We start from the raw sequence: 532,816 nt of genomic DNA on the forward strand, positions 1-532,816 counted from the left end.
TAATACTTGGGATTCTAAACAGTTTATGCTCAGTACCTTTTAAAGGGCAACTTGTATTCTCAAAGCTATGCAAAAGCTATTCTTTGTAACATTCTCTGACCCAGCTATATCAGTTTCAAAACTGGTAATTTGTAGTGCAGTTAAAGAGCACAGGTGGGGAGCTATATTTCTCTGTTTTCCCATGTTCCCAGCATTATTTTGTGTTATGCAGGGTACAGATATCTCTATCTTCTCATGTTGAGGTGCTGAAAAATGATTGCTTCATTGGATTTTGTCATTAGTATAAGGGGACACTGGGAAGGTCCGGTAACATGTTACATTGCCCTAGAAGCAGATAATTTCAAGATACAGTAGCTGTCATTCATGGTGGCTAGTGAGTTTTCTGGGCCACTTTTGCTGCCGATGAAACCACATGCTTTCCACTTTATAAAGAAATTGATAGTATTTTTAAAAAATGATGAGGGCCTGTCTACAGTTCCCCAGAATGACAAATGACTTTCCTTACATATTAATGATAGTTACTCAGTTACTCAGCTGGTGCTTGATAGGGGGAGGAGCAAGCTGCTCTGAGTTGATTTTTCTCTTTTCTTTTTATACATTTTCAAAATTGTTTATTTGTTTAGATAAGTAGATGCCATGTTGAAGAAACAGATCCAGCTTTGAGTGTCCCAATTTTTTAAAAGGCTAATAGATGTACAGGGAAAACTGTCCAAAAGAATAAAGAATAGAGGGAGGGGAGGCAACCACAACTCTTCATTTTGCTGTTGGCAGACTTGAGGCTTCAGCAGTGGGTGGAAAACAGAGGAGACTGGCAATAAGGAGACTTATTGAGCCACTCAGTTTTTGTTGTTTGTTGTTATACTTTATTAATTTATTTGGTTTCTTACCTGCCCTTCACCATAAGGACCCCATAAGGATGATTTACAGAGACTTAAAATTCAATATTAGAAGCAGTGTAAAACAAATTGCCTTTGCAGGGATACGGTAAATCTTGAAAACGTGTTTCCATTACAGTTGACCAGGGTACAGAGGTGTGTCTTCAGAATACAATGAAAAGCATGGGTTGTATCTAACTTCTGCTCAGACTTGAGCCGTTGAAACTGATGGACCTAGGTTAGGCATGCCTAATAATTTCAGCGGGCCTATTCTGAGTAGGACTAGGAGACGATCCTATACAGAGGTACCTCAGGTTAAGAACTTAATTCGTTCTGGAGGTCCCTTCTTAACCTGAAACTGTTATTAACCTGAGGTACCACTTTAGCTAATGGGGCTTCCCACTGCCGCCGCATGATTTCTGTTTTCATCCTCAAGCAAAGTTCTTAACCTGAGGTACTATTTCTGGGTTACCGGAGTCTGTAACTTGAAGTGTCTGTAACCTGAAGCATCTGTAACCCAAGGTACCACTGTATCTTGGTGCCAGGCACACCTCTATGAGAAGGGAATTCCACATCGTAGGAACTGCCACAGGGAATGCAGTCTCCTGGATCACCTCCGCCCCAAACTCCTGAGGGTGATGGAACTACCAAGAGTTTTCCTGTTGGCAAGCTTCTCTGGTCCTTCGGACTCACTGATCCAGACCCATTTTTGCTCTGGAACCGACAACCTCCCAACAGCACGGTTACGCTATCTGTGAAGTTCCATTGTACGTAACAAAACTTGCACACCATTCTCTTGAAGTTGAAGCACTTCGTGTTTTCAGTGTTCTTAAATGCTTGGTTTTGGAGCACAGAGAACAACTCATCAGTGTTCTTCTCACACGCTTTCTGCAGAGTGATCCTAATTGCCAGTCCTCGGTGGCTGACTAACCTCCTTTCACTCTGACTGTCTCCAGTCCGCACAAAAGGTGAGAAGACTTCCCAGTGGCTCAAAAGCTTCCCTTTCATGCTGACTGGGCAGCTCTAAGATACTGGAGACAAGGACCCTGCTGCAGAAATAGTAATGGGCCTTTACCCACCCACCCACTGTGAGATATTTACAATGCAGTCAAACAATGCAAGTTTGCTAGATATGCACATGATAGGAGCTGAAGCTCCAAGAGTTTTCCTGTTAAGTTTGCTAGAGAGAACTCTCAGCCATTCGGTCCTGTATCCATACATATAATCTCATCACCTGGCTGAGCACGACCTCTTTGACATTTGACCTCATTCCAGCAATGTGAGAACATCTGCATGTCTGAGCTCCAAGCTCAGACTACATTTTAAGCTAGACTTGAGTATGCCTTTGTAACTGGATTGCCATTTTAAACCTGCTTGAACAAAGCTGTGGCATCTGTTGCTTTTCAACAAGTATTCTCTGAGTGACAGGTAGGTAGCCGTGTTGGTCTGAGTCGAAGCAAAATAAAAAAATTCCTTCAGTAGCACCTTAAAGACCAACTAAGTTTATATTTTGGTATGAGCTTTCGTGTGCATGCATCTGAAGAAGTGTATGTATCTGTGCATGTATCGTGTGCATGTATCTGAAGAAGTGTGCATGCACACGAAAGCTCATACCAAAATATAAACTTAGTTGGTCTTTAAGGTGCTACTGAAGGAATTTTTTTATTTTGCTTCGACTCAGACCAATACGGCTACCTACCTGTAACTAGAACTATGGAAGGCACCACATTGAGCCGCATGAAATGGAAGTCCATCAACCTCTGGTATCTGAAGAAGTGTGCATGCACACGAAAGCTCATACCAAAATATAAACTTAGTTGGTCTTTAAGGTGCTACTGAAGGAATTTTTTTTTTATTCTGAGTGAGTAAATGTTATTTTTACCTTTTACAAGATTGCGAGGAGGAAAGGGGAAACACCAGGAGAATCCACTAACTATGCCTTATGCATCTTGGGTTAATTACACTACAAGGCTAAAACTTGCCTTTTAAGCTGCAAAGGGATGGCACCCTGCTGAACTCACAAACGTGAGGAAGGAAGGGTAGTATCTAATATATCCTCTCCTAGCATCTTTACACATCCCTACACCCACTGCCCCACACCTGAACCACGACACAATTACCACTGTAGCATTTCTGAGCCATGAAGAAATCAAGTGTTAAAATAAGCCAGCAAATGGGCACAAGGCCAGTTTTGAAGTTCTCACCTCTTCCATTTCCAAATGATCTTTAAATACCCAGAGTTCCTTTTTGGAGACCTGTGAAATACCACGGCTGCTCCTGGTCCTACTCCTGACCTGTACCTAACGGAGCCTGGCTTTGTCCTTGGCCTCTTCTACTGCACCAATAAAATGAAGCAATAAACTCTCTTCTAGCCCAAGAGCTTCTGTTTAGTTCTCTCTCCCCCCCCCCTCCAGCCTTAAGCAGCTGGGATTTTTACAGCTGCAAAAAATCAGCCATGCTTTCGGATATATAAAACACTCCTAAAACCACTCCAATTGTTTCTCTCTTTTTTGCTAGTTTGTTTCCAGATGCCTGCAGTTTATTCAGTATAAAGTATTACTCCTCTCCAGCTCCTCATCAATGTTTTAAGCAAACATCAACAAGGAAGTTAAGCAGGTCTCCCTGGAGCAGGGTGCAAATCTACATTTCTGTCAGCTGCTGGGTTGACTATCAGATCATTCATATCTGAGGGTGTTTTTCAGGTCAGTGCTAAGAAAGATGGGCAGGATCTTTCCTTTGGCTAGCATATCTTCTGCTTTCCAAAAGCGTTGTCTATTTGTCAAAACTACATGCGTACAAAAATGTCTGTACATTATGAGTAATTAGCACTAAAAAAGTTGATGAATTTTCATGAGGATTTATTATTATTATTATTAATTGCACAGTGCTTCAGAAATGTGAATAACTTAATTTAATTTTGGGGAAATGAGAAGCTGGGAGAACCAGAACTGTCAGATTCATTCATCCCTGCCCATAACTCAGATGAAGCACATGCAGCCCAAACAGCTGCGCATTCTTTCCCTGTTTGCCCCTTCATCTCTTGTTCCCCCTGTGCCAAATTTTAGATTGGAGGCTCCTCTGGGCAGGGACCTGTGCTCTTGTACTTTGAAAAGTGCTAAGCACACTGATGCCACTACCTAAATAAAATTGCAGTGATCCTAAATTGTATGCTGTGCATGAAAGAGGCTCCAGTTTTCAAGAACAACTGAATAGCTCAGCTGGTTGAGCATGAGACTCATAATCTCAGGATTGTGGGTTTGAGCCCCAGATTGGGTGAAAGGTTCCTGCATTGCAGGGGGTTGGACTAGATGATCCTCAGGGTACCTTCCAACTCTACAATTCTATGGAAATGTTAAGGTCCTCTGCACTTCAACAAATAGGTTTGTGTGTGAAAACTGTATCAGGCTACAGTAACTAACTCAAGGCTGCATTGTGCAAGCAGTGTAAATTATACTAATTCATGCCTAGTGCATAATTAGCTCCTGCTGAACATGAGAATGGACAAAGAGTTATAGGCACCAAATAATCCTTGTCTCCAGCACGAATGGAAATCTTCATAAACCATCTTGGACAAAATCCTATTCCAAGTAATAGGATTTTACACAGAAGTAAACTAATAGCATAGTGACATAGTCCATCCATGCTAGAGCATCATCAGCTGCACAATGTACCCCAGTTTCAGTCAGCTATTGTTTACCTATTTGTTTCTACAAACAAAAAGCACCCAGGACATCTACTATCCCAAGAAATTAAATTAGTTCTGCCATTTTAGGTTGCTTTTTTGTCCCAACCAATGTAACATTTTAAGGTAAATGAAAAAAATCCCCACTGAAGTTGGTCTAGGGAAGCAGATGGAAGGATCTGAATAGAGTTTTCTTTCTAAAAATGAATATGAGCTCTGGACTTAAAATATCAGAAGAGAAATCTGTTGATTTTTGCCCTTTTAGGATGATTTTTTTGTTCCAGTCAAAGGAAAATGTTTTTAGAAGGGGGAGTCTCACACACACACACCCCCAAAAAAACACCACCTGATACAAGAAAGCAGATTTGTTTGGGGAGATTTCACTTCAAATCAGATTTTGGTTTAGGGCAGTACAATACCATTTGTGCAAGTTTTTCTTTGTGCCTGTTAAATTCTCCAGCTTCTGATACTTTACTACAGGTTGCAATCCCCCCCCCCCCTGAAAACCATTTTTCACACTTAATACATTGAAAGCTGATGCAGAACTCTGCATCCCACCCAAATTTTGTGCTTCCACGGAGATGTAAAATGCCTTTTTCTAAACTGTTTTTGCTTTGTTTCTCTGTACATTTGTTCACACACACACACACACTTCCAATTTCTTGTGTGCATTTCAAAGAGGCTTTTAAAAATGACAGTTTTTATTTCTTCTCATTACATAAACGAGGCAGACAGAAGTAAACATCTTTTGATGACAGTAATTACAAGGCCGCCAGCACCAAAATCAGAAAGATTAGTACAGATGTCAGCTGGAGGGGGGGGGAGATACATTGCAGCCAGCCATCTGAAAAAAAATAAGTGTGTGTGTGTGTGTGTGTGTGTGTGTGTGAGAGAGAGAGAGAGAGAGAGAGAGAGAGAGAGAGAGAGAGAGAGAGAGAGACTTTGCCTGGACCTTCAAACTGTGTTAAAAGCCTGGAGCCTAGACTGCTGATTTCCTCTGTGATTTTAGGTAGTCCCTTAATAGCTCCATATCAATTTCTTGGCTGTAGGTGGGAGATGGTAAAAGTTTAATCACCTTGTTCTCTCCCTCCCCACCCCCCTGTGCAGAGGTGGTAAATTGTTCCCAGACTGTACAACTTCAGGTCGTAGGCACGAGAGTCCCACAGTCACACAAATATAAAAGCACTCCCTATACATACAGCCCTACAGTGGATAGGAGCCTCGTGCATTGATAGGAAAATAGGGTTGTCACCTTTGGTTGGGCAAAATATGGGACAGGTCGGGGGGGGGCTGGGGATTGACACCAAATCCTCATGACACCAAATCCTCTCTCACTTTGTGGAGGGGGGCGGTTTCTTGCATTTGACTTTCCTCCTCGCTCACCACCCTGGTCCCACTCTTCCCCTCCACTCAAGTAGATGAGCAGAGGCCAGGGATAGATGGCTGGCTCTCAAGGGCAACTTGAGCCACAACTCTAGCCTCCTGCCCGTACTGGTACTGGAAGAGACTTGAGCGCAGAGGAAGAGGAGGGAGGAGGCCTCCAGCAAGGGAGAACCTGACACCCCTCTATTTAGTTAATTTCATTGTCCCAATTAATCTATATTGCTACGTTCCTGAAATTTACCCTTCTGTAACTTAAGACTGTTAGACCTAGTCTTGCTTTCTGGAGTGGCAAAGAACAATTTGCTCTCTTCTCCATGATAGCCCTGCAGGCAGAAAGCTAGCATGTAAGGAGGGGACACTGTATTCTGCTGTTTGCATTGTGAAAGGAGCTTTTAATAGATTTGTACAAAGAAATAGGGAGCAATGTTAGAGCAGGAGAAAGAGGCTGTTCAGAAAGCTGGAGGTGTCCCACTTTATCTGTCCTAACCCGAACACAGACCCTTCCAAGCAAGCTGAGTTGCCCCATAACTTTCCAACACCCTTTTCCTATTATTTTATTTGATTGGCTGTATTTCTGCAACCCTCAGGGTTTTTCAGAGCTTGCTGTTATCGTGGTGAAATATGCAACGACACTCACCCCTGAACTTTAGAAATAGAGGGAGCAATTATTATTTATTTTAAAAAAATCTGTCTGATTTCTTTAGGTGTACTTTTTAAAGTAACTTTTTTAAAAGTCCAATTGATTAATCTGTTAAATATCACAACACTAGAAATAATGAGTTGTGTTAACATCCAGAGCAGCTAGCAAGGGCTCCAAACAGTGGTGAGTTCTAGTGCTGGTTAGGGAGATTAAAAGCTCCCCCACATCTCCTTTGATAACCGTGAAAAAGAAACGTATACAGTGGTACCTCGGGTTACAGATGCTTCAGTTTACAGACTCCGCTAACCCAGGAATAGTACCTCGGGTTAAGAATTTTGCTTCAGAATGAGAACAGAAATCACACGGCGGCGGCGGCACGGCGGCAGCGGGAGGCCCCATTAGCTAAAGTGGTACTTCAGGTTAACAGTTTCAGGTTAAGAACGGACCTCCAAAACGAATTAAGTTCTTAACCCAAGGTACTACTGTACAAGCTTACAGCAGTGCTCTGTACCATCCCAGACTTGCCTATTTTTGCCGTGGTTCTGTAAAAGAGGGACAGTTAACATGGTGCTCATCAGACATTGCTGAGCTACAGTTTCCATCATCCCTGACATTGGCTTTGGTAAGCAAAACTGATAGGAGTCACAGAATCATAGAATCATAGAGCTGGATGGGACCCCAAGGGTCATCTCCTCCAACCCCCTGCAATGCAGGAATCTCAGCTACAGCATCCATGACAGATGGCCATCCAACCTCTGCTTAAAAATCTCCAAGGACAGAGAGTCTTGGTCTAACTATCTAGAGTCCACCACATTGGCTTTTCCTGCTGCAAAACTTGAATGATCTTTCCTTTTTGCTCCCTGCCCTGCAGTGGAAACCACGAAGGCATTTCCCTGAAAAGATCTCTGTGTGTTTGGTCCTTCTAATTCATCCAAGCTTGCTAGCACCACTCCAAGAAATACACATAATTAGGCAGTAGGAGGTGGGTGGGGGAATGAGAGAGAATGGTTTACAATGCCTATTAATTATGTACTTCACTGCACCACAATTGTTCCCTCAAATCTGTTCCTGCCTATAAAAGCATGCCATTTGGATATGCTAGCAAGAAATCGCCATGAACATTGGTGGGCAGGCAGGGAAGAAAGATTCCAAAAGGCCATTGCTGCAGCTTGTATACAGTTAGGTATCAATTCACGTGGCTGCATTATCCTGGCCCATGTTTCTTCATTTGCCTTCTCTACCAAAGCCTCACTGAAGTAAGAGAGGGCAATTTGCAGGCATTGCATTTTTAAGTAGATGTGCAGATTACCAAAATAGGTGCCTTCCCATTTCCTTTTGAGACATGGGAAGGAGTGGGAAAACTTGCATGCTATCTGGGCTCCCACTCTCAGACACTGTACTCAGATTCCCGCCTTGATTATTCCCAAAGGTTTTATTCCAAAAATTCAGGTCTCTATGGGTCTCATGAGATATATCAAATGTGAGGCAGAGGGAGTAGATGGTAAGGAGAGGCCATCTTGAATGTTTTCTCCTTTTTTCATCTCAGTAGCATGTTGTAAGTTCTACAGTGCATTTGTTTCTGTTTTTAAAAAAATTTCATTGGTAGATGCAATACTCACAAACACAAAACAAAACAAAACAAAACACAGAACGAACTTATTATACATACAACTCCTTAATTCCTACAAAAGAAAACAATTAAACATACATTAACCAAAAGAAGCATCAACTTAAATTACAAAAGAAACTAAACATAAAAATATAAATCTTGACTTCCCTCCACCCATGTGTGACTTCCTTTATTTCTTTTCTTCTTTTCACTGTTATCAATATTATTTTTAATTGTCTCATCTTATACCAATTTCTTCTTAGTCTTTTACTCTATAAATATCATTCATTGCATATTGATATATTTATTTATAGATTGCATATTGATATATTTATGCAATATACATTGCATATTGATATATATTGATATATATATTTATACCATTCATTGCATATTGATATATTGATATATATTTTCATGTATTCCTTCACTCCTCTATCAGTTTTTGATCTGATTGACCTCTTACCACTGCTGTAAGTCTTGCTGATTCTACGTATTCACAAAATATTATTTGCCATTCTCTTATTGAGCGAGTTTGTTCTCCCTTCCAATTTTTTGCTATAATCATTCTGGCCGCAGTAGTTGCATATAAGAAAACTTTCCCCCTACCGGCAGGAATGTCAGTCGATACAATTCCCAAGAGGAACGCCTGTGGTTTTTACTCCGAGCCAGGTAAGCAGAGCCAGCCCTACCATTAGCCATAGTTAGGCAGCCACCTTGGATGGCAATGCTAAGGTGACTTGCAGGGGGAGGACCATAGCATGTTGCATGCTGAAGGTTACATATGCAAGCCCTGGTATCTCCAAGCAGAGCTAGGATCGCACCTGGTTCGAAATCCTGAGGAGCTGCTGCCAGCCAGTGGAGACAGTACCAAGCTTAATGGAGCAGTGGTCTGACTTAACATGATGAGACACCTTCCTAGGACCCTCATCTCCTGTGCTTGCCTGCTGCTTGAGGGTACCGTGGAGGGTATACTGTCCCATCGCCAGTATTGAAGAAATGCAGAATTTATTTTTTTGCCCTTCATCTGAGGATCACAGCATCCAGATTGCCTGGGTGCAGGATGATAATTTCACATATCTATAGATACAGACTAAAACACCTTAACTTTAAGGAGATGATTAGTGTGCCTGGAAGCTAATAGATGCATGTAAGACATTGTTGGGTGCAAATATGAGAAGAGCGTTTTGAAAGAAGCAATTCACTTTAGCTGTTGCCACAAGGACAGAACTGGGGAAAAGGGCAGATGCTCTGAAGCTGCTCCTAGCCCTGTTTCCCGAGGATCTTCTGAGAAACATTTGTGTTTCTGCAGCAGAGGCAAGAGTCCTTCTCGCACCTCCCTTTTTCCTCTTGTGTCTCTGGAGGCTGCCGCCACGTCTTCCTGGCAGGAGGGAGCTCACGTAGTAACGCAGCTCATTTCTGTTAATGCAGGAGTCCAGTTAATTGAAGGTTTAAAAGCTTTACTTTTCTCGCTGTTAAAATTGAGAGAGACTACAATAGCCTGTGGCAATGCTCCAAAGCACTATATCTTTCAGAGGCGTACAGAAAGCTGGACTTAACCAAAGGGAGGGGAATGCCTCCGTTGGAAAGGCCCACATCGTCGCCACATCTTCTGACAAGTAAATCACGGGTTGCTGGGATCTGGCAAGTAATAGCTACAGTCAATGAATTAGCTAGTCAATTCTAATGAGGTGTGTCAGTTGCCCCTTTTCTTGTAAAGCTCCATTGCCTTTAATAGCAACAACCTGGCTAGCATCAATTCAACAGATGAAGCTCTGCCTATCTTTGCATCTTCACGTCAGGGGAAAGATGCACTAGAACCCGCCCACCTAATTGTAAATCAATGTGAGCAAGCTCAGCCCAGATAGCTCAGTTGGTTAGAGGACGCTGCTGATATTGCCAAGGTTGCAGGTTCGATCCCTGTATGGGACAGCTGCATTTTGGAGATCTAGAGAAGAGGCCCCATAGAAAATCCCCCGGCAGTGGCTTCAAGAAACACAGAAGAAGTCACTGGAGTGTTCCAGAAATATGTGCAATTGTCACCTGGAGAGGTGGGGCAGAGAGTTGAGAGAGGGCACCGGAATTCAGATCAGCCCCCCCCCCTTTTTGCTTGCTTGTTTATTTCAGGTTTGAGAGCAAAGAGGAAGGGGTTACAATGTGAGGAGCAAGAATGCAATATACATACCAGCAATCATTCCGTGGACTCTTTGATAACCAAACATATGCTGATTTGAAATATTGAGGTTCTTTATTAGATTATAAATGGCTGTTTTCAAAATGTGCTGGATACAGCTGGGCAGCTTGCAGATTTGTATATGAAGCTTTAATCGAACGACAGGGCTTGCTGATTCCATAAATTGGTTTCATGCACGTTATGTAACCTATTATTATTTTAATGAATAACAGCATAATTCTATATATTCAGTGGAGCTTACTCCCAGGTAGGTGGGTATCAAACTGAGGCTGCAATCCGTGTATATGAGTACAATTAAAAATATAAGTTTTTATTGTCTTCGTACTTTGATTTTCTATTATTTTGGCCTGCTTTAACTGCTGCACTTTTATTGACTGAGCTGGAATGTGTTATTACTATGTCATGTTGAATTTTGTAGACCACACTTATGTGAGCACACACTGTGTCCTGTCCCCCCGCCTCCAAGTTGGTGAATGTATTCTCCTTCTCAGATCTATCTATCATCTATCTATCTATCTATCTATCTATCTATCTATCTATCCATCCATCCATCCATCCATCTATCTATCTATCTATCCAGATCTGGACCTTCTCCTGTGTTTTGCTGCTTTGTTTTCATGAATGGGAAAAAATACAAATATTCAAAACAGAGAGAGATTTAGAAAGAAAGAATAAACATCATGATTGAAAACTCTCAAGGAACTGCTTTTGAACTGTGTTAAAATACTGTGCTTATAACATTGACAAACGTTTTATATTTCATCTCACCCCACCCTGGCACTTACTGCTCCAAAATAATAAATGGACCAAACGTCTCCTGTGTTCTGAAAAAGCCACCACATTCTTGCAGCCTTTTCCAATCTGCTGTCCTCTAGATGTTTCTGGGCAACAGCTCCCAACATCCCTGACCATTGGCCAAGCCAGCTAGAGCTGATGGGAGCCCAGCCACATCTGGAGTGAACCAAGCTGGGGAAGGCTGCATTATTGTGACCTGCCTGTCCCTTTAAGACTGCAGATGCTTTTGATACCACCCTTCGTACATCAGATTTTCCTGCCATGGTATAAAGTTGGTGGCAGCTTTGGGAGTGAGTGCCTCATTTCCTGGTGACTAAAACCTGTGCTCTTAATAGCAGCAATATATATGGTCACATGAAGCCTTTCGGCCACTTACATCCATGTCAGGAGCAGCACCTTCCTGGAAGCTAAGTTTCTTGGGGTCAGAGTACTGAGCATGGCTGGTACAGAAACTGGCAAGAGGAAGGGGGCCCATCATGACTTCCACAAGCATCACTTTTATTTCCCCTTTAAGGTGCACTGCCGTGTATTTGGGTCAGGAAAAGCTCCCTGGCTATAGTACACAGGTGCCTAACTTGTGACCCTCCAGCTGTTGCCAGGCTGCTGGACTCCTAACAGCTCAGGCCAGTACAGCTAATGACCAGAAATGATGGATGTTGTAGTCCAAAACAGCAGAGTTGGGCACCAACTTGGGGAAAGCTGATCAACACTCTCTAGGACAGGCACAGGCAAACTTGGCCCTCTAGATGTTTTGGGACACTCCCACCATCCCTGACCACTGGTCCTGTTAGCTAGGGATGATGGGAGTTGTAGTCCCAAAACATCCGGAGCGCCGAGTTTGCCTATGCCTGCTCTAGGGTATCAAACCTGAGTCTCTCCCATCCCTCTGTGGACATCTTGCATGCTGTGGCAATTTCACAGTCTTCTTTATATTTTATAAGTGGAGAACCGGCTTTGATTTGCCACAGCTGATGCCCTTTCTGGCCGCTGGCACAAAATGTCTGTACTGTAGTTGCTCACCAACATCTTTAACTACAACCCAGCAGCTGTGGTATTTTAGACGTGTCACAAAGCCAGATAGACACACTTTCTCCATTAAAGCAGTAAGATATTCTTTCAGTATTATAAATATAAGAAAGGTAAAAAACTTGACTTGCTGACTAAGGTCTTACCTACATTTGCTGTAATAAGGTTTTTGCATATTTAAACGACAGTGATGAAGGTTTACAAAAGGCTAAAGTCAAGTTCCTAACCCTATTTAACTCCAATGCCAATTAACCTGTAGTCCCTCTTCCCTGGACAAATCTCACCGCCAGGGACTGCAGTTTTCAGCTGGTTTCCTTTGAGCCAGGGTTACAGACAGTTTTCGCTCTGGTCACCTCCGTAAGCTGCTTGCTGAATTCTCCTCACTGCTCAATACCCTTATTTGGCCTCACTGCTAATCCTTGGCTTAAGCCTGTGGTTTGGGTGTTTTGGAGCAAACTACACAACCAGGTTTCCCCTAGCCTGAAATAGCCTCTTGCTCATCTTCTTCCAGCCTCTGTCTTCCTCTTCTTCGTCCTTGTCTTCCCCTCCAAATTGTAGAATAGGCCTATTCATGTTTCAGGCAGACTACCCTTCAGTCAATCAGATTTGAGTGGAATAGGAGTCTCCCCCTCTGCAGACCACTTTCGCCACTAAATGTATGACCAAGAATTTCTACCTAGTCAGCCAATCAGAAGTGTAATTTTCTCATTATCTAAAAGAACCCAGTTCCCCACTATTAGATGATACTAGTAGTACACATTTAACCCTTTACATGGCTCCACATCCACACGCATTGCTTCTAAACAATACCCTGTTCTAGTAAACACATTTTCTTCATGCATACACACAGGTGATTTCTTTACACGTGAACATAGTTTTTGCATTGACAACACCTGCATTTCCACTGAGCTTAAAACAAGTTGTGCCCTCTTAACCATCTGCTCTTTTCTATAGAAGTCGTTTTCTAAATGAATATAGGTCTCCAAGGCTTTAGCAGGTCACGGGTGTGTGTGTGCATGGAGCATGCTAAATTATACTCTTTGGGGTGTTTAGATGCAGAGATATCCATGGCACACAAACTGGCCACAATTGCAGTCTTTAATTGGCTTTATGCAGAGCCCGACATCACTAAGTGCTGCACATCATCAGCTAGAAAGTGTACAGATTTGCTGTAGAAGTAATGGCCTATGTGCACACATTTCCTAATTGGGTAGATGAAGGAATGTTGGTATGTCATTAGGGGTGACAGAGAAATTTCCTCTCCTAGACAACTAGGGATGAGCAGAAACGCTGTTCTTCTGTAAGACATTGTAAAGAGTGGAAACCAATGTGCAAAACCCTAGTACTACTCAACCAATTTGGTCTGTGGAACAGACACTGTGTAGGTGCCATACAATACCTATTTTGCTTCTCTAAGAAACCAGCCTTTTAGTGTGCAACACTTTAGAACTCTCTGCCTAGCACCCCTCTTCACTGTATCCCTGCCAAGAATTGTTCTTGTTTGTTCAAGCCTACCCAGATATGTAGAATGCTGACCCGTGTTTTGATCTGTTTTTAGCTCATTGTTGATTTTAATTATTTTTTGAACATTTAAAATAGTTTTTAACTGTTTTTGTTCACAGTGTTGTTTTATTCTTTCTGTACACGGCTTCGATGTTTTGCTTTGTTTTTGTTTGTTTTACAATCAAGTGGCATATACATTTTATGAAATAAATAAAAGAATACCTGGTCTTTCAGGGCTAAGCAACCTGCGGCCCTCCAGATATTGCTGCACAACAACTCCCATCACCCATGACTTTTGGCCATGCTGGATGTGGCAGGTGAAAGTTGGAGTCCAGCAACATCCCTCCCCCCCATCCCCGCTCAAGGTGTTTCCCCCTCTTCATCTAGGGCCGGCCCACTCATGAGGTGACCACCTCAGGTGGCAGGATCCACAGGGGCAGCAGATCCCCATGTAAATCTTTTTTTCCATCCTTGTATATCTTCATCCATTCTTTCCTGCTGGTGAGGAGAGGTGCCCTTCTGTGGTTCTCGTCAGGTGCCAAATTGTCTTGGGCTGGCCCTGCCTGCATCCCATTCCATCCTTCATCATCATTAGAAAAACTTTCTTTCTGACCAGCAGGGGGCACCCACAGGCTGCTCATCTTCCTCATATTTCCTGGAGGGGTGACTGAACGCTGAATGCAGTGCAAAGGGGCAGCTGGGGGTTCGGATGCCTCTCTTGCTGGTTGCCCTCCCAAGGGGCTGCTATGTCCACAATGGGGGGGGGGTGTCACGAGGTGGAATCTCCTCTCCTTCACAATGAATGACAGAAGAAATATCTCTTTTTCTCCATTTCACAACTGACCTCTTCAAATTTCAATTCCTTCCCTCTCCTTGTCACTTTCCTTGACAGAACCTTACTTCCCATCCCCAACCATAGCACTTTTAAGAGCACCACAACAGGCAGAAATTCGGCAGGACATTTTCTCCACCACTCCATCATGCTGTATGAAAGCGACACTGGCTGCATTTTTGCTCCGCATGGCATGTTCCCCGGTAAAGACACAGAAGTCCTTAAAAAAGCGTGGCAGTCCTATAGGAACGCAGGCATCTGCGTTATATTGTGTTAGGTGCTCTACTGCCGTATGTCGTTTCTCTGCGGCATAACATTTATGGGAAGAGGCCTTCGGGTTAATTCCTCTCTTTTACAATGTAGCGTTTTCAAGGCAGAGACACCAACACTCTCGAATCCCAACACCCCCGCTTTGCTTCTCTTCTGCCCATTACTGCTTCCACACTGCCCCCTTCCCCCCCATCACGATTGCCACATTTCCCCGTCGCTCCAGCTCCTCTGCTTATCACAACAACCAGAAGCTTAGCAGGAGGATGCTCCTCGCTCCTTTTATCTCCCTCGTTCTCTCTGTGTGAGGCTGCAGGACAAATCCCAGAAGCCAGGGACTCTAAATAGAGGTATGGGCTTCATCCTGCATTGGGTGCCTCCGCCTCCCCCCCAAAACATTTTCCCTCTTCTGCTAGCAACCTTATTGGCAGCTGACTTGGGACTCATGTTTCACCCCAGTAATAGGCCCCATGACATGTCTAATAAAACACACACACACACATTATTTCGATTCCGCAAATCTCTTTATCCACCCCAGCCCATCACCCCAATATTCAGGGTTTGCACCCCTATCTCTCCCTTCTTGTTCCCCATATATCTCACCCCAATTGATATCTCTCTGCAGAAAGATCCTCTTATCTCTCTGCATTACACTCCAATAATATTACTGGGCCCTGTGCTCCAGAAATTATTGTGGTTAAGGCTGTGCTGATCTTTCTTTCTAAAGATGTTTGCAGCAGTGGTGGCTGGTGCCCATTGAGGCTGCTGGGGCGGAAGGCAGAGCGCCCAACAGTAGGTGGAGCCAGATCTAGTGACAGGCAAGAGACAGAGCCAATGGCAGGCAGAGGAAACTAGTTCTTGTTTTGCAGCCACTCGCCTCCTTGCTGAGCTCTACAAGGGGAAACACCACAGCTGTGTGCAAACTCTGCTTTCCTCTGCACCCAGTGCGCTGCGCTCCCACCGCTGGTTTGGGATCCGGTGTGTGCATATGATGGTTGCCACAATCCGTATGTATCCTGTCTCTGTTCTAGAGGTTTAGCGGTTTTTTAAAAGATAAAATACTGCATTTCTATTGGCTTTCCCCCTGCCTATGCCACCCTCCATCCAAGTTGAGAAAAACACACAACCTCGCTGAGTTTTAAGCCGGTGACATGTACACAACCAGGGAGTAAGGAGGAGGAGGAGGAACTGACAGCCCGGGTCACCCTCAGGACTGGCTGGAAGTGAAAAGGCTGGCAGGTGGGAGCCGGCTAACAGCAGACTGGGGTGGGGTGGGGCGGTGCCCCAGCAAGCCTCCACTGGTTTGCCCTGCTTCCATCCTGTTATTACCCCCCCCCCTTTACTGAGCGCAGTTTGACATCATTACGCATTTCGTTCGGCAACCGAACACATGATGTCATAATTCGAACGTGCTGCTTTGCTTTGGCTGCATAATTTTATTTTAGAAATCTGGCACCATATTTCTAACCACACACATACGCACACAAACACTTGCACCCTAACCTCTCTCCCCGCCACGTTCGAACATCCCGCACCCGGGATTTTTCTGGCACCCTGCGCTTCCTCCGCTCGCCACCCGGGGGCGCCCTTGGTCTCGTTCTCTCCTTGGACCAGGTTTCGCCGCCGCCGCCTCCGGATCGCAGCGCGTCGCTTCTGCGAGCCCCAGCAGCTGCAACAAGCCGCCTCATCACCCCGGCTGCAGCGAGTGCGTGTGTCGCGGGAAGCAAAACCTGAGCCGGCCAGCCTGCAGATCCCAGCCCGGGAGAGCCACTCAGGTAGGAGAAGCCTGCACTGCTGCTCCTGCTACGGTAGAAGCGCCCCGCCTCCGGTTCAGCTGCAGCCCGGCGCCCGCCGAGCTCGGCTTCCCCCCTGGCCAGAGAGAGAGAGAGCCGCGGCAACCGCTTCTCTCTGGACCCGCCGCAAGCGAAGCCAACTGGGTAGAGCCTGCTGCGTTTCCGTCTTGCACCTCCAGGGGTAACAAGAGGGGGTTGGGGGTTGGGGTGGCTTGGTTCCTTTCGCTCCCCCAGCCCTCTTATCCTCGGACTCCTGGGTCCTATCTATTCAGGAGAGAGACCTCCCCCCCCCCGCCAATCCGGGATGCTTCATCCCTCCCCCTTAAAGAAAGGATGCCACAGGACCCCCTTTCCCTCTGAGAGGTCTAAACCGTGCCGTCCTTTCTTGGGGGAAGCCTGGAAGGCGCCGACTAGCTCTCATCTTCCAGGACCCACAGGGACCCGGGCTTTTTTTTGGGGGGGGGGTAGCCTCACCTCTTTCGGGGCGCCCTCTGCAATCCAGGACTCTACCGCTGCTCCCCTCCTCCCCGCCCCATGCGCCCAGATAAGGATGCCAGCTGGTCCTCAGTTTCCTAAACTTAGTTTCCCCCAACCCATCTCGAGGTGCCCTTCAGCGTCTTGGGCTCCCGTGCCCCCCAGGAATAAGGGCTCGTGCTCTCCTTCTAAGCCTCTGGTCTGTTACAGTGGGAGACTCAAATTTCCCCCTCCTTCCCTTATTCATTGGTCCTTGCCCTTCCTCCTTGGCCAGAATGCCCACTTCGCTATATTGGGTCCCAGTCTCCTTTTGGGGGGGGGGGGCGAAGAAGATTCCCCCATTCCTCTCTCTCCCAGCATTGTGACACCCCTTTTCTGATTCCCATCAAACTCTGCTTCCATGCTTCTGGGGGCTCAGGTCCCCAGAAGAGCTTCGGTGCTGCTGGTGATTAAATCTCCTCATCGGGAGGGAGCGAGGAACTCAACATCACACTTGTGTGTATATCAACAAAATGGTTGTGTAGCGTGGTGGCTGGCGGAGGCGGGGGTTGGGTGGGTAAGAGAACTCCAGAGACCGTCATGTGTGGAGGTTGCTGTGATCCTCCGTTTTGAAAGGCTGGGGAGGCGAAGAAGCAGCTCAGGAACGCCAAGGGTGGGTCTCTGGGGTGTATAAAATGACTAAGATCGTTCTTTGTGTGCGTGAGAGAGAAAGTGAGATAATGCACCTGTTTGTAAGGGGAAACGGAATAGGCGCCGTGGATTGTTGTTACTTCCTAGAGGGGGAGAAAGTGGTGAAAGGGGAAAGTAGTTGCCGTGGCATGGAAAGTAAAATGTGGGGAGAGGGAGAGGAAGGAAGGAAGGAAGGAAGGAAGGAAGGAAGGAAGGAAGGAAGGAAGGAAGGAAGGAAGGAAGGAAGGAAGGAAGGAAGGAAGGAAGGAAGGAAGGAAGGAAGGAAGGAAGGAGCGGTGAGACGATGGATGCTTTGCAGTGGGTGTCAATGCTTGGGAGGGGTAGGTGTTTGGGAGCGATAGCTAGTGCAAGAGGGTGGAAGGGGGGGCAGTGGGGAGGTGTTTGAGGGGCGCTTGGAGGGGGGGAACGAGTGATGGATACCTTGAAGGAACAGGATGGAGCACAGTGGTGGCAGGTGGGTGGAGAAGGAGATGACAGCCTGGGAGATGGATGGGCAGCTTAAGGGAGGAGGGATGGATGGATTGCTTAGATAAGTTATGTTCAATTTCTCAAAACATGCCTTAAATGACTTCTAAGCATTTTGTTCTTGGCGGGGGAAGTGGGGGGAGCTCATGAGATCTCCCAGGTCCCTGGGAGCTGTTTCCTTCTCCTGCGATGCTTTCAAGAGCAGGCCTTGGGGGGGGGGGGAGAGAGAATGTCACCTTGTCCTCATTCAGGCTTCCAAGGAGAGGCTGGCTGAATGGGAGACGGGGGCATCTTTTCTCACCGAACCACAGTGTTGTCTGCGCAGAAGCGTAACCCATTCATCATTTGAATCATGTTGCATTTTTCTGTTTAACGTTTGCAAATGTTGTCACTGCATCTGTTACCGTAGTTCTTGCTGAAGATTTCATCCAGTTCCCTCAAGATGCTATGCTTGGGTCTGCTGTCCGACTGGAAAGAAATCGGGTCCTTGTTTGCCAGGGTCAAAACTCGAGGGAAGAGAATAGTGGCTACATGGGCAGCTCAAAGAGTGAGGTTATTACTTCAAAGTATGCATTTCTTTTCACAAAGTTGTCTTGCAATATGTACTGTATCTAGGATGGGCAGAAAGGCAACATTCAGTCTGGATGGGATGGTTGTGCTGCCAAGGTGCAATCAAAACTCAGAAGAATGCATGGGCAGTTGTTTTAGTACTCTCAGATGGTGCTACGTGTCCTTTTTATTCAGAAAGAATTAGTCATGAGTATGAAACCCAAGTTATCACATTACTGGGAGGCTTAGTAAGGGCAGCAGGCTAGATGGATGAGTTACACAGCTTCTTATTGGCTTGCAGCCTAACACAGTAAAGCACATCAGACGCCAAACATTGTTGGGGAGGAAGGAGAAGAAAATCTTAACCACAAGGCTCTCCTTTTGTTACTACCGGTAGCTGCTGCTCAAAGGAATAAGTACTGTACTCCCCAAACTAATCATTTTGGAGCATCTCTCTCTCCCCGCCCGTCCCACCCGAAACCCTGCCTGACTTATGCATAGAAATGACTAGTGATGCCAGACACTTGCAAATCACCTGGGAACATGAGTTTGCATAGAGTAGGAAATAGAATTAAGCTAGGAGTCAACTGGGTGTACATAGTTCTTTTTTAATCAATGAATGAGGCTGTTCTGTGTATATGTGATATGTTATCAGAGCCTGTTCATACAATCAGAACAGAAACATCCCTGGTTGCTTTCCAGGACTGAGCTGATGATGGTAGAACTAATGCCCCAAACTGGGGTCCAGTTTCACTGGGATAATCCCAGATAATGTTACCTATCTATATATTGGTTTTTCTCCAAAGAGCTCAAGGTATGGTTCTCTCCCCCCTTTCCATTTTAGCCTCAAAACAACCCTGTGAGGTAGGCTAGGCTGGGGAAGAGTAACTCTCCCAATGTTGCCTAGTGAGGAGCACTGGGGTGGGGGTGGGGAATGCAAGAGAGAGAAAAGACCTTTTAATTGTTTTTGTTTCAGAAGGGGCTTGAAGTGCCCAGTGCGTTCTGGGGTTGATCCAGCGTTGGACTTTAGGGTTCTCAAATTTCTGTGGCCTCACTCCACCTCTCATGTTCCATTCTAAGTCATAGTTGTGCCATCCCAGGCAGCACCCCTGAGACTCCGCACCCAGTGAGAGTTTTTTTTTGGGGGGGGGGATTTGATATCCCGCTTTATCACTACCCGCAGGAGTCTCAAAGCGGCTAACAATCTCCTTTCCCTTCCTCCCCCACAACAGACACTCTGTGAGGTGGGTGGGGCTGAGAGACTTCAAATAAGTGTGACTAGCCCAAGGTCACCCAGCAGCTGCATGTGGAGGAGCGGAGACACGAACCCGGTTCCCCAGATTACGAGTCTACCGCTCTTAACCACTACACCACACTGGCAATTCAGTGCAACTGAATTGGTCCTATTCCCCTAAATCTGCCCCTGTCTGATTTCAGCACTAGTTTCTTTGCTCAGGGGCTTCAGTCTCCCACCTGGAATTTTTGAGCATCCCTTACCACCACATTGACTGGGCACTGCATGCCAAAGGTCAATCTTTGCCCAAATTGCAAGATGGGAACAACAGGCTGGTCATCTGCCCGGATCAACTACCCACCTCTGGTATGTGTTGCCCATCAACCTGTCCCTGCCCATGGCCAACCACATGCCCCTGGGAATAATGCCACACTCAGGCCAGGAAGAGGAGGACCATTCCATCCCCTGCTTTGCATGCACAGCACCTGGAACTAGCTCACAAGTAGACAGCTCCTGAATGCAGAGGCTCCATTCGGCATTGTGAACAGTAAAGGTCTAGTGTCCCCCATGAACAATTTCTGTAGAGCATTTCAGGTGTTCAAATCACTTTCATGCACCTATCAGTAAATCGCCACAACAGTCCTGTGAGGCGCCCCTAAGGTCAAGTACAGAGCTGAGATTTGAATCGAGAGCCTCGTTGATTCTTTACTGCAAGTACTTTGCATTTCCTCCTCATCCATCGGCTTTATTGTTTCCCCAAACTGGGCAGCAGGATTTGTCCTCCAAGGTTGTGACCCTTGAGAAAGTTAATCTCATATGCACATGTTACACAGCTGAGCCTTTGTTGGATTCCCACTCTTTTCTTCAGTTCGTGCAGAGAAGGTAGTTCAGTTGCCAGACGGAGACCTGGAGCTGCCTCCCAGCTGTTGGCAGGAGATGGCAGGCATTTGCCCGCTGCCTCTCTCATCTGCGAAATGATGGTGGGAGACCAGCATTTGAATGCAACTTTCTGGGGTGAAGCCCTGGCGAGTGGCGTCTGGGATTAAGCTCTGCTTGCAGAGCTCAGCCATCATTTCAAAAGATGCTCTGAAGAGGTGTTTTGTCTAAGACAAAGTTGGTCCATCTAGCTCTGTAGGGTTAACACTGTCTGGCAGCAGTCTCTCTCAGCCCTCCCTCAAGATGCCGAGGATTGAATTGGAGGCCTTTTCCATGCAAAGCTGATGCTCTTCCTATAAGCTACAACCCTTCCCTTAAGATATGGGAAACTGTCCAAACAATCCCAATACTTAATGACACATGATGTCTAAAAGATTGGTGAAAAGACCTATCTAAGTCTTTAGATAGGAGAGGGAAGAAACCTAGGGTAAAGCATAAGGTTCTCATTGATATAAAAGACAGAGGATGTTTTGCATGCCCAGATTTGGAATTGTATTTTGAAGCTGCCTGCATGTGTTGGATAAAAGACTGGATAGTGCTAGAAAATACACAGTTGCTAGATTTGCAGGCTCATGATGTCAAGCATACCTGGAATGCCTGTATTTGGTATGGCAAAGCGGGAATATGTAAAAGCTTCACCAACCATGTCATTAGAAAAAAAATAATTAAGATATGGGAAAAAATACAAATATTTATTAGAAAACAAAACACCCATGTGGTTATCCTCAATAGAAGCTGAAAAAAGGAAAAAAATAATAATATGAGTGATAACTGGGGGTACCTATAATGAATTGTTAGACTTTTCAGAAGGAGAGCCAAAAATGAGAAAAATTGAAGAGATTAAAGAATATGTATCGTATTTGTGAGGGACAGGGGCTACAGACAAGCCCCTCCCATCCTGAGAACCAGCTCTTCCCCGAGTACCAGCGGCAGCACAGAGGGGGAAGACTCCAGTGGGGAAGCAGGAAGTAGAGGACATGGCTCTGGCAGGGTCGCAGAGCCACGGCTCCGCTTGGGAGAGGAAGGAAGGGAGAGGGAAAGGGGGAGGAAGGAAAAGACGGCAAGAAGACCTCTCCCTCCAGTTCCGGAATTGCGCCGAAAGAAACGGGGGAGGAGATTTGCGATTCCCAGATTGCTTTGTTGGAAAAAAACGCGGGAATCTCCATTGCAGGGTTCTGACTCCAACTGAGAACATGTACCTTGTACAGCTCCAGCACTGTAAATAGTTTGCACACAATAAAAGCATGAAAAGGCAAATGTCTGGAGAGTCGTTACTCTAGAGTAGCTGCAACGCACCTCCCTGTGACAGTATTGGTTAAAATATCATCAAATCAATTCAAAATTTAAGGTAGATAAGAAATTGGGATTTGCAGAAAAACCATCACTATTCAAAAAAGAAATACTATGATCCAGAGCTAAACTTTTATCTAAAATGTATAGGATTGGAAAATGAAAGAAGAATTCGTAAAATCATCTATGATCAAATGGGTGCAAGATATGGGTCATAATATTGATTTAAACTGGTGGGAGCATTTGTGGAAAACAAATTTTAAATTCACTGCTAGTTACACATTAAAAGAGAACTGTTTAAAAATGTTCCAGAGGTGGTAACGGTAAAGGTAAAGGGACCCCTGACCATTAGGTCCAGTCACGGATGACTCTGGGGTTGCGGCACTCATCTTGCTTTACTGGGCGAGGGAGCCGGCATACAGCTTCCGGGTCATGTGGCTAGCATGACTAACCAGAGCAGCGCACGGAAACGCCGTTTACTACTTGACTCCAAATAAACCAGCTAAAATGTTTAGATATAAAAGTGCCCTATGTTGGTAATGTAAAGAAGCAATTGGCAGATCTTATTATTCATGGTGGTCTTGCAGAATAATAAAAGAATTCTGGGAGATGGTTTATAATGGACTGAAGAAAATGTTTAAAAGGACGTTTCCTAAAAACCCAGAAGCTTTCCTTCTGGGAATAATAACAACAGAAATCCCCCCAAATCACACTACATTATGGATGTATGTGACTGCAGCAGCCCGAACTCTAGTAGCAGAAAAGCACAGATGCAGTACCATCAAGAGAAGAACAGCACCTTAAAATATTAGAATATATAGAACTTGCCAGCATGACAAATAGATTAAGAAACAAAGATGATAAAAATTTAAAAGAAGACTGGACATTACGCATAGATTACATATATGGAAAATATTACATCAAGAAAATAAGTGTAACAGACTGAAAAAAATACTCAGCAGTAGATGTGACAAAGTGGGATAATGTATGGTAATGAAAACAATTTAGTTGAGTAAGAAAACACAGTTTGAAAAGAAATCAGGTAGGAAACCAGGCAAAGAGTGGAAGGGGAGTTAAAGTCAAGGTATTTAAGAGTGGAGGAACAAATTATGTTACAATATGTGTTGTGTTTAAGTTTTATTATTATTACCTTGTGTTTGACTGCAACTCAGTATGCATTGCTCATATGATTAACATAAAAGCCAAAAGAAGATATGGGAAACTGCTTTATACTGAGGCAGGCCATTCTCCCATCTAACTCAGTATTGTCTACACTGACTGGCAGCAGCTCTCCAGGGTTTCAGGTAGCTGAGCTGGGTGCCCTCTGTTCAGACCTAATTCATAGACTTACAGAATTGTAGTGTTGAAAAGGACCCTGAGGGGCCATCTAGACCAAGCCCCTCCAATGCAGGAATGTCAACATTGCCCCATCCATTTTGAAACCGTACCAGACACTGCTTAGCCTTGCTAATGTGCTAGCCTGTTTTATTGCTGTACCACTAGGAGGGCCAATTGGGGGCCAAAATTTCTCGCTCTTGCCACCCACCTTTCACACCGCTAGTAACAACAGTGCACTGGCCAGCCTTGGTAAATAGATAGCTGTCCTGGGATTACAGAGGTGAAAGGGACACCAAAGGTCATCTGGTTCAACCCTTTGCCATCCCCGATAGATAACTTGTTAGGGAGTCTGGAGTGGCCTCTGCTCCACTTGTGCCATTAGGAATATATTCTGTTTTTCTTTGTTCACTGCACAGATATCCCACTTTTTCCTCCAAGGAGCTCAAGGTGACATGCAAGGCTCACCCTTCCTCTTTTAACCCCCACAACAACCCTGGGAGGTAGGTTCAGCTGTGACAGGCAGTGACTGGCCCAACGTCACCCAGTGCATTTCATGGCTGAGGTAGGATTTGAACCCTGGTCTCCCAGGTCTTCTTCTTCATAATAATAATAATAATAATAATAATAATAATAATAATAATATTTATACCCCGCCCATCTGACTGAATTTCCCTAACCACTCTGGGCAGCTCCCAATCAAATATTTAAAACAATACAGCATTAAATATTAAAAGCTTCCCCAAACAAGGCTGCCTTCAGATGTCTTTTAAAAGTAGGATAGTTGCTTATTTCCTTGACATCTGATGGGAGGGCGTTCCACAGGGCAGGTGCCACTACTGAGAAGGCCCTCTGCCTGGTTCCCTGTTAGAGTGTCTTAGTCCAACACTCTAACCACTAAACCACACTGGCTTCCTGACCCTCAGTCACAATCTCCTTTCCTGTAATTTGAACCCATCAGTTCAGGTCTGGTGCAACAGAGGAGACTTTTGCTCCATCATCTGCATGACAGTCTTTCAGAAATGTGAAGACGGTTCTTCTCATAATGCCTCTTAACCATCTAGTCTCCAGACTAAACATACTCAACTCTTTCAGCCTTTCCTTATAGATATCTAGGCATCTGACAATCTTTGTTGCTCTCTTCCAAATATATTCTAATTTGTTCCCAAGTACCCAGAAGTGAATGTGGAACTGTCTTATACTGACTCAAACCGTTGGTCCAGGCATAGGCAAACTCGGCCCTCCAGATGTTTTGGGACTACAACTCCCATCATCCCTGACCACTGGTCCTGTTAGCTAGGGGTGATAAGAGTTGTAGTCTCAAAACATCTGGAGGGCCGAGTTTGCCTATGCCTGTGTTGGTCCATCCAGCTCAATATTTCCTGCACTGGCTGGCAGCAGCTCTTCGGGGTTTTAGGCAGGGTCTGCCCTAGCCCTACCTGGAGATGCTGGGGATTGAACCAGGGATTTTTTGCATTTTCTGCATACAAGGCAGGTATCATGAGGTATGCCCCTCCACAGAACTCCAGGTGAGGTCTGACTAAGGCGGAATAAACTGGTACCCTTGCTTCTCATGTTCTCATCATCCCTCCGGTCCCTTCCAAATCTATAATTCTGTGATTCAAAAATTCTATGATCTGGCCTCTATAGTTCTGTTGATACTGCCTAGTAATGCATTAGCCTTTTGAGGATGACTCATCCTTGGAAAAGGTCTATATTTGCTTAGTGATATGAGTATAATGGCACCAAAGTTTCCCCCGTCCAGATCAAAATTCCAGTCCGCCCCAGATGACATAATCTAGAATAAATATGTCTGTTCTGGTCCTGTTTTCCCTATTACTCATCCCTTTGCATTTCAGCCTTGTTCTCAAAGCAAATGAATTTAGATTGAATGTTAACAATTGTGCCGTCTTTAAGAATCCCAATGTCACCCAGAACCTGGCTGGATTAATGATGATGATGATGATGATGATGTCACCCGTATGGCTGGGTTACCCCAGCCACTCTGGACAGCTTCCAACAAATTAAAACACAGTAAGACGTCAAACATTAAAATATTTCCAATACAGGGCTGCCTTCAGGTGTCTTCTAAAAGTCAGTTGTTTATTTCATTGACATCTGATGGGAGAGAATTCCACTGGGCGGGCACAACAATTGGACCCAAATAGATGCTTGGCAGATCAGTCCAGGATGGCAGGGTAGACAATATGGAGCCCTCCGTTACATGCTGTTGGACTACAGCTCCCTTCATCCCTCAGCATTGGCCTTGCTGGCTGGGACTGATGGGAGTTGGAGTCCAACAGCATCTGAAAAGCACCGTGTCTTGGTGGAAAGGTAAGGGCTTTCAATTAGCCAGGAAAGTACTCGGGAGACAAGACTCCCACGATTTCTTGCAATGTAAGAAACTTGGCTAAAAGTGGATAGTTTGGGTTTTTTTTTTTTAAAAAAATATGAAATGAATTAAGCATATTTGCATATATTTAATTAGCTCTTTCCTTCTGCTTCCATGATTCTACAGCTCTTGTGCAACTGATAAAATATTTTTTGGCAAGGGAACGGAATGACAGAAAAGGGCAGGGAGGTGTCCGCAAGTTCTTCTTCTGCATGAATCAACTTGGAGCGTTTTTGAAACCTGTGTTTAAAAACAAAACGGAACCTTGTCACTTCCCTCCCTGGGTTACCTGGGTTGCATCCAGTGATTGCCGTATGCAAGAGTAGACCATTTGAAATGAATAGACGTGGCTTATTTAGGCTGGGGGTGGGCGGAGGCAAGGTAGAGGACTGCAACTTTTTACAAAGGTGAAATTTGTTGTTGCCACTACCTCTGTTGTTAACGGAGCAGTGGAAAGTCTGACTTTGGATTCCAGAGTGGTCAGGAACAATGGGAGCATCATATGTGGGACTGGAGTTTACCCACCTCCCAATTCAATCTCTCTGGTTGAAGCAATTTTATCCTGCTAAATTTGGATTTCCAACCAGGGCCGTAGCGAGGGGGTGATGAGGTGGGGCCCCACCAGGGGTGCAGGTGATGCTCCCCCCGCCGCAAAATCGGCTAAAAATATGTCCATAAATAATAATAATAATAATAATAATAATAATAATAATAATAATAATAATAAATTTATACCCCGCCCACCTGGCTGGGTTTCCCCAGCCACTCTGGGCGGCTTCCAACAGAAAAATAAAACACATTAAAAGCCTCCCTGAACAGGGCTGCCTTCAGAGGTCTTCTAAAAGTCTGGTAGTTGTTTTCCTCTTTGACATCTGTTGGGAGGGCATTCCACAGGGCAGGCGCCACCACCGAGAAGGCCCTCTGCCTGTTTCCCTGCAACTTGGCTTCTCGCAATGAGGGAACCGCCAGAAGGCCCTCGGTGCTGGACCTCAGTGTCCGGGCAGAATGATAGAGGTGGAGACGCTCTTTCAGGTATACTGGACCGAGGCCATTTAGGGCTTTGAAGGTCAGCACCAACACTTTGAATTGTGCTCAGAAACGTACTGGGAGCCAATGTTGGTCTTTCAAGACCGGTGTTATGTGGTCTCAGCGGCCGCTCCCAGTCACCAGTCTAGCTGCTGCATTCTGGATTAGTTGTAGTTTCCGAGTCACCTTCAAAGGTAGCCCCACGTGGAGTGCATTGCAGTAGTCCAAGCGGGAGATAACTAGAGCATGCACCACTCTGGCTAGACAGCCTGCAGGCAGGTAGGGTCTCAGCCTGCGTAGACAGCTGCCCTGGACACAGAATTGACCTACGCCTCCATGGACAGCTGTGAGTCCAAAATGACTCCCAGGCTGCGCACAATAACAATAATAATATATTTATATTCTGCCCATCTGGCTGGGTTTCCCCAGCCACTCTGGGCGGCTTCCAACAAAGATTAAAATACATTAAAACACCAGTCATTAAAAACTTCCCTAAACAGGGCTGTGGTCCACATAGGAAGCTGTCTTATACAGAACCAGAACAATGGTCCATGTAGCACAGTATTGTCTACACTGGCTGGCAGCAGCTCTTCACATTTTCAGGCAGCGGTCTCTCCAGTGCATGTGTTTATGCCTGGGGCCTTCTGCATGCAAGGCAGATGCTCTATCACTGAACTGCAGCCCTTCCCTAAGAATTAGATCTCAACAACTCCATACGTCATTATTAAAATCCTGTTTCTTTCTTCCCTCCAACCTGCCTCTGAAATGCCATGTTGACCCCTGGTCCACAACTCTCTTCTCAGTCCTTCCCTCCCCACTCCCTGTTTGGAGAGATCAGAGGCAAGTTTAAAAGAAGATTGAAAGCCCCTCCTAAAATAACAAGCCTCAGGCTGAAATCTGATTGACGTGATTCACAGCTGCTTGTGCAGAGGGAGGAACAAGAGAGAGATGATGCTGAATGAGCAAATGAGATTTATGCCTCAAGTTCTCCCTCTTCTGTATCACCCATAAACAGTCTTTGTGGCTGGGAGGAGATTCTATTGCCCCAGCTTGCAGGCATGGTGAAGTGTTGGTCCACTGGCTTGTGAAGTGGCAAGCCTTTTAGGTGGGCTCTGTGAGCCAGCCTAGTGCTTTCCAGGGGAGTTGGGAAAGGCTTTTCATAGTGCTGTGTCCCCTTACCCCCTGACCAAGTTGGCCTGTGATGGGAGGCTGGGCAAAATAGTTCCCTGTCCCTGGGGGTAGGCTCTGAAACAGCTAGTAGAATCATATAATTGTAGAGTTGGAAAAGTTCCCAAGGATCATCTAGCCCAGCCCCCCTGCAATGCAGGAATCTCAGCTAGAGAGATACAGGTGGCCATCCAACCTCTGCTTAAAAACCTCCAAGGAAGGAGAGCTGTTCCACTACTGAACTGTTCTTACTGTCAGAAAGTTCTTCCTGATGTTTAGTCAGAATCTCCTTTCTTATATCTTGAAGCCATTGGTTCAGGTCCTACCCTCCAGAGCAGGAGAAAACAAACTTGCTCCTGGTCCGTCTTCCATGTGACAGCCCTTGAACTATTTAAGGATGGCTGTCATATCTCCTTTCAGTCTCCTCTTTTCCAAGCTAAATATACCCAGCTTCTTCAACCGTTCCTCATGAGGCCATCATATCGGTCACCCTCCTCTGCACATGTTCCAGCTTGTGTTCCACTTAACTTGCAGACTGCACTCCCAGGCAAGTCACGTGACCTGCATGAGATCGCGGTCCCCACCCCCCCAAAAAAAATTGGGGTGAGATTGCAGTGCCCCAAATAGCCACCGTGCTGTTGTGCAAAAAAGGGGGATGTCCTGGTTTTCCTGGGACAGTTGAGGGATGTGCCAGATGTTTTGGGCTACAATTCCCATCATCCATGACTCTTAGCTGTGCTGGCGGGTGTTGGAGTACCATGACATTGGGAGGACCACAGATCCCTCACTCCTGTTCTGAAACAAAGAGCTTATCTGTTCTCTGAGTTTTGGACTGGTGAGACCACTGGAGGAAAGGGGGAACAGACAGCTTATTGTCTGTGGTGACGTAAGTGACCTGGAAGGATGTTTTCTCCTGTTGATGAAACGTAAGGGATGCAGGAAGAACTTGAAAGCATGGAAGCAGAGTCAGTGCAAAGTGATGGAGGCGCCCAAGTCCTGGAGAGGAGTAAATACATGTTTGGAATTAGTGCTAAAGGCTTAAGCAAAGAAGATAATTTAATGGGAGTGGAAATCAATAAGGGAGGACGGACCGTTTAAAATTTAGGGGAAGGCGCCACCAGGCTAGCAGTTAATAAGAGAGTTTAAATAATACAGCTGGCTATTGAACGAGATGCTGAAGCTCACCGAGTCACTATGGGCTAGATCCTGGCCTTGCACTTGCAGTAAAGCCATTTCTTGCAGTTTGGTTCACTGGACTGTTCACACTGTGGTTTACAGTTCACCCAAGTGGATGCTTAATGCAAAAGGAAGACTTACAGGTTCTCTTGCAAGGGTGTTCCCGTGCGGCAGACAAGACCACGGAGTCCAATTTATTTGGTTATAAATCCTGCCTAATGAAAATATTGTCCTAATTGTGGGAGTTCAGCAAGGGGCTCTGGACCATGCCTAAGGAAGCTGGCGTCTTACGAGATTATTAGAGGAGTTGCAAAATCTGCTTGCTTATAATGACCCTCTTTTAACTGCCCTGATATTAACTTGCTCTATGGTACGCTGGGCATGGATTGAAGGAGCAATTTATGGCATTAATAAGAGCTTCTCTTTTTTCAGGAGGGCTTTTCTTTGGTGCCTACCGAGCAGTTGGTAGCTCTAGATTTAGTGGTCTGGAAAAAAGTGAGGGAGGTTGCATGCAGAGCAGACGTGCTGGTCTAAAACAGTTGCAAGAGCTGCTGGGGGACAGGCCAGCTGAATCTGTCAGCCCAAAGCAACTCATGGCGGTTGCAGAGTTTAGAGACTATGAGCTTTTATAATGCTCCTGTTGGATGTGCAGCAGTGGGGATCATTCGGTTTGTAACACAAGGGTTAATTCTGGAAGGGTTAAAGTTAACTAGGCAAGATGGTGAGTGGGTGGAGATGTTGCTTAGCAACCTGGCAGAGTGGAATGATCTTAACTGAGGCGACATGTGCTCTGATTGGTTGTGTAGTGTGGAGGGAGTTTTCCTCTGTGTGCTAGGTTGAATGTTTCCCTGCTGCATACAAAACCTGGACTAAGAGAGACAAAAACCTCTCTGTTCCTTTCTCCTCAAATCATGCACTCTCTCTCTCTCTCTCTCTCTCTCTCTCTCTCTCTCTCTCTCTCTCTCTCTCTCTCCCCCCCCCCCCCAGTTCAGGAAAGCGTAATCAGGATGCTTTTCCCATGGACTCGATTTGTGTCAACCTAAGTTTTTTGCTAACAGCTCCAAGGAGGCTTGTATGAACATCCCAGGAACATCACCCATGACGTAGCTCAGTGATGGCCAAACTTGGCCCTCCAGCTGTTTGGGACTACAACTCCCATCATCCCTAGCTAACAGGACCAGTGGTCAGGGATGATGGGAATCGTAGTCCCAAAACAGCTGGAGGGACAAGTCTGGCCATCACTGAGTAGCTGACGCCTTCCTGGATGTCCCTCCATGCATCAGTATGCTGTCACTGGGTGGGGTGGGGTGGGGTGGACTCCATGCCAACTTTAGACCTCACACCAGTGCTAAACAACTTCTTCCTTTTGACAGTGAGCTTAAAAAGCTGGATGAATGGCAGCATGATCTGGATCCTGCATTTGGTTGGCTGGGCTTGTTGCTGCATGAGAACTTCTGCAGTTGACACAGGCAAGCCAATCTGTGCAGAAAACATGCTCCTAAAGCCACGGCGATCCATTAGTGCAGGCATGTCAAACCTGCGGCCCTCCAGATGTTTTGGCCTACAACTCCCATGATCCCTAGCTAGCAGGACCAGTGGTTGGGGAAGATGGGAATTGTAGTCCAAAACATCTGGAGGGCCGCAGGTTTGACATGCCTGCATTAGTGGCATTGCATCCGTGGTTAGAGCAGCTCGTGCCTGCCGCTACCCATTTGCAAAAAAAGCAACTTGAGAGATCCGATGCACATGGCGAGGCAGTAAAGTCAATGTATGATCTTGTTTATAAGCAATTGATTAACTGATGCACCGTTTCAGTCTAGGGTGCTATGCTGAAGGCATTTAATGAGGAGGACTCTTGGCTCCCCGCCCCCTTCCCTCGCCTCGACAACCAGTATGAATCATGTATTATCTGGAATGTCTCTGTAAAGTGCATTACCCAAATCGAGAGACTTATGTGGATGGCTTATGACCATCGGGCTGGTGCCGAATACTCTTTGGTAGGAGATGGCTCCAATTAAAGTTTGATTAAAAATCTGCATTTTGGAAGTCTGATTAATGCGTCAGTGGATCAATGGTGCCAGGGAGATGGTTAATGCTCGCAGCTTTATTAGTCATGTTGCCTCAAATGGAAAGGTTAATTTTAATTAGGTGCCGAAAGAGGGGTTCCTGGTGATCTGTGAGTGACTTTGTTTTGGACTCTAATACTTATTTGTTTAATGTAAAATAAAAAAAATCCTTCAGTAGCACCTTAAAGACCAACTAAGTTTTTATTTTGGTATAAGCTTTCGTGTGCATGCACACTTCTTCAGATACGACAGATATTTGTTTAATGTATATGTATACTCCGTCTTTCTCATAGTGCAGGGCCCAAGGCAGCTCAGAGTATAAATTAAAACAGATACAAATAAAAACACACAATAAATGTGATTTTTTTAAAATTAAAAATTAAATTAAATTAAATTAAAAAAATTAAATAAGTCAATTAAATTCCGAGGGTAAGAGCTGTTTGACAGGGGAACAGACTGCCTTGGGAAGTGGTGGGCTCTGCTTGGCTGGCAGTAAACAACACTGGATGACTGTCTGTCAGGGATGTTGTGTGGCTGCATCCTCCACTGCAGATTGTGCATCGAGCAAAGAGGTGGATTGGATGACCTCCAAGATCCCTTCTGATTCAGTGACTCTGCAGAGACAGCTCTTTGCCATGACGTGAGCTCCAGCTCTTCCTTCTTTTCTAAGGGAAGAGGTTATTCTCGTAGTTGGAATTGCCCTTAATGTTGCCTTTTGGGGATGCCATATATTCTGGCGCATGTGCGTGTAAGCGTGTGTGCGCATAGACACCAAGGTCCAAACAGTGCGCGGCTTGCTGTTTCACAGACTGTAGCCGGCCGGGGTATATTGTGATCAGTTGATAACAGATTGTAGGACAAGTCTGTTTTCCTAGTATATCTTTACCCCGACGAGCAAACACTGTCCTAGCTTTTAAATCAGCGGAAGACGGGCTGTTGTGAGAGTAAATGGATGCAGCTTACAGGAGGTGGAGAAGACTCTTCAGCAATGTGTAATCGGGTGTGTGCCGGGCAATGATCCGTGGTATGGAAATTGGGGGGTTTCAAGCATGTCCCTGTTCTCAGCTGTGAAACGTTGGAATAGTCTGGTGTATTATTGCTAGCTTAGATCCTGTAGTACAGTTAGGTAATTTCAGATTCTGGACTTTATGGTCTTACGGGGTCCTCTCCCTTTAGATGGTAATGGGTAATCAGTTTCTCATTTTTTGTTCGCACGTGAATTTGTGTCTTTTTTTTTTTAAAGTCATGAAAAATTCACCAGCACTTTAGGGTGAAATTTTCCCAGTACATATACACATTGTTTTTATTTTATTTTATTTTTTGCAAAGCCGTTTCCCCTAATATGCATTTTGCAAGCTATTTTAATAAATATATGCATTTTATTGACATTTTACCCTCATATATGTACATGTTACAGTGGTACCTCGGGTTACAAACACTTCGGGTTACAGACTCCGCTAACCCAGAAATAGTACCTCAGGATGGGAACAGAAATCACACGGCAGCGGGAGGTCCCATTAGTTAAAGTGGTACCTCAGGTTAAGAACGGTTTCAGGTTAAGAACGGACCTCCAGAGCGAATTAAGTTCGTAACCAGAGGTACCACTGTACTTAGCTGGAGAAGTGCATTGCAAAATTCAGAGAAGTGAGAATTTCACACATTAGAGTCATAGAATCATAGAATTGGAAGGTACCCTGAGGATCATCTAGTCCAACCCCCTGCAACGCAGCTGCAACCTTGGCGTTATCAACACCACACTCTAACCAACTGAGCTGGTTTGGGAAAGTGTGAATTTGGTGGGTTTGGACAACCTCAGAAGATGGAGGAGGTCTTTAAACAGAGGTTGGATAGCCATCTGCCATGAATTCTTTAGCTGCAGTTCCTGCATTGCAGGGGTTGGTCTCGCTGCCCCCTGGGTCCTATCCAACCCTACAATTCACCGATTTGTTGTGAGTTATACCTCTGTATTGTAATGTACTCTCCACCCGCACCCGGCAATGAAGAAACACTGTGATTGATTGTAATACCACAGAGACCCTTCCGTTCCACTGGAAAAAATGTAGATGATGGGTAATTATTATTTTTAAAATGTGTTTGGTACATAGCATGGATGTGTGTGTTTGTTTTTGGAATGTGGAGAAACTATCTTGCCCGGAGACTGAAGCTTGTTCGCTCAGTCCTAATTCCCCAATAAAAATGCATTCTTTCTTTGTTCCTTTAAGCGCTGTGGCAAAGAGAGAAAGAGATGTAATGTACCAGATGGATTTAAGCATACTGGGAGATTTGGTGGCAACCAGGCGCACAGAGTTTTAAGTGTTATAAATGTGCAAAGTAATGCGCACTGGCAAATTTAGTTGTGAATTTCCTCAAGTGACTGCGGGCAGACTGCGAGGCCCTGGGGCCTTCGGGAGGGACTTTTGAGCGCTGTCATCGGGAGAAAGCCTGGCTGTGTGTGGCCTCTGTTTGAAAAGTGCAAGGGAAGCAGGGAAAGATGCCTAAAACAATATAAGGAAGCCTTCCTCTGCTCTGACTTGGTAAAAGCAAGGCTAGCTGGAGACACGATCAGTGTTTGCTGAAAAGCAACTTGTGTCTAAGGATGGGTGGATCATAGCGAGCCTGAAAAAGACCCAGGGGCAAAAAACCATGTTCTTACACCCCAATCTCTGAGTGGTGAGAGAATCCAGGGGTAAAGGTAAAGGGTAAAGGGACCCCTAACCATTAGGTCCAGCCGTGACCGACTCTGGGGTTGCGGCGCTCATCTCGCGTTATTGGCTGAGGGAGCCGGCGTACAGCTTCCAGGTCATGTGGCCAGCATGACAAAGCCGCTTCTGGCGAACCAGAGCAGCACACGGAAACGGCGTTTACCTTCCCGCTGGAGCAGTACCTATTTATCTACTTGCACTTTGAGGTGCTTTCGAACTGCTAGGTTGGCAGGAGCTGGGACCGAGCAACAGGAGCTCACCCCGTCGCAGGGATTCGAACCACCGACCTTCTGATCAGCAAGTCCTGGGCTCTGTGGTTTAACCCACAGCGCCACCCGCGTACAGGGTCCAGGGGTACCAGGTGCTTATCCAGGTTTGGTTTCCTCTGGGATGAAGGTCAGTGGATATGCTGTGTGCTAAGAATATATGGTTTTATTTACACATAAATACAACCTGAAAAAAGATAGAGGGGCTCACAGCATTAGCACCCCAACTGTTCTTGCTTCTCCATTAGTCACAGCTTTGGTTCCAGAACAGATCAAGCATGTCCCTTTGCCTCCAGCTTCCAGCCTTTTCCCAGCTCGGCTTTCACACATGACTCTGGCTATTGATACCAGAGCGGTTCATGGCATGCAACTCAGTACAATTGAAAATTCACATGCAGAAAATATCAAAACCGCCCTAAATTTTTGTGGCCGCTATAATGCAGCCTAAGCTGAAAGAAAACAGCTGGCAAACAACTTGGGTGAACAGACCTGCTCTTGAGCAGGTGATGGTGGAACGCCTTGGAGTTGATGCCTACCTTTTTTTCCAGGAGGAGAGGAAATTCCACAAGGCAGGCACCACCACAAAGAAGTCCCTCCCCTCTATAGCATGCTTTGCCAACCTGGCGCCCCCCCCAGATGACCCAGACCACAACTCAGCTTTGCAACTTGTTGTCATGCTGTGTTTTAAATTGTTGTTGCTAACAACAACAACAACAACAACAACAACAACAACACTGTATTGGAGAAAGGTTGCACTTCAGTGGTGCTACATATCCTTTTCATGCAGAATGCCCCAGGTTCAATCCCCAGTATCTCCAGGTACAGCTCCAGCTTGAAATTCTGGGGAGCTGATCCCAGCCAGTGCAGATAATACTGAGCTCAGTGGGCCCGTGGGTTTAACTCACCGTAAGGCAGCTTCCTGTGTTCCTATGAATGGGAGATCAGAGGGATGAAACAGAGTCTGTTTTTCTGCCTGATTGAAAAATCTTCCTATCTGATCCCAAGCAGGTGATGTGAGAGAGTTATAATATTTATTCTGACCATCCTCTTGCAAGCAGGGGACTGCATAATGTAATTCCTGGCTTGTGTCTCAAGCAAGAGCCAGCCAATGCTGCAGGCAGAGTGGGACGGGTGTTGGAGGGGGGGGGGGTTTGAGAGGGCGATCTGCAATTCAACCTGTATCTCACTTTTTCAAAGTCTCTTTTACATCTTTCAGGAGGTGTGGGGAAAGGGGGCAGGCGGGCGATCAGCCAGATACATATTTTCTTTTCCCTCCACCCTATTGTGCATTTGGTTAGCTCAGCATCAAACACGGCTGCGGGGAAATAAAGTGAATGGCTGCCTTGTCTAGGTTTTCGTTTCATATTTATGCCTCTGAACACACAAGGAATATTTAGCATACTGGCAAAGGCTAGGACGGAGACAAACAAGTGTGGTGTGTGCATAAGGAGGGGAGGGGGTTGAATTTTTGCTTGCAAAATATTTGGGGGATTTTTATTTATAGGTGTGTGTGGAATGTGCAGCAGGGTCATGTTTTGAACTTAGCAAAGTAATGCTTAACATTGCTAAACGTGTTTCAGGATGCTTCTAGATGGGAGTTTATTGTGGACAAGTCAGATCTAAACAGCCAGCTTGTGATAGGAAGGCCCACACCTGAAAGCACTGATTAAACAAACAAACAAACAAACAAACAAACAAACAAACAAACAAACAAACAAACAGGCTTTCTTTCTGAAAACTAAAATTTAAAAGCAGCCTTTCCAATTTTCTGGATTTTAAATGTTGAAATTTACAGACATTTTAGCTGAAATAGGAGCTAACTCCAAGGTCTTTTCAGCTTCCCCAATAAAATATTTGAGGGGGCTGCCCCCCATTGCTATTCAAATGGTCTCTCTCTCTCTCTCTCTCTCTCTCTCTCTCTCTCTCTCTCTCTCTCTCTGTGTGTGTGTGTGTGTGCGTGTGTGTGTGTGTGTGTGTGTGTGTGTTGCATCTTGTGATCAATTATGTGGGGCAGGGCTTACATGCCCTCCCTATATTTTATTCAAGTTGGCATCCCTGTTAGCTGAAATGTCATTACAGCTTTGGCGTGGGGGGGGGGGAGAACTGGCAGACTGAGAACTAACAAAGATCTCTGAATCTGCACCAGAGATTTCCTTACATGTTGAGTGGGTGGGTTGTTGTTGTTTTGGCAGACATAGGATGGGAAAGCTACATGACATCAGCCCATGGGTTGGACGAACAATCCTGAAACATGCCAGACTTCCACGATGGGTCTGTTGTATAACTCAGGAAGTAGAGCTTTGCAGGATCTGGGTACCATAAGTACTTGTGGACTCTGGACCTGCACATGTGGTCACAGTGGCAGGAAATCGAGTGAAACACCCAGAAGCTTGCACTTGAGCCAAGCAGGTGGGCTTGTTTGGCATGGGATGGAGCTCTAAGCCAGGAGATCTGTCCCAAGTAGACAACCACACACACAAAGAGAGATGGTGAAAATGGTATCTGTGGGACAACACATGGTTTGATCTAGGGAATCAAATTGTGACGACATGGGAGGGTCAGGTTGGTAAGTGGCAAGAGGCAAGTCAGCTAGAACTTCTTGAGATATAAAACACCCCGTACCTGAAAACTGGTCCTGTTTTACTATGGTTAGTGCACTGCATTTTGCAATCCACTTTGGAGCAAAGGCTGATTGGGGGGTGAAAATAATCAAAGTGAATCCTGCAAAGTGAAGAGCGGGGCAGTGAGGAAAGCAAGCTGTGGAATCAGGGAACAAACTGGGTTCCTTCCAAGATGGTTTTCGATCAGGAGTCTGGATATATAAACTACCGTCTGAGCTAAGATGGATGGTGATCACAGATGGGACCTCCTAGACAGTGACATCCTGGTTGTGGGACACTCAGATGGCAGCTATCCATTCATCTTTTGGGCACTAGTTAAAGCCAATGCTTTTGATTAATAGGATTTGTTGCTTTACCCCTGTGCTTGCTTTTACTGAACATTAACTGTGATGCTTTTAAACTCTGCTCGAGGTTAAAAACCACTAATATCACAAATATCGGGTATTAAGCTGTGCTGTCAGATAATATATATTTTCCCAGGTTTTATTTTAATGCAAGAATCACTGCATCGCTGTTCTATTTTTGTTAGTTGTGAAGTTTTTTCCACCTCCTTCTGCTTGTGCTTGGTTCCCCCCCCCCAATGTATTATGTATATATGATGTTAATGTAATCTGGCCCTGGGAGTGGGCAACAGATATCTTAAACGAAAATAAAAAAAACAACTGCTGCCAGATTAGATTGTTTATCTTGTGGCAAAGGTTGCACTGGGTGCAGAGAAAGGGGAAATTTGTCACTAAGGTTGCTGCAGAAGACTCTGACCACTTTGGTCCTTGTATATAAAATAAATAAATAAATAAATAAAATAAATAAATAATCCTGTAATCTAGAAAGGCATACCAGCCGATGCTGTTATTGACCTTGCTAGGGTGAAGAAGGAAAGGGTATAAACTTCTTAGATATTTCTCCCTGTGAAAAGTGTGTTTGTATAGACATGGGCTGTGCAATAGCCATTGCCTGCTTTCAAGTTGGTATAGCCATCCCCCATCCCCTGGCCATGAAGGTAAGAAGAAGAAGAAGAGTTTGGATTTGATATCCCACTTTATCACTCCCCTAAGGAGTCTCAAAGCAGCTAACAATCTCCTTTCCCTTCCTCTCCCACAACAAACACTCTGTGAGGTGAGTGAGCCTGAGAGACTTCAGAGAAGTGTGACTAGCCCAAGGTCACCCAGCAGCTGCATGTGGAGGACCAAGGAAGCGAACCCGGTTCACCATATTATGAGTCCACCGCTCTTAACCACTACACCACGCTGGCGTACAGAGGGCAGAGAACGTTCACAAACATTTCCGTTGCTGAGAAGGGAGGTCCACAGATGGCACGATTGCAAATGTAGGCTGCTGAACAGTCAAATATCAGTTTCACTTTAGAGACATGGGAAGAGTGCTGTGGATTCACAGTCCTTGAAGATGCTGAAATTGGCCATGCACTGGAGATGTGCAGGGAGGGCAAATTGATGGGATAACCTCCTCCCAGCTATGTGTTTCTGTCCTGCATGTGGCATTCGCCACCCACTTTCTAGTGGGGAGCCAACCACGTTTTGTTTTGTTTTTGTTACCACCATGTCTCCGTTGCTCAGCTTTGACAGTCCAGCTCCTTTGTACCTGAAATGGTCAACCTGGTCTCCTCCAGATGTTTCTGACTACAGTTCCCATCAGCTGTGCTGGCTGGGCTGATGGGAACTGTAGTCCAAAGCATACAGAGGGCACCGGATTGGGGAAGGCTGATCAATACCATTAAGAGGCAATCAGCCTGAAACTTTGCAGGGAGGAAGCAAAGAACTTCACATGGACTATAGTGAAGAGGGTTGGAGTGTGAAGCTCTCTAGGGAGCTGAATTTAACACATTTACTTATGTATTTGGAGCATTTGTACCCCACTCTACAGCCAAAAAAGGCACACAGAGTGTCTTATATACAGTCAATCAAAAAAAGACAGCCCCTGCCTGTGGGGTTTACAATCTTCTTTAAAAGAAAATGGGGGGAAAACCCCATGGCATACAAGGAAAAGGGGACAGAGAGGGAAGAGGAAAAGAATGCAACCCACACACCAATTCTTAAACAGTTGCTCTTATGAGGGGTGGATAGGGGTGGGAGATGCCTGATGGAGCTGGTCTTTCCCATCTTTGCCAGTGATGTAATTGCTATCACCAAGTAGCAGTCAAGGGAAGAAAAGTCTGATGGAGGTGGTCTGTTCACACATGAACTCAAAATCCCCAGCCTAGTTTTTGGGTGTCTGGTCTTTCATATTCCGGCTCTCTCAGCCCTTGCTGCAACAAGAGTAGATCCAAACAGGTGGCCTGGAGACTGCTTAGAAACTTATTGCCTTTATTGCTTTGAACACTTATCTTTTTATGAAATACATGTGCGTTTTTAATGCTTGCTATGCTGCAGTTAAATAAATCTCCTTTCTGCTCTGGTGTGTGTGTGTGTGTGTGTGTGCATATGTGTGCAAGTGTAAAAAGCTTTTCAACAAACTAAATTATGTGTGTAACCGTTATTTGCCAAAAAAAGGTGGTTCCTAGTCCGTAAGTATTTCCTCCCTATTATTTTGAAAGAGTGTTTAATTAACACGCTGGACTTTCCAATTTCATGGCATTAGAATTCACAGCTGGGCCTTTAATGCTGGGTGTCCACAGGGTGACATTTCCCAGCTCGCTAAAAGTATGTTTCTTTATTATGATAATCCCTTGAGTCGCAATAAGTTCAGAGGAGAGCTGGAGATAGAAAACCGGTGCTTAAGAACTGGACTGAAATGTAGTGTCTTGAATTCTAGCAGAATTCATCCAGAGGGGTAGCTCTGATAAGCTTCAATCCCTAACCCTGCTTATTTGGGAGTAAGACCCATTGAATTCAGCAGGACTTACTTCTGAGTAGACATAGCAAGGATTGCACTGCTGGTATTTGGCAGCAGAAAAGAACAAGGAGTTTTGTGGCCGCTTGAAGGCTGTCAAACTTATTATGGCTCACGTCTTCACGGATGACCATATCTTCAGATGCACCAAGTGAGAAGTATATCTATGCAAATGGTTTGGTGGAGGTCTATTAAACAGTGTCTGACATGTGTCAGAGTATAGAACAGGCACCCCAAAACTGCGGCCCTCCAGCTGTTTTGGAATACAATTCCCATCATCCCTGACCACTGGTCCTGTTAGCTAGGGATGATGGGAGTTGTAGTCCCAAACAGCTGGAGGGCCAAGTTTGGCCATCACTGAGCTACGCCATGGGTGATGTTCCTGGGATGTTCATACAAGCCTCCTTGGAGCTGTTAGCAAAAAACTTAGGTTGAAACAAATCGAGTCCATGGGAATCGAGTCCATCGAGTCCTAGGGATCATGGGAGTTGTAGTTCAAAACATTTGGAGGGCCGCAGTTTGGGGGATGCCTGGTATAGAACAAGGGTGTCTCTGGATCTTACATTGAGGCTCATACAACAACAAAAATCATATTTAGAATATACTGGACCCCATTACATTCGTTTAAAAAAGGGCTATCTAAGGTATCTAACTGTTGAGATGCAATAGGGATAATGCTTCTCTGAAACATTTTTTTCCCCATTGTCCGATATCAAAAGATTTTGGGCAGAAGGTAACTGAAACCATCAACAGAACTGTACGGAACAACCTTACATTTACAGAGCAAAATATCCTCTTGAATTATATAACCAGCACATGTAACCTTACAAAAGGACAATACAAGTGGACTCTCTGTGCCCTGACCACAGCGAAAAGATTGATACTGATGAATTGGAAAAATAAAAATGTGACTCCCTTCTATTATTGGATTGAAGACTTATAACAAAATCACAACATATGAACAACTTGCATATAAACGGAGACTTGCCATGGACAAATTCAATGATATTTGGAATCCATTCTTACAAATACTGCAAAAGGTTAAGATTTAGTGAGGTGCAATAACAACCTTGGAAAATATATAGTTTTGGGTTCCCCCCCCTTTGTTGTTCTCTTTTTTGTTTGCGTCTCACCATGTTTGGTGCACATATAGATATGTACTTTTTGTACTACTACTCATAATAATACAGTCATACCTCATGATACATCTGCTGCGGGTTGTGTTTTTTCAGGTTATGGACACGCCAAACCCGGAAGTCCCAGAATGGTTACTTCCAGGTTCGGCGTGTCTGTAATCTGTGCGCCTGCACAGAAGTGCTAAATCGCACTTTGCGCATGTGCAGAAGTGCCACATTGCATCATGCACGTGCGCAGATGTGGCGCTTCAGGATGCGGCCTTTTCATGTTGCGAATGGGCCTCCGGAACAGATCCCATTCGCAACAAGAGGTACCGCTATATAGGACAACCTCTCAGGACACCCTGTGACCATCCCAGAGAAAATAAGCTTCAAAATGAAACTACAACTTAAAATTGCTGAATTGCAACATATTGAGAGGTTCAGTGCTATCTCATTTGAACTGAACAAAGGAGTTTGAGCAAAATTATATGTGTTTATTGGCTTACCAATGCCAGATTTTATGTTTTACCAACAACTTTTTTGTTTGTTTGGTACTCCCCAGTGTTGATGACTTGATTACTGTGTATAGTTTCTACGTTTTCATTTCCCTCTGACTTCACTGCCTGCAATCCCCACAAAAGTGCTCTCTCTCTCTCTGTATCTTGAGATAGCAGTACATGCATCTGATGAAATTATTATGACATAATAGACTTATTAGTCTTCCAGGTGCCACAAACCCATTTTTGTTTTTATTTAATTTGAGAATGCATTTCTTTCTCTATCAGTCTAGCCAACCAGAGAAATGCGGCAATTGAAACTCACCCTAAATTCTCCAGGCTATTTTTTTTATGCAAAAAACACACACAACAAAAACCCTCTTGGGGTGGGTGGGTGAGAAGTTGTTCTAGTGTGTTAGATAATTAATCCACATTTTTGAGAATTTCCTGAAGACACACTTGCAGCAAACCCATTGAGCTGGTGCTTAACCAGTCAATAATCCCTGTATTTAATTGTCCTTGAGAATGTATTTTCATAATGTGTATGGCACATCGGCCCCAAATCTGCATATCTTCTGTTTTTAACATGTCACAGCTCACACATTTTCTATGATGGATTATTCCCAACAATGGGTGAAAAATTCAGAGGCGTTTGCTTTCAGCTAATAATGATAAGGTTGGAAATGGGCGGATGATCCAAAGGGAGTAAAGATATGGATCCCAGTGTTTTCAAACTCCAGAGATATTGTTGCAGTTAAATCCTTGCTTGCCTCCAGACTGTCAGTATTTTATGGGAAGGATTTAAATGCATGCTGTAAATTTAGGTTTGTGCAATTAAAGTGGATGTAAGTCCCTTGGCACAACAAATCTATCATCTATCTATCTATCTATCTATCTATCTATCTATCTATCATCTATCTATCTATCTATCATCTATCTATCTATCATCTATCTATCTATCATCTATCATCTCCAATGCTTTTTTTCTGGGGGGATGCTGGGGTACGCATACCCCTAAACATTTTTTGAATCTAAATTTGGCCTCATTGAGGGGCAGTATTTCAATATGAGTAGGAAAATGAGAGTGCCCCTAAACATTTTTAAAGAGAAAAAGCACTGTATATATCCCCAATGTGCAAGCAAACCTGGATGAAGGCTCCTTGTTTTATAACTTCCCCACAAACAAATCTGAACAAATGCTTGGTATAATGACCGGACATAATCTGAACTCTGTAAGCACATCAGAGTGAGTGCTCATCTGGTCACCTGGAGGAGCTCCTTGACAAAACTACATGAGAAATAAGATGAGAGAGAGAGAGTTATGTTCCGAAACGTAATACGGTCACACCTCAGTTTAAGTCCGCTGCGGTTTGAGTACTTTCAGTTTAAGTACTCTGCAGACCCGGAAGTGTTTACTTCCGGGTTCCATGGCGCGTGCATGTGCAGAAGCGCTCTATCAGAAGTGTTCTTAGCCATTTGGGTGGGGAAGGGCACTGCATTCATGTGAAACTAGCACCCTCTGTCACTTCCAAGCCATTCCTCCTGGACTTGCAAAGGAGCAGGTTTTCCTCCGATAATTGTAGGACTCCATCGCTTTCTCTCTCTTTGCAGAGTTCTGAAGGATGCTGATTGTAGAAAGGTGGCCTGAACTCTGCAGGGGGAGCGGGGAGTAGAAAGAGATGAAAAGGCAGTATAGAGAGAGCTGTGTGGGTGAATTGCTGCACTCCGTGTGCTCCCATTAAAACTGAGAATAAAGTTCTGAGAACATAAGAGCCAGCCAGTGGCCCACCTAGTCCAGCTTCCTGTTCTCATAGTGGCCAACCAGATGCCTGTGGAAAATCCTCAAGGAAAGGGTGGTCCAACGTGTTGCCTGCCCAAAGCCAGAGAAGCATTGGGATTTGGGAAGGAGGCGTGAGGGCTCTGACAGGGTCCTAGAGTCCTCCTTCCTCCTCCCCAAAGTTAGGGATGTGGGTAGTGCTGTGGTCTAAACCACTGAGCTTGAGCTTGCCAATCAGAAGGTCGCAAGTTCGTGCACTCTGGCTTCTGTCATTGTCTTCCATTGCACCAGAAGCTGTTTAGTCCTGCTGGCCACATGACCCAGAAAGCTGTCTGTGGACAAATGCCAGCTCCCTTGGCCTGAAAAGTGAGATGAGTGCCACAACCCCATAGTCACCTTTGAGTGGACTTAACCATCCTTTTTACCTTTCCCCCCAAAGTTAGAACTTTCACAGCTTTGGGAAGGAAATGAGAGGGCTCTAGGAACCTGCCAGAGCCTGAAATATCCTCCCCAAAGCTTCACACCTCCTCTCTGGCATCCTATTCTGTTACAATACCCTTTTGGGTACCTTTTCCATGTCTGACAGTCTCTTGCCTTCTGACAGTCTCCTGCCTCCTCCCTATCTAGGCTGGATCTCACTCCCACAGCAGGCAGGGATGGCTGCCAACCTGGATGGCTTTAAAAGAGGCTTAACCCTTTCCTCCATGAATTCGTCTGTTGATGGCTACTGGCCCTGATGGCTGTGCTTCTGAATCCCAGTTGCTGGAAACAGTACTGCAGGAGGAGAGAGTGCTGCTCTTGTGCTTCAAGTCCTGTTTGTGAATTTCCCATGCTGGGCATCTGGTTGGCCACGGTTGGACCAGGATGCTGGATAGGATATAGGCCATTGGCCTGATCCAGCAGGCTCTTCTTGCGTTCCAACAGATCATTTTGTAGGTGTGGAAGAGGACACTGGATCAAGAGCTGGAGAAGAGGGAGAGTCGAGGGAGCTGAGTATGTTTAGCCTGGAGAAGACGAGATTTGATAGGCACCTTCAGATATCGGAAGGGCTGTCACGTGGAAGATGAAGCAAGCTTGTTTTCTCCTGCCCTGGAGGGTAGGACCTGAACCAGTGGATTCAAGTTACAAGAAAGGAGATTCTGACTAAACATCAGGAAGAGCTTTCTGACAGCGAGAACTGTCTCCCACAGGAGGTGATGGGTTCTCCTTTGCCAGAGGTTTTTAAGCAGAGGTTGGATGCCATGGATGCTTTAGTAGAGATTCCTGCATTGTAGGGGGTTGGACTAGATGGTACTACAGTTCTGTGACTCTATGCAGGTAGAACTACTTCACAGCAGCATCTCTCCACTAGGCTCTGCGACCTCTCACCCTATAATGACATTGATGGCTCAGTAATTGCCGGTTTCCCCTGTCCTCCTCCATCTTCCCCTCTGTGTTTCTCATTTCCTGGGTCGATAGCTTGACTTGCGTTTTGTCAACTAATGAAAGAGGACAAGATTACCATTTGCCGGAGAGGTGGGGGAGCATTTTGCTCGAGTTAATAATATTATAACTGTTAATTAGGCCCTTTATTGATTGACCACTATGCCTTTTTGATTTTGTTCTCTTCTCGCCTCAAACTCGGGAGAGGACTTGCTGTCCCTGGTGACCCGATCCGAGAGTTTGGGTGCCACTTGTGCTGCCGTCTCCTACACACCAGGTGTTCACCACTGTTGCCAAAATCTCATTCTGTGTGCAAAGCCAACTTGTCTAGGAGAAGAAGAAAAAACAAAGTCTAGAAGCAAGCCTAGCTCAAGAAGGTCTCCCTGCAGCCTCCTGATTTGGAGGAAGTCTCACTCATTTTTCTCTGCAAGGCAGCAACAAAGACACACAGGAAGCTGCCCCTTATTGGGTCAGACCATTGGTCCATCTAGCTCAGTACTGTCTTCACGGACGGGCAGCAGCTCTTCAGGCAGGGGGTCTCTTCTAGCCCCATCAGGACACCTCTGGGATTGAACGTGGGACATTATGCATGCAAAGCAGATGTTGTACCACTGAGTTACAGCGGGGACAGAGGTCTGGGGTGGAGGAGGAATTCTGTTATTCCTTCCTCCAAATTAAAATAGCAGCCCCTTTTCATAAGTGCATAAGAAGAGCCTGCTGGATCAGGCCAGTAGCCCATCTGTTCAGCATCCTGTTCTCACAGTGGCCAACCAGATGCCTGTGGGAAACCCACCAGCATGACCTGAGGACAGGTATACTTCTGTGGTTTCCAGATGTATCACTGCCTCCAGCTGTGGAGGCAGAGCACTGGCATCATGGCTAGTAGTCTTTGCTAGGCCTCTCTTTGCCCGATCCTCTTTGAAAGCCCTCTGAGTTGATGGCCGTCACTGCCTCCTGTGGGAGAGAGTCCCACAGTTCAAATATGCACTGCTTGAAGAAGTGCTTTCCTTTATCTGTCCAGAGTCTCCCAGCATTCAACACTTCCATTGCTCCTAAAACTAGTGTAATTGAGGACAACTCAGTGAGATAAGAGGACCTGAGATGTGTGTGTGTGGGGGGCATTTTGTCTTATCTTAAAGGTTTGCGGGAATGGCGGCAAGGGCATTAGTGCTTTTCCTGTCGGGATTTCAATCAGTGTAGGTTCCCTGAGTGTCTGCTGCCCCCTACATTGCCTTCTTTTTCACTGGGGGTGGTTCTAGCTCAAAGCTTTTGATGTGCAATGCCTGTGTACAAACCTTGTGTGCTTCTGTACATGCCTTGTGTGCTTCTGTAAGGAGTGCAAGCTTGCACACTTGCATGCCTGGATGTTTATATCACTTCTTAAGTAGTGTTATGGCAAGTGTGCCGTTCTAGCAAGCTGTGATATTTTTTTCCTCTTTTTTGGGGGGGATTTTTCTCCAAGGGTGTTTGTATAAATTGAAGAATTAATTTCCTTATGCATGCAGACAGCCCCCTCCCCCCACTGAAACCAGTCCTTGCTACGTCCTTTTCGCTCTCTCCGACTACCATTTTCAAATGCTTCAGAGGTTTTAAGTAGATGGAGACAAGGATTTCACCAGGGGGGATGTTTGAACTTGATCCAGTGCCTTTTGTGTTTGTGGATTTAGGGGGCTTGTTTTGCGGGGAAATGGCCTCGTTTGTTAGAAGTTCTCTTCCACCTCCCCTCACCCCCCACCCCTCTTTGCTGAAGGTTTGTTAGTGGATCTGGCAAAGAGGCTTTTACGGATTCAAAACAACACAATCACACACGGTCATTTTGATAGTATCTTTTATATGACTCCTCACATTTTGTGTGGCTGTGGATGAGGCAGCATGACTGCACCTCTCCCAATGTGACTCTCGTCTTGAATATGTTTCTATAAAATTATGCCTGATGGTGGATAGTGACATTTCTCTCCCTTTCCTTCCCGCTTTGTAATACTGGAACACATTGATCATGATTGAAAGGAGATTCACGACAGTCGATTGAAAGGGGCCGGGGTGGGGATGGTGGAATGCCTGTTTGCACTGCTGCAGGACGTGGCTGTGGCCACAGGCTTACAAAGCCTTCTAAGGGAATTCACAAAGGAGAGGGATATTGTAGACTTACAGAACCATAGAGTTGGAAGGGACCCCCAAAGATCATTTAGTCCAACACCCTGCAATGCGGGAACCACAGCTAAGGAATCCATGACAGAGGGCCATCTAACTTCTGCCGAAGAAGCTCAGATAAAGGTGAACACACCGCCACTACCTTCCGAGGGTGTCCAACCTTGGGCGTAAGGTGATGCATCTGAGCTGCACACCTTTTCATTGGGGTGGGGTGGGGTGGGGAGGAAGCCAAGGAGAGAGAGAGGGGGGGTATTTTTTCCCTAGAGATTAATTTTGTGTGTGATTGTGCTATATACAGTGTGTTGGAATGCCTAGGGTACTAGACTAGTTCTTGAGAGACTGGGGTTCAATTTCCCACCCACCCATGAAGGTCACTGGGTGACCTTGAGATAGTCAGTGCCTCTCAGTCTACCTCAGTGTTTTTTGAGGATAATATGGAGAGGGGGAGAATCATGTCAACCACCTTGAGCTCCTGGGAGGAAACGTAGGATATAATTTAATTATAGATTTTGTGTGTGTGTGTGCATGCTCATAGACACATGCGCTCTCTCTCTCTTACACACGCACACGCACACGCACACGCACACACACACACACACACGCACACACACACACAAACACACCCACACACACCAATTTATTCATTATATCATTTCTGTTCCCTCAAAAACCTCTAAATGGCTTGCCACCTGTCTTAAACACACTCTCTCACTTATTTAATTAAATCATTTCCATGCTCTCATCTCTCTCTATCTCTCTCGGTCTCTCCTCAACAGTTTGCAACCTGTCTTAACAAAATATCAAATAGAAATTACAATATATCACAACGAAACATTACAAAGGAAAATCGAGCGCAGAGCACAATAAAAGACCTGCATTTAAAGCAAGATAATAACAGGAAAGCAAAACATACTCTTAAACATAAAAAGCACATTACAAGTAAAAATCAAATACAAAGATACATTTTTTTCTTCATTCTTTCATTAGTGATGGTACAAAATAACTGAGAGAGAAGTTTCACCCACATTCTCCATTTGCAGCAGTGATGTCTACCAGACCAACTCTTACAATTCTTCCGCATACAAACCTCACTCTCAGCCATTCCAACCAACAGGAACCATAACACAGCTAAAGATTTGTCCGAAATACGTAGAATGCATTTTTACACACATTATTTTTATTGGTACAATCATCATCTAAATTGTTTTTTTTCTGAATATTGCTTCTGGCTCCAAGCTTCTTCTTCTTCTTCTTCTTCTTTTGTTAGAACACCAATTTGGGGGTGTTTTTGTTTAAAGAGAAGTGAATTGCCATCATCTCATGTGTGCTCCCTGTGATTTGACTTTGAAGTTTCTTGTCAATGAGTTGGGTGATTTTATGAACATGTTTTGGGGGACAGCAGTGACAGATGCAAAATGCTTAGGCCATCTGATTATTTCTCTCTGATCTTAGATTCCAAGGCTTTTATTTTTCCCCCCAGCAATTGTGAGAAAACAAAATGTCTTGCTCAGGCCCGTTCCCTTCCTCTCTCCCCTGCCGTGCTTCCTTGATCCCTGAGTGCGTTTGCAAAGGTATAATTAAGAGTATAATTCCTTTCAATTTAAAACTTTGGTGGGGGCGGGGAGGGAGCAGAGAGAGTTTGAGGGCTGGGGTTTGAGTTCACACATGAAGTTACCAAACTGTATTATTTCTTTATTGAATTTGTAGCCCTTCCTTCCTCTCCCAGAAGCCCCGGGGCAGCAATACGGACGTACGCATTGAGTGGAGAAGGGGGAGGCAGGGCAATGTTGAGGCAGCAAAATGTCTGGGGCCAGCCCAACATTCAGCTGTTGCCGGGGGGCAGAGAAATCGGTTGACAGGCGCCTTTGTATGCTCAAATCAGGCCCATGATAACAACCAAACATTCAGTGTGTTTAAACTTGCTTTGCTTCTTTTTCTCCCCAGCTTGTCTGATTTTGGGGGATGGCTTCTAAATAGTACAAATGATGGAACAATTTATTTGGGATGACGACTTACGAGAATATTGCTCATACGCCTGGAGCATGACATTTTCAATCACATCCTTGCCTTGCTGGGAAGGGGGGGGGGAGAGAAAAGAAATGGTTTTCCTATCTTGACATATTTATCCTTAGGAGGCTGAGACAATTATCTTACTGTATAAAGAATCACTTCGTAGCTTGGAGACTTGCGGGAGTCTGTCGCGGCGTATTGCGGGGTGGGGGTGGGGGGAGGAGAGCACCCCCTTGGCTGATGCTCGCAAATGCCACAAAGGGAGTGGTAGCAGGACAAAAACTTTCTGTCCCCTGGCTATATTTATACACTGCCTTTATTCGCTGGGGACAGCCCTATTGTCTGGTCCTTGTCCTTGAGAAAAACCTTGAGATATATGTTAAAGGTGATTTATAAATTAATTTACTACTCTCAATGCCACTAATAAATCACAGCCTCTGTTTCTGCCTTTGGGGAATGTCTGCTTAAAATCTTGTTAGTGGGTGTTAAGAAGATAAGAAGAACCTTCTGGATTGTGGGATGTCAAACTGCAGTCAAGCACAACATTCCTACAGTGGACATGTTAGGGGATGTTTTGCACCACTCAGGAGAAGACTTTCTGTTTCCTCCTGAGCTGGGACAGACTACATGTGACTTGAAGAGGCTGTGGTCTGTTGTACTTCGATGGAGGAGCACATGGCCTCCATGTTCTGATCAGTGTGTGTGTTCTCCATTTTGTATGTTGCTGTGTGTTTGGAGAAGTGACTGCTTGACTGCAGTCACTTCGTACTAACTTCTTTATGGAGTAGTTCTAGTTGTTATGTAACCCAAGCCTGCCTTCAGGGCTATGTCTGTGAACCTGAATGAATCTGTGAGCAAACTACTTTAATATTAATGTTAATCAGATTCTTGTGTTTATTCATTTTAAGAGGGATTAGAAGGGGTTTTTACCAGGAAGGAATCTTTAATAGTAAGACTCGGATGAGTCAGCAGCAAGCTGATCGCTGTGTAATTTAAAAAGGGGGATGTTTCAAACGCTGCTAGAATACGGAACTTGCTAGAGCAAGTTAGGAAGGATATCATTAAATAATATATCCTCTCCTGCTTCCCTAATCATCCCCACATGGATCAGGCCAGTGGCCCTTTTAGCCGGCATCCTGTTCTCACAGTGGGCAAACAGGTGTTTGTGGGAAGCCTGCCAGCAGGACCTGAGCACAAGAGCAATTCTCTTCTCCTGCGGTTTCCAGCAACTGGTTTTCAAAAGTACCACTGCCTCCAGCTGTGGAAGCAGAGCATAGTTGCCATGGCTAGTAGTCATTGATAGCCTTATCAGGGGCGTACCCAGGATCAAAACTAGGGGGGGGGGCAAGCCACGGACGTTCAGGGGCAGGACCAAGGCACGGGAGGGGAGGGGCCACAAAGTGAGAATGTGGGCGGGGCCGACGACTCGGTGGCGGCTGCAGCCGCTAAATGAACCCCCTAAACTCTCTCACACGAAATTCCCCTGCTCTGAAGCAGGGCCGTCTCTAGGCCTGGGTCCGGTGGCACGGAGCGCCAGGGTGGCAGGCCACCAGGGGCGCCACTGCGCCCACTGAGAGGCGCGGCGGAGGCCGCCCGAGGGGCGCCTCTCAGCTGTTCAGCAGCTTCAGGCTGCTTTCCGGAGGCGCACGGGCCTGGGGCCGCCTCCGCCATGCGCAGGGGCGTTGCAACATGCAGCGGGTAGCACCCCCTGGCCCAGGGCCAGCCCTACGGCCAAGTTGGGTTGCGCAGGGCTCCGGCCCTCCAGGCGGCAGCCACGCAGTGAGCTGCGCCCGCCGCGCCGGGAAACGGGGCAGGGTGGGGGCGCCAGAGGGATCTGTCACACCATGGTGCCAGGGGGCCAGGTATGCTTAAGACGGCCCTGCTCTGAAAACACCGCTCCCATCCATTTACGGCTAGCCACCCCCCTCAAAAACCCCTTTGTGCTCCGCTTTCCCTCCTCCAGGTCCCCCCGAAGCCTTGCCAGTTCCCACCCTATATATCTGGGATGGGGAAGGAGCTCAGAGGTCTGCTAGTCCTGGAGGGCCATCCCCCCTGTGGCCTGGGAGGATACTGGGGACCCCCCCGCCAAACTGAGACCCTCAAAGAAGAAGAAGCTGCCACTGCCGCCTCCCCATCGCAAGGGAGCAAAAGATGGGAAAGGTGGGGTGGTGCAGCGCAGGCGAGCGAGCCCCCCCCCAGCTGCGACCCTACAGCGGCGGCGGCTCCCCCGCCCTCAATGCCCCTCTCTCGGCAGGGGCAGCAAGGGAGAGCGGCTGGGGGGGTGCATTGCAAAGAAGGAAACAGCAGCCAATGCCCGGAGAGGGCAATGCACGCAGGGGGAGCGGAGAGCTGTGCCGCCCCCCAAGGCAGCTCCTTTCCTATTGCCGGGGGTGGAGGAAGGGTCACTGCCACTAGGCTACTCCTGCCGCCGGCAATCCAGCGCAAACGCCCCCCCCCCACAGCTTCCTTGCAGCAGCCACGACCACCGCCTTCGGGCGCCGCCCCCCGCTCCTCCTTTGCGGGCTTCTGCTGCTTCTGCCCGCCGAGGCTGAACTGGCTCCTGTTGGTGCACTTCCTCTCCCGGCCCAGGAGGAGTCTCAGTAGCAACTCCTAACTCAGGGGGGTAGGGGGGTGCGGAGGGGGGAAGGGGGCGATTCCCAGCTCGCGGCGCCGACGATCGCAGTGCAGCCTACCGGGAGGCAGCGGCTGCAACCAATGCAGGGAGCTGCGTCTCCTTCGCTTGCCAGCCCAGCAGAACTCTTAGGCAGGAGAGGTTGCCACCCGGCAGGGCTTTCCATTGGGAGGCGCAAAGGCTTTAGTGGGCGGGAATTGGTGCAAATGTAGGCAGGGTGGGCTGAGAGGAGGAGCTGCCACCGAGGAGCCACGGCACCAGCAGCGTTTTCTCCCCCCTCCCCTCCTGTGTCAACAAGCGGGTCGCCTGTGCAGGGTATTTGCTTCCCTAGTCAGGCCCGCAGTTTGGCCTTCTAGGGGGGGGCAGCTGCACCCCCTGCCCCATGCTGGGTACACCCATGAGCCTTATCCTCTGGAAATTTGTCCAATCCTCTTTGGAAACCACCCAAGTTGGTGGCCATTGCTGCCACCTCTGGGAGTGAGTTCCACAGTTTAACTATGCACTGTGGGAAGAAGTGACTTTCTGTTTATCTGTCCTGGACCTTCTAACATTCAGCTTCATTAGATGTCCATGACAGAGAGAGCGAGAGAGAGAGAAGAGAGAGAACAGCTTTTCTCTGTCTGCTCTCTCCAATGCCTTGCCTAATTTTATAAAATTCTATTGTATCTCGCTTGCCTTTTCTCTAAAGTAAAGAGCCGCAATTGCTGCCACTTTTGCTCATAGGCAGTGTGGTGTAGTGGTTAAGACCGGTAGACTCGCAATCTGGTGAACTGCGTTCACTTCCCCGCTCCTCCACATGCAGCTGCTGGGTGACCTTGGGCTAGTCACACTTCTCTGAAGTCTCTCAGCCTCACTCACCTCACAGAGTGTTTGTTGTGGGGGAGGAAGGGAAAGTTAGCCACTTTGAGACTCCTTCGGGTAGTGATAAAGCGGGATATCAAATCCAAACTCCTCCTCCTCCTCTCATAGGAGAAATTGCTTCAGTCGCTTGACCATTTTGCCTGTCCTTTTCTGAACCTTTTCCAACTCAGCAAAAAAAGCTTTATGAAGGCAAGTCAACAAACTCCCTTTATTTACCAGCGGCCACCTTATTTGCTGGTCATTGAGAAGACATTGAGAGAGTAATATTAGTAAATTAATCCACTACTACTAATAAATCATAACCTTTTGTTTTGCCTTCGGGGAATGCTTGTTTAAAATCTTGTTAGTGTTGCTTGAATTGCTCAGCTTTCAGCTCCCTGCAAGTTGCCCTCCATCCCTAACCGTGTCGTGGATTATCTTGTTTGATGTCCACTCGGAGCAGGTGTAGGGAACCCTTTTGCCTTCCAGATGCTGTTGGACTGCACTCTTGCCCGGCAAATATTACTGTAGTAAGGAGTTTTGGATTTACGGCCCCGATTTGCATTACAAAACCAGTTTGGGCTACTGTGAAAAGGGCATGCTTGGAAATAAAACCCAAGGTATCTGCCTGTTCAGGGTTCATTGCAGGGAGTGCCAAATCTCAGGCACTTTAGGGGGTGCTGTTGGATTACATCATCATCTAGGGGTTTGTCAGACATACATGCACTACCAATTTGCATTGATATACTGCCATGTCTCCCTCTAGGGGGGATAGTAGCTTGGTTGAGGGTGTTAAGTAATGTTAGAGACATGTGTCCCCCTACCCAACAGGCTTTCTGGGGTGAGGGTATGATTATTAAATCAGCTTAACCTTCTGATGTAGAGATGCCCTGGGATTTTGTATAGAAACTTTCCTTGTTTGTACTCCGTTCTATATGCGGCTACCCTCCTCCTGCTCCTAACCATTTATTTATATAGGTGTTTTTAGTATTCATTCTCCATCTTATTCTCCCCCCCTCTCTCCCCCCCTCTCTCTCCCTCTCCCTCTCTCTCTCTCTTTCTTTCATATTATCTGTTAGGCCTCTGCTTTCATCCGTATTCACTTTTTATTTCCCCATTATTTGTCCCATTATAAAAATCTAACAGTGCGTTAGTCATTAGTTTTGCTACACCTTTCAGTGCTGCCAGGAATAACGAATAGAAAGATTTCTGCTAGCAGGCTCCATTTCTTTATTATTTTTATTATTTTATTTTTGATTTTGATTTTGGAAATGCACCCAGTGCCTGGAGGCCTCTTCACACAGCTGTGTAATGAAACACATCATAATTAGGGTTGGGAGAGAGAGAGAGAGAGGAGAAATAGAAGAACGAACGATTCAGATTAAAACTGCAAAAATGTTTAAAACTGGAGAAGTGCTTACAAGGCAGCCTAAAATGATCTGCCATGCACCATTTGTTGAGGTTTGATATAAACCATCCTGAGAGCTCATGGAAGGAAGGGAAGGAAGGAGATGTTTCTCCACTGAGGACGCCTTGAAATGGGCACCTTGCAATTCTGGGGTGATAAATGTCCTTATGTTAACTTACATTACAATTGCTTGGCTACCGTGAGGACAGATGCTGGACTAGGTGAGCTGTTGGCCTGATCCAGCAAGCTCTCATGTTCTTAGTTGGTAGCACTCTGCTTGTGATACTCTAGCACAAGCTGTCCAAACCTGATTCCCCCCACCCACACTGATATTATGAAGTACAGTTCCCATCAGCCCCAGGGAACATGGCCAACTATCTGGGATGAAGGGCACCAGGTTGGGGAAGCATGGGCTACCCCACAATTTTAGGTTTTGAGGGTCTGCTGTACTTTTGCTGTCTTTTAATTAGGAGCCTGGGTTCTACCCATCAAAGCCAGTTATAAAATAGGGGTTGGGGGTGGGGTGCAGAGCCAGTTTCCCGAATCATGCACTGAAACAATAAGACTATTGGATCATCAAGCCAATGGTCCATCTATTCGAGCATCCGGTTTTCACAGTGGCGACCCAGGAGTGTGTGGGAAACCCACAAGCAGGATTCAAGGATCCCCTCCTGCAGCTTCCAGGGAGTGGTATTCAGAAGTGTCACTGTCTCCAGCTGTGGAAGTAGAGCTTAGTCACCATGGCTAGGAGCTACTATAGCCTCCTCCTGCATGAATTTGTGCCATCTGTTTTTAAAGTCATCCTAGTTGGTGACGATCGCATCCTCCTTCATACAAAACTACCTCTTGAGTTAATAACAGGTATTGTAAACACAAACCACAAAAAACTGACCTCCATAGCTTAATAAAAAAATTCCTTCAGTAGCACCTTAAAGACCAACTAAGTTTTTATTTTGGTATGAGCTTTCGTGTGCATGCACACTTCTTCAGATAACCAGAACTCCATAGCTTAGTCGGTAGAGCATGAGACTCTTAGAATCATAGAGTTGGAAGAGACCATAAGGGCCATCCAGTCCAACCTCCTGCCAAGCAGGAAACACCATCAAAGCATTCCTGACAGATGGCCGTCAAGCCTCCGCTTAAAGACCTCCAAAGGAGACTCCACCACACTCTTTGGCAGCAAATTCCACTGCCAAACAGCTCTTACTGTCACAAAGTTCTTCCTAATGTTTAGGTGGAATCTTCTTTCTTGTAGTTTGAATCAATTGCTCTGTGTCCACTTCTCTGGAGCAGCAGAAAACAACCTTTCTCCCTCCTCTATATGACATCCTTTTATATATTCGAACATGGCTATCATATCACCCCTTAACCTTCTCTTCTCCAGGCTAAACATACCCAGCTCCCTAAGCCGTTCCTCATAAGGCATCGTTTCCAAGCCTTTGACCATTTTGGTTGCCCTCCTCTGGACACGTTCCAGCTTGTCAGTATCCTTCTTGAACTGTGGTGCCCAGAACTGGACACAGTACTCCAGGTGAGGTCTGACCAGAGCAGAATACAGTGGTACTATTACTTCCCTTGATCTAGATCAGGCATCCCCAAACTGCGGCCCTCCAGATGTTTTGGCCTACAACTCCCATGATCCCTAGCTAACAGGACCAGTGGTCAGGGAGGATGGGAATTGTAGTCCAAAACATCTGGAGGGCCGAAGTTTGAGGATGCCTGATCTAGATGCTATACTCCTATTGATGCAGCCCAGAATTGCATTGGCTTTTTTAGCTGCTGCATCACACTGTTGACTCATGTCAAGTTTGTGGTCTACCAAGACTCCGAGATCCTTTTCACATGTACTGCTCTCAAGCCAGGTCTCACCCATCCTGTATCTCAAGGTTGTGGGTTCGAGTGGGGCAAAAGATTCCTGGGTTGCAGGGGGTTGGACTTGATGGCCCTCACAGTCCCTTCCAACTCTACGATTCTATCATTCCACCGCTGAGTTAATGGCAGATCATAAAACCCCAAAACCTGCCCAACAAAACTCCAGAAAGACGTAGTCAACAGCAGTAAATAAATATGCCCATTTTACAGGTGGGCTACAGTGAGGATGATCAATGATTATAACAGGCCAGCTGTGGCATTTAGTTTTCTCCCAACCCCAATCAAGCTTGCAACCTCAGTTGGCCCTGTCACATTATTAAACTGATGCTGATTTACTGCAAGTCCCTCAGGGACCAATCAGAGCACCCAAAACTGCTTTTGGCCCACCCCAATGTCAGTAATCTGAGGACCGCTCTTGTGAAAACACACCCATTTGCATCCCAGAATTGTTGTGCTGATGAATCTGATAAAGAAACAATTCACCCACCCTGGGCCTTGAGACAAAGCAGGCTATGCATCTAAATGGATAACGATCCGATTTCATTAGTATCACGGAGACCGGGAATGATATTTCTTTTCAAAACTGATGTGCCTAGAGCATGGCACTTAAATTATTCTGTCTAGGTACCCAGAATAAATGGACCACCTTTAAAAGGAACTGAATTTTCCAACAGAGTCTATTGTTCTTCTAGTCTGCTCAATGTTCTTGCAACACAGGGCTGTAGCTCGACTTGGCTTTATATATTATAAAAAGCCGGATGCTGTGTGATGTCTAACTTGCAATTGGGACTTCAGGCAGAGCTGGAACTTGACCACCATGACTTGCTCTCAATGCTTAGGGCTCAGAGATGTAAAAAAGGTACCAATTTCCATCACAACCAGGGTTGTTTCTGTGCTGCTGCAGTCCGCTTTCTTCCAAATATTCACCTTTCTGTCTGCTATTTAACAGAAGTTATAGAAGTTATGCAAATAGGTATGTAAGTTATGTAACTTACATTCAATTCCATGTAAAGCAAACATCAAAACAATATTTAGCAAAACCATTAATTGCTAATCATTTTCATACTTAACACCCTTGCAATCAAATGAATCTATACAATATTTGCTTGGCCGATTTCCATTCCTAACCACAGATAGGCAATCTAACTGCAGCAGTTCCCACTGCATGCCAAAAGTCCCAGTTTCAATCCCCAGCATCTCCAGGTAAGACTGGGAGGGACCCCTGTCTGAAATCAGCTGCCATTTAGTGTAGACAATACTGAGCTAGTTGGACCAGTGGTTTGCCTTGGTGTTTATTGATTGATTTAATAATATTTCTAGACCGCTTACTACAGTATTAGCAAGAATCTCAATGAGGTTTGTAAAGTTTAAAACATGCACCCAAACAATTCTGTGCCTGAATTTTAACATATATATCAGAGCACCAGAATGCCAGCTGTGAGATCTAGCATTACTAATTGAGGGCTGCTCGAGCAAAGAGGTGTCGGAAGGAAGCTGCAGTCAATGCCTCTCATGTAACAAGATCTAAAGCAGTTTAAAGGTAAAGGTAAAGGGACCCCTGACCGCCAGGTCCAGTCGCGGACAACTCTGGGGTTCCGGCACTCATATCGCTCTATAGGCTGAGGGAGCCGGCATTTGTCCGCAGACAGCTTCCGGGTCATGTGGCCAGCATGACTAAGCCGCTTCTGGCGAACCAGAGCAGCACACGGAAATGCCATTTACCTTCCCGCCTATTTATCTACTTGCACTTTGACATGCTTTCAAACTGCTAGGTGGGCAGGAGCTGGGGCTGAACAATGGGAGCTCACCCCGTTGCGGGGATTCGAATTGCAGTTTACTATGTTCCTAACTGTGGCATTGGAAAGGGACTTCAGCAGTCTTCTAGCCCCCTGCCAATGCAGGAAATCCATTACTCCTGCACCCTTGAGAGGTGTCTATCCAGCCTCTGTTTTAAAACCTTCTAAGGAGAGTCCACTGCTTTCTAAAGCATTGTTGAACAGCTCACACCACCAGGAAGTTCTTTCAAACCCCCTTTCTTGTATTTTGAACCTGTCAGTTTGAGTGGTACCCAGTAGTGGCCAATGCTGATTTGGGCTTGTAGGGCAGAAGGCAGGGAGGTCCGACAGTAGGTGGCGCCAGAGTCAATAATAAGCGGAGTCAGCCGATACTAGTTTTGTTCCCATCTTCCTCTTTGGTGATTTCTACAAGGGGCAACAACTGACATTAAGGGGGAGAAAGCAGCTAACCGCCAGTTCCTCTTCCTGGAGTGGTTGATGTAAGTTAAAAGGCAGGGAGGAGAGGGGCTGGCTGAGGGTCATCTTTGACTGGTGGGGCAGTGCCCCAGTCCACAGCCCCTGCTGGGCTACCCTCTGGAGCAGCAGAAAAGAAATATCTCTGATATCTACTTGGCAGCCCTTCAATTATTTGAAGATGGTTGTCATTTTGCCTCTTCTCCTTGTTCCCCATCTGCCTCCTCCTCTCCTATATTTTTCTGCCTCTCTGTCCCACAGAGTTTTGTTGTCTATGCTTTGTTGCCCAAACAGAATGAACAGCTTCCTGTTTTAAGGCCATCTGCTGCTGGTGTTCTCAGTCGAAGTGCTCATCTCCCCCTCTGCTTTCACCAGCTGAAAGAACATTGTCTACTGGGTGCCATCTCGCTTCAGCCAACCTTGAATAGAACTTGGGAAAGTTCTTGAAATGTTTGGAGGGTCTCCCCCCTCCCTTATTATTTTCCCCTTTCTGGTGCTTCTAAAACAACTTTCTCCCCAGCCCAATACATTTTGGCACCTGGTGCCTCCCTCCCCACCAGAGAAGAAGCAGGGAATGAAGACCTATATTGGGAACAAGCAGGGAATAAATGTCTACATTGGGATCTGCTGCCCCTGTGGATCATGCCGCCTGAGGTGGTTGCTTCACTTTGCCTCATGGGTTGGCCGGCCCTGAGCTCACAGCTGTGTTTGTGGCTGTACTGGACCTGAATTCAACACACTGGCTCTATGCCATACTATGACTGGTGGGACAGTGGGACATACCATTGCGAAGAGGAAGGAGGGGAGAAGTGTGTTGAAATGGGGTCACATACTGGATCAGAAAAATCTGTTTATCACACATTCATCATTAAGCCACAGTCATTAAGCTGATTTCCAACTGGTTTATATTGGTAGAGGGGAGGAAGAGACATGGTTTAAGGTTAAGGAAGCTATTCTTTTCTCCATTCTCCACTTCTATTAGGGTGCCATACTATTCTGGTTTTTTCCAATGGAAAGGTGATGAAGCTCAAGCCCACCAATACCATGCCATCTGTCCTTGTAACCAGGCCCCATGCTGCTAGAGCAAAACTTTGGAAAATGAAGAACAGAGCACACTTGAGCATGTGGAAAGTGCCTTTCCCTCACCACAAACAACAACAACAACCACGGGCTGATTCAGGTTTCAGCTGTGTGGCATGAAAACCCACACCGAGTTTCTTACACTACTCTAGCAACGTCTGTTCAAAGCAGTCATCTGTGCTGGTCAACTGGTGTTGATGCTTCTGATACCACTATGCTAAATTTACTCAGGAGCTCTTTGGAGCAACTCTGTTAAAAGCTTTTTGGAAGTCCAAGCAGGATCCAAGAATTCCCTTATCTACTCTATTTGACTCTCTTGAAGAATTCTTAAAGGTTAGTGAGGTAGGGCTTCTCTTTGCAGAGTCCACACTGATGCTGTTTTGGCAAGGCTTGTTCTTCTCTAGCTAGCTTTAAGGATGCTTCCCACCAATTTCCCCAGGGCAGAAGTTACGGCCATGAGGTTTTAATTTCCTGGGTCCCTTTAATAATATTTTTTTGACTAGGTGGTGGTAATGTCATCTTATCTTGAAGTCCTGTGGCATGGAGACTAATCTCAGGGGCAAATTTCATGCCTTGGTTAGACACCTAGCTATTTCACATTTGAGTTTCTTAAAGACTCTCGGGTGACTTGTTAATTTTTAAATTGTCTATTAGCTCTGAGACAGGTTCAGCTGTTGTCATTTCAGCTTGATTTACATCTTTATATGCCCATCCTCCTTCCATCCAGCTTCTCTGTAATCTCTCTCTCCTTCAGAGATCCTTTCTTACCTAACAATCTACTCTCCTCCCTGGCTGGTTTCCAGTTAGAGGTGCATTGAAATATTTTTAAAATTATTTTGTCCTTTGAATTCAGCAACATGCTCTTCAACTCTTTTCCTGTTCCCTTGCCATAAGACCAACTCATGTTTGCTTTGCTGAAGTTGTGGTCCTTTTTATTTCTTAATCACACTTCTTATCCTGCCCTTCCTTCCAAAGGAACCCAGGGTGGCAAACATCAAAATGTTCAAACAATGAAATTGAATAAAAGAAATAATAATACTCAAAACATTCAGAACTATCAAAAACCCATCAAAAACCATTTCACTTTCCATATTTGGTTCCATTTCCAATCTTTTTAAAGGAACCCTTCTTGATATCCACTGCCTCTTTACTCAGTTGACATTGCTCATTAGCCATGCTGGCATCCCTCTTGGACATGTATATAACAAGTATGGTATAAAGCATGTTATCTCGGCATCCTTTAAATAAGAAGAAAGCAAGATTCTGTGCCCAACTAATTGGGCCTGCTCTTCAGCTCTTAAAAGTTAAAGGCACAAGGTCAAATTAAATTCAACCCCCCCCCCCAAAAAAACCCCAACAGATAAAAACCAAGCCTCTCCATCCACCTGGTTATTTTCCAGCCTTCTGTCGCAAGTCTCCAACACATCTCTTTTGTGTCTTGGTTTTTATACTTGCCCTGTCTAACCCCAGCAGCAAAATAGTCTGCCATAATAAACCGCTAATGATGCAAGTTTTAAGAGCTTGCAGAAAGCACCAGGGGGAAAACCTTGAGCAAAGGCTGGGATGGGAGGGTGAGGAGGATAGAGGCTCCAGGTCGGGCTTAATTTCTGATCTTTATCCAAGTTTCATTTGAGCGCTCTGTCAATAGGACACAAGTGCTTTGGCACCCCATGAGAGCAGCCGATAAACTTCGCCTGGGAGGATTCTGATTGTCGCTCAGTATCCGTAACCAGCTCACCCCAGGCGGCCCTTGGCCCAGCTGTTCCCGTTTTTTTTGCCTTATTTGTGTTGGTTGTGTCCCCCGCCTTCTCCTTCGCTCAAACTTTCTTTTAATTAAAGGGCTCTGTCAAGCTAAGCTCCTCCAGCCGAATGATGGTTCGCTAAGCATTTGCAGGCACGTGGGGGCCAAAACGAAGACAGAGTTCAGTGGTTAGCAGTTAGGAATCTTCTGGCATTTGTGCAAAATCTTGCCTGGGTGTAATAGGATGAAGCGGCTTCTTCGTTTGGATAACTCCCCACCCCCACCCCCAACAGGGTGCCAAGTGTCATGCTGAGTCTTCGGATTCAGCTTAGAGAAGTGACACTCTCCCACCCCCACCCCCAGAAACTTCCCTCCAGGAAAACAGCCAGAGGTGGCGCCATTTCTTAGATACATTTTATTCCCTGCGTTCCCCCCCCCCTGCTTATTTCACTAATGACTTTATAGGTATCAAAGCAGCTGCATCCAGGTCTAATTGCAGCACTTAAGAGATAGAGAAGCACCTCATTGTTGCATTTCCTGGAGACGGTGGCAAAGCGCCCGTTGACTTAATGGGGATGTTAGGTTAAGAAGCGTTTTTCTTAAATGGTGCTTCACCTCTGGATGTAAGAAGCCGGCCTTGATAAAAGGCTGTTTCTAATAACTGAAAATGGAGGCGGTGATGAAATATGTTTCTGCACAGAAAGTTATTCCTCTGTATCCCTGTCTTGCCCCTGCACCCCTCACCCAATCCCAGATGTGTAGAGGCTCACTAAGGAGCTGTCCCCTGCCCCAGTCCTTGAGATCGTGTTAGTGCCCAAAGCTTTGGTGCCAAAATCTTTGAGTCCAAGCTCAGGAGTATGCACAGATGCACCCAGAGTCATCTGTCTCCTTGTAAATTGCAGCGGCTCGGACTAGATGCCCCTCAGGATCCCTTCCAACTTTACAATTCTAGGAATCCTTGATATTCCTTCACTGCCAGCATCCATGGTGAGGGTGTGGTTTAGGAGGCCAGAGGATATAAGGCCTCCTTCTGAAGACAGCTCGTTCAGTAGAGCAAGAGGCTCTTAATCTCAGGGTCATGGGTTCGAGGCCCCACCTCGAGGAAGGAAATATTTTCCTCTTTTTGACGCCGAAACCAAACCATTAAGTATTTTGCATGTTGTTGTTGTTGTTGTTGTTGTTTTGTTTAGCAGATCTTGCTATAGCTGGAAGAACGTGTGGAAATTCAGGTGTCCCCAGCAAGTCAGCTGGATCACGATTTAATTTCCTGTTAAGAAAAATAAATTCCTTTACCACTCTTAGCTCAGTGGGTGGAACCAGAGCTAGTCTTGTTAGAGCAGCCAGAAGCCTCTCATTAGTTGGGGAAATTCACTCAAGTGGAAGGAAATAATCAAGCCGTCTCTTATGGGTGTGTTTTTTTTCTCTCTGACTGTGAGCATGTGCATGGAAGACAACTGGAGGGGAAAGGTGAAGACAGGTTGGCGTGTGTGTGTGTGTAGAGCTTTATGCTGTTACATTATATTCCTCCCCTGGGATAGTTATAAAACAAACAAACAAAATAACACTGTTTGATACTCACAGAATGCAACTGGAACCCGAGCTGCAACATCTGCAGCTCTATCTATCTATCTATCTATCTATCTATCTATCTATCTATCTATCTATCCATCCATCCAGATCTAACCTCTCCAAGGAATTCAAGGTGACAGACACTCTTCTCTCCCACTCCATTTTCTCTACTGTACACATCATTCTTGTGAGGTAGGTTAGGCTGAAAGGGAGTGGCTGGCCCAAGGTCACCCAATATGGGCTTCATGACTGGGGATTTGAATCCTGGTCTCATAGGTCCTAGTCCTAGCACTGCAACCACTATGCCACACTGGCTCTCCAGCACCCTGTTCTCACAGTGGTCCATCAGATGCCTGTGGGAAGCCTTCAAGCCGGACATGAGTGCAGCAGCACTCTGCCCACCCGTGATTCCCAGAAACTGGCATTCAGAGGCATAATGCCTCTAGCAATGGTGTTCCCCTGTTCATTTCTCTGATCCTCTTTGAAAGCTATCCAAGTTGGTAGCCATCACTGCCTCCTGTGGGAGAGAGTTCCACAGTTTAACAATGTGCTGCATTCTTTTCTCTGACAGATAGGCCATGGTTTGGGGGATTGTCTCTGGAAGCTCTGTTCACTTCAGCCACTAGTTTTTAGCATTCAAATGAGTCATAAGGAACATAGGAGCCTGCCCAGTACAGCATCAGGCAATTGGTCAATGTTTTTTATTACCTGCAGCCAGGGTTGGGGGTAGTCAATGTGATGTTAATGGACTCTAGTTCCCATCAGCACCAGCCAGCATGACCAACCATCAGGGATGGTGGGAGTCGTAGTTCAGCCAATATCGAGAGGGCCACATGTTTCCCCTTAGCCCTCTTCTTGAATGATTATTGGAAATGGGGGTGGATAGCAAGGAACTTTCAGCAAACAGTGCTCAAATTGGGGAAGATGCATAGGAGACCCAGCTGCTTCCCTTCTGTGATGCACCTTGCAAATGCTTTTTTCAAAGGCTTGGTGGGAATGAATTGGATAAAAGGATGTGTGTGTAAATTTTGTTAAAAGTTAAAAGACCAGTTTTGCTGGTTGTCCTGAACCTGGCGGCAAATCAATATGTCAGTTCTCCGGTCCAGGGTCAATCCATGCACCCAAAGTCCCACAGAGATTCTGGAGCATCTAAGCTGAAGTCCATCAACATGGGCAATGGAGCAGAGACAGTTCTGCTGCCCTTTCACACGCTGCATGCTAATTTTACCATCTGGGCTTGATGAGGCATGTGATCCTCACCTGCTCCAAGTCTACTCTAGCTAGCAAGCCCCACCTGGCCAGCTAGTGAGCTGGGCTGTGGGCCCTTGCTTGCCTCAGCCTCCTGGAGTGTCCCTGCTGCTGCTCCCTATGCCTTAGAGCCCACCATGTTCATGGAGACAGGGGCTGTTCTGGCTCTGGCAATGGGTCCTGCTGCTCTGGTTCCTGTGCACTGACCCCATCCCCTTGTCATCCTCCACCAACCTGTGAGTACTTCCTTCCCCAGCCTCTCCTTCCCCACCCCCAGCTTGCCCTGGCATTTCCCAGTCACCCCTTGCTGGTATCCTCCCCCTCCTCCCCCTTCCCCTCCTCTCTGTAGCCCTGCCAGTTTATGTCAATGGGGGAGTTGTGGCCATAGAGGAATTTCCCTTCATATGTGGTGGGAATGTGGGGAGATTTGGGATTTCTGGTCCTGGGTTTTTAATAGAGCATCCGATATCACAGTCTTAGACTCCCTCCTTTGTTCTGTTGCCTCTGGATCCTTAAATCCCAATGGCAAAGCAAAAACATTAGTATCTCTTCACGCTTATGGCTCAGCATTGCAAATCTTCTGTTCCCTCTTCTCAGGTAGTGTAGTTTCAAGTCCTCATTATTGAGTTTTAACAACTTGGGAGCAGTTTACCTGTGAGATCTCCTTGCCCCACTTGACTGTTTTCATCTGTGGAACTGCCACTGTTAAAGGTGTCACAAAAACTGCATTTGCAAGGAAACAATCTTTTAGTGTGGCAGCACCTACACTTTGGGACTCCCTGCCTATTGACATCATGCAGGTGCCTTCAGTGTAGTCTTTTTTGGCACCGGCTAAAACTTTTTTTCTTTAGGAAGCCTACCCAGAAAAATAAAATGCTGATGTGTGTTTTTATTTGTTTTTAGTTGATTGCAGGTGTTATCCCCCTCCAAATGCTTTAAATCAGGCATCCCCAAACGTCAGTCCTCTAGATGTTTTGGACTACATTTCCCATCATCCCTGACCACTGGTCCTATTAGCTAGGGATCATGGGAGTTGTACGCCAAAACATCTGGAGGGCCGCAGTTTGGGGATGCCTGCTTTAACCTGTTTTTACTAATATTTTATTGTTTTATTCTTTTTGCAAGCCTTTTAAAAGTCTCTCTCCCCCCCCCCCCGCCATCAAGAAGTGCTTTAAAAGTTTATCATGCTCCATCATAGGGTGCATTGGGATCCACTAAAAAGACCATTTTGATTGGGTGTGGCATCAATTAATCCCTTAGAGATTTAAAAAAACCAAAGAAAGTGCACCCCCTCCAGCCACATACCAGTGTGGAGAGGCTATTTTGATACAGATTAAAAGTATAAAGAAATATGCTCACCCCCCCCCATGTGCTTACGATGTACTTACATTGAACAGTTTTGTTCTACAAGTCTATTTCAACTCCACAAGCTGCAGCAATGTTTTGGAAAGTGGTTACTTTTCTCTTGTATGCTTTGTGATAAATAAATTAAAAATACCCCCAATCCCAAATTAAAGCACTGGTATTAGCTGCAACTGCCTTCTTAAGCAGGCTTTGGGGAACCAGATCAAGGGTTAAGAGAGAGGGAGTGATGTGTGCTTTTTGCAAAGGGCTCTCTCCTCCCGCTCTGCCCCCCCCTGCAAGTATAAATTGGGTTTATAAAATGCACTAAGAGAAATGGATGCTCTGTTTGGGATACTGATGTTTTTATTTTGGATGTGAGCTAACAAGGAACATATTGAAAGGAATGAAAGAACATGGAACCGTGGGGAGTAGTTAGTCAATGAATATGAAAGGACAAAAGGCTTTAACGGTGACAGAAGGAAGTTCTTTATGAGAACTGCGAGCAAAGGGGAAAGCTGCAAATAGTTTTGGCGCAGCGGCGCGAGGGTGCAGTCAGATAACAAAATGCAATCTAGCAGGGGTTAGGGGAGCGAATCTATTTTATGGGTGGCTTGTTGTTGCCGGGTACTTCTATTCAGGGGCTCATGTCCCCTTCCCCTTTGTTGGATGAGCTTTGGCAAGCGAGATGTGACAGGTGGTTAAAATATATGTGCAATTCTTATCGCAGATCAGCTGGGACACGCAATGTTTAGTTGCGGCTGGGTTTAGAGAATGGGGAAGGAGAGTAGGAAGATGAAAAGTGGTCTCTGCTAAAAGAGCATGCCTGGAAGTGGGGAAGCACTGAATTGTGAGTTTGAAGAACTAGGCTGAGTGCCTAGGTATTTTTCTCGGGCAGAAAGTCTGGTTCACACATGCATGTACATCCCTTGATCACTTGGGGAGCGGCAGATGAATGTGTGAACTATTTCCTTTTGAGAAAGTTTTGAGTGTTTTGATTAGGGATGTGAGAAAACTCCAGTGGATATGGGAGTGGAAATCCCCAATGTTTGCGTTTGTGTCCCCCGCCTGGAACAGAAATTAATCTAGCAAATGCAGTCAGAATTTGTTGCTTTCAGTCCTCAAACGATAATTAATTATGTTTCCCCCATTAGCACTGTGTTTTCTTTGCATTAAAATGGAGTGGAATAATGTAATGGGAACGTCATTTATGTAATTATTTATGTAAGCTGTGTAATTTTGGCACAGCAGACAGCAAGATGATGAATGCAATTTTTTTGGCAGAAGATGAACGGCAGCATAATGAAAACAGTGCTGCATGCAATGACTACAGGGCAGAATGGGAAACAATGCTTTATTCTATCCCTGGTTTTTGATACAGAACCTATATGGGTGATGTAATGTCTCTGATGGTCCATTCACACAATCAAGTCAACACTTGAGAAACATGCATAACCCTATCCTACCAAAGAGGAACATAGGAAGGGGCATAGGAATATACAGGTGAAACTCGGAAAATTAGAATAACATTGAAAAGTGCATTTATTTCAGTAATGCAACTTAAAAGGTGAAACCAATATATGAGATAGATGCATGACATGCAAAGCAAGATATGTCAAGCCTTTGTTGTTGTTTAGTCGTTTAGTCGTGTCCGACTCTTCGTGACCCCATGGACCATAGCACGCCAGGCACTCCTGTCTTGCACTGCCTCCCGCAGTTTGGTCAAACTCATGTTCGTAGCTTCGAGAACACTGTCCAACCATCTTGTCCTCTGTCGTCCCCTTCTCCTAGTGCCCTCAATCTTTCCCAACATCAGGGTCTTTTCCAAGGATTCTTCTCTTCTCATGAGGTGGCCAAAGTATTGGAGCCTCAGCTTCACGATCTGTCCTTCCAGGGAGCACTCAGGGCTGATTTCCTTAAGAATGGATAGGTTTGATCTTCTAGCAGTCCATGGGACTCTCAAGAGTCTCCTCCAGCACCATAATTCAAAAGCATCAATTCTTCGACGATCAGCCTTCTTTATGGTCCAGCTCTCACTTCCATACATCACTACTGGGAAAACCATAGCTTTAACTATACGGACCTTTGTCGGCAAAGTGATGTCTCTGCTTTTTAAGATGCTGTCTAGGTTTGTCATTGCTTTTCTCCCAAGAAGCAGGCGTCTTTTAATTTCGTGACTGCTGTCACCATCTGCAGTGATCAAGGAGCCCAAGAAAGTAAAATCTCTCACTGCCTCCATTTCTTCCCCTTCTATTTGCCAGGAGGTGATGGGACCAGTGGCCATGATCTCGGTTTTTTTGATGTTGAGCTTCAGACCATATTTTGCGCTCTCCTCTTTCACCCTCATTAAAAGGTTCTTTAATTCCTCCTCGCTTTCTGCCATCAAGGTTGTGTCATCTGCATATCTGAGGTTGTTGATATTTCTTCCGGCAATCTTAATTCCGGCTTGGGATTCATCTAGTCCAGCCTTTCGCATGATGAATTCTGCATATAAGTTAAATAAGCAGGGAGACAATATACAACCTTGTCGTACTCCTTTCCCAATTTTGAACCAATCAGTTGTTCCATATCCAGTTCTAACTGTAGCTTCTTGTCCCACATAGAGATTTCTCAGGAGACAGATGAGGTGATCAGGCACTCCCATTTCTTTAAGAACTTGCCATAGTTTGCTGTGGTCGACACAGTCAAAGGCTTTTGCATAGTCAATGAAGCAGAAGTAGACGTTTTTCTGGAACTCTCTAGCTTTCTCCATAATCCAGCGCATGTTTGCTATTTGGTCTCTGGTTCCTCTGCCCTTTCGAAATCCAGCTTGCACTTCTGGGAGTTCTCGGTCCACATACTGCCTAAGCCTGCCTTGTAGAATTTTAAGCATAACCTTGCTAGCGTGTGAAATGAGCGCAATTGTGCGGTAGTTAGAGCATTCTTTGGCACTGCCCTTCTTTGGAATTGGGATGTAGACTGATCTTTTCCAATCCTCTGGCCATTGCTGAGTTTTCCAAACTTGCTGGCATATTGGGTGTAGCACCTTAACAGCATCATCTTTTAAAATTTTAAATAGTTCAGCTGGAATATCATCACTTCCACTGGCCTTGTTATTAGCAATGCTTTCATGTCAAGCCTTTATTTGTTGTAATTGTAATTATTTGTCGTTAGGAGGATCAATTATAAATGAAATGTAATTAATGAAATGTAATAGCGATGTTTTGTTTATTTTTGTATTATTGTAACTATTTGTTTTATTACTGTGGAATTTCCAAAAGAAAGCATTTGTAAAAATAAAAAAATAATAAAAATAATAAGTTGCATTACTGAAATAAATGCACTTTTCACCTGTACATACTGAATTAGACCACAAATTCATTGTCTACAATGACTGGCAGCTACTCTCCAGGGTTTCAGGCAGGGAATCTCTCCCAGCCCTACCTGGAGATGCTGGGGAATGAACTTGGGACTCTCAGCATGCAAAGCAAATGTTCTTCCACTGAGCTACAGCCCTTCCCCAGAGTTGGGTCTGGCCAAGACATTTTGCTGACGGAAAAAAGGCACCCTGTGTTCCCTATTCCACATAAGAAACCAAGTGGACAGATAGTGACCTCCTTGGGGCACAAGCCTAAACTAGGACATAAGCCTAAGCTTGTCATCCTGGGCTGCCCAGATGACAAGACCCCTCTCTTGGCCTCACTAATGTGGTCCAAATGAAAGCAGAGCAATACATCTGACACCAGCTCGGCTGCAAAAGTGGCCAGAAGGAGACATACAAGGCACCATCCAACCATCTTAGGGACTCCACTGCAGATTTGTGTAGGGTTGACTCTTTAGCCTTTTCTTCTCCTGAAGATATCCCACAAGGCAGGGAAGGTTTAGGATCAGAGTTTTCCTTCTCCTATATGGGCTACCTTCACAGGTGGATGTGCCCCATGTGCCCCTCACTTCCCTCTACAGCATCTGCAGAAACTACCTTCTTGACCGTGGGATCCAATGTTGGTCTCATCTACTCAATCTACCAGAGTGTGTCTTCCCATGTCCCTAACTCACTGAGGTTCTGAGACCCATTGGCTACCCTCACCTGGTTTAACTGACTGTTAGAAGCTGTTTCCCAGGGTGTGGCCACTGTTGTATGCTGATAACTTCTAGAAGTCACAGGTGAGAGCTGAGTGCAGGGTGGGGACCCAGAAGGTGTATCCACCACCAGAGGTAATACCCTTCCCCAACATCCCATACACATAATAATAATAATACAGTGGTACCTCTGGATACGTACCTGATCCGTTCCAGGGTGCCGTTCGCACCCCAAAAAGTACGTACCCAGAGCGGTGCTTCCGCGCATGTGTGAAGCGCCGATAAAGCACTTTTGTGCATGCGCGAAGCGCGCAGAATGCTTCCGCATATGTGTGTGCGGTGTTTACTTCTGGGTCCGTCGCGTTCTTAACTTGAAAGTACGCAACCCGCAGCGTACACAACCTGAGGTATGGCTGTAGTAGTAATACAATGAAATTGACACCACAAAGCTAACAGATGCACCTCTGTGAGGAGGGAGTTCCACAGCTTAGGGGCTGCCACAGAGAATGCTTTTTCCTAGGCTACCACTGCCTTAACACTCAAGGGTATTTTGGAAGGGGAATGGACTTCAAATATTTAACACCACATATTTCAAGGGCTCCCAGGCTTCATTCAAGTGGTCTGTGGCATGTCTGGAAAGAATGACGGAAGCAGAATGATTCCCAGACATGGGTGTACCCAGCATGGGGCAGGGGGGTGCAGCTGCCCCTCCCTAGAGAAGCAAAAAAAGGGGGGGGGAGCTCCCACGCAGCAAAAAAAAAGAAAACAGCCGGCAGCGGAGAGCGGAGTTGCAGTGTTCATCCTCAGTGTGGACCATTCCCTGGGACAGGGAAGGATTGCTGGGTCACCTCTGTTGGTTTTTGCATCGTAAAGGTTCCCTCTAATTCCCTTTCTAGCCAGCAGCTAAATCACTCTAATCCTAGTTTCTTTGTTTCCCTGATCGCCGTGCAGTCCTGTGTTGGGCTGAACTGCTGCTTAAGGGCTTGGCAGTTTGTAGCCAGCAGCTAAATTACCCTAATCCTACCCTACCCTACCCCCTCTTTGTGCATAGCCTTGGGCCCCTTTTATCAGATTTGTTTTGGCAATTGCTCTTTCACCATATGAGAAAGCTGCACATTATTGCGGTACAGGGGGTTGGACTAGTTGACCCCCAGGGTCCCATCAAAACTTTGAGGTACTATTCCTGGGTTGACAGGATAATAGTGCTGATAACCCCTATGATGCAGGTTCAATCCCCGTTTGGGCAAGCTGCATATTATTGGTTGGGAGGATAGTAGTGCTGATAAAGCCAAATTTTTGCAGGCCCAATCCCCATATGGGATAGGTGCATGTTCTTGCATTACAAGGGGCGGGACTAGATGACCACCAGGAGGAGATGTAGCTTGGGGGTCGCTTAACACCATAATCTTCAACATTTTCTGAGGGAAAGAGGGGCACCCTACCATACTCTCCTCCGGTGAGAGTACTCCTTAATTTTCCTACATCTTTAAAAGATGTGGTTATTGAATTCAGTTTTGTTCCCGGTGAAGAGTTTGTGTAGCACAGTAGTCTGCTTTAACCAGTGTACATGGTGGCAGAACTGTATATGCATTACTATACCACACAACTGCCGGTTTGTTTAGTCCAGGTACGTAAAAAGGCTGCACCAAACAAACCTCAACATTTTCTTCAAACCCAAGAAAAATGATATTAGTATAAGACATGTAACTAAATAGATATTTAAAAAAATTCAAGCAAATAATTGTAATAACTACCGTAATAAAACACTGCTATAATTATATATAATAAAATTTTGGTTTCATTCGCCTTTTCCATGCTGAAATGTCACAACCTGGACGACCATGGCTTGCCACCCCCCCTAGATTTGTTCCTGGGTACGCCCATGTTCCCAGATACAGCAGCTATTCCATAATTCTTAAAACTTGGCAGTCTGACCAGAAGGTGAGCTGGATGGACTGGAAGTGATGGAGGAAGGAGGCTCTTGAAAGACATGGGGAGGATTGGCAGCAAAGTTAATGTGGGGTGAGAACAGGATGATGGACAAAATAGGCCTTTGGTCTGATCCAGTAGAGCTCTCTCTCTGAACTTTTCGCTTCCCAACTTTAACACGAAGCATTGGGGCTGAGAACTTGATCTTTCCTTATCCGTAGAGAAGGATCCCAAAATGGTAAGGATAAGATGAAAACAAATAGCCTTCAAACGGGAACGTAATGGGTACAGTCACCCAGATGTACTAACTGCTCCCTCCCTCCCTCCCTCCCTCCCTCCCGATCCAGGCAATATCATTTGCGTATTTTGTCTGACTTCAGAAAGAGAGAGAGTTGGTCTGTAATGTTAAAAACAAAACAAAAATTGAATCCAGATGGTTTGTATACGTCTTTCCTCTTTGTCAGTTGTGCCAGCTGTGCCAATCCTGCATTTCCCCCTGATTTGCCACACAGACATTGTGCATTGGTAATCTTGTGCTTTGCTGAAAAGATAGGACTGCCAGGTCCTTGGGTTTTACATTCCTTCTTGGGGTGTTCAGAGGAAGGGTGAGTCATCAGGCTCTGGAGAAGTTTCCCCTCCTCTCCCAGCAACCTGCCCTGTCCATCAGACTTTACCCTGAAGCACCATATGCAACCATACGTTAGACTGCAGTTATACGCAAGACCTGGCTGCTTGGTTTTACATGGAAGTTTCGCTTTATGCTGTCTGAATACACAATTGCCTTGCAAACTGAGATCCTTCCCCTCCCCCTTACAGTTGGTTTTTACTTTTTTGAGAGGGAGGGAGACAGACATTTGGAAGCCCTAGATTTTCCCATGGTTCCCCATTCTTTTGCCCTTCCAGAGGAGTGGTGGAGGAGAGAAAATAGTACCAAGCATAACAGGGAGTCCTGCCTCTGGACCATGGAGCTGTATATCCAGTTGAACTTTATGCTGAAATCAGGCCAATGGCCTATCTAGTCCAGCATCCTCCTCTCACAGTGGCCAACCAGATACCTGTGGGAAACTAGCAAGCAGAACCTGAGCACGAGCTTCTTCCAGCAACTGGTATTCAGAAGTGTTCTCAGTCTGTGGAAACAGAGCACTGTGGTTAGTTGACTTATTCTCTATTGAATTTGTCCAATCCTCTTTTAAAAACATCCAAGCTGGCTATCCTTACTGCTTCCTGTGGGAGTAAGTTCCATAGTTTAACTGTGGACCATGTGACACAACTGGGCTCTTCCACAACTAGGAATGTGGCCTTTGCCAAAGGACATTTTATGCTAAGTTGCAAAGTTTAGGTGAAGATCCCCTAGGGTAGAGGAAATTCTACTGTTAGCAGCAGACTTGAGTGCTTGGTGGTGGGAGGGCTCTATGAGATCCTACTTCCTCTTTCTCCCATCCCAAGAATGTGCCATAGAAGCCCTAAGAATTGTTTTGCTGGCTTAATTTTGTCTAGAATGGGGCTCCGGTATGGTTGCCAACTGCTCTGCTGCCCCACGTTCCTTAGCAGCTTTTGTTTCAGACGTCAGCTTTGGGAGATGAGCAGCACAGGGTCAGGGGTAATGAAAACATTGGCTGCTACCAACTTTAAAAGAGGACTGGACAAATTCATGGAGGAGAAGGTGATCAATGGCTGCTAGCTGCAGTGGCTATGCTCCATGGTCAGAGGCAGTAATGCTTCTGAATACCCAGTTGCTGGAAACCACAGGTGGGGAGAGTTATCAGGTCCTGCTTGTTGGGCCACTGGCCTGATCCAGCAGGGTTTGCCTTATGTTCCCACCAGCCTGGCACCTTGGACCATTCACAAGTAGGTCGCAAAGTTGGTGGCCTTTCCCCTGTTTTTTTTGTCCCCAGCTTATGGTAGCTCAAAGTATAATGCACCTGTATACAGCGGCAGAGCAAGCCGATCGGGCGCCTGGGGTGGCGCGTGTGCCCTGCACCCAGGGGTGGGGCCAGCCACCTGTGGGGTGGGACGAGCCGGGGCAGGATGCTCCATGGGGCCTCAGAGGAGTCTGCCGGCCTCCTCCCACTCAGCCACCCTACAGCTGAGAGGGAGGCGGTGGGCAGACCTTTGGGGGTAGCGCAGAGCCAGTGGGCACCCAAGTCACTGCATCACTCCCAGTAGAGATGTGTGGCTCGGGTGCACTGCAGGCCCCATGGTGAGTGCCGCCCAGCATTTTGTCACCCCCCAGCCCACCACACCCCTTCCTCCACCTCTGCCTGTATATGCAAGTTCCATTTAGCTGTTGGGGCTGTAATAAGCATGCATGGAAAGCAGTCCAGATTGTACCTTAAGCTTTTTCTGCCTCAACAGGTGTGGGATTGTTTGTTTCTCTTCAATTTGCATGGCTTTTATTCTGAGAGTAGTACTTTTGGGGAACTTTTTATGGTAATGATCTTTTTCTTTTTCTCCCTGGCATGTCTCAATTTTTCCATATATTATCTCTTCTCACCCCCCCCCCCCCAGCAGAGCTCATATTGCCGGAGGGATGGATTGGCTGTTGCTAAGTCCCAGATATCTGGCAGCACAATCTCTTCCTCCTCTCTCTGGATCATTCTTTAAGGCCAGGTGCCAATGTTTTTTTTATATTATTGTTATTTAAATTCTGCTTCCTAAAGCACAAGGCACCTGCCAATGTGATCTGGCTGTTGAGGCATAGAAAACCCAAAGTCCTTGGCGTAATCAGAGCTAGGGGAACTCTGTACCTCTGCTAACCAGGGCAGTGCTGTCGAAATTACTTTGTGTTCTTAGAAGATTGACTTGGGTTCTGTTTAGCTGCCATGGCTATTGATACAAGTTGGGATGCAATGACCCAGTTGCCGTTGGTGAATTAACAGTGGTGTAGTGGAGGGTGGATAAAGAGTATTGCAGAACTAAGATACCCTCCCCCCAAAAACAGTGCAGGAATGATAAGATATTTGAGAGCACTGGGGTAACAGAGGGATTTTCTTTGCTCAGGCGAGTGAATGAGGTGATACTGAGACTTCCACATTTTACTGTTTCTGGCCATAGTACAGAGGTAGTCCACGAATAAGGGGAATAATCAATCAGGGGCTAGATACTTCTTTTCTTTTGTTTTGTTTAGGTTCCTGCATCATGCTAGCAGTTTAAATGATACTTGGTTAACTCAGGTGTTTGCATGCTTTTGACTCCATTTGGAGGCAAGGTTACAGATTTTCCTTTGAGACATGGCTGTGGGGGCTGCAATGATAAACTCCTGCACCCTAGGAATCTGTCAGTACACCACTGCCTGGCACCCAGTTTCCAGGTTGCTGGAAAGAGAAGCTTCCTGTTCTCTTCATCTTTCCTGATTTTTATTTTTTTCCTCAAAGACCCGAATGCCTCATCTTCTTGCTCTCTTTTCTGACTGACTGACTACATTAATAAGCCACCTTTCTGCCAATGCGCTCAAAAGTGTTTGCAATGTAAAACAGATGGCTTACAATCCAGAAGGCACGGTGTAAAAAGTAAGAAACAGAGATGGGTGGTGAAAAGGAGGATGAGCAAATTTAGGTAGCGATTCTTGCAAGATATTGCATGCTTGTTGCAATGATCATGGCTTGTCCTGGCAAGGAGGGTGAGCCAGCCCATGGTGAGATCTAGATCGATGGGCAGAGACTATGTAGCAAAGTGGTACCTCTGGTTAAGAACTTAATTTGTTCTGGAGGTCCGTTCTGAACCTGAAACTGTTCTTAACCTGAAGCACCACTTTAGCTAATGGGGCCTCCTGCTGCTGCTGCCATGCCGCCGGAGCACGATTTCTGTTCTCATCCTGAAGCAAAGTTCTTAACCCGAGGTACTATTTCTGGGTTAGCGGAGTCTGTAACCTGAAGCATTTGTAACCCGAGGTACCACTGTAGTCACTTAGATCAGAATCTGGAATTGGAGTCAGACTGGGGCAAAGCCATAGCTCAGTGGTAGAGCAGAGTTTCCCAGGTTCAGTCTCCAGCACCTCCAGGTAGGGCTGGGAAAGACTCATGTTTGAAACACTGGGGAGACACTGCCACCAAGTGTAAGCAGTTCTGAGCTAGATGGACCAATAGCCTGACAGACTTGGTATAAGGCAGCATCCTATGTTCCTAGTGGTCAAAGACATATCCTTCAGCACCTTGGACAGCACCTAGGAAGTAATGACTACTACTTGCTCTGATGATGGCTGTATGAGGGCCAAAGTGTAGGCAACTTTAGTCAAGTGTTTAAACAAGTGCGCTTAACCTGTCATTTGGAGAAAAGCAGCCATGAGGCCTAGGTTTGGAAGGCCAGGTTAAGCACGCTCATTTAAACCAACGTAACATATAAGTTAATCCTCTGACTCATTGATGGTATGTACAGCCCGTTCTCCTTAATAATATAATAATAATAAAAATAAAATTTTATTTATACCCGCCCTCCCCAGTCAAAAGTAGGCTCAGGGCGTCTGACACAGTAAAATTACAGTAAGACATAAAAGGGGAAAAAACAATTAATTAAAATACAGGTTAAGATACAATTTAAGTTTAAAATTTTAAAAATGCAGCCTCATTTTAAAATAGCCCAAATAAAAACCATAAGGAGGAAAACATAGGGATCAGACTGAGTCCAGCCCAAAGGCCAGGTGAAACAGCTCCGTCTTGCAGGCCCTGCAGAAAGATGTCAAATCCCGCAGGGCCCTGGTCTCCTAGTTCCACCAAGTCGGGGCCAGTACTGAAAAGGCCCTGACCCTAGTTGAGACCAATCTAACCACCTTATGGCTCAGGATCTCCAAAATGTTGTTATTTGTGGACCTTAAGGTCCTCCACTTCCTTGACTTCATTGGTCCTCTCTTTGAGTCAGCATCCAAGTCAATGGGTTATGACAGTGATAGATAGAATAGCTACTAACAAGCAGAGCTAGGAACAGAGGGCCAACTGTGAACCAGCGTTTGGTGCCAGCCAGACTGATGGAAAGCGGACTTACTATCTTATCAATTTCCCCTGCTGTGTCCCGGTGGAATGGCTGCTTATGGAGGAAAGGAGAGAACGGGCAATTGCTTCCAGTCAGGCCGATAGAAGGGGGCCTTGCTGGCACACTTCTGATGCAGCTAGATAAAACAGCTCTTCTTTTCTTAATCTGAACCAGGGCTTTGCAGGGCACTGTCCCAGACCCTCTTTCAACACAAGGGCCCAGCTCTAGAAGAGATGAAGTGGTGGTTATGATAACACTGGCTGCAAGCTTATTCCAAGGTGGTTCTTTTCCAGAAGGGGGATGACGGCTGCATTCAGAAGGTTATTCATGCAAAGATGTAGGAGCTCTCAATTTCACCCCCCCCCTTCTCCCTACAGTCTATGAATAAGAGACATTTGGAAAATTAAATATTTCTGTCGAGTGCACGATAAATCTTTGCTGTTTAGGAAGGTGCGAAATTAAAATTGCAAAACAGTCAGCGAGGGAGGCAGCCAATGTGTGCAGCCGGGTTGGCTGAGTCTCTCCAAGCTTCCGGGCCAATGCTCAGAGAGGGAATTGGATGCAGTATTCCCATAGACAGGAAAGGGGAAGAATGCTCACATGCTGTGGGTGAAGGTGTGTGTGTGTGTGTGTGTGTGTGTGTGTGTGTGTGTGTGTGTTTAAGGCATCAAGGGGATGGAAGAGGACCCTCTTTGTGGAAGTTCAAGCCAGCTCTTTTCTATTTATAGTGTTATTTCCATGATGTGTTGGAGTGCTTATGATATTGGCTCCCCTGCCCTCATCTGAACGCCTGTGCATAATCTGCTAAACCCCAATGAAGCAAGGATGTGGACTGAGGTGGAAGGCACATTGCAGGCTCATCAGCAAATGAACGGAAGATGAAGCAAAAAATCCTCCCCGCCCTCCCCAATTCATTGTTCAAAAAGGAGCAGATGGGAGTTAGGAGAGGAAACATCACTGAAATGGCATTCTGGAGCAGTTCCTTACATGATGACAAGAACTGCAGGATGAGGTATAATGCTGACTGATGTTCAGACTTGATAAACCAGTCAGCATTAAGCAATGCAAGATGTCAAGTGGCCTCTCCACAAAGCTCTGGTGGAGTTCACAGTTTTCATGCACAAGATCCCTGGCAGAATCCCTGGCATCTTCAGAGAGCTGGGAAAGACTTCTGTACAGCAAGGGTAGCCACCATGATGTCCTCCAATGATGCTGTTGGACTCCATCAGCACCATGACCTTCATGGTCAAAGGCCAGGGTTGATGGGAGTTGTAGTACCAAAGCATTTAAAGGGCACAATGCTGACTGTACCTGCTCCAAGATCTCAAGAGGAGCAGGATCTTTCTCCATACTTTTAATGGAGGTACTGGGAACTGAACCTGGCAGCCTTCTGTGTGCAAAACAGATGTCCTCCCACTGACTAAAGGTGTCTTCCTGTGGATGTCTAACCAGAGAGCAATGCTTACTCTGTGCATGAGTTGACCACATATACTGTATAGCTATTGGTTGGGATACCTCTAAGCTTCTGCAGGCATGGTCTATGCTGCAAGCTCAGGTGCAGATCAGCTTTCATATAAGGGGTTGAAACAGATCCAGTGGGAGATTTCTGGATTCCTAAACCATAGAATCATAGAGTTGGAAGAGACCATAAGGGCCATCCAGTCCAACCCCCTGCCAAGCAGGAAACACCATCAAAGCATTCTTGACATATGCCTGTCAAGCCTCTGCTTAAAGACCTCCAAAGAAGGAGACTCCACCCCACTCCTTGGTAGCAAGTTCCACTGCCAAACAGCTCTTACTGTCAGGAAGTTCTTCCTAATGTATAGGTGGAATCTTCTTTCTTGTAGCTTGAATCCATTGCTCCGTGTCCACTTCTCTGGAGCAGCAGAAAACAACCTTTCTCCCTCCTCTATATGACATCCTTTCATATATTTGAACATGGCTATCATATCACCCCTTAACCTTCTCTTCTCCACGCTAAACATACCCAGCTCCCTAAGCCGTTCCTCATAAGGCATTGTTTCCAGGCCTTTGACCATTTTGGTTGCCCTCTTCTGGACACGTTCCAGCTTGTCAGTATCCTTCTTGAACTGTGGTGCCCAGAACTGGACACAGTATTCCAGGTGAGGTCTGACCAGAGCAGAATACAGTGGTACTATTACTTCCCTTGATCTAGATACCATCTCTGTCCCTTTGATCTCTCTGCTCACCTATCCTCTGTTCCAACTTTTCTGTGCATTTTCAAACTGTTTCACCACCACAAACCTGCCTTTAAAAAGTTGCTGCTCTTGGGAGCTGAATTCCACACTCAATCCCTGTGTGCAGTGTGCTTCCACAAACCTATGGAATATGCAGCAAACCTGGCTGCACATTTCAAAGAGAAGGGTGTGGGCTTTGAACCTACTGGAAACTTGTCTCCTAATCCCATGTAGCCTTTGACTGATGAATTTCTAAGAGCATACAGTGTGCATTACTGGGTTAGCTTTTGCTCAGTTCCTGCTTCCCATTATGGCACAGGAAGGGTTGCTTTGAACCTCTGCTTTGATTTGAATCGAGCTCTGTCTCCAAATTCCAACAGAATGCATCAAGGAAAAAGTCTTCCTTATTGCAAAAAGTGCTGCAGGTGTGTTTCACTTTGTTTATCTCCATGCCGAGTGTAGCTACCCGCTTTCCCCCTTGAAACAGTTCCCTGGAAGCAGATGACCCTTCCATACCCGTCCAGCTCCGCCCCCCCCGCAACGCCCAAGGGTGTCCCCGGAAGCACTGGTTAGCCTTGTAACTCTAGCAACAGCCTGTGATCAGACAGCACCAAGCCACTGAATTCAGCTCCTTGTTTCCAGGAAAATGCTCTCATTGAAGCGGAGACTGAGTGAAGCCTCCTGCCTTTATTCTGCTGAATGACACCAACATCCATTTGTACATTTATTAGCGGGGAGCGCAGGAAAGGAGCGGGGGGAGGGAGTCGAGCTGCAGATGAAAGGCAGTGACACGCCTTGGCGCATGCTAATCAAGTGGGCTAGCATAGCTGCTGATGCTTCTCTTCCTCCAGCTTAAGGTAGCCATGCCGACCTGCAGGTAGCTGACCAGTAAAATGCTGTCATGTCAGGCAAGCAGTTTTGGAACCTGAAAAGCCCCAAACACCTTAGACCAGGCATGTCAAACCTGCGGCCCTCCAGATGTTTTGGACTACAATTCCCATCTTCCCCAACCACTGGTCCTGCTAGCTAGGGATCATGGGAGTTGTAGGCCAAAACATCTGGAGGGCCGCAGGTTTGACATGCCTGCCTTAGACTTTGCCAAGCTCTACCACATTCTGCTCAAGCCCTATCCCCCAGGATGCTCCCTTGGCTCAGACACTTAACTCACCCTGTTTATCCTGGCTCTGTTCTCTCCCTCTCCTGCATCCTTCCCAAGATAGACAGTGATTTTGAAATGAAACGCTGGCACTCTTCTTCTTGGCATTTTGGTGTCCCTGGGACATGTTGGCCTAGATAAGGCATCCCCAAACTGCTGCTCTCCAGATGTTTTGGCCTACAACTCCCATGATCCCTAGCTAACAGGAACAGTGGTCAGGGATGATGGGAACTGTAGTCCAAAACATCTGGAGGGCCGAAGTTTGGGGATGCCTGGCCTAGATCAATGTTTCCCAAACCCAGCTGTTTTTGGACTACAATTCCCACCATCCCTGACCACTGGTTCTGCTAGGTAGGGATGATGGGAGTTGTAACCCAAAAACAGCTGGAGACCCAACTTTGGAAACAGTAGCCTAGGTGGAAGCTGAGGGGAAGGCTCTCCCGCTGGAATGCTTATTGGATTTCTCTAGAGCAGGGTTGGGGAATTTCTAGCTCTCCAGGTATTGGTGGACTCCAGCTCCCATCACCCCCAACCATCATGGTCAATGGTCAAAGATGATGGGCACTGTAGCCCAACAACATCTGGAGTGTACCTCATTGGGAAAGAATGTTCTAGAGGCTCTCAGGAGGAGGAAGGGCTTATGATATCAACTCTGTGTACAGCGGATTGTGGTTTGAGGCAACTCCTGGGGGAAGAAATGTATCCCCAGGCTCTGAACTGGCCCCACCCACCCAAGCTGGATTTGGGACCCTCACAGGTTTTTCTCTGAGGAGCTGGAGCTGTGTGACTCGGCACTTAGGACCTTGGTGAACAGTTGATGGCAGAGGCATGTCTTCTCCCCCCCCCCAGGTGAAGCACATGTGCAAGGTAGAAGGCATCATTATAGCAGAAGTGTTGCCCATGTTTGTGTGTGTTGTGTGTTTAATAGATTAATGCATCCAGTTTAAACATTGGAGGTCTCCTGAAAATTGAGCAATGGAGAGCAGAAGTCAAAGTGGGATAAAAGCTGAAGGAGGTGAGGTGAAGCGTTGGCTGGGTTTATTTGTTTTCCCAAGCAAAGCTAAGGGGTAGGGTGTCTGCTTTGCATGCAGAAAGTCCAAGGTTCAACTGGAAAAAGATCCCTGGAAAGCTGCTGCCAATTGGTGCAGACAATACTGAGCTACATGGAGCAATATTGTAGCCTCCGTTGAAGGCAGCTTCCTATGTTTCTAAGGAAGCATTGCTCACAGATGCCATCCTGCAGATGAAAGGTAGCTGATATTCAATGGCCTATCCAATCTGGCCATTGCAGGTTGTATTTTGGCATTCAGATTAGAGCTTCAGGAAACACTGGAAGCCTAAGGGTGTGTGGTGCAGCTACATCCTTGCAGTCAATGCAGGTGGCGACCTGGATGGAAGCTGCTTGTGTAAGCCTCTCTGAGCATCCTCAAGAAACCCTGGAAGTGAAAGCAGATGAATGAACTGCAAAACCATGAAACACAAAATGCAAAGGCAGCTTGGGGAAAGGGTCTCATCGCAGCACAAGTGGCACAAAAAAAAACCACCCGAGCCCTCGGATGTCTGCAGAAGATGCAATGCTGCCTCTCCTCGCCCTGGTGGGATTAAAAATAAAATAAGTCTTGCAAAGCACCTCTTCCCTGTCTCTTTGTTTTGTCAGCTGAAATTGGCAACAAAGGTCTTTGTGGCACTTGGGATGTGCTGCAGCAGCTATGGGATTGTGGGGAACTGTCCAGAATGATAATTGGGTCTCTCTTTCTTTCCCTCTCTTTCTCTCTCTCTTTCTCTCTCTCTCTCCTCAGTTTGTTCTTTTTTTAAAAAATGAAGCCAACAGGCTATTGCACAAAGTAATTAACTGGACAGATGGAGGCAGCAGAATCTGTAAATGTTGATGACAATGTAAAAACTCTCTCTGTTTGTGTGTGGTTGCCCCAGCGAAGAGCCATTTTGCTTTCTCCATTAAGAGTCATCTTTAAAATTATTGTGGCTTATGTGGGTAGATGCAATAACTGATGTGACTTATATGTCGTTTTCTTTTCAGAGTGGTCATAAAAAGGTCTCCATGGGGATGCATTCATCTTTATTCATTTATTTATAGAAGTATTTCTATACTGCCATATTGTAAAATATTGGGATGGTGTAATAATAACCATACTGTTGGCCACTGTGAGAGCAGAATGCTGGACTGCCTGGGCTATTGGGCAGACTGAGCAGGCTCTTCTCATGTCCTTACCAATTAAAAACTACCCAATACTTATTTTAGATCTGTAGTAAGGTTGCCATCCATCAGTCCCTTGACTTGTGCCTTCACGCATTTGCCTTGGTTTGGTAGAGGGTATTTTGTTCAACAATTTTGTGGTGGGGATGGAGTTTATTCTTTCCCCCCAACCATTGATCTTCCAAGTACAGCCAAAACTCACCAGATCCCACCCCTGGATTATCAAAATCCAGTCTTGACCCTCCTTTCTGCCAATTTAAAACCACAAATGGGCATCTCCACCTACTGCCTGGCTTGGCTTGGCTTCATAGATTAATTGTGGTTGAAGGGAATAAACTTTCAATATCGGGGCTGAGAGTTGAATATCTTTTTGTGCTTTGCATTGATTTTGATTCTAGCGCTCCATGAAATTGTAGTGAGTGGGTGGGGGAGACAATTAAATGTGGCCTTTCCTTCTTATAATAATGACTAGCTTTTTGTTCTTCAAATGGTTAGATGACTTTTTAAAGAGTAAGATAACTATCTTGAGGTGTTGGTAAAATGGAGCCTAAAAGGTTGGGGATTAATCAGTTAACATTTCTTTAGACAGTCCACAGCTATGGTAAATAAACGGGGATAGGTCTGCCAACTAAGAGGCTTTAAATGTTGGGCATGGTTTTAATTTGCTTTGGAAACTTTTAAAGCTGAAAAGGGGCGTATAAATCTGGGGTAGGAACTGATGGATTTGTTTGTGAATTCTTGTTGTGGTATAACCACTAAACTGCAGGAGTGGACCTGGGTGAAGAATCTTCCAAACTGACTCTACCCACCCAGACTGACCATTGGCTTCTTCTAGGCAGGAAGGGGTATAATAAGACTTTCTGTGCCACCAGAGCCTCCTTTGAACTTCATAGCCTTCGCATCCCCTGGGATTTTCCTGTATCCTTTATTTGGTCCTGCGTTCTGACTTGTCCTTCTGTCCTGCCTCCTGGCTTGTCCTTTGGTTTTGGGTTTTGGCTTAATTTCTGGGTCACCTCAGACTGCTGCCCACCATTTAGCCCTGACATACAATAAAATAAATAAATAAACTGTTCTTTTCCATGATAACTAAATGGAACCTCTATGTTCAGAGGCAGTTTATCTCTGAGTATCATGTGGCAGAGACAAGCAGCGGGGAGGCCGATGCTTTCATGTCTTGCTTGTGGGCTCCCCAGAAGCTTCTGGCCAGCCGCTGTCAGAAAAATGAAGCTGAGCTGGATCGGCTACTGTGAGAACAGGATGCTGGACTGGATGGGCCCGATCCACCAGGGGCCGCCTTAGGTTCTTATAGGCTGATCCTGGGCAGAGCCCATTTCTGAGCAGTGATGAGTGTACCTGGAGAAGTGCAAATGCTGCTGTTTGAAAATTCTGATGTCTTCTGATTGTGTAATCCCATTTCTATAAATGGGATGAGCACAGGCTGGTGTACAAAATTTGGGGAATCCAAATGCAAGGACCACTTATGGATGCTGCTGACACCAGAGATCATGGAACATCTTTGGCAGAGAGATCTTGATGTGAGCACTGGGTAATTTCTTGAATTTACTGGAGTTGAAGGAATCTAAATGATAGCCACAGCAGCACACATTTTATCCTAGCTCTGTGTCGAAGTAACTCACAGTTCCATGTCAAGACAATCCAGAGTCTTTTGTCCTGACTAAATGATACTCATTAAATAAATGTTAATACATTGGCTTGTTTTTCATGCTGTCATCTGCATTACCATGAGAGAGGCGATGAATTATGAGCAGTACTCTTCTTCTGCAGAGAATGGAAAAGTGGACTAGACTTGGCTTCTGATTTCCACCCTCCTGAGTTAGGTGCATCTTTGTTTTTCTGTAGATCCATAAGGTCTAGAAACTTTCTTCTTCTTTTTTTAAAATGCAGGGTAGCTGAGGGTATGTTTGATTTTTTATTTCAGCAGATGTCCACCTGTGTGGAGCGCAATTTTGGAGTGTCCTAATTATGGCAAGATCATTTCATAAAAGGTGCGAAGCAGCTGCAACTATATTAATGATTTCACCCAAGGAAAATATCACCCTCGTTAAGAGACAGGCTATTCTTCATGCTTTCAGTTAGCAGGTGGGGATCAGTCAAGAGGGGCAGACAAGGAGAGGACCCACCCAGCTACCACTTTGTATCGGTGTGGCATTTAAACAAACAAATGAAATAAATTATTATTAAAAAGAAACTGAGCTGGATGGAAGATGACTGGCAGCTGGTGCGCTGTGCCTTCTGAATGCATAATAAGGTTTGCATCCACCTGAATCACCATCGCCTCATTGGTAAACGGAACAAGAGGCACCTTAACAGATCAAATATTGTAAGGGGAGCGGCAAGGAATGTCAGAATTGGGGGTGGGCATGGGGAGGGAAGCATTGCCCAACTCAAAACAGGCGAGCAGCAGACTACAGCTGACTTTATGTGTAACACAATGACTCAGTAAGCAAAGATGAGGTTTTCTTCCTATCCAAATGGTCCTAAACCTCTATTAGGGCCATAAAGGTAAAGGGACCCCGGACAGTTAAGTCCAGTTGCAAACGACTCTGGGCTCGCAGTGCTCATCTCGCTTTGCAGGCCGAGGGAGCCGGTGTTTGTCTGCTTCCACAGACGGTTTTGGCAATCTAGGGTTTGAAACAGGGATTGGGAATCTCAGGCACCAGGGGCCATTTTCCCACTCCCCCAGCCACTCTCTCTGGTCCTTGAGACTTTTCCTAGTCCACGGATGTAAGAGTGACTCCCTACAGGGAGCCAGCCCCCATCATCCTGACGTCCACCTCGTCAAGTACAGAGAGCACTAGTGGTTCTGAAGCAGCCAGAGGCTGAGGGAGATACTTGGAGGAGGAGAGAAATCAGAGGGAGGAACAATGGGAAAGCTCGGGGACGGAGGGATGCAGGCAGATGCTCAGGGATGTTGGAGAGCTAGGGCACCAACCACTCAGGGAGGAAGCTGAAAGGGCACAGCTCCTTCCGGCGCAAGAAGTAAGGAGAGCGCCACAACGCAGGTCAAGGGGGCGGCGTTTTGGGGTGCCCCGACTACTTTGCTGGTGTAGGAAACGGTGTACGCCATTGCTGGATTCTGATTCGGGATGAGAGGTCATGTTTTAAGCTGTCTCTACACTGTAAATAAGTAGCACAATAAACGTCTTTGAAGACAAACTGGAGTTACTCTAGAGTAGCCACGACGACCCTCTGACAACAACCAAAGCTGGTAATTATTCCTAATCTCCTTGAGTGTGTTTGCTTGGCTGGGGTGTGTCCTTGACCTCACATAATGCTGCTTCCTTCCCTGGATGAAGGATAGAGAGGGGTGTGTAGACACTAGCCTACTGTATGAAGTTGAAATTTGCATCCATTGCTCCACCCACATTTGCCTGCGGCAGCCCTGCCCAACACTGGGAGGTGGCCCCCAAGAACACTGTTCAGAAGGGAATGCATCCTTTGGGATGAAAATCTTCTCCACCCTTGCTGTAAAAGCCATTCAAAAAATGGCTAATTGTAGGAACAGCATCTCGTCTAGCTTGACACCCCCCAAGGGAAATGCCCATGACATGGAACTCTTTGGGTCAGTCCTGGATGTCATCATTCTAATTAATGGACAGAGCTTTCGTGTGATTGGATTTGTCACTAGAGGCACAGAGTAGCTAACCAGCTGCTTTTTTCTTTCCTTCTTGCTATGTCCATTGCTCCTTCTAGCTCAGAATTGTCTACACCAGGGGTCAGCAAACTTTTTCAGCAGGGGGCCAGTCCACTGTCCCTCAGACCCTGTGTGGGGACGGACTATATTTTTTGGGGGGAAACGAACAAATTCCTATGCCCCACAAATAACCCAGAGATGCATTTTAAATAAAAGGACACATTCTACTTATGTAAAAACACGCTGATTCCCGAACAGACCACAGGCTGGATTTAGAAGGCGATTGGGCCAGATCCGGACCCCGGGCCTTAGTTTGCCTACCCATGGTCTACACCAGGCATCCCCAAACTTTGGCCCTCCAGATGTTTTGGACTACAATTCCTATCATCCCTGACCATAGCTGCCAAGTTTTCCCTTTTCTCGTGAGGAAGCCTATTCAGCATAAGAGAAAATCCCTTAAAATAAGGGATAACTTGGCAGCTATGTCCCTGACCACTGGTCCTGTTAGCTAGGGATCATGGGAGTTGTAGGCCAAAACATCTGGAGGGCCGCAGTTTGGGGATGCCTGGTCTACACTGACAGGCAGTGGCTCTCAAAAGCTTCATTTGGAATCTTTCCCTGCCCTACCTGGGGATGTCAGGAATTGAACTCAGGGCTTCCTGCATGTGAGGCGACTATTCTTAATGTGGCCTTTCCATTGATCAGAGTGGGGGTAATTTGGGTGGTGGTGGTGGTGGCAGCATTGCCTTTTGAACAGGAAGTTTGGATTGTCCAATATAGCCTCCTGGTAAAGGTAAAGGGACCTCTGACCACTGGGTCCAGTCTCGGACGACTCTGGGGTTGCAGCGCTCATCTCGCATTATTGGCTGAGGGAGCCAGCGTACAGCTTCTGGGTCATGTGGCCAGCATGACAAAGACACTTCTGGTGAACCAGAGTAGTGCATGGAAACGCTGTTTACCTTTCCGCCGGAGCGGTACCTATTTATCTACTTGCAGTTGGTGCTTTCGAACTGCAGGAGCAGGGACCGAGCAACGGTCTGATGTGCAAATACTCCCTGTCCTGAAGGCAGAGTGAATATGTTTTGACTTTCAGAGTAAGGGTAGGGAGGAACCAGGGAGATTATATATATATATATATATATATATATATATATATATATATATATATATATATTCAGAACCACATGGAGGAAAGAAAGGGTGCATCTGAACAGGTCCTTGTCTTGTGGAGTTAAAAAATTAAAACTTTTTGAGAAGTTTACTCCTGTGGCACTTAGCTATTATCTCCCCCTCCTCCTGTTGATGAAGATAAATCCACCACCCAACTCAGAATGGTTTCATTTGACGTAGGAGGGAGAGGACAAATTGGTACTCTTGCAATTTTCCGAAAGCACTTAAGTAGATAGGCAGGTTCACTTACTTTGCCTGAATGGGGCCCAATGGTGAGCCTGCTGGATTATAATGGCTTAGACCAAGATGTTTCAGTCAATAAGGTCAATGATCCATAGCGTAGGAAGAAGAAGAAGAAATAAAGTCCCAAGCCTTAGCATAATAAACTGAAGCACTTCATATAGCAGCTGAGATGTGGCTAGATAAACAGCAGGCACACTTAAAGGTGTTTGTATGGCCAGTGTGATCTGTAGGGCAGAGAGGAGTTGAAGGCTCCCCAAGAACTTTGGGGATAGAGGTCCCCACAGAAAATAACTGTTCCCCCAGTGTAAATCATTCTGTGTTTGCTTCCTGCATGGAAGGATGGGTGGATCCTTGCATCCGGCTGAAGCATAAGAACACAAGACGGCCCTGTGGGATCAGATCAATGGCCCACCTAGTCAAGCATCCTGTTCTCACAGGGGCTGACCAGATGCCGGTGGGAAGATGGCAAACAGAACATGAGCGCAAGTTGCACAACAGCATTCTGCCCACCTGTGATTCCCAGCAGCTGGTATTTAGAGACATGAAGATCCTATAAAGAGCACTAGGAGGCAGCTTGTGAGCCGCCAATGTGGTCTAGTGTTGAACTAGGCCCAGGAAGGTCCTGGTTCAGCTCCCAACTCTGTTATGGCTGATCAGGGGCCGGTCACACACACACAAACTCAGACCAACCTACAGTATCTCACAGTACCCCTTGTGGAGGTGAAATAGAGAGGATCCACCATGCACCACCCTGAGCTACTTGGAGGAACAATGAGAAAGAAATGCATTCCTTTATTTATTTGTTCCTATAGCCTCCCCACTCCCTATTCCAGAGCAGCTATAAATATGGTACAATGGTGGAAGCTAACATTAACACCGCCGCAACAACACGTGCAAAGTAGGAGTGTTAGCGAGAAGGTTGATTATGTTCCAAAGCAATGGGTGAACGAAAAGGTTTTCACCTTGCACCCGAATTTTTTTTTGGGGGGGGGGCAGACAGCTGAATGCCGTTTGGAAAGGAGTTCCATAATCAAGAAGGGGGACACCAAGGATGTCCTGACTTCTCTTTGCTCTAAAGTTGGACTAACAAGCAGAACATCCCCAGCAGGGCATTGACAGGTAGGGCACTGGAGAAAGTATTCTTTCAAGCAGAAAAAGAGCAGAAATATTTGGCTCCCAGCAAACAACAGATTGCACTGCCCCTACAATGTAGCAATTTAGTGCCAGGATCCAATTCAGCATCCTATCAGGCAATAAAAATGTTGATATTAGAAATAATGATAGCGGTAATATGGTTGTTGTGAAACAAGGGGTTGCTTTGCCCCAATGTGGCAACGTAGTGCTAGATGGAACTTGGTCTGATCCAGCAATTAGATTCTTCAGATCACACAAAATCCCTTCCCAGTTCCCCGAGGTCCTTTTAACTGGGGATTAGCCAGGGACTGCAGCTGAACCCCTCTCCTATCTGTAAAGGCGTTTGCTCCTGAGTATATCTGCCTTGCAAGGTGGATGCAGCGCAGGAAGCGGCAGTTGGGTTGAAGAGGAAGAGTGTATAAAAGGACGGCTAATATATTCAAAGGGCATAATTGCAGCTCTAACTTGTTAATCTTCAGCTGAATTCAGTGGGAGTTCTGCCTATTAGGAAGAAGTGTGCAGAGGGATTGAGTTTGTAATAGAGAGAGACAGAAGCCAACCCGGTCCTTTGGTGGGAAGGAAGGTTCCTAGTCATTTCAAAAGCGCAGCCGTTCACCCAGTATGAGCCTTTTGGGGAAGTGGCGGAATGTATGTTTCATATGCAGAACGTTCCCACCTTCAATATCTCCAGGCAGGGCTTGCAAAGCATCGAGTCTGGAACCCTGGAGAGCAGCTGCCAGTCAGTGTGTAGACCATTCTGAGTCACACTGATCAGCCATCTGATGTAGCTGTCTGGGATATATATATATATTCACATGCCATTTGAAATAGCACTCCCTATGGGCCCTAACACCAGTTCTTTCTGAAGGAGTTGGGAGGGGGTCATCATTCTCCAGGCTGGAGAATGAGCTTTCTGGGAACTAGAGAAGCTCTGATATAGACCTGCAAGGTCTGCATGACCACAGTCCCTTTAGTAGGAGGGATTGCGATTGCTTGTGGGAAGAAAACAAAAAGTGTGTGATGAAGGCCCAGGATAAATGTACAAAGATGCAAAGTTTTGCACCAGGGATTGGGGAGTGATGTTGTGGGCTCCAGTTCCCATCCCCCCAACAATGGACCATGTTGATTGGCGCTGATGGGAGTTTGAGCCCACGATATCTGGAGCACCATGGTTTCCCATTCCTGGCTTTGATGTAATTTTTGTGAGTAGCACCAATGAGTACCTCTCCAACTTCACACTACCCAATTCTTTTTTGGAATTTTCCATAGTTTGAAGCAAAGGGATCTGTGTTTTAAGTATAAGCACTCTGTTATCTGTATGCTAGTCAGGGACAAGAAGGCTGGGGATGTAGCATTAAAAGAAGATCCTTCGTGCTGTTAAGTGCACTGCAAAGCAGTAAAAATTTATATCTGTAATATATAAATAGTGTAATCGGGAAGGGTACAAGATTATGTTCGAGGACCAGAATATCAACCATGTTGATGGAAGCTAGAATACCAACCACATTTATGGGTGGCTACAGACTGAGCAAAATCAGCCATGTTGATATGACAGCTCATGGCCAAAGCAGGTTGCATCCCAATGCCATTTTTGCCGCCCCCTAAGAGTGGGGTGGCGGGACTGCTCCCCAAGCCATCTCCTGGAGAAAAATAATTATATTTATTGGAACCAATGTGTGTTTTCAGGCATCTTAGATAAAGCACTTCACTTCAATTGTTTTTCTTTCTGTTAAAACCATCAAGCAGAACAAGAATTGACTGCTTTAGAACATCTTGTGGTCAATGTTCCTGCTACATCAAAAGGGGAAGGTAGTATCAATTATTTCCAAACATTAATTGAGGTAGAATTTGGCCATCCTATGACCACAAAAATTCCCTGGGAAACATGCTTCCATGTTAAAGAACAAGGCAGTGTGCCATTGCATGGTATGGCTTGTTGAATGATTGTGTAAAAGTGTCATTATTGTTTCACTGTACCTTTAAGAGTCAGGAAAGATTTAATGACTGGGGCTCTGCAGCTGTGGAGCAGCTCTACAGGTGTTGCTGTGAAGCTGATGATGCAGGGTATATCAGGGGTGTTGTGTGTTGCCTCTGTGCTGGGCGTTTTCCCAGTGTGCTCTTGGTGGGTGGTTTGGTTGTGCGGGTATTTTGTGCAAGCTTAATTTAATTTTTGTTATTTTTACTTTCTCCATTAAACCAAGCATTTGTTTAAGTCTTGGTCTCTATGTGTAAGTTCCTCAACCAGTTTCTGCTGATGAAACTCAATTGCTTCTAACCCTAACATCTTGGTTATGGGCCCAGTGGTTGAGCGTGGAACTGCACATGTTAGTTTTTGGAGAAAGGTTTAGAAAGGTTTTTTCCTTCTTTTTGCTGCAACGGTTTTGTGGGCTGGTGGTTGAAAAGTTCCAGCATGGCAGACCGTGTTGCTGAGGCTGAGAAGGCTTTAACATTCCCACAACTAACGGCCGAGAACTACAGTTTATGGTCCTTTCGCATGGAAGCACTTCTGACTTCCCGTGATGTGTGGAAGTACGTGACCGAGGATCCTCCTGCTCCTGTGACCGATGCCTGGTCGAAAGGTGATGCTAAAGCAAGGGCATTAATTAACTTGTCTGTTAGTGATCAGCAAGTTGTGTATATAAGAAATAAGAAAACTGCCAAAGAAATGTGGGACAGTCTTGCGGCAGTGCACGTTAGAAAGGAGTCAGTGTCTGCCATAGCTAGCCAGATATCTGCTGTACCTCCAGCACAATTAACTGTGGAAGGGGTAACAGCAAGATTGATGGGCGAGCTGGACAGAAGGGAGGCTTGTGGGATTAGCACTCCTATTTCTAAAAATAATGAGGAACGCCGTATGCAAGTCTGTGGTGATTCATCTGCTTTCAAAACTTCCAAGCATTGCTGGTTTTGTAAAAAGCAGGGGCACCTTGCGAGGAACTGCAGATTTAAAAAGCAAAATGCTTCAAGGTCCGTTCCAGTTCGTAAATCACAGACAGCAACCCAGCAGTCGGCAGCACATCGTAAAGATGGACGTGAGCCGCGAGCGTTCCATGTTCGTGAATTAGGTCGTAAAGTAATTAAAGATGACACGTGGAAATCGTTTGTAGTAGATTCCGGGGCGTCAATTCATCTTTGTAACGACCGAAGTCTGTTTATTTCTTTCGAAGAGGAAATTGGCACCATTCATCTGGCCAACTCCGACGTTCTACAGTCGCTTGGCAGAGGTACTGTGAAACTTGACTCCTTAAACATCACAATAGCAAATTGCACTTACTGCCCATCAGTGGACAATTTATTATCAGTAAGTTGCTTTGCACGCCAAGGAATAACTGTGTGCTTCACAAAATCACTATGTGAGTTCTACAAAGGGGGAAAATGTGTATTGTATGCCAGAGAGTCTGAAGGTTTATATAGACTATATTTTAAAACGCATTCACAGCCACCTGCGAACTGTAGAGTAACCCAGCCAAGTCAAGGGTTGAGAAAAAGTCAGGGGCTGAGAAATGTAAAACCTCACTCCGGATGTATTCATGAGGCGCATAGACTTTTGGGACATTTAAATTTCACAGATGTGATAAAGACAGAGAAGATTGTTGATGGACTAAACTTGAAGCCATGTAAATACTATATGCAATGTGTATCTTGTTGTAAGAATAAGATAAAAGTTGCAAGAAAGGGTAAATGCTCAGGCAGGAAAGTAACAGAGCCATTTGAACGTGTGCATTGTGATTTAGTAGGGCCACTCCCTCCTTCTTTAGGAAATTCAAAATATTGGCTTACTCTTATTGATCAGTACAGCAGATATTGTTTTGTTTACACCATTGCTGAAAAGTCACAAGCACTTGAGAAGTACAAGATTTTTTGCAACTGGGTAAAAACCCACTTTAACAAACCTATAAAGCATTTGTTTTCTGACAGGGGGGGAGAGTTTGTTTCTGAGGAATTTTCACATTTCCTGGAAGCGCAGGGGACTGTTCACGAGTTGTCCTGCCCTAGAAGTCCTTGGCAGAATGGGATTGTAGAAGTAGTGCAACGTGATTTGCAGGCAGGTGTTAAAACTTACTTGCATGATGCTAATTTGGGGAAAGAATATTGGGCGGAATCTCTTCATGCCTATCTTTTTGTTAAAAACAGATCCTATCATTCTAGTTTAAATGTTACACCCTATGAAATGTTGTTTAAAAAACGCCCTAATTTAAAATACCTGCGAATTTGGGGTTCAGACGTTATTATTCACTACCCTGCTAGACACAAGTTGGATGAGCGTAGTGTTCAAGGAAAGTTTATGGGCTACCAGCAGGGGGCGTACAGAGTTTATGTACCAGCAACTGGCAAATTTCATATTACCAGAAGCATGATTGAAACTGTAAATTGGAATAGAGTTGCTATTTTTCAAGATAGTGCTGGTTTAGATAATGCTGATGAGGAGGAAGTAGAAGTAGAAGAGGAAGAAGCTGGAGCAGGGGATACTAGTGAATCTGAAGACGAAAAGCCTGTTGTGTCTGGTGATTTGTTTGAAAATTTAAAGACACAGACACCTAAAGAAAGGTTAAGTTCTTCTGAATTTTCTGAAAGTAAGAAAAGCCCACAAGAGTCTCATCAGTCTGATGATAGCAATTTACAGTCTGAAGCTAGAAGTCCAAATAGTTCTACTGATTCTGAAGGGCCTAGCTCTTCTTCAGGACTAAGACGTTCAGACAGAAAGAGACAGGAACCAAGACGGTTTTCAAAAGAGCAGTTATACACTGTGTATGCCAATAAAGTAGTTTTTGAGCCAAAATGCTACAACGATGTTCAAAAATTACCTTTGCATGAAGCTGTAAATTGGTACAAAGCTATGGATGCTGAAATAGCTTCTTTAAAAGAGCATAACACTTGGTCTCTTGTACCACAAACCCCAGACATGAGAGTTATTGATTCAAAATGGGTTTATAAAGTGAAAATGAATGATAAAAACGAAGTTGTAAGGTACAAGGCTAGGTTAGTAGCCAGAGGTTTCCAGCAAATCCCAGGTGAAGACTATGATTTGTGTTACTCACCGAGCGTAAAATATGAATCTGTTAAGCTTTTGTTAAAAGATGCATCCCAGCGTGGACATTCTGTCTATCATGTAGATATAAAAACTGCCTATTTGTTTGCAGATTTAGAAGAACAAATTTTTATGCGTGTCCCTGATGGCGTAATCGCCACTAAAGGAGTAGTGTGCAAACTAAATAAATCTCTTTATGGTTTGCATCAGAGTGGTAAAAACTGGCATCAGACTTTAGTGAAGGAATTGCTGAATTTTGGTTTTACACAAGGCAAGGCAGATAACTGTGTATTTACAAAAGAAAATGGAAATTCTGTGACCAAATTATGTGTGTTTGTAGATGATATATTAATTTCTACAAGAACTAAACATGAATATACACAGATAGTGTCACTGTTACAAGAAAAATTTGATGTGGTAGAATTAGGCAAAGCTAAAAACTATATATCCATGCAAATTGAAGAAGGCAAAAATGGTTCTTATCTGATTCATCAAACTGCAAAAATAGATGATCTTGTTGAAATGTTATGTTTAAAGAATGCAAATGGGAAAGAAACGCCTATGGTATGTGGTTTCACTTTTACAGATGGCAATAACATGTTCTCTGACAAAACTTTGTATCGCTCTGCCATAGGCAAGCTCAATTTTATTCAAAGAGTTTCAAGGCCAGATGTAACTTATGCTTTTCATTTTCTGGCAAAATTTGTAGAAAAACCCACTACCCAATGCTTCAAAGCTCTTAAGAGAGTGGTGATGTACCTCAAACACACAAAACATTATAGGTTGGAATTTACACCATCTATTGACAAAGGTTTTGAAATATATTGTGATGCATCTCATGCTGTAGAGCAAAATAATTACAAAGGTACATCTGGTATGGTTTATTTTTATAATGGGTGTCCTTTTGAATGGAAAGCACAGAATCAAAGGATTAATTGTCTTTCTTCAACTGAAAGTGAGTTATATGCCTGTACTCAGGCCATTCGTGATATAGAGTGGTATTTACAAATATTTGAAGACTTAAAGATGCCAGTATCACTCCCAGTAAAAGTTTATCTCGATTCCCAGAGTGGACTTGCTATCCTGTGCTCAGAAACCAACACACAGCGCACTAGAGTGTTGAGATTACGTTTACAATTTGTAAAGAATTTGATTGCTGACAAAACAATTGTTTTTGAATATGTTCCCGGTGACAGACAAGTTGCAGACATCTTTACTAAAGCACTTCCAAAAGTTGCGCATGAAAGACATGTACAAAGTTTGTCTCTGTTTCACAATAATGAACTGCACGGGATATGTTGAATGATTGTGTAAAAGTGTCATTATTGTTTCACTGTACCTTTAAGAGTCAGGAAAGATTTAATGACTGGGGCTCTGCAGCTGTGGAGCAGCTCTACAGGTGTTGCTGTGAAGCTGATGATGCAGGGTATATCAGGGGTGTTGTGTGTTGCCTCTGTGCTGGGCGTTTTCCCAGTGTGCTCTTGGTGGGTGGTTTGGTTGTGCGGGTATTTTGTGCAAGCTTAATTTAATTTTTGTTATTTTTACTTTCTCCATTAAACCAAGCATTTGTTTAAGTCTTGGTCTCTATGTGTAAGTTCCTCAACCAGTTTCTGCTGATGAAACTCAATTGCTTCTAACCCTAACATGGCTGAAAAGCTGACATGATAGATTCATGCAACCAAAGGAAATTCTAAACCCACTCTTTTCTATAATGTGTGGCAATCGTTTTTGGATTACAGTGGTATCTCAGTTTAAGTACACAATTGGTTACGGAAGTCCATACTTAACCTGAAGCGTACTTAACCTGAAGCGAACTTTCCCATTGAAAGTAATGGAAAGTGGATTAATCCGTTCCAGACGGGTCCGCGGAGTACTTAAACTGAAAGTTCTCAAACCGAAGCGTGCTTAAACCGAGGTATGACTGTATATGCATCAAGGAGATTGTGTTTATAACCCCCACAAGATATCATGGTAATACAGGATGAGTCCTTTAAAAGATGCCCCATGAATACAGAATATACATGTTCCATGGGGCCTCTTTTAAAAGACTCACCCTGTATGTGGAAAGATTTTTTTTTGGAGTGAACTGTAAGAATGTGATGTGAAAATGAAAATCTATTATTATTATTATTAATATTATTATTATTAATTTTCAAAAAGAAATTGCATCAGGGTACTGGCTAAGACCCAGGTAATGGACTGCCTGCTGTAGCACAGACTGTAGACAAGTACATTGTCCTCAGTACCCTGGAGAGCTCCCAGGGAATGTAGACATTGCCTGTACCATGGCCCGGGGGCTGGATCCTGCCCAATCACCTTCTAAATCCAGCCCGTGGACGGTCTGGGAATCAGCGTGTTTTTACATGAGTAAAATGCGTCCTTTTATTTTAAATGCATCTCTGGGTTATTTGTGGGGCCTGCCTGGTGTTTTTACATGAGTAGAATGTGTGCCTTTATTTAAATGCATCTCTGGGTTATTTGTGGGGCATAGGAATTCGTTCATTCCCCCCCCCTCCAAAAAATAGTCCAGCTCCCACAAGGTCTGAGGGACAGTGGATCGGCCCCCTGCTGAAAAGGTTTGCTGACCCCTGGCCTGTACTGTAGCAAGTACTATAGCAAGACTAATTCTTGGCCAAATCGTAGCCTAAAGACTCTTCTGACATGTGTCCTTGCACAAAACACTAGGCTGCTTTCTAATGTTGTCTCCTGTGGGCTTCCTACATGGTTTGGAAGTTGGGAAAGGAGCCCCTCTGGAGGTGCTTTCTCAAATAGTTCCTTTTAGTAAATGCACCATTTTTGTCACCTAGGCTGCTTCTTGAAGTATAGGCTCATGGCTCGCTGGGCCACTGTCACTTCCAAACCAGCCACCATCATGAGATCCTTAAGCAGAGTTGTAAGATTCGCTGTGACTCTGTGAAGTTCTCACCTTGGCTCTGCAGCCAACATAATGAATGCAGAACCTGGCCTGGTTATCATCTTGCTTGTCTAACCTTCAGCCTCCCAGGGCAGGGGTTTCTCATTATTCAGCCTGCAAAATAGAGTGGGCCTCACTGCCTTAGCTGGAGCAGCCGGCTTTCCCTCAGACCAGTGGGTGGTGATTTGATTATGCAGCTTAAAGCTCCTCTCGCCTCCCTCTAGTTGAAGGAGACATGAGCGGTTTACAAATGTCGGGAAGCATCGGTGACAGCAGCAAAATGCCTTTGCCTTCCCTTTTAGCTGCTTGCTTTACCTTTCGCTCCATTCTCTCCCTCCCTCACAGCTTTCTACAAAGCTGCCTTTTTACCTGATTTAATTTCACACCTTGTCCTGCTGTTTCTGGCAGCGCCTTGTCTGAAAAATTCCCCCTTCTTCAAACCTTTCAGTAGATGCCTGAGCTTTTACTCCTGACCAATGCTCAGCTTGTGATATCCTCCCCACCTTTTAAAGCCTAGAATGAAAGGGGCTTCCAGAACCCATAAATAGGAGGTGGTGGTGCCCCCTCTGAAAGGAAGAAGGATCTTGTGATTAAAGGAGAGATCTGGGTTCAACCCTAAAGCTCAGTGAGGATTCAAGGCTTTGTATACACCATGCATTTAAAGAACATTTAAAACACAAACCCTTGTGGGAGCTGGACCTCCCCAGTAATCATGGGAACTGTAGTCTAGCCCTCACAGAACTGCAGTTCCCAGCACCCTCAATAAACTACAGTTCTCCAGGATCCTTCGCAGGGTGTGTGTGCTTTAAATGTATGGTGTATGCAGCCCTAGAGTAGCAGCATTTGTGAGAGACACATTAGCTCAGCAGTGGAGCACATTCATGTAGAAAATCCTAGGGTCAACCCCTAGCTTCTCTGATTAAAAGGATCAACTAGGAAGTGATATGAAAGACTTCTCTCTGAGACCCTGGAGAGCTGCTGCCAATCAGGGAAGACAATACTAAGTTACATATGCAAATAGTTTGACCAGGGCCGTCTTAAGCGCCCCTGGCGCCGTGGTGCGCCGGATCCCTCCAGCACCTCCCTGCCCTGTTTCCCAGCGCGGTGGGTGGGCGGGCGCAGTGCGGCTGTCACAAGCGCTGCTGCACGGCAGGTGGGCAGGCACAGCGCAGTTGCCGTGGGCGCAGCTGCATGGCGGACCGGCGGACCGGCCGGCCAGCGGGCGGGTGCAGCTCGCAGCGCCCCCCTGGTGGGCCGGCCCTGAGTTTGACCTAGTAGAAGAGAACTTCTTATGTTCCTGTAGAGTTGCCTCCCAGGATTAAGAGAGAGGTGGGAGGTAGCTGGGTTTTTACTATTTCCCCTGCCTTTTTATCCCATCTTTCTTCTACCACAAACCCCAAGGCTCCCATGGGGTCACCCATCCAAGTACAGACGAGGCCCAGAGCTGCTTAGCTTCAGCAACGTAACTGCATCTGGGGTCCTTTAGTGTCCTGTGGGGTCTGACCGTCACCACAGGACACTAAAGGGATCCATAGGATGCTCAGTGGCAGCACCGAGGCAGGTGTGCTGGCTCCAGCTGGGTACTGGTTCCAAGGCAAGGAGAGGGAGGGGAGGAGGGCAGCATTAAACACAAGAGAACATAAATTCTGCTGAAAAAAAGAATTAAATAAATTGCCCACTGTATTTCAGGGAAGAGTGTCCTCAGGGGTCGGTCCTGAAAGTACAACCACAATAAAGAAGCAAATGGCTTGGATCTGGCCTGCTCCTTAAAATCAAGTGGGAAAGGGCTGTAGCTCAGTGATAGAGCATCTTCTTTGCATGCAGAAGACCTTCAGTTAAATCTCCAGCATCTCCAGGTAGATCTGGGAGAGATTCCCTGCCTGGAAAACTGAAGAACCGCTGCCAGTTTGTGTAGATTATAGGTGGACAAATGGTTAGACTCAGTATAAGGCAGCTTCCTATGTAGAGAGGTTCCTTCCCTTTGTCCTACCTAGGGTGGAAGCATAGATCACCTTGCACCACGAAGCTCATGAGGCTTCCTCTTTAGTTGCCCCCTTGCTAGTTCGTGAGTGTGCTTTTTATTGATTCCAGCAGGATTTCTAGCCTGCCAAGTAGACGGTCTTTTATTTGCAGAATGCCTTTTATCCGCTATGCCTGTCTTCAATGTGTGTTGCTTGTTATCACTGTCTGATATGATTTTAACCACGGTAAGCTTCCTTGGGAAATGAATATGCATCTGAAAGGCAGGGCAATCATATTTTAAAAATATAAAATACAGTAATATGAATGGTAGTTGCTCAAGCTATGTTTTTAAAAATGCACAATTTATGATGCTTATAACACCCCTTTGGTTCCAGGGAGGCCGCTGCAGGCTGCTATGCTCTGGCCCCTTCCAGCTTTCAGGTCATGGCCCTGAGCAAGGTTGGTCAGTGTAGCTCCTCCCTTTTTGGCTTCCGCTAGATCAAGCACCCCCAAACTGCGGCCCTCCAGATGTTTTGGCCTACAACTCCCATGATCCCTAGCTAACAGGACCAGTGGTCAGGGAAGGTGGGAATTGTAGTCCAAAACATCTGGAGGGCCGAAGTTTGGGGATACCTGTGCTAGATGGAGAGGCAGATGTTGGCTCCTCCCCTGACATAACTCAGGTTGCCATTTGAAGACTAGCTTGGGGCAACTGTCCCACTGCTCATGCTCATGACATCCAATGAAGCTGAATGTTGGGGAGATTGAGGACAGATGAAAGAAGGTGCACAGCAAATAGATGCACCGTGGAGCTCAGTTCCACAGGAGGCAGTGATGGCCATCAGCTTGGATGGCTTTAAAAGAGGAACACAACACAAATTAATGAAGGATAAGGCTATCTATTGAAGGCTGCTATGCTCTGCCACTAAAGCTGGGGGCAGCATTGCTTCTGAAACCGCTGGAAACCACAGGGAGGGAGATTGCTCTTGGTCTCAAATCCTGCTTGCTGGTTTGTCACAGGCATCTGCTCGGCCAGGACTAGATGGGCCACTGGCCTTATCCTGCAGGAACTTCTTATGTTCTTGACTCAGACATCCCAAGACCTTCCAAAACAGGGAGGACTAGTGGGGTCAGATCCCTGCTCGAGTGCCAGAGGAACCAAGAAGGAAAAAAAGTCCACTTCCTCCTCCTATTCAGTATAGCCTCCATTTTTACCACACAGCTTTGTGTATCGGTGGGAATTGTGGTGTAGATGCATTTTCTTAGCTCATGCGGTTTTCTCCACCAAGGCATTAGGCCTGCAGATGTTGCAGGAGACCTTGATCAAAAGCATAAAGGTTATCTGCACCCAGATGGAAACAGACGCTGTCCCTTCACAGTGAGCCCTAAGGCTGAAGCAAGTCCTCCTTCGGAATGTGTTTCCATCTGCATGATCCCAGAGAAGCAAAATGGCCATTCTCTTCATTTTCCGCCTCGTACTTTCTCTGCCTCCCCGCCCCCCCCCCAATGACCAAAGCTGGAATGTGAAGAAAACAAAGTGTATGAATGGCTATAATTTACTGGGCTCATGGGGGAAATGTGTATTTCAACCTGATTGTTGAGTGCGGGCCTTAATTGTGGCAATTTTTTTTTTAAAGGAATCATCCATCTTGTAAATGCGGACGGCAGTTGCTGATTGTTATTTAATTAGTTGATTCCAGTGGTCGAGGGGCGAGTTCCGAATGGCAATCACAGTGCCTATTATTTCAGGGAGATTGCAGAATTAATTAGGAGGACAATAGGATTCCTCATTGTTGGTGTCTTAAGAGCCTGCAACAATAACTTTGAAATTAAAGGAGGAATATGAGGTGGTCATGATGGATTTCTTTTCATCCTCCCCCCTTCCTTCCTTCCTTCCACCTCCAAGCATTGTGCTTCCTGGTTTAGCCATCTCTGCGGAAAGCAGTAGGATTTGTGATTGAAGTTCCTGGCCTTATTAGATAGAGCATTAGAGGAACGCAGTGGGTGGTAGGAGAATAGTGCTGTCTTCTTGCACGTTTATGGCTACATAGAATGGAAAAGGCTATAACAATACATTTATTTATTTATTTATCTTACAACTGCTTGTTACCTAAAAGGTTTCCAAGTGATTTACATTTTTTACAAAAACAAACAAAAAAACCACCAAAAACCCACATTATTTCATTTCATTTCATTTATACCCCACCCCGTTCTCCAGGAAGCTCAAAATGGCACGTGCGGTTCTCCCCCTCCTCATTTAACCCCTACAACAACCCTGTGAAGTAGGTTAGTCTGAGAAGCAATTGACTGTCCAAGGTCACCCAGTGAGCTTTCATGGCCACGTTGGGATTTGAACCCTGGTCTTCCAGAGCCTAGTCTAATGCTCTAACCACTATACAACACTGGCTCTCAAACTGCAAGGTTGATGACCAGGCAGGGCCTAAGCTTTATTTATTTAGCTTAACATAACATAAGCCTAATGCATCATGCCATTAAAAAAGGAGAAAATTCATCTCAAACAGAAAGATTTTTTCATACAAAGTACATACACACAATATCCCACCCCAATAACATCCTTTGGCAGCATCTAAAAGTGATGGAGAAAGAAATTTTGTGGGGAGAATTCTACTCCTGTCATGACCTTGGAGACCTCCAGTAGCAACCTTGGGGAAATGGGACTTGCTTCATAACTTCCATTTCCCTCAAGGTAAGGAGGGGAATACTCCCCCAGACTCTCTGAGGAAGAGGACTTCATTCTTTGCACTGCACTGAAACAAACAGCTCAGGCCACTTAGACAAAGAGCTTTAGATATCTTTCCCAGCAGCACGCCCAGGCAGGCTGAGCCCCTGCCAGGGTGGCGTGAAACATACCTAGAGCACAAGGCTACACCACAGTTGAGGAGAGTGGATTTGGCCTAATTGTGTGTAGATCCACTTACCTGGGAATAAGCCTCACTGTGTTAAGCAGGCTGTTGTTTTGAGTAGAATGGGTTGGGTTTTGATTGTTGGAGTAACAAGTGAACTCTCAAGGAGCTCTCCACAGTCCTGAAGGTGCTGAACATAAGAAGAAATTCTTGCCGGATCAGATTAAAGGTCTATCCACTCCAGCGTTCAGTTCTGCTCAGTACAGTAGCCAACAGGGTGACTCAAGGAAAATCAAAAGTCAATAGCTGTCTCCTCTTGTTGCTTACCAGCAACTGGTATTGAGCGGCTGTCGTGACTGGATCTTGGGAAGAAGTCTGTGGTGAGCTGGGAGCCTTAGGGTGAAGCCAATAGTCAGGGCTAAAGGACATAAGAACATAGGAGGAGCCTATTGGATCAAGTCAGTGGCCCATCTAGTCCAGCATCCTGTTCTGACAGGGCCCAACCAGATGCCTGTGGGAAGCCAGCAAGCAGGTCCCAAGCACAAGAGCATTCTCCCCTCCCGTGGTTTCCAGCAGCTGATGTTCAGAATCATTATTGCATTCAACTGTGGAAGCAGAACTTAGTCACCATGGATAGGAGTCACTCCTCCTCCTCCATGAAGTTGGTGACCATCACAAACTCGGAGGTAGAATCAAGAAACAAGACAGAAGCCAAGACCAAAGAGCAAGAGAGAATTGGAAGCAGAAGAGCAAAACAGAAGTCAATGCCAAAGGGCAGTGGGTTGCATCCAATGCTAGTCACACTTGAAGTAGACCCATTGAGATTAATAGGCATGGCTAACTTAATAATAATAATTTTATTATTATTTGTACTGCACCCACGTGACTAGATTGCCCCAGCCACTCTGGTGGTTTATCCAGCAGATAAACATCATACATTGAAAACTTCCCTATACAGGGCTGCCTTAGGTTCATCAATGTCAGTGGTCAAGGTACAAGAGCATAACAGTGCTCAGGAAGACCTTGTTACTTGAGCAAGACTTACCTGGAAAAGGAAGCCCACTTGCACTGCTTTCTGTCGGTGAGGATCCAATGGCATGCCTGGGTGGGTGGGAGCAGTCTAAGGCCAGAGAATACTAAACGGACTCAACTGTTCAGTGGCTCACTGCATGGGTGACCCCAGACAGAGATGCAGAGCCTACCAGTTCAAGTCCCACCAGGTCTTGATGGCACGTCTAAACTTGGAGACTCCATATAATTATGACAACCAATAATCCTAATAGACCTAAATACTATCTAGATCAGGCATCCCCAAACTTCGGCCCTCCAGATGTTTTGGACTACAATTCTCATCATCCCTGACCTGTTAGCTAGGGATCATGGGAGTTGTAGGCCAAAACATCTGGAGGGCTGCAGTTTGGGGATGCCTGATCTAGATTTTCCAGCTCACTTAGAAAGGTAGGACATGGAGCTGTGATCACTGCCTTGATCCCATTTCCCCATACTGCCACCTTCTGCACATTGTCGGGATGGTCTGAAGTAGGATCCTGTGCTATGCATGTAGGCGCCTTATGCTAGAAATAACACAGAGGAGGGTCCCTGTTTCAGTTCTTCCCAAACAACATGTGTTCATTGGGGGGTTGGGTGGGAGAGGCCAGTGTGTTCTTCTCACCTGCTAGTCCCAAAGAGGCCTCCAGTCTCCCTGAATTTGTCTAATCCCCCTTTAAAACTACAGTGGTTACCTCAGGTTACAAACGCTTCAGGTTACAGACTCCGCTAACCCAGAAATAGTACCTTGGGTTAAGAACTTTGCTTTAGGATGAGAACAGAAATTGTGCAGTGGCAGCAGCAGGAGGCCCCATTAGCTAAAGTGGTGCTTCAGGTTAAGAACAGTTTCAGGTTAAGAACGGACCTCCAGAACGAATTAAGTGCTTAACCTGAGGGAGCACTGTATCCTGGCTAGTATCCCTGAGTGCATCTTGTGGCAGAGAGTTCCATAAATTAACATGCATCCTGCTTCCGACACTTGATATTGCTGTTTTTCTCTATCCTTAAAGATTCCTCCTTGAAGGGCTGGTCTGCCCATCTCTCACTGTCTTTCATACTACTACACACTTCAGAAGTCCCTGGGTCCTGGAAGAGGAGCGATTTAAGATTCTGTTACAAATATCTATTTTAACTTAGAAATTAATCTGAAACCTAAAATGGCATCATCACTTCATTCCAGCCTCTTGGGAGAGCAATCACATGATTTGTCCTGTAATTCTGAGATCAGGCTGGTGCTGATGCTACAGAGCTACTATTGAGGATCGATAACCTGATGTTTGGATACAACATAATAGCATAGTAACTTCCTCAAAAGTCTATTGATCTTGCGTAAATGAATATCCTTCATGTCAGAGGCGAAGTAGAGGCAGCAAAATGCAAGGTAGGGTGACTATGAGTTCTTGAAGGAGAAAAAAAGTCTTTTATTCTTTTCTGGTCCCCGCCTCCCCCCCCCTCCACTGAAAATGCATCCCATTTTAACAGCCTTTGGGGGTGGTTTATTGTGATGTGGCTTTTATAGGAGCTGACTGTGAATTTGCCAGGATAATGCAGCTCAGCACATCAACAGCAAGGAACGCAAAACAGATCTGCTCAGTAGTCATTAGAGGGATATCAAAGTGTAATGTGCTAATCTTTCCCAACAAAGTCTTCTCCCTCCCCTCCTAAAATGGTGATTCTGCACAAATTGAACTTCCTTCAGGTTTTCTGGTTCTGTTTTCGTCTTCTTTCCAAATCAGGATTCCATGGCAGACGTTGCAAAGTGCTTGGACTGCGATTAAAATGCAGCTGCCTGTTGTTTATCTATTAGAACAGCCACCTTCAGCTGGCCCAGACCAGAGGCCAACCTCTGACTCCCAACCTGCAATCTGGGACCCTCTGTGTCATAATTCACTTTTGATTTATACTTAATAGCACTATTAATAAGGCAAATTATGAATCTTAAAATGACAATTCACAAAGCAACAGAATAGTGGTGCCTCAGTATTGCTACTAAATGAAAACAAGTGAGGAATTTACCCTCTGGCCCAATCCTATTCCAGGTTGCAGGGAGTGGAGTGGGGAGGATGTGGCAACCCAGCTGCTTCTAACTCCTGCCATCACTTCCTGTGACAACCATTGGGCAACCAAGTTGCTCACTGCAGTGGACCCTTCTTCATCCTAGTCCCTAGAACACATCCATTGTGGGATAAGTCTAGAAAGCCATAGAAACAGACTAGAAAGTGCACAGAGTGCCCCTGCTCCATAGAGAGCTCACTCATTACAGTCATCCCTGTAGGAAGATGGGACATGCAGTTGGCCAGAAATCCCTTTCTTACTGAAAAAGGCTCTCGCTTTTCTCTTGCCACTTTGCAGCACTCATGGAGATTGATAAAACGAGTTTCATCAGAACAGAGACTCTTCTGTAGTGCTCTTTTGGTTTGGTCAGCCTTAGGTTTGTCGCGACCCACCTGGGATGGCCTTTGAGCCTCCTGGGGGTTCTGATCCACTGGTATTTAGAACATTTATATTCCACCCTTCATTAAAAATTCCAGGACAGTTCACAACATTTCCCATAAAAACAAGAGAAAAGTATAAAATTTGCAGTTGAAAAAAATACGAACACTAGAAGCGAAGAAGAAGAGTTTGGATTTGATATCCCGCTTTATGACTACCCGAAGGAGTCTCAAAGCGGCTAACAATCTCCTTTCCCCTCCTCCCCCACAACAGACACCCTGTGAGGTGGGTGGGGCTGAGAGACTTAAGAGAAGTGTGACTAGCCCAAGGTCACCGAGCAGCTGCATGTGGAAGAGCGGAGGCGCGAACCCGGTTCCCCAGATTACAAGTCTACCATTCTTAACCACTACACACAGCAGTATTTTCTTTTAAAAGAAAGGTGTCTCATGCACTGGTAACCTCCCATTTGGATTACAGGGTGGGAGGCAGTCCTTAAAGATAACCTGGAAGCTTCTGACCGAAAGCTACTGTCTGAATGTCAACTGGTACATTCCGATGGAATCACGTGATGCTGATTCTAAAGGTTGCCTACCCACTTCCAGGCCAGATTCAAGGTGTTGGTGTTGACCTTCAAAGCCATAAATGGTTTAGGAGATAAGTACCTCGCCCTATATCATACTGCCTATCCCCCAAGACAGGCTTCCTCAAACTCGGCCCTCCAGATGTTTTTGGCCTACGACTTCCATGATCCCTAGCTAACAGGACCAGTGGTCACGGATGATGGGAATTGTAGTCTCAAAATATCTAGAGGGCTGAGTTTGAGGAAGCCTGCTGTAAGATCTTGGGAGGAGGCCTTACTCTGTGTACCATAGTTGGATGTGTATTGATGTGGTGACGCACAAAAGGGTCTTTTCAGTAGTCGTGCTTTGTTTGAAAAAAGCTCTTCCCTTAGAAGCACACTTGGTGCCAACAATTTTTCACATTGGCAACCAAGTAAAGACTGAAATCTGTTTTCCCAGATGTTTCCAGGGGTTTGAGGTAGGATTAACTGTGGTAGCCTGCTCTGTGATTTTTAGCTGCTCATATTAAGTCAATTGTTATGATTTATGGCTGCTTTTACATAACTTTCTGGAATATATATCATTTTTATTTATTCCTGGAAGTATTTATATCAATATATCCCAGTGGTGTACATTCATTCAAATGACTGATGACTCAGAAAACTTTTAAACAAATATAGAGGTCTGCTGTCATAGAAAATGTCTTCCAAGAGACCCCTGAAATTCAAAAGTGAGAATGCCAGCTGAAACTCTGCTGAAAAGGTTCCACAGCATGGAACTGGTATGCTAAAAGTTATTCTGTTGTATCATTTTCTCCAATCCATCCTGATGGCTTTTCTATTTTAATCCCTAGAGCTGTAGTCTGAGTGATAATTCCCAGAGAGGTGGCCAATTTATAGTCTCCTGCAGCAAAAAAAACCAGGCTGTGGGCGAGTTTGTGTGTAACACTAAGTCAAACCGCAGTTTAGCGCAAATGCACAGAGATCTTCCAGAGAGGAGATAATAATAATAATTTATTATTTATTTATTATTATTTATACCTCGCCCATCTGGCCGGGTTCCCCCAGCCACCCTGGGGAACCCGGCCAGATCACATCTCATTTGCTCCTCCTGTAGTTCTGCTGCTGCTGCACTGTTGCAGGCTAAATCATGGTTTGGCTTAGTGTGTCCTCTGAACCTAGACTCATGGTTTGTCTCCTCCAGGGAAACCATGAGCAGAAGCCATAGAACAAGCGTCTGTTACAGCTCATTTGTCTGAAGCAAGACAATCCACGAATCTGGTTTTAGATGACACACTAAGCCAAACCATGGTTTCACTCACAGCAGCACAGGCTGGGGAGCAAAGTGACTAGGGACCTCATCTCTGAGAGCCCTCATGCTCTTGCATTAGCACAAAGCAATGGTTTAGCTTGGCATTATGTGTCAAGGTCTTGTGGCATCTTAAGCTTTCATGAATTGGAAACCAATTCATCAGTTTGAAGGTGGTTGTTGATGTCGTAAGTTCTGGCTGTCTAGAAACAGAATGCTAAACTATATGTGTCTCTGGGGTTGTTTTTTTAAACGCTTGCTCATAGTCTAGTTTAGGCTTCCACCCAACTTACCTTGATTCCTCCACCTCTTTTCCTCACACATGGTTTAAGTTAAGACAAGAATATTAGGATACATATTCTAATATTTGCCTTTGGAACCATTGTCCCATATATTTGCATTCGGGTTGATCTTTAGATTGGTTTACTTTGTGAATTTGATTCTAGGCATCTTTGCTTGCCGGAATATAAAATGGGTAGGACTTTAGATTTAAGCTGTTAAGCAAAGTTTGATCCTTGTCCTTAGAACTGAGGTATAGGATAGCTGAGTCATCCTTTGGAGCATAGCTGCCAAGTTATCCCTTTTTTTAAGGGAAATTCCATTATGCTGAATAGGCTTCCTCGCGAGAAAAGGGGAAACTTGGCAGCTATGCTTTGGAGACTTCAGCATGGGAGTAAGAGAGGCTGCCAGTCCTACTGGCATGTGCAAGTGAAGAAGGGATGACAGGCAGTGGAATAGAAGGAAGGTGAGTCTGTTGAAGGTGAAGACTGCTGAAAAATGGAGGCACTGAGCTGCAGCAGATGAGGGGGAAATGAGAGGCACAAAGAAGCACTAGGGAACTGCGTAGATTGAGCCTGTGTGCGTTAGAGTCTGTGGCACACAAACGGATCAGTCGCTAGGCAGACTTGAAATGAGTCTCCCCCACCTTTATGCCCTGCCTGTCACTCACTTGGCAGATTGATAAGATGCAAATTCTCCCTGACCGAAATTGGATTTAAACTGCAGACTGATGAGTAGGAAGGGGAGAACTGATGGAACAGAGATGGGACTTTCTAGCCTTTTATTTATTACTCTTCAACTCTGGACCAGAGCTGCCCTTCCCTTTCTCTCCCCCTGACATGATTTACTGCAAAGAGAATAGGTTTGGAACCAGTTCTGGTGTAACATTTTGCATCTGCCCGCCGCTGGCTCCTCTTGCTAGCAATTATCACTGTCAGAGTGTTAGCTATGGACAGGCTCTGTGTCGTAAACAAGGCAGGGAGGAGGGGAAGATTAATCCATTCCCCAATCTGAAGAAAGGGAAATGGAGAAGGGCAGGGGGGAAGACTTCCAGGAGCTGGCAGGGGAGGAAGGAAAGGGCAATCTATGACAATAAATTATGTCCCACCTTTCTCTAGAAACCGTACAAAAAGTGGCTCGCAATTTCAAAAGACAATAGAAGTGAAACAAAATAGCAAATGATTAAAGTAGCAATGAAAGCATTTATTTCAGGATGGGTTGTAGCCCAGTGATAGAGCATCTACTTTGCATACAGATGGTCCCTGGTTCAATCCCTGGCATCTCCAGGTAGGGCTGAGGTTGTTCCCCTGTTTGAAACCGTAGAATTTCACTGCCAGTCAATGAAAGCAATATTGAGATATTTGGACCAATGGTCTGACTTGGTACAAGGCAGCTTCCTATACTTTGTAAAAGTTGGACTTTGCTAGAGGGTGGGTCACAGATATTGGTTGATTTGGTTTGAAGAACAAATATTAGATACAGTAAAATAAAAGTAGAATTCTCCAGATGCCTAGGTCCAGGTTTGGGCAAGTACTCTTTGGTGAGAGAGCCCCAGTAGAGATTTAAAATCACAAAACATGTAGCCAAGTAAAGTGTGGAATATAGGCTGTTAGACCTTTAAAAATCCCCTTTCCAAGTTGCTTCCAAAGTTCCCCACTTCCCTGAGCATAGAAAGAGACCACATGTTGGATAAGTTAAAAATGGTTTACTTACAACTCTTCAAAGGTCAGATTCATGTGCTTTTCCATACAGCAGCAAGAAAAGACAGGGTGTATAGCTTAGGTTCCAAAATGGTAAGAGTTTCTAAATTATTTGTATAGAAATAAGCTGGCTTGCTTAAGTCATGAGGTCTTGGAGCATCCAGCTTAGATCTCCTCACTGGTAGGGTTCACATGGTAGAAGATGGGAGAACAAAGAGTTTCACAGTTCTTCCTCCCAAGGTGAGGGCAAGTGACCTAGCTAAGCCTGCAGGACATCTTACTCTATATGGTCTTAACCCCTCCATGCTTTAATTAGAGTACAGCATGTTGGTTATATGAGGGTGATTTATCCTACAATATAGTGTTGGTTCAGGCAGAATGCCCAATATCAATGGAGAACAACTGCTAATGATCTGCCTTTCCCCCATCAACATCTATTATCTGCCACTCTGTCTGGGGGTCACCCAGGGCTCCCCCAGTCTTTTATCCTGTGTTGCTGTTTCAGCCCATTTTATTAAATTGCTTTCAATCTGCATCATAAGCTGTCTTGCAGATTTAAAAATAAACAAATGGAAACGTAAGATGTCCATCTCTTAAATAGTATTTTTTTCATTGTAATCTCATATTTCATGCAAAGACCCAGGTAGCATTTTTTAGGCTGATAGCAACCTTCCAAGGTAGCAAAGAAGCACAAGGAGAGATTCATGGCAAAACCAGGGGTCGTCAGCTTGACTTTCTCCTGCACCCAAGCCCAGTCCTGTGGCTTTTTACTGCTTCCTACTGGGAAGACTGAAGAAATCTGGCTGAAATTACTGGTGGGGGGATCAGTTATCCAGTTGAATTTGGGAAGGCATGGATGAGTAAGTGTGCAGCCCTGGATGGATCAGCCGATGTTGTTTGGTCTGCATTGTGGGAGGTGAGGTTGGAGACAGGTCCTTAACCAGGAAACAGAGAGGAAATATATTCTGGGATAGAGGAAGATGAGGGAAGGAAAGAAAGAGGAGCAGAAAGCACAAAAGCAATGACCTCCCGAAGTGATTTGGCCTCATGCCAGCAAGAATACAACAGAGAGAAAGAGCAGGAAGCGGACAGTCAATTTATGGTCTGTAGGAGGAAAGGAAAAGCATCTTTTTAAACCGTAGTTTCGAGAGAAGATTACTTCCGATAAATTAGTCATTTAAATGGGTCCTCTGCTTCTTCAACTTCATGTCAGGAATATACAAACAACAGCAGGATAGACAAACCCTTTCTGAAGGGATTGTGTTGTCTCTCGCAAACAGTGGAATAACTTGCACCCTGGGCTGTATGCAATTCTACAGTGCCTTTTTGAAATACTGGATTGTTTTGGGACTTTTTTTTGCAGGGGAAGCTAAGCCTGATAATGGCCAGTTTTCTTTCAAACCTACTGCAACTTCCTAGTCCTCATGCAGCCTGTCCTTGGGGCATGTCCTCTGAATTTGGGGGAGCGCATCCATGTTCACTTTGCAAGGCTCATGGCGAGGTTTGAGAATCCCATTAATAGATGAAAAATTCATTGCCTCCTGTTGCTAGCATTCTTTTTGGCATCAGGGCTTCTTAACTGCTTTGACGCCCAGGCAGCCTGCTGTTTGCACATCTGTTTTGGCAATGTTTGTTCGAGTGTCACCTCCTTCCGTGTTGCTGCTCAGTCACAGCGTCAGCATCAGTAATGCATCTGAGCATCCCTCCCCCTGCTGGAGGCAGCACCTTCAATGCTCCAGAGCACACACCAGCATAGGAAACTGCCTTATACCAGGTCCATCTAGCCTGCATCACACTGGCGATATATCTTTCAGAATCTTCTTCTCCCCCCCCCCTTTATTTGCAGTGGAGACCAAAGTCTCCATTTAGTTGCCTTTTGTGCTTTTACATATTTATTTCCCTCTGTTTCCATTGAGCCCTGTCTTGTTTGCTCTGACCTCCAGCAGCAACCCAGGATGTCTCAGAAGGTTCCTTCTCAATCACCTGCTGCCCAATCCTCTTTTAAAACTGGGACTGAACCTGAGACCATCTGTGCATATTATTGCGTGTTGAGGTCCCCTGACCACCCCCTCAAATAACTCACACCACAAACAGAATTTTGTTTTGGGGTTTTTGGCATGAATTTGGCCACAACTTTATTAAAATACAAAATATGTGAGTGGTTGCGTAGGCATTGGTTCCACCAACTGTCCCCTAAGGACAGAACTGACATCTAAGTCAGTCAGACTGGAAAAACCCTCTGGGGAGAGACAGGGGGTCGGGTGTGTCTGACCCTCCCCTCTCCCCTCAGGCTCCCAGGGGCTCTTGCGAGGCCCTCGACCGGGGATACGGACAAAAGCATGTCGAGCCCCTGTATTCCTTACCAATTGGAGGGGTAGCCACAGTCAACAATACCCCTCCATTACCAACAAACTAACCAATGCCTAACCGCCAACCTTACAAGTTGTGACAATTTGCTATGCAGCAGGCAAAAACCAGATGGCACCAGCCAATCAGCCAAATGGGAAAAAATTCCTACTGGGCCCCCGCATCAATGCGGACGACCCCATGACAGGCACAGCAAGGTCAACACAGGGGCCTAAAAATAGGGAGGGAGGGTGGGAGATCCAAAGTACGCAGACAAAGAGGGGGGTCTGAACATGTGCTTGCCTGTTTATACCCCAGGGCTGTCAATCAAATTATGGCAACATGCCTTTTACCCCAGCAACAACCTGTGGCCACACAGCGGTAATCCAAACAATCCCACCCCAACAGCAAAGGGGGTAGTTTGTTGGCCCCCACCGCAACACGTGCTCTCCAGGAAGGAGAACCCGCATTAGCATAAGTACATAAAATGAGCCTAGCCCACCCAGTCCAGCATCTACCACATCTGCAGAGACTGGGCTCTCTCAATATTCAACAGTGACTGGACTGTGTGCATGCACATCACGCGATGTGCTTGTATCACTTGAGCATGCTATGTGGCATGTGTGCAGCATATCGCGCCGCATGCCCGCATGGCATGAGCATGTTGCATGGCATGCATAAGTGACACGAGCATGTTGTGCGGCACCAGCCCCCTCAATCGCAGGGGCAAGTCGGCATGTCTGCTTTTTGGCAGCTAGCATTTAGAAGCACTACTGTCTCTGACTGTGGAGATAGAGTGTAGGCATCTTTGCTTGTAGCCATTGATAGCCTTCTCCTCCATTAATTTGTCCAATCCTCTTTTAAAGCTATCTGAGACGGTGGCCATCATGGCCTCTAGTGGGAGTGAGTTCCGCAATTCAACTATGCACTGTGTGAACAAGTGCTTTCTTTTGCTGTTCTGAATCTTCCAACATGCAGCTTTATTGGAAGTCCACAAAGTTGAATTGTGAGAAAGGGGGACTTTTCCCCCTCTATCCACTTCCTCAGCAACACCTGGAGGGCCAGAGGTGCCCCAAAATACTGGGGGAGCTGAAGCCCCCTCTGGCCCCTATACCCGCCACTCCTGCTAAAACTGGCAAGTTATGTAAGGCCAGCAATGGGTGATCTGACCAGGCCAGTCATTCATTGTTAATATCAGACGGTGTCTCACTTGACGGGGATAAAGATACAAAGGTGGTTCTCTTTTTCACTCTGTCTGAAATGGCTTCGTAATAGCAGGAGGAGTTGGAGAGGCATTTATATTGATTAAACAATTGAGGCCATTTGTCTTCCCGAAACCCCAAAACATGGAGGTGTCTCTTCGCTTCCTACGTTTGTGTTCCAGCTTTTCATTCATTAGAAGCAACAGCCCTTATAATCAAAATGGTGTTTATGATGGCCTGATTTATCACATCGGATTTTGATGATGGGAAGAGAACCGAAGTGCTGTGAAAAATGACATGTAAATATACAAAATAACAGAGTGCTGGAGTGGAAATAGATTGGCAGCCAGGTGCTGGCATTAGACAGTGGGCGGGAACAACCATTGCTGTCTGGCTCATGGCCCCCTAGCAAACTCTCCGAGCAGTTTTTAGGACCTGCCTTTCAAATGCCATTTCAAAGTTTTTAAGATTTCACTTCCTATTTACACCCCACATTTCCTCCCAGGAGCTCAAGGTGGCATATGTAGTTCTCCCCCCCCCCCATTTTATTTAGAGGCAAGGGAAAAAAGAGAAGAATGCAAGCATGTGGCAGTTGCAGACCCAGACAGCACACACCTGTGCGTATCTACACCCGCTGTATCAGGGTGGGTGAGTGACTCATTTTTTACTGCAGAGGGAGGGAACTTCTTTCTGCCTGGGGGCCACATTCCCCTCTGGCCAACCTTCTGAGGGCCACATGCCAGCTGCAGGTGGGGCTGCTAATAAATCACCAAAGTTGTCGATTTTACCCAACACTTGTGTCCCACCGGAGTTTATTCCACTGTACTCACAAACCACAGATATATGTCAGCCTGGGCAAGCTCCCTTGAGGCAAATTCACTCCTACTTAATAGTAACTATGTCCAGGATATTAAAATTTATGCCAAGCGGCTGTCACAAGGGCCCACAATGGCTCCTGGAGAAGAAAAGCCTCTGTCTCCCTGAATCAGAGTGAATGTGTTAATCCAAAGCAGTGCTTATTTTCTGGCGGTACGAAGTGGTATGCAGTACTGACATCTTTTTGAGGGGAAGGAGGCAGCAGGACTCCAAGATCCTGTCAGAGCATCAGGGCCAACCCTACGGCCAGGCTGGGTGGTGCAGGGTGCCAGGGGGGCACTGCGCAGCTGCGCCCGCCCACCCGCCACGGAGCTGCGCCTGCTTGCCGGCCGTGCAGCTCCGGCCGCCCGCCGTGCCGGGAAACGGGGCGGGGGTGCCAGAGGGATCCGTCACACCACGGTGCCAGGGTGCCAAATATACTTAAGACGGCTCTGCATAGCATTGCACCTCCTTCCCCAAGCCCAGGAAGCATTGGCCCAGCATTGGGAAAGAGGTGCAATGCTCTGACAGGATCCTGGGGTCCTGCTGCTGCCTCCTTTCCAATGTTGGGTGAGGAAGGCCTCCTTACCTGGCCGTAGCACCCCAATAGGTGTGTGTGTGTGGGGGGGGAAGGGAGCATCAAGCAGCTAACCTGCCCTCACCACCCAGTCTTGGTGTAAGACCTCCCACCTCCTCCCCCCCCACTGTCTCCCCCATTTGCTGGTGAGTACCAGCATTCCCCCCCCCCCTAGAATAATAGCACTCACCGAATGAAACTCCATTCTCCTCCAAACCTTTACCTGGGCAATGAGAAACCTGACATCAAGGTTAGGAACGAGCCACTGCTGATGCCTCCATCAGATGCCAAGGGCAGTGCTGGTTAAACAAGGAAGCAATTTCCAAAGGTGGCTGACACGCATTAGGAAAGCTGTCATGATGTTCCCTGGGCTTCCTCTCAAAATCGGATTCTGGCAAGGTCCATCCCTTTATGGATCCGGCTCAGCCTTCAGAGGGGATGTAGGTATTTTAGAAGACTAGGAGGCAGCATGAAAGCACTAAGATGTCAATAGTATGTATACTCTGGGAATTTTCCAGGTTTTTTGCTTTGCCTTAAATATTCAGGGGGATATTTAAAAGCAGAGGTCTTGCTTTGTCATGTCCAGAGAGACCTTTATGATCTTCTTTTTTTTTTTAAAAAAAGATAATTATTATTCTGTCTTGCTTCTCTCCCCACTCCCTGCCTCTCCTCCTCTCCTCCAAGTTTAGAACTCCTCCTTGCTGGGAAAGACTTGTGAATAACCTCTTTAGTGAGTTTCCCCCTCCTTCTCTAACAATTGGCATTCATGTAAGAAACCGAGAATAAAAGGGCAGGCACAGGAGCGTCATCTGGGCCTCCTCCACACTAGCGCCTGCTTCTCTCTCTCTCTCTCTCTCTCTCTCTCTCTCTCTCTCTCTCTCTCTCTCTCTCTCTCTCTCTCTCTCTCTCTCTCTCTCTCTCTCTCTCTTTTATGATGGAGGTCTTTTGAAGTCAGCTAGGAAAGGTACCACCCTGTGTTTTGGATTTGGAAAGCCTTTCTTCATCTGAATGTTTTAAAATGACCCCCGCAGCATCTTTTGCAAACAACAAAGCGGTCAAATACTTCAGGCAAGATGAAAAGTGGCTACCTGTCTTGCGAGTCTGATGGCTCAGCCTGCAGCTGAAGTCTCTGGGACTCTGTGCCTTTTGATCTGGCAGGTGGATAGAGACTTTCTCTCTCTCTTCCGTTTTTGGTTATTTTTAAATAGTCGCAATCTTCTTGTCTGCATTGGGATAGAGAGCCTTCTGACTTTGCACGCTTCTTTCCAAACCAGTGAGGGAAATAAATTGTTGATGGCTAGCTGTGTCATGACCTCTTTCCTCCTCAAAAACATCCTTGTCAAGTAATCTGCATTAATTTTTTAAACTTTTTGAGTGGAAGGCAATACTTTCATATTGATTTGATCCAACTGCTGAGAGAGAGGCAGGAGTTGGGGGACTTAGAATATTAGCATTAAAAAGTGCCAGTAATATCTTATATGGTGATGCCATGGGATTCATATAAACTTCACAACCTGCTATACAGGTATGAATCACTATATTTATTAATAATAATTAGCACTTCAAGTTTACAATCTTGGTATGCTTTAGAATGGGCATATAGGAGGAGGCAACATGGAAGCAGGAAGCAACATATGCTTCGCAAATAAAAACAGATACATTTGTAAGAAACTCATAGTAGAGATCATTGCATGCAAATGCACACTTCACACGCATTTGCTACTCTACTCTGCTTTCTGTGTGTGGCATTAATTTCCTTTCCGATAGCTGATGTGAAAGCCAAGAGGGATTCTTGTACTTTGGATTACAATACATACACATTTGAAAAATGTAATTGTCTGATAATGTGTTCTCAAAGTGGCCCATAGCAGCTGCAGTATTTGAAATGGTAGGCAGTGTACTGCATTGTGATTTAGTACTCGTGTACAGGTGTTTACATGTGTGCAGTCATGTGCTCTCCCCCCCTCCCTCCTCCCCCTTCCCTCTCACACACATTGTTCCCAGATGCAAGCCCCAAACCCAACTTGCTAATATCTGTGCTACCAAGAGAACTGTCTCCCCCATGTGGTGTGCGGAGCAGCTGCTTGCTGCTACTACAAGTTGGTCACCTCCCCCTGCTTTCCTCAGACCTCCCTCCCCCCACACTGGCAGACATATTATGGGAGAAGAGCTGGTGCTCAGATCCATCCTGTGGCAGGAGACCACTACGTTTGTTAGATTCCCCCAAGACGTGGAGAAGAGAAGGTGAAAAATGAATGACCAGTGGTGGCAACCCAAAGCCACAGTGTGGTCCCAATGGTGGAAGCATTGGCAGGGTCAATGATAAGGCCTTCTAAAAAACCGGGGGCCCTTCATTGGTGTGATGCTAACCCCTGGAGAATTGCTACTTCTGCAACTCTAAGGTGAAAATAAAAAAAACCAAGGATGTTGTTGGGCTGGGGACTCTTCTCGATAACTAGAGATAGTACAGGTGCAACAAAATTCTGCATGGAACTGAGTCCCAGAAACTTCCCTCCAGGGGTTCCTTGCTAGAGAAGTCATTATGGAAAAGGGTTCTCTGAAATTAGAAGCCCTGCATATATTACAAGGTGCACATTGAAACTCGATACTCTGTGTGCATCCACAGAGGTAGAATGAGTGTTTTCTGATCACATCACTTTGAGTCATCCACTGTCTGCACTTTCTGGAAACAATTGGAAGATATTTTTGTTCCAACTGGCTTCCCCAAGGGAATAAATAACTATTTACCACAAGTGTCTACAGTTTTGCACTTGCTTTAAACGTATTTGTTGTATTTGTGTTTTTTAAACTGTTTTTAATTATATTTAGCATCTGTTGACTTGAGACTGTTGGTGATCATCACCAGCATTATCTTAATCACAGAGCCCCCTTTTGCATTCATGGGACCCAATCCACCAATGGGGAAGTTATACTGGAGTAACTCTGGTTAGGAAAAGAAATGTCCCCGAGATATTTCTGAGCTCGGAAATAACAAGCCCTAGGGGCCCACAATGCTTGCCTCAAAATGTGAAGCAGCGTTACGATCTTCAAATTCTTCTCCGGGTCACATTTTAATAGAGGGCCATTATGAAAACTTGGAGTTTTGTGGGCGTGAAGGTGTGGCTGCAGCCTTTGGTACAAATTTAGAGAAGTTTGAAAAATAGCAAGAATTATTTCCTACTTTGGGGGTGGGGAAATGGCTTAAAAAATAATAATTACTGAGCAAATTTGTTAGGGCAATTTGTTAGGGCAAATGAATCGCTTCCCTGCCAACCTTAGCCTGCTAGTTGCCTGCTTTTCCCCCCCTTCTAAACTTGAGGGTTGTATTGCCTATCGGCTTCTTCTTCCTTCATCTCAGTGTGGCCCTTGTAGAACTCAGCAGGCAGGATGACTGCAACAAATACAGAATTGGCTTCCTGTGTCAGGATGGGCTCCCCTGCCTTCCACCCTCCCAGTCCCAAGGGACACCAGTGTTATGGAAATTACGGGGGGGGGGCACATCTTTAAAGTTGTTAAATGTTACAAATATTACGCCTGAATGCATCTTTTTGACTTGACAGCTCAGGGAAGATACCTAGCTTTATAAACCATATAAAATCAACCCCTTTGCCAATTTCCTCCATTCCAACGCCATTTTGCCCTTGGAAAAAGGACGCTTTCCCCTGCCACCTCCCGCCATGACATGAACACACATCCCACCCAGGGAAGTGCCCAGAGGTGACAATTTCTGAGCTGATTGTTGGTCAAGGGAAGCCAAATCCCATCACCGGACTTGCCTAGGGGTCCAGATATGCAAAGGAAGTTCTATTGTACTTTGTGTGGTAGGAAATTAAGAGGTGTTTGCCTCTGCTTATGCTAATCTTGTATAGCCCTCCCCTTTCTGACGTTTTAGTGATGTAGTAATGATGTATCAATGATGCTGTACGAACTGTATTCTGGGATATGGTGGGAAAGTTTTAAAAGTCAACATCGCCCCGTGCTCTGGGTTCACTCACTGCTGTTTGAACCTGTTGCGCAACAATAAAGGATCTAAGTCTACTGGTTGCTGTTTAGCTCCAAATTACTGGAATGTCCTTCTTTTACTGACCGCATGGACCTGCGGGGGACTCATACCCTGATGAGTGGGCTGTTGAGTAGTCTCTCAACCCAGAATTTTCCTTATCACCAGTCCCCCTCTGTATGCTGAAATATGTTATGGCTTTCTGTCTGAAAACCTACTACGGTAGGTGGTCATATTGCAGGTAGCGGGGTGAAACTGAACCTAGGGAACAAAAGTCAATTTCTCCGGCATTTCTTTCATCAGCAACAAAGAGAGAGAGAGAGAGAGAGAGAGAGAGAGAGAGAGAGAGAGAGAGAGAGAGAGAAGAAAGTAAAATAAAATAAAATGGCCCCTCGGTTTTACTTGGCTGCCTTTGTAGATTAAAAGACCGATTCCCCTCCCTTTCTCTCGCACACACCTACTTTGCAGAATGCTCAAAGGTATTTTCTCTCTCTCACCCACATCTCTTTCTTCCTTTGCTGCCTCCTCCTTAATTTGGTATATAACCTCTATTTTGCTTTCTTCCCCACTCTTTTCTAATGCACATTTATTGAGATAGGGGTGAAAGGAGAAATTACATAAACCGGAGCTCCTGCTACAGCAGCTGCCTCCGATGAGAGAACCTCGCCGAAACTGCTCCCTCTTATAATTAGAAAAATCTGACTTTCTTTAAGGAAGGGTAATGTCTCCACTCTCAGATTCCCCATTCACGCACCTAATTGCTCCTTGATGAAATGAATAAAGACATTTGTGTGCAATCTATCTACCTATATTTGCAAAGTTGCTGAAGCAGTGGATGTTGGATGAGATGCATCCTTTCTGGCCCTCTGCAGCCCCACTGCCACCCTCTTTACGAAGAGGTTCAAAACCAAAAGTGGATCAGAAACAGCTTGGTGGAGGTGGGGTGCGGGAGAAGGGCTTGTTCTTGCTTCCTGAGTCTGGGGTTTGAGGAGTGTGAGTTTTTTTTGCAGGCACGTTCTGCAACATGACACTGATGCAATACCAGTGTGGGATAGTGGCGAATTTCTTTTGCACTGTCCATGCATCATTCCAATTTATTCGTTGTTCTGTGATGCATTATTGGTGTCTGGAGGTGCCACACTGCAAACTAAAGCAGGGCAGGGGAAAATAAACTGGAACATTTGTGATAGAGAAAGTTACAGGACTTCAGCAGTATAGGACATGTATACTGCTTTGAAATGAAGCAGCCTCTCCACCTCTAACAGGATTGAAAGTGGAATCACATATCACTGACCTGATGGTCAGTGCACAAATAATCCTGAATGTATAATACAAAGGATGTCTGGAGAGGCCCTGAAAGAAGATTTAGCTACAGATGCCAGACCATGACCTAGAGTTGGCACCTGTTACTTGTTACAGATCTGGGACAATGAGACAGGCAGAAGCAGTGATTCCTTTATCCTCATTCAGAATGGAGAAAGCTGCCTTATACTGAGTCAGACCATTGCTCAACCTTGCTCACTATTGTCTACCCTGACTGGCAATGACTCTCCAGGATTTCAGGCAGGGAGTCTCTCCCAGCCACACCTGGGAGATGTTGGGGCTTGAACCTGGGACCTTCTCCATGCAAAGTGAATGCTCTACCGCTAAGCCACATGAACTCATGTGCTCTGCCACTGAGCTGTGGCCTCAAAGGTAGACAGAGAGGTGAGCGGGTGTGAATGTCAAAGACTGTGGCTGGTTATTTTGATCTGTTGACTCTAGCTCGCTCCGTATCACATCAATATTAGATGACAAAAAGACTGATTTGCCTGAGGTTGCAGAAGCAGTCCCGTGGGCACCACGAAACTGGACCCCATCTTCTGCCCCAATATGCTGCTGCTTCTGGTTAATTTTTTCTGAAAGCAGAGAGAGTCCTGGTGCATATTAAAAGAGAGCTTCCTATTGCCAGCGATCTAGTTAGTATGCTTTAACTAAGTCCCTATAATAGGTTGGAACACCACCAAAAGCAATTAGAGTATATGTATTTGCTTTCTCGCTCTGCTTTGGGGGGGGGGAGGCTGCATTTCCTGCAACTGCATAGACAGCTATTCTGCAATTCTCCAAATGAACACTCCAAGTTCCAAAGTTGATGGTGTCTGTGTTTCCTTGCCCTGCTTACTTTGACTTAATTTGCTTTCACTATCTGGGAAATGGAGATGGGCAGTTTTAAAAATCTTTTGAAGGAAGGTTTAGAGAGATCAATAGTTGCGATTGGAGTCCTAGGGCTGGATTTGACATCTATCTTGCCAGGAGATTGCCTTCTCATCATCTTGACTCCTTTGAATCTGAAAGAACCAAGCACTTTTCATTTGTGGATTATTAGATGCAGAGGCAGGATGCAGTCTGATGAGTCAGTTTCAATCTCTTCCCCGCTCCTTTCCAGAAGAGAAATTAATTTTATGTTGTGTTTTAGATCAGATATTAATGTTGAACTGATTTGGTTGAGGTTGTAGTTTCAACTGGACAATCTCATGTTCTCCTTGTGTCTGGTGGTTACAAAAATTCTTTAGTGTAACAAACAGCAAGAAGATGACAGGAACAGAGATTGTGGCTACAGACAGCAAATTACTATATATTTTGGAAAGCTTTTTTTTTACTGTGCATTTAGACATTTCTTAAGGCATTGTAGCCAAATTTTGCATGACAGTTCCTGGGATACAGGACCAGGTTTTAATCTAGGTTTTGGATACAATTGGATGCATTTTGGATCAAAATGATGGGCTTGTGCTTTGAGGAACTGGTGCCAGGCAGCAGCAGGAACAAAGATGCCACTAGCAGGAAGTGGGGGAAAACACATCAACCCCATTCGTGGTCCCACCTTGCCAAAAAAAGTCTTCCATCTTCGAAGCTTCTGAAGGCTTTTAGGCTCAGCACTTATACTGTTGATGGCGATAGGCTGCCACTGTGACTTAGCACTAGCTGCCCATATGCTACCAGGCTGGGTTCAGTGTTCTTGTATTCAATTACAAGGCCCTTAACAATTTTGATACCTCAAGTTGTGCCTAAGCCCTTATATCCTTGTTCAGTCAGTGGGATACTGGGCGGAGTCACTGTTAGGGGGTCCCCCCCCCATAGCCCGGTATGCACCAGAAGCTGTGTGTTTAGTATTGCTGGCCCAATTTTGTGTAACTCGCTTCTAGCTGAGGTCAGGCAGCCCCCCCATCCCCCCCACTAAAGAGGTTGTTGTAATCGTTGGCGTTTTAATCAATGCTTGGTTTTCGACTTTTAACTGATGTTTATTTATTTTTCCTATTGCATCTTTGTAAACTGCTTGGAGACTCTTGTAGCTAGTCAAGTGGCATCTAAACTGTTGAAACAAAACAAAACTAATGCAACAAAGTGACAAGATATAATAATCCCAAAGGCAGCAAAACTATAATTATGGGGTTGGGTGGAATGCTCCTTCTATTCAGAGTAGAGCCTTTGAAGTGAATAAAAATGACGAAATTAGGTTCATTCATCTCAGTAGACCATAGCTGGCTAAAAACCACCCCAATTCCTGGACTGAATGGGCATTGCATCTTTTGTCCTCTATCCAGAAAAGCAACAAAGTTGGGTCCCTTTACTTCCTACCTCTGGGCATGTTCCTGAATGTGGAGCCATAATTGTGTTCCCCCCTACTTCTATCCAAAGATCAGAAACAGAGCAAAATAAAACAGTATCCCTTTCAGCCAAAAATACGCGATTAAGGTGGAAAGAAATGACTCATCAGTTTTGAACTCCGAGAGCTGAGAGTGTTGGTGTGCTTGTTTTCCTTTAAAGGTATTAATGACGAGAACAACCTCAGACAGGCAGGCTTAGTTTGGTTTATTAATCAATAACAAAATAACATTAGAGACTAATCAGCATTACAGTTCGGTAAGAAAGACACAAGAGGCAATTATAGCTTTTCAAAGGAACCAAACAGATTAACATTTCTTCGAAGAATGCAAAAACATGCACAATATTTATAGATTGCCAAGACAAAGCTAATCTCTTTTACCCATAATCCTCTTAATGAGAAATTCCATTCACAATCACTCCCATCTTCTGGGCTCCCCGCTCCCGCTCCCCCCCCCCAGTTGATGCTAATCCGCATAGATGGAGCATCAGGATCAGCACAGCTGGTGGAAGCGAAACGGGGATGGTCCCCGATTCTCAGAGGTGGAATTTACTAGAGCCGGTTCTGAAAAGCAACATTTCTCCAAAACTATTGTTGCTGAAACATTGTGTTTGCTTTCCAAAATGCCCTCCTCTGGGTTTCTTTATGAGAGGAAGGGGCTTCCTCAGCCAGCTACCCCTTGCTGTGAACCACCTGTGGCTCAGACATCCCTCTCCATCTCCTGTCCCTCAAAGCAAGCTTTTTGCAGTTTGATTTATTGCCCAGACCTTTTTGTGTGTGTGTGTGTGTGTGTAACCAGTCTCCGATATCATAAAATATTAAATGCATCCATACATTGACTCCCACATTTTGATAAATTTCACGTCTCATTGGGCACCGGAGTCAAGGACAACTGCAAATTTTCTCTTGGCACGGGATCAAGATGTGAGCTATATATATATATATATATATATATATATATATATATATATAGAGAGAGAGAGAGAGAGAGAGAGAGAGAGAGAGAGACAGAGAGAAAACTCTATTGTTTTATGTTGCTGTCTTCATTTTACTTGTGATTCTGTTTACAACCGAGTCTCTGTCACTATGGCAACCTACTTAGGCAAATGTGGTTTACATTCTTGAGTTTTGGACAGCATGCCTCCCTCCCTCTCCATCACTGTCAGGAAAGTGACTACGTATAGGCAGAGAAAGAGAGAGGTTTGCACTTGTCTGCCTTCCTCTCTTAGCAGAGCGGCACACATGTTGCCTGGCGCCAAACAGGAGATGGACCGCCCTGCGATGCTCCCAACACCCTTGCCTTTTCCCCAAATGGCTGTTCTGTCAAACAGCTCATGTGGTCTAATGAGAGGATTAGGCTGGGATTTCCATTCAAAGTTTAAGGGCAGATTCATGCACTTCCTGTTCGTTAGTAGAACGGCTGTGTGTGTGTGTTTTTCTCTCTGCTGCAAACTGTGTGGCAGCTTGGAAGTGGGGACAAAAAAGGAAAAGCGTAGCATCTTGTTCCTTTCTGACCTTCACTCAGAGGCCACCAGACTGGGAGTTTGCACCCCCTCCCTGACCAGGGCAGTCTCCAGCAGGTCGCGTGCCCTGGTGCTGAGGGGCGGAGATCGCTCCGGCGCCCCCGCCCTCGCAGGGCGCAGTAGGGTTTCCGCGTGGCTTTGCCGCTCGCCGCCCGGCCTACCAGCCCGGCGCCCTGGCACACCGCGCCACCAGGGGTCTACCTAGAGCCGGCCCTGTCCCTGACACTGCAATGCAGAGACTTAAAACAGTATTTGCCAACCGGATGCCCTCCAGATATTGTGGACTACAACTCTCAGCTCTGGCTGGGGCTGATGGGAATTGTAGTTCAGCAACATCAGCAACACCCACTGGGATGCAGGCTCTCTGTGCTGCCAGCACCTCATCTGAAGTCTCAAAGAGCCTCTGCTAAGGATTTATCCTGGCACCTCTCGTTTTCAACTTGCATATAAATGATGTGGTTATACAGTTGCCTGCCTCTCAATATTCCCTCCTCCAGTTAAAAACATTTCAACTCTTCTGTATACAGATGACACAGTCTTGACATCTTTAACTCAGATTGAGTTACAATGCCTTCTTCAGTAATTTAGTAATTACTATAAAAATGAAGGCTTGCAGCTTAACTATAAAATCCTGCCATAAGTGGTATTTCCCCCCCAGAAAAGACATTGCAAACCTCTCTGAATGTTAGATATAGTAGAAATTGAGTGTGTACACTCTCTCTCTCTCTCCCCCCCCCCCATGTCAAAACCAGCATTGGGTGTTTTAAGTTTCTGCCGACTTAGGGAGTGGAAATCTGATAGCAGCAGCACAGAAGTTGTATAATAGTATTGTAAGTTTAGATTGGGGTTTGCTGTATGCCCGAGTCCCTTCTAATTCAACTGCTGGAATAGCCAAACAGGTTTCTTGGTAATAATGGCCTAAATATGGGTCATTAAGGTAACAAAGGAAGTGGCTCTGTGCCAGAGAGAAAATGCTCCCTCAAATGTCTGTTAGTTAGAAAGACAACACAGAGTTGAGTTGTATGCAGGGGTGGAGGAAGGGGGGGTGCAGTGGGTGCAGTCTGCCCCGGGTGTCACCACTGAGGGGGGTGACAAAATGCTGGGCGGCACTCACCGTGGAGCATGTAGCGCGTGCAGGCTCCGTGCTGCTCAAACGGTCTGGCTGCTGCCTCCCCCCAGCTGTAGAGCGGCTGAGTGGGAGGAGGCAGGCCGACTCCGGAGGCCCCGCGGTGCGCCCTGCCCCTATGGGTGGCTCACTCCGCTCCTGGGCGCGCCGCCCCAGACGACCAAGAGGCTTCCTCCGCCACTGGTTGTATGAGCTAGATACTAGAAGCAGATTGCAGTCTGTGCAGCTGAGAGATAGAGCCATGCCTGATTTCTGCTGGGATCCAAGGCTGCAGCTATGGGAGAAGCAAGACCTTCTTGGGCTGCTGTGAGCCCCTCCATCATGTGCAGGAGTGCCAACTTGAATAATATTTTAAGGGGGAAGTTAACCCCCGCCCCACACAATCGATCACAAGACACGTTGCACATACAGCGTTTGAGTGGCAATGCCCATCAATTTGGGGTAGGGGGCTCAAATAATTTATTGGGGTCCCCCAAGACCCCTCGGCCCCTCGGAGTTGGCTGCTATGATCATAGGTTCAGGTTGTATACATGTGTAAATAAACCATATATCATAAAGACACCACGGTCTTCCCTGTCCCTCATTCTGAAGAAACTGAACCCTGGGTAAGATCCTGGAAACCCCAGGTTCAAACACTGCATGGAGACCTTGGTGGTGTGCAATAATAGGAAGCACCTTCCATAACTTCGCTACATAGCCTAGGTGTGGGTCTCGGGGAATACATGTCCCTTGAAGAGAATCCAAAACAAATACATATGGCTGTTACAGGTAGGTAGCCGTGTTTGTCTGAGTCGAAGCAAAATAAAAAAATTCCTTCAGTAGCACCTTAAAGACCAACTAAGTTTATATTTTGGTATGAGCTTTCGTGTGCATGTGTGTATCTGAAGAAGTGTGCATGCACACGGAAGCTCATACCAAAATATAAACTTAGTTGGTCTTTAAGGTGCTACTGAAGGAATTTTTTTATTTTACATATGGCTGTTGTTGGTGCTCTTCCCATCAGTTCCCTCCTAATTTATGCAGAGCAGAACTGGAAGTAACAACAATACAAACAGTGGCATGTGAAATCATATTAAACTTTTGGCTAATAAATATGAGCCTTGCTATCTGCTTTAGGTAGCCTTTGTTTCATCCCTGGTCGTGAAATTAGGCTTTTCTGAACTGTGTGTAAAGAGTTTGGCATAAAAAAGCTCTTAAATTAGAAACTCACTGATGGACACTGCAACCATATCCATTTATAAAAAAATAAATAGCACCGCCGTATACATTCCTCTTGCACTACCTTGGCATTTTAAGGATTTGCAGAAACTGAGAGATAAGACAGCCTTTGCGAAAGCCCGGCTAAATCTGATACTTTCAGCTGTTTTAGAAAGAAAATTCAGAAATGTACCATATTCTGAGCATGCCTGTCCTCCTGACTTAAACCGAGTTGAAGACCTTGTACAAATTATTATATTGTGCCCTTTGCAAAAGAAGATTGAGGGGATTATACTTGGGAATTTTTTAAGGAAATATGGAGAGTGAGGCCTGACCATGAGCCTGCAATTTATATAGTGGATGGATAAAAAAGCTATACTGTATCTCCCTATACTATTTTTGCACTTTCCCATCATCACACTGGGGACCATGTATGCATGCATGTACAGCTGAGTTAAATGGTGAAGGAAACCCATAAAGTCCTGAGCAGGCCGGCCAGTGCAGTCCAGGCACGTAGGCCTTGCACTCCCTCTGCCTTTGCAGTCCCTTTTGGTGAAGGCAAGGGGGTGAAGGGTTTGTCCACCACCCTTCCACTAAGAGAAGGCAGCCTGCATTATAGAGGGGCGGGCTCTCTTCTTCCGAGCCAGCAGCAAGGAGGGAAGGGCAGAAAGAAAGCCAATAAGAGGAGAAGCCTGCAAGTGCAGCAAGGAAGTTGTGTTGGTGGCAAAGGGGAAAAAACACGTCCCAACGCTGCAGGTTGCTGCTGCTTACTGAGAGGGGACAGGTGAGGTTCAGGGAGCTGGAGAAGTGTGGCTCCACAGGGGCATCAAATGGACTTGTCTGCCACAGTCTTTGTTCTGTGAGCTCCCTCTCTTGGTAAGCAGCAGTGATCCAAGAAGCCTGGAGAACAACCTAACCTCACACCCCCCCCCCCATGGCTCACCAGCCGCTACTGCAATTGTAAGGAGCTGAGAGGAAATGAGAGGGTTGGTCAAGAGGTAAAGAGGGATTTGCAAGAGGGTATGGGGTGGGGTGCATAGGTGGGTTAGTGAGCAGGGGCACAACCTCTAGCATATATAGCTAGGGATATATATGGGGAGCGGGTGGCGCTGCGGTCTAAACCACAGGGCCTCTTGGACTTGCTGTTTGGAAGGTCAGCGGTTTGAATCCCCGCGACGGGGTGAGCTCCTGTTGCTCTGTCCCAGCTCTTGCCAACCTAGCAGTTTGAAAGCATGCCATCGCAAGTAGATAAATAGGTACTTCTGTGGCGGGAAGGTAAACAGTGTTTCCGTGCGCTCTGGTTTCCATCATGGTGTTGCATTGTGCCAGTAGCGGTTTAGTCATGTTGGCCACATGACCCAGAAAGCTGTCTGTGGGGAAACACCGGCTTCCTTGGCCTGAAAGCGAGACGAGCGCCACAACTCCATAGCCACCTTTGACTGGACTTAACCATCCAGGGGTCCTTTACCTTTACCTTTTTACTTTTTAAAAAGATGGCTGTAATTAGAAATATTCTGTACAGCTGAATTTGGAAAAGTTTGAAATTCACGTTGTTAAATTTGAGTTGCCAAACCTAGCAGTTTGAAAGCACGCCGGTGCGAGTAGATAAATAGGTACCACTGCGGCAGGAAGGTGCATGGCGTTTCTGTGTGCTCTGGTTTCCGTCACAGTTTAGTTATGCTGGCCACGTGACCTGGAAAGCTGTCAGTGGACAAACACCAGCTCCCTCGGCCTGAAAAGCGAGATGAGCATCACAACCTCATAGTCGGCTTTGACTGGACTTAACTGTCCAGGGGTCCTTTACCTTTTTTACCTTTTATAGCTCTTATTCATATATTTATGAATGAGAGAATATATACGGTAGCTATGAATAGCATATTTTCTGTCTGCAGTAACTGATGAAAGGAGAATATCCTCCAAGAGAGAATGCAATGCCTTGTCAGGAGCTTCAGAATTTTAAGTTTGTTTTATGCTTTCTTCCGTCAGGTTTTCCTTGATTTTATTCAGACTTGCGTGAATTATTTTTATTTCATATTAATATATTCTTTTAAAGGGGCATGTTGTCACCTGACAGGGGAATTTGGCATGATGAGTCTGTTCCTGTCATAGCATAGTGCTAATAATGACAAGCCTGCAGGTTCGATCCCCGTATGGGACAGCTGTATTTTCCTGCATTGCCAGATGATTCTCGGGGTCCCTTCCAACTTGACGATTCTATGATAGTTTAGGTCTGAACTAACTTCTATTGCTGTCACCTTACGTCACTGTCACCCTGTTAAACTTTGGTTTTGCGGCGGTCTGGTGGCTGGATGCAAATAGAGGAATCTGAACCTGGTGCCAGTGACTTCAGCCATCTGTTGCTACAGTCAGCCAGGCAACATAGGCCCAGAAGCCGGATGGCCGGTTCAAGGCCAGCTGGCCCTCCAGCCAGTTGGGAGCGCATCAGAATTTTGCAGCACATCCTCCCTCCGAACAGAAGTGCCTCAAGCCAGTCACTCTTTCCAACCAAGGCAGTCCAATTCTCCATTTTTCTTTTCCAATTAACATTCAGTTTCCTGCGGCTATGGAGCATGATCATTCCTAATTGGGTTTTTTTTGGGGGAGGGGCAACTCTTATAAATTTTTTTTAATGTACTATCTCAAATCTGAGCATGCCAATACCCCGGTTTGGTTTCTCTGTGTCCCTGTTCTGCTGGCTTTGACATTGACAAACACCACCTGAACTTGATATTAGAGGGAGTGATTTGGTTGGGTTTAAGGGACCAGGAGAAAGTGAGGTGCTTGTCTTTCTTTACAGATTGCCGCATGGCCTGGTAGGTGAACTAGACATGGGAGTTAGCAGTGCAGTTCGTAACTCCTGTCACTTTCATGGCCTTGCTCTGAGGACTGTATTTCTTATTGCCCAGGCTGATTGAACATTATCCTGTGTTATGGCAACAGAAGGGTGGAGGGAACTCATCCCAATAGTCTCATGTATACTTTCTGGAGTTCTTTCTTTCTTTCTTTCTTTCTTTCTTTCTTTCTTTCTTTCTTTCTTTCTTTCTGCTTTTTAAATAAATGTGTGTGTGTGTACGTGCGTGCGTGCGTGCGTGTGCATGTGCATGTAAAGTAACGAGAAATTTAGCCCCCCCTCCTCTTTGCAATGCAGCAAGCTAATTGAAAATAACATTAATGTTAATGATGCATTCCGTGTTTAGAAGTTAGAGAGGTGATTAATACATTGTACGTTGTATATTAACACCTTCTTAGTGGCATAATGGAGACACAATATATGCTGTGCTGCGATCAGGTTGTTTATTTCCCCCCCTCTCTCTTGCTCTGCTTCCCTTGCCGCCTTTATACCATGAAACTGAAGGCTTCTGACTCACAAGGCTTTGATTTAAAGAATACTTTTAAGTCAATCAATAAAAGATTATTTCTCAGGCTTTAAAAAAAATTGTTTTGCATGAATTGAGAGTTGAGAGGCAACGAATGGAAAGATATTTCCAGTGTATGGGGTTACACATTTTAATCCTCACACCAGCTCTGTAAAGTAAGATTGAGTTTAGCAATGGGGAAATTAGCGATTTGCTCAAAGTAATCCAGTGAGATTTCACAGTGAGATCCAGAGTTTCACAGCAGCATCTTTCTTACCCCAACTTGAGATGACAGGGATTTGCACCTGGGACCATCTGCATGCAAAATGTGCTCTACCCAGAGCCGTCTTTCCCATTGGTGTTAGTGGTTCATTGCGCCAGGGCGCCGGCCTCTTGGGGCACCCTAGCGAGTGGGGGAGCTGTGCGGCTTTGCCGGCAGCCTCCCCTTTCCCTGCATGCCCGCCAGCTGTGCCCTGCCAACTATATGGCTGGCACGTGTGCAGCTTCCTTCCCAAGCCTCTGCATCTGCAAAAGATGGTCCTGCTCCCAGTCGTTGTCCTCCTCCTGCTTCCTGGCGAAGGGCAGTGCACAGCCTTCCCGGGCTGCCTTCTCGGGCGCCCTGACGCCAGAGAGCATGTCCGCCAGCACGTTTTCCTGTTTGATCGCTGCCATCATGCCGGGAATCGGGGCGGTGGGGGAGGCAGAGGACATTTTCCACTGCTCTCTCCCTTGTTTTGGAGTTGCCGGGGGGGGGGCACTGGAGGGATCTTTGCACCACGGCGCCAGATATGCTTAAGACGGCACTGGCTCTACCACTGAGCTTTTGCCCTTCCCAAAATTAGAACGTAGGAAGTTACCTGATTCAGAGTCAGACCATTGACCCATCTTGTTCAGTACTCACCATAGTTTCAAAAGGCCTTTCCCAGTCCTACCTGGTGATGCCAAGAACTGAACATGGGACCTTCATGCACAGCATGCGCTTTGTCACAGATCCAAAACCCTCCTTCTCTTTCCTGCTTATTCAAGAGAGCCTTTAGGGAGAGCTTTCTCCCTTCCTCCTCCTCTCCACTCACTAACCAGCAACTGCATCCAATATCCCTTGTAGTCGTACTTTTTCCAACGGTGATAAATCACAGTTACACTGTCTCTGGCACAACTGTGGTATGAAGGCTTTGATTAATCGTTAAGGGGGTCAGAAATATTGTGTCCGTGTGACGTGGAAGAGCCCAGCCTCTCTGTGCCCCCCTCCCTCTCATGTGTGCACATGTTTGTGGGAAAGAAAGCACCATGCGCTTAGCTGTAGATTTGACTTCTGAAGTTACAAATTTGCCATGCACTCTGGGATCTAGCCTCTTCACAAATTTTCTGGCTTCGCTTGTACAGCTGGCCAATAAAATATCATTTAATTTAATTGCCCAGTGCCTACTTGTGTCTTTGAAACTACCGTTTAATGCCTGTGGGAGAAAAATCCATCGAGGGGAGAGGGAGGCTGACAATCTAACCCTCCAAGTGCTCCCTGATGGATTGAAAGGCTTTGAGGATGTGGCTTGCTTTTGCCTTGGGGCCCTAACCCTTTAAGTCTGAAATGCAGAACCTTTCCCTCATTTTTTTAGAAATAGTACCATAGGTTGGTTCAAAGATTCTCCCACGCTGCTCTTGTTGAACTGTTTTCTCATCCCGTCTTACTCCTCCCACAGAGTTCAGGCAGCCTTTTTGCAATCATCTTCCTTGACAAGGGAGTGGGGAGGGAGAGAAGCAAGCAAGCAATGGAGTCTTCCAATACAGGCGAAAGTCTGTTCATTTGCAAGTCTGGAAGGAATGGCTGGGAGATGATGGTGGGTGCTAGCCTCATGGTGCAGACCCCTTTCCCCGTCCTCTGCCAAATGGCCCAAAACCACAGACGTGCCTCCCAGTCCATTTAGCCCTGGAATTAGTGGCGGGGATATTAAGCAAGTTCTCCCAAGTGAAAATGCCATTGTAAAAAGGGAAGAGATTTCTTCTTCACCGCCACCAACATGGATTCCTCTGAAAATGGATTAGACAAATTAACGGAGGAGGAGATGGCTATCAGTGGCTACTACCCATGATGACTATGTGTTGCCTCCGTGGGCAGAGGCTGTATGCTTCTGAATACCAGTTGCTGGAAAGAGCAGGTGTGGTGTGTTCTCAGATCCTGCTTTCTGGTTTCCCACAAGGCATCTGTGTAAACAGGATGGTACATGGACCTGATCCAACAGGTTGAATGCAGGTTCTGTATGCAGTAGGGTCAAGCTCCAGTATCTTTGATGCTGGCCTAGGAGATGCCCCTTTCTGAAATTCTGGAGAGCTGTTACAAGCAGGGGCGCCATCTCGCCATCAGGATTGTGGGTGCCCACCGCCGTAACATGGGTGTGCGACGCCACACATACCTGCCTGCAAATAGTGCATGTGATGTCACACATACGACGTGCAACATCACATCACGTTTTTGAAGGAGGGTGCTACCAGGGCTGCCCCTACATGCAGGCTGGGTGGCGCAGGGCACCACGGCGCCGGCCCACCAGGAGGGTGCCATGAGCTGCGCCCGCCCGCTGGCCGGCTGGCCCGCTGCGCAGCTGCGCGCTGCGCCCACCCGTCCACCACGCTGGGAAACGGGGTGGGAGGGCGCCGGAGAGATCCGGCGCACCACGGTGCCAGGGGCACTTAAGACGACCCTGAGTGCTCCATGCATGCGTGTACATGTGAGGTGAGTGACATCACACGTCTGGGTTGCAGGTGCTGGCAGCACCTCCTCTTCCTCCTCCTCTTCTTCCTCCTCCTCCTCTCCACAACCAGTGGGGCACCCTTTTCTGTGTGGAGGGGCTCAGATTCAGAGGCAGAGAGACTTTGCCCCCACGTCTGCCCCCCGCCCCGGAAAAGGGTGACTCACTGGCTGGCTGCAGAGAGCGGAGCTGAACTGCTTCTCTCTTGGAGACAGTGCCACAAAGGCTGGCTGCCTGCCTCTCTCTGGCTTTGCTCATAGACAAGGAGGAGTGGTGGATACCAGTTGCCCAGAAAGGACCAGGGGGGTGACACTGAGGAGGAGTGAGATTTTGAGCCTGACTCAGACTTGTGGAAGCAATCCACAGAGGGAACCATTAGGGAAGTATTGGAGCCGGAGAATGGGGGTGAAGGACAGAAGCACAGTGTGAACACAGACCCTGAGAGAGGTGAGGAGAGGGCAGAGCAGAGGCTACACCTTCCATGTTGCAGGACATTCCTCTTCCGGCCCCTCCCCCCCAACCCCTTTCTCAATGCGAGAAAAGAGAGCTGAAAAATGGAAAGAGCAGATAAAGAAAGCAGAATCATCCTGGAAGAATGCACAAGAGAGAAAGGGAAGGAGGGGTTTCCAGCTTCTGCAACTTTCATACCCTAAGAGCGCCACTGTCGGGTATCTCTGATTGTGAAGCAGTAAAGTTCTTTGCCTTCAAGTCATGTACCTGTTTCTGATTTGCAGCCCAGTTGGGAAGGCTATTCTGGCAGCCTGTGACATTGACTTTGTGGATGCCCGGTCCCCACAATTATATTATTGTGGGTGCCCAAGCACCCACAGCCCCCTGGAGTTGGCTCCTTTGGTTACAAGTCAGTGTAAACAGTACTTAGCTAGCTGAACTCAAGGGTCTAACTCAGTTTAAGGGTGCTTCCTATGACTGATATTGTTGCCTTAATATTCATCACTAATATAAATGAAGATGGGAAGCTCCTCCCTCCCTCCCTCCCTCCCTCCCTCCCTCCCTCCCTCCCTCTTTTTACATTTATATACTGTCTTTCATGCAAGGAGTTCAAGGTAGCAAAACATGGGTCTCCCCCTTCCCATTTTATTCTCACAACAATCCTATGAAGTAGGGTTCCTAGCCACATCTCTTATCATTCATAGTGTATAAAAAGATGTGAGGAGAAAGTGGCGCTGTGGTCTAAACCACTGAGCCTCTTGGGCCTGCCAATCGGAAAGTTAGAAGTTTGAATTCCCACAACGGAGTGAGTTCCTGTTGCTCTGTCCCAGCTTCTGCCAACCTAGCAGTTCAAAAGCATGCCATTGCAAGTAGATAAACAGATACTTCTGTGGCGGGAAGGTAAACAGTGTTTCCGTGCGCTCTGGTATCCATCATGGTGTTGCGTTGTGCCAGTAGCGATTTAGTCATGTTGGCCACATGACCCAGAAAGCTGTCTGTGGAGAAACACCGGCTTCCTTGGCCTGAAAGCGAGACGAGCGCCACAACTCCATAGCCACCTTTGACTGGACTTAACCGTCCAGGGGTCCTTTACCTTTACCTTTTTACTTTTTTAAAAAATGGCTGTAATTGGAAATATTCTGTACTGCTGAATTTGGAAAAGTTTGAAATTCACGTTGTTAAATTTGAGTTTGGAAATCCATGCAAAATTTCGCTTCTGCTTTGGTCTGTCTTTGCTCCTAGCTCTCGAGGCATCCAGCTAGCTATCAGCTATTATTCCAGTCTATAATCCGGGGCCCTTGTGTTCTGTATGCCTCCCTGGGTCCTGGCTGGCTGGCAGACAGGCAGATCCCGGAGGGTTTCAACAGTGATTTTAACCAGCCAGTATTTTCACTCATAAAATCATGTTCTGCCAAGTAACCAGCACTAAGATCTAAAAAACCAATAAATGTCAGATTTTGCAAGGGTTACTTCTGCGAGAGTATGCTATTTTATCGGCTGTTGTATTTCTTCTTCTTACAGTGGACTGTGGTTTTGTTTTTTGCTTTTATCTATTTGTTGTAAGTCACCTTGAGAAGTTGTATTGGGGAAGGGCTGTGGCTCAGGAAAAGATCCATGGGAGACAGGGCTGCAAAAGGATTCTCCATAGTATCTGAGTGACCCACCTGCAATGTTTAGCCTCAATCCACAAGCCCCCAAAGGGCAAGTTCGGTTTGTCATTCATGGAAATGAGATGAAGTCGAAGTTAGCGTAAATAAACCTGTTGTATGTTCCAGCCGCTAGAGGGAGAAAAAAAGAAAAAATGCAGCTGAGTTTCCAGCTGGAGAGAGAAAAATAAAGAAGTGTGTGTATGTCAGTGAGGTTCTCATTGTAGTCTTCCTAGTTTTGCTAATGTGCTTCATTATGTAGAGCTTTGTTCCACTTGATTCCACTTAAGTTCTGCCTGGATCGGTGGAGTTGCCAAGCGGACATTATGTCCCCCCCCCCGGCTTCAAAATAAAAATAAAATAATTGCCAACGCTCCTGGAAAGATGAGCCAGTCTCCTTTCAAAGCGAGAGCTGTCCATGTGGGTTTTATGAGGCAAAACTCCCACAAAAAGCTAGATGGAAAAAAGAAGCACACCCTGTTCTGTATCCCCCTCACAGATAAGACACACAGAGAAAACTCTCTTATGAATCAAGAAACCCCTCATGGTTTTCCCCGCAGACTTGGTGGCATGTTCTGTTCTTGCAGCCCAGCAGGGGGTTGGACCAAGGTGTAGGTGGCAGCCATTTTGTTCCGTGACGAAAATTATGTTCAGAGGAGGCCCTTTTGGCAAATGCGTTTAACTGTGTGAGCTAAGGGAGGAAAGAAAAGAAATCCCCCCAGCCAAGCAAAAATATTATAAAGAGTCCCCTTCTGATATTAATTTGCTACTGGCCACTTGAAATTCCTATGCTGTGTCAAGGCTGGTCGGTGCTAGGGTTTTTTGCGCCCTAGGCGAGATCACCTTCTGCCCCCCCCCTTTCCCAGAGTTGTTGACCTTTTTTAGAAAAAATAAAAGTGGAATAAAAAAATAAAAATAGAAAATAGAAAAAAATAAAAAGTAGAAAAAATAAAAATAAAATAAAAAACAGCTGAGAGGCGCGACGAGGTGGCCCCAGGCTTGTGCTCCCTGTGCGCCTCAGGAGCTTTGCACAGGGAGCACGAGCCTGGGGTCGCCTCTGCTGAACAGCTGAGAGGCGCGGTGAGGTGGTCCCAAGCTTGCGCTCCCCACGCGCCTCCGGAGCTTCACGCGGGGAGCGCGAGCCTGGGGCCGCCTCCACTGCACCTGTCAGCTGTTGAGCGGCTTCAGGCCGCTCTCCGGAGGCACGCGCGCCTTGGGATAGTGGCCTGAAGCCGCTCAACAGCTGACAGGCGCAGTGGAGGCAGCCCTAGGCAGCACCGGGGGGGGGGGCGGCGGGCAGGCTGGCCCGCGCCCCCTCTATTTTGGCGCCCTAGGCAGCTGCCTAGTTCGCCTTAATACTGTCATTTTGCTTTTGTTACTAAGCAGAGTGCTGACTGAGGTGAGGAGGCCTCCGTATCTCCATATGTCAGAATCAGGACTTTTCCCACAGAGGCTGTGTGCCTTTAACTTCTGAAAGGCAGGAATAATTTCAACAGGTGTAGCTCTCCCTCACCACTACCTTGCTGGTGAGATATTGACTAGGGTTCAGTTCATTTCTCTGCTATGAAGTTGACACTGGGCTAGCGCCTGTCTCTCAGTCTGACCTCCTTAGAGGGAAGTTGTGAAGGAGAAAGTGTGGAAGGGGGCATTGTACAGCATCATGGTCTCCTTGGAGGAAGATGTAATACATTCATTACACTGGTGCACTGAATGGAAGCGTTGCTGTTTGCCATTGGTGCTAAAAGCAGAGGAACCAGATTTTTACACTTTTAAAAACGGAATTCTAAACATCACTCACAGTGGAACTCAAACACTATAAATGTTAAATGCAGTTGCAAGTTACGTCTTGATATTGACACTAATGGTGTGGTTGGCAGGGCCTTCATGTCATTTCAATAACCCATCAAAGTGTGCCAGATTTTGCTGCAATAAACATTGAAATTTGGAGCACCGGTACTTTTTTATTATGGGAAAACCTGGCCGCTTCGCAGCGTATGTGTGTGTGTGCTGTCCCCGATTGATATTGCTTGGGAACTTTTTGTACCAAGGCTGAAAAAGTCAAGTGTGGATCAGCTATTACAAATTAGCTCTCTCAATGATACAACACATGATTATGGCATTTGCTAGAGGGGTCAGGAGAGTCTCTGGCTGGCTGTGACTTTAAAAACTCATCTGTCATTCACAGCCTCAAAAGACCCACCTGAACATTAGCGACACTCTGCAATAGGTGAAAAAAAATGTACCGGTATCCTTAGCACATTCCTTCTGGGGAAAGGGGGAGGGCAGAAAAAAAGTCAAGAACCACCCCTTCCCAGGATACATCTCTATATCTGATGGTCTTCCTAAACATGCCACATTTTTAGGTATTGTATGCCCTTGAGTAAAACAAGGGCATGTTTGCAACCAACCTCACATTAACAAATTCCACCTGGTACTGATCTGACCACACACCTCGTATTGGTAAATGTAGTCTGTTTTCATCAAACACCCCAAAATATATATAAAAAAATCTACAGGTGGGTGGGCAGGAGAAACATCCGATAGCTAATGGCCACCAGTCGATGATCTTAGCTTTTATTGACTGTCCGCATGTTGATGAACAGCAGCACTCTTTATTAATAAAATACCTGCAGCATCTCTCCCGGTTAGAAAACTGTGACGGATTTATCCCACTTTGGCAGCTCGCTCCTTCGCCTCCCCTTTGGCCCTGGTTTTGCATGCAGTGCAGACCTGCCATGTCTTTCTATTCCCCTTTTGTCTGTGGTGATAATAGCCTCAAATTAAGCCCCTAGAGTGGCTTCTGGAATCCGGCATGCCCTACCTGATTTGTGCTTGGAGCCTGTGCTTGGTTATTTTATTTTGTTTCATTGTTGCTTGCAGACCCCGTGGCTGCTCAAGCTGGCTCGGCCTGGAGTGATTCAGCTGCCGAGAAACCGCTGGTGCAGTTGGCTCTCTCAGTGCCAGCTTTCTTTTGGAAACGATATGGGGGCAAAGGGGTTATACATTTCAGTAATGCTTGCTGCAGCTCAACCTGCAAGGAAGCCTTAAGTGTGTGTAACTGAGACAATTGCACCTTCTTTGCCTGTTTACCCCCGGGATTCCTTTCCTATACAGTTTCTCATCTGAAAGTAAGAGCCATTGAACTCGGCTTAGGATCGTTCTGTATCCCTTTTACTGACACCGTAGTTTAGGTTAAAGAAAAGGCGTGTTAAGTGGTGACATGATGCAGGGGTTGCCAACTCCCAAGAGACTGTGATCTACTCACAGAGTTTAAAACTGGCAGGAATCTACCCCCTTTTGGGGGGTTCAGGTCAAAGTTGTTGAGCTATTTTTAGGAAGGAGGAAGGCCCATTTTTTGGGGGGGGGAGGTTGGGTCAAAACCTCAGGGAGGAGGTAAAATGTTGAGCTTTTTTGGGGGGGGGAGCCACAGTTGTTCAGCTTCTTTGGGGGGAGCCAATGATCTACCAGTGATCTACCGCAGGCGTCCAGTGATCTACCAGTAGATCACAATCTATGGTACCTGTTGGACATGCCTGTCATAGAGGAGCATAGGTGCTGGCCCTTGGGGGCCGAGGCAGTTTCGGCCCCCTGAATGTATTTTTTTGAGGAGGCAGGCCCCCCTCAATTTTCATGCAGCATTTGGCTCCTCCCCCTGGCTACTTGCGACATCGCTCACATGACATCAGGACATTGTGTGACGTCACATTGCCATCCCCCAAAATCCTCTGGCGCCTCTGTAGAGGAGTATGGGATTATGTGTAGCAAGATGGATGTGGCTAGGGAAAGGTTTTTCTCCCTTGCTCATAACACTGAAACCTGGGGATATCCAATGTAGCTGAATGTTGGGAGATTCATAACAGAGAAAGGAAAGCATTTCTTTATGTAGCACATTGTTAAACTATGGAGTTTGTTCCCACAGGAGGCAGTGATGGCCACCAACCTGGATGGCTTTAATAGATGATTAGACAAATTCACAAGGATGGTTATGCTGTGCCTCCATGGTTGGAGGCAAAAATGCTTCTGAATACCACTTGCTGGAAACCACAGGAGGGGAGAGGGCACTTGTGGTTGGGTCCTTCCTGTGGGTTTTCCACAGGTATCTCTGATTGGTCACTGTGAGAGTCATCTGTGGGAATGTAAGAAGACTTTACAGGGGGAAGCCCTCTATTTGTAGGAGCCACACATTTGAAGGGCTGCCTAATCCAAGTCTGTTTTTTAAAATAAAGAATCCTAAGAAGGGAGAACAGGAGGGCCTTGAATCTGCCCGTCACCAGTTAGCACCTGGGCTGCAGACAGAGCAGACAGGCATACAGGTCACTGGGCCACAGTCTTCCACATGATGGAGAGATGTATTGTGTTTCTGTTTAATTTATAGTAATTATTTCTAAATTTGCATCTAGACATACAAATGCGCACCTGCATCTTCTTTTGTCTTCTTTTTGGCAATTCATAACTGGCCACCCTAAAGTTATTGGAGCTTACTTCTGAGTAGATGTGTGTAGGATTGCATGGTTAATAAAGCACCCCAGAGGCCTTTGTAGAACCAGCAAAAAACACAGTATTTACAATCAATCAATCAATCAATCAATCAATCAATAAGCAAGCAAGCAAGCAAAATTACTAGCCAGATTTTTTGTTGTTGGTGGTGCTAGCTTGTATTTCCATATTGGCTAGAGAGGAGGGGAAGCAAAGAAGTGCAAGCAACTAGTCCTGTTCTCCATCCTGTGTTTTTGTGGCTAGTCATGGAGAAAGAGCCCTTCCTTCTTCTGCAGCCAGCACAGAAATCATCCTGGCTTCATCAATGCAGTCAGTCACTGGTGTGGAATTTCTTGTGCTTGTTTACACAGGGTTCCTGCTAACCTGTGGCGAGTTGTTAAACATAAGGGTGGTTTAAATTAACTTTCCAGATATTTACAGTTAGTTAGCAGGGTGTTTTGTTTTTGTTTTTTAAAAAGGCAGTGGGGGTTCCATCCAACTAAATTCTGTTCGAAGTAGGTCCATTAAAATTAATGAACCTGAGGACTTATCCACTCATCTCTGTTTGCCCTGCCATTTTCTCTCTGGGAAAACCAGAGGTTTAGCATTGAATCGGAACAAATGGCAATTGGGTTTTTCGTGGATTGCCATTGGTTCCTATTCAGTGCTAAAGAGCAGGTTTTGCCTGGGGAAAGCAAAACTGCTAGGACTCATGCTTAGGAAGCATGGGACAAGCAGATGGGTGGATGAGCCCTAAGTTATTCATGTCTATTGACGTCAATGGATCTACTCTGAGTAGGATTAGCACGGGATTAGAATCCTGAGCTTTTATTGCTAGAGCTACTACTTGAAGATTCCTAGCTTGGTACAACCTGCATTTCCTAAGTGCTAGGAGTCAGTCACCTCTAGAAATCCCACAGCATTCAGGATTCAATTAGTGGTGAGTGGCGGACCCACCCAAATCTGCTCTGACATTTATGCAGACGTAATACCATACTTTTCCGTGTATAAGATGTCCCCATGTATAAGACATCCCCTCTTTTGGGGGGAGATTGCCTAGACTTGTTGAACTTTTTTTTTGGGGGGGGGGGTTGCCAATAGCCAGCGGGCCTTGCAGCACCCACCAATCACCCGCAAAAACACCACATACAATATCCTGCTTGCGGCAGCCACCAATCAGCCATCTTACCTCTCCACCATCCATGTATAAGACGACCCCAAGTTTTTTGCATAATATTTTAAGGGGGGGCAACCTAGTCTTATACGTAGAAAAATAAGGTACTTGCTTTTTTCTGATGTTGTCTTGATGTTCAGAAAAATTGTCCTGAATGCTGGTTTGGAGGATTCTAGGCAGCTGTGGCGCTGTGGGTTAAACCACAGAGCCTAGGGCTTGCTGATCAGAAGGTCGGTGGTTCGAATCCCCTTGACGGGGTGAGCTCCCGTTGCTCGGTCCCAGCTCCTGGGACGTTCGAAAGCACGTCAAAGTGCAAGTAGATAAATAGGTACCGCTACAGCGGGAAGGTAAACAGCGTTTCTGTGCGCTGCTCTGGTTCGCCAGAAGCGGCTTAGTCATGCTGGCCACATGACCTGGAAGCTGTACGCCGGCTCCCTTGGCCAATAACACGAGATGAGCACCGCAACCCCAGAGTCGGTCACGACTGGACCTAATGGTCAGGGGTCCCTTTACTTTTATCTAGGCAGCTATTGGATGCTGTAGACATGTCTCATAGAGCTCTCCTCTCCACCAGCTACTGGTTCTCCTGCCCAGATAGTCTGCTGTGCTTCAGTTTGCTATTGTTTGAGAAAGTGTGGATCCAGTGGGTTTGCCTTTAAATGACAATGGAAAGAGATTTCTCCCCCATTGCTAAGGTATGATCAAGCAAAACCAAGGGCAGGGGATTAAGTGCAATTGGAACTCTTCTGTAGCTGATCCACAAAGATGGCATAGTCTGGAAATGCAAAGGTTGAAACCTTCCCTTCCCTTACGTATTTGTAGTGTAGGGTTGCATGGTGTGGTGCTTTTTTGTGATGCTAACAGGCAAAGAAATATGTAGAACATCTTAGCAACCCAAATGGGCTTATGGAGACCAAGTAGGAGACATAATTCTCCATCATTATGAGAGTGGATGCTTCTTCATTACCCTTCTGATGTGAGAGACCAAAGCACCGCAGTCCCCCTGGTGTTGACTCTTTGAGCAGAGCCGCTTACAAATCTGTCATTTACTGTAACTTCCTTTTTTCTCCCTGGGATTAATAGCCCTATAACAAAGGTGTTATTCAGGCTCACTTAGTAATGGGCTAACAGAGAATCCAGGGGACTCATTTGGAGAAACGCGTTCCTGCATCTTGCTCGTGCCCCATATTTTCCGCCTCACATCCTGCTTTTTAATGTGCATATGAAGTGTCAACGGTGATCCATTTCATGATCTTGATGGTCCCTTTTGGCTTTAATCTCTGAATTCTGAGCATCCGTGTTTGCTGGAAGCACTGCAGTATTAGCTTCTAAGCTGCATTCAGCATGGCCCAGGGTTTCTCAACGAGTAGATCGGTATAGGCAGATGAGCAGCTCTGGTGCTAATTGCTTATCTCTCGGCCTCAGTATACCTCACCTGCAAAATGCAAGAAGTAATTGGTTGCCTTCTCCCAAGTCTTTGTGGAACTTGGCCGGCCAGTTTTAAATTTCCATTCGAATCCTTGATCTGTACTCACTCAGAGGTAGATTTGGTATATGCAGGCTACCTCATCTTATGATGCAATAGATCAGGCACACCCTCCCCCCCATGTTTTGGGACTACAATTCCCATCATCCCTGACCACTGGTCTTGTTAGCCAGGGATGATGGGAGTTGTAGTCCCAAAACATCTGGAGGGCTTTGTTTGGGGATGCCTGCAGTAGATGATAACTGGCTCTAAATGATCCAGTTTTGCATCTGGCTCTGGATGATGGACCTGGAGTTTGGGGGAGCGGGGGAATAAGTACATCCCACAAGCCCAAAGTCTGCGCTCACCCCAGAGAAATCACGATACATGTGTGAAGGTGACTAGCTAGTTAACTACCTGTGTGAGAATCAGCCTTGAGTTCATCTGTATTAGAGATGGTTGATATTCTCTGTACCTGTCAAGGGGCAGGATACCAAAATGCATGCATGTCCCTTCATTGCTAAATGTTTTATAATTGGGCTCTGTGCTTTTGAGGTTGGAAATGAGGCTTTTATTGTTTTTTTCGACAACTGCTTTATCGCTGTGGCCTTGACCTATGTTGTAGATATTTATCCTTTGTCCTCCAGTGCCCTATCTTTTGCCCTGCCTCGTACTCACCACGAACTGCCTTTACTGTGGCTTTCTCAGCCCCACCCTTCTTCCGCACGCAAACATTTTCACAGAACTGTTATTGAAACCTTCCTTTTTTATTAGCAGTGTAAAGGAAAGGAAATTAAACCACAAATACTCATCATAAAATGATGACCGAGGGAGCCTGGATGTGATTCGCACAGACTAGTAAATTCCCAGTCTGCATTTTATCTTCATTATACTGTCCCTCTGCAGCACAGAGGGCTGTCCAAAACAAAGATGACACCTTGCTAATCTGGTATGCCCGTTTTAAAATTTGTAGTGTAAGCAGCCTGGGACCAAAATACCTCTGACAGTGTCATGGGGGAAGGCAAGGTAGTGAGTCATTTGTAGGTTTATTGACACAGCTACCCAGAGTTATGGTGACTTTGTCTCAGCCCTTGTTCACCAATCATTTAGTGCAATGTTCTCAGTTTTACAGCATGAACCAGGAAGCCCCATATTTTCTGCTCCTTCGAAAGTCAAATCCTGAACTTACAGATGATTGCATAGGGCCATGACTGTAGACCAAATGGTGCCACAGCCAAGGAGTATATATGGTGACTCCTTGATTTATCCAACTTTTGAACACCTTAAGAGTGTTTAAGATTGCTCTACAATTCTATTATTCCGTTTCACACCAGTGCTCAAATTGGGGTGGATCTATCAATTTGTCTTTCACATTTATATCCCATCTTTCCTCCAAGGAGCTCAAGGTGGCCTTTGTGGTTCTCTTCCTCATTTTATCCTCACAACAACCCTGCAAGGCAGCTTAGGCTGAGAAACTGCAACTGGCCCAAGGTCACCTACTGAGTTTCATAGCAGAGATTTGAACCGTGGTCTCCCTGGTCCTAGTCCAACACTCTAACCACGACGACACCACACTGGTTTAAAGCGCCCTGCTTCTTTTTGGTGATTATAATTGAGTCTTGCCTAATCTGAAACAAAAACCACCCCATGCCCTCTTTTCTATTTCAATTCTGGACCATATTAACTGGTACCACCCCCAACCAGCAGTTGGCACATCCTGGATTTCTTTTCTTTTTAAAAAAATAATAAGGTGCTTGCACAAGTACAGAAATACTTGTGTGCATACCCAGAGTGGAAAATGGCGGTGGAAGAATGATTGAGGAAAAGAACAGAAAAAACTCAGCCCAGATACATTCTGTCAAGCTCTGCCTATTGGCATAGATGGCAAGTGGCAGAATAGCAATGAAGATCCGAGGGGGGGCGGGGGATGCAAATGTGTGCAAGGAACTTGCCAAACACACACAGAGAAAAATTGGATCTGAATGTCCTGTTTGCAATATAAGGTCTCTATCTATAAGCACCCTTCGTTTGAACACAGGAATATACCTGTACCTTATAGGCTTCTACCATGTCACTGATCTAACTAGCTCTGTAACGGGACAGGGGTCTTTTCCAGCCCTACTTTGCAATGCTGATGATTGAATCTGGAACTTTCTGTGTTCATCGCATGTCTTCTGTATACTAGGGCTGAGCGATATCTGATTTTCAACATCGTCACCAGCTAAATATCACGGTATCTCGATGTATCACAACATATATCTACATGGGTCTTGACGAGGCTCTGTATAACGGCGGAGGGCCTTAAAATATAAGGTAGCAGTATATATTCTACTGCTACCTTATATTTTAAGGCCCTCCGCCGTTATACAGAGCCTCGTTGAATTCAGTAGGGCTTGCTTGTGAGTAGACATGCATTTGCTTGCACTGCTTACCTAAAACACCACCCCCATCATTCTCACATAGTACCCAACCTCCCATTTCAGCATAAGGCAGCCAGCTAAATCTTCTTACCCCCCCCCCAACAGAAGCCCCCTCTCCAGCCCTCCTCCTCATTTCTTATTGGTTAGGAGGGGGGAGGGAGAGAGCAAACAAAGCTTAAGACACTGTTCCTGCAAATTATCTGCAAAGTCTGGGTTCAGCTGAGCTGTCCTCTGGGAAGCTGTTAAGTGTCCACCTTTTGTTCAGTGGTATATTGCCTTGTTGAAACACTTATCACAAAGTCTTTTCAATACCAGTATTCAATAGTGATTTGTTGCACAGCCCTACTGTGTGCTACTGGCTTTGTTTCATGCCAAGTACTTTTTTGGTACTTTCATGGTTAAAGCTCCATGGAAAATAAAAAAAAATTCCTTCAGTAGCACCTTAAAGACCAACTAAGTTTTTATTTTGGTATGAGCTTTCGTGTGCATGCACACTTCTTCAGATACCTCCATGGATTTGTGTTTGTGATAGCGCTCTTCTTCATTGCTGACCTGTTCCAAACCTTATTCTACCCTTGGAAAAACAATGGGACAGGAGTTGCAATGTATGGTCAAGTGGGTTGGTTATTGGCCAGTTAATTACATTCTTCCTAACCTCTCTTCTAGCTGATGCTTCAAAATAGAGTATTGTTCTTCTGATGAGAGTGCCAAGATCCTCATCCCGGAGCTGTCAGGGGAAGAAATATTGGAATCATTTTATGCTGCTGATCATCGGTTATTGTGCTCTTGTTTTGGTGTGTGTGCAAGAGACAAGCGCTCAAGCAGAAATGGTCCTAGATAATCCATTAAGTTTACATTTGAGATGAATTACCTGTGTGATTGACACTGAGGAGGGGCTGCCATCCAATCTCCCACTGCGACAGCTGGGGCAGGAACATGGGAAACTTTAAAGTGACTTGGACTTTTGAAGCCCATTGGAAATTGCATAAGGGGTGGAGGAAGAGACAGAAAAGAGGACAGCAATTTCAGGATGCCTTCTGAAAGCAGAGGTGCATGTTCCTGCCTGCCACTAGAAATCCCTAAATGTATGAAAGGGAAACCAGTGCAGACTGGTACCAGTAGGATAAATGGACCCCTAGCCAAACCAACCTTAGTCTGCCCTCAGCCAGCTCCTATCTCCCTGCCCACCCCCTTCCTATCAGACAAGGGGGTGGCACTGCCTGCCAACTTCTCCCTCCTTCTTAGTTTCAGTGTTGCTCTTGTCAAACTCAGTGGGGGAAGGATGGGGACCAAGCTAGCATTAATTGGCTCTCTATCTCCCCCTACTGTTTGGCTCCCTGCCTTCTGCCCAAGCAGTCTCAAGTGGCATCAGCCACATCTGAGGGCAACTGAACTGCTCCTTGTGTGGCTTTGCTTGTATTGTCCTGGAGTGTTGGTCTCATACGTACCCAGATTGTGACTGTTTAGTTCAGGCTTCCTCAACCTCGGCCCTCCAGATATTCTTGGCCTACAACTCCCATGATCCCTAGCTAGCAGGACCAGTGGTCAGGGATGATGGGAATTGTAGTCTCAAAACATCTGGAGGGCCGAGGTTGAGGAAGCCTGGTTTAGTTGTTAAGATGGCCTCATTTAAATCTCCTCCTTTAGACGATAGGGTGGTGTAATGGTTAGAGTTTTGAAACTGGAAGCTCCAGTTAGGCTGAAATATGTGTGCATTTCAAGCAGCCATTGCACATGTGCAGATGGCAATTCAGTAAACTGGAATTCGGTGCAGGGAAACAAATCAGGTAAAGGCATCCTTGTCACATTCCTGGTCTGTACAGCATTGTAAGAATGGGACTTGAAATGCAGCGGGAAGGGGTGGAAATGGCCTCACTGTGTTTCGAGCCACTAATGTGTACAAAGCCAGAGCGTCATAGTGACTATGAGGAAGATAATCGCCAACCAGCGGTGCAAGTGCTGCACCCCACCCTGTGGTTTTAGCCCTTTTCCAGTTGACTTCAATTTATTCTACTATTTTCATAGCATATGAATGGAGCCAACAGAATTAGGGGGATTTTTACTCACTACTTCTTTAAATGGTGGTGGTAGGTAGGGGCTTAACCTGGCCTCTTTGTAGATTCATAGAACTATAGAGTTGCAAGGGATGATTCTAGTCCAGCCCTCTGCAATGCAGGAATATGCAGCTGTCCCATGTGGGGATTGAACCTGCAACCTTGGTGTTAATCAGCACCATGCTCTAACCAACTGAGCTATTCAAGAGTTCTCTGTCCAAAGTCTGTGCTCTTGAGTTATAGACCATCCCTTTAGTACAAGCCTTTCTGATTTTTTAAAAACAGCCTTTTGTCTGTGATCACAATCCCTATTCTCTTGCTTGGGTTGAACTTCGCAGTCTCTTAATGCTTAAGGCAGAGCAATCACTGGGTCGCTTCTCTTTAAGATCCACTTCCCTTTGCCTTTGGCATCATTAAATTTGCCCTTTTGGAAGCTTGGTAATGTGCACAGCCAGGCACAGATGGCCCGAGCAGGCTGGTGAGCACACTTCCTCTTCATTTGTGTGATGTGAAATCATCTTTTAAGTGACTAAAGTGCAGTTGCAATAATGACAAAGAATTCCAGATGCTTTAGCAAAGGGCGGACGGCAGGGACCCGGGGGGGGGGCGGGGAGACCCTAAAGGATACGAACAAAAGCTTTGTAGCATTGCTTGTGTGTTTGTGTGTGTTGGGGAACTGCTGTTAATGCTTCTCACACAGGCCTTTCTGTTTCATGCTGAACCCCCCCCCCCTCGCCCCAGCTTCACATCTCTGTTGTCCCTAGAAGTGTGCAGAAATCCTCTCCTAGGGAACAGTATTTCCATACAGTTTCCAGGCTTTTTACTAAAGAGATTTCCTAGTGGTATTCTGCCTTTATTTACTTCTACATTTTAATCCAGCTTTTTTTTAAAAAAAAAAATGCAAGGAGCTCTCAAAGTGGCCCCATATTCAGCAAAATGTGTTTAGAAGTTTCATAACAGATAAAAACACATTTGTTAATCAATTTACATTGTTAAAATGTTGGCCAGCTGGCTTGTCCTCAGAAGCTTGCCAGCTCTAGGAGTGGTAGGAGAGGTGGAATATTGGGAATGGACAGTGCTTGGCATGCAGAAGGTTCTAGCTTCAGTCCCCTGAAGCATCCTAAACTGTCAATATCATCATGCTGTTATACAAAGCTGTGGTGCAGCTGCATCCGGAATATTGTGTACAGTGCTGGTCGCTTCACCTTGGGAAGGATATTGAAGAGTTGGAAAAGTTTCAGAAAAGAGAAACCAAAATGATTAAGGGGGTGGTGGAAAAGGTTGCAGCCTTTGGGACTTTTTAAAGGAAGAGGCGACATGATAGAAGTTTATAAAATTATACATGACCTGGAAAGAGCAGATGAAGAAAGGTTTTTTTTTCTCTTGCTCTCATAATGCTAGGACTTGTAGACGTCTAATGAATCTGAATGTTGGAATATTCAAGACAGCCATGATGGCTCTGCTCTGCTTCCATGGTCAGAGGCAGTCGTGCTTCTGAATACCAGCTGTTAGGAACCACAGGAGGGGAGAGGGATCTTGTGCTTGGGTCCGTCTTGCTAGTTTCCCACAAGAGATCTGGGCAGCCACTGTGGGGACAGGACTAGCAGGCCCACTTTATGCTCTTAAGGTACAGGTAGCATGTTAGAAGAAAGACCTTTCTCCCTCTGAGACCCCGGAGAGCCTCAGTCAGATTAGATAACATGAGGCTCAGTGGACCATAGTCTGACCCTGGTATACAGCAGCTTCCTTTGTTTCTGAAATTCTGGAAAAAATGAGGTTGTCACATCCACCTAACATTCATGATCCTTCTCCCTGCTGAATCTGTGAGTTCTGATCTTTGCTCAAGTGGACAGCAATATGCCGCAATTGCTTTAGCCTTCTGTAAAGAGAGTTAAAATTTTACTGGGTAGCAAAAGTGGACATTTATCCTTGTGCCTCTTGCGTCTCTTGTGCCTCCAAACAATTCGCCCAAACACTTTCAAGTTGCCAGGTTCCCATCAACAAAGATGAACTTGTGGTGAACAACAGGAGATGGACTTTGTCTAGTGTTCTACAATTATGTACCCTTGGGAGTCTGACTCATCGCCTTTCCATTAAGTTCATAGGAGGCTCCATCAGTGTCCTTCATCATGTTACCCAAAGAGGCAGACAATCATCGTTCGTAAGCATCCTGCCACCTAGGGAGAAATCCCATACATGGGTTCAGCTTTGTGAATTGGTTTATGTAGGCTTTTCACTATTACAACTGGTTCTTCTCTCACACAGTTTTGCTGCTTGGAGGCTACAGCATCAAGTGATTTCCTGCGTGTGGGAACTGACCAGTGCAGATCAAGCACACCCCAGATCGAACTTTGTACACAACAGTTTCCTATACAATTTATTGAGAGTGTTTATCGCCTGCGACTCAGTTTGTATAAATTCCCGAAGTATGTAACAAAGCAGCATTTTAAATAAGAAGAGGGGGGGCAGGGGAGGATAACAAGAGCACAGAAACAGCAGGAAAAGAGCAGTAAACAAAAGACTCAGGCAGCATAAAGCCAATATTTGATTTTAAAGAGAAGATCATAAATATTCAGTATAAAAGTCAACTGGTCACTTTCTGTGCAATGGAAGCCAGTTACTAAAATGTATGGGCAACCAATTTATTGACCTGGCACTTGGGCATATCCAAGGGGTCAGGGGGTTAGCTACCCCCTTAAATCAAGTAAGTAAATAAAAATACTTAACTAACTGGCCAATTGCATCACAGATAGCTCAGTTCTGCCCCCCCCAACAGAAATCCTTCCCCCCTAACATAAATTATGGTTATACCCATGGCTTGGCACCTAAAGCTTAATAATAAGGGTGCCATATTAGTCTCCCTGGAGAGGACATCCTATAAACAAGGCACTGCCATTGAAAAGGCTCCCTCCCTGACAGTCACCTGCCGTTCCTCCAAAGGTGGAGACAGTGATGGACAATGTTGGGATATCATCCTGGCCTGGGGACCCTTTGCCAATCATGGCAGGGAGAAGAAACAGCCAATCAGGAGAGACTAAAGATGGTAAATGTAGAATATAACAGTTTAACTGACTGATATGGCTTGGCTAGAGAAGTAGCTAGCAGTGGTCAGGGGTTTGTCAGGAAGGATAAACCTGTTTAATTTCTTTATGGGAAGGAAAATGACTTAGAATGGGGCTAGAGGTGTTCTACAGGCAGAGTAAAAACATACAGCCGTTTGAGGAAGAAATAGTTTTACATGAAACAGTTCTGTTGTGGAGAATTCTAACCGTAGTTATTGTTTAAACCTGAGGTGACAGGAAAGAAGTCCTGTGCCTTTACTAGTGAAACAGCCAAGGTTTATCCCTCACTGAGTGTTGGTTAATAACAAAAAAGTTTTCATTTCCATCATTCCTCAGCTTTACGTACCATACCTAGTGCCTAAATCGACATAGGAATTCTCAGTATCAAGAGTTGTTGCCACAAGATTTATGCACTACCTCATATAGAGAATCCCTGAATTCTCAGTTGATGTAGACAGGGAGTGATCAAGGTTCAATCACCCCAGACTGCCATGTTGCCTCACTCCCATCTTCTCTGACTTTGGGTCTAGATCCTAATTCTCAAGCAGGTTCGTGCAGCAGCCCAAGGCCCAGACTGTGAGTCACCGAACAGTAAAAGCAAACATGGATCATCCCTAAGAGGATCAAAGTCAGGTTGTTGCACCCTAAACTGTTCCGAACCTGCTAAGGAAGCAACCCATCTGCTTTAAGCTTGTTGACAGCATAAATGGTTTTAAAGTTGAAATCTCCCCCTCTCTCCCCCCCTCCGCTTTTTTTAATAGTTGTGGACTTGGGGGAGGGAGGAACTCAATCAGAACTTGACTTCTTGGGACTCTTGGGGGGGGGCAATAATTTATGCATTCACTTTTGCTTCTGAACTGACGTACTGAGTATATTACAGCTCCAAAGGCTCATGCAAACAGAATTTCACTTTGATGAGATTCCCCTCAAAATGAAATCCTCCTAACTGCTCCTTTTTCTTGGGCACTTTGAATTAATTAAAGTATTCCATCAAATTATACTGAAGTTTCTTCCCTCTCTTTCTTCCTGAAACACTCTTAATTTCCATCCGCTTAACATAACTTCACCCAAAGGATGATCCTTGCAAGCTATATTTTTCTAAAATATTGTGCTGGAGAGCTGTAATTTGACACCCCACCCCCCACCCCGCTAGAATTCCGAACTCTGCAACATCTCATCAGCAGATTGCAAATGCAGTAGTAATTACAAACCCACCAACTTCAGCAATATGTTGCATTATATCAGTCCTGCAGGAACTATCGCAAATAACATTCAATCCAACCACTAGCTCCTGCCTCAGAGTCCCTAGGAAATCGACACAAAACTTGGAGCATAGGAAGATGCTTTATACTGAGTCAGGCTAGTTTAGCATCAGCTAAACTGAGTTTTCAAGTGTACCATTCGTAGAGATGCTGGCGACTGAACCCGTAACCCTCAGAAACTCTGCCACTGTGCTACAGCCCTTCCTCCTTTCACTTCTACCCCAAAACTAGGAATAAATTTGGACTACCACAATTTTCACCCCCTACTAAGATCATGCCCACTGGTCCCATCACCTCCTGGCAAATAGAAGGGGGAGAAATGGAGGCAGTGAGAGATTTTACATTCTTGGGTTCCATGATCACTGCAGATGGTGACAACAGTCATGAAATTAAAAGACGCCTGCTTCTTGGGAGAAAAGCAATGACAACCCTAGACAGCATCTTAAAAAGCAGAGACACATACCTTGCTGACAAAGGTCCATATAGTTAAAGCTATGGTTTTTCCAGTAGTGAGGTATGGGAGTGAGAGCTGGACCATAAAGAAGGCTGATCGCCGAAGAATTGATGCTTTTGAATTATGGTGCTGGAGGAGATTCTTGAGAGTCCCATGGACTGCAAGAAGATCAAACCTATCCATTCTGAAAGAAATCAGCTCTGAGTGCTCACTGGAAGGACAGATCCCAAAGCTGAGGCTCCAATACTTTGGCCACCTCATGAGAAGAGAAGACTCCCTGGAAAAGACCCTGATGTTGGGAAAGATTGAGGGCACAAGGAGAAGGGGACGACAGAAGATGAGATGGTTGGACAGTGTTCTCGAAGCTACTTACATGAGTTTGACCAAACTGCGGGAGGCAGTGAAAGACAGGAGTGCCAGGCGTTCTCTGGTCCATGGGTCATGAAGAGTCGGACATGACTAAACAACAACAACAAATAACATGGACTACACTAATGCTACATGGTATTCAACTAAGTTTTGTCAGATTAGCAGAGCTGCCAAGTCCCAGTTAGATAAATACGGGATCAGCAGCTCTGGCACCGGAAGTCGCTTCTACGCATGTCCAGACATGCGTAGAAGCAACTACCAGTGCTGGCGCTGCCCGATTTCTGGTGCCCAGACATGGGCAGAGCGGCACCAGAAGATATCAGGGGGAATTATGGGATATTTCGCCATTCGGGATGACAGCGGGAAACGGCTTAAAAAACGGAGGTTTCCCTGGGAAAGCGGGAGACTTGGCAGCTATGGATTAGACCAGTTGAAATTAATGGAGCTAACTTTCTCTTTCAGTGGGTTTACTCTGAAGGAGAGTCAATTAAATATGACTCAATGTGTTAGGCTACTATTAAAGGCATAGCTACATACCCCACCTCACCCTGGTTGCTTGCTATAACAAGAAAGGAGGATTGGAGGAAGGGAGTAGTGGAGGAATAGATCAGGAACCATAGTACCCTGTTTCTCCGAAAATAAGACGTAGCCATAAAATCAGCCGTAGCAGGATTTTTAAGCATTCAAGGAATATAAGCCATACCCCGAAAATAAGACATAGTGATAGGCGCAGCAACAATGCCGGCCACTGCAGGAGGAGGAGGAGGGGGGAAAAGACATCCCCTGAAAATAAGACATAGTGTGTTTTGGTGAGGAAAAATAAATATAAGACGGTGTCTTATTTTTGGAGAAACACGGGTAGCTTCTTTTTCCTTTTCTATATCTAGAACTATTCTGGGTTTTCCAGGTTGAGATCTGACTGTTTTGGGCACTCAGTTCTTGCAGTTTCCCTACCTTGGGAACTCTGTAGGTGTGATGGAGCATTTGCTATGCGGCCGGGCGTTGGACATGCATTTCCCCTATGGCACATATGACCAAATGCTTTGGAAGGCAGGCCCTAAGGTCAACAGGTAGAGACAATCCAACTGGTACAGGAGACAAACCAATCGATCCAAGTGGTATAAAATCATAGCACTTTTCAAGCAATCGGCTCTCCATGTGGGCATGGTTGGGGAAATAAAATAGCTCACACCCAGTGCTTTTTCTTCTGGGGGTACTTAAGGGTCCTTGGTACTGGCACTTTTTTTCTAGAAGAAAAGCACTAGTTAAAAGTATGGCACTTAGTGTCACAACTTCATGGTGTGTACTGACACCTTTTTTTCTAAGCACTGCTCACATCTATTGTTAATAGTAGCCTGCCACTGCATTAATTTGTTACCAAAGATCTGTATCTGTGCCACCTCTCTAGGCACAGAGCTGCATTGATGACAGTGAAAGCTGCAAAAGTTTGGTCTGTCATGTAGAAGAAAATTTATTGTGCATGAAGGGCTTTGCACAGCTAACGTTCCCACAGATGGCATGCAGAAGGAAGAAGGTTGAAGTATCCCGTTCCAATGAGTGAGCAGCCCTCACATTCCTGGGATATGCTTGCTCAGTGTGCATACACCACTTCACAAATTAATAATCTGCTTTTGAGCACCTGAGAGAATCTTAGGTACTCATATGAGATCCAGGTACACTGTGAAACAGGCTCCCTCAGACAAGGGCCTTTTCAGCCTGAGGCAGTTCTTAGTGAAATAATGGAAGATAAGCGGAAACAGCTGAGCCGTCAATGCATGAGCTTCTTCAAGGAACAGACTTGTGTTCAAAGACACTTTGGGAAATATAACAGAGATTCCCCTCCTCCAATTTGCCCCCTCCCCCAAACAAGTTAAGCAAAAATAATTTTGGGGAAAAAATCATTCACTGCAGTGATAAATGAACAAGTTTAGAACTCTGAACGTTCCAAATTGCCTCGTCACAAAACAAAATCACCTTGCCTGCTTTAAAAACAAACAAAACAATGTATTATTTAAGAGCTTATTGTAAAACACACATGCACACACAACCACACAACACACACACAACTACAACTGCTGACAAACAAAATGCTTGTTGTTTGGGTGCTTCTTTTGTGATTTTTTCTTTTAAAATCTTGATTACCAGTACTGTATATATTACAGTGATGGCAAACAAACAGACTGCAATTTGCATCTGGCCCACCAGATAATTTCACATGGTGCCTGTTTTCTCCTGATCCTTACATTTGGGGAGGAGCCATGGTGCAAGGATGGAAAACACACTGCAACTTGTTTTTGCAATCTCCAGTATCTCCAGTTATAACAACAACAACAACAACAACAACAACAACAACAACAACAACAACAACAACAACAACCGGGTAACAAGTGGTGCAAAAAACCTCTTGCCTGAGCCATTGCTGGCTAGTGCTCTGGCCTGGCTGCTTCCTGTCTTCACCTGCAATGTTCTCAGTGGAACCTGGTACATTAGGGCAAATGAGAGGAAGAGACCTTTCCATCCAGCTGGAAATGCTTCTCAAAAGAAAAAAATATTTCTCAACTGTTGCCAGAAAGTAGAGAATGTGGGTGCTGCTCACTCAACAGGGATGCTGTTCGCCAAAATTGGGGGAGCTACACTGAAAGCCCTGCTCTGAGTTACTGCATCACAGGCTTCTGATACTGTATAGTAGTTACTCCAAGGAGCTCCTTGAATTGTGCTAGAAACGAACTGGCAGCCAGTGCGACTGTTTTGCGACATTGACTATATGAGTTGTGAAGGCAACCCCAGCTGCAATAATATCTGTCCTCTGCACTTTGAAGCAGTTGAAGTTTCTGTGCCGTCTTCAAGGGCAGCCCCATATGCAGTGGTACCTCTGGTTACGAACTTAATTCGTTCCGGAGGTCCGTTCTTAACCTGAGGTACCACTTTAGCTAATGGGGCCTCCCGCTGCCGGCGCACAATTTCTGTTCTCATCCTGAGGTCAAGTTCTTAACCTGAGGTACTACTTCCAGGTTAGTGGAGTCTGTAACCCGAAGTGTTTGTAACCTGAGGTACCACTGTAGAGTACATTGTAGCAATCCAATCAGGAAGCTTATGCCAAAGGAGTACAGGTATGTGTAAAATCATACTATACAAGGAACGGGGTACATGTAGATAAAAATTCTGTTTCTGGTAGCGGCCTGACTTCTTTGCGTCCTGTATTGAAGAAACAATATGTGTTTCTTAAGATTTTGCAGCTAGAGGGATGTCAGTGTTTTCCCCACCCCACCCCTTCTGAAAAGTTACATTTTGCAATTTGTCTTGCTGGTATTTGTTGTTGGCCTCGGGCAGCCTCTGCGCTCCCTCCCACCCCGCTGCTGCTCGAGACTCTCTGGAGCTAGTCTTTTACAGTAAGCAAGAAGGGGACGTGTGTTACTGCTGTCCATTGTCTCCCTCCCCTCCCCCCTTAAGATTTTGGCATTTCATCTTAGCAATTTAGCTGCACTCCAGTCCTGCTAATTGGATGACGCCGGGTGTTAAACTGTTAATCAAACGCAGGGGTTCTGGCTTTGAAATCTGTGTATATGTTGAGTGCCCAAAAGTCTGCTGTAGCTCAAATTAAAAGCCCCTCCAACACAAATAAATCGCTCACAAATGAAGCATCCGGGGAAACTCATGTTTAAGAAGATTGCCTGAGCTCATTCCCCAAGGCAAATTCTGTTTTGTTTTGTTTTAGGCCGCTACTAGTGTGTTCATGTCTGTGCTCATAAAATTCACATGTGCCCCTGTTTATTACGTGCATGCTACCTGGATTCGCCAGGGTGCCCACCCAACATTTTATCTACTTTTACTCTTTAAAAAAAGTGTAAAACTCTAGTAGATGTGGCCCGTATGTTAGTAGTAGCTGTGGGATACTTACTAGTGACTCTCTTGCAAGAGTGAACTCAAATGCGATTCATAGACAGGTGAAACTAAGGATCCAGTTGAATAGACATTTCCTTGAGAGTCTAAAGCCTTTGCTGTGCCTGAGATTCCCCATCCTTGGCTTCTCAAGGTGTTGTTGTTGAGGGCAGGAGCTGTGTTAGAGAAGAACTGGCTCAAGAGAACATCAGAAGTAGGAGGTATGGCAGGGAGAACCACAGAATGTTTGAATAGCATGGAAGGAAGTAATTGCAGAGGAACCGCTCAAGAAATCTCACATACTTTTCACCTGCGTTCATTGCGAACAGCACCTCCAACACATTTGTTTCTGCTCAAATACAACATTCAAATCAGCTAAGCCAAGGGGGACCTAACTACCCTCAGTGGGTTCCAAAGGATTTGAGAAACTCAAACAAAAAAGCTGCTCTTAAATCAGTCAAAATGCTCTCGGGATGAGAAGTGGAAGATTAATCTATTTATTTCGCTTACATCTCTTTGCCATGCTGGGGGCGGGGGGGGGGGGAGCAGAGAGAGAAGATGAAGATGTAGTAGCAAAAGCAGCCTTTTGGCCATAAATGGCCTTTCTGGTCTGCCTCAGAAGGGACTGCTTGCCTTTCTTCTTCTTCTTCTCCAGCTCTGCCAGAGATGTAAGTGAAATAAATAGATTAATCTCTCCCCCCACCCTCACCGTTCACCTTCTTTTGCCCAGAGAACATTGTGATGCATTTCAAGTGCAATTGTGTGTGTTCACACTCCCCGGTAGAAATTGCTTTGCACAAAGTGAGCCCCAAAGTAAGAGGATTTCTATGTCTTCTAATAAAAGAGAAAGTTTTGAAACTGCTTTGTGTTGTAAGGAGCCTAAGGAGCTAGACATGGGAGAAAGAAGATTATATATATATATATCCCCAAATGTAATGTTTACCTACTCAGCTAGGTGCCTTGCATGCGGCCCAGAAGCCTTTGCTAATGCCTATTGCTCTGATGGAAAATGCTTATGCAAAACCACCAGAAAAATCCAGATCTCCCTTTCTTGTGATTGAAGGTGTTGTGGAGCTCAGTTTGTCGTGGGAACACGTACAATTCCAATGACTAGTTCTTCCCTTCTAAAGCCCCAAACAAGTTGGGACCCCCAGAGACCTTCAGGACCTCCTGTTCTCATATGAATCTCCTCATATCCTCTGTTCAAAATCTGAGGTTCTGCTCCATGTCCTCCTGTCAACTGAATTTTGGCAAGGGGCTCCCAGAAGCAGGGTCTTTTCAGCACTGGTACCCACTCTGCAGGATGTTCTTCCTAAGGAGGTCTTCCTGGTCTCAGCAGTTCCGACTGACAACAGGCAAAACCCTGGATCTATCGGAAGGCCTTCAAGGCCCACTGATCTTGCTTGTTTCTTTGTTTTGCTATGGATTATTTGCCTAATTATTACAGTTGTACCTTGGATCCTGAACGCCCTGGTCCTTGTCTGTTTTGGCTCCCGAATGCCACAAACCTGGAAGTGTTTGTTCCGGTTTGCGGACTTTTTTTGGGGAAGCCGAACGTCCAACGTGGCTCCCCCAGCTCCCGCTGCTTCCAATTGAGTTCCTGCAGCCAATTGGAGCTGCGCCTTGGTTTTCGAACATTTCCGGAAGTCGAACAGACTTCTGGAATGAATTCCGTTTGAGAAGTATGACTGTACTGGCTTTTGCCTTCCTGAAATGATTCTGTCTGCCCTGCTGCCATCATGCTTTTTTGTATTATTATTATTATTATTATTTAGATTCTTACTGCAATGTTTTAATTTGTATTTGTTTAAATATTTTTGTTGGTTAATTAATGCATAAGAAAAGGAGGGCATGCCTTTTCAAAGATAAATAAATAAAATTATGACTAGTAGCGCTTTTCTTTATCATGTGGATTTTGGGCTGGATTTGCAGTTAAGAGCAGCAATAGATTTCTTGCTACTGCCCCCATTCTGCAACCCCCCCTTACAGCAGACTTGCCAAGCTGAACCCCCCTTTGGGTTTTTAGAAGTTCAACTAAAAGGTCTTAATTATCCATGACTTTTGGAGGTGAGGAAGGATTATGTTTGACATTATATTTTGGTGGTTCTTGCTGCCAACTGCCGCTGCTGTTGTTAGACTGTTCTTAGACTCTGTCATCGTTACCATTCAACTGCTGTTTCTGTGTTTTTAAAAACATTATATTGTGCATTTTGTATTTTTTCCCCAGGGTTTTTCTTTAAAGTAGCAGTAGTGGATTGTAAAGATGGTTTACATATTGCCATTTATTGTTTTATTTGGTTTAGCGGTTGTAAGTCACTTTGAGTGCTGCTTCGGTGGAGAAAAGCTGGATATGCATGGACGGGCTGCCACACAAACCTCCTGGAAAAATTATGACTAGTGTGCAGAGAAATCGGACACTAGATTAATAACAGGCAGAGAGAGAGAGAGAGAGAGAGAGAGAGAGAGAGAGAGATTCTTGACACAATCTATGGTATTTGTTGCCATGGGATATGGTGCCTACTGGCTTTAAATGGCTTTAAAATGACAATTGATAAACTTATGGAGAAGGTGAGGTTTATCAATGAATATTATCCATGAGGGTTGTGTGGAATCTCCATGTCCACAGTCTACCTTTCCTAGGGAATGGGTAGTGGTGCATATGCCAACACCCTGCACCCATAGCTGCCAAGTCTCCCGCTAAAAATGGGGGATCAGCAGTGGTGCCGGCACCGGAAGTCGCTTCTACGCCTGTCCGGACATGCATAGAAGCAACTTCCGGTGCTAGCGCCGCCCGATTTCCGGTGCCCATACATGGGTAGCGCAGCACTGGAAGACGCTTCTACGCATTTCCGGACATGCGTAGAAGCAACTTCCGGTGCCATGCTACCCATGTCTGGGCACCAGAAATAGGGCAGCGCCAGGACCCAAAATGGAGCCTCCCTGGCAGGTAGGAAATCCAGGGGATTTACAGGATTTTTTTCCAATCCGGGCTGCCAGCGGGAAACGGTTTAAAATACGGGGGTTTCCCGCGAAAAACGGGAGACTTGTCAGCTATGCCTACACCACGGGAAAGGTGCGTTTGGTAGGTTAATTATTGGAACTGGCCTATGCTATAGGTTTCGGTTGTAAGAGCAATGCCCGCTGTTGGTCATTGTCTAAGAATGGTGCTGATCAATGCTTTGGTGTTTTAGATGGTGGTGGTGGTGGTGGTGGTGATGGTGATGGTGATGATGATTTATTACCTAGCCCACACCAGTAGGTCCCAGGGTGGGTTACAGTTATAACACATTACCGTCACATGACTAAGGCATCGTGTCAAAGGCCAAGAAAAAGAAGTGCATAGCTCAATCAGTAGAGAATGAGACTATTCATCTCAGGGTCATGGCTCTGAGCCCCATGTTGGGCAAAATGATTCCTGCATCGCAGGGGATTGGACTAAATGACCCCCGTGGTCCTTTCCAACTCTACAATTATATAATCTCCAGCATTCACACACTTTTGTGGGGAGAGATTTCCACAATTTGGGGGCTTCCACAGAAAATCACCTCTCCCAGGGCACCACCACCATGAATTTCGGAGGAACTACCAAGAGGGCTCCCTCTGCTGACGAGCACCTGGGAGGGTTTGTCAGGGAGCAGGTGGTCTCTCAGATATTTGGGGTGGAATCCTTTTGGTGCATTCCTGGAGTTTTCATTCTGTGTGGGTGAACTATCCCACAATGAGCTACTGCAGAAGGGCAGAGAGTCTAGCACCTGTGCCTTGCTTTAATACGAGTGAACATTTTCTCATAATTGCATTCCACATCCCTCAGACTGCCCCGATACCTTCAAACAGGAATTGACTTTGTCGTCCTCCCCTCCTCTCTGACTGCACGCCAGATTTTTGTGTGGTCTCACTGCCTCAGGACGGCTTTCTCGCTTCCCCTCCATAGGTGGTTACCTTGAAGTGGTGACCTGTGAAGGATTGTGGGGCTCTTTTTAAACAGAGGATGCCAAAGGTCTTATTAAAATGACAGCAGGGGCCTTGTTGTGCTGGAAGAATGACTGATGGGGAAAGCTTGTGCTGGGCGGAGGGGAGGGGGCTGTAAATGGATGGGCAGCAACAAAAGACAAGATTAAGGGACTAACAGAGAGGGCATGTGTGTATGGTTCAGGGAAATTTCTTATAGAACCAGGCAGGATTTATCCATGATGCAGCCATCAGCCTGGTAATTATCATTACCGGCATATTTATAGCAGTTAAATATTCAAAGCGGTGTTGAGTTTTTATAGCTCTCTAAATAAGAGGAGCATTTAGGAAGCAGATACCAATGCCTCCTGCTCTGTAGCAGATCGTTGCCCTTCACACTTAAGAGAAGTGGCCTCTTTTGGCATTCCACTTCTCCTTCCCATCCTGCCTCTGGACATGTTGTCAGCATCCTTCCCAGCCTTCTTCTTCGCAGCCCTCCAGGTGTGCTGCTTGTGAGGCATATGTGTGACGGGCCAGTGCCACCAGGCCTTGTCTTCCCTCAGCTGTCACCTGGGGGCAGCCATCCCATCAGGCTGCTTCAGTGGGAGACATAGGAAGCAGAAAGCTCACTCCATCAGCTTCGCTGGAAGCCCAGCTTCATCAGGCACCTCCTGCCCTCGGATTGTGCCAACCAGTGTTAGAAACTGGGATAGAAAAGCTAGGAGCCAAACGGCTTCTGGGACCTGGGTTTTGGGCGCCAAAACAGAATGTCTAGTCTCCATGCATGGAGGGGGTGGGTGGGCAGGCAACACTTTTTATTTATTATTTTGATAAGCATGAACTAATACACAATTCACATCAGTGACACATTGTTAATATCACGTTTTTAGCAGAAATTGTTAATACATGTTTAATTTGGTGTTTACAAAAAAAAAGGGTACCGTACTTCAGTTTTCAAAACACTCTGCTCTTTATTGTTATAAACACCTTAACATATTGTCTGTCCTTAACATGTACTTTGAGGCTTCAAAGCATAAACATTTCAGTAATCCTTGAGTGTCAGTCAGGTGCAACAAATTGTACCCAGACTTTTTGAGGTGCCCGCAAATGGGTCATATTTAGCTATAAAATGCACCTGGCACCCTGCTAATTTCGATCCCCATGCCAACTGTTATAGGGACCCAGGTGGCGCTGTGGGTTAAACCACTGAGCCTAGGGCTTGCTTATCAGTAGGTCAGCAGTTCGAATCCCTGCGACGGGGTGAGCTCACATTGCTCGGTCCCAGCTCCTGCCAACCTAGCAGTTCGAAAGCCCGTCAAAATGCAAGTAGATAAATAGGAACCGCTACAGCGGGAAGGTAAACGGCGTTTCTATGTGCTGCTGCTCTGGTTTTCCAGAAGCGGCTTTGTCATGCTGGACACATGACCTGGAAGCTATACGCTGGCTCCCTCGGCCAATAACGCGAGATGAGCGCGCAACCCCAGAGTCGGTCACGACAGGACCTAATGGTCAGGGGTCCCTTTACCTTTTACTATGCCAACTGTTATAAGAATAACTGTTTCAGAATTAGTAACTGCATTGGAGTCTTTATTTTTCTCTTCCCTCCCTGTCCCTTTTCCCTTGGGTGTCTCTGGAGAACTGCCGACAGTCAGTGTAGACAGTACTGAACCAGACAGACCAAGTGTTTGACCCAGTTTAGGGCAGTTTTCTTTGTTTCCTGGGGTATATTGTTGCTGAACATGGAAAGTCCACTTAGCTATCATAGCCACTAACCAAGCTAGACTTATCCTCCATCCTAATATGGAATTATCCATGTTTTGGGTTATCCGAGCATCACATGGTTCTGGATTCCATTCCTAAATTATGTATTGTATGAAGACAAATGGTTGCATTACTTATTTAAGAACTTAAGAAGATCCCTGCTGGATCAGGCTAGTGGTCCAACTAGCCCAGCATCCTGTTCTCACAGAGACCACCCAGATGCCTATGGGGGAAAACCTCAAGCCGTACCTAAGAGTACTCAAGAGCACTCACCCCTTCTGTGGTTTCCAGCAGCTGGTATTAAGAAGCATTACTGCCTCTGATCATGGAGACTAGTGTCCCTCAATGGCTTTCTCCTCCAGGAATTTGTCCACTTAGAAGCCAAGTTGTTGACCATCACTGCCTCCTGCGGGAGAGAGTTCCATAGTTCAGCTACACACTGCATGAAGAAGAACCTTCTTTGATCTGTCCTGAATCTTCCACCATTCCACTTCACTGGGTTCCCACAGGTTCTAGTGTTGTTAGAGAAGGAGAAAAGCTGTTCTCTGTCTCCTTTCCCCATGCCTTGCATAACTGAATGCACTTCTAAACTTTCCTTTGGGTGGGGATGGAGGTTGTGCTGCATATGGTTGGTCATCCGCTGGCAAAAGCCCTTCTAAAAGATTTGACACTGGAGCTGGCCTTTGGTGCCTTCAACCTTGCTCCATTCTACAACTCTCTTCCCCCGGAACTGTGTTTTTCTAGAAGATTCCAAGGAAGTGTGTGTATGTGTGTGCATGCATGTGGTGGGGGTGATGGGGACAGTCAAAATAACACAGAGGGTAGGAAGAAGTAATCTGTTTCATGCCAACAGGCTTTATCTCTATTATCGCCTCCTGTTGCTTTGGCGCTGAGTGGTGCTAACTGAATGACTCCTTCCTACAGCTGCGCCTTTGCCACCCTACGCAGAAACAAAGAGTCTTTTCATTCTCGGGGACACCTAGGGAAGTGACATATTGCCGGCTTGTATCTCACCTCGGATGAGTTCACTCCAGGCAAAGGACATTACCAGGACATTTAACAACAAGGCTGATGTGGCAATGTGGGAAAGGCTGCTTTTCTTTCCCCATCCCCAAGTTTAACAGAACTACACAATGAGTCAGTCTTTTAAAATAAACATCCATGGTTTGTAGGGAAGAGTGGAAGGGACTGGAGATGAATTTATGGAACTAAGGGGGGGTCCCTCACCCAAAGTTTGGGGACCACTGCTCTAATCTAATCTAGAGCAGTGGTCCCCAAAGTTTGGGGGGCACCCCCTTAGTTCCTTAAATTCATCTCCACTGCCTTCCACTCTACCCTACAAAAAGCATTGTTCAGAACAGACTTTGCATGACCCGCTAAGGAAGCTATCACAAATCAAATTCAAAATAGCAATGGCTAATTGCATATTTATTTAAAAGCCAATTAAAACTATTTAGTCCAGAGTCGGCAAGGTTTACCTCGCCTGGGCCAGTTCACTCCAGTGGATATCCCTCTGTGGGCCAGATTGCACATGCACCCATGATTTCTGGTGTCTGCACAGATGCGATATCTGGTGTCTGCGTCTGTGCAGACATGATTTTTGGCATCTGCGCATGCACAGATGCAATTTTTAGCACTGCGGAAGTGAGTCTCCATGCTGCACCGCGCTGGTTTAGCGCAGCGTGTGGGGACTTCCTGAGAGGGTGACTTAGTTCGGGGGTAGCTCATGGGCCAGCTAAACGACCCCCGTGGGCCGCTTGTGGTGCATGGGCGCATGGGCCTTAGGTTGCCTACCCCTGATTTAGTCTAATTCAACAAGAAATATGAACTTCAGATTTGGAAGTAAAAGGAGGTTGTAGAAGAGTGTTAGTTAAGTTATTCTTTGTATTAAGATTCAGTTAAGTGTTATTATTATATTGAATTTTAAGATCTAACTGGAATAGAATTGTATTCTGAGATAAGTATAAGAGATTTATAGTATTGATACGTCATTAAGAATATTAACAGGTTTAGATAATTATTAAAAAGATTGGAACCAAGATTTGAAAAGTACTAAGGAAGTAATATGATGAAACGTAGTTGGGAGGGAATGGAGGAAGTCGATAAAGTCGATTTGCGATATAAGATTGATTTGATATCTTTTTTATCGTTATGTTGGTTTTTTGTTTGGTTGTGTATATTTTGTGGGTTTTTTTCTGTTTTGTTTTTATAAAATCAATAAATATATATTTAAAAAGAAAAAAGAAATATGAACTTCATCCTGTGATACTAGCCTTTCAGAGTCGGATTTACACACTCATCGAATATACACACACCAGCCACCAGCATGAAGTATGTAGCATTCATTTACTCTGCTAAATCAAAGCCATGAGGATATTCAATTTACTGTATTTTCCTGTGTATAAGATGTCCCCATGTATAAGGCGCCCCCTTTTTTTGGACTCCAAATTAAGAAAACACCGCTCAGCACTACCCGTGGATAAGACGAGCCCCAATTTTAAACCTATTTTTTTGGTTTAAACAAACCCCTAGTCTTATACACGGAAAAATACAGTACAGTGGAACCTCGGTTTATGAATTTTCGGTTTATGAACGCCGCGACATAGCTGCCAAGTTTTCCCTTTTCTCATGAGGGAGCCTATTCAGCATGAGGGAAAATCCCTTTAAAAAAGGGATAACTTGGCAGCTATGCGCCGCGGACCCATCTGGAATGGATTAATTCACTGTCCATTACTTTTAATGGGAAAGTTCGCTTCAGTTTATGAACGCTTCAGTTTATGAACAGACTTCCGGAACCAATTACACCCATGTTTCAGTTTATGAACGCTTCAGTTTAAGTACTTCGCGGACCCGTCTGGAACGGATTAATCCACTTTCCATTACTTTCAATGGGAAATTTCGCTTCAGTTTATGAACGCTTCAGTTTATGAACAGACTTCCGGAACCAATTGTGTTCATAAACCGAGGTACCACTGTATATATACAGTATGTTTGTGTGTATATTTGTGTATGTTTGTGTATCTGATGGTATGAGGGCAATATATGGAAAACATATTGTCTGGCAATATGCCCGACAAACTCTGAGTAACAGGAGTTTGTGAAATGGAAGGTTGAGCATTGCCTGATGCTTTAGTGTTCATGCACATGCATTAGATCAGGGTTCCCAAACTAAGGCCCGGGGGCCGGATGCGGCCCAATCGCCTTCTAAATCCGGCCCGCGGATGGTCCGGGAATCAGTGTGTTTCTACATAAGTAGAATGCGTCCTTTTATTTAAAATGCATCTCTGGGTTATTTGTGGGACCTGCCTAGTGTTTTTACATGAGTAGAATGTGTCCTTTTATTTAAAATGCATCTCTGGGTTATTTGTGGGGCACAGGAATTCGTTCATAATTTTTCCCCAAAATATAGTCCGGCCCCCCACAAGGTCTGAGGGACAGTGGGCCGGCCCCCTGCAGAAAATGTTTGCTGACCCCTGCAGATGCTTACTCGTGAGATCACCTGACCCCATATATATGCCCACTCAACCCCTTTGATCTATGGAACCAGTACTGTTTCAGGTGCCATATAATATCTGTTCTGCTTTTGTAAGAAATTGATCTTCTAGTGTGGCAGCACCCATGCTTTCGAACTGCCCGCTTATTGACATCAGGCAGCCGCTTTCGTTGTACTGTTTTTGGCATCTGCTGAAAAAACTTTTTTTTTTTTTGCTTAGACAATCTTATCCAGACATGCAGAATGCCGACGTGTTTTAATATGATTTTTTATTTTTTATTTTTAGCTTACTGTTGTTTTGGATTTTTTTTAAAAATGTTATAAATACCAGTTTGTAACTTTTTATGATGATTTTATTGTTTTATTCTTTTTAGTAAATGGCTGTGAGGTTTTATTGAAATCAATCTTGCAAAAATAAATAAAATAAGATAAGATATATTTACTTAGAGATGTGACTTTGAGAGATCCCAGGGGAGGGCACTAAACCCTGAAGAATGACAGTTCTAGAAATTCAGATTAGCATTTTATTATTTTTTACACAGCACCCCCAAAAGGCAAATGGGGAGGAGGAAGTGACAAATAGTACCAGGGATGAGTAATGTATATAGTGTGTGTTTGTGTGCATATAAGCATTTCTCTTTCTTTCTTTCTTTCTTTCTTTCTTTCTTTCTTTTTCTTTCTTTCTTTGCCTCTCTCTCTCTCTCTCTCTCTCTCTCTCTCTCTCTCTCTCTCTCTCTCTCTCTGTTTCTCTCTCTCTCTCTCTCTGTTTCTCTCTCTCCCTCTCCCCAATCTCTGGTGAATAGGAACAGTCTCACTTTGGGCTGGGAACCCCTGTTTATTTCATGAAATAGTAGTAGACAATAAGGACAACAATGACAATTTTCATTTAAAAATCACTTCCCATATTGCACCCTGTATTGAAATGGAATGGAAGGTGTGGATGAGATTTCCCTTATACTTATCTCACCACTGCCAGCGGCCAGGTACTGGCTACTCAGAGCCAGGCCCGGCTCTACGTAGACCCCCGGTGGCGCAGGGCACCATGGCGCCGGCCCACCAGGAGGGCAGCGTGAGCTGCGCCCGCCCGCTGGCCGGCCGGTCCGCCAGTCTGCTGCGCGCGGCGCCCACCTGCCCACCGCGCTGGGAAATGGGGCGGGAGGGCGCCGGAGAGATCGCGCTGTGCCTGCCCGCCCGCCGCGCAGCAGCGCCGTGCCCACCTGCCCACCGCGCTGGGAAACGGGGCGGAAGGGCGCCGGAGAGATCCGGCGCACCATGGCCACAGGGGCGCTTAAGACGGCGCTGCTCAGAGCCAAAAGCTTACTGTTAAGAAGCCACACCTGCAAATAAATAAATGCAAATATTTTAGTAAGAGATCACAAAGCCAAACAGAACCCTTTTGCCTTAAAATAGCAGTTTGGAAACAAAAGAAACACACCTTTTGGAATTCAGGCACAGACCAGAATTTTTTTTTAAAAGCTAGATTACCTCATACCATTAGAATCCCAGACCCATCAGCTAGCTGTGTCCAGGCATACATGGTTGTTGCAACACAGTCCTTCATCCAAATGGGAACCCTTAGACCCAGGTAAAAAGGCCAGTTTTTATTCAGAAAAGCCTGGGTACTGGAGGGTAGATTTCCCCCACCCCTTTAGCTAATAAAGGCATAAGGCAGGGGTCAGCAAACTTTTTCAGCAGGGGGCCGGTCCACTGTCCCTCAGACCTTGTGGGGGGACGGACTATATTTTGGAAAAAATATATGAATGAATCCCTATGCCCCACAAATAACCCAGAGATGCATTTTAAATAAAAGGACACATTCTACTCACGTAAAAACATGCTGATTCCCGGACCGTCCGCGGGCTGGATTGAGAAGGCGATTGAGCCGCATCCAGCCCCCTGGCCTTAGTTTGGAGACCCCTGGCATAAGGCTTATTTTCCCCAGCACTAGAGGGTGTGTACACTGGGAGACCATGCTGCTAATGATTGGATTTCTGCACAGTCACTGTGACCTTGAGCAATCTTGCAGCAGACTCTCCATGCAGGTGGTAAGTGGGACTAATTAACTGGAACTCTTTGCCTGAGGAAGATTGCACCCAGTATTCTAAGTAAAAAGGTGATTAAAATGAACCAGAGAAAGGGGGGGGGTGTTTCCCTTTACATATCCTAAAGCAATTTACAATATTCTATATAAACATATATAGGATAGGATATATGTATGTGTATACATATAAACATATATAGAATGACTGCATATATTTAAAAAATAGTTTAAACAATTACATATATGAGAACCATTTTAAAAATAAATAAAACACCAACAACACAAAATCAATTCAAATCCAATATAGATGCCTTCTAGGATATACATTAGTTTGGAGATGCACAGATCCTGCCACTACCTAATTCTGATGGAGGCCAGTGTTCTGTTCTGCGCTTTTGTGGCAGTGAGTTCCACAGCCTAGTTTTTAAACCCATTCCTGGCATGGATTAAAACCAATCCTAATTTGTTATGGAACATTCTCCTTCACCTCGAGCTTCCTAGTCAAGAGCTTTTGTCAACATCTGGTGTTGTTTTAGGAGTGTGTGTTGCTTTGGTCCGCGCCAGAGGTGGCTGTAAGAGAAGGCGTGGTTCTTGCTCAATGTGTTATTCTCAAAAGTTCTTTCTTGGTCATAGGTGCCCAGTAGACACATGTGCCAGCTTCCTGGGTAGACTTTTTTTGGATACTAAAACATGTTCCCTTTGAATAAGAGGGATGGTGAGAGGATCTGCATATTGTACAGGATGAACATAAAAAGAATCTATTGGATCAGGTCAGTGGCCCATTTGGTCCAGCACCCTGTTCTCACAGCAGCCAACCAGGTTCCTGTGGAAAAGAAGCCTGATACCAGGACCTGATTGCCACAGCAGTCTCCACAGGTGTGGTTCCCAGTAACCAGCATTTAGAGGCATGCTGCCTCTGGTAATGGAGGTAGAACATAGCCATCCTGGTTAGTAGCTGTTTGTAGCCTTATCCTCCACGTTTGTCCATGAATCTACTCAGGTGCAGAGTGGACTGTCTGCCTGTGGAGCAGCGGGAACCAGATGTTGTGTGTGTGAGAGGGGGGGAGGGAGGGAGGGTGAGATGATTGACCCATACATGCAGCATTTTGGATTTTAGCAAAACAATTTCCAGAAGCGACAAAAATTACTGGGTGGATGGGAGAAATAGATTTTTGTGCCGTCAATATTCTTGCCACTTTGCAACCCATTCATTGCATGCCACACAATTTTGTGGGAGCTGTTGAGACCCATGCCTTCTCCTATCTGCATCATACTATCCATCCAACTCTGGGTTCTGTGACTTGGTCATGTTAGGGCACAAGAAGGTAGAGAGGAGTTTCAAGTCATTTTATGCCCGTCATTAGTTCCTGAAGGCCAACTTTAGCATCTTCCGTATCCTCTCAAAGTTAAGTATCAAGGAGAAAGCCATCAATGGGTACCAGCCACAATGGCTTTTCTCTGCCTCCACAGTCGGAGGCAGTAATGCTTCTGTATACCAGTTTCTGGATAACACAGAAGGGGAGATTGCTGTTGCATCCAGGTCCTGATTTTTGCTCTCTTTTTTTGGAGGCAGCTGGTTAGCCACTGCAAGAAAAGGATGCAGGGTGAGATGGCCTGATTCAGCAGGCTGTTGTTATGTTCTTTAACTCTGTCTGTCTAATGTTGCCACCCATCTCCAGAAATAAATAGTTTGGAAACAACCCATCCAGTATTTGCTTTTTGTTCATTCGTTTCCTTTCCCCTCTTCCCAGTCTTACTTAAATCCAACCTTATCTCCAGACAAGATTTTGCAAAGAGAAATCATTCATTACATCCACCTGGAGGCTGAGGGGGAGGAGGGGGAGAAGCTCTTTAAAAGGTATTTACTGATTTTTCCTGACAGTTTAGCTGGAATCCTTTCCACACTGCAGTTGTTAAATTTGTTGTTTCAGCGGTGAGAGAGTTACCATCTTTGCTCGAACTGCATTTTCTTGCTTACACTTCCTCCTGCAATCCATCAACATCAAGTGCCTGTGTCTGGTATTTTCCCTCCTGAATCTCAATAGGATGTCTGAGGCCTCATCAAAGCACCCAGTGAAAAGCCTGTAGGAGTGGGGCATATGTATTTTGCAGTACTCTTCATACAATCACAATCAACATGGAACTTTGATGCCATGATATGTGGGGGTGGCCATTAGTCTAGATGGTTTTAAATGAGAACATAAGAAGAGACGAGTGGAATAAGGTCAGTGGCTCTTCTAGTCCAGCATCTTATTTTCACTGTGGCCAACCATATGCCAATGGGAAGCCCACATGCAGCACATGAGTACAAGAGCGCTCTCCCCTCCTGTGGTTTCTAGCAAACTGGTATTCAGAAGTATTACTGCCACTGACAGTGGAGGTATTACACAAACTCATGGAAGATGCTTCCATCATTGGCTGTTAGCCATGCATCTAGCAGAGACAAGAACTGGGATGTGGATATATTATCAACCCAAGAGCCACATTCACTCATGGATAGCCTTCTGGGTGCTGTGTGGTAGTGGTAGGTGAGGCAGCCAATGTGCCTCTTAACTTAGTTCAGTCATACAAAAGTGAGAGGTCTTCAAAGCATACATGGAAAGAGCAGCAGCATCAATGACAATTGTGTTTCTTTGGTTTCCTTGTTTGCCACCATAGTCCAGAAAAGCCAGTTGGTAAATAGTTTAAATAAATAAATTGTGGGAAGTTTGAAACATCCATGTTTGGGAGCATCCTGCCACTCTAAATCAGAAGCTGGGAGGAAGCAAGGTGGGCGAGGATTCTTATGTACAAGAACTAGGTAGGCAAAGGTGCAGAGAAGAAAATGTAGCATTAGTTCAGCTTTAGTACCATGGACAGCTTCAGAACCAGGGACAGCTCACTGTTGGGTATTTTTCCAGAATTAGTCCCACAGTGAGCTGTCCCTGGGACTAATTCTGGAAAAATACCCAAGGCCTGCTTGTTAGGCCTAGTGTTGCTTTGGCTTACAACAGTGAGCTGTCCCTGGTGCTGAAGCTGTCTCTGCACCTTTGCCTGTTGTTGTTTAGTCGTTTAGTCGTGTCCGACTCTTTGTGACCCCATGGACCAGAGCACGCCAGGCACTCCTGTCTTCCACTGCCTCCCACAGTTTGGTCAAACTCACGTTGGTAGCTTCGAGAATACTGTCCAACCATCTCGTCCTCTGTCGTCCCCTTCTCCTTGTGCCCTCCATCTTTCCCAACATCAGGGTCTTTTCCAGGGAGTCTTCTCTTCTCATGAGGTGGCCAAAGTATTGGAGCCTCAGCATCATGATCTGTCCTTCCAGTGAGCACTCAGGGCTCATTTCCTTCAGAATGGATAGGTTTGATCTTCTTGCAGTCCATGGGACTCTCTAGAATCTCCTCCAGCACCATAATTCAAAAGCATCAATTCTTCGGCAATCAGCCTTCTTTATGTTCCAGCTCTCACTTCCATACATCACTACCTTTGCCTACCTAGTTCAAATGATATAAATAACTAAGTAAATAAAAATAACCTAGTGTGTTGGCTCCAGAGCTGGTCTGAATGTGCTGAGGGCTAAAATATACTTTGGGGGGTATGCATTCAAGGCCCTGACACCTAGAATTTATTTGATGATTTACAGTCCACCTTTCAAATTCCAAAAAGAAAAGTTCAGTATTGTTATATAGCAGAGTACATCAAGAATAAGAAACAAAATAGCTTAAAATTCAACAAAAAAAATGGGACTGGGTAGTCGTCTGATAAAGGGCCAGTGTTTTGCTTCGGAGGCATTTTCTCAGTGAGACTGGAATGTCTCCTGCTGCCTCTGGGACTGGTGTGATGGCCAAGGCTGTATGTCAGAGGAGTGGATGGAATTTCCAGAGAGAAATTGTCAATATTTGAAGATGTTGATAAATGGAATATTCTTTGTCCCTTGGGGCGCTCATTTGCTGCATTTGCATGCTGTCTTTCTGCCAAAGTGCTCAAGATGGTTCACTGTTTAAAATGATAGCTTTACAAATTAGTAGACACAACTGAAAAGTGTCAGGCTGGGTAGAGGAAAATAAATCTAGGTAACTTGGCCTCTCTACATGAGGCTAGGAAGGGAGGAGCAGAACGGCAGCTGGTCCCTGCTGAGCTGATGGAAGGAGTTATTCGACTCTCCTCTCCCTCTGAAGAAGCCAGGTGAAAGGGTTGCCTCAGTTGCTGAGATGGTCAAAGGTCTCCCCTGTCCTTGCCAGGAGTCCACGGCATCCTATCAAAGTATGTTTTTCTTCTGATGCAAAAGTTTCCAGGTCCTGGTCTGCGACATGGAAAATAATGTGGAGTGAGGAATAGATTGCAACAAGAAGAAGTTGAAAAAAATAAAGATTGAAGATATGCACGGCCGAGCATGCTATATATGTTTTAATAACAACAATTAAGTTTTATATAGCACACTTCAAATGCTCAGAGTGCTTGGAATGCATTATCTCGGGGATTCATTCTCATCTCTGGGTTGGAAATCTATCTCAAAAAATGAATGTTCAAATGGAATTTTAGAATGCCTCTAGATCTGCCCCTTTCCTCCAAAACTTGGTATACAAATGCTATTGCAGAAAAGTTCTCAGGGGGAACTTTTAGACTAAATGCTGGAGGATGGATATTTATGCATTTATTTATATGATTTTATATGCTCCATTTTTCTACATGAACATGTACTCAGTAACCAAAGCAACAAAAAGGGAAGCTATAGTAGAAGCATAGCATGTCATATTCCAAGACCTTTGCTTAAGAATGGCAGCTGAAACAACATTATTTTCTGCGCTCTTCTCCGATAGGACCAGGGAGGGGCAAAATTCCATTCCGCAATCTGAGTACCTCAATATTCCCTCTCATACTTATCTGCTGAATGTCCCAACAGTGCAGCAGGCAGACCTGAAGGCCTCAGAAGGCTTTATTTCTTTAAAAATATATCTACTACACCTTTCTTTATAAAAGTTCAAGGCATCTCACAATCAAGAAGTATAAAATACATTAAAGTTTTAAACTGCAATAATCAAGCAGAGCAGCAAAAATTGTAATGTCAGAGCAGAAGGGAGAGGCACAACAGATGTCCCATCACAGTGAAGTTATGAGGCAGATCAATGTGGACATTCTTGAAATGCCCTGCTTTGTAGCTCTGTAGCTCATGCAACCTGAGGCCAGTGGCTTGAGTCAGGACTCCACTGGATCCCATCACCTGAGCCTGCCTCATGAGAGGAATCGAGTGCTTCTTGTGCCATCACACCTATCCAATGAGACAGGGAGCATGCCAGGCAGCAGGAAACAGGGAGACAAAGAAGACCTTGTCTGCAGGCCAGGGCCACAGTCTTTAGGTCAAGGGTGGAGCTTTGGCAAAGTGGACCACAGGAAGAAATTTGTAAGAGTTCACTTCAGCTCCATGATACTGTCCATGGTACTACCTCACCTCCTTCCCCTTGTGAGTTCCTGCTAAAAATAAGAAGTGGTAGAGCACGTGTTCTGCATGCAGAATCCCCACATTCAATTTCTGGTATATCTGAGCAAGCTGAGAAGAACCTCTGTATGAAACTCTGCTACCAGTCATTGTAGGTGATACTGAGCTTGTTGGGCCAGTGCTCTGTCTCTGCTGTATATGACCATTTTCCTATATTCCTAGCAGGTCCCAAGACAATTAAGGGCCTTACAGAATGAAGGTAATGTTTTGATTTGCCACCACCCCGCCCCACAATAAGGCTATTGGAAAGTGCTTGCATAGTCGCACAGTCCAAATAATTCTGCAAGAGAGAGCGGGAGGCCTATTTTCTAGGAATATTATTGTTGCAAAGAGCAGCCAGCAAGGCATAAGACGATGTATATGGTGTTCAGGGATGCTTTCAGGAACACAGGCTGAAGCATCAACATTAGCATTAGCGCATGCCCCATTTCCCCACCTTAACAGCATCTTCCATCGTTAGCTTCTGCCGAAATGAATAACAACTTCCCCACAAATATCTCAAGATCTCACAAAGTAGCTACAGCATAAATTGGGAAGAATGTTCTGTAGCACAACAAAGCGGATCACGTTAAATATGCAGCAGTATTTTCCTCCTTCTTCCTCAAAGCAGCCTCTCCCCCCCGAGGAAGCAAATCTCGCTTTAAAAATGTCCAAACATGCCGTCAAAATTATTTCATGCTGCAAAGTGAGGGAGAGTCTGTTGCCTCCTCATTTCATATCTTCTCCCATTCCTTTGTATTTTCCATAGCTAAGCACATGAAAAAAAAGCCTTTTAACGGCTAGCGCTGCCATGATGAGAGAAGCCTCTGTCAGATCATGCCGCCATGTGGTAGTTCTCAAAGCTGTCTTAAGAAGTTACGGGTGATGGCCGGGAAAGCGCCTTCTTCTCCATCTTTGTCTTAATTGGGATGCAGGTCAAAGGAGTAGCATGACATCGCTGCAACCAAGAAGACCATGGACTCTCAGTTATGGATGAGCAGCTAGAGCCAGTCCAGGCTCTAGAGACAGGATGCCTGGCCACCAAATTACCAACCCTGAACCAAAATAAGCGTACTGAGGGGATGAGGACTTGCATGTTTCCTTCTCAAGGGCTTCCTCTAGCAAAACTGGACCACTGATCAGCACCCTAAGCCTTCTGGCAATTTGTTAGCACCGAGTGCCTATCATGTATGTGCATGTTTGTCTATTACTTGGAGTTTCTTCTAGGTAGGGTGGGGTAGTAGACTGAGGAGACAGCTTCAATCAAACAAAAGCTCTGGAAGAATTAATAACCTTTTTCATTTAGGCCAGGCATCCCCAAACTGCGGCCCTCCAGATGTTTTGACCTACAACTCCCATGATCCCTAGCTAGCAGGACCAGTGGTCAAGGAAGATGGGAATTGTAGCCCAAAACATCTGGAGGGCCAAAGTTTGGGGGTGCCTGATTTAGGCAAAACTGGTGTTCTTGTGCTAGGACAGACATGGGCAACCTTGGCTCTCCAGATGTTTTGGAACTACAACTCCCATGATCCCTGACCACTGGCCCTGTTAGCTAGGAATCATGGGAGTTGTAGTTCCACAACATCTGGAGAGCCAAGGTTGCCTATGCCTGTGCTAGGATCTTCAAAGTATGCAGAGCAAAACTGGCTTGTGAGGGTTTTTTTTCTCCCTACCTGAGGCAAATTGGCAAATTAAGCCCCACCTCCCTACTCCCCCCAAGCCAAGGTGTGTAGTGCCTAAGGCCAATCATGTTATTTTGGCAGCAGAGTCTGAAAATCCCTCAGCTATTTCTCATCCCCCCACTGAAAGTAAAAGCACAATAATAATAATACATTTAATAATTAACCATTTCCTGACCTTTCATGACAGTGGATGCCTGAGGTGGCTGCTTCACTCTGCCCAGTGATAGGGCCTATCTTAATCTGGGACTCGGCTGTGGAAGCATGAGGTGGGTATCTGCACCAGATCTAAAATGACAGCTGATGTGTACATCCTGGTAGACTGAAAAAAAATCAACTACAAATCAGGAAGTCTCTTCGGATTTCCTTCTGCCATGAATTCAATCTTTCAGCAAGCCACTTCTGTTCTCAGCCTCACCTTCTCTGCCTTGCAAAATGGGAACAATATTTATTTAAACATTTATAAGTCACACTTTCATGCAAAACATCACAAGGCAATAAGCGTAAACAAAATAATAATAATAAACCAGCATAAACTATATTTTTAAAAATGTCAGACATGCCAGTAAAAGCTGGCTGGCTGACAGATATAATGACCTACTTAAAATATGTTAATGCATGTGATGGTGGTGATTATGAAACAGAACATGAATCAAGCCATTGGAGGATGCTTTAGAATTGTATTCTTTTGTTTATATTTCCCTGACTTGCTTCTAATAATCACAATAAAATAAAACAGGAGAGCATTCTCCAGCTGAAGGCCAGTGCTTTAAGTGAAACGCATTCTCTCTCTGATGTTTCAGGATTTCTTTATTTCCCCCCCTTTTGGTTCATACATAAGGCAAAGTGTCAGGGGGCTGTTTTCTCGTCATGGAGGAGGAGGAGGAGGCTGTGTTAGGTGAATGTAGCTTTCCTCCTGTGCTCCATGTTCTGGTTAATCATAAACCTGCTGTTCCCCTCCAGGAGGCTGATGTTCCATCATTTTTGTGTTACTTTGGCCTGCCAGCACTTAAGCACCATCTCCTTCCCTGCCCGCCCCCCTTCTAAATTCCCCAGCATTTTTTTTAACCACTGGAAAGGCATCTTAACTGGAAGGCATTGAGGCCTCTCTCTCTGGGGTCAGTGCCTCTGATTTTGCCCATATATCTCCACTGCTGTCTTTTTCAGTTGGCACAGCAGGTAGAATGACAATCCTGCCCAGAGTGGGATTAGTTCCTTATCCATTTTTTTTAAAAAAGATGTAATATTTATTGTAAAGTCAGGTGGAATCTGCTAATGAAATCCCTACTGAATTTAATAGAAAGTTTCTTCCACCCATGTTGCACTTCTTTGTGATTGAGCCAAGTAGGGCAGTTGCTAGTTTCTTGGCATTAGGGGTCAAGACTGCATAGCAATCATATGCTCTGAGCAGGGGACTGTAAGTCATTATGGAAATGTAGTTATGCCATTAAGGCTGGCTGGGACATTAGCAAAGGAAGATTTTAAAGAGGTGGACACTGGCGAGTCCTGACAACGCAATGGGATTGGATTCCTCTTTCCCAGTTCCTTCGGTTGGATATGCTGGGGATAGAGGCACTTGTCTCTCTGCATTTCATTATCTTCCTTTGGCAGGACTGTTCTTACAACAATCAGCACTTTTGATTCCATCCCACCCCCCAAAAACATTTGGCACATGGTGGCAATCGTGACATCTTTTCTGGGTGACTTGGTCCTGCTACAAGGAGCTGCTGGCATTACTCAAAAGGTGTCACAGACGGGTGACGAGAATCAGACGGGAGGTGAAGAAAGGATTTTAGAAGAGGAGACTGGGTGGAGTTGGAATCCAGGCAATTAAAAAATGCCCACTGCTCCAAGGAGAAAGGGCTGTTCGCTCAGTGGTAGAGCATTTGTCTTACAAGCAGAAGGTCCCAGATTCAATTCCTGGGCATCTCATGGTAGGGCTAGGAGAGACACCTCCCCACCAATTTGAAACCCTGGAGAGCCACTGCCAGTCACTGTAGACAACACTGAACTAGCTGAAGTAGGCTTTTAAGATAGTACATCTTCATGAGTGAGTCATGCAAGATTTTAAATGGGAGTTTTAGTGCTGCTGCTGCCGCCTGAATGCTGCCCTAAGTCATTTTAATTCTTGGTTTTATGGTACGCCACTTCGGATATTGTACACAGAACTTAAGAAGAAGCTTTATATATAAATAAATAGTGCCTTAAAGCTGCAATACATGTGATTAATAATGACAATAATATTCAAAGTGAAGTATGGAAGAGATTTTTACATGCAGATAAAAATTGATTTTATATTCTGCTTGTCCGTCATAGAGATGTAGGATAAATAAGGACAGGAGAGCAGCTTGCCCACTTAAAATGTGCAACAGTGGAAACCACAGAACAGCAGATCAATGTCTGAGTTATGGGGGAAAGAGGTAGGGGAGCCCCTATTCCCCCACCTGATTTTCAATTGGCTAAAGTGCTTTTCCTTCTACTGTTTTGTGAAAACGCTTTTATTTGAATGGGGTTTTGTCTCAGCTTCCACACGGTGTTAAACAGAATTTCATTGTCTTTGTTTTTTTGTTTTTTTGTTTAGGAAAGGCAGGATGTAACATCCGTTTAATGTGTAATTAAATGCACACACCCTGATTGGTGACTTAATCTCATTTTAGCCAAATTGTGATCTTCCCTGTAGCCTGATTTTTAAATAGAAGCTACAGGAACCACATCACCACCCCCAGGTATTTCATGCAACCAGCAAATCCATGAAGAGTGGAGCTTTGCCTCTGTTTTCAGTGGATTACCTCCAAATCATTTAGAGTGGTCCCTATTGAAATTAATAGACCTAAGTTAGCCCTGTCTATTAATGTCAATAGGTCTGCTCCGAGGAGGATGAGCATTGGATACAACTCAGTGGCTAGATGTCTCTGAGAAGGTGCACAGAGGCCCCTAAGGACATTAGAGAGAGTTAATGCATGACTGTCAGTGGGTATCAGGGATTGTAAAATTGCTCTCCTGAGAGGGTGTTAGAATTCGATTTTGTGTGTATGTGTGTGCATGCACTGTGATAGCTAGCTCTGTGTGTCTCTTGCCATCATGCCAGCGCCAGTAAATTCTGACTCGATCCTGCTGTTTTGTCAATAATGCGGAAAGTTCTGAAATAACTGCTCAAAGCCGTCAAATGATATGATTCAGCTTGATTCAGCTTTGCAAGCACTTGGCAGTAACCAACTTTCTGTGAACTTGAAATTTCTGAGCCCACCGTGCCCTTTCATAGGAGCCTGCATGCTCACACTCCTGTAATCTAGATCCAGTAACCTAAGAATCCAATGTTTTGCAATTAGAACCACCTAATTATTCAACTAAATGATTTTTTTTTGGGGGGGGGAGAACCTCACCTACCACCTTTACCTCCCTGAAGAAAAGGCAGGATATGAATGCAATTAACTAAGTAATTCTCAACGCCACTTCCATTTTTTGTGGCTTCATCGGTACTCCCCCACCCCAAATATTTCATTGCTTTCACTTATTTATACAAGGAGCAACAATCAACATTCAGAAATCCCACCCACACCCAGCAGCAGCACAAAATGCCTATTTAATTACATTTAACTTTTAAATCATTTCAGCTTTAAACAAAGGTATCTCTCCACAAGTTGCCATGTGTCCCCGGAGGCCTATAACCATGTTCTATTAATGTTGCTTATGTCATAAAACTATGCCAGGTTGATCAAAAAGCGGTAGTTTTCTTGACTGTGTTCCTTTAAAAAACAACAAGACTCTCTGGAGAATTTCAGAGGTTTTATTTATTTTTTTAAGCATAGGGAAGAGGCATCACAGCAGAAGATGCACAGAAGCAGAAGGTGAGGATATAGAGGCCATATGAGAGAATCTAAGGCTGTGTATGCACTGCACCTTTAAAGCACGTTAAAGAATTATTTGAGGGAACAAATGTGCTTCAAATGTCCTTTAAAGGTATAGCGCATACACAACGTAAGACAAGCGTTCTGTTTCTATCACTTTTGCCAAGTGGTTCCGTTGCACCTTTTACCAGCAAGGCCAAGGAGCTGCTCAGTAGGTCAGGGACTAAGGTGGTTCAGGCAACAGAGGAGCTGTCCAGCTAAGAATCTGCTGAGAACAGGGCTGGATGAGATGTTGCACAAGCAATTGGAAGGCCCAGCTGAGCCACTTTGTGACAGCCCCTGCTGCTCCACCAACTCCCTAGGGCAGTAGTTTTCAACCAGTGGGCCGTGGCACCCTGGGGTGCCTTGAAAGATGGTCAGGGATGTCACAGGCAACCCTGCCCCCTGTCCCTCTTTCCTTCCCTCCCTCCTCTGATGCTATCTTGCATCTCTGCCTCCCAAAGACTTGTGCAGCTGTTTATTGTAGCAGCCCTGGCTATAAGCTCCGCCGGTGAATGCTGCCTCTGGGAGGCACCTCTCTTTGGGGTGGGGTGGGGGCAGCTCAGAGACCAGGGACTCCCAAGGAGAGGGGTGAGGAGAGGAGCCCTCCCCAAGGGAGGGTGTTTGAAAAAGGGTGAGAGGCTGCCAGCTCTGCAGGCAAGGGGTGACACAACTGGGCTCCTGAGCCCCACAGGGCTGCCACAGAAATAATGTAGTTGGTTAAGGGAGCCGTGGACTCAAAAAGGTTGAAAATCTCTGCCCTAGAGTGTCAGCTCCCCCACTTCCTCACCAAGAACTTTTTCTGCAGCTGTGTAAGAGACCAATAAAAGTCTGTAGTCCAAATGGTATTTCAGGCTGAACTTTGGGTTCCTCCTCACAGATCTCAGAATCTTCCACCTGCAAAAATGCAAATGGAATAGGCTGCTTCAGAGGCTTCCTTGTGTTGCTTGGGGTGAAAGGTATCGGTTTTCCAAACAGGCACTGTCTCTCCCTGAAGTTCTGAGGAATTAAAACAGTTTTAATCTTTAAAAAACCTGGCAGAATAAAAAAGAAAGACAGTCTTTGCCTGGAAAAAACACACATAACAATTTAGGAAGCCTCACTAAAGAGTGAATTCCACAAGTACGGTAGCACCCTGAACCAAGAAAGCCCTCTTCCCAGGCACCATCCAACTTAGATGATGAAGCAACAATTTGGAAGAGATAAGTCAAAATCCACATCGATTACATTTTTGAAGGCTCATTATTTTTGAAAGCCTTGCTTTCCTCTACAAAGAATAAAAAGGGGTTTTTCATTACTGGGTTTCACAGTTTAAGAGTAAGCATAAAGCGATAACCAGCTGTGGCTTGGCACCCACCACAGTCCTGAAAATTATATGCATATTAAGTTAATTACATGTAATTAAAACATGCAAATTAGCAGAATAGCCCCTCCCAACACACATTTCACTCTCTGTGCTTAACAATTTACCCACCCCTTAATTACACTGTAATGCTGGGGCATGGGGGTGGGAGAGGAAATTCAGCTAACATTGGGGATTGGCCGCATCGAACAGATGAAATTGTGTCTCTTTTATTGAACCAACTCCTGTAAGGAGCTTTACAACTTTGCAATAAATCCCCAGGTCTGGATGTTTAAAGCAGGAAAGTGAGAATAGATTCTTATGCTTTGATTTCATGTCTGCCAAAGAAATCTCACAAGATTTGGTAAAAAAAAGAAAGAAAGGAAAAAATGCAGAGCTTCAGAACAGCTCACAACTCCGATAAGAGAGAGTATTTCATGACTCTCTTGGGGTGGATGTGTCTGCATGATTCTCATCTAGGGAATCAGATGCATTGTTACAGTGGTTCATATATGGACTTAGTTGCTGCTGGAGCACAATGCAGCCGTACAGTCCCTTGTGTACTGAAAGGCAGTGCACATCTTGCCTTGGAAGAGCAGGAAGGATAATTGAATTGTTGAGTGACCATCAAACAATCACTTTCACTAACTGGGCAGCTAAGAGGCATGAATGTTCCTTCCAAATCTCTATTTGAACCTGGGTAGTAGTGGCTAGAGTGTCTAATCCCATCTTATTCCTCTAGATATCTGAAACAAGTCATTCTTTCTGCGACTAACCTACTTCACAAGGTTATGCATAAACACTAAGGCCTCGTGCAGTGCACACCCTGATATTTCTCAGGCTGCAGATACTCTGATATGTTTTGAACCGTTGGGCTTATTGTAGGGCTATTATGTTTTTCATTTGTATTCTCAGGCAAAGAACAAACACCCTCTTGGCTATTAAGTCTGCAATGGTGGGCTTCAGTAGTGTTTGATGTTTTGAGTGTGAGAGACTGCATGTGTGTGTGTGTTTGTGTGTGTGAGAGAGAAGATTGGGCAATGGTAATGATAAATCAGACTTCCTGGATCTGAGAAAATGACTTTGTGGTTTGAACATAGCTGCCAAGTACCCCGTTTTCCCTGGGAAACCCCCCATTTTTACTTACCTTTTCCTGGTGGTCCCCCGTATCACTTCGTCTCCCATTTTTCTCCGTTATTTTCTCCTGCTGGCGGCCATTTTTTTCCTGATTTGCCCTTCTATGGGCACAAAAAATGGCCGCCGCCGGCTTCAAAAGTCGCATCTACGCATGACCGGAAGTCATTTTTGATGCCCATAGATGGGCGGGGCGACACCGGAAGTTGCGCTGATGCACTTCCGGTCATGCGTAGAAGCTACTTTTGAAGCCGGCGGCGGCCATTTTTGGTGCCCATAGAAGGGCATAGCGACAACGGAAATTACGTTGACGCAACTTTCGGTGTCACACGGCTGCCGGTCCCGGATTCTGCAGTCCGGGACTTGGAAGGTAAGGGTTTGAGAACACAACTTCCGTGCATGTGTAAGGTGCACACACTTTAAAAAAATTAAGCTTTTGCATATACAGTATTTCTATTTTGGCTGGTGGAGCTGAATGACTGCCATTAAGCCAAAGGTGATTTGGCAGGTACAGGTTCAGCCCTGAGTAGGTAAGACACTAATCAACTGCTGAATTGGAGATCTTTCCTTCTTCTGCATTTCCTCGGCTGTACACAGGCTGGCTGCTCAGCTGCAATTACCGACACCTTCCAGGGTCCTCTTGGATTTCTCTCTCCTCCTTCTGCCTTATTTATCATCACTGCTGCCCCAGGATAGCACAGCTGTTCTCGGGCTCTCGCAGCTAAAGTCGGCATCTGAGGGGTTTTTCTGGCTGTCAGGCAACTCCTGGTGCCTGCTCGCACAGACTCTCTTCTGTCCGCCTCTTCCAAACCATCCATTTGGTACCTTTACATCCTTAATTCAGTCTCCTGCTCCCGATTTTCTGTCCAGCATGCACTTCTCCTCCCATTTATAAAGCTCATTGTGAAACGTGCCCAAAGGGTGTATTTATTTATGGGATCTCTGTCGCTGGAGGCCTGCGATCAAACAGTCGTTTTGTTAGTGCAAATCATTATATGAAATTCAAGCTCCAACTCCAGCATGACAGCACTCTTTAGCCTCATGGCTAAAGGCACACAGTATCCTAGGCCAGGCATCCCCAAACTTTGGCCCTCCAGATGTTTTGGACTACAATTCCCATCATCCCTGACCACTGGTCCTCTTAGCTAGGGATCATGGGAGTTGTGGGCCAAAACATCTAGAGGGCTGCAGTTTGGGGGTGCCTGCCCTAGGACTTCTCTGAGAGCTGTCCCAACACCTCCCACTTATACTTTCCCCTCAATTCTTACTTCTCCTCCTTACTTCCCTTCCCTGAAGCTATGCAGCCCTGTACTGCCCACCTCACAGTTCACTCCTGGCCTCTTTCTCCCTGTTTCTTTACTTCTTGAGACTACTACCACCCCACAACCACTTTTATTCCTTGCATTCCTGTGATGTTTACCCCAGCCGCGTGGACCTTTCTCTTCCCTCACAAAAGCTGTGTTGTGTGTCAGCATTCTATTGTTGATACTTTCACCCTGGACAGTCAGAATGTGTGGCAAGCAGCACCCTAATTTGCTGCATTTGGAACCCTCCTTTTCCACAGGATTGTAAGGGTGAGAAGAGTCAACATTGTCAAAGATCCCATCTTCTAGCAACTAATGATAGAACAGAACTTGCCTACCATGTCTTCTGGCAGAACTTGCAGCATGTCTCCATACTTACCTTATTAAAGCTAAATCCCCGGCAAGGTTCTGATTTTATGATTGGTTATATTACTACAGCAACATGGTCTCACTAATGCTGCCCTGTAAATTGGCCACTATAACTATTTTCTTTTCAGGTAATTGCCACTGTCTGTTCCTTTTGAATTTCTTTTCCCTCTGAACTCAGTCTACTATGCTCATTCCCACTCCCATATTTCTAAGTAAAATAAAAAAATTCCTTCAGTAGCACCTTAAAGACCAACTAAGTTTTTATTTTGGTATGAGCTTTCGTGTGCATGCACACTTCTTCAGATACAGACACGAAAGCTCATACCAAGATAAAAACTTAGTTGGTCTTTAAGGTGCTACTGAAGGAATTTTTTTATTTTACTTCGATCCAGACCAACACGGCTACCTACCTGTAACCATATTTCTAAGTGTTTGCCAGTTCAGCATCACACTAAAGGACAGATCTGTCCATTATGGTTTCTGTCCATTCTCATTTTTCCAACATTCAGTTCAGTTCTCGCCGTTCCTACATCTAATATACACAGGTCTGTAAGCAGTTTTGCCTCGTATACACATTTCTGCAAGCATTCTCCCACAACAGAACACACGCTGTACATTATTTTCATGCATATAAGCATTTCTGTGCATGTTTCCCCCCAATATGTGATTTTTTTTGGTACATATTTTTCAGTTGGAGAACTACATTGCAAAATTCAGAGAAGAGTGAATTTGGAGGTGTAGTTGTGTTTTGGATAACAATTTAAGCACCGCAACCTTAAAAGATCTTGGGTAGAGGGGGGTTGGGTACCTCCTAGCCTTAATTGGATTTTGTGATGAATTTGTAGATGTGTCATTCAGTCAAAACATCAGCAGGATCTCAAAAGAAGCCAGTATATTTTGCAAGAATAAAACCCTTTAAAAATAGACCTAGACCTTGTACAGACCTAGTAACTTAGAGCTTTTAAAAACTCAAAAGATACAGCGATCTCCACTCCTCCCCTATTTTTTTTCTAAAAAAAGAAACCCAGGCGATAGAAATGCAAATAAAATAACATGAGCTTGATGTCTGTTTTGTTTTGCCACACTCTTACATATGCAGAATGTGTGAATTACTCTTAATTTGTTTATATGACTTAAAAGAGGGGAGAAGGACCGATAAATTCTATACGATGCCCCAAGGGGCCAATATGGGGAAAATAATTCATCCTCGCTGTGCTGCCATTTGCTGGATATGACAATTTTTATTTTTCATGGCTCTTCCTCTGAACCACCCTTCTTCAAATTCTCCCTCCCCCAGTTCTTTCTGTGATCTTTTATTCAGTTTTGCAGCTGCATCTCTGAAATGGAAGAAAATAGATCTTAATAATTACACAAGTGCCACCCTGTGCTCCAGCCCAGCCCAACAATTGCCAGCACAATGTGAGATATAATTAGCACCTCCCTCCACCTGCCCATCAATCTTGGGCTGGAGTGGCCTATGCTTTGGTCAAAAGATGTCTCCTGTGGTGCTGGCTTAATATCTGATGAATATTATTTATTAAATTTTTATGCCACACCTCATCCGAAGATCACAAGGCAGTTTACAATCTCTTGCAAATTCCGGTAGCTTGACCAATGGCTTGAATTCAAGGGCGCCATTTCAGATTTGAGGGTGATTGGAGATATAAAGGGTAAAGGTAAAGGGACCCCTGACCATTAGGTCCAGTCGTGACTCTGGACCTCATCTTGCGTTATTGGCCGAGGGAGCCGGCGTACAGCTTCCGGGTCATGTGGCCAGCATGACAAAGCCGCTTCTGGCGAAGCAGAGCAGCACACGGAAATGCCATTTACCTTCCTGCTTGGAGTGGTACCTATTTATCTACTTGCATTTTGACGTGCTTTCGAACTGCTAGGTTGGCAGGAGCTGGGACCGAGCAATGGGAGCTCACCCCGTCGTGGGGATTCGAACCACCGACCTTCTGATCAGCAAGCCCTAGGCTCTGTGGTTTAACCCACAGCGCCACCCGCATCCCCGAGTGGAGAGATAGGAAGGTTTAAAGCAGAGGTTGGAAAGCCTGTGACCCTCCAAATGTTGCCCCTCCCAGAGGGATGTTGGGAGTTGGCGCCCAACAACATCTGGATGTCCATGAGGACCTCCATCCCTTACTTTACAAGGTCACTCTAGGATACTTCATATATCTAAAAGGTAAAGGGACCCCTGACCATTAGGTCCAGTTGTGACTGACTCTGGGGTTGCGCGCTCATCTCGCATTATTGGCCGATGGAGCCGGCGTATAGCTTCCAGGTCATGTGGCCAGCATGACAAAGCCACTTCTGGCAAACCAGAGCAGCACATGGAAACGCCGTTTACCTTCCCGCTGTAGCGGTTCCTATTTATCTACTTGCATTTTGACGTGCTTTCGAACTGCTAGGTTGGCAGGAGACTTCATATGTCTAGGATATATGAAAATCACAGAGCGCTGTACAAAAGAATAAAAAGCATGCAGTACATAATAGAACAATGTAAAAATGGCACAAAACCGAATCCCATACCTTTGCACTAGCCAGAACATCACTACTCTGAAAATACTTGGGTGGGAAAAAAATCATTTTAGCAAATCATGAGAGTATGCCTCATTTCTAAATTTGTGTCAGGCTTTGGCTACACTTTATGGCTAGCAGTTTGTGTCTGTGCGTATATTTGTTTGAGAGGGGATTGTGACAAGCAAGGAACAATCCACAGGTCCATAGGTGGTTGATATAGTCAAAGGCATGCTGGGGATCCATTTCCATTGGAGACAAGGCAGCCTGCATGGCTTCTCAGTGAGATATAAATTGCTCAGACTGAGGTATTGCCTTGGATTTGAGGGTTTTCTAAGGCTTCATGTGCCCCTATTGGCCTGTGGGATCAGCTGCATTCAGGGTAGAATAGGGTTGTCATATTTCAAAAAGTGAAAATCGGGACACAAAAGTTCTTATGCTTTTTGGGGAGTTTTCCAGCCAAAATCTACACTACCAACATGGGCTGCCATATGATTTTCACCTAGAGGTTTGCATGGGCTGAATACAGACTATGTCTGGGAAATTCCAGACATATGGCAATGTTAGCGTAGAACTGCAAGCCTAGAGGGCATTCTCGTGATTGACAGGAGGAGTTTTCATAGCAACATTTTTCTCTTTCTCTCTCTTTCACAGAGTTATGTCATGCCCAGACCACCGCAGGGCTCCATGAGGATTTATAGAAGATGCCCGGGATCTTGGCGCCTCTGGTGCTCCTTTTGGTGTGGCTAATGGAGATTGCTGCCAGTCCCCACTCTCTGAGGATTGGTGAGTAAAGGAAATTAAGCAGCTACCATGGATTTAACCACACACCCTGGCTATTGCACTCCATTCCCTGGGGAAACCAAGGACCTGCTTCAGAATAACAGGAAAGGCCAATGGGTGACCTGCAAAACTAGATCCAACCCCGGTATTATCTCTCCCCTGGATACCCCTCTAAATTTGAAAGAATCCACACTACAGTGTTACCATTGTCATTGGGGATTCATATGCAAGGTCCCAGCTATGGCAGAGTCCTTCACCAGTGCAGATCCTGGACTGCCAGCTTTATCATAAGAGAGGGTTTTGGTTTAGGAGGATGAAACATGTTTTTTTTTCCTCCCTGGACCACTGCATCAGTAATCGAAGGCCCCCGAAGGATGCACAGCCTCCTCTGGAAGGCTTATATAATCTAGATGGAATAAATGAGGCGTAAGTCTGGTGTAAGGAGAAATCAGTTTGACTTAGTGTGCACTTATTTTAGAAATTAATCTAGAAAATGAATGAATGAGCCCATTCATTTGTTCCTTGCTGGCAGAATCAGCAAATGTGAATGTGAATGAATGTCAAGGAAAGAATGAAGATGCATTTATTTGCTCATATGTTCATTTGTTTCTAACTGTTTTGCATTGGAGGAATTGTTTAGCACTGAAGAAACAAGCTAGGACATGGTGTACATTACGGTTTACAAGATATGTGGAAAGAGAGAGAGGAAGAGAAACAGAGCAGAGAAATAGAGCAGTGGAATTGATAAGAGCGGAAAACTGTGTTTACTTTAGATGACAGAGGATGGCTGAATGCCCTTTCAGTTATGTATAGATATGGACCCTTTGTCATATCTATGGCAGATCATTTCCCAGGGTAAGGGGGAAGGGTGTAGAATGTCTACAAATTTCTTGCCACTTGGATCAAAAACACAGAAGTTACAGGCAGTGGAAGACTAGTTGGGGCTTCTATTGAAGTCAGTGGGACGATGAATGAACTAATGAGTTAATGCAATGCCAATAATATCTAAATTAAATGAATGCAATATGTAACAATGAAAATGACTTTTGATTCCCATAGACTTTTGATTGTATAATAAGCACTAAGGATGGGATAAGGGAAGTTGAGATTCGAGCAGAAGCATCAGGGAAATGAGGATTAGGGGACACATAAAGATGATGCCTCCCTTCTTTCTGCCTCTCTACCACTGCTCTGTCCTTGGCTTCTGCTGCAGACCCAATACTGATATACCAGGCATCCCCAAACTTCGGCCCTCCAGATGTTTTGGACTACAATTCCCATCATCCCTGACCACTTGTCCTGTTAGCTAGGGATCATGGGAGTTGTAGGCCAAAACATCTGGAGGGCCGCAGTTTGGGGATGCCTGTGATATACAGTATGCTTCCTTTCTGACCATGAATGGCTTGGACTGATCCCACCCCTTCTCACCAGAGAACCCTTTATCAGGTCTCTGTAGCATCGAAGCGCAACGGACTAGCTTTTTTGCTCTGCAAGGTTCTAAGGATCTGTTAGCAGAATTTTCAATGACCTCAACAAATTGCCGTTTTGAAGATTCCTTATGCGCAAGCTATGCCAGCTTGCAACCAATGTAAGTTTCTAGTGAAATGCACTCTTGACTTCCTATGTAGAGAAGCTGTAAGGTTCCCTTGCTTGCTGCAGGAACTTCTTGTCTCCTAAATCAAAAGCAAGAGGGCATCATGACTTGGTTCCCATCACGATGATACCATCTTATAGGGAGTCTTTTGTATCTAAATTTGCAGTCGAAGTCATTTGGGTTCAGCACTGAGGAAAGGCACAGTTAGTTCTGGTAACTTTGAGGTGGCGTGCTTCATTCTTAGTGTTGCAGGTAAAAATGTATGCATATTTCTTCTCTGTTCTTTAAAATTGCCTTTGATGCTGGTTGGTGGTGCCACCAAACTGCTAATGATGTCTTGGTACTTTGTGTAGGAGGGGATGCAGACTTGTGCTTTTTATTCAGAGAGGTCAGGGGAAGGGGACTGCCCACTTTTATGGCATTTATTCACTGCTTGGGTGGATTAGAAAAGAAGGACAGCAGCTCTCTTTCATTGCATTGACACCTCACCTAATCTTCCCTCTCCTGATGTAGGCAGGCAACACCTATTTTTTATAGCACCTTTTAATAAGGAGTGGAAGAATTCTCAACCCACTGCAAGATCAAATCCAATGAGATGTCTTACGTTTTCATGGAAGAAGAAGAAAAGGCAACACCAATACAAAAGGAGGAAGAGGCAAGCCTCAAAATGGAACTGGAAAACGTAGAGAACTTTAATAAATAGTCTTGACCATTTTGCTGGAGAATTTCTTCAGGGACATAAGAATTGTATTTGTTGAATTAGCCCAAGGAAGGTTCTTAAGCTTCTGCTGGAATGTGTTGGGAAGTTTACTATTTTATTAAAGTTCCAGTATTTTCCAGTAGCACTTTGAGGCTTGCCTCTTTCTGCCACCCCTCTGAGCTGTCACACCTGCAGTCCTTGTGTTCTGTTTCAAAAGTGGCCTCATTTGCATTAGTCAGTCAGAGTCCATCTTTTTTGGCAATTGAAACGTGTTTCATGTGAAAATGCACTACTATAAACCAGTTTCAAACCAGTGGAATTACCATGTTTCCCAGACAAAAAAACTAAGATAAAACCTGAGAACTGTAGCTTGATTGTGAAAAATCTGGGGGTGTATAAAGGGATTCTTAACATTCACACAAAATGTATTGACAAATAAACCACTTTTGTGGTAGAAATGGAAACAACTAGAAATACCAACACTAGGAGAATGAAATACCAAGATGATGGAATATGCAGAACTGGCAAGACTGTCCGGGAAGATCCGAAACCAGCGAGACCAACTGTTCGAAAGAGACTGGAATAAATTTATATCATTCTAGTTGGCCCTGACACGCATTGCAGTGGCTCAGTTTGTTAAATGGAGCCTCAGAGTCCCACTTCAGACTCCCCTCACCTTCAGAGTCCCCCTGTTTTTCGTGTGTTGTGTTTACATAGGAGCAGGGGCATAGGGAGATGCCGCGACACCCGGGGAGAAAAATTGCCATGCATGGGGGGCACGGTAACCCGTGCTGACTGCGCACGCGCTGGATTTGGCGCTTGCACAGTCAGATTGGGGTGCCGCTGGCCTGCGGCAGCTCCATGGAGCGCCACTCGCACACGACGACCCATTAAGGGGTGCCGGCGAGCACACACGGAACACCGTGGAGCCGCCGCATGCCATCAGCACCCCAATAGGACTCTGCATTTGCGAGCGGAGGCAAGGGGCAGGCTAGGGAGGTTGAGTATCTGTCACCCCCCAGGGCATTGCTCGGGGCGGACCGCCCCACCCCCACTTGCTCCGCCCCTGCATAGGTGCACCCCTGTGTCTCCCCCCCACCCTGTTCTGCCCCTCCTCCCCCCATCCCCTGGTTCATCCCTGTGATTGGGCCCACCCTGTCCCAACCTACGACCTATTCGGGCCCCCCATCCCCCACCCTGGCAGGCCCCCTACCTCCACATGGCCTAGTCTGGAAAGCGGCCTAGTCTGCTGCGGCCTATTCAGTCTGCTGGGCAATGTTGGGCCTTGTTGCTGCAAAAGGCCTGTTTTCAGTTGGTTGCTGTGGAATTTTGTGATGTCATCTGGTGGTGTGTTATCTGTCTTTCTATTGGATGCTGCTGGAGTCTTCAGACCTTCTGCTGGTGATGTCTAATTTGAGCACCACTTTTTTGTGTTTAATCATTATTTTAGGTGTGAAAGGTGTGGTTTTTTGAAAAAAAATTATGCCAGATCCCTCCCTGATGGGCAAGGTACGCTTTGTCCTAATTTGATGCAATTTGGTTCAGCGGTTACGGAGCAAGGCTATGACCTCCGCATACGCAGTGGGAACATTTATATATAGATAGATTTGAAAGAACATGGTAAAAATTTGATAACTCTAACAGGACTGACCTAAAGTTCTTTGCAAATAGAAATAGCTACTTGTTTACAATTATATAGTATTTTGAATTAATTAAAATAAGGTAAATAAGAGGAAGTGGAAATGCTAAGAAGATAGGTAAGGAAATTTGAAAGCTAACTAGGGGGAAGGGGGGAAGTAGTCGAAAGAGTCAGAATATATGTAATGATAAGAATATGCTGCTGTTTTTGTGTTGAAACAGAAAACTAATAAATATTATAAAAAAAAGACAAATAAACCACTGTTGTGGTGCTTTAGGCTTGTAGTGTAGACTTCCTCCTATGCAGACCACATGTTTGCAGGTTGTATTTAATAACATTGCTTTAGTTTAACTCCACACCTTGTGTTTTCCCAGTTCATTTCCTGTGTCCTTACATAACAGCCTTTTACTTCTGCTTAGAGATTCTTATACATTGGACTTTGGGCTGTTTTAATACTAAAACCTATTTTGTCTTTAGAGAATGCTGAGGCCGTGGTTTTTTTGGGTGTGTGGGTGTGTCTCTGGCACGAAAATGAGACTGACTCTCTCCTCCTCCCCTTCCCTTAAACCTTTCCGTTTAGAAACATGACTGTCATTTAGGAAAACAATCTTCCCTGGAGGCCATGCAGACAAGCTCTCCTCCTCTGGCTAGCAGTAATTAGAGCACCTCTTGGCTACTGATCTTACCTATTTTGGGCATGGCAGGATCAAGGGTCTGCTTACTCGAGAGCGGGGAGAGCTAATTACTCCTAGCCGGAGGGGGAAATGGAGAAGAGTGGCGAACAGGCGAACTGAGGGAGAAGTAGGTCAATAAGACACATTAGGGTGTGATTAGCTGACTGTACAGAGAAGGCTGCAGAGCTCTCTAGGAATGGTTAAAGGCTCAAAAATGGTCAAAAATGGTCCCTGCAGATGATAGAAAGGTGAGCAGAGACTTTCAAGGCTGTGAGCCCCTGCTGTGGCCCAATTTCATGCCTTTGTGGATATTTGTGCGTCAAAATGGAACACCCCTCTGGGAACTACCTCTGTGTCTTAGAAATGCTACTCAGACAGCAAGGCCAGCTATTGCTCTCCTTGTTGGTCCACCTCAAGGCCTCTCCCATCTCCCATGTCCTCATTCCTCTACCAGATCCAGCCACCACCTGTGGATAAATGTTCTTGTGGAATTTATGGCAAGTGAGCAAACCATCTACTTTAATGATGTGCAACACGATTTTGTTTATTTCTGTGGATATTTCTGCCATCCTGAATATTTCCGCCTCATATGCAGGATACTTCCTCTTCACATACAAAAAGCAAAAGTGTGTGTGTGGTCCGTCCCCCCCCCCCAACTTTTTTTTTTGCAATTTCTGGATCGGCGTTACAAATCACAGGTGGAATAGGCTCAACTAAGCATTGTTCCCTTTGCAATTGGATTCCCTGTTTAGAATTGAATCGGTAGAACAGGAGATCTCAGGGTCATGGGTTTGAGCCTCACACTGAACAAAAGATTCCTGTATTGCAGAGGGTTGGACTAGATGACCCCTGGGATCCCTTCCAACTCTACCATTCTATGATTCTGTGAATTACTGAATAGTTATTGTTACATGGGCAAGTTGGCTAAGTGGCACATGTCCCCCATGCAGAAGTATTCAGCAGCTTAATAATTTGTCTGCCCTGTATAGATAGGTTGCTGCTTTTCCCACTGCTAATCTCGTGGGAACATTCTTATCACAGTTGCCAACTTTGGGAGCAGAAAGCCACTGCTCTTTGTAGCATTCCTATATCTGAGTTTGAAAATGCTAGGATGTAGCATGCAGGCCTGAGAAGTGTGGATCTGCAGAAGAACATGCTTTGCAGAGAATACTAAGGTAAAGGTACCCCTGACCGTTAGGTCCAGTCACAGACAACTCTGGGGTTGCGGCACTCATCTCACTCTATAGGCCGAGGGAGCCAGTGTTTGTCCGCAGACAACTTCCGGGCCATGTGGCCAGCATGACTAAGCCGCTTCTGGTGAACCAGAGCAGCGCACGGAAACACAGTTTACCTTCCCGCTGGAGCAGTACCTATTTATCTACTTGCACTTTGACGTGCTTTCGAACTGCTAGGTGGGTAGGAGCAGGGACCGAGCAACAAGAGCTCACGCCGTCGCAGGGATTCAAACCGCCGACCTTCTGATTGGCAAGCCCTAGGCTCTGTGGTTTAGACCACAGCGCCACCCGCGTCCCTTGCAGAGAATACTAGTTCTACTCAAAGTAGGCCCACTGAAGTTAATACACATGACTCCCTTAGGTTCATTAATTTCACTGGGTCTACTCTAGAACTTAGAACTTAGTTGGCTTACAGCCCTGAGGAATATGATAGAGCAAATAAGGAGAGCCTGCTGGATGAGGCCAATGGCCCATCTAGTCCAGCATCCTGTTCTCACAGTGGCCAACCAGATGCCCTTGGGAGTCTGCAAGCAGAGCCTGAGCAGAAGAGCATTCTTTTCCACTCTGGTTTACGACAATTGGTATTCAGAAGCATTGCTGCCTCCGACACCTTCTGAGTGGATGCTTTGTGTAGAGAAGGTCCCAGCTTCAAACACTCACTGACATCTCAAGTTGCAGGTGATGGGAAAGACCTAATTCTGCCTGAAACCCTGGTGTCTTGAGCCCCATGGAGATGTATTGGCAGGATTGGTTGAATGGGGAGGAGAAGGAGGAGTGTGGGAGCTCAGGAAGCTGGAGGACTTTGAATCTGGGAAGGAGCCCAGTGGGCTGCGAGGTCATGATGAAGGCCCTCAGGAGGGCTCTGACTTTGGGACGGGCATAGTGTGGTTTAACAATTCACCGTCCTCTGTAGGGAACTCTGAGGACTGTAGCTCTGGGAGGAAAATAGGGGTGTCCTAATAACTGTCAGCAGCCTTAACAATCTGCAGCTCACATCATTCTTTGGGGGAAGCCATGACCTGTTTAAAGTGGCACCATAGTGCTCTAAATGTATGGTGCGAATGTGGCCTGTGTCTCCCTCCCTCCCTCCCCCCACCCACCCAGCCTGGCGCCTGCTCTACCTGTCAGTTAGCAAAACTATGGAGACAGGCTTAATTCTTGCCAGCACATAAACTATTCTTAGGCAATCATTTATGCGACGCAGCGTCCCCTTGAAACTCTGTGGGATTTTGTGTTCATAAATTGCTTAATTGCTTTGGAGAAGTCACCCACACATGCTTTGCAAAGGGCAGTCTCTTTCTCAGGAAGCCTAGCATATAATGAGCGGAAGTTGTGGGGGGTGTTGACAAAGGGAAAAAGAAGTCTGCAAAACTCTCGATATTTACAACTGTGAACACCCATCCGTGGCTTTCCCCCCTCCCCACAGGCAACATGCTGAGGAAGAAAAGGATACACAAGGACAGTGTTGTGGTTTTAAGGGGCTGTTCATATCACACTATAAGAACATAAGAAGAACCTACTGGACCAACCCTGCCCTGCCTAGTCCAGCACCCTGTTCTCACAGTGGCCAAGCAGATGACTGTGGGAAACCCACAAGCAGGTCCTGAGTGCAACAAGAACTCTCCTGTGGCTGAATTTGCCACTAAACTAGTCTCTTCCCTTCCTGATGACCAGGAATAATGCACACCATTGAGAAGAAGGCTGGCTGCTACTGTCCAGATGCTGGACTTCAATTCCCATCATTGATGACCGTTGTCCGTGCTGGCAGGGGCTGATGGGAGTTGGAGTCTGACAGCATCTGCTTCCCATCTCTGCTCTCTAGCTTCCCTAAACACCTGAACTGATCTCTCAGCTCCCATCCCTGCACAACACCAGCCTTCACTTGCGCTACTGCTCTCCTCCAGCCTCAGTATATTACTGCAGTCAGCTTGAATTCTGAAAGGAGCAAATGGATGAGAAGAGACAGCTGAGGGGAGGCAATTCCTCATGTAAATAAAAATCCTCGCTGATGCATGTCTTGGCAAATTTGCCCGGTTGTGACATTATAAATGTTTCCATTTCCCCCCGTACAAACCCAAGTCAAACCCATCATGCTGGAATAAATTCATTGTTTTTATTTATGTTACCGGAGTGTGAAAGGAAGGTGTGAGGCACAAACGTGACATTCATTTGTAAGCTCTTTGCCCCTCTTAACTTTCTTTTGAGGCAATGCCCAAGGGAGTGATCTTTTATTTTATGTTCTATGTGACACATGAATAAACCCGGCACCAGCACCCACAAATATATGCCAGACCTTCTTCAAGCTTCCCATCATCCCGAAATGCCCTCTTGCTACTTTTCCTCATCTTGATCTGTATACCAGATCAATCCTCAAAGTTGCTTTGTATACCAGTGAGCAACTATCTGAGATGAGAAGTAGAGGCGCTGATTCTGGTCCTGTTCAAAGGGCACCCAAGTATATCAATCATTTGTGGAATTATGGGATTGTTAAAGGAGGGAGTGGGACTGTAGCTCAGTGATGAGGCACAGGCTTTGCAACCCAAAGGTCCCAGCTTCTTTTAACCAATTATACATTTAAAAGATTTAAGTAGTAATTGATGGGCTTTCTCTCTGCCTGAGTCCCTGGAGATCAGCTACCAGTCAGGGTAGACATTGTTGGTCTAGGTGGGCAGAGTGTCTGACCAGGTGCAGTGCATTTGCCTTGTTCTGTGTCCAGCCCCCTGCATCATCACCATCATCATGTCTTAAATTTATTGTTGCCTTTTTTTTAACCAAAGTAACTTAAAGTGATTTGCAATATATAAGCAAGCAAACACATACTCTGAAACCAGCATTTCAAAAAAACAAAACAATCTAAAAGACAACCCTATTTTTAAAAGGGACAATTAAAAAATCCCACCCATGCAAAGAGGCCACAGATAATCAAGAGCCTGAACAAAATGAAAGGTTTCTTGCCTGGTGCCTAATGCCCTGTAATAATGGTGCCCAATGAGCTTCCCTAGGGAGAGCATTCGACAAGTGGGGAGACACCAATGCAAAGGCCCGTTCTCATGTTGCCACCCTCTGGACCTCCCAAGGAGGGGGCATGCAGAGGCCACAGAAGATCACAAGGTCTGGGTCGGTTCATATGGGGAGAGGCGGTCCTTGATGTCCTGGGGTCTTGAGCTGCATAAGGTTTTCTAGGTCAAAACCAGCCCTTTGACTTGGGCCCAGAAACTAATTGGTAGTCAGTGTAGTTGGGTCACTATTGGTGTTACATGCTCAGACCGTTTTGCTGGGGTGAGCAACCTGGCTGCTGAATTCTGCACCAACTGCAGTTTCTCAATCACTTTCAAAGGCAGCCCCATGTATGAGCTACCTAGAGGTTGCCAAAGCATAGATAGCAGGTGTTAGGCAGTCCCTGTCCAGATAGGCCACTTGCCAAAGCGGATGGAAAGTACTTCTCGCCACAGAGGCCATCTGAGCCTCAAGTGACAGTGATGGATACAGAAGTCCCCCAAGCTATGTACCTGCTCTTTTTAAGGATGTGTTTCAAGAGCAAGTCACCAGGATCCTGAGAGGCACCACCTTCCCACTGATTCACCTTTCACAATCCAAACCCTCCCTAATCTTCATGCAATGAGAGAGCTGCAAGCACATTCCTTTCTTCAATGTATTAATATGCCAATGTAAGTGATGGATTGATTTAAAACTAATTTGATCAACTTTTTAACTGGATGACTGTCTGACTCAACGCTAAGTTCTGTCAGCACAGAGCTGCTGTGCCAATTGTCTGTTGACTATGGGCCTTCAGAAAGGCAGATTTCTCCATTAAGCCTTTTGCCTCTGTGTTTGGCTTTCATTACAGCGACACTGTCTCTTTTCCTATTGTCACGCTGTGAGATTTGCTGCCCCGAAAGGTCATTGATTCAGTTGATGAAACCGGATTTTCTAAAAGGTGTTGGGATAATTTTTACAATGGTTAATAACTATTGTAATCATGCAGGCGGCGATAGGGATAATCCTGTCTTTTGTGGAGGTTTAAGAAATTGCCTGCTGCAATGGAAGCGGAGTGCAGCCACCCACAAATGGGCGACGGCTTCACCTCCTGCAGAAACTCTGTGTCGTGACACCTCCTAGACAGGCTGGAAGGTAAGGTGGACTGGCAGAGGGATTTGCAGCAGGAACTCTTCTGAAAATGCTGCTTTAGCAAGACTGCAAGGCTACTCTATACTGGTACAGAGCATTTCCTGTTCCATCAGTGAGAAAATTTTGGGGGAAAGTTGCATCACAGTCATAGAGGACCTGCTCTGCATGCAGAAGGCCCCAGATTTAATACCCAATGGCATCTCAAGGTAGGACTGGGAAAGACTTCCTTCCTGAAACCTTGGAGAGCCACTACCAGTCAGTGTAGACAGTGCTGCACTAGATTGACCCATGGTCTCCGTCAGTATATGTCCTTCAACACTCATGTTGGGGAAACCATGACAGTTGAACAGAATGGTGGTATACGGATGGTCAAGGATGCTGTAGTTGAGCCAGGGGTTGGACTAAATGTCCTCAAAGGCACCTTCCAGTTCTAAAATTCTATTGTTCTAAATTCCAGCTGGGACTCTTTAAAAATAGTTAGATAGTTTTCGATCAATGATCATTTGCTATGAGAACTGCCAAAAGCAACTGCAGATCCAGTTAATGAGCATAAAGAGATGAACTTGCCTCGGGGAGAAATAGCAACACCACAACCAGCTGCAATATATCTCCAGTTATCAGATTTTGGGGACAAGCAGTGAAGTTGTGGTTTCCATGCCCTGCTTGTCACCTTTCTGTAGACACCTGGCTGTCCACTGTCTGGAACAGGATACTAGGCTACAGGGCCTTGGCTCTCATCCAGTGCAGCTCTTACGTTCGCTTAGCCAGTTCTACACGACCACAAAATCCTCCTGGGACTTTTTCCAATCCCCAAAGCACTCCTCATGCTGAAATGATTTCTTTCGATGTATCTTGAAGCCCTACAGCCAGGTCCCTCCACCAAATCCAATGGCAAGAGGAGAACAGAGAAGTCAGCTTTTTATTTTCATGTCGCATCTCCTCTCCCAAAGGATTCACTGATGCTTCCCAGCCCAACAGTATCTTTAAATAATGCAGAGGCAACTAATGTGTCGGGGCAAAGAGAGCTTTGCAGCAGCGTTGGAGCTTTAGGCAATGCTGCCAGCAGTGCCTAAGAACTATTTGGCCAAGCACTTTCTTTACATTATAAGACACTCTTTTAATTAACTTCTTCCTCTGGCAGTTGTTTTCTCTTGCTGGGTAAAGGTGTTGGCATTCCATGCAGACCCCACCTTGAAATATGTCAGATCATTCATTTTTCTTTGCTGCCTCTTTTTTCATTTCCAGTTAGAGCTGCCGCTGTATTGGGGAGGGAAATAATAAAACCATAAGCTAATTCTCCTTAAAAAAACAGCAACCCATGAATATCCTCCTGGATACATATGTGTGCTCATCACAAATGTACAGGCACCACCACCATCCCCAAATCGAATTTGGGTTAAATGTGTCACGTGCATTTGAGAGGAGGAACATTTGCAAGACTGAGCGCTCTTGCTCAAATGCTGCTGAACAGAGCTGACATAAGACCAGACCTGCTCACAGCCAGCTTTGAGCAAGGCAAATGTGGGCTCACCTGGATTATAGAGGCCACTTTACTGCCCTTGCCCAAAGGCCCAGAAACATACTAGGTCATGTCCCCTCCCCTCCCAATCTCCAAGTGATGAGAGGCTCAAGGGCTGGGATGCTGGACTGGCAGAATTTTGGTTGAAGTTTGGCACTAACCTGGTTTTGGTTTTGTTGAAAGGAAGGTCATCAGAGAACAAGGTGTATTTAGGATAAATGGTTTTATTTACACATCTATGCAACCTGAGCATAGGGTGGAGGGGCTCGCAGCATGGACACCCCAAAAGTTCTTGTATCTCCATTAGTCACAGCTTTGCATCCAGAACAGAGCAAGGCATTTCAGGGATACTTCAGCTGTTGTTCCTGGACTGCCAAAGCAACCCCCTAGCTCAGGCATCCCCAAACTGTGGCCCTCCAGATGTTTTGGCCTACAACTCCCATGATCCCTAGCTAGCAGGACCAGTGGTCAGGGAAGATGGGAATTGTAGTCCAAAACATGTGGAGGGCCGAAATTTGGAGATGCCTGCCCTAGCTCATCCCACCTCATTGCCCTTTTGGTTCGTTCTCACCTAGATGTAGCTAATTGCAACCCATCCCATCCCATTGAAGTGCTCAGCAGAAGGATAGGAGCAAATGCCTGCCTAAACTTGGGATCCCTGTAATATTTGCACATTTGAGCATCCCCGCCTTGATCATCTCTGCCCCAAATTGTCACCCCACCCCTAAGGTGCACTAGCTCTGTAACTTGCAGGTGAAATCTGTGTCACACACCCCCACAGAAATCTAGTAATCTGTTGCCTCTGCTGTGATGTCAGGATGCCATTCAACTGCCAGCTTCGAGCAGGAGGCTTGTGGAATTCCCGATTGGGGTTTGTGTTGGTATCTACATGCAAGATCAGCTTGAGGGTGAATTTAGGCTACCTGTGGGCCAGTTGATGCTCAGCCTCACTCCAGCCAGAGGGACTGACTGTGAGTTTTTGGCTGCAGGGATCCCAAGGACACTGCTAATGAATTCTGAGTGTGCTCCCCCCCCCCGCTCCTGAATCTGTGGGTGTTTCAAAAGGCTAAATGAAACTTTATCTGGAAATGATGGCTGAATGTCAATTCCTTTATCGAAGCCAATTTGGGAAGCAGAAAGTGCTAAAAGAATTAAGACAGTTAAATGGAAAGAAAGTCTACTTGGTGAAGATGAAATAGGGTTTAAATGAGTGAAATTATCTGTGGATTACCCTTGTTAGAGCACTGCTTTATTTAATAAACTTGAGGCTTAATCTGCTGCAAGCATTCCTGGAGGAAAGAGTCTGCCTCTTCCTGGGCAGCCTGGCATCAGCAGCAGGAAATGGTCTGGATGTGTTTTTGCAAGTGCATAGACCAATTACTAGCCATCCCATAATGCTACAGCGAGGAGGCTCTCCTGCCTCTCCAAGGCCAGCATGCTTTGGGAGTCAGAGGGGCAGGATTAATTCGCATAATTCATTTGCACACGATCAGAATAATTTATGGAAATCAGGTCCTTGGTGGTGGTGGATGAGTCTTTCCTCACTGGCCAAACTGAACAGCAGCATATGGCATGGTATTAAAGTATTAAAAAGTTGAAATCTAGGAAAAATCAGGGTTGTACCTCTGGTAGGATGGCAGGTGCTGGCATGAGTCTGGGGGCCACACAGCTGGGGCTGAGGGAAGAAAGTGAGTCGTGCTCTTTGTGAACTGTAGAGTTGTCTTGCATTTGCTCAAAAACGGTGGCATGTTTTGTACCAGTAGCCTGTTGTCGCACAAGAAAATGCACAAGCAGGTTGCTGCTAAAAGGGCTGCACGAGAGATTGAGGCATCTGTTGCAAAATGAGTTGCTGCTGTTGCATTAGATTCCTCTGTTGCACAACATGAAAACTCATCCATCTGCTAGTGCAAGAGCCTTTGCACTAGTGAACAAGGAATGCTGGATACAGCCCCAAATGCCTTAAAATAATGTATTCTTTTTTAAAAAAAGAAAGAAAAAAGAAATGACCTATCAATAATACTACAATAATTAAAACATTGAAAGGCAGCCATTCTAAAATATCCTTCAGAAACATCCTAAAACATCAGGTCATTGATTACAAATACTTGTTGTTGTTGTTTAGAAAAGCTCTTTCTCATCCATTAAAAGGTTGAAAAGGAGCCTGGCAAATCTCCAGCAGGAAAGTGTTTCAGTGTCATGGTGCCACCACAAAAAAAACCCTGTTTCTTATCCCCGCCCTTCTGATCTCACCTATGGATGGGACCTTACAATAGGAAATAGCTTGTTACTTATAACCTGACTTAAAATTCTGAGACAGGATGGATCTGGGTCAGTTTCAATGGGGCCATTCTGATACACCTGTCCCAAGATGATTCCTTGAATCTTGCAACGTTTTCAGGCATATTAAACTGAGGTTGTTTGCTTGCTTCTTTGTTTCTCGAGCCTCTAGACTTTACGGCCATCCTACTGTCAGATCAACAAGCAAGGCTAGAAACTTCTATGGTTTTATGATGAGCGAGATGCTCAGAGTAAGACCTGAAGGACAAACATACATACTTAGTTCACAAACAGGGATGGCCAAAACTGTGCAAGCCACTCAAGCAATCCCTTGAGACTGTGAGATATTTCAGAGACACCATAAAAGAGCAGTGGGAAATCCAAAAATGACACATCAGGATCCAGGAGTGCCAGCTTGGCCCTGCGACTGTGGGTGCCCAGGGCTATGGGTGCCATGCCCCTGGCATCAAAATTTGGGGAATTCATGGGGAATTTTGTGGGCGCTCAGGCACCCAGGGCCCTGGCACCTATGTCAGGATTCCTTGAAGTACTACACAGATGATGTTGAGGTGTGACTCTTGGGCTATGCACAGCTGCATATTCTTAAACGGTGCTCCTCAACACTGTCCAATATCCAGCCCTGTAAGAGGGCCCTCTTACAATGCAGCTGTGTTTGGCATCAAACACACACACACACACACACACACACACACACAGAGAGAGAGAGAGAGACAGAAAGACAGACAGACAGACAGACAGACAGACAGACAGACACACACACACACACACACAGGTGACAGATGTGCCCTGGCACTGGAAAGTAGTTCCAGGAGGACTAAACACTGGAGGCTGCTTTCTCAAATTGTGACTTGTGTTAGGTCCTTTCTACCAAGAGCATCACTAACACAAACAGTTATTTCTCTCCAGATATCATGAGAGGATTAAATCCATGGCCCATCTTTCCTATGTGTCCTGGTTTCCCAAGCAAGGATAGTTTTATGATTAATCACTTAATCTTAACATTTAAATTACATCGTATACGAACTGTAAGCCTGATTAAAAAGCAACCTGAAGGTTAGGCCAAAAAGAAAAAGAAAAAAGATGAAGGTACAAAATATTAATGAATTAGAAGAGGAGGCCTAGTGATGCAGCTGAGTCAATGTGTGGCCATTCATCCCTGAATGTGCACAGTACGTGTGTGAGAAAGAGGCTGACATAATTAAGATGGCGGATCCAGCAAGTCTAGGCATGCCCAGGGTTTTGCTCAATGCCCCAGTGGTGCTTGGCAGGCAGCTAACTTGTCTGTCAGCTAGTAAGCTATGGGTGGGTCAGCTAATGGAACTGGAGTTGGGCCTGCCCCTGAGCCAAACATTGGCCATAGCTGCCAAGTTATCCCTTTTTTTAAGGGATTTTCCCTTATGCTGAATAGGCTTCCTCGCGAGAAAAGGGAAAACTTGACAGCTATGACATTGGCCAATCCCAAGAGAGGAAGGACTCTATCCAAGGGAGGGGAATATTAATGGATGGAGATGTCCTAAGAATGGTTCTAATGACTGATAAGTTGGGTAGCCTTATGCACATCTCGGCATACACATATGGAGCTAAACAAAATGGAAGTGCACAGAGCTGTAGTCAACAGGTAGGCAATGCTCCCACCACAAGATGAGCCCTGGTGGATGCCTGATCATGCCAAATGTCAAAGCTCAGGCTCCCCAGGCTGTTGTCTTTGTAACTATAATCAATTCTGAAGCACACTGGTAACTGCAGCTGAGAACTCAAGCCCTGCAGTCAGAATATATGGAAATTGTTGATTTGCATAGATATCCCCCCCCCCCGGTAACCCATAATTCCAGTCCCAGCTTCCAAGGCATGTGGAGAAGTGGCACACTGAAAAAGCACACCTGACATTCGCAAAATAAACAGATGAAATTTCACAAGAATATAAGAAAAGCAGTACTCGATTAGAACATAGGTCCATCGAGTCCAGACTTCTGTTCACAGTGACTTACCAGATGCCCCAATGGAAAGCCCAGAAGTTTTTGCATGTCAAAATTACAGGTCTAGAAACATGGTTATCACATGATTAATGCTGATATAGACGTGTGTTGGTCTAGGTGTTAAATGTGGCTCATGGTGGCTCCTGATCTAGTCCCTTGGTAAGCTTTCAAGCCTATGGACACCCCCTCCCCCAGTTGTGTATTTTGGCCATTTTTGTCCAAACAAACATGGCTCCGGTCAATGTCTCATGGCTACCTGAGCGAAAACACAGCCAAATGCCTCTTTTGTGGGGGGAATCATTAGTTACATTTTCATGTTCTTACCAATAAAAGAGAAGAAAACAAAATCGTTGAATAAGGGATGAAGCAGGCTTTGATTACACCCTTCTGCAACCATACAAAATTGATATGCAATTCCAGAAGGCCAAGTCCTTTCCCTCTACCACAGCAGAGAGGAAGGGAACCTCTCTCTGGCTTCAGCTTTTGTCTCTAAGCTTCTCGTTATCATGTGTGCACTTGAGCTCCTTGGAGGAAAAGGTGGTACAGTGGTACCTCTACTTACGAATTTAATGCGTTCCGAACACACATTGCAAGTTGAAAAAAATTGTAAGTCGAATCCCATAGGAATGCATTGGGAGAAAAAATTCGTAAGTAGAAGCAACCCTATCTAAAGATTTGTAAGTAGAAAAAATCCTATCTAAACCACATCCAAGATGGCAGACGGAGCTCCATTCGTAAGTAGAAACATTCGTAAGTAGAGATATTCGTAAGTAGAGGTACCACTGTATATAAATGTTGGTTGGCATCCGTCTATTTCAGGAGACAATGGAGGAGTGCGCTTTTGGGGGTGAGGCCAAGCTGCTTGACGGTTGCAGCTCCTGCTGTGGCTGTAGAGACCAATGTGGGAGAAACAGGTTTTGTTGCAGCTGGGGCAGGTGAAGGTGTCATGTAATAAAGAAACAATAACAATAATAAATTACCAAGGTCATTCTTCCTGGGGAGTGGGGAAGATGTCTGCTCCCATTGGTCACATTTTTACTCTACCCTCTAAAATGTACAAAATTCAGATCTGGTGGGAAGCTGAGATGTAGGAAAAACAAGTGCCCATCATGGTCCATACTGATGAGGTATTTAAAGAGTTTGGCCTGTTCATAGTCACTTCCACCCTGTCCTGTTTATAGTGTGAAATACGGGGAACCTTTAGCGCTTGCGGCTCACTCAAAGGAAGCCTCAAGAAGCACAACTAATTTGTTCATATTCATCCCTCTCCCACTGATTTGCATTAAAATATAATTTTAACCAGGTTGACCTGTACTTAATGCACGTTTTAAATAATACTAGGGCTGCTGAGTGGGCCTTGTGGCCTCGTGCGGCTGCAGCTGTTGACCCTTTACTAATTAATGATTACTTTTGTTTTATTGCTGTATTTATTTCTCAGATTTGCTGAAAGTTACGTTGAGTTTTAGAGGGGCAGTGCAGGAATATTTTTAAATGAATACATAAATCAAGGGAAAGGTCCCCAGGGCAGAATTCGACACCACCTCCGTTTGGCTAATGAAAGGCAGGACATGCATTGTGGTGCTTTCAAAATAATATTCAAAATATTGTTCTGCGTTACTGAGCTGTTAGCTAGGCAGATTATGCAATACTTTCATTTTGAATCTGCAGACAGTCATCTTGGAAAGAAACCAGGAATGTCCAAGCTCTCGCCACTCACACATACTGAGCAGATGTAGGACTTGCATGTGCTACTTCTTCCAAAGACTTTAGTTGTATAGGTGATGCATAGTTGTACAGTGGTCTGTGGTTGGGTGTGTGTGTGTGTCGAAGACGTATTACTACTTCTGCAGTGAGGTCCCTGTCTCTAGCAACCTAGAACCAGGGGCGTACGAAGGGGTCAGGGGGGCGCTGCGCCATGGGTGCCCCCTGGGAGGTGACAAGATGGCCCGCTGCCTCTCCCCCCAGCTGTGTAGAGCGGTTGAGGTCGTGAGTGCAGTGTCCATATGGGCTGCCGCAAGCATGCCGTCCGTACGGGCGCCACGCATGCACAGCCCATATGGGTGCTGCACGTGCACTGCCATGCGGTTCGCCCCGCCCCGGGTGCCAGAGAGGCTTCCTCCGCCACTGCCTAGAGCTGCCCAGTCAGCTTCTTAGCCACCAAGAAGAAGACTTCTCACCTTTCGTGCTGTTTGAAGCTGATCAAAGCGAGAGAATGTGAGTTAGGATCGGTTCCTAGGGTCACTCTGGAGAAAGCATGCAGGAAGTACCCCAAAAGAAGGGGTTGCCCCAGCCACTATGGGCAGCTTCCAACATAAATAAAATATGTTTTATTATGTTTTTATATATCACTGTGTGAAGAGGTACTTCCTTTTTCCTAGTTACAGGTAGGTAGCTGTGTTTGTCTGCTGTCGAAACAAAATAAAAATAAAATAGCAAAATTCCTCCCAGTACCTGAAGAAGTGTGCATGCACACGAAAGCTCACACCAATGACAAAGTTAGTTGGTCTCTAAGGTGCTACTGGAAGGAATTTTTCTATTTTATTTCTATTTCTTTTTCCTGCCCTGGATCTTTCTACATTCAACTTCATTGGATATCCATGAGTTCTACTGTTGTGAGAGGGGGAGAAAAACTTTTCTCTATTCATTTTTTCCATGCTTTGCATCGTTTAATAAATTTTTTTACATGTTACTTACCTTTTCTCCAAGCTAAAGAATCCCAAACACTGAGCCTTTCCTTTTAGGCAAATCACTCCGTCTTCTTGACCATTTTGTTTGCCTTCTTTCAAACTTTTTCCAACTCTACAGCATCCTTTTTGCATAGCTGCCAAGATATCCCTTTTTTAAAGGGATTTTCCCTTATGCTGAATAGGCTTCCTCGCGAGAAAAGGGAAAACTTGGCAGCTATGCCTTTTTGATACCTGTTTTTCAACCAGCCACTGTGCTGTGCTCTGAAGAGGATGTAATCAGGTGCTCATGTTTGTCTCTGTGCTGTGGAAAGGCCTCTGAGAGACAGAAGAGGAGGCAAGGCTGTTCCCACATCTCCTGGTCAGTCCGCAAACCAGATCGGCAGGGCTTTCAGTTGCAACAGCTGCGTTGAAGGAAACCCTTTAAAAGAGACATCACACACACACACACACACGAGTCATGTGCTTTTTCACAGTACAGAAGGCAAGATGGATTGGATTTAAATCAAGGTGATTTAAACCAGCCATTTGAATCATGATTTCCAATCAGCCAGCGAGAAAGCCCTGATTTAAATCGTCGATTTTCATCAGCTTTCCCTATTTGTGCCTGAGCTATTTTCTGGAAGGCAGCAGTGCATTCTCATTGGAGGATGAAACCGATTAAAAGGGAATCATGTAGATTAGCTAACAGTGCCTTGGGGCTGCCTGAAGTTTATAATTGCACTTTTCTGGTAGCATCCTTCACTCAGATCATGCCTGCACACCAGCCCTGCTGCGGAGCAAAAAAACACACAACAAAACCCTCTTAGCCCTGGGGATCAGGCACCATTTCCCTGCTCCCCATGCCATGTTCTGATCGGAGAAGAGAACTGCGGGCAGCTCAAGCTGGGGAAGTCACCCATTAGGCTGGGATCCCTGTGGCCTGGGAAGTCAGGCTGTTGAGTTCTCTATAATCCCCAAACGAACAGACAAGAAAGATATGCCCCTGTTACTTCAAATCTGCCCCCTGAGGTGGCTCCCTTGCTCCATCCAATGGTAGCACCAGCACTGCAGACCCTTGAAGCATGGAGCTCATTTGCCCAGCAGTGAAGCTCAACTGGGACCTTTGTTTTGACAGTTGCATGGAGCCTTGTTTCAGGTTCCTGCTGACCTGACGCCTGCTCACTGAGCCCTAGGCAGGTTTGCGTAGTTAGCTGAACTTGCCTATCCTATATTATAAAGTCCAAGTGTCCCTGCGTCCAAGTTGTCCCGTGTGTCCCTGGGTTACTGAGCATGTACGCCAGGGACACAGGGATTGGACAGCAGAGACTGCACGCACACACTATCCCCCCCCGCCTCCTCCAACCGCCGCTCCCGGCCAGAACGTCAGGGAAGCGAGGGTGGAGGCCGGCGGAGACCTCCTCCTCACAACCCTCCCTGGCCCATGAGAGGAGCGGCGGGAGGCCGCGAAGCAGCGGCGGCGAGGTAGGGGTTTGTGTCCGGCGTCCTTCCTGTCGGTGGCTGCGGGAGAGGAAGGAAGGAGGAGAAAGCAGCGCTTTCTCCTCCTCCGTTCCTGTCCTCCTGCCGCCGACAGCAAGGACAGGTCCCAGGGTTCGGAGAAGCGCTGCGCAAGCACTTCTCCAAACCCCAGGATGTCTCCTTGCTGTCGGCGGCTGCGGGAGAGGAACGGAGGAGAAGAAAGCAGCGCTTTCTCCTCCTTCGTTCCTGTCCTCCTGCCGCCAACAGTAAGGACAGATCCCAGGGTTTGGAGAAGCGCCGCGCAAGCGCTTCTCCAAACCCCAGGATGTTCTAGTGCCCGTTATTGAACGGGCTGAAATACACTAGTTTAAAACATAATTTTGAAGGGATTATTTGGGTTCATAGCACAAGGTGAGTCCCTTCTCTGGGGATTTGGATGGAATGCCTTGAACATGCCATGTTAAGTGACAGATCTGGGACCTGTTCTCTTTGTAAAAGCTTGCCTTTTGGGATGTGCGTTCTCCGCAATGAAGAAAAACAACTGTTCTGTGCCAGGGAAAATGCAAATCCTGCATCAAGGAAACAAGAACAGCTGGAAAACAAGAATGTTGACAACAAACTGAAACTCTCTCATGCTGGGGAGGATCAGCAAGGCCAGGCTGGGTCTATGGAGTGCCGCAGAGGCAAGGACAATTCGGATATCATAAATCCCAGGCTGCCTGCAGTAGAGCTGAGCTGAAATGGCACACAATTTTTGAACATATTCAACAATGCAAAAAAAGGACTAATTCTTCTTCTCCTTCTCCTTCTCCTTCTCCTTCTCCTTCTCCTTCTCCTTCTCCTTCTCCTTCTCCTTCTCCTTCTCCTTCTCCTTCTCCTTCTCCTTCTCCTTCATATTGGTTATTTTTCCTCCCTGACACAACTCGGGGGAAGAAAATAGTTCCTTGTTGACTTAACATTGCACTCATAGGTCCTCAGTGAGGTCATACCACGGCCAAATCTGATTGGTTGCGTAGCATTCTGAGGTCTTCCCATTCACTGCATCATCTCTGATTGGACGGGATTGTCCCTGGGGCTAGTTTGACAAGACACAGAAGCCAGTGCAGGGGAATGGTGGCAAACCAGCAGCCAGTGAAACCAGAGACACTAAACTGGGTTGACACTATTTATTGACACAGCTGACACAAGTGGGGTTATGTGGGGTGGGTGGAGAGGTAATAATCTACAACACTGAACTCACTGGTTTCTACCTAAAAATCAATAGTGGAGAATTTCTGGTGCAGCTCTTGCATTTTAAGTGCATAAGAAGCTGCCTTATCCTGATTCAGATTGTTGGCCCATCCAGTTCAGTACTGTCTGCACTGACCAGTATTTGTCCAAGTATACTGGGTACTGGCGCCAGGTTTTCTCAGGGGGTGATGATTCTCCATTACCCAAAGACCCAGCAAAACTGGGCACAGCTCTTGGCCCTGAGCTTTTCAGTTCTATGGGATTAAAAGTGTAGCTCTTATGCCCCTCTTTCAGTCTTGCCACATGGGCTGTCCATTTTCTAGCCAAGAGGCTCCAAGACACAAGCACCCGATCTTTTTGAATCTACAGACAAATACCAGCCCTTCTGTTTGTGTGTGTGTGTGTGTGTGTGTGTGTGTGTGTGTGTGTGTGTGTGTGTGTGTGTCTATATTTGGCACAAAAACCAGGCCGACAGACAATAAAAAGCCAATTACTTTTCTGGTAGCTTAGTCACACCAGGTGGAATTATGCAATGTTGAAGAAATTTAAAACCAGCTGACATTGCATGGAGTGCGGAAGTGGATCCTGCAAAGAGAATGTGTAATGAGCAATGCTTTATCAAATTGATTTAGCGGTCTGCTCGCTTATTGCCTGCCACTTTAGTGAGCATGGGGTCTGGCTGAAACCAAGTTGGCATTCTCAGACTCTGTTCTTGCCATCTGGGGATTTCAGACAGTTACAGTAAGCGGTGAAGGAGAAAGTTGCCTTAAACCGAGTTAGGCCCTTGCTCCATATAGCTCAGTATTGTCCACAGCAGCTCTCTGGGATTTCAGACAGGGATCTCTCCCAAACCCCACCCCCCACCTGAAATTATCAGGGATTGAATCTGGGACCTTTTGCATGCAAAGCAGATGCTCTAGCACATACCCTCCAACATTTCTTCGATGAAAATAGGGGTGTCCTTAAAAAAAGCGGGACATTCTGGTATCAAATCAGAAACCAAGACAGCTTCTGAAAATCTAGGACTGTCCCTGGAAAATAGGGACACTTGGAGGGTCTGCTATTACTGGTTGAGTGTTTGGGATGTATCATGAAGCAGTATCATGAAGCATCTTTGGGCCAATCCTTAATTACATGCTGATGCATGTGATGTTCATCTACAAACAGGCTTTGCCCTCCTGAGCTCTTCCTCTTTTTTGTCCTTTACCAAGTCATATGACTTGATACCAATGCAGTGGCAGAGAACCCATGGTCCTCCCGTTGTTGTTAGACTCCAACTCCCATCAGCCACAGCCAGCATAGTCCATGGTCAGAGATGGTAAAGTTGGAGTCCAACAACCCACACTAATGGCTTCAGTGTGGTGTAGTGGTTAAGAGCGGTAGACTCGTAATCTGGGGAACCGGGTTCAGTTCTCCGCTCCTCCACATGCAGCTGCTGGGTGACCTTGGGCTAGTCACACTTCTCTGAAGTCTCTCAGCCCCACTCACCTCACAGAGTTCTTGTTGTGGGGGAGGAGGGGAAAGGAGAATGTTAGCTGCTTTGAGACTCCTTCGGGTAGTGATAAAGCAGGATATCAAATCCAAACACCACTTCTTCTTCTTCTTCTTCTTCTTCTTCTTCTTCTTCTTCTTCTTCTTCTTCTTCTTCTTCTTCTTCTTCTTCTTCTTCTTCCTCTTCCTCTTCCTCTTCCTCTTCCTCTTCCTCTTCCTCTTCCTCTTCAGAAAGACTGTGTTAGCCATTCACACATCACACAAGGCAGATTCAGTTTTCCCGTAACACATGAACTGCACAAAGAACTTCAGCTGAACTCAGTTTCCTCACTGGTGTGCTTATGAATACAATGACATGGGAGGGAGTTTTTCCTACTGATGTTTACCTCCGTAGATAGGTTCCCTCTTTTACAAACACATTTGTTTCATAAGATTCATTGGTAGCAAATGAATTTGATACAAGTCAAATAGGTAAACTGGAATCGATACAATGCTAGCCAGAACTAAAAATCAAAGGTGCAAATAACGTTTTTTTTCAGGTGGCTATTTCTTATGCAAACAGCTCTTTGGGCATGTGTTTAAGAAGATTAATATGTTAGTAGTTTTCAGTGACTTCATTTTACTCCCTTAAATTCTTAAGTAATGTATGGGAAGTATATGCTATTGAGTTGTCATATCTGAAAATATTTGCTCCAATAAAAATAATTTTCAAGCAAAGCTTTGAATTTGTTTGAATGCAATATTTAAACCTCACCAAGTACACTTCATTGATTTCCACCCTCCCCCTAATGAAATGTTTCAATTCAATTACTTTGGGTGGTGGAATGCCGATGTTTTTACCCAATATGCAAACTTAACATGGCATATTGCTCAAGGTTGTTTTTACTAAACAGAAGGTAATAACTATGGTATATCAAGTCTCCATGAAACTATTGTAGTCCAGCAAAACTATTCCAGAAAATGTGTGAGAAGAGCTCCTTGGCACAAGTGTTTGTAAGAGGTTCACGCACTCCCACAGGAAGCAGTAATGGCTGCCATCTTTGATGGCTTTAAGAGAAGATTAGACAAAATCATGGCAGTCAAGGCTATTAATGGCTGCTATGGCTATGTTCTATCTTCACTGTCAGAGGAAGTGTGTTTCTCTCAATACCAGTTGCTGGGAATTGCAGGTGGGAAGAGAACCATTTTGCTCAGGTCCTGCTCCTCGACTTCCTAAGGGCACCTGGTCAGCCACTAAAAGAAGGTGCTGAACCAGATGGGTCATTGGCTTGATCCAGCAGGCTCATCTTACCTTCGTATGTTTAGATCCTGGCTTTCCATCTAAAGTTACCATGCGTCTAAACTTACAGTCTCGTACTTCTGATATATTTCATAAGATGTGCTGACTAACTGAAATACATAGCTTTTGAAATGAATTTTGCGAAGGAATAGAGAATAGGTTTATCTGTAGTTGTTAGAGAAAACCTCTGGCGCTGTTAAATGGAGCTTCCATGTTAAGGAGTCTGTTTATGAGATGTTTGGGGTGAACATCAGGGAATGGTCCACAGCCTTTATTCATTAGCATCCCAGTGACATTTGAAAGCATTAAGAAACTGGAGAAGAGCCCGTTCTTATTTTACTTGTTTGCTCATCAATTGTCACTTCACACTTAAATTCGTTGATTCTTTCAGAAATTCCTATGTGATCCTTCTGATCTTCAGAGAACATCTTTTATAAACCAGCAATCATAAAGCCCATATTTGAAAATGCAATGAATCTGTCACCCACAGGTGATGATTATTTTTTCTTCTATACAGAAAGTTACTGGGGAAGGATGGTAGAGCACCTGCTCTGTGTACAGAGGGTCTGAGGTTCAGTCCTTGGAATCTCAAGACAGGGCTGGGAAATGCTCCTCTTTGAAGTTCTGGTGAGCCACTCATAGCTGCCAAGTTATCCCCTTTTTTAAGGGATATTCCCTTATGCTGAATAGGCTTCCTTGTGAGAAAAGGGAAAACTTGGCAGCTATGGAGCCACTGCCAATTAATGTGAATGACGCTGAGCTAGATGGACCAAAGGCCTGACTTCAGTAAGGTAGCTTCCAATGCTTGACTTTTGGGAAGGGCTGTAGGTAAGAATGGACAGGTCTGCCAATTTCCGTTTCTCTCAGTTTTTCATTTTTCCAACATGAAGTTCAGTTCTTAGCATTTCCAGTTTTGCTTTATTTTATTTTAAAAGTCCTCGTGAATATTCACCAGCGTCTCACTGTGAATTTCTCATAAATATTCCCATATGAAATTCTGCCTGATAAGCACATTTTTGCAAAAGCAGTTTCTCCTAATACAATGAATCTGTAAATGTTATTTTTCAACAATGCATGCATTTCATGCACACTTTACAACAGTGTTTGTCGCTGCTTTTTAACTTGGCTGGAAAACTGCATTACAAAATTCAGAGAAGTGCGACTTTTGAAGGATCCCCCCTCCCCCAGTTTGCATAAGTGTGAATTTAGGTAAGTTTGCCATGAAATGCAAGCTGGGTCGTATTTCTCTCTCACCCCTAGCCCATATGCCAGTCATAGAGCAAGCACAGGCTCTGCATGCAAGGGGACCCAGGCTCAGTTTCGGGGATCCTAGCAGGCCTGGGTATGTCTTCTGTTTGAATGCAAGGGTGGTCCATTGCTAGTTAGTTTATGCACTCTCTGTCTCGATGGACCAGTTGTGTAAGGTTGATTCTTGTGTTATGCTTCATTGTGTTTTAAATCTAGTTTTAGATATTTAGTTGTGTTTTATGAGGTGTTGTACTTGATGGATTGGCGTGATCTGTCCCACAAATTGGAAATAAAACAAATCAAGAAATGTAGAAATGTTTCTGTTTCACATTTAAAAATAGACCCTCTTGTAAACAACCCATCCGCTGCCAAGAAACTATGATATTTGTTTTCCATTAATGCAACACATTTTATTGTTGCTGCTCCCTTCCAACCGCCCACATAAGCCTTTCTAGGGCTAGATCCTGTGTTCTTTCTGCACACAATGAAGTTGCTGATCTCTCTGCAAACTGGTTTCTCCTGTTCCTGCCGCTTAGAGTGATTTATAATCACCAGCAAGCTACCTGCCGAGGCAGGGGATGCTGTGGTCTACAGATGTTACCGCTTCTTGGCAGGCTTCTTCTGGCATCAAGTCTGGATGGGAGATACCTGGGAGAAACTTAATTTTGCAGCCACAGGATCGCATGGCTTTTTCCCACCTCTGTGATCTCCTTGCAAATTTGTTTATGTGAACCACCATCTGCAGCCTGTCACTGCTGTCTCCCCCCCCCTTTTCTCCCCCCAAAAGAGGCAATGAAAGATGATGGTGTGGTCTTGTCTTCCTACCCTGCATGTGCATCTTGTCTTTTGTGTCTAGGTGTGATGCTGTGCAATTGTGATTGCTGCAGAGATTGAAATAGGACTAAGTAGGCGGCTTAGGGGGCTGGAGGAGGACCAGCCTGCTTTTATCTGGTATAACCCTGGATTTCAACTCATGCCAACTTCTGTGACCGTTACCAGCTCTACAAGATTATTCTAGTAGCTAGGAAATAATAATAATAATAATAATAATAATAATAATAATAATAATAATAATAATATAGTTGTTTTCTTAACAAAAGTAATTCAAAGCCAACTTACAACAATAAATAAATAAACAGCACACATGTTAAAACCAACAGGAAATGAGACAGGGGGAAAAAAATCTAAAAAGAAAGTCTTATTCAGCAGCCTCACCTGATAAAATTTAATCACCAGCCTCACCTGGTAAATGTGAACCATGCAGGTGCAAAAAGGAGACATCAAGTTGAAAAAATGCTTCATTATTAATTACAAAATAGAGTAAAAGAATCAGAGTGGGGGTGCCTGCCTCACAATAAAAAACAAATAATATGTGTAGGTAAAATTTGTATTACGAGCTCAATATATGGGAGTCTTGTCAACCTGCCTAATAAGAAACCAAATATGATAACCCAATAAATCTCCCAGTCTTTAATTTCTAATTCCCTTTTCTTTTCTTGGCCATCAGCATTTCATTGTTGAAAATAAAAGGGAGAAGATTATGTCAGAACATTATACAAGTGCAATTTCCAGGGCTCACTTCTGATGAAAGAACTTTCAGCTGACTAATTACCATGTGTGGGCCAAATGGAACATTTCTGCTCTGCGATAGTTTGTGATTCCAGCATTTCATTGATTTCCCTTCGGTTAAATTATGGTCAGAAATCTAGGTTTCTTTATGTCAGGATAGAGCAGATCCTCTGCGGATGCGCTGCTGTTTGTTTGTCTTAAAACAATGTAATTTTGCCATGAGAGCATTTAATCATTGGCACCATAGCTCTGGCCCATCTGCACTGTGCATTCAAAGCAGCATGGTAGCACTTTAAACAGCCATGGTTTCTCCCAAAGCACCCTACGAACTGTAGACTGTTAAGGGTGCCCTGAGAGCTGTTAGGATTCCCTATATGGAGCAACAATTTCCCGTGTGCCTTGTATTCAATTTTGCCTAACAAGCACATTTTCCCCTCATACAATGCATGTATGATATTTTCACTAATATATGGATTTTTGTGTGATCGCGTTACCCTAGTCTGTGCATTTTCCTTCACATTACTTGGCACTGCAAATTTGGAGTATTTTGAAGAATGGCCGTGTTATGGTTTGCATATTGTTTTGGAAGCTGTGGATTAGGAAGGTTTGCTTTGGAATGCAAACTGAAACCAATTTCTCCCACAGCCCTCCTTGGAGCTCTGGACATTTGGCACCCTTCGCCTTTCTCTCACCTTCTGAGTCCCCAGTCTAATCTTTCTTCTGTGAATTTCAGTTGCTTCTGGCTGGCATACCAAGCCCAACTGTTTCTCCTGGGGAATTTTTGAGCGCTGAGCCATTGAGGTTGGTGATTTACTTTCCCGTGCTTGGGTTAGTCTGTATTAAGTAATGTAGAAATTTATTACAGTGCCAGAAGCTCCTAACATTCTTGTCTCTGCTTTGCTGAATCCAGACGTAACAGGCAATCCAGGTGTGTAACAACTTTATAGCATTTCTTTCTATTACGGCACCTGGCAGTTCGTCATTTGTGGTTAGCTAAACAGATGCAGCCCACACTGGGGTGAATTGAAAGCGACAGGCAGTGGAATTCTACAACCCATTTTTACTTGATACATTGGTGAGCAAGAGGTTTCTCATAGGACGTCTTCCCAGAACCAACAATGACTTGCAGAATCTATGAAAAAACAACTCCAAAACAAGATTCCCACCCCAGCGGCGGAGCAAGACGATTGGGCACCTGGGGCGGTATGCGTGCCCTACACCCAGGGGCAGGGCCACCCACCTGTGGGGCAGGCGAGCTGGGACAGGATGGTCTGTGAGGTCTCCGGGGAGTCTGCCTGCCTCCTCCCACTCAGCTGCCCTACAGCTGGGGGGGGAGGCAGCGGGCGGACCGTTTGGGGCAGAATGGAGCCTACGGGACACCGCGTCACTCCCAGGAGAGACACGTGGCTCAAGCGCACTGCATGCCCCACGGTGAGTGCTGCCCAGCATTTTGTCACCCCCTTAGTGGTGACACCCAGGGCGGACTGCCCCACCACACCCCCTTCCTCTGCCCCTGTCCTTCACCCCCCCCCCAAAAGCAAGCTGATGTTATTAGTAAGGGGGGAGGGAATCCAGTCTTTGCAACCAGGATTCTACAGTGGTACCTCGGATTGCGGACCCAATCTGTTCCGGGGTGCCGTTCGCACCCTGAAAAGTCTGCAACCTGAGCGGCGCATGCGTGAAAGCATGATAGAGTGCTTCTGTGCATGGGCAAAACATATAGAATGCCTTTGCGCATGCGCACGTGGTGAAACCCAGAAGTAAACACTTCCAGGTCCACCACATTTGTATCACAAAAAAACGCAACCTGTAATGGACGCAACAAGAGGTATTACTGTATTGGGCATCTCTCCACTCACTGCAAAAGCAGCTTCCGGTAAGACTTTGCAAGTGTGCCTAGCAAATGCTTACAGAGGTTCATGGCTTTGCATATCTTCCATCTGAACATATGCAAATTTCCTGCCTGTGTCCCTCAGGGCAGTTCTGTGTTTCCCCTGATCCCGACAGAACTAGCAACATACCCCACTGGCCCAAGTGTCCTGTAACTCTCCCCCTCCTCCCCCTTTTTCTGGAATCATCCCTTACCATATATGATTTAACCGTTGTTGAATCTGATCATTGGGGCCCTTTTGCTTCTGATAATCATCCCTGGTCTCATATTTTCTCCTTCGTTGTTTTATACAAAGCCATTGCTGAAGGGAATTAAGGGGAGGCTGTGGTGGAAGAAATATGAGAAGTCCTTTGTATTTCCCTAGTTCCATCTAAGCTGAACTGTATAACTTGGTGCATCTCCCTGCCTAAAACTCTCTAGTGTTTTGGCCAAGATGTTCAAATCACAGACAAGATGAGAGACTACATTTTAGATTCATTGAGCAAAAGGGCAGTCGGTGCAAAGCAAACTCAGGCAGACCCATCCTTCCAGTTATTTCCTCCTCTGATTTCAGCAGCAAGCAAATGGGCGATGCTCTCAGCGTCTGCTAGAGATCGGATGCACTCCAGTGGGTCCAAATAACCCTTGGAACGATTTGCAAAGACACCGGTACACTCCTGATATTTGGGATATTTATAGAGTGGTTTGTGACAAGTCACCTCCTCTTCACCCCATTGTCAAGTGATATTGAGTCTGTAGTCAAAGTGAGAACAAAGATATATTGCAGGCACGTTTGTTCCTTAGCCACCGTGATTTGCTTTACAAAGGGCAATAAAAACTGAAGGCAGGGGAATAAAGCTACTTAGATCTATGCTGGCCGGCCAAGTCATAGAACTGACAGAACGGATGGAGTCATTACCAGCTGTTGTATAAATACAGCCGTTATTAAATTATAAATATATCACCTCTCATTTGCTCAGCAGCACAAGCAGTGATGCCTTGGCCACTCGCATTGCCTTTCCCTCCTTTGTAATCTGTAGAGTTGGTGGCCTGTATCTTAACGCAGGAACATAAGAAGAGCCTGCTGGATCTGCCCAACGGCCGACCCATCAGCTGGGTAGCTCAGTTGATTAGAGTCTGGTGCTGATAACACCAAGGTTGCAGGTTCAATCCCCTTATGGGACAGCTGCATATGCCGGAAGTTCGATTGGATGATCCTCAGGGTCCCTTCTAACTCTGCAATCCTATGATTCTATCTAATCCAACATCCTGCTCTTGAAGCCACCAACCAGTTGCCTGAGGGAAACCCTGAGAACAAGAGCAGTCTCCCTTTCTGTGGTTTCCAACGAACTGCTATTCAGAAGCATATTGCCTCCAGCCATGGAGGCAGAGCATAGCCATCACAGCTATTAGCCATTGATAGCCTTCTCCTCCATGAATTTTGTCTAATCCTCTTTGAAAGCCTTTTGACATTTATGACCATCAGTAACACCTCATGTCTTTCCCTTGTATTTTCGCTGGTGCTAACCATGGTTGATACGAACAAAGATCTGAGAGGTTAGGGGGAAGAGAGTGTGAAATTCCAAGTCCCCTTCCTAACACAAAGTATTTACTTCTTAGAATGAACCTGCAGCCTGTGTATAGATTGGAACGCATAAAGATCTTACACCTCTGTGTAAATAGCAGGACGTATGTACTGTACACGGGGAAGCAGTGACAAGACTGCAAGCTTGCCAGTACTCTCTCTCTCTCTCTCTCTCTCTCTCTCTCTCTCTCTCTCTCTCTCTCACACACACACACACACACACACACACACACACACATCATAGGTGCCTACAGCAGTTCATGTCAACGTTGGGGAAATGATTATGATAGTTGTAGCAAAATGATACCCTTCACTTTCTTTAGAGAGTTCCAAGCAGTTTGTGCTGCCTTTCAACCAGATTCGCACCTGCTTAGCTGCACACAAGGGTGCTGGCTATAGGGGGCGGAAGGTGCTTCAGCTCCCTCCATATTTTGAAGCAGGGGGCTGAACCCCACAATATTGAGGGGGTTGCCATCCCCTGCCCCCCCCGGTGAATGCCAGTGCACCAATCGGTGGCGGGAGGCACAGAGGGCAATTTTTGCCCGCCACGATCACCCGTGCACCTTCTGGCAAAGCACTCTGGCAATCCTCAAAGGGACACCAGAGTGTCTCAGCAGGCATGGTCTGATGGTGGGCGGGGGGGGGGCAACTCAGCATGCCTGGCTGCACAGGACTATAGGAATTGTGCTTCCTGGTTGTTCACTGATCATGCTGGCTCCAATGCAGCCTGTCTCTACAGTCTCAGGGCTCTGGTATCCCATATCACTCTGACGTGAGCGTATGATGACGGAGACCCCTTCTGCACCGTGTGTAATTGTGCGGAGCCTGTAAAAACCAAGCCTTTTAAAGGTCAGACATTTCAGATTGGATTTTGTTGCATGTGGAAAGGCCAAACTCACCTTTTGCTTTTCCCTCCGAGGGGGCACAGCTCAAAGAAGTAGGGGCAGCAATATAGCTCAGAGCTGAAATCCCTTCACTGTCATTCCCCCCACCCCCTCAAAATTTATATATGTCTACCACCAATACCTCCACTTTTTCCTGCCAGGTGCCAGCAGCACTTCGTGACAAATAAATGTTTTGCTCGCAACTCAAGGGAAGTGGCACCTGAGCAGATGTGCTTGGCTCGAAGGGACAATCAATTTATTTAGCCATCCATTTTCAGCTTCTGATTCTCCCCACTCCCTGTGAACTTTTTTTCTCCCTCCCCTCTCCACCCCCCCCTACAACCACCACAGCCTAATAGCTGTTTACTTCCCACTGGGGGCATACATTCTCTTCTGATTAAGTGTCATTTAGCTGTTGGCCTGCTTGCTCATTTGATTTTTATAGACTCTTCTACCCAGGAACAGATTGAGAGAGGAGAGCCGGAAAGAGGGAGGGTGATGGAAGGAGGGTGGAACGAGCAGGAGGAACGGCGACCTTCTGATTAGAATGGATTTTAATGAAGTTTTCAGATAAGGTGTATCCATTCAGAGTAATGGTGATGGGGCACTGGGTCCTTAATCTGCATTGTCTCTGCTCATTCCAGAAGAAGAAGAAATTGATGTAAGGTGGTCTAAAGGTCAGATGAAGGGAGGTCTTGACATCTGTCACACTGGCAAGCTCATAAGTTTCGACCTCTCTTGCCAAAGGATCTTCAGGTTGTTGAGATGGGAAAAACCTTTGCCCAAGACCATGGAAAGATCATGGTAGCTGACACAGGCACTACTGGACTTAAGTGGACGAATTGTCTAATTAAGTACAGTCATACCTCAGTTTAAGTATGCCTCAGTTTGAGTATTTTCAGTTTAAGTACTCCGCGGACCCATCTGGAACGGATTAATCCACTTTCCATTACTTTCAATGGGAAAGTTCGCTTCAGGTTAAGTACGCTTCAGGTTAAGTACAGACTTCCAGAACCAATTGTGTTTGTAAACCGAGGTACCACTGTATAAGTTGGGCTTTTATACCTTAAGCCATTATAAGGGGAGATGGTTGAAAATGAGATGTGAGAGGATCCATTTGGTAGGGGAAAGCATCACTGGCTGGGATTGCCTTTAGAATGCATATAAGCCCTCTCCTAAAACAGCTGCAGTGGCTGTCAGTTCAATTCAGGGTGCTTGCATTGGTGGTGATGTTTTTTAAAAAATATTTTTATTGAAACAAATTTAACAAAACAATTTACCCAATTACATTCCCCCCCTTTTGTTCCCTCCCATCCCTCCCTCTCCTACCCTCCAAGGACTTCCCTCAGCTCCCCTCTCTGGTTTGTTTATACATATTGTTCTCTGCATGTTGTAAAATTGTACATATCATTACCTTATCTATCATGTGTTCTACTAATAAATTTGTGGATGCTTATTCAAAACCTGCCAAGGAGTCCAAATCCTTTTGTTGTCTATTTAAATAATTTGTAAAAAGTTCCCATTCTTCCTTGAAATCACGATTGTCCTTCTCCCGCAATTTGTATGTTAACTTTGCCAGCTCCGCATAATTCATAAGGTTTTTCTTGCCATTGTTCTTTCATTGGTAATTCCCCATTCTTCCATCTTTGTGCTAACAAGACTCTTGCCTGGATAGCTCCGTTGGTTAGAGCGTGACACTGATAATGCCAAGGTTGCAAGTTCAATCCCCATATGGGACAGCTGCATATTCCTGCATTGCAGGGGCTTGGACTAGATGATCCTCAGGGTCCCTTACAACTCTACAGTTCTTTGATTCTTTGACTTGAGCCCCCAATACCTGACCAGCTCCCTCCTTCCCTACAGACCCTCCTGGGTGTTAAATCAGCAGAGGGGGAGTTCTTGGTACTTCCACTGCCCTCAGAAATTTGAGGTGGTGATGGCCTGGGAGAAGGCATTCCCTTTGACGGGGATATGTCTGGCTTCTTCCCTATACAACTTTTCGTGAATGCTGAATATCAGACATCCCCAAACTGCGGCCCTCCAGATGTTTTGGCCTACAACACCCATGATCCCTAGCTAACAGGACCAGTGGTCAGGGGTGATGGGCATTGTAGTCCAAAACATCTGGAGGGCTGAAGTTTGGGGATGCCTGCTGAAGATGCATGTCTTTACCCTGGTCTTTGAAACATGAGATGTGTGTTTTCAATGGCCACCCTATGCATGGGATTGTAATCAGTTTCATCTGTGTTTGTTTTAAATTGTTGTAGCGTACCCTGGGACCTGTTGGGCTCCTTGCCTTCTACCCTATCAAGTAATAAATTTTCAGGATGATGCCCATTGATAGGGTAGAAGGCAGGGAACCCAACTGTAGGTGAAACCAGAGCCAACTACAAACCAGCCAACTCATCATAGTTTTGTCCCCACTCTCCTCCCTGCTGTGTTTTCCACTAAGGAGGAGGAAGATGACAGGCAGTGCCACAAACCTAGACTGCTTCTACGTAGGAGGGCAGGGAGATAGGAGCTGGCTGAGTGCAGAGTGAGGTTGGTGGGACAGTGCCCAGTCTCCACTGCTAAAGAAGTTTAGACAAAATGATGACCCAGAAAAGAATAGAATATGATAAGAGATTTATAAAATAAAGACTGGTGTTGAGAGATTATCTGTCTATCCGTCCGTCCGTCCATCCATCTATCCATCTGTAACCTGATGATACTAGAACTCCTTTCACAGAACTGACTGGCAACAGGTTCGAGGCCAAAATAAAGTTTTGCTTCTTTAAATGCATGCTAACAGGTCACAAGAGATGGTGATGGTTCCTTTGGCTTAGATTTGGGGTTCCCAAGCTGTGGTCTGCAAGCTTTATTCAGGAGGTCTGTGGCATGCCAGGGGGTTTGTGGTTGAAGCTGGGAAATGGCACATCCATTGCATGAAATTGTCACATTGACTTTAAGTTGTCTTTTCATTGCTTCTTTTATTTCTTCTTTTGTATTTTATTGTATTGCAATTCGGGATTCTATGGAATTGAAATTGTAATGCAATAGAATACAATATCGAAGAAATAAAAGAAGCAACACGAATACAATTAAAAATCGTGCAGCATATAACACAGCACATTACAGTTGCTACAGCAGGCAGAAAAATCAATTAAGTGCTCCACCAAGAGACCCTTAGGAATTTTCAAGTGGTCCTGTGGGTGAGGGGAATGTGGGAACCATTGGCTTTAGATGGGGTTTTTATATACAGGATCTGACATATTCAGAGACAAGAGAGGTCTGTCAGCAGCTATTAAGTATGACAGCTAAATGCATCTTCCCTCTTCAGAAAGAGGATGCTTCTTGTTACTAGATACCAGCGACAAACATGAGGGGTTGTCTAGCTCTCCTTGCTTCACTATGAGTTTTTGGGGAACATCTGGATGACCAGTGCTGAACTTGATAGACCCTGATCTGATCCAGCATGCACAATTGTTATGTTAGTCTGTCACGAAAACTGCACAAGTTTGTTGTGAGGTGTGCATTCATTGGGAAATAGGGTTGAGCATTCAATGAGTGTATGTTTGGGGGGGGGACTATTTCTGAGTACAGCCTATACAAAAATAAACTGATGATCTGCAGAATCATTTAGGTTTTCTTCCCAAGGAGGTTGAGAGTCTTGCTCAGATGCTTTTTAAGTGGGGCCCATTCTGGAGCCTGTTTATACTTCCCCGTACATTAGCCTCAGCATCATAGATGTTTGTGCGGCTCTCTGGTTTGAATTTGACACACGCACACACACCCTTAACTGGAAAATTCAGCAGAGTCAGCAGCTACATTACCCCACCTTAGATTCCTGCAGCCATATCCTTGACCTCGGGAAGCTGGGTGGGAATATAAGGTAGCTCTGAGCCAACGTGCCACCCACCGGGGAGAACTGAATGATTTCCCATCATTTGGCAGCTGCTAATTAGCTGCAGCTGATGAGATAATTTATAAAAATTAAGAACGATTTCCTTCATGGTGATAATATCGCTCGGCAGTGAAGTTGCTTTTCCGAAAGGATGACTTGTCTCTGTTGGGCACTGGGGAAGAAAATATCTACATATGTATAAAAGCACACCAAGAGGGAAAGCTAAAAAAAAAAAAAACCAGCCCCCAAACCTACCAGGCTTTTGTACAAGTGGAACCACAGTAATGGAATTTGTTCCACAGGAAAGTTTGTCTAGTGCCTATGTTGCTGTTGGAATGTTTGGCACTCGGCTAGGTGCTGGTTTTAGTCTCCATGCATTTTAGATGAAATTAATTTCTTAGATATGAAAGAATAGGGATATATGTATTAAATGTTGTAATTGAGTCTTCCAATCTGCTGCCTGAATTGGTTTTGAAAGTTGTGAATCTGCAAAGCGTGTTTTGTTGTAACTGTGCATTTTACATTGTGTCCTAGTTACGTAGTTGTACTTTAGTGTAATTTCTTCTTGCGAACTGCCCGGAGGTATATTATGAATACGATTATGACTGTTGTAGTTGTTAAAAGAAAGAATAAACTGCCTTTCATTCTGAGGAGAAATACCAAGGTGGTTTATGAACAAATAAAAGCCAGCATCAAGATAACAAGTACCAACCCTATTATATAAAAAAACACTATAGCTACCCATAATTGCAATGGTAAATGATGAAAAAACAATTCATCACAAACATTAGAGCATCCATAATTAAAATGCAAATTAAACACGCCCATTAAAACAGCAGGACAGTTAGAACAACAATCAAAACTGGAGGTTCAAGTCAGGAAATTGTATGAGATGTGGTATATATAAGAATTGGTATATATAAATATTGCTTCTTGGGAGAAAAGCAATGACAAACCTAGACAGCATCTTAAAAAGCAGAGACATCACCTTGCCAACAAAGGTCCGTATAGTTAAAGCTATGGTTTTCCCAGTAGTGAGTTATGGAAGTGAGAGCTGGACCATAAAGAAGGCTGGTCGCCAAAGAATTGATGCTTTTGAATTATGGTGCTGGAGGAGACTCTTGAGAGTCCCATGGACTGCAAGAAGATCAAACCTATCCATTCTTAAGGAAAATCAGCCCTGGGTGCTCACTGGAAGGACAGATCGTGAAGCTGAGGCTCCAATACTTTGGCCACCTCATGAGAAGAGAAGACTCCCTGGAAAATACCCTGATATTGGGAAAGATTGAGGGCACAAGGAGAAGAGGATGACAGAGGACGAGATGGTTGGACAGTGTTCTCGAAGCTATCAACATGAGTCTGACCAAACTGCGGGAGGCAGTGGAAGAGTGGAGTGCCTGGCGTGCTCTGGTCCATGGGGTCACGAAGAATCGGACATGACTAAATGACTAAACAACAACAAATATATAAGAAGAGCCTGCAGGATCAGCCCAATAGCCCATCGTATCCAGCATCTTGTTCTGGTCAACCACATGCCTCTTCTGGGAACCCACAAGCAGAACCTGAGTGCAACAGCACTCTCCTCTCCTGTGGTTTCTAGCAGCTGGTATGCAGAAGTATTACTGCCATATGAAAAGACTGTATGAAGGGTGGTATACAGGTATCTGATTTTTTAAAAAGAACTACATCTCATGCACAAGCTCCACTGGAGTTCCTTGGAAGCTTGGAAGATCAATAGAGGTGGATGATTTCCCCTGAGAAGATACCCAGTCTATTTGACGGCCAGTCTCCCACAAACAACAGGTTGGGGGTTTGAGTGCTGGATGTGTTTACAGTTCTGTGTTCAGGTGTTCAGCACTCTACACATCAGCATTGGTAACCAGCAACCTCTTCATGGGCAAGCATATTAGCAAGGCAGCTATGACAGTGGCTCACCTCTCCAAAAGGGTATGGGAGAATGTGATTCTGATGACCAATACCAAGATGAAGGCTCACCAAACTTGCATGTTGAGTATGTTGTTTTATGGTAGTGGAATGTGGGCAAAGTTACAACTGCCAGGAGTGACACCTCAACATCTTCCACATGTACTGCGTCAGGAAGATTTTGGACATCACATAGAATCATAAAATTGTAGAGTTGGAATGGACCAAGAAGGTCATCTAATCCAATCCTCTGCAATACAGGAATCCGCTCTCCCAACCTGACATTCTCAGCAGGTTCTTATTCCTGTCTCAGTGACGTCTATGCTGGTTTGGTTATGTCCACAGAATGGAAGATAGCAGGATCCCTAGGACATGCTGGCTTCAGGCACCAGGTTCATTGGCAGACCCTCTCTGAATTAAAAGATGTCTGCAAACATGACATGAAGGATAGCAACATCAACCCCACTGTGTGGGAATCCCTTGCAGATGACAACAGTGCCTGGAGACAATCAATCAGGTCATTTATCCACACCAGTGGCCAGAGGAAGAATGACTGCTGGGAAGAGTGCAGAAAGAAGAAATGCCATGGTACACCCATATCAGCACAACCCTCTGCCCCAGCTGCAACAAAACATGTCCCTCCCATATTGGGCTCTACACCCACAGCAGGCGCTGTAACTTCACCCTTGAAGGCACACTCTTCCATTGTCTCCCGAGACAGATGCCAAACCCAAAGTGCAGGTTGAACTGAGTTCATAACTTTCCCCAATAACTTCTGCGGGACACAAATGTTTCTCTGGCATCAGGGATCCCTGAGCACAGGAAGTGTGAAAAATGCTATATTGCATGAATGACAAGGGAAATGAATTTTATTTTTGAACCTCATGAAAGAAAGTGTGTATTCTGTGAGGGTATCGTGGAGAGAGGTGTGCCCCACAGGTAATATATCTGTGCATGGATAGTCAGGAGGGACTTTGGAAACCAGATGGAGGTATGAAAGTCTGCCTGGAAGGTAGGCATTCATTAAGCTGAGGAATGCGTCAGATGCAAGAGGCCTCCAATACTCCATCAGGTTTCTAATGATTTTGTCAGAGCATTAATCCCGGAGGGGAGTGAACTGCCGCACTCTGATCTCCGGCAAACAAATTGTGTTGCCGAAGAGACAGCCCAGTATGGAGTCAGGCACGACAGTGGAAAACAATCCATCAGCTTCTAAGTGGGACCTAGAGATGTCAGTCAAGAATTTCATGCCTCGACTCTGACGAGGAACTTTGTGCACTGAGTGTATGGCGACAAGGAGCAGAGTTAGCGAGCCAAGATCTCCATATATTTCTCTCTTTGTCATGATTTCCCTGCCATGGTTGTTGCAAACCACACCCTCCGTGTCCATAACAGCAGCAGAGAGGAGGCAAGGCAGAGTTGTGGACCCAGGTACAGTGGAGCCAGCGGGGTGTGGGGGACGTGTGGAAGTAATGACAGACACAAGCTGGAGTTGGATTAAATCAGGCCACAGCTTTATCCGTTACAGTGCAAACAGGTTTGGCATAGGCATTGGGCATGGATGCATGCGATCAGACAGCCCACCTGCTGGTTGTTGAGATGTCATTTGACAGCCAGTGTATGCGCCAAGGATGGACTGGACTGGAGCCCTGCCCCCTAGGAGCTCTGCAATGATGCGGATTGGCTCCTTGCTCCTTGCTCCCAGCCCCTGCCACCCCATCCTGCCCAGTATGGCAAAAAAGCTCATGAAGCACTCAGCACCGCATTGAAGCTGGCCACTCCCCACCTGCAACCAGCCACACCAGGCTGCAAAGTTCCTCCCAGTGAGACAGGAACCAAGTTCCTACCAGGGACTTGGGGGCCATGGGAGAGGAAGAGATACCTGCCTTGAAAAGTCTTCAAGCCTTCCCAGTTATGTTCAGAACGTCTCCCCCCCCACACACACACTCCAAAGAAAAAATGTTAAATGAGTTCATGGGAATTCCATGTAGATCCACATGGCCTTGGTTTTAATGCATAGAATGCTACATAGCACATAGGATTAAAAAGAAACGAGATGAAACACCATATCAGCTCAGGGTAGGTGCCACATCCTTGGCTCCCAAGGCTCAGGAGCTCTGCGTGCATTAATGCTTGTGGAGTTTGGAGAACAAGCACGCATAGATGGAGCTCATTTTGCCTGTCTTTGGCCTTCTTCCACCGAACAGGAGCTTGAACTCTAAGCTACCCCCATCCACTGCCTTAATAAATGATCGCTTTCCTGGCCCCCTCATCGTTTTTCACCCCGTTTCTCGTCTGCTTGTGAGCACCTGAGGCTTTCTCCAGACACGCCAATCATAAAAAGCTGGCCAGGAAAGGCTGAAGCAGCCTAAAGTGAAGGAGAAGTAGCATTAGCCAAAGACTTGCTCCTATGAAATTGGCTCTGTTCTTTTCCTTAGGAGATGGGAGAGACTTTCTTCTCTTGTTGGCATACCAACAAGCCCCGTTAACACTTTCTCTTTGAATTTCAGAACTCTGTCCAGCTAACTCTTCTCCCACTCAAATTCAAATGTTTTTCCCTCTTTCTTTTTTTAGAGACAGAAGAGTTCTCCCGCTAACAAGGATGCTCTGGCAAAATTCCGCTTTGCTCCCCTAACATCCAGCTTTGCTTGTCCTACAGAGGGTGATGGTTTACCTCTATGCTGTTGTTTACTGCCCCACTAAGCTCTATGCATCACATCCCTTAAATTCTGCCAATAAATTGCATAATCTAATTCATTCCATCATTTTTACTGCCCTCCCGTGGATCTCACCCCTCAGCATACCTCTGTATTCAATTTCCTTATAGAAATCTGGGAGTGAGCAGAGTGCTTCACAAACTGCCCCTTCAGAAATGTTTGCCCCCATAATAAACACTCCTCAATGATTAGCAAACTAAGATTCCCTGCATTCTGTCACTGATGAAATATTCGCTTGGTCCCAAACATTTGCCATGGTTATATAAAGTAAGGGCTGCTTGTAAAACCAACATTCTCCTATTCTGGAGGCATGGACATAGTTTTGCCTTAAGCAATCTCTCTTGCACTGTGATACTGACGGATTTCAAATGCCACCAGAGGTCAAGATAGGTCAGAGGAACCTGCAAAGGATGTCTCAGCTTCTGAAGGATCTGCTGGAGAAGGTGAAAACTCCAGCTTGCTGGGCAGCATTTGAGCTGGAACTCTGCATTCCTGTCAAGAAAAGTGTTGTTCAAAGCGGCGTCCTGAGTGCATCATGGGAAAGGCAGCCTTTAAAGGGATGATGGCTTCAGGGTTTTGCCTCTGGTGCCCCATGTGAATCTCATCTAAAAGAAGTACGCTTTGTTGCTAAATCTCCCACACCAAGAGCTGTCACAAATAGAGGCTGGCTGTGTGTATTTTTACTCTTATAAGCAATAGGCCAGGATGCCTATTACAGTAAACAGACCCCCTCTAAAACAAAACAAAACATCTGTACCAAACAAGCTCAAATTTTCCAACAAGAAAATGTGAATTTTGTAATATGCAGAAACTTGCAAGTAACTTGACTTGACTTGCCCTCTTTCTCTATGAAGATGGATTGATTGTTAAACCATTCTGAGAACTGAAGCTATGGGAGGTGATTAAGGGTCTCCTAAAAACTTTCAGCACCCTTAACAAACCACAGCTCCCAGGATTCTTTGGGTGAAGCCATGACTGTTTGAAGCGGTATCACAGAGCTTTAAATGTAGAGTGTGAATGTGGCCATGGTATCAGAACCCTCAGTGTGGTGCTTTTCCACCTCCATTTCCCCAAAATGAGGAAATTAATTTAGTAACTCCAGCAAAACTAGAAGCTGGCAAGGAGTCTTTAGAGTGCTATCAGACGTCTGGTTTTCTTTCTTTTTTTTAAGCACCAGGACTCAACAGACTGATTCCAATTCTCCTTCTTCCCCTTCCACATCTCCAAAGCCCTTGACACTATCTCTCTGCATCCCCCAGGTGACCCCCCCCACCCCCTGTCATGGTGTGGCTTACTTTGGTGTTTCTGCTATGAACAACAAATACAGTTGCCATTTTCTTGATCCTAGTTTCTTTCTCTCCCTGTGAATCTCTGTCTAGCTTTTTGTTCCTTGGCTGGTTGGTTTTTTGCATGCAGCAGTTCCTGGGAGGTGAACATTTTCTTCATAGCATCATGTTTCTTTGAAAGTGGGACTTTCACTTGGCTCTCCCCAGTGCAGGACATCCACTCTGTACTCTCATCAGGAAGGCTTCAACAGCAAGGCCAAAGATGTCAGCTTCTCAGATCGGAGGTCACTTGTGACAGAGATTCATGCATCATCCCCTTTCTGCAGGTCAGAAGAGCAATGCCCTAAGCTCCAGCCATATTCATGCCAGGAGGAGACAACACGAGGCAGGGAAAGACTAACGAGGATGCTGGTTGGGTTTGTTAGCAAATTTGTTGAAACAGCCCATACGGCTGTAGCATGGAGATGGAGACTCCAGGGTTGCAGGTTGCAGGGTTGCCCCCCTTTTGCAAATATTTTTGACACTGCCTAAATCCATCATCCCTTTCCAGTCACTGCTTTAGTACTTAATGAGAAAATCCATTTGTTTACAGTATATGCATACTTCGTTGCGTGTCAAGGACCCCAAACCACCCCTCAAATACTTCACACCACAGACACAATTTTTGTTTTGGGTTTTTGGCATGAATTTGGCCACAACTTTATTAAAGTACAAAATATGTGAGTGGTTGCATAGGCATTGGTTCACCAACTGTCCCCTAAGGACCGAACTAGCCTTAAGTCAGCAAGGGGAAACCCTACAGGGAGAGACAGGGAGTTGGGTGTGCTAGCCCTCCCCTCCCCCTTCAGGCTCCCAGGGGCTTTCACGCGGCCCTGGCCCACGACCGGGGGTACGGGCATTGCCTATCGAGCCTCTGTATTCCTGAACGGAATTTCCCCTACACACCGGCATCAACTTGAGGGGCCAACACAGTCAACATAACCCCTCATACAACAAAATAACCAATGCCTAACCGCCAACCTTGCAAGTTGTGACTATTTGCTATGCAGTAGGCAAAAACCAGATGGCACCAGCCAATCAGCCAAATGGAAAAATTCCTACCGGGCCCCTGCCAAGCAGACGACCCCGTGACAGGCACAGCAAGGTCAACACAGAGGCCTAAACATAGGGAGGGAGGGTGATCCGAAGTACGCAGCCAAAGAGGAGGAATAAACCACGTGCCTGCCTTTTATACCCCTGGGGTAAACATGCTTCCCCCCCCAACAACAGCCTGGGTCCAATCAGAACAGTGGCCACTCAGAGCCCCCACCCCAGCAACTCAGGGGTAGTTTTCTAGGCCCCACCGCAACACATGCTCTCCATGAAGGAGAACCCACATTCTCACTCTCCATCGCCTTTGGTTGCTCACAGTGATAGTCTCAGGGCTCCTCAGCACTATACAGAATCAGCACATTACACACAGTCATGGCTTCCCCCAAAGAATCCCAGGAACTGTAGTTTGATAAGGGTGCTTCGAGTTGTTAGGGGACCCCTATTTCCTTCACAGGCCTCCTATTTCCTGAGGTCCATGGGAGAAGTGATTGACTGTTAAGCCACTCTGGGAATTGCAGCACCCGGGGGGGGGGGGTTAAGGGTCTCCTAACAACTTTCAGCACCCTTACCAAACTGCAGTTCCCAGAAATCTTTGAGGGAACCCATAGCTGTTTATGTGGCATAGGTAAAGGGGCCCCTGACCATCAGGTCCAGTCGTGTCCGACTCTGGGGTTGCGGCGCTCATCTCGCTCTATAGGCCGAGGGAGCCAGTGTTTGTCCGCAGACAGCTTCCGGGTCATGTGGCCAGCATGACAAAACTGCTTCTGGTGAACCAGAGCAGCACACGGAAACGCTGTTTACCTTCCCACCGGAGCGGTCCCTATTTATCTACTTGCACTTTGATGTGCTTTCGAACTGCTAGGTGGGCAGGAGCTGGGACCGAGCAATGGGAGCTCACCCCGTTGCAGGGATTTGAACCACCGACCTTCTGATCAGCAAGCCCTAGACTCTGTGGTTTAACCCACAGCGCCACCTGGGTCCCCGTTAGTGGCATAATAGTGTGATATATGTGTGGTGCAGATGGGGCCTAGAATTCTGTGTGCATAGAAAGTGCCTGGCGTGCTATGGTCCATGGGATCACGAAGAGTCGGACACGACTGAACGACTAAACAACAACAACAGAAAGTGTGCAATAGGAAGCACTCAGAATGGAAGTTTGTTAAGGGTGCCCAAAGTTGTTAGGAGACTTCTATTCCACTTGCTGAGCTAATATTCCTAGAGTGGTTTAACAATCAATCCCTCTTCCTAGGGAACTCTGAGAATTGTAGTTCTGGGTGGGGAATAGGGGTCTTCTAAAACTCTCATATTTTTCCCAAAGAATCCTGGAAATGTAGTTTGGTAGAGTATTGAAAGCTATTAGGAGTCCCCTGTTCCCCTCTCAGAGCTACAATTCCCAGAGTTCCCTAGGAAGAAGAACTGACCGTTAATCTACACTGGGGTATGGTCTTGGTCTTGGTCTTGCCTCACCATTGTTGAGGAGAAAAGTGCTCTGTCAAGAACAACAGCAGGTGCTCCTGGATGGAGCTTTCACCGACCTCTTTCTGTATTCATTCTCCCTTTTAAGTTTGCTGCTGGGACTTTGGATGCAAATGACAATGCAGCTAACAAGATCAAATTGGCTATTAAAGGAAGAAAGTGGCTCTGGAGATGCTGAGGGCCAATTAACCTCAAGAGCAGGTCGTCTGACACCATCTCTCTGTGCAGCGAGGTGTGCATGAGGGTTTTCGTGCGTCTGTGTTGAAAGGAGCGGAGAGGGCCCATAGAGCATTTTGGGTGAACAGCCAGCTAAGCAGTTGATGGTACATTTCTTTCTTTCTTTTTTGTTCCTATAGCCGGATGCAGACTAGATTAATAACCTAGGCAGTCATAGGCCCAGGCCAATCAAATTGAGCAAGGCCACTGGTGAATTGTACTGAGCCACTGGTGAATTGTACTGAGCCACAATGAAAAGGTTGTGAGTTGGCACAGGATGCACTGATTCGCTGAGGTGAAGAGTTAAAGGACAGTGTGGGTGGGAACAACTTATCGTACCTATTTGGGGCTGCAGATTGCAGAGCAGGAACTGGAATTTTGTTGGAGTTTAACACAAGAAGCTGCCATGGTCAGACCTTTCATTCACCTAGACCAGGATTATCTATCCTAGTGGTTGCCAATCTTTGGGGGCCATTGGGCACACCTGGAATTTTGACATGGGGTGTGTGGCACAATGTAAAATGACTGCCACGAGGGACCGTGGCATAACACAAAAAAGCTGCTGCTAGGGCATGTGTGTCATGGGCCCCACATGGGATGTGGCAGCCCCAGACAGAAGGGGAGAGGAGAAGCAGAACGAAGGAGAAGAAGCAGATGGAGGATGAAGCTGTGACTCTAGATGCCAGAGAAGGCGAGGCAGATCTGTCGGCTCTTGCCACCAACACTCTGGCAGAGTACAGAGCTTAATCAAGTGAGAGGAAGGACTTTGAGTCTCAAGAAGATGGAGTTGAACAGGAGGCACCAGCAGTGGAGCTGAAGGCAGTAGGGCAGGACACAGTGTCCCTAAGTTCCAGCACCACCTTTGGAGGTGGGCACAGACATGTTCACCCAGAAGGAGTGCACATACATGTGCATGGCAGAATCGGGGTGGGGAGAGTCGCATTTGTGAGCTTACCGCATCATGCTTTTAAAAGCTTGGCAGAAGGGGTGGTGTCAACTATTGGGACGTCTTCTTGGCTTCTGTTTGGTTATGCATTTCTTCCCTTGCTCATGGACCTTGGGATCTTGACTTCTGGCCCTATGCTTGCTGCTGAGCCTGCGCCACTATTAGCCTGAATAAAGATCTCTTCCTTACTTACTTGAAGAGTAAGAGTTGCTGTTGTTGTGTTTTGTGAGGGGAACCTGGCAGCATGGCATGATATTTTCAGTGTGGTGAGGCTGACTCAGTTCAAACAAGAACTGGAACAGCAAACAATCCTGAGTGTATTGTGGGTTTGGGGAGGGGGGATATTTACGGAGACTTTTCATGAGTGCCATAGAAAGTTCTGGCAGGCTCACTGGCACCTGCAGGCGCCATGCTGGAAATCCATGGTCTATTCTGACTTGCAACAATTCTCCAGGGTTGCAAGCAAAGGCAGGATTTAGAGATACCAAAGATTGAATTGGGGACTTTTTCATGCAAAGCATGTGCTCAACCACTGAGCTACATCCTCTTCTCTCCGATTGCAGGAGGATGCCCAGAAAGTTAGAATTTGCTTCCCAGAATTGTCCTCAGCAGATGCTGAATATTCTCCACATATTAGCTGGCTACTCATATGTTTACCGTACATTTGGTATCTGCACTTGACATCTTCTGATGATGTCCAATGTCAATACTTGGTATTCGGCTTTTCAGTGTTTTTCAGCATTTGTCATTTGCCAGAATTAGACAGATGATACATTAATGGCATTTAGTGTTGACTGCTTGTGAGATTTCACGTTCCATGCCTGCCAAAGTAGTCGAGAAATGCCAGATATATTTTTTTAATGAACTTGGACTTTGAGTTTAAAATGTTGTGTTCAGAATGCAGATTTGAATTTTATATTCAAAATCAAAGTGGTAAAACTGGAAAAAGCTAATGAATTTCTAATATTAGTATTGTTACTTCTTTGGTTGATTTCCAAGGGAAGGGTGGGCTCCATGTTCTTCTTCAAATCACTATACAGTATTGCCATCCTCTCACACACCCCAGAGGAACAAAGGAAACTGCCATATACTGACTCAGGCCATTGATCCTCTAGCTTGGTGTTGTCTATGCTAACCGGCAGTAGTGCTCCAGGGTTTCAGGCAGGAGTCCTTCCCAGGAATTGAACCTGGGACCTTCTGCATGCAAGGCTGATGTGCTACCACTGAGCTATGTCCCTTCCTCCCTGAAGTTTTTTCCAGGATACCCCTCTGGTGCCATTTGCACCCCAGCTCCCCCAGATCAAAGCCTACTTTTTATGTACAACCTTTGGATTAACTCCATCACTTGCTGTCAGCATTGATCATCAAACTCCATGGGACATGAGACCAGTGACTTTGGTTCATGTTATTTTGGTAGGTCACCTCTGATGCTCTTCACCCTTGATGGGGTGAGATAATGTGTCCTTTGCTTTTCAGCCTTCATTTGTGCTGGTGAAAATAGCAGAGGAGTGCTAATGAGAGGAGAGTAAGGATTAGCGGCTAAATTTTATGGACAGCTGGGAAGCTTTTGGGGCCAGATAGAATTCCTAGACTTCCAGTTTCCCTACAAAAATGTGATGATGGCCACTGGCTTAGCTGAGTTTGAAAAGCAATTGGACACATTCCTAGAGGACAAGTCTTCCAATGGCTATTAGCCATGCTGGCAACATGCAACCGTCACATTCAGAGGAAGTACATCTCTGATCACCAGTTGCTGGGATGTGATTGGGGAGGACTATTGATTTCAATGACCCCTTGTGCCCCTTCCAGAGCCACTGTGGGCAGCAGAACAGGTCCATTTTCCAGTCCACCAGGGCTGCTCTTATATTCTAAATCGTTTAGCCTCGGGTAACGGTAGCGGTACTTTGCAACATAAATTGTCTGTGCATGTTTGTGTATATATATATAAAAACCAACAACAGAGAAATAATCCTAGCAGTGCAATAAATACTTTATACCCACTCCATATGTGCAAGCTGACTTTAATTTTAGCAATGGTCCTGAATAAATAGAAAAGCTGCTTTTGTGAAGATCTTGCTCTGAGGACTGCAGGTGTGCACAGCAAACTCTAAAGGAGAGGCCAGCTTAGTAATGGTCCTTATGCCCAGTCTGGTCTCATGGCTGGGGTGGACAGCTTGCCTTCCATACTTGCCAACTCAGAGGTAAGAGGGTGTCTCAGTGCAAGCAGCAGCTATGGCAACAAGACTTTTTTTTTTTAAGGGGAGGAAGGGATTGTTGCTTGACACTCTGGCCTGGCATTCAGAATGACTGCCTGGCATCGCTCACTGTGGACCAGGGCTTTCAAGCATCCAAGAAGGTAAACTGTGGATGTCCCAGGTGTATGGGGGATGTGAAAAGCTGCTATTCTATCTTTGGCTTGTTTTGAGCCTGAGCAAAAGGGGGGAGGAGGGACCGTTTTTTGTTGTTTCTCCATTGTTTGTGCTGGTGTCTTTTACCTTATCAAAGAGAGGAGCGTTTAATGCTGCAAAGAAAGCTAATTTCTTAATCTCTCTCTGCCAGGCACCATGCAAACAAAACTCAAACAAAGCCCCGGATTGGAGGGGCTTGAATGTGTGTTTGCTCAGTGACATTGGCTTCTGGAGAAAAAATAATAATCTCTCCCAGAGGGCTGCAAGGTTCCTGCCACCTCTGTATACTGTCTTTTGCATTCAAGTCCACCCGGCAACCCATAATTCAATTTTCCAACAGCTGGGCCTTTTCAGAGCCTCTCCCTCCAGCCCTAAATGCATTGACTTGGAATTAAGGGACTGATCTACAAAATGCATGGTCTTTTTAAGTCATGTGGTACAGTAAGGGTGCCCACTGGCCAGGGGGGAAAAAGTCTACCAGCCCATGTGTCACCATCCCTTTTTGAGCCAATTACAGGACAAGAATGAGAGCCACATTTCTCACAAGTCACCTTTATGCATTCATTTGGTTTTGCATCCATTGATTGACCAGACACATTGAAATTAATCAACATGGTTACCGTAGGTGCATTCATTTTAGGGGGTCTACACTGAATAGAACATAGCTGGGTGCAACCTTTAATTTCTATCCCACTTTTCTCTCAAGCAGCTCAGCAGAAGTGAGGTGGGTGTCTTTATGTTATCCTCACAACATCCCTGTGGGGGTGAGTGATAGTGACTAGGGTGAGTGGTAGTGACTAGCCCAGCATTATCCAATGAACTTTCCAAGGCAATGAACTTTCTAAGGCAAATCCCTTTCCTTATCCAGCCATTAACACCCTCCCTTGTTCCCCGCACCCAGCCCCTCCATTCCTCTCTTCACATCTGGCTTAGACAAGCAGGCAGATGGAGAGGAAGGGAAGCAGAGAGATTAAGAAGCTGCAGTATGGTAGCAGTAAGAATGCCCTCACCCCTTGTAAATGACCTTTGGAGGAACAAAGTCTACAGTGGGTAGGTGTAGCCCTAGCATCTGTTGGGAGATTCATTCCCTGTCTGCAGTCATAGGTTTATTGTGTATCATACGACTGTATGCGTTTGCATTCCACAGAGTGGATGTGACGTAGACAGGATGTTTGTCTTACTGTCTTCCTAAGTGGAACTTTTGCTTCCTTTGTTCCTTCTCTTTACTGGCTGGGAAGCTAGAGAGAGGGAGCCATAATGTAGAGCTCCCAGTTTACATGTAAATAAAGCAGTTTAGCCTTATTTACTGACTTGTGTGTATCAACAACAACAACAACAACAACAACAATAATAATAATAATAAATTTTTATTTATACCCCGCCCTCCCCAGTCACAACCGGGCTCAGGGCGGCTGACACCAACAGAATTACAATAAAACATAAAAACAATTAATTAAAATACAGATTAAAATACAGTATTAAAATTTAAAGTGCAGCCTCATTTCAAGTAGTCCATAAATCCAAGCCATGAGGGAGGAAAACACAGGGGTCAAGCTGAGTCTAACCCAAAGGCCAGGCAGAACAGCTCTGTCTTGCAGGCCCTGCGGAAAGATGACAAATCCCGCAGGGCCCTGGTCTCCTGGGAAAGAGCGTTCCACCAAGTTGGGGCCAGTACTGAAAAGGCCCTGGCTCTAGTAGAGGCCAATCTAGCCATCTTATGGCTCGGGATCTCCAGAATATTGTTGTTTGTGGACCTTAAGGTCCTCCGTGGTGCATACCAGGAGAGGCGGTCCCGTAGGTAGGTAGAAGAAGCTCTGCAAGTAAAGGAGGAATAGGTTAGACTTATGTATTACAGTGGAACCTCGGTTTACGAACACCTTGGTTTACGAATTTTCAGTTTACGAGCGATTGTAACCCAGAAGCAAGTAAACCGAGGTTTCCGAGGCCTACGGAGGCCTCCGCGAAGGCCTGAAGACTGGGCCGCAGCTGTGGAGGCGCTCCCATGGCTCCGCGAAGGCCCGTAGTGAAGGCCCGGCCTCTGCGAAGGCATCGGACGCTCTGATGCCTTTGCAGAGGCCCGGAGTGAAGGCCCAGCCTCTGCGAAGGCATTGCGTTTGTGGAAGAGGACCCTGAGTCCCCATCCAAACAATGACTATCATCACCCCAGGTAAGAAATAAATGTTAATTTTTTTCACCTAAAATACTGTCTGATTTATTTTATAGTACAGTACATTGATTATTGCCTTCGTTTTATGGATCAATGGCCTCATTAGACAGTAAAATTCATGTTAAATTGCTGTTTTAGGGGGTGTTTTTCATCGTCTGGAACGGATTAATCCACTTTCCATTACAGTGGTGCCTCGCTAGACGAATTTAATTCGTTCCACGGGTCTTTTCTTATAACGAAAAATTCGTCTAGCGAATCCCATAGGAATGTATTGATTATTATTTTTTTGCCCATAGGAACGCATTAATTGAATTTCAATGCATTCCTATGGGAAACCGCGATTCGCTAGACGGATTTTTCATAAAACGAATTCGTCTAGCGAGGCAACCTCCGCTCGAAAAATCCTTTCGTTAAGCGGAAATTTTGTTAAACAGGGCATTCGTTAAGTGAGGCACCACTGTACTTTCAATGGGAAAGTTCGCTTCAGGTTAAGTATGATTCAGTTTAAGTACAGACTTCAGGAACCAATTGTGGTTGTAAACTGAGGTACCACTGTATGTGGAGAAAATGGACAAAGAGGTTTGACTCCCTCTCTCATAATAGTAGAAGCCAAGGTCACCCAGTGAAGCTGCATGTTGGAAGAGTCAGGAGGACTTCCCTAGATAAACTATGGGATTCACTGCCACAGGGTACAATGACCACCAGCTTAGATGGCTTTAAAAGGAGGTTAGACAAATTTGGGGTGGAGAGTGGACTCAATGGATACTACTGTAGTCATGATGGCTATGTTCAGGAGGCTGTATGCTTCTGAATACCAGTTCCTAGGGGAGGCAAAAGCAAGAGATAGCTTTTGCTTCCACACCCTGCTTGTGGGCTTTCCATAGGTATTCCATTGCTCACTGCTGGAAATAAGCTGCTGCTCTAGATGGGTCTTTGGTCTGATCTTGCCAGGCTTTTCTTATGTTGATGGATGGTTTGTTTCTCAGTAACCGCTGAATTTTTTATCTTCTAGCTTTACAGCATATTTGTATTGATTTTTATATTGCGATTTACTGCTCCATGTTCTGATCCTTTTGATTATAAGTCACTTTGAATACTTTTAGAGGAAAAGGCAACAACAAATACATATACAAAGGGATACTTTGGAGAGATACGATGGGGCAAAGCAGTATCTGCATCCAGACAGGAAGAACAGCAGGAGAAGGCTAGAGATGGGAAGAACATCACCAGAAGAGCTCAGAACTGGTCTTCAAGAAGTCACCACCTCAGAACCATAGGTGCCAACTCCCAGATTGAAAAATCCGGGATCGGAAGTCGCGCTGCGACCGGAAGTCGCGCTGCGGCCATTTTGGAACTGGGCAGAACAGCACCGGAAGTTGCTTCTACGCATGCTCTGCCCAGTTCCAAAATGGCCACAGCCCCTGAAGTCGTGCTGCGGCCATTTTGGAACTGGGCAGAGCTGCACCGGAAGTCACTTCTACGCATGCTCTGCCCATTTCCAAAATGGCCGCAGTGCCAGAGATTGCTTCTGCGCATGTCCAGAGACTCCAGACATGCGCAGAAGGAGCCTCCCCGGGCTGGAAAGAATCTGGGGGATTTACAGGGTTTTTTAAAATCCGGGCTGCCAGCAGGGAACGGCTGGAAAAACGGGGGTTTCCCGGGGAATACAGGAGACTTGGCAGCTATGCACAGAACAGATAATATAATCATAGAATTGTAGAGTTAGAAGGAACCCTGAGGATCATCTAGTCCAACCCCCTGCAATGCAGGAACAGGCAGGTATTCCATATGGGCATCATGTTGCGCAGCGAAGTCAAAACACAGTCTTCACAGTAAATGAATAAAACTTTACTGAGGCAAAACATACTTCTTTACAAACGCGTAATGTAGGAGAGCAAGGTAAAACAGAAGATTAGGCTAGGCTAGAGGAGCACACTGAGCCACTGGAGGAGGAAGAGGAGTGTGGGGGGGGAGCGCACAGCCCCTGGCAGCGCAATGCCAGTGGGATGCCATCACGGCTGCCTCTCTGCCCACGCTGGGTGCCACGCCCTCACAGGCGACGTGCCACACCCCAGGACGTGTGCCACGCCCCTGCAGGTGGCACGCCCCGCCCCCGCTTGCTCTCTGCCCCCCAGTGCCGGAGCATGAACCTCCACCACTGCACTGAGTTCATTTGTATTTATCCTTTCTGGCTCCGTGTGTCTTCCTGTGTACGAGGAATAAGTCATCTAGAATAGAGGATGAGTCAGAGTGAGTCAGCTAGCTGAATAAGTCTGCACTTTTCAGCACTTTCCAACACTTTCTACACTTTACTGCTTCTGCTCTCAAAGGCCTTTGTCACATGACAGGTGCGACGTACGAGGTCCCCACCTTACGCCTTTTGTTTCCAAACCTCTCAAATTATAAAAAGCACTAATAGGGATTTCTAAGGTAACACTAAACCTTTCCACTCTTCCCTATAGCCTTGTTGTAATCCCCCTATCCCTTGTGGGTTTTACAAATAAAATGAGAGTACTCTTCCAGCCCAAACATGGCCCGGTATCTTCTGAAGCTCTGGGGTGAATATGAGACTATTCTTAGTGTACACACCAATAAGGGGTTCTCCTCACTTGAGCTTTCCCCACTGTGAAGCTTTCCTCCCTCCCGAGGAAACTTTGTGTCACCCTTGAACCAGTCTCCCTCTTCCTCCCCCTCTCGGTGCACTCAAGGGACAACAAACTATCCTTTCTGCCTTGGATAGGGGTTTTGTCCTTTTAATGAGTATCCCCACCAGATGAGCAATAGATACCTCTGCTGGAAAGATCACACCTACGGTAGTTTAAATGGCACTTTAACTTAACATTTAATGTCTTAAAATCTTAACGGTTGCGTTCAAGTTTCATGTGTACAAGCATGTGGTTTCAATAGAACTGTTCTTGTTAATCATATAGTTACAGACCTAACCAATTCCTCATGTACACTTACTCTAGTAACCTACTCCACAACCTCCCACATGCTCCCGCTCCCAAAACCCTCTCTCCCGATTTAACGGCTACCCATCCTCTTTAAACCCATGGCTGTCCCGCCCCTCATGGAATGGAATGTCGTCAATCAACTAAGAGGCTGGGTTTAACACTTAACACCCTGGAGTTCTACTCAAGCCAGCCTAATCCGTCACAACAAGTCAAACCTGCAACTTTGGTGTTATCAGCACCACATTCTAGCCAACTGGGCTGTCAACACAGTCTTGACTAAAATGGATTATCTTCCAACTCAGAAAATAATGCAGCCTCGTTCAGACCCTGTTGTGCCCTTGAGTAAGTGTCATGATCCACTTACACTTGTCACCCCAATTATCTTTGAACTCCTTAAGAGTGTTGGAATTTGGTGTATAGTGTGTGTGTGTGTGTGTGTGTGTGTGTTGTGCCCTTGAGTAAGTGTCATGATCCATGACACTGTGGTAAGACTGCTGGTTGAAAGAATAAAGAAATGTAAGGTTTATTGCTCCTGACAAATGAAGCCATTCTGACTACCAGCTTACATGTGGCTATTATGGAGTTGTGAGGTTAAACAAATCCTCTATTGGAGGCTGTGTGATGGCAGACTAGTCGAAATGCAGTATGGAGATATTAAATTGCTAGTTAGACATTATAGTCAGCAACGGAGGAGACAGCTCGCTTTCCCCGCCCAAGAATGCCAATGGATATGATGCAACACCATGTGCTGTTGTTTCCATAGGACGTTGTGTCTCAAATTACAAGGAAACCACCCCCTCCTCATTAAAAGAAATAAAAACCCTTGGCTACCTAAATTAGTATTTGTGCTGCCGAAGAAAGCATTTGGCTACCTTATATTCAAAGGAAAGCCCACCCCATCTAAGAAGCCTTAGAGCCGCCCAACCACCCAATTAGTCCAATCTTTGGAGGGGGGGCATTTTCACACACCCCAAATGGAAATACTTCGATTCAGCACACAACCCGTTCACCACTACCCCCTGCATTCACTGCATTCTTATTTCTACTGCATGCCCACCTCCTTCCAAATCTCAGCCCCGACCTTCTTCATGTTCCCATTTCAAGATGCCTCCCCTCTTCCTCCAATATATTTGCGTATTTTCAGGCAGGGGCCATAGCTCAGTAGCAGAACACGAACATTGCAGGCAGAAGTTCCCATGTGCCCTTGCTGTCATCTCCAGGTAAGGCTAGGAAACACCCCCACCCCTCTGTGACCTTAGAGACCTGCTGCTCATCAGTGCAGACAATTCTAAGGTACATGGGCCAATCTTGTGACTTGGAATCAGGCAACTTCTCCAGTTTCCTATGTGGAATTATGTGTAAAACGTTGCACATTCAAATTTTTTTTTAAGAAGAGGTATTTTTATTTAAAAGCTCCCAAATGCAGGAAACAGGTGCCCTTATTCATATGGCAAGTGTACAAAGATTAATATACAGTCAAGGATGAAACCCTAATGTTGGCGGGGGGAATGCACTGAGGGGTTGTCTGGATGCAACCCCCCCTTCTCTCTCTCTGGACCACACAAACTGCTATGTCTATCCAGGCCAAGTGCTTCTGAATTATTAACACTGTAATTAATAATAGAATTGGGTCTGGGCCATCCCATTCTAATTCTGCTCTGTGGCAGAGAAAATCCCAACACAGCAGATTCCGAGATCCAATTTGCCTTACCTGTTGGGGCTCTCTCTCTCTCTCTTTTCAAAAACTGCATGCATTTTTGGATTATAATTAAGACTTTAATAGGTTTACTGCTTTATTTCACTGTAAGAATGGGCGCATTGGTGGCATCTTGTCCAAACAGCATGGGCCAATTAAGCGCACGTGTCCATCCCTCCTTGAAAGTAACATCTGCGGAAGCCTGGCATGTGTGAACGAATAATTGCTACGGCTGCAACATTTTGTGAATTAATCAATTTAGAAAAGTTTTAACTGATCAAAAAGGCCCACCTTTTTGAATCAGCAGATTTCTTAAAAGAATTACTATTAATACAGTTGCTTAGGAAAACTGTGGATGGAAAGCGCAACCTTAACAGAGGTTCCTCTCTCCCCAGCTATTCAATTCATAAGGTGGGCAGGTTTGTATGGCTTAGTGCTATGTGTGAACCTTGTCCAGCAGCCTAACTGGATGGCAAAATCTTATTAACACTGGCAACTGGCATGTGCAGTTGCAAGCCAGAAGATAGAGTCCCCCCCCCCCCCAGACTCTAGACAGAGAGGGAACACATTTCTTGTAGCATTAAAGCGAAGTGATTTGTCTTTTGCAGATCCACCTTACTGCATGTCATTCTGCCACTTGGGGACACTACTGATTAAACAGTAATTGGCTGGTCAGGCAACTGATAGAACATTCCTCATTGTCACAGGAAAAAAAACAGAAAGCAAGAACCAAGTATTTGCACCAAGGTTTTAGGACAGAATACTATAGAGGCTCCAGAGCTTTTCATCTCCTCTTTATACCTTCCCATCTTCCTTACAGAGATCATGGGGCTAGATAACCTGCTCAAAGAGGGCAGCCTTTCAGTGCCAAAGAGAACAGGCTTCCTGTTCTCTGGAAGCCACTTCTGCCCAGACTTTGTCCTGACTGACATGGTGGAGATGATGCCATTTAGATGTAGCGTGGGTCTCTTCTGTTTCGTCTCCATCTTTGGTTGCAGCTACATTAGAGGCTTTCAAAGGGACCGGAGAAAGCAATATTAAATATGATAAAAACATAAAATATGTATGAATTGAGGGAAGTAACCTCGATGTGAGGGGATTTAATGGTGATGCGTGTCAGTGATGGGAAAACAATCTCACTTAACGAGCTAAGAAAGTGGTCTCAGTGGCTTTGAATTTGCCAGGTTCAAAGATATGTTCCCATGACCGCAGGACTGCATTGTCAGAGGATGGCTAGCTTGGGTCAATGGGCCATCATGGAGACTGCTGCTCCCACCTGTCAGTGGGGGTGGCAAATTTGCCACACCCCAACTTCCCTTCCAAAAAGATGCAGATGGCTTGTTCTGTGTGGGAGGAGTTGGTCTGGCCATGTGCTCCTTCTTGGAGCCAATCAGAAGGAGGAGGAGTATATAAGCTATATAAGCTTGCTCCTCCCCAAACAGCTTAGTCTGCTTCTTGCAGTTCTTTCCATCCCTCACTACGTAGTATGGGCTTTGCTAGTCACCTGTTTGGGGGAATTTGGAGCAGGGGAGCCTATTTCATACTCATTGGAGTCATGTGTTTGGAGTAGCGTAGCTTTGATTGGTTGAATTGGCTGTTGGTCTGGATAGGAAATAATAATGATAATGATAATGATAATGATAATAATAATTTATTTATACCCCGCCCATCTGGCCGGGTTCCCCCAGCCACTCTGGGTGGCTTCCAACAAAATATTAAAATACAGAAATCCATCAAACATTAAAAGCTTCCCTGAACAGGGCTGCCTTAAGATTCCTTCTAAAGGTCTGGTAATTGTTATTCTCTTTGACCTCTGGTGGAAGGGCATTCCACAGGGTGGGTGCCACTACCAAGAAGGCCCTCTGCCTGGTTCCCTGTAACTTGGCTTCTCGTAGCGAGGGAACCGCCAGAAGGCCCTCGGCGCTGAAGGCCCTCAGTGTCCGGGCAGAATGATGGGGGTGGAGAGGCTCCTTCAGGTATACTGGACCGAGGCCGTTAAGGGCTTTAAAGGTCAGCACCAACACTTTGAACTGTGCTCGGAAACGTACTGGGAGCCAATGTAGCTCTTTCAGGACTGGTGTTATGTGGTCTTGACGGCTGCTCCCAGTCACCAGTCTAGCAGACACATTCTGGATTAGTTGTAGTTTCCGGGTCACCTTCAAAGGTAGCCCCACGTAGAGCGCATTACAGTAGTCCAAGTGAGAAATAACTAGAGCATGCACCACTAGGGCGTGTCATTTAAGGACAATTTTTTTAAAAAATTTGCTCAATGAGGGGTTCTAAAAATATGTTATTGCACATGAGGAATCCAAATCTGCAATTATTTTTATGATTGGTTGATGTTTAGCTTGGTAAATTGAGATCTGTTTGAAATACACTAAAAAAAAGCCGAAAACTCGCATTTTGAAGCGAAGTTAAAGTTTTTAATCATTTTATACAAGTGAAAATATAAAGAAATTTTGTTTCCAGCTGTAACAACATATCATTACTTTATCTTAGGCATCCCCAAACTGCGGCCCTCCAGATGTTTTGCCTACAACTCCCATGATCCCTAGCTAACAGGACCAATGATCAGGGATGATGGGGATTGTAGTCCAAAACATCTGGAGGGCTGAAGTTTGGGGATGCCTGTTTTATCTTATAACGTCATATTATAGTAAAAAAAGAATAATAAATTAACAACTTCAAGGGCTGGTGTCACATGATCATGTATCTGCTGAGGGCCCACATCTGAGTAGGAGAGCCACTGGCAGAAGCCCCCTGGACCATGCTCTTCAAAAGAAGTGTACACTGTTAAAATTTGATTCCTGTAGAATCTAAAGGCCTGCTCTTGATCCTCACAAAGATGGTGTCAGACTTAGAGAAACTATATTCCATGCAGGTCAAGACTTCTGTTCATTTAATGGTTCTGAAGCAGGAGAATATATAGTATTTACATCCTTCCATCACTGTGATAGAAGGGTTACTATAATGCTTATTATCCATGCTACTATTGAAGGAACTAAAATCTTGTCTTTCTTAAAATGTGGCAATCCTTATCTTAAGATTGGGTGCCTGCCCAACAGCCTTAATCCTACACTATCAGAATGCTGTTTTTGCACCCCCAATTTATCCAATAAGGAAAGACCGTCACTCGACCGAACTTTGGTAGCTCTACTTTACAGTGTATTTTTAACACCTCCAAGTAGTTTATCCAGTCCTCTGCATAGACTTCCTTATCGTGTTTATCATCATAGCTATTCTTCAAAGAAAACATGCTTTTCTCCTTCATGGGAATAAAATTCTGTTTGCAAAGGGTGGGAGTGAGCAACAAAAGGACACAATTCTCTGCTGAATATAGTATATATATATAGAGAGAGAGAGAGAATATAGTATGGTATAATAAAATGATGTTGGTGGGTGAAGATCCCAGATCCTTTGATGACCACACAATTGTTCTGGTACCAGAGATGCTCTGTAACATATTCAAGCAAGACCCCAGCCCCCAGTCTCCAATGCAACACAGAAGACAATTGCTAGGGCTGGTTAGATGTCCTCATGACACCCCATTCTGTCTATCTTGGATAGATGAGAAATCTACTTGTCAGAGCATTTCGGCTGGACTGGTGGTAGAAAGCAAAAAAAATATCACATACTGTTGTTTAATATTAATATTAATAGTACAGATAACTGCAATACATATATAAGAGAACTACAATACAGTGGTACCCCACAAGACGAATGCCTCATGCAACGAAAAACTCACAAGATGAAAGCATTTTGCGTTGCGCGAGGTGACTCGCAAGACAAAGTTTCCTATGACCACGCTTCGCAAGACAAATAGGAATGCATTAACTAAATGGGTAGACCGGGTAAACCGAGAAAATTTTAAACCATGCTTTGCAAGATGAGTTTTTTGCTATATGAAGCGACTTGCAGAACAAATTAATTTCATCTTGCAAGGTACCACTGTATCTTGTCATCAATTTTAGGCACTTATCAACATCTGTTTTCTTCAAAATTGGGGAATAACCTATATGTTTATAAATGACAGGAAAATTTAAAAAAATGTTAAAAAGTAGGAACTTTTCACATAGAGATTTACCAAGCAAGACCTCAATATTTACAAGGAACCAAAATATATTTCAAATTACCTCATCATACCACAACTTTTTAACACCCCTCAAATCAGGATTTTTAAAGATGAAAAATTCAACACGCCCTAATGCACCACTCTGGTGAGACAGTCCGCAGGCAGGTAGGGTCTCAGCCTGCGTACCAGATGGAGCTGATAAACAGCTGCCCTGGACACAGAATTGACCTGCGCCTCCATGGACAGCTGTGAGTCCAAAATGACTCCCAGGCTGTGCACCTGGTCCTTCAGGGGCACAGTTACCCCATTCAGGACCAGGGAGTCCTGCACACCTGCCCGCCTCCTGTCCTGCACAAACAGTACTTCTGTCTTGTTGGGATTCAACCTCAATCTGTTAGCCGCCATCCATCCTCCAACCACCTCCAGGCACTCACATAGGACCTTCACCGCCTTCACTGGTTCTGATTTGAAAGAGAGGTAGAGCTGGGTATCATCCGCATACTGATGAACACCCAGCCCAAACCCCCTGATGATCTCTCCCAGCAGCTGCATGTAGATGTTAAAAAGCATGGGGGAGAGGACAGAACCCTGAGGCACCCCACCACCACTTTCTGAACACGGCCCAGGAGGAAGGAGCGGAACCACTGCATGACAGTGCCCCCAGCTCCCAAGCCCTCTAGACGGTCCAGAAGGATGTTATGGTCGATGGTGTCAAAAGCCGCTGAGAGATCCAGCAGAACTAGGAAACAGCTCTCACCTTTGTCCCTAGCCCTCCAGAGATCATCGACCAGTGCGACCAAGGCAGTTTCAGTCCCATGATGAGGCCTGAATCCCAACTGGAAGGGATCCAAATGGTCCGCTTCCTCCAGGTGTGCCTGGAGTTGTTCGGCAACCACTCGCTCAATCACCTTGCCCAAGAATGGAAGATTTGAGACTGGGTGATAGTTGGCCATATTGGCCGCATCTAAATACGGTTTTTAAAGAAGCGGTTTAATAACCGCTTCTTTCAGCGGGTCTAGGAAGGCTCTCCCACAGAGAGAAGCATTCACCAACCTGCGAAGCCCATCACCCAGCCCTTCCCGCCTAGCTTTTATAAGCCACAATGGGCAAGGGTCAAGGAGACAGGTGGTTGGTGGAAAGACAAGTTCAGAGTTGTGGGGAAATCAAATATGGCAGTATTGGGTTAAGGACACTTTTGTCATCCGATGCTGCTTTGGCTGTGGTCATTTGGGGAAGGGGGTGTTATTTAGGTTTGCCATACACACTGAGGTGAATGCGAATCCCACGGGTCTACAGTGCATTTGTCAAGTTTGTATACCCAAGCTGCTCTGATATGAAACCAAACCTGTTTCTCTTCTTCTTCTTCTCTCTCTCTCTCTTTCTTATTTACATCTCACCATGTTTAGTGCACATGTAATTATGTACTTTTTGAATTTTCAATAAAAATGTTTTTTAAACCAAACCTTCAGTGCCAAGTCTTGTGGAATGCTTTCCCAGCTGAGATTAAGGAGGTATCTTTTTAAAGTTTTAAAACATTTTATGCCACCAGGCCTATTCAGACAACTGAGAAGGACAATTTCTGCAATAGCTAGCTGGTGATTTGTGATTTTCATTTTTGTGTGGTTTTAAGAAGTGTGCGCGCTTGTACATTTGTAAACTACTTTGATGTTTCTTATGCAACAGCAGTATATAAGTATTTTTTTTATATAAATAAGAAAAGTAAGTAAAACCTACCCACTGCTAAAAGTAAGCAGCCTGGTTGCTACCTATATGGAAGGCAGCCAGGCAGCCTCGAAGCCTCATCTAAGCAGCTTTGAGCCTTCTATGGGAAGAGCTGGCTAATACAGTAATGTAATAAAATAAACACCTCCTTGGCAGCACTTATCCTCTCATCCTTCACGGTGCAGAGAGAAGGGAATAAACCGAGCGGTGTCCCCCCCCCCCCCAACTTTGGATCTCCCTCTCTCTACTTAATAACTTGTCATGCTTCTGGTAATATCTTTCACCTGGGTGTTTTCTTTTTCCTATAGGTATTAAAACGGCTCTTTTAAGGTGTTTAAATATATTTAAGCTTCGTGCAGCTCTTCCTCGCCTGACCAAATTGGCATTGGTTAATCTGTAGCTGAGGTGTCACTTGCTCCCCACTAATCTCCCCTTCTAGAGGAGGTGAAATAGACAGATAGCAAATCTGAAACTGTTGCAAGGAAATACAGTCATCTCTAGGTAAGAAAGTGCCCAGGAAGAGATTGCTCTGTAAAATAAAATTTATATTTATATATGATCTGTGCTCCCCACCCCAGTTGTAAGATGCTGGCATGAATGAGCCCTCGGGGCAATTCACACTGACATGTTCTTGCTTTGATGATCTCGGCATCTAACAGTGACTTAACATGTGATGGCAAGCCTTGATAGATCTGTAACTTTAACGTGAATGATGAATAGCTTTTAGAATTATGAATTTTCATATTTCCTTTCATAATTTGTATCCTAGGCACCATTGGTCCATCTAGCCCAGTAGTGTTTGCACTCTGACTGATCATTACTCTTTTGGGGGTCCCAGGCAGAGGGTCTTTTCCATCTCCCGCTACCTGGGGGTGAACAATGGACCTTCTGCATGCAAAGCATAAGCTCTTCAACTGGGCTGCCCCTACCTACCACCCAGTGGACCTCTAATCAACCTTGCAAGTAAGATGAGTAATTACCACATGCTCTTGGTGGAAATAACACAGGCTGCCATAGACTGGTTGGACACAGAGGAGTGTGGGAGGAGCCAGCTGGGGAACCACCAAGGGAAGAAGGCTCAGAGCCTGGGGAATGGTGGTGAGATGATGGCAAGTGGTCAGAGGTAGTAGACTGGAAAGAGGAAGTGTTGGACGCTGAAGATAACAGAGCTTAGTGAGGTAGGAGAGTCGGCGGCAGAGAGAAGTCCAGAATCAGAAGCCCCTAGTCCCCTCCCAGAGCTGCAATCCCGGAGCGGTTTAGCAATCAATCCCTTTTCAAAAGGAACATTGGGAATTGTAGCTCTGTGAGGTGAATAGGAGGGGGCATCCTCAGGACTCTGAACATCATCGAGAAACTCTCAAAATTCTTTGTTGGGAAGCTCTGACCATTTAAATTGATGTCATAGTGCTTTAAGCACAGGAGAAAATGTCTCTGTGTTGTTTGGGTATTGCTTTTAATAGCTTTTTTTTAAAAAAACCCCGAAAACCACAGGCAGGTAGGAGGCAAATGTCAATTCCCCCAGGGGTCATTTTAGTCCCAGGGTTAATCCAGATTTTCTTGGGGACTGCTCTTCCCATCAGGAAAAATGTGGATTAGTACAATAAACAAGGTGTTTCCTCATTGGGTGAATAAATGCTCAGCTCATTTCTGTGATGATCCAGCAAGATGCAGGCAGGAGCTCATTCATCTGTAGCCTATACTTGACCAAATGCTAATGAAATATTACCTCTGGTCCTCCTCTACAGGTTTGGGTATGTAGTTCACATGAGAAAAGAAAAGGTGCAGAAATTTTTGTGTGTGTGCAAATGGGAACAATCACATTTCTTAACTTTTTTAAAAAAAGAACTTTGTGGGCATATAGATGCAGTGCTTGGAGATAGGTCGTGACAGTCCTCTGGGACAGAAAAAAAAAGACAAGTGAGTTTATGTTTTCAGTCTACCGGGAACCACTGCTGGTTGACCTGACAGATTGAATCAATGCACCAACTGATGGCTTGAGCAACAGTGAGCGAGGCTCAGAGTGCAGAGCGTTCAATGCCATAACTGCAACAATCACTCCAAACTTCTGGCAGTTGCATTAGGCTCATCATTGTGCACTTGGCATCATACCTGCCTTGAATTGCCAGGGCAGCATGCATTGTCTGGGTTGTGAACATACATGACAAGAAAACAAGGTTGGCTCCCGCAAAGGGCAGGGCTCAGTAACTGGGTTAACATGCTGTAGTCCCAAGGAAAATCCCTCCACTCCAGCTGCAATTTGCATTGGGAAGAAAACCCCACTGGCAATGGGAACTTTCCTCCCAATGAAAATAAGAGTTTCAGAGGGGTGATTTCTGAGGGCTGATTGATTCTCTTCAGGACCATAGCAGGGGAGAAATTCCTGCAGAATTTCTTCTAATTTGTGTACAAAGGCTGCTAATGCAGACCCTGGTGTGGTGACCTATCCTCTCGTTCAGAGATCATCTTGGGAAAATGACTTCAAATCTTCAAACAGATCTGATGGAGGCTTTCACCTGGGCAGCAAATAAATTGCCTCTTGAAGCTTGTCTTTTCCTTATTTCTAAATTGGTGGTGCTTGGAGTGGGGCCAGCTCTGTCTTCCCCTGCAAGATACCCACTGTCTCCTCTGGGGAAATCTTTGAAAGGTTCTGGAGGACAGAATCCATTTGCGGTTGCTGAAAGCAATGAGATCTTCCAAAGGTTAATTGCATTTGGTTGATGTTTGCTGCAAGCTAGCAGTTTGAACGGGGGGAATTCTCTTGCAATCAAATCCCACAGCCTAAAGTTGGGGGAAATGAGAACCCCCTTTTGGCACCTGGATTCCAGCATTCGACTTGTAAAAACCACAGTACATGGGCATATTTGTAGACCTCCTGAATAGAATTGGTTGCAGCTGTGAACTGCTAATACCATGGTGCAGATTTATTTGGAATACATGAAGGCCGAACATCCCTATATGTCAAGTCTGCAGAGACTAGACTTTTGGTTGTGAAAACGTATGACCTGGAAGCTATACGCCGGCTCCCTCGGCCAATAATGCGAGATGAGTGCGCAACCCCAGAGTCGGTCACGACTGGACCTAATGGTCAGGGGTCCCTTTACCTTTACCTTTTTATTTTCCCAGCAGTAGTTAAATCTGAACTAAATAAGGTTTCTAAAGCAAAGAGCAAAACATCCAGTTGAACACAATGTAGTTACAATATTTGTTCCAATAATTAACTAACAATGGTCCATTATTTAGAATATGAATAAGTCCATTTCTCCCTCTGACAATATATTGTAGTTGGTCGAGTTCTTCTGTTTCTAAAGTTTTGACCAGCCATTATTCTACCTGTGGATTGTAGCTCTGTGAGGGGAATAGAGGCTTCTTCAAAACTCTCAGCACCCTTAATAAACCACAGCTCCCAGAATTCTTTGGGGGAAGCCACGACTGTTTAAAATGCTATCATAGTGGTTTGAATGTAGGGTGTGGATGTGGCCTTAATGGTGCCTATGTGTCTATCTGCTTCCTCTGATGTCACTTAATGGTCCCCAAACTGCGGCCCTCCAGTTGTTTTGGCCTACAACTCCCATGATCCCTAGCTAAGAGGACCAGTGGTCAGGGATGATGGGAATTGTAGTCCAAAACATCTGGAGGGCCTAAGTTTGGGGATGCCTGGTTTAGACCCAAGAGAACAATGCTCCATGTTCTCTGTGTCTTTTCTGCGCCTTCCTTTTATAATTTCTTTTCTTTCCAGTTAACCATTTAAAAGTTAACTTTTTGTTGCTGGATCAGAGTGTGCTAGGTGAAATGTGAATAGCTGAGTTGGGTTTTTGTTGCTGTTGTTGTTTTATCCCTTGAATTAGGGAAGCTCACAGTGATATAATTTGACAAGCTCAGCCTCAAGCCATTCGACTCAAGCTCTTAATTATCTCACTGCAGAAGAACAGAAGAGAGCCGGCATGGAGTCTGACCTCACTATAAACCAAGACTTGATTCTTTAAAGTGAGTCACTTCAAAGGGGTGGTGGTGGAATCAACTCCTTTGTGAGCACCCGTAAGCCCCAGGCACGCAACCCATCAGATGAACCTTGTATCCAGCAGGTAGCCATGTGTAGTTCAGTTCCACACTATTAATCCTTCAAAAGTGGATGGAGCACAACAGAGATTGATCACCACGGGTGATGGAGCACACTGAGGAATGAGGTGCTCAACGCCATCTGACCAGGAAATAAGAGCATAAGAAGAGCACTGCTGGTTTGGGCCAATGGCCCATCTGGTCCAGCATCCTGCTGTCACAGTGCCCAACCAGATGTCTGTGGGAAGTACACCTGAGCGCAAGAGCACTCTCCCATCTTTCAATTTCCAACAACTAGTATTCAGAAGCATCACTGCCTTAAACCGTAGAGGAAGAGCATCATGGCTAATAACCATTGCTAGCCTTATCCTGCATGAATAACCTTAAATTAATCCAGAAGGGACACAGCTGGAATGCACAGGCATGGAAAGATGTGGATAGCCAGAACTGGTTAAATTTCAGAAAGCCAGTGTGGTTAGAGTGTCAAATGAGGACCTGAGAGACTAGGGTTCAAATCCCCACTTAGCCATGAAGCTTTTGGTGTCTCCTTGGCCAACCACTGCCTCTTAGACCAACTTACCTTATGGGGTTGTTGTGGGGCTTAAATGAGGAGCGGGGGAACCATGTAAGCCATTTTGATCTCCTTGGAGGAAAATGTGGTATATAAATGCCACAAGCAAGCAATCAAGCAAATTAATTCGTGGTAAGAACAGTTGGTTGCTTTGTGTTGGTTGGGAAAGAAAAAAAACAGGTATAAAAAGAGAATTCCTGGTTGCCAAGATCCAAGTTTGGAACAAGTACTATTTGGTGAGAGAACCCCAGCAGAAATTTAAAATCACAATACATGAAGCAAAGTAGCACATGGAAATATACCATAAGCTGTTCAGCTTTTAAAATATGCCCTTCTATGTTCCTTCCAAAGTTTCCTACTTCCCTAGGCTAGAAAAAGTTCATACGTTTGATATGTTAAAAATGGTTGACTCTTCAAAGGTCAGATTCATGTGCTTTTCCATACAGCATTCAAAAAACATAGGAAACAAAATTTAGGTTGGTTCCAAAGTAGTTAAAGTTCCCAGATTATTTGGTACAGGAACACAAGAATTGCTTTGTTGAAAAACCACGTGGACTGAGCTTGGAGCAACCAGCTCAGAACTCTTTACACACCGGAGTTCACTGAGAGAAACGATAGACTTGACTTCCTTCCTCCCAAGGTGATTGGGGAGGATGACTTAACTAAATAAGACAGCTTACTCTATGGCATTAACCCCTTCATGCATTAATTAGACTTAAACATGTTGGTTATATGAGGCTGGTTATCCCACACTTTGGTAACTGCTGATGGATGATAAATCCACCTGAGACTGAATAAGGAGCAGGACAGAACTGATGAGAAACACATTAGATTGAGTGCTTCAGCAGGTATGGTATGCATTTTGATAGGAATTGGTTGACATAAGGAGGTTTTTTTTTGGAGGAAATGATAGAAAAGGTAACTTCATAGTTCAGGTGAGCTTCCCTGGGAGGTTTGCATAAAGATGTCATATTTGCGTAATTTATTCAACTTTTGATATTTTGCATAATTTATTCTCCTGGGGTAGGGGCAATGAGCAAGGCAAGACATAGAAACTGCTGCTGACCGCAAGAAAAAATATTAAGCAACTCCACATTATCATCTTTCAAGCATATATTCACAATCCTGAGGCCTGGGAATTCACTTTCCTAAGAAATGAAGGCTGAAATTCTCAAGAACCTGAATTCTGTAGCATGTACCCCATTCTTCACTTTCCCCATACTCATGACATAAAGACACTGCTTGGTTTTTCCTATTGGGTAATTGCATAAGCACATAGCTTTAAGGACTACAGTAGAAAGCAATTTATGCCCAATTCACAGTCAACATAAATACCTAAAAGTACAAAGGCTGCATAGTTCATGTGTGTCTTTATTAACTACATTCCTACCTTGTTCTTCTTTGAGCTCAGGAACATGCATGGTTCTCATTCCTTCCCTCTTGTTGCCACAACAACCCTGTGAGATAAGTTAGTCTGAGAGGCAGAATCCAGCCCAAGGTAACCCAGTGAGCTTCATCATGACTGAATGGAGATTTGAACCCAAGCCTCCCTGGGCCTACACTGACAACCACCATACCACATGGGTTTCATGTTGACTTCCCATGGGTCTGTAGAAGCTTTCATCACACCATAGTGGCCTTTTTCTTCTTGTGGATTGCAACTGTTGGCATAAGAATATAAGAGCAGAAGAAGAGCCTGCTGGCTCAGGCCAGTGGCCCATCTAGTCCAGTATCCTCACAGTGGCCTACCAGATGCCCCTATACAAAGCCGGTAAGCAGGACCCAAGCACAAGAACACTCTCCCCTCCTGTGGTTTCCAGCAACTGGCTTTCAGAAGCATTACTGGCTCTGACCATGGAGGCAGAGCATAGCCATTGTGACTAGTAGCCATTGATAGCTTTATCATCCATGGATTTCTCTAAGCCAGGCATCCCCAAACTTCGGCCCTCCAGATGTTTTGGACTACAATTCCCATAATCCCTGACCACTGGTCCTGTTAGCTAGGGATCATGGGAGTTATAGGCCAAAACATCTGGAGGGCCAAAGTTTGCGGATGCCCGGTCTAAGCCATCCAAATTGGCCATTCCTGCCTCTTGTGGGAGCAAGTTCCATAGTTTAACAATGCACTGTGTGAAGAAGTGCTTTTTTTGATCCACTTGACTCTTCCAACGTCAGATCATTAGATCTCCACACATATAAAGCAGGCCACAAACTATTATGGCGGGAAAAACAGCTGCCTCAGCACTTTTGGTGGCCGCTCCCTTGATCCTTTGGGGAAGGTCAGCATTTCTTAATGAGGAGATCTCAGCCTTTGGCAGATTGCAAAGGCTAAATCTGGGCCCCCTGGAGCCATAAGCTCAGTGTGAAGGATGCCAGTGCCCTGATAAATACTGCAGCAAGGCCCTCCGTATTGGAGAGGCAACCTTGACTCTTCAAGCATCAAATATTCATAGCTGCAACAGAGATGCAGATAAACAAGAGAGGGAGGGAGAGGCGAAACGTTCATTCTGGGGGTACATTGGGAAACTTGAGCTGCTGCATTAAGCTGGGTCAGAGGCAGGAATGGTGGTTAACTCACTGATTTCCTTTGCCTCTGGTAGGGAAACTATCCATAGCCATCTGAATGGTTTTTGCAATAAATAAAAAAAAGAATATATATAATCTGTTGCTGCACCGAAGTGCTGGAATGAAACTCAACCCAGATCGCAATGACAGGTGTGTGCACTCTCTCTTTCTCTCTCAGGCTGGATTTCCCCCGCGGCTGACATTGGTGGCTGCCGTCTTCTCCTTGCCTTGCGTTCCTGGATATACATGACTTGCCCAGGCGCTTAACGCTCAGCCTGGCTGCCTGCTCTGCTTTGCAGCAGACAGGAGCCATCCCTTCGAAATCTAAGCAGACAACTTTGCGCTTTGATCTTGACCAAATCTGTACAAGCCTCAGTAGATTAGGTGGCAATGGATAAAATGCTTACGCAGATATGAGCCACAGTGTGTGTGATTGTTTGGGGTGGCACATGATGCACCTGCTGCAAGCTGACAACTAGCCGATATCCCAGCCCAAGGGAGGAGTGTCCTTCCACCTGCCCCTCGCAGTAGAGAAATTCTTTGGGGGCCATGTTTTGCTAAAATGACCAAATTGGAAATTCTCAGGAAAGCTGAAACTCAGTACATTTATACCCTGTCTTATGTCCAAGTGAGATACAATGGAACCTCTACTTACAACCATAATCCGTTCTGGAGGTCCTGTCATAACTAGAAATGTACATAAGTAGAGGCGCACTTTTCCATAGAAAGTAATGGAAAAGTGAATTGATCTGTTCTAGACGATGAAAAACAACCCCCTAAAACAGCAATTGAACATGGATTTTACTGTCTAACGAGCCATAGATCCATAAAATGAAGGCAATAATGTTCTGTCCTATAAAATAAATAAGACAGTATTGTAGATGAAAAAAATTAACATTTATTTTTCCTTACGTGCACTGAAGGTGGGTGGGCTTACCTGGCTACAGGCTGGGGGTGGGGCAAGGGTCAGTAAAGAGCTGATTCACTTCGGCCAGGGTCACTTTTTTTTCTTGCCAGGCCAGGTTCTTCTCTGCACTTCCTCAGGTTAGTTCCTCGGCGAGGTTTGGGGCTGCAGTGCGCCCTGCTGTGCCTCTTGCAGGCGGCACCTCTTCCACAGCTTCGGGGGTGGGATGGGGGCCCTCTCCCAGCAGCGGAGGCCTCAGCGCCACTCTGAAGCTGGCAGGTTGAGCTCCGGCAAACTGGAGGCCTCTCCCCAGTGGCGGAGGCTCCAGCGCTGCTCTGCAGCCAGCCGGGCAAGCTCCGGGCTACTGGCAAGGCTTCTGTTCGTATCTAGAGGAAAGTTCATAAGTTGAAGCACCTACTGAAGGTCGTAACTGGAATCATACGTAAGTAGAGATGTACGTAAGTCAAGGTTCCACTGTACATGGTTCTCACATGTGAGGTAAATACATCCGAGATGTAGTGACTGGGCATTCTGTGTAGAGACAAAGAAACTCAGCCCAACAGCTGTGCGGATTGGTAAATTCCTAATATGCTTCAAGTATATCTTAATCTTCTTTTCTGATCCTTTAATGACTGTCCTTTGTGACAAGCAAGCTGCAGTTTGTTTAAGAACATAATAAGAGTCTATACCCTCCAACATTTCTCTGTTGAAATTAGGGATGTCTAATAATAATACAGTGGTACCTCGGTTTAAGTACACAATTGGTTCCGGAAGTCTGTACTTAACATGAAGCGAACTTTCCCATTGAAAGTAATGGAAAGTGGATTAATCCATTCCAGACGGGTCCACAGAGTACTTAAACTGAAAGTACTCAAACCGAAGCGTACTTAAACCGAGGTATGACTGTAATAATAATAATAATAATAATAATAATAATAATAATAATAATAATAATAATGCTATTATTTATTCCCTGCCCATCTGACTGGATTGCCCCAGCCACTCTGGCCTTCTTCCAACATAAATAAAAAAAACATAATACAGTGGTACCTTGGGTTATGAACTGAATTTGTTCCAGAGGTCCGTTCTTAACCCGAAACCATTCTTAACCTGAGGCATGCTTTCACTAATGGGGCCTCTTGCTTCTGCCACGCCTCCAGCATGCAATTTCGGTTCTCATCCTGGGGCAAAGTTCTTAACCTGAGGTACTACTTCTGGATTAGTACAAACAAAATGTTTGTAACCCGAGGTACCAACATTAAACATAAAAAATAACATTTTTATGTTATATTTTTAATATTTTTTTATGTTATGTAAAACATTAAACATAAAAACATAAAAATCTTCTCTATACAGGGCTGCCTTCGGATGTCTTCTAAAGGTTGTATAGTTACTTATCTCCTTGGCTCTGGGGGTTGCATGACTCCATATTCTCCAACATTTCTCCAATGAAAATAGGAACATCCTAAGGATGCGGGTGGCGCTGTGGTCTAAACCACAGAGCCTAGGGCTTGCTGATCAGAAGGTTGGCAGTTCAAATCCCTGCAATGGGGTGAGTTCCCATTGCTCTGTCCCAGCTCCTGCCAACCTAGCAGTTCAAAAGCACGTCAAAGTGCAAGTAGATAAATAGGCACCGCTCTGGTGGGAAGGTAAACAGCGTTTCCATGTGCTGCTCTGGTTCGCCAGAAGTGGCTTAGTCATGCTGGCTACATCATCTGGAAGCTGCATGCTGGCTCCCTCGGCCAATAATGCGAGATGAGCACCGCAACCCCAGAGTCGTTCGCAACTGGACCTAACAGTCAGGGGTTCCTTTACCTTTACTAAGGAAAAGCAGGACATTCCGAGATCCAATCAGAAACCAGGATGGCTTCTGTAAATCTGGGACTGTCCCTGGAAAATAGGGACACTTGGAGGGTTTGGATTAAGCCAATGGCCCACCTAGTCCAGCATTCTGTTCTCCCAGTGACTGCCCAGATGCCTGTGGGGAAACCCCTCATGTGGTTTCCAGCAACTGGTATTCAGAAGCATTACTGCCTCCAACCATGGATGCAGAGCATAGCCATCATGGCTGTCGGCCATTGATAGCCACCCCACCCCCATTGTTTAGTTGTGACAATTATATTTCCCCTTCTCTCCAAGGAGCTCAAGTTAGAGTACATGGTTCCCTTTTCCCCCCCTGAATGCCTCCGTGAGGTAAATTAATCTGAGAGGCAATGCCTGGCCCAAGGTTATCAGGTGAGCTTCATGACTGAGTGGGGCTTGGAAATCTGGGTCTCCCAGGTCCTAATCTGACACTTTAACTACTACCACATCACACTTGCCCTGGGTAACCATAATCTTCTTAAGGCAGCTGCAACACGTAGCGTTTTTGAGATGTTTTCATGAAGGGGTAAATCATAGGAAGCATTTCCCCTTGTTGGTTTTTAAAAATATATATGATTGAAATCTCTTGTGAACGTCAAACTGTGCAACCTTCTCCCTGTTTCTTTGTATGGGGGTGGGGGCTGTTCTAGCTGTTTGTCTTTTTAAAATCCCCCTGCTTGTTTGTGTTCACTTCCACCATAGCTCTTAAGACAGTGAATGTGCCGGTCTACAGGCAGAGATTCCCACCCCGACCCCAACCCTGCCCAGGCCATTTCACACCACAGAGGAAATGAAATCTGGAGTAGGGGGTTGCGGCCTGTATCTTGCTCCCAAATCTTCTGAAAATTGTTGTTAGGTCTGCCCAAGCCTTCATTTCAATCTGTGGAACTACATCTGTTGAATATAAGACACTGGGGAGGGGGTAGCAACATGAGAAAGCCTTTAAGGGCTTCTTTTGAACTCTTGGAGGAATCCTGGTTGACCACGACAGCAAGCATTATCCTGCTCTAGATGGTTCTCCAGGTTATTCTGATGAGAACAAGCTCAGAGTCCCTTCTCCGTCGCACCCAGGATACTGGCAGTGGGTTTCAGCTTCAGTCTGGGTTCATAGCTTGTACATTCAAACTGGGATGTCTATACCTTGAGATAAAGACAATATGTGTGGCGTCCTATTCCAGCATTTCGCTCTGGAGCTGACACTGACGGGAGAGGTCAACGGAAGGGCCAATGATCCATTAGCTACAGGAGAAAAACTTGGTTAAGAGGCATGCTGACGTCATTTTGGGTTACTCAGAAAAACTGCAAATTCAATAGAGCAAAGCAGAGCAGCTGCCTGGCAATAGAGAGGAAATATGAAAACACAATAATTATAGGGCAGTGTGGTTTTGTTGTGGGGGGGGGATCCAACATCTGGTCTTGGGAACGAGCCTTCAAATGAAGATTGTTCTGCAAACCAAAGCTGACCAGCAGGGCTTTTAAAATTCCCTTCTTAATAAAATTTTCTCCGGCAAGGAGTGCCGAGCCACTTAATGTAATAATAGGGGGGGGGGAAATACTACTTAAACAAACACTGAAATTCCCTCATATGTACAAGGGAAGTTAAACTAAACTTAGATTAAAGCAGCAATGTGTGGGCGAAGAGGGGAGACATACTTTAATATAAAGTTACAGTTATAAATTTGAGCCCATGATGTTATAAGCATTTGGGGACTTCTGAGCTCTGGAGGGTGATTAATTCAAATTAATCAGCACCTCTGCCATTTGTTAGAGGAGATGTTTTTAATGCCCCCCCCCCATTTGCTTTTAATGGAATGGATGAGTTTTTTTGTTTGTGGTGATGTTTGTGCTTTGTTTTTGTAAAGCTGCTTTGAGTTGCCTGCAGCAAGAAAAAGCATCCAATAAATATAATAAATAAAATAACAATAATAACAACAAATCAATGAGAACGATTTCCATTGCACTCAATGTGAGGGAAATGTTTCCTGGAGTTTGGAAGGGACTTGGACCCAACCAGTGAAAGCCATACCATCCCAACGGTCTGCTTCAGCCCTGCTTGTAGGTCCTGCATGTTTCTTGTATGGTATAGTGGTTAGAGTGTTGGACTAGGACCTGGGAGACCAGGGTTCAAATCCCCACTCTGCCATGAAGCTCACTGGGTGTGACTAGGTTGTTGTGGAGATTAAATGATGGGAAGAACCATGTATCCCACCTTGACCATAACTGGAGGAAAAAGTGGGATAAATAAATACACCGTGGTAGTATGGGACTCTAATCCTTACCCAGTAAATTGAGGTTCATTCTAGGCAAGAGACAACTGCTGCTAGTGAGCTGCTCTGCACATCCATAGTTTGTGGGCAGGGTGAGGGGTATGCTCATTGGTGTGTGTGTGTGTGTGTGTGTGTGTGTGTGTGTGTGAGAGAGAGAGAGAGAGAGAGAGAGAGAGAGAGAGAGAGAGAGAGAGATGAGAGAGATGAGAGAGAGATTAGAGGCACAAATTGCTTCTCCGGCTCCAAGTTCCTTCTCCTAGCTGAGGCTGGTATGCCTGGACAGGGATTACCCTCCTTCAGTGAGCTATGCCTTGGTAACATCCAATTTCAGGAGGCTCCCTTTGAGACTTTTGTCGGTACAGAATATGGCTGCAAGATTCTTAACTGGGCCAGAACGTTGTGAGCATGTAATTCAAACAGCTTCACTCAATATAAAACAGATTTTTATGTTTCTTCGTAATCGGAACCTGATTCCTGACTGCCAAGCATTTTACATCTGAAATTTGACAGGCTCTTTCCAAATTGGGATAGAAGACATCCTTGGGTGAGATGTTGTGTTTTAGTCTTCTCATCAGGGTTTCCAGCACTCTTCATCCCATGGCTGTCTTCTTAATCCAGCAATGGGGAGAACCTCTGGTCTTCCAGCTGTGGGTATACTCAGCTCCCATCATCAGTGAGTCTGACCATTGGTCATACTGAGACTGAGACTGAGACTGATGAGACTGTACAAGTCCAATGAGATCTGGAGGATCACAGGTTCCGCATCCCTGCTTTGATCCATGGCCCCAAAGGATCATGGCACTTTGATGGCCATGCTTAAGGAAAAATAGAGGTTTCTTTAGGAATCCTCTTGTTGCTTCTGTCCTCTGTTTCATGTCATCCAAACCACTCTAGGACATAGTATGGACAGGCCACCTCTGGAGTATCCAGTTAATTGGTTTCCCTTCAAGAGTGGTTGGTTGCCCAACTCTAGTGAGCATTGGGTCTATTGAAGCTAAAAAGGGACCACCTTGAGTCATCCACCTATAGAAACCCTTTCTAGAGTAACTGTGACATAAAGTGCTAATTACTGGAGCAGCAGTACAACTCATCCCTCATGACATCATCTGTCTGACATCCTAGTGCCACTCTAGGACATCCTCTTGATCCTCTAGAGCTCTCTCTACCATTTCCTTTAGGACTCTCTAGGGCATTGCCTCATTTGCTAGGATGTCCTAATGCTGCTCATCCACATCTAGGTTTATCTCAATGTCAGGGGAGGGGATCTTATTATTTCCTGGGGTTATCATTTATTTGTTTTTACAAAGACATTGCCAACTTTTTATGCCCCCCCTTAATAGGATTTATGACAATGAGAGTTTAGGGAGGTAACTGAAAGAGTTGCAGGAGAAATATGAAATTGTATTGAGAGATTTGAGGGTTATGAGGCAGAATGATAGAATTAGAACTTGGCTAGGACAAGCTGACCCATTTTCTGTCACCTATGGTGCCAGCAGAGGTGATCAGAGGTTGCCATTCATAACTTTTTCCTTCCTTCCCATGAGATATAGGTATTCTTGGTTGCTCGCTATAGCAGTCGGCATGATATATTGCTTCATTTGCTCTAGCAACTGAAGTCAGAAAATTTACAAGGCTGATAGATCTGTTGGGGGAAAACTAAGTCACCTTTGCAAATTTGCACGACTGGGATCTCTGCTCTTTAAGAATGTTAGCAAACTTCATTTTGTTCATGACTTTGATAACTCTGACTTTGCTTTAGTTCTTTGGATAAAACTCAACCTACGGCAAAGTTTTAGCCTATTGTTAATTTATGGGTTTGTGGTTGTTTTTGTTTTTAGGCTGCTGTACAGGTATAAGATACCAAAGGCAGGTTCTGTTTTGCTCTGCCTTCATTAATGGCAAGTGTTCATAGAACACAGGACTGCATTAAATAGTTCCATGATGGGGCAAAACCGTTTTTATGTGACCAGTCTGTCATTTAGATGGTCTTTTCTGTCAACGTGCTCAAGGTGATTCACATGTGACACAAAAAGGAAAATGAATGAAGAGGGAAGAGGAACATGGGCAAAATCCCAGATACCACAGTGGCTGCATGAAGGAGTTTGGGGGAAGAGAGGAGTCATAATGGAAAGGGCAAATGCCATGATAGAGATCATTAGGAAAGACATTGAAAATAAAACTTCCAATATCATAATGCTGTTATATAAATCTATGGTGTGACTGTGCTTGGAATACTGTGTCCAGTTCTGGTCACCTCACCCCAAAAAGAATACAGTGGATCTGGAGAAGGTTCAGAAAAGGGCAAGCAAAATGATCAGGGGGCTGGAGCAACTCCCATGTGAGAGCAGCATGCCTCTGAATGCTACTTTCTGGGAACTGGAGTTGGGGAGAGGGCTGTAGCTCTCATATCCAGCATATGAACTTCCTAGCGGTATCTGGTTGGCCAACAGGATGCTGGTCTAGATGGGTCTAGGTGGCTTGACCCAGTAGGCCTTTTTAATACACCTTTAAATTATATACCAGGGAAACTTCAGACAATACACAGTTCACTCTAAAAATCCTTGCTGTTCAACAGCTCTCACCCCTCTTCAGTATAGCTAATTCTTATTCTAGAAACGGGTTCTCTCGCTATTTACATTTGTCTCTCTCTTTTTTGGCCAAGAAAAGGGAAAAGCGAAGCAAAATGGTTGAATAAAAGTAGCACGTAATCTATATTGGTGTTGCCCCGGGGACTATGGAAATGGGACTCGCGTAGAGAGCAGAAGCAAAGGAAATAACCCAGGGTGAGAATTTTTAAGCTGAGCAAATTGGCAGAGGAATTAGATCGCGGAGACGAAACACTCAAATGGTTTAGGTTTTGTTGAGAATAATCTATATATCTGATGGAACATTCAAGAGAGAAGGAGGGGGAGCTGCACAACAGCAGCACTATCCTTTACATCTCTCTGTCTTTCTTTCTTTCTTCTCTCTCTCCCCCCCCCCCCTACTCGCCATCTGAAGGGGCAGCATATGGGGGGACTCCATCAGGCAATAAAGCAACCCATTAAAAATTATTGTCAGAATGTCCCCGTTTCATTGTAAACAGGAGCTCATTAGCGGTGGCTGTGCCTGGAGTGTGAAATGCTACATTATTGTTTGTCTTGCTTATTGTAAAATATATAACCTGGCATGGAGCTGTGTCTGAAAGGCTCGTAGGAGCTGCCGTGCAGGTATGGGGTTTGGGAAAGATGGACCAATCAAGAGATGCTTTCAAAGCATGGCAGAAATCCTGGGTGGGTGTTTTTGTGTGTGTGATGTCTTCTTCCCTGCATTGTGTTAGGTCACATCCACTCTGTCTTCAGAAACTTGGAACCCTGATGACAACTTCTTATTGTAGGCTCCTTGGGGGCAGGGGACTGTTGTCTGCATTGATGGCGCAATATAAATACTAAGGGTCATAGCCAATGGATCCATCAGTTAACAAAAGAGTCTACCCTTCTGTAATCCAAAATGGTGCCATGCATGCACCATAGCAGGTATAGTACATAATCCTTTTATTTTGTCAAAGGTCACATTCATTTGAAGGTCATCTGTTGGTGGCTGCATGCTGGCAGTAGGTAGGGCCAGAACCATAAGTGGGTGGAGTTTGCAGCAATAATGGGGAAGGTACTCTTACGATTGATTGAACAGCTACAGAAGGAAAGGAGAGCTTGAAAGAGAAATATAGGTAGACTTGTGACCTTGGGGTTGTAGCCAACATTCTCCAGCTGCTAGCTCAAGGGCTAATGTGCAACAGACAGGTAAGTTTCAATATTGGGCAACAGAGAAATCCAGTGCATCAGTTGCATTAGTGGAAACTCAGTCAATGGGCAACAGTTTGTGCAAGAAAGTTACTAGCAACCTCCTTATGCATTCTGTTGTGGAACAATGTTCTGCAGGTGCAAAAAAAAATCACCCGCACAACAGGTCTAGTACTGAGCGATTTTCACTTAACGCTACATTGGATTCAATGCTTTCCCCCCTCAACTTGCCACCCCAAATGTGAAGGCAAGTGAAGGAAAGTATCCCTCTCTTACCCACCTCCTCAAAATTCTCGTTATGGATGAAGTTCTGGATAGCCCTTGAGGCAACGGTGGTGATTATCTTTGTGTCAGGAGGCAGATGTTCCATGCAGCACTTTGGATGTTGCCGTTCCTCATCCCAGCACTTGATCAAGTGGATTTGGATTGATGATGCCCTGCCTGGAGCAGGGGAAAGAAGAGCAGGTTGTCAATGGGAGTTTTGGCAAGATAGGGAGACTGCATCCAAGGGCCATGATACAAGCCGCGAGGCCAGCGGGTGGCATCCAATGGATGGTGGTAGTGCAAACAAAACACTGCCACCGATCTGCAGAAATGCGGAACATATGGAGGAGCAGCCGGCAACTGTCTGGAAGCAATTGGAGCCAGGAAGCAGAGTTTGCAGTAGGGATGGCAGCCATATACTATTATCCCTTGGTTCTTGCAAGCAGAATTGCTGGATTGGCAAAGGGGGCTACAAAATATGGGTTTGGAGTGGGACTTTGTGCGGATTAAATCTGCATGTGAATAAAAGAGCAGTTCTGAAGCAAAAACAAAACACCCCCATTCTTACTAATTCTTCTTTTTTAAATGCATCTTCATGTCACAGCAGCTTCCAGCTTAGAGGGGATATTCCCTCTTGCTCAGGAGAGGATGCCTCTTCTAATATGGGGCTCTCCAACCCATAGCTGCCAAGTTCTCCCTTTTTTAAAGGGATTTTCCATTATGCTGAATAGGCTTCCTCGCGAGAAAAGGGAAAACTTGGCAGCTATGCTCCAACCATGGACTGTGTAACTATTTGCATTGAATATAATTGACCATTTTGGAAAGCAAATCTGCTGCCCAATGAATTAGGACATGTCTACCAATCGAAAGTGTTTTTTTAAAAAATGAATCAAATGAATTTATTAAACTTTGCAGCCCTAAGTTTAGGATGATCAACAGTGCAGGGGTGCTTTTGTTTTATTTAACCTCCCCATTGGAATAAATTGAAATGTCTTACACCAGTCCTGTGGCCATGGAATCGAGATGTATAAGATATGGAGCAAATGTTCCTTTCCTCTGTGTTGCCAACATCGTGCCCCACTTTAGCCAGTCATCATTTTAGACAGCAGTTTTTCATCAATGAAGTAGCTCTGCCAGCATGTCTGGGGTGTTCTGCCAGAGTATCTGCTGGATTAGGCCAATAGCCCTTCTAGTCCAGCATCCTGTTGCATGACCAGGCGGTGACAGCCCCAGCCCCCAGGGATCATAAGAAAGGAATAAAGACTCTGACAATGTTATATGGAATTAAAATTAGGCCACAACTTTATTAAACTTCTGAATGTAGGAAGACCTTGGCTTAGGCCTTGGGTATGTATCGCTCCCAGCCGGGGGGGGGGGGGAACTGGAGCTCATCAGGGTAAATGGGATATGGGGGTGCTCTGCAAGACGTAAGTGTAGCAGGCAGCCAAACGCAGGGTACTTCACTGACAACCTTTTAGTGTATGGCCAGTGAAACCCATATATATAACCCCTTTAAGAGGGGAACCATGGAATCGCTGCCACAGGGGGTTGAGTCACCACTACACACACACACACACACACACACACAAACACACACAAACACAATATAGGGAAGAAAAGACTAAAGGATTCCAGCCAAGGTCATAACCACCAAAGTTGCGATGAATTACTACAGGGAAGACAAAACCTGCCAATGCAGGGAAATTTCTTCCCGGTCCTTCAACAGCCACCAGTCAAAGACTGTAGCAGCGCCCACCAAACAGGAAGAAAAAGTTAACCTGCAAACAAGAAACATTAAACAGAGGGAGGGTGAATCTCCAGAGCCGACTGCCTGGCTACTGTTGGCTCCACCCCCTATTTATAAATGGGGCTGGCCCCACCTCCTAGCAAGAAACTTGATTAAAATTAACACTGAGAGGCAAGCCAGCCCCTGTTTGCCAGTAAGCTCCCTGGGAACTGTAGTACCATGCGCGACCCCGCATAGATCACCCACAATGTAAAGTGTGAGTGCTCATTCTCACAGTGGCTGCCCAGATGCCTATGGGAAATGCCCAAGCACAAGAGCCCTCCTGTGATTTCCAACAAAGGGTGTTCAGAAATGTTACTGCCTCCCACTGTGGAGGCAGAGCTTAGCCATTGTGGCTAGTAGCCTCTGGCATACCAGGGTTTCTGCCAAATCCTTTGGCCTCTCAGCTGGCAGATCCTGAGTACAGAATTGTGCCCAAACCATGCTCACCTGCCACTCACCTGATGTCATATGTTCACTGTGGGGAATTTGATTGTGGAGTTGACCCATGCAGAAAGCAGGCATGAAGTCACCCTGCTGATCAGGCCCTAAGTAATATGACTTTCATTCCAAAAATCTGATTCTCCCAAGGTTTACTGTTGCAGAATGATAAACTTTGGAATGCATGCATATAACAATGGCTGGGATCTGAATCATTGGTCCTGCAGAATTTGTGCTTGTGTTCCTCTGCCCTCCTCATATGTAAAATGGATACAGTAACTCAGAAAGAGGGGTTTGTTTAGGACAAAGTGCTCCATTGGAAGATCAATGAAAAAGAGAAACTTGTGTGGACCTTATTCCTGGAAAGCTCATTTATCAAACCAACCCTAGGCTGAAATTGTATTATCTGCCCTTGAAATAGCATTCTATGAAATTCTGAATGAAACCTGATGTGATATGTTTTATATTTTATGTATCTGTCTAGACACAACTGTTGAAGCCAACAATGATGAACAGATGCTATTCGTTTTCTGCTTTCTTAAAAATGAGGCAATAAAAGGCTGTTATTCATGTTGCAGCCTCAGTTAGTCGATTGCTAGTGTAACAATGTTCAGAGCCATTGATTTTGGGTTCCTGTGTTTGGAATCAACAATGCCCAAGAATCTGGGAATATGGCAAAAGTTCTCAGACGCCCTTTCTTGAGGCAACCCTTCCATGTTGATTCCTTTGGTAAGGAATCTTTGGGTGGCTAATAGCACTGAGATGAGATGAGGGTGGTGAAATCAGGGAAGATGACTCACCTTGAAAATAGGCAATGGGTCTTCTCTTTTTACTTCCTTTTTCTTCTAAGATTATAAAGCATGCCGCTTCATGCATGACCTTATGGAACCGAAAGGCAACCGCAAAACGGTGCTCCCCCCAGACACATTCAAAAGTGACATCCTTATGCTGTTGAGTATCACCTTTGCTTGGCAGAGCTGCCTTTTTAATAAAGAAAAATCACACTGATACGTTCCAGTGCCCATGACAGAGCCCTATCCGCTATTCTGAACCGTAGAGGTCACCATTTTTTAAAATAAGCAATATATATTCAAGGCTGTAATTAAATACATGCAGGAAATAAAATTACAAGCATTACACCTGCTCAGCAGCAAGCTATTTCCGTGAAAACTGCTGGAGGAGCAGAGATCTATCAGAGCATCAGTGAAGTGCTGGCACCCACTGTGAAGATGGCATTTCAGGTTCCATCTTTGTGAGCTTGTGAGATGTCCAGGGCAGAAGGACATCCAGCCTTTCATGATGGCTGAAGCACAGGGGGTTGTGGGTTGCTAGGTTTGTTTATTTTTATGCAATGGTTTTTTTCTTCAGAATAAAATAATTTATAGGCCACCTTTTGAATTTTGCATTCATTAGATTTTCTATGGGGTTTTATGTATGTCACTTTGATACATATGTAAGTAAGCTTGACAGTCTTCTAGGCCCTATCCAAAATCCATCAAACTTGCCCTGGGTTCTCATCTTTGTTTTGACTTCCAAGTCCAACAAGTTTTTAAATCAAAGGTTGGACAACTATATCTCCAGAACGCAAATCTGATTTCCCTGCTCCCCACCCCAGGAGATCTGAACATGCCTTTGCTAAGTCCTCTCCTTACAGGCCAAACCAAAGAATTATTGAAATGAATAAGGCTATGGAGTTTACTTTGACTCCAGAGAAATGCTCCAATATGTGCTGATGAGCAAACCTTGAGGATTTACGGGCCTTTTTCCTGATCAGAGCTATTGAAGCAAGGCTGTAATATGCCAACTGGGCTTTGATGGAAGAATAGCGCTATAATCCTGCTCAGAGCCTGCCTTGCACATCCAAAACACCAGATTCACTTCCAATCTGTGCCAGCCAACACCAGCAGCCTTTTGCTGGCATCTGTTCTGGGGTAAACCTTGCAAAGAGACACAGATAAAGACAGGTTTGCTGGATGTAGTTTGGACCCTCAGGCCTTGTCAAAGTTTACATAGGCCACCAAGTGAAACCATGGGTTTATCTTGTGAGAAGTTGATCTTTTCGTGTGGTAGCACCTATCGCCTGAAACTCCTTGCCTTTTGATCTTTTGTTGCATTGTTTTCAATGACTTATAAAAATTTGTGTTTAGGCAAGCCTACCCAGCCATATAATGTCATTATGTACTAGCAATCTTGTATCCAGCAGTGCTCAGGAATTCTGAGAAAGAAAACACACACACACACACACACACACACACACACACACCTAGTTCAATTTTGAAATCAGTGGTTAAAATCAGTACAGTTGTGAAAGGTTCAGGCCACCATTAGTGATGCCCAGTCATATCCAAACATGGACTAAAAACCTGCTCCTTGATCTCAAAAAACAATCATGCAAATTTTGATTAAAATCAGTTCAGTTTTGAAAGGCTCAATCTGCCATCTTGATTCACAATGGCATCTGATTATATCCAAACGTGGGCGAAAACCTGCTCTTTGATCTTGGAAACTGCTATGCTAAATTTGGTTATGATACCATAATAGGTGCCCAAATGCATAGAGAACAAATGATTTGCTGAAATATGTAGTGGATGTTTGTTTTAAAAACTGTTGATTTCATCTATGCTTGGATACTTTTGCTATGTTCACTATGTGTGTTTTTAATTGATATTTTCTTATTAATATTTTATATTAATGCTTAAAGAGTTTTTCCGTATACAAATTTTGTTAAATAAAAGACAAGATAAATAGCCAGGTCTGCACACAGTAGGCAGTTGCTCTCCGGGAATCCATAGAGGGGCCTTTCCTGGACTGATGTGAAGATGATGTGAAGATTCAGCATTTATAACACAAAGCACATGCTTGCCCCTGAGGAATATCCCCAGAGGGGATCTGTGGTTCTTGGGCTGGACCATACCTGCCAAGTTCCTCTCTGAAAAATAAGAGATCGGACCGGAAGTAGCAGACCAGAAGTAGCGCTGCTACCATTTTGGAACTGGGCGGAGCATGCTCAGAAGTGACTTTTGATGCTGCTGTGCCCAGTTCCAAAATGGCCGCCGCACCAGAAGTCGCGCTGCAGCCATTTTGGAACTGGGCAGAGCAGCATCAAAAGTCGCTTCTGAGCATGCTCCGCCCAGTTCCAAAATGGCCACCGCCCCAGAATAAACTGGGGAAAAACAAAAAAATCCGTTTTTTCGGCTGGGGACAGCCGGAAAAATGGGGGTTTCCCGGGGAAAATGGGAGACTTGGCAGCTATGGGCTGGACCCTTATTCTGGCCATTGCTTTCCCTTCATACAGTCCAAGAAGAGTCAGTTTAAAAACAAGCAAACCCCTGAATAGGGATTGTGTGAATGGCAGAACTGTACTTCTTCCCTGAACATCGGGCAGACATTGAAAACAGCCTTTCCCAGTTGGTCTTGGCTGCTGTCTAAAGCCCATAAATATTGGTCATCTCCAAAGAATGAGCAGATATAATGGCAGTTCAGGAATGGCTGTTTTGCCATTGGACATCTGGACCTTCTGAGCAATTTTCTATTTAGAAAATGAGCCACTCTGTGGGTGCCTTACAGTGTAAGCGCTTAATAGCCATACTAATTGATTTAAAGCTTTTTCAGCCTGTGCCAGGTTAGGTGAACTACAGATTGTGGTTTGATTGGTTCAGAGCCTAGCACTGCATTAGGAATAGGGCAACATGAGAATATCAGGTGCTCAATTTCTCTTTTTCCTTTCAGATGAAACAAACACTGTACTTTAAATTTGCCAAAACTTAAGAGTTTTGCCAGTCCAATTTCAAACATGCAGTTTCTACCTCAATGTTTGAATTTGCATTTTGACTATGAATTATTATTTTTTAATCTCAAATTTTAAATGCTTCAGGCTTTGTTGGCATTTCTGCCTTGTTTTGGCTGGCATCAAATTATGAAAGCTGAAAAAAGCTGCTGTACTCTGTCAACTACTAAATGCCACTGCATATCAATTACCAAATTGTTTGGTTAATAGATTTACATCCCAACAAATGGCCCAGTGGATTCTCCTGGCAATTTACAAGATCACAATGACAAGAAGCCTATTAAAAACAAATAAATGCTATTTCATGGCAAACCACCAGGCACTGCCAAATAAAAAATGCTGCTGCATGTCTGCTATGAAATGCTCCATAATGTGTCACATACTGAAATCAAATATCTTCAGATTTCAAATACAGATAGCAAACATTTGCTGAATGATTAAGTATATTTGAAGATCAAAAAAATTTGAGAGGAAAAATCATTTCATCTTGTCTTTCCCAATGGGTCAGCATGGCTTTTTTCATGGGTTGTTCATATTTTATTTTATTTTGCAACATCCTCTAAGGGTTCCTTTGCTGGACCTATCACATCTCAAGATGACTGCTTCTGTGATCATGTGAAGTCATGTTCCTTCCCACATTGGTTAAATTGGTCAGCTGGAGTAGAAAAGAATTATAAATTCCAGGCACTTTCCCAATCAGAACTTCATATGTTAATGAAGTGACATGGGCTCAGACCATGGGGAATTGGTTTTTGGGAGGATGCTGCAGAACCACATTGATTGTTGCTTTTGTTGTGAGTCACTCTGAAGGCTTTTAATTAGAAAGACAGCCCTGAATAGATGAATCAATCAGTCAGTCTCTGGTAATATTGATTAAACCTTAGTTGGCTGAAGAAGAGAAGAGAAACTGGGTGGATTGTAACTAGGTAAGACGGGAATGTCTAGACAGGAATGGGATCTTTGGACGTTTGCTGAACTACAATTCCCATATGACCTGGCAAGCATGGCCAGTGACCTAGAATGATGGGAGTTGTAGTTCAGCAACCAATGGAGGGCCCAGGGTTCTCCACACCTGCACTAAGGGCTCTGGCAACTTTCAGAGATGCACAGAAGGGAAAAGAAAACCAGCAGTGTCTTTTCCTACCATTGACGCAGCCACGATGGACCAAATTGTACCTGGCAATATTCTCTCCCCCTATGCAATATATGCAAGCCTATTTTGGTTTTATAATAGTTTGAATTTGATATCCTCCCCCACACAAAAGTAATTCTGTCAGTTGCTGTTTGTTGCAGGAGCTGAGAATTATCACAGGGTAAGATGCCCTGGGATTCCCTGGGGAGGGGGAACGCAGTAATTGTAAAATCAGTTTAAAACTGTAGGGTGGGTGGCCTTTGAAGGCACAGGGTCTGGGTCCAGGTAGCTCTATGACTGGGAAAGCAAGCAAGACTCGTCTGAGTATCAATTTGTTGGGCACAGACATCTGGCACACCGATTTCAGTGATTCTGTTCCCTCATTAGATATTTAATCAGGGACAACAAGCTTATGGCCAAACATTTTGCAAACTCAGGTTGGATTTTGATAGAGTGGAACAGCTTAGCAGAAACATGTTCCAAAGACCAAATAATGGAACTGGCAGGGTCTGGGTATATATATATATATATATATATATATATATATATATATATGAACAGATGCAAAATGAATGAGAAAGGGGGATGTAATATTATATTCCTGGATCTGGAATCCATAGGTTGGGAGCTCGGCAGAAGCTGAGAGAAGAACAAAGTAGTTCTGATTTCTTGCCAAAGTGCCTCTGCTGCCATCGATTCAGCACTCTAAGCAGCAGGAGAAAAGGAGAAGATTGTAAATCACCAATTCATCCATCTAATAACACCTGATGGCAAAGAGCCACCAGCTTTCTCGAGACCGTCCACTTTATAAGTGCTACATGGGGGAAGGACAATTGGAACCCAGAAGAGGCCATTCTCAGAAAATTCAAGGGAACGCTCATACACACTTGTTTCCCAATTTGCTCCTGCGGCCCGGCCTCAAGTGAAGACATGCAAGGGGTGCAGGAGAGAACTTTTATATTTCCACCAACACAATTGCTTTTCAGAGCTGGCATTTCACACATTCAGATGCAAATCACTGAAGAATATTCATCCACACACGAATCAGCTCCAGACATTCCATTAATTTAGTTAGCTGCAGTGCATTGGCTCTCTGATGCTTCTTTTCTAAACTCCAGGCAAAATAATTATTCACTCTATACATTCCTCTTCCTTTCTGGTGTATGTTATCAATAGCACACATTCCTCTGCCTCCAGCCATGCAGGCATCAGGGATGCGTCAGATCCATTTTGGTCAAGCCACAGATGATTTAGCAGTTGATCTGAAGTAGATCTGTTGGGGGGTCAACACTTAAAATCTGGTGCCTCCCTCTTGAAGTTCATGGCATCTCTAAATCAGGTATGACATCTGTTTGTAGGGTTGGCAGGTCAGGAGCATCCCAGACCCAGAGATTTCAGGGCCCAAACCTGAGACAGGAGACACACCTGGTGATGTCCTGGGGTGACCCCCATGATTCTTTCTGTGTGCTCCCTCTTTCCACTGAGCCCTGGAGATGGAGATTAATTGGGAGAGGGGCAGAAGGTGCAGAGGAGAGTCTATGCAATTATTTGCAGTCAGCTCCTGCCCAGCTGAAACTTGCAAGCTGTGCACATAGTCTGCTTAATTTTAAAAAATAAAAAATAAAATCACATTCACCTGGAATTTTAAGCCCCCAACCTGTCACCTGGAGGGGGTCAGGCAAACCTGGAGACATCAGGTCGGCCCCGGAAGTCTGGCAACTCTATCTATTTGGCACTTCTCACAATTATTTGCAAAAAACAAACAAACCATGGAGCATGGTTGCCACCTCTCCTTTTAATTACAGCCTCAAATATCTAAATGTCCCCAGATATTTCAGCCATGGCTGTTTTCAATCAAATGGGTCAGCTCCATCTGGATGGACCAAATTGATCTAGAATAATAATTGTTTTGGCATTTCTATTAATACTTCAATATTTTCTTCGGGTTTTCTTTTCTTTTCTTTTTAGGTCTCTGCTTTGACAGAAATGGTTGCTCAGATGTGATCTGTCTACGAAGAGTCTTGCTTTATTTGTTTGATTTATTAAAGCGATGTCAGGCCTCTTGTAACTAATTGTTTTCCTAGTAATTATTGGCTATTCCCCAAAGAACCATTAATTAGAGTTTTTGAGGATGGCTTTTCAGCCAATATGCTCAATAGCATGGCAGGATGTCAACAAGGTGAATGCTGAAGGGCTATTGTCTGATCAGCTTTTTCATCTGCCTTTCTGTCAGCTCACAATTAAGTCAAGATTGGAAGAGACACAGATAAAATGTTTAGCTGCTTCCTGAGGTTTTGTGACAGATGTTGCAGGAACCATAGTCACTTGGCAATGTTTATTGTTGTTATTATTCACTTCTGTAAACACTTTGTAGCAATCAGCGGCTCTTGAAGGTCAGCCATTAATCTTTCATCCTAGAGAGGTCTATGTCACATGGGTTTGGGCCAACCCCCAGCACTTGCGGCATAGAGACCTGCCTATCTGTAATCTACAGTATGCTAGATATAGGAAGTGATTGAGTCATCTGAGTACAAATGGTTCAGTCTTCCTCTCTAGGGATATGCTCTCTTGTTTCAGTTTGCTGAAATACTTGTTTGGAACCCTTGTCAGCAAAACTGGCTGTGTCATTTTCATAGGGGTTGCATTTTCAAACTGGTTGCTTTGCATCCTGGCATGAACTTGCACTGTTTCCTTCCAGAGCCCCTTTCAGCTTGTTATGGCATATCGTTCTGAATCGTGGTTTGAAGGCTGTCAACCAATTGTGGCTGTCAAGCATCTTTTCTCACTCTGCGCAACTGAGTTAATGGTATGGTGCCTTGCATGATCCCACTGGTTTTCCTGTGTTGGAAATCTCTTTGCAATACATGGCTTACAACTCCAGAGTAGGACTCTCATGAGTATTCAGACATTCATAGCATCCCTATTCCTTTCCCGTTTGTTTCCTCCTAACAGAAGTAACTGTAGGGAATTTGGGGTATTGTAGGAGGAAAAGGGAAATGGAAAGTATTGTGCTTAAGTGAATACTTCATTGCTTTAAAATATATACTCACACGTTGTAAGAGCATCACTCAGAATCTGAGTGAAAAATGAAATTTCAGGAATTCAGATTTGCATGCCATTCATGCACCATTTTGGTCCTGGTCTACTTCAAGTCCTCCACCCCCAAAACACTAATTTGTACATTCCTGTGGGGCTGAAATGCTCTCCCCGAAGAGATAATTTGCTCCCAGATCTTATCTTGTCCCGTCTGCATGATGGTGAAACCCTTTGAATATTAGAATGTACTGTTTACACAAAGCCTGTCTATGTTCTTTCTCTTTTTGCAAACTAGGACAATTATTATTAATCTGTGAGAGACCTCCTAAAGTGGCAGGAATATTTGAATTCTGCTGTGTGACCCAGCTTGCTATAGCTAGAGCATGGAATATTCAGACATGAAAAGTGTGGAACTGGGAGGGGCATGATTTGTCTATTAGCTGCCCAGAGAGACCCTTTTACTTACTGCTGTTCTCATGGGGATGTGACATGCAGAGGGGCTTTCTCCCAGGTGGAAAATCCTCAAGCAATATTTTTTCTCCCTGATCCAAATAAATCTGCCATCCCCAGTAATGTTTTAGCTTCACATAAATTACAGCTCTTGGAAGCTTATAGCATCCTAGAATGAGGGAAGGTTTTCAGCCTGGGAATCCTTGCCCTGACTCCCAACCCATCTCCCTTTCAAGGGTTCAAGCACAAGTTTCGTCCACAAATTTCATCCTCCCCAAAGTGAGCTTCAGCTGCCATTGACATGGTTCTTTCAAGGCAAAAAAATATATTCCGTTCCGGTCAAACTCTTGGGCTAGGGAGGCTCTTCTTGTTCCAGATTTACAAACAACATTTCATGCATAACTGGGGGGGGGGGGTTCTCTGCATACTCAGACGCACCCTCCTTGTCTGTGAGTGGGCCTGTTTCACCACCTGGTTGACAGGAACCAGACTACCTGTCAGGCTTCGGGGAATCAGCTTCCTCCCCCGTGGCAGTAAATAAAAAGATCAAATGAAAGGAACGTCTTACCAGTTAGATTCTTTAATAATCACAGTAAGAGAGAAAAGAACACGTCTCCCTAGAAATGGCGGTGCTCCCAATTAAGGCTCACTCCCCACCCCCATCCCTATTAATCTACGTCAGTCCTACATTTTGTAATCTGAGCTTGTACCGTTTGCGCTTTCTGTTCTAACACTTTCTGAGCTCTCCGTGTCTTTGGAGAAGGGGGGTTAATGCTGTCCAGAGACTGTGAATCACTCTTCCAGTGTTTCTTCTCCTAGCTGTTCCCCATCCAGTATTTCCCAGCTTCTGCCTTCTGAACTATGCCCCTCTGCAAACCACTGTTCCAAATCTATACTGTCCTCCTGGGAAGATTCAGATTGAGGGGGAGGGGGTGGCTCCCAACATTCTTCCTCAGTGCAGCCCTCCTCCGCATGGTCCCTGACACCACCACATTTCCTTTTAGTATACAGCGATGGTGATAAAGTGGAGTTGAACGCTGCTCTTTCCTATAAAACTGCCCCCCGCCCAAAGACAAAAATGTTAAAAGCAAATGAAATGCAAGACGAATGGCAATAAAACACAAGAGTCCTGAAACTCAGAAGTTCATAAGATGAGCTTGCTGGATCAATGGCCCATCTAGTTCAGCATCCTGTTCTCACTATGGCCAACCCTCAAGCAGGGCCCAACCCCAAGAGCCCTCTCCCCTTCAGTGACTTCCAGGACCTGATATTCAAAAGCTTTCCTGCTTCTGACCACAGTTACAGAGCATATCCACTATGGCTAATAGCTATTGATAACCTTCTCCTCTGGGAATTTGTCCAATCCTCTTTTCAAGCCATCCAAGTTGGTAGTTATTCCTGCCTCCGGCAGGAGTGAGTTCCGTAGTTTCTGTGCTTTCTTCTATCTCTCCTGAATCTTCCAACATTTGGCTCCATACACATCTGTTCTTTCTTTTAAATACTTTGTAAACAGTTTGGAAAATAATGGTAGTATCATCCTGTCTCTGACTCGCTGCCCCCCCCCCCGACTGATTTGTCACAGGACTGATGCAGGTATTCAGCATTCTTGGGGAGAGGGATGGGGGGGGGCAGGAGTGGAAAGGAATGTTACAGAGGAGCTGGAAGCCAAAAAGCCCAGAATAAATGACATATGTTTAAAGACACGTTAGAAGATTAATTGTGGAAGTTAGAGCACACAACAACAAGGCTTAAATGTAATATTGACGGCACCTATTTTTGTTGCCTTCTCCTGCAGGAGCACTTTGGAAGTAGAGAGCAGGAGATGGGAGGGGGGACCACTTTGCAGTAATAGGTGTTATTTATATCAGAGAGCAGCACTGGGTGTCGCAAAATGTGAGGTTTCAAGGTAATAGCTGGTCCCACACAATCATCATTACCCAGTTAAAGGGCAATTTCTAGGATACCAAATGCGGTGAGAAAACAGCAGGCGGGCAGTAAATATAATTCATTTCTCTCTCCCCCACCCGCCTTATTATTCATTTTCTAATCTGATTGTGTTAAAGAAACACAAAAGGCTTGGCTGAGCAGAGAGAGTGAAACCGATAATCATCATAGGAGCAATTGATGATGAGAAACTGTGTTGATGCCTTTCAGGGGCATCTGCAGGCCTGTTCCTTTTTCTTTTTCTTCTTCTTTTTGCCAAAGTCACAACTCCCGTCTACTGGGACTTTCATTTCCCTTCCCAACGTGCTTGCGGAAAGACAAGCGTGACGAAATATCTCACAGCAATCCGGGGCACAGAACACACAGTGCTCTGTAGGGGCAGTGTTGGGCCCCTGACGAAATTTGCATAAAATTGGAGGTTTTTAAGCAGAGGTTGGGTGGTCATCTGTCGGGAATGCTTTAACTGAGATTCCTGCATTGCTGGGGGTAGGAAAAGAGGGACCTGAGGCTCAATTCTAACTCTACAATTCTCTGATTCTCAAAAGTGTTTTCTTTTGTCCAGAATTTCCAGCATTCGGATTCATTGGATGTCTCTGAGTTCCTGAGTTTTTTTGGGGGGGGGATTCTTCTCTATCTACTGGCAGAACTTTCACCAGTAGCACCCCCCCCAATGCCTGAAACCATCATTCCAATTCTTGCCCTTCTGCTTTAATCAGCCTTGGCAGCAGAATGTTTGGGATCATCTCTCTGATAGGTGGGAGTCTTATCGGGGGCGGGGAGGGATTTAATGATCTGAACCATGACTTTATTCTGCTAATCAACGTAAACGTGGGATTATTTACAACGCAAAGAACAGCCTTGTGGATCTTGTTTAATTAAGCTTATCGCGGCAAACCTGATCCAGTTCCCCAATGGATTAATGTAACTAATTCAATATCCTCTTTTAAGAAGCATCACAATAAATGCCGTGGGATGTAATTCACTCACAAGAACCTCCACTCAACCTCCACTTTATGAGACAAGTATGACTGCAGGGGAGGGGTTGCTGTGCTTTTTTTTTGAAAAAAAACCTAACCCAGAGAGAGAGTTGGCTCCCCGTCTAATCCTGCCACCCTCCTCTGCATTACAATTGCTGTTATCTGCTCTGTGCTTGCCTGCACTTAATTCTGGGATTGTTCCATTTCTAGCATCATGTGTCCCCCGCTTCCCTTTCATCTTGTTTGCTAACACTTTGAATCGTGCTGTTCCTAATATCCTCGGTGTCACTAGGATTTCGGTTCAGGGCTTGAAAAAAAAAAGGTGTCCTCTGTGTTCTTCTCTGCTTTGTACCTCAGTTTGTTTGTTAAAGAGCAAGGCGGGCCGACGTGACACACTTGTTCTTGTTTCCTGCAGAAATCAAAGACTTGTATGGCAGCAACTTGAAGCATAGTTCTATGATACTGGGGGTTGGGGGTGGCAAGCGGGAGGGTAAGCCCTAAAGGGCCTGTGCCTATTATACCTGAAAGGACCCTGACGTGTTCTTCCAAAATATAAGGGGCTGTTACACATGAGGGCAAAAACTTGGGGTTGTGTAGACAACAAAGTCATCTGCTTAGGACTTCCTCTCCCTCTCCTCACACCCCAAGACCCCCAGATCTGTCCTGAAAAGTTGGGGGAAAGCCTGATAATAGATTGGGGAGGGGGCATACAGGGAAAGAAGTCCAATTGTGCAAGTGGACATCCTGCTAATGGTATGATGTTGCTGGATAAAGCCCTTGTTCTCTGCTGTTCCAGAGGGCAGGAATAGATGCTTAAGTTATACGCTTAATTTTCAGGAGAGTAGCTTTTGGTTGGCCATTAGGAGAAACCACTGGATGGGAAGAGCAACTTGACAGTGGAATCAGCTGACTAGGGTCACATTTAAAACTAATCTAAAGTGCATGGCTTCCCGCAAAGAATTCTGGGAACTGTGATGTACCCCTCACATAGCTACAGTTCCCAGCACACTCAAATGACTTTCTAGGATGATTTTAGGGAAAGCCACATGCTTCAAATGTATTGTGTGTATGTGAGCTAGAAGAGTAGTAGGCTCTTGTGGAGTCTTCAACCAGAAGTTGGATAGACATCTGTTGGGATGTGTGGTAGCTCTGGATTTCCTACTAGATTACCTACTGTAGAAGGGCCCCATGTCAACTCTGTGGTTCTACACGCACACACTTAATTTAAACCATGGTTATTAAGATTGAGCAGGGACACTCCCATAAATTAATTCACTGAGTCAGAATTGCAAGTATATGCAGATGGTGACGTTCTCATTGGTTTTGCATCAGCGCTGGAATTCTCTTCCTCCAAAGGCTCACTAAATGCATCCTCCAAAAAACATTGTAAGACTTAAATTCCAAACTTTTGGTAGCTAAGGGAAGGATAGCATGGAAAAATTAACATATAGTCTTTCCATCCACCACTGTCTGGATAGTCTCATGCTATAGATCAGAGGATGCTGATTTATTAAATTATATCCTACCCTTATCAGAAGATCAATAAGCAGTTTCTAACATGCAACCAAAAGGTCACTGCATGACCTAATACATATACATCCTAAAAACTGAAACAATACAAGTCTAAACATAATTGGATAATAAAATACACATTCTTGTAACAGTAAGGTAAAGGGACCCCTGACCATTGGGTCCAGTTGTGACCAACTCTGGGGTTGCACGCTCATTTCGCATTATTGGCCGAGGGAGCCGGCGTATAGCTTCCAGGTCATGTGGCCAGCATGACAAAGCCACTTCTGGCGAACCAGAGTGGAAAGTGTTAATCCCAACCTCCTTGTTGAGTGACACGTTCCATTCCTGAGGGTTTCTGTCGCAAGCCAGCCCTGTCCATTACACAGAGCAGCACACGGAAACGCCGTTTACCTTCCCTCTGTAGCGGTTCCTATTTATCTACTTGCACTTTGACGTGCTTTCGAACTGCTAGGTTGGCAGGAGCTGGGACCGAGCAGCGGGAGCTCACCCCGTCACAGGGATTCGAACCGCTGACCTTCTGATCAGCAAGCCCTAGGCTCAGTGGTTTAACCCACAGCGCCACCTGGGTCCCTCCTTGTAACAGTAATATCATACAAATGAATGGGGAGAAAATCGGCAGCAGTGTATCTAAAATATAAAATCAGAAAGGCACAAAGAGTCTTCACACAGAATCTTCTCTCAAGTGTAGCTCTTAATCCTGGCCACCCATAGAAAATGACAGACCTCTCCAGCTTTCACCTGGGAGCTTACCTTTCTTCTCCCAGTCTTGCATCCTGGGAGATCTTCACTTTCCTGCCTCTCAGGGTCCTTCCACCATCTACCTGTCACTTTCATGTGGATGCACTCCTTGGCGCCCACTGCCATCCCAGAAAGGGTGGCACGGGACTTAGTTGAACCTGGATGGAGTCAGGAGTTTTCTGTTGCTGAAAGACAGCAACCTTGTCTAGCTTCCTGGCTAGAATGTGCTCTAAGCCTCCCATAACAAATAAATCAGGCATGCGGCTCTAATCCTTCCGGTAAAGGGAGAATATCCACAAGTTATCTGGCCTGATGAAAACAAGCTTGTTCAAAATGTGCCTGATTCCATTGTTGTTGTTGTTTTTCCCCTTTCCACAGGGTCCCTGCAAACGTGCCCAAAATTTTGCTCCATATAAATGGAATTAACCAATTAGGAATGTGCTGGCAGCCTTGGAATCTCTACCTGGCAGCTCCAAATGCTTTGCCCCTCGCTCCGCACGTCACATGCTCTGCGGCGAGCTCTTGAGCAGGGGCTACCAACCAGTACAATTCAGTACGGATGCTGCAGTGAGGCCAGGCTAAGACATTAGCATGCTTCAACCCAGTAGAATTGACACAGAAACAGCTCCTACTTCTCTGTAGGCCAGATCAGGAATTTGTGCATTCTGCAGGGCATGGTAAAGATGCCAAACCTGATGTTTGCAGTTTTAAATTTCATTTCAGCACCTCTTCAGATGTTCTCTTTTGTGCACACCAGGGCTTGCAAACCTTTGGGGCACATTTTCCATGCACCCCCCCCACACCCCCACATCCATGCATTCACACACACAGCAAACACAATCTCTCTCACTTCCTCTCTTATCAGCAGTTAGACTTGAAAATTTGTTTTCCTCCCAAACCTAATAATATGGGAATAATATGATCCTGGGGAGTTGTGATGGGTATACAGTGGTAGCTCGGTTTAAGTACACAATTGGTTCCGGAAGTCTGTACTTAACCTGAAGCGTACTTAACCTGAAGCGAACTTTCCCATTGAAAGTAATAGAAAGTGGATTAATCCGTTCCAGATGGGTCCGCAGAGTACTTAAACTGTGTGTGTGTGGCTGTAATTGTGTTTTTATATTGTTTTTTATGGGATGACATTCAATTTCGTTGTACTTTGTACAATGACAATAAAGTATCTTATCTTATCTTATCTATTCTATTCTATTCTATTCTATTCTAATGGAGAGTGATGGGGTCATCTTCCCAATGAGTGAATCAAGGGAGGCAAGAAGTAACCTTCCGCACTCAGGTGCAATTTCCAGAAAGTGTGCCCCACCACCATAATGCTTGGGGCGGGGGGGACAACAACCTTCTACTGGAACCCTATGTGGCAATACTGAAGATTGGACTTGGGATCTTCTACATACCAGGACAAAATAAGTTTCCTCGCAGCCATCATTTCCATGCCTGGAAGCTGTTGGTTAATTATTGACTTTATGCTATGAAGAATGAATGGATTGTTTCTTGATACAAAATCTCCAAAGTGGTGTGACAATATTTTTTTTATAAAAAAAATTAAAACCATAAAGCCACAAAGGTCGATAAAATGAACAAGAAGCAGGAGACAGGATTAATAAAACAGCAGTCCATAAAATCCATGAAATGAAGCAGAAACAATTCTGCTAAAAGCCTCGGCGAATGAAGAAGCCTTAACCTGGCACAGGAAGGAGAGTAATGCAAACCTGGCGCCTGAAGGATAATAATGTTTTCCTTTTTAAACAAGCTTCTGTTGCTGCTTAACGTATTGATTGATGGTGCAGCTCTCTGCGTTTTCCAATGTTGTAAGCTTGGCAGTCTGATAGATGGGTGCCTGCTTTTTATTTGTAAGCCGCTTTAAGCAATTCCTTAGTAGAGGAGAAAAGCAGGAAATGAGAGAGAGAGAGAGAGAGAGAGAGAGAGAGAGAGAGAGAGATGGTTAGAGCGTGGTGCTGACAACAAGGTTGCGGGTTCAATCCCCATGAGGGACAGCTGAATATTCCTGCACTGCAGAGGATTGGACTAGATCATGGGTAGGCAAACTAAGGCCTGGGGGCCAGATCCGGCCCAATTGCCTTCTAAATCTGGCCTGCGGACGCAGGGGCATAGCGAGGTGCCGCGACACCCGGGGTGGCAAATTGCCGTGCACCTGACAACGCATGCTGGGTTATTTGTTCATTTTTTGAATTCATTCATTTTTTTCCCTTCAAAATATAGCCCACCCCCCAAAAAAGGTCTGAGGGACAGTGGGCCAGCTCCCTGCTGAAAAAGTTTGCTGACCCCTGGACTAGATAATCCTCAGGGTCTTTTCCAGCTCTATGAGTTGATTCTATGAGACATTGCAATCTATGAGCTTGCAATGAGATAGAATATGAGGATATATATGCACTTCACAGATCTCTCTTTTTTTTAAAAAAATATATTTTTATTAATTTTCCAATTAAAACCAATTATATCACATTCATTATTTCAAATTATACACATATATATATCAATCAAACCGAATGTTATGCCAAATCATCTAGAAAGTTTTTTAGCACTTCACAGATCTCTCAAGGGAGGCTGTTCTAAAGACTGTGCACCTCTCTCCCCTGTGATCACCTGGCAAGTTATAACAGGAATCTTACTCAGCAATGGGGGCACATTTCTGGCCCCACAGGCTAGATTCTTATCTGGCTCCACCTTGTAGGTCAGCTTTGACAGGTGGGCAGGGCAACCCACCTGTCAATCACCTGACAACATTATTTCAAGTGACTGACAGGTGGGTTTTCCTGCCTATCTGTCAAAGTCTGTTTCCGAAGCATTTTTCAAGTGCCTGGCAGCCAGCTGGTTGTTGGGTGCTTGGGAATTACAGTGCAAGGGGCTTTGCTGCTCTAGTGTTGCTAAGTGGTTTGCACGTAAACCGCTGCTAAATTAGAGCTTTTCCCTCTCCATTTTAGCAGCAGTTTCAATGCTTGGCGCTATTGAAGCAACACATATCCCTCCATCAGCTGTTGAGAGGCGGGGGGGTACCTTGCTCCAACATAGGAAAATCAGGAGCTCACTTGAAGCTCCAGATTGTTCTTTCATAGCCACGTTGGTGCCCACCCCACCCTTAGCATCATGTATGATTGCAGGTGAGCATGGTTTAAAGACAATGACCTTGCAGGCCAAAAGGAGAGGCTTCACAGAGGCCAGGTATCGCCCATTGGCTAGAAGTTCCCCACCCCTGCTTTACACTTTAGTTTAGCTAGCATGCCAGTTAATCCGGACCACAGAGGTACTGCTGTATCTACCAGTAAATTGCAGCAAGCTCATTTCTTAATAAAAATAAAAGCCTGTTATTGAGCTGGTACAAGGAGGGTCTCCGTTTCAGGAAGGAAACAAGAGATGCAGATCATATGATGCTGCAAAATTCAAGGGCATATAGAGAAGCAGGAGTGCAATTATGTGATTTAATTAAATGATTACGATAGGGGTGAAGTTCTTCGCAAGAAGCAAGACTGGGATTGTTTACTTTTGGAAGGAAGGTGGATGAGAGAAAGAGTACGTTATTAAAAGTACGCTGAGAAGACTTATTTGGCTCGCCTTAGAAAAGAAAGAGGGCACCCAGTGATAGAAGGTAGTAAATTCAAAACTGATAAGTGAAAATAATGAAAGTGTTTGTTTGCAAATCAAAGGTGTGTGCGCATGTAAAAATCTTGTTTATAGTCTCTCCTACAATTCTGGCCTCCATACTTTCTGCCTACCCCTCAGCTCTAAGACCTCAGAAGAGATTTAGCTGGTAAAACGGAAGTATTAGTCCTGGCTTTAGCTCTACAGATGGACCTGCACTTGTTTTGGGGCCCTGATACTTATAATCAGCAGAGAGGGGTGACTATAGGGCAGGAACTGACTTAACTGTATAACTATAGCCATTGGGCAACCTGCCTTGGTCACACCCTGAAGGTGAGAAGGGAGGGTCTTGCCTTGTCACCATCCCCCCAGGACCGCAGAACCCCAGATGAATGGGGGAGTTTGGCCTCAAAGGACCTTGATTTTGGCCCCTGTCTCAAAACTGCCTCTTTATCTCCACTGCCCTCTACTGGAATGCTTTGAAAAATTGCAAGGCTTCTTCTCCCCAACCCTTACATCGTAGCTCCCCTGCCTCAAGGGCCTTGGCACCCCCCTCATCCTTGCTTAATGTGTCCCGTCCAGACAGAGTGAGCTGCTAAGTGTCATGCATGCAGGGTGCTCTGCTAATGCTGGCCTCTTTCCTTCTTTTGCTTTATTCACTGGTGACAGTTTCATAAAACCCAGCCACCACTCACTATCCATCAAATCTCAGAATCCAAAGTCCAGAACGCCTTGCATCTCTCCACTCCATCATCGCCGCTATAAATCCTGACAGGTATCTTTTCACCCAAATTCCCAGTGCCTCATGTTTCTACATATCATTTCCTCCTTCCTGGTTTTGGTTGGCCAAGTACATTTTATTACTTATCACCCCTCCCCCCCCCAGTGCTAAAATTTTCTACTGGGTTTAATTAAATCTCTTGTTCACCTGATGCACATGCCAAGTGACTTCGCCCTGGAAAGCTTTCTCCTTCTCTCTCTCTCTCTCTCTCTCTCTCTCTCTCTCTCTCTCTCTCTCTCTCTTTTCTCTCTCTTGGGGCCAAGTTAGATTTGACAGCAGAATCTATGTGCATTGAAGCCCTGATCTGCCACCATCCGGCAGAAAGCAGCTAGTCCTTGGCTTTAATGAGCAGAAGGTCCAGTAATGGGTAGGTAAGGGAAGCTCAGTCCTGCCCCACTGTCCTCCTTTGTTGCCCCTTTCACTCGCTTCCAGAATCAGACTCGGCAATGGTTGGAACAGGGGGGTTGTGATGAGGTGGAATGAGAGGGGTTTAAACACCCTGATCTGCTGCTACAACGAATAAAAGAATAAAACCATTTACCTTAAGTCCAATTAGACACATATCAAACAAGAAGTTTCACGGTTTGTGATTCCATTGAGCGATATGCAACTTACCAGCTATGAATCAGAGTATGGCAGGTCCTAGAGACCCTCCAAAACCCTCCCAAGCAAGCAAATGTGATTTATCATAGCTGCCAAGTTATCCCTTATTTTAAGGGATTTTCCCTTATGCTGAATAGGCTTCCTCGCGAGAAAAGGGATAACTTGGCAGCTATGGATTTATTGAGACCCTGATAGGGCACCACACATGGCTAATGGTCTGCATTTCAACTCAGTGGGCCACAGGACTTGCAGGCCTAAACAAAAGATATGTGGGAAGCTCCAGGTTAGGTTTTTCTTTTTAAACATATTTTATTTGTTTAGTAAAAAAATTCCTTCAGTAGCACCTTAAAGACCAACTAAGTTTTTATTTTGGTATGAGCTTTCGTGTGCATGCACACTTCTTCAGATACAGTGAAATAGAAGTCCCCAGGCACTTATGTAGAGAAGGGGTGGGGAGGGGGTGGGGATGGGGAGGGGAGGGGGGATCACTCAGAAGGGTGGTGGAAGTGGGTGATTGACTGACTGATAGCTGTTGATGACCGAAAACGACTCCAAATGGTTTTGCATGAAAAAGCAAGGGTTGAGATGGCTGAAGATCGCTTATCATGTATAATGAGATAAGAATTTGTTTAGATATGTTTTGGAAATACCTTTTGATCAACATTGAAGGCAAGACGCCAGCTGGAAAATGTGACTTTAATATCAGTCGCCTTGTGCTATTTTTGGAATAGAACTTCTGTCATTTACAGAATAAAAGGTAAAGGGACCCCTGACCATTAGGTCCAGTCGTGACCGACTCTGGGGTTGCGCGCTCATCTCGCATTATTGGTCGAGGGAGCCGGCGTATAGCTTCCCGGTCATGTGGCCAGCATGACAAAGCCGCTTCTGGCGAACCAGAGCAGCACATGGAAACGCCGTTTACCTTCCCGCTGTAGCGGTTCCTATTTATCTACTTGCACTTTGACGTGCTTTCGAACTGCTAGGTTGGCAGGAGCTGGGACCAAGCAACGGGAGCTCACCCCGTCACAGGGATTCGAACCGCCGACCTTCTGATCAGCAAGCCCTAGGCTCTGTGGTTTAACCATTTACAGAATGGACATGTTGTATTTTAACTGATTATTGCAACAGCCAGGGATGACGCATGAATGTGAATAGGTGGAAGGCATATCCAACTCAATAGCTAGCCTGCTCATGCCACCCTCGCATGATCTCAGAACACAGGGCGTCTTTAAGAGAGTCAGTTCAGACATTCAGGTGCAAGTCATTGAGCTACATATGTGCCATATCTGAACTGGCCCTTTTGACTCCAGCTGATTTCTTGTAAATATCTGACCACATGTTGAAATCAGAACAGAGTCACAAGAAATGCTGTGCTTCTGGTGGTTTGTTTTCATCTAATCAAGTGAAGTTATAGTTCTGTGCAAAACAAGCAAATGCATAGCAATTACAGGGAACGCTCAACAATTACAGGGAAAGGTCATGCTAGCAGTTGTTTTCTAAAGTAGCACATGGGGTGTTAAATGGTGTAGCTAGAGTTCGCATTAGGTGCCACTCATGACCCTCTGACAAAAGGAGGAGTTTGGAGGGCAGCTTACTGTATTCTTAACCCACCAGGTTCCCACAGTTTATGAGTGGTCTGCCAGGGCCAATTAGTTGGTGACTTTTGCCTGCTCAGATCAGATTTCCCCCAGAACTAATTTCTTGTGCTTGAGTCATGCTGGCTGGTTTCCCACAGCCATCTTGTTGGCCAATGTGAGAACAGGATACTCAACCAGATAGTCCATGGGCCTGATCCAGCAGACTCTTCTTATGTCCTTAGGCTTAACCTGAGTCCAAATAATAGAGAAATGACCCAGCTTATTTCCAGGACAATATGAATTGGAACCCTCTCCCTCCCCTCCACCATCCTTGTGAGCCTCCAATCCCTCTTGCTTCCACCCCATGCCTCTACTGACATTGAAGTAACCCTTCGGGGGCTTCCCATGGGCTTTCCCATGGGCTATTTGCAGGTGAGGAGATGAGACCTACCTTCCTACCTTCCTGTTACTGGCTATGGCTTGCCACCACTTTCCACAGCCTTTCCACAACTGGGCTAGGAGAGAAGGCAGGTGAGAGCTTTTGAAGGAGCAATGCGGGGATGGGATGGGAATTCTTCTCTGACTCAGGTTGAAATCTAATTCAGAGAAGAATTCAGAAAAGAACTGTTAGGAGCCCCTTGGACTTGTATTTCTGAGCCTGGAGCTATGGTCACTGTGACATTATTATCAACGGTCAAGATGTCCCCTGCTTGCCTGTTCTTCTAAAGTCCCCACGGCAGTCTTTGATCACTCTGATGCTTTTCTTTCCCTGTGGTTTTTAGCCCCTTTGGGAAGTCAAAGGCAGCATGTGCATGCAGACAGCTCTTGTCCCTTTCCAGCATCTTTCTGGGTGCTGTTGCTAGGTGAAAAGCTGGAAGCTCTACTATCTGCAGCTACTGCTATGCCTTTACTTTTGATTGAAGAGATCACACTCCCTGCTATGCCTGTCTCCCCATCAGCCTCCGCCGCCACCCACCCACCCAGCCAGGGGTTTTCATTACAAAGGCATTAACTGCCATCTGGTGACAAGGTTTGCAGTCCCGATGGCAAATGATGAACTCAGCTGAAAGAGGAGTTTGTGCATGTGAAGCAAAGGCAAAAGAGACAGCATCCTCCAGACACCCAGCTTCGGAATGACAGCCGGACTGTCTTCCTCTCTTTGCAACACGAAGGTCCTCTTTGCCCCCTCTCTTACTTTGTTTGTTCAGTCAAGTCAGACAAGGCACTCTCCTGCTCTCCTCTTGACTGCCTCTAAAAAAAACCTCACCCCTTTTTATTGTGCAAAATCAAACCACCCCCTCCTTCAAGATCTGGTGGCCCATGAATGTCACACGGTTGTGGCAGGTGTTTTGAGCTTCTGGGAGAAAGATAGCTGCACTTCTGTAGTTCTTGCAAGGAGAGAGCCGTTATACCTGAGATCACAAAAGGAGGGAGCAGCAGACAGTAACCTGGCAACTCACTTCCTTGGGTGTACCAAATAGGACCATTTTTACCTGGACCGAGAGATAAGCTTTTGGCAGGGAAATGACATTTTGAGTATTAACAAACCTCCTCTGTAGCCCAGCATCCTTCAATAATGTCCCTGGACATAAAAATAGAGCCAATACCTTATTGTCTTCCCTCCAAGGCAATTTTGAAGAAGCTGATTATTACATATTTTTATATGTGCTTGATACACACAAAACAATGATTAAGAGAAGGAAAAATAGACCCTATTATTAAGGAGTGGAATTGCAGAGCTCCAGGCTATTTTGCCTTTCCTCTTCCTACCTACCCTCACCCCTCCTTCTTCACCTGAATTCATTCTCGCTCTGTTTCTTAAAAAATAGAGAGGGGAAAAAGAGTCAATTTAAATGCAGCTCTCAGGCCCTGTCCAAAAGCAATAAGAGTCAGAATGGCATGATCAGCTAAACATTATCAAGCCCCTTTGTCTGTTCAGGAGAGAGGTTAAAATTTAAGTAATCCTGTGCTCGCTCGCTTGCTCTCTCTCTCTCTCTCTTCAGTGCAACTTTCCCCCTCTCCTTTCTTTCTAGAGTACTAGTGTGTATTTTTAAATCCACCGGCAGCAGGGTCCATCACAGCAACAGAAACAGAAACCCTCCTGCCTCTCCACTGGAGCTCCACTTGACAGCCCCATAATGAGGGACTTTGCAAATTCCTCACAGTTTACTGAATTGACAGCCTGAAGGGTTGAGACTGTCTCCAGCAGAGGGGGAATTTACACACAAACAAACCCAACAAGACGCAAACCTTGCAAACATCTTTAGCCCAGCTGAACTACCAAAGAAAAGACAAATTGCATCTATCTATCTATCTATCTATCTATCTATCTATCTATCTATCTATCTATCTCCAAATGTGTTAAATATTCTGATTAGATTTCAGTTGGCCAGATCAACTTGAGGGAGTAAGAGAAGCCCAGCAGGCTCATGGCTGAATGTTCAAATTGTAGCCATCGCTGAATAATGGGGAAGGGAGAAAAATTTTGGAGCTGTATATATGGGGGCCAGGAGATGGTTTCCTGAGCAGAGATTTGATACCTATGCTGTATCAGTTTAGTCTTTGATTCCTTCCCTTGCTTGAGTTGTCTGGAACCATCAGCTGCGAATGCAACATGTTGCTCAACTCGTCCATGCTGTCAGCTCCCCGTTTGTGGTGACTGGGAGCGGCCGCCGACACCACATAACACCGGTCCTGAAAGACCTACATTGGCTCCCAGTACGTTTCTGAGCACAATTCAAAGTGTTGGTGCTGACCTTTAAAACCCTAAACGGCCTCGGTCCAGTATACCTGAAGGAGCCTCTCCACCCCCATCATTCTGCCCGGACACTGAGGGCCTTCAGCACCGAGGGCCTTCTGGCGGTTCCCTCACTATGAGAAGCCAAGTTACAGGGAACCAGACAGAGGGCCTTCTCGGTAGTGGCACCCACCCTGTGGAATGCCCTCCCACCAGAGGTCAAAGAGAACAACAATTACCAGACCTTTAGAAGGCATCTCAAGGCAGCCCTGTTTAGGGAAGCTTTTAATGTTTGATGGATTTCTGTATTTTAATATTTTGTTGGAAGCCGCCCAGAGTGGCTGGGGGAACCCAGCCAGATGGGCGGGGTATAAATAATAAATTATTATTATTATTATTATTATTATTATTATTAGGTATGGTTCATCCTTATCAGCTAGTTGAGGCCAATCATGTAGGACAAATGGGGCACTGCCCAGCCAAGCTCTGTTTCCACTCCCTCCCAACTGCTTACTTGGCTGTCTACAACCTCTCCAAGAGAAATAAAAAAATCCTTCAGTAGCACCTTAAAGACCAACTAAATTTTTATTTTGGTATGAGCTTTCGTGTGCATGCACACTTCTTCAGATACAGTGAAATGGAAGTTTCCAGGTACTTATGTAGAGAAGGGGTGGGGAGGGGTGGGGAGGGGGAGGGGGGTCATCAACAGCTATCAGTCAGTCAATCACCCATTTCCACCACCCTTCTGAGTGATCCCCCCTCCCCATCCCCACCCCTCCCCACCCCTTCTCTACATAAGTACCTGGAAACTTCCATTTCACTGTATCTGAAGAAGTGTGCATGCACACGAAAGCTCATACCAAAATAAAAATTTAGTTGGTCTTTAAGGTGCTACTGAAGGATTTTTTTATTTTACTTCGATCCAGACCAACACGGCTACCTACCTGTAACCTCTCCAAGAGAGTGACACTGGCTGTCAGTCTCCTCCTTCTCCTTGGTCTCAGTGATGCCTTTGAGAGAAATGGGGAGCCTTCCAAAATTATCCTTCAAAATAATGTATCCCAGTGATATATAAGAGGTATCCGTAGACAGCAGTTTAAACATTTATATTAAGTTTGACCTAGCAAAGTCAGAGAAACCCAGTGATGGTGTGGCAGTTCAGAGACCATATGCAGTCGTCGCCATTCGCTGCTTAAAGTCTGACTGTGCTTAGAACATGAATTATGAATTGATGTACAATACAAACTTAGCAATCATATTGGTGCTGCCAGCATGTTCGTGTTATAAATATAAGAAAAGCGACTATTTTATTACGTCTGAGAGATTGAATATAGAGGTCTCGTTTTCTGTTGTCAAACCTGTAGGATTTCCTAAATGGTTTCGGAAACTTGGTTTCTGTTAAATAAACCTGTCATACACCCGTTTGCCCATGAGGAACAGTTTTCCAAATTGGTTTCAGTAAGTCTATCTGCAGTTTCGAGAAAAATACAAAAGAGCAACACTACCCCCCCAACACACACACCAAATCATTACAAGTTTGGTATTCAGAAGAAGAAAATTGCCTTTTGAAGTCAATGTAGCCTTTGATAGTAGGCAGATAGTCTGTTGCAAATAGATTACAGTAGTTGATTCTAATGTCCCCAGATGAAACACATGACCACGACATCGATGCCTATGTCTTTATAAAAGACAAGAACTGCTTTTGTTTGTTTGTTCATTCATTTCTTAAGGGATTTAATGAAAATGGGACACCTTCCACTGGGAATGACCACCCTGCTGAGAGCCTGAGGGCCCTGCTCCTGCCTCTCTCCACCTGGCCCAGGGCAGGGCCTGACAGGTTTATAAAGGACTGCTCCCGCTCAGCAGAGATGGCTTCTTCTTTTAAATTGCTTTTTTATATCATTTTAAATTGTTTTCTTAGTGTTTTAACTGAGTTGTAAGGACATTTTGTAGAATATGCCTGGAACGAGAGGAGTGGGAGAGACCCAATTACAGTGGTTCTGGGTAGGGGGAGGTATGGCATGGGAAGAGGGTCAGATCGGGTAAGGGGCACACAGCACAGGCAGTTAGGATGGTCATTCCCAGAGAGTGTTGCTTGGGGAATGCTTTTCAGCCCCATGGAACCTTCAATGTGGGGTTCCACAGGGCTGAATCCTTTCCCCTATGTTGTTTAACATCTACATGAAACTGCTGGATGGGATTATCTGGAGGTTTGGATATGTTGGCTGTGCCCCCAAACTGAGTAGTGATAGTTCTGAGCAGGACACAAACACAGTTTCTAGCAACTGGTCCTCAGAAGCACTCATACCTCTAATCATGGAGGCAGAGCATAGCCATCATGACTTGTAGCCACTGGGAGCCTTATCCTCCATGAATTTTTTCAATTCTCTTTTAAAGTCACCCATCACAGCCTCCTGACACCAACTTCACATGCCCATAACAGAGGGAAACCAAGGAAATTAAGGAATTTAAAGAAAATAGGACAATCGAGCCCACAGAGCCATTTTGTGGCTAACACAGTTCAAAGGTTTTCCTGCAAATTTGGAAGGATTAAAGACTTATTTAATGCATGTCTCCATACTTTACTGACAAGAATAGATGAAAGTGAATTTAAATAAAGATTATATTCGCTTCTTAATTATGCTGTTATTATGCCAGTTTTGGCAAAGTATTCCCCAGACGTAAAGTTTTCAAAATCAACCTTTTAAAACATTAAATTACCCTTTTAGTCTGCCAGTGATAATGATAAATACAGCTCAGTTCAATCTCATTACCCACTCTGATTCACTGGCTGGATTAATATTTGGTAAAAACTAACTACCCTCACAATAATCCTGTGGATATGTAAAAGAAATATTAATGGCACAAATTACAGAATAAATCTTCAGGGAATTGGGTTTCTGCATAATTAGAAAATAGGTAATGAGGGAGTTATTTTATGCAGATGTGGTTGCTATCTACTAGGTAGGACTGGGAGTGCCTTGCCAAGTTTCCAAACTTTTTACCTTCAGCTTACCTGACCTTTGCCTTCATAACAATTTCTCTGCTGAGGAGTCTCAAACAAACAGAGGAAGAGCCTGCTGGATCAGGCCAGTGACCCACCTAGTCCCATTAGACGGATGGGCACAACAGCCATTTTAATATCCCATGATGCCTGTGGGGCCCTAATGCGGTGTCACTTAGTGTGTTTGGCTGCAGTTCAAGTCACGAGAACAGGCCTGGGAAAAATACGCGGTATTCCTGGTACTGGGTGGTCACTACATTGCAGTGGCGAAATTCATACTCCGGCACCAGGGGCAGAGTGCAGGCATGGCGGGACTGATGTGTGTTCTGGGGGTGTGGCGCACCGCCCTTAGGGGCGTGGTACATGTTCTGGGGGCGTGGTGCGCATTCTGGCGGCGGGGACCGCCACTTGCGGGGGCGGGGCACCCAGCGCGGGCGGGGAGCAGCCGCCATGGCGCCCTCGGGGTCGTGCTGCCCAGGGCGGAGCGCCCCCATCACCCCTCCCTTCCTACGCCCCTGCTACATTGCTACCTTTTTTGTTATACAGACAGAGGCTCTGTGCCTTTAACAGCAAGAGGCAAGCCTCTTCTCACCGCTTTATCTCTATGCCTGGAGAAGCTTCGACAGTTGCCTTCTGTGTCTGTTAACTGTACAGAACTTGCATCCATAAAAAGGTTCCAACTGTACCTGGCCTTCCTCCCTGCCCCACACACCTTCCTTCATTTTCTTATTAAATGTAGTCTCCATGCTTGTTAACTTCTTAAAATCCAGAGATCTACACTCATGGCCTTAGAGGCAAGCTCAACCTTTTCTCAATTTCGTAAGGAGCCAAAGATTAACCGCACGTGCTTTGCACTTAATGATAGCACTTGTGTGCAAACAGAGCAGAAAAAAGACGGGTTTGCCTCCAGGATGGAGGATGCCTGCCAAGGCATCTGGATGGAGAAGCCCTTCCATATGCTTCCTTAGCTGCTTCTGGTCAGATTTAAACACTCATTAAAAGAGAAAGTCAAAGCAGGCTGGGAATTTACCTGGCCTGTTTCTCCAAAGGAATTCTGCATTGCTGTGGTCCTCTCTGCTAGTTGAGGAAGTTAGAACATAAAGAAGAGCCTGGCTTCTGGATCAGGCCAGTGGCTCATCTGTTTCCACTTTCTGTTCTCACAGTGGCCAACCAGATGCCCACGAGAAACTTACAAGTCAGGACCTGAGCACTTGTGATTCCCAGCAAATGGCACATAGCTGTCAGGTTTTCCCTTTTCTCGCGAGGAAGCCTATTCAGCATAAGGGAATTTCCCTTTTTTTAAAAAGGGAGAACTTGACAGCTATGAACTGTCATTCGGAGGCATACTGAAGTACTGTGGTACCATGGTTCGCAAAATTAATCCGTTCCAGAAGTCTGTTCCGAAACCAAAATGTTCCAAAACCAAGGCGCACTTTCCCATAGAAAGTAATGGAAAATAGATTAATCCATTCCAGACTTTTTAAAACAACCCCTAAAACAGCAATTTAACGTGAATATCTAATGAGACCATTGATCCATACAATGAAAGCAATAAACAATGTACTGCAGTCACACAATCAACCAATCAATCAATCAGTAGCTGAACTGGGTTCCACAGTCAAAAAAACAAAACAAAAAAGCCACAAAAACAAAAAGGCAAAAGAAATAGCAAAAACAGACAGACCTCAGTGTAACACTCAAAACGGAAGCGTGGCACTCAAATTGGAAGCGTAACACCCAAAATGGAGCATGTTCGGCTTCCGAAAATAGTTCGCAAACTGGAACACTTACTTCCGTGTTTGCAGTGTTTGAGTACCAAGGCGTTTGTGAACCAAGGTGCCACTGTAATCATTGTGTTCAGTAGTGAATAATGTGTCTGATCCAGAAGTATCTGTGAGTTGGTCCATGCATCACTATAAATCCCTAAATGTATTTTTTTAAAAAATCATTGCATTTATATCCCACCTTTTCTACCAAAGAGCTCAAAGTAGCATATGCACTTTCCCCCTCCCCATTTTATCCTCACAGCAACCTTGTGAGGTAGGCTTGGCCGAGAGTGAGTGACTGGCACAAGGTGACATCTAGTGGGCTCCGTGGCTGAGTGGGGATTTGAACCCTGGTCTCCCAGGTCCAGGGCCAGCACTCTAGCCACTGCCTCACAATGGCCTGGGTCCTGTGATACTTGAAGAGCCAGCATCTCTCGCATGCTTCTTTTTGAAGGTGTGGCTCAGAACAGGGACGTCTTGTCAGTTGCACCAGCTCTCTGGAGTCCCCTGCCCAGGAAACCCTGTATTACATTATCCTTCATCCCATGGAGGCTTTGGCAGACCCTCTTACACCTCATATCCCACAGCAACCTTTGCCAACCTGCTGTGCTCCAGATGTCTGGAACTGGTGGATATTATAGCCCAAGACATCTTGAGGAGAACATCGTTGGCCAAGAGTAACAAGCCATAAGCACACACCACTGAAACTAATGCATAGGCTTCCTGATTTCTTCCTGTTTGCATTTCCCTTCCTTTCTACTGTTATCTTTCCCATGCCAAAGTTTAGGCTGTCCTCCTTGTAAAGCATTGATGGTGACACTGTGTAAAAATAGTAAATAACCACCACCACCACCACAGTCTTTTCGTCACTTAATTTAAAAGCAGCTGGTAAAAGAGAGAATTTTACCTGGGGTTGTCGAGCTAAGTTGTTGTTTTTGCTGCCACCGCCTCCACCATGATAGGTTTCCTTTTGTTTTTGGATCATTGGTTTTGTTTGTTTGACTTTATTGTCCAGCGTTTTGTGTACTTTTGAGTAGCGAAGCTTGATAATAACCACCAGATTCCTCTAAATTACTGCACAGTTTATGACTGCTAGTTGAATGGATGGCTCACTCAAAAAATATATTAGGAGGAATTCAGCTAAATTTTACTTAGAGTAGAACCACTTTCATTAATCTGCGTGACTGAGGACTTGTCCACACTTTGTCCCGTGCCTACAGAACATGGGTATGAGCTGGTTTCCATTTGCCCATCACTTTTCTGGATAAATCGCCGCTATTTACTGCTAAATTTGAGCAAACATCAATCCATGGATAACCCAACTGACGTTTGTTCCAATTCAGCAGTAAAGAGCAGGCTTTCTTGTGGGAAAGTGGTGGGACAAGTGTGGACAAGCCCTAAGTTATGTCCATTCATTTCAATAGGTCTAATCTCTGTAAAATTTCCTTTAATGTCATCCATTTCATGTGGCAGCCTATGAAATGTTATTACTATTTATTACAAATTGATTCAAACTGACCCTATAAAAATAATTAGAGGACTGGTCCCCTGCCCCAAGGGACTTGCAATCCAGAAAATGACACAAGCATGGCAATAAAGAATGGGAAGGGGAACAGAAGCAGGGGTGATCAGGAGGAAGAAAAGGAAGTCTGGGGATTGAACCTGGGACCTTCTGCATGCAAAGCAGATGCTCTACCACTGAGCTACAGCCTTTCCCCCTATTCTATTTTAGCCACTGGAAATACAAACGTTTTTCATGCCCAGAACTTAATGCAGCAATTGATTTAATAGCTAAAGGGCCTCCTTTCTTAACCTTCATTCCGGTGGGGGGGGGGGGTTGGATAGGACTGACTGGAAATCTTAGCACCCCCTGCCTCTCCTCTTCAATCTATCTCTTTGATTCTGGGCACTCTGTCCAAAGCAGATGGCAGCTTTTCAGAAGCTGTCCAAAAAGGCTGCCTTCCCTAATCCAATCATGAGCCCACTGATCATTTTTCTACATGGCTGTGACAGACCTTATGAACATACGAAGTTGCTTTATGCTGAATGAGGCTCTCTGGCTCAGGGTTGCCCACACCATAGACAGTGGATCTCCAGATGCTTCTCAGGCAAAGTGGGCTTCCCCGCCCTGAGATTCTTTTAATGGAGATGCCAAGGATTCAACCAGGTGCCTCTGGCATCCAAAGCCTGTGCTATCATGTGGTTTGTATCCAGCTAGGTTCTGCTCAGAGTAGACTTGTTCAAATTAATGAACCAACGTTCACTGTGTTCATTAACTCCAGTGGGTCTACTCTGAGTAGGGCTAGCATTGGATAAAACCCAATTGTGGTAGAGTCTGTGACGCGGGTGGTACTGTGGTCTAAACCACTGAGCCTAGGGCTTGCCGATCGGAAGGTTGGCGGTTCGAATCCCCGCAACAGGGTAAGCTCCCGTTGTTCGGTCCCAGCTCCTTCCAACCTAGCAGTTCAAAACAGTGCCGGATTTATGTATAGGCTAAGTAGGCTGAATCCTAGGGCCTCTAAATCTAAGGGGCCTTGCCAGCCGTCCCACTCCCCAGTGAGCAGTCTCCCCTCTCCCAAAATTGCAAACCCAAAAGAAAATTGCAAATAAAAGTTCCAGGGTGGCAACAGAAAGCAAACTAAAATGCTTTTGTAATTCATCAAAACTATCCAGGAATACCAAGTTATAGGAAAACTGGTGCTATTAACAGTAATCCTTCTTGTTGGTTAATTGGTTCGGCAACTTCCATGCACATGACATGTGATGCTAATTATTTCCCCCAAGAGTTAAATGGTAACCAATCAGAGGCAACTACAATTGCAAATAACAACAAAATACCTGTGAAAGGAAGAGGAGCAGGTTTGCTCAAGTGTGTTGCAGGTAGAAATACTGTTTGTAATGAATTGAGAGCAGTAGTTTACTTGCTAGAATTAACAAATAATAAAGTTTTGAGAATTTAAATTCTAGATTAAAATTGATTACTTAGTTGAGAAGGGGATTGTAACAAAAACACTGGGGCCTAATTTGAACAGTAGAGTGCCTGATATCTGGTGGGCAGACCAAAGCACTCGTTAGGAGAGCTGTGAGATTCAGGTGAGGGTCATATGCCTTGCCAATCCCAGCAGGTATATAACAGGAAGACCAGACCTGCGGCGTGCCCACTATTATGATTGCATCAGTGGCATGTTGCAGAAAATACCCACAAAAAGAACGCCAGTCAAACTTTTCCTGAGACTCCTCCACCTTTTCTCAGTTGCTTTTAACCCCTATTAGTGTTACCAGGTGCAACTCTCTAAATGCTACTTTGGAAGAGCAAAAGGGTGGCAAAAACCATTCTTGGAGGAGCAAGGATTTGGTGATACACATTACACATGCAAATGACGAAAACCTAGGAGAAATGAACAGTGTAATGGGAAATATTTGGGTAGTGTGCAGTACTGCTTTGATTCACCCCTTAATGTTACAAGATCCAAGTTTAACCCACACAAGCACAGGCTTAAAAAACACCATTGGGGAGGGAGAGGCTACAACAAATGGGTTAAGCATTGTCGCCGCCTGCCCCCGGCCCAATTTCTCTTCTGCAAAACAACCCTTCCCTAGGGCACTTTGCAAAGTCACGCAGCATGAAATTTAGTCTTTAAAAGTCCTGGCAGAGACAGCAAATTTCCTCTGCATTTTTCAAAAATTACATGGCATGCCCAGGAATTGTGTGCATATGTATTAGAATGGGTTTGAGGTTTTTTTTTTCCTCATTAGTAGATAGCTGTGCATTCTTGTGCTGCCTTGAAAAGCTTTGCAAGCACGCCGGTGGCCCAGGAGCTAGCGTTCTGTGATGTTGGTGCCGGGTTTCAAAGAATGGATGTGGATGAATAGCGGCTCAGGAAACAGAGCGTGTATTATCTGTCTAATTTATCTCGCCGTCTCTCAATTCGTCCATGCCAGTCCTGTTAAATTTAATGGGAGATATGTGTGTACTTGCAAGGGAAAGGATGCTATTTTACACCACCAGCTCCTCTTTCCCCATTGTGTTTATTCCTTCATTGGAGTCCTGGCACTTTAGGGTTGGGTGTTCTTTTTTACCTTTTAAGCTACAGCGATTAAGCAGAGCTTGGTGGCTGTAACCAGGGGCCAGCGGAGGCTTTCCTGCGAAAATGATAAAAGAATTCAAAGCACTACCACTGGGCCCACCCACCTACATGAACCACTTAACTCTGCCCACCTTCCTGCTCTGTTCTATAAGGATACTTTCAGTCAAAATCTGTAAGGGACAAAAAAACACCCTGCTCCTCTGGTTGTTTGTTTCTGCAGAAAAGTTCAAACCATTCAATATTTTTTTTTAAAGTCACTTAGTGGAAGCTTCATGACAACTATGCTGAGATTATTTTTGCATCGCATTGAAAAAACCTCTACAATCTGGTATAAAAACAGGCATGCCGGTTGCTTGATTTATCCATGCTCTCCCAGAGTAGAACTCTAGGACCTTCTCTTCATTCACTTGGGCTCCAACTTCAACTATACATTTAAAGCAGGTTCGCTCCCCTCCCAAGATCCCAGGAAGCGTCATTTGTTAAGGGTGCTGAGCATTGTTAGGGAATCCCTCTGCCTCCTCAAAGAGCTACAATTCACAGAGTGGTTTAACAATCAATCCTGCATCCCAGCAAAATCTGGGAGCTGTAGCTCTGGGAGGGGAATGGGGTTTCCTAACAATGCTCTGCACCCTTAACAAACTACAATTCCCAGGATTCTTTGGGGAAAACCCATGACTGTCTAATATGGCATGATCCTGCTTTAAATGTATCATGCTGATGTGGGCTTAATATTGGGCCGACATTGCTCTGCCCAGACACTCGGATCCAGCTCTGAGGGCCTTCTGGCACTTCCCGCACGGAGAGAAGTGAGGTTACCGGGAACCAGGCAGAGGGCCTTCTTGGTAGTGGCTCCCGCCCTGTGGAACACCCTCCCACCAGATGTCAAGGGAATAAACAAGTATCTGACTTTTAGAATACATCTTAAGGCAGCCCTGTTTAGGGAAGTTTAGGGAAGTTTTTAATGTTTGATGTCTTATTGTGTTTTTAATATACTGTTGGAAGCTGCTCAGAGTGGCTGGGGAGGCCCGGCCAGGTGGGTAGGGTATAAGTACTAAATAATAATAAGCAATGCCTAAAGTCCTTTCAGATGATTCTTCATTCTCTAAGATTTTTAAAGTGGTGGGAACAGGTCTGAGGACAGGAGTTCATTACCTCTTCCCTACACTTCTAAGTATATGAGACTAGTGAATGAATGAATGAATGAATGAATGAATGAATTGGGAAGGGGTAGCTTCTTGCAGGTTCTGTCTCACAGAGTCAGATGGGCCCAAAGCAAAGGCACCTGCTGAGTGAGCAAGATGCAGGCGACCGTCCTTTCCTGTAATGGCTGTGATATTCACAGACTTCAGAAGCTGCACTCTGCAGGGAATGGTGTTTCTGTGTGGCAGGGTGGGTGTGAAAAGCCTCCTGTATCTAACTGATGGTTTCAAATTCATGAGGAAGGACCATAGCTCAGTGACAGAGTGCATGCTTTGCATGCAGATAGCCCAAGGTTCAATCCCTGGCATCTCCAGGTTGGGCTGTGTGTGTGTGTGTGTATTCCTCTCTGAAGCCGTCGAGAGCTGCTGCCAGTCAGTGCCGGTGATACTGAACTAGATGGACTGTCAGGGACTAGCTGGATGAGGAAGAGTGGTGGGAGCTGCCCACCCAAGAGCTCTCCAGGGAGAACGCAGAAGACGATGTGTGAAGACGATCCCGGATCCTGGTGGTGGGACACTGAAGAGCAGTCTGCAGAAGGGACGAGCTAGGAGGTGCTAGAAGCAAGAGGTCTGAGCAATCAAGGGGTTGGTCAGGAGAAAGAGGGCCTTTCAGGAGAGGGTTAGAGGCTGAGAGTCACAGTGTGAATGCAGACTCGGGCTGAGAGGAGTCAGAGGTTGTTCTTGCTACCCAGAAGCAGGATAGCCCCAGTCCTGGTGGCTCTTGTCCCCCTCTGACACCCCAATCAAGGAGAGTCCTGCACACTGCTGAGCAATGGGACAGATAGTCCCAAAGGAGGAGCCCAAGCCCTCTTTGCAAACTTTGGAGGGATCCAGAGGTAGAGGCAAGAGGGGCAAGTGGTCAGTTTCAGACTAAAGTCATGGTGTTTTCAAAAAAACTATAGGGCCCATACAAGTTAAAGTCTTTAAATAACTCGGCCTTATTTTTCAGTCAACAGGGTCATGTGGAGCACATCAAAAATATGCAAAGGAAAAATAGTCTCAAAGTGCCAAAATTCTGACACGATTTTTCCATACGAAAGGTGCCAGTCATATCCCATCAGCACTTGAAGTGTGAAAGCTAAACCCCTAGAACCTACCGGCTCAGATTTGGACAAGTGCTCACCTTGGATCTACAGAAGCTGTTCAGTCTTAAGTTCCTAAGGCAATTTTTTTTCTGTTCCATCCTGTGTTCCAAATGCTTCATTGCGCTTGGAGGCTAATCTCCCCTCTGTTGAATTACAGATTTGGTGTAGGGCATTTAATTATTGGCTTCGGCTAAATTTAAACCCCACCGGTCTACTACCCTTAGTATCGCAAGATTACCATGAGAGCACTTGGACTAAAACTGTCAACCAAAAGTTTTACTTTTCTGGTTTATCACCACAACAGTTATTAACACTGGACTTCAGTAAAGCAAATAATTTAATTAGACAGACTCTATATGATCTTGAACTAAAGAATAATTTGGCCGTGATGAAGAAATTTTGTCCATGGAATGATTTTCCATCTAGTCTTTTTGACACGTTGGCACTCTCTTTGCAAAATTTAACTATTCCAAAATACAGACACGCTTTCACTTGCACAAGATTAAATATCCTGCCTTCAGCTGTACTTGAGAGTCGATTTCAAAAAATTCTGCCGGAAAAATGGTAATGTCCATGTGAAGATGGCAGTATTGAGTCAGTGGTTCATGTGCTTCTAGCTTGCACTCTTTATAAAGATTTGAGGAGTGAGGTTATTACCCCTCTATTACTATCCATACCGGGTTGCTCAACCATTGCTACTTTGTCCTTCTAGCACAGGCACCCCCAAACTTCGGCCCTCCAGATGTTTTGGACTACAATTCCCATCTTCCCCGACCACTGGTCCTATTAGCTAGGGATCATGGGAGCTGTAGACCAAAACATCTGGAGGGCCGCAGTTTGGGGATGCCTGTTCTAGCAGATCAAGATAATCAGGTGACAGCAAAAACTGCATTTTTTTTAGTAGGGACAATTAAAATAAGATCTATTATTGATTGATGTAAACCTCCAGAATGTATTTCATATAACTAAGCTTTTACCTCTATCTTCAGTATATTTTATCTTATTGCTATGGCTAGTGGCTGATTGTAGCCCTATGGGTAGTACACCTGCTTTTCATTCAATAGGTCCCAGGTTCAGTTCCCAGCATCTCCTGTCATCTCTCCTCTCTGAAATCTTGGAGTCCCATTGCCAGTTGAAGCTAGATGGAATCATTGGTATGACTGAATAAAGCAGCTTCCTGTGTTCCTGTCAGGGCCGGCTCGTCGTAGACCCCCGGTGGCGCAGGGCACCATGGCGCCGGCCCGCCAGGAGGGCGCCGCGAGCTGCGCCCGCCCGCTGGCCGGCCGGTCCGCCGGTCCGCTGCGCAGCTGTGCGCGGCGCCCACCTGCCCACCGCATTGGGAAACGGGGCGGTACGGCACCGGAGAGATCGCGCTGTGCCTGCCCGCCGCGCAGCAACGCTGCGCCCACCCACCCACTGCACTGGGAAACGGGGCGGAAGGGCGCCGGAGAGATCCGGCGCACCATGGCGACAGGGGCACTTAAGACGGCGCTGGTTCCTGTACCACTGTAGTCCCTTATCCAAATAATTCTTCCTTCCACAAGTTTAACATGAGTCAACAGTGTGATACAGAAGCAAGCAAAAGCTAATGCTGTTCTAGGATGCCTCAACAGAAGTATAGTGTCCAGATCAAGGGAAGTAATAGTACGACTCTATTCTGCCTTGGTCAGACCACACTAGGAATACAGTGTGCAATTCTGGGCACCATAGTTTAAGAAGGATGTTGACAAGCTGGAATGTGTTCAGAGGAGGGCAACCAAGATGATCAAGGGTCTCCATTTTGCTCACATTCCTCTGAGCCTTCTTGTCCAAGGCTTCATTCCTAGCCCCTTGCTTTCTTCTCAGGCTACTGCCCCCTCCTTTCCTGCTTCTTCCTCACCCCCACTTTCCCTAGGCACTTTTCAGCTGCTGTGCCCCCAGAAACCTCAGACGGTGTAGTGACAGACCCCTTTGCTTGTCCCATTCCACCATAGGGCATCTTAGTCCTTATCAGTGCCAGAGGAAGTGAGGACTTGAGGGCACACGCATAAAAGAATAATTCATGAATCAAAAAGGCTCTTCGTGACCCCCTTCACTAGCTAAAATTGAATAGTTAAGAGCAACATATTTTATTAACAAGACTTGACAAACAGTACTGCAGACTTCTTCCTGGCACATCGTTGATTATTGAGATTGATGTTAAACGCCTTCTGTTTTTTAAAAAAAGCAAAACAAAACAAAAAACTTTCTACAAGCAAGCTAAACGCAGCATTTTCTCATCTGCTGCAATGCAACAATTTGAGTGGGCAGATTAGATTTATTTAGGACCTGCCTTGAAAGCAGACTTCTTATTTAGGCCACAGAACAAGAAGAAAAACAACCCTCCTTGCCATCTTGAAATGTGTGGTTACTGATCCACTTACTTGTAGCCTCCATTTTTGTGCCCTTTCCCACTCACCTTCCATCTGTTATGGTTTGTTTGTTTGTTTTGCAGCCGCCATATTGGACGACCCGATGGAGTGCAGCAGAGGAGAACGGCTCTCTATCACCCTGGCCAGGAATCGGATAAATCAAGCTCCAGAGCGGGCGGGGAAAGCCAAACTGGAGGTGGACATTTTTGAGCTGCTGAGAGACAGCGAATATGAAACAGCCGAGACCAGTATGTATGTCTCTGGGACCTGGGTTTTGTGAGCAGTGCTCAATTTCTACGAAGTAATAACAAGAATAGTAGTAATAACTGGAAGGGCCAGCTTCTGAACTAGAGGTCCTACCTTTGTGCAGATGTCTTACTGCTGTTTCTGTGGTTTTCTGTTTTGCAAACTCATGGTTCTTTCTCCCCCACTCTTTCCTATTTATTCTCATGACAACCCTGCGAGGTAGGTTAGTCTAAAAGGTATCGACCGGTCCAGGGTCATCCAGGGAGCTTCATGGCAGATTTAAACACTCCACCACCTTGGCTCTCAGTTCCTGCTTCGATAAAGAACTAGGAAAAAGAGTTTTACTTGGCGAGAGATTGCTAAGCACTCTGTGAATTGTAGCTCTGTGAGGAGACTCCTGACAACTCTCAGCCCCTTAAACTACAGCTGCTGGAATACTTTGCAGGGAAACCATGACTGTTTGGAGTGGTATCACAGTGCTTTGAATGTGTGGTGTGAATGCGGCTCAATTTTTTTTCTTGTCTTGTTCCCATGAGACATTGAACATTGGGGTTGGACTAGATGACCCCCAGGGTCCCTTCCAACTCTACAGTTCTATGGTTCATGGTCCCTCCTATGCATTACATTCAGAAAGAGACGTTCCTCTGCATCCTTATTGCCAAAAGCAATCTAATTGGAACCAACGGGATTACTCACAAATAGTAAGCCTTGTGCTTGATTGTATAGGCTCCAAGAAGATCAGGACTCACATTAGTAACACTGCATGTCTCTTTAGCTGTGACAGTGCCCTCAAGACATTGGCCTGTGATAATTACCTAAAGTGTGTAATGGGGTTTGATAATGGCCTAGCAGGATGGCTCTGCTCCTGATGTTGAGCCCCTCTCTCAATTTATGAAGCACACATGAGTAAAGACCGTAAAATTTCCATCATGCTCCTGGCTTGCTGCACGGGGCACTTCCAGAGCAGGAACATTGGTTAGGGTATTAAAATACATTAGCTTGCATTTATCAATTAACACGCTGTAAACACCACTTTGCACCACATTATAAAGGCACCGAATGTTTGCAATACCTCTTGCGTCTCATGCTTTATAATCCTGAGGATTCTCTTCTTGGTATCCCCACACAAAGACTCATCACGTTTACAGAGATTTATCTGATTTTAGCACATGTAAAGCACAGCTTTATTTAAAGTTAGCTTTTAGCATTGTCAGGTGTGAAATATGTATAAAATACTGCCTGCTGTGAATCCAGAAAGCAAGGATGACAAAAATCCACAGAAGTGGGCTCTAGCACCAGCTATTAGCTATGGCAATTAAGTGAATGTAGGTGCCCACCAACTTTTTTTGAAGGGCACATGGGGAGCTTTTGTGCAGACCAAATTGCTCCCCCTTCAAACAGTATCTTTTGCGCTGGCTATTGACAGCTGTCGCATCCCCTCTTATCTGCTGCTTTGACATTTCCCTCTCCAGTTCCTGCCCTTCTTTCTCCTTCTCCAAGAGATCCCAGCCAGTCAGGGACTACCCAACTGTGTGGATGCTACAGTGCCAAAAAGCTTGCAGGATCTGAATGCATAATGAACTGTCATTAGGCCAAGGGAAACAGACAGGGAGGGCAATGCTTCCTGCCCATATTATGATTAGCCAAACACTTTCACTCACTCCCTTTTTGCAACCTGTCCCACCCCCCAAAAAAATGCCCAAATAGGATGATTGGGCAGCTGATAAAGGTATTTGCAAAAAGTTCCCCACCTGTCTCTTAGCTCACCCTATAAATAGTAACCCTATGTCCAGAGGTTCCTTTTGAAAGCTGTCTAAGCTCCTGGATACTAGAACATATTGAGGTTGCCATCAGAGTTCATTGTACAGAGTGTGGAAAGCCATGGTTTACGGGACCCAAATTCCCCTTTTGGAATCAACTCATGCTGAAATCAGCTCATATTCAAAACTTCAACCAGTTCTTACCGTAACATTCGGCATGGGGAACTGCAGGCAAGAAGTCAAGTCCTGCAAAGTTGGCATTCAGTGGTTTGGAAACAGAAGCTTTTTTTACGGTAGACTGCCCTGTCTGTCCCTGATGCCTGAAAGCTCCTTTCGTACTTTAGTGACATCCTTTAGTGACATCCCAGACTTTGGAGAGGCAGTGTTAATATTTCCACTCACCAAGCAGAAGAGAACTCCAAAGATGAGGGATTGGATATAAGCAAGATTCCCAGACCGCCCTCTACTTGCCTCCCCCCCCCTTCCAGCTTTTAGGTCATCTAAGAAACAGGCTCCATAAATTTAAGGATTTGCTAGTGCTCAGGTTTTGCCTGCCTTTTCACCTTTGGCTCTGTGCAATTGCTTGTTATGGCATACAATATTAATAGAAGCCATTTAGATACTTTAACCTATGGCTGCGAGGCTTTCAAACATCTCTTTAATACCATTGTCAGGTTTCGGGCATTTTGAATTACTCCTAAGTACCGCTGTTAGCTGGCTAAATCTCATCTCTCCACAATTACATGCATCTAGAATGATGATATTATGTATTCTATACTATTAGCATTTTAAAGAGGGTCCTATGAGATACACATTCATCCTTTTCCCCATCTCTTCCTGTCTTTTTTGCTTATTCCATTTCTTTCCTCCTCTCCTCTTTTTGCCTTTATTAAATCTTCAAAGACAATACATGAATATAGAAAGGGATCCATCAGCGAAAAAGAAAGGGGGGGGGGGAGACAAGGAAGAAAAGAAACATTACATCATCTGCTCTACAATAAAATGATTGTGATGTAATTCTTAACCAGTAAAATCCTCTCTCCCCACCCCCTTTGCCCCATTCCATCTCACAGATTTCCCTACTGTGCGAATTTATCTCACCATTATGATAGTATCTCAAACTCCTCTGAACTGCTCTATGAGAAGCTAGAGTAGAGGGTTGAGCTCCAAATCAGCTAATTACTACATATTAATAAAATAAAAAATAAATATAAAGGTCCAGTAGCACCTTAGAGTCCAACTAAGTTTGTTCTAGGTATGAGCTTTCATGTGCATGCACACTTCTTCAGAGACACTGAAACAGGAGATGGGTGATTGACTCAATGGGTATGGTAAACCTGTTGACGACAGTTAACAACTGCAATTAGTCCTACAGGAAAAAGCAAGGGATAGTATGCAGATGTGTATTGAGACAAGAATCCAATATTTCTATGCAGACCAGGTCTCTCGATAATTTTCAGTAAGTCGTAATTCAGCAACTTCTCTTTCAAGTCTATTTCTGAAATTCTTTTGTAATAAGACAGCTGCTTTGAGATCCTGTAGAATGTCCTGGGAGATTGAAGTGTTCTCCTACTGGCCTCTCTGTCTTGTGATTCCTGATGTCAGATTTATGTCCATTTATCCTTTGGTGTAGGGTTTGGCCTGTTTTGATTTACTGCCTGTTATTCGATTGTGGGCTTAACAACGTAAGAAGAATTTGCTGGATCAAGCCAATGGCCCATTTGTCCTCACAGTGGTCAGGCAGATGCCTGTGGGAAACCGGCAAGCATTACCTAGACCAGGAATCCCCAGACTGCAGCCCTCCAGATGTTTTGGCCTACAACTCCCATGATCCCTAGCTAACAGGACCAGTGGTCGGGGATGATGGGAATTGTAGTCCAAAACATCTGGAGGGCCGAAGTTTGGGGATGCCTGACCTAGACACAAGGGCACACTCCCTTCCTGCAGTTTCCAGCAACTTGCATTCAAGAGCATTACTGTCTCTGACCATGGAGGCAGCGCATAACCATCATGGCTAGTAGCCATTGATAGCCTTCTCCCACGAGAATTTGCCCAACCCTCTTTTAAACCCATCCAAATTGGTAGCCATTACTGCCTCTGTTGGGAGAGAGTTCCATAGTTTAACTATGCGCTGCATGAAAAAGTACATTCTTGTATCAGTCCTGAATCTCCCAACATTCAGCTTCATTGAAAGTCCATGAGTTCTGGTCTTATTAGAGAGGTAGAAAAACTTTTCTCTCTTTACTCTCTCCCTGCCGTGCTTATTTTTTCTTATACACATCTATGATGCTGCATCTGTTTCTCTAAACTAAAAAGTTGCAGATTCTGTGACCTTTCCTCACAGGAAAGTCACTCCGTCCCCTTGATTATTTGGGCTGCCCTTGGCTGAAACTTTCCCAACCCTACAATACGGTCAGAAATTTCCAGCTGTTCTCTGATGTCAAGATCAATCAAGCGGCATTTTTCTGTTGCATCTTGGTGTCTCCTGATATCAGTAGTAAAAGGGAAGGCCCATTGCACTCTAGCCTTGCAATTGACACAGATGCACCCACACGCTGCTCATGGAGGACCAGGCACCATTGTCTGCAGCACTCTGCCCTCCTTCGCCAATTAAGCCAGATGACGTGACTTCTCATCTTTTAAATAGCATGTATAGCTTTAGACATCTCTGAACAGGAAGAGGAAGAAACATGAAGTCAACACAAACGGGTCACAATTGCCCTGCTGTTCAGAACTACCATTGACTCCAGGGGAGGGAGGGGGGGGCAGAAAGACTTTTCTGTAGTTTCACACACTGTTCCAAACCCTCCAAGTGTCTCTATTTTCCAGGGACAGTCCCAGATTTACAGAAGCTGTCCTGGTTTCTGATTTGATCACAGAATGTCCTGCTTTCCCTTAGAAAGTCCCTATTTTTCTTTAGAGAAAAGTTGGAAGGTATGGAGTTACGTAACCCCCGAGCCAAGGAGATAAGTAACCATGCAACCCTGTATAGGGAAGGGTTTTTTCATGTTTAATATTTTTTATGTTTTTAGATATGTTGGAAGCTGCCCAGAGTGGCTGGGGCAACCCAGTTAGATGGGTGGGGTATTATTATTATTATTATTATTATTATTATTATTATTATTATTATTAAATAACCCTATTTTCATCAGAGAAATGTTGAAGGGTATGACTGCTCTATAAAGCTTCTCCAAGAGACAGGGATTTGGAATCTTCTAGAAGGCTCCCGAGTTATTTGTAATTGGAATAAATCTTTCTCTTCATTTATTAAAGTTCTAATAAATTATTGCTTGCAATGCTGAAATATTATTTGACCAGCTAATTGGCCAATGTTATATATATATAACGCAAAATTAAATCTAAAAGCTGATTGGAACCTTGCAAATTTCCAATTTTGAGTTATAATTGACTAGGCTATAAATATACAATACCGAACTGGTTCTTCATCTTTTATTTTCCTGCTCAAAAAGCTGGTTTTGAGGGGGGTGGGGAGAGATAATTTTTATATTTAAAGAGGGGTTTTTCAGGGTTTGAATCTCTTTCTAAACCAGAACAAATGCAGTGACTTCTTAATCGGGTTCAAGTGTGGCTTGACATGGTGTCTCTGTACCAAACAAAAGGCAACAATGTTGACTGATTCTTGTAAGAAAAAGCACCGCAAATTGCTGTGTATTGGAATGATCCAGTAGTGGGAAAAATGAAAAGGAAAAGGTTATTGAGAGGGGCACTCGTTGCAATTACAGGTAAAACCTGCCTTCCTTGTTTCTTTGACTTCCTAAATCTCTTTATAGAAGGCAATGTGGCCTATGTAATTGTAAGCCGGCTTACTCAGAAGGTCTAGAAAGGAGCTCCCCCTGCTCCCCTCCCCTTCACTCGTCCATCTCCTGCAGTCTTTTGCATTGTGACACTTCTGTAAATTTCTCTCCATTCATTATAAGGACCTACATGGAGGCTTTGCACCTGGACAAATGAATGGGAGGATTTTGGGCTTTAATTTAAAACAGGGAAGACAATATTTCAGAGGGTTTAAGCTGGTCTTCTGTCTAGGTTTAGCGGGACGTATTAGAGCAGGAAGGGAGGTTAGAGCAAGTTTCTGCTCAAAGATGTTACCATGGTGCGATGAATTGTGATCTCTGGACTGGCCTCAAAAGGCATTTAGTCTGCGTGTGAAGAGCAGCAGAGGGCAGGGGAAGATGATATGAGTCAGCAAGAGAAGCTGTCATCTCTAATTGAGCATGGTGCGGAATGAGGAGGGGCTCCTCCTCATCTTACTGCAAAACCTGTTTAAAAAACAGGGGAAATGGGGACCGGGTAGAATTCCACAGGAATAATCTCATACCAACATATTTAGTCCTCCTGGACCATAAAGATACAGCTAGAGGAGCTCATCACATCCTTCTGGGCTCTGTATGCTATCTGTGAAAATGCAGTGGTTTGGAGAATAGTGTGTTTAAGCATATTGGGGGCAGGTCTGCAGCAGAGCAGACCTCCCAGGGATAGCCCAGACCTAGTCATGGGCAATGCCATTTCCATTTCTCTCTGTTTCTCATTTTTCCAGGTTTAAGTTCATTTCCACACCATTTTGAGTTGCCATGAAAATTCATTAAGAAGACTTGGGAAACATGATCTGTGGTAGAGAAATCTAGAGGATCTTCAAACCAATTAAATATGATTACTGTGGGCGGAGAAGTTTCCTAAGGCAAGGTCCCTTCCTTCCCACTCCTGGGCATATTTACAGGCCTCACCTGTGGCCCCCACAGCAAAGGGTTGAAAGGAATTCTTCTTCCTTGCTACAAAAACCTTGGTTATGTGAACCTGGCAAATGCAGGTTCACCCACCAGTTTGGCTATCACCCCGGTGCACGTGCCAAGGCTAACTGCTACCCCTACAGACCCCTGATGCAAAGCAGCCTGACCAAAGAGTGCCTGGTACCCAAAAACTCTTGAGGTATTCATCCTGCCAGCTCTTAACTTGTCCTTTCCTGCCCAGATCAAAACCCACTCCACTCCCAACAGTACAGATTAGGCAAAAGAAGAAGAGTCCCAAGGCCAAACAGGAGCTCACCCAAAAATTCCTACTCAGCCCCCAAACAAGCAACTAGTAAAGGTTGTACAGCAAAAACAGGTTAAGAGGTCACTTTGAAGATACAAGTGATGAGTTTGGGGAGGAACCTGCTTATAAAGTCTAGCTTCATTCCTGTCGTGATTGGCCCCTTGGCCCACCTGACCGTATTCCAGCTCATCTCTGCAGGGGAGGGGGACAATTCTGAGTTTTCTTTCAGGGCTGTTGGGATGTGGCAGATTTCACCCCCATGCAAGAATGGGAGCATCATTCTCCCAATAGGCACATTTCTGCATGCAATTTTGCATAATATACACATTTTTTCAAAGCAATTTTCCCCAATGCATTGAATCTTTGCATGCTATTTTTAACTAATTAATGCATTTTTATGCACTGGTTACCCTAGTGTATGTTATGTTTGAGTATATTACTTGGCTTGAAAACTATTTTGCAAAATTGGCGAAGTGAGGCTCTCAAAGGAGGGTTCTGTTTTGGTTCGTGTATTGTTTCAGAAAGTATGGATTTCTCTGTAAAGGATGAGTAAAATCAAATTTCTTCCCGATGCCTATCTAGACCTTCTCTCTTAATTTTCAGCTTTCTTTCTTTCTTTTTTTCTTTCTTTTTAAAAGATAGCACAGCATCAAATCTCTAACTTTTTCTTGCGCAGATATAAAGTGTGCAGGCATCATTCTACCTAGCTGGATACCAAGAAGTTAAGTTGCTTTCACTCTGTTCCCTTGCCACAGTATGTTTGTCTATGGGACCACAGTGAAAACCTCTGAATTTCCCCTTTCTATCTGCTCTTTTGATTCTCTCCCACTGCACCAGAGTCAACTTTTCCAGGGGGACAAGGGGCTGCAATGCTAAAAGAGATCATAGAAACATTGAAACTCCATTGCAAGCATAAAAAGAGGAGCCAGCTGGATCAGGCCAATGGCCCATCTAGTCCAGCAACCTGTTCTCACAGTGGCCAACCAGATCCCTGTGGGAAGCATGCAAGCAGGAGCTGAACACAAGAGCAACTCTCCCTTCCTGTAGTTTCCAGAAGAAGAAAACAACATCCTTTTCTCTATCCACTTTCTCCCCACCATGCATAATTGTATGGATTTCTATCACGTCACTCCTTACTCACCTTTTCTCTAAACCTGTCCTCAGACTGCATCACTCCATCCCCTTGATCATTTGGGTTGCCCTTTGCTGAACCTTTTCTGACTCTACGGCATCCTTTTCTGAGGTTTGATCTCTCCGGGGCTATTGATTCCATCTAGGAATTCAGCTGGATATTGTAATACTGGCGTGGACAGGCATTTAATGTTCTCTTTAGCAAGCGGAAGGCTGAACGAGCTTCTAACTGCATGTGACAGCTGTGTTTTGTTTTGCTTTGCTTAATTTGAAACACTGGTTGTCTGCTTTAGAGAATTCGGATCTTAGCAGGATGGGATTTGAGAAATGAATTGTTAACCGCTTCATGGTTCATGAGCCATCGATCTTGAGCAGTGTGCCCAGGCACCCAGAACCTTTAGCGTGTTCTTTGTCATATCATCACCATCATCAAAGTTGTTGCCAGCCCTTCACCAGCATATCCCAGGGCAAATTACAACAATTTAAAATTCAGAATTTAAAACGGTTAAAACGGGCTACCTTCACAGGAATAGGGTGAGCCCTGAAGACACATATCTCTTATGAGTTAAAGACCAGATAAAGAGTGCCTCTGTAGCATTCACTGAAAGCTGTACAGTGAAGATGCCAGATACACCTCTGTGGGGAGGAACTTTCTTGATTTAGGGGCTGCTGCAGAGAAGGCCCTCTCCTGGGCCATCACCACCTGAAACCTCTGAGGGTGGTAGAAGTACCAAGAGCACCCCTTCTGCTGATCTTGGCACCCAGTAGGGTCTGTAGAAAAGGTGGCAGTTGCTTAAATATTAATATCAAAGAGGTTTAGTAAACACCCCAGAAGAGGAGATCACAAGTGACCAAAAAGCTTGTATCTGAGGAGACAATCATGCAAGGCTGGGAGGACTATGAGGATGAGGAGTCATAAAATAATAGAATTGTGGAGCTGGAAGGGATCCCAAGGGTCATCTCGGCCTCATCCAACACCCTACAATGCAGGAATCTCAACTAAAGCATCCATGACAAATGACCACCCAACCGCTGCTTAAAAACCTCCAATGGGGTTTAAAAACACGACTTCTGAGGGAAATTAGTATTCTGGCATCATAATGACAGGTGGGTGGTCCTTCCAACCTTTGTAAGTTGTGTCAAGTGAGAGAGAATGACTTGGTTCAATCCAGCTTTCTGCAGGATTCAGGGAAGCCTCTCATGCACCCAAACCAAGAGTTCAGTCCAGCTTACTGCAGGGGCAGTGAATCCTGTCACATCGAATCATGGGCAGGTGGCCATGTTTTGGGGAAAATGGCCTCATGGGCCTCATGGAGAGGTTTGGTGGGCTCAGTCTAGCCCATGGTTCCTAGAGGTTTGGTGGTTCCAGTCTAGAGGTTTGGTGGGCTCAGTCTAGCCCATGGTTCCTAACATCTGTTCTACATGGACCAATCCATTGCCATCTTCACTTCACTCCAGCTCTTAATTCCACTGGACGTTTTCACCTTGAAATACTAAGTTTGTTCTCTCAACACCCACCCCCCACCCCCCCAAAAAAAATCACTTTTCTTTTTCGTTTTTCCTGTGGAGGTTGTTAGAGCTCTGTTGTTATGACAACTTAGCCCCTTCTCCTGGCATCTTTTCTCCTCAGCTACCTGCGAGACAAAGGGTGACAAAGCATTCAGCTAACTTTCCCTCTTTACATGTGTGACAAAAAAAACACCCCACAACACCATCCCCACCCACTGAGGACTTTTGACTCCTTCACACACACATACCTACACACACACACACACACACACACACACATACCTACACACACACACAGATTGTTTCTTCTTAGTGCTTGATACTCTGAAGCATAATTGAAGCCCTCAGCTTTTGTGAGGGACCAATGAAGGCTTCTTGAATAGAAGGTACTTCCTGCAAAGTGCTTATATTCTTATCTATAAAGAGTGATTTAAGGCAGGGGACAATTGCCAGGCAGCTGCTTTGTAAAGAAGAAAGAAGGCAAGTGTGGAAGTTTTCCAAATAAGTTTGGAAGGGGGCATAATAGAAATGCCAGGGAGGTAAATGGGTTTGAAATAAGGTTCTGCATGTCAGGTTAGACCCATGGAGAAAGAAATTCAAAGTGCTCTTCTCCTGTTTCCTGGTGGCAGAAATCACAGAATCATAGATCTGTACCAAGTGCAATGGACATTTCTTCAATAATAGTCAGGTAGACTCTGAACCAAGTGCTTCATTGGTGTTCTTCAGAATAATAAGAAGTGGAGAAAAAGGCGTAGTTGAGTGGTAGAACATCTGTTTTGCATGCAGAAGGTCCCAGTTTCAATCCTCAGCATCTTTTTTTAAAAAAATGTAGTTTTTTATTGAAGTTTATCTTGTGTTACAAAAATAAACAAGGGAAAGTACATATAGCATCTCCACTTTCGATTCATAGAGTCTTTTTCACGGTTTGTTAATGTTCAGTATGATACACTAATGTCACGGACATCTTACGGTTGGGGGAAGAGAAGGGAGAAAGAAAGAGGGTGGGGAAGAGATGGGGTATTGTTCTATTGTCCTATTGTTCCATTAATCCCCAGCATCTTCAGGTATGAGTGAAATGAGACCCCCTGCCTGAAACCCTGGAGACCACCTGCCAATTGTCTGATTCAGCGTGAGGCAGCGCCTCTGTTCCGGATTGCAGAGGTTGGCAGTCAGCCACCTTTGGTGCCATCACAGATGTACATGCACAAACACAGACCCTAACCGTTGATCAATAAAGATGGCATCACCAAAACACATGCGGTTTCAACACAGTGTTATATTCAGGCGCAGTAATGCCCATAGCTGCCAAGTTTTCCCTTTTCTCGCGAGGAAGCCTATTCAGCATAAGGGGAAATCCCTTAAAATAAGGGATAACTTGGCAGCTATGGTAATGCCAGCTGCGCACAGCCCCCTTAAGGAGAACCTAGCTTGCATACTCCCCTCTCCCACTGAACTATGAAAAGACCTCTTGCAGGTCTGGATTAAGAGGCCTACCCAGAGTTTTGTATAGAGCCATATTCTAAGGCTGAGTAAGATTAGAGATGGGCCGACTCACTTCTGATTGACCGTAGAAATAGCTTGGTTCATTTTCATTTTTTAAGCCAGTCTGAGGTTCATAAATCATCTGGCCAGAGTCCCCAAGACTTTCCCACTTTTTAATTTCCATATAGTGTGCCGTTATGGGGCAGCAGAAATGGCAAGAGGTCATATTGCCCTTGTTCCCTTTCTTATTGCATTTGATGTGTTGCCACTTAAGTTGGGTACGGTGTTGGAAAAGAGGTTGGGAGATTGGGGGGCTGGGTTGGTTGGAGGAATCTTGGGAATGATGATGCTTTATTAGACTTGTTAGTCACTTGTTCCACAGAGGTCCCAGCATGTTTGCATGACGAAGCTCCCAGAAATCCCTCCTAAATAACTCACAACTCACACATTATTTTAGGTTTGGGTTTTTGGCATTGTTTTGGCCACAACTTTATTTGAAATACAATTTTATTCTGAGTGTTGGCTTAGGCTTTGGTTAATCCATCTGTCCTCTCTAAGGGACAGGACCATTTCCATCTGACCCACGTTGGGTCAGGACCATTCCATCTGCCCTGCTTGGGTCAGGACCAATTCCATCTGACCCATTTGGGACAGGACCAGCTCCAACTTACCTATGGGTAGGTAAGTCAAGTAAACACCCCAAGGGAGTGGAGGTACTGTTCAACAGACACTCTCCCCTCGACCCTGGAATGTTCCCCAAGGCTCAGCTCTGTAATGGCCCATTATCCTCGCCTGGCGGTAATGTGACTAGAGTCCCTGAGCCCCAGGATTCCTTTAACGGAATACTTCTATGAGGAACAAAATAGGGGGGTAGGCAATTTAAAGCCAGGCCCCTCCTATAACCAATTTATTAACCAAAGCCTAAAGGCCAACCTAACAAGTTGTGACAATTTGCTAAGTAGTAGGCAAAAACCAAATGGCAACAGCCAATCAGCCAAGTGGCAAAATTCCTACTGGGCCCCTGAATACAGGCGACCCCTGGAAAGGCAAAGCAATGTCAGGCTAAGGCCTATAGAAAGTGGCAGGCGGGCGGGAGATTCAAAGGCTATTTGAGAGTGGGCTAGAAATGAAAGTAACTGGGCTTAATTAAGGTCAGACTGTCAATCAAATACAGCTACACGCCCCATGACTCAGCCTGAAGTACAGCCCACCCCCTCCCAGATTTCTTTAAGCTCTTCTGCAATCCCCATTACCCTCTATAGAGGGTAATGGGCTTTAAAAACAGAAATACATTATAATATTATAATAATCTTTATCGTGGTCCAACGACCCATAACATGGATTCATACCGACAACCCCCCAGGGAAGGGAGACTGAAACGTTATTTGTTTAGTCATGGGTATGTTGACATTATAATATTAATACCTTCATTCAAAAACACAAGTTACTGGCTTTTCCATTGAATAGGGCGGGGTTAGGGGGGGGGACACAGACGCTCAGACCTGTGCCTAGAAAGCCTAAAGGGGCTTGCAAAGCTCATGTCTTCCTATGAGTTTTTATAAGCCCTTGAGTATGCATTGAATCTAAAGCTTAGTTGTTAATAATAATAATAATAATAATAATAATAATAATAATAATATATTATTATTATTATTATTATTATTATTATTATTATTATTATTATTTATACCCCGCCCATCTGGCTGAGTCTCCCCAGCCACTCTGGGTGGCTCCCAATTGAATTTTAAAACAATACAGCATTGAATATTAAAAGCTTCCCTAAACAGGGACGCCTTCAGATGTCTTATAAAATTAGTTACAGGTAGGTAGCCGTGTTGGTCTGAGTCGAAGCAAAATAAGAAAATTCCTTCAGTAGCACCTTAAAGACCAACTAAGTTTATATTTTGGTATGAGCTTACGTTACAACCATATCTGTTCCAACTCTACAGACAGAGAATCTCACCTAAGAGATCTACAGCAAACCTTTTTAGAACTAAAATATCCACCTGATGAAGTTAAACAACAGATCAACAGAGCCAGACTGATACCTAGGGAGAACCTGCTGCAAGACAGACCCAAAAAAGAAAATAACAGAACACCACTAGTCATCACATACAGCTCCCAAGTTAAAACAGTACAACGCATCATCAGAGATCTACAGCCTCTCCTGGACAATGACAGCTCCCTTTCTCAAGCTCTGGGAGGAAGACCTTTCATTGCCTACAGACAGCCACCCAATCTTAAACAACTCCTCACCCACAATAATACAACCACCAGACTTAACATGGACACTGGTACCAGAGCCTGCAATAAACCCAGATGCCAACTTTGCTGCCACATACACCCGGACAACATCATTACTGGCCCCAACAACATCCAACATACCATCTCAGGACTATTTAATTGCTCATCTTCTAACATTGTGTATGCCATCAAATGCCAACGGTGCCCTTCAGCTCTCTATATTGGACAAACAGGCCAAACCCTACGCCAAAGGATAAATGGACATAAATCTGACATCAGGAACCAGAAGACTGAAAAACCAGTAGGAGAACACTTCAATCTCCCAGGACATTCTATACAAGATCTCAAAGCAGCTGTTTTATTACAGAGAAATTTCAGGAACAGACTGGAAAGGGAAGTTGCTGAATTGGAAATCATTACCAAGCTTAAAACCATGGAAGCACCTGGGATGAATAGAGACATCGGATTCTTATCTCATTATGCATGATCAAGCTTTCTTTAGCACCTCAGCCCAGGACTAATTGCAGCCATCAGCAGCCATTAACACCCATCTACAGGTTTACCACTCCCATCAGCCCATCTCCCATTCCCACCCACCACCCTCTGTATATATATAGGGTCTGACACTTCTGTTTCTAGTGTATCTGAAGAAGTGTGCATGCACACGAAAGCTCATACCAAAATATAAACTTAGTTGGTCTTTAAGGTGCTACTGAAGGAATTTTCTTATTTATAAAATTAGGATAGCTGCTTATTTCCTTGACATCTGATTGAAGCATCCACACGGCGGGTGCTGCTACCGAGAAGGCCCTCTGCCTGGTTCCCTGTAGCTTTGCTTCTCGCAGTGAGGGAACCGCCAGAAGGCCCTTGGCGCTGGATCTCAGTGTCCGGGCAGAATGATGGGGGTGGAGACGCTCCTTCAGGACCAAGGCTGTTTAGGGCTTTAAAGGTCAACACCAATTAAGTTAAGATACAAATACCTGTGAGGCACCTGAATTCAAAGTGCAGCAGTCAACAAAGGGGCGCCATCTTTAAACATGTGCTGCACACAACACTGATATTGTGTCAAAATATTTTTGCAGAGGGTGCAAAGATACCTGAGGAAACCCTGGAATTTGTAGGGTTTCCCATGTCACCATTTGAAAAGCTCTGTTCTAGAGATATAATACACAGAGAGAAAGGAATGAGAAGGGAAAGGATGTGGGAGCTCTTGGGTGACTTCTCAAGAAGGCACCACCTCATACTCTCAGGAGTTGTGTCCTTGCGAAGGAGGGGTTTGGTCTGAAACCTCTGCAGCACCTATGATTTCTCTGTTAGAGAGATGTCATCATCCCTATTATGAGAAAGGGCAGAGAAGGCCGGATGTCTTAATAGGGAAAATTGAGAGTAACTCTCTGGAGTCTTGGCTCTCTGTACCATCCTCAAGCCACTACATTATGCATTCATGGTTTTTTAAATATAATAAAAAGGCTGAAAGTAACCATTATGATAATGTCCAGGTCTCTTGACAGCGCAGAACCGTAGTCTTTTCTTCAAGGATTTCTCAATATGCATGCTGAGAATGCAATAAGTGTGGTTGTGTTTTTTTTTTCCTAGAAAGATTTGAAATAACACAGAGGCTGCCAGGTCCCTGTATAAACTATTCTGACTTCATTACTTTTGTTTTCAATTTGGCTTTGTTCCCACTTGAAGAGATGTGGACAATTATGAGCAATCGGTAGAGAAGTACTATGATGCCCAGTAGTTTCACTTAATTAAATTGTTACAGCAGGCAAAGAGGTTGAGGAGGAGGGATGGAGGAGAAATTTCATTTAAAAGCTGAATCTATCAAATCCACACCTTCCAAAACAAAATGTGAACCAAATCACAGCTATCCTTCAAAAAATGGCACTTATCTGAATTTTGCAATGCAGTGCTCCAACCAAGCAGTGTTTACAAAACTGCATTTGTTGGGGGAAATTGCCTGTAAAATTGTGTACATTGGTCAAAACTGAACATAAATACATGTTTGTTAGGGGGGAAATAGCACTAAATTTGTGATTCACCGTATCTTAAGCAAAAAACAAATACATACATTAAAAACACCATTACAAAAGTGTAACAGACAATGTGTGTGTGTGTGTGTGTGTGTGTGAGAGAGAGAGAGAGAGAGAGAGAGAGAGAGAGAGAACATCCATCCATGCAAAAAGCCTGGGGCCTAAAGATATGTAACAAGGGTGAGCCTCATTAGGGACAACATTCCACCATCGTTGAAAACTATGTTAGCTGCATCTGGATGCCCATTTTGCTACAGTCTGCTCACATTGTCCTTTTCATCACAGTTTATCTTTCTTTTCACTTATCACAGGGCTGCAGATGGGGAAGGCGTTTGCATCTGCGAATGCTCCCTCATAGAGAAACACCTTTCCTGAATGTGCTCAAAATAGCTCAACAAAACAAGCATCCATGGGGCATAGTGATGTTGGAACAGGGAGAGCCAGGTTCAGATTGCTATTCAGCCATGAATCTCACTAGATGTCCTCGGGCCAATGGCCTGCAGTCTGACCTGCTTTGTTTACTTGAGGTTACCAGTAACTCTCTCTCTCTCTCTCTCTCTCTCTCTCTCTCTCTCTCTCTCTTTCTCGCCTGCTGGCTGACTTTCCCCAGTGTGCCAGATCCTTCCCAAAGGGGTGGTTGGAGTTCTGGGGCCATCTTCAAGTCCTGCTTCCAGCTCCATCATCAGCAATATCTGCGGGGAGAAAGAGGTGAGTGGTGTGAATCTTGCTCTCAGCACTGCAGCCTATGGACAGAAGTTTGCAGTGTCTACCGTGTTCTCTGAAAATAAGACACCGTCTTATATTTATTTTTCCTCAAAAAACAAAACAAAACACTATGGCTTATTTTCAGGGGATGTCTTATTTTTTTTCCTCCTCCTCCTCCTCCTGCCGCAGCTGGCTGCGCCTATTACAGTGGAACCTCAGTTTATGAACACAAATGGTTCTGGAAGTCTGTTCATAAACTGAAGCGTTCATAAACTGAAGCGAACTTTCCCATTGAAAGTAATGGAAAGTGGATTAATCCGTTCCAGACGGGTCCGTGGAGTACTCAACCTGAAGCGTACGGATTAACCCGAAGCATGGGTGTAATTGGTTCCGGAAGTCTGTTCATGAACTGAAGTGTTCATAAACTGAAGCGAACTTTCCCATTGAAAGTAATGGAAAGTGAATTAATCCGTTCCAGATGGGTCCGAACATAAACCGAGGTGTTCGTAAACTGAGGTTCCACTGTACTATGTCTTATTTTTGGGGTATGGCTTATATTCCTTGAATGCTATAAAATCCTGCTACGGCTTATTTTCGGAGAAACAGGGTATATGCAGCCAAGCATCTGGAGATTAAGGGACGGGTCACAGCTCAGTGGTAGCACACTTATTTCGCATGCAGGAGTTCTCAGGATCAATATTTGTTATCTACAGTAATCTACAGCACTCCCTCTCAAGCACCATTCTTTAACCCTGGGTCCCTAGGTGCTGTCGGGCTACAAATTCTAAGATCCCTGACATTTGGCTAGGCCACCTGGGGACCCAAGGTAGAAGGACGCTGCTCTGAAGGGTCAGGTAGCCAGGGAGGGAGGGGGGGACCTCTCTGCCTGAAAACTTGGAAAGCCACTGCCAGTCAATTTGCACAGTACAGTGGTACCTTGGGTTACAGATGCTTCAGGTTACAGATGCTTCAGGTTACAGACTCCGCTAACTCAGAAATAGTACCTCTGGTTAAGAACTATGCTTCAGGATGGGAACAGAAATTGTGTGGCAGCGGCGCGGCAACAGCAGGAGGCCCCATTAGCTAAAGTGGTGCTTCAGGTTAAGAACAGTTTCAGGTTAAGAACGGATCTCCAGAACAAATTAAGTTCTTAACCCGAGGTACCACTGTACTAGGCAGAACTGACCCATTCTGATTCTTCACTCCAAATTGGCTTTGCAGATTAACACATATTCACCCCCCTTTTTGACGTGATTGTCCAAAGATGGCCTTGAAGGGGAGGGTAGGGGTTTTTTTTGTCACTGGTGGAAAAGTTCACAAAAAGCTGAGCACCAGTGCATGACAGGGAAAAAATCCATGTCTGATCTCCTGGCAATCATGTTAGACTACACCTCCCCCTCCTTCCATCCTCAGTACTCCATTCTTCTTCTTTTTTGGAGTCTTACATCTAATACAAAATCCTCATGGTAGGTTTCCAACCGGTGCACCTGATTTAATGTCGGATAAGCCCCATGCTTCCTGTGCTGACCAATCCCCATTCCCAGGGAACAAAACGGAGCTCTCATAATTCAGCCGCTTAACTCCTAGTCGCATCTCTCTGCCATTTAGTGGACTCTGAAACGTGTCCCTCGCCACAAGGCTTTGGCAGTGATGGAAAGTCAACAAGTCAATAGGAGGCATTCGCAAATAAATTGCAGTAATTCGCTGCCTTCAAGTTGCATGAGTCAGGAAGTGTGAGATCTTTCTGTAGCCCAGCCTTTCTCCAAAGTTTTAAAGTTGTGTATTGAATGCAGTTCTGACTAGCCTCCAGGAAGTGCAGTGTAGATGTAAAAAGTACAAAACATGGCCACAGAATTCATTTTCTGGCTTCCGTGCATCTATAAAACAAGTTGCTGTCTTTTATTGTGGTTGTGCCCAGACCATGGTATCCCCCAGAGAATCTTGGGGAATGTAGTTTAATCCCACAGAGTTACAGTTCCCAGGATTCTTTGAGGGAAGCCATGTTCTTTATAAATGGATGGGATGTACGGTGCCATAAATACCAATAATTAAATAAAATCATTTTTGTCTCACCCTTCCTCCCTAAGACAATCAGAACTGAATAAATTAAAAAGAGCCCATATAAAATGATAGCAGCATGGCATCCAAAATACCTAGGAGAGCTCAAAAGCCTGGTTTTTTAAATAAAAAAACCTTTAAAAGCAGTGAGGGGGTCATACAAATTTCCTGGGGGTGGGAGTGCCAGAAGCCCAGGGGTCAATACAGAAAAGGTGCTGCCATGTTTGGCAACCCTACAAATACCTGAGAGGACAGCAAGGTGGGTGCCTTGTGGAAGATCTCTATTCTCAGGCAGGGGTATGTGAATGAAAGTCGTCCTTTGGGTGTTCAGGGCTTTATAGATTAAAACAGGCACCCCCAAACTTCGGCCCTGCAGATGTTTTGGACTACAATTCCCATCTTCCCCAACCACTGGACCTGTTAGCTAGGGATCATGGGAGTTGTAGGCCAAAACATCTGGAGGGCCGCAGTTTGGGGATGCCTGGATTAAAAACACTTTGAGCTGTATTTGGAAAGGAATAGGTGGGCAGCGTGGGTGGGGGGTGGGCTAACACAAAGCCTGCATCCCACCTTCACGAGGGTGACCAGAAAACATGTTCTGCTTACTGGGAAATTTTCTTTCAAGTCACTTTGTTAAAATTCATATCTGCTTCAGTGTCTATTTTCAAAAAAACATCCTAGGTTTCCTTTCACCAGGGTCAGCCCAAGACATGTTGGCACCAGAGGTGAACCACAAAATGGCACCCACACACATCAGGGAAGAAAGATCTGCACCAGGAAAAAGGGTGCAGGGATAAATATATACATCTGGATCTACTGCCCCTATGGACCTTGCCACCTGAGGAAGCCACCTCACCTTTCCTCATGGGTTGGCTGCCCATGCTTCTACCTATGCTCCATGTTATCCTTACCCAGAAGCATCTGCACCTGTATCACCTTTTGGTGCCCTTATTAGAGACTAGAAAAATGTCTCTCATTATAATGGGCCTATAAAGAAGCAAGGGAAGAAATGACAGTTGTCAACCATATTTGGAGGTCATATAGTTCTCTGTTCTTGAAACGTTGCACCAATCATGTCCCACAGAGCAAATTTTGAGATGGAACATTGGTTAGTGGCAGTGTACTTTCCTGGTTCAGTCTCTGACACCTTCAGTTAAAGGGTCTCAGGTAGTAGCTAAGAACTTTGGAGAGTCACTTCCTGGGGCCCGAGTTGGCACTTCTGGGTTAGAAGGTCCAATGGTCTGATGACCCAGAACCATGTTTCCTAATCCATTTCCAACAGCACAGCAGCAAATTTGCAGAATCTGCCATATCTTTGGTTCAATAAAGGGACTTTCAGAAGGTCAGAACTTGTGAGATCAGTCTGTAGCTTGGAGCTTTGAAAGAATTTGGCACCCACTGCAAAGGAAGCTGATTTTCAGTTCCATTGAGACCATGGGATTACGTCAATTTGCCGTCTCTCTCAAGAAGGCCATTTGAAAAGAAAAAAAATCTAGACTTTGATAGGACAGAGGGGCAAATATCCTCAATGCTTCCTAAATGGTTGATGTGAAAGGTTTCATAGCAATTTATTTGAGTGAGAGAGTTGGTTTTTTTTAAAAAAGGTGTTGGAATTAGAAATACATTAAGGTTTAAATGTTTAATGGTTTTCTTTGTGTCTTTGCTGAAATCTTTGATAGCATCTCTGAAGTCTTCAAAACTGTAGTGCTTTGTTCCTTCTCTGTTTCATTATATGTGTATTTCTTATGATTATGCTCTGCTACATACCTGGCAGTTTATAATCCCTGGTAAATTATATGCATCTATGGATAGTTGGTTTTGAGGAAACACCATGAAACGAAAGCTTAGAAGGGCAAGAAACACTCCCTTGTTGGCAACTGTAGTGGGTGCACTTTTGTCTCTGAGCAGAGACATACAAGGGCATAGCGTGTTTTGCTGGAACCCGGGGCAGCCGGCAGGGTGGAGCGTGTTTGCCAAACTCCCACTGCCCACGCTGGTGGGTGGGTGCTCACGCACTGGGCAGGGGTAGGTGCAGAGGGTGCTCTGCTGGAGCCAGGCAAGGCATGATGGGAATCTCTGCGGGAGCACCTGGTTCCCCCCCCCCCCCCCGATTGTGCTCTGGTCCTGGGGCAATGCCCCCCTTGACACACTGTGACAATGTCATGATCCCCTTCCAACTTCCCTTTCTCTGGATGCTGAGCTTCTGGCAGCTTAGGACAGCTTTCCCCTCCCCTCAACTGCGTCCCAGATTACTGTAGATATACTTTAACCCAACAGAGCTGAGAACAAAGCCATTCCCTTTCCACGTAGAACTTCTGCGGTACCATATAGCAAAATAGCCCAAATAATCCTCCGCAGGTGACATTAGATAAATCATGGAGATGCTTCTCATTCAAAGGCTGGTGTGATGATTCTGCTGCTCTGAACAACCACTGTGGGCAGCCTGTTCCGCCCAGACAACCTGCATTCCCCATTGTCACTTGGCTGCCCTCCCACCTGTTGCCAAAATGCTAGAAAAGGGCCATCCCTGCTGCTCACTCACCAGTGCTTTGTCTCTTCTTTCTCTGCCTGTATCTATTTCTGTTGCACACTGTGTGTTTGCTGGCTTGCCCCAGTTCAGATTGAGAACATTCTTCAGTGTCAAAACGCTGCCATTAGGAACTCCTCTTTATATTCATCCTCATTTACTTCATCTCAGTCCATTGATCTTGGCCATTTTTCATTTCTTCAAGCATGATCAGGGCTCATCCACTTTCCCTTGCCACATATTTTGATTGTATTGTGTACCAATTAATTCCCCCAGGCCCGAGAGCTTTTCTCCTTTTTCCACAGCCATGCCTTGCAAAAATCTGATCTTACACCCTGACTTGAAGCAAAATCCCTCCTCAGAATTTCCGCACATCTTGTGAGATCCAATTCAGCAGGTGAGATTGGAGTATTGCAAGGCACAACTGCGGAGCGACAATAAAAGCTCTTTGACCCATGGGAATTAATTGATACACAATACAATCAAAATGCAGGTCAAGCAAAAGTGTGGACATGCCCACACCATTTCTGTCAAAGTAAAGTGGGTATATCTAGGTGCAGCTCAGATTGGGGAGTTTGGGCACCATGTTTCTGTGCCCCTGATCCCACACACAAAATGATTCATCCCTGGGGTGGTGCCCTACTGACCTGCGCCAGCCACAAGGTTGCATGGCTGGAGACTTTCTTCCATAAGTGGAGGGCAGCATTTCACAGGGAAAGATCCCTGCTTCTAGTGCCAGAGAATTCTCTCCCAGTGCGGGGCAGAGGGCAGGGATGCGTCAAAGAGGAATGAGCAGAATAGTTCAGGTTCTAGGACCCAGAGATGCCTGGCAGGAGACAGTGTGTCGCAATGTGCTGAAGCTGGGAAAGGCCCCTACCTGAGATGGAGGCAGAATGGCCTCAAGGAGTCAGGAGTGGAAGAGGGTTAAGGTGGGAAGGCAGCAAACCTGTCCGACACCCACAGCTGCCAAGTTTTCCCTTTTCTCGCGAGGAAGCCTATTCAGCATAAGGGAAAATCCCTTTAAAAAAAGGGATAACTTGGCAGCTATGCCGACACCCAGCTGAAAATTATTGGTTTGACTGCTCCCCAATAGCGTTGTTGCCCTGCATTTTTCTGCTGTGCATTATTGGGGGGCGGGAGAGAGAGAATCTCAAGAAATTGACATATTTGCACATGGGTAGGGGATGCAGGGCTTCATCCCACTTAAAAATACAAAAACAAACTTCCTATCAAGAAGATGGGTTGCACCTGTTTGGGTTGAATAGCGACAAGGTTTCCCCATCCATGTATATATAAGTGTTAAATAGCAGAGCAAATCTAGGTTGATTGTGGATTTCACACAAAACTGCTGCTATGAATGACCACTCTGCTTGGTTTATATATATATATATATATATATATATATATATATACCCAAGCTTCAGCAGAATTTTTGCAGAATGTACATTTTACATTTGATGACCAGTTGACCTGTTTACAATTTCTTTTCCCTTTCTCTGCTTGTGTAACACACACATATTGTGGACTGCACACCTTGCAGAAATATTTCTGGAACAAGAGCGGCACCTATTAATGTTCCATATCCATAGGGAGAGGGCTAAAGCTCGGCCGCAGAGCATCTGTTCTGCATGCAGAAGACTCCAGGTTCAATCCTTGGCATTTCTAGGTACTGCCGGAAACCCTGGAGAGCTTCTGATAGTCTGTGTAGACAATACTGAAGCAGATGGCCCAAGTGTAAAGCAATGTCCTACACTCATATATCAACAAAGCAGAAGAGAGGAGAGTTGCCGTAAAGGTTCAAAGCTGAAGCAGAGAGATGTGTAGAAAGAACAGCCCAAGGTCATCCAAGGTTCCCCAGCTGAGCCAAGAGTTTGATCCCGAGTCTTTCCCTCCATACCAATCCCTCCATCCAGTAGACGGTGTTGGGCTGTGAGGCTCGGATTCCATCTGGCACTGCTGAATGATCAACAAGCCCATCCTCATCCTGTGGGCGCCCCATCTGCTTTAGTTAAGAGAAGCTGCCTGGAGGCACACAGCCTGCCTTTCTCCCTCTTAATCAACCCCGGGCTAAGGGCCGTGGAGTGAAATCGAGGCGGATAGCAGCTTATTGCTCTTTAACTTTTCTATTACCGACCAAACTGCTTATGCCTCCAATAAAGCAGCCACCGCAGCTGGTTAACAGCCTTCCCCCAAGAGGTATGTGATTGCAGGCACGGGGCAATAGCTTCCGGAAGCCCTGGTAATGGAAGCAAAGAGGACTTGACATTTCCCCTAATGTGGCATAACCAGATGTTTCCCTTTGCCTCGTTTTATGCTTCTTCCAAATCATTTGCTTTGCAAGAGAGAGAGAGAGAGAGAGAGAGAGAGAGAGAGAGAGAGAGAGAGAGAGAGAGAGAGAGAGAGAGAAGCACATTTCTCTGTTTTCCCCTTGCATCTCACAAGCGCTCTGAACCATATCATCCTCTTGGATCTTCCCTACCTGAGGTGGTCCCCTGACATCAGGTCCCCAAGATGAGTATAGGAAGTAATGCTTTGAAGAAACCGCTCAGTTCCCCTTGCTCAGAGCCTGGTGTCACTGAGTTTCCCTGGGAGGCTGCCAAACTCCCCTTTCTCTACTTTGATTTATTAATGGCAAATGAGCTATTATTAGGACTCATGGCTGTGGTCCCTCTGGAGAAAGTGTCTCATGGTAGCAGATTTGTTTCTACAAATGCAACAGGAGTGCAGACTCAAATGACTGGCTGCATTGCATTTAATCATTCTTAGAGACTGATAATGGGGGTGCAGTTCTGAGAGTTTTGCAACCAATCACAGAAAATCCTGCAATGAGGAAGTCCTGCAATTTTTAGATCAACCACTCCAACACATTATGCCTTGTCTACACGCTTATCTAAAGGTGGGCAGTTGAGAAAACGTATGTAATTTATGTCTGGGGAAGTGAAGTGATTTAAATCAGTCTTGGCTGGGGCCTGTTGGGAAGGCAAGGCGGGTAACAGTAGGCAGAGCCAGAGCCAATGGCAGGCAGAGCCAACTAATTCTAGTTGTGTTCCCAACCTCCTCCCAGCTGAGTTCTGCAAGGGGAAACACTGGGACTAAGGAGGAGGAGGACCTGGTTGTGTAAAGTAATTAAGAAATTCTAGGAAATGATCTATAATGAACCCCCCCCCCCCAGAAAAAAAAAACCTTAAGAGAACATCTCCCGGGAAACCAGAAGCTTTCCTTCTGGCAATAGTAACAACAGAAATATATATTTTGTGGACTTCTTCCACAAAAATGGAAAACAGAAGTAGTACCGACCAAAGAGGAACGGCACTTTAAGTTGTTGTAATATGCAAAGCTAGCAGGTCTGATTAGTAAGATAAGAGAACAAGACAATCAAAAATATAAAAAAGGATTGGAAAATGTTTGTAGAGTATTTTAAAAATCCGTATAAACAAGTGAACAGATTAGCAGGACTTGAACAAATTCAGCAGTATAAGAGGAAGTAAGAGAAAATTAATAGAAGTTGGTAACTTAGAATAAGCAGAAGAGAGGGAAAAGAAAGGTCACGAGAGAAGGAGAGGGAGGAAAGTCCTTAGGTGTCTTATGTTGTGTCCTTGTTTGGCTGTGCTTTTGTTTTCTTTATTTTTTCCTTTTAATTTTTCCTTATTCATTTTGAACTGTATTTAAAAAAAACCCTGCAAATAAAAATTACTTAAAAAAAAAAAAAGGAGGAGCCCAACAGACAGTGCCGCCCCCTGGACTGGGTAGCCAGGTGGGTGGCCAAATCATGGTTATACAGCAGGCATAGGCAAACTCGGCCCTCCATATGTTTTGAGACTACAATTCCCATCATTCCTGACCACTGGTCCTGTTAGCTATTGATCTTTTTATGACTAGCTGTAAGTATAAGAAAAAGGCAGCCAGGGAGGTGGCAGGATGAGGCCCCATTCACCCCAATGCACCAGCCTCCACCGTTGTGCGTATTCCCCAAATGATTTATATACACATGTTCCTTTCTCTCCCCATTTCAGGTCCCCCATTTCAAGGTTGCCCCCGAGGAATTTCTCAAGCTCCAGTTCCAGAGATTCACGACTTTGAACCTCCATCCCAGCAACACTGACATCAGCGTGGCTGTTGCTGGGATCCTGAATTTCTTTAACTGCACCACTGCCTGCCTCATCTGTGCCAAAGCTGAATGTAAGTTGCTTTGGAAGGCTGCCCACGGAGCCGAGCACCCACCCTGTGGCATTCCAATTTGTACAAATTGTCAAGACAGCAATGGTTGAGACCGGAGACAGAAAATCCCACAAACCCCTCATCTCATGCCTGGCAGCCAAAAAGTGCAATCGATTAAACAACTAATCGTTTGCTCCTCTTTTGTAACTCTCAGAATCAGTGACCCGAGGAAGCCACTTCACTGCACCTAAAGATAGAGCCGGCACACACCTTTCTGGCAAGGGCAGGTGGTGGGAGAAGAGGGAAGCAAAGCCATATCATGGAAGCTGGCTTGCGTTCAAGGGACTTCTTATTGTGAACAAACCTACACTGAATTGATTCTCATAATTTCAGAGTACATACATTTTGATGCAGAATTCAGATTTCCTTGCCTTTCATTTTGTCTCTTGTGCAAAGTATATAGGGCTCTTCATACCATAACCAAAGTGGAACAATAGAGTTTTACTTGCCCGTTCCCTTCTACTTACCACCCGATATCTGCAACCTTCTGAAAATGAATAATAGTGTACGTGCATGTCTTCCTACATGTGTTTTCCTGATACATTCCTGGCCCCTCTAGACTAATGTATTATTGTGAGTGCATTCTGCAAATACAGCCAAATTCACACACTATATCTAAAGCCCTATGATACCACTTTAAACAGTCATGACTTCCTCCAAATCATTATGGGACCTGTAGTTTGTTTCGGGGGCTACACCTTGTTGGCAGCCTCCCTCATACTCCCCCCAGGACTACAATTCCCATTGTTCCCTGTAGAGAGGGATCGCTTGTTAAACTGCTCTGGAAATTGTAGTTCTGGGAGAGAAATAAGGGTGTCCTAACAATTCTCAGCACCCTTAACAAACTACACTTCCCACTTCTTGGGGGTGGGGAGTCATGTCTGCTTATAGAACTTTAAATGTATGGTGTGAATGTGGCCAAATTATTGACCCAACGGTACTGGATTACTGGCAAATTTATTATTCTCTTCATGGGACTCAGGTGGCGCTGTGGGTTAAACCACAGAGCCTATGGCTTGCCGATCAGAAGGTTGGCGGTTCGAATCCCTGCGACGGGGTGAGCTCCCATTGCTCACTCCCAGCTCCTGCCAACCTAGCAGTTTGAAAGCATGTCAAAGTGCAAGTAGATAAATAGGTAAATAGTAGATAAATTACCTCCAGCAGGAAGGTAAACGGCGTTTCCGTGTGCTGCTCTGGTTCGCCAGAAGAGGCTTTGCCATGCTGGCCACATGACCTGGAAGCTGTACGCCAGCTCCCTCGGCCAATAACGTGAGATGAGCGCCGCAACCCCAGAGTCGGTCACGACTGGACCTAATGGTCAGGGGTCCCTTTACCTTTACCTAACAATTCTCAGCACCCTTAACAAACTACACTTCCCAGGGGAGTCATGTCTGCTTATAGAGCTTTAAATGTATGGTGTGAATGTGGCCAAATTCTTGACCCAACGATACTGGATTACTGGCAAATTTATTCTTCTTTAGTTGCTTCTGGAATTCTTCCCAATGCTACCACACTATTGCTGTCTGGAGGGGCTATGGTGTGAGAAAATAAACCAGAACATTTGTGGTATATAAAAAAAGTACAGGATTTCAGCAGGAAGCTACAGGAGAGGTGTGACGACCAGGTGTCCCACTCTCTCTTACTATCACTGCGACACAGGAATCCAGAGGGGAAAACATCCACCCTCTTCTCCTGCCGCCTCAAAAATAAACCCCTTTTACTAGTGGGTTTCTTAGTAAGGAGAGCCTCCCAGCGTACGTGGCCTGGTACCTTAAGAAACTCTAGGCTGTCCCACGGAATAACCTCTTGCCTACAGTAAAGGGTCTCCCTCAGTTGGATTCCCCACTGTAAAAGTTTGCCCTTTTCACTCTGGCAACTTCTTGGCGCCTCAGGTTACCCTACAAAGCCTCCTCCGTGTAACTCCAGGACACAAACTGCCACCTCCCTGCCTGAGGTGAGTTTTGCCCTCTCTTGAGCCACCACGGCTGTGAGTCCTGGTACCTCACTGGACAAATAAGGACGAACCTTTTTGGCAAAACAGAGATGAAGTTTTATTGTTTTAAAAGCATAAGTGTTTCTTTAACGTGTCATGTATTTATTTGCCTTGTTCCAGTTGTACAAGAAAAAACTCAGTCAAACATTTAACTTTAAGTTTTCCTAGCCTCTCCACTTTCTTCATACAAGACACCACACCCTCCTCCCTCTCCCTCCTAACTGACCAAACCAACACTCCCTCCTTTTGAACCGGGCACAGTCCCGCCCCCATCAGAATTCTATGTCAGTCAGGCTGGAGGTGGGTTAACTCTTTGCCAGCCGGGTAGGAATAAACATTTTAAAAGTGCTTCAATTTGTCACAAGAGGGGATGAAGTCGTGCCATTGCCCCCAAAATTTTGCAGGCACAGACGGCATTGAAAGTGGAATGAATTTATACACACTCTGCAAGTTGATAGCTGTGTGTATAAATTTATTCTCTGCATACATGCACTTATGTGCTAACCCACAGGTGCTGCACCTGTGGAAGGATGTAGAATGCAAGTGGTATACACAGATGCCTGCCACTGTTCTGTCCCTGGTTAATTTGATTCTTCATTTAACAGGATAGAAAAGGCTCAGGAACCAAATCGCTTTTAAAATAGCATGGCACCCAGCCGTCCATTGAGTCAGGTTCAATTGCTTTAATCGGGTGCGATTGGATGAACCGGTTGCTGACTGGGATGCAGTGGTGTGGAAGAGGGAAATGACCCTTTAAGGATAAAACTGTGGGGTTGCCCTGCAAGCCTTGGTCATGGGCAGCCATGGGGATGCCCCATCTTCTAAGGCACAAGGGAGAAAGAGCTGCAGATCAGCTTCCTCTTTCCTTTTCTCAAATCTTTCTTTCTCTGAAGGAGAAGTGGATATTCAGCACTGAATGAAGATGCCTCTGTATGCAATGAGAACTCAGCTGAGACAGGGACAGACTCCATTCTCTCCCCACCCCCCGGCCGCCCTTCTCTAATGTGGGCAAGATGGAGTTGATGATTTATGGCTCCTTGTCAACCTTAAAGGGGGGGGGAATAGGAGGGAGTTTCGTGGGTTAATGGCAGAGTGGCAAAATTAAGCTGTGTTGCAGTAGCTCTGAAGCCAGGGAAACAAGGGCGATCCTTCAAGGCTGAGATTCTGTGGGATTCCAGGAGGAGATGGGGCAGGGAAGGGTCACGAGTAGGCCTCCGACTCAGATGTTGCCTCCACTGTTTCCCTCCTCACAGGGAGAAATGAGCCGTGATTTCCCACATCTGTTTAAAAATGGTTTCTCGACGATCCTGGGGGATACAGCCTGCTATAAAGTTCCCCGTCTTTGCTTTTTCCCATGGTGGTGCAGGGGGGGTGCAGAGTCCTAAAACTTCTTTGCAATCTCTCAGGAGACAGATTAGAATCCCAGGAGTCAATTGACAGAAGATATGCTCAATGACATAAAATATGCTGTGCACACAAGACAGCCCCAGGTTCAATCTCCAGCAGGGCTGGGCGGGGGGAGAGTCTTCCTGAGATTAAGGAAAGCTACTGCCAGTCAGAGTAGATCAGGCATAGGCAACCTTGGCTCTCCAGATGTTTTGGAACTACAATTCACATGATCCCTGACCACTGGCCCTGTTAGCTAGGGATTATGGGAGTTGTAGTTCCAAAACATCTGGAGAGCCAAGGTTGCCTATGCCTGGAGTAGATCATGCTGGTCTTGATGGGAGAATAGTCTGATGTAATACAATGCAGCTTCAGACATTGAGATGATGCCTGTTCCCACCCCCCCTAGCACATTTCTGGAAACCCTATGGGGTAGGATCAGGACTGTTGGTTTGTTAAAGGAAGTCAAGAATCTCAGGATGCCGGTTTCCAAGCCAGCACTGTGCAATTGTAGTTTCATGGCATAGCCAAAAGTGTTACCACTGCGCATTTTCCAAGCCATAGGAGCTGACTCCTAGGGGCCGATGTCCCTTCAACTGCCCTCCAAAAAAGTTAATTTGCGTTGCCATTCAAATGGTGTGCATGTGCCACATCTTGCGATTGATTATGTGGGGTGGGGCTTACGTGGCCCCCACCAATATTCAAGTTAGCACCCCCTGCTCCAAGCCTTATGCCCAGGTCTGCCTCTGTGTTGTGGGAGCACAGATAATTTTGCCAGAGCATCCCAGCTTTAATTTGCATTTTAAAAAAACAAACCATCAAGTCACTGCCCCATATTGATTGTGAAGGTAGGCTTACAAACAAGTGGGCCATGCATCTGTTCAGAGGGATGACTGAATAAATTTACCAGCGGCTGGGGCCTGTGCTTGAGTGCCCTACATAACGCTTCCCCATGAGAAAATCTGCCTAATGTATACTGGTTGTAGAATTTAGCTTTTTCTGAGTGCGTAATTTGGGCGTTTGAGTGGAAACAGAGGGTATGCCTGGCAGTGACCTAGCCCAGTTCTTTGCCCAAGAGGCCTTCTTTCCCATCAGATAACTAAACAGACTGCCGCTCGCAGCAGAGGAATGACTCTAATGCAGCCCACGTCTGATTCTGCCTCTCCCTTCCTTGGTGGTCCTCGTTTATGTACTTCAAAGTTTCAGGGAGGTTCCTACAAGACCCGGCTCATGTTCAGCCTGTAAAACAGGCCCTTGAAAGAGCGTCCTTCTGTTGGCGACAAGTGCTTCAGAGCCTCGTGTTAGCGGAACAGAAGGAAATCTCTTTGGATAGGAACAGGCGCCTCTCTTTCCTTGTACAGACTAGGAGCCCTGAAGGATACAGCTGTCAGAGAAGACAGTAGTCTGGGGTGAAGGAGTTGGAGTTAGGAGAGGAGGGCCCAGAATATAATATTATAAAATCATGCATGATTTGACAGTTCCCTCATTGCGAGAAGTAAGGTTACAGGGAACCAGGCAGAGGGCCTTCTCCATAGTCGCACCCGCCCTGTGGAACACCCTCCCATTAAATGTCAAGGAAATAAACCACTACAGCGGTCCCTCGACTTACGAATAACTCGACGTACGGATGTTTTGAGTTACTAACGGAGCTCCGTCCACCATTTTGGATGTGGTTTAGATAGGATTTTTTCGACTTACGGTTTTTGGTTGTTGTTCCCATTGGCTTCTACTTACGATTTTTTTTTTACTTTCGAAGGTCCGTTCGGAACAGATTAAATTCGTAAGTCGAGGGACCACTTTTAGAAGACATCTGAAGACAGCCCTGTATATGGAAGTTTTTAATGTTTGCTGTTTTGCGCAGTCAGAAGGGAGGCATATAAATATTAATAATCTGGGGTTTTCTGGATGAACCCCAACATAAAGAGATTTAGGAACTAGATACCACTCTAACTAAGCATGCACTGTCCTTATATCTTGCACTTCATTTTCTTGCACTTGTAACCCACCTTTCCTCCTAGGAGCTTTTAAGTCAGTATACATGGCTTTCTCCCCATACCCTGTTTTATCCGCACAACAGCATTGTGAGGTAGGTTAGGCTGAAGTAGAAGAGTCATAGAATTGTAGAGTTGGATGGAACCATTAGGATCATCTAGTCCAACCTCCTGCAATGCAGGGATACGCAACTAACCAATTGAGCTATAGTGACTGTCCAAGGTCACCCAGTGAGTCACACAGCTGTCTGCGGTTTAGAATATGAGGCTGCACATACAACATACATTGAAAGCAAAATTCTCCCCCTTCCCCAAGAAAAAGAGAATCCTGGGAACTGTAGTTTTTAAAGGGCCCTGTGAGGGATAAACTACAGTTCCCAGTATTATTGCTGGGCGGAGAGGAGGTGTGGGTGAGTTTAACCTTCGGTTTACTAGTAAAACCGAATTACTGTGTTGCGAAATGATGCATGTCTAAAAAGTGTGCCGCCAACATGAAACGCTTGGAAAGCTCTGCTCTAGCTACTTCATCCAGGTGTGATCAAAAGGAAGCAAGGAAGGGCAAGTGGGCAGGTCCTGTAGCAGAAAGGCAGGGATTCAAAGGGGGAGAGCTAGATGAATGTGGTCCTAGATAGACTGGTGGTCAAAGCAGGCAGATGAGGAAGGAGAGAGGGAGAAGAGAAGGGGAGAGGAGAAGAGAATCTGTTCAGTGGCTCTCCAAGAAGTATGAGATGCTCAGACTAAGGAACAAAGCCTGGAGTCATAGTTATATATCACCAGCCAACCAGCCACACCCCTGCTGCTTGGACTGGTCATGTCGCCTGATTATTGTCTCCAAAAGCAACTACTTTATTCCGAATTTAAAAATGGAAAGTGTAATGCTGGTGGTCAACAAAAGAGGTTCAAAGACTCTCTCAAGGCAAATCTTTAAAAATGTAGTATAAACACTGACAACTGGGAAACACTGGCCTGCAAGCGCTCCAATTGGAGAACAGCCTTTACCAAATGTGTCATGATTTTGAAGACACTCGAACTGAGGACGAAAGGGAGAAACATGCTAAGAGGAAGGCACGTTTGGCAAACCGTCACCATGATCAACTCCCACCTGGAAACCTATATCCCCACTGTGGGGACTGTGGAAGGACGTGTTAATTCAGAATTTGTCTCCACGGTCACTTGCGGACTCAATTTTAAAACCGTGTTTATGGAAGACAATCTTGCTCAGCTACGAGTGATTGTGAGAGAAGAAGAAGCTTCGATTGGCTGCGCTGATGAGTCACGGTACCTTTCTTGGTCATTACCTGGATGGAGCTACAGTACAGGAGACATCAGGTCAAGCACTCTCCCTTGGCCTGGTGGCAGCTCTGGTGATGGAGCAAGTTAGGCGACGGGGACCTTCGTTATGAAATAAAAAGCTGTTGGGATGAGGCACATGGTGTTAGAATAGTCCTTAGTGAAAGGGCAGGAATGGCATGTGCTTTAGTCATCCAGGGCTTAACACTTCATTTCCCACAAGGCAGCTGCCTGTTGCAGTCCCCTCCCCTTCTAGATCTCCTTCCAAGTATCCTGATCGGATCAGGCTGATCCTTCCCAGGCTTCAGATCCTGGAGCATGCTTTCCTCCAGCCCCTGTTCTTTGGCTTTGCCCCCTTACCCTTCCACTGGCAGATCCCTGGAAGTTGGCCCCTGTCCCACAGCAATTAGCAGCTACCAGGCCAGGCCATATTCTGCTGGTCAAGACAGTAAAATAAATGGAGAAAGAGGCAAAGATTTATGCTTATTGGGGCAGGTGGGGGGTCTAGCCTCCTAAGAGGCAGCGATTCCCTCTGGTGTTTTCCAGTTTTATGTCTAATTTCAATTCCCCTCCAATAAAATTAGATCCTGCTCCTTAATTTTACAGCCCTGCATTTATGAGACTGGTTGGAAAACACTGCCTGCCTAATTCAATGGCTGAATGGAACTGCAATTTATGTTGAGCTTTCATTGCTCCTCTCTTGATTAGTTGTGCCCCTGCACACAGCGACAGACAGACAGACAGACAGACAGACAGACAGACAGACAGACAGACAGACAGACAGACACACACACACACACACACACACACACACACTTATTTTAGTCCTACTCTGAGTGCATCTATAAAATAACAGTGCGATGTTATGTTGGCCTCATTTACCCACAGTCATTGAATCTAAGTGGCTGAGGCAGCTGTCCTTGGTTTTGTATATAAAGGATCTGTGATGTCATTGTGTCGCTGTAATTCTGCAATGGTTGGACTTCACCTGCAAAAGCACAATCCTCCATGGTCTCCTAAGGACAGATGCCAACAACTGTGTGCCATTATGCATTATTTGTGGACTGAACACAATAGCAAATACCAATTCCATTTTCTGGATTGATTTTCATTTGGGGCAGGAGACAAATAAACAAACACCAGCAAGTTCCTTTTCCATTGGAATTCTCTGAGATCCATGGTTGAGCTATCTAGCAGTTCAGGTTTAGCAAAGTTTTTCAATGAAACATGCTCTCTTTTTTTTGTCTGTTGGCAGAATTCTAATAAGACCCTAGAATCCGAAATTCAAATGTAGAATTGATCGTTGAATATATGGATCTAAGGTTTTGTGTGGTCTCCTTGTTACTGCTTAGATCACTACTATCTAAACACACTAATGCAAAAGAGGTGCTCACCTGCTGACTCGCAAAAAGCCTTACATTGATCTAGCAAGCTCATCTCTTGGACACACACACACACACACTCACACACACAAACACAGATAATATCTCCAAAAGAAGGTAGGGAATGAGCTTTGACATCGACTTCCCTCCTTTTCAGAATGGAGAAGAAAGACTCCTCAATTGCTTGTGAATGTAAATTTCATTCTGTTTACAATGGAAGTTATGTTTTCTTTTAAAAAAAAAATCAAGAGGTGCTTTTTTAATATGAGCAAAAAGGAGTCATTTAGAGCTTGTGTGTGTGCACACACATATGCACTTAACTCAAGTTAGTAAGATGCTTCAAATACTTAATGTCTCTAGCGGAAGGAATCACAAAAGATTACTGGTTGCATGATTCCTCCCTAAAATAAACATCATTTCCCAGCAAAGGCCAGAGGGGAGAAATGTGAGCCGTGGGTGGCTTTAAACCTACACAATTGTGAAACAGGGATAAGCACTGTTTTGACAGCTTAAGTGATGCCTAAGTGACAAGGAGGCCTCCTGCATAGTACTAAATCCCACCTTTAGTAAAAGAAGTTCTGCTCCTTCGCTATTGCTGAAGGATTAATCTTCAAATGAATTCCTATCTCAGTAAAGAGTGAAAAGAAGGAAAGAGGGCAGAGGCAATGTGAAGGGATTTGCATAGGCAAATAGGAAGCCCAAGGAAGAAGGAAGAACCTTCCGCCTGGTAGTGCTTCCTCATTGCTTTAATACAGGCGTAGACAACCTAAGGCCTGGGGGCCGGATCCGGCCCAATCGCCTTCTAAATCCGGCCCATGGACGGTCCAGGAATCAGCGTGTTTTGACATGAGTAGAATGTGTCCTTTTATTTAAAATGCATCTCTGGGATATTTGTGGGGGCTGCCTGGTGTTTTTACATGAGTAGAATGTGTGCTTTTATTTAAAATGCATCTCTGGGTTATTTGTGGGGCATAGGAATTCCTTAATTTCCCCCCCCAAAAAAATATAGTGCAGCCCCCCACAAGGTCTGAGGGACAGTGGACCGGCCCCCTGCTGAAAAAGTTTGCTGATCCCTGCTCTAATGCATCAGTTTTAAAGTGAACCACTGGAGTCCTTGAAGGGGGAGGCGGGCTGCCCCTTTAATTATGTACACTGGTGCCACTGAGTATTGATTCTCCAGCCCTCCTGAGTGACAGTGCAGTCAGAAAATACAGATATCTGCACCACTGATTTAACCCTACTACTATTGCTATTAGGTAAAGGTAAAGAACTCCTGGATGGTTAAGTCCAGTCAAAGGAGACTATGGCATGTGGTGCTTATCTCACTTCAGGCTGAGGGAGCTGGCCTTTGTCTGCAGACAGCTTTCCAGGCCATGTGGCCAGCAGGACTAAACCACTTCTGGCACAATGGGACACAGTGATGAGGGTCAGTGTGCACGGAAATGCCATTTACCTTCCTGCTGCAGCAGTACCTATTTATCTACTTGCACTGGTATTCTTTCAAACTGCTAGGTTGGCAGGAGCAGAGACACAGCAATGGGAGCTCACCCCGTCGTGGGGATTTAAACCTCTGACATTTCCCTGCTCCTGCAGCCAATCAGAAGCCACAGAAGTCACGTTGGACGTTTGGGTTCCAAAGAACGTTTGCAAACCGGAACATTCACTTCCGGGTTGCAGTGTTTGGGAGCCAAAACTTTCGACTCACAATCACAGGGCGTTTGGGATCCAAGGTACAACTGTGTGTACATTTTGTGGATGTTGTTAGAGTACCATCTCCTTTTTATAATTGTATTCTATAATGGCTAGGAGCCATTGATTAACCCCCAACCCCCTGGAAAACTGGGGACTGTTTGAGAGTCCAATCCTACCTCCAGACTATAATTTATAAAGTATATTGGGAAGATGAACTAATACTTAGAAGAGTAGCTGCAATGACGACAGATTTTTCACTAGTTATAGCACTCTGCTCCCATCTCCCTCACCTTCCCCTGCTTCTGCTAAGTGAGTGAAGATCTACATCAGGAACAGGTGGGGATAGAGATCTACATTGGAATCTGCTGCCCCCATGGATCCTGCCGCCTGAGGCGGTCATCTCACCTTACCTCATGAGTGGGCTGACCCTGCTCCTTTGAATGAAGAGATGACATCAATACTATCACTTGCAAACATCCACAGTCATCCAGAGGAACACTAGTTGTCCCCCATGTTTCAGAAGCTTCACTGGCTTCAAACTAGAAGCCGGGCATTTAGTGTCTCTGGTCCCATGCTATGGAACATCCTTCTAGCAGAGGTTAGGCAGCCAGCTTCAGGACTAACTTTCAAAACACCTTGAACACCTTTTTATGCCAACATATACGGCTACTCTTGAGTAACAACGCTCCACACCTGCTTGTCTTTATTGTGCATATTATTTACAGTGCAAAGAGTCTGGAAAACATGCCTGCTCAGTCCGAGTCAGAACCTCGCAATGGCTTCTTTCTGTTTCGTGCCCAACGTAACAGCTTGAGAACCCCAAAGCTCCTCCCTCTCGCTCTACAGGGTGCCGTGCACCTCAATCCAGGCGTCAGGGGGAAGGGCCGTCCTTCTGACTGCTCTCCAGTGGCTAATCCCGTCATTTCCTCCCCATCTGCTTCCTTCTCTACTCGGTGTTGAGGCTCTTGCATGCTGTCAGAGCCTCTCTCCTCCCTCTCTACTTCCTGATTCCTGTAATCTGATCCACTACTGGACTTGCTGCTCTGCGAAGAACTCGACCTGATGAGGGGGGGCTGTTCCCTATAAGCCCTCCCCCTTACAATACCTATTTAGTTCTTTGAGGTTGGCATCCATCAGTCTCAATGGGATATAATGGAAGAGGAGTCAAACTGTTGGAGTTACAGCGCCTGCTGTGGTTGTAGAGACCAATACAGGGGAGACATGTTTTGTTGTAGCTGGGCAGATGAAGGCATGCAGGTGTGCTCTTTAAATTTGATTAAATTGAGCCAGTTATTTTTATTGTTACAGAGGAACTGAGGGAAGGCAGGGCCTTCCCAAAGCTCCAGGACATTATTTCATGGCTGAAAGCTTTACATCTATTGATTAACAGCATGAATCTTGAATCCATTTATTACTGAATAAAATTCTGGATTTCTTAATCAGGTTCCATCTGATTTTAATTCCAGTTCCGCCTGGTGAAAAGTACCACAGTGGGAGGGAGGTGGAAGGAGGAGGAGGTTCAGCAAGGAGATTGTCCAAACATGAGCTCGTTTGTCTGGGTTATTCATTTGAGAGTAACTATTATCTTCATTAAATATCCTCAAAATGTCACCTGCAGCAAGTTATTGTAATTGTTACTTTAATCAGTTAAAAGTGAGGCAGTTAATCAACGAAAAACATTGTTTTCAGAAGCAATCGATTCAAGGGGAACAGTATTATAGATGCCAGTCTTTTATTCTTATGGTCGTAAAGATTGCACACAAAATTTTATATGGATTTTGAGTGTTGGGGGCGTAAATGTTGTTTTAATAAGTGTGTTTGATTGTATTTACTTTTCACAAATTCACACAGGTAGATAATAGTCCCTCACATACACATGCTATATTTCGGTCAGGCAAGGTACCTTAAATTACACTGGCAGAGCAGTGCTAGTACAGTTCAGGCAGGTGGCTCAGACTACCATTATAACAGTCAAATGTTCTATTCATTATAAAAATGAAATGATTTGTCATAACTGAATTAATTTTGGAACAGAAAACCTAGCTGGTAAGTGCTAGAAGCTGACTGAACTTCCAGAAAAGTCAAAGAAAAGCGATGGTTTCCAAATTTGCCCAAAATCTCCATCTCTAGTCTAGCCCCTGCAATGCAGGAACAGGCAGCAGCCATCCCACATGGGGAATCGAACTTGCAGCCTTGGCATTATCCGCACCATATTCTAACCAACTAAGCTATCCAGGCAACGGCTACCTAGTGGCATGACACACCACTCCCCCGAAAAACAACCCAAAATGCACTCAAAGTACTCAGGAGCAAGCAACAAAGAAAGTAAAGGGGAAAATGCCAATTGGAGACTTAATAATAATAATAATAATAATAATAATAATAATTATTATTATTATTATTATTATTATTATTATTATTATTATTATTATTATACCCTGCCCTCCTCGGCCAAGACCGGGCTCAGGGCGGCTAACACTGAATATAAATACAGTAAAAACATTTTTAAAAATACAGTTGATTAAAATACAGTTTAAAATGTGGCTTCGTTTTAGTGGTAGCCTATCAAAGCCATAAGGGGTGAAATGTCAAATATTCACCGGGGCCAACTATCCATGCTGGTCCTACATGGGCCAGCAAAAAGAGCTGAGGGAAAATTTATATACAAATCCCATATAAGGGGTTCCATCAAGAAAACAAAAAAAAAATAAGGGGGGGTTAGATTGAGTCCAGCCCAAAGGCCAGGCGGATCAGCTCTGTCTTGCAGGCCCTGCGGAAAGATGTCAAATCCCGCAGGGCCCTGATATCCTGCGTTAGGGCTTTCTACCAGGATGGGGCCAGCACTGAAAAGGCCCTGGCCTTGGTTGAGGCCAATCTAATCTCCTTGGGGCTCGGGACGTCCAAAGTGTTGTTATTTGTGGACCTTAAGGTCCTCCGCGGGGCATACCAGGAGAAGCGGTCCTGTAGGTACGAGGGTCCTAGGCTGCATAGGGCTTTAAAGGTCAAAACCAGCACCTTAAACCTGACCCTAATAATAATAATTTATTATTTATACCCTGCCCATCTGGCTGGGTTTCCCCAGCCACTCTGGGTGGCTTCCAACAAAATATTAAAATACAGTAATCAAAAGCTTCCCTAAACAGGGCTGCCTTCAGATGTCTTCTAAAAGTCTAGTAATTATTGTTCTTTTAGACATCTGGTGGGAGGGCGTTCCACAGGGCGGGTGCCACCACCTAGAAGGCCCTCTGCCTGGTTCCCTGTAACCTCACTTCTTGCAGTAAGGGAACCACCAGAAGGCCCTCTGCGCTGGACCTCAGTGTCCGGGCTGAGCAATGGGGGTGGAGACGCTCCTTCAGGTATACTGGACTGAGGCCGTTTAGGGCTTTAAAGGTCAGCACCAACACGTTGAATTGTGCTCGGAAACGTGCTGGGAGCCAATGTAGGTCTTTCAAGACCAGTGTTATGTGGTCTCGGCAGCCGATCCCAGTCACCAGTCTAGCTGCCGCCTTCTGGATTAGTTGTAGTTTCTGGGTCACCTTCAAAGGTAGCCCCACATAGAGCGCATCTGAGACATTGAAGGGTGTCTCAGAGGCAGGCAGGGGAGGAATGGCAAGTGAGACAATGATGAGCCCAAATGAAGTTATGCAGTGATGCTTCAGCATTTGCAGGGAAATGAGGAGATTTTGGAAGTTGGAAAGGTGGCAGGAGAGGATTAGAACATTTTATTTATTCATTTAGCTAAATGTATATATCATTTGATTATAAAAAAGAGGAAAGCCTTACAGTAGTTTACAAAAAGAAGACAACAGAAAAATTATCAGTTAAGAACAACTATTTAAAGCATTCAAAAAATAATCAAGATCATTGCTAAAAACCGGCTTACCATTCTACATGTCTAGATAAAGGTAAAGGGACCCCTGACCATTAGGTCCACTCGTGACCGACTCTGGGGTTGTGCGCTCATCTTGCGTTATTGGCCGAGGGAGCCGGCGTACAGCTTCCAGGTCAGGTGGCCAGCATGACAAAGCTGCTTCTGGCGAACCAGAGCAGCACACGGAAACGCCGTTTACCTTCCCGCCGGAGCGGTTCCTATTTATCTACTTGCACTTTGAAGTGCTTTCGAACTGCTAGGTTGGCAGGAACTGGGACCGAGCAACGGGAGCTCGCCCTGTCGCAGGGATTTGAACCGCCGACCTTCTGATCAGCAAGCCCTAGGCTCTGTGGTTTAACCCACAGTGCCACCCGTGCATAGCTGCCAAGTATCCCATATCCGCCGGGAAAACCCCTTTTTTCTTACTGTTTCCCGGCGGTCTCCCGTTTGGCGGAAAATCCCAGCATTGTCCCTTTAATTTGCTTCTTCCCGGCGGCCATTTTTCTGGTGCCGCTTTGCCCTTCTATGGGCACCAGAAAATGGCGGCGCCAGCGCCGGAAGTCGCTTCCGCGCATGGCCGGAAGTTGCGTGACGCGACTTCCGGTTGCGGTTTGCCCTTCTATGGGCATCAGAAAATGGCGGCGCCGGCGTCGGAAGTCGCTTTTACGTGTTTCCGGTCATGCGCGGAAGCGACTTCCGGCGCTGGCGCCGCCATTTTCTGGTGCCCATAGAAGGGCGAAGCGCCACCGGAAGTTGCGTCACGCAACTTCCGGTCATGCGCGCGCTGCCGATCCCGGATCTTTACAATCCGGACTTGGCAGCTATGCACCCGCGTCTAGGTAGGCTTGTCCAAAATCAAAAATGTTTTTAGCAGGCGCCAAAAAGAGTTCAGTGAAGGTTCAAGACTGATGTCAATAGGCAGGGAGTTCCAAAGCTTGGGAGTTGCCACCCTAAAAGTATCAGTTTCTTATAACAGCAGAATGAGTGTTATGTGGCACTCGGAGCAGTGCCAGTTCCATAAATCAAAGTGATCAAGTGGGTGTATATAGGGAAAGGTGATCTCATAGGTAAACTGGCCCTGAGATGTTAAGGGCTTTATGTAACACCTTAAACTTGGCCCAGTAGAAAATGGTCTTTCCCGTTTCTCTCACCTGCAGGCCTTCTAAACCTGGAGAAGCTGCTCCGTCAGTTCCTGATCTCTAAGGAAACTCTCTCGATCCGGATGCTGGATGACAGCCGGGACCCAACGCCGTTGCTAAAGGAGATCAGGGATGACAAGACGGCCACCATCATTGTACACGCCAATGCTTCCATGTCCCACATCATCCTTCAGAAGGTAAGGGGCAGGCAACTATTCATCAAGTGAGCCTGCTGAGGTTGGGATGGGAGCACCAGGTTAACACGTTGATCCCAGGCTTACTCAATGAAACAAACTGGCAAGTAGGTTCAGGGCTGACAAAACATGCAATTATGTTACAGAAATCACACCCCATGAGGTGGGGTGATGGCTACCAGCTTTGATCATTTTTAAAAGAGAGAGAGTCAGAGGTTTAGACAAATTCATGGAGGACAGGCTTATCATTCTATCAGCCTCCCTCAACATGAAGCCCTCCAGATGTTGTGCTGGGGGAGGGCTGATGGGAGTTGTAGTCTAAAACAACTGGAGGACTTCAGGCTGTGAAAATCTACATGACATGGTGCTTGTGACACCCGCATACGTTTCCATGGATGTCTATCCACATCTGAATATCAATGCACTTCAGTCTCTGGGACCTGTTGTTTGAGAGCAGTCTGTATAAAACAGAGCATGGGATTTGTTGTTTTAAGTCTGTGGCCTATATATATATATATATATATATATATATATATATATATATATATATATTCTTTTGTTTTCCCCATGTGTTTTAACAGCTTTCTTTAAAAATTGATCGTTTTCTCTCTTTTCTCCAAGATTTTTTTCCTTTTCTTTCTCTCTGCGAAAGCCTTTGGCTTTAAATCTTTGGCTGAGCTCCCAGCCAGTCCATTAGAAAGGGAAACAATATTAACAATTTATAAACAACAGTTTGGATCTGCAGCCTCATCAACACACGCTGGTGAGCACAGACGTATGGTTTAGGAAAGCGTGAGATTGCTTTGTGGTGGTATTCATTTCACGTATCCCGGAGCGGAAGAGAGGGAGCCTTTTTTACCCTGTGGGACTTGCCAGTGTACAGAGTCCCGTGGTATTTTGAAATAACTGCCAGGGAAACCGGGACTTCAGTCAGAAACTCCATAATTTGTGGTTGGTTGGGACCTAGTGGAGCGCTCTGCCCAGGAATGTATATCATTATTATTATTATTTTATTATTATTACAGTTTATTCCCTGCCCTTCACCTTAAAGTCCCAGGGTGGGTTACAACTATTAAGACACTTAATATTGCATGCCAAGGCCCTGTGCGCTGCAGTTCCCCATTGATTAATAAACACACCGACATGAATATTTAGGGTCATGGGCTAAAACAGACGACAACCATTCATTTCAATGCAATGAAAGCACAATGCCAATGTGGTTGGGGAATAACTGGTCTCAATTTATTGGAATGCATTACTGGTCTCACTTTATTCAAACCTTAATTTTCTCTCCTTCCCATTTTGTAGTGAATTTCATTGTGCATTTTCTAGTACTGGATCAGACTAGAGCAGGGTTGGGGAAACCTGTGGTCCTTCTAATGTTTTGGACTCCATCTCCAAACTGCCATGGCCACAATGGTCAATAGTGAGGGATAATGGCAGTTGTGGTCCACTCAAGGGCCACAGGCCTCTTGAAAACTCATGAAGACTCTTGAATATAACTTTGCCCAGGGTTAACTGACTAGGCTGCTGGAATCCCTCTGCACGAAGTCACTGTCACATTAATTGTTAAGAAATTGTCACTAATCCCCCAGCTCATGGAGCCCTTGTTGCACTGAAATTCTACAAAAAACATAAGCAATCATTACTTATTGCTGAAGGAAAAGTTCTCCCAGAAAGCTCCATGCCTGTGTGTGACTGCATCTCTGATGTCGATTAATGGCTGTTTTCCCCATAGGGAGCAGAGATGAAGGTTGCAGCTTGGTGAATGTATCTGTATTTAGAAACTCCCCGCTGCCTGCCTGGGCTTTCCGATCAAAAGTGGCAGATTTTGTGTCCATGCAAAGTTGTCCCCATTATTAGTCATTGCAGGTACAGATCAGCTTGTCTTCTGTCCGCAGACAAAGGTCAAAAATAAGTTGCTAACGGAGTCTGCCCAGTTCTCGGAGAGAGATCAGAGAGATCTTCTGCAAGCTAATGGGTCTCATCAGTGTGCCACTGCATTATTTTAATTGCTCATCAGCCAAGTAGCCGGTGTGTACATGTGTGAATTAGAATCAAAGGACACCTTTTGGTTTTGACCTTTCGTATTTTGCTAAAAAAAAACCTCAACCTGTTGCATTTTGTGTGGGAAATTAGAGCCAAGACGTGGCTTCTCTTTTCTCCCTCCCTCTTTCTCTGCCGAGTCAATAAAGGATTTGAATGAATTCGCTCTGTATTGAGGGCTACCCCTTCAGCCTGTTGCCATAGTAATGTTGCACAGCTACAGAACTAGAGGCTCTTTTGACTCCCCTCCGCCTTTCTCTGGGGTATTCTCCTGCCGTGACCGACATAAAGATGTCAAAGATTGAAAGGGTTGCTTTTCTTAAAAATAAGAAAAGGGGGGAGAAACCCTGTTACATCCTCAGTACAGTTTAATGTGGTTCACTTAAGCAGGAGATTCTTAAGGGAGATGGCTAAGGAGAAACATAAACAAATAGAGATATGGGGTTGTGTTTCATCTCCTGCATAAAAGTACAACTCAGCAAGCTCAGAATTTCTGTGCCACTTGCAGGGGGGGGGCAAACTTGGCAAAGACAGGTGGTGATGATCCCATAACAGCTACGGTACTTGTGAGTTTGCAGAGTGAAAAGCAAGCATTGGCTAGACTGAGCCAGCACAGCACTTAACCAGAGCTCCAGATGAACCCTGCTAGATGGGGTGTTAACTAACTAACTAACTAACCTAACTAGTCACTTGTCACCTGAAGGTCTTCAAATGACTTACAGCAATTTATATATTCTTACACACACATACACAATACCATAAGGGAAAAAAAATGGGGGATCATACAATACATCAATATATCATCTAACATTACATTTATGAAGAAACAAAAAACTACACACCCACCATATAAGTAAATGGCATTAACTGTACTCAAAAAAATAAACAAAAATATGCCCGCCCACCAATTAGCAAATACATGATCCCCCCCCCATTTTTAACCTCCCCACCCAAATGTCAGGAATCAGGCCAGCTGTTGCAAATCAGCACTGGGTGGGTCCAAGGTCCTCCTCCAGGGATGCTCCCGAATCTCCCCTCTCCCTTCAGATGAGAGCAGTAGCAAAGAAAAGCAGGAAGATGGTAGCAAAAGTTTTACGTGCTTTGCAGTTGGTCCGGTTGCTGCTGCTGCTGGTAGGCATGCCCTGAAATCAGAAGATAAGCAACCTCTTATTTTGCTTCCCTGAGGGCACTTTTAAACATGCCACAGGGCACGTGTGGCACCATGCACATGTGCCTCTTGTCTCTCTGGCACTGCAGATCTCAGACTGGGCACAACGGGAAACTGAGCAAGCCACTGGGCAGATACTTCTGGGAAGCCCTGCTAAAGAGACACTCAAGCAACCAGGAGGAACGGAATGCTTCCTCCTCAATAACGCCTAGGAAGCCCAGAAGGTTTTCTTGCTTTTCAACCTGAGCTATGGGTCTCCTGGTGAAGCTGCTTAGCTCCTCTCCCGTGTCTGTCAGGTGTCTTTGCCTGCCTGCTTCCACTTGTTATTGCTTTGCTGCATTGAGACTGTGATGAGGGAATTGCTTTGGGAATGTAGGAAGCTCTGCCTTCCATCAGGTCAGACTGTTTGCCCACCTGCCCAGTGTTGCCTGCTCTGACCGGCAGCAGCTCTCCGGGGTCTCAAGCCAAAGCCTTTCTCTCATCACCTCCTTCCTCACCCTTTTAACTGGAGATATCAGGGATTGAACCTGAGGCTTCCTGCGGCCAAAGCATGCACACTTCCTCTGAGCCGCTGTCCTCTCCCGACAAATGTTGGGCCAGATCAGATGGTGCTTCTCTCTCAGTCTGGCCCATTGCATTGTGGGAAGTGAGACTGTACTTCCCTTCAGTGACCAAGGCACACACCTACCGTAACACCCAATGGCTCTGCATTTGCACACAGGGTTGCCATTTCCAAATAATTCCTGTGTGTGTGTGTGTGTGTGTGTGTGTGTGTGTGTGTGTGTGTGTGTGTGTGCAGTCCAAAGTCTGCAGATCAAAACCACACGGTCCATTTCCTTTTAAAGAAATCTGGTAATTGACTGTGTGTATTTGACTTATGTATGTTGGAAATCAAGTATATATTTTATGCAACTCTCCTCTGCAGAAAGGTTTCAGTGCTTGGGGCTTTTTAGTTTACAGAAAAGGAGAGTAAGAGGCGACATGATAGAAGTTCATAAAATTATTCATGGCTTGGAGGAAGCAGATAGAGAGAAGTCCCCCCCCCCTCTGAAAATTAGTAGAATTCAAGGGCATCCAACAAACAGATAAAAGAAAGTCCTTCTGCACACAGCACATAGTTGATCTGTGGAACTCGTTCCTGCAGGAGGCCGTGATTGCCACCAACTTGAATGGCTTTAAAAGAGGATTAGACAAATTCATGGAGGATAAGGCTAGCAATGGCTAGTAGCCACCATGGCTAGGCCATTGTCAGAGGCAGCAATGTTTCTGAATTCCAGTTTCTGAAGACCACAGGAGGGGAGAGGGCTCTTGTGCTTGACTCCTCCTTGGGGGTTTCCTGCAGGCATCTTCTTGGCCTGACAGGATGCTGGACTAGAAGGGCTATTGTCCTGATGCAGCAGGCGTTTCTTATGTTCTTATGTATATGCTTCATATTTAGATGTTCTGGTCCTGAGTGGAAGTGTAGAGATATTGGAAGTGGGCCATGCATAGCTTTCTTATTTCCATGCCATGGAAGGCATGGAAGGCTCCATTTCCCTCTCTCTCTCCCTCTCTCTCCCATCAGTCTAGCTTGTCGCATATTTTCATGAAGAAAGAGCACTGCCAATCAAACTGCCTGCCTTTTATCTCAGTTGGCAATGCATCTCCATTCCCAATAGGATGTCATTCCGCGCTCCCACCTGGTCACCTCCCCGTGCTTCTTTGCTAGCGCAGTTGAAATACTGTCTTTGATTTACGGAGCTCTGACTAGATTCTGCTTTCCAGCCCTACCAACCTTGAACAATGAATCTGCCACTGACTCTCAGTTCACATCATCCCTCCATATGGTCCAGAGTTGCACGGTTGCTTCTCTGCTGACAGCCCCATCCTGGCTTCCCACCTGCCAGTATGTGTATGTTTGTGTGAAGAAGGCCAGGATAAATAATTTGCAGCTTTCTTTGATTATCTGCCCTTGGAATCGGAAGCTTCTGACTTCAAAGCTGGTTGCACGGAGAAGTGGTGTGCCTGCTTGCCCCAGGCTAAAAAGCAGGTGCAGAATTTCACAGTGGATATGAGAAGTGGCAGTGTTTGGAGCAGAAGAGTAGAATGAGATGCTAGGAAATAAATTATTATTATTATTATTATTATTATTATTATTATTATTATTATTATTATTTCCCCCTCTGCCACTCAAGGTAGCTCTGTCAGGCTTGGGAGAATGTCAGGCCTGGGAGATATAGGTTCAAATCTTGCTCAGCCATACGTTTCATTAGGTTCCGTTGGACCAGTTGCTATCTCTCATTGTAATCTACCTCAGAGGGTTCTTGTATGACCAAAAGACTATGCACCTGCTCCTTCATCCCCACCTAGAACCCATATACATATACAGTGGAACCTTGGTTCTCAAACACCTTAGTTGACAAACAAATCGGCTCCCAAGCGCTGAAAACCCAGAAGTAAGTGTTCCAGTTTTCTAATGTTTTTCAGAAGCCAAACATCCGATGCGGTTGCCGGCTATTGTTTCTGGGGTGCCTGCGCCAATCGGAAGCCATGCCTTGGTTTTTGAATGTTTTGGAAGTTGAATGGGTACCTCTGTACATTTGTACATATACAGCCCAGTTTGCAGACCTGGGGGGGGGGGAATCCATTCATAATATCTCCATCTTTTCAGGAGTCAGTTGTAACTCATTCAGCCAAGGACTGCATCCAGACACCATCCAGACACATGAGAATCCTGTCCACATTTTCTCGGAAGGAAGTGCTTCTGTGTTCAATGTGTCATGGACAAGTGTATTTAGAATAGCAGTCCTTACATGTATTTATTTAAACATTTGCTGTGTTCTTTTCCTAAACGTTCAAGATGGCAAAAAGGGGGGGGGAGAATATGCAAATTCATTATATATAATGCTCTAATACAGTAAAATTCTATTGTCAACCCTGGCAATAATGAAAACATTATTAAAAAGAAACAGAACAATAAAATATGAAACTATAAGGACAGCTTCAAAACAATTCAGTCAAGTTTCAATAAAGTCAATTAAACTGAGGAAGCAGATCTCCACCCCATAGCAGAAGACCATTTGGCCCTATTGATGAGGTTCATCAAGCACTGTGTGTGCGTTGTCTAAAAACAAGAATTATTTTTTTCTTTACAAGTATTGCTTTTATTCAAATGCAGATTTATGCAGTTTTAATTGATTGATTAATCAACTAACGTATCATTAATCAAGCAGAGGTTTCTTTATCTGTATGACAGTCTGACTGAAGAACATCATGTTTGAAGTTTCAAAGAGTGATATGAAAGCCCTGATAGACTGGGGATGGTTCATTCCCACACAGGACTCATAATAACTCAATGTAGTCATTCATCAGCTGCAGAAAATCCAAGAAAAATCAGTGTGTTTGAAAGGCAGGTGAAGTGAAATGTGAGTGTTGTCTGCACAGGGCCATTTATACATGCTAGTCATCAATCAGTGTTACTTACAAGTCACCAGTGAAAGTGTCTAGCTTACCTGTAATAGACTAGGGTTAGGTGCAGGTACTTACTGGACCACAACCAGATCCTTTGGGTTCAGAAATGGAAGACAAATAGCTAAAGCATCCCTAGTGTTTGCTAATCCTTCTAGTGTTGGCCAGTTCCTGATTGGCTCCCAAGCTGACCTCTTGGCTGAGCTGAACATTGGTAGATACTTCATCTTTCAAGAAATGCCCACTATGGACACTCCATGAGTAATATTATTATTTTGGGAGGCAGTGAGGGCCACCAACTTAAATGGCTTTCAAGGAGGATTGGACAAATTTATGGAGGAGAAGACTATCAATGGCTACTAGCCATCATGGCAATGCTCTGCCTCCACAGTAATGCTTCTGAATACCAGTTGCTGGAAACCACAGGAGGGAAGAGGGCTCTTGTGCTCGAGTCTTGCTTGAGGGTTTCCCACAGGCATCTGATTGGCCACTGTGGGAACAGGATGCTGGGCTAAAAGTGCCATTGGCTTGATCCAGCATGCTCTTCTTATGTTCTTTCTTAAAGGTAAAGGGAAAGGGAAACCTGACCATTAGGTCCAGTCGTGACCGACTCTGGGGTTGCGGCGCTCATCTCACATTATTGGCCGAGGGAGCCGGCGTACAGCTTCCAGGTCATGTGGCCAGCATGACAAACCGCTTCTGGCAAACCAGAGCAGCACACAGAAACGCCGTTTACCTTCCTGCTTGGAGCGGTACCTATTTATCTACTTACACTTTGAGGTGCTTTCGAACTGCTAGGTTGGCAGGAGCTGGGACCGAGCAACGGGAGCTCACCCCATCGCAGGGATTCGAAGCGCTGACCTTCTGATCGGCAAGCCCTAGGCTCAGTGGTTTAACCCACATCGCCACCTGTGTCCCTATGTTCTTTCTTACAGGTTAGCATTTGATCAGTTATTATTTATTTCACAAGGAAGGTTCCCTCGACCCTCCCATCCCCAAATGAATGGGGAAAAATGACTTTAAAACTAGGAGGGGCTTCAGGAACCTCTGAATGGGAGTTTTCAAATACCAGCCTCAGATATTTCTGCAGCTCACCTCCCTTGGGGATAATGGGAGGGTTGCCAGCTACAAAGACTGAGATGCCACCGAAACCCGCTCTGAAGCAAATGACTGATTGTAATTGAGGCGCGTCTGTGTCTCTCTTGAGCTGTTTGTCACCTGGATGGCTTTTTTTAGTTCTCCCACTACCCCAGGCAACGATTTTAAATGTTCTACACTTAAATCCATTTGCATATTTGAATGAGCAGTGCCTCCCTCCCCCACCACACACACACACTCAATTTGGGCAGGGTAATTTATTTGTGCTTCGATTTCACTTCAGCAGCTTTGCATATTACTAAGAGGTGGAATGGGAAGGAAACACAAACAAATCACACTTTCTGTTTCTTCATGCTTCCGATAAAAGCCTAAGATTAAGAAGAGTCCTTCTGGATCAGACCAAAGTGGGTCCATTTTGTCCAGGAGCAGAGAAACCCAGACCCTCTGGGCCTTTCTATTTGGCCATTGGAACTCTCCCCAGTCCACACCCCATACTCCCTCTGCTTCACACCCTCCTTGAGTGTTTTTGCCTGGCTGGAATATGTCCCCGAATTCTGATAATGCCCCTAGCTTGCCTGGATGGATAGAGGGGTCTGTTTTAAACCCATCCTCTTTTAAAGGCATCCAAGTTGGTGGCCATCATTGCATCTAGTGGGAGAGAGTTCCATAGTTTTAACTATGTGCTGCATGGAGATGTACTTTCTTGTATCAGTCCTGAATCTTACAGCCAGTGCTTTCCCCCCCCCCCAGGGGTACGCAGGGGTATGCATACCCCTAAACTTTTTATGAATCTTTGACTTTTGTCCATTTACTGTATTTATTTTTCCTGATTTGAACTATAAAACGGTGATTTTCTTGAGTCAAAATGAGAGTACCCCTAACATTCTTTTTTTGGGGGGGGGGGGGATGAACGGCTTACAGCATTCAGCCTCACTGGATGTCCATGAGTTCTAGTCTTATGAGAGAGGAAGAAAAACATTTCTTTCTCCACTCTCTGCATGCCAGGCACAATTTTAAACACTTCCGTCATGTCACCTCTTACTCACATTTTCTCAAAATTAAAAAGTCCCAAAGGCAGCACCTTTTACTCATAGGGAGTTGATCATTTTGGTTGCCCTTTTCTACCTCATCATCCCTGCCCCACACCACCAAGATAAGGAATACTCTTGCTTGCTATGTTTGAAAAATTCACCTGTAATAAGGAGTATAAAGAGATGAGCTTATTTTGCATGCAGTCACCCTTTGGGGACAAGTGCATATACTTCAAAACACAATTAAGCACAGGAGCAACTGTGCGTCTCCTATTTGCAGGAGAAGCTGAAAATGAAGAATCCTAATTGGCTGGACCTTGAATCAGCATTGACACGCCTCTCTCTCACCTCCATATGTTGATTGCCTGGCCCTATCCAGTAGCCAACTCCTTCTTACCTGGCTGGGTGCAGCTACCCGAAATTCCAAGCAGAATTTCCAAGGACCTGATAATGCTACCTTTTCCTTGGAGATTCTGGGGGTTGTATCTGAAATCTTCTACATTCCAAGCATGAGCAGTACCACTGAGTTACCTTCCCAAAATCCAACGCGCACATCCAAAGGAGTAAATCTCACTGAGCATTGAGGGACTGAGGTGTTAATGTATAATAATAATAACAACAACAACAACAACAACAACAACAACAATAATAATAATAATAATAATAATAATAATTTATTTATACCCTGCCCATCTGGCTGGGTTTCCCCAGACTCTCTGGGCGGCTTCCAACTGAATATTCAAAACAGTACAGCATCAAACATTAAAAACTTCCCTAAACAGGGCCGCCTTCAGTTGTCTTCTAAAAGTAAAATAATTGCTTATTGCCTTGACATCTGCTGGGAGGGCATTCCACAGGGCGGGTGCCACTACCGAGAAGGCCCTCTGTCTGGTTCCCTGCAACCTCACTTCTCGCAATGAGGGAACCGCCAGAAGGCCCTCGGTGCTGGATCTCAGTGTCCGGACTGAATGGTGGGGGTGGAGACGCTCCTTCAGGTATACAGGACCGAGGGCGTATGTAGGATGGAGTCGACAGCAAGAAAATGGGAGCTAGCAGATGACAATTGCGGCTGTACATGGGTGATCTCTGAACTAAGGGATATGCCCATTGCAAAACAGCATTCATAAGCTTCAGATCAGGATGCATCTATGACGTGCAAAAATTCTCTCTCCCTGCAGCAAAAAAACGGGTTGCTTTCTCCTGTCATAATCTCCTATCTCTTCTCCTTTGCAGGCAGCTGAACTGGGAATGGTGTCAGGCTATTACACATATATCTTCACTAATCTGGTAAGACATTTCTTCAGCTCTCTCCCCCCCCCGCCGCCGCCGCCGCCATAAGAGTCTTATTGACAGAAGCTGACCTGTTCAAGCTGCGATGTGTCTGGCACTTCCGCAGATGCCATGAATGAGAGGAAGAGGGGAGAGAAATCTGGGGGAGATGTAGGGTGCCTCTGAACTTGCATTTCATTAGTACGGTATTAGTAGTAGTATTAAAGGATTTGAAAAGTTGTGAAAAACGTAGACTAGGAGCAACATCATCTCCTTCAGATCCAAGCAATGCATTTATTCAAGTTTTTCATAAACCTTTTTCTGCCAAGCCAAGCCAAAGAAACCCGTGTGTCTCTGCTTTTCCAACTTGTTTACATTGCATTATGGAGACTCCGCAAGGCCATTTTTAGCTTGAAAAAAGGGGATTTGAGCAAATTTGTGAAAGATGTCTACTGGTGGCTAATATATTTGGCAGCTAAATGGAGCACCCATGTTCAGGGACAGTATATCTTTGAATACCAGATACAGGGGATAAGCAACAGGGACGGCCTACTTGTGAGTTTCCCAGGGACATTGCAACCAAGACTACTGGAAAAGTCAAACAGGTCAATTCATGTTTGTTTTTAAGAGATGGTACGGATTAATAATAATAATTCATTATTTATACCCCGCCCATCTGGCTGGGTTTCCCCAGCCACTCTGGGCGGCTTCCAGCAAAATATTAAAATACAATAATTCATCAAATATTAAAAGCTTCCCTAAACAGGGCTGCCTTCAGATGTCTTCTAAAAGTCAGGTAGTTGTTTGTTTATTTCTTTGACATCTGGTGGGAGGGAGTTCCACAGGGCGGGAGCCACTACCGATTATTATTATTATTATTTTAATCTTATGTTTATCCCATTGGTCTGAGGATCTCACTGCCCTGGCTACATTTGAACATATAGGACTCAATTTTGTGTAGATGCCTATTTAGACATCTTGAGGTCTTACATTAACTTAAATGCTTCATTTAAGATCTATGTACTGATGGTAACTGTGTTCTCAATTTATTTATTTATGCCATTTATTTATATTCTTCCTTTTTCTCCAAGGAGCTCAAGGTAATGAACATGGTTCTCCCCTCCCCTGCTTTATCTCTCACAACAACCCTGTGAAATACATCAGGCTGAGAGGCAGTGCCTGGCCCAAGTCACCCAGTGAGCATTGTGGCTGAGTGGGTATTTGAACCCTGGTCTCCCATGCTCTAGTCTATTGTGTCACTCTAACCACTACACCACACTGTTAGCAGCCTGCCATGTTTTCTGGTTCTAGTTTGCAGGTGGGGTTGTTTGTTTTGTTCTTGTTAGGCCCTTGCTGCTGTTTGTCGTAAAGTGGGTATAGCTGTTCATGTATAGATCAACTTTATCAGGAAGTATTGACAGGTTCCAGCCCATACTGGGTCTTTAATACCAGGGCTGTGACTGCAAAGTGATGGTTAGGATCTAAGCGGGTGTCATTGCAAACGTACCAGAAAATATGGCCCTCAGCGTCGAACTTTCCCTCATAACAATTAAAAATTGCTTTTTGAGCTTTAATTTCCTTTGGCACAGCATCAGCGTGCTTAGAAATTGGGGGGAGGGCTTTTTTTTTATTTTTCTGATGAAGGGGCCGATCTATCTTGTGAGGGGAGGAGGTGGTTAATGAGGAGAAGTAGCTACAGTTTCCTTTCTGGCGTTCCTTAAAATGGATATCAGCTTTCTAATGCTATAATTCAAGGATTGGCTTGGGAAGAGGCTGAATAAAATTTCTTCTCCTCTTGAAATTAACTTTTGTGTGAGAGATTTCTCCTGCCATTGGCAAATCTTTCTCATTTGCACGCCGTTGTGTGGATTTCTTGTGATCGTTTCTCAATAGCTCTATTATGCCGTATAAATGATTTTTTTAAAAAAAAAAACCCTTCCTTGGCAGTTTTATCTGTCGTACTTCAAAGCCATAAAACAAGCATTCCTATCCATCAGGGGTGGCTTCTGTTAACTGTGGGTTCAGAGCATTTGTCTTTCCCCCTGAGTAAATGGAGGGTTGCCTTGCACTGAGGGTGGTCCCTGCCATCAAGTGTGGGACCAGTCATGTGCATCAGTACATGGGGGAGGGCTATAACTCAGGAGCCCCCCAGGCTGATGGGCTTTTGGGAGGGGGGGTGGATGTCATTGATGCAATATAGGGCATTTGTGGTGGATTTATGCAGGTCTTCCCACACATCACCGTGCTTTATTGTATGGGGAAGTGTGAATTACTGAATCATATTCCTCCCCCACCCCTAGCCAGGTAGTGAGATCCGTGCTTGCAACCTGTGAGAGCTCATTTGGCATTACTTTTGACCAGGGGTCCTTGTTTCACAATGGTGGTGTTCACCTTTCTGATGAGGGAAATGACATTTTGGCTGGTTAACATAGTGGAGGGCATTAGAGATTGGTTGCAGGTGTGAGGGTGTTGATGGCGAGCCATTTGGCCATGCCAGACCCACCAGGGACCTGGGAGGGGTGTGTGTCCTGATTTGACGTATGTCATAGGGCTCCCCCTACTGGTGGTTTACCCTTAGCGCGACTCCCTGCTGATGGGCTGGAGTCTGGATCATAGCTGCCAAGTCTCCCATTTTCCCCGGGAAACCCCCGTTTTTAAAGACATTTCTCGCTGTCATCCCGAATGGCAAAATATCCCATAATTCCCCCGGATTTCTTTCGGTGCTGCTATGCCTATGTCTGGGCACCGGAAATCAGGCAGCGCCGGCACCGGGAAGTTGCTTCTATGCATGTCTGGACATGCATAGAAGCGACTTCTGGTGCCGGTGCTACTGATCCCGTTTTTTTCTAACCAGGACTTGGCAGCTATGGTCTGGTTCCACCCAATGCCTAAGCCAAACCACTCACATCTGTAACCAATAAAATGGTGGCCTATCTTAGCCCATTGGCCTTAATTATCTGTGTCCGTGTGTGTTTATTATATAAGGGAACTACGGGGCCCAGGGCCTTGTCACGTAAGTAGGGTGAGCCAAAAAAAAGACAAGCTGATTGCATTGCACCTATTGCAATGCGACATTTCCATATGGGTGGTGGATTCTCCCCTGCAGCCCCACATCATCCCAGATATTTGCTCCATTGCAGCCACCACCTTGGCTGTTTGGAGAAACTTTGCACTGCATCTGAGCTTACCAGTGCAGGGTTGAACCAACCAGTTGTATTAAAATCAGAGAGGAGGATCGAGTGTGTCCCTGCAGGGACTTTGTTTATTTTTATTTATTTCATTCATATTCCATCTTTCCTCCAAGGCGCTCCAAGGTGGCATACTTGGTTCCCCTCCTCCTCCCCATAATATCCTCACAGGAACCCTGCGAGGTAGGTCAGATGGAGAGCGAGTGACTGGCCCAAAGTCACCCAGTGAGCTTCATGGCTGAGTGGGGATTTGAACCTTGGCCTCCCATATCCTGGTCCCTAACCCAATGTGGAAACCACAGACAATTCTGGGTACATTTTTGTTTTCAGTCAAGCTTTTGGGAGGTGAGACAATCGAGCTGACAACTCTGCAAGACTTAAACAGGAGCCAAGTAGCTAAAACTCCCCCGCCAGCCAGCCCTCCCTCCCTCCCGCCGCAGCTTTGTGTTAAAATGTGAAATGCTCAGCCTAAAGCAGCAGCAGGAAGAGAGAAAAGCCCCTGGGTCAACATTGTGCATGTTTCCCTTTCCCATCTAGGCTCACAAGGAAGATGAGGGCAGGAGGTGTTGGTGAGGGCAGGAAGAGGAGAAGGGCTATCTCCTGAGATCACACAGATGAAATCAGACACCCTTTTTACAAAGACTGGTTTAGGGATAATGAAATCTCCATTGCCTCGGATGCAAGGGGATGGATGAGGTGATTAACTGGAGGGGCCTTCCAACCCGGGGAGTGCTCTGTTTCTATAATTCCAATGAATATTTATGTCGCTGTGCGTGTGCGCCAAGAGGAGTAGTGAGCATGCTGTGTATTTGGGTGGGAGAGCAGCAGAAGCAGATGGGAGAAAGCAGCGAGGAAGAGTAATCTAAACTTAGTGAAATGGGAGGGGTGGGCAGGAATGCTGGAAGCCAACAGGGGAGAGGCTGCAAAGAAAGAGGAGGGGTGGGTTAAGAACTACTATTCACAATTTAGAGGATTCCACTTCTCTCGGGTCCCAGGACACCCCAGCGGAGCCCATCTCTCTGCATTCATGCCTTGCTTTTCAGAACCACTTCCTGTCTCCTGGACTTGATTGGGTTCGGCCAAACCATTGGTTAGATGGGGCATTTGTCATCTAGGCATTCCTGGGCATGGCAAGAGCAGCTGGATTCAGACCTGCACCACTATAATCTGGTGCCCTGGTGCCTTCGGGTGAGATGCTTGAGGCTGTAGATTAGGGGAGTGGTCCTATTGACTCTCCCAAATCCCAACAGGGCTAAATGCCCACCTACATAACAACTGCCTTCTAGATCAGGGCAGTGGGCCATCTAGTCCAGCATGTCTGTGGGAAACCCTCAGACAAGACATGAGACAAGAGCACTCTCCCTTCCTGTGGTTTCCAGCAACTGGCATTCATAAGCATTGCTGTCTCCAGCTCTGGAGGTAGGGCATAGCCATAATGGCTGGTAGCCATTAATAGTCTTCTCCTCTGTGAATTTGTCTGGTTCTCTTTTATTTTAAAGCCGTCCAAGTTGGTGACCATCACTGTCTCCTGTGGGAGCAAGTTCCTTAGTTCGACTATGCACTGCATGAAGAAGTCCTTTTTTTTAATCTGTCCTGAATCTTCCATCATCCAGCTTCATTGCATGTCCATGAATTCTCATAGATGTTGGTTTCTGCTGGCAATAAACGTGTCCAGGTGAGACTAGGTTTCTGGTTGGGCAACAGAGAAGTCCGACTTTTTGATGTCACGCTTCTGCCCCCAAATGTTCCTTGCATGGCATGTATCTAAATACAAAGGATCTGAGATCCTGCTTGCCTCAATAACAGGAAACGTTAGCAGAGACAAGTATGGGTTGAATGGGGAGGTTTCAGAAACTCTATGCTCAGGAAGGGGCACCTGATTACTAGCAGACTGGGTCTGGGGAAGCTCCAGGCGATGTGTCCTTCCAAATCACTGGGCATGAGAAGCATCATATTCATGCACAATACTTCTATGGATGAGACAGTCATTCCAGGCTAGAGGCAAACCAAATCTGGTAGTGCAGGGAGTGGTTATGTGTGCAGTGCCTTCTGCAAAGCAAGCAGCTGTTTGTGGCTCAAAGCAAGCTGATTCTGTTGCAGGAGACGGCATGTGCATGATGCTTCTACAGTGCCAACAGGAGTTCCTGGCATGAGGCAAGGTAATACCATATGGGTGCAGAGCCCATTCCTGATGTCTGCTCCCAGATTAGTTGGGCAAAACTTTCTAACCTGATTACATTTCCGGTGTCCTTTTGAGAGTTGTTCCACACAGCCCCACCTGCAGACTGCTGAGGTATTTACTCTCATTTATTGATTAATTTATTGGCGGGGGTGGGGGTGGATTTCGCCCTACCCCTGACGGAGTGTCTGACAGAGTTAATTAAGAAGGAAAGAGAAGCTGGCTAAAAAACCTAGGCAGATGGAAGAGAAATTTAAGGAAATTAGTAATATTTAAATGAGGAAGCAAGATGGGGAAAGGGCCATTTAAACTAATAAATCTAGAGGGATTATCAAGCCACTAATGAACCCTCTGAGTTTTTGCAATCACATCCTGATGGGGGGTGGGAAGGGTGATAAAAAAAGCAGCGTGGCTGGCATTATGGGATGGCGAGCAAAAGGAGCAGCTAAATGAAGTGCGTGTTTGTGTCATAGAGCGGATGACTGTTAGAAAGCGAGACCATGTGTATATTTTAAATATATATGCTTAAAAGCAAGGATCTGAAACTAATAGGAGATGGAGAAAGTCATCAGGCATAAAAAGGGCACGAAGTCAATCCCTCCTGCGCTGGGGAGTTTTCTGAAGGTCAGCTCTTTGGAGAGGTAAGTGAGCTAACTGCATTTAAAATGAAGGGTCAGCATTGAACTTTCCTTGTCAAGCCCTTCCCTGCCTCCCACCGCTTCTCCTCTATGCACTTGATGGAAATTAGTTTTCTTCCCTGCACCAGTGTGGATTTGGGGAAAGTCAAGCTGGAGAGATGCGAGGCTGACTGGCTTCCATCAAGATCAGTGACTCATCTTGGCTTTAAATCCTAGTAATTAGACAGTTCAGCAGAGAGAGGAAACACAGCATGTGAAAACAGATAGGAAACTTTGGCGGAGTGTTAGGACACAACTGAGCGATGGCTTTGCAGTCCATTGGCGCACTGATCCAGGGTACACAATCAGATTTGCCCTGCAATGGCTGCTAGCTTGATGGTTATGCTGTGCCCCCACAGTCAGAGGCAGGAGGGGATGGTGGTGTTGTGTTTGGGTCCTACTTGCAAGTTTCCCATGGGCATGTGGTTGGCCAGCGTGAGAACAGTATCAGGGGAGGATTTCGGGCAGTGCAAGCAGTGTGGTCACAGCACCGGGTGCGCAGCCGAGGAGGACACCTTCTTAAAGTCCAGCAAAAACTTGCTCAGCTTTGGGAAGGAGGTGTGAGGGCTCTTACAGGGTCCTAGAGCCCTCCTTCCTCCTTCCCAAAGCTGGGCTAGCGCTTACTGAGCTTTGGGAAGGAGAAGGGAAGGTTCTAGGACTGCCAGAATCTTGTGCCCCCTTCCCAAAGGCTGGCTTAAGCTGGCGCAATGAGAGCTGATGGGCAACATGTTACCAATGTCCACCTACGACAGGATGCTGGACTAGATGACTTCATCCAGCAGGCCTCTTCTTATGCAACAGGAGAACTGACACTTCAGCGTGGTCCAACGCATGGCCCAAGGACTGCATGCGGCCCCTGGGACCTTTTTGGGTGGCCTTTGGCAACATTTGACACTTTGAATCATTGTCCACACACCTCACAACCTTCATCAACTATCCCTGCCATCCAACTGCCCCGCTTGTGGAGAATCCATGTTCAGAAGGGGGGGGGGATATTTTACTTCACCTGCATTCAATGTACTGCCCTCCGGAAAGGGGGTTTATTTCTCCTGTGGCTGCCATGGGATCTTTAAAAAGGAGAAACTAGAGAATCTATGGTGGCAGCAACATCAGCTAAGGATGAGGGGGGAAACATGTTTCCATCATCACCCCACCCTGTGCCTTCACCTGTGACTATTGCCTTTTAATCATCAACATCATATATATTATACTTTAATTTTTCTCATATGGTCTACCACCCTAGTGGCCTATTGTGATAGAAAGATTTTAATTTTTTTGTAGTGATCTTTGCTCTGCAATGCCAACCTTCATGCCTATTCCCCATCTGCAGAAATGCAGTGCTGATGGGCAGAGTCAGTTTGCACATACAGTGGTGCCTCGCTAGATTAATTTAATTCATTCCACGGGTCTTTTCTTATAACGAAAAATTCATCTAGCGAATCCCATAGGAATGCATTGAAATTTTTTTGGAATTTTTTTTTGCCCATAGGAACGCATTAATTGAATTTCAATGCATTCCTATGGGAAACCGCGATTCGCTAGATGAATTTTTCATAAAACGAATTCGTCTAGCGAGGCAACCTCCGCTCGAAAAATCCTTTCGTTAAGCGGAAATTTCGTTAAGCAGGGCATTCGTTAAGCGAGGCACCACTGTACTCAGAAGCTACTGAAACTCTGATAGCGCAGTCCCACCCCATGTGCAAGGATGTGGGGGGGGGGAATCACAATTTCATGCAAGGCAAAAGAGAATCTGCTAACCACATTTCTCCATCTGTTGCTCAGCTCTGCTTAGCTCTCTCCTCTCTCCCCTCTCTCTCTCTCTCTCATGGCTATTCCTCTCCCCACTCCCCACCCCAGGATTTGGGAGGGGGAGGAACAGCAGCCAACAATGTACTTGGTGCTTCTTGAGAGTAGGAGGAGGCACTTTGGAGTTTCCCAGCAACTACAAAACACAGTTGACATCTTTATAACCTGAAAATGCTGCTGAGTGCTACTTGGCACTGCTTGGCAACCAGAAAGCCCTTCCTTCTTATTCCTCCTTGCTTTCTCCTTCCTGGTTGCATGGTGTTTAAGTGAGAAATACAGTGGTACCTCTACTTACGAATTTAATGCGTTCTGAACGCACATTTGTAAGTCGAAAAAATTGGTTAGTCGAATCCCATAGGAATGCATTGGGAGAAAAAATTCGTAAGTAGAAGCAACCCTATCTAAAAATTCGTAAGTAGAAAAAATCCTATCTAAACCACATCCAAGATGGCGGACGGAGCTCCATTCGTAAGTAGAAACATTCGTAAGTAGAGTTATTCGTAAGTAGAGGTACCACTGTACTATCCAAGCAGGGCTCACATGAGACCCAAACATAGCAGAGTTGGAACCATGGGTGTAACCAAGGAGGGCGGGTGGGGGCAGCTGCCTCCCCTAATTCAATAATAAATAAATAGAAAAACATAGCAAACTGAGGTTCTCCCCCTCCTTAACAAAAGGCCTGCCCCCCCCCACAAAAATTGTGGCTAAGCCCATGGTTGGAAAAACCAAAGCCACATTTACACCATGCATTTAATGTACTATGTCACACTTCAAACAGTCATGGATTTCCCACAAAGAATTCTGGGAGCTGTAGTTTATTAAGGACACTGAGAGTTGTTGTTATTGTTGTTGTTTAGTCGTTTAGTCGTGTCCGACTCTTCGTGACCCCATGGACCAGAGCACGCCAGGCACTCCTGTCTTCCACTGCCTCCTGCAGTTTGGTCAAACTCATGTTCGTAGCGTCGAAAACACTGTCCAACCATCTCACCAGATCACTTTCTGGTGCAACTGGACTTCTCCGCAACCCTTCCCCTCTGCAGGGAGGTGGGACCGATTCGGATGGTCCGCCCCCGCTACTTAATGGATCCAATTGGCTTCCAGAGAGTGGTAGGGGATGTTTTATCCCATGTCGATGGCCTTTCAGCTGATTCCCTGGTGGCCCGCTGGAATGCGGAGTTAACCAGCGCTATTGACTGTCTGGCTCCGAAGCGCCCTCTCAGATTGCATGGAGCCCGGACAGCCCCGTGGTTCTCCCCGGCGCTGAGGGCGATGAAACAGTCGTTGAGACGGCTAGAGCGCCGGTGGCGGAAAACTCATTTTGAATCAGACCGGACACGGGCTAGAGCTCAACTTCGAGCCTACCAAGTGGCAATGGCGACGGCGAAGAGGACCTTCTTCGCCGTCTCCATCGCATCTGCAGAAAACAGCAGCAGGAGACTCTTCCAGGTGGTTCGCAATTTAGCGGAACCACCTGCTCCATCCGGGCCCAGTACGGGCCACATGATCTCCTGCAATGATTTTGCAAAGTTTTTTGCAGATAAAGTCGCTCAGATTCGGGAAGAGGTAGACTCCACCGTGGGAGCAGGGCCGGGGCGGGGGAGTGCTAGAGTCCTGTCTAGTCAAGTTTTGTGGGATCAATTTCAATCTGTTACCTCCGAGGATGTGGACAGGCTGCTTCGACGAGTGAAACCAACCACCTGTCTCCTTGATCCTTGCCCATCCTGGCTTATAAAAGCTAGCCGGGAAGGGCTGGGCGATGGGCTTCGCGGGTTGGTAAATGCTTCTCTCCATGAAGGAGCCTTCCCAGACCCGCTGAAAGAGGCGGTTATTAAACCGCTTCTTAAAAAACCATCTTTAGATCCGGCCAATATGGCCAACTATCGCCCAGTCTCAAATCTTCCATTCTTGGGCAAGGTGATTGAGCGAGTGGTTGCCGAACAACTTCAGGCACGCCTGGAAGAAGCGGACCATTTGGATCCCTTCCAGTCAGGATTCAGGCCTCATCATGGGACTGAAACTGCCTTGGTCGCACTGGTCGATGATCTCCGGCGGGCTAGGGACAAAGGTAACAGCTGTTTCCTTGTTCTGCTGGATCTCTCAGCGGCTTTTGACACCATCGACCATAACATCCTTCTGGACCGTCTAGAGGGCTTGGGAGCTGGGGGCACTGTCATGCAGTGGTTCCGCTCCTTCCTCCTGGGCCGTGTTCAGAAAGTGGTGGTGGGGGATGAGTGTTCAGACCCCTGGGCTCTCACTTGTGGGGTGCCTCAGGGTTCTGTCCTCTCCCCCATGCTTTTTAACATCTATATGCAGCCGCTGGGAGAGATCATCAGGGGGTTTGGGCTGGGTGTCCATCAGTATGCTGATGATACCCAGCTCTACCTCTCTTTTAAATCAGAACCAGTGAAGGCGGTGAAGGTCCTGTGTGAGTGCTTGGAGGCGGTTGGAGGATGGATGGCGGCTAACAGATTGAGATTGAATCCTGACAAGACAGAAGTACTGTTTGTGGGGGACAGGAGGCGGGTGGGTGTGGAGGACTCCCTGGTCCTGAATGGGGTAACTGTGCCCCTGAAAGACCAGGTGCGCAGCCTGGGAGTCATTTTAGACTCACAGCTGTCCATGGAGGCACAGGTCAACTCTGTGTCCAAGGCAGCTGTTTATCAGCTCCATCTGGTACGCAGGCTGAGCCCCTACCTGCCTGCTGACTGTCTCTCCAGAGTGGTGCATGCTCTAGTTATCTCTCGCTTGGACTACTGCAATGCGCTCTACGTGGGGCTACCTTTGAAGGTGACCCGGAAACTACAACTAATCCAGAATGCGGCAGCTAGACTGGTGACTGGGAGCGGCCGCCGAGACCACATAACACCGGTCCTGAAAGACCTACATTGGCTCCCAGTACGTTTCCGAGCACAATTCAAAGTGTTGGTGTTGACCTTTAAAGCCCTAAACGGCCTCGGTCCGGTATACCTGAAGGAGCGTCTCCACCCCCATCGTACTGCCCGGACACTGAGGTCCAGCTCCGAGGGCCTTCTGGTGGTTCCCTCACTACGAGAAGCCAAGTTACAGGGAACCAGGCAGAGGGCCTTCTCGGTAGTGGCACCCACCCTGTGGAATGCCCTCCCACTAGAGGTCAAAGAGAACAACAATTACCAGACCTTTAGAAGGCATCTCAAGGCAGCCCTGTTTAGGGAAGCTTTTAATGTTTGATGGATTTCTGTATTTTAATGTTTGATGGATTTTTGTATTTTAGAATTTCTGTTTTGTTGGAAGCCGCCCAGAGTGGCTGGGGGAACCCGGCCAGATGGGCGGGGTATAAATAATAAATTATTATTATTATTATTATTATTATTATTATTATTATTATTATTATTATTATTATCATCATCCTCTGTCGTCCCCTTCTCCTTGTGCCCTCCATCTTTCCCAACATCAGGGTCTTTTCCAGGGAGTCTTCTCTTCTCATGAGGTGGCCAAAGTATTGGAGCCTCAGCTTCATGATCTGTCCTTCCAGTGAGCACTTGGGGCTGATTTCCTTCAGAATGGATAGGTTTGATCTTCTTGCAGTCCATAGGACTCTCAAGAGTCTCCTCCAGCACCATCATTCAAAAGCATCAATTCTTCGGCGATCAGCCTTTTTTATGGTTCAGCTCTCACTGATGTGTCTGCTTTTTAAGATGCTGTCTAGGTTTGTCATTGCTTTTCTCCCAAGAAGCAGGTGTCTTTTAATTTCGTGACTGCTGTCACCATCTGCAGTGATCAAGGAGCTCAAGAAAGTGAAATCTCTCACTGCCTCCATTTCTTCCCCTTCTATTTGCCAGGAGGTGATGGGACCAGTGGCCATGATCTTGGTTTTTTTGATGTTGAGCTTCAGACCATATTTTGTGCTCTCCTCTTTCACCCTCATTAAAAGGTTCTTTAATTCCTCCTCACTTTCTGCCATCAAGGTTGTGTCATCTGCATATCTGAGGTTGTTGATATTTCTTCCGGCAATCTTAATTCCGGCTTGGGATTCATCTAGTCCAGCCTTTCGCATGATGAATTCTGCATATATGTTAAATAAGCAGGGAGACAATATACAACCTTGTTGTACTCCTCTCCCAATTTTGAACCAATCAGTTGTTCCATATCCAGTTCTAACTGTAGCTTCTTGAGAGTTATTAGGAGACCCCTATTCCTTTCCCAGAGCTGCAATTATCAGCGTTCCCTGGGGAGAGGGATTAATTGTTAAACCACTCTGTAAATTGTAGCTCTGTGGGGAGAATAGGGTCCTTCTTGATCTTTAACAAATTACATATCCCAGTATTCTTTGGAGGAAGCTGTGGCTCTTTAAAGTGACTAACCCTGGAGAGATGCATAAACTCCAACAGTTTCCCCCCTTCTTCACGGGTGAACAGATAAACCTGAGACCTTCACAATAAGAACAGTGATGAGCTGTGCCACATTCTCCCCAACAGCAACCTAATTCTCACGAGTTTCTCAAATGTTGGGGTTAAGAGGGAAAGGGTTTGAGAAGAAATGAAAGTAGCTGCATAGGGTTTTCTTGGGCTGCCATGAGCATCAATGTTCACTTAGCTCAGGCATGGCCAAACTTGGCCCTCCTTTTTTGGGGGGACTACAACTGCCATCATCCCTGACCACTGGTCCTGTTAGCTAGGGATAGTGGGAGTTGCAGTCCCAAAACATCTGGAGGGCCACGTTTGCCTGACTTAGCTCTCCAAAATTTCTACTCTTCACTATCTTGTCCATGCAAGTGGTTCAGCCTCTCAGACCTCTTTGTCACCCGTCATTTGCTTTTTCCAGTTCTTATTAGTTTAATATCCTCCCTTTTAAATATACATATCATCTATCCATCTTCAGACAGCTTCCTTTAAGTATATTTCCGCCTGTTACTCTGGGTAGACGTTCCTTTCAATTATAGATCTTTTCTCTTAGAAGGTGCTTCAGTAACGGACTCTGTGTTGTAGCCTGAACTCCCAGTCTATTTTCTCATAGTCTTTGGACCAGTATCTTGAAGCTTACTGCAGATCACAGCTGTAGGGCTGAGTCCCACCACAATATTTGTTGCGTTTGTCTGCTGGAACTCGACTACAGGATTCTGACTCCATAAGGGCACAGATAACTGGTATATATTAGCAAGAATTTTACAACAGGGCTGTTAACACTGGCCTGCAGCAGGCTTTGTACTAGATCAGACATCCCCAGACTTCGGCCCTCCAGATGTTTTGGGCTACAATTCCCATCATCCCTGACCACTGGTCCTCTTAGCTAGGAATCATGGGAGTTGCAGGCCAAAACATCTGGAGGGCCGCAGTTTGGGGATGCCTGTACTAGATCAACCTTTCCCAGCATGGTGCTTTATGAAAATTTTGGACTACGGTTCCCATCATCCTTGACAATTGGCCATGCTGGTTGGGGTTGATGGAGCTGGCATCCGAAACAAGTGGAGTGTCCCAAATCGGGGAAGACTGATTTCAAGATGTTTGAAATCTGGAGGTGTGTTTAAGGGGACAGCGGAAGGTTGCCAAGTCTCTTTCCTTTAGCCCTGAGATTCAGGTGTCAGAGTCTTTTCTAACAGCCTGGGATTTAAATGTGCTGTTACCAGCTAGTCTCAAGTTGCTACACCTGAATTTGGGGCTTGGGAATGCAACAGTACTGTGTGTGTTGTTGTTGTTGTTGTTTTTTAAAAAAACATTTATTTCAAGCTGGTCTATCAGGATATCCAGTGATGATGAATGTTGGAAAATTCAAGACAGATAAAACATGTCTCCATGCAGTGCAGAGTGAAACTATGGGACTCACTCTCACAGGAGGCAGTGAGACTGGAGCAACAATTCCCAGGGATGGGGGACTGATTGTTAAATTCTGGGAACTGTGGCTCCATGAGGGGGATATGGGTCTCCTAGCAGCTCTCAGCACCCTTAACAGACTACAGCTCCAGGAATTATTTGTGCAGAAGCCATGACTGTTTAAAGCAGGCATAGGCAACCTCGGCCCTCCAGATGTTTTGGGACTACAACTCCCATGATCCCTAGCTAACAGGATCAGTGGTCAAGGATGATGGGAGTTGTGGTCCCTCCAACAGCTTAAGTTCCATGGCACATTCTCCCGAAGGAAATGCATGTAGCACTGTTGCCTTAAGGCCATTAATAGTAGGCAATGCACTATAGCTGTTAGTTAATACATCTAACTAAAAGTTTTAATTAAAACAATTTGTTCAGCTGGGGGGGGGAACCCTGACTGGAAATCCATTAGAATAAAATAAATTGTAACCACGTTGTTGCTTGATTTATAATGATAATAATATAATACTAAGGAGACAATTTGCAGATAGAGAATTACAGGCAGTCTGCTGTGGGTTTCAAGGAAATGAATATCTATTTTTCCCCACCAAGCCTTGAGATGTCTGAAACCATGAGAACAGATAAATGTTGGATGCTTGCAATGAACACATTATATTGTAGTTCATTATTTCCTCGAATTTTTCTGGCGTTTGTTCCTCTCTTTTTAAAAAAATTGTTCTAAGACTTGCCTTAGACATTTCAAAATATGTCGCAGGGAGTGTCGCAAATAAGCGATTACATTTTTCTTTTCTTTTTGGAAAGAATATGTGCACTTGTTTTTAAGGGGTGTGAGTAACACTTAGAGCCAGGCAATTTGTTTAGCTGCTTCACAGGTATCAACTGTTGATGGTATTGTGTGACGGTATTAGAATATATAGACAAAGATGCTCAATATGTCTGGATTTCCACGAGGGAAGGGAAAATGTCAGTTGTCTCTTTGGAGGCCAGAAAATGATATCGTAAGGAATGTGAAAGGTTAGAATAATGAAGGGTTGACTTTTGTGTGTGAATGTGCTATGTGCCACCCCATATTAATCACAACACAGAGAACTTCCTCATCATCAAAGGTGAAGTCAAACATGATGCTTTTCAATGGAGCAAGTTCTCATGTTTAGCCTTAGGCTACTGAGTGATGTGAGATCAAGCAGTATGCCTGCTTGTGTGAACCAAGTGATAGGCTTTATCTGGAGCTGTAATGGGAGTGTAATTATCTTGAAATCAACCACATACTTCTTAAGCTTGGGGGGGTGGAATTCTGTGAAATTTAAGTTGGGTCATGTTGAGCTGGTGTTTGTCAATATTTGTTTAGAACAGGCATCCCCAGACTTCGGCCCTTCAGATCTTTTGGACTACAATTCCCATCTGGTCCTGTTAGCTAGGGATCATGGGAGTTGTAGGCCAAAACATCTGGAATGCCGCAGTTTGGGGATGCCTGGTTTAGAATAATCCTTTGTGGCCTTAAAATCTATTAATTGATTAGGAGAGTTCTTCCATAATTCCATTAAGTTCAGAAGATCAGCGTTGAGAGGATAACAGTGACTTTCCAAGGATTACTGACTTGAGATAAGTTTGGAATAAAACTTTGAATTTGGGAGCTTATAGTTTCTGAAACTTTGGGGTTTGGGGTGACATCTGGTAAAAACTCAACTGTCCAAGTCATTAGAATAACTGGATTTGAAATACTTGCTCTGTTTATGAAACCTAATTGTGAGTGAGTAATCTTTCAGCAACTCAAAATTGAGCTGTAACCCATTGGCCAGATGACATCCTTTTTGAAGGGGAAATTGATTTCTGTATGTGGTTTATTATGCAATTATTGACACAGTCAATATATTATGACTATACCACACACACTCTTTCTCTTTAACACCATAAAACACTTAGGGTAATCTTGTACAGTTTAGTGAATAAATGAAAGTGTTTTCCAGGCAGCTTAAGAATGATAAATTGACTTAGCAGCTTAACATTTACAGACCCTGAAGGCCACTGGATTTGCAGAGAGAGGCTTTTAACTCCCAATGGGATGTCTTCCTCTGCAAGTATATGAGAGGAAGGTTCCATGTCTCAACTCTCACTTCCTTTAAGATACTGAAACAGGTGATAAAGAAATCAACAGATGCTTTATAAGTGCAGAGTAACTCAATGCTCAGAATTAACTAGTTTAGTTAAATGAAAGTAGTTGCCATAATTTCCAGGTGAATGGAAGGTGAAGTTCATTTGCGGGTAGAACTTCAAATAATTTATAGTTCATCTTCATAGTTATTCCCTCCCTCAGCAAGAGGCCTGGACTCTTAGCTTTCATTTTTTAAAAAAGTAAGTCAAATGAACATCTATGACAAGAGTTAGAAAACAAATTGTGGAGGCAATGTTCTAAAGCTTGATTTAGCAGATATGAAAGCACTGCTGTAGTTTAATCACTGTGGCTAAGCAATAATTTGGGAGAATGGCAACTGAACTAGTTGTTTTGTAAAAGGATAGGTGTGAATTAATTCCTTTAAAAAATAAACTTTTGGAGTACTAGAGTAACTTGGTGGTGGAAGGCAGCATCTGTTTGCTTGGGGGCTATCTTCTTTCTCCACCTCCTGATCAGTCACCAAATCAGATTACTGTATAAGACTCTCCTATATTAGCACCAGCTGCATTTAGAGAACAGTTGGAATGTTCTTAATCAGCAGCAGATCTAGAAATCCAGTAAGGCTGTTGAAATAATCAATAGAAGAAAACGTGTGTGTGTGTGTGTGTGTGTGTGTGTGTGTGTGTGTGTGTGTGTGTAGGGATAAGAGAGAAAGAAGTTGACCTCACAAAAAATCCAAAATGAGTAAAATCTTGGCACACTCGCTCCGAAGAAGGAACTCTCAGTGCCTCTTGGCTTTGTAGGTGATCTGGGCTATTAAAACCATGATAAGAATCTCACAAAGGAGAAGAGAGTTTGCAACCAGGAGGTGATGTGGGTAATTTTGCCAGTGGAATTGATAGGAATGAAAAAGGGGCTTTCTTGCTAATGCACATATGCTAACAAAGGAAAGTTGGCCTTCCCTGGCATTCAGAAGCCAATTGCTAATGAAAGCCCACCCACCCATCTCCAAATCTCCAATCTGACAATACAGGTAGATTCCACTAAAGTGCATTTGTCCATTGTTGGGACATGGCAATCTGCATAAGGCTCCACTCACCTAGCTCTTTTCATCCAAGGCTCCTGCAGTCAATTCACGGATGTGAACCACATCTGGCTGGAACGAGTGAGAACTCAGCATGGTTCAGGAACAGGCCCTTCACCGCTGTATATGTTCCACATCCTAGCTCTGAGCAATAAGCTGCAATTCTTCACTTGTATATGTTAAAAGAGTGTCAGAAACATCTCTCGTCGATTGCTGAGTCGTAACATGCTGTGGGCGATAGCACTGCACTCCAAACACAACTGCTGAAGCTACGTCTTGCGGAGTCGCTCCACGCTGCCTTGATTAGGGAAGACTCTCTCCTCAAGTCAAAGGTTCAGGTCACTCGGAGGAGTTTTCCTGATGCTGTAAAATTTGAGTGTGTTAGGTCAGGCACCCCACAGATAACAGCAGTCACTGAAGAGAGACTTTTGGCCTGTAATATTGCCGGCATGCTGTCTCCCAGGGAACGCGGTTCTGTTCTATTATTTAATAACGCCAGGATAGCACTTTGGAAATAGCCACTGCCATATCAAAACACACACACACACACACAAATGTGGTTATTATTTAATGCACATCCTTACTGCTTGCTTGAAGCTTGGGTTGGGAAAGTTAAGATTCATCCTTCTGCCTCCTCCAAGGGTGGCATTTTCTTTCAGTTATAGGCACCTAAGGCTTGATAGTGTTTGAGAGTTTGAGTTATCCCTGATATTGAATCGAGCTCCATTTTTCCAGAAAAGCTGGATATTTTGAAGGTTGCATTTTAAAATAAACAGTGTCTATTGTAACATTGTTGTTTTGTTTATTAAGCTTTCTTGAAAATATAAATTAAAAACCAAGCATTAAAAATAGAATATTAACATAACAGGCTCAAGACAGCTCCATAACTATATATAAAAGGTAAAGGTACCCCTGGCCATTAGGTCCAGTCGCAGACGACTCTGGGGTTGCGGCGCTCATCTTGCTCTTTAGGCCGAGGGAGCTGGTGTTTGTCCGCAGACAGCTTCCAGGTCATGTGGCCAGCATAACTAAGCCACTTCTGGCGAACCAGAGCAGCGCACGGCATTTCCTTCCCGCTGGAGCTGTACCTATTTATCTACTTGCACCTGACAAGCTTTAGAACTGCTAGGTGGGCAGGAGCTGGGACCGAACAACAGGAGCTCACCCCGTCACGGGGATTTGAACCGCCAACCTTCCGATCAGCAAGCCCTAGGCTCTGTGGTTTAGACCATAGCGCCACCCGCGTCCCTATAACTATATATATTGATGATCTTAACTCTTTCTCTTTTAAATTTTCTTTACAGGGTTTTTCTTTATATATTAGAACATTTGTTGTGGTTGCTTTTATACATAATGCATTTCACCAACTTCCTTTTTTCAGACAAATGGCCTACCGTAGCAGTTTGAAATAAATTCATATTTACTAAAGCCAGAGCTCTGATCCAGGATCCTATGACCTTCAACAGAACGAGAGCATCTGAGGAATAGTCAGATAAATAGGCAGCAAGGCCAGGAGGAGGGCAGAGTGAGACAGTGCTCTGAATACTTTTTGTATTTCTGAAGAACCAGGGAGATGGAATTTTCCACATTTTACATCCATTTCATTACTTATGTAAGCAAGCCTGTGCTGGAGATTGGTGTGCCATTAAGGAAAATTCAGCAGGCCAGATGAGGCCTAAGGCCAGTCGTTTGCCACCCCTGCTGTAGAAGGGCTGAACTGGCCTCCTTCTCCTTCAAGAAAAACTGTTGCCACACACTCCTTTGCATACGAAATCTCCTCTGGCTCCAACTCTCATTAGCCACCTGCCCTTTGTTTTACAGGTTGACAATGTGCTCCGTGGAAATGGATAACCTGTCACAGAGACAGGAGGATAATATCATTCAAATGAATCAATAGTGCACAGGCAATTTTTGTGTCGCCTAATGATAATGTGATTGTGTCCAAAACACCGCTTAATCCCATGTCTCATCTTGTTCTCCCTGGAGCTTCCTGAGCCAGAGAAATCAGACTTTTACTCTACTTTTCCCGAGGCCTCAAAGATCTGTGGAATCAGCTAAAACCGTTACAGGAATCGTCCGGGGTGGGTGGGTGGGAGAGAATATTATAATAATGCATTGTATTTCTGATTATGTGGGCAAAATTCATATCCAGTACTCAGGGTACGAATTTCCTTCACAGCTGCAATCGCTCAGCTAAACAGAGGGCCTGATGCCTTCTCAGTTGTGGGGAGAAGGGGCAGACTTCCCCACGATAACAGACCCTATTTTCCAGGGACAGTCCCAAATCTACAGAAGCTGTCCCGGTTTCTAGTTTGATCCTGGAATGTCCCACTTTTCCTTAGGACGTCCCTATTTTCATAGAAGAAATGTTGGAGGGTATGGAGTTATGCGACCCCCGAGCCAATGAGATATGTAACTATACAACCTTTAGAAGACATCTGAAGGCAGCCCTGTATAAGGAAGTTTTTTAATGATCAATGTTTTATTATGTTTTTAAATAATAATAATAATAATAATAATAATAAATAATAATAATAATAATAAATTTATTACTTATACCCCACCCATCTGGCTGGGTCTCCCCAGCCACTCTGGGCGGCTTCCAACAGGAGATTAAAAATACATTTAAACATCAGTCATTAAAAACTTCCCTAAACAGGGCTGCCTTCAGATGTTTTCTAAACGTCAGAAAGTTCTTTGACATCTGATGGGAGGGCGTTCCACAGGGCGGGTGCCGCTACCGAGAAGGCCTTCTGCCTGGTTCCCTGTAACTTTGCTTCCCACAGTGAGGGAACCGCCAAAAGGCCCTTGGCGCTGGACCTCAGTGTCCAGGCAGAACAATGGGGGTGGAGACTCTCCTTCAGGTATACTTCAGTATATAGGAAGCCACCCAAATTGGCTCAGCTGCCTAGCATAGCTGTCAAGTTTTCCCTTTTCTCGCAAGGAAGCCTATTCAGCATAATGGAATTTCCCTTTAACAAAAGGGAGAACTTGGCAGCTATGCTGCCTAGTCAGATGGAAGGGTAGAAATATTAATATTAATATTAGTAGTAGTAGTATTGCTGAATAGGACATCCCTATTTTCATCAGAGAAATCTTAGACAATATAAGTTGAATGAGCACAAGGGAAGGGGCCTTCCCAGTTTTCCTGTACAGTTTTGGAGTTCTCTTCCACATAAGAGATGCTTGCCCATCACTTCCTCCCATCAGCGAGGCAAGATGAAGCAATTTGCCTCGAGTGACAGGTCTGCCTCCCTTCCCTGCTGTTGCACCTCCCCTAGCCCTGCTGGAGTTTAGTCCACACTCTCACCACCACAATGCCACTGCCATGGCCTGAGTTTGCTTGCAGTGGGGGAGCCACTTACTTTACCCAGGGAACACCTACTGAAAGCGGCAGCCGTAACCCTTGCACTCTGCCTAGAATCCTTCATCCCATGCTTTTGACTCCCTCTGCTCCACAGGCAGTCCAGCACACAAACGGGCTGCTGGAAGGGATGGCAGGAGAACATACCACTGAACAGTCCCAAATTAAGGGAGCTGAGATGTGATATAATAGTGACTTTCAGATATCTGAAGGGTTGTCATGTGGAAGAAGAAGCAAGTATTTTTTTTCTGCTGCTCCAGAGAGTAGCACCCGAACCAATAGATACAAATGGCAAGAAAGGAGATTTTGACAAAACCTTAGGAAGAACTTTCTGACTGTAAGAGCTATTTAACCGTGGAATGGACTACTTTAGAAGGTAATGGACTCTCCTTCACTGGGCATTTTTAAACAGAGGTTGGATGAACACTTGTCAAGGATTCTTGCAAATACAGGGGGTTGGACTAAGATGACCCTTGGGGTCCCCTCCAACTCTGCAAGTCTATGATTCTATGTTTTTTAAAGCTGATTAAGTCACATTTTGGCACAAACTCCTTGGAATCTTTGCAGTTCCTTAGATTCCTTCCTTTCACTTCCCCTTATGGACTACCGAAGAACATACAGTACTGCTCTTTTCACACTTCCTAATTCTGCTCTCTCTCTCTCTGTTTTGGTTCTTTGATTTCCTTTAGGAGTTTTCGCTGCAGCGGCTAGAGAGCCATCTGGATGATCGAGTGAACATCATGGCCTTTTCCATTTTCAACCAGTCCCATGCTTTATTCCAAGAGTTTGCAGAGAGCCTCAACCAGTCATGGCTGGAAAACTGTGATCACATTCCTTTTACAGGGCCAGCAGTAAGTAAAACAGATTTACATCAATTGGTCCTCAACCCACAGTGTAATTAGGGCTTGTTGGGAGAGAAGATGAAGCCAGTGTGAAGAGGGGACCACAATGGCGATTTGTTGAGGGTCTAGAACCTTATGTATCTCTCACTCATTGCTCCTTGTTAATCACGTTCCAACAAACTAAATGAACGTCAAAAAAGGTATCACAAGACCTATAGTTCCATGGCATTCTCAAAACAGGTTGAAGGGTATGAGCAGCAAGGTCTTTTCTGTGATAGCAATCCGTTGGTGTGATTGAGAGTTCTCATTTCTGGAGAGCTTTGGAGGGTTAGGTTAGTGAGAATTCTTTTGTGTTACCTGCCTGCTTCTTTCATGGCTTCTCAATGCCTTCATGCCCTGTTGTAGCCATCATGAGGACATCACGTCAGCCACTCTAGCAAACAAGATGGGGACCAGATGGACATTTGGTCTGATCCAACAGGGCTATGGCATTTCAAACTCAATTGCTTTGTTTATGTGAGTCTCGGGAAGGGCCTTGATCAATGGAAAGGTGGCATATAAATTTAAACGAACCTTTACCCCAGGCCTAGGCAAACTCAGCCCTCTGGATATTTTGGGACTACAACTCCCATCATCCCTGGCTAACAGGACCAGTGGTCAGAGATGATGGGAGTTGTAGTCCCAGAACATATGGAGGGCTGAGTTTGCCTATGCCTGCTTTACCCTGTCTTGTTCTCAGTAAAGACTAGTTTACATGTTATCCCCTATTTATAGCAACATGTTACTATGTGATAACCAGCTCAGGATGTCTCTGCATGTGCAAAATTCATTTTCTTCACAAATGAGTCATTGTAACTAGGAATATGTGCCCCATTTCAGGTTGTATTCTCCTCCTCTCAAACTCCCTGCTTATGGGTATTAATTATAATCAGAGTATGATCTCCTAAATCCATTCAAACCTTTAAATGCACCCTAGAGAGAATGTTTGCTAGAATACCATTCCCAATATTGCCACAAACACAATAAGAGCCTGCTGGATCAGGCTAGTGGCCCATCTAATCCAGCATCATTTGTCTAGAAATGATCCTCTTCCTTTTAGAAGATGTTCACAAAGGGTATGGAAACTACTGGGGTTCTTCCTCCTATGCAGCAGAACTGCAAATATTCACATGTAAATAGACAGCTGTTACAGGACACCCAATGCTCTATTTTCCTTCTTCACGTAAAAGGTCAAAGTGACCTTAAAGAAGCAAACTAGGATCTCTGTTTTGATTGCATCACCCATCCTCTGCCCTACAATACCGGGGATGGTTGACATCTAGCAGATGCTGAAGCTTGCTACAAACTGCTGCTTGCTTATATTTGAACCTGCTGTTTATTCAGCTGTGAGCTTACATGCTCTCTCTCTCTCTCTCTCTCTCACACACACACACACACACACACACTCTCTCTCTCTCTATCTCTCTCTCTCTCTTTCTTTCTTTCTTTCTTTCTTTCTTTCTTTCTTTCTTTCTTTGGCAATCACTCGTAGCTGCGTAAGATTGTCTTCCATAAACACGGTTTTAACAAGGAGTCCGTAAGTGACTGTGGAGGCCAGTTCTGGATCCACACGTCCTTCCACAGTGGGGACATTGGTTTCCAGATGGGAGTTGATCACGGTGTGGATTTCCCAAGCATGCCTTCCTCTTAGCACGTTTCTCCCTTGCATCCTGAGTTTGAGTGTCTTCAAAGCCCATGACACCTTTGGTAAAGGCTGTTCTCCAACTGGAGCACTCGCAGGCCAGTGTTTCCCAGTTGTCAGTGTTTATACTACATTTTTTAAGATTTGCCTTGAGATAGTCTTTAAACCTCTTTTGTTGACCACCAGCATTATGCTTTCCATTTTTAAGTTCAGAATAGAGTAGTTGCTTTGGAAGACAATCATCAGGCATCTCAAAACATGACCAGTCCAACGAAGTTGATGTTGAAGAGTCATTGCTTCAACACTGGTGATCTTTGCTTCTTCCAGTACACTGGTATTAGTTCGCCTGTCTCCTAAGTGATGTGTAAAAATTTTCGGAGACACCGTTGATGAACTCTTTTGAGGAGTTGGAGCCTCCCTCGCTGTCCACCCTTCCTCCAGCCCAGGGAGATGCTGCAGCTAATTCATTGCCCAGTCTTACTTTATACCTAATGTGATCCCTCCATTGCTAAGAGCCTCAGATAGCAGCTGAGATGCATTATGGAAAATGGTTCCTAATAAAGCAGGAAATGCTAATAGTGGGCAGAAATAAAAACTGATTTCACCCTTCTCCCTTTCCCTCAGCCTGCATTCACGGTGCTTTTATGTTTTGCTTTTGTTTTTAGTTATTATTCTACTGTGCATTATTCACCTGCGTGAAACTCGTTGAAAATAATGCTCAGTCCTTCTCTCCCATTTGGTAGCTTTCCCTCAAAGAGACTCAAGACCCCATGTTACATGGCAATGTGTGCATTACAGCAGGGTACTGACACCATTTTTAGGAGCAAAGTAGCTTTGGGGAGGCATTTAGCGCAGTGAAGAAGTGTTGGGAGGGGCAGGGGTGCAAAAACCTTTCTCCACAAGCCAGTTCCCATCTCCAGATTGTCTCCCAGCTGCTTCTCTCCCCCAGCTGCATAAGTCTCCTCAGATACACATCTGAAACCCAGAGTGGGGGTAGGGACAGCTTGGGGAAGGGGAAGAATAATACCTGTTGGAAAAAGGATTAAATGCCATCTCCCATGGTCTCGCACTTGCTCCCCTGCTGCAAGTTGCTGACCTTGGCCAATGTAACACAGGATTCTGCAACCTGGCACCCTCCAGATTTTCTGGGCTACAGCCCCCATTTATTATCCCTGTCCATTGGCCAAAACATCTGGAGGGCATGAAGCTGAGAAAGGCTGGTGTGACATGTAGAAACCAGCTTTTGATTTGTCCTGAAGGAACTCTTGTTTTGGTGCTGTTGGGAGATCTCCTTCCCTTGCAAATCAATCCTCTGATGAAGCCACAACGGTCAAACTAGTTTAGATTTCTAGGGAAGAGGTATTCTGTATGGCATGGAATGGTGGCCACTTCTCTCCGGTAAATTGCTCCTGCTTATTTCCTTCTCGTTGCTAAAGGAAGCACTGCACTGCTGCTCAGTGGTCCTTCTTACACAGCAGCCCGGGAAGCTGTCAACCCGTGTTCTGAAGCCTGGGTGACTGTAGCAGCAGCTGTCAGAACCAATAGCTGAGGCATGTGAAGAAAGCCCCCTGCCTGCACTCTCAGTAATGCTGCTTATTAGCATCCTCAGCCTCCAGCAGTATCTGGTCTCTCCTGACAGCAGAAAGAAGATGCATTGAAGAAAAGTTGCAGGAGCCACTAAGTCATGGGTAGGCAAACTAAGGCCCGGGGGCCAGATCCAGACCAATCACCTTCTAAATCCAGCCCACGGACGGTCCAGGAATCAGCGTGTTTTTATATGAGTAGAATGTGCCCTTTTATTTAAAATGCATCTCTGGGTTATTTGTGGGGCGTAGGAAATCGTTCATTTTTTTCCCTTCAAAATATAGTCCAGCCCCCCACAAGGTCTGAGGGACAGTGGACCGGCCCCCTGCTGAAAACATTTGCTGACTCCTATACTAACTCTTCCTTGCTGTGAGATGAGGCCAGGCATGGCACTGCCAGAAAATGGGTGTGTCAGGCGGATGCAAGCAACTCCCTTGGCTGGTTGCCCAGGAAAGCACAAAGACAAGGAATGTTTCTTACCATCTGCTTTTTATTCAATAATTGCAGAGAGAGGCTTTGGAATCCAACCTCTTGGATAATGGAGTTGTTCCGAGTGAATCTCCACCCCATCCGTCTCTCCCACTTCCTCATGTGTCAGCCCTACAGGTGTTGGCAAGTGCCCTCTGCCTTTGAGCTCTTTGTTCTCCTACTTTCAAGGCTCGCCAGGTTCTGGAAGAGTCTTTGTGTGTCTGGAATGCTTTCTAAAGACACTATGCCTCACTGGTGCTTCCTCTTCTTCTTCCTTCTTCCTCCTCCTCTCCCATTATTTCCCAGTTTTTCCCCTCATCTGCCTCTGAGCTGTGACCTCCCTCAAACTCTGAGACTGAAAGGGGCCCTCCATGAGTGTTTGTAGGTAGCATTCAGACAGCTGTTGCTGCAGTCATCCAGAGACATCACAACATAAAGCAGCTGATTCACAGGGTGTCATATGCACCGGAACAGTATTTTCCTAGCAACATAAAAGCAACATTTGTCTTGGTTTGTGGGAACCACTCATTATCCATGGTGGAAGGACTTTTAAATCCACACAGGGAATTGTTCATTGTTTTCCTTATGACATTTGGTGTCAATAAACTTTAGCAAAGCACAATTCAAGGAAAGGTCCCAACTGCCTAGGGATTTACATGTTTACCCATCAACCTCAGGGGAGCTGAACCTCCCCAGGAAGCTCTGAGCACTGAATCCCTGACAGCTGGGCCTGCCAGGAGGTTCCACGTAAGCCACAGAAATCCCAAGGCTTTCTTGCTAAGAGACAGTGGAGCATGTTTGCAAAAGGAGCAGGGAGGTATTTGCTGGAAAAAAAGAAAAAGAAAGAAAAAACTTCCAATTAATCACACGGCAAAGAAAGGAAATCATTAAAATTGCAGATGGCTAGATTAGGTAATTAGAATGTAGGCTAAAGCAGATGTTTGTAATTAACTGTTTATTTCATTGACAGAAACCCTGATTGTACCAATGGATTGTGGCACTTCTTTTTACTGTGTTAAATTTGGGGGCAAAGATATAGTTGATGTTGTTTCTATATCTATCTCTATATATACACCTCCGTTTGAGAGATCTCCAAGTGTGGTTTCCTAGGAAATGCAGGATTTATGCTCACAGAGTTTGTTACAACAGCCTCGTTCACCTTTGGGCTTTATTCTGATGGAACTTTTACTTAAGGTTTCAAACTACACATCCATGGTTTGAGAGTGAAAATTGCGATGAATGGGCTGTAGATTGTTTCACCCATTTAATAACTCAGATGTGTAGTCCCATTCTTGTGCATGACATTTTACAAAGTAAATGAGGATAGGTCTCTGCCCCTACAAGCTTACATTTAACACAGGGCAGACATCCGCTTTACTCTAGGAATGGCAGCTGAATGCATCACTATTGAAAAGCCTCTGCTCTCTAGTGAAATGGTGTGGTGGCTCGTGATAGCTCATGTTTTGTTCATATATGCAATTCCACACCCTTTGCCACAGTCAATGAATGACCAGTGTGCAGGAGTAAAGCGGCTCAATGCTCTTAGAGGGGAGGAAGAAATATTCCCCACTATTCAGTTTCTTTACTTTTTATGCAGTTTCCAAAAGGAGGTTCCTTGGTCTCATCTCCTAATGATTTTGGCTAAGCCCTGGAACAGAAGAAGAGGAAGGCGCTGACCAGACTACCTCTGCCCCAATCCCCAGATTGCTTTTTGCTATAATTCATTAGCACTCTTTACAACAGACAAGGGACAAAAATTAAAACACACCGCCCATGATACAATATGCTATAATAAGCAAACGAGCGGAGGTTTGCAAAAGGGCTATTAATGTCAAAAAGAAAAAAAGATGAGGTTTTTCTAAAGGGTTGGAGATTTGATCTAAGGTTTTGAGTGGGAAGAGATGAGGGGAATGTATTTCATACCAAGTGGGTGGCAGGAAAGCCCTGAGGATCCACACAATAGCCTTCTTATGGAGAAATACTACTTAATTGTCTGCGGCATCTGCCATATGAACAGAATCACAAATTGCTTTATTGCATTAAATAAGACTACAGATAAATAGTGGCAGAGGGAGTTGGCAATTAAGAGACCCAGACGGAAGTAGGAAATATGGTTTTCAGGCGAGAGTTGGAACAAGCTGGGAACCGATGAGCCAGAAGGGAACAGGGGAGGCTTCTGCAGATGGCAGGCTTCACCAAGAAGATGTTCCTGGGCATTCCTCATGTTGAGATCGAGAAGAAAGTAAATGGTGGAGAAGGCAGAGAACGTCAGTTTAGTTTGCATTTAACGAAACATAGCCATCCTTTAGAATTCATACTCTTGAATTTTACAGTGCAGTTCTCCAGCCCAGTAATGTGTACAAAATGCATGTAATAAGGCAGGTGTGGGACACAAGTGGCGCTGTGGTCTAACCCACTGAGCCTCTTGGGCTTGCCATTCAGAAGGTCGGTGGTTCAAATCTGCGCAATGGGGTGAGGTCCCGTTGCTCTGTCCGAGCTTCTGCCAACCTAGCAGTTTGGAAGCACACCAGCACGAGTAGATAAATAGGTACCGCTGTGGTGGGAAGGTAAATGAAGTTTCCATGCTCTCTGGCACTCATCACAGTCTTCTGTGCACCAGAAGTGGTTTAGTCATGCTGGCCACATGACCCAGAAAAGCTGTCTGCGGACAAACACCAGCCCTCTCGACCTGAAAGTGGAGGTGAGCGCTGCACCCTATAGCTGAATTCAACTGAGCTGTCTAGGGGGTCTTTTACCTTACCTTTACTAGGGTAGGGTGCATAAAAATGCACATATGACTGGAATTAACATTAAAAAATGCATTATATTAGGGGAAATTGCTTTGCAATAATATGCATATTAAGCAAAAGGGCATTTAAGCATGTCTATATTGGAAGAATTAATATATATATATAATTGCATATTATATGGCAGTCTGGAGAACTGAATTTAAACTTGGAAGAACGAGAAACTGGGTGAAACTGAAACCACTGGTCCACCTTTGGTCAGCACCAAGGTAGAGAGAAACATGCCACAAAGAAAGGCAGTAGAATGGGTGATGGGGGTGAGTAGGAGTCATGAATTACGAGTGCTGAAATAGGCTGTGACAGGATCAGGCCTAAAGCAGAATATGGTCCAGGAATGGAGTTCATGGGATCAAGTCCAAGGAGAAGATTTCTTTTTTAAAAAAAATAAATTAAAAAGGAGGGAAGGGAAAGAAAGAGGAACGAGAACCTCCAAGGCTCACAGGAATCCCTTAATTTATGCAAGACCAATAATCCATTTGTTTATTCATTAAAATAAATTTCATACCCTGTCATCTCATAATGGAGCACCTTGCAGTAACCTGCAGTAGAATAACAAAAGCAATATTTTCCAGAAAAGCAGCAAGATAAATAGAAGCACAATGAACACCACTGCCCAGCGGCGGAGCTTCATGCTGTGGCAACGGGGGAGTGGAGAGCAGGCGGGGGTGGGGCTGGCGTGTATCCTGGGGGTGTGGCACGCCGCCTGTGAGGGCATGGTGCCCTGCGCAGGTGGGGGAGCGACAGCGATGGCACCCCACCGGGATCACACTGCTGGGGGCGGTGCACTCCCCCACACACACACTCCTTTTCCACTGCCACTGCCCTCATTGATGGCTGGGGCTAAGGGTAAGGTTGGATGGCATGCCATCAGCTTTCCATCAACAGAGAGGTGGGATACCATTTGCAGGGGCTCCAACACAGCAGAGACTGTGCTGTGGTACAGATCCGCAGGACAGTGGAAAGGCCCGCAAGTGGGGTGAGGCGGGATGGTGGTGCTAGGGCAGTTTTGTCTCTCCCAAGGGACCTGATTCCCAGGCTCCTTAATGTACACTAGATTGGAACTGGCATAAAATGGAGAGAGAGAGAGAGAGAGAGAGAGAGAGAGAGAGAGAGAGAGAGAGAGAGAGAGAGAGAGAGACCGCTTGCCCCAGCAACACACAACAGCAGGATTTCAAGTTGGCAGTGAAGAAACCACTCAGTCCTTCAGCTCCTCAACCCTCATTGCTTTTCTGATCAAACGACAATAAAACAGAAGTGGCAGAGAAAATAGCAAATCCGTGTTTTCAATGGGAATAAACCCTGAGGCAGCAATTCAGAAGCCCCAAATGGGCAGAGGAGGAACCTTGCGTGAGGATCCCATAAAGTTATTGGAGGAAGGGCAGAATAAAAATAATACCAATAGAATAAAGTTGATTTAAAAGTGAGTGTCAAAAATGGCCAGCGCCGGGACACAACTTCCGGTGTTGCTCTGCCCATCTATGGGCACCAAAAATGGCCGCCGCCGACACCGGAAGTTGCGTCTACGCACTTCCGGACATGCGTAGACGCGACTTTTGAAGCCGGCGCCAGCCATTTTCGGTGCCCATAGATGGGCAAATCAGAAAAAAAAATGGCTGCCGGCAGGAGAATATAAGGGAGAATAACAAGAGACGAAGAAATACGGGGGACCGTCAGGAAACAGTATGAGAAAACGGGGGTTTCCCGGGGGAAACAGGGTACTTGGCAGCTATGGTGGTGTGAAATCTCCTCACTTGGAGAATTGAATTTGCTATGAATATGTATGAGTGGACCTGGACCTTTCAATTTTCTTGAGACTTTCTTCTGTGAACAATGATATTTTTGTTCCTCTCTCCCCTTTCTGAAATCTGAAAGAGCACCTCTGCCTAGCAGAACCCCCATACTTTGGAAATTCGTTTGAGCAGGAATGGGTAAAATTTGTTGGCCCAAGTGCTGCATTCTCTCATGGGCAATGTTCCAGGAGCAGGATACCAGTGGTGGGTGTGGCCTAAGTGGGTGTGGCCAGACCCACCCCAGCTCCATCCATGTAAGTTAGAGGCATTGCCACTGTTCAAGATCATATTACAGCCAGGGGAAATCATTCTAGGAGGGTGCAGAGCAGGGCCAGTGAAGGGTGTGGGCTGGGTAGAGTCCTAAGGGCCAGGCAGAGATGCCCAGAGGGCCACATTTGGCCTCAGGCTTGAGGTTCCCCCAACCCTGCCATAGACGGTGGCATGCAGCCACATTGAAAAATGTTCAGCGCCACCCTCTCCAGATTGCATGTGTACAGCCATTATACAGCTTCATAGAAAACTGTCCTTGATCATCCTGTCTGATAAAATTAAACAAAAAGAGACATTGGCAAACATAAAAACCACTCCTGGAATTGAAGCAAATGTTTGTAGGCTTACAAAGTCGAATATCCCAATCAATAGTGTCATATGCTTCATTAAGATCTACAAGCATCATTTGTGGTAGCTAATAAGGGATCGTTAACTGCACAGGGGAAGGGAAAAGGAGATGAAAAACGGACCAGAGACAATTAAAGTTGACAAGCCAGACTTCTGACAAGGAGGTAACAAATGGAAAGCCCACCCAAATATATTGGATGTTTTTGACCTATTACTGGCAAGCTGGATCTTGGACTATTTCACATTAATCCTGTTATTCCGCCAAACCTTGGGTATCTCTCAGGGGGTTAAAAAGCCAGAATGTTTGCAGAAAAAGCTCAAAATCAAGAGAACAGAAAACTAGAGAACGGTGTGCATCTATTGATCAAGGGCATAGCTGTCAAGTTTTCCCTTTGCTCACGAGGAAGCCTATTCAGCATAAGGGAATTTCCCTTTTAAAAAAGGGAGAACAAGTGTTGCTTCGAAAGCGTCCAGAAATCGAGCCTTGGGGTGGGAACATCACAGAAGTGGAATAGGAAGGTGTTGACAAACCAGAACCAAAAGTATGCCCAAAATTTTGTACTGATAGATGGTCAGGGGCATGGGGAATTGGCACTAATTTCTAGGAGAAAGAAAATAGTATAAATCAGTTGTGGTGAGTCCTTGGCCCTCCAGATGTTGCTGCACTGCAACTCCCATCATCCTTGGCCTTTGGCCATGCTTGCTAGGACAGATGAGAGTTGTAGCTCAGTAACATCTGGAGGGCTAAAGGTTCCCCATTAGTATAAAGACTCAGCTGTTGGGATGCAAGGGGAGATCGTGTCCACCTTCAAGCTGATCTCTTGTGGGCCTATGATCCTCCTTTTGAGAAAGGAACATCGTTAGTTCAGGCCATTAACAAGACATTTGGGTAGTGGAGAAACAAGGGATACAAGGGTAAAGGGAAGATAATGAAACAGTATCAAATAGCAAAGTCCGAAATATAGGTGGTTTCATGTGTTACATTTAAAAATTAGGGAGCCAAGGGCTTGGAAGGTGTCTTCCTGTATTAACACTACATTCTGGAAGATGGGGGCACATTTATTTCTTGCTAAGTAGCCAGGTAAAATATTGCCTTCACAGTTTTTCTTATAGCTCTGTAAGTAAAAAGCAGAGAAGCTTTTAAAAAAATGAAACCTGAAAGTGCAGGAAAGGGATAGTTTTCCTGGGATTGGTTGGAAGGGCTTCTGCAGGCCCTCCATAATTTACAACCCTGAGTTAAGTGTTGTGGCTTGGATGTTTTCCCCATTACATATTTCCCCTCTTCCTGCAAACTGTAATGCAGAGTGCCTCTAAGCATGTGCAGAGTACATTTCTTCTTACCCCACTGGGCGTACACTTATAGGGAGGCACCAAAGAACATTCCTTAAGCAATAGAAGTCTTCCCCATAGCAAAGATTAAGAGCTTCAGCAGGGACCTGGAAGGTGCATGCCTCCTGCAGAAGCTCAAAGGAAGGCATCAACCATTTTGGGAATTAATTACATCCAGAGTTGTTTGTGCAGAATAGCTAGAGGAGAGAAATGACACAAGCAGTAGGTATTCTCAGGTATAATTGTGCTCACATGCCAGAGAAGGTGAGGTGACGCGAGGGATTTCTGAAGTGAAGACACCTCGCCGAACCCCCACACTGGTAATTGAGGAGAGACACTCTGAGGAAAGAGGTTAGTTAGGAGAAACCGAGCTTTGATAATAATAAGGAACCGACAACAATGAGAAAATGCAGGAAATGATGATAATTAAAGGTGAAATCTTAGTCATGGCAGTGAGGAGGAGAGAGAAAATGACCAGTTAATAACTTGATGAAAAATGAAAAGAAACCAATGGGATTGGGGTTTGGGGAAAAAAAATAAGTACCACCTGAGTCTAGAGGAATAAATAGAAGTGATTAGAAGCAAATGAGTCTAAGTTGGGCTGTCAACACAGATTGGGTACTCCTTTGCCAAAGCAGTATTGTCAGGTATGAAAGTCCTGCGTGCAGGAAGGGACCTAGAGAGTTTAGCGTGACCGGGATTAGGAATAGAGGAGCTCTGGTCAACTAACCTTTACTCAGAGTAGGCCAGGGGTCAGCAACCTAAGGCCCAGGGGCCACAAGCGGCCCACAGGGGTCGTTTAACCGGCCCACAAGCCACCCCCAAACCGAGCCGCCCACTTGGTGAGTCCCCGCGCGTTGCGCTAAACTGATGCATCGTGGGGACTCGCTTCTGCGGCGCCTGAAATTGCATCTGCGCAGACACAGAACCTGGAAATTGCAGGTGTGGGCACACAATCCAGCCCACAGAGGGATCTCCGCTGGAGTGAACCGGCCCAGGCGGTAGTGAACCGACCCCTGGAGTAGGCCCATGGGAATTAATGGGCCGAAGGTACTCATGGTCATTGATTATAGTGGGTCTGCTCTGGGTAAAGGTTCATTGAATATAGGGAGACTCAGGGGCGTACCCAGGATCAAAACTAGGGGGGGCAAGGGGCGGGGCCAAGGCACGGGAGGGGAGGGGCCACAAAGTGGGAATGTGGGCGGGGCTACAGAGCCCAGGTGAAATCAAAATAAACCTGAAGCGACGGCGGCGAAGGGGAGAAAACCAGCGGCCGCCTAGAGGAGAAGAGGGAAGTCTGGGGGTGGGCGGGGGGGGGGGAGAGAAGGGAACCAGGCTTGGATCGGGGCCTCCGCGGAGGTCTGGAGCAAAGCCCCGGCCTCCGCGAAGCTATCCGAGGCTCGGTTGCTGCAGCGGTCTCAGGCGCTGAACGACTCCCGACGTTCGGGAGACCTTTGAGCACAGCCGCGCTGTGCGCATGCGCCCTGCACGGCGGCCGCCGGAGTCCACAGCCGCGCTGTGCGCATGCGCCCCGCTTTGCGCATGCGCAAAGGTCTCCCGAACGTCGGGAGCGTCAGCCCTTGCCCCCTCCCACACAGCGCGGCTGTGTGGACTCCGCACGGCTCGGGCGCAAGAGACTGCTGCGGGCGCCGAACTCGCGCTCCGCTGGGCTGTCCTCCGCCTCTGCCCACCAGCCCCGCCGGCAGCGCCACTCTTGCCCGCAGCTGCCCGACCGGCCCTGCCTCTAGAGTAGGGCAGCGGCCCCTCCCTGCCCCGCGGTGGGTACGCCCTTGGGGAGACTGCCTTATACAACAGTTGTCCATCTAGCTCAGGCATCCCCAAACTTCAGCCCTCCAGATGTTTTGGACTACAATTCCCATCTTCCCCGACCACTGGTCCTGTTAGCTAGGAATCATGGGAGTTGTAGGCCAAAACATCTGGAGGGCCGCAGTTTGGGGATGCCTGATCTAGCTCAATATTGTCTACACTGACTGGTAGCAGATAATCCCCAGGGTTTCAAACAGGGATCTTTTCTAGCCCTTCCTGGAGATGCAAGAGATGTTCTACATAGGATCTTCTGCATGCAAAAGAAGCAGCTGGTCTGCCACAGAGGTAAACCCCCAAATCCATAGGATAAGATCCTTGTGGAGGGAATGTCATGGGATTATTGGCTAATCACAACCCAAACACTAGGCCAGGCATAGGCAACCTTCAGCCCTCCAGATGTTTTGGACTACAATTCCCATCATCCCTGACTACTGGTTCTGTTAACTAGGGTTCATGGGAGTTGTAGGCCAAAACATCTGGAGGGCTGAAGGTTGCCTATGCCTGCACTAGGCAATCACTTGGTTTATTTCAAGGGCAATCTGAACTTGTCAGTAGCCCCTGGAAGGCTACATTTATGCAGGGGGCTGCTGTAACTAGCCTCATGCCAGTGCAGAGCATCATAGCCTGGATCAGGCTGGTGTCCCTTCCAGGCCAGCACCATTTTCTCATAGCGTCCACCCAGATGCCCCAAGCAGGACCTGAGCACAAGACCAATCTGCCTCTCCTGTGGTTTCCCACAGCCAGTAGGCAGAAGCATTACTGCCTCCGACTATCGAGGCAGAACATAGCCATTGTGACTTGTTGTTGTTTAGTCGTTTAGTCGTGTCCGACTCTTCGTGACCCCATGGACCAGAGCACGCCAGGCACTCCTGTCTTGCACTGCCTCCCGCAGTTTGGTCAAACTCATGTCCGTAGCTTCGAGAACACTGTCCAACCATCTCATCCTCTGTCGTCCCCTTCTCCTTGTGCCCTCAATCTTTCCCAACATCAGCGTCTTTTCCAGGGAGTCTTCTCTTCACATGCCAGAGAAGACTAGTAGCCATTGTGACTAGTAGCCATCTATAGACTTATCCTCTAGGATAAGTGGGTAAGTAGGATAAGTAGGACAATGTGGGTGGTGCTGTGGTCTAAACCACTGAGCCTCTTGGGCTTTCCAATCAGAAGGTTGCCGGTTTGAATCCCTGTGACGGGGTGAGCTCCCATTGCTCTGTCCCAGCTCCATCCAACCTAGCACACCAGTGCAAGTAGATAAATAGGTATGGCTGTGGCAGGAAGGCAAATGATGTTTCTGTGTACTCTGGCTTCCGTCATGGTGTCCCATTGCTCCAGAAGCTGCTTAGTCATGCTGGCCACATGACCGGAAAGCTGTCTGTGGACAAATGCTGGCTCCCTCAGCCTTAAAGCAAGATGAGCGTCACAACTCCATAGTCACCTTTGACTGGACTTAACTGCCCAGGGGAAACCTTCTCTCTAGGTACAATACAGGGAGGAGACCTCTTTCTCTCAATTTCCTACCCTTTACACCACCACCAAAGCATTGAATCAGAAAGTAAAGTGGTGGAAGGCTGGGGGATCAGTGGATTTCACAAAGAGGACAGCATAGCCAGGAGGGAATTCTTCTCTGGCTCAGAGGAGAATTTGGATGTCACCATCCTAACTTTGCATTTGAAGTGAGCACTACGCACACCAGAGAGCTGTTATTTTCCAAGCCTGGAAATATGAGTCCCAGCCACATCACTAGTTGAAACAGGTGTTCCTATCAATCCCTCAAAAGGCCTTATCTTAGATGGCTAAATATAAGTGCTAAAGGTTGCACAGGCAGAAGTTAATACCATTGTAACTGTTGAAATCCTGGGATAAGTACAGAAATAAACTGAGCCTGGTGCATTTCTGTAGGACTCTAAATTTAATTTACAAGACGTTTTAGGAGACTTCCCCTTGGGAGTCTTACATAATGTTTTGAGATTTAAGGATTTAGTGGTGCATAACAGATACATTACTCACGAAGGGGTGAATGTTAATTCATCGCACTTGATGCATGCTTGGTATGAAGAATTTCAAGTCCAGTATTCTGAATTAAGACTTGGTAAGTCGGCTGAGAAATCAACATAGTGTGAAGAGTTATTGACAAAAAGAGCCAAAGAGAAAAGGGCAATTGTCACAACTATATAATATAATCTCTGGTTTAGAGATAAAGATGCATTCTTATAAGTATCTCCAAGACTTGGGAAATGGCTCATGGGACAAGATTTGGGCAGAGATTCATATGTCAATTAGGCTATTTTCTCTTTAAGAGTGACTCAGTGCAGATCGGTGTACTTTGCAAAACATTACCCCCTACGGGGTTAAATAAGATCTTGAGTACATTTTTAGACTTTGAAAATGTCATAACGAGTGGGCAGATTTATTTATGATGTGCAGTGGAGTTATCCTTGTGTTCATCATCATTGACCAGAAGTTACATACTTCATAGGGACACAGGAAAAAGCTTTGTTCTGAGCCAGACGATTCATTCATCTAATCAAGTGCTGTCTACACTGGCTGGTAGCATCTCTTCAGGGTTTCAGACAAGGGTGATGTCGGAAATTGAATTTATGACATTTTGCATGCAAAGCCATCATTTTTTTCACCAGCCATCTCTCTCCCCCCCCCCCAATAGATCATGTAGCACTAAAATCTGATGCAAATATTTTGCATTTGAATTATTTGAATGAAAACTTTTAAGGGTCTCTTAAAATGTAGTTCCAGTTATTACTGTAAATTGTTTACATCAGCAGTACTAAATACATCAGCAGTACTAAAAAAAAAAAAAAAAACACCATCAAATATATAAAAGCAACGCCAGTGCAAAAATTAACAAAGAGCAGCATAAACCCATTCAACAGTATCAAATCAGTAAACGGCACTAAAAAAAATCAGCACAGGGAAGACAAAATAGTTCTAAGAACTAAAAGCATGGAATTTAAAAAAGCCTAGAGGGGAAGAGAAAAATCAATTTAGAACAGTAAAATCAAATTACAGATAATAACAGCAACAAAGGAATGGCATTCGGCAGCAGAAATAAAGAATTGCCCAGTTAAAAACAATGCAGCAGCAGTATGGGTATCAAACTGCAACTCATCCCAAGACAATGGCCTTCCTCTATCCCTCTGGAGAACTTGGCATGTTTGAGCCAGGTGGCTTTCCCCATGGCATTCCACAAGATTGGTGCCACAACTTAAAAGACCCTGCTTCCTAAGGGCACTTGCTGGACGTCTCTCAGGGAAGGAATCCAAGGCCAAGGCCTTGGATAATGAAGAATATGCTGGGGGAAGAAAAGCCCCGGCAAATATGAATGGTTTGTTAAAGTTCAGGATATCTCTGATGTGGCTAAGCAGACAAATAAAATGCACTGAAGAAGCAATTTAGGTGTGTCTATAGAGGAAACTATGGGACCCAGGTGGCGCTGTGGTTAAACCACTGAGCCTAGGGCTTGCTGATCAGAAGGTCGGCGGTTTGAATCCCTGTGACGGGGTGAGCTCCCGTTGCTCGGTCCCAGCTCCTGCCAACCTAGCAGTTCGAAAGCACGTCAAAATGCAAGTAGATAAATAGGAACCGCTCCAGCGGGAAGGTAAACGGCGTTTCCGTGTGCTGCTCTGGTTCGCCAGAAGTGGCTTTGTCATGCTGGCCACATGACCTGGAAGATATACGCCGGCTCCCTCGGCCAATAATGCGAGATGAGCGCGCAACCCCAGAGTCGGTCACGACTGGACCTAATGGTCAGGGGTCCCTTTACCTTTACCTTATAGAGGAAACTAGCTGTCAGATTATCTGCATTTTTCCCCCTTTATTGGGTTGGAATGGTGTCGATTTTCTTGCTGTTGCTTCTGGCTTTTTATTTTTAATTTAAAAGAAAAGAAAGAAACAGGATTCACGGCTGCCAGAGGGAGGAATTCGATGCCCACCCCCAGCACTCTGCCCTTCCCCAAAAGCAGCAGAGTCAAAATAAATAGTGTAAAATAATAAAAATAGCCAAATAAATACACCCCTGTTTCCCTCCTTCTGAATTGTTAAAAAAAGGTACCTGTGTGGTGCTGCTGGTGCATCAATTTACATTTCCTAAAACCCAGACAGCTGGCTCAGTTTAAAATGCTCTTTGACTGGTTGATGGATCTAGCTATTCTATTCCACCCTATTTTATGAATAACACATTATATTGGGTGACCAGGGCAATTTATTTATTTTTTGCTTGGCTTTTTAAAATACGGTAAGGGGTGTTTTTAATTTAAAAAATAATAATAAAGTAATTTGAGCTGAACATATAGGCCTATTAAAACATGATAAATGGGATGCCTTATGCACTCCACAATTTTCTGGCCTGGATTACACTTCCTTTCCCTATTCCAATTCTCTTCCCGGTATCTTCAGCTGTCTTCTGCCTTGTTGTTTGATGCCGTCTACGCTGTGGTGAGCGCCGTTCAGGAGCTGAACCGGAGCCAGGAGATCGGCGTCAAGCCCCTGTCCTGCGGATCTGCCCAAATCTGGCAACATGGCACCAGTTTGATGAACTATCTGAGAATGGTGAGGAAGGATTGGACATAAATGGTTTGGATGGAAGAGGGAGAGAAGTGTTGCCAGGGGGTTTAACGCTGAGCAAGGTGGTGGTGGGGGTGGGGGTGCGGATATTAATTTAAAAATATTTGTTGGTTTTGGGGGTTTTTTATTAAAAAATAATAATAAGTATTTTTACAAAAGCACCTCAAGGCAATGTACAACAAATAACACATGCACAAAAACCGGCATAAAACAAAACAGAAAGCTCTGAAACTTATTCACATGTTTGAAAGCAGAGTTACAATGCAACACAAATACCTTTATTGGCATTTCAAGTCAAGTCAGTGTGATAGATTTAAAAGGGACAGGAGTGAGGCTGTCGAGGGTCACAAGGCGCTCGATTGTTCTGCTTCACCCTGTCTATTCCCTAGAGGGATGAGTCATTAAGAACCCTTTCATGTAGGATGGAGATTAAGAAGGAAGCCATTGAGGCAGTAATGTCCTTGTCCCTGTCCGCTTGGAGGAACCTCATTTGGCTTTCTCTCGGAGCCGTGGGTCGCAGGTCCGTCATCTTGCTCAGCATCTGTTTGCGGAGTCTGCTGTGCAAAGGGCAGTCCAAGAGAATATGGTCCAGTGAGTCTGGTACTCCCTGATTGCAGGCACACAGGTGGGCTTGATCAGGAATTTGCGAGTATCTACCTGTGGTCACTGCGGATGGGAAAGGCATTTACGGTAGTCTTGCGAGCATAAAAGCTCTTCATTGGGAAGGCAATAGTAGGTCTTCTAGGTAATTGGCGCAACATCCGTAAGAACTAGTTATGCCTAGGGTTCACAAAGCCGCTGCTTAATTGTTTGGCGTACGTAACTTTTAGCACATACAGTACTTCAAGTCTCTCCAGAGCAATACCCATACTATGTATTTTGTCCTGAATTGCCCTAACATCCCACCCACTGAAGGAGGCCATAGATTAAAATGATGGTGCCAAGTGTGCCTCCCTGGGGAAAGCATTCCACAAGTAGGGAGCCACCACTTAAAAGGCTCCTTTCTGAAGTCCCAAAGGGAGCAGGAAAACCAGGATATGTTCAGCTTGATAGAGTACCAGTTACATAGGCATCACACCTGTGAGCTACATGGGTGGGTAGGGATTCAAACCCTGGTCTCCTGGGTCGCAGTCTCACACTCTAACCAATACACCACACTGGCAGTAATAGTTTCATCTGTCTACATACCTAAGGCCCTTGGTTATCTCAGTCTGTGATAACAGACAAGTCTCTTGCCCTGTGCCATCACAAGTTCACCCTGGAGTTTTGCATTCTACTGTGGGGAAACCGGCCCTGAATGTGGAGGCTGCAGAAATGCCACCTAATTTTCCAAGGGGGGACAACTGAAAAGGGTTGTTGTCAGTGTCATAGTGCTTGGGCAGCAATTAGCAGCATGTGGTTTGCTGTGTTTACCATCCCTTAACATGACAGTAGTTTGTGTATTTGTGTTAACAATGCACGGTCAGGGTTTCTTCCCCCTAAATCCCGAGCAACCCGGTGGAATGTGACAAAATTAAGCTCCCCACCTTCAGCAGTACAACTTCCAGCTCTAATCACAGGAGGAAGGGTGCAGTGAGAAAAGAGAACTTAGCAGTTCAGATGGAGTGAAAGACCTCTTGGGATCAGATGCTTGCCCTCGCCAAAAGCTCCCAGCCTTTCTCCCTGACACAATGGCTTTTCCTGTGCAGGAATGTGAGAGAGTGTTCTGCCACGCAACCCCAAACTTGCCTTATGAATGGCTGCACTTCCGAGATGTTAGATGAAACATATTTATTATCCTTCCAGCTTTAAAGGAGAGGGTGGATGTTCCAGAGCAGTGTGCTTGGGGATAAAAAGAAATAGTCCATATTTGGCGCTGCAACTCACCCTCTCTTGGACAGGTAGAATTGGAAGGTCTCACCGGCCACATAGAATTCAACAGCAAAGGTCAACGATCAAACTATGCCCTGAAGATCCTGCAGTATACCAGGAATGGCTTCAGACAGGTAAGGAAATGTCTACTCCAATTAACACTTTGGTTTAGGTTGGTTTGTCCTTCAAAGTCCTTATGTTGCTTCTGTCATGATGCCCATGAATATGGGATTATTCTCTGCTCTTTGGTTTTAGGTTAGTCGCACCTGTCCCTTAAAGAAGGTTAAATATGTACAGAGATGGTTGTGAACCCATAGCTGGCAGGGTGTTCTAAGGAGGGGAGGGGATATGAGGGCCTTTTCTGCAGCATCATTCAACTTTGGATTGTCCTCCCAGGAACCATCCGCCTGGCTTTTTGCAGAGCTGTTTAAGACTCACTTACTCCAACAAGAATTATTTGCACCTGAGCAGATGATAATTTGCCCCAATGCTCTTGATAGGGTTGTTTGTGCTGTTTTACAATGTTGCCTTTTATTATTACTTCACTGCAACTTATGGGCCAATTTGAAACAATGAGAAAGCTGGGAGATAAAGGCCACAGTCCTATACTAATACAGTATATGCAGGAGCAAGTCCCATTGATTCTAATGGGGTTTATTTCCAAGATGACTTGTTTAGGATTGCAATGTAAAATGTATTTGCAATAAACAGATAAACAAAGGACTTGATATGTTTATGGAAGTAGTTAGGTTTTGTGCAAGGTCAAAAAGAACATGGGGGGGTGCCTTGGTGGGGAGTGGTAACTAGTCGGCTATATGTGCAACCAAATTAAAAAGTAAAAACACTATTAAAAGTGGCTGTGGAATGAGTTCATCGCTTTTGAATTATGTACTTCTCAGCTCACAGTCTTGGCCACTATGACTGCATTCATATAGCAGTTTATTCCACTTTCATGATGTTTCCCTAGCTGTTAAGTTCTGCATTATATTTGAGCTTTCACATGACATAAAAGCAACTTCTGAGATTGTAGCGGAATATAATGAAAGCTTAGTGCTCATTTCTATGTTATATGCTTCCAGAAAAAGAAAATGTTTGCAATTAGCAGTGGGATGAGCACTAAACTCGTGCTATATTCCACTACAGTGGCTTTAACATCATGTGACATCTCAAATATAATGTGGAAATTAACAGAGGAACGTCATGAAAATGATAGAAATAGCCCTGTGAATGCAGACATAGATCGTCTAGAGGAGCAAAAGACTTTACTGCTTCTCTGAACATGAGACAAAACTTTATAAAGATCAGAGAGCATGAATCCTCAGCAAGATCCCATCTTAGAGCCGTGATAGACTTTGCCACTCCAAAAGCACAGAGCAATTTTGGAAATTGTAGCAGTTCCAATGCCTAATCTTTGGAAGCACAGCAGCGCTGTCCAGATGGGCACATAGGAACGTTCCTAGAGCAGGGGCATCTCCTTCGTCAGTGGGGTTAAGTTTGACCATTTTTTTAGGAAACCCAGAGTAAGAAAGCAAAGGCAAGATTTTCTCAGTGGGTCCGTCCGTCCATCTGTCTGTCTCTTGTCTTTTGCTTGGAGTAAAACCTGATAGCCTAGGAAAAGCTCCCGGCAGTGGTAACTTAAGCAGTGTGTGTGTGTGTGTGTGTGTGTGTGTGGAATTAGCAGCATATGACTGCCTGCAGTGCTGATCCATCTTTGTTTCCTTTTCTTCAAGAAGCTCTTTATCCTTCCAGCTTAACAAGTGCTGCTTTTCAGAGAGTGGCTTTTGGGAGGGAATTACAGAATTTGCTCCATTGCCCAAAGTTGTCGGCAGCTTCTGTGATCTTTTAAGCAGAATGTAGGCAAAGTGACTTGTTCTAGGGGAAACTCCTTTTACTCCCCCACCCCCACCCCAACCTAGGATTGTGCAGCTTAAGATTCCTCCTCTAAGAAATCTCCATACCTGTCAGCTTGCCATAAAGTGTGCAACTTATTCACGGTCTTCTGTGTTTGCGGGTCCAGGCGCAGTGCAGCCGCTGGTGGTGGGGCCAAGGCATGATAAAGTTGCAATATGTACAGGACAGCCAACTGGGATTTAAACAGGCCATGACAGAGGGCAATAAGTACTGGGGCCATTCCAGGGAGGACACAACTTTTGTGGGCAGAGGAGCACCAATAGCCCATGGTCTTTATCTGGGCTGGAGGAAGACACCACCCATAAGCCATGGTGGCTGCACCAATGTGGAAAGAGTGGGTGGTATAATCCACGGGTCATGGCCACAGGCACAGAGGATCTTTATCAGAACTGCTGTGAACTGCCACCTTGATAAGCAGTCTCTTTTGGCATGCATGAAGTGAGGGCCAGGGCCTGTGGACCTACAGGCCAGAAACTTCCTAATGTCAATCACCTGGCAAGGCCCAGAATGAGGAGAACCTTGCAAACACAGCACCATCTCTGTACCATACTGGTCGGTTTTGGGAAACCTAACCCACATCCTTAGTAAAGGGTAGGAACAGGGTAGAACAGAGTTAACAGATAACATTCCATATCGCATCATTAGGAAGACCTTTCTGATGCTAAGAGCTGTTTGACAGTGGAATGGGCTACCTTGGAAGGTGGGGGAGTCTCCGTCACTTTCCAAACAGAGGTTGGATGACCACATGTCGGAGATTCTTTAGCTATGATTCTTGCATTGCAGGGGGTTGGTCTAGATGACCCTCATGACCTTTCCAACTTTACAGCCCTATATTTCTGTAAAGCCTTAAAAGTGCTTTCTTTCAGAAATCTCTTTGCAACTTTGTTAGACAACTCAAGAGTCAAAATCTGTTGTTTTCATAATTCCTTGCTGCCCATCTTGGACAAACCTGATTCACAGCTTCCTCCTGCTGTAGCTGTGAGTTGGCATTCCTAGTGGAAAAAGTTGCCTTTTGCCATGACAGTCCATTAACTAGCATCCTTTTTAGTAGCCAAGCCACACCAATGCTAAAGGGAGGTTTTCGACAAGGGGGCAGCATGGTTCATAAGAATGCCTTTCAGCCACTTTCTGTTGGCTGCCTTCCCATCTGTTTGGCTTTCCTTCCTTGGCAGCATCTCAGTACAGCCCATCATTCTCTGTTCAGATGGTAGCCCGGATGCCTTTAGAGCCTATCAAATTATTAATAACAACCTTATAATGCTTTACATATTCAAAGTGCTGAGCAAACACGAGCTCTCTGCCATGTAGTTATGTGTTACTGTGAGTTAAATAATGCAGTTAGCTGATAAATAATAGAGGAGCGAGAATAGTGAGGCAAGAAGAAAGAAGGCAGGGAAAATTTGCAGCTGAGATCTTCTAAAAAAACACGGAGAAGTCACACAGCACAAACCCAGTGCCTTCGTCTGCCTTCTGCCACATTAGGATCATCCAAGGGATCTATTTTGCATGTGCCACACCCCCAAACCATTGCAGGTGGCTCTAAAAACACAGAGCCTTCATGGTGATGGTACAACAATTGTGGACCTCCTTGCCCAAGAAGGTGTGTATGATATGCTCCCTGCTGACCTTCATGCCGTAGATGGATTTTAAAGAAAGGGCTCTTAAGTTGGAATCTTTATCCTTTCTTCCTTAACGGAATAAATGGGTTCAAGGAAGAAATGATAAAGACTCCAACTAATAACCCTTTCTTTAAAACCCATCTACAGCATGAAATCTGCAAATGACTATTAACACAGCCTTACTATGGAGCAGAACATAAAGTGAACGAATATACATGGCAGCGCTATTCTCAGCACACCATCTTAAATGTGGAGTGGATGGGAGAGCTATCCATGGTGCTGAAAGCTGCTGCCTGGGGGCTTGAAGCTGTCTCTTGGCAGCTTTGCTGCATGTGCTATTGGGTTGGGAGGGATTTGGCAAATGTCACCTAGTTGCTTATTTGCACAAACATATGGGTGGCTGCAGACAAGTCTGCACATAGTGCGCTCCCTCCAGGCCATGACTAGCCAATTGTGTGCATCTGCTGTGTCATGTGTTGGGTTTGGCTTTAAGCGCACATTAAGGACACAGGAAGGGCCCCACTGAACAAAGCTATAAATAGTATTAATAATTGATTGATTGATTGATTGATTGAGTGAATGAATTAATATTCTACCCTTCCTCCCCAAGGAGCCCAGTGCAGCAAACCGATATAAAATTTAAAAACAAAGAGCAAAGCAAAAACATTCCAGGACAGATTTTAAAAATTCTAAAAACAATTTACAAATGAAAACATTCTAACAGCAATTACAATTTAAAATATACTACCATCCACAGATCCTCAGCCACCAAACACCTGGGTAAACAGGGATGTTTGAAAATTCCTCCTGAAAGTTAATAATGATGGGGACAGCCATTCTGCAACTGGGGAGCCACCACTGAAAAGGCCTTGTCACGGATCAGTGCCAACCAGGCAACACCACCAGTTTAGTCCAACATCCTTTTCCCCACATGATTAAAACAATTTGGGACGTAGGAGCGGTAGCAAGAAAGTGTTCTTCAAATAGTCGTTAGCTGGTAGTACTAGTGAAAGACTATTTGAAGAACGTTTTGTTTGTTTTGTTTGTTCCAAGCGACGAGAGCAAACATTATATGTTTATGAGTATCTCCAGGCTTGGTTATGCACATTGCACTTTAGTTTGCTCATTGTCCAGGAAGTTTATGACTTTATATACTTGTTTTAGTAAAATTGTCCTTCATATTCATAGCCAGTTCTGGTGTTGTTGGTTGGTTTTTTAAATTTGTATACCACCCTATACCCACAGGTCTCAGGGCAGTTCACAATATAAAATCACAATATAAATATAAAATATAAAAACACAAAATACATAATCAAAATAAAAACAATAACACCCCCAATAACGCCCCCCAATAACACCCCAAAACAAATTTTAAAAGGGCATTGGATGTCAAAAAGCCATATAATACAAACCAGCAAGTTCAGGTGTAAACAGGACTTAAAATGTGTTTTAAAAAGCAAGGAACGGTGAGCTGAAGGGCTTTGCCAAAGCCAAACTGGAGGCTTCAATTGTGTTGGTGATGCTTCAGTAGTATGCAGAAAAGCACCTGTAAATTTCGTAGGAGTTAAAGAGCCTCTCTTCCCCACTCTTGAGTCAAAACTTCACAGCAATCTTAATTTATGGACCACAGCACTGCTGATTATCCCTCCTTTTTCTCCTTTGGAGTGAGCCCTGGGAGAAATTTCAGTGTTGTTATTATTTCAAAGTAGATGTAATTAGAAACTATTTGGCTAAACCCATTCCAGCCTGCCACAAGAGAAACTGGTGTCTGTTTCCCAGGAGCCAAATTAGCTGGCTGCTGTTGTTCAAAACACCACTTCTGCCTTCTCCATAGGTGGGCAGACCCCCATTCTGCCCCCAACGGGTTATCTCTCTGGCTCTCCCTAAGTTGCCTGGGTTTCCTGCTCATCAGCTTTGATAGAAAATTCAGTGAACCTTGAAGCTGATGTAGATTTCAGCCAGCAAGCAAATTAGCAGTGCTTAAGGCTTTTCATCATCCTCCGCGGTGCTATTGGCCAAAGGAGCCCACACCATTAAGTTATTTAATATTTAATATGTTAACATAGTAAGTCCCAACACAATTTTTATTTAATCCAAACTAGTTGAGCATATTTAGGAGTAAATTGTCCAGCCACACGAGATAGTCCCTCTGTTTGCAGCAAGGTGCATCTGGGAATGGAACAGGGCCAAGTTTGTAAGTTCCTTTTCTGAACCCTGGTACTGGAAATGTATATGTAGGTGGATTGAGGCTTGGTGCCATCTTTCTGCAGCCACATAAATATTAGTATTTTTGCACGTGACTCTAATCTCTTCTCTCTGGACGGACAGTACGGCGCACCTGCCTGGTTGCCTTGCCGTCTCTTGTGCCAAAACATCTTCTTTCTCCCCCACCCCCATTAGCAATGACAAAGCTATGCAGAAGTGAATGATAATTGCTTTTTTCCCCTTTGGGGAAGGAGAAGGAGCCACCGTGATAAATGTGTCATGAACACAGAGCAAATTTGCCTTCATTTCAGGCAAAATAGCCATCCTGTTTTGAGTCACCCCATCCATGCATATTCAAGGCTGCCAGTTCACAGCACTGCTCCCAGGCTCGGAAGATCAACGATGGTGCTTTGGTGTCTAGAGGGCATGGAGGACTTAGCATGTCATCTCTCCTTGGTATCAACCCTAGCTGGGAGAAGTGGGCACATGGAGCCCTTCTTGCTATCAAATCGTTAGTCAGGATGGTGTGTGGAGGGCTGTGCTGTGAGGCAGCTGGGAGCTTTGATGGGGGGGGGGGGGAAGAGCTGTCATCAGAACCATACAGGGCTCTACTTACCAAAGGCTACGGATGGATTATGTGCTTTCTTTCCCAGCTACCTGCCTGAAAAAAACTCTGCTCAAAATGCTAGTTGCCTTGAGACTACAGAAGTGAGAGGAGCGGCCTTTTGCTCTGCCAGCAGCCATAGGAACAAGGGCTGTTGGGCTGTCTTTTCAGAACATAATGAGAGTCCTTTTGGGTCAGACCAACAGTCTATCTGGTTCCTAATCTTGCTTCCCATGGTGGCTAACCAGATGCCACTGGGAAGGAAATGAACAGTGCATGAGGCCAACAGCCCTCTTCTGTTGTGGCTCCCCAGCCAGGGGCAGGAACGATCCACAGGCATAATGCAGGAATGAATCCAGCCCGTCTCTCCCATCAGCGTGCAGCGTGCAGCTCTAGGGAGTTCCGACAGCCCTTCCTGATTATTTATTACTACCGTACTCATGTCTTGGAGACACTGAGCACATATTCAGAGTCCAGCAGAGATAAAACGCAGATGGAGCCAGGCTGAGGTTGTGTACTAAAAGCTACTTTATTAAGCGTAAGGCAGAACAAAAGAAAAACATCTCTCCTCTCACTGAAAGAAGTCCGAAGAAGAAGAAAAACAAAAAGAAACAGAATACAGCAAACATCCGCTCCCGTGACTCCAACAATCTTTGCTGGAATGCATAACACAGGCATGTGACCTGCACAGTGAGAGGAATAGAAACCTAACAGCTATGCAGTGGCATGCCACCTCTGAATGTAGAGGGTGCATAATAACCACCATTACTAGATAGCCATTGATTGCATCATTCTGTTACTATAATAACCTAGTATGTATTTTGGAAAGTTGTGCTCGCCGTGCATTTGGGCACCTCTTAAGATATTGTAACGAAATTTGGCACTGTGGTTCCCAAGGGCATGTGTTTGGATATAATGGGGCACCATTTTGAATCAAGATGGCAGACTGAAGCTGTCAAAATTTCAGGGATTTTAACCCATGATTTCGAAACTGCACTGATTTTTTTGGTTCTTAGAATTCTTCAGCAACATCAGTCACATAGGAGAACATTTGATTGAAAGGGCATGCACATTTTCCAAATTCATGAAATGAATGTTTTGCAATCTTAAGGTCAGCATCTAAGAAGATAACAGCCCTGCTGGATCAGACCAATCTAGTCCAGGATCCTGTTCTCTGCCTTTCAATTTGGCAGACACAGGCACAGCGCATACCTGCCAAGTTGCTGTCAGAGAAATAAGGGACCGGGCCGGAAATAGCAGACCGGAAGTAGCGCTGCCGCCATTTTGGAACTGGTTGTTGCGCCAGAAGTCGCACTGCAGCCATTTTGGAACTGGGCAGAGCAGCATCAAAAGTCGCTTCTGAGCATGCTCCGCCCAGTTCCAAAATGGCCACCGCGCCAGAATAAACCGGGGGGAAACAAAAAAATCCGTTTTTTTCAGCTAGGAACAGCTGGAAAAACAAGGATTTCCCGGGGGAAATGGGAGACTTGGCAGCTATGGCACAGCGGGATGCAGTGAGCTCCCCAGACCCCACTGGGGAACATTGCCAGGATTTTGCCTCATGAATCCTGTCTTTCCCCTGCCTGGACCCTCCATGGGCAGCGAGGAGCGACCACCATTGACTCCTGATGTAGCTGGAAACCTCCCTCCCTATCTCTCTTCTCAGGGCCAAGATAGAGATGACAGTTGGAAATCTGTGATAGGATCTCCTGCTGTCTTTGCAAAAGTTTAGTGGCAGCTACAGGTCAGGTCCAAATCCAGCCAGCACTGCAGCATGGAGAAAAGAGGGTTTAGCCCTTACATGGCACAACACACACAATTTTCCTGATGCAAATCCTGTGAAACTGCTATTTGCCCGTTAGGGCAAAACATTCAGGTACTCATTTTGCTTTATGGAGTAAGCTGTAGCTTTAAGGGAGGGGGAGCAATTACAACTGCATGGGGGAAATTATTAATATCCCCTCTCCTTCTCCAGTGCTGTGTTCTAAGGCCTCAGTTCCAACTTGAGAGAAGGGAGCCAGCTGCCACACAACCAGGCCACTGGTGGGAACAACCTGTGCCATGGTGGTTCTAACTGCTTGGCAACTCCCTCCAGATTGCCCGGCAGCCAGACTAGGAGAGATACCAACCAGCAAGTGAGCTTCCCTAGAACAGGATCCTTGCCCTATGCAGCACCAAACTCTGATCTGCTGTAACCAACAAAACTGTGGACAGGTTTAACTGACATTTGTCTCATTGTGTTAATTGCTCCTGAACAACACACCTTTGTCATCCACGGTGCATGTTCTGATTACTCTTAAAACCTGTTGGGCCTCATTGCTCCTTTAACAACTAACTCTCCTTAGGAATACAGAAAATTAGCCAGGCGAGATAAACATTTGTTGGAAAACAGTCGGGAACGTCAAGCAGTGCCTCCTCTTTTACAGCGTGTAAGCTTTTAATCCCCTGCAGCTCTCTCTACCCATTGATGGAGCAGCCCCAAACTTTTCAGTAGGGGGGACAAAGAGCTTTTCATGTGGTGACCGTAATATGCAACCTGCTCCATATCCCAACCATCTGAGAGAGCCAATGTGGTGTGTTCTTGTTCTCTGTTGTATCCCACTTCAGGCACAGAGGACTGTGGGAGCCAATTAGTGCCATTACCATGCCATCAAGAGAGTCATCTCCAAGTCTGTGTAAGCACAGTGTGGGGCAGAATAACCTTGACGCATTGATGTACTTAGCCTTGGCACCATCACGCAGGCAAGGGTCACATCCTCTCTAGCATCAGAGGCAGCCCTGACAGTGGCCAATTAGTTTCCGTGTGCCAGCAGGGAAGGAAGAAATTACTGACTTAGAGAGTTGTCAGAATTCAAGTTTATCTGATACTAAATAGCTGCTCCGGGAGGAATGTATGATGTGCTGTGGAGAGCGTCAGCAATCACTATCAAGGAGAAGAGTTGGTGGAGCATAGTGGTTAGGATCATGGGCTCTGAGCTGGGTGGACAGGCTGCTCATCATTAAAGGTAAAGGGACCCCTGACCGTTAGGTCCAGTTGCGGATGACTCGGGGGTTGCGGTGCTCATCTCACTTTACTGGCCAAGGGAGCCTGCATACAGCTTCCGGGTCATGTGGCCAGCATGACTAAGCCGCTTTTGGCATACCAGAGAAGCACACGGAAACACCATTTACCTTCCCGCCGGAGTGGTACCTATTTATCTACTTGCACTTTTTGGCGTGCTTTCGATCTGCGGATGGTGTTGTGGTTTAAACCACTGAGCCTAGGGCTTGCTGATCAGACGATCGGTAGTTCGAATCCCCGCGACGGGGTGAGCTCCCATTGCTCAGTCCCAGCTCCTGCCAACCTAGCTCATTATTAGCCCCTTGCTATATTTTAAAATGCCCAAGAAGTCTTGCAGTGAACCACATTAATAACAGCAATTAGAAGAATTGCTTAAAAAGAACAGTCAATAAAACATCTGGATAAAACAGCAGAGAAAGATTCTTCTGGATAAAACAGCAGGGAAAATACCCAGCCCTACCTGGAGATGCCAGGGATTGAACGTAAGAGGTTCTCTGCACTGGTCCAGTAAAACGCTTCAGCTGCACTATACTGACCAGGAACAGTTCTCTTTGCAGAGCATTAAGCACAGCGGCTAGATTCTTGTTGTAGTAAAATTCTTGTAGCTTTGCAGTGACGACTCACGGAAACCCAACTTTCGAAGACAGTTTTTTATTTTTTATTGCAGAAAAAATAACAGAAACACGTCCAGAGCTTTCAGACATGACTGCTCCACACCCCACAGGCAAACAAAACAAACGCTCTATATATACTGAGCATCTTAACAACTTAACGACTTAACAACTTAAATCACATGACCTTGCCAATTTGCCAGCGTCTTAGGTTAAAAGTCCTAACAGAACGCAGTGTCTTCATCATGCAAAGTACAGTAGATGTTCTACCACTCTCCTACAGCCATTCACTATGTATGTTCATTAAACACCTAGGCAAGTATTATTATTATTCTTTTTAAAAGGGGGGGGGAGACTTTATCTGAAAATGTTGCTCCCATGTAGCCGATACCAATCTAGTTATACCAGACCACACTTCTATTACATGCTCACTTAAACTAGTTTAAATTCCACTTAAACTGATTATTGCATTAAACTGAAGTGGGATTTCAAGCAGCTAAAGAGCATTTGTGTCAGGAGATTTGCACCAGCCAATCCAAGCCGGTATTCAGTTGGTGCAGGACAAGTTTCTAGTTTTGAAGAGATGCCAGGACCACTTGCGGTCTATTCTTTTATTGCTCCAACGGTTGTGTCCCAGGGGTAAGTCCTTTCTCCATCTGCCAGGGAAGGCAAGCCCTCACCATCCCACAAGGGGGTGATGAGGCTTTAATGAGTTAGCATACTTTCAGAGGAGTGCTAAACGACAAGTTAGCAAGAGGATGGAGCAGCTCTGCTCTGAAGAAAGCTTGCGGCATTTGGGACTTTTTAGTTTAGAGAAAAAGCAATTCTGGGGTGACCTGATAGACGTTTATAAAATGATGTGTGGCATGGAGAAAGTGGGCAGAGTTTTCACCTCTCTCCCCTAACACTAGAGCTTGTGGACATCCAATGAAGCTGCACACTGGAAAATTCAGGACTGATCAAAGAAACTCCTTCTTCACATGGTGCATAGAGTTAAACTATTGCACTCCTTCCCACAGGAGGCAGGGATGGCCGCCAACTTGGGTGGCTTTAAAAGAGAGTGAGACCAATTGATGGGGGAGAAGGCTACGGATGGCTATCCTCTGCCTCTACAGTCAGAGGTAGTAAAACTTCCAAAAGCCAGTTAGTTGAAACCACAGGAGGGGAGGGTGATCTTGTGCTGAAATCCTGCTTGAGGGTGTCCTCAATCATAGAATCATAGAACTGGAAGGAACCACAAGGACCATCTAGCCCAGGCATGTCAAACCTGCGGCCCTCCAGATGTTTTGGACTACAAATCCCATCTTCCCCAACCACTGGTCCTGCTAGCTAGGGATCATGGGAGTTGTAGGCCAAAACATCTGGAGGGTCGCAGGTTTGACATGCCTGATCTAGCCCAATCTGCAGGAATCTTCTGGCCAACGTGGGGCTCAAACCCATGACCCTGAGATTAAGAGTCTCATGTTCTACCAACATCTGGTAGGCCACTGTGTGGCTGGACTAGATGGGCCATTGGCCTGATACAGCCGGATCTTAGGTTCTTATGTGATGACACTGGAACTGAGCCAAGGGTTCAGCTTTTCGCATTTCATTAATACCGATAATAAGAGGACATGATAATATCCCCCAAAAATAATAGTGTGTCTGTTTTGTCCTCGTTTGGGAACTGTCAGATGCTGGTAGCCAAAGGACAAAAAAAACGCTGCTTCAGATCTTGAGGTTGGAGTCCTTAGCAAGCATATATATATATATATATATATATATATATATATATATAACATACTTCTTTGGCTATCACTCGTATCTGAGTAAGATTGTCTTCCATAAACATGGTTTTAACAATGGGTCCGTAAGTGACTGTGGAGTCCAGTTCTGGATCCACACATCCTTCCACAGTGGAAACATTGGTTTCCGGGCAGGTGTTGATCACGGTGTGGATTTGCCAAGCGTGCCTTCCTCTTATCACATTTCTCTCTTGCGTCCTGTGTTCGAGCGTCTTCAAAGTCCATGACACCTTTGGTAAAGACTGTTCTCCAACTGGAGCGCTCGCAGGCCAGTGTTTCCCAGTTGTCAGTGTTTATACTACATTTTTTAAGATTTGCCTTGAGACAGTCTTTAAACCTCTTTTGTTGACCACCAGCATTACGCTTTCCATTTTTAAGTTCAGAATAGAGTAGTTGCTTTGGAAGACGATCATCAGGCATCCCCACAACATGACCAGTCCAACAAAGTTGATGTTGAAGAATATATGTATGTACACACACACACACAAAATAATTGACAGTCTTTGTAAGATGATGGGTTAACAACATTTCTCTGGGTGGGTGGGGGAACAAGGATCCAGAGTCCTCTCCATCAACTCTTACAAAAACCTGTGCAGTGGTTTGGAAACTCCAAACTTACCCAACATCTGAGCATTAAGGCATGGATTTTTGAGCACCACTAAAACATGGACGCGACATAAACAACTCATTTTACCAGTATCTGTGTGTATTGTGTCAGAAGCATAAATGCATCAAGATAATTGGAGGTCAGTTTCCAAGACACAAGAAGTGTCAAAAAAAAGACCTGTTGGCAATGGAAGTTCTAACCTCCACTTCACATCCTTTCAGTTTCTTGGAAGACCTTAGATCTGAGATATACAGGGGCAAAGATTTAATAAAGTTATCATACCTCACAACCAAAACTTGCAGAAGAGCTGAGCTGCATTTTGTCTTGCTCTAGCAAATTCAGCCCTTCAGCAGTTTACCTGGGTTGACTACAATACTTACTTAGGAACCTGCCAAAAAGTTGGGTCAGAGGGAAGGCAGGATCAGCATTCACAGTAGGAGAAAAATCCATCTTGAAAGTGAGTGCCTCCCATCCAGACTGGAAAAGCTGGGAGTTCAGGATCCCAAATATCTCCTTGATCTTGTGATATTTCTGCTGCACAAAGGGGAGAGCTAGACTTCCAGTGTGTCAGGAAGGATTTATGGCCCCGTTCCATTGCCGCTGGAGAGTGTAAATTAGTTTTAATAAGAATAGCATGGAAGCTTAGATGGGACAGATTATACTCCTTGTTGGATAGTTGGGTTGATTAGCTTGAACGGTGTCATTTGGAAAGGGTTAATTAATCTTGAGGCAGCAACAATAGAGGATGAGAGATCAGGGTCATTAGTGGCTAAGAGCACCATAGAGAATGTGCTTTTGCTCCAAAGCATTTCGTTAGGGTGCAACAGAGCAATGGAGGGGATAAATATATATTTGTTTTCATGTTGAGATAATCTGCTACAGTGGCTCTCAATGGAGGAACTAATAGTGTCAATCTCTAGTCTGTGGGGACTTTTGCCCTGAAGTCGCCTGCTTCCCAGATACTATGCAGCATCCTGCTCATAAAGAGTTTTTAAGCATCACTTCCTCCTACTGTGGAATCCGGCCCATGACAAGACTTGCCAAAGGGCACTTCATTTCTCTCTCTCTCCTCTCTCTCTCTCTCTCTGTGACATGATTTTGGTGTGGCCCAGTTGTTGTCAGTCAGTGGCAGCAATTCCCACTGTCAATGACTCTGCTGTTCTTTCCTGCAGATCGGTCACTGGCATGTTACCAAAGGCCTTACCATGGATAACCAGATCTTCTCTTCCAATGTGTCAGAGAGCCTCTTCAACACCACGCTCATTGTCACCACCATCCTGGTAAGCGTGGAGGGTCTTGGTGACCTCCTTTTCTGCTCTAGCATCTCAGGGGCAACCTCCAGATACAAACCTTCCATTCCACATGCCCATCCATTCCATGAAAAGAGTTGCACGCTGAGTCCCTGAAGAAACAGGTGGTCAAACTGCCAACTGCAGCACCAAAAATCATTTAAACTCACATTGGTACACATCACATGCAAACTATATTTGATGAGTTCAGAAGTGGCTGGGGAGAGGGTTAGAATGAGAGCATGCATCACAATTTTAAATTCCTCTCTCCACATGACATTTTGCTTATAGACCTAGTTGGGCTATGGAGAGGGTGGGTCACCTCTTCAGTCTATGTAAAACTTATTGTGGGGTTAAGATGGGTACAGTTTGAGTCACCTAGGCTTATATTTGCAGGTGCTCCTTTTCATAACTCCTTGCATTGCTCATCTTCCACCATGGCCAAATGCTTTCTGGTTTTCTTAAGCTATTCTTCATCTCCTGGAATACTTGAAGTCTCCATCTATGGTCTATATTTTGTCCATATTCTTCTCAGCCCCAGACTCAGAGAGACTTTGTGCTCTAACTGAATATTTTCCAGTTGAAAGACTCCAAGGATGGCTATGCCAACTTGATTCCTTCCAGATGTTTTGGGCTCCAGCTCCCATCAGTTCCAACCAGGATGGTCAATGGACAGGAATAATGGGAGTTCTCATCTAAAACATCTGGAGGGCACCTGGCTGAAGAAGGCTACTGTCTTCCCAGTAGACTGTACTCAGGGAACTGGCAGCCCACAGGCCACATTTGGCTTCCACCTTATACTTGCCAAGTTAATCAACTGGTGGATGGAGTGGGACAATGCATCCCTTCCTAATGCATTTTCTGATATGGATGCAACTTAAACAGAATGAAATATAGTAGTTTTCAGTCCACCAATCATGAGGGACTGGAGGGGGGAGCAGAATCTCCCAGTTTGGATCTAGTTTGCCATTGCTGCATCCCAGATGAACTTGAAAGGAAGAGGAGAGAGTCTGGAGAATCTTTTCCCAGAGACTGTTTCCTTCCTGGTAATTCCCAGGGGAGTCCATCACATCACCCGCCCCTGCTTTCCGATTTGTGCTAAATCTAGTGCTGTTGCGACTAAGATGGGAATGACAGCTGCCCAGTTTCGATGCAGGAAAACCCTTACTTAATGCTCAAGGGAAACCACCAAGAGCTGGAAGGGAACGACCAATACGAAGGCTTCTGCATGGACATGCTGACAGAACTGGCCGCGATCCTGCACTTCAACTACAAGATCCATCTGGTCGGTGACGGAGTGTACGGTGTCCCCGAGGCTAATGGAAGCTGGACTGGCATGGTGGGGGAGTTGATTGCTCGGGTGAGTTGGTTAATGCTAATGAATGAGAGCTTATTTGCATGTGTAGCAGAATTGCATGGAATGACCTTCAGGGCTGCGAGTGCAGAGATTGTTCATGTTGAAAGCTTTCCCCCAAAATAAATCTTTGTTGCAGATCGAAAAGTGTCAGGAACAAGGACTCTAGATGAGCCTCTCTTGCCAGGCATTCTAGTTACCTTTGTGCACTGAGATATTTTTGGTGGGAGATCAGTCAGTTGTGAAATCTTCCATCTGCAGCATAAAAATGGGCACTTACTTTAATGCTTGCTGTTTATTACTAATTTTATGGTATCCTTTATATGTTTTATTGGTGTGTTTTGTTTTGTTTTGTTTTCTGCTTTGGCGCATTTTCCCTGACAGGAAGGCAGGACAGATGTGTATCATAATAAGAACAACAAAAATTATAATAATACATGGCGCAAGGCTACTGACATTGTTTCAATTCTGAGAGAATAACTCAACTGGCCACCAACTTGGATAGCTTTAGAAGAGGATTGGACAAATTCATGGGGGACAAGGCTATGAATAACTACTATGTTCTATATCCATTGACAGAAGCATCATGCTTCTGAATACGATTTGATGGGAATCTCAGAATTGCATCCTTCATAAACTTCAACTCTCAGAATTCCTGGGGGGAACCTATTACTGTTAAATGATATCAGAGTGCTTTAAATATACATTGTGTGAATGTGGCCTTAATGTGTACAGTACATCATACTCCGGCCCTCCGATGTGAGAGGTCAATACGGTACTCGGCTGAACAAAATGAATTATACACATTGTGTGAGGTCTCTGCACAAAATAGGTTCAGCCGAGCTGAGTAAGAAGAGTAGGTTGAAAAGCATTTGAAACCAAGTTGCTTTCCTCCCTGATATACAAAAGTGCTTGTTATTCTAGGATTTCCTCCTGCCTTTCTTTATTAAACATCAGAAAACCCAAGTCAATTGAGGTGACATGCTCACACCGCCCTTTGTATCCTCTGTCCGGACAAGCAAGAGGCATGATCAAAGTTCAAGAATGCATGCCAGCCAGGCAAACTCACTCAGGGTGTGCAGCAGAGCACGAGACACATAATATGGAAGTGTTCCAGGGGCCAGAAAAGAGAGCCCTGGAGGGCCGCATTCAGCTCTTGGGCCTGAGATTCTCTGCTCCTGAGATAGACTTTTGGTCTGATCCAACAAGGCTCTTTTTATCTTCTGATGGTACTGAGTTGGTGTAACATCTAAAAGGAACCTCACCCAGTAGAAGCCCTTTCTCATGAAAAGCTATAAAGAAACCAGCTGGCCCTCCAGCTTTCTATTGCTGCCGAGCGATGCTGGAGTGTTTACTGATGCCTTGGGCTGTCAGTGTAGATTTTTATATAGATAAACAGGTTTGCGGCTATTCTTCGAGGAAGCGAGAAGGAACAGTCATAAAGGAAAGCGTGGTGCCTTCAAACAAAAGGGGGGGAAGAAAGAAATGGCAATGCTCTGACAAGTGGTAGCCATGAATTTTTTGTAGCGATAAGTGCTTTCACCTTGCCTTTTTCCTGGAAACAAATTATTTAGCCATTGTTTGTTACTGTGAGGATCAGGAGAAGGAGTGTGAAAAGGTGAGGCAATGAGCTGAAAAAAAATAAGGAGTGGATAAAAGTCAAACCATCCCATTGTGATTGTTTTGGATACTTTCCTGCAAATTTCTGTATGTCAGTTATGGGGATCTGGTGTTCAATGGGCAAGAACACAAGAACTGCTAGAGATGATCAAGGGACCATTTGGTGCTTAAATGGCACCTGACTGTTGACACCTGGCCAAATGACACCTCAGAGGTTCTAACAGTTGCAGGGGGACAAACAGTGTTGGAGGGGCTGTGATTAGCATTGACCTGTGTTGGCACTGAGACAAGATATTTAAATACAGGGAGTTAATTTTCCAGGAAGTGAAAAAAGGTTACTAAGCAGGATCTGACATTCTTTCCAGCACTGGCACTGTTAAATATTTGGGGAGAAAAGGGGGATGTTGTTGAACTCCTGTCGACTGCTGCCAGGATGGAAATTGCAAAACGCTGAAAAATAGCTTGTACATTCCAGTGCCTGATTCAAAGCAAGTCAAACAATAGAAGCAATCCTGTTTGACTTTAGTTCTCAGATTCATGCATTCTTCCCCCCCACAAAAAAAATATGTTGTTGCATTAGAGAGAAGATCTGCAAATAGTTCAGTCAAAGGACTGAGAAAGAAATTATCCACAAAAAGAAAACATTGCAAAGTAGGATTGTAGATTCATTTCAATGCAGTGGATATTGTTATGTAATTGTTTCTTTCTGTTGCAAAGTTTCTGAATTCAAAAATGTGGCCCTCTGTGGAATAGTCCTCAATCTTGGTTCCATGAGAGTACGTACGCACTGTCCAACTGGCAATGAAAAGCACTCATGTCCCAATTCAGAGGAAGATCATTGCTCTTAAGAACTGGCTGTGATGGCTGGGGCATATAGCCATGGCTGAGAGACTGGCATTCAGGCAACAGCACTAGACTCCAATGCTGCAAGGAACATGTTCATTGTAAATATAGACAACTGTAGATCTCCATGCTTAATATGTCAGGGACATTCCTCAGACACCTCACACCCGGGAACCAGAATGTCATGCCCAAGGGTTTATTGTTTTGGGGGTCCCTAAGTTCAAATCCCTGATGTGGATGTTTTTGGATTTATCCCCCATACAACTTGTGGGGTGTAGTCTTCTACTTGTGGCTTCCTTGGTCCACCTTGTGTTTAATTGTTGACTTTGTTATTCCTGGGGGGAGGGATTTAAAGGGTCAGCCAAGCAGCCAGTCAGAAGCCTCTCAAAGCTCACATGCAGACCTGGTGGTAGCAGTTTTCTTACCTGTCTCTCTTTCAGCATTTCATATTCACAAGTATAATGACTTTGTATAAGGAAGTTCCATTTACTTATCCTGGTTAACTGCCAATGCTTATCCTCCAAGAATGCATTTACTTGGGGCATTTATATACCACTGAATTATTTGCATTCCTAATGTCCCTCAGGGACGTGGGTGGTGCTGTGGTCTAAACCACAGAGCCTAGGGCTTGCCGATCAGAAGGTTGGTGGTTCGAATCCCCACGACAGGGTGAGCTCCCATTGCTCGGTCCCTGCTCCTGCCAATCTAGCAGTTTGAAAGCATGTCAAGTGCATGTAGATAAATAGGTACCGCTCCAGCGGGAAGGTAAACGGCATTTCCGTGCGCTGCTGTGGTTCGCCAGAAGCGGCTTAGTCATGCTGGCCACATGACCCGGAAACTGTATGCCAGCTCCCTCGGCCAATAAAGCGAGATGAGCCCCGCAACCCCAGAGTCATCCGCTACTGGACCTAACGGTCAGGGGTCCCTTTAACTTTAATGTTCCTCACACCCATTATATATATATCTCCATCTAAGCCATCACCGGATCATAGAAAAACATAGCAAAATACATATGTTAATTATGGGCTGTAGGAAGAATAGCTTCCTCTGGTCTAGTCTGAATGTCCTGATGAACCATTTTGTTGATTGTTTCTGGTGACACCAGAAAAAAAAAATCTGGGGACTCACAGAAGGGGCAAAGTATATTTCTAGCTGGGGGAGTTGTGTCCCACATATTAAAAACTGAAAGAAAAAAGGCAGTATATGTTAAAGACAGGAGTCCAGCAATGGAGGAGGGCAAGTGTGGGGGTGCTCCTTGTTTGGGGGGGCAGTTCTCCCCCATCTCTGGTGCCACTCATACTTGGCCACATGATAAATGACTGAATGTGATACGGAGCCTTCTGTTGAGCAACTCATGCTTGGCTCATCCAATTCTGTTCCTGGCAAACTGTCACAACATTGAGATGAAACCCAAAATATGGATGTCATGATCTTATTTTCTTCTTCTTCCCTAAATGAGGCATTCCAAGTGAACAAAAATTTAGGCGAAAACAATTTGATGTGGGGCTGCCACAGTGTAGGGTTAATTACATACACTTCTGCACTTCATAAGGTTTTTATGAGGGTAAGGACATGAAAAAGAGAAGCAGTGAATCATATGGCGTGCTAATTAGAATGGAATAAAAGACTTCAAGTGGCGAACACTGAGCTAGTCTTGAAAGTCCAGTGTGGGGAGGGAATATTCCTCTCTTTCGTTCTTGTTGGGCAGCAAAATAAATTTATGTAGCAAAAGAGATCCTAGCTTAGAAAACGTCTGTTCAATTTTTTTCCACATTTTGGGAGGAGGGAACATTTTTCAGATTAATGCCAATAAAAATAATTGCAGCAAAAAAGGTATAACTAAAAAATCAATGTGAGTATCTAGGGCAATGGATGTGCCATCTTCCATCTTCAATCACAAATCGACAGACACGCTGCTGGCCACCTGACTCAAGCTCATTTGTGGACCACAGTCTGAGGACCTCCAGGCTAGAAAAATTGCACAGAGGACCCTGAGAAGGGAGAAGACGAGGTGCAAAACAGGGCAAGGCTCAATATTTTCCCCCGCAACTAAAAGTCCCAGTATTAGCTTGGGATGAAGGCAAGGTGCCACTCAGACACAAGGTTGCCTAGAGGAAATCGCACATTCCAGAGAGGTGTAAATGCTTCCGAGCTGCCAACATCAAATTTGCAGATATTTGGGGGATAACTTAATCTCTTGTCCCTTCAGGCATACATACCTTGCCCTTTCCCCTTGGTTTAAGTCAACATTTGTAGCAGTATATAAAATCTGCACAAAGCCAAGCAAACACACATTTGAGCAGACAGGATAGTGATGGGTGAACTTGTCCACACTTGTCCAGCACTGCTCCAGAAAAGCAGCGTACTGTAAATGATAGGTGCTTTTTCTGGTATCTGTGGCATTGTCCACAGCTTTGATCCCTGCATTCACCAGAGCACCTTAGGAATACCAGAAGTTGCCTCACACCAAGCCCAGATTCTTGCTCCATCTGGCTCAGTATTTTCTACCCTGACTGGCAGCAGCTCTCCAGGGTTTTAGGGAGGGAGCCTTCCCCGGCTGTGCCCAGAGGTGTCAGGGATTGAACCTGGGACCTTCTGCAGACAAACCAACACTCAACCGCTGTGCTATGGTCCTTCCCTCTGCTCCATCTTGCCTTGATATGCAGCATGATGGAGGAATGGGGTAAGTAAGAAGGTGTTGCAGCAAACATCACGATATCACACTGTGGCCAGAACAGATCCACTTTGAATTGGGTGAGATCTCAGGGTCCAGGAGTAACAGGTGGGGCTACCACTTTCAAGACCTTCTTGTGCGGTTCCAAGAGAGACCTGGTTGACCTTTGTCAGAATGGGTGACTTAGGCCACATTCACAGCATAACTTAAATCACTCTGGCACATCTTTAAACAGTCATGCCCCTACCAAGGAATTCTGGGATCTGTAGTTTGTTGAGGGTGCTGAGAGTTGCTAGGAGGTCCATATTCCCCTCACAATGCTACAGTTCTCTGTGAAGGGGGTTTGGTTATTAAACCACCCTGAGAACTGCAATTTTGGGAGGGGAGTATGGGATCTCCAAACAAAACTAAAACTCCCAGAATCCTTTGAGGGAATCCATGACACTTTAAAGTGGTTGAAACAAAATTAAAAAAATTCCTTCCAGTAGCACCTTAGAGACCAACTAAGTTTGTCATTGGCTGTGAGCTTTCGTGTGCATGCACACTTCTTCAGATACACTGAAACAGAAGTACCAATGACAAACTTAGTTGGTCTCTAAGGTGCTACTGGAAGGAATTTTTAAATTTTGTTTTGACTACGTCAGACCAACACGGCTACCTACCTGTAAATTTAAAGTGGTGTCATAGTGTTTAAACTTATCATGTAAATGTGGCCTAACTAGACCTATTCAGCAGAGCTCCTCTTATATATTTAGGAAAGGCTAGCCAAACCTTTCCTGCCAACCTAGCAGTTCGAAAGCACATCAAAGTGCAAGTAGATAAATAGGTACCACTACAGTGGGAAAGTAAACGGCTTTTTCCATGTGCTGCTCTGGTTCGCCAGAAGCGGCTTTGTCATGCTGGCCACATGACCTGGAAGCTATACACCGGCTCCCTCGGCCAATAATGCGAGATGAGCGCCGCAACCCCAGAGTCGGTCACGACTGGACCTAATGGTCAGGGGTCCCTTTACCTTTACCTTTAGCCAAACCTTAATCCTCTGTGGGTTTCAGCTTTCAGGGATGATGAGGCTAACCTGAGAAAAACGCATTTCACTTTAATGGGGGCTTGCTCATTTTTACTTTCATTTCCATTAACCTTACGCTCTCCTCCTCTCGCTCTTTCCCCCAAAAGCGAAACGCATCCTCTCACCAGCCAGTGTGGTGTGACAGCGCACCCTTTTGTTCTGATACATTTGTATTATCGCCCTTTGCCGGTGAGTTGCCAGCCATGCTCAGAGATGTCTTTTTCGCACGTCATCTCGGGAGGAGACGTCAGCGGCTGGGCCCCCTGGCCATTCCCACCCCAGAGGAGCCGGGAGGATGACACTTTGGAGGAGACTCAGAAAAGCGGCTACAATTTACCTGCTGCCCATTATTCATCTTGGGGGAAAGAGAGAGCTGGGCTGAGAAACCAGCTTTGTCAAGTGCCATGTCACTTAATTAGCTGGAGCGCAAGCTGCTGCCTTTGCTCCAAACAACCGTTGGATGCATCCTAGTTGTTATTTATTGCTTGTTGTGGCAGACGCCACCAGACTGGAGATGTGTCCTGTTGGAGGAGAGGGCCCTGCTGTGATTGGCAGGGTGGGGAAGCCACTCCGGGAGGGTCTCTGCAAAGAGAAATCCTCATCTCGGTTAATGGCAAAGCACAAGGGGGAGGGCATCAAAGGAGCCAAGGAAAGGGGTGGGGCGTGGGGGACGAGAACAAGGTGACAGCAATACAAGCCAGACATGTGTTCTCTGTCTCGCTCACTTGTCTAATTATAATCAACCGGGTATGGCACGGCGTGCCCCTGTGCAGTCCTGATGTGATTAAAATTCACAGTCAAGCAGAAAATAGAAACCATATGAATTTTTATAAACTAAGCAGTTGCGGGCAGGGATCTGGGATCGCTGTAGGCACTTCAGTGCCCCGGGCTAAACATTCAGCGCCTCCAAACTCTGCCTCTGCTTGGGATGTTTGTTGCAGTCTGCAGAGGTTTTCCTTAGCTCATCGATCGTTCCACCCACCCACCCCACACAATGCCAATGCCAATGTTGCGTCAGGCCAGCTTTGCTGCACTCCTGCTGCCTTTGGCAGGCATGCTTAGTGGTAGCTGTAACAGCTCCCATTCCTGCTTTAATACCTGGCTCCTAACCCAACAAACTCCTTGCCCCTTGGATGCCAGCGCCCTGCAGAATCAAACCAAAGGCCTAGGTAGTTCAGGGTCCTGTTTCCCACAATGAAGCTCTCTGGGTGATCTTCGGCCAGTCACTACCTCTCAGCCTAAGCTACCTCACAGGGCTGTTTTAGGGATTAAATGAGGGGGAGAATCGTGTATGCCACCTTGAGCTCTGTGGAGAAAGAAGCGGGGATATAAGCGCAATAAAGCCCATTGGGTTTCTAATGTTAAGAGGGAGGGAGCAAAACAATTTCTCACCTGCTTTGACTTCATTCTGGGTGGCTCCCCTTCCCTCCCTCCAACCTGAGGGTTTTCCTCTGTCCTTTCTACAACTAGAGATGGGTGAACCTGCCATTTCAGCTTCTCATTTTCCCAGTCTTAAATTCTCCACATTTCCACACCAGTTTGCAATTTTTAAAGAAGTCGTTATAAAAGTTCAGCTGCGTACTAATGCAATTTTCTCCTAATATACTTGTCTGTATGCAATTTTGCCCAATATACACATTTTAGTGAATCAGTTTCCCTTGCAGTAATGCAGCCTTGCATGTTATTTTCACCAATATATGTATTTTCATGTACGCACTTTACCTCAGCATATGAATTTTTATGCACATTCCTTGGCTGCTGAACTGCATGGCAAAATTCAGAGGGGTGTGGATTTCAAAGGGTGGCTGTGTTTCAGTTCTCGTATTGCTTCAGGAAGTGTGAATCAGGTAGGTTTGCATTTAAATGCAAACTGAATCAAATCTCTTCCCCACCCCTACACCGCAAGATGTGCATGTGAAGCAGCAGTAAAAGGACTGCCCTCTTCAAATAGCCCCCATAGGCAGCCCCTGACTGTAAGCCTGAGACTGCCAGGGATGGTGGTTTTGCTTTCGAAAAGCATGTTTGTGAGACACACACAGCCCAGAATCCATTTAGAGCTGTGCTACTGTTTTCAGCATTTAAGTTTTTGTCAAATTAAGGCTAAAAATAAATGCAACACGGTTATAAATGTAAGCCCTAATCCTTGATGGACAGCAAATATTTCAGACGCCGAGATAAAAATGTGACCTCTGTATCATGCCTTGAAACATTTGCAAAGACAATTCTGGATGAGGGTGATGGCTGTCGGTTGATAGGGAGCAGAAAAGGTGGCAATGGCAGAGGAGGAGGAAGGAGCAGCCTGAAGGGGCTCCTTTCGGGCCGCTTGTTCCTCCGCCGCCGCCTCTGCCACTCACAAGAGCAGGCATAGGAGCCGCAGTTGGGAGAGGCACAGTGCAGCGCAGTGCCTCTCCCAACCGTGGCTCCTGTGCCTGCCCTTCCGAGAGGTGGGCGGCGGTGGGACTAGAGGCGAGAAAGGGTTTCTTTTGGGCTGCTCACCCCTCCGCCGCCCACTTCACCTGAGTATAAGCCGAGGGGGGCTTTTTCAGCATAAAAAATGTGCTGAAAAGATCGGCTTATACTCAAGTATATATGGTAAGTGTCAACACATTTTTTTAAAGAGACATTCTGAAAAACAAGAATTGCAGCTAATGAAATGAAGAAGAAGCTTAGAAACACTCATTCTAATAAAGAAAAGGACATATGCAGAATTCCCCATGTGCTGGACCTTTCCTATACGGTTTACGAACACCTCAGTTTATGAATTTTGTTTATGAACGCTGCGGACCCATCTGGAATGGATTAATTCACTTTCCATTACTTTCAATGGGAAAGTTCACTTCAGTTTATGAAGGCTTCAGTTTTATGAACAGACTTCCGGAACCAATTACACCCATGCTTTGGGTTAAGTACGCTTCAGGTTGAGTACTCCGCGGACCCGTCTGGAACGGATTAATCCACTTTCTATTACTTTCAATGGGAAAGTTCGCTTCAGTTTATGAACGCTTCAGTTTAAGTACTCCACGGACCATCTGGAACAGATTAATCCACTTTCCATTACTTTCAATGGGAAAGTTCGCTTCAGTTTATGAACAGACTTCCGGAACCATGGGTATTAGGTCTGGCAATAGGGCCCTCCTCTTCTCCTGGTTTTCATCCAGTTCCAGGGTGGTACTGACAGAAAGAGGAGATCATGTTTCCACCACTACTGAGCTCTGCGAGTGCAGCTTTTTCCCAGTTGAAGTGGAGAGTGTTGGAGGACCAGGACATTCGCAGGGAAACCAAAATGCTTGTTTACAAAGCTGTTGTACTACCAACCTTACTGTACGCTTGTGAAACATGGACCACTTATAAACGCCATCTCCAACTCCTCAAAAGATTCCATCAACGATGTCTCCGGAAATTTTTACACATCACTTGGGAAGACAGGCGAACTAATACCAGTGTACTAGAAGAAGCAAAGATCACCAGTGTTGAAGCAATGATTCTCCAACATCAACTTCGTTGGACTGGTCATGTTGTGTGGATGCCTGATGATCATCTTCCAAAGCAACTACTCTATTCTGAACTTAAAAATGGAAAGCGTAATGCTGGTGGTCAACAAAAGAGGTTTAAAGACCGTCTCAAGGCAAAAATTGTTAAAACTGTGTTTATGGAAGACAATCTTACTCAGCTATGAGTAATCGCCAAAGAAGAAGATTCCAGCTCAAGTGAGCTCCTCTCGGCTCTTTATATCTGCTTCTCTTCCTGCCTCCTTTCATCCTTCTGTTTCCCTCACAGGCATTTGTCAAGTATCCTCTCAGACCCCAACACTGCAGGCAAAGATGCCTATTCATGGGGACAAGCAACCATCATTTGCAAGCATTTGTGTTCTTTCGTCAGGGTCCTGACCACTCATTCAACAGCGATCAAGCCAGCCAAGCTCACAACAATATGATAAAATGAGATAAATCATTGCATTGCAGGTGCACGGCCTCTTGGGAAATTATAATATCATGCACATCTAAAGCATTTGTAATGCAATCCAGACAAGGATAGCCTGACTTCTGTTGTCTGTGCTCTGGTAACCTCTATATTAGATTGTGGTAATGCAGGGCTCTCCAACTTCCCAGGGAAGTGATCTACCCATTGGATTGACCAGAGTTGTTGACATTTGGGGGGAAAGCTGTCTTAGGGAGGATGAGCCAAAATTGTTAAGCTTTTTGGGGGGTCAGGATCCCGCTATTGACCAGGATTGGCCAGAGACATCCCGTGATCGATCAGTAGGTCGTGATCGATTTGCTGGACAGGCCTGCTGTAATGCATTACATCCTTTGAAGACCAATTCAAATGAAGGCCAATTCAAATGGAGAGTTTTCACCTAAAAAGCCTTATGTGGCCCAGGACCCCAATACCACAGGGATCGCATCTCATCAACCTGAGCCCTGCATTCAGAATCTGAGGCCCTTCTCTGTGTGCCTTCTCAGGGAGGCATGCCTGGCATCATCACTATCTCTTTTAGATACCAGACACAAAAACTCTCTTTTTTCCACCTAGGCCATTGGACCTCAATTTTCTGCTTATCTTTCAGTGGGGTTAAGGTTGAGTTCGATCTGCTCTTTTATATATATTATCAGTGAGCATTTTGAGTGATTTATACTCTTGTTTTCAATGTTTGCTTCTAAAAATCTCTTTGAATTAACCTTTGCTGACTAAAGCAACTAAAAATAGAATAATAATATAAAATATCAAAAACCAAAATAAGATGTATTGCTTTCAGCTTGCTTTGAAACTGGAGCTGGATTATTATGCAGTTTTACTCCAACAGAAATTCAAGTCTGGAGTTGCTCTGTTATGAAATTCACCTTTGCTGGTCTGGCAGGTTACTGAACTTCAGTAGGAATGGAGACCAATCAACTGGTCACTTGTTTCATCCATAATAGCTGTTTCTCTAGAAATGCCATTTTTTGTTACCCACATTTAATGGAGCCTCAAAAGAACATTGTTTCCAAATACTTCGCATTCCAGTGTATCCTGCATTATCCTCATGTTGTTGTTGCTGCTGCTGCTTTGGAATAACGTTTAGCAGTTTTTAATAATAAATAAACTGTGTGGAATGTTGGATAAGCAAAGCATTATTGATGCTTTTAAAGGCTACTGTGCCTTGAATTTTTAAAAAATCCTGTCTTCAGGTCCAGTCAATGTTATTACTTCCTGTTGAGTACAAACATGGGATTAGTCTTAAATTTCATTATGAAGGAAAGAAGAAAAGAAAACTCTCCTTGTTTTGGGAGGAACAGAAGTTGATTAATTGAGGAATTCATCATTAAATCCCTAGCAATTATCTAGGGAAAGCAATGAAATAGGTCAAATCTGGAAGGAGAAAGGCGTTAATTAACATTGCAGGGGTCCTTTTGGAATGCGGCTTGTTAGTAGATATTATAGAAAGATCTTGGTCATGGTGAAGGGCATTGCTGGATAATAAGTGTTGTATGGAAACACCTTTCTAAATACATTTCTAGCTGATTGTGGAAAAACCATGCCTCAGCAGTACTGGAAGTTCCAGCATGACCCAACACGTCTTTGACCAGAATGACAAGAATTGAGGCTCACCTGAGAGTTAAGGAGATGCAGTTGCTGCTTCTAAGCACAGATCTTACCCAGTATTAATGGTTATCTTGTAGATTTGGGTTTAGGTCTTTATAGCTTGCAGCAAATAAGAGTTGCATGTGGCTGATAAACCAACACAGTTATTAGGCTAGCGAAGTGCAAAGGACTATGGAAAAATGCTATTTATTAAACAAAGACCTTGAGAACCAGCAGGATAATCTATTTATCCTGTTTAACAAACTTTGCCAGGGTAACCTGAAAAGGGTTGCTACAATCTTCTTCTTCTTTTTCCCCAACAGAGCTGCCTTTAATTACGGTACTTAAAATGTTTTCTGTAGAACTCAGCAAGCTAGGATACCCATGAACTGGCTTCTGTTTTTACAGTTCTCTGTGCATATTTAGAACCAAAATGGAATCCAGAGGGGAGATTGGGAGAAAGCATTTGCATAAGTTATTTCTTAAGTGTGGGCTGACACTTCCATAGTATTTTATCTGCAGGCAGTACGATTACAGTCTGGAGCCTTGACCCTGAATTTTTCAGAGCATCTTCTCAGGTTTGCCCTCAACGTCTCTTGTTACTTGTGCCTTGAAGATGCAGGCTGTGAACATGAGAACTAAAGAAGTTATGGATTGTTTTCTTAAATTTGCTGGACACAGAAAGGTGCAATTATACCAAGTCAAACCCAGGAAACTTCCCAGCCATGATGACTATGTTCACTGCTTTGGAAGAATAGGAACATCAGAAGAGCCTTCCTGAATCAGGCCCAAGCTCCAACTGGTTCAGCAGGCTGCTTCCCACAGTGGCCAACCTCTGGGAAAGCCCCAAAGTAGGCCTTGAATGCAGGACTAATCTGATCTTCAAGGTATTCGACCTCAGAATATAGAGGTTGCATATTGCTCAAAGCCATTGGTTGACCTATGCTCTATGAATTTTCCTAATCTTGCTATAAAGACATTTAAGCTAGGAGCCATCACCACATCCTGTGGCGGTGAATTTCATAATGAATAATGCACTCTGTAAAAAAAAAAAAAAGAAGAACAAAAAAAGTCCTTTCTTTTATCTGCCTGTAGCGAAGGATCAAGTTCATACTTCTATTTTGAAGAGGCAGGTTCCCTGGAGTGTAAGATATGTGCGAAAAATTAAAACTGTGATTCTGAGATACGGGTCACGAATTACAGAACCATACAGCAATTGTCTCTAAGAGATAGATTAGCAAAATGTAATTCTCAGGTTCCTCTCTCATTTTACAGACAATCTGCCCAAGTCTCTGGAAGGAAAGTGCGAGAGAGCAAGCTCTCTTTATCATTACTGGTGCTAGACTCAGGTGAAATCACCTTTCCAACCCCAGCAGGTGTTTCAGGCTAGCTTTCTTTGCCTTGTTTGGCAGAAGATACCTAAACAGCTGGAGAGGCAGGAGTAAAACACCAGCCCTGGGACAGTGCTAAGTGTTGCAGGAGTCTTGCTTAGCAGATCGCCTCTCAACAAGTTGCCAACTGCCACTTTAAACCAGCGCTGAACACCATTCATCACCATTAGGGTCAGAATGAGCTCCATCAGCCACCATAACAGGATCATCCATTGGGAGAGATTCTGTCCCCGCATTTAAACCTTCCAGTGTGTTTAATTGCCAAGTTCGTGGAACTCAGTTAATAACAGCCCTGTGAAACGTCGGCATCTTCTGAGCATGCATCTCCTACCAGAGACAGCATCAACATTTAATGACAGCCGAGTCGGGTCATGCTTTTAATTTCAGACAGCAGTCTGTCAAGGGACACTCTGATGCAGGGAGCATTTTGTTCAAATTTAAGCAATCTTCTGCCTGGGAAGAATCTGGAGATGCTGATGCTACTCTAATATGCTTTGGAAATCTCCCGCTTTGCTTGTGTAGCAAGAAACTACAGAGCTAGTGAAGTATGCGCGTAAGAAGTTGCACATCTGTCGGGACACAGAAAGCACAAAAATTCTATTTCAACTCTTAACTACCTTCCCTTGTGACCTTTCAGAGCTGACGATGCAGAGGCATAACCAAAGCTTTGTGTCGATTGCATCCAGGGCAGCTGCCTATTGGAAGAAGGCGGTGGGGGTCCAGAGCAGGTAGAGGTGACATTCCAGAGCTGCAAACGGGTGACTCAAAGGGCAGGCATGTGGTCATAGCTGGTGCAAATTTTGGCTTTCTCTGTGTGCGTTATTACAATCTGTCACAAGGAACCTAGGAAGCTGTCTTAGAATAAGTCAGATTGTTGGTCCATCTAGCTCAGTAGTGCCTACACTGGCTGGCAGCAGCTCTCCAGGGTTTTAGACAAGGGTTCTTTCCCAGCCTTACCTGGAGATGCCTAGGATTCAACCTGCAATTTAACTTCACACAAAGCAGGTGCTCTACAGCTGAGCTACCATACTTCCCCAGATGCCTTTTTTCAGTTAAAAAATTGGGCATAATCTCCCAAACAACTAAATATATAATGAAAACACCAAGATCAAAAGCAGAAACCAGTGCAAGGAAGCAGCATCTTAGGCTGAGACCTCACAAGGCTGAGCACTAAGCTCTGAGGTCAGGGCTTCTCAGGTTCCTGGCAAAGAGGAATTTATGCACAAGGGTCATCTGACTTGATGTGCCGGCTAACAGGCCTCCCAGCCTAGATGGAGCCCTTGAAGCCCAGAGCTCAGTCTGCCAGCCTTGCAATAGAATTAGAGCACAGGTGATGCCCGAAGTTAGGCAATGGCGCCTGCCTACTGGGGGCTTTGGTTTGAGTCCCCCACGGGCACCTTACACTTGGGCCACCACATTCACACCATGCATTTAAACCAGTATGATACCATTTTAAACAGTCACAGCTTCCCCACCCCCAAGAATTCTGGGAACTGTGGTTTATTGGGGGTGCTAAGAGCTGTTGGAAGACCCCCATTCCCCTCCCAGAGCTGAAACTCCCAGAGTTTCCCATGAAGAGAGATTGCTAAATGAGAATTGCAGCTCTGTGAGGGGGAATAAGGGTCTCCTAGTGACTCTTGGCACCCTTCTTCAGCTCCCAGAATTCTTTGGGGGAAGCCATGACAATTTAAAGTGGGATCATGGTACTTTAAATAGATGGTGTGAACATGGCCTTAGTTTCCTTTTCTCAGAATATGTGATCTGTAATGTAGATCTCTAGATACAGCGGTGAAGCAAGCCAATCGGGCGCCTGGGGCGGTACCCTGGGATGAGCCAAATGCCTGCGGGGGCGGGGCCAGCCGGGGCAGGACACTCCCTGGGCGCTCCGAGGAGTCTGCCTGCCTCCTCCCACTCAGCCGCCCTACAGCTGAGGGCGAGGCGGTGGGTGGACCATTTTGAGAAGTGTAGAGCCTGCAGGCGCCCAAGCCACCGCATCACTCCCAGGAGAGACGCATGACTCGGCCCCACTGCAGGCCCCACGGTGAGTGCTGCCTGGTATTTTGTCACACACACACACCCCTCAGTGGTGGCACCTGGGGTAGCCTGCCCCCACTGCACCCCCCTTCCTCCACCCCTGCCTAGATGTTCCAGGTATGCCTGCAAAACCAACACTAGCTGTCTTTTTGCTAAAAGGCTTTGTGTTACTATCAAGGGCCTTTTGCCTTTTAATTCATTCCAACACCTTTATGCAATAGCAAAGTCCAATATGCTGTGCAGACTGCACTTGACAACATACTGCTCTGCAGGCACGGCTGTGGTGTTAAATTAAAGCACTGGATGTGGAGTTTTGCTGAAAAGAATTTCTTTGCCCCATCTGTCACACAGAATCCAATAAATAGACACAATGTGAGGTTAGGGTGAGAGTTGCTACGAGCTTACCAAGACACTGAAGAAGACACCCACCCTTGATCGAGGAGCCCCCCCTGTAGAGGTCTGCTGCTCCATTCCTGCATCCCACCAAACAGAGATCTCTTGGGCTTGAAATCTCACCCACACTGAACTTTAAAAAATGCTGACAACAGGACTTTTGTTTTGTTAACAGCAAGTTTCACCATTTGGAGCAAACTGTCCTCTCTCCCTTTATGTCCTAGATGCGACCTCTCTGCTGCTTTCTTAATGAATTTCACACTTTCTAAAAGGAACACTGAGGCAGATGCCCAGATGCTGAAAATCCTCTCATTTTTCGGGACTTTACTGAGCTGCACATATTGTAAAACTGATGCGGACATTTTGACCCCGTCAAACAATCATCGCTCACCGGGAGAAATAAAACCTGGCGCTTTGGCTCATGTGTTCTGGGTCTTGATGGAGGGTGGAAGGGTGCTTGTTATTTTTTTGTCTGAGGTCTCTGTGCGTGGATGTTCTTGTTTCTTTGTTGTCCAAACTGATGCTTAAAAATAATAGGACTTTTGGAATTGCTTCAGAATACACAGAGTTCTACATAAGACTGAATGAGAAACCAAGATCTTGTAACCGGGGGGGGGGGAGCGGGGGGGACTTCCATGGGGGTGCTATTTCTCCAGTTTTCCACTGGTTATTGCAGAATCAAATATATGGCTTTGCATCAGTTTTTGATCCCTGTTTAGGAGCTGGTTGGCAGAAGGGGCAGTTTCACCCAGAGTAGACCAGTGGAAACTAATGGACCTAAGTTACAGTCATTAATTTCAATGGGTCAGCTCAGTGTAGGGTGAGCATTGGCTAGAATCCAGACTCTATAGCTCTGGCTACAGCTTCAAGGGGCCCCGGGAGATTTGATTATTGGCATGTGTTAAAGGATGCTTGGTGGCCATGATTTTTATATATATGATGGTAGTGCTTCAGAAACAACTATGGGCAGAATGTCTCTCTGCAAAATGTCTGTCTGGCTTACTGAGAAGAGAAGAAAGATATGGAATAAACTACTATAATACTAGGGATCAGTTGAGGGAGAGAGCTCCAGCTGAAGACAGGTAAAGGTGGTGGTGGTTGAACAACGGGATCCTGCAAGGAAAAGAATTCCACAAGCTGGGCACCATCAATGAGAAGGACCCTTCTTATGTCCCTATGCATAACAACTATGGGAACACAAGTAGGGCCTCTCCTGATGCCCAAAGTGCACAGATGGACTCCTAGGGGAGGAGACCAGGCCTCCATGTATCTAGGACCCAAACCATTTAGAGATTTAAAGCTCAGGATGTGTAAAGTAGGGCTTCTGTAGTTGGCCCCACTTTAGCTACACCTTTAGAAATAGCTCAAGTCATCTTTGGACGACCAGACTGAAATATTGCTGCCGTCTTGACCCGTGTGCTATGCTCATGTACTGCCAGCTTCTTCTTTTTCATCTAGTTTTTATTTTATGTTTTTCTCCTAGAAGGGCAATAAAGGAGATGTTCCCACAAGCCAAGACTTTTGTTTTCTCTTCACTTGCTTTTTATAGCCGTCTCACAGAGAGTCGTCTTCTGTAAATGGGTGATGGCTTGAAAGGTTTTGCAGGCCCCCATCAGAAAGGAGGTCGACTCAGTGTATAGACAGTGTAAGATCAGGCACCCAACACTGCGAGGTGCACATACAACACACCTGTCATGTCATGTTTACAACTTGGGTTATGAATCCTGGGTGATAAATTCCCCATTTAATGTCTCACAAGCCTCTCTACAGCAAGGAGCCCATGAAGCCCAGGGGCGTGAAGTGCAATTTAGTGTATTCAGCAATCCATTTGCAGGAGCAGCACAGCTGCCTCATACCTTGCAAGTAATACTGGCAAGTGAGGGAGACAGTGTGGTACTCCCCATTTTTTTATTTTTTAAAAAAAGCAATTCAAACCCATTACAAGAAAGCGATAGTAATAAAAATCCTATTTAAAATTAAAATCCTTATCTCGGTTACATGATGATTAAATTGGAAAGAGTTTTTAAAATATTAATTTGCATTGCACCTTTGACAGCTCTTATTTTTCATCAAAGAGTGCAACATCTCCTCCTCCGTGTTTGTGGGTGAGCTGAGGGTAGATGCATCTCACATCTTCATTTTCCGCAAGGTCTTTTTTAGCTGAGGGAGGGGGTGGCGGCGGCAGCAGCAGCAGCAGCTTCCCATTGCAAAGTATTTATTGCCCCATGGGAAATGATCGCATTACCCTCCAGCCAGTGGAGGCAGGCCCAACAAGGTGAATGGGGCATGGCCCTACCAACCTCAGTCAGCCCCACCCTGCCTCCCTCCCTCCCTACTTAAATCCAGTCCAGCTGACTTAAATCCTGTCAGTTTTCTCCTCCTTTTCCCTTGTAGAACTCAGCAGGGGGTGGAAGGAAGAGAAGAGTGAGGAGGAGGAGGGTGGAGACAGAAATAGATTTAATTGTGTCTGCCTGTCATTGACTCTGGCTCCCCCTACAGTTGGTCCTCCTGCCTTGTGTCTATACCAGTTCCGATGACCACCAACCACCACTGCCCCCAGCAATGGTATGTCATGGCTTACGAACATGGAAAGCTGCAATGTACTGGGACCCAGTGTGGTGTAGAGTATCAGGTTAGAGTATCAGACTAGGACTTGGGAGACCGGAGTTCAAACCGCTACTCAGCCATAAAGCTCAATGGATGACCTTGGGCCAGTCACTGTCTCCCAGCCTAAACTACCTCACAAGGTGGTTTTGCAGATTAAAAGGGGAGGGAGTCATGTACACCACCTTGAGATCCTTGGAGAAGAAGGGTGTATACAAATAAATGCATTAAATAAATGAATAATTCAGACCATTGATCCGTCTAGCTCAGAATTGCCTGCCACTGACTGACAGCATCTCACTCTCCAGGGTTTCAGGCAGTGGGAGGTTCCCCCAGCCCTAGTCAGAGATACCATTGGGGATTGAACCTGGGACCTGCATGCAAAACAGGTGATCCACCACTGAGTCACAGCCCTTTCCTGAAGGGTCTTGGGGACATGTGGCATCTGTTTCCTTGAGGGAAGGTATTTGCATACCCAGCACTAGGTAGTTTCTTCACATCCTGCCTCCTGTACCTGGGCAGCAATGTAATTGGACAACATCCATCCTGGGATGCAGAGGGCATTGCCCAACCCATAGTCAAGTACAGGGAGGGAAAGACAACTAAAACTAACCCACGGTTCTTGCTGGATCATAGACCTTCAGATGCAAAGGAGTCATCCCACTCTCCACCCAAGCTTTGATTATATTTTTACAACTGCCTTGATTATATTCTTATATAGAAATGTGAGGGAGAACTGTCAGAAACAAATCTCAGGGGATAGGCAGCTCACAGCAGCTCCATCAGCCAATCAGTGTCACGGGCTTCATTAGTGCAAGGAGAATGCAGTACAGAGCTACAAAGGCTGGAACCCTAGGGATATTCTGGCTGAGTCTGGTAGAGTGCTAGTCAGGGGAGCTGAAAGTCAGGACCATGGAGAGCTCCCTGTAGAACCAGGTAGCACACTCTGGGCTCACTCATGCTTACCTTTGCATAGCTAGGCACAGGGCTGAGCCTTCCAGGTCCGGGTCTGAGCAATATGTGGAAAACCCAAATTGTTGTTTGCTCTGGTCCATTGGTAAAGATCATGTTTCCTTAGGGAAAGTGTCATGGAAGGGTGGGGCGGGGGAAGCACATGGATACAAACTGGTGAAGTGTGGGCCTGTGCCTAGAAAGTGCAGGGTAAAATATAAGTGTGGATAAGCCCTCAGGGTTCGTCCAGACTTTCTTCTGCACCATGCTTTCAGATAAAGACCCACACTTTCCAGGTCCGTATCTGAGTGGTGTTTTTCTTTTTGGTCCTGCCACTTTTCCTGGGAAAACCAATTCAGTGGTAAACAGTGGGTTTTCCTAGGAAAAGCAGTGGAACAACAACAAGAAGAAGAAGAAGAAGAAGAAGAAGAAGAAGAAGAAGAAGAAGAAGAAGAAGAAGAAGAAGAAGAAGAAGAAGAAGTCACTTGGACACAGACCTGAAAAGCACAGACCAATGCCTGAAAAGTGCAGCGCAAAAGGAAGTCTTGATGAGCCCTCACATAGATCTGGCCTTCACATGTAGCAGAATGAGTTGGCAGAATCCTGAGATGATGGAGACTCACTTCAGACTGTAGGTAGGGTTGCCTTGTTATTGTTTTCCCATGTACTAATTAGGGCTGTGCAAGGCACCTCTGACACAGTTCAGGCCCCAATCTGGGCCACACCAGACCTTGGAGAGCCCTGATTAGTTACATGGGGTGGCAGTGAGGAGGGTGGGGGAGAAGATGGTGATAGTAGAGGCTCGTGCCTGGACCATCTCCTGCACTCCCTTTCCCCTGCCTACAACTGCATGTTTAATCCATGTTTTAAATCCTAATTAAGCATTCAGTTGGCAGCAAGCAGGGTGAGAGGGAAAGGAGATGGGATTTGTCCAGCCTGGGTGCACAGCTCTAGTACCAATCTTCCTGACAGTATCAAAATACCAGCCCAAATCACAACAACCCAGCACGTCAGGAAGAAAGGTCCCAGCCCTTCCTGAGCTACTTGTCAGATTGCTCCCCTTTTAACACAGAGTATCACACATTTGTGATTTCTCCTACCCACATGAAATGACGCCATCCATTATTCCATCTCAGTGCTATTCCATCTCGTAGCCACCTCATTCTGCAACATGTGTCACCCAGGCCAGAGGAGCTGGGAGCCATTGCTCCAATGTGCATCTGGAGCTGGCTAGCAATTTACGTAGTTCTGCAGAGAGATGTGTGTTTCAAGAGCCATCTCTCTGGATGGAGCCTCCCTGGAAGTTAAAGGGGCTCCATTCTATTATACAGCATGTGGGTGTTCCAGATTTGGGATACCTCTTGCAGCCCTTGAGCCTGGAAGGTTGGAGGAAGAAGTTGCTCTGTGGCTGCTGGTGGTTTGGAGGAAGCGTCTCCTGAGTCCAAAGAGGGGCTAAACTATCTCCTCTGGAATCAGGGATAGAGTTCTCACTCTCCAATGAAGCTTCTATTGAGATCTTTGGAGTCTGCTCCCTGGAAGGCTTCAGGACTCAATTGTCTGCATCTTCAGAGCTCAGGACCCTTGGGTAGCCTTGAGTGAGTCACTATTTCTCAGCTGAACCTACCTCACAGTGTTGTTGTGAAGCTACATACACCTATGGCATTTGGAATTGGCCTCTTGCCTCTTGCTAAGTCTGACCTCTGAATGAGAAGTCTTTTGGAGACCATTCATTCCATATTCCTTTGCTGCCTTCTGCCCTCATATCTCTTGGGGAAGAGATATTGATCTTCACTATGTTCTTTTCTTTTTAGAAAGCTGATTTGGCAGTGGCTGGCCTGACGATTACAGCCGAACGAGAGAAGGTGATTGATTTCTCCAAGCCGTTTATGACTCTGGGGATTAGCATTCTTTACCGAGTTCATATGGTAAGAGACGTCTCTTAGAAATGTTTCTGCTGTGAGAGATACCTGCATGCAAACACTTTCTGGCTAAGGAAGGGAACAAAGACTTGTGGAAACTTTTCACTATTTAGCCATTTCAATTCAAAACATGGCAGAGTCAGCTAGAGTTGGACATTTCACCAGGAGGACAAAATCTGGTCAACTCACTCGTCAAATTTTGTGAAATATGGCCCAGTATTTTAAAAGCATCAACATAATTTTTTTGAATTTCTTTTTATTGCTTTTCTTCTTAAGGTTAAACATATGCAACAAAAACTTCTCCCCACTTAGTAACTATGGTGAAGCACAGAATATAGCCATGTTATGCAACACATCAAAAAGCAGAGACAAGCCATCTTATCCAATGCAATAGAATAAAAATAGTCCAGTATCAGAAATCAAACCAAGCAAAATTTTCTATAAGCTCTAGGACAGGCACCCCCAGACTTCGGCCCTCCAGATGTTTTGGACTACAATCCCCATCATCCCTGACCACTGGTCCTGTTAGCTAGGGATCATGGGCGTTGTAGGCCAAAACATCTGGAGGGCCGCAGTTTGGGGATGCCTACTCTAGGAAGTCCTCCATTGTCTGTCTTGTCCATATGTATAACAAAACATTGTTGTTCTGTCATAAAGTTATCTGTGATTTTTTTATTTCCCCCTCTTGCCATTTTTAGCTTATTTGCAAATTTTTCATTTAGATGTATCTGCCACAGCTTTTGGTACCATGTCATCAGAGTTGCCTCTCCCAATCCCTTCCAAAATCTGGCAATCACCAACCTGGCCACTACCAGAAACTATCCAATTATTGGTTTAAAGTGAACGTTTAAGTTTTTGCCTGAAAAATATTCAGCAGAGCTAACTCACTTTTGTAGGTGCTGGCCAGTAATTTTGTGGACTTTTGTAAGGATGGAATCCCAAATTGTTAGCATTATGGGAACAGTGGACAATAGAATCATACTTGATACTTGTACTAATACAAAAGTTAGATAGCTGTAATTGTGAAACAATCACTTTTATAAAATGTTAACCAATTACTTATTTTGTTATATATTGATTCTGCACATCCCCCAGGGAGCTCAGGACAGCTTACATAATCATCCCCTCCTTTATCTTCAGAACAGCCCTATGTGGTAGGTTAGGCTGAGAAGGAGTGACCAGTCCAACATCAGCTAATGAGCCAAGTGAAGATTTGAACCTTGGTCTCCCTGGGTCCAACACTAGGCGAGAAATGGAGAACCTGTGGCCCTCCGAATGTTGCTGGACCCAAATCCCATCAGCCCCAGCCAGCATGGCCACTGGTTAAGAATGACAGGAGTGGTAGCTCAGTGTCAGAAGTGAGCCAACAGTAAATCACACCATTTAAATTGAAGTTAATTCTCTTTATTAGCAAGAACACAATCTGCATAGACTTGGTGGAGTGTCAGGCCTAATGAGCAAAACAGCTTATCCCCGGTAGGTCTTGCCCTCATGGATCAGTTGGCGAGACTGCAAGTCCCCACCTTCCCGCTGCCATCTAAGCACCCTTAGATCTCTGTGGATTTTCCCAAGCAACCAGAGATAGTGCCTGCATGAAGCCAACCTCTCCTCTGCCCTTTTCATGCCTCTTCTGGTTCTGGGAGACCAGGGGGTAGGGGAGCTTGTCACAGCAGGAGAGAGAGAGACACTCTGGATTCTTCACCAACCTGACTCATCTTTGCCTCTTGGCCTCCCTCCTCCTCTGCTTCTGTTTCTGGACTTCACTCCGCCATAGACTCTCCCAGCTCACTAAACCCTGTTACCTCTTCAGCTTCCAACACCTCTTCCTCTCAGGCTTCTCCCTCTGGCCACATATTGTCATCCCACCACCAATCCCCAGGCTCTGAGCCCTTTTCTCCAGCTGGTTCCATCCACCATTCCTCTTCCTCTGCAGCCAACCAGTCCATTACACCCAGCAACATCTGGTGGGCTGCAGGTTCCCCACCTGTGCACTTTGCAAAAGCCTTTGTCACTGATGATGGCTTGCATGTCTGTAGTTCTAGCAGGTAGCAATGAGAGGAATTTTACAAGCTGCTGGGTTTCCCAAAAATTCTGCAAGGCTGGGGTCAAGCTGCCATCACTCCTAAGAGGTCTTCTTGGCACCCACATTGACATCTCTTCCTTTTCTCCCAGACTTCTTAACAACTTCAGCATCCTATATGACTCAGTGCCTTTAACGTCATAATTGTTCAGTCTTCTGGAGATTACAGTTGGGCTTGAGGAGGGTATTTCTCTGTTAAGTTTGTTTTCTAAATGTTTGCTTTTGTTATGTTTTTAGTGCAAGGTTTATATTGTCCCTACTGGATGGTTTTAATCAATTTTATCGCAAGGCGCCTGAAGGCCTTAGTGTGAACAGATTCATATATTTTATATCATCATTATTGTTTGCCTTGAAAGGTGGAGCAAAAATTAAGCAGTGAATACATTTTATTGTAAATCACCTAGAGGCCTTAATGTGAGCAGGCGCATGTGTTTAAAATCATCATCATAATCATCCGCCTAGAAAAGTGGAGCAAAAATTCATATATGATTAAACCAACAACCTGGGGTGTATGTGGGCTGTAACTGCACAACAGACCCCTCCCCAGCTGGAGAACCTGAGTTGGGTAATGCCAGCTACCCTCACATACATCAGCATTGAAGAGGAGACAGAAGCCATCAGCTGAGGATCTGAAGTGTGAGGAATGATGAGTGTTCAGAAAGCGAGTGAGAGAGGTGAGGGAAGCCAGCGTGGAGCAATGAGGCCACAGATAAGTTGGCAGCCCTTGCACCCTGTGGACGAGGGCTGTACCTTAGCCTGGTCTGGCCAGCCGCCCAAACCCTCTCCCTCAATCCCTCCACAATATCAGACATACAAAATATCCTTTGTCAGACACAAAATGTTTTGATACTAATCCTACCTTTGCCCCTAGCTGCACCTAGGTGAGAAAAGATGCCAGAAATTTCCTGGCTCAGAGAGGGGAAAATCAATAAAAAAGCAAGATTACTTTGAACTAAAAAAGGTAGATAAAGAAAGGCAGAAGCAGGTGCTTAAGGACAGGTTCTCATTCTCTGCTGGCCTTTTAAAGTTTTTGTTTCTTTCTGGTTTATTCCTGTTATGCCGCCATGCTCGTTGGACGGAGACTTGTAGGCTCATGAAAACGGAGCCTCCTGGGACTTCCTGTCTAGGGAGAGACTTCCTGTTGTCAAGGTTTCTGTTGATGTCAAAATCAACCCCGCTCCTTACACAGACTCCCAAACCTGCACATGGAGCAAATGCTCAGTTCCAAGCAATTGCCAACAGGTTGGCAGGCTATCTTATTCCTGTGCTATTTTGCCTCACTTCCTTCCTGTCATCCCCTTGGCAGGAGAAACTACACGTATAACATTATCTTCCTGATGCACAGCAACTAATGGAAAATGGTCCTCGTCAGGAAAATCTTGGGGACCCTATCCCATAATATACCACCATCAGACAGCAAGTGAACAGTAGGAATGTGTCTGCAGAGCTGTGCACCAAACCATGGGTACCATTTAACCTTCAAAGAATTGGAGAGGCTGAAGGGGCTTCATCTATCCCCCCCCCCCCCGGTGAAAGGATTACTCTCCTCTGCACATGTTCCAGTTTGTCAATATTCTTCTTAAACTGTGGTGCCCAGAACTAGGCACAGTACTCTAGGTGGGAGCTTACCAAGGAAGAATAGAATGGGACTATGACTTCGCTTGATCGTGACACTCTATACTTCTGTTGATGCAGAATTGATTTGGGGTTTTTTTGTTTTTTTTGCTCCATCCCACTGTGGACTCATGCTAAGCTTGTGGTCTACTAAGACCACTAGATCCTTTTCACATGTACTACTGGTAAAAGACAGGTGTCTCCCATCTTATATTTGTGCAGCTGCTTCTTCCTGCCTAAATGTAGAACCTTACATTTGTCCTTATTGAAATTCATTTTCTTTGTTTTGGCCCTGTTTCCAATCTGCTGATGTCATAATGAATTCTGATTCTATCTTCTGAGGTATTAACCACCCCTCCCTGTTTGGTGTTACGGCGCTTCTGTATGCTGCTCTGGTTTCGCCAGAAACGGCTTAGTCATGCTGGCCACATGACCCGGAACCTGTACACTGGCTCCCTTGGCCAATAAAGCGAGATGAGCGCCGCAACCCCAGAGTCGTCCGCGACTGGACCTAATGGTCAGGGGTCCCTTTACCTTTACCCTGTTTGGTGTTACCTGCAAATTTGAAGAGTGCCACCTCTATTCCTTCATCCAAGTTTATTTACAAAGGTGTTGAACAACGCAGGACAGAACCCTGCAAACTCCACTTGTCACTTTGTTCCAGGATGATGAAGTACCATTGGCGAGTACACTTTGAGTTCAGTCAGTCAACCAGCTACAAATCTGCCTAACAGTAACATCAACCAGCCCACATTTTACCAGCTTCTCTGCAAAAATTTCATGGGGGAATTTGTCAAAAGCCTTACTGAAATCAAGATACATTACATCCGCGGCATTCCCTTGATCAACCAAGCTTGTAGCTCCATTAAAAAAACATTGCACTACCTTTGTAACCCAAGAAAATCCTTAATAAAAATAATTATAAAAAAAGAAGAATTAAGATTAGACTGGCATGATTTGTTTTAGAGAAACCCATGCTGGATCTTTGTAATCACAGCGACCTTTTCTTATGTTATAATAATAATAATTTATTATTTATACCCCGCCCATCTGGCCGGGTTCCCCCAGCCACTCTGGGCGGCTTCCAACAAAACAGAAATTCTAAAATACAGAGATCCATCAAACATTAAAATACAGAAATCCATCAAATGTTCTCACATATGACTGTTTAATTATCTGGGACCTGTTGTAAGACCTTGGAAGGATAGAAACCATAGTTCAGGCATCCCCAAACTCGGCCCTCCAGATGTTTTGGGACTACAATTCCCATCATCCCTGACCACTGGGCCTGTTAGCTAGGGGTGATGGGAGCTGTAGTCCCAAAACATCTGGAGGGCCGAGTTTGGGGGTGCCTGCCATAGTTCAATAGATCTGCAGGATTTGGCTGTTGTAGCTGAGCTATATGATCCATGAGCTCATGTGATGTGTGTGTGTGTGTGTGTGTGTGTGTGTGTGTGTGTGTGTGTGTGTGTACCCCCAGACACCGCCAGCCTATCAAGGAGAAGGGTTCCAGCATGGGGCATAACAAAAGTTCACACACTGCATGCTTCTGCTGATGCTATAACTTGGCCCTTAACTGAACAAGTTCATCCATGTGGAGATTGGAAGCTTTTTACTGGGTGAGAGCACCGGACCATATATCCTAGAATAGCCTGTTCTTCCGTATGGGGCTATTTGCTGTCTTGTGGGGGAATGGCTTCCTTGATCCTACTGCCCAGGATCCTTTCCAGCCTTTGAGCTTCTGCTTGCAAGCATCCTTCTCCATCCTCCTGGGTTCTCATTCCATTTTCTTTTCAGCGCATGGAAGTAAAATTGCGCTCTCTGAGTTTTGTTCTGTTTCCTTTCCGACCTTATCCTCAGCCAGTGCTGTTTTCTATTTGCCTGCCTCCACAGGGACTGTGTGTAGTTGCACCTATACAAAAACCGACTGGAAGTCATTAGTGTTTCCCAAGAGCCACCGGTCCAGAATATATGCACTGAAAAAGTTTCGAACGCAACACTGCTTATACCTGCTCTGTATTTCAATGCATTCTCCATATGTTCCGTTGGCAATAAGAACACACACTTGATTTCCCATCAGCTGAGCAACAACATAAACAAAGCACTAAAACAATTACAGCAGATTCACAGCTTCTGCCCTTGAAATATCTGCGGCTAGTAAAGATGCACCCGTCCTCACCAATACAAACAGAGCTTCTGCATCTCTTTCTCAGTGGAGTACTTCTGACTGCCAAGAACAAACAAGTAATTAAAACCCACTTAGAATTCTGTTGCCTCTGCTAGGTGGCGAATCAAGGATCATTGCAAGAGCGCATCAGAATGGTTCCAGCATTTCCCCCATGCTTTCTGATTCACCATATTCATATCTTACCTTCCGAGCACAATTCAAAGTGTTCGTGCTGACCGTTAAAGCCCTAAACGGCCTCGGTCCTGTATACCTGAAGGAGTGTCTCCACCCCCATCGTTCAGCCCGGACACTGAGATCCAGCGCCGAGGGCCTTCTGGCGGTTCCCTCACTGCGAGAAGCAAAGCTACAGGGAGCCAGGCAGAGGGCCTTCTCGGTAGAGGCACCCGCCCTGCGGAACGCCCTCCCATCAGAGGTCAGAGGGATAAACAACTACCTGACATTTAGAAAATACCTAAAGGCAGCCCTGTTTAGGGAAGATTTTGTCTGTGGTATTTTAATGTATTTTGATGTGTGTTGGAAGCCACCCAGAGTGGCGGGACGGACGGACCCGGCCAGATGGGTGGGGTATAAATATATTATTATTATTATTATTATTATTATTATTATTATTATTATTATTATTATTATTATTATCTAGCAGGCTGTTGTTATGTATGTGTGCATTTAGGGAAGCTTTTAATGTTTAATAGATTATTGTATTTTAATACTTCTGTTGGAAGCCGCCCAGAGTGGCGGGGGAGACCCGGCCAGATGGGCGGTGTATAAATAATATATTATTATTATTATTATTATTATTATTATTATTATTACTTCATCCAAAGAGCTCAGGTAAAGGAAAGTTGTTCCAGATTCACAACAACCCTGAGAGGTAGTGAGTTGCCCAATGCCATCTAGTGGGTGTTACAGCTGATCAGGAATTTGAACCTTGTCCTTCCCCCAGGGCAGGCATCCCCAAACTGCGGCCCTCCAGATGTTTTGGCCTACAACTCCCATGATCCCTAGCTAACAGGACCAGTGGTCAGGTGTGATGGGAATTGTAGTCCAAAACATCTGGAGGGCCAAAGTTTGGGGATGCCTGCCCCAGGGGAAGTCTAACGTTCTGTTCAGAATGCTAGCCGTTTTGGGGGAATACATAGCATGGAAAAGTATCATTTTCCTTGCTTTCCAGGAGGGGGTTTGTATCATGAGACAGAGAGACGTGCCTTGCACCCTTTTGGGCTGTGTGAGATTTTTAAAAACCAAAAACCAAAAACAGCCTATCTGTTTTGAGGTTTCCTTGTGCTGGGAAGTGTTTCTGAGGGTTGTCTTCAGCTAAATTCTACTCAACAGTAGACCCACTGATGTTAATGAAAAGCTACCAGCTTCCCTACAGACCATCTTGGGTGCTAAGATTAGCAGAGGAGGCCCTTCCCCTCAGAGACTCGGGATAGTGATGGACCCGTGGCAGCTCCTAAGTTGTGGAACTCCCTTCTCACGGAGTTGTGCCTGGCACCTTCAAGGCAGGCAACTATTTAATTGCATTCAAGGCAGGCACAACCATGTATGCGTGGATTGCCGCAAACCTAGCCGCGGCACGGAAAGAGGCCAAAAGTGCCCTAAAAGAGTGCAAAAGCAGCATCTAGCAATCCCATGAGCCTTTGCGAGTATAGCCCTAGGACCCCTTGGACTAACCTTTGAGGCCTATGGAGAGGTGGTTGGGAAAGTGTTTGCATTCTTTTTCAATGGTGTTCCTAGTATATGCGATTTCACTGAAGCAGTTTCCTGCAAATGCTGAAGACGCACCTCTTTACCCTAGCTTTTAAGATTCGAGGTGTATATTTTTCGGACCCACCTTTATCTGTGATTGCAAATTACTGTGATGCCATTGCATTTTCATTGCTCTAGCCCACCCTGCAGATAATAAAGCATGGTGTCAATTACCGTTACGATAATTCCCTTAGGTTCGTTGATTTTGATGGGTCTACTCTGAGTAGGATTAGATCGGTGATGACCCTGAATGTTTCCCACCACTGAACTGAAAGGGGCCATGAACTATGTGATCCAATCCCTCCTGGGGCACCGTAGAAAATAAATCTGGAGATTGTGCATACTTTCCCTTTTCTTCTCTCTTCAACAGCAACACACACACACACACACACACACACACACACACCAAGCAAAAATCCAGCTCCCCCACCTCACAATCCCTCTGTTGGTTTTGGAGAACAATCTTGTAGCTTAGCATTAATATAACACATAAGAGCAATGTGGCAATTAGCTAATTAAAACAATAAATATTTATTTAACAATGGCAGGCCTGATAACTAATCACAGCAGTCGTCCTTTAAAGATCTGGCTTGCACAGCACAAGGAGGGAGGAAACAAGGGCCCCATCTGCTCTCCTCCTTGCCTCTTCCCTTCACATTTCAGCGAGGAAAACTGCAGCTAACGTCACGTTAATCTGCGGCTGCCATCAGACATTTCCTAACAAATAACCACCAATAAATTTCCTGCCCAGTCTCCCTGTCTCCATCCCCGCCCCCCCTCAACACTAATGGTATGTTTATTTTATTTTCTGTTCCCCATCATTTCTTTTCCTGCCACCTCCCGAACCCAGCCTCCTCACCCGTTTCCCCATTCCACACACATCTGTTTTCTCGCAAGTAACTATATATGGCAAGTTTAAATGGGCCTGTCATTTTTCTCAATTTCACTTGTTGCGATTTAATCAAATATGGATTCCTGACACAGGGACACTAATGGGTCATCCGACCCAGTTTATGCCTCCCTCCTCTTCTCATTCATGCTAATGGGATATTGTGGAGTTGCGTGGTTGCATCTGAACTTTGGGCTGGGGCACTTGTCAACTGGGAGGCGATGGAAGGCAAGATAGCACTGTGGTCTGAACTGCAAAAATGCAAGCCTCCTCAGACTTTGCATTACATTGCACCTCCATACAGCGTATTCTCCAAGGCCTTTGCTCATGTTTATCTGGATACTTTCTTCAGTTCGGCAAACCTTGTTTTACTCTTCACTGCAGCCCTGGGATCTGCAGGTGTAATAGAAAAATTGGGAATGAGCTGATAATGAGTTCCAAACGGCTAGGATGGACTGCGCTGTTTTAGGCTGCTGCTGGACCATAGGGATGGGGAGCAGGGGAAGAGAAATTCACTGCAGTGCACATTTAAAGGTGAAACTGCCTCATTCACGCTTTAAAAAATAGTCCAGAAACCAAAACACAGCCGTCCTTTGAAATTTGTACTTCTCTGAAGTACTCCAGCCAAATAATTTGTACTGAAATGCATACAGTAAGATGGGCATCAAAAATGCATATATTAGTGAAAATGCATTATATCACAAACTGATGTAGAAATGTGGAGAACTGAACTTGAGACTGGGGAAATAGAAATAAAGGAACTGAACACATTCACCCATCCCTGGTGGGTTGCTTCTTTGCAAAAGAGGCATTCCTTCCTTCCTTCCTTCCTTCCTTCCTTCCTTCCTTCCTTCCTTCCCTCCCTCCCTCCCTTCCTTCCTTTTTAGCAGTTTATTGTGAGAAACAGCAAGGAGAGGAGTGAGCTAAATAAAATCTCTTCTCCCCCCTCGAGATATATACATATATAGTATATATTATATGAAGGGAATTTATTTGATGTATAAATCATAGAAGGATGAGAATAATCTTCTGTTACATAGGAAGTGCATCCTGGTTCCATTAATGCAACATCCTTCATCCCTTCTCCACCTTTGCAAATCACTGTGTCTTTCTGCCCCTATATACATTTCTTCACATACAAAGTGATGCCTGCACAGACCATGTCATCACAATCCGAAATGTAAGCTTTTCAGTGTCAAGACCTGGGAGCGGGCATTTCAGGATAGGTACGGCTGCTTTGCAATTTGTTTCTTCAAAGGTCCACCAACAATGAGAAGATTGCGAGACAGGGGAAGGGAGGGCATATGATGCTTTGTCAAAAATCTTTCTCCCCGCCCCTCCCCTCTTGGCTCACTCTGAGTTCTTCATTTGTGTCCCAAAGTGAGCATTCAAACTTGTTGGCATCTGTGGGACCTCTGGGGACGAAGTCAAGTCACTGAGTGAGAAGCACTTTAGTTTCAGCTTCAAGTCTTCTTGGGCTAACAGATGTCATTACACTGTGAGATAATGAATGAATGACATGATAACAATGAATCTGCATGGCTAACGTTATGTAAAATCCATAGTTCTTTGGGGCCACGGCAGAGGAGGTATGCTCTGTGGAGACATTAGCTCTCTATGCTTTGGGGCATAAGCCACCCTCCAGCTACCCTCAGGGGAAAACATGGCACAGACACCAACTGCTCCTGCGTTGAACTTTCAAGCACCTTCATCTTGAAACAGTTGGGTTTCTTCCACTCTTAGCCGGAGAAGGATTGCCTCCCTGAGTGTCTCCACCCCCATTGTTCTGCCCGGACACTGAGGTCCAGTACCGAGGGCCTTCTGGCAGTTCCCTCGTTGCGAGAAGCCAAGTTGCAGGGAACCAGGCAGAGGGCCTTCTTGGTGGTGGCGCCCTCCCTGTGGAACGCCCTCCCATCAGATGTCGAAGAAAAAAACAGCTACCAGATTTTTAGAAGACATCTGAAGGCAGCCCTGTTTAGGGAGGCTTTTAATGTTTAATAGATTATTTTATTTCATTTTTCTGTTGTAAGCCGCCCAGAGTGGCTGGGGAAACCCAGCCAGATGGGTGGGGTATAAATAATAAATTATTATTATATATTATTATTATTCATCTGCCTGCAGATCCAGCATTCCCACTGTACAAATATGATGCTCATGCAAAACGGTTGAGCTTGCAGCAAACAGTGTGACTGTTTGTGGGTCTCCGCCACATATTCTCCCTCTTTGCATCACAGCAGCATAAGTGCAGAATGGGATTCTGGAAGCAGTAGAGATTCTAGCTTTTACACCTTGTCCCTCACTGGCACTTGCTTCCATCAGGCCATTTTATTGGTTCCAGAAGAGGGAGCTGGTGCCTGGGCTAGGAAGCCCTTGTCCTTGGCAACTGCCTCTTTCTCTGCTCTTTCAAGAACTGGCTATGTTTGCCAGCAGAATTTGAAGCTCAGCTTCAATAAAGAAGAATACCAGGAATGCAGAAAAGCAAATAAGGAGGGATGCAGGACCAAGAGGGTGAGTGAAGACGGATGGGGACTGGGTTCACGAGTGGATGCAAAATAAGGAGCAGGTGAAGCCTGGATTTCCCCACAGCTTTATTATAAAGGTTACTCTGAAATGGGTATGAGAGAGAGAGAGAGAGAGAGAGAGAGAGAGAGAGAGAGAGAGAGAGAGATGAGAGAAGAGCCTCCTGGATCATGCCAATGGCCCATCTAGTCCAGCATCTAGTCCTGACAGTAAGAGCTGTTCGGCAGTGGAATTTGCTGCCAAGGAGTGTGGTGGAGTCTCCTTCTTTGGAGGTCTTTGACAGGCATATGTCAGGACTGCTTTGGTGGTGTTTCCTGCTTGGCAGGGGGTTGGACTGGATGGCCCTTGTGATCTCTTCTAACTCCATGATTCTATGATTCTATGATTCTATGCATCCTGATCTTACAGTGGCCAGCCAGATGCCTATGAGAAACTCGAGCACGAGAGACTTCTCCCCTCCTGTGCTTTCCAGCAACTGGTATCCAGAAGGATTGCTGCCCCCAACTGCGGAGGCAGAGCATAGCCATCAAAAGCTAGAGGCCATCGATAGCCTTTTCCTCCGTGAATTTGTCCAATCCTCTTTCAAAGCCTGCTAAGTTGGTGGCCATCGCTGCCTCCGTCGGAAATGAGTTCCATAGTTCAGCTACGCTTTGCATGAAGAAATTCTTTTTTTCGCCTGCCCTGAATCTTCCAACAGGCAGCTTCATTGGATGCCCACGAGTTCTAGTGTTATGAGGGAGAAAATCTTTTCTGTGTCCGCTTTCTCCGTGCCGTGCATAATCATACACACCTCTAGGATGTGACCTCTTGCTCACCTTTTCTCTAGACGAAAAAGCCCCCAAACCTTTTCTTTGGGGCTGTTAGGACGGGAGCTGCAGCTGCCATTTGCTTCTAGGACCCTACAATGTCCTCTGCCTGCTGCCATCTCTATCCCCACCACCACTTGCAAGTCTTCTCCATGTTGCGTTTGCTCTGTTACTTTGTAGAACAGAAGTTTGTTTGGAAATATGCCTCTCTGTTAACCTTTTCTTTCTTTCTCCTCTACCTTAGGGGCGCAAGCCTGGCTATTTCTCTTTCCTGGATCCATTTTCTCCCGGTGTCTGGCTCTTCATGTTACTCGCCTACCTCGCCGTGAGCTGCGTCCTCTTTTTAGTGGCCCGGTACTGTTAACTTTTCTTAACGTCTCCTTTTTTCCCCATCCTCACAGTGCCACCTACTGTCATTTTATGGGAATGGCATGGAAAACTCGTAACGTGCAATTGATTATCAATCGCTGGAGGGAGAGACAATTCTGCAGTACTGTAGTTAGTAAAGGAATTGGCCGCACAAGTTCATAAAATTATACAGGTGGAAGAGGAGAGAGCCAATGATGGGTACAGCACCTTGCTAGTCAGCATCCTGCCCTGGGCTATCATAGTCACTGCTGTCAACAGTGGAGGCTGTGATTCAACTTGGTGCCTCTCTGGCTGGTTTGGGGTGGATGAAACAAGGGACCCAGGTGGCGCTGTGGGTTAAACCACTGAGCCTAGGGCTTGCTGATCAGAAGGTCGGCGGTTCGAATCCCTGTGACGGGGTGAGCTCCCGTTGCTTGGTCCCAGCTCCTGCCAACCTAGCAGTTCAAAAGCATGTCAAAATGCAAGTAGATAAATAGGAACCGCTACAGCGGGAAGGTAAATGGCGTTTCCGTGTGCTGCTCTGGTTTGCCAGAAGCGGCTTTGTCATGCTGGCCACATGACCTGGAAGCTATACGCCGGCTCCCTCGGCCAATAATGCGAGATGAGCGTGCAACCCCAGAGTCGGTCACGACTGGATCTAATGGTCAGGGGTCCCTTTACCTTTACCTTTAGCACCTTAGAGACCAACTAAGTTTGTCATAGGCGTGAGCTTTCGTGTGCATGCACATTTCTTCAGACACTTCTTCTGAAGAAGTGTGCATGCACACGAAAGCTCATACCTATGACAAACTTAGTTGGTCTCTAAGGTGCTACTGGAAGGATTTTTTTATTTTGTTTTGACTGTGTCAGACCAACACGGCTACCTACCTGTAACTAATACTGAGCACAGATTAGTTACGCCTTAACTGTTGAGTCCCTGGATACACACACCTGCTTTGTAAATTAAAGGACATCTGTGGACCACAGGGGTTCTAGTGGTCCCCTCTTACAATGGGTGAAATACCAAAATATACAGTGGCGGGGGGCGGGGGCGTTTTCCAGCTCTAATGCATTGTCCTGTGTGTGCCTTATTGCACACACTGGGAGAACTAGCAACAGGACAGACAGCAGCAGAAGATAGATCCAGAGGATTGGTTTGCATTTGGGCTGGTTTGGTGCTGCCCATATGGAAGGAGCCTTGTAACCTCAAGAGGGGAAATTCGGAGATTAACATCCACAAAGTGCAAACAGACAGCACATGGCACTGTTTGGATATGAAAGCCATGGCAGGTGTTTTTTAAAAACTGGATGTTTTAAGTGCTCGCTGTGAAAAACCGGCAGAAATGGAAGGAAGAACACACATTTATTGGGGCGTGGGTTTAGAGGAAGGAGTTGTAGAGTAAGTAAACATTTGGGTTTGCAGCAACATCACAGTGAAATAAATTACACATCTGCTGTAAAAAAAATTACTGTGCAAACAAAAGAAGCCTCCCTCCTGATTGCTCTCTTCACCTAGAGTTTGCTTGAATCAACAAAACAAAGATTGAGAAACTCTGTGTTTACCTGCACGAGGGGGTGGGGGGAGAGGTGGTCACCTGTGGGACATGTAAAAAAAAGATGCAAAACATGAATTTCAGCAAATCATTTGAAAGCTATAAGTCTGGAGGGGTTTTAACAGCCCAGTCCTGGACCTTAAGAGGATCCAGCTGCAAGAGGGGCAGGGTGAGTCAGACCCCTCTATATGTATCACATCACAGGATCAGTTACAGGTAGGTAGCCGTGTTGGTCTGAGTCGAAGCAAAATAAAATAATTCCTTCAGTAGCACCTTAAAGACCAACTAAGTTTATATTTTGGTATGAGCTTTCGTGTGCATGCACACTTCTGATCTGAAGAAGTGTGCATGCACACGAAAGCTCATACCAAAATATAAACTTAGTTGGTCTTTAAGGTGCTACTGAAGGAATTTTTTTATCACAGGATCAGGCCTTCATAGCCAACCAATTCACACTGCAATAGACCCATTGGCGACCATTGGATTAGAACTACCATACTAAGAAGATTTCATAGAATCACAGAACCATAGAATTGTAGATGACCCTGAGGATCATCTAGTCCAACCCCGTGCAGTGCAGGGATATGGAGCTGTCCCATATGGGGAATGAACTTGTGACCTTGGCGTTATCAGTGCCATGCTCTAACCAGCTGAGCCACCCACAATTAGGGGTTACATAAATCTCACTCGATTCAGTGGGACTCACTCCCAAGTAAATATGCATAGGATGTGCTCTACACCAGAGTAAATAATCTGAGGCTTGCAGAATGCTGCGAATCACAAGTGGAGAGGGGGTGGTTGTGCTCAAAAGCCTCTGGTTGGCCACTGTGAGAATGAGATGCTGGACTAGGTGGTCCTTTTGCCTGAACCAGCCAGCCAGGCTCTTTGTCTATTCATATGATTGGCTATTTAAGGAAGCATCTGTTCATTTAAGTATTGATTTCTGGATTTATTTCTGAAAACAGCAAATACAACCTTAACCTCAAACTAACTAAGACAGACTGAATGCTGGGGGGGGGGGGATCCACTTGTTTTAGAATTTAAACTGGATTAGTGATGGGACCCAGGTGGAGCTGTGGTTAAACCACTGAGCCTAGGGCTTGCTGATCAGAAGGTCGGCGGTTCGAATCCCTGTGACGGGGTGAGCTCCCGTTGCTTGGTCCCAGCTCCTGCCAACCTAGAAGTTCAAAAACACGTCAAAATGCAAGTAGATAAATAGGAACCGCTACAGTGGGAAGGTAAACGGCGTTTCTGTGTGCTGCTCTGGTTTGCCAGAAGCGGCTTTGTCATGCTGGCCACATGACCTGGAAGCTATACGCCGGCTCCCTCAGCCAATAATGCAAGATGAGCGCGCAACCCCAGAGTCGGTTACGACTGGACCTAATGGTAAGGGTTACCTTTACCTTTACCTTTACCATACTAGTGGTAAGCATACTTAGAGCCTCATCCCATCCATGTTTACTTGGAAATGAAGTTAAAAGGACTTCAGTGGGACTTACTTCCTTGATAAGTGTGCTCAGAATTTCAGTCTTCAGGAAATAACATCCACACTTGAAATCAGTGGGATTTCTTTAAATAAAACACACACACACACACACACACACACACACACACACACACACACACGTGTGTTTAATACCAAGATGCTAAGTGGATTAAATCCAAAGCTTCTGATCTGCAGATCACAGCTCCAAGTTCCTTCAAGGCTCTTCGCACCAAAAAAATTCTTCAGTCATTTTCTTTCGATGTTGTTGTACACCCAAAAGGGTATCAGGGTTTCACCTACAAAAGGAACAGAGAAGCTGTGACACCCACCCGCTTCTCAGTGCCTCTCACCATCCTTGCCCGTTGGTCATGCTGATAAGGTGTTGAATTTGCACACCTTGGCACAGTTCCCCACCCCCCAACTTCCATTATCATCTGCCACAGATGAATAAAGCAAAACTTTCTGTTGTCTGACCATTTTTGTGGCTCTTTCTAGTCTAGCAAGCAGAGTTCTCAAACATTCTAACCACATCCCTTCGGTGTCTGAAGCAGGCACCAGAGATTCCAACGCCGTTTGCAGGTGCCGTAATAACACTACAAAAGCTGCAATACTGTTATGAAAATGGAAGCGTGCTGTCCCTTGGGGGTCCCTTGGTGCAGCTGAACTTGTCAAATTCATGAGCTTGTAATGGTTTTCAGCACCGTGCAGCGTTTAAAACTGTTTGATAACACAGCCAGGCCCTGTCTACACTGAGATACGGCTTCTCTTGATGCATTTTCCAAAGGTGTCAGTACTGATTTGTGTTGGAGAGGAGACAGGAGCTTCAGATAACACCCAGCTAATGTCAGGTGGATCAGGTGTTTCTAGCAGAAAGCTGTGACACCTGGGTCAGTGTGTTTGTCACAAACAGGGTGATGGGTTGTTGTTGTTGTATTCTCTCTCTCTCTCTCTCTCCATACACATAAAAGAGAGGACTTCTCTTTCAACACCAAATGAAATATCCTCTAGCAATAAAAAGCCATTTTCTTTGAGTCGCAGAGGGGCAGGCAGAGGGGAAGAAGCCACATAAAATCCCATGCTTTTAAACAATCTCTGCCAGTCCTGGAGCTATTTTCAAGCTCAAGTCTCAAGGGGTGCTTCCAGACAACTGGCTTACTGAGTTTGCATCCTGATCTGTTTGCAGGGAGATTAGATTACAGGGTGTCAACACGTACCGGTATGTTATCCCATACTTTGCATTGCATTTTCCCATCACTTTCCCAAAAGTTCAGTCTTCTTTTTTTGGGGGGGGGGGACAGGGAAGCAGGTTTGTTGTGCAAGAGCTCCAGATCAGCTTGCAAGCAGAATTTGCCGTAACGTGATTGAATCCCCCTCAAAGATAGTCTTGAAACACCCTAAGAGTCGCAAATTTGACACTTGCTTCTTGAGAGGCTGCTTCTATCAACAGCAAGGACATGACAGAATAATGTTGCTGGCCTAAACTGTTTTAAAAAGCCTTCCTCATCCACCTAAAAATGGAGGCGATACCTCCGTGCACAAGCATTCCTTTGCAAGTGTGAGGGGATCTTGCAAGTGTTTGCTGGGGAGGAGCATTTCTGTCTTGTAGCTGTTATACCCTGCAAGCAACTATTGGATTAAAACATTTTTAAAAATAATAATAATAATTAAAAAATCAAATGCTTGGAGGTTTTACTTTTAAAAAGCTAAGTAAAAGTGCCCCTTCCTCGCTGACCCAGGCAGGGCCGTCCCTAGGCCCGGGCTGGGTGGCGCAAGGCGCCAGGGTGCCTGGCCATCAGGGGCATGGAAGGGGCGCCGAACGCTGGTGTCTGCCTCCGCGCGGCTCTGCTGTTGAGTGGCTTCAGGCAGATCTCCGGAGGCGTGTGTGGAGCGCACGCCTGGGGCCGCCTCTGTCTCAGCTGTTGAGGAGCTTCAGGCCGCTCTCCAGAGGCGCGTGGGGAGCGCTGGCCTGGGGCGGTCTGAACTGCTGAGAGGTGCGGCATGGTGACCCCAGGCTCCTGCTCCCCGCGCGCCTCTGGAGCTTCGCGCGGGGAGCGGGAGCCTGGGGTCGCCTCCTCCACGCCTCTCAGTTTTTGAGCTGCTTCAGGCTGCTCTCCGGAGGTGCACAGGGAGTGCGAGCCTGGGGCTGCCTCCTCCGCGCCTCTCAGCTCCCTGCTCTCATGAGGGGCGCTAGAGGGATCTTGGCACCAGGGCGCCAGATATGGTTAAGACGGCCCTGGACCCTGGTAACTAAAAAAACAAACAAACACCAGACTGAGCCCTTTGCACAGCTTCCACAAGAGATATCATGCTCCTATTTCTCATCCACACACATCCTGGCTCCACACATATTTACATAGACTTATGAAACACTTATCACGAGCATGAATCAGATCACTGGCATTATGTCAGCCGGCCTTCAGAAGTCACACTCCTCTGAATTTTTGCAATGCAGTTCTTTGAATTTTGCAATGCAGTTCCCCAGTCAAGCAGTGCATGGATGGGGGGGGGGATAACTGAGGGTGCATAAAATTGCTTACATTAGTGAAAATGATATATAAAGGAAATGTTAGGTGAAATTGCTTTGCAAAAGTTGACACTAAAATACTGATGAATTTTCATGAGATTTTTTAAAAGTAAATTGCAAAAAAGTTGTGGAAATCTGAAGAACTGGTCTTAAGACTGTGGAAAACTGAGAGAAACTGAAATCAATAGATTTCCACACACACACCTCGCTCTGCCACATGCCTGCATGGTCACACACCTGACCTACAGGTGTCCTGTTTTTCTCAGGTCCTCTGCCCCTCCAGTTGTATGCACAGAGGTCTTCTCAGACCTTCCAAACACACAAAATGTGCATGGTTAGGGAAACAGCCTGTGAGCAGGGTGCCACCCTGTACACACACACACACACACACACACACACACACACACACACAGAAAATGGATACTTATTGTAACAGGTGTTCACATGTGTGCTGTTTCAAGGGACTTTCCCCAAATTTAATGTCTGGTGCTGTCAGCGCTGGGTTGTAGGCCGCCATCTGAGAGGAATCATGAGCCAGAAGCTCAGAGAGGAGAGAGGGAATCAGAGCTGTGGGAATAAGCAGGATTCAGAAGATTGAGTAGGTCAGTAGTTGGAGCCAAGAACAAAGCAGAGCAAAAAGCAAAGCCAAAGGAAACAGGAATGCACCAGAGCCAGGACAGCCTTGCTGCTAAGAAAGGAGAGCCCTTTCCAGGAGCATCCAGTGGCCAGCTTGGGTGGGCAAGGCCAGTCCAAGGAAGATGCTCCCAGTTGCAGCTTCTAATTCCAAAGAACTGAATTGGGGAGAGCAGGGCCAGCATCAGAGGTCCGTAGCATTGAGCACATGACTCAGAAGCAGTGCTTCTGCCAGTCTCTGGAGCCTACTTCTCCTCCTTGCTGTTGCGCCTGTTCACTCTGAGTTAGCCTCTGCACATCACATCCTCCACTTCTGTTAGGCGGTGAGGTTTTAGCCGGGAGACAGATTAAAACAAATGGGCACTGGCAACATTAGCGAGAAAGATGATGTGGGTGTGTTCAGAGAAGGGACCCCACTGTTAGCATCATATCTGAGAGTCATCCAAAACCTGGAACCGGGACTGGAATCGGGAGTAGGCAAATTCCCATTTTGAGCATGGAACAACTAAACCTGGGGGAAGTGAGTGAAGCGGCGACGAAGGCACAAGCAATGCACAAGCTGCCTGTTGTGTGCCCTTTCTTGGTTTCAAGCTGATTGTAATCTTATAAAGCGCACTTAAGCCCCATCAGTTGCCTTGCATTGCAAGACCCCCCTGGTACCAATTGCCAGTAAAATAACGGAGAAATCCTCCCTCTAGGAGAGTTAGGCAGTTGATGATTGCTTCCTCCCCAGTGTTTGCACTCCAGTGTAATTGGATGTGTTATGTTTCGATGCCGTAGATTGACGCCCTACGAGTGGTACAGCCCCCACCCCTGCTCCCAAGGGAGATGCAACCTGCTCGTTAATCAGTACTCTCTTGGCAACAGCCTGTGGTTCCCTGTCGGTGGGTTCATGCAACAAGGATCGACCATCGCTCCTCGGGCTCTGTCCACGCGCTGCGTCAGTGGAGTCTGGTAAGAAATCACAGAGGTAATCTTTTGTGCTGTAATCGTTTGCTGTAGCTTCACCAACTTGGATGGTTTCCCACAAACTCTTTTTGTAACTTGTGGCAGTATAGAAGATGGGTAATGTACAGGTCACGATGCTCTGAATAAGAACATAAGGTGAGCCCAGTTGGATCAGGCCAAGGGCCCATGTGGTCCAGTATCCTGTTCTCACAGTAACCAATCCGTATCTTCGTGTGACAGCTGCATTTGGAGATGTCTTGCATATTAGGTTTCCCTGTGGATAAGTCAATCCCTCTTCCAGAATCCTTCAAGCTTTTTGCCTTTCAAGTAGCATCATCCATTTCCAAAACTATAAACAAGACTATATGTATTACCCCATCCAGAAGTTGACTATACTAGTAGGAAACATGTTTTATCCATCTAGTCCTCTGGGCTGCACTCTGAATCTCGAAAATGCATTAGGCACGATGACTCAGAAACAAAGGAGTTGTTTTGAGAAAGAGATGGATATTTTCAGTTCTGAATAGTGCTTGGTTTTTTGACTAGTATGCCCAATCTCTCCACTCTGCTGACCATAGTACTTTCTGCCTCCATGCACTTTCATCCTCCGTTCCCTTCCTTTCAACTACATTGTCTCCATATTTTCCAAATGCCTTCATTCAAGATCTGCCCCCTTGATTAAAAAACAAACCAAAACATAATTATTGGAAACAGAAAAATAGTTTGGTCCTCAAAAGCCAACTGTGCGAGCACAAATCATGAACTTCTGCCCCCCAAATCCAGTTTTCATGGACATGGGGGTAGCAAGATAGGGAGGAAAACCACCAGCTCCACCTGTGCAAGCTCACTCTGCAGAATTTTTAGATAAAAAATAAACTTTTTTCTGCATGATTGTGATTTCAGAATATGAATTTCCTTATTGTAACATTTGTGTTTTTAGATACAGAATATTTGCGGTCCTGATTATAAGCACAAAAGGGCCAATCCCACCTTGACTTGTTGTTACATCATCTGTCCCATAGAAAGAAAACTGATGGAGGGATGAGTAGGAGGGAATATAGTGGTTCCTCCAAGAACTAAAATTGGAAGCAACCATTTATAGAGGGTTTGTGTTAATCTCCTGCAGCGAAAATGGCAGAGAGTCTTGCGGGACCTTAAAGACTGAGGGTTGCATCCAACGCTCCCCTTCTACCTAGACAACAAGTTCCACTTGTGCAATGCAACTTCATCCTTCTCTCCTTTCCCCTGCAGCCCCCAGTACATCCTCAAACTCCACTCCAAAGTTTGTGGAGCTTATGAAGCGTTTGTGGAGCTTGTAAAGCTCCAGCCCTGGGGGAAAAAAATTGTGGAATAGTTGTCAGTCTTGAAGGTGAGCAAGACGCTTTGCTGCTATCTCTTGGTGGCCTCCATCAATTCCAGGTTGTGTGCACCTCTCATTATTCCTACAACTGAGCAGAATCTGGCTTCTTCTCCTTCAAACCAACATTCTTTTGATTTACTTGAGCATGGCACAGTAGAGCTTTCCACAGAATCCTTCTGCAGGAACTGTGAATGTTCAGCATCTTTCAAAACCAGGGATGGATTCACAAACAGGGAAGAAACACACACTATAAATAAGTCAGAAATTAAATCATTATAACAAAAGGGGGAAAAGACACTATGGAAAATGGCTTAGATTTTTTTTTGTTCTCTGGCACCATCTGGTGTTGCATGTTTATAACACATTCAAAATGCTGTTTCTCCCTCAGGAGAAAGGGGAAGTACCTTTTGGATATAGACAAAGTGTGGAGGTGTCCATTTGTCTTTTGCCTCCTTTTTCTTGTCCCTGCAGGTGGGCCTTCACTTTGATCATCATCTCTTCCTACACAGCCAACCTGGCAGCCTTCCTCACCGTGCAGCGCATGGATGTGCCCATAGAATCAGTAGACGACCTTGCAGACCAGACGGCTATAGAGTACGGCACAATCCACGGAGGTTCCAGCATGACTTTTTTCCAGGTAAGCTTTTGCTGTGTTGCTAGTGAGGAAGGCATGAGCCTTTTATCCATCAGAGCTAAATCCCTGTGGTACCGCAGATCCCCATCTAGTTGCTGCTACAGAATCTTTTACCCTAATCTGCATCACATGCACAGGTTCTTCAGTGTAACAAGCCTTCAGTGCTCTTTATAACCCCTGCGCTGTCTTACGAAAAGCTGACTCAAACACTCAGAAAATAAAACATTAAGTACAGTCCTCCCAGGAGAAGGCAGAGTTACAGGGAATTGCACAGTAGTTTTATTATTAATGTAAAATAGAAATACAGACAAACAAACAAAAGACATAATCGAAGTTACAAAACGAAGGAACAGTCAGGAGTTTGCATTTCCCAACTAAATAGAGAGGAGATGATGCAGAAAAATAAAAGCAGCAAAACACACCATGAAAGCCAGATTTTGTGACTGGGTGGAGGAAGAGAGTTTTATACAGTATGTCTGGATTTGACATGTATGTAATTAAATCCCACCAAAAAAAAACCCAGAAATGTTCCAGATCTTCCTTACCGATAGAAACACACCATTTGTGAGTTGTTTTCTCTGCAGTAGCAGGAGCCCACATATTCTTAAACCACAAGGAGAGGTTTACATCCTGTAGCATTGTCCATTTCTGAGCCAAACAAATTTTCACTGCAGCCGGCGTCCATATAAGAAGTTCCTTAGACTGAAAAAAATGCTGTTTGATCATCCCACAAGTTCAAAAGAGCAACTTATGGGAAGGCTTGAATGGAGTGTTTATTTATTTCTTACATTGCTGTAATATATACATGTGTACAGTCCCTGCCGTGTAAATTTTAATGCTACACCATTGAGTTTTATGATTTTTGATTCTGTATGTGAGCTGGTCTGTGACCGTAAATAAAATAGAATTGAATTTCTTACATTTCTTCAAAAACACCAGACCCAAATTTGGATGCCAGAGAGCAGTCTCACCATAAGTGGAAAAATGTCTCCCTGCTACCTCACCCACACGAACAACCCTTTAGGGTGTTTGATGCCAAATGAGAAAGCTGCACCGGAGTACGGTGGCCCACGTGCAGAATTTTTATGGAACATTTCCTTATATAAACTGAGGCTGATTTAAAGGGATTAGGCGCCCATCCATATTGCATTCCACTTACAATCATCTATTTCCAGTTGTAGGTCCTTCTCCCAGGTGAGTTTAAGACCTTCCAATGGGCCCATAGAAATGTCAGTAAGTTCTGTTATATTAAAGAACAAGTGTCAATCATCTTCCCAGTGACTCAGATTTAATAAAATTAGCAAGGGGGCTATTTATGGCATGTTTATCCTGTTCTTCCTCTGAGTCACACGGTCACCTCCGCAGCTGAGCAAGGATCTGAACCAGGGCCTTCAATTCCTCACCCAACATTCTGAACAGTAGACCACACTGTGCATATATGCAGTGCTTTTATTTAAAATGCATCTCTGGGTTATTTGTGGGGCCTGCCTCGTGTTTTTACATGAGTAGAATGTGTTCTTTTATTTAAAATGCATCTCTGGGTTATTTGTGGGGCATAGGAATTCATTCATATATATTTTTCAAAATATAGTCCACCCCCCCCCCACAAGGTCTGAGGGACAGTGGACTGGCCCCCTGATGAAAAAGTTTGCTGACCCCTGTTTTAATGACTTCTGGTTTGCAATCAGTTGCACACTGCTTTGAATATGTACATGAAATACATAACTGAGGCCAAGCTGGAGTTGATAGTGAGTTTTAGGAGAGGGAACCCGCCTTCCCCTTTGATGAATGGGATATTCGGATATTCTGCTCATTGCAGGCCAATATGTTGATTCCGGAGCAGGATTCCCATTGAATCGTGGCTTTTCTTTCTTTGTTTTTTTTCAGAATTCTCGGTACCAGACATACCAGCGGATGTGGAATTACATGTACTCCAAGCAGCCGAGTGTCTTTGTCAAGAGCACAGAGGAAGGGATCGCGCGGGTGCTCAACTCCAACTATGCCTTCCTCCTGGAGTCCACCATGAACGAGTATTACCGCCAGCGCAATTGCAACCTCACGCAGGTCGGGGGCCTTCTGGACACCAAGGGCTACGGGATTGGCATGCCAGTCGGTAGGCAGTGAAGCAAAATTCTAGCTATTTTGGGCTGTCTGTGGAGGATCAGGACATGAATAGGCTGAAAGAGCTTTGGAACAAGAAGCCAGATAATTTTTGCTGCCCTCCTGTATGTCAATGGGCTTCAAATAGACCATTGCCTGATGAATGCATACATCTGGGTGGCAACCTAGATGAAAGGTTTAGAAATATTCCATTGACTCTGCTTACATTATTTACACTTAGTTTACGCTTTGCTCAGACTAGATTCAGGCTGGAGGGAGAAGGAAAATCTTCACTAGAGGTCATTTGGAAGACCTGCAGATGATACATGAGGTCCTATTGGGCTCTCCATAATGCTACCTGCTTGCTTATCTTTTAAGCAGCTGTTCTCTGTTTTCCCAAATTGATTAGTAGGAAGCAGGATTGAAAATAGCAAGCAGCAAGGGCAGAGATGAAAAGATGCTTTAAAGCAGTTAAAAATACAAGATCCAAGGGCCACCTATAGCTTCAAAGACAGGTAGAGCTGCTCTTGATTCTTTTCCCATTCCTAATTTTCTGACTGTGAGCTTCAACAATTTAAGTTTAATGGGTCACAATCTACCCAAACATTTCCAGTTCATATTCAATGAAATGTATGGAACTTGTACAACAGCACAGAGTAGTACAAAGATATCACACCGGAGGGATCCTATTGGCATAGCTGCCAAGTTTTCCCTTTTCTCACGAGGAAGCCTATTCAGCATAAGGGAATTTCCCTTAAAAAAAGGGATAACTTGGCAGCTATGCCTATTGGTTTCCAGTAGGAATGGAATCCTCTGAAAATCTTCGTCGAGCTTATCTTCAGATTTTTCTGTCTCTAATTCCTGTCTCACACCTTGATCTTTATAAGAAGTCAGAGTGTGGGGTTCCCACACACACACACACACACACACACACACACACACACACCAGTTCTGCTAAAATGATGGATTAATTCTTGTATATATTATGAGTATTATTATAGACATAATTTGCATATTATGTGAATACATACTCCAGGTTTCCTAAAGTAACCTGCAGCTAAAAATATGCATACGGCAATGCAGATAACAGTATAAAATGGGTATATATTGCTACTTATAAAATATGCTCTTTTACAGGTATTATGCGCATATATATGGCAAATAATATTGCATATAGCTAGGCTTTTTTTATTTAAAAAAACCAACCTTAAATATAAGTAGATGTTTGATGCAAGAGGCAGTTCGGTGCAGGCAAATCTTGAACAGAATGGCCTTTTTAAATCTTTTTAAAGCAGATTCCTCTTCCAACCCTGGTTGCCAGTGTTGCACATTAAGACTCGTGTCCCCAAAGCAATGTTAATTCAACAGTTTGGTGAACCTTAAACTTAACCTCTCCTTCTGTATTAAATTGCCCTAACTGTATTCTGTTACGCATCATGTGTGTGTGGTATGCTGAAGATCAGCTGACACTCCCAGGTATTGATCCTATTGAGAATTTCCCCATGCTGCAGAGCAGATCAGTTTTATCCTGGGATTTCTTTTTATCTGAGCCATGGACAGTAATGGAGGTGGTAGCAATCTGATTTAGCAGAGAGAAACCTGAATGGAATTGGGAGGGACGCAGTAACAGAAGTGGGGGGTTGCTACACCCGACGATGAGCAGGTTCTCTTGTCATTGGGCACATTCACACCACACATTGAAAGCACATTGCTACCCGCCCCGCCCGCCCCCAAAAAAGAATGCTGGGAACTGTAGTTTGCCCCTTCGCAGAGCTACAACCCTTAACAAACTACCATTCCCAGGATTCTTTGCGGGGTGGGTGGGGATGTGCTCTAAAGCAGTGGTCCTCAACCTTGGGCCTCCAGATGTTTTGAGACTACAATTCCCATCATCCCTGACCACTGTTCCTGCTAGCTAGGGATCATGGGAGTTGTAGGCCAAAAACATCTGGAGGCCCAAGGTTGAGGACCACTGCTCTAAAGGAACACATAAACTGAAAAGCTCTGTTTTGATAAAAGCATGAGGATGAACCCAAGAGGCTGTTTTGGAATGGGTATAGACGAGATGCTTTTGCCATGAGGTGAGCAAAGTTCCACTTCCTGCTCTGGAGGAAGTCTTGTTCCTTCGAGAGCTTTGTGTCAAGAAGGAAGTTAGCAGATCTGTCTTCACCTTGCTGCAGCACCGAAAGAGCACCAGCATCCTTTTTCTGACAGCTGCATCGCACGACTTCAGCACTGTCACAGCTCTGCGGCGGAAGAAGCTGGGCCTGCTGAGCACCTTAACTAGATATGACAACTGCATAATCCAGGTGTTGGAATGTGGGTTGCCACTGAACAAATAAAGCAGGAGGGTTAAAGCACGGCAATTCCATGGGGAAAAGGAGTGGGCAGGAAGGGATACTGGCCCATTTACCTGATTGCCCTCCCCCCCAAAAAAAAACCCCTTTCCTCCAGCCAGTTTTCTCCATGTGGGACTTTCTTCCTTGGGGAAGGGTGCTAGTTTTGCAAGCTGAAGGTCGCAGGTTCAATCTCTAGCATGCCCCACGAGGGATGAGGAAGATGACCCATTTCTAAAGCTCTGGAAAGCTGCTGCCAGTCAGTGTAGAATAGGCATCCACAAACTTGGCCCTCCAGATGTTTTGGGACTACAATTCCCATCATCCCTGACCACTGGTCCTGTTAGCTAGGGATGATGGGAGCTTTAGTACCAAAACATCTGGAGGGCCGAGTTTGGGGATGGATGCTGGTGTAGAAAATAGCAAGCTAAACGGAACAATGTGTTTGATGTGGTAAAAGGCACCTTCTTAAGCCAGGAGGGAAACAGCTGGGAGAAGTTGCCAGAGGGAGGGGAAACAACTTGAGTTGAGGTGCGGTTCACCAATTCCCCTTTGGCCCACTCTTCATCACACTAAATTTCCCTTCATCTCTCCCCATCATCCCAATTTCATATTTGCACAGCAGCAACCTATATTTTAACAAACCCAAAGCACGTCTTGCTGCGATCATGTCTAGTAAATCCTGTTGTTAGTGCTTGACAAGTTGGTGAATGTACAGGAGCCCACTCCTACATGGGAATTAACAGCCCTAAAGAGAGTTTTCAATTGAATTGGATACAGTAATCCACAGTGCTAAGTCGGGGGACGTGATGTCCTTGCTCACTGCAGAATTCTCTTTGGGCTTCTAAGAGATAAGAAATCATGTTTCTTGTGGTTATTATGGGAAAACAGTACATGTCTACCTATTCCCTGCTTTCCTAAGGAGGAAGCGGGAATGGGAACACAAAGCACACAGCAGTATGGTAATGAGTAAATACCCGTCCCTCTCTATAATATGAGTGGTTAGTAGTTTTCATCATTGAACATAAGTAGGATTCTCAACGAGACAGAAACATATAGAAGCAGAAGCACTGCTCTTCGTATAATGATGTTTTCAGAGATTGCATTCACAGAGTTTGGGGCCTGCTTCCATGTGGGTATTTCTTAATGCTACCCAATCTTCTGTTGCAAGCTACGAATAGAGTTGCAACTGAATCTCCACAGTCCAGGTTTTCTGAAGTGTTTGCTTGGGGGTTTTTTTAAGACTGAAACCAATGTAAAGTTTAGGGATAGCCTTGCAAATTTCAGCTCTGCAAGTAAATTATGCATTTTTAAAAGAAACTCAAAAGAAGCAGACACATTATCTGCTCCCCTTTGAAAAGGGCCTTCTTGGCTTTGCAGGTTCTCTTTTCCGTGATGAGTTTGACCTGGCCATTCTCCAGCTGCAGGAGAACAACCGCTTGGAAATCTTGAAACGGAAGTGGTGGGCGGGAGGGCAGTGCCCCAAAGAGGAGGACCATCGAGCCAAAGGTAAAACTTACAGCTGTCTCTCTTCCTCCCTCCAGTCTGTGTTCCTTAATGAAGATGTACAGGGGTGGGGTCGTTATTACCGATGAGAGCGACTGCAGGCTCCAGGGCTGTGCCACCTTTCCAGCTCAAGGATTTTAGAGTCCTCCTGGTTTGAGATATCTTTCTTTAATAATGAGAGGAGAAAGCCGAGGCGCTGGCTGCTGTGGCTCTCACGCTGTGTATTTTTGCCCGGGGCAAAGAGAGCGGAAGAGAGCCAAATGACAAATATTGGAGGCAAGCAGAGGGCAAACGGGTTTCTAATGAATGTCCACTGCATCGGCATCAGAAAATAGATCACTCTGGGGATGCTGTCCAAATCCTGAGTCCTTTAAAAACAACCACAATGGGACTTCATCAGAAGAGGTTGTTGGCTAATGGTCCAAGCTAAAAATGGTTAGAAGTGGGAGGGCAAGCGACAGAGTAATAATAAAACGCTGGAGCTCAAGGGCGAGACCTTCCGGAAATGTTATGCAAATCACCGTAAAATACATGACTATAGGCCAACGTCGCCCAACTGGGAGCTGTTGCCAGCCCAAAGCAATTGCTAGTTGTTGTTGTTGTTCAGCAGCAAGCAGAACCGGTTTTCTTTTCATTGGATAATAAAAGGTTTCCTGGCTATAGGAAGGGTCTTTTTGACCCTTGCAAGACTGGGGACTGGGGAGAGGAAAGGGAAAGCAGGAAAATCAAGCATGATGGACAAACACAATCGGGGCAACAATACACGCCCATCATCTGCCAAATCATCTTCTTGTGGGTACATATCCATACAGGGCAAGGGAAAAAAGCAGACATCTGAAAGCTGTGTGACCTGCACAATCTGATCTTGAACACAGAGGTGATAAAATTTGGGGGGGGGGGTTGAGAAACAGTTTTAAAATAGGTTGTATTTTCTCCCTAATTCTCCCCCCCTCCCCGCTCCCCCCAAAAAGTTTGAAATCTTTGAAGATGTGGGGAGGGGGGATCTACAAGAATCTCCTTGATTCTTTTGTCAAAGTATTAGAATATATTATTTCATATTGAACACTGACATGATTTTGCTTTTCATGTCTCACTCTAAACCATTTCTAGCCGTTCATAGCATAGATTCCAGACCATTTTTGCAGAGACAGGATTGCATTACGGAAGCACTTCCCAGAGCCTGGCTGGCCAGCGTCAGACACCCGGAGACAGAACACTAATTGCGTTATCTTGGCATCTCAAAAATATAACTGAGCTTCAAAGGGACAAAAATAAACTGATAAATTATGAAATGGTTGCTGCCGACATGGAGGGAAGCGGAAAAGGGGGGATAGAGAGACCTGTCACTCAGTCAGGAGTGCAGAGGAAGAAAGCGGGCTTTGACAAATCCCAGCCAGGGAAAAAAGCAGCAGGTGGGCTGATTCCAGTGCAAACAAGGGAGACTAGGAGCAGGCATAGCTGTGATTGTACTGCAGATCATGGATCTTTGGCATGGATTAAAGAGGTTCTGGCACAATCAGAATGCTTGCAGTTGTTACAGTACACAATGGGAGGAACAGGAAGTCAAGTCTTTTGCTTCCAGGGACAAAAATTCTTAACACTTGGAACCACAGAGTTAGAAGAGATCATGAGAGTTATCGAGTTCAACCCCCCCTGAAATGCAGGAATTTTTTGTCCAACATGGGGCTCGAACCCACTACCCTGAGATTAAGAGCCTCACGCTCTACCAACGTGTGTGTGTGTGTGCATATTTATGTATTAGAGTTCTGTTGTGCTCATGCCCTGCTTGTTGGTCAGCCATTGTTGGAACAGAATGTTGGGCTAGATTGACTGGTCCAACAACACTCGTCTTACTTTCTTACACCACTCTATTGGAACCACATCTGCTTACACAGGTGTGATTTATTGAGCGGCAGGAACATCCCAGAGGTGCTGCTGAAAGGATGGTGGAGAACAATGGAGAGGAATGACCCTATACTTTAGAAAATAAAACAAAGCATGCCAATGATTTATAAGGGGTGGCAGCGAGGCTTTATGTCTAAAAGCTGTGCGGAGATTAAGTCAATAAATCATCAATTCTCATGCTTTGATTTACTGTTCCAGAGGGGAGAGGAAGATTTTATAGGTGTCCTAGCTGATTAATAGTTGTACACAATAATCTTGGCACAAGCCAACAAATGGTTCGTGGTCATCAATTCAATCAACAGTTAAGTCCATCGGAGACCCAAGTAACAAGCAGCAGTAGCAGAGAGAGAGGTGTTGCTCAGATCCAGGGATTGGGGAGATGTTTCTTTCTGTTCCCATTTAAAGAGGAACCTACCTAATCTGCACTTTCTGAAATAATGTGTGAGCTGAAACACAGCCATCCTTTGTCATTCATATGTCTCTGAATTTTGCAATGGACTTCTCCAGCTTATTCATATGCACAGGAATTGTCTGGTGGCGGTGGGGTTTCCCCCCTTTAAAAATCTCAACAACTTTAGCTGGGTGCTCCCCCTGAAAAAGCTCAACAAGTTATGGCACCTCTTTTTCTAGGAAAAAGAGCCCATGGGAAAATAACATACAAAATACATTATTGCAAAAAATGTGCCAATTAGGCAGAACTACATATAAAAAATGGGCAGTTTAGGAGAAATTTCCACTAAATTTCCACGAGGACTCTTCCTTAAAAAATAATAATCTGTAAAGTAATGTGGAAAAATGAAGAAGTAAACTTAAGAGTGGAAAAATGAGAACCCTAGTGACACCAAAACTTAACAGATACCCCCATTCCTGCTTAGATCTTCACCAAGACTTACAGCTCAGCTATGACCATTTTTATCTTAAGTCCAGCAGACCATGACCTGCTGATTAGTGTTATTCAAACAGGAGTGGATGAGAGACAGGTGCCTTGTCTTCCTTACGAATTGACAGAAAAGGGAGATCAGAATTTTGAAAGTTTAAATGGATCCTAGAATGGTATCTATTGGGTTGGCCCTGTAGAATTTGATAGGACCAATGAGTAACAGTAGGCCTTAAAACTCTCAAATTCCTTCTTTTCACTCCCTTGAGGAACAACAGGTATGTGGAATGATGGCATTTGAAGGAGCTGCATGAAGGTTGAAGGTAACAATAAAAGATAGAAGGCAGAGCACTCGAAAGAAACAGAGGAAACCTGATCACTTGTGGGCCGTGTCTCTAATCTATAGCATATGTCAAGTTGATCTTTCCTCTACATTCATTTCCCTTCCAATGTTCTGTGTTCTTGTTTCAAATAAAAGCAGCCCTGGAAAGGACTCCTCCATCATTATTTACAGCTAAGAATGAAGTGGAAATCTCAAATGAGATCTTCTCTATCCTACTTTTAAAAAATAACCATAGTTGTACACTATAGTCACAGATCAAAATACATGCTATGCTCTGATGTTACTTCTACCAAATGTTATACTGTAATTCCATTGTCATCTTCCTATTCTTTAATTTACATGCTTCTGTTTGTTAAATGTCTAATGCATTGACCCAGGCAAGGTATATGTACAGAACAATTTATCTGACTGTTCTTATAGCTTATATTATCTATATTCCATCAGCTACTCAAGTATACCTGTAGTGGAAAATTATTTGTCAGATGATTTAAAGGAACACGTACTTTTAACCATCTGTCCATCAGTAATTATTATTATTATTATTATTATTATTATTATTTATATACTGCCCTTCATCAAAAGAGGGACGCGGGTGGAGCTGTGGGTTAAACCACAGAGCCTGGGGCTTGCCGATCAGAAGGTCGGCGGTTCGAATCCCCGCGACAGGGTGAGCTCCCGTTGCTTGGTCCCTGCTCCTGCCAACCTAGGAGTTCGAAAGCACCTCAAAGTGCAGATAGACAAATAGGTACCACTCCAGTAGGAAGGTAAACGGTGTTTCCGTGCGCTGCTCTGGTTCACCAGAAGTGGCTTAGTCATGCTGGCCACATGACCTGGAAGCTGTACGCCGGCTCCCTTGGCCAATAACGTGAGATGAGCGCCGACTGGACCTAATGGTCAGGGGTCCCTTTACCTTTTACCTTCATCAAAAGATCTTAGGGTGGATCACAAGATAAATTCATCCTATTGTTGCTTGCTGAAGCTGGGCCCCCAACACCCTATGGCTATCTTTCTGTTTCCTGATTTGATGTGTTGACTTAGTAGTTTCAAGGTTTTTGTGCAAACCTTGGTTGATTCCAATCTAGCACTAAGTTATAGTCATTTAGTGGTATACTTGCCCCCTGGCAAAATGTTCTGTGCCAGCAGAATGCATAAGCAGGTTACTGGTAACTTTTGTTGCACAACATTTTCTGTATACATTTTATGAAATAAGAAAGAAATAACTAAATCTCTTCTGCAATGAGTTTCCACTAGTACAATTGTTGCATTGGAGTCTTCGGTTGCACAATATTCAAACTCGCCCATCTGCTAGCGCAAGGGCACGATGGACACAGCCCTTTATATGCAAGGGAGTATACTGTAACTAACATTCTCTTTCCACAACCATTAAATCACAGTGATGGTGAAGGAGGTATTCCAACTCTTCGCCAGTCTTACTGCACCATTTGATACTCATAACTAAGGTGTTCTTGTATTAGCACTGTGTGTTTCACATGTTTGAAGCTTCAGGTTAGGTCAAAGGCATGCTCACTTGGCACAGGTTTCTGTAAGCATCTCTGAATGGAGGGCATGGCTTTTCCCTTGTTCAAATCAATAGCAGGGGCAGAATTTGATAATATGCCACCCCGTGCAAGGCCACCTGAAGCCCTCCCAGCAGCCCCCAGCCAGGCTTTGAGAAGGAGGTGTGAGGTCCTGGCAGGGTCCTAGGGCCCTCCTACCTCCTTCCAAGAGACCAGTAAGTATTTGTCCAGCTTTGAGGAGGGGGTAGGACTTTAGGACCCTGTCAGAGCCTCCACACCTCCTTGCCAAAGCCAGGCAAGCACTTACCGGGCTTTGAGAAAGTACCCTTGGTTGTGTGCCCGGTGAGACCACACCACTCGCACTGCCCTAAATCCACCTGTTGATAGAGCTTTCATCAGCTCAGTTTGCCCTGTGCAGCTAGGTCTCTCCTAGCTCAAATTCAGACAAAAAGTGCCAAGACAGATTCTTGCTCTCCGGCAACATCTGAGTCACTTTTTTTGGACAGTAAAACCTGAATAGTAAGCTTATGTTGGAGCGGTGATGCCTGTTCCCAACCAGCCAAGGGCTAGATCAGCCCATTCACCCCAATGAATAACAATAAAAAATAGTTCCTTAAAAGTTTGCCTACCATATTAACAGTGCTATTTTTCTAGAAAGTGAGATGCCAGTATTCACCATGAACACCTCCCTCATTCTCTTAGAATGACAATGGCGGCCACCTGAGAGGTGCCGGAACTGAGTTCCTGTGATTTCAAGCTGGGGGAAAAAATACCTGCATATTAATATTGTTGTTCTTCCTATTTTTTCTTTGTTTTGCTTTTTAGGCCTAGGAATGGAGAATATAGGTGGAATCTTTGTGGTTCTGATATGTGGTTTAATCGTAGCGATTTTTATGGCAATGCTTGAGTTCTTATGGAACCTCCGACACGCTGAACACTCTGAGGTAAGCCTTCGCCAGCTGTCCATTCTAACATTTTTTTTTCAAGCATGATTCACAAGTGCTGGGTACCGAGCGAACAATCTGATGGGTTCTCAAATGTAACGAAAATCCTAAATAAGACTGACTTTTTCAGTGAGTGATGTCTCCTATGAAAATGTAGTGGTGAAGCTTGGAATAAGACTGTGGATAATCTGGATACGGGCATAAAGAAATATGGCTTGGGTATTTCAATGTGAATGCTAGACATTGTGGAACATTTCTAATATGGAAAGCACTTCTGTGTAGGAACAGGAGTGTAACCTGTGTGTAGGCCATTTTGTATGCCATTGTCTTCCCCTTCTGGGTCCAATATGCTAAGCTCCATTATTAACTGTGGCTTCACTCTGCAGGAGAATACATTTTTTTTGCGCAGAAAATCGTGTAGCATGTGAAGCGTCCCTCATAGTTGATGGAATAGAATTGAAAACAGAAGTTCACCAAAATGGCTACCTATTTGCTGATCTCCTCATTCCACATTCATTTTGACGTATTCACATTTCCCAATCTTGCCAATAAACAAGAAGTTACAAACATAAGAACCTAAGAAAAGCCTGCGGGATCAGGCCAATGGCTCATCTTCCAATGATGGCCCATCTAGTTCTTAATCGATTTTAAATTTAAGCCAAGTTGTAGAGTTGATTATGAATTTCCAAGTACATGGGAGTGGTGATAAACCATTGTAGTTCCCACTCACAAGTTTGGGAGCATGGAATAGTAGAAACTAAACTAAACTAAACTAAACTAAACTAAATATTTTTGTCCCATCAGAATATATATTTATCCCTAACATATAGTAACTCTTTATATGATACTTGACATATTATTTTAAGTTACTTATCAAATATATCTCTAATGATTCTGATTTACTGACTTTAACTTTGCTGCTTCAAATATGCTGATATTCCTTCAGTTCTGTCTTGATTTCATGAAATATAGCTACTCTAAATTAAAGTGGTATCATCTGCAAGCTGGCTGTTCTTACATGTTTTTGAAGCTACTGCTATAACCTACTATTTTATGGTTCTCGGGAGCAAAGGGTACAAACAGAAGTGCTAAACAAAAAAAGAATTTCTTTCTTTTCAAAAGAAATTACTTGAAAATACATGATTCACAATTGCCTCAGAATATATAGAGAATTAATCATTCCAATAAATTTGGAGCTGAATTCCATTACAATTAACATTGCTTTTAAACACTGCCAATTCAGATGACTAAGTGCCTTCTCTGTGTTAGCATCAAGAGACTTTTTTTCTCATTTTACTATGATGAATTATGTTAATGTTTCTTCTCACGTTACTTACTACATGTCCATTTAATATAAAACCAGATCTGACTGAAATGTACATATTGTTCTATGCATATGTTTTGTGTTACATTTTGGCACAACTAAGAATAGCACTGGACTTCAAAGAAATCCATTTCTTAAATAAATAAATCCCTGGGTACATACTGAGGTGTACATTCTCATTAGTGGCATCCTAACAGGCAACAACTTTTTTTCCAAGTCCACATACAATATGTTTCTTTGAATAGCTGACAAGCCAAGTTAGCTCTAGATATTTCCCTGTTAACTAGGGCAGAACCAAAATGGGTGCGTTTTACAAACATTTTTCTCCCCTACACCCTGCCTGTATCTGCCATTTTTGAACAAGTTTTATCAACCCTTTTTATGATTATTTTGTGTAATGGAATGAGGTGGTGTATGACTGGGAATTATTTTTGTTCGAAATACATTTGTTTTGTTTATCATACAGCCAGTCATACAGTGGTGCTTCGCAAGATGAATTTAATTTGTTCCGCGAGTCAATTTGTTTTGCGAAAAATTCGTCTTACGACTCACAGTTTCCCATAGGAATGCATTGAAACTTCTTCTTTTTTTGACCATAGGAACGCATTAATTATATTTCAATGCATTCCTATGGGAAACCGCGATTCACAAGATGAATTTTTCGCAAAACAAATTCGTCTTGCGAGTCACCATCAGATCGCAAGACGCATTTGTCTTGCGAAAAATTTGTTTTGCAGGGCATTCGTCTTGCTAGGTACCACTGTATTTGGCTATGTGCTGATGACACAAGCAAATGAACCTAGTTCAGAACAAGGGTAATGTGTATAGCAAAAGTCATGCCCTTACTCTAAAACAGCTTTGTCTGCTCATACTTATATCAGCACATAGCCAAATATGATTGGCTGTATGGTGATGGCATTGTTACTAATCACAAGGGCTATTTTTCACACAAACACAAAACATTGAAGCTGTAGATAATTGGGGCTGTAAATTGTAGTGAACCAACATGGAATGATGGGGTTTGGGGGAGGGGGAGGGCTTCCAGGAAATACGGACACAACTCATCTAGGCACCAAAATGTTTGCTTAAAATTATCTGACTGAGCTCTATAGTGCTAACAAACGTAAGTCAATATATTTAGAAAGGAAGTGACAGTATGATGTTGCTGTTTTTTGTTAGAATTCACTATACCCCCCCCCCTTATCACATGTGATCCGAGGATAGTTTACAAACATAGCTGCATATACAGTCATACCTCGGTTGACAGAAGCTTCAGGTTGCGTCTTTTCAGGTTGCATCCCGTGCCGAACCCGGGAGTAGCCGAACGGGTTACTTCCGGGTTTCGGCGCTCGCACATGCACAAAAGCACTAAATCGCACTTTGCACATGCGCAGAAGCACCAAATCGTGACCGCACATGTGCAGAGGCAGCGCTGTGGGTTGTGAACGCTGCGGGTTGCGAACGTGCCTCCACCACAGATCACGTTCGCAACCCAAGTGCCCACTGTATATTAGAAGAGGGATCAGCAAACTTTTCCAGCAGGGGGCCGGTCCACTATCCCTCAGACCTTGGTGGGGGTTGGACTATATTTTGAAGAGAGAAAAAATGAACGAATTTCTACGCCCCACAAATAACCCAGAAATGCATTTTAAATAAAAACACATATTCTACTCATGTAAAAACACACTGATTCCCAGACCGTCCGTGGGCCGGATTTAGAAGACAATTGGGCCAGATCCAGCTCCCGGGCCTTAGTTTGCCTCCCCATGTATCAGAACTATTAAAAACACAGTACAGTCAACAATCATTTTATGTAGGTGTTCACTTCCCAGCCCCCACATGTGTCAGTGGAGCGCTTATAAGCACCCCTGCCCCACCCCCGTTCGTTCCTTTTTCGGGCATTTTCAGTCACTCCTGGGTTCAGCACCATGCACATGATCACACATCTTCCGGACAGGAATTATTTGTTTGTTTGTTTGTTTGTTTGTTTGTTTGTTTGTTTGTTTGTTTATACCCCACCCATCTGGCTGAGTTTCCCCAGCCACTCTGGGCGGCTTCCAACAGAAAAGTAAAATACAATAATCTATTGAACATTAAAAGCCTCCCTAAACAGGGCTGCCTTCAGATGTCTTCTAAAAATCTGGTAGTTGTTTTTCTCTTTGACTTCTGATGGGAGAGTGTTCCACAGGGCGGGCACCACCACCAAGAAGGCCCTCTGCCTGGTTCCCTGTAACTTGGCTTCTCGCAGCGAGGGAACCACCAGAAGGCCCTCGGCGCTGGACCTCAGTGTCCGGGCAAAACGATGGGGGTAGAGACGTTCCTTCAGGTATACTGGACCGAGGCCATTTAAGGCTTTAAAGGTCAGCACCAACACTTTGAATTGTGCTCAGAAACGTACTGGGAGCCAATGTAGGTCTTTCAAGACCGGTGTTATGTGGTCTTGGTGGGCGCTCCCAGTCACCAGTCTAGCTGCCGCTTTCTGGATTAGTTGTCATTTCCGGGTCACCTTCAAAGGTAGCCCCACGTAGAGCGCATTGCAGTAGTCCAAGCGAGTTAATCAGTCATTGCCTGTATAACAAATTAGAACCAGATTAAAACCAACCCCAAGCCTATAGATGGGCATTCCTCAATTACAGCTAGCTCACAGATCAGCCACCCCCATAAGTCCATAAGTCAGGGTGAAGTGGTCCATCTTCAGTCATATAATGCCATTTAAAGCCATATGCAATAGCACCGGACTGAGGGAAGAGGATTCCATCACCCAAGTGCCACAACAGAGGAAGGATCCAGGTATGGTGATATAGGGAGAGGCACTATTTTCAAGTATTCCAGTCAGTCCCAATTTATTTAGGGCTTTTAAGATTAACGTTAACTCCTTGATTTGGGCTCAATAGCATACAAGCAACCAGTATATGAATGGACAATTGGAGAAAATGAAGTGATGCTCTCAATGAGATTTCCACAAATTAAACTAGTCACTCTGTCTCCTGAATCTTACGATCTGCAATATGGGGACAAAACTACTCATTTCTTTACCAGAGTTGTTGCATTGATGAGAGGATGGTAAGAACGGGGCACGTTGGACACTCAATAATAGCTAAACAAGTTCTAAGTATTGTAGAGAAATGAGATGAGATACATTCCCTTTATGGTGTGTAAAGGGAACAGAAAGTATTTTGTGGAATCTCATACATCTTAAAATGAGCTTTTTAAAAAACAAAAAAAAACATTATAGTGCTTCTTTGGAAGAGTTTAAAGCCAGAGGCACACTATTGCAGATGTGATAAATAACGGCTTTTCTGTGAAGGTGTGCTTTCTACCCCAGAGGATGTCTTAAACAATAAGGTACCGTAAAAATCCCATGGTGTTGCTCAGCTCACTGGGGAATTATAAAAAAACCAACTTGTTATAAAAACATTTTGCCATTTTTATTTTTATTTTATTATTTTTTTGCTTTCAGCAGCAAAAATTGATATTGCTGGATTTTGGAAGGGAGCTGTTGTGCCAATATACACTGTGTGGACAAAGAATGAAGGCTTATGATAACAGAAAAGCTCCCTTTTCAGATGAGAGTTGGCAGCAGCTGGGGAAAAGCCAGGAGATATTATGTTAACACGGCCACTATTGTATAAGCTTTGCAGAAAATGGCATGCAATTTTCAAAGGTGCTAAATAAGTACGAAGTGACTTATTTATATCTGTACTACCAAGTGTTCTATGCGTTGGCTAAATAAGGCACCAACTCATCAACATAAAGGTTTAAAATTATGGGAGCCAGAATGCAACCTTACTTCACTCCTTGTGATTTTTTAAAATCATCAGTCGTACCACCATTTAAACCTACTATGACCCTCATTTCTGTATTGCTGCATAGTTCTTGAATCAATAGCAGAAGTCTGCAGTCGATGTTGGCAATCTGAAATTTCTCCCAGTCTGTTTCGAATAATAGAATCGAATGCAGCAGAAAAATCAATAAGGGCTACATAAAGGTTGTTCTTAATATTCTTAGTATATAACCTTATAATATAAAAAGGTAAAGGTAAAGGGACCCCTGACCATTAGGTCCAGTCATGACCGACTCTTGGGTTGCACGCTCATCTCACATTATTGGCCGAGGGAGCCGGCGTACAGCTTCCAGGTCATGTGGCCAGCATGACAAAGCCGCTTCTGGTGAACCAGAGCAGCGCACGGAAACGCCATTTACCTTCCCGCTGTAGTGGTTCCTATTTATCTACTTGCATTTTGACGTGCTTTCGAACTGCTAGGTTGGCAGGAGCTGGGACCAAGCAACGGGAGCTCACCCCGTCACAGGGATTCGAACCGCCGACCTTCTGATCAGCAAGCCCTAGGCTCAGTGGTTTAACCACAGCGCCACCTGGGTCCATAACCTTATAATATAGTGCAGAGTAAAACATCAGTGGTACTGTGTCCTCTGAATTCTGCTTGTTCTTCATGAATAATGCTATTTTGCAACCAATCTGATAATTTTTGAAGAGGATACCATGCATAGAGCTTTGAGGAGATTTCTAACAAGCTAATTGGCCAATAGTTTTGTAGATAATTTCTAAGCCCATTCTTCTAAATCAGGGAAACAATTCTCATTTTTTCATCCAGAAGGCATTTGTCCCGCGTGGTTATTGTAGTAAATAATCCAGCCAGGATAAGCATCCACCATTCTATATATTCCTTATAGAGCTTGGGTAAAAGTATATCTTCTCCTTGAGCTTTATTTGATTTCTGGTAGGAAATATGGGCTTTTATCTCATTACAATGCTTTGGCTGCCATTCAGGGAGGTTTGAGAAATCCTCACCTGCTGTACATGTGATTGCCCAGACTGACCACCAAATGTATTGGAGAAATATTTAACCCAATCAGAGTTAGGAATCAAGGCTTCCTATGATGATCACTTCATTTAAACCCCGGGCCACTAGTTCATTACTGCTAGTCCCAATTCCTGCCACTGGGTTTTCGTATATACACCTTTTTTGTTTTTGAGCAGACTTTTGTACTCCAATCTACGTTGGATAAAAATTTCCATAGATTCCTCTGATGGATTCTAATGTGAATCCCTGGCCAGAACTTTCTTAGTCACCTTGTGTTGACCATCAAACCAGCCAGGGCATGTTGATTGTGTGTAGTTAGTAATTGTAGAAGTTATCAAATAGGGTCTGAGTTCTGTGACAATTTGCTGGAAGACATCAACAAGATTTGGAGATTTGTTCATAAAAAGTTGACACAAGCTAATTGACACAAATTATTACTATATCGTGTCTCTTGAATATCGCTGCTCAATCCTTATCCGCCTTTTTATTATCCCAACCCGCCAGGTTCCAGGAATGAATGTTAAGACCTTTCTGGGTGTTTTCTAGTCAGTTATGGTATCTGAAAGGAGAGCTGAAGGTATAATAATTTCTTTTTCTATAATTACCCCAGGCCTGGGCTTATCTTGAGCATTTGTTGATGGATAATCCCTTTGATTTCCGGGAAATAGATTGCTAGCAGGGTAGGAGTGTTGGGCCTCTAACCTGGGCATATTTCTTCCAATACCTGCATTTTGGTTGAATGCCTGCTTGCAATTCAGATTGTTCTCATTATATTACTGGATTTCTTCACTGGCCAGTTATGAATGATTACCTGTAGAACATCTGAGGAACTATTTCTTGAAGAATCATCATTGGAATTTGGACTTACCCTCTCATTCACTACCTTTCCCAGTATTTTATTAATCCCATCATTTACTGCCTTTTCCTCCCTTCTGTGCTGGGGAGCAGGAAATAGAGTGCCGACCTGAAGTCTTCAGATCCATCAAAAGATGCCAGATTGGGGCTTGAACAAATTAGATTAGGTGACAGCCCAAGATCATTTCCTTGGAAGGTAGCGTGGGTTATCAGCATACTCATCCACTATCAGTAGCCTTGGATCAGAAAGGGTTAAGTTAAGAATGGAAAACAACTCCCCCAAGTCCATCTCTTGAGCATTCATATAAAAGCAGGTTTCTGAGCTCAAGTTCTAATCTTGATAGATGTCATTTAACCTTTTTGTTACTGAATCTGATAGGGACTTAGCAAACTCAGACCTATCCCCGTCTTGATGTACCTTCAAACCATTTCTAATTTTAGTTTCTTTGCTGGTAGGTATCTTGCAGGGCTACAGTCTTCACTAACCTGACCAGTGTACCAATTCTGGCATTCAAACCCTGAACTTTCTCTTCCAATGAATCAGTTCTACTAGAGATTCCCTTTGCTGTTTGTTTAGACAGAAGACATTGGTAGAAGTTCCCACGGTGAGGGAGTTTCTGTTGTGGCTGAGTCTATTATGCCAAGACTGTTATTACACAGTTGACATGTTGTTGTACGGAAGAAGCTGAGGTTGCCTTACAGTATATATATCAGCTCCTAGCAAGTCTGGATCGATCGACCAGTTAGCTAAGATTTCATTAGTGGAAAATGTAGCAAAAGCTCTTACTTGGGATAAGGCATTTCCAGCCCCAGGCAGTGTTTCCCAACTTTGGGCCTGCAGATGTTTTTGAACTACAATTCCCACCATCCCTGACCACTGGTCCTGTTAGCTAGGGATCATGGGAGTTGTAGGCCAAAACATCTGGAGGGCCACAGGTTGGGGGATGCCTGTTCTAAGTGTTTCTTATCAGTTAAAAATATTGAGCTAAAACAGCTGCTCTTTCAGTGCCTGTCTCCCAATTAAAATGCATGGCTTTTAAGCCCACCTAAAAGTAAAACAGATAAGCTCCTTGGTTGTATGTAACAATTAACAATAACTGCTGAGCCAAGTGACTTTAAAACTATTCAGATAAAAACAAATTAAAACTAGAACATACTGCAGAGCTCGATGACAAGCAGCCTTACTTGTCGCCATCTTCACAGGCATATTATAGGGTTATTATTATTGTTGTTGTTGTTATTGTTAGTAGAAGTCGGGAAAAGAATTTGGATTTTTACTTTGTAATTTCCCCCTGGTTCATGCAAGTCCTTCCATTTTCACCTCATGTCGAATATACGTGTACTGTACTTGGTTCAGATTGTTGAAAATGCCTTGATTCATGTGACATCATTATGTGTGTTACCTGCTTACAGAAAATAAATAAAATTAAGCTGAAAATATGTGAACGAGACATAAAACTCATGAAGGGGAGGGGGCTTAGAGCAGCAGAAGGTTCCAGGGCAAGTGCTGATATGTTTAAGACTTCCAATTCTATAAGCTATGAAGAAACCAAGACCTAGTCCTCACATCTTACTGAGGTGAGTAAACCTGTACCTGGGCTGCACCTCTTGACTGAATGTTCCTTCATATATATATATATATAGGGTTTTATAACAGAAAAACAAAAACACATAATAACAAACCACATAGGTCACACCCCATGTGGGATACAACAAATATACAAAATACAAACATACAAACATACAAAAAGGATAACATAAAAAATGAAAAGCAACATTACAAAGAAACAAAAAATAATATACCGTGTTTCTCATATTATAAGACATGTCTTATATTTATTTTTTCCTCAAAAAAACACACTATGGCTTATTTTCAAGGGATGTCTTATTTTTTTCCTCCTCCTCCTGCCGCGGCCGGCATTGCTGCTGCTCCTATCACTATGTCTTATTTTCGGGGTATGGCTTATATTCCTTGAATGCTTAAAAATCCTGCTATGGCTTATTTTATGGGGATGCCTTAAAATATGAGAAACAGGGTAGTCCTGTTTATATATCTAAATCCCTGACATTGCTGAATTCCTCACGTCCCTCCTAACTGCGTTTCATTGAATATAATCTTCAGTAATTTCTAAATCATGGTTCAAATCTTGTTATAACTTACTTAACCTTTTTTTACCTTTATTTCACATTTCATAATCCATTCAAAACTTAATTAACACTTATATCTAAAACTTACTATATTAAAAAAGAGAGAGAGAGAAATATCAACAAATCCTTTTCTACAACCTCTACATGCTTCCAAATCTTAAGCATTCTCAATATTACAATTATTTTTCAAATAATTTTTAAATTTCTTCCAATCTTCTTCCACCGACTCTTCCCTCTGGTCACGGAGTCTCCCGGTCAATTCAGCCAGTTCCATAAATTCGATCATCTTTGACTGCCCAACTGCTGATGATTAACCCCAGTTCTGATGTGGTCGCAAGGATCTTAGGATATAAAGATGGACCAGCAGTTTTGCCCAGGAAAAAAAGAAAAACATTTGTCTAGTGACATAATAAACAGGCAGGCTGTTGAGAAAGGGTTACTGAACATTTGAGAGAGCCCCCAGGAAACCAGAAAGATAGAGGGGGCTGTGACCTTGAGACAATATCTTTCTGAAACTGCTCTTCTTTTTCTTTGGCCTCCGATAGGTATCCGTCTGCCAGGAAATGGTGACAGAGCTGCGTAGCATCATTCTCTGCAAGGACAGTTTCCACCCCCGTCGGAGGCGAGGGGGGATCATACGGACTCGCCCTGTTATACAAGAAGAACGGAGAGCCCGGACCACTACCATGCTAAGCAACGGCAAGCTCTGTGGTGGCGGCGACCCCGAGCAGCTGGCACAGAGACTTGCGCAGGAAGCCGTCCTGGTCGCTCGGGGTTGCACACACATTCGGGTGTGTCCAGAATGCCGGAGGTTCCAAGGTCTTCGGGTCCGGCAAGGACCCGATTCCCCCGTGCAAAGCGACGAGAGCTTGGAATGGGAGAAAGCAACAAACAGCAGTGAGCCTGAGTAAAACAGCGGGGAGACAGCAGCAAAAGAAGCTAAATGTTCCATTTTACAGAACATGAGACTTGTACACAGTGTTGAACTATTTTTAAATTAATAAAGAGGCACCCCAGCTTGGCAAGAGCAAATCAAAGCTTTAGGCTGGGGGCTGAGCCCAATGGGAACTTTTGTTACCTGTCTTATATGAGAAAGTATCTAACCTACCTACTTTCTGAAACATTAGCTAGGATGAAGAGGACCCTTCCTCAACAGCCTGCTCCTCAGAAACATGAGGTATGGGGTATGGAAAAAAGGCAAGTCACACAGAGCTGTTGGCAACCAGAGTCACAAATATCCTAAACCAGGGTGAAAAAACATTATTGCCACAAGGACTTCTTCATGGGGTGGGGTGGGGGTTCTTTTCTTTTGGAATTTGTGGTGGGGAGGATAATTTTCTTTATTTTATTGTTGGAACTTCAGGACCTAGAGGGATCCAGCACTCCTGAGTTCGGGTGCTGAGCTCACACAACTTTCCCAGGGTCAGGTGAAGTTGCAGAAGAGGGGGAGGGTTAAGTCCCATATAAAAGCAGCCACCAACAAGGAAAGCCTGTTCAAGGAGTTACAAATACCAAAAACCAACTAACACACTGAACTTGGAGGCCTTGATAACAGCTAGAATTTCAGGGTACCTGTGTCTGTCTTGCTTGCTTAAACAACTCCCCTCCCCAACAACAACACACACATTGGTCTTTCTTTGTACACATTTTGAGAAAGCTAACCAGCAGGAGAGCAGGTTGGGGATTTGGAATTCTGTATTCTCCCCCCAGCAGGGGGTGGTAGAATTTAACTATCCCAGGTTGTCAGCTTTTGAACGTCAAGTTTTAACACTGTGTTAAGAGAGGCGTCCTTGCGATTTATTACATGTGCCCGTGATCGGCTCGGTTTTTAAGACGAAAAATCACCACCCCCCAAGTTCAATAGACTCACTTATGAACTAGACACCATCCTCTATAAGAGGGTTTCTTTGCTATGAAATATCATTGAGTGAAGGTCCACCAGCAATGCCCATGGTGTCTTTTGAAAACCTATGAGAAGAATGGACCAACAGCCAGGAAATCCTTAGCAACAGTTTTGAGCAGTTGCAGGTTTTCTGTGGGAGGAGTTCGATTTCCTGATTGACAATTCTATGCAATTCCTGATTGTAAAAATACAAGGAAGAAAAACAAAGTGATGACAAATGAACACAGGTCAAATAACCTGTTCTCGATTATTATTTTCCCCCGGTTTGTTTTTGAATGTACTGAAATAAAATCAGTCCTTCTATATAAATATAGGATTTTCTTCCCTCTATACCTTTGATATTCAGAGGTAGCTGGAGTCCCAGTTCATAAGGGGGAAGGATATGTAGTTGCCTATGGCTAATGCACTTTATTCCATTCTTTCTATCCACATTGGAGCAGTTTGCCAACTGGTTAAGTTAGTATTATATTGTCATTGGCCACAATAAAACACTAAGTGTTCTTAAGTTCTTTCAGCCGGTTTAAGCGTTCCTAACTCTCTGCATTGGATTGTGGCCACTGATCAGGCAGGGAAGATACTTGTGTTAAGGACTCTAGAAGTGGTAGAGGGAAATATTAATGTTGTTCTTCTAACTGGTTTGGGATTTATTTTAACAGGTAAAAACAGCCATCAACTCTGTGAATGGGGTATATTGAATACAGCAAACAAACAAACAAAATCTCTGATGGCATTGTAAATGTGAAACACAGAGAAACTTAGCTTTCTGCTTTTAATCCTTAATATGGCAAGAAAAAAATGACAGCAGTGAGTGCTGTGGGCACAGAGAGAAGCCTTTGGGGTTAGGGTTAGGGTTAGGGTTATCCTACTCACACAGAAAGCTCATTTCTAACCCCAGGCAGTTGGCATCAAACTCAGAATGGGGGAAAAGAAAGACCTGCATTGAACTTTTATTTTTACTTACGCTTTAGTAACTGAAACCACTTTACCTTCCCTATTCTGATATTCTGTTATTACTTTTATTTCACGCCTCTCCTCCCAAGAAACTCAGGGCAGTGTACAACATGCTTCTTCCACCTCTAGGCTATCCCCATATGTACCCTGTGAGGGAAGTCAAACAGCCTGAAAGAGACAGCAGCTTGCCCAAGCACACACAGTGAGCTTCATGGCTGAGTGGTGATTTCAATCTGGAACTCCACATGCCTAGATGAGGAAGAATATCATAGAACCATACTAAGAACCATAGTTACAACCAGCACATCCTTGGTGCAATCAGGGCCCTGGCGCCGCGGCGGGCCCAGCACGGCGGGCTGGCGGAGCTGTACGACACGGCCGGCAGGCGGGGGTGCAGCTCCGCAGCGGGTGGGCGGGCAGGCGCCCTGGCGCCCTACACCAGCCAGCCTGGCCGTAGGGCCGGCCCTGGGTGCAATATTTATTTATTTATTTATTTATTCCCCAGCCACTCTGGGCAGCTTCCAACAGAAAAATGAAATAAAATAATCTATTAAACATTAAAAGCCTCCCTAAACAGGGCTGCCTTCAGATGTCTTCTAAAGATCTGGTAGCTGTTTTTCGCTTTGACATCTGATGGGAGGGCGTTCCACAGGGCGGGCGCCACCACCAAGAAGGCCCTCTGCCTGGTTCCCTGAAACTTGGCTTCTCGCAACGAGGGAACCGCCAGAAGGCCCTCGGTACTGGACCTCAGGGTCCGGGCAGAACGATGGGGGTGGAGACGCTCCTTCAGGTACAAATATGGATAGAGCCTTTTCGTGTGAGGGTTACCTAGCAGCTGAACTTTTTTTTAAAAAAAAAACAAACTTCTGCATAAAGCTGAACTAAAATTTCTCAAGAAGATGAAAAGAGCAACAAAGGCCTACCTAATTAAGCATCCTGCTTTCCACTGTAGACAATCAGGTGCCCCAGGGAAGCCCACAAGCAGGGCATGAATGCAACGGACCCTAGTAGCTGCTCCCTCTATAGCAGGCATCCCCAAACTCGGCCCTCCAGTTGATTTGAGACTACAACTCCCATTATCCCTAGGTAACAGGACCAGTGGTCAGGGATGGTGGGAATTGTAGTCCCAAAACATCTGGAGGGCCGAGTTTGGGGGTGCCTGCTCTATAGAGTCCACCAGTTACTCAAGCTCCCTGGTGTTAAACCCACTTGCTGGCATCTCCGCATCTAAGCAATTGTAAATGGTTGATGAAACCTTATCAAGTCGCATTAGCCTTGATGGGCAGACCATGCAAATACAGCTCAGAGGTGTGTGGGTTATGTGGCAGAGCTGAACGACAGGTGGATACTCTGGTCCTACTAACTGCGCTCCTAAAATGTTCAGGAAGCACCACCGTTGCTCATTGCTCAGCCGTACAAATGCCAACTGCTGTCACATCCACCTTCGTGACAGCAACAAGGAAAATTCTACTGAGCATGGCTGCGTTTCATTTAAAGGCTGACACGTTTGCACAAGCAACAGGGAATATTCATCAAAAGAGCATGGGTGTTTTAACATTTATTTACAGGTTACCCAAAGGGAAAAATAGAGTTCTCATGAATAATTGAATCTGAGCTTTCTTTCACGGGGGTGAATAAAGACAAGGCAGACAACGAAAGACACACCATTTCTTTTGCCACTCCAAAGCCCTATCACACATTGAGGAAGCCTATGTACATGGCCACGTTGGCACATGCCAACTTGAATTGCATTATTGATGTTGATTTTTGTACTCCCAGTTTTCTTTTTTAAAAAAAAATTGGATTAACACTTGTTAGCTGTAGCACCTGTACCTTCCTTTCCGTGGCAATTATACTGCTTTGGTTTTTTATCCTTTGATCCTGTAGGATATTCTTCAACCGGAGAATGTGCTTGACCACCTGCCATTCTCTTGCCAAATAGTTAAAGGATGTATTGGTGGATCTGAGGGTACAGGCAATGACCGTGCCATTCTCTAAACAGCAATTTAAGTTTGTTACTGCCTAGCATGGAAGAATTCACATAACCATTTGGCGGGATAAGGCTATCATGAGCTAGTAACGACTGTTATATGGAGCCTCCAAGTTCAGAAGAACCATGCCTCAGAACACATGTTGCTGAGGAACAACATGCCCTGCCTGTCGCCTTCCAAAGGCATCTGGTTGTGAGAAGCAGGGGGCTAGACTGGACAGGCCTTTGGTCTGATTTGATTCAGCAGGCTTGGGGGTTTTTTTCCGGCCAAAACTCAGTCCAAGCACCTCTCTGGTGGGCATCATTGCCATTATAAGAGAACAACACAGTCATTCATGTTGAGTTCCGGCACCTCTTAGGTTCTCACTGATTCAAACATGGAGAGAGCATGGTGCTTATTAAATCTAACAACTGATTGATGAAATTGATGGATATGTGAATGTCTACTCCATATCCATGTGGGCTGTTTATGCCCTTGGTGGAGCACTCAGAAAACTGATTCCATTATAAACAAATCAGAAATCTGGGATAACGTCGGCACAGTCAGACAATAAACAGCCAGTAGGATGTCCATTCTTTTCCATTCCACTTTAACAGCAGCTTCCCTTCCCTCTCACACCCACACCCACAATAATCAGGTCAAACCTTTCCCATCCCTTTATTTCCATGCCAAGAAAACTTAACTTGAAGATTTTCTGCATGTCGGAATGCTGTTAAAGGCACAGGAAAAGGACCAGGGGAAAGGCAGCAAACTCTAGCAGCCAGAGATGTGCCTAAGAATTGTGTAAATTGAAGTTTACGTTTCCAATCAACTACCAAGACTGGAGCACCTGTAGCAGTAAATACTGAATTGGAGGAAAATGTACAAAGGTGATTCAAACAATATTTAAAAGTCAGATCTGGTTTTTCCTTCTTTCCTTACAAATCAGTAAGGTTTCCTTTTCTGTTATACACTTTTAGTTCAATTTGTGTGTGTGTGTGTGTTTCGTTTTGTGTGCTTTGGGATCAGAGTTTTGCAATAAAATGCACACAGATTCTGAGAAAATAGTGGATGGATTAAAGCTGCTTCAGGCGAGCACAGTTTCTTTGATACCACAACAAGGCACACATTGCTCTTTCCCCCTCCACCGGGGCAGATTTTTAGTTCAGTGGAAGTCTTTCCATTGCCCCTTTGCTTTGACTAATCCCACTCACATGCAAATAAAGTTCATGGTTTTGTCATTTGAAATGCACTTTCCCAGAATGTCTACCTATTGATGAAAAGTGGTAATTCTAGTAAGCGATCTCTTCCAGATCCCACTGGGAGAAGACGATTAGATCAATTCAAATATAATTGCTTTATCTCTCTTAATTGTTTCACCACACCTGCTGTCCATTACCAAGAGGCACATAAAGTGAGGATTTTAAATTCCTCTCTGTTTAAGTCTCTCCTGTGTTCCCTATTAGAATATTCATCCTGGGGGGTTTGCCAAGTTTAGCTCTTATGCAGGTTAGGCGAGACTCCCATATGATAACTAAGATACTGGGGAAACCCATTTTATAATGAATGTTTTATGAGTTTTTGATTTCCAGGCCACTTAATTTGCACTCAGCTCTAAAGGGATATTATTTCTCCTTAAAGGTCCGGTCTGGGACTTGACTTCTAGATGCACTAATGTATTGCTGAGGGTTGCGGGTTGTCTCAGAACTCCACAGATGCAATTACTGAGAATTCTGGTTCTGTTTAACCATCCCAGAATCATTTTGCAGTTCCAAAGTCTTGGTGAAGAGATAAAACTCACAATGATAACAAGGGAGGTGGGACAGATCCTCCTATTTAGGTCAGCACATCTAGTAAGAATGACTACTTAACCCTTTCTTTGACGGTTTTTTAGAAAGAGCGGCACAATGGCCTTTTTCACACAGTGAAAGAACAGAGAGGCTCTTTTCATTCTTCTCTACCTTGTTTGGTTACCTTTTGACAGTACATTCATTTGCTTTTTCTACCAACTCACTTCTAAGATCTCAAGAGCAAATACAGGCCAGGCTCTCTGTTGATTGAACTGACAGGCATTTCCATTTATCTGAATAGATCTGAATAAATAGCCAGTTAAAGATCTCTTTCTATGTAATTAGGATTGGATTCTAAACCCGGACTGATATAATTTGGAAAGAACATAAAGAAACATTATTTGATTTCCAGCAGTACCTTAACAAGGTGATTAGCTCTCCTATGTTCAAATCCTTACTTACTCCAACTTACTGCGTAAAGGTAAAGGGAACCCTGACCATTAGGTCCAGTCGTGACCAACTCTGGGGTTGCGGCGCTCATCTCGCATTATTGGCCAAGGGAGCCGGCGTACAGCTTCCAGGTCATGTGGCCAGCATGATAAAGCCGCTTCTGTTGAACCACAGCAGCACACAGAAACGCCGTTTACCTTCCCGCTTGGAGCGGTACCTATTTATCTATTTATCTATTTAGCAGCACACAGAAACGCCTCCTTTCCCCCTACTTGCACTTTGATGTGCTTTCGAACTGCATGGTTGTCAGGAGCTGGGACCGAGCAATGGGAGCTCACCCCGTCACGGGGATTCGAAACGCCTTCTGATCGGCAATCCCTAGGCTCTGTGGTTAAAGCCACAGCGCCACCCACGTCCTGGTAACTTACTGGGTAGCCATGTGCAAATTGCTAGATGAGGGTTATACAAAACCATATTTGGGGGCTACAGCAGAGATGGGGAAGATATGGATCTCCAGAGATTGTTGGACAACAACTCCCATCATCCTTGACTGTTGGCTGTGTTGACTGGGACTGATGTGATTTGGAATAGGACAACATCTGAGGTCCAGATGTTCTCCATCCCAGCACTACAGATGTAGCCCTGTGTTCAAGTACTCCGCTTAGTAGAATTGGCTTTCTGGGTGAGGCAGAGCCACTATGTGAGCATTTGCACTCTGCTGACTTTACACTGCTTCACCACCACCACCACCCCCAAAAGAAAGCAATAGCAACCCATCTACCTGGAAACTAGTGTCGCAGCCCCGCCCCAGCCAGCAAGGTACTTCTGCAACCTACTAACTTCCTGGATTGCATGAAACTATTAGTATGCTGCCACATCCAATAAACCAAGCAGTTGCCTTCTAAATCAAAATTGTAGAGCACAGTTTGAAACTGGCTAGAACTCCAGCTATGGAGAGAAACTGCAAACCATAGTTTGCTGGTTCAGCTCTAATAGCTCTAATGGCTCAGCTCTAATATGATTTGCTGCCACAAACCAAGTAACGTTTGTTATAACTAATGAAGCAGAGAACTCAAAAGATAACAAGAGGAGGAGAGGAGACTACAGGACCCTGAGTCCCTGATTCAGTTTGCCTGTAACACTAAGCCAAACCATGGTTTAGCACAAATGTGTAAGCATGGGGTCCTCCTAGAGAGGAGATTGTGGCTGCTTAGCTCCTCTAGCCCTTCAGTTGCTGTGCATTAAACCATTGTTTAGCTTACCATGTCATCTGAACCCAAAGCCATAATACAAGACCATGAGCTATAATACAAGAACAAACCTTGCTTACAGCTTGTGGTTAATCTGTAGAGAGATAAAAAGCACCCAAAATCTCTTTTTGGAGACAACATTCATTTAAAAAAATATATATTTATTAAATTTTATAACAGAAAAACAAAAAGAAATAAAAACAAACCATATGGGGTACAAAAAAATACAAGCACCCCAAAAGAATAACATTATATATAAAAGACATCAAAAAAGAGAAAAAAGAAAGAAAGAAAATGAATAACATTTCGGTTTTTTTCATTTTTCATAACATTGTGGACTTCCTCGACTCCCCCCTCACTGGGTCCATTTTATAGTACCATTTAGGCAGCAGTTTTCATATTATTATCTTAAATCATTCTAACACATTTCTCATTATCTTTCAACTTTTATATTCTATTCTATAAATATCAACTATCTTCACTTATAATTAATCAATTTTCCCAAATCAAATAATTTTTAATTTCCCATTCTTCTATCTTTTATTTCTCCCCTTGGCTTAACCTTTTTACCAAAAATGATTCACAATTCAAATATTAATTCTTATATAATAATAACACTTAAACAATTAAAGCTAATTCATCCCCCCTTCCCCTGGATCAGGGTTTCCCAGACGTTTCAGCGAATTCCATATATCATACCAGTTTCGGACCTACCAAATCAATCCAGAAAAATAACAGATATTAATATCACTCACCCCACTCCCACCCTTTCCCAACCCATCCACCAAACTTTCTTAAGCATCCTCTGCTGCCTCCCCAATTCTCCACCTGTTGCACAGCACCCGCCGGCTACCTTTCCACTCTTTTTGAGTGCTGTGGATCGAAACTATCTAATTATACTTTCATAATCCAGTCCAGCCTCTCTTTTTTCCCCTTTTAAATTCTGGTCCCAGTGTGTACCCTGCCCTCCTTCTCTCACTAGGAGGACAGTAATCCACACTGGTTCTTCTTTGAGGACTCCTTGGGTCAAGCCTGTATCCTGTTCCCCCTCTCTCACTGGTGGAACATTATACCATTCATCTTCCTCCTCTTCTTTAAGTTCTTTAAATTCTTTAAGTTCAACAACATTGTCCAGTATTGATAATTGACCATCTTGCTTCTCTTCGTTGTCCACTGGAATCGGTCCTTTTCCAATTCCAGTTTCCAAACAGTTCCTTTCTCTCATTTCACGCAGCTGTTTATTATTTTCGCGCAACTGTTGGTTGCTTATGTACAGTTCATTTTTGATGTCCAAAAGCTCCAAAAGTACCTTTTGCAAGTCCAATTCCTGCGATGATGTTGTGGCTTCAGGCATCCTGGACATCTCAAATTTCATGGGAATACAGCAGATTACAAATCTGGAAATGGCAGGGATCAAATTTCAAACTTCAAACGCCGTTTTTATATCCGATCTGGTTATAATCTCAGTTTAGTTTTTAATCATGTCTCAAAGATCATTGCTAAAAGTCTTAAACACAGTCTTGAATTTTACACTCACTTCAAAGTTGGCAGTTGGCAGTCTCAAAGAAGTAAACAAATTCCTTATTGTTGTAATATCATAAAATCAACTCACTGATCCCTCCAGGGACCCGAATCCAGCTTCCAGAGGGGACTTTTCTTGAACAACACTGAAATTTTGCAGGGAATTTAGTAAATTCATCCCTTCTCCCCTTTACCTGCCTCAGGGGGAAGGTTTTAGGTCCAATTCTTGGTAAATTAATAACTTCCTTTCACCTTTCCAGCTAAGGGCAAGCATATTGCGTCACTGTTCTCTCAATGGGGGAGATCAACTTCCTGTTTAAATCTTCCCCCGTGGCCAATTCTTAAATTGAAATTTTCCTTAAATTTCCACTTACTCACTGAAATGTACTCGGAGTCGAGAGTGAATTTCATGCTCTTTATTCAGCTCATAGTCATCAAGGAGAAGAGGAGAAGAAGAATGGCTCTTTTCCCAAAACCATCTGCTTATATACATTATTTACACAATGGGCCTTGCGTGATTGGCTACTTCAGGGCTACACCTGTGGGCCAATTATATTGTGGATTGACTTCTGCCTGCAGCCTGATTGGCTGCTCCTACAGGCCAATCAGGTAGCAGATTCACTTCTGCCAGCCGCCTGATTGGCTGCTCCAGCAGGCCAATCAGGTTGCGGATTCACTTCCACCTGGAGTTGGATTGGGTAGCTCCCGCTGATTCTGAATCCTATTGTTCTAGGATTCAGCTCAGTACATAACACCCCTCCCCTCTAAGTTCCAGTCCTGCCCGGGAAGTTGCATTCGTAGTCCCCAAGGTCTGCTGGCCGCCTCCGTGTGCGTTGTGGCCTGGGGTGTTCCTTGGTCAGGGGTTCTGGTTCTGGCTCGTGTTCCGAGGCTGCTGGCTGTGCCGGGGCTGTCTGGTCTGGCGCCACTGAACCACTAGGTTGTGGCTCTGGTTCCGGTGTCCTTCCAGCCTCGGGGCGCCCCTCTGTGCCTACTGCTTCTGCTTCCCCTGTCCACCCCTCTCGCTCTACAGGCCTCACTGCCCTGCTGTCCCCTTGGGACCCCTCTGTCCCACTCTCCTCCCGGGTTCCTCCTGGGAATCGTCGCCGTAGCTGGTCGCAGTGGCGGCGCCAACATTGCCCCCCTTCCGTTAGTACCTCGTACGACACGGGACCGGTCACCTTGGTGACTGTGGCGGGTACCCATGCTGGGCCTGCCCCAAAATTCTTTGCGTACACTGCGTCCTGGGCCCAAATGGTCGGGGGTTCCTGCCTTTCCCCACCACTACCTCATCCTGAGCTCTGTCGGGGTGAAGTCGGTCCAGTCTAGTTGCAAGGCGCCGGCCCATTAGTAGTTCAGCTGGGCTCCGGCCCGTCGTTGTGCTTGGGGTGCTGTGCTGTGCTAGAAGAAATGCGGCAAGGCGGTATTCCCAGTCCCCTTGTGTCATGCGGCGGAGGCTGTCCTTGGTGGTCCGCACCATGCGCTCCGCTTGGCCATTGGTGGCCGGGTGGAATGGTGCTGAGCGGATGTGGCGGATGGCGTTCTGCGCTGTGAAGATCTGGAACTCCTCTGACGTGAATGCGGTTCCATTGTCCGAGACGAGGGTGTCAGGGAGCCCGTGGGTTGCAAAAAGCTTACGTAGTACCCGGATGGCTGCCGCCGTAGAAGTGGACGGTACCAGTGCGACCTCCAGCCATTTGGTGTAGGAATCCACCACTATGAAGAATGTTTTTCCCTGGAAGGGGCCAGCGAAGTCCACGTGCAAGCGTGACCATGGATGTCGGGCGGACTCCCAGGGCTGGACTGGGGCCCTTGGGGGATCCGGGCGGGATTCTTGGCAGGTCTGGCAGTGTTGGACCCAGGCCTCTATCTCTCTGTCAATCCCCGGCCACCACACATAACTCCTGGCAAGGGCCTTCATCCTCACTACCCCTGGGTGTGTCTCGTGTAGGGCTGTGAGGACCCTTTTGCGGAGGGGCTGGGGAACAACAACCCTGCTTCCCCATAACAGGCACCCCTTGTGGGCCGACAGTTCATGTTTGCGGTTTGTGTAGCCAGCGAATTCTGGCCCGGGGCTGCTGCTGGGCCATCCTCGCCACACCCAGTCCAGGACCCGGGAGATGACCCTATCTTTTGTGGAATGGTGCGCAACTTCTTGTGCCTGAATGGGTCGGTCGGGAAGCAGCTCCAGGGTCATAACCTCTTGCGCAGGCGCTGGGTCGGGGCCTGTTTCTGGTAGTGGTAGCCTGCTGAGGGCGTCTGCGTGGCCCATCGCCTTCCCAGGGCGGTGGATTAGTGCATACTGGTAGCCGGCAAGGAAAATTGACCACCTGAGGACACGTGGAGACAACACTTGGGGGGTCTGCTTCTCGGGGGCAAACAGGCCAAGCAACGGCTTGTGGTCAGTCACTATGGTAAAGGGCCGCCCGTACAAGAAATCATGGAATTTTTTTACGCCCTTCACGATTGCCAGACCCTCCTTGTCAATCTGTGAGTAGTTTCGTTCGGCTGCAGCAAGCGTCTGGGAGAAGTATGCCACCGGCACCTCTCTTCCATCCGGGAGTTGGTGTCCCAGGACAGCGCCGATGCCATAGGGAGAGGCGTCGCATGCCAGCACCACTGGCAGCCTCTCGTCGAAGTGTGCCAAGACCGAGTTCGAGACGAGCAAGTCCTTGACTGCCTGGAATGCGGCCCTTTGTCGATGGCCCCACACCCAAGGGGCCCTTTTATCTAGGAGTCTGTGTAGGGGCTCCGCTACCGCTGCCTTATGGGGAAGGAAGGCATGGTAAAAGTTCAATAGTCCCAAGAATGACTGAAGTTCGGGCTTGCTCTTGGGCGCTGGGGCCTCACAAATGGCCCGTACCTTGTCACCGGTTGGATGGACCCCTTCTGCGTCCACCTTAAATCCCAGAAAGTCCACCTGCGGCACTCCCAGTAAACACTTTTCCCGCTTCACCTTGAGGCCCGCCGTCTGGAAACGGTGCAGGACGGAGCGGAGGCGGTCCTCAAATTCCTCTGGTGTGGGCCCGGCGATCAGTACATCATCGAAGAAGGGGGTGACGCCAGGAATCCCTTTAAGGAGAGAGTCCATTAGATTCTGGAATATGCCTGGTGCCACGCTAACGCCAAATTGCAGCCGCTTTACTCTGAATGCCCCTCTGTGCGTCACAATCGTCTGAGCCTCTGCTGTGGCTTCGTCCACAGGTAACTGTTGATACGCTTGGGCCAAGTCCAGTTTGCCAAAGATTTTTGACCCAGCCAGGGTGGCGAGGACATGGCTGACCACTGGCACTGGGTATGCATGGGCCGTGAGAGCCTTGTTTATGGTGCATTTGTAGTCTGCACAGATGCGGACCGAACCGTTAGGCTTGACGGGTGTGACAATTGGAGTTTCCCAGGGGGCGTTGGGCACCGGCTCCAGCACTCCTTGCTCCACGAGCCGGTCCAATTCCTCGTCTATGCGGGGTTTCAGGGCGAACGGGACCCGGCGGGCCTTGTGCCTGATGGGTCGTACAGCGGGGTCTAGCTGTAGGGCAATGGGGGGTCCTGTATATCGTCCCAATGCCCCATCGAAAACCCCTGGAAACTCTTTGCATATGGCGTCCACATCCACTTGTAAGCTAGTGCGGTTCACCCCGGTAACGGCTAGCCCCAGAGGTCCAAACCATGCCAGTCCCAGTAAGCTAACGTAGGGGCCCTTAACTACCAGCAAGTCCAATTGTTGCTTTCGCCCTCGATATTGCACCCTGAAGGTCCCCACCCCCATTGTAGGGACCTTACGTTTCTGGAAGTCCCGGAGGGTGAATGGGGCCGGCCTTAGTTTGGGACCCCCATTAGGGCACAGTTCCCTTAATGTTCGGGCCGAGATTATGGATAGAGTTGAACCCGTGTCCAGCTCCATGCGGCATGGGGCTCCCTCTATCTGTACCTCTATATAAATTTTCTCTGTGCTGGGATGGGGCAACTGGAATACCTGGTAGTCCGTGATCTCCGTCGAGTTGCCTTGGTGCATGGTGCCGTGTGACCTGGGGCTCCTGGGTCGGTCATCTGATGCTTGTCGACGGGTGAGTCGAGCCCGACACACCCGGGCGATGTGTCCCAATTTTCGGCACTGCCTGCACTCTGCGTTGCGGAAACGACAGGTCCTCCTCTCGTGGTTCTCCCCGCAGCTTGCACAGTTCCCTCCTTCTCGTCGAGGCTGCTGTGGTGTGTGTGCTGCTTGAGTGCGCCGCTGTACTCGGTGTACTTCCTCCCTGTCAGATTCGGATTCGTCGGTGAGGTCTTCGTGGTAGACCCTCGGTTGGGATGGCGGGGCCGGTCGTGCCTCTTGCGTTGACTTCTCGGCGGCTTCGGTTGCCAGGGCTTCCTCCAGAGCAATCTGGAACGTGAGGTCTTTTTTTGCGTAGAGGCGTCGTTGCAACATCTCGTCCCTCAGGCCACCGACGAGGCGGTCACGAAGCATGTTCTCCAACTCTGAGAAGTTGCATAGCCGGGCGGCTTGGCGGAGGGAGGTCACAAACCCAGTTATGGTTTCCCCCGGGGCTTGCCGCTTTGCGTAGAAGGCATTTCGGCAAGCTACCACCGAGGGCTGTGGTGAGAAGTGCTCCTTCAGCCGTTCCATTATTGTTTTGTAAGAGACGGTAGCGACATCTCTAGGTGCAAGGAGAGCCCGGGCGATTTCAAACGTCTCCTCTCCACAGACGCTGAAGAATGTCGCCCTCTTCATGGCATCGTTGGTGACTTCTTTCGCTTGCAGGAGGAAGTTGAAACGGGCGGCGTACCCTTCCCAGTCTCCTGATGCTGGTTTGAATGGCGAGAAGCTGCTGTCGGTTGCCATTCTGGGTTCCTTGGGTCCTGGAGCTGAAGCCTGGATGCACGGTGCGATGCAGCGGTGCAGCAGGTGGCGGTGCTGCGGTGCAGTGCGTGGTGGCGGTCAGCTCAGCAGGATCCCACCTTCGTCGCCAGTGAAATGTACTCGGAGTCGAGAGTGAATTTCATGCTCTTTATTCAGCTCATAGTCATCAAGGAGAAGAGGAGAAGAAGAATGGCTCTTTTCCCAAAACCATCTGCTTATATACATTATTTACACAATGGGCCTTGCGTGATTGGCTACTTCAGGGCTACACCTGTGGGCCAATTATATTGTGGATTGACTTCTGCCTGCAGCCTGATTGGCTGCTCCTACAGGCCAATCAGGTAGCAGATTCACTTCTGCCAGCCGCCTGATTGGCTGCTCCAGCAGGCCAATCAGGTTGCGGATTCACTTCCACCTGGAGTTGGATTGGGTAGCTCCCGCTGATTCTGAATCCTATTGTTCTAGGATTCAGCTCAGTACATAACACTCACGGATTCCAATTTCTTCAAATTTTTTTTTTTGAAAAATCCACCGCTCTCCACTGCCGGCTCGGAGCTTCACTCTGCAAGGGTAGCAATGTGCTCGAAAATGGCTGACCAGCAGGAAGTATCAGGTGCTGGTTGATGCAAATTGGTGTGGACTTGATTGGTGCTCTGGTGGGGAACTGCGGAGGAAAAAGTGGAGTGTAAGTATGATAAAGAACTTGCTGCTATCACTATGACTGGTTTCCCACCTCTCTGAACAAGTGCTGAAGTGCTAGAGATATGATCATAATTGTAAAGAGGATTTATTTAGTAATATTTATAAAGTAAATGATGTTGTAAGCCTATTGAAATGACAATAGTGACTTCACAAAGGCTATTATGATGACAGATTGATTGGAAAACACTTTGCAAGTTAACAACAGTGAGGAATGCATATTACAGGGCAAACATGGGGGTGGAATTGTTGCTGCCCCCTCTCCCCCCAAAAAGCAGGTGTACAGTGGCATAAAGGGGGGAGGGGACAGCAACATAAAGACTTTATACAAATTCCCTGTTACAAAAACTTAACAAAGAAATGATTTGCAAGACAGGACGAGCTGAAGCATTTGTAGAGTGGAGTTTTTATAGTAACAGATTGTTGTGCATAAATGCAAACCAATTACAGAGCACCTAAAAGGCCATCAATTAGAATGTGATAGAGAGACGCAGTGATTGAATATACAGAATGGAACTCCTTTCGAGACATGGCCAGCAGTGATAAATCCCTAGAGGAACAGATATCACAGGCAATCCATTCTGTACCACACTGAACCACCGTCTAGTGCCTGCTCTCCAGCTGAATTCTCTGCTTACCTCACAGGATGATCGACCATCAAACCACCCCATGGGAAGGATCCCAATTATATTTCTTATTGTGTTTTTAAATATATGTAATGTAATGCTATGTGTAAACTCCCTTTAAAGCATTTGTATTTTATTTTGTTTATTTAATTGCACTTATAGCCCACCTTTTTCTCCAAGGAGCTCAAGGTGACATAGAAGGTTCCCCCCTTGCTCAATTAATCCCCACAACAATCTTGTGAGGTAGGTTAGGTTGAGAGGCAGTGACTGGCCCAAGGTCACCTAGTGAGCTTCATAGAAACATAGGATCTTAGAGTTGGAAGGGACCCAAGGGTCATCTAGCCCAACCCCCTGCAATGCAGGTGTTATGTCGTGAGTGCGATTTCAGCTCTTCGTGAAGTCAGCTCTGAGTAGTGAGTCAGCATACTAGCAAGGAACTTCTAGGAGTCAAGTATAACAAGAACAATCTTCTTTATTGCAGTAGGAATCTTGACTAACTGGAGGGAAAGGGTGAGCTCCTTTTATACGCTCAGGAGCAGGGGTTGGGGAAAGGATACATTTAGATTTTGGCGGAACCCTAGCAGAGTAAGGATCCAAATTCTGCTAACAAGTTAACCAATAGCAACTGTCACCGCACCCATTTGAATCGCACTGAAGCGGGAAAGGTAGTTACAGGACTAGCAGAGGAACTCATGTACACAAATTAAGCCAATACATAACAGCAGGAATCTCCGCTAAAGCATCATGGCTGAGTGGGGATTGAACTCTGGCTTCCCAGGTCCTAATCTAACACAGCACCACATTGGCTCTCTGAAATGCAGGATATAAATCACTGTAATAAATAAATATGCTCTGCTAAAGCCAACATCTCCCCCTCCTTCTCATTCTCTGTTCATGCTTTTTGCCGCCTTCTTCGTTTGCAGGTTTTAATTTATGCTATACATAGAAATAGGATGAAGTCTCTCTGGAGTACAGTTCTCACTGGAGCAAACCATTACAGTCATTTGAAAGTACCAACTATATATACTGTAGATGCAGTTCTTAAGCCTCCGTCAAGCCCTTCCAGGTTCAGCAGAGCCATAGGCTCTGTTGAAGATAAAACATATATTTCAAGTTTTTAGGTCCCAACACCGCATTTTAAGAAGCCACAATTCTTCTTCTAGGCATGAGCCCTTTGCAGGACTTGAGCGACTATTTCGACTCCTCAAGGACCAGTCCCATTTTCACTGCCTGCACTATCTTAGTGAAGAATAGCAAGTAGTAGGGCTAGAAAAGACCTCTGAGTCCTGGAATCCAAGTATACAATACTGAGGTAGATGGGCCATTAACCTGGTTCAATATAAGGCATTAGGTGGCCAGATTAAAAAGACTCCAGGATACCAATAACTTTAATAATTATGTAGAGGAGGGAATTTCTGCAGGCACAGATTCCCCACCATTGCATGACGAAGCTGCACTTGTAGAAATCCCCTCCTTTGCAGTTTGGATATGAAAATACACAGTCTACCTAAGAGGATTGTTGTAAGGATTCAAGACATAATGTGATGCAGTTTAAATACTCCCCCGCCCAAAAGAACCCCATGCAAATTCTAAATATTACTATGCTGTGCTTAATTTATTTTGCAAAGTTTATTGCTAACTGCTTATCTTACCTATAGCTGCCAGTCCCCGAAGTGAATTCCCTATTTTTATACAAAGAAATCCAACCCAATATTCAAACTGCAACGATGCATAATACATGGCAGTAAATCAATGTAGACAAGATCCCCTGCTGATGTAAATAAGATATATATTTTTAAACAAAAAAAAGGTACCTAGGGAGGGATATGGCCTTATTTTACTAGCATCTTATTGGGTACTTCAGACTATATTTTGCTTTGTTTGGGAAAGAGTACATTTCTTGTCAAGAGTTATCTGTGATCTCAGGTAACAATGATGAGTTTAACACTTCAGGCTTAGCTCTGAGCAAGCCAAGGTTGGATGTAATTTATTTCAAGGCCAAAAGGGAATGCAAATGAATGCAGAAAGAAAGATCTCTCTGATCCCCAGGTGAATTTTAAGATGGCTGATTTGTCTGTTCAAATTCTATTGTTGTTCTAGATTCCACTGCATTTATGAGCAAGCTCAGAAAAGAAGCTCTTGCTCTAATTTGCAGGACTAAAGTATATGATTGCACACGTGCATACCTGCCAAGTTGCTGTCAGAGAAATTAGGGACCGGGCCGGAAATAGCAGACCAGAAGTAGCGCTGCCGCCATTTTGGAACTGGGCGGAGCATGCTCAGAAGTGACTTTTGATGCTGCTTTGCCCAGTTCCAAAATGGCCGTTGCGCCAGAGGTTGCACTGCAGCCATTTTGGAACTGGGCAGAGCAGCATCAATAGTCGCTTCTGAGCATGCTCCTCCCAGTTCTAAAATGGCCGCCGCGCCAGAATAAACCGGGGAAAAACAAAAAGATCCGTTTTTTCAGCTAGGAACAGCTGGAAAAACAGGGATTTCCCGGGAAAAATGGGAGACTTGGTCTCAACTTGATTCCATTTCTGTTTAGCAGCTGTGGAAGGCAACACATAGGTTGCCCAGTTCAGTAAAGCTCCAGTGATGCAAACTACAGTATTTTAAATTGATGCAAAATAGTCAGCAAAATATCAGTGTAATACTGGTTTTGTGCCCTACCACAACCATATATTTGTGGCTTCCAGAAACATAGGTAAAAGTATTTACACCCTACCGTTGTGTCAGTTACTCATGGTATGCTATGCTCTGTTCCCAAATTATGGTACCACACTTTGGTACTCTCTGCTCCCACTCATCATTTGGCTCAGAATTCAAAAGCCAAGACTTCCCCCTGCTCTTGTGAATTTGCCTATCACACATCAGGCTGTGGGGAAAGATTGTAGAGAATCAAACCCTTTCCTCGACTGCTTGTTTAGTTTTTGTTGCATTCAGGCAGAGAAGGATTTGGGGAGCAGGTCTCTACAGACGAAGGGCATCCATCACTCTTAAAACTTCTACAACTGAAAACCCATGAGGCAAATTTAGGCTGCATACACACATCATATTCTACATTCAATTCAAGGGGTGGGGTGTTTCAAATGTGTATCCAGTAACCACACCCATCCTTGTGGGTGGCAGGATCTAGAATCAATGTAGACTGAAAGCAGCAGGCTGAGGATAAGCATGAATGGTTCTGGATTGAGAAAAGCTACATTTTCGTGCTACAAACAAGTTTGTGCGTACAGTACACAGCCACTAAATTCTGCTCCCCCTGCTGTCTCTGTGCCTAAGCCTGAACTAATTAGTCAGGTATTCTAAGGAACCTGGTGTTTTTGCAAGAAGGCTAACAAATATTCAGTTTTGTGTTATTCATATCTCATAATTTTGAAGTGCCTTTATTGTTTTGAATATTTGCTCAGTTGGTTGGTTGGTCTTGCCATGAAATAAACAGAGCTTGATTCCAAGTAATGTATTTAAGACTATGGGGAAAGGGGAAAAAACAGTTTTGGACATACTCTATGGATTCAAAAGGCAGTAGATTGATGTTGGCTACACCCTGATTTTTGATCATTCTCTCAGGAGCATCCCTTGGGATGCTAAACACTCAATAGGGTTGCTGTGTCAGGGCACTATGGTTAATGGGGAAATTTTGCACCTTTGACTCCCTGTTAATCATCAGACACAGTGAAAGAGTTCCGCTCTTGATGCTTATTGAAGCTCCAATTTTATTTATTATTAAATCATGAAATTGGACAAAAATGTTTAAATTAATTGAAAAAGAGATTTGTGAAAAAAATCCAGATTTCTTTAAAGAATTGAGGAATCGGCCCCAGGGGGTGGGGGGAAAGATGCAATTTGCATACCATAGTTGCTTATATTTATTTTTCTGCAATCATTTCCCTGCCTACCATTTCAAATGTTTCTTGGTTTTTTTCATTTTACATTTCAGATGTGAGCTTTTGAGAATAGGGAATTTAGAATTTGTTATCAGCCCTGAAGCCATAGAATTACATGGATTATGAATCACAATAAATGCAAAAGGGATTGAGACAGAGCATAGATTGAGTGTTGTGATTTTCTAAAGCCATATTTGCTAGGGATAAATGGCACGTAGGGAACATGCAAATTCCACAGCAATCTATATGCAAGGGGTGGGTCAGGTATGGGAGAAAAAGAGACAAGGAACCTGGGACACAGAGGGAAAAGAAGAAAAAAATTCAACAGGAACAGCTGTGGACTCAAGGCAATCATGACTACATTTCAGGAGCATTTCTATATTGGCTTGGTACACGTGTAACGCTAAGCCAAAGCATGGCTTATCAAGAATGGGAAACAAATGGATTCCCAGCATGAAGATCATGGCCACTGCACTCCTCCCCAGGTCCTGCTGCTGCCATGCTACCCAGGGCTAAGCCATTGTTTGCCTTAGTATTACATCTGATCCCTAGCTCTGGGCTTGTCGCCCCAAAGCACAAATAATAAACCAAGAACAAACCTTAGTTGTCACTTGTAGTTTTCCTGGAGCATGACAAACCATGAGAACGGATTTGTTCATAATGCTAAGTCAAACCAAGGCTTAGCCCTGGGAGCATGACAGCAGCAGAATGGGAGAGGTGTGGCCACAGTTATGATCTACACCAGGCATCCCCAAACTTCGGCCCTCCAGATGTTTTGGACTACAATTCCCATCATCCCTGACCACCGATCCTCTTAGCTAGGGATCATGGGAGTTGTAGGCCAAAACATCTGGAGGGCCGCAGTTTGGGGGTGCCTGATCTACACTCTGGGAACCCAAGGTTTGTTTGTTCCCATTAAGACATGGTTTGGCTTAGTGTTATGTGTGAAGTGGGCCATCATCTTATTTTGTGGGCAAATAATCAAGTTGTAAGCTGTCACATAAAATAATAGAAGAAATGAATTGTAGGAGTGACTCGTTAAAAGGCGTATCTTCTTAGCTTCATCCAAAACACAAGACCATGTTACAGAACTACTCTTTCATCATGTAAACGAGCCCATCTTAGACCACAGGCTGGGCAAAGTGGGTCACTAATAATGCAGTCCTGTTCATATTTACTTAAGAGGAAGCCTGACTGAACAAAGTGGACCTCATTCCTGAGAAAGCATGCTTAGGCTCAGGCTGCAAACCTCCCTTTTGCCTAAAATGAAACTTTCAAATGTCATGCGCATCTGTTCTGTATTAAGTTAACTGCAGTACTCCTTCTGGCCACCGTGGCTGCAGTTCTTACCCTGCCCACTGTGGCTGCAGTTCTCACTCAGGTCCACAACATGCAAATGAAGGATTGAGAGTGCTGTTCACGGATTGGGTAGCTAGGGGAAGTTTGTTACTGTTGCAAGTTACTGAGTACTATATAAGCCAGTTGGCTAAGCTACTGTTCAGTCTGGCCTTAAAGGTAAAGGGACCCCTGACCATTAGGTCCAGTCGTGACCGACTCTGGGGTTGTGCGCTCATCTCGCATTATTGGCCGAGGGAGCTGGCGTATAGCTTCCAGGTCATGTGGCCAGCATGACAAAGCCACTTCTGGCAAACCAGAGCAGCACATGGAAACAACGTTTACCTTCCCGCTATAGCGGTTCCTATTTATCTACTTGCATTTTGATGTGCTTTCGAACTGCTAGGTTGGCAGGAGCTGGGACCAAGCAACGGGAGCTCACCCCGTCACAGGGATTCGAACCGCCGACCTTCTGATCAGCAAGCCCTAGGCTCAGTGGTTTAACCACAGCGCCACCTGGGTCCCTAGTCTGGACTTAGAGCTAGAATAAAGAGCTGGTTGTCTTGAGAGCTGTGTCTTCGTCCTTCTTACCCACTATTCAACAGCATCTACCTTGGGGAAATTCTTTAAAGTCAGTTTGGATCAAAAGAGGAGGGAAAAGGTGCAGTTTTGAATATGGCCAGTGTGACAGATTGGCCTGGTGGGCAAAAGAACTCCAGGGTGCAGAGAGTTAAACCCCAACCTCCTGGATAAATGACGCATTCCATTCCTGAGGGGCGGGACTGCCAGGAGTTTAAAAAGGAATGGGAGGCAGTTAATTCGGTTGAGAGGGTTGTGGGAGCGAGGGAGAGTGTGGGTAGGCGTAGGAGATCTTAAAGTGTTCTGAGGAGTTTAATTGAATTATATTATCTAGCCATTGTTAATTGAAACTAAGAATACGATCTAAGAGCCTGTACACATGAAACCATTACGCATTTAAAAGTCATCTAGTCCAAATAAAGCTTTCTTAAATGTTAGTGGATGTGCTTAGTTATTCCAGCTGGGTATCTAAACTCACAGAAGTGGTGGCTCAATAGAGGACAAAACTTACCTCGGGAATAGAGGCAACGGTTTGTGTCCTAGAGTTACACTGAGGAGGCTTAGGAGGATAACCTGGGGTGCTACAAAGTTGCCAGAGTGGAAAGGGCAAACTTTTGCAGTGGGGAATCAAACTGAGTGAGACCCGTTACTGTAGGCAGGAGGTTATTCCGTCTTTCAGCCTAGAGTTTCTCATGATACCAGGCCACATAAGCTGGAAGACTCTCTTTACTAAGGAACCCAAGTAACAGGGGTTTATTTTAAGGCGGCAGGAGAAGTGGGGGGTGGTGGTTTCACCCCTGGATTCCTGTGGTGCATTTTTAGTAATAGAGAGGGAGGACCTTTTCGTTACAGCCAGCGAGTGAAAAAGAAACAATTGAGTTTGGGTTAGAAAGCAGCAGCTGTGGCAAACTTTCAGAGTGTGCTGCTGTTGGGGGATTGATGCTGCCTTGTGATTAAACACTGCTTACTTTCCTCTGCTCTGTCTGTACACCTGCGCATAAACACGTAGACCAGGAGACATGTGAAGTATTGGGCAGTTTCTGCCTGCCAGACAACTGACCCTGTGAAGCTTCTTCTAAACCCCCTAACATATGAAGCATGAAATGACTTGTCATAGATCAATGACTTAGTTGAACTGGGGAGGGAATCCTTTTCAAATGTGTGTATGCCATAAAACTGGCAAGCAGATCTGACACCTCAGAAGAAAGGAATAAAATTCAAAATGACCCCGAGAGAATAGAAAACTAGGGTGAAACCAAGGGCTCATCCACATTTCTTTGTTCCCCATTTCTAGGCACTGTCCAGGAGTGAGAGGTTTTACCGTATTTATTTTTTGGCCCAGCACTTTCCCCAGGAAAACCTGTGTTTTACCACTTAATTGGAGCAAATGGCAATCGGGTTTTTTTTGCAGATTGCTGCTGGTTCCAATTCAGCAGTAAAACGCAGGTTTTCCTGGAGAAAATGCAGGAACAACAACAAAAGGAACATTCAGACATGGACCTAGAAAACCCCGGACCCTCAAAATGTCCCTATTTTCCAAGGACGGTCCCAGATTTACAGAAGCCGTCCCGGTTTCTGATTTGATCCAGGAATGCCCTGCTTTTCCTTGAGGCTTAGGACACCCCTATTTTCATCGGAGAAATGTTGGAGGGTATGAAACCCAGAACTGCGCTTAGAAAGTGTGGAGCAAAAGTACTGTGAGTATGGATGAGGACAAAATGAAATTCAGCAGAGACAAACACAAAATTCTGGAGGGGAGGGGGGAATCAAATGCACAGGTTTAGGATGATTCCTGGCTTGGCAGCAGTACAGGTGAGAAGGATCTAGGGATTGTAGTCTATCACAAGTTGTACTGTACCTGAGTGCAACACACCTGGAAAAAAGGCTACTGCAATTTTAAGCTGGATGAATAGAACAAGAGTTTACAAGTCACAATAAGAAATGATTCCACTTTATACTAATTTTTGCATATTATGGGGTACTAGTTTGTAACCAATTTACTTTTATTCAGAGTAGACACTTGAAATAAATGGGCCTCAGTTAGTTTTAACTCTGAACATGGCTAATACAGTCATACTGTACCTCGGTTTAAGTACGCTTCGGTTTGAGTACTTTCAGTTTAAGAACTCCGTGGACCCGTCTGTAACGGATTTATCCACTTTCCATTACTTTCAATGGGAAAGTTCACTTCAGGTTAAGTACGCTTCAGGTTAAGTACAGACTTCCGGAACCAATTGTGTACTTAAACCGAGGTACCACTGTACTGCATACAACCAACCATGTCAAGTTCTGGCTGCCACACTTGAAAAAAGATTTAGACAAACTGGAACAGATTCAGTCAAGGGTAATAAAGTTGGTCAGGGATACAGAAAACAAGTCTTACAAGGAAAGACTGAAGGATCGTGATATGTTTAGCTGGGAGAAGAAAGAGGAGAGGCACGGCAGCTCTTCTTCCTCCAGTAAGCAGAACTAGATCAAATGGTTGAACATCAAGAGAAACTTAGGCTGAAGACAAGGCAGCATTATAAAATAGGCACAAGGGCAAATGTCTCTGGTGAGAGTGTTCTGTAGACAGGGCCTCATGGTGAGAGAGGAAATTATGTGTATTCTGTTAGTAAAGCAGTTGAACAATGCATTAATTACATATGACGTATAATTGTGTCCCAGTTTAAAAGCTACACCAGCTTTAAAAGCTAATAAATCGTCATCTTGATCTCACAGCAAGAATAATCACTGGGTGATTGTTCAAGACTACACAGGAATCACAATCACAAGGCCTTTTATATATAATTGGAGTGCTTTTATATGTTACATCCTGACTAGAGCATTTTAGGTCAGTCCTCAATAGGACTTTTGAGTATAGGATGTTTTGACTGTATTGTTATTCTTGTTTGTGTTCTGTTGTTGTGAGCTGCCTTAGAATGATGATTTATGATGAGAGGCAGGAGGAGGAGGAATACATCACTAAAATAAGTAACTACAAATAAAGGAGTATAAAGGAGTTTTTCTTTGAATGATTTTAGTGTTGGTTTTGCAATTAATAAATCAATGGTAATAAATAGTAATAATAGAAACAATAGCCTCTCCAAAAGGGAGAGAACGTGATGCTAGCATCCAATACCAAGATGAAGGTTTAGCAGGCTTGAATGTTGAGCATGCTGCTTTATGGAAGTGAGTCGTGGGCAACTTACAACCAGCAGGAGCAATGCCTCAACGCCTTCCACATACACTGTGTCAAGGAAGATTTTGGGCGTCTCAAACAAAAATGAGCTCTCTCAAACCCACATTCCCAGCATGTTCACACTCCTGTCTCAGCAACACCTATGCTGGCTCGGTCATGTCCACAGAACGGAAGATGGTAGGATTCCCAGGAACATGCTCTGCGGTGAGCTGGCTTCAGGCACCAGGCCTGTTGGGAGACTAGCTCTGTGTTACGAAGTTTGGAAACACGACATGGAAAACTTGGCAACACCAGCCCTGCCGTATGGGAGTCCCTTGCAGACGACCACAGTGCCTGGAGACAGGCATTCAGGTCATGCATCCATAGCAGTGAGCAGAGAAGGAATGACGGCTGGGAGGAGCGCAGAGAGAAGAAACGCCATGGTGCATCTGCAGCAGTATAACCAGATGCCTTCGTCTTCCCCGCTGCAATGTGTCTCTCTCACATCAGTCTCTACAGCCACGAGCAGGCTCTGCAACTCTCCCAATGGTTTGACTTCACCTCTGAAGGCACACTCTTCCATCGTCTGCCAAGACAGAGGGATGCCAACAGGCGAGGTGAACCGGGGTCTTCCTAACCACCTTCAGCAGAATTAACAAACCGCCATTTTGGAGCAGTTAAAGTGCTGTAAAACGGATTGTGCAGACATGGCCTTAAGTTCCCAGCACTTTATTGTACCTAGCTCAGTTGGCAGAGCGTGAGACTTAATCCCAGGGATGCAGGGTTTGAGCCCCATGTTGGACAAAAAGATTCCTGGTGTTATAAGAAAAAACTGCTCCTTTTTCCCTTATGCGGTATCCAAGAGCCTGTATAGAGTCTTTATGTAGGTTCTCCAGCGGTAGGAGAAAATAACAGAGGCCAACCAGAGAATACAGTAGTGCCTCGCAATACGAAATTAATTCGTTCCGCGAGTCATTTTGTATTGCAAAAATTTCGTCTTGCGGTTTTCCAATGTAAGCAAAGCAAAGGGGAAAAAATCGTCTTGCAAAGCGCGGCCATAGAAAACTTCGTCTTGCGAGTCAACAAAAAGATCGCAAAACGCTTTCGTCTTGCAAGTTTTTCATTGCGCGAGGCATTCGTTTTGCGAGGTACCACTGTATTAAGAAGCAAAGCAGCTATTAAGCATGATCTTTATTAAACTGTTGTAACAGGGTCCCCCACTCAACCCCATGCAGGGAGGGAGAGGAACCTAGAACAATGGTACAGTATCTGAAGAAGTGTGCATGCACACGAAAGCTCATACCTATGACAAACTTAGTTGGTCTCTAAGGTGCTACTGGAAGTAATTCTTTCTATTTTTTGTTTCGACTAGAAGAGCAATGGTGTGCAAGCTCTTATATAGACAATTGAAAGTTGCCTCCCCTGTAGCGTAAGACCACCACCACCACCCCCCCCCAAAAATCATAGTCTACAGCAGACTACAGGGGCAGTCTACAGCAGAAAACCAGTCTGCCAGGAATCAGGATACCTGATAATGGCCACCGATTTGCTTTTACCTGGGCATCCTGGCCACTCTTTCGTGATGGTAAATACTCAGTTCCTGAATCCAGGTCACAAGCTCACCCTATTCATACACAGACACACCCTTAAGACAGGATTTGTGAGCAGAGACAATGGGGAGGCTTTCCCATTTCCTTCCTCCTTGCAGAGAAACATTTGAGGTCAATTTGGGAGTCAAAATAGTTTCAGGATTGCTCTCCTGTACTATTTCAGACACGTAGTTTATGTATGTGTTTGCTTTGTAAATTTATGAACCTATGATTTATACATATATGCAGCTCCTTTTTAACACCTGGGCGCGTGCGTAGCTGGGAGAGGCTCCGACCACAGCGCGCCTGAAGCTGAGGCAGGAGCCTCACAAAGCCTAATTATGTGGCTGAGGAGCGTCATGCCGCCACTGTCGACCTCCCCGCCTCAGAGGAGAGGAGTCCTCGGACTACGTAGCCGCCCAACAACGCTCCCTCGGCGACAACGGAGGTTGGTGGCAGTTAAAGGTCGCAGCGGAGAGGCGGCAAACAGCGCGGGGCGCTTGACAAAAAGGCGCGCGTGCGCGGCCGCGAGGAGGACGCCGCTCTCCGAGCGCGATGCCTGCCGGGAAACGTGCAGCTGCAGGCCGGAACCAAGCTCCTCCTTCTCCACTCCCGTCTCCATGGTAACCGCTCGCCTCTTCCGCCTCGCCATGGAGGCGCTTCACGTGACCTGTTCTCTTCCCACCCCCAAAGCTGGGGAAGTCACGTGATGTTTGGGTTATTTTTTTTGCTGCTTCCAGCCTGAGCAAAGCTGGTTCCGGGTCAATACAGGACGAGGCGGCTGGACGGGTAGCCTAAAAGCGGTTGGGGCCCCGGTGAGGAAGAGGGGGAGGGGGGACGGTGCAATGGTTTCAGTCAGGAGTGGGGTGGGGGGGGCGTTGGAGAATGTCAGCCCCACCCCTACCAGCTTCCCGTCAGGGCAGGCAGGAAGGCCCGACACGGAGAGGCAGGGGTTAAAAACCTGAATAGGAGAGGTGCGAGAAGCCTCCATGTTCAGAGGCAGTCTACCTCTAAGCATTGTGGGGTGGGGTGGGGCGGCCGGTCACCTTTGTCCCCTTCTTTGGAGTCCCTCCTCCCCCGGGGCATTTGGCGTGCCAACTGTTGTTAAGCAGCGGGGGGAGGGGTTGCGTGTTGCCTGATAGAAAAAAAATAGAAATAGAGGTAATCTTCCTCTGAAATACTTAGATGTAGGAGTCAAACGAGAAGCGTGAAGGTGGCAGTGCTGCCTTCCTGGAATGATCAGGCTGGTTAGAACAAGGTGCTGGAACAACATACAGTATTTAAGTAAGATGGTACCTGTGGTTGCTTTCAGAAACAGGATATTGAACTACGCGGACATTTGGCCAGATCCAGCAGCACCCATAGGATTTTAAGAGCAGGAACGGTTGGGTGGCTAGGTGACTAGATGTGGCTAAGGACAAACCTTCTGCAGTAAAACAACAACAAGAAAGCAATGTGGGTTTGCACAAGTTGTAAGGCTATAGCATCGGGGCAGCTGAGGACCACAGTGACAGAAAAAGCACTGTGTATCAGAGCGAGCTGATAATGGCACAGTGCTGAAGCTGGTGGGGCAAACTTCCACTGGCGAAAATTGCTTCTTTTTGAACTGTAGGGTTGGAAGGGACCCAGAGTGCCATCTGGTCCAAACCCCTGCAATACAGGAATCTCAACTAGAGCATGCATAACAGATGGCCATCCAGCCACTGCTTAAAAACCTCCCAGGACAGAGAGTCCACCACCTCCCGAGGTAGTCTGTTTCACTGTCGAGCAGCTCTTACTGTCAGAAAGTTCTTGCTGATGTTTAGCTTGAGATAGTCAAAACTTTCATTTTACAATACGTGTAGCCCAAAAGAACACATTTGCCTTTTGAGAAAGAAGGCAATTCCTGTCTCCCATTTGCACTCACCATTGCGCCCAGTAGGTGGTTGTGGTAAGCAGAGGTTGAATGGCCATCTGTCATGGATGCTTTAGTTGAGACTCCTGCATGGCAAGGGGTTAGTCTAGATGACCCTCGGGTCCCTTCCAGTTCTACAGTTCTTTGATTCTCTGATTAATTGGGAGAAGACTTAAACTTGACACTTCTGGCACTGGCATAGCTTGATTATGTTAGGTTTTTTTTAAAAAAAAAAGGTAAAAACCCTCTGATAGTCATTAGTTTTGTCAATTTTGAGGTTTGGAGAGGGCTGGTTATGAGATTACTTATTGTTGATCTATTGTCTCACAAACCTGTTTCAGATAACAGGCTCATATTCCTGCTTTTTACACAGCATAGACTTTAGATTTTAAAAATGGTGACTCGTTCAAGGACACACGTTGCATGTCCTTGGCTGATCTGAAAAAAGCTCTTCTAGGTGTGAAGCCAGTCCCAACTGGCTTAGGCACTCCGCTCTGGATTTGTATAGGGTTTACTCCTTTTTCTTCTGAAGATGTCCTGCAAAGCAATGGAGGTTTAGGATCAGAGTATTCCGTCTACCTTCTAAGGTTGATAAGCCCTATCAGTTTCCGCTGCAGCATGTGCAAAAACTGCTTTCTTTATCTATATTGGTCTTGTCTGCTCAGTCCATTGGAAGCCTGTCATTGCGTGCAGGGAAAGTTCCTAACTCACCAAGGGTTTGAGACCCATTGGCTACTCTCACCTGGTTTAGCCAGCCAGTCAAAGCCATTTCCCAGGGTGTGGCTGCTGACACATGCCGACAGCTTCTAGGAGCCACAGGTGAGAGATTAGTACAGGGTGGGGACCAAAGGTGGACAAACAACCCCAGAAGAAGCACAATGTGTCCCCCACCAGAGGTACTACCCCTCCTCTAATACACCATACATTCCTTGGAAGATGTATTGTAGCTAAATAATGCAATAAGGTACTTCTGCTCATGGTCTATACTTTAGCAAGATGATAAACCTTTTGGTATATTTGTAGTTATGTATAGATAAGTCATAATTGAAGATTTCCCCAAGAATCCATCGTGTTTTATTGGGAGTAATAGCTCAGCTTCATTAAGTCAAGGGCATGTCTTTTCTTGTAGTTTAGAGCTGATTGAGGACATTTTTTTTTCAGTTGAATCCTGACTCTTAGGAAAGAGGAACATGGGTGGCTAATACCAGGAAAATCTCCTCAGTAGTGTTATAGTGTCCTTCGGAAAAACTGAAGAAATAATTTGCTTCTAATTGACTTTTTCATTTGCATTCTCCATCTTTAAAGCTGAGGCCTGCCTCTTTAATAATTTCTGCTTCTCAGAGTGCAAGTGGTTTTAAGTTTGCTTCTTTTCAGGGGGGAAAGTACACTCAGATAAAAGGTTACTCAGCTCCCATGTATGGATTTATTGTCACTTGCGTTTTTGTGATAAAATTACTCCAGTAAGCCTGATGATCAGTACAATATACCTTTCTAAATCTCAGAAGCGGCAGTTGGTATTCAACCTATAGAACCCTTTCACTTTTAATCATTCCTCCGTAAAGTCTCTTGATTTTTATTTCTGTGCTCTTTTCACTAAAACAGGCTGCAGTAAATTCCTGTGTGTATGTAGAATACTAGCTTCTTAGAGGAGAAACGTTTGAGTTTCAAGAACATTTTGTTTGATGTTGTAGTGTGGTAGGCAGCTGCTAATATTTTTTTATACCAGAAAAGATGCAATTGGGATATGACCTATCTATCATACTGCTGGAAGAATTTCCTAATTTGGGGCTATCAAATATAAGCACCAAGGAATCCTTACCAAGGCTACATCATTGGTAAGGAAATGAGGCATTTAATAGGAAAACAGGCTAAACCAACACTTGACAGTGCTTACATATTAGTGTTCTCTGCTTAAGGGTCCTGCTGGGTCAGGCCAAAAGCTTGTGTAGTCCAGCATCCTGTTTTCCACGTTGGCTAACCATATGCATCCAGGAAGTCAACAGGCATGGCTTGAAGGCTGATGGCCCCTGCAGCACAATACTGGTGACACTCTCATCTTCCATGAATTTCACTTAAGCTAGTGCCCATTGCTTCTTCCAAGCAGTGTTCAAAATTCACCAGGTGTATTTTGCACCTGACTGTGGCCACTCGCAACCAAGTGAAGATGCCTGGACACCAGAATGGCACCTGACATCTCCACCGTCTGGAGACACATGCCTGGGGATCCTTGGATCTTGACTGTTTTCACACACACTAGCAGCATATCCTGTAGAATTCTACCTGTTATATTTTATCAGCACAATCAGAATGAATTTCAGGAACCCAAAAGTCCTATTGCAAAATATGACTTTCGAGCTGTCAGGCCTAGATTATATATCTTAAGTTTCTAACACTGCTTCCAAGAAGTATATGGCTGGCTTCTTTTGAAAACAGAAACCTAGATCGAATGAACCTTAGTTTGAGCCAGAAAGGCTGCTATTATGGGTTGTATCCAATGCAGTGCTATTTTAAAGTCACTTAGCAGTATATTTGTCATCACTGGTGAAAGGTTTTGTGCCAGAGGAATGTTGTACAATCTGTAACTCTTGCATTGGATTCCTCTTGCTTAAGGGCCCTTGTGCTGGCAGGCAGAGAACATTGGATATAGCCCTGTGCTTTTAGAAGAGAGGATCAAATTGTTTGGTTTTTCTCAAAGCAAATAATGTTGCTTACAGTCTTTCCCTTTCTCACCCACCTTTCACACACCCCCAAAGAAAACCCTATGCAGTGAAATACATGGACATGTGATGTTTCTCCTCTGAAAACATGGAGTGGGTTCTCCTGAATGCCATCTGCTGAAATTCACATCTATTAATCTAGGGAGAGCTGATGCTGAGACCGGTAAGTAACCCCTTGAAATAGGCTTACAGTGGACTGTAAATGTATTCTGCTTGGTTAGTCCCAAGGTGTTCTCATTTATGTGTCTTTTTGACTACTGTGGTTCATAATTGTCAAATTTTAAAATATGCACACAACCCCAAAGGGAACCTCTTGTTCCAAGGATCAAGTAACGCATTATGTAAAAATTCTCTGCCTAGGTGGGCAAGTAGCCTAACTAGGTAAAAAGGAACTTCCTATGTTTCATCCCTGAGCGAGGCTGATGGGAACGTACAGCAGTGAGTGAGTTGATAACCTTTGTTGAATGGGTTTGTTTGGCTCACAGGCAGGGGCCAACAGATCTTTGATTAGCCAGAACCTGTGGTTGCCAGGATCCTTCCTTTCCTCCAGTGCGGCGGCAAAAAGAGTCTTATATCTAGCATCATACAGAGTTTCAGGACACCTCTGGGGTGCAGCATAATCTTAAGAGGACATCTCCCAGCCAGCTCCAAACTTTGAAGGAGAGCTTGATTTTTGTCTGTCTGCTGCATTCTTGAACTGCTTGGAACGCCTCCCAAGCGCTTCCCAGAGGTGAGGGAGACACTTGCCAGCACATGTGTGTTTGTGCACCCATGGCCGCTTGTCATTTACATCTCACATTTCCTTTATTTCTTACAGTATGCAGCTGGGGGAATTCCTGACAGCCAATCCCAAAAGGACAGAACGGCTGCTTACTTGTGTTTTTCCAAATGCTCTCGCTTAAGTAGGAGAATGGATCCTGATATTCGCTGCTGCAAAGTGTAATTTGGTTTTGTTTGTGTGTCTCCCACCCCCAAATGCTAGAGTTTCAGGAAGGGACCATGGATCTGCCCAGTGGGAGAAGTTTCATGCAAGTTCTCTGTGAGAAATACAGCCCCGAAAACTTCCCGTACCGCCGTGGTCCTGGAATGGGTGTTCATGTCCCAGCTACACTTCAGGGCTCACCTATGAAAGGTACCATTTCTGGCTGCATCTTGACTTATGTAGGAGTGTGTTTCTCTTGTCTGACATTCTAAGGGACATGGTTGAAAAGTTGTTTGAGATGGGGTTCCTTATTCAATGTTTCCTCCAATTACATGAATGGGGGGGAGTGGCTAAACCTAGATCTAGTTTTCTTTCTATAATGCAAACTCCCCTCCCCACCACACACACACAACATACCATTGCAGCGTAATTTTAAAGTGCTGTCAGGTTGATTTGTATCGCAACCATCCCCAAAGGGAGAAGAACGAGGAAATTATTTGGGTGGAAATGATGGTAACTGAGTTTGACAGAAAAGAGCAGAATTAAGTTGAGTCAGTCAAGGACAGAATGCACCATATGTCACTCAAAATGAACCACAATGGAGTCACCTTAACAAAAACTTCCAGGCTAGTCCTCTAAAGTCTTCATTTGTGGGCCTAGAAATGATTTAAAAGGTCACCATATCCATGAACCTATTCCGTCTTCTAACATGCTGAAATAATACCGTATATGTTGCAGCAGATTGCCTGTCTCTTATTTGATGTGCAGCCCTCAGACTGCCCCCTCCCCTCTGCTCAGCAGCTCCCAAAATGCACAGTTGATCTTACACTTGCCCTGTTCACATTCTTACTCATTATGTTGTTGTTCACGTGGAAGCACTTTGACATACAGAGAGGTAAGAGCTTAATACATGATTCCATCTTTGATGTTGCCATCGAGCGTATTCAGCAAACAGTCTTTTTGAGTGTTCTTGCTGATTTCCCCTCTTCAGTGGTTGTCCTAATTCACTGTCTCTGACATCTTAAATGGGGTTTGGGGTCCTGTTCAAAATAACCACCTGGTTGCATAATACAATTTTTGCGCATATTGGACTCATGATGAACTCATCGTGTCGCAAAAGCTGGATCCTGAGCTGGGGTATGTGATCAGGTTGTCTCAGGTTTGGCACGCAGTCTTCAGAAGTACACATGTCATGATTTTGCACCAAAATCAATATGTATTTATTTATTTAAAAGCATTTATATACTGCTTAGTATTTTCAAAAATATCGTTAAGTGGTATACGGTATCATTAAAACAGAAACAAACCTAAAAACAGGAGAACAGCAAAATTGAAAGCAAATGAAAACAAATTTGGACAATTCAAACAAATAAGCCTCATAAGAAATGCCTATTTACAGAGTGGCATCCAACTCAGTCTTACTCAGAGAACTATTGAAATCAATTACTTTGTTATTATTATTTATTGATTTTATATACCGCCCTATAGCCGCAGGTCTCAGGGTGGTTCAGAGAATAAAATCAGAATATAAAACCACAAAATACATAATCAAAATAAAACTACAACAACCCAATAAGACACACACCCCAACACACTATAAAAGGATGTCAATCAAATCAACCAAAGGCCTGGTTAAAAAGGAATGTTTTTGCCTGGCACTTAAAGGTGCATAAATGAAGACGCCAGGCGAATTTCCCTGGAGAGAGCATTCCACTTCAAGGGACTGAAGTCAGGCATGACTAAAGCTCATTGGTTTCAGTGGGTCCACTCTGCCCTAGATAGCAACCACGGATTTGGGTTTTGTTTTATTAATTGTAAGACATCTTTCTTCCACCAAGTGAGAGCTGAGGCAATTCATGGCATGTCAATAAAGCATCATGAAAGCAGCCCTTGATAACAAAAACAACGGAGCCATAAACACATATGAATGGCAATCAGGATGAATTTTCGGTGTACCCTTACTGGGAATTCCAGATGCTGAACCAGATGTGATTTTGCAGTCCTTGACATGGGGACATCCTGAATAAAGTACAGTAGTCTTCAACTTTTTCATGTCTGGTGACCACTGTTAATCTCAACCTATATATGCAACCCACTTAATTCTTTATTGTAGTTATTGGCTACATCTGTCTTTCCCCCCTCTTCTCTCTCTCTGTCTCTCCTCCTCCTCCTCATTCCAGAACTTAAAGAGAAATGGTGCCACCAGTATGAGCAGCCTTAGCTCTGAGCGCAAACCAGTTTTGGGTCATCAGCCATCTTTTTTTGAAGGCCAGTGAACCAAGTGACTTTGGGACAGCCTCCGTGTTGTTTTTACCTATGGCTGTCTATAAAATGTATACAGGGAAGAAAAGCACCTGAAGGCCCGAATCTTTGTAGCAAGTGAATTATCACATATAGTTGACATAAACCAGCCTGACGAGGCAAAATTGCTTATGAATGTGATGCATTGCCCATTGCTTCATTGAGCAATTTTTTTCACCGGTTATCGTGTGATGTGACTCGGCTTCCCCCAGCTTGTACAGGCGATTCTTTTCATCTGCTGAAATGAGACCACCCCACAAATTAACGCGCTGTCATTCTTGCCTTTCCAGATCGTCTCAACCTCCCAAGTGTGCTGGTGTTGAACAGCTGTGGAATAACCTGTGCAGGGGATGAGAATGAGATCGCTGCCTTCTGTGCTCATGTGTGCGAACTGGATCTGTCTGACAACAAACTAGAAGACTGGCATGAGGTAGAGGAGATTGTTCGAACAGTTACACAGACAGCTGCTTTTGCTGCAGGCAGATTTGGCTGTTCCAGGTGGATTCTAACTCACATTTGGAAATGCCAGCTCAGCTTTATTGTGATGGACCCAATAGCTTGTTATCTGGGAGGCTTTTGAACTTCTCCTGCCTTCCATTCCTTCTCCCAACTTCCCTGAAGCATGAGCTTCCTCTTCCTGAATCAGTAAGGCCTACTCTTAACTTCCATCTCTCAGCTCATGAGTCTCTTTAGGGCACCCAACACCAGTCTACTGCCCTGTGTGGCTCCTGCTAAGCTGCCACAGTTTCACCTACCATATGGGAGATAGTTGCCCTCTAACCTGGTACCTGTTCAGTTTCTCTGGGGTTCCATCTGGCTTGCGAAACATACCTGGCTGTTACCTGCATATGCAAAGATGGTTTCAAAGAAGTCATTCAACTTCTATACTAGCAGTATAGGTGGGCCAGTGGGCAAGAGGGGTTGGTTTATTTGCTACACCCTCCTATCCAACCTTCTGAAAGCCCTTAATTGTCGCTGTCTTTCTCTACCCCACCCCCGACCCTTGAGAAATTTGAATCATGCCTACTTGGACCTACGTGGAGTTCTGAATGTGCTCCAGTCAATAGTATGCCAGTCTCAAGGTCATGACCATCCAGCGGAATGGCCATGTTAGTTTGTTGCAGTGAAAGCAACAAAGATTGCATTCAAACATCAGCACATAAAGGCCTGAGATCCCGGGCTCATGTGCTCCATCTTCCCCCTTCCCTCAGACACAAGAGAGGAGATGGTGGCAAAGTGCAGTTTAACCGTTTTGTCTGAACCTGACAAATTACGTTTTTATGCCAAAAAAGGAATCAAATTGTGATGTGGGGGCTTGGTTTGTAAGCAAACTATGGTTTGTGCAAACTTTAGTTTGTCAAGTCTGAAAAAACTTCTTGTAAGAACATAAGAGCAGCCCTGGTACAAGCCCAGCATCCCATGTCACTTACCATAGTGGTCAACCAGGTATCTCTGGGAAGCCACAAGTCGTACACCAAGATACCCTCTCCCACGGTTCAGAGCGTGATCGGCAAGAGCTCTGATCGGGCGGCACAGGAGGTGTAGGAAGGCAAAGACAGACATGGCGGAAGTGGCTCACTGCCACTCTTTTCACATCCGCCAGACAGTGTGTGCATATTCTAATCCTGGAGACCAGAGGCTGTGGTACATGTGCTCACATAAGGCATTTGGGGGAATGTGTATACTGTATGTTGGCAAACCTTGGGGGTCACAGCCCTTCAGGACCTCAAACCTACGAATGGCAGGGGCCTTTCAAGGGACATTTCCAAGTCTGGCAAGCCAAAAGTTTTCTAACTAGCAATGCCAGCAATTGAATCTTGGACTGAAATTTCTGCATTGCTGGGGGTTGGGCTAGATGACCCTTGGGGTCCCTTCCTACTCTACAGTTTTGTTATTCCATGACTGTTCCATGTGCAGATCAACTGCTTTGCCACTGAGCTATGGGTACATTCCACTTGAAATAACACCCCGGTTCTCTGTTGGTTCTAAAACAATGCTGACTACATAGCCTCTGTGATTGATGCCCCAATTGCTTTATCGTGTCAGGGCCCACCTACCACGAAAACTCGCTTGCCTGGTTGTAGACTTGAGGTTCGTTCCCCATTCTTTTTTGCCAGAACTACTAACGACAATTTGTTCAGTTTTATACCACATCTCTTTGCAGCCTATTTTGTCAAATGAGGTTGATTTTGGTTGCAAGAGAGAGTGAGGTGGGTAAGGAAGGTTGTAGCAGCAGCTCACGGTAGGGATGCAAAGCCAGAGACAATATGAGATGGTCCATTGCCTGAAGGCTGCAGCCTTCTGACCACAGAACTGCTTGCTTTTTTTTTTTCAAACTGAAGCCATAAGACAGCTGGGAATTTGCTTTGTGGAGTGGGGCAGAATGAAAACTCAGAATCTCTGGAATAAAAGTTCTTTCCTGGAAATGGAATTCAGTGCATGCAAGATGACAGAAATCATGAATAACCCTTGGTAAAATAGCCATTTTGACCAATGTTGGCTCTTGAGAGGTGTTTTATTCCCCCTTTAGCTGCCATTCAAGTAGATTTTATGAAACCTGCCAGTGATCTGGTTTTTCCCCTTATCACAGCTTTTTTTTTAAGTGTGTAATTAAATGAAGCCTTGAGGTGAACAAGCAATTAGCCAATCAATCTAGATCAGCAAATAGCAGTGGTATGAATTACAGATAACTATCTTGAGTGCTGTTAGAATTCATATCATTCTTTGAGTCAGTGAGCCGTACTGGGAGTTTGGGTCCCATCCTGACCTGTCCTTATCCCAGCCCCCATGAACAGACTATTTGAGATTTGATTACTGCCTGATACGCATTTCTTTCTCCTTTCTTCTTCTTCTTCTTTCCCCTCTCAGGTCAGTAAAATTGTGTCAAACGTCCCCCACCTGGAGTTTCTGAACCTGAGCTCCAACCCTCTGAATCTGTCGGTCTTAGAGAGGACGTGTGCTGGGTCTTTTGCCGGCATTCGGAAACTTGTGCTCAACAACAGCAAAGCATCCTGGGAAACAGTCCATACGATACTGCAAGAATTGCCAGAGTAAGCCTGGAGCAGCAAGGGCAGAAAAGGGGGCAGGTGCCCTTTACGGACAAATTGGCGTATCAAACCGCAAGTAACAGAAGTTTGTGCATGGGATCAGAATCCCCCACTTCAAAGCTTGTTGCAGCTGTGAAATTCATTTAGGAAAGTAGCTAGAGCGTCGCTAGTCCTACTCAGAGTAGACCCATTGAAGTTAATGAACATAACTAACCTAGTAGCTCAAAAAGTTGTACTAGTCCTCTTGCCCCCATGTAGCTGTGTTAGTCATGCCGGCTTGAGTTGATTGCAACCTGTTGCTATCAGTTGGGCGAATGGCTGTTTCGAAGCCTGTCATTGTTAGCAGCCTGTTGCATTTATGATAAATAGTTTGCATGCATTTTAGAATGTTCAGAGATCTTCAGCTGCATTAATTCCTACAGTAACTCTGTAAGGTAGGCCAGGATGCCGATGCTGAGCTGTGTTAACCTTACACAAAAGAGATGGTCAATTTGCAGGCTCATGTAGAGGCGAAGATTTGAACCAGGACTTCCTAATATAGAAGAAAGTTGTCTTCTCTGCTCCCTACTTAGGGCTGTTCTACACATTGCCACGTAATAATGTGGTAGAATGAGTTGAACCACTTTGAAGTGCAGGTTGGAGTCTATGTATATGAATGCACCAAATTCCCTGCAAGTAGCACTTCGGCATAGGCCTAGTGCTGGACTAGAACTTATCTCTCTGCTGTGCTACCTTTCTGCTTTCAGGGATTTTAATTTTATGTGGTGGTAAGCATTCAGATGTACTTGTGCTCCACCTATAGTCTGAAGTGCTCCAGCTACATCACCTGAACAGTCCACAATCTTATTCTGCTGTATTTCAAAGGATTTGTGCCACATAAAAGATAATGTTATTTCCACTGATGCAAATTCCTGCCCCCCAATCTTGATTTGCAAATGATGGTGGTCCAGTGTAAATAGATTCTTTTCTTCTGAGATGCTATTCAATTATCAAGGCCAAAAAACTTGATAATGGAGATGCTGGGTGGCTGGCTGACAACTTCTGGTTAAAGATCTTGCAATTTTTTTTCATAAAAATCTAGATGTCTGGTTGCAGCATTCTGGGTGGGCTCCAACACGGCGTCATTCTTCCCTATACATGCCCCCGGCCTGTTGATTGTGGTGGGGGTTGTTGTTTTGTATTCATTACTGCTTGCTTTTTCTTGATAGCACTTCACACTTGATAGCACTTCACACGGAAGTGAGAGAATCTGGGGTAGTGTGTGGGGAGACTGACATTCCTGATGTGCAAACTTTCTACGTTGCAAGGCTTGTTTTGTTTTTCTCCCAGTTTTCCTACCTTCAGCCTAACACGTGACAGTTCAGGAAAACGACATTGCCACTTGATTCTGCTGCATGTCTATAACTTATTTCTATTTCACTAGAAGCCTTGGACGTATAATAACATCTAATTTTTTTCTTCTTGCAGCTTGGAGGAGCTCTTCCTGTGCCTTAACGACTATAAAACGGTGTCTTGTTCCCCAGTGTGTTGCCACTCTCTCAAGCTTCTCCACATAACTGACAATAATCTCAAAGACTGGACTGAAATCCGGAAGTTGGGGATAATGTTTCCATCACTGGACACACTGGTTCTGGCCAATAACTACCTGACAGCCATTGAAGACTCAGAAGATTCTCTGGCAAGGCTGTTTCCAAACTTGCGATCCATCAGTCTGCACAAGTCAGGTGAGGTCCCCAGTGAGGCATGCCCTTCTGGATCCAGATTTAAGACTTGCTATAAATCTTTCTAACATCCACACACACTTCAAATTTTGCAATTGAATGTGCTGCCTCTATCAACATGATCTTGTTAATATGGTAATGAGAAGGAAGGAAGCATTGGTCTGTGCCCACATTTAAATTTTATTTGGGTTTTATTGCTGACTCCTAAACTACACCTCATCACTTGTTTCTCAGTGGACCAGTGTTCTTCAGCATCTGCCTGTGCAGTTTCCAAAAGCATGAAGTTACTGTACTGTGAAGTACTATCTTGTTTACCATTGATGTATTAGCCTATTTTACTGGCTCTTGATTGCTTTTTGTGATCATGGACAAGGAGCGATGGGAGAGGGTATTGGGAGATACAAGCTTTTTAGAAAAATGAGGATGACACATCTCATTAGAATTCAATTTCATTTTTTCCATTCCTCAAGCCCTATGGGTCAGGAGTGGGGCACTCCAGATGTTGCTGAACCACAATTCCCATCAGCCCCAGCAAGCATGGCCATTGGCCAAGGGATGTTGGGAGTTGTGGTTCTGCAGCATCTGAAAGGCAAAGGGTTCCCTTTACCTAGTTTAGCTTCTCAGATTTTTACTGCTTGTGTGTGTATGAGAGGGTGAGGGGGTTTCTGCTTGATTCACTAGCATGTCTTGGTTTGCCTCTGTAACAGGCTAGGTCCATGCATTTGGCAAACTGAGGCAGTCATGAAATACTAGAATCCTGAGAGGATAGAACAGTCTTCATCACATCAGACTGAGATACATTTACATGGGTCAACATTCAAAAAATGTTCTGCCACATCCATCCAAAAATGGAAGTGGACCAATCCATTGTGTTACCTGATTTGACTGCATCCATAGACTAGGCTTGAGAGTAATTTATAATTCTGATTGCACATGTACTGGTGGAATGTCAATGTCTCCTTGTTTTCCCCAGTCGATTTTACGCACAGACACAAGAACACCCAATTACTTTGATTTGCTCCTTTCCGACGCCTTCCTTCCCTGAACACTCCCTTTCTTTAAAGCAGGTCTGCAATGCTGGGGAGACATCGACAAACTCAATTCTTTCCCCAAGCTCGAGGAAGTGAGGTTACTGGGCATTCCTCTCCTTCAGCCATACACCAATGAGGAGCGCAGGAAGCTGGTAATAGCCAGGTCTGCAGATGTTTTTTTTTGTTGTTGTTCTTGGTTGATTCTGGGTTAATGCAGCCAAAATAGTGTGGCCTTTAAACCCGTTGATGCCTCCGTGGGCTCCATTGGGAGGAAAGGCCAGATACAAAATCAATGAATGAATAAATCAAGCATGAATGGCTCAGATTTTTGAGCAGGTAGGGTGTGGGAGTAGCTGTAGAAAATGGCCTCTATGTGGAGTAGACAACTGTTGAGTCATATGAGCTCTGGACTCTTTACTCCTGGGGGGAAGATAGAAGCAGAAAATAATATTCTCTTGTGGGTGTTACATTATTCCACACATTGTGAGGCGCTACCACCTTGCTTCTAAACATGCCAAAATACCATCCTTGCATCCAAACTGAAGGAACTTTGGGAAAATCAGACCACCGGTAATCTTTCTGAGTGGAAGCTGTTACCTCAGTTTTGGCTAAGTGCTCTGCTGAGTACCAGAGGAAGGAAGTTATCCTGGCTTGGTTGGGGATTGGGTAATAGAATCCTTACTCATCAAAATCTTTTGAGGGGGAGCCCCCATCCATCAACATGCCTTGTAGTGTTCTCCTTACTTGTCAAAAACAGCTTTCTTGAGTGCTAATTATTTTCAAGTGCTCAGCAGGTCTTTTTCCATAATTGCAGTTCTCTGTTCCGAACTCAGCCTCAGTTCTGGGAGACAGTGTTGGTCTACAAGCCTTATTCGGGTTCCTGAACTGTTGTGGCTAGCTGTACTCTTTTTAAGAATGTTTGGATTATTGGGAATAAGTCTGATGACAGAATTATCCCACGTTTGCTACAAACTAGCAGCATAGGCTAGGTGCTGCTGAAATGAACTTTAGTGTACGTGTTCTTTGCATAGAATCTGCCATCTTGGCTAAACATGTTCATGGCTAAAACTCTGCACTTGGGACTTAAAATTATATAGCTTTGTTTACATGTTTAAAAGACAAATGCCCCACTTTTCTATCTAGTGAAGTAGCTTATGGAAATGATTTTTAAAAAATTATTTAGATTTAAGTATTTCATCTAATCATAAAGCTGTAGTAATAATAATAATAATAATAATAATAATAATAATAATAATTCTTTATTAAATTTGTATACTGCCCCATACCCACAGGTCTCAGAGCTGTTACAGCATAAAAACACAATATAAAAACACAAGATCCATTAAAAACAAACGAATAACCCCCACTCCCCAAATGCAAAATCTCAAACAGAAACCACCATTATTACAACATTTACTGGCAAATCCTTCCAAGAACTTGAGTAAATCAAAAACAGCTTTCAGTTGTCCTATAGCTGCATCAGATTAGGCACTGAGAGGGCACGTCCCAGGAGGGAATTCATTACACTGTTCCATGATTTGGGTGCTGCAACTGTGAAGGCCTTCTTGCTGTTGATTGCCTCCCTAACTTCCAAAGATGTGAAACTTTATGAAGGGGCACCTCTTTTGAAGATCTCATGAAGCGATCAGGTTCATGTAGGAAAAGATGTTCATGGCCCTATCTCTCAGAATCGCCACTTTGGGAAGCACAAGCCTGTGTTCCAACGATGCGCTAAGCCATTCCGTGGCTCAGCCCTGGGTAATATAAAAAGAGGAGGACCAACAGAGGAACACAGCAGCCACCATCTTCTGCTTGGTCACTTGCACGTTCACACTAAGCCACGGTTTGGCTTAGCTTTATATGTGAGCAGAGTCACTGCGTCATAAAATACCTACCTAACATTTGGTAACTCAAGTGAGCTCCCCATCTCCCCCCCCCTTCCATTTTGCATTTGTGTAAATCTTATGAGTAGGCCACTATCAGACATGACCAAAACATTTGCGTCTCTAACTTGCCTTCCTGTCCTTGCCTGAGGGTTGGCTGCCTTTCTGTTTGCATTCTGCACAATCAGGAAGCAGCACTTAACAAACGCCTTGCTGAACTTACTTTGAGTGCCAGTATTTATTTATTTTAAAAAAACTGTCAGATATGCATTTATGTTCAAATTGTAACATGTGGTTTCAGATTAAATTCTCTTCGCCAAGGCACCTGCATAAAACACCTTTCCTTTAAGATTTCATGTTTTCAGTTATCTGGGGAAATCCCCTGGGAATGCAATACTCATCATTTTGCTGTTGTCTGTTAAATTTTGGGGGTATTCTTTTTTTCCCTTCTCGAGATGGTAACAAATTCCACCTCTTTTGAACATGGCAGGTTACCATCTATCAATAAGCTGAACGGGAGTGTCATTTTGGAAGGAGAGCGAGAGGACTCGGAGAGGTTTTTTATTCGTTACTACATGGACTTTCCACAAGAGGAAGCCCCTTTCAGGTGAGAACTTCTGATCACAGAATTTTTAGAATGGGAAATGAGTTTGTTTAAAGTCCTTGAGTCATGTATGGTACCATAGTTCCTAGAAACTGTGAGCTGTAAACTGAGATCTCACCTTTTGCCTCATGCTCATTAGATAGCCATATAGCCTGTTTGCCCTACCTGTCATCAGTGTAGATATAATAATACTGACCTTTCCTTCAAGGGTGTTGTAAGGATTGCTGAATCTAAAATGCTAGACAAATGTTAAATTGTATGGGTAAAGTGTGGATATTTTCACCTGTTTATCATTTATACCCTATTGTCAGTGTCCCTGGCACCTTACAGTTTTATGTGGGCAGGATGTGGCTGTTAGTTCGGTGTAGGCGATTGATATTCCCACCTCACTAAACTGAGCCCCTACTGAGAAGTCAGCAGAGAAGTCCTCTGGGAATGGGTTCCAGTCCGTCAGTTCTGTGCCAGCACTCAGTAGCTAATCCTGGTGCCATCTGGTGTTTAAGCGCCCTTGAGCTCCAGAGACACATGTGCCCAAACCGAATGTATTTAGATGGCATCACCTGTGTGCCATTTTCCTCCTTCCTTCACAAAGGAGTGAAAACTTGGTCATGCTCCATCGGTTGGAATGCCTGGCCGCTCGTTGGCACTTTGCATCCCCAAGGACAAGAGCAGGTTTGAAAAGGGTGCCTTGTTGTCTCTCTCTCTCTCTCTCTCTCTCTCTCTCTCTCTCTCTCTCTCTCTCTCTCGGGCAGAGTCATGTGTGCAGGCTGACCTGACTGCTGGAAAAAGGTGTGGGGTTAGAGGAGAAAGCAGGAGGCCCAGGTGCAGAGAGGCCACTCCGGCATGAGGGCGGCTGATAGAACTTGGTGGCAGCCTTCTCTAATGGCACCAGAGTGTATTAACCTGGAATCCTTCAAAACCTTTTTTTATAAAAATAATAATGCCACAGTGTGCAACTAGCAGTCCACAGGGCAGCACTTCCTGGAGCAGTCTGTCTTGTAAAAGGGAAGGGGAAAGTCTTTCGAGATCCATAGAAGTGGGTTCAGGGTGGGAATGCAGGCCAGAAGGGATGGAGGAAAAGGACCGAAGGAGATCTCTGACTTGCAAAGGGTTCTGTGGCAAAATGTCCTACTATGTTTTGAGGCCCTGTTGAGTGGGGAAAATAATGACTGGAAGACTGCAGGGTCTGTCTGTGTGACCCCTATGAATAACTTGCTTGGAGAACAATACAGGCACCTCCCAGTTTACTTGGGGGTTACATCCAAGTGAAATTGTGTATATTTGAAACACCATTTAAAAAGCCTGCAAACCCTCCATCCCTCCCCTTTTCGTGACATTTGTGGGTCACTTTCAGGTTCGGCGCGACATGCACATGCACGTTCACGCACATACCGGATGGCCCTAAAACAGCCGCTCCCTGCACTTCCCTTGAAATATATTGCAACCATTTCTCCTTGGCTTCTGCATTAACAATCGTACATTCCTCTGGAATTGGGGGGGGGGGAGGTATGCCACTGTGAAATGCTCAGATCTGACCCTCTGTAGGGTGTTTCATTTAAGTTTGGGCTGAAACCGCTCTCCGCTCATTTCTCAAAAAGTATGTCCCGTTCTTCTCCTGCTTTCTTTGTGTGAGTGGGGAGGAATTCCTCTGAAATCCCCAGAAGTTCTTTGTTGCTTACCTTGCTGGATCTCTCCGGAAAGTGTGGGCAAAGAAGACGACCTGGAGGAAGCGTTGTGACGTTTCCCACCAACCCCACTTCCCAGAATGCTTTGGAGTGATGTGAGGTTGCAAGGCATTCTAGGAAGTGCGGCCTGTGGGAACCTACGGAGAGAGTATCACCCCACATGGCTTTTCTTAACGTTGAAAAGGCAGGGAGGAAATGGCCACTCAGAAGTGGCAATTCCACCCTGAAATTTTTTGATAAATTCTCCTCCCCCACCACCCCGCAAAGCAAATGATATCCCTGCCCCCCCCCAAGGTTTTTGTTTGCCCTCCCTCACCCACCCAAAAAACGGTCAAGAATTTTTTGTGTCGATTTTTGCTTCCGTTCTAGAAAGTTGTTTTCTGCCTTTTCCAAACAGGTTTCGCGTAGGAAGCAAGGGGAGCTCGGATCCTTCCCCCCCCCCACTGCCCACCTGCTCCCCGGTTCATAGCCTTTAAAAAATGCTGCAACCTCTCCCATCCTTCTGTGCTCAATGGCCCTTTTGTCCGAATGCCCTCATCTGTGTGGGGTCTCTAAAAGACTTGTGCGCCCATTGAAAGCTGTTTTTCCGCTCCACAGAGCTAGTGTGCCGTTTCAGGGATATCCATGGACAAGGCTGTGCATGGCTGGGGTGGTCTCCCCAGTGACAAGGGTTCAGGTTCCACATCCTAGACCTTTGGCCCATGATCGATGTTCAACCTGTGGTTGTGTACTTTTCCCCCACCCCACCCCCCATTTCATTCTGGGTCTCCCTGTCCAGCCCATATTACAAACAAAAGCCTCTCTCTCTAGCCCTCCATTTCTTCCAGGGCTGTGACCTTTACATGAGCAGTGTCAGTCCTCTGCACCTACACACCCAAAACAACAACATTTAATTCATTGGTTGAGTCCTGCATGTGACATATAAGTGAAATAAAAATCACACGCTTTAGTGACTTTATTGAATTTGCAAGAACTTTGAGGCTTGAGGAGTTAAGCATAGCAGCCGTAGTGCAGAAGAACAGATAGCAATGCAGGGCACTGACTTTTTATTCCAGACCACCAAATGACCTGGTTTCTGAGCCAGCAACAGTGTCAGAAGAATTGCCTCCTGTGATATGAATCCACAGTAAGCCCACAACTTACATGGGGGCTATGCTTCAGGGATCGGCCCTAAAGCAAAACCTGTGTATAATCAACACACATTGGGTTCAATGGTGGGTGGAGACGCTAAAGTTATTTTTCCTGGATGCCCATCCCCATTCATTCATTCATTCATTCGTTCATTCACTTTTCCAAGCATGCAAAACTTAATGCGCACAAGTTAAATGCATAAGCTGCAGGCTTACTATACTTGATCCTGGAGATCTACTGGTGCCCTGCTCTGTGTCTCCTTACCTACCCTCATCTGCTGGATGTTGCAAGAGAAAGGAGCTTGTAATAGTGTCGTGCTGTTTTGTTTTGGTTTTTTTGAGATTTGTTTGCTAGATGTTATATATTTGTTTTTAACATTGTTTTAATTCTATTATAGCTTAATTTATTTTTTGTTGTTTTTAACATGTTTTTAGCTTATGTACTTTGTCCATGTCTGTTTGAATTTTTGTTAGCCAGCTTGAGTCCTGGTTCTGGAGGAAATCAGGATATAAATAAATAAAATAGTAATAGTAATAATATTTTCTGTTCCAGCGCTGAGGTGCTGAAATGCCCCATCACTGCTCTCCTTTCAACAGGCCCTTTTAAATAGTTATTTTAACTATATCATTTGGTAATATTTAAAATGTTTGTAGGTTTGCCGCTTCGATTTTTTTTTTCACGTAGGAAATTTTGAAAATGAAACTGTTCATTGTTTTCAGAATTTTGGTTGCAAACAAGATTGCTACAAACTTGTGTGTGAGGATACTTAAAAAAAAAAAAAGGACTTGAGGGAAATGCTGATCCAGCACTATGCAGATGTGCTGTTCATATGAAAGCATACGTGCTAGGCATGTGAGAGCCAAGCTGAAAATGCGGGAAGCAAAATGTCCTGGAAATTGCCATCTTTCTCATTTGGGGATACAGGCCTGCTTTAGAAATGACCTCTCTCAGTAGTTTAGAGCCAAGTTGAAGGAAATCCTTCTGTAGCCCCAAGTTTCCAATTCTTCCGCTTCATTTTGCTTTCTTCTTAGCCTGCTTGTTTTTCCCCCCTATATGGTTTTTGGACCTGGGGACAACAGGAACATCACCTCCGCTGATTGAGATGTTGTTTCCAAGCACTCTCAAAAGTGCGCTTTTGAGCTTTTCCATATAAGGCAGGCTTTTGTCCGGAACTGCTCTGTCGCTTGTACCTCTGCCCTAGTAGACCATGCTATATAACCGCAGAAGCAGTTGGGGGGCCCATGCTGTGTTAAGCCGTGGAAGCTGCTACAAAGTGCTTGGTGCAGGTAGAAGTGTTGAAAAGCACACTGGGAAGCTCCTCCGTTAACTTTCCCCACTACAGTCGTAGGCGACGGCCCCTTTTCTGAAAAACATATCTTCCTCCATCTTTGCCAAGTAATAGTTTCCCATGCGGGCCGATCCTATCTGCCGATTTGCAAGAGCAGGCGCAGCTGCCCCTGCCGGAGCTTTCCGCCCTGATAAAGGCTGTTTGTGTCCAAGATGCTGGGGAAATCATAGCGCACTGCGTCGGTTACCTCATCCTCCGGGCAGACAGAGGCTTCGCTGTTGAGAGAGCATTCCTACATTTAACATGAGTCCCTCGGGGGGGGCCTCCCTCTTCCGTTGCCAGGCTCCATCATCCTCTTGACAGGAGCAGTGACACAGCAGCGATCACGTTTAAGTCCCCGAGCCGGACAGGAGACAAAAGGAGCTTTCAGTCCCAGGCATCGTCTGGAGACTCTGAAATGTTACCTCCTCTCAGCCGCTCTTTGTCTTTGTTATTTCAATTACCTTGTGCTTCGGGTTGACTTTTTGCCACTTTCCCAGCCCCGGCAGAAGAGACGCTGCCTCCTCATTACCAATTGGAGAGATACCTGAAGTGAGGGCGATGGGAGGAGAGAAGCGAGGAAACACTGGTCTCTCTCTCTCTACCCAGGAGCCCAGAACAAAAGAGCATCTCTGGGAAGATGGCGAAACTTGCTGAGCAGGTTCATGACCGTCCAGGCAGACACAGCTCTCGTCTTCCCCTTCGCTCCTGATTTTTTTTTTGGAGGCACAGATACCTTGATGGCGCATTTGATGGCGGAATGAAATTCAGGCCATTTGCCTAGATCAGAGTGCAGAGTAGGGGAAAGTAATATTAACAGCTGCTGCTAAAGCAACATTAAACCATGTAGTGTTTTCACTTTGAAAGAATTAAGAGGAGAAGGGCTGATCTCTGCATGTCCGGTGAGAGCAGAAGGCGAGGCTCTTGTCACTGCTGCATCCTCACTTAGGTTATGTGCCTGCCTACTAGCATGGCAAATGACTCTTCAGTCACTACCGGTAGCAGTGCTGCTAAGGTGGAAATTCAGGAGTCGCAAGGCTCAGTGTACCTATTGCTGTCAGTTAGAATGTTCCATCAGCAGCAACCAGCAGGGCTTTGAGCTGGCAACAGTGGCAACAGTCTCTCTGAACAGTGGAAACAGCGAGTTTCAGCAGTGCTGTGCACAATCACCACTCTGGGCTTGCCTCAAATCTTACAAATCTCTCATGGATCAGTCCTGAGAATTCCAGTTAAATTACTTAATGACACATAATAATGTATCAGGAAGATTTTAATGCTTAATGTTTTACTACGTATTTTATATATGCTGTATTCCACCCAGAGTGGTTGGGGAAACCCAGCAAGATGGGCAGGGTATTAATAATAATAATAATGATAATAATAATAATAATAATAACTGCAGGAAACGCTTCCTAAAGTTGCAGCAGGGAAATTCATTAAATTGAAAGCATAGAAGTGAGAAGTCCATTGGCTTCTGCTTAGTTTGGGTGGTCCAGTTCCAGATTCTGGACCCTTTTAAAAATTCAAAATGTTGTAATTCCAGGGCACCTAAAGGATTATCTCCTCTCACTCAAACATTCTTGTTCTTTAAGTTCATCTTCAGAAGTTTGAGGAACAGTGACTAATACCTTTCCCCATAGTGGGCTCTGGGGTGCTGAAATGTCCTTCCTAAGGGTTTCTTGGTCCTCTTTGCTGTTGGTCCCTTCTGGCGGCAAACAAATAATTTTTCTCCTCTTCTCCCCACAAGGCTATTTGAAGCTGTTTTAGCTGCTGTAGTGGGATTTCTCTTCCCCTTGGTTTTATCAGTTCCTCTGCCGTTCCAGTGATTTTTGCTTTAATTTCAAGCTTCCGTTTTGTGTTTTATGCAGCTAGCCTCCTTGAAGGGCTTTGATGCAAGAATTATTTTAATAAAGTAACTGTATAGCCAAGAACACGTGAGTGCGGGGATTTGTGGCACCAGTTGTAATGCCCATCTCTTTCTCTCTCAGGTATCATGAGCTAGTGACGAAATACGGTAAGTTGGAAAAGCTGGCGGTGGTGGACCTGCGGCCCCAGAGCAGCGCCAAGGTCGAGGTTCACTTCAAAGACCAGGTGGAGGAGATGACCATACGCCTGGATCAGACGGTAGCAGAACTAAAGAAACAATTGAAAGCGTTGGTCCAACTCCCGACCAGCAACATGCATGTCACTTACTTTGACCATGAAGCTCCTTTCGGCCCTGAGGAGATGAAGTACAACTCGCGGGCTCTGCACTCTTACGGCATTCGGGATGGAGATAAAATCTTTGTGGACTCCAAAGCCAAATAGCCCGCCCCCATCGCCAGGGGGTTCACGGCCACCTCATGTACGCAAATTGAGGACTTTCTGGAAGTGGGGGGTTCGTTTCGGTTTGTTGTTTGAGCTTTGGTTTTCTATACATACCAGGTAGTTTCTCCAGCAGGCCCAGATCTGTGAGAGGTGTGCTGCGACCCAGTGCGGCGGCGGCGGCGAATTGTTAAGAGGAGGTGATTTGACTTCAAGTGTGTGTGTGGCTTTTCTTTGGTTTCTCCCCAACTGCTCCAGTATTCCTGTGAACCTAGCATGAAAGTCTTTCTTCAAAGCTTTAAGAGGGTTCTTGCAGTCACTCAAGTCAGGGAGCTCGCACTTTCAGGCCATACACGGGGTACGTGTTGAAAAGGTTTTGTGTGGCTCAGTAGCCGGGCTCCAATTACAAGCGGCAGAATTGGTGCCCCTTCACCTGGGTGGCCTCTCAATCTCTTTGTTTCCTGAGGGTTAGGTTGGAAGGGGGATGTTCTATAAGCAGTGTTTTACTAGACTTTGGTCTACTGGATATCCAGTGCCCTTCTGGATTTCACTTAAGCTGAAGGAGATCAAAACTTTGACAGGGGTTGACGTGTGTGTGTGTGTGTGTGTGCGCACACTGCAGCTTTCAGGTCACTGCTAAATCACAATCACTTGCATAACCTTTTTGGCTTGCTGACTCTCAAGGGTGTCGCAGGGGCCAAACTCAGTGCAGATAGTGCTGGACATTTAAATGGGAGCCTCTTCGTCTCATGGGCAAGTTCATGTTGGTCACCCGGTCATATGTTTGATCTGTTTCATGAAGGCTCGCTCTCTTCACTGCTGAGATACCCCTCTCAGCTTGCAAGCAGCTCTTAACGGACTGTCACCATCCTCAATGTGGCTGAAGAACCCTAAAACCCTTGCTTTTTTCTTTTTTTTAAAAAAAGCATTCTTTGATCATACCCTTCTTCCAAGGAGCTGCGGGTGAGGTACATGCTTCTCCCCTCCCCCATTTTTTTTTCTTTTTTTTGTTTTATAATAACCCTGTGAGAGAAAATGACTCTCAAGGTCACCCAAGGAGTTTTACAGCTAACTGGCAATCTGAACCTGGGTCTCAAATCCAAGTCCTATGCTAAGCTTCTACACCGCAGTGGAAACCAAAGGCCGGGCCTTCCTCCCCGTCCAGCGTTTGCTGATAAATTAGCACTTTTTTGAAGCCAACGCAGAAATACAACAGATGTACAGGTCCTCTGAGGTCACTGGGGTCCTGTCTCTGCATGAGTCGGTTTTCTAGACTTGCCTTTTACCACTTGAAAGGTGTATTGGAGTGGTGAGTTTTGCGGGGCCACCACAGATGAGCTCCTCTTACACCCCATGGAAGCAAACCCCCCCCCCAAAAAAAAATTCTTGTGGGTGCACCATTTACTGAGGAGTATACGAAATTGTCATAAAGAGTAAAAGGCCGACCCCTGTTCTTGGAGATGTCTTCTACCCACTTTCATGTAGCTCAATATAATTGATTCTTATGATTCTTATGGCGGGGGGGGGAGAGAATTCATTTATTATTATTATTATTGAAGAATGCTTGCTTTGTAAATCAGGCAGGGCTCTCTCCCACAGCAGTGCCCTTCCATGCTCATCTGTCAGCTTGACAAGTTGAGAATCAACTGAGAATCGCTCAGTTTTACACATGTACATTTAAAGGAGGGGAGGGAGGAAGTGGGCTTCCCAGCAACCCCCCCCCTAGCAGTGCCGCTAAGCTCTTGTTACCCATAAACTTTTGACCTTCCTTCCTTAGCTTCTCATGCAAGGTTTCTTTCCCATAATGCCTCTGTTCTCTTGTGGGAGTGCTTCTTTTTTATATACGTACATCTATCCAAGAGTTTGTGCATTTTCTTCTCCTGCGGTGTGCAAAACAAAACAAAATCCCAGTAATCTTATTTTTATTTTTATTTATGGTAAAAGTCCTTGCCTGGACGCCAAGCGTAGAAAAGAGGGCAGGATTTTTAAAAATTACAAATCTCCCCTCCTATGACCATATAAAGATGAGCAATATAGAGCAAACCAAGGCTTGCATGTGGAATGTGGTAGTCCATTCTCTTTTATTTCACTGACTCCAGTAAGAAATAATTGCCTATGTATTATGTGGAGTCATTCCAGGACATTGTGTTGATGAACTGGCACTGGGCTTTCTAAGCTGAGACAGAGCTGAGGTTCTTTCCTGTCCATTTGGGTAGCAAAGCTTCAAACCAACGCTTTGTTTATGGTGTGTGTGTGGGTATATGTATGTATCTATCTATGTATGTATATTTACACATAACGGGAAATGGCAATGTTAATAAGATATTTTATTATAAAGCAAAGTTTTATTGAAAGATAAGGTTGTGTAATAATATTAGATTATTATTTTATCTGTGGACCTACTGTATGAAGTATGTTAGCCCCGTAATCTGGGCCTCTGAAAGACTTTAGACTGTAAAGAAGTGGCCATTTGGGTTGTGCAGAACAGTATTTCCCACCTTCCTCCTGCCCATCTCCAAGCCCAATATTTATACAGTAGTAACAGGAGTTTAATGAAATATTTGTAACTGGTGGACATCCGACTGCACAGGTGTCTGTGTCTTAGAAGGAAACATTCCACATATTAAAAGTTTATGAAGGGATTCACTGAAGAACCATGTGTGTGTTTCTGTTATCAAAAGAGATTGCCATCTCAACCTTGTTTGTGTGTGCCTGCAAGGGAGTTGCGTGAACGCTGCACTAAATTTTAAAAGGGGGGGGGAGAGAACTGGAATTTTGCAGCTTGTATAATTAACTAATCAAGCAAGTTTTGCAGGTGTTTACATTATTCTGCTAGTCTTGAGGGAGAAGGAACGGGAACCAAGACTGTACTTGGCCACCAGAAATGGTATTTGGCCATCTCTCTTCTGAGACTCCAGGTGTGTGTTTCCATTCAGAAAAGCTAGAAACTTTTTTTTTTTAACGCTCGTATTCCGTGGAAGCGGAACTCTGCACCTAGCAGAAGGCGTTCGGCACTTGTGCAGAACCCATGCTGTTCTGGAAAAACCTGCCAAGATTGGGAGAAGCCGTACAGTGATACCTTGGTTCTCAAACTTTATCCATTCCAGTAGTCCGTTCCAAAACCAAAACACACTTTCTCATAGAAAGTAATGCAAAATGGATTAATCCATTCCAGACTTTTTAAAACAACCCCTAAAACAGCAGTTTAACATGAATTTTACTATCTAACGAAACCATTGATCCATAAAATGAAAGCAATAAACAATGTACTGCAGTCACACAGTCAATCAGTCAGTAGCTGAACTGGGTTCCACACAGTCACAAAAACAAAAACAAAACAAAGAGAGCCGCAAAAACAAGAACGCAAAATAGCAAAAACAGACAGACCTCACTCAAAATGGAAGCATGACACTCAAATTGGAAGCATAACACTCAAAACGGAGTATGTTCGTGTTCCGGAAAAAGTTCACAAACCGGAACCCTTCGGGTTTGCAGTGTTTGGGTTCCAAGTTGTTTGAGTACCAAGGCATTTGAGAACCAAGGTACCACTGTAATCTTAAAGTTTTGTTGTTTAACCAGATGGTTGCAAGGTGGCAGAAGGATTAGAAAAAAGGAGTAAGCATCATATAACCGTACCTTGCTCTCTCAAGCACACACACACACCCTGCCCAGATGTAAATTCTTTGGCAGGATTAACATGGTAAAGCTAGTGGACCATTATATTTTCCAAATGGTGCCAATCCCACAAGACAGCGTTCTCCAGCTATCCACATCCTGCACACGGCATTGACTTGAACATGCACTTTGGGGGTTTTTTATTTTTAAAAATGCACCCCAAAAAGGAGAGAAGTTGTGCACATCCTTGCCATGCTTTGATTGTGGAGCCGCACAAAAAGTTTACAACCAGTACTGATGATGCCATGTTGGATTGTCTCTGTGTCAAGTTCTTCAGCGGAGGCCGATCTTGGGGTTTTCGTTGAAGAATATATGCGCGACAGCCGCTTTATACAACATTACCCACCCGACGAACAGGCGAGCACACTGTTGCATAAAATGGCTATCGTTAAATATTGTTGATGGATTGCCTTCGACACAGCCTTCTCGAGGTGGTTTTCAATCAACCATCTGAAGTCAAATGTGTATGTGCAATAAGCTAAATAGCATGGATGGGAAGAATGGCTTCCTTGGTGGAAACATTCTGAATCATGAACATCTTTTCCAGCATGGACACCTGCACCCTCTTTAAGAATTGCAGCTTTCAGTTCCTAAGGCAGCAAGCTTATAGTTCTCATCAGGGTTTGGCGCCTGCAGAAAGCTCCATGCCTTAAAGAGGAGTTGCCGGGGGAGGGGCGGGTATAAAAGTCACCAGGAGGAGGAGAGGCTTTTACTGTTTATATATTGTTTTTCCTCCCCCCCCCCCAAATCTCACATCGTTTCCAACTCCCAATCCTTCTCTTTGCAATTGGAATAAAATTTCCCAATTCGGTATAGGTAGCACTTTCCTGAAATAACTGGGCAGCCATTAAATGGCATGCCCAGAGTGGGTAAACCCCTAGAAAGGGTTGTATCCAGTAACTTCCCTACTCCCTGTGAACCTGCTGAAGTTAATGGATAAAACTAAGCCATGAATTTTAGTGGGTTTGCTCTGGGTAGAACTACTACGATTGCTTCATATTAACATTTCTGATCCTCTCTGGGAGCTTTTGTTTTTTGTTTTTTTTGGCTGATGAGAGGTATTAAAAATTCTTTTAAATCAATAATGAATCGTGTAAATTACCTACAACATTTAACGGGTTCATGCTGAACTTGCGGGATTTGAATGTACTAGCTTCAGAACTCAGGGAACTGTTGTCTCTGGGTACCAAGCTATAGCAAATGAGAAGCGATCTGTATGTGGTTCTAGAAATATGGCCTGAAGGAGGCCTGTTGGTCTACAGAACTTGAAGGAAACCAATTTCTGTGCATGCTAGACCCAAATTTAGCATTCAGAATAAATTATGCAAATTATCTAACCTGTATCTTCTATCATTAAGTTGGGCAAAGAAGTTGGATTCCCCCTCCCCCCCTTATGGAATGCAGGGCTAAAGCTTTATTGGGGGGAAATATATAGGATTTTATTTTTTTGTTTGCATGATAGAAGTTGGGCTAAGATTTTTTTTTTAATTGAAGATTGGCAGGGGGTTGGACTGGATGGCCCTTGTTGTCTCTTCCAATTCTATGATTCTATGAAAAGATAATTAAAAGGTTGTGAACTGAGCACAGAAGCTGTTGAAAATGTTGCATCTTCTCTGGCTTTTTCACCTTCAGTGAGACAAGAATGCCGAAAAAGTGAAGTGAGGAGATTGGAGTAACTTGTAACAAGGTCCATATATTGTTGACCCATACGCAAATATTTGCTGATTGAACCTTTAGGCACATAACTGTCTATATAGTGCTGGTTTCAAAAGATGTTCGTTGATCCTAAATTTCCCTAGATAGCACCTACCATTTCCATGCTCCAAAACGCCCAGCCGTGGTGGTTTCGAACTTCTGAACACTGACATTCTTAGATTGCTGAACTCTACAACACATGTGCCACTGGTGTGCAGGCTGTGCATGACTCCCTGGGTATAAATGATGCATATCCCTAAAAAGCAGAAGCCACATCAGATTTATAACTATAGCTAGGGGAGTGGGGGAAAACACAGGTCCGTTATATAACATATATCATTTTAAAACTAGTAATGGTTTTTCAAGAAGTTGCTACAGCATCTGCTGGTCCATCGGACGGTGTGCTAATTTAATCAGGCATTGTTTGCTAATGCTGCCATGCAGACTTTCCATAGATCCTTGAGTTGCAATCCCGTACCTACTCACTGAGGACCAAGTCCCATTGAACTCAGTAGACAAGTACAGGATCACACAGTTGAAGTGGCAATTCAGGCCATCTAGTTCAAATACAGGAGGAGATGGGATTGAACAAGACTGGCATACCTAGGGTAGAAGTTATGTCAATAAACAGGAACAGTGAGGAGCAGCAGTTGCCGCAATGCATTCGCTCACTTGCCTATCCCTCTCAGGCATGTGAGCATCCAACGATGGCAAGGATGAGTGTCCTACCACTAAAGTGTCATGCCACAAAGCCACCCATGGAGCTGTCAGTGCTATGGTATATTGCAGGCATCCCCAAACTTCGGCCCTCCATATGTTTTGGCCTACAACTCCCATGATCAGTGGTCAGGACCAGTGGTCAGGGATGATGGGAATTGTAGTCCAAAACATCTGGAGGGCCGAAGTTTGGGGATGCCTGGTATATTGAGTGCACCTAATAACTTACCGGCTAACATCTTGTGCATTGGTCAGGCGGAAAAGCGAGTTATTTCAAGCTTCTTTATTCCAGAAGATCCAGTTCCTTCCATCGCAACAAAGACCACCTGCACCACTTCAGTTGCAATGGCCCAGTGTACATCTCATTTGAAAACTGCCGCAATGGTTGCAGCTGTGCCAGTCCACAAAACTGTAACACGGGCATGCAGGGTGTGTGCCATTGGCGAAGACTTCCGAATGGAACGCAGGGATTTGAAACCCTGAGCTTTAGAGAACTCATGTTAGACTACCTGAGATTTATTTACCAGAAGTGTCATGCAAGATTCATGGCTAGAAGACTGAAGACTTTGTCACATGTCCTTTATAGAAGAGATGGCATTGGTTTTGTTGAGTAAGTAAAATGTTGGCGCAGGTCTCTTTAATTTCTGCAGGCAGGAGGGAAAGGCAGCCTAGCATTGAATCCTAGCTGACACTGATCACTCCACCTTCCTCACATGACTCTTCCAACTATCAGCCTCGCTAGGGCAAGTAACTAGACCAGGCATCCCCAAACTGCGGCCCTCCAGATGTTTCGGCCTACAACTCCCATGATCCCTAGCTAACAGGACCAGTGGTTGGGGAAGATGGGAATTGTAGTCCAAAACATCTGGAGGGCCGAAGTTTGGGGATGCCTGAACTAGACCTAATTCTACAATACATTCTGAGAAGACATGATGCCTTCTTCCTTAGTGCCCAATGGCATCTCTTCATTATTATAAATTATTGCACATGGAATAGAATTGAACCAAATATCCTGCCTTTCCCAACTTGAAGACATAAGTCAGGTCAGAATGATAACCGTCAGGTTCCTTTGACCACTGAAGTGGAGAGTGTCTGAAAGTTGTTGAAACCAGTATTAAGGAAAGAAATTAGCACAGCAGTATATATTTTGGACAGGTACTGCTTGTCCTACAGAGTCTTTGTTCTAATGTTGAATAAATGGCCATTGGTGTGTCGTGAAATTCTCTGGTTTTTGTCCTCCATCCACCTGAAACGTCCGCATCACTCTCTCTGCAAGTACTGCTTCCCAAATTACATTATATCATCACTTGGCAACTCTTCAAAATAACCGGAAATGACAGGTGTGACCATTTTACCAATTAAGACATATTCTAACTGATAAAAAAGTGCCAAAGCTAGTGTCCTAGTGGGAACAGGATGGACTAATGCACATGTAATTTGGACTGAAACATGTCGGCAGTCTTGCAGTGTCTCTGTTGGTGTGTCTCACATAGCAGATTTGTGCCTCCATTTTTGCTTTGGGATCTTGTGTGGATTATCTTGGGACATTGAACATCCAAATGCTATCCTCTTTAGTTTCAGTTCACATGTCTTTGTGCCACTAACTAGGATGGGGAGTTGGCTGAATCTGCACTGCAGTTGGCCGGGTGTGTGTGTGTGTGTTGGTGAATAAATGGTGCAGAACCAATTATGCAGGACGGGGCTTACCTAGGACCACCACCACCCCCAAAAGAGGTCACCAGCTTCTCAACAGATTGTCACTCTGCCCTTAACAACCGCTGAATCTCTGCAGACATTACTGAGCACTTGTGCTAAATCTCCAAACCACGGGACACTGCAGAACAAGCTGCTAGAACTGGCAGTGCTGGTTTGTTCCCTTACAAATTGGCAACTCTATAGCCAGGTTCTTTCCTGAAACAACACCCCCCCCCCTCCCTTAGCCCTTTTGCAACAGGTTTGCCAGGCTGAAAGGTGGGGCATGGATTTGGCAAACTGGAAAACCTCAACTGGTTTCTGGACATCTGTTTGAATGTAAAATGAACCACAGTACAATTAACTTGGAAGCCAACAACCCTCACTTCTTGTGTGTGCGCATGTGTGTGTGTGTGTGCGTGCTTAATTTCTATGCTGTTTAATGCTAATTTTGTAATACTATATAGACCCTCCGTCAGGAGCACAAAGAAGGAAGGGGTGCCTTTTCTCTCCCCCCCCCCCCTTGTAAGTGAAAAGTGATTCTGGTCAAAACAGCCACATACCTGGTTCCTTGTAGCTTTGACATTTCCCTCCTGGATCTACTGGAAGGTTTAACTTTTCAGACAGAACAAGAGCGAGAGGCTGCTCCAGACTTACACGGCCCACATTTTTGATCTGCGTTTTTTGATTAGCCAACTTGTCAATAACCATTAGAATGGGAAAGTGGATTTTGTCCTGAACTGGAACTCGTCACTACTCCATAAAGGAGGAGAAAAAGCTGCTTTGTGTTGATTTTCAATAGAAAGACCAAAAGGACTTTTGGGGGGCATCAGCCATCAACCATAATTAGCAAAGGGGACTTTTGGCAATGTGCCCTTGACATAATTTCTTTCCCCCAGGTTTTTCCAAGTTTTTTGTTTTCTATTTCAGATTTAAATTTTCTTCGCCACAAACCAGGTTGGTGATTTCTTTTCCATGTGTATGGTTTTTTTTTTGGTTTTGGTTTTAAAAATCTTAACTTCCCTGTGCAACTCTTCACCTGAGTCTGTCCCTTGCAAGCTTGCTTTTATGACAGCATTTCAGTGATGTCTTGTAAAATAGGCAAAGTTGCACCTCTCTTTGTCTGCCATTTAGGAGCCCAGCAAAAAGTTTGAGGAGCTGAAATTAATTCTAACCCTGTAACAATCCAGAAATATGTTCAGTATTCCAGGAACTCTTGGATTTATTTGATAGAACATGTCATATTTGCTATATCAATGTCAATTCCTGGTTTTATATATAGAGATAAATGCTGAATTTTCATCTTGATATCTTTATCCTATACCTATCATGCATACATTAAACTTACATAGAATGTTAGTATGTCATTACATATATCTCTCTTTTACATTGTACAGTTTTATCATTATAATCTCTGTCACTCCTACGTTTTAGGGAAATGAATCTCTCTCTCTCTCTCTTTCTCTCTCTCTCTCTGTGTAAGAGAGAATGTTAGACAAGAGTACATTTACAAGCCTTTAGCTAAAGGATTTAAGCAGCTGTGATTAATGATAGCTTTACATTGCAGAAGAAAGGCGACATCTGAATGCAGTAATTTATTATTATTATTATTATTATTATTATTATTATTATTATTAAAAATTGTTTACTGCCCTATTCTCACAGGTCTCAGGGCGGGTTGCAGCCTTGAGGGGGCTGGAAGAGGAGGGTGGTCCCATGCATTCGTGGTTATGATAACTAACTTTTACTGCATTCAGACGTCGCCTTACTTTCTTCTGCGAGTGGGAAAGCTACCCAAAGCAAAGTGGATCAGCTGAAAGCAGTAAGATTGAAATTCATCATATTGAAGGCTTTCAGTGGCTCATTTCAATGGCTCATGTTATAGCCTGACCCAATGATTGTTTTAGAAGTAAGTTCTGCTCATTTACAGCGGGACTTGGAGGTGGCAGGTCGTATCCAACTGAATCCATGCTCAGAATGGATCCAATGAAAGTTCATTGATTTCAGTGGGTCTCTACTCTTGAGTATGGATTCAGTTGGCTACAACCCGGTATGTGCGTATGACTGGAGCTGTAGTTGCTACTGTCTTTTGCTGGCTTTTGCTCAGGTTTCTGAAGAGATATAGAAATCTAAACTGGTCCCATTGTCATCTCCTAGCATATACGTGTGTATGTAACCATTCTGGGTTCATAGAATCAAAGAATTGTAGAGTTGGAAAGGACCACGAGTGTCATCTAGTCTGCCCCCCTGCAATGCATAAATCTTTTGTGCAATGTGGGGCTGAAATCCATGACCCTGAGATTAAGAGTCTCCATGCTCTGCTAGCTGAGTTTATCTGTGGGATCTTTGTACGACTTGTCCTGACATTCAGTGCTCCAGACCAACTTGGGCACAAGTTGTGGATTTTAATTAATAATAATAATAATATAATCTGTAAACACCCTTTATGCCACTGCCTTGCCCCATATTCAGAGCCCCACACAGCTCCCTTCAAAGGAGGGTCAGCTCTGTGGGTGTCCTGGGGCTGCTCCCCCCCTATTGAACTAAATACAGGCGGCATTGTGGGTTGACTCCAATGATGGACCTACACAGAATAGTCCCATTGAAGTTAATGGGCACGGCAAACAGGTTCATTCATTTCAGCGGGTTCTACTCTTGAACTTTGTTGAAGACAGCCATGTGAGTTCTGTATTATTATTTATCTACACGGCTGAGATACCACTTAACGGCAATTGTCTCTTAATTGCTGTACAAGAAACACAAAACAGAAAAGGCGATGATCAGTTAAAACTGTAAAAGCAGGCTTCTGTTAAATTCGGCCTGCTGGATTTTTTTAAAAAATTCTTTACTACGCATCAGAAGTTCAGCAGAGATAGGGGGCCTGAATGACCTCAACTGGATGGAAGTACCACAAAATTGGGTCCACACTACTGAACGCATTGCAGCTTCTGGTGGGTCTAAACCTTGCATCTGAGCCATGGAGACCACTAGAGGCAGGGCTTTTTTTCCCAGCCGGAACGCGCCGGAACAGCATTCTGGTACCTCTCAGCTGGGTCCCAGAAGTGGGGTGAGAGATCTGACCAGCCTCAACAAAGCTCCGCTGAGCCTCCAGCTTGTGAGGAGACCCTTTCAGGAGCTTGTAGAGGATGTCCCATTCCTCAATGAGCAAGCCCCCACATTGTTCCGGCTCACATGAGCTGGAGAGGCGGGTTGGGTGCTTGTTAAGCTGCTCAGGTGAGGCATGGAAGCCCACCCCCTTGCCTCAGCAAGCCTCTGGCTCATGAGAAGACCCTCCCCACCCCCAGCCCATAGAGATCCTCTTTGGGCTCCGCAGTGGGTCTTCTGAGGGACATTCGTTCCGGCACCTTTTTTGCCTCGATAAAAAGCAGTGACTTCCCTGAAGACCTCAGTGACCGGGCAAGGATAAGAAAGAGGGTTGAAGCAGTCCTTGAGGTACCTTGAACCCAAGTCATTTAGGGCCTTGCAAATTAATACAAGAGCCTTTCAGCTGGTCCAGAGTGGCAGTCCATGCTTCTCTCTTTTGCAATAGATTCCTGGGCAGAAATGCAAAAATCTGGCCCTGATTTAATAAAAATGCAAAGGTAATGAAACTCTGAGCACTTTACATTGAGAGCGATTTTGTACCGGATTAATAATGTATAACCAATTCCTCTGGGCACGAAAGGAATTAAAATACCCACGTAGGATTTCTGTATTATTTATGGAGCTTCGTTTTTATCTCATCTCCACACAAGCTTCCCCTCCCCCCCCCCGCCAAACCCTTTGCAAAACTGATATCTGTGTTAATGCAAAAGATGGGCAGCTGTGTCAGTGTTTGTCCTCCCATCCTACCAGTCAAGAAATGTGAAGTGTTCTTTGCCTCACCAGCTGATACAGAAAGGGAAGGAAAAGACGGCGACGAAGAAGAAGAAAGGATTAGTTAAAGCAGTGTTGAAAGTCTTCCAGCGAGGAGAGCACTCCACGGTAGATAATTGGCTCTCGTTTTGGTATACAATAAGAATCTGTTCAGCCAAAAGCTTTGTAGCATGGAGATCATTGAGGAATTGTTTGGGGTTATTAGGGGAAGGAGTGTTTCCTCTCCAAGCTATTTTCATATTCAGACCTATTAAAGCTGACACTGGTAGCACTTTCTAGCAAACCTGCCCCCTCCAGCATTGTTCCCTGAGTTTGCCCCGACAAAATGAGCCAAACAAACCCTTTGTTCCCCTTTTCAAACAAGAGCGGTGTCGTTAACCGCGACCTAATTAAGAGGTTTTGTGTTTGTGGGCACGGATGGAGTGACTGGTTTCCCAAATTTCCAGCCGTCTGGTCCCGCCAAGCGATGCTGAGGCGATCTTGACGTACGCTTTTACGGTGGGATTTACATATGGGACCTGGTTCTGGATGGGCGACTGATTTGCTGCACTTTCTCCTCTTCCTCTTCCTCTAGGATGAATTACCCGTCGTTCTTTAGAAGCTGGGTGGCTTTTGCCTTCATAATTATTCGACAGCAAGGTTAGTATTTCGGCTGCTCAGCGGCCGGATACTGATACTTCCCTTGTAATTAGCAATCCGCTCCCGTCAAAGATACGCCGCATAAGAACCAGGCATGTATAGCTAATGGCTTCTCAGTTTTGAAAGCAGAGTAAGTACATCCCGCGGGCTGCTGCCGGACTTATTTCCAAGAAAGTGCATCCTTGGGACGCCAAAACTGGTGCCCTGACCTTAGCATCCCACCCCACCGACGTCCACGGCAGCAGGGAGGCAGCTTCCCAATCCATCCCACTGGAGAACTGGTGTGAGTTAAAGTACCAGATAGGCAGGGGCACTTGGGTGAGTCTGATTGTCACCAGCTGGAAGGGAAAGTGAGTAATGCCTGTGATTCTGCAACTCAACCTGCGTCCCACAGCCACGTGGAATCACACTACGTGGAAGGAACTGCCACACTACCAGGCACCCTGTTTTGTAGGAGGATAAGGAGCCCACATGGCACCTGCTTTTGCTTCTGTACCACCAGAGAGAGGTGGTTATCTCCTACCTGAGCAGTCCCATTGTCTCCTCCCGTACGCAGCTAATTGCACGGGCAGATCACCTAAGGAAGTCTTGCCCCATGTTCTCCTCTTCCCATTCCCTTAGAGAAGTAGGGAAGTGATGATGTGGGGCAGTGTCTTCTCTGTGGTGGCACTGGGTTTATGGGCCTACCTCCCCAAGAAGGCTCATCTCTCCCATTCTGGTTTAGTTTTTAAGCTTCAGCTGAATCTAATTCTGTTTCAGAGGGGTTTTTCTTTTGAGATTCACAGAGGTGATTTTGTGCTTGAAAAAGTGTGGCTTCTGTTAGGTTGGCGGTTTTATTGTTTCAGTTTTTGTTTGCTTATTTCTGTATGGATTTATTTTATTTTATTTTGCAAAATGGGAGGGGAATGGTGTTGTAATAAATAGCCTATCCCTTCCCCTAGACAGGTGAGCATGTTTAGGGACTGATGCCGGAAACCATTATTCAGACTAGTTTCGGATCCCAGTGGAAAACTGCACATCGCTCCCCGCTTTGATCTACCCTGCAGAACTTGGTCCCAATAGAGGGAACCGGTTGTAGCGCTCTTCCTCATAATGGGACCATGTGAACCTTTGGGGATGTTTGAAGAGGCTGCACCTGCAAAGATGTAGCTCATTGCTGATTCTTAAAGCAGCTGTTAAAAGGAAAAGTTGGGCTCAGTTCCACTCTTGGGAAAAAAAGAAAGAACAAAACCCCTACATTTCACAGCTGTGACCCGAGCTGTAATTGTTCAGCTATTACATAACAGCTGTGAAATGATTTTGCTTGCTCACTATCTCTCTGGCAAAGGAATGCTTGCCAGAGACATTAACATCGTCTGTATCCATATGCAAAAACATGTTGATTATCTGATTGGCTGTGCTGCCTGCCAGTCTCTCTGTTTTATGGCAACTTATCTTTGCATGTTTGCATTTAGAACAGGTTTTTTTTTTAAGAGTTCCAGAGACAGAGAATGTCTCATAGCAATATCTTTCAAGCCCTCTGTCACTTGCAAAGAAGAAGGTATGTGTGTTTTGCATTGTGTGCAAGAAATTGGTAGTATGTTTTTGAATGGGCAAATATGTCAATTTTGGTTTTTCTTGGGTTGTCTGCATTTCCACCTCAGCTTGTGGATTTTTTTCCCCTGGAAAGAGTCATTGTGTAAATTCATCAGCATTTTAGTGCAAATTTCTCCTAGTATACACATTTTTGCAAAGCAATGTTCCCTGATATAATGCATTTTTCCATGTTGCTTTCAGGAATATGTGCATTTCAATTCACACTGTATCCTACCCTATCCACACTGTACCCACATCTAATTCTCATTTTTAAATTTTGGTACACATTACTGGGTTTGAGAAAATGCATTGCAAGATTTGGAGAAGTGCAATTTTCAAAGGATGGCTGTGTTTAAGTTCATGCAATTTCAGAAAGTGTGAATTGGGTAGATTGACCTTTAAATAATTTCTCCACCCACCCACTCCCATTCCTGTGCATGGTAGCTTAGAATGGCGTGGCAGCGAGCAAACAGAAGGAGCGAGCCATTTCTGCTAAGGAGCATCTCTGCTGAGGTTAGACAATAGCTTTAGGGTGGTATTAAGGGGATTAGAGTAGAGGATGGGCTGATTATTAATTTATTTAATTGCCTTTGTGGGGAGCCCAGCATTTCTCCAGGGTGCTCAGCATGTCACATGTGGTTCTTGGTGGCATTTGGAGTTCAAATGCATCAGCAGAAATTGAACTTAAAACCAAATAACTGTTGCAGGAGCACACTTTACCCTTGATATAAGTTCACTGAGACTCTGGGTTTAGCAAGGTGAGGAAGCTGCATTTATTGCAGGAAATGCATGCTTGGTGGGAAATATCCTAGTTGTAACTAAGTTAAGATGAGAGAATGCCATGAGTAGGAAATGAGGTCAACAACCATAAGAGTATCAGTGTAGCCTGAAGGAAGGTCAACAAAGGCGAAAGGCCAGTCTAGGAAGTCTGGAGCCTCCCCCCCCCCCCCGGACTCTCTGCTATTTTGTGTGCAGACACATCAGCCTCCAGTATGGGCTGAGTTGCATCTCACTGACAACAGTTCTCCCTTCTTAGTCTATCCCAGGCATAGGCAAACTCGGCCCTCCAGATGTTTTGGGACTACAACTCCCATCACCCCTAGCTAACAGGACCAGTGGTCAGGGATGATGGGAGTTGTAGTCCCAAAACATCTGGAGGGCCGAGTTTGCCTATGCCCGGTTTATGCTCATAGCACCCTGTGTGAGCTTCATGGTTAAGTGGGGATTCGAACCCTGGTATCCCCAGGTCTGGGTTAACACTCCCTAATCCAGGGATGGGGAACCATTTTTAGCCAGGGAGCCACATTCCATTCTGGGCAGCTTTCTGGGTGTCCTCATCCACAGGCCCAAAGAAGAGCTTGTGTGAGTGGTTTGGTGCAGGGGTCAAAAATGCCAGAGAGGTCAATTCTAGTGCTTTATCGTAGAAAAGTGAAAACTTACAATGCAGTGTCAGAGACCTTCCTGCCTTTACAGATTTGGGGCAAACCCTGAAACAGCAAGCGTTTGTCATGACCATCCACGAGAGGCTAACGTGTTAAGCATGACTTATACAGAAAACACCATGCGTCAGTTTGGCCAGAAATTTCTGTCGGCCCACCTGACCAATGAAGGCATAGGTGGTAGGCATCCAAGCTTTATGGGTAGCTCCCCTCCCAAGGCCAATAGCCAAGCATCCCAAGTCAGCAGATAAGCATAGCATCAAAGCAGGCCAATTAGCACCTCTCAAAGCAAGTGGATGAACATATTGCAGGGAATAGCATAGTCCCAGGGTAATGCATACCTGCCAAGTTGCTGTCAGAGAAATAAGGGACAGGGCCGGAAGTAGCAGACCGGAAGTAGTGCTGCCGCCATTTTGGAACTGGGCAGAGCATGCTCAGAAGTGACTTTTGATGCTGCTTTGCCCAGTTCCAAAATGGCTGCTGCGCCAGAAGTCACACTGCAGCCTTTTTGGAACTGGGCAGAGCAGCATCAAAAGTTGCTTCTGAGCATGCTCCGCCCAGTTCCAAAATGGCTGCCACGCCAGAATAAACCGGGGGAAACAAAAAAATCCTTTTTTCCAGCTAGGAACAGCTGGAAAAACGGGCATTTCCTGGGGGAAACGGGAGACTTGGCAGCTATGGGGTAATGTGGGCTACCAAGTTGACCTTTACAGGCCTTCCAGGTCATTTTCACCATTTGGTTCTACAGACTGGGGACCACATGCCAATGCTGAGTACACCCAGAAGTAAAGTTGGTGGAGGAGAAATGTAATTCTTACATTTGCATGGTAGGTTAGTTTCTACATACCCTGCACAACCTCACTCTATCAAGCATCCAAGGAACCGGTAGGCATGATGAGGGTTCAAGGACACATTCCAGCCAGGCTAAAACACCCAAGGAATGAGTGAAGCAGGGTGGGCGAGGGCCGTTTCTTGGGGAGATTCCCCAGGGCCAGATAGAGACATCTGGAGGGCCACATTCAGGCCCTGGGTCCAAGGTTCCCCCACCCCCTATTCTAATCCTTACACCGCACTGGTAATTTGCCAAATCTACTGCTAGGGCTGACAATAACATGTTTTTTCTAGGCCCTGTAGATTCTATCAATTCTATTTTAAGCATATGCAAGCACCTTAACCTTAATTCCAAGTTGTTAGAAATTCAGCAAGGCGCTACCGTATGGGAGTTCACAGTCCCATCATCCACAGTTTGCCTGGACACGAATATGAAAAAAATGATACATTTCCCACAAGGGCCTTATTTATTAAATGCATGGATATCCCACCTTTCTCCCAAAATGGGATTCAAGGCGACTCACAAAAATTTGAAAGCATCATGATAAAACACAAAGTAATTTTAAAAGTGTAGCTAAAGACCCTAGTTAAAATACAATAAAATGCTTTTAGCACCAATAATTCAAATACCGATTGCCCCCCAAGGTTCCAATGGTCAATATTATCTGGCCTGCCAGAACAGGAAGGTCTTAGCCTACCAGCGGAAAGGCAACGAGGAGGGAGCCTGTCCAACCTCTCTTGAGAGGGAATTCCGCAATCTGGGGGCAGCCACAGAAAAGGCTCTCCCTTGTGTCACCACCAGCTGTGCCTCTGACGCTGATGGGATTGAGAGACCGTATTTGCCCGAAGAATGTGAGGGGAAGCGCTAGGGAGACCAGGGATTTCCCTCATCACAGCAGAGGGTGGAGCCTGCATCCTGCTGCGCCGGGCCATTTAATTATTTCAACGATCTCAAGTCCTTGTAACCGATCTCCAGAGCCAGGACAGTTGCCCTCTTTCACAAATGTTTCTCAAACAGATCCTTCATGCCTGTCGTGGTGCCAAGCCGGAGGGCTTTTGTTGGAAGTTTGGGTGCAACTCAGCTTGCCGAAGAGGGCTTTACATGCGGTTAAGGCAGATAGCGCGAGGCCCTTCCACATTCCCAGACTATCCCTGTACCTTTAACCTATCAGCTTACTTCTCTTATCTCTTTCTTGTTTGGCCTGATACGTCTCAGGTTGCATCCTGTTTACAACTTCCTCCTCCTTCTCCTCACACTTCTCTCTCTCAGACCTCTGGATGAGAGGTCATCTTCATACTATCCTCTGAGAACAAAGGGAGCAAGCCTGGCTGCCTTATTCCTCTCTAGACTAGTTAGTGGGAACTTTTCTGTCCAAGTTCAGTATCTTTCCTGCAATAAACAACTTTAGTATTTTCTTACCTACCAGCATCTCTCGGTGTGGGATTGCAAAAAGTAAAGGCCATTCTCTAATCAGATTCACTTGCCCAATGCATGCTAAAGGCTTCAACAAAGGCTGGTTATCTCTATAGTTTTCTTATTGGGAAAAAGACCCATGGAGGCAGCCTGCCAGGCCCCTAAACAGCATGCTCAGAGCCCACAGAGTTGGGGAAGAGAAGGGAAATTGGGAGTTGGAGAAGAGGAGAGGGTGTAGGATGAAATGTATTGGAAGAGGGAATGACCGGCTGGACGCTGGAACAGAAACACCACACTGCAATATCTGTTGCAGCTCCCCTCTAGATGGCAATACAAGGGCCTTGCTCATGAACTTGTGCAAGATTCGGACTCATAATTTCTCACACAGCATCCAAAAGAGCTTTTTCTGTGGGCAGAAAATGCTTTTCTATCAAGGCGGCACCTTTTGATTCAAGCCACAGGCCTAGTCACCACACACACACACACACACGCACACACACACACACTCCTAGTTCACACGTTGTTGTGTGAAAAGAACTCAGGTCTTTCAGAAACCGTGAGAAGGAGGCCCAGACCCCAAATCTGGGTCAGGACCTGGCAACTCTATCTGCCATTGTAGCATTTAGCAAATTAGGAGAAATGTCATTGCATGATGACCTCACCGTGGCTGAAAGCAGAGGTGGGAATGCGTAATGTGATTCAGAAAAGGGCGAAGGGCCTTGAGGTTGTGGCCAGGGATGGTGGAGAGATTGGATTCAGCACGCAAACCCATCAAATCTGCACTTTCCAAAGCAATATGTCCAACGAAACACAGCTAAGCCTTTGACATTCGCACTGCTCTGAATTTTGTGAGGCAGTTCTCCAACTGAACCATGTTTACCAAGATGCATACAGTGGGGGAAAGTGTGCATAAAAACGTAAACAGTGAAAATAATATACAGAAATGTGTTACGGCAGGGACGATTGCTTGCAAAATAAGTCAAAAGTGCATATAAAAATGTGATTATTAGGAATAATTCGTACTAAAACCAATGAATTTTCAAGAGGTATTTTTAAAAAGAAAGAAAGAAAATCAGCAAATAGCTGCAAAATGTGGAGAGCTGAATTTAAGGCTGGAAAAAATAAGAAAGTGAGTGAACTGAAATCCAGGAAGGCAGATGGAAGGCAGATCCTTCCATCCCTAGTTTTGGCCTTTAGGTGTTCTGATCGAATTGTTAAGGCCAAAGAACAGGAAGACGGCCAAAGGGACTCTCCTTTTCTCAAAATCCAGGAAGACGCAGTGGGAAGGTGCCAGTGCTGGGTGACTCAATAGGCCA

General features: G+C 45.2%; 2 protein-coding genes across 4 annotated transcripts; both read left to right on the forward strand.

The window, feature by feature from the left end:
- The first annotated feature begins 16,440 nt into the window (after positions 1-16,440).
- Positions 16,441-465,890, forward strand: GRIK4 (glutamate ionotropic receptor kainate type subunit 4). Its single transcript, XM_035139827.3, has 20 exons — positions 16,441-16,581; positions 182,475-182,606; positions 297,244-297,408; positions 313,231-313,328; positions 321,924-322,089; positions 336,891-337,069; positions 347,090-347,143; positions 368,027-368,188; positions 384,691-384,843; positions 386,739-386,843; positions 400,284-400,391; positions 401,557-401,760; positions 422,704-422,817; positions 434,899-435,008; positions 441,979-442,152; positions 443,978-444,143; positions 446,028-446,253; positions 449,957-450,085; positions 455,550-455,668; positions 465,364-465,890. Exons 2-20 carry the CDS (start codon positions 182,525-182,527, stop codon positions 465,727-465,729), a joined length of 2,880 nt encoding a protein of 959 aa, XP_034995718.1. The 5' UTR covers positions 16,441-16,581; positions 182,475-182,524; the 3' UTR covers positions 465,730-465,890.
- Positions 465,891-492,048: 26,158 nt separating this feature from the next.
- Positions 492,049-516,589, forward strand: TBCEL (tubulin folding cofactor E like). 3 transcript variants are annotated; one of them, XM_035139408.3, is made up of 9 exons: positions 492,049-492,195; positions 496,028-496,154; positions 496,974-497,123; positions 499,505-499,644; positions 502,083-502,264; positions 503,729-503,985; positions 505,050-505,176; positions 507,387-507,503; positions 513,632-516,589. In XM_035139408.3, exons 3-9 carry the CDS (start codon positions 496,991-496,993, stop codon positions 513,948-513,950), a joined length of 1,275 nt encoding a protein of 424 aa, XP_034995299.3. In that variant the 5' UTR covers positions 492,049-492,195; positions 496,028-496,154; positions 496,974-496,990; the 3' UTR covers positions 513,951-516,589. The 3 variants fall into 3 exon arrangements, with proteins under 3 accessions (XP_034995299.3, XP_060124470.2, XP_088513933.1); XM_060268487.2 differs by having other exon boundaries at positions 492,065-492,169; XM_088657807.1 differs by lacking the exon at positions 492,049-492,195 and adding an exon at positions 494,326-495,109.
- The last annotated feature ends 16,227 nt before the right edge of the window (positions 516,590-532,816 follow it).

Source organism: Zootoca vivipara, chromosome 14, assembly GCF_965207765.1.
Source record: "Zootoca vivipara chromosome 14, rZooViv2.hap1.1, whole genome shotgun sequence".
NCBI lineage: Eukaryota > Metazoa > Chordata > Lepidosauria > Squamata > Lacertidae > Zootoca > Zootoca vivipara.

Excerpts from the sequence above, each read along its gene's own strand:
- GRIK4 (XM_035139827.3), top strand. The coding sequence starts at position 182,525 with ATGCCCGGGATCTTGGCGCCTCTGGTGCTCCTTTTGGTGTGGCTAATG. Across the intron at positions 297,409-313,230 it reads ATATGAAACAGCCGAGACCA|TGTGCCAGATCCTTCCCAAA; the intron begins GTATGTATGTCT and ends GACTTTCCCCAG. Across the intron at positions 347,144-368,026 it reads CATATATCTTCACTAATCTG|GAGTTTTCGCTGCAGCGGCT; the intron begins GTAAGACATTTC and ends GATTTCCTTTAG.
- TBCEL (XM_035139408.3), top strand. The coding sequence starts at position 496,991 with ATGGATCTGCCCAGTGGGAGAAGTTTCATGCAAGTTCTCTGTGAGAAA. Across the intron at positions 497,124-499,504 it reads TCAGGGCTCACCTATGAAAG|ATCGTCTCAACCTCCCAAGT; the intron begins GTACCATTTCTG and ends TTGCCTTTCCAG. Across the intron at positions 502,265-503,728 it reads ATACTGCAAGAATTGCCAGA|CTTGGAGGAGCTCTTCCTGT; the intron begins GTAAGCCTGGAG and ends TTCTTCTTGCAG.